Source organism: Triturus cristatus, chromosome 12, assembly GCF_964204655.1.
Source record: "Triturus cristatus chromosome 12, aTriCri1.1, whole genome shotgun sequence".
NCBI lineage: Eukaryota > Metazoa > Chordata > Amphibia > Caudata > Salamandridae > Triturus > Triturus cristatus.
In genome coordinates this window covers 705,776,966-706,353,681 of record NC_140595.1, presented here as the reverse complement: position 1 = coordinate 706,353,681, position 576,716 = coordinate 705,776,966, and the positions used below count along the sequence as shown (strand labels likewise).

At 43.0% G+C, this 576,716-nt stretch overlaps 1 protein-coding gene across 1 annotated transcript; it reads left to right on the top strand.

Moving 5' to 3' along the window:
* Positions 1-135,509: 135,509 nt before the first annotated feature.
* LOC146780159 (arachidonate 12-lipoxygenase, 12R-type-like) lies at positions 135,510-501,854 on the top strand. The gene is made up of 14 exons (XM_085638404.1): positions 135,510-135,728; positions 226,954-227,158; positions 245,166-245,250; positions 282,167-282,289; positions 283,352-283,455; positions 366,868-367,040; positions 393,358-393,501; positions 395,815-396,018; positions 396,312-396,398; positions 400,932-401,101; positions 495,990-496,111; positions 496,631-496,731; positions 497,721-497,891; positions 501,011-501,854. Exons 1-14 carry the CDS (start codon positions 135,582-135,584, stop codon positions 501,188-501,190), a joined length of 2,016 nt encoding a protein of 671 aa, XP_085494530.1. The 5' UTR covers positions 135,510-135,581; the 3' UTR covers positions 501,191-501,854.
* The last annotated feature ends 74,862 nt before the right edge of the window (positions 501,855-576,716 follow it).

The window sequence follows — 576,716 nt, the reverse complement described above, 5'->3', positions numbered from 1 at the left end:
CAAGTACAACAGCTTTAAGTCAACCCTCTTCATTTATTGAACTGTTCAACAGTCATATACAATTTGCCACTACAATATAGTGGAATAGGTTAGCCCATTTCATCCACTGACTCTCATGCACTATGACGGATGACAATTAGCCTGATCTCATGCACACATCTGCATAAAAAGAAGTGCACTTCAGGGAAGGTGAATGTAGGAAGGTGGATATCTGACTATGGTTACCCCCAAATTTTTGCCTAGTGTCTAGCTGGTTTTTCGACTTAGTTGGCCTGAGATCCTGCCATTCAGGCTCTCAGGCTATCTGCTCTCTCTGTAAAATGGACTCCATGTACCCTAGGTACATACCCAATTGGTTGGATCACCCTGTCAGCCCCTGTACCAGTGTACACTAGGTACCCAGGGCATTGGTGTATCCAAGGCCTGCCAGGGGCTGAAGCATGTATTATGCCACCCCAGGCTTGGCCTAACAATCTGACACAACTGGCTGATCACTCAGCTGGGGTAAGTTGGTGTAATCACCTCTTACTTAGGTGTAGTATACCTATACCTAAACTTAAATGGGACACCTGGTAACCTATAAGTCACTCCTATGGCAGGCCTTAACAATCCTGAAGGCAGAGTGCTTGGTTCCATGTGAGATGGTGCTCTGGCATGAGCTGAGCCTGTCTGCAGTGGTCGGAACAACTTCCTTCTACTGTTTCCAGATATCGTCATACCATATACTCTTAAGTGCATTATGAACCTCGCGGTTAAATGCTATCTTTGGTTTGGCTTTATCAAAACATGTCGAGTAAGGTGTCATACGAATTGGAATACTAACCCCTCGCCAATTCTGGCGACGGGGTTAGCATTCCACCCTTCTAGAGGGACACGACATGTACAGTACCTGAAACCCGGGTAAAATCAGACATAGCCTCAGCTCCACAAAATGGATGCTGCCACCACAGACACAAGTCTGCCCTCCTGCTGCTGGGAGTCCTTCCAGCTTGGGAGGTGTGGACAAAGGGTTTCCTGCCAGGGGAGGTGCGTGCACCACCCCAGACAGGATTTTGTGTATTGGTCAGGTAGGGCTTGAAAGAAACCAGACATGCCTGTGGCTCACAAGGAGCCTCGGTGCATATGCCAGTTCAAACCGGTCCTGGGGCACACCAGTCCCGGGCCTGGGGCGAGCTGGACAAAGGATTGGGGGTGTAACCACCCCCCTTCCTGGTCCCACCCATAGGGAGGGACCTAGCAGGTAGTCCGGCCCCTAGAATCCGAATAAAGGTAGGAGCTGTGTCCTAAGACTTCAGACATCCTGGAATCAACTTGAAACTAAGAAGAAGACGGGAACTTCGACATTCTGCTGCACAGAAGACTGAAGAAAATCTCCCCTGTGGTCAGGGAGTGACCACCTTGCTAACGCAAGCACCATCCAGCGCATCAACGTCTGCTTTGCCGCCGCCTCCCGCCGGAGCCCGAGCCCAGAGACTGACAAGACCTGGACCTCCAGACCTCTCACCGCCCGATCCACAGTCCCTGAAAAGAAGAGACCCGTGGAGGCACCGAGACACGTGGAGCCAGCCATCTTGGAACGACTACGACAAGCTGACAAGTGCTACAACCGAGGCTCCCTCCAAGTTGTGCTTTGGGTCCTGAGAAGCCCAACCCTCGAGCAGCATCTGCACCAAAGGTGAGCCCTCCAGCATCTCCACGATCTGCGTGGGGCCCTTCTGCATTTTGCCACTCGACGCGCCTAACCGGTTGCTGGCCCGCTGGCTAGTGGCCATCTTGGCGACGAAATCTACGACAAACACCGCTGGTCTGGTTGCTCCAGACTGGCCCTTGCTCCCCTCCAAAGAAGCAATTCCTCTGACCTTGCTGGTCAGAACCAACAGCTGATTTCCGAATCCTCCTGCAATTGCTTTTGCCAAGGCTTGTTTGCTTCGATCAAGTCGCTGACACCGCCGACAGCGAGAGCCTGCGTGGGACAGCACGTGAGCCGACTCCTGGACGTCGTCGACCTTCAGGGACCACGTGGCTGCGGAGACAAGCTACCCCTCATCACCTGTTTGCACCCGACATCGCCTGGTACCCACCTGGTGCCACGCTGGTCACTGGCTAGTGACTGTGAACACTGTCCCCTCTGCTTACAGGTCTTCAACATCTCCGATCCACTCTTGGATCCACTGCATCTCTCCCGGACCGACCGCCTGCAGCATCTTTGTCTTCAAGCTCCACGGAACAGATAGAAGAAACCCGACGCACTTTGAGGCCTATGCACCCGCTTCCTGTGGGTGAGGTAAAGCTGGTACTCCGGTGCCCAAGTGTAGTATTACATCTCTAGTGCCTGTGTTCCAAATCTTGAGTTCCTAGTCCATCCGGAAGATCCTCTTTGCAGTAACTTTGTACTTTTTACGCACCCATTGAAACCTATGGGAGCACGCGTGTGACTAGTTGCTCTGCACACGCCACCCGTGGACCTCCTGGTCACTAACTGACGTTAGCTCCTTGTAGGCCCAGCGATTCTAGAGGCCCTAGGCCTTTTCCCTTTTCTGTTCGTGGTACTTATACCACTATTTTAGTATATGGTTTGAGTGGCCACCAGGGCCTATCCATATAACGTGCAACTTCTGTGTATTCTGTGATAATCTTGTTTGACGATTTGTGCTCCTGTGCTCATAAAGAGACTAGGGGTTACTTTGAGAAATAAATACATATATATTTTGAATATATATCTGTGTGGTGTCCTTTCATTGGTATAAAAGGGGGTTACATTTGGTAAAACAGCTGGCTTAACACGCTTCACGAGTTTAGCCTCAAAGACTGCTTAGCCTACGCTACCACTAGGGCAGCTAGTCCGAAAAGGTTGACTTACAACCACACCATAAGGGTTGCTTGGCATGGTACAAGGTGATCACTTTAACTAGTGAGCATCATATACCAGGCCAACTTCTCACATTGGTGAGCAGCGGTTGGATTTGAGCTTGCTGTGTTTTACCATTGTAATCTCTTGGTTACCAATTGAAAGATCACATAGGTACCTGTAGGTACATATAAAACAAGATTAGATATACATAAGTTCTACTGAACTTAGTTGTTGTAGAGCAAAGGGAGTAGCACACCCTGACTACAACTACTAGATAGGTTTAGTAGGTAAACCCAAGTGTAGGTAGATTGCAACACATCCACCCACACTTAAGAGCAATGGCTGGGGCAGAGGGGTCCACTGTACCCATCTCTGTCGAGAGTGACCCCCAGAGGGCACCATCCATCTTTGCTACCCTTAATCAGAATGAGCTCAGGCATTTGGCAACTCTTAGAGGCCTTAAACAGCCCAAGAACCCAAACTCTGCTGAGCTCAGAGAGCTCTTACAGAATGATGAGAATCAGAGAGCACTCAAGAAAGCTTCCCAGTTAGCCCCCTTAGGGTCAGGAACAGGAGGCCCCCCTTCTGAAGATGCCACAGAGGTACCCCCTTCCAATAGTCACCCCTTAGATGGGATGCCTACCACAGAGGAAGAAAGTGATGGGGATACAGATGTGAGTGGGGATGAAGGGAGAACTAGCCCAGTGCCAAGTGTTATACTTGGCCCAGCTAAACTAAGGCTATTGGGGACTGACAGTGGGTTCACCCCATTGGATCTCCCCAGTGGACTTAACACAGGGCTTGGAAGGCAAAGGAATCGCTCAGGTGACTCCAATGCTTCCCATGGCTCTAGAGGCTCTCAAGGTCACTCCAGAAGGAGACTGACCACCCCTCAGAGGAGGGAACATGAGGCCAGAATGCAGGAAGCCCAGCTGAGGATCAGGAAGCAGGAGCTAGAAGTAGCCCTGATGGAAGAAAAACTGAGCAAGGCTAGGCAGCATAGAGAGAGTGGGTCTATACCCACTGGTGGCAGCAATGTCCCTAGGGACAAAGATAGGGTCTTTGACAATAGGAACCTGTCCAAGATTGTGCCCCCCTACAAAAGTGGGGATGACATCCACAAATGGATGACTGCTCTTGAGAGAGCCTGCAAAGTGCAGCAGGTTCCTGAAGACCAGTGGGCAGCAATCTTATGGCTCTCCTTTGAGGGGAGAGGCAGAGATAGACTCCTCACTGTTAGAGAAGAGGATGTCAGAAATTACAGAGTCCTGAAGAGTGTCCTAGTTGATGGGTTAGGCTTAACCACTGAACAGTACAGGTTAATGTTCAGAGACACCCAGAAGACACAGACTCAGGACTGGTCTGAATATGTGGAATGTGCCACTAAGGCTTTGGAGGGTTGGTTGCTGGGAAGTAAGGTGTCTGATTATACAGGATTGTACAATTTGATGATGAGAGAGCAGATTTTAAGTAATTGTCAAAACCAGCTTCTCCATCAACACCTGGTAGACTCAGATTTGACCTCTCCCCAAGAATTGGGAAAGAGGGCAGATAAATGGGTCAGGACCAGGATCAGGCCTAAAAACCAGGGTGGTGACCAAAAGAAAGATACCACCAAGCCTCAAGAGAAGGGTGGGGATAAAGAAAAAGAGAAACCTTCCTCAGGGCCCCAAAACTCCACACAGGGTGGTGGGTCCCAAGCTCCCTCCTCTACCACAGCTAAAAAGCCCTACTGCCATGAGTGTAAAACTCCTGGGCATTGGAAAACTGACAGCGGTTGCCCAAGGGCTAAAAACAAAACTGTTCCTCCAATTACTCCTGTCACACCACCTATTACTGTCAGCAGTAATCCCCCAGGTGGTGGGAGTGCCCCCAAAAATTTGGGTGGGTTTACTTGGGGAACACAGGGGGACCCTGGCTTAGCCAATTCCCCTACAGCAACCACTCTTGTCTGTGATGGTGGCATGGGGTTTGCCAACTTCACTGCCTGTCCCAACACCTTGGGTAGGTACAGACAGGAGCCCTACATCAATGGTACAAAAGCTGAGGCCTACAGAGACACTGGAGCTAGCATCACAATGGTGGCCCATTGGCTAGTTCCCTCTGAGCAGCTTTTGCCTGGTTTCTCCTACCAGGTGACTAACATTGATGGCAAACAAAACAGTCATCCCATGGCAGAGGTATGTCTCAGCTGGGGAGGGGTCACTGGCCCTAAAAGGGTAGCAGTGTCCCCAACCTTGCCTGTAGACTGCTTACTGGGGAATGACTTAGAACTCTCAGCCTGGGCTGGAGTTGAACAAGACACCCATTCTAAAATGGTAGGCCTGTCACAAAAGGGTAGGGGGGTTGTGCCATTCACAACCCCTGTCCAAATAGATTTCCTCCCTGAAAAGGTTGGAAGGGCAGTGGTAGCCACAGCCCAGGCACAGACAGACTTCCCTGTAGAGACTGGCAGAGCTGTGACAGTCACAGCTCAAACACAAACTGAGTGCCCCCCTGAAAAGGTTGGCAAGGCTGTAATGGTCTCAGCCTATACTCAGACTGACATAGGTGTAGTGAAGCCTGAAACAATGGATCACTCCACACAAACTGAGAGTAGTGGGGAGGAAGAAAAGTCTCCCTCTCCCCAGACATTAGGAAAAGGTCAGCCTCCTCAGGGATCTGACCTCACCCCTTGTGAAGGAACTGCCCCAGAGGTAGCCAGGCCTGGCCTGGCAGAGCCTCTGATGTCAGTGGCCCCTTCCAAGGTGGGACCCAGTCTGGTGCAGGTAACCTGCCTCTCTCTACCCTGCCCCAGTCAGCCCAGGACTGCAGAGGTCAGGGAGGCCAGTGGACCCCCAGAGGGCCCCTGTCCACAAGAACCCCCCCATCAAAAGAATGAGGATTGCCTGGCTAGTAGCCCTAGTCAGGTGATGGGTAAAAACATTCCTGAGGGATCTCCTTTACAGGTAGTTAGGGACCTCCCCCAGGGGGATTCTGTTGGGCACAGGCAAACATGGGACCTTAGGGCCCCAAACCTGACCTGTCCCTCCAGTAAGCCCACAAAAGGGACCCAGCCTCCAGCTTTAGGTAGCCAGAGGCTGACCCTGAGAGCACAGTGCAACTCAGTTAAAGAAAGAAAGGCATCCATGGTGGAGGATGATTGGAGGAAGCTGAGGCCTCACTTTGAGGACACTCACTTCAGTACTCCATCTCAACACCAGCCTTTTACTTTGCCAAGACACACCACAGGTAGAGATTCCCTATGGTGGAGACCCTCTGATACCCTTAGGGTGAGGGATTGCTTAGTGGACCATGAGACAGGGGGTAACCATGCCAGTGCTGGTTCCTCCTTATATGGCCACTTGGGCAATATAGGCTTACCTGGTCAAGGTCAGCCTTATCTCCCTTCGTTTGGGGGGGGGTTGTGTAGGAAGGTGGATATCTGACTATGGTTACCCCCAAATTTTTGCCTAGTGTCTAGCTGGTTTTTCGACTTAGTTGGCCTGAGATCCTGCCATTCAGGCTCTCAGGCTATCTGCTCTCTCTGTAAAATGGACTCCATGTACCCTAGGTACATACCCAATTGGTTGGATCACCCTGTCAGCCCCTGTACCAGTGTACACTAGGTACCCAGGGCATTGGTGTATCCAAGGCCTGCCAGGGGCTGAAGCATGTATTATGCCACCCCAGGCTTGGCCTAACAATCTGACACAACTGGCTGATCACTCAGCTGGGGTAAGTTGGTGTAATCACCTCTTACTTAGGTGTAGTATACCTATACCTAAACTTAAATGGGACACCTGGTAACCTATAAGTCACTCCTATGGCAGGCCTTAACAATCCTGAAGGCAGAGTGCTTGGTTCCATGTGAGATGGTGCTCTGGCATGAGCTGAGCCTGTCTGCAGTGGTCGGAACAACTTCCTTCTACTGTTTCCAGATATCGTCATACCATATACTCTTAAGTGCATTATGAACCTCGCGGTTAAATGCTATCTTTGGTTTGGCTTTATCAAAACATGTCGAGTAAGGTGTCATACGAATTGGAATACTAACCCCTCGCCAATTCTGGCGACGGGGTTAGCATTCCACCCTTCTAGAGGGACACGGCATGTACAGTACCTGAAACCCGGGTAAAATCAGACATAGCCTCAGCTCCACAAAATGGATGCTGCCACCACAGACACAAGTCTGCCCTCCTGCTGCTGGGAGTCCTTCCAGCTTGGGAGGTGTGGACAAAGGGTTTCCTGCCAGGGGAGGTGCGTGCACCACCCCAGACAGGATTTTGTGTATTGGTCAGGTAGGGCTTGAAAGAAACCAGACATGCCTGTGGCTCACAAGGAGCCTCGGTGCATATGCCAGTTCAAACCGGTCCTGGGGCACACCAGTCCCGGGCCTGGGGCGAGCTGGACAAAGGATTGGGGGTGTAACCACCCCCCTTCCTGGTCCCACCCATAGGGAGGGACCTAGCAGGTAGTCCGGCCCCTAGAATCCGAATAAAGGTAGGAGCTGTGTCCTAAGACTTCAGACATCCTGGAATCAACTTGAAACTAAGAAGAAGACGGGAACTTCGACATTCTGCTGCACAGAAGACTGAAGAAAATCTCCCCTGTGGTCAGGGAGTGACCACCTTGCTAACGCAAGCACCATCCAGCGCATCAACGTCTGCTTTGCCGCCGCCTCCCGCCGGAGCCCGAGCCCAGAGACTGACAAGACCTGGACCTCCAGACCTCTCACCGCCCGATCCACAGTCCCTGAAAAGAAGAGACCCGTGGAGGCACCGAGACACGTGGAGCCAGCCATCTTGGAACGACTACGACAAGCTGACAAGTGCTACAACCGAGGCTCCCTCCAAGTTGTGCTTTGGGTCCTGAGAAGCCCAACCCTCGAGCAGCATCTGCACCAAAGGTGAGCCCTCCAGCATCTCCACGATCTGCGTGGGGCCCTTCTGCATTTTGCCACTCGACGCGCCTAACCGGTTGCTGGCCCGCTGGCTAGTGGCCATCTTGGCGACGAAATCTACGACAAACACCGCTGGTCTGGTTGCTCCAGACTGGCCCTTGCTCCCCTCCAAAGAAGCAATTCCTCTGACCTTGCTGGTCAGAACCAACAGCTGATTTCCGAATCCTCCTGCAATTGCTTTTGCCAAGGCTTGTTTGCTTCGATCAAGTTGCTGACACCGCCGACAGCGAGAGCCTGCGTGGGACAGCACGTGAGCCGACTCCTGGACGTCGTCGACCTTCAGGGACCACGTGGCTGCGGAGACAAGCTACCCCTCATCACCTGTTTGCACCCGACATCGCCTGGTACCCACCTGGTGCCACGCTGGTCACTGGCTAGTGACTGTGAACACTGTCCCCTCTGCTTACAGGTCTTCAACATCTCCGATCCACTCTTGGATCCACTGCATCTCTCCCGGACCGACCGCCTGCAGCATCTTTGTCTTCAAGCTCCACGGAACAGATAGAAGAAACCCGACGCACTTTGAGGCCTATGCACCCGCTTCCTGTGGGTGAGGTAAAGCTGGTACTCCGGTGCCCAAGTGTAGTATTACATCTCTAGTGCCTGTGTTCCAAATCTTGAGTTCCTAGTCCATCCGGAAGATCCTCTTTGCAGTAACTTTGTACTTTTTACGCACCCATTGAAACCTATGGGAGCACGCGTGTGACTAGTTGCTCTGCACACGCCACCCGTGGACCTCCTGGTCACTAACTGACGTTAGCTCCTTGTAGGCCCAGCGATTCTAGAGGCCCTAGGCCTTTTCCCTTTTCTGTTCGTGGTACTTATACCACTATTTTAGTATATGGTTTGAGTGGCCACCAGGGCCTATCCATATAACGTGCAACTTCTGTGTATTCTGTGATAATCTTGTTTGACGATTTGTGCTCCTGTGCTCATAAAGAGACTAGGGGTTACTTTGAGAAATAAATACATATATATTTTGAATATATATCTGTGTGGTGTCCTTTCATTGGTATAAAAGGGGGTTACATTTGGTAAAACAGCTGGCTTAACACGCTTCACGAGTTTAGCCTCAAAGACTGCTTAGCCTACGCTACCACTAGGGCAGCTAGTCCGAAAAGGTTGACTTACAACCACACCATAAGGGTTGCTTGGCATGGTACAAGGTGATCACTTTAACTAGTGAGCATCATATACCAGGCCAACTTCTCACAGTGAACAAATAGTTTACTCACCCAATATTTTCCTTTCATAATGCTTTTTTCCATTGTTTATTTTTTTTTTCTCTTGAAGTTGTATGTTTAAACCATGTCTTCAGGTTACATGTAATTCAAAGAAAATGGTACTGTTGTGAAGAAAAAATGAAGAAGACAAGGCAGGTAAGAGTAGAACGTTCTTTATTCAGCTATACACTCCCTGACTCAGCTGTCAACTGACAAAGTACAAACATTCCAAGGCAAGCCCCTTTGGAATGTACAACTGGGGATGTTACGGGGGGGGGATAAGGGCGATACCAAAAGGAAGAAACAAAGGCAATAATGCAGTGGAGCAAATTACAACACACCTCCTTTACATATATATTGAGAAACAATTCAAACATTTCTGCTTTTGACAATTCTATCAGAACTCCATAACTGACCATTCTCAAGCAAAACCACATTGTTGTAGGCTTTGGTCACCCGGCATGGCGGGTAGAACTTACTATGATTTTGATGATCCTTAGTGTTCCTTCTAATCTGTACCCAATATCCTTCCTTCGATGTGGGATTTTTCAAACTGTTCTTCCCATCATACCATTTCTTGTACTTCCTCTGATGTGGTTGGACCTTCTCACTGATTTTAGTTTTATCAGAACAAATCCCCATACCTCAACCCAACCATTTGGGGTTCATCCAAGTACAAGGTTCTCTTCCTCTGAGGTAAACAAATGGTGACATGCGTCTGATGAGATTGGGTGAGGTATGGTATGCCCAAAGACAAACACGTAGAGATAATTCAACATTGTGACCTTTCACAACAGGTAATTGAATATGTTCTTTAATCAACCTACTGACCCTCTCAATTAGTCCATTTGCCTTGGGGCAATACAACGCAGATCTTTCATGTATGATTTTAAGGTTTTGCCAACATTCTTTCATCTGTTGTGATGTGAACTGGACACCATTGTCTGTGACAATGGTGGATGGTATGCCTTCCTTGCAAAATGCATCCGTGAGAAATTCTAAGACAATTTTAGTACTAGTGCTTTGAACAAATCTATGCGTAACCCAGTGCCATGTGTAATCAGTCAAGACTAGCGTATATTACTTGTACATTACTAAATTATCCATCTGTCCAATTATATCCATGGCAAGCTTACTCCATGGTTTCTGAGGTACAGCAACTGGGGATAAAGGGGACCTTTGTGTACAATTAGATTTGTCACTTTTAGCACAGCTGTAACAATCCTTCACAATTAGTTCAACTTAAGAATCCATTCTAGGGAACCAGAAATTTATTCTGACTCTATTCTTAGTCATGCTTCGGCCTAGGTGTCCTCCGTGTGTCAATTCACAATTCTCTTTCTCAAATCCTCTGGTGGTACTATTTTGTTGTTACGGCAAACTTTACCTCCCATGATACACAGTTCAAATCTTACCCCCCAGAATTCCTTGATCTCCTCATTGACTTCACTGCACTTGCGTGGCCACCCATTGACAATCAACTCCTTAACCATACTCAAATTCTTATCCTTCTCCATACATTTTTCCCATTCATCATCAGTTAACGCAGGTTCAATTGCAGCCAAAATGGGACTGTCTAACGCTTCTTCAGGTGTTTATACTTGTAAAGGTGCCCTAGACAAAAAATCTGCAATTTTGTTCTCACCACCTGGAACATACTGAACTTTGAAGCAGAAATTTTCCAGACCCAGCATCCATTTGCATATACGGAGAGTGCTGTGTTCCATTCCCTTGACTGTGAACATAAACATAAGGGACTTGGGATCTGTACGAATAGTAAAGTTTGAACCCCAGAGGAAGAGTTTAAAATGTTTAACTGCCCAAATACATGCCAGGGCCTCTTTCTCTACAACAGAGTAATTACTCTCTCCTTTAGTAAGGTAGTGGGATGGATAAGCAATAATTCTTTCTTCCTTACCATCTTTCTGTGAAAGTGTGGCACCTAGGCCTTTGTTTGAGGCATCAGTAGTGAGGATTGTTTTTCTCCTGTGGTCAAAAGTGCCTAAAGCCGGTGAATTTACTATTTCTTCCTTCAAGGAATCAACTATGCTTTTGTGTTCATCCTGCCACATAAAATCCATACTGTTTTTTAAAAGATCAGTTCTTAATGTATTTTGCCATACAATCTAATAACCCTAGGAAGGATTTGAGCTCATCTCTACTCTTTGGATAAGGGGGCTCCCTCGCTGCACGCAGTTAGTTATTTTTATGTCTGAAACCATTTTCTGAAATAGAGTGCTCTAAGTAATCTACCAACGTTACTTTGATCTGACCCTTAGATTGCTGCATTGTCAATCCAGTGTCCATCAATCTCTTGAAAACACATCTGCAGGTTTGGTCATGGGATTCTACTGTCAATTCATGTACCAACATTTCTTCCTGGAAACAAAGTATGTTACTTACGATTTCCAAGATATGGTGCATTATTTTCTGGAATACTGCTGCAGCCGATGCCAGGTCGAAGGGCATTCTCAGAAACATGTAGGGCACGTGAGGGGTAATAAATGCTATAAGGGGTCTAGAATCAGGATTAAGGTCTACTTGGTGGCAAGCTCCACTTATGTCACCTGCATCCAACGCATTGCCTGGCGGGCATTTTTTAACATGGTCAGAAACAATGCAGAGATCTACAAAGCAATACTGAAAATGTTCCAGTATGCATTCACATTGCCTCCTTTCCCTGCAACAATTGTGCCCCTTCCCCTAATTTTTCCCTCTGAAAGAACCCTCACACTGGATATTGTTTACAATTTAAAAACCGCAAGCAGAGCCAACATTGGCAAACAGTCTGCGCTGCTCCATTCGTCATTCTTGGAAAATGATTTGTCATGCTAGTGAATTATGTAAATCTATGGGGCCAGAGGTCACAATGGAACTCGACAAAGATCCTAGTGTAGGGTACTGGAGTAGAGCCCTCAACACGACACCCAGCAGTGCAAAAAAATCAATGTTCAGCCCATGACAAGTACATTATTTCAGAGAAAGCAGTAATAGCACACACTAATATCGTGGGGGACCCCGAATCATGAGTGTGAGCCTTAGGTGCTTCAAAGCCAGTCTGCTTCCTCTAGGAGCTATATACCCTTACTCCCATCTGTCGCTGTCTCTGTGTCTTCAGGGTTCGTGGAATATCATCTACTTGGATGAACCACTATGTAGTGATGAAGGTCCACACAAGAGGTAGTATTTCAAGACGCTTTATTCCATGAAGATAACATGTAGTAAGGTATAGGACATCATGTAGTTATGAAGTAGACCAGAGCCCCACCAGGAGCTGCCTGTCAGCTGCTCAGCCCATGACCAACTGTCGCTCAGTCTCTCTCAGTCCCAACATTCCGAGGCATCATCAGACTCCAACATTCTAATGAGTCAGAGCACAGGCACTGGCAGAGCAGGGCTGATAAAACACCTTACATTATAACATGCAGGATACTACATATCCCCTTTCGTTCTAACAGAAGCATTAAACCAATAAGTGAATACAAATAGCGAGAGAGAACTAAAGAAGAGATAACAAGGAAGAACAGCAGAGGAACAGAAACAACATCAAGGAAAGTAGTAAGCAAAGCAGCGCGAAGAGACAGGTGGAAGAAAACGAGGAGGAAGAAGAAGAGGAAGGGAAGAGTTAAGCGAAGCCCGACAGAGATAACCCAGACTCATAGACATAGAAAAGGTGAGAGGAAAAAAACGATTAACCAGAAGATGGAAACAACCAGGGGGAGAAGGACACAGACGCACCAAAGACTAACCCCCGAACGCACCCACTGGCCAGGCAGGCAGGAAGGGAAGAAAGAACAAGGCACGATGGAAAACGGACACAAGCCTCCACACAGACACAGGGAAGAGGGAGTTACGGATTTCCTCCAAAACAGGGAAGGAAAAGAACGAAAGTGCGAACAAGGGAAGGCTGGAGACAAAAGACGACAACAAAGAGTATAGATCCAGAAACCAAGGATGGCAATAAGAATGACACCACAAGGAAAACTGGACGAATAAGAAAACGGAGAAGAGGCAAAGTAGATACATACAGTATAACTATAGCTTACCCCCATTTTCAATATACAATAACAATACGATGTGAGAGTAACATTGCTTTCTTAAAAACAGCAAAATTACATAATGTAAAAAGACAATTTCAGTCGCTGGGACTAAAACCCATGACCGCCCTCTACTCCTGTGCAGGAGTGTGAGGAGCTATGTAAACGGGACTGAACCCATATGACGCCCTTTGGAGGGAGACTGTGTAAATGTAAATGGGTAAAAGACCCATAAAATGTTGCCCTGTGTAAGGGTACTACGTAAATGTAAGATGGGAATGTGACCCATAAGACGCCCAATGTAGGGAGACTAAGTAAATGTAAATGGGTAAAAGACCCATAAAATTGTGCCCTGTGTAAGGGTACTATGTGAATGTAAGATGGGACTGTAACCCATAACACGTGCCCTGTGTAAGGGTGAAAACCGTAATTTACCTATGTAGGCAAAATTATGTAGGGAAATGGGGCTTGAACCCATTCCCAAGTAAGAGTATATGGGCAAATGGGGCTGGTACCCATTCCCATCCCTATGTAGGGTTAAATGAACCCATGGAGATGTGTACCCAGAGTCCATAAGCGTAAGGTGTAGGCCATGTAGGCAAGAGTATGTAAAGAAATGGGGCCAAAACCCATAGCCCTCCCTGTGTAGGGTACTGAAAAGTGTAAAAATAGTACACAATAAGAATGTACAATGAGCCTCAAAGGTGAGTGCCCAAAATCCATGAACGCAAAATGTATGTTAGCTTCACAGTAAATACGGGCGAGAACACAATTTACTGCAACAAACAGAAGAATAATGATAGAAACTGGCAGTCAAAATTTTGTTCTGCATGACCCCGCAGTTCGGAAAATAACTGTCCACTGTGCTCCTTGTAGAACCCATACCTTGTACAGGAGGATATGTATTGAAATGGGCCACGCCGAGGTCAACAGACATGCACAGACTCTTTTTGAATGTTCCCTGTTGCTCTCATCTGGAGAAAACCGTTGGCTCAAAGCTGGCATGGCAAATAGTGGGAGCCAAATAACATTGAATGCTCCGTTTGAAACCGGCAAAGGAGCATTTGAAGAAATCATCAGATAAAGCTGGAGTACGAGATGTGAAGATTTGCCCAATGCGACTTTACTATCGATACTGGCAGTAGCGGAGCCAGCTTCCCTTTGGATTGGCAGTGACAACTAGAGCCCGTAGGATCATAAGCAAGAATATAGCGGCACGCACGGCACGCCATGCCGGAAGGCTCACGGCGCACATGTGCACCCAGATTGTCACAAAACAGGAATAGCCGTGAATACTGGTTGTGACGTCACACAGTTTCCAGAGAAGGTCCGCGTGGCAGCAAACATGAGGTGAGCTGCGCGCGGAAACTAAACTGTAAAATAACGGTTTCAACGGTCAGGCAAGATGCCGCACGTTGAATACTGAAGAAAAAAAAATGTAGGGAAAATCAAAATCACAATAGTAGCGTTGTGAAAAGAGCATACAATGTCTAGGCACTCACCACTGCGCAATTTCAAACGGCTGTAAATCGGGTGAAGCGGCCAAAAGGCCAGCCGGGGTAAATTCTGATGAGATCACAAGTGTGAGGAAAACACACTAGTAGACGTTGAAACACTAAGTGGCAATGACGAAATAGTGGCAAGAAATCCAAACACACTTTTTCCACAGCTGTGTGTCTCCCAGACACTGTCATGAAATATTATAGCCCACACCAAGCACTCTGATGTAGACACCACCAATCAGCGCTGTGTAACTTACTGTCGGAATAAGAGGTAAATAGATATTGTACCCATCCATGTTGTTCAGCACAATAGTGGTGGTCTAGATGACAAACAGCGTAGAAAGATTCAAGGTTGCCAAGAAGCAGAGTAGATGTGCACAAGGTCAAACAGCGTTGGCAGGAGAAGCTCAGGATCATACAGCTCAATGTAGTAGGGAGGCATTCCGTTCGGCAGCCACATCTTACAGCTGTTGAAAAATCAAGATGAAGCAAAGAGCTGTGTGTGTCTGTGAGTAGTAGAAAATGCATTGCAGTGCAGCAGGCTGTGGTGGTAAAGCCAAAGTCCCAAATCTGTTGTTTAGATGAGCACAACTCGCCTGTCTTAGGGCTGGCCGATGGTGAGGCCACTGGTGGGGCTGAAAGGCGAAGTGCTTCATCTTTCCTTGTTTCTTGATGTCTTCTTTTCTTTTCTTTGTAGTAGTTGTATCTTCCTTGTAGTCATCTTTGTAGTTTTGTGTACCACACGTCTGTTTCTTGTAAGTAGAAATTACCATCTTGTGGATGCCTCCTCTTCTGAAATTGTGGTTGTTGCCACTGTAGTTTCTTTTATTTGCGCCATATCCAGGTTAACTTGTAAGTCAGGTACCTGTGATTTGCTTGAAGCTGTAGGTTCTTCGTCACCTCGTCGCCATAAAATGTAGTGATGAAGGTCCACACAAGAGGTAGTATTTCAAGACGCTTTATTCCATGAAGATAACATGTAGTAAGGTATAGGACATCATGTAGTTATGAAGTAGACCAGAGCCCCACCAGGAGCTGCCTGTCAGCTGCTCAGCCCATGACCAACTGTCGCTCAGTCTCTCTCAGTCCCAACATTCCGAGGCATCATCAGACTCCAACATTCTAATGAGTCAGAGCACAGGCACTGGCAGAGCAGGGCTGATAAAACACCTTACATTATAACATGCAGGATACTACACACTATCCCCGCACTTTGTTTAGTAGACACAAGGGATTATTTACAAGAGGCCTGCGCTGCCGGAGTATCACTTTTTTTCATGCTCCAGTGACGCTGGCCTCTCAATCATATCTATGAGGTGACACAAAGCCGCCCTGCGTGGGTTTGAGTGGCTCATAGATATGGAGCAAGGCGAACAGCGCAAAACGCTTTGTTACCTTACACTGTCAAGGATGCATCCCATGGTCATTGCGGTGGGTGTCCCATGGATTTTGCCACTGCCCCAGATTTACAAAATCACATGAACCAGGGGAAGTGGCAAAACCTTGTGCCTGCTCAGAGGAGGTGTAATGAGGAGAAATGTTTTTCATTTCTCCTCGTTTTTCCTCTTTCCTTGTGTGCAGCATTCTGCAACACTCATAAAACGACTAAAACGCCTCTATGAAATGTTTTTGTTAAGGCGGGTCCTCCTTCCTGCACAAAAACAATTCTTCATGAAACTGAGGCACCTTGCACCATGGTGCAAGAGTGCCTGCGTTAGCACTAGGTTGCCAAAACTGTCCCAGTACAGGGAGAAGGGACAAGAATGCACTTTCACATTGGCGCAGGGCAGCACATCAGGAAGACTTGCAGCGCTGTCCTACACCAATTCCTTGTACAGGATGCCCACAGTCGGTTGGGGATTGGGCCTGTTGAAGTCTCTTACCCATCATTGGTTGAATCGGTAATGGTACGATTCTAGTTTGCCCCATGGTGGGTTCACTGGCGATAGTGGTAACTTTCTAACATGGCACACAGTAGTCCTGCTGAATGTGTACAACTGGAAGATGAACAGCGTGTCCTCATGAAGGCCGCGGCAGGGGAAGGTGCATCTGGCGTTGACCCTTTTCTCAGCTTTGAACCACCATTGGTTCATCCATGAGGGAGGAGGAGCGCCACCCTGCTTCCCACACAGCTTCAGAAAGCTGGAAAAATAAAATGGTAATAAAAGGATTTTTCCTGGCTTTCTGCCGAACATAGAGGGCAGGGTGTGGCTAGTGAGTCATTGCGGCTGATTGACAGCAATTACGAGTGGCCCTTTCACTGTGATTTGTGCATTCCGGTTTGGCCGGTTAAATTATTACGGCCAAACAGATATATGCAATTCAACCTCTCCAACCCGGCTGTCATTGACAGCCGGGTTGAGAGCAGGCACAGGCCTTCACTCCTCTTTGGAGCACTGAAGCAGTCTGCTCCAGCCAATCCAGACACTTCTCTCATGCAGCATGAGAGAAGTGTCTGGATTAGATAATAATGAGCTGCGAGGACTCGTGCTGGAGGAGCCTAGAGCTGGATGGAGAACACAGAGGACGTTCTGCTGGCTAAGAAGGTAAGTGAAAAGATTTTTTTAATTTTGAAATGTAAATGTTTATTTGCATGTTTAATTTTACTTCTGTTGACCCACCTTTGTGGGTCACCAAGCACCACTGCTTTGAACTCATACGATGAGAGTGGGCCGGCAGGGTGACGTAGGCCTGGTCATGATACTCCTGTGACTCTCGTGGGAGTCAGTCCCACTTGGGTTTTCTCAAGGGGAGGCAGCTGGAAGTCCTCTTCTCCAGGAGCTGGGCTCATGTCACAGCAGTACACTTCCATGGGCTGTACTGGGATGCAATGGGCAGTCACCTGACCAGACGCAGAGGACCTTGGTGCCTGGGCTCTCAGGTGCTATCTTCAGTGCCTAGTGTCTACAAGATAGTGGCTTCAGATCTTCTGAGAATGGCTGCCCTAGCGCAATTATGGGCAGTGCAGGGTCCTCTACCCCTTACAGGGCAACATAGGAGCACCTCAGGTTTGGTAATCTTTACTTCTTGCAACCAGTCGGGACCATTCAGCTACTCAGCTTATTCTCTTGGGCACCACCCAGAGGCTGTCACAACTAGGCACTTATGCCCATCTTCAGTCAGGCATACAAATCTAGGCACACTACTCATAGCCCCTGGGTAGCAACAGCAGTGTTAATAAGAGGAGATGCTTGAGATGTTTCGGCAGTGCAGCAGCTTCTTTGACGAATCTGCACTGACTGATCGTCAGTCCAGATCTTGATATATACAATGCTTTTAAAGCCCTGATGAGTGCTTTCAGGCTTTCCATAGTGCACACTACAGGACTTGTAAGCTTAGTCTCCATTATGCTGCATGTACAAAGCCTCCTTCCAGCATAGTGTGTCAGACATATTTGAACATGGTCATACAGAAGGCGGTTCAACAAAGTAAAGGGAAAAAACAACGAACCTTGTAGAAAAACAAAACATGCTGTAGCAAACCATGAAAATAATTATACACTGTGAATGTTCCCCTATGGATCACCAGTGCCTCCTTTCCTAGCACTCAAACTATACCTTCTCTTTTGCCTCCTCAGTGATGCTTCACATCAGGCCGTGTTTACAATTTAGCAACTACAAACATAGCCATCGTCAACTCTGCAAACAGCCTGCGCGGTTCCATCCATATTTTGGGTAAAGCTATTTGTCATGCTGGTGACTTATGTAAATGCATGTGGCCAGAGGTAACAGACTCGGCAAAGATCCTGTTGCTGTCTGCAGGAGGAAACCGTAAGGAGGCTACTGCAGCGTTTACACAGAGATCACTAATACAGCCTGAAGTTACACATGTTCCTCGTGCCTCCCCATCCACCAATGGCTTTTGAAAAACATTTATCTACAGTGGAAAGAGAAACAGTGAAACAAACAGAAACAAGGCATGGTAAAGTCTTATTTGTGATTTGTTAGTATAGGGCAGATGTATTTAAACAGATGACCTGGTGAAGCATGTCATTCTCTTAAAGTAACTGTATTTTCAGTCCTATAGGAGAGTGGCCAGCATCATACATGTGTCTAATGGCACCTTATAGTAATATAAGTACATGACCCAGTTTGTTATGTAATTGGCACGCCCAACTTTGCAAGTTAAAAACATCTGCCTCTTTGGAAAGAATAGGGTGACCATTTATGTTAGTCAAACTGTTTGGTATGTTTCTTCTTCCACTGACTCACCCTCTTTGGATTGGATTGTATGACACAACCCTGTAAAAAAACACAAGGTATCCAAGAAGGGTGTTGCATGAATGGACAAGGTCCAAAGATAAAGAGGGGCCTTGAAATACTCATGGAAATGTCAATCAGTTTCTGTAGAGATTCCGGTATTCATGAAGCAAAAAGCATTAGCAATGCGGGGGGTAGGATGATGGAGGTGAAATGCCTCTCCAAGGCGGAGACTCCGCCATGGAAAGGCATGCAGAGTTTACTTTGGGGCCCTTTGCGGGACCCCAGGGGGTGTGGGGGCTGCACTCGGGGGTACCCATGGTACCCCCCTACATAGGCGGTGGCAGTCACCGCGCGGTGCCAGTCACGTTGTGCATGCCAATGCACAACATGCATTTTCAACATTGTGGCGGGTGCTGCTTACAGCACCGCCCTTCCACAATGCTGAATATGCGGGATGCGACTGCTAGGGTGGCGGTCTCATCCTAATTGACAGTGCGGGACCGGTGCACCACTGGCGGCTGGTCCCAGCACCGCTAGGGTGGCAGGCGGATTGAAGTCCGCATGCCATCCTAATGAGGGCCATAGCATCTGAGGGAGAGAGGGGTAATTCTTAGTGCAACATCTCTCACCTCTGCAACAAGTGCCCATGTTGCCTGTGCTGGCTGTCTCTGGCATGGATGTATGTTCATGTGTCCCAAGATCTCGGGACCAACTGACATTTATCTTAACCCTAAATTAAGCAATTGTATTTACACAATTGTTTTTCACAATTTCTGGTTCCTTACTGAACCAACTAATTACAGACACTCAACTCAAGAGATTCATATCTCAACCTGCTACTGCCCCTCAATACCCTCAACACTCTCGAAACTTATTCTGCCTACCCTTCATCGCTCTTTCGCCCTGTTCTTCTCTTTGCACTCCCTCTCCCCCAACTCCCTCCTGCCCACTTGACCTTCCCTCATTTCCCCATGACCCGTCCAACCCTCCCTTACTCTCCCAATCACCTTCAGAGCCCTCCTCAACTCAAATCGCAGATCATACCATCACAGAAAAAGATTTAAACCTTGTAATCTTCTCACCATACCAACACACCAAAACAGACAGCGTTAAAAAACAATTCTAACCTCAAATGCCCGCGGCTCAATTGCAGATTCAGAGTTAAACATAGTGCGAAGAGATATCAGAAGTGATCCTCTTACAGGAGATGGACATGCTTTACTTCATGGAAACCTGGCTGAATCATCTATCCACCATATGATTGACATCCCGGGCCCCCTGGATTTCCATTAAGCACTTGGACAGGAAGGGCCGCACCGAGAGTGACAACACTGTCATCAGTCGAGACATCCTCCATCTCATTTGCTTCAAAAGTTGAAAAGCTCTCTACCTTTGAGTGCCTATGAATAAAACCCCATCTGAAGGTTTTAAAGCAACCAGGTTCCACATTATCCACCATCCACTGGGTGAAAACCAACTATTTAGCAAGCAAATGATAAATCTTATTATTGAACAGTCTCTCTTATGTAGCAACAACATCTACCTAGGGGATCATCAGGCAACAAACTTGCCCTATCACTTAGCCACACATTGTTCCCTCACAAGAAAGATGTGATGACTTATCCTTCATCTTCTCTGGCACGTTCAAAAAGATTGATTGCTTTGTCTACATTAAATCCGAGGACATGCATCCTCTGCCAGAGTCCCCATAGAATAATTCCTCCTCGAAAGAAATCCAGCTAGTGAAGGAAGTTGAAATCATCAAAACTATAGTCAACCTGAATCCTGCCATGTACATCTTAGCACCAAAGCCTTCCTCCCTAATCAAGGAGTTTAGTCATCTATTGCTTCACTCACGACACAAGTCATCAATCTCTCACTTTCCCATAGAAATATTCCCAGAGAGCCGGAAGACCAATCAAGTCACCCCTTTACTGAAGGAGACTGAAATCGACCCTACTACCCTGCACAATTACATCCAGTAACAAACCTCCCTTTACTGATATAAGTGCTAGAAAAAAGTTCCTGTATCAACTCAAGCAGTTTGTCAATTACTTCTACTTGTTGGATACATTTTAATACAAATTCAGAACTGGTCACAGCACAGAAACAACCATCATTCACATCATGGATGATACACTAACATTTCTAGGCCATGGTGATTTAGATCTACTCATTCTCCTCAACCTCCCGGTGGCCTTTGACACAGTCAATTGCAATATCTTACTGAACACTCTGAAGGATAGTAGGGCGATAGGCAGTATAGTCCTGAATTGGTATTCCCCATACCTCAAAAACTGATCACAACAAATCAAACTGAACAGGTTCCTGTCAGGCCTCGGGGTTCCATACTATCCCCTGCTCTTCTCAACTTATACATGAAGCCCTTAACCTCAGTCTTATACATGGAGGCCCACACCCCAATCCTGCACTACTCTAACCTGAAATACTACCTAGATGCAAAGGAAACTCAGCTCTACATAAAAAATGAACTTTCTGGAAGATGTACCCCATCTAAATCAAGTTCTAAAAGATATCCAATCCTACATGTCTCACAACCACTTAAAAATGAACCAGCCAAAAGCTGAATTCCTCCTCCTGTCACTGCCAGTTGAAGTTTTGCTCCACTCACTAGATTGCAGAGCAGAAATTATCAGCAGCATTAAGTCTCCAAAGGTCACTCTGGATCGAAATATGAACCTTTGAGTGCGCATCAAGTACACATCAGAAAGTGCTCTATACCAAAGCAGATTTCTAATAAAGGTCAAAATCTTGGCTTGACTATGACCATGCTACCCTAACCGGTACCTAAAATCACACTTAGCACTAATTAAGCCCACTGTAAATGCAGCAGGTAGGTTAGTACCTGGTGCAAGGCTATGCTACAATATGACCCTTGTTTTCCTCACTCTCAAGTGGCTCCTGATAGAGGTTAAGGGCTTCCTCAATGCATTCCTAACACATAAGGGAGAGAAGAAAGTAAGCCACCGTATGCCTTCCTATGAAAGCACAATCCCCACGAAAAGGTACGGCAGGTATCGATAGAATACAAATTACAGTATTCCTTCCCCGAAACAGACATCCAGAGGTCCCAATAGGACAGTGATACTCAAAGTACAGCCCGGGGGCCGCATGAGGCCCTCCTGACCTTTACATGCAGCCCCCTGGGCAGCAGCAGCACTGGGCTGCTGTTTACTCGACTCAGCACTAACATGAAAAAATGTTTTAAATATACAGCAAGCCCTCATTTAAAGGTTAATTGCAGTTAGGGAAAGGCGGTAACTAGGCCCTTAACCTTAGGATCACCTTCATTTTTAAAGCCAGCAAATGTATACAAATTCAATAGTCTTTTCAAAATTCAAGTCATTAACATGTAGAACTATTTCACCTTAGTAAATCAAGTGATGTTTTTCAAACATGAATTTAGAAACATTCAGGCTTAGTGATTACGTCCAAGCACAGGAGATGGTTTTGAACAGCAAGCATCCTTAAGTCATGTATTTTGAGTTCCTCATATGCAATAATGAAGAAAAAGAAGAGAAATTGAAATAAAACAATTGCCCAGGGTCACACAATTTGGTCAAGTGGAGAAGCCGGGATTCATTCCAGATGTTCTGGATTCACATTGCGCAATTGAGTTCAGCTACTAAATATACATGCTTTGCTTCCCCTACACCTACTTTACACCTCACGATGGCATCAGTGCTGCCCTCGATCACACCAAAGACCAAAAATTGTGCCCCCCGTGAAAATGTTTGTGAGTACCTATGCAATAGGACAATCATAGTATTCTTGTGCAGGTGCAAAAAAAGGGAAGGTCATCCTTATGAAAGAGGAAGCCTCACACACATAATTGTGTCATGCGTCATCATCGGCAACCTCTCTCCACCTGGTAGGGCAATACCACCAGGGCGGACTCAACCTCCTGTTGGACTCAGCGCAGGAGGGAATTCTTAGACAAAAACGAATGGATAAAAGAGGGATCCAAATGAGTGAATTAAAACTACTTTATAGTCCCCGGTCCAATTACCTTTATTAGTGGGAACTATAGGTGAGAATAAAAACAAGTGGGATGGTTGTTTGAGGGCAATGGCTCACACCGTCGTAGTAGCTAGGCCAACATGCTTCTGCCCACCTTAGAAGCCCACACAAGTCTGGGGCATTCTTCCGGGCCTGGGATCCCTAACTACCCCCTTAAGGCCTCTATGCTTAGGTTGTGTTTGAGGTGAAAAAGAAAGGAAGAAACTTTACAAAACAACAATAATATATTCAGGTGAGTCCTACCTGAGGTAAAAAATGCAAATAGCCCTAGACTTTAGGGAATACCAACATTCATCAAAAGGTACATCATGCCTTTGTACCTTCATACAGACCCACTGGGTATGAAGGTGCAAAGTCACGATGTACCTTTTGATGAATGTGTGATTACAAAGGACATCGTCCGTCTCTCTGACCAGGAAGCCGGTAGCCCCTTAAGTCTAGGGCTATTTGCATTTTGTACCTCAGGTAAGACTCACCTGAGTATATTATTGCTGTTTGTACCTGTGTGCCTCGTTGCTCTGTAATTAAAGGGATGAGTACCTGGCTTAGCCTTCAGCTTTTTGGGTATTATCTTGTTGAACCTCTGTTTATGCAAAATTGTACATTGTAGAGCACACTAACCCCTTACTGTTGCTTTGTGGTCTATAAAAGCTCCAAATAAATAAATAAATAAATCTTGATCACCCTGGTGACTCTGCAGAAGGGGGCCAAGAGTATGCAAGACAACTGCGGCAAGGACTGACTTCCCAGAGCAGTGAATAGCTGAAGGGGCCTGTCTACTTGGGCATGCATATAGAGGTTAAAAGGAAGGCCATACATGATTTTTTTTATTCAAAGAGAATGTGACATGTTTCAGCCACCCATGTAAGGCAGGCTATGCTCCAATACTGTCTCCTGGGACACTGTAATTATTCATCAAGAAAAGCCAAATTATGCGGCATAATGCAGCACATTGTTTGATAGTATCACTTCATGATTTTATAATCTCTGCACATAATGCTGTCTGGGCAAAGATTTAATCTCATTAGTACCAATGTAACAGGCAACTTCAAAAATAAGTAACTGAAAGATGACCAGTTAATCTTGCAAAGTATCTTCCAACACATATCAACACATTCTTAGTAGCCTTTGATCTGCTTGACTTAGAAATAATATTGTTTTTTTGGGGGGTGGGGGGGGGTGAAATCTGAAATCTGCAGATTATGCAGCAGATGATGGAGTATGTGGCAAATGCAGCAAAACCTCATTCATGTGATAACAGCAGCGGCCTCAGAATTGCATAATTCCAGTGACCCAGATTAAAGCCCAGCGGATTTGCCATGGGAAATTGTGTTATTGTCTCTTCCTCACACTTTGCTTTCAGAGTTTGAGATTTCCTTGTGCCTCTTTCGCATTAAAAACGTATTGCTCCCTTCTTTTTCTTTCAACAGTTTTGCTCTTCCCATCGATGCATTTATCTTTGGTACAGCAGGTGCAGTGGCACCAGGGCCCATAGCTGTGAGGGGCCCTCTGCACCTCAGTTATACATTACTAGCTTGAATGCAGGTAGTAAAGGGGCAATATTGTGTGTTTGCTTTAGAGCCCCAGGAACACTTGCAATGTTGCTGGCTCTTCCATCAGGAGTTTGTTCACTCTGTGCCTTGCTTCTCTCTCACCTGTTTCTGCTGAGGTCAGTGCTTAGAATCCTTAAAAAAAAGTGCAATGCCCAATGATTTTCTTAGGAGACTTCAGTGCTGCAGAATACCACAGCTGTCTAGTCTATATTCTACCTCAAGTATCATTCTTCCCCCCACTGTACTCACCCTATCCCTGTATTTCCCTGTTACAGATGCTTTTTATTCCTGCTTTTTCCCTTTACAACTGTTTTACTATCTTTCCTCCCCTTCTTTCTCCTTTTCTTTCTTTAGCACTCTTGCTTTAGCTTAAATTCTAATGATGAATAATGTGTCCCAATCACCAAAAATGTGTCTGGTGCCCATCATCTGCAACTGCTGAAACAGATTAATCCCAGCTGTCACCCTCTCCACCAGTTCCTGCACTTTCAGCTCTCCCTATTCAGTAGAACCACATGAATCCTTTTAAGGTCTGACCAAGAGACCCCGTTCACTGTTTCACTAGCCCATGCAAACAAAATCATACATACACACAGAAGTACAACAGCTTTAGGTCAACCCTCTTCATTTATTGAAATGTTCAACAGTCATACACAATTTGCCACTACAATATGGTGGAATAGGTTTGCCCATTTTAGCCACTGACTCTCTTGCACTATGACGGATGACAATTGGCCTGATCTCATGCACACATCTGCCTAAAAAGAAGTGCACTTCAGGTCAAGTAGACAAATAGTTTACTACAAGGTACATTAATTCAAAGACAATGGTACCTTCTCTTTGCACAAAGAAGAATGATTTTTCAAGTGATGCGCCCAAGAACTACATATGGTTTTAAGTAATCCTGGTTGTAATTACCGGCCTGCTCAGAAGCACCCATACTATTATTTCATTTCATTGCAAGCTGATGTCCACCCGCTTAGGCAGCAACATTATTTACTTTTTGATGTGAATGCTTGCAACAAAAATATATTATAAATAGACTTTCCTATTTTTAGTTTCTGTTTGGTAAATCCTGGTGGGGTTTTTTCAGGCAGCAACATTATTTACTTTTTGATGTGAATGCTTGCAACAAAAATATATTATAAATAGACTTTCCTATTTTTAGTTTCTGTTTGGTAAATCCTGGTGGGGTTTTTTCAGTCTTTTTCAATGATTTCGATACCTTAAAAAAAGTGGTTATCAGTGGTTACACATTTTTGCTCCTTTAAAAACAACAGAAACAGTTTTTTTCCAGTGTTTTGGAACGCTTTACTTTTATTATTGCTTGCATTATGCACTGATAGTGCATGGTATATAGACAGTGTTAGTACCGTGTATATGAGATCCAAATACATTTCAGTGAGTTACTGGTCATGAGCACTCGCTCCTTCCTTCCCATGTAAACCTTTATCTGTGAAAAGGCCCTCTCAACATTCGCACTTGGGACGGGCAATGCCTAAACAGCAAGTTTGCAATTTGCTAACTCTGGTCACTGATATGCCAATACTGGTGCACATGAATATTGTGATTCTCTGGGACATATGCATTGAACTGAGCGCATATGCCCTCAGAGTTATTGAAGTGGTCAAAAATGAAGCAGTACTTTTCAAAGTCCGGATAAAATTCTCCTTTATAAAAGGGATCTAGAACTTGTACAGAGTACCACAGTGAGGCTTCATTGACTTCAAATACCATGGTTGGTGAAGGGACATTTCTATACATCATTGTAAGCCATTTCCCATGCATTGCAAAATTAAATTTCCTGAATTGCTTGTCAAAATTTCTTTGCTTACCAAGTGGCAAGCATTCTAACATGGGACATGTTGCAGTGCCAAAGTCACTAAATGTGTCTCCTAACCTACTCTCATGTAGATCTTTCACATCTACACCAATTACGCTGAACACTTGGTAGACAAGCGTGTTTTCAGACTCTAGTATATTTATTATGTCCACTGCGGCAGTCATCTTTTCATAAGAGTGCAGTAGAGTGTTCTTTTTTCACCGCACTATCAATATGCGACCGAAGGCTCTCATATTTCTTGCCTTTGGAATCATCACTAAGCAAAGATTCTGTAACATGGGTAATATAGCATTCATGGCATCTAGGACGGAGAACCACCAGCTAAATGACACAGTTGGGATGACTCTTTCTTTGATGCCACACAAAGCACAAAATGAGAAATATTAGCAGTTCAGTTCCCGGCATAATGAAACAGTGCACCAGAAAGGACTGCAAAGCCAATAGCATTCTTTATTAACTCTGACGATTGTAAAGATGCTTTCAGCATAACATCTAGCAAGTGGCAAGAATATTTGACAGGGAAACACTTCAGCTCAAGTATCGATTTTGTCAGGTCATCACAAAACTTTTTCATATATGTATCTGAATCACTGCAAATTCAAACAATATCACTCCAATCTTTGTTGAACTTGAACTTGATAAGAACGTTTTGCAGCAGCATTCCAAGTGACACTGCATTCCATGTTTTCCAAAATTCTGGTGTCATGTTTTCACCACTATCCCAGATGCTTGGTGACAACACTCTTTTCACATATACCTGTATTGACAAACACGCAAGAAGAAACAATATTTTAGTGACATCCCTAAACATCAAAACTCAAGCAGACTAATGTTAGCCCAGTTTTTCTTGCTGCTACCTTGTATAACAAAGTTACATTGTATTGGCCCCTTCAGGAAAAAATAAAAATGACTCTTTCACTCTCCTTTTCATTTCTTTGAATGGCATTTAGTTTGTGGTTCTGCAGGTGCTTATCAGTGTTTATATGTGTGTACTGGTGAGGGCTATTTCCCTTTAGGTGGGGTTTTATCAGTTAATATAGTTTTTAACCTAAAACAGGATAGCCTAAATGTACATTAACCATTTTACCAACTTGTCAAGGTCAGAATTATTGGCTTTGCCACAATTTGTTTATCTTTCAAATTGTGCTCACATCTTTCTGTCTTTCACACTCGCTGCTTACTCTTTTTTTATCAACTTGCAGTTGCTCCTTTGTCTTCTCAGCAGTTCTTCACCCTTTACATTTTAACTTAATTCAGTAATGTTTGTCCTTTCTGGCAGCATTGTGCTCACACATGTTTTTGCGCTCCATGCTTCACTTCTATGTCAATAGCAATTCTTGAAAAACTCTTCTCTCTCTCCCTTCCTTGAATTCCCTTTTTTCTCTGCCTGGCTTGGATTATTTACCAATAATCTTCATTTCTCTGAGTCGTAGTCTTCCTCATCACAGTCCTTATACTTGAGGCTCCCTCCTTCAACGTAGACTGTCCCAAGTTTAATAAAACAATTAATCTATGGCGAGAAAGGAGGGCTGGAGCCTCGCCCTGACTAAACCAGAGATACAAAAGCAGGAATAACCACACCAATCACATCATGTTATACCAAGCATAAAGGCAAAAAATAGACTCTATATGGAACTGGCAGACTGGGTGTTAACGTTGGACTCTGATAAGGAGTCTACCACTTAGAGTAATGAAGATTACTGATAAGTAATACAAGAATATGTGTCTTTACTCTGTACGCATTTACCACGTGTGCCATTACCCTGCATTTTTTACTCCGCAAATTCTTTTACAACCCAGGGCTTTACAACACATTCCATTACAACGGATTATCCATTACAATGCAATTTACTATTCTAACTCTACTGGACATTGTAATGGGGAATGCGTTGTAAAGCCCTGCGGGGTAATGGACTGTGTTGTAACACAGTTGTTTTAAAGGATGTTTACAGTAATTCAAATATCCACTCTGCATCTGTCTTCCCCATCCCAGACCATACTAATGAGGATGTACCCAAGCTATGCTACCTAATACAGTACTGTGAGAAATTGTGTTGTTGGTTGAGTGGGGTGTAAAAAGCTACAGTTCCCTTCAGGGTGAACCACAACATTCACTAAATTAACCTGTTCTTAACCCTCTGGTAGCTTGGCACAAAACCAGTCAGGATTAACATAGAAGCAATGTGTAAAGTATTTATGCAAAACACAAACAGTAATAAAGTAAGAAATATAATACAAGAAAAATCCTACACCAATGTAGAAAAATAGAGTAAATGTTAATACATTTTTTGACACATACAAAATGACAAAACTAAAATCATTAGAAGGAGAGTTATGAATGTGTAATGTTTAAGGTAACAACTAGCACCTATAAAGATAAAAGCCCCAACCATGGACATCAAGTCACACAAGACTGGGTCAGAAAAACTAATATGGGTAACCGCGATGGAGCACGTAGTGGATTTGGCCTGGTCGGCGCTTACCTTTGCACTTTGAAGAAATGTAGTGGAAACGTGTCTGAGAACGTAAGGTTCAGTGGGACAAGGCTGCAGGCGGTATCCGAGGAGGAGCTGTCGGCATCCGTGAGCCGCTAGATGAAGTTGTGGTGAACATATCTACGTTCAGACTTAGTCTCTTTTTTGGAAGTCGAAAATCTCCAGTGAGACAAAGCTGTAAGCTGTAGGCGACGAGGGTTTCATGAGGCTGGATACCCCTTCTGCGATGAGCCGCTGAACAGTATTTGCTCTCGTGGAGAAAACGTAGCAGGAACTGTTGTAAAATCAGGCCAAACTGCGATACACCTTGGGTGGATCAACAAGCAGGGAGGTCCATGTCTCTTTTCGATTATCAAAGCATTTTTAACCAATCCAAGTCCAAAGGTTTGGATTTGGCATTCTGAGCACTTTTAGCACCACTTCCAAGGGTACAGAACTGGAGAGGCGCCACTTGGAGGATTAGGAATCACTCAGACTGAGTCCAGGTGGAGGTTTAAAATAGTCAGAGCCTTTTCTGTCCCTGAGACTCTGATCCAGAGGCCAGCCAACTAGCTCTTGGTGTCTTGAGTTCAAGTAGTAGAACAAGATTCTAGCAGCAGCACAGGTCTCTGAGGGTTCACGGCATGCTTCAGGCAGCAGAGCAGTCCTTCCAGGTGCAGCAAAGCAGTCCTCTGAAGTACACAGTAGGCCGCAACAACAGGCAGTCCTCTGAGAGTCCTTCTGCATATCCAGAAAGTGAATTGAAGAGTGAGTCTGAGAGCCTTATTTTTATATTTTAAACCAACGAAGGACACTGTTCCTACAGTAGGATGCAATAAGTCACCCATACTTAAGGGTGCAAAAAGTCACGCGTGCATTTTACAAGAAAAATGTGAACAAGAAAACAAAAAACAAAACAAAAGAACCTTAGGTGTGACGGGCCCACAAATGAGGGGAAAAAAGATTTTTTGTCCTCAAATGCCCTCACACACCCCAAGGGGTGTCATGCTTCATCATCGGGCGGTTGCTCCTCGTAGGGCCGGCGCTGCAATTCCCTACGGGTCCCCCGAAGGGTCGCTTTGTCGGAGATCTTTTAGGACTGCCGGATGGTGCATGAGGGTGTGTGGGGAGTGGGTTCAAAAGAGGGTAAATCAAAGGAAAATTGTGCGTGCAAAATAGTCAGTGAATTAAAAAGGGTCAACATGCAGCGACAGTGTAACTGTTGTACCCTTTGCAGTCCGAAAACCGCTCAATAAAAAACATTGCCCCAAAGGCTCACTATGCCTGGGTGTCAAAGGTTATAGGTCGACATGTTTCGCGCTACTCTTGCCCAACCAGGGTCATTTGCGCTTCTTCAGGACCATAAAACAATTCAGTGGAGTGCACGTGAACAGTGTCAATAAGTTGAAAATACCCTCTATCTCAATCAGGGCGGAACAGTAACTGGTATGCCCTCAGTATGGCAACAGCTGTATGATGGATGCCGCTCATGATTAATGCCCTCTATCTCAATCAGGGCGGAACAGTAACTGGTATGCCCTCAGTATGGCAACAGCTGTATGATGGATGCCGCTCATGATTAATGCCCTCTATCTCAATCAGGGCGGAACAGTAACTGGTATGCCCTCAGTATGGCAACAGCTGTATGATGGATGCCGCTCAGGATTAATGCCTGGCCCTGTTGAGACAGTCCCTCTAAAGGCAAAAGCAATGGGCTCCCACACAAAGCCGGGGCGTTAAAGCGCGGGCTACTTCCTCCACACCTACCCCTCCATTGCGTTCACCGGTGAACGCAATGGAGGGGTAGGTGTGGAGGAAGTAGCCCGCGCTTTAACGCCCCGGCTTTGTGTGGGAGCCCATTGCTTTTGCCTTTAGAGGGACTGTCTCAACAGGGCCAGGCATTAATCATGAGCGGCATCCATCATACAGCTGTTGCCATACTGAGGGCATACCAGTTACTGTTCCGCCCTGATTGAGATAGAGGGCATTAATCATGAGCGGCATCCATCATACAGCTGTTGCCATACTGAGGGCATACCAGTTACTGTTCCGCCCTGATTGAGATAGAGGGCATTAATCATGAGCGGCATCCATCATACAGCTGTTGCTATACTGAGGGCATACCAGTTACTGTTCCGCCCTGATTGAGATAGAGGGTATTTTCAACTTATTGACACTGTTCACGTGCACTCCACTGAATTGTTTTATGGTCCTGAAGAAGCGCAAATGACCCTGGTTGGGCAAGAGTAGCGCAAAACATGTCGACCTATAACCTTTGACACCCAGGCATAGTGAGCCTTTGGGGCAATGTTTTTTATTGAGCGGTTTTCGGACTGCAAAGGGTACAACAGTTACACTGTCGCTGCATGTTGACCCTTTTTAATTCACTGACTATTTTGCACGCACAATTTTCCTTTGATTTACCCTCTTTTGAACCCACTCCCCACACACCCTCATGCACCATCCGGCAGTCCTAAAAGATCTCCGACAAAGCGACCCTTCGGGGGACCCGTAGGGAATTGCAGCGCCGGCCCTACGAGGAGCAACCGCCCGATGATGAAGCATGACACCCCTTGGGGTGTGTGAGGGCATTTGAGGACAAAAAATCTTTTTTCCCCTCATTTGTGGGCCCGTCACACCTAAGGTTCTTTTGTTTTGTTTTTTGTTTTCTTGTTCACATTTTTCTTGTAAAATGCACGGGTGACTTTTTGCACCCTTAAGTATGGGTGACTTATTGCATCCTACTGTAGGAACAGTGTCCTTCGTTGGTTTAAAATATATGTATCAGGAGCATGGACACTGGACCTTTAATAGCTCCTAGGTCCCCCCCTCTTTTTGTTTAATAAGCCTTATTTTTATACCTAATGCCTTCTTTGAAGTAGAAGAATTTTCAAGAGATTTCTGTTAAAGTGCTCGGAATTTCCTGCCTCTTCTGCTCAGGCTCCAGCCTGACTGCAGGCACAATGGACTGGTGTGAAGTTCTAAGTGTGAAGGTAGGGCACAGCCTATGTGCAAACCTCCACCCCCAACCCCCCATCCAGCCAGTGATGGCCCATCCAGGCAAAACGAATCCCTCTAATGTGTGGCTGTCTGGGACGATTATACAAAGTCCAACTGCCAACTACACCCAGTCATGTGACTCAGAAAAAGGCTGCCATCACTCAATAGAGCAGGCAAATGCTAATTTTTTAAAGTACTATTTTCAAAACCATTTTTAATCTCTGACTTTACTATTAAGGAGCATTTTAAGATGCCAACTATGAACTTCCTACCTGCCCACAGTCAAAAGTTAGCACTTATTAAATGTAATAAGGCAACCCAATGTTATCCTATGGGAGAGGTAGGCCTCACAGTAGTGAAAAGTGAATTTGTGAGTTCTTCAGTCCCAGGACATGTACAACATAAAAGTACATGCCCAACCTTTTAATTACAATGTACCCTGCCCTATAGGCTATCTAGGATCTACCTTAGGGAGACTTCAATGTGATAAAAGGGGTGCTTAATATTTGGCAAGTGGGTTATTTTATTATTTTTGAATTGTAAGTTTAAAACTGCAAGCAGGTGGTAATAGGAGTCTTGTAGCTACTGGGGCGGAACATTAATGCTGTTGGCCTACTAGTATAATTTAATTAAAGGTCCTGTGTGTATGGTATACAACTTTACTAGAGAATTATACGTAAATTAAATATGTCAATCAGGTGTAAGCCAATTTAACCCTGTTTTAGGGAGTGAGCACAAGCACGTTAGCAATGGTAAGCAGAGGTAAAGTGCACAGAGTTCTAAGGCCAGCAAAAACAAATTCAGTAAAATATGAGGGAAAACGGAAAAGGTTTGGGAGAAGACTACCCTAAGGCTGACAGGTCTATTAAAGAAAATACAAAAGAACACCAAATATGTAACACTCACTGTTTTCATTTTGTTACAAACCTAATCCAATACTGCCGAAACAACCCATGAATCAAAAGCAGTAGAATTATTACCCCTCAACTAAAGTCTTTCGGGGAAGACTAAGTAGCCACTTTACAAATGTGCTTAGGGGATACACTTCCATTTATCTGGATTTTGAGGGGAAGAATCACTCAAGTCAAAACTGTCTACTTAACCAACTACTCGAAGTAGAAAAATTTTAGCAAAGTCCAAAAACTTTAAAAAGGAACAGGATCTTTCTGTACTCACCTTAATGAACTTTGTAGATAGAAAAGGTCCTAGGAAAATCTAACTAATGCAAAGAATCTTCTTTGCACGAAGGAGGGGAGGCTAAAAAGACAGACAAAACAAGCTCTTTATTTTAATGAAAAGAAGAGGTCAATTTTGGGAGAAAATCTGGATCAGTTCTTAGCACTACCTTGTCAGGTTAAAAATTAAGCTTTTTTTCCTCTTTCAGAAAAGAACCAACCTCCCCAGTTTTCTGGCAGATGTAATAGAGGCTGGAATAAAAAATATGAGAGATAAGAATTTCTAAGTGACAGATTCTAGAGATGTAAAAATGGGACCCTGGAGAGCTTTAAGACCTAAAGGAAGATCCCACCCCAGAATAGGAGAGTGGATGACAGGTCCTTAACTAGAAAAATATATGAGCAATGTGACAACTAGATTTTCTATTTCCAAAACATCTGAATCCCTGAAGGCTCTAATAGCTGCTCATTAACTACATAATGTGAAAACTGCATGCCCTAGCAAAGGAACATCCCTTAAAAGCTCTAGAATAAGCACAGTGGGGCATGAGGTAGCAGATACACCTCGAACCACACCAGACAATATTTTTTCCAATTCCTAGAAGTCTTTCCTAAGGGTGGACGGCCTCCTAGGTTACTGGATTGAAGAGACTTAGAACATCAAAGGCTAGTTAGTCTTGACCTCTCAAGTCCTAAAGTGCTAGTATGAGCCTCAAGAGGGAGGATTCTGGCAGGAGAGGAACTCAAAATAGAGATGGTGAAATTAGAAAGATCCAAGGATCCCCCACTGGCAACCTGAGGGGGAGTGGAAACCAAGGCCCCCTGGCAAATAAGGGGCTATTAGAAGAATCCAAGGTTTTACCTGAATCACCTTCCTAAGAACTTTGGAGATTAAAGGAACAGGAGGTAAATCGGGCATTCGGCAACTAAATTGACAGAGCATCCTGGCCCTAAGCCTTCAGAGAAGGACCCAAAGAGCAGAATCTGGTGAGCATTGATTTCTGCTCTGTGGCAAATATGTCTATTCATGGAAAATTACAGCTGGTATATTCATCAAGATACTGAGGGAAACACTCTTCTCAGCTGGTCTGCAAGCCCATTCTCTTGCCTGGAAGATTATCAATTCCAGAGACAGGAAATTGGTCTCCACCTAGGTACCTATGTCTCGAACTAGGGTAGCTAGGACTCAATTACTTGTTCCCCCTTGATACATGATTGTATATATTTATGCTGACTGCCTCATTGTGAACTAGAGGCAGAAAAGCCTGGAAAGCTCTACAACCAGCCACCAGCTCTCTACACTTGGAAGAGTTTTTTATTTCCTCTTGAGACCAGAGACCCTGAATTTAATGATTGTTCAACAAAGCTCCCATGTCCTATATACTGGCATCACTAGGATGATCTCACCAGAGAAAGAGAGAAATAGTATTTGTAAGGGGGTTACCCCTCTTTGGTATCACTGATTTAGTGGTTTCTCTCCATAGATTTGTTTTTTTATTGAACTTGTGATGGTCTACTTTGAAGGGGGGAGCCTCAAGAGTAAGGACCAGGATGAGGAAGGCAGATGAGGAGGTAATGCTCTCCTTTCTTTCTCTCTCCGATTGACCTTCCTGCACAGTTCCTGCCCTCTAACTCCCTTTACCACCAGGGTCTCTTTAGAACAGAGCCTTCTATTACTGCATGTTTCAGTTCTTCACTGTAGTCTCCATAGCAGGTATTTACTCTATTGTCTTCCTTCTACCTCTTTTTCCTATTTGCCAGTTTCTATTTTGCACCCCTCTGACATTCCTCCTCATGACTTCATCTCTTTGCCTCCTCTTCTGCCCCGTTCTCTCCCCACTTCTGGCTTGCCCTTTCTTTAACAGTTCCATAGCTATCAGCTTGTCCTGCTCTCTTTTCTGAGAAGTTCATGTTTCTCTTCTTGTTCTTAAAAAGTTCCTCATCCCTATGTGGTTCATGTGATCTGGTTAATTTTGCGTGCATAGTTTTTTTCTTGCACGTTCGAAGATGTATGGAAAACTTCAAAATAATATTCGATTGTATGCAAACAGGACTTTTGTCATGAAAGATAAGCTTTGCAGAGAACTTGTGCAGTTGCTTGCCATTGTAATGTAATGTGGTGCAAAGAACCTTGTAATATACAAAAAAACTTTCCACTGGAGTATACTTTTGCCATTGTTCGATAGGAGTGAGAATTAATCTTACAAACACTAAAAAGTTCCTTGCAGTGAACAGATACACGCAGACGGTGACCTTAATATGGGAAACTTAGCAAAGTACATGATGGAAGAAAATCACAAACTTTCCAAACTTCACCAGTGTTTAAAAACACTTCTCAAACCCACTGATTTGAGGTTGATTAATTTATTACTTTATTTTTAAAGCACAAGAAATACCAACCCATGGAGACTTGGGTCTGCAACCCTAGAAAATGATGCGATGTGCTGAAACCTGAAGCACAAGCAAAAGGGAGACACCCTGTGCCTGTGTTAGATAGGAAAGACTTAGGGCCTGAATGTGAGTTTGACAGTCTTGCAGCGGGCCGGTACGCCAGCACCCCACTGCAAGTCCACAAAATCTGTAGTCAGACCGCCTGCCGACTTCCGACTGGAATCCAAGTCGGGCGGCCCTGCTACCGAGGTCCCACAGCGGTGCGTATCTAAGGCACATAGGTGTGCCTTAAACATGCACCTCCGTGAGACTGCCTCAGCCCGTTCCTGAAAGGAAAGAAATGCACAATGTTGTGCATTTCTTTCTGTTCAGGAACAGGGATTGCAAAAATACAGGGTGTACAACATGTGCCCCCTGCATGCACCACTATGCACAGAGGCAAAAGGGGGGCCTGTAGCATCCCACTGAGTTACCTTACCGCCATCCTTTCCATGGCCGGCTCAACATCATGGAAATGATGGCAGTGAGGCAACTCGTATTATGCCTGGTGGAGCTCCAGCAGCACAACCAGCATATTGCAGCCTTTGACCGCTGCGCGTCCGCCGCTGGATCAAGGATCCGCACATTTGAAGTGGTCCTGTGGCAGTCCAAGTCAATAGTCGTAATCAGGCCCTTAATATTTTTCCTGAAGAACATCTGAATGGAGATTTGTATTAAAGACTAAAGGAGCTCATGCTAGTATATGATAAAGTAAAGTGCCATTCCCATTGTGGAATGTTTTTATTTTGGAAATCTGGATTGCAACTGGCCTGCTAGTCTCCAGGTCCTTTGAGGACAGAAGTTCCTCAGATGAAAATTGGCATGCAGAGTGGTTTCCCTGAAACAGACTTTGTGAGCCAGTCACAGGACCCTGACTGGCTCACAGTACTGCAGCCTAGTGCTGCAGACTAGTGTTCAAGATGTGTTTAAGTTTCTTCATATTGCAGACAAGTCTAGTTGCAAATTACTGGACACATTGTAGCCTGGCAACTGAGATAATGGTAGACTGAGATATAGTGCATTACAATAATCTAGTCTGTCCTTGAGCTAGGCACATACTACAGCTGACTGGGCCTCTCTAGCATAACTACAGAAATTGTAGTGATAGAGATTGTCATTTGAGGAAGAACTTAACTTTTAAAAGTTAGGTTCTCTTCAATTATCATTTCCATAGATTTGCCCTTATTATCACGTAATGAATGCTTACCCGTTGATTCAGGTCAGAGACACTTGTGCTGGAATGTCTATATGTTCAGCTGTTAAACTTTAAGAAATCATGACCCATCAATGGCTGGAATGCCCAGAGGCAGGCATGTAGCTTTGTGATCAAGCTGGGCATTTGGTTATTCAATCACAGGACAATATGGGTGTCCTCTGAGAGCATAACCCACAGCAGATGTTGCACATAGAAGGTGTATAACATTGAGGATAGTGATAGACCTTAAGGTATTCCAGAATTGTTTTACCTTTTGAACAACAGGAGGTTGACGTCGTAGTGATAGAGTTCATCATGTGAAAAAGGACCTAAGACAGTTCTGCAACGTGTTCTTGAATGCTGCACTGGCTAGCCTTTTCATGAGTACCTGGTGATCTTCCATATCAAGTGAAGGTGAGACATCCATTATCAGGACTCCAATTGCAACATCTTTAATGAGGAAACCTCTGATTTCTTTTATCATGGCAATTAACACTGTTCTGGAGCTTCTGCATGGATGGAAGTCCATCTATCAGTCCTGAGGCTAGCAGATTGCCTTCTTCAACTATCTCTGTCAATTGAGAAGCAACTAGCTTGTCCAGGAACCTTACCAATTGCCTGTAACAGAGTAATAGGTAAATAATGTTTATCTCAGAGGCATTCAGGTTTGTTTCTTTAGAAGGGAAACACCACTTCTTGCTTACAAGGCTTTACCATGTTGCCTTATACAAAAGCAAGGACAAACAGCTCAGTGAACCCAATTGATAAGGCAAGAGAATGAACTATTCGAAGGTGAGGGATTTATAGAGGACCTAATTGGACACACATCCCGTGCTTTGCCTTTACTAGTAAGAACTTAGACCACTCCAGCGCTTGGAATCCTCCTGTAAGGGGTTGTAGGAAGTTTCTGCTGTTGACTCTGCTGTTCGTAATTTGCCTGTAGGTGGCATGAATATTTTGAGAGAAATAAGCTGTAGGCTGATTACAGAACCCATGCATGACAGGAATAATACCGGATTCTAGGAGTGGTGAGGATGTTTCTGATCACTGTGAATAATTGCCAGTGAGATTTACTGATTTTCAATATGTGATTACTTAGGAACTGGGATTTGGCTATCATGAGAAACTGCTTCTCAGCTTTTATTGAAGCTTGTGGACCAGCTTCAGAATAAATTTCATTTCTGTTTGCCATGTGCAAAGGTTCTCCTGCTTGATCTCAGTTAAACATCTTTTGGTTAATTGTACAACTTTCGCTTGAGCAATTGTACTAGGTAATCCAAACTAAGGGCCCACTCAGTGCAGTTATGAAGAGTATTTAGGGCAGAAGCAACATCAACATCTATTCAAAGGAAGCTTGGTAATGTTCATAGGGTCCAGGTGTGCAAAAATGTCCCAATGTATCCGAAATGAAATTGGAAAAGAGAACGGGGTGTGCTAGAATCTTACGCTAGGGGTACCCTCAACCAAGGGTAGCCTTACAATTTGCACTAAGCCAGTAAACTAAATTACTAGTTTAGTGCAAATCATAATAAATAAATAAAAGCCTCGGAATCAGCCTTATTCAAACAAAATCAAAAGTGCATAATGTGCAGTTGTGCAATTGTGCATAAAAAGAAGTGTACGTCAGTCCCTGGCACACCTTGGTGAAATTGGACATTTTTATTAAAATAAGTCAAATTATCCCCTTTTTAAATTTTATTTTTTTAATAATCCATTGGAATACCAAATATGCTACTGCTTGTGAATCTCTAGGATCTGCTTTTATCGTTTTCACTTGGACGGGAACTCCAGTATTTGTAAGCTGAGAGTCTGTTGTGCTCCATGTACAGCAACTGACTCCAACACAGAGTGTGGCACGCATCTTTGTACATGGTCATGTACAATGCAGTGCCCCAAAATATACTTAATACATGAACAATCTCAAATAAAAATAAAAATTTCTGAAGCAAAACTTTGAAATGACAGCTATCCTGAGAATATTCCGCAAAGGATCCACAGGGGCTCCTTTCCATGCACCAATTCAGCCCCATCACTGGCCACATTTACACATTTAAATCATAAACACTGTGAATATCAGTTCTCCAGGTAGCCTGTTATGTTCTGTCCCTAGTCCCGGGTTTCTATTTGTCAAACTACTGAATTGTACAAATCGATGTTACCAGAGATAACAAAGATCTTGTTGCTGTAATAAAGATGAGGCTCAACGTTTGAATAAAGTACAGCCTGGATTTATGCAGCATGTTCCTCCTACCTCTCCATCAATGACTTTTATAAAATATTAATCTCCAGCTGGAAGAGAAACATATTGAAAAAAAACAAGAGCTAGGCATGCTGAGGTGTGATTTGTTATTTTTTATTACGGAGTGTGAGAAAAAGCTCCTTTTTGTGAGATCATCCACATTTTTTGCTGAATTTATTGCTGGCTTTTCTGACTCTGCACACTTGGGCACTTTATCCAGTGCACAGTGTGTGTGCTGTGATAACTGCAACATGCACAAACTGGCCATTACCTGACTGGCAAATTAAAAATTTCTATAAGACCATAGTATTTGATGCGGAAATACACTCATTGTATGAAAGGTTAATCTTCACATATGGACTGCAGCAGTGCCATCCATTAGTGTGCCTAAGGAAAACATGGCTCATGTTTACCATCGCGGCCTGAGTGTTCGATTTTAAAACATGTAGTGCAACCTGTTAAAATAACCCTTTAAAATATTAGTAAGTCACCGGTATGTAGGCCTTGTAGCTCACAATGTAGGGTGAGTGGTGTATAAAAGTGGGACATGTAGAAAATTTATATTATCTTGTCTCTACAGTGACAAGGCTTTAAAAGTTATTTTCAAGCAAGCTAAGCTGTCCCATGTACAAAATTAGAGTACAGATTAAAATCACATTAAAATGCTAATACTGTATCTCGGGAATGGGAAATGTTATAAAAACAATTAAACCACTATTTATAATAATCACTAAAATCAAATTCAATGGTGAAGTTGGATTTTAAATATATATTAAAGAAAAGCAACAATTATAAGGTTACCCTTTACCTGCCTGAATTGTAAGAAGTTTAGTTAACATAGGCGTCTGTCAGCTCCCACCCTGCACTAAATCCCGGGAATAGGTGAGACTGGCTTGGAATCACATTAGGTGACAAAAATTTGCAACTTCCTTTAGAGGGTACTCTCAGTGTCAGAAAACTTGACTACCTGAGGCATGTGATGTGTGAAAAGAAGCCACAGCCGAGACCTACACAATTTGAGGCATTAAATGATTGGGATCAAGCGGCCATTGAGAAGGAAAGGAAAAGAATAAGAAAACAAGTTCACATAACAGTGAGTCAATGGCTGACAACCAAGTGGGGAATTCTGAGAAAAGTGTGAAGAGAAAACACAATGCAAGGAGTGGGCGTATTTCTTGCAATATTTAGTGAGGCAGAAAAAAGGAAAATTGAAAATAAATCTGATGATTCTAAAAATTAAAAGCATAAAAGAGATAAGAAAAAATATGAAAATTAATCTTATGAGGAAGATAATTTCTTATATAACTTATTATATTTTATACCTCATTCTTATACAGCCAATGCACAAACACCAATACTTCCAGCACTTGATATATGTGCAGGTGAGCCAAGCATGGTTACACAAGAAATACCAGCATTCAGTACTGAGACTGCTCCACCTGAGAATGCTTTACCAGTTTTAGCTTGTACTAGTGGAATTACAACTGCTGTTGATACAATAGTCCCAGTTATTGAGGCTGTTGTTACTGTACCACAATCAACTGAACCTGTAAGGAGTGAAATTAATATTGCCAATCTGGCCATTGAGTTTAGAGAAATTTTAAAGGGTACGATTGATGAAGAGAGACTGACCATGTACAATTCAGATGAATTGAAATATCTAATCAAAGAAGCAGCTATATGTATGTGTAAAGGGCATTACAGATTTGAGAAATTCGCAGACATAGATATGTATAGAAAGAGGAAATTGCATAGACATTTTTAGGATGGATGTAAGTGAAGCCGAAGTAAAGAACATTGGTTTACTGTCTTTGCAAGCACATCTCAATGAGTTAATTGATTGTTCCTAAGACTGGAGTGATTTGAGAAATGGAAGAAAAAGAGTTATAATAAAAAGATAAAAATTGATACTGAAAAGAAAGTGAATGTGGTAATGAGCGACCCCTGACATGGATATGGTTGTGACAGAATTGTCTGTCTGAGAAATGAATGGAGCAGAGACATTTTAAGACATGGCAAAGTGGGTTATAGCCCAGGACCCCAGCCTTTCAGGGGACCCCCTGATAGAACCAGCACTGTTCTGCAGAGTCTTGCCCTGATGACCTTGAATAATTTCTAACTATATTGTTTTAAATACCGTTTTACTTTAATTTATTTTAATGTGGGTGATGTGTGAGAGTCTATTACACACATTTTGCAAAGAAATGCTTTGCTTATGGTTCATGCAACATTCCTAAATAAGTTCTTAAAACAGGACCTCACATATGAGAAATAGGAGGCTGTCATGGAGATTATTTACAGTAATATTAGTGAGCTGCTGCTGTGTTACAATATTGAAAACACACATCACAAGCCCAAATACTAGATGTAAACACATTTAGAATTTAGAATTTAGATGATTGTGCCTGTGCACTGTCAGTGATATGGCCAAAGAAGGCAAGAAAGAGATGACATTGGATCATAAATTCTAAACTGCTACCAAAAGGGCCCACAAAATAAGTTTTGCCCATAGTCCCCAGAATCCTTAAGATGTCCCTGTAATGGAGAAGTGTATGTGCATGTTCCTTGGACAAGGTCTGATCTCTATGCACTGACAACTAATTTTCCAAAGCTGAGAGAGTAACCAGATAAGTGGTACATGGAGATTGGAAGACTAGTGGTTATTTTGAAAGTGCTTTCCAAAGATTTGAACACACTTTTTGAGCTCATAAGTGGACCTTATTCAGAGTCAAAAAAAGCCTTGCAGACCCTCACTGCACAGCCTCATTGGAACTGACGAGAGACAACACAAAGGCATGCAAAGCAACAGCATGCAGACCTTGCACTAAGGGAATAAGGTACAATTCTCAGTGAGCCAAACTTGATCCTGTGCCCAGCCTGCACTCCATTGTGGTTAGTTTGAACTTGTGATTTTGACCTGGTCCAGTACAACCAGATATCCACAATTAGCTCTTTTTGCGTCTTTGTGCTCTTTTTACTTACACCTTTAAAACTCAATATCTCCGATTCTACTGATAAGATTTTTGTAGTTTTGGTCTCATTTTAGTATTAAGAGTTATCCTATTTTTCTAGGTTAGTTTTGGATTGTTATTGTGTTTTCACTTTATTACTGTTTGTGTACTGCATAGATACTTTGCACAGTGCCTCTAAATTAAGCCTGACTGCTTTTGTGAGAAGTTATTAGAGTGTTAAGCACAGGTTAATTTATTAACATTTTTGGTTCACCTTGACAAGAATTGTGGTTGTTGCTAGAGTAAGGTTTCACCCTCCTCAATCGAGAACCCAGTTTCTAACATTACAAAACATATATTTAACAGCTATTAAATAAAAACAATAAAAAAGTAAATCCAATGAAAATATATTTCTACCATAAATAAATAAAAGCAACATTTCTCAATAAAAAATAAACCAATTTATAAACATAGCATATATACCATGCAAAATGATCCTTCAAAATGGTATTATGTACCACAATATTTTTGTTTACTATATTTTACAACTATATTAAAAATAACACTTAAAATGGTATTCTTGCCTTCGATAATTATGTTGATGATATTTTGAAAATCACAATATTCTTACAACAATATTTCTGTAGCACAATTTTTTTTCCCTATTTTGTCCAAACACTATTGCTGCTGCAACATCTACACTCACAGTGATGTCAGAAGGGAACATTTTAAATGCAAATTTTTCTCCTGGCACTTGACTGTTTGAAAAAGTATCTGCAAAACTTAATTTTGCTGTTTTGATTCCGATTTTGCTTCTTGTGAAAGGTACCTTGTTGAGAAACTGGTAGTCATAATGATTCAGAACGAGGGAGTGTCAGCACAAGTTGCAATGTTTAAAATAGCCAGTGCTTTCAATCGAGCAGAACCTTGTAACATGCATGTAACCTATGGAAAAGTGACTTTTTTGGCCCATTTTAAAATGTTTGTGAACAACAAACCCAATGCAGCTGTTATGTGTTGCTTTCTTATTCTCTGTATTTTGAGAATATATTGACCAAAATTACTACAAACCCTCTCATCAGTGGTGAATGTGTTGACTGCCTCTAGGCTCAATTACAAGCAGTCCAGCTAACATACTTTGAACTCTCACAGATGTCCTCTGTATTATTCCTCCCTGACAGCATCTGCAGGCACTGCCTCACTGACTGACCTACCCTCTTTGTTTACAGCCATACGCGCTCTGCTGATGCCTCTATTAAAGCTCTGTATCATTGCCCTCACTCCACTCCACTCCCTCACTGACTGCTTAGGAACTCTCAGTAATAATGTCTGGCCAGTCCTGGACTGTGAAACTCAAGGGTAACCAGCCAATTATTGTGACCAGCATTGCCATTTTTCCTGGGTCCAAGGAAGCCAGAAACAACCATATTTGTGTAGTTTTTCATAGAGCAAACTTGACTTGAAGGTATTGGAGCACTTTACCTGAGCACAAGTTACAGTACACAAGGACACATTCATTTTCGGTAGGCAAAGGGAGATTAAGGTATTGCGCAGAATCACAGAATGTTGAGCCAACGTTGAGACACGAACGTGGTTACCCAGCTCCAAAGTTGGCAGCTCTGACCGTTAAGTCACATTTGATGGAGGGTAAAAATGCCGCAGTGTGGGGCCAGCAGTGGGTCATCATGAAAGCTAGCAGTGCCGTAACACTAGCCGCCGCAGCCCCCATGGTACGGGGGTCTCCAAGCTCCATGGTGCCCTCATCCAACACTGTGTACGGGTGGTGGGCCCCTGGCCTGAAAGCTCTTGACCGGATCAGGAGCATGGGGGTCCCCCTCCTTGTACTTTGCATGGGGTTCTCCTCAGATTTCATTATTCAGCTGCTGGGAGGGCACAGCATTGCATCCTGGGCGTTTCCAAAATACTGAAGCCTCTAGGAGCTGTTGCTCTGCAGCTCAATTAACACATCCCTGTCCACATTATGGGGTTGTAGGTGGACATTGAGGCCAAAACAACTTTCTCTTGCAAATGAAGCTCAGGATGGCACTCCCACCTCCCATTCACAGCCAGGTAGGGGCCGCTGGGGCAGCAGAAAACAATTATTGTGAGATTCAGCCAGGGGTTTAGAGATTTAAAACAGATTTTTGCTGGCTGTCTCTTCGTGTCCTTAACTGTATAGGCAGAAATAGGAGTGATTTCTCAACAATGACTGTCACAACACTTAAGGTAATTAATTTCAGAGATTCTGCCCCTGTTTACGTTTTGCATGTTTTACTTATTTCAACATCCTCAAAGTATTTGCCTTTCCCAGACCTTGTGTTTCTATAATTTTGTTGATGCACCACCTGACTCTAGTGAAGTGCATGCTGTGAACTGAGTCACCTTGATGTGTCTGGATTAACTCAGGTTATGTGTGTGTTTGCGATGGGACACGGTTGTGACTATTGCGTTGAGGCTCAAGCCAGTGTGAGTTTCTCAGTATAGGAAATTGAGCTATTAGTTGAGCAGAGTATGAAGCCTGTGCAATAGGTCCACAATTTCCTCTTACTAGGAACCAAGCACCCAAGTGTATCTCAGGGTAGAGATGCAGAGCATTTCAAGGCCTACTCAGGGGAGGTCGTGTAGGCTACCAATCACCCTTCTCTGGCAATCACCCTTCTCTGGCACGCAGAAATAACACTCAATAAAAGATTTTCCAGTTAGTACTTTTTCTTTAGAAGAAGGAAAAGTACATTTATTACACACACAACTAAATACTATGCATTAATTTACAAATATATACATTAGCCAGATTGAAAATACCCCAGATGTGTAATCACATTTGATCCCTCAATGATCACGACCCAAAAAATCACAGTATATACCAAATAACACACCACATTAGAGGGGGTATCACTTTCGCTAAAACAGGCCTATTGGCTTTATCAAGGGTTCAACAAATCACATGTTAAACACACCATCATTACCTGCCTAAGTGGAATAATTAATAATAATCATATGTAAACGCACTTATTAATGTTACTAAAGCATCTCCACCTTGATCAGTAAACATTTTCAACATTATTATGTCAATAAAGCATTTTACAAAGAAAATTATGCAAACATACATCCAGCCCCTTGAGGGCATTTCATTCCATGTTCTTCCATATACACCTTCAGCACACATTAAATACAATCATAGAACCAGCCGCTAGCTGGTGTTGGACTCTCCGCTATACAGCAAAAGCTCCAGCCTTCAGAGTACTTTTAAAAATATGGTAAAAATCCCAGAGGGTCATGGATTTGTGAACCCCGCAAAATTAGGATCAGTTTTCAAATGTTGCTGCCTGGGGGCAGCTTTAACTTCTACAGCCCCCACAACACTTACCAGATTCATTGGAGGTACCCCCGTCCACCTGTGGCCACCACATGAAGGGAAAAACGTATAAAAATTAGCCCTGCAGTACACTATGGGGTGCTCCTGCCAGGAAGCAATGACTAGCAAGTGAGCAGCTCTCCCGCTGCATCAAGGAGAGTAACTTTTCCTTTTTGTGGCTGCATGCCTCCTTTTCCTATTTGTCCCTTTTTAGTCTTGGGTTTCCCTATCTCACCAAAGCACCCCACATGATTCCAAAGTTGAGGCAGCTCAGGGAGCGAACCCCTGGCTGTCTTGCTGGCTTCAGTGCCTCAGCCTCTTTCCAGCTACAGTGGGAGTCGGCAACTCTTTTCTCCTTTGCCTGTTTCATGCAGGCAGGGAGTGTGTGATTCAGTGGCTGCCCTGCTCCCTTGGGAGCCCCTTGAGGGCATTTCATTCCATGTTCTTCCATATACACCTTCAGCCCACATTAAATACAATCATAGAACCAGCCGCTAGCTGGTGTTGGACTCTCCGCTATACAGCAAAAGCTCCAGCCTTCAGAGTACTTTTAAAAATATGGTAAAAATCCCAGAGGGATTTGGGAGCAGGGGCACCGCCAGCGGGGGACAGAGTTGGAGTTCCGGGCCCTTTTTTCTGTGTTAAGAGAGGAGTGATGGCACTCCCACTTTCAGTCCCTGGGGAGATGAGGTCCCCGGGGGAAAGGTCTGAGACAGATAGAGGACCCATGGACGCCCTATCCATCCAAATAATTCATGTGCTGACCCTCGACCCACCCGGGGTCAGTGAAGGAGATATGGAAGAGCCCCACATGTTTCGGTCCTTGTAAAAGGTTGTCAACCTTTACACAGCCATAACTTGTGCCACATTGGCAAAAGATAAGCAAAAGCAGTGTAGGCCCTACCATTGCACATGAGTATCATACTAAATATCACCAGTGATCCCATGCTCAACTTTTCATGGCCAAACTGCCTAAAGCCACAACTATTCAATTTATACAACAACAATTAGAAAAAGAGCATCCACTATATTGTTTTGTTTCCGGACCAAATTCAAGCAATTCAATGTTAACAAATATAACTATGATGAAACGAAATGAGATTCAATTGTCAGAAGTCTTAAGAATGTGTCCAGTCTCTAACTTTTATTGATTTTTCAATACATAACATTTTCCAATCAGCCCAGCCAACGCGTTTTGTCCTCTATGGACGTCATCAGGGTTGTGCTTTCCAAACATGTGACTTTTAGGTAGCAAGAAGTATGGCCTCCTGTTTTAGTGTCTTCATGGGTAACAAATCCCTTTTTGGGTGGTGTAATACCCCCTAGATCATATTCCTCCTTCGCGAGTCAGGGCTCACAGAGGCATTTTTCTGCGACACTCAAGCCCTGACACATGAAGGAGGAACATGATTTAGGGGGCACTACACCTCCCAAAAATGGATTTATTACCCTGCAAGAGTTTTTAAATAAGAGGGGGGGTTGAAGGCTCTAAAAAGCAGACACCCTGGCCAAACCTGGGCTGCTATATTACTTCTCCACTACTGTCCCAACCCTCCGACACAGAATGCCTGGACAGCTCCAGTTGACATCATCCAGGAGTCACTGGTCACATCTGCTCCTGGGTCTGAACTCTGCTCCTCTCTGACATCGCTGCCAGGGGCATTCCCACCAAACGTTCAAAGAGGAGCCACTCCTGTGTTGGCTCCAGTTGTCTGGGCTTTCTCCTTTGTTCACTGAGCCTGGGCTGTCCCCAGTCCTGGTGAAGTGTGACAGGTAATTAACAGATGGAGAGTTTTTATCCCCACCCTTTCCTCCTCAGTAGCTGAAGGAAGCACTGTTAATCACTCCTTTTGTGGGGGGCGGGGGGGGACTTTGTTCCTGCTGCTGGAGAGAAATACAATTAACGTAGCCCAGCAGGGTGACAAAAGATCCGGACTCTCATCCTGAGCTGAGCCGGGGAAATATGACAGTACTGGATGACCCATATTTTGTAGAGATATCTTCTTGGAACTCTGAGATTTTGTTTTGGTGCACGTGTTCCATACCAGTTTGATATGTCTCTGAACTTTGTAGGCCAAACGGAAGCGAAAATGCACTCTAAGCAGTTTTCTCCCAATATGTATAATAAAGTCTCACTGCAGACAAAACAGTAAACCACTCTGACTTTCTCTCTGAGTGTACATTAAAATTATGAGGCCTACCCCAGGTCAATTTCTATTCCTGCGGTGTCTTATTTGTGCCAGGCTACTTGTGTGCAGTTACCAGGCTGGGCACTACAGTAGTCTCACAGGTGCAGCCTGCACACATGTACACAAAACTGTGCACGTGTTCATATATAGCCAGCCAAGTGTTCCTTACACTAGCTGAGTCTCAGCTGATTTATCTTAAAAGGCAGACACTAGCAGCAAACCTGCATGATCCATTTGACATGTGATTACTGTGGATGAGGCACGCAGTGGGGCTCACCTTCAGTAACAAGTACAAAATCGGGTGATCCAAAAGCATAAAATCCTGGCATACTGAATGAGTGGAGCCAAATTAAAACACTCAGTTTCTCAGAGTGCTTGTCAATGGGTTATAAAAATGTATAGACTATATTCACATCCAATCCTTCACCTATCTATCTGCTGAGCACACAGTGTGATGGTCACATATAGAGTGTTCGACCTTGCATCCTTGGTGTGGTATGCACCAAATGCTTTGCTTCACTACCTGATTTTTGCAGAACTCCTTTTTGTTTACCCAAGGACTTAGTGCTAAAGGGCTTGTACTCTCTCCTTCTGACATGGTAAAATTAAACTACACCTACTTGGCACATTTAATTTACTTGTACTTCCTTAGTAAATGATACTACGTGTGCCCAGGGTCTGTAAATTAAATGCTACTAGTGGACAGCACCACTCATTGGGCCACCCACTAAAGTAGCATTTAATAACATGGCTCAGGCCTGCCATTGCATGCTGTGTGTGAAAGTTTAAACCTAGCAAAATAACCCTTTTCCAGATCTAATCATTCCTTTTAATACTAATAAATCACCTCTAATGTAGGCCATAAGGGCTCATAGGATAGGATGCATTATATTTAGATTATACATGCCCTGGCAGTGGAACGCTCCTAAAATCATTTTTCACTGTTGTAAGGCCTATCTCACCCATTGACTAACCCAGGGTTACCTTATTGCATTTAATATGTGCTTACTTCATATTAAGAGCAGATAGAGAAATTATGTTTACACTCAAATCAATTGTAATTTAATACCCTCTTTAATGGGAAAGTCTGATTTTAAGTTCTAATTTTGACAATGTCACTTTTGGAAAGTTGGCATTTTTGTGCCCCAAAACCATTGTGCCTTTCTGCAAGCAAACATGACTGTGGCTGTCTTTCCTGCAGTGGATTGTTGATTCCATCAAGAAATTAGACAAAGGGGGCTTGGGTGTGGATAGGATTGGCCATCCTGACAGTGTGGGAGGAGTGGGGCTGTATCCGGTCCCACTTACACTTCAAATTGTCTGACACTGGACCTGCCCTTGCTTCGGAGGTTGACTTATTATTTGTAACCTCTCATAAGATTAAATCATTTTTGTTCGAATAGTGTGAGTCACTGTAGTTATAGAGGTATTTCTGCACCACAGTCTAAAAAGGAAACAACTACAAAAATGGTTTGCCATATAAACATTTACTTATTTTAAAGTTACTCATCTGCTTTACAAAATAAATACAGAGTGACAACAGATTGAGAGACAATAAGACATGTCAGGTGGTCTTGCAAACGTCTGGCAATATTAAAAAGCGCAACAAATAAACAAATCAATGCTTAAAGTCTAGGTCAACAAAGTAACTGCAATGACGGATAATGTAACTTTGTGAAGGCAATAACAAGAAGGAACCATCTCCAGGTTACAATGTCTACTTGTACTAGACCAGCTCGTGCATAACTCAGATTAATTGCATCCAACAGCACTTTCTTTCATTGGCCTATAGCTCAATAGGTTTTATATTTTTTTATGTTTTGGATAACGTTGATCCTAGATAGTAAGAGCCGACACATTTCGACCTTCTGTTTTATGGCCTCGTCTGGACAGTGCGGGACCAGAATCACCCAAGCTTTCAGGAGAAATAAATCAATTGGTTTAATGCACAATAGAATAGTACTAAAAAGAGGACTGAAATGTGCAGCTTGCATATATTACCCTGAAATATGTGCAGCATGCTACTAGGGGAAAATCATATGGTGCACCAATAACTTTTTGTGAATCAATAGAGACAAGAGATGAATTATAGAGCAGAACATAGGCAGAGTATGAGAAACCCCATAACAAGGTGGTGATACTCCAATTGCTTTAGGGACCAGAACAGAAAGTGATGAATTATAGAACCAAACATAGCAACAAATGCGTTGCCCCGTGCAAAAGTGATGGATTGTGTGCACAGACTCTCGGAGCCTGTGACGGTGTTTACTGGTGTTTAAAATCATCCCACGGAACGCATTAGAAAATAAGTTCACATGTGCATGGAATTATCAGTGTAGTATTCGTGACTAAAAAACCTAAGTCTCTTCTACATGTATGAAAACATCAGTGCTTACCTATTGCTGAGTCAGACAGTCACATAGGTACATTTTGAATAACAAAAAAGGAAATCTTCAGTGGTTAGTTGCCCTAATAAAGCCCATAAGCATACTCAGACAGTGCGAATCAAATTTACAAGAAGGCTTCTTAGGAAACTTCTATCTGATGTCTAATGCTCGAAAAACAAGGATGCCTTTCAAAAGGCAATCCAGGCATAAAGAATGCCCTGACTCTGCATCAATGGAAATGGAACCGTAGCACCGCTGATCACGTGTTAAAAGTCTGATGCCTAAAGAAAGTGAATTTCTTTGCTCAGCACGCTAACAAATGAATGGAAAACTGCGCATGAACTAAGACTTTCTTGTTGTGCCATGCCAGGGTGAGGGATAAAACTCTCAGCTGGTTTGGTTTGTGTCCGCAATCATTTACCCCCTGGTGATCCACCCGCAGAAAATCCCTCTTCAGTTTCCTCAGCTGCCTCCACCTTGACAGACATTGACCACACACCGGACACACACAGCGTCAGCATTGAGACTGACAACGTTAACATCAACACAAGAATCTCATTGTATGTGGTCACACCAATTTTTGATCAGAATAACCAGGCAATGGATCCCATCATCAATCTCTCTGATTATACCATGTCCGTGGCAGAAAGAGAGATACTGAGAAAAGGTCTTTCTTTTGTCCCAACGAGCAGACCTGATCCCTTCACCTTAAAGCTCGAAATGCAGAAATTCTTCCGCAAAATCAGATTCAAGTACTATTTTGGCAGGAATGTATATGAACCAGTAACGACAGCAACACCGTTCAAGCCACCCTCAACCTTTACACCAGGAGCCTACTTGAAGAGCCAACGCATATTGGCTTTTGAACAAATTGTCCTACAAGAGGTGATGGGTTTGCTTGAAGAACGGCAGTATATTCAATACAATACCAGCAAAGATGAAAAACTGTCACTCAACTGTCTGCGCCATAATAGCTCAATCATCATTAAGGCGGCGGACAAGGTTGAGGCAGTAGTGGTGCAAAACACCACAGACTACGTGGAAGAAATTGAGCAACAACTGGACGTACGAAAAAGCTATCTGCCCACACCAAGGGACCCAACAATGGAGATCAAATCACTCATCGAAGCCCTCACAGAGGATGGACTAAGAAAAGGTTTCCTGAGTCCTCCGGAGAAGGAGTTCTTGAAAAAGAAGGAGCCAAGAATACCGACAATATACACACTGCCAAAGGTGCATAAACGCTTGGAGAATCCACCTGGGAGGCCAATTGTTTCGGGCTGCGGTTCAGTCCTAGAATCGCTCAACCAATTTATCGACCACTTCCAACAACCATGGGTTACAGAGACTAAGTCATATGTCCATGACACCATGCACATTATTCAATTGTTGGAAGGCCAGGCTTTTGACACCCAAACTCAATTTCTTGTGACACTTGACGTCTCCTCGCTCTATAGACCTATACCGCAAGGCAAGGCGTTAGATGTAGTTCGGTCTACGCTGGACAAACGACGAGACCGCAATGGATACCGATGGATTTCCTCATTGCCATGTTGGAAATCGCCATGAAGAAGAATTATTTCATCTTCAGAAACCAGTTCTACTTCCAGTGCAAAGTAGTAGCCATGGGAGCAACTTATGCCCCAAGTCTGGCTAATATCTTCATGGATGACTACGAGGAAGAACACCTGTGCAGCCATACCAATCCATTCATTGACTTGAGAGCAGTATGGAAGAGATACATAGACGACGTGGGGATGATCTAGACGGGCACAGAGGATCAACTCAAAGAGTTTGGGTTGTGGCTCAACAATAGAACCAATGACATCCAATTCACAATGACTTAAAACAGGGATACCATTTATTTTCTTGACCTCACATTTCAAGTGGATGGAGGCCTTTTGTACTGTGATATATATAGGAAGCCCACGGAAAGAAACACGTTGCTCAAATACGAGTCTCATCACCCACATAACCTAAGGGACAACTTGCCTTATGGCAATATTTAAGACTAAGGAGAAATTGTACACGAAGAGAAGGCTTCTTCAAAGAGACTGACATCTTGACGAAATGACTGCGGGAACGTGGCTACCCGACAGGATTACTGAAGCGCGCCAGAAAACAGGCATGGTACTGCCCCAGAGACCAACTACTGCAACCGAAATATAAGAAAACCGGAAACAACAGCATTGTCTGTGTGACCACATTCAACTCGAAAAGCCATGAGATAAAAAAGATCATCAAGAAATATTGGAATCTGGTCGCCTCTGAACTGAACACCACGGAAAATCCCCTATTTACCTTCAAGAGGGGTAGAAACGTCAAAGACAATGTAGTGAAGGCTTACTTGGAACCACCAAGACATTCTGATTTGCAGAGCCAACTGGGGCTCCCACCCATCACAGGGCACTTTAAATGTGGCTCATGCAAAGCCTATCCGTTCAACATTGAGGGTCCCACCTTCACGTACAACAACAAAACATACAAAATTCCTTTGTTCACAAACTGTAACAGCATGAATGTTATTTACATCATTCTCTGCCCCTGTAACTTACCATACATAGGACAAATGAACCAAAAGGTGAAGACAAGAATTCTACAGCACATGAGCAGAGTCAGATGTAAGGTACAGGGAGCCCCACTAGTGGAACACTTCTTGGCTTTAAACCACCCACCTGAGAGTATTATATGGAGGGTGGTGGAGAAGATCTGTCCCCACCCCAGAGGTGGGTCACTTTCCATGTCCCTAAATCTAAAAAAGTGCAGATGGATACATTCCCTGAACGCAGTAACAGCTGGGCTGAATGAGCATGAGGAGTCTGCTAAACAGATGGGCCTTCTCTAGGTCCTAGGGTGATTTTTCATTGCATAAACCGGATATAGCACAGGATACATGTGATAGGTTTACACACGCACAGGACACATGTGATAGGTCCACATATTATTGATCATGATCTTGCACAAGATCAGCTTCCATAACAGATCATCATGTGTAACCTGTTTTTTACTATCTTTGTAAAAAGCTTTGTATCATGTACTGTTTTAACTACATTGCACGCTTGGCAGAATTGTTACCTTCTGACTACATCAAATTTTTGGGGATAATACATTTAATTCACACTGAGTGGCTTTAAATTCCTGTAGGTGCTCATTGACTCATCTTTGTTAAAAGCCTTGCATCGTGCACTGCTTTAACTATATTGCACGCTCGGCAGAATTGTAACTTAATGACCACAACATGTCCTTGGGGATAATACATTCAATTCACACTGACTTGCTTTCAATCCCTGTAGGCGCTCATTGACTCGCCCAGCTGCATCTCGACATATTCAGACAAACTCATGCGAGATGCTTTATACATGACTGACTCTATAACCATCAAAGAAAGACTCGCGCTCATTGCTAAGCAACTGGGTCTTTGGCAGAAGCGTGCACGTTAGACGTCACGCGAGCGTGTCTACATTTACACCAGTCCTCCCCACTTGAGAATTCCTGACTATATGCGGAGGCAAGACATGACTACGGCTCGTCTGCCCCATTTTCCCGATTAGATCCACGTTGAATCAAGGTGAGTCTAGGCCTCCCACAGCCTACGATCAATACCGCATTGTGGGATACACTTGAAGTTCACCCATGCGCCTATAACCCCCATGCACATGAGGTCTCGGCAGGATAGACTGCTTTTTAATCGTCCTCACGTTAACCACACACTGTATATTAATTACCCTCACTTCAATCACTTTTGTGCCCTATGACACCCATGCACATGAGGTCCCGGTCTAGGTTGCGGCAGCAAAGACTGCATTTTAATCGCCCTCACGTTAATCACACACTGTATATTAATTACCCGCACTTCAATCACTTTCGCGCCCGTGAATCCCACGCATGTCGGGTCTTCATGGCAGCGGCAATGCGCAACTTAACACGTAGGTGCTGAGACTTCCTTTAATCACTAACTCTCTGGGCCTCTTGCCACAATGTTGGCCTATCTATTCCCCATGGCTCTATACACCAAGTGGCGGGAACATATGAGGATACCGTCCATCTCTTACCGTCAGTTACAGATTATATAAGCATGTCCACACATACACCCCCGCACCAGATGCGGCTTCTACTTGATGCCTGCATTAACAGTCCATTATCGACTAGAAGCATGATGCGGCTGAACATGAGGCCGACCCACTAAGTCCAATCACGGTCCCTGACCACCGCCACCTCACTGGTTTTTTCGGTAGTTATACAACGAGTTACTAATTCAGTTACCTTTTTTAAAAATCCACCACGTTGAATAAAGAATTCGGGCTACCACCACTTCACTTGTTTCATCGTTAGTTTCATTACAAGGTATTAGAACATTGGAATGCTGGAAGCTCCATTGAAAACAATGGAGCGCTCCGGGCTTATAATGGCTGGTATAAGCCCAGAGCACCAACATTCCAATGTGTCTTTGTTCACAGCTCTGACTGTGAACAAAGACTTCAGGGAGCCTGAGGGGATTTGAATCCCCTCGCGCTCCCTGAAGGCTTTGTTTTGTTAGAACATTCTGCCCTCTAGTGGCAGAATGTTCTAATAGCCTTATAGCCCTTCGTAGCAGGGCTATACCGGCTTTTAAAGTCCCTCTGCTTTGTTAAAGTCCCTCGCCTTCGGATCGGGCCTTTAACGATGCAGCGGGCCTTTAACAGCCGGCATAGCCCGCTACGGCGGGCTATACGGCTATAATAATTCAGTCACTCTTAACCCACACTGCTCCTCACAGGGACAGATGCTTGCATTAGGTCCCTTTCTGATCAACAAAAGTTTTAATTTCCCCTCCGCAGAGCACTCATCGCTTGGGCCTGATTTGAACCATCCGCCCTCGGCATAGACCTTGTCCGCCCCCCTCAGGGTGAGTACTACCGCCCTTCCTTTTCCTGTGCATCATTTGAGCTCGCCAGCAACCGCAGATTATTGATACGCGCCTATGTTTACGATTTTAGGCTGTCACCGTCCCCTTTCCGATCCCCCACCTTGTCCTGATGAAGACCCTGCGTGACCACCGAATGGGGCACACATAGGGTTGAAACGTCGGCGATCACTCAAGGCCCAGACCAACCAAGACTCCACACATAACAAAAGGACACTATCAGTGGAAAGAGTCATTGGTGTTAATGTACCTTCTGGCCTATCCCTCATCTGTATATAAAAACATAACCACCTTGTATATATTGTACACCTGTTGCGCACTAGGCACCTATGTCACACGATCACCCCATGTCTATGTAAATATCGAATAATGTTGACAGACACCCATTACTGTGATTATCTAGGAATGATTTAATTCTGATAAACAGAACACAGTATAAAGCATCTCGATTTCTGTTTCTAATTCTTCAAGAAAAAATTGTTTTACTTCACAGGCGTTTTTGAAAACGTTGCTACCCAAATCTAATGTGTGCATTCAGAGCACATCTAAGTAACATACTTTCTACCCGACAGAACCACTTTATGTTTATGTACTCATAGCCAGGTTCTGAGGGACACAGGGTTACCCCATTATTGTTTAAGCGCAATCCGCAAACAGGCATGTGCAAATGCTCACAATGCCTTGCTTAAGGTTTAGCCGGGTAGTCACTACTCGTAGTATAGCGCCAAATGCACTGGCTATGGACGGATCTGTCGTCATTGGCATGATACAATCGGGAGCGTACATGCATCCCTAGATTGCAAATGTCTAAAAACGACCGCCATCAAACTGGTGACACTCCAGGTCGCTAGCTCACTGAAATGTGAGCTAAAATGCTGGTGTGACCTAATTTAAACAAAAAAAACTCCAATTCTGCAGTTGAGATTAGAAATTTTCCAAATGTGTCTAGGATGTAAGTATGTCAGCATGCTTTAATGAAATAAATTTGCCCTCAGAAATGTGAAGAACATACATTTGAGAAAGGGAAGGAATTTTAAATCAAACAGGGTTTGCCACCCAGCTGTGTGAAATAGGATTAAAAGATGGTAGAGATGAAAATGGGCTGGGCACTATGGGTTCTAAGCAGTAGATTACACTAGAGTACACTGAAGCAAAGACAAGAACAAATCATAAAAAACACAATCACTGATTATTTTCTTCAGGCATATGTTATAGTCTGGATGACAACATGCATGCAAAATTAGCAGAGATGAAAAAATAAATTTATAATCATAGATGGAAAAATATATGCCCTTTCACTTTGATTATATACAAACCTATTAGTATGGAGTCCAAAAGGACTTTTGAGCATAACATTCTGATAACTATAAGACCAAGCAAATTCATAAATCATCAACATAGCTAAACATTTATGTGCAAGCTCCACTGAATTGTGTAAGACGAGCTATACATGATCCTACTCTGGCAGAGGAAATAAAAATTACCTTCTAGGGTCCAATCAGCACCCATAGTTCTAAATGTTCATTGGGGCCCTGTTCATAAGTGTGGTATTTGGTAAATAATTTGGCCTCAGGTTGGGGCAGCAATGTTTCTATCATTCCACCACCTTTGTCCAGTAGAGCTACAAAAAGGACACACCTTTTGAGGTCATTTTCAGAGTGTTGATTCAGAGAGAAATGCTCAACTAGAGGTGCTAGTGTTTTGCACAGAAAACTTGATCTATGTTGCAGGATACGTTTTTTTACAGGCTGAGTAGTTTGGCCTATGTAGCATTTATCACAAGGGCACCAAATGCAATAGACCACATTTTTGGTGTTGCAATTGGAGAATCTCTGTTGTTTGTGTCTCACTCCATGTACTATGACTTCTTCAGATTTTGAATTGAAATTTCATGCTCGGCATAGCCTATATATGTCGTGCCCAGTTACAGGAGAACATTTCAAGAGTCCAGTGAGATGTTTCAGTTCAGTTTCTCTGACTGCCCTTACCAGATGCTCTCTCAAGTTTTTAAATAATTTTTTTTAATCATTTAAAAGAAAATAATGGTTTCAGGATCTGAAAAGAAGTTAATATCATCATGTTGTTGGCAATGATCTTTTTGATCTTATTAGTATATTAGAAAAAGTAAGAACACAGGTTAAAGGAATGCTGGTTTCTTTAGCTCTTGGAGACAAGAGAGACTCTCTTGGTGTACACCACGCTTTCCTTCGAGAGTGTTTGACAAGTTTCCTACTATAGCCTCGTTCAATCAATTTGTTACAAAGGTTCGTGCCTTTGTAGAAATAGTCTTCCTTACGACTGCCCATAACGTAAATTTTCTTTTGGAGACTTCGAGTGTCTGCTATTGTAATAAAGCAGGGTATTGCAATTGGTTATCTTACTATAGAGATTGGTGTAAATGCAACCTTCATCAATAGATACCCACATGGCAAGGAAGCTCAATCATTCCTTCCTGTACACCATTCTGGAAAGAAAAGTCTGTAGATCGATGATTTTGCCACCCTTGAAACTCTGTCAGGCTACTGGTAGATTCTTGCCACACTAGAAAAATATTGGCAATATACCTGTGTTGTTGGGCCCAAATATTCACTTTTCCACAAAATCAGACAGATAGATATTCAGTATTTCTGGAGCAAAAGAACACCCCATGGCCACTCCTTTGACGTGTAGATATAACTGATCTTTAAATGCAAAACCAATTTTCTTCAAGCAGAGGGCTGCCAGGTTGACTAGAAAATCTATGGTGACAGGTCTATGGTGGCCACAGTTGTCCAGAGCGTGTTCCATGCTTGCTAAGGCTTCGTCTTGTGGTATATTGGTATACAAGGACTCAATGTACAATGTAACCAGTATATCAGTGCTGTAATCAAAAGCTAGTCTTTCATGTTTCATGTTTGGCAATAAAGTCCATTGAGTCCCTAATGTATGAATTTGTCTTTCGAATTACAAGTTAAAAAAAATAAGTCTACATATTATGCAGGGGGTCAAGTAATTCAGGATAATATATGCAAGGTGCACACTTCAGTCTTCTTTTTAGTACTATTGGATTGCGCATTAAACCAATTGATTTATTTTCTCTGAAAGCTTGGGCCGAAATGTGTCAGCTCCTACCATCCAGGACCAACGTTATTCAAAGAAGAAAAAATATATAAAACCTATTGGGCTACAGACCAATACAAAAACTGCTTGTGAATGCAATTAATTTGAAGTTATGCACAAGTTGGTCTAGTGAAAGTAGACGTTACCTGGAGATGATTCTTTCTTGTTTTGCCTTAACAACGACACATTATCCGTCATTGTGTTTACTTTGTGCACTTACACCTTAAGCATTGATTTGTTTATTTGTTGTACATTTTAAAATTGCCAGAGGTGTGCAAGACCAGTTGACATGTCTTATTGTCTCTCGATCTGTTGTCACTTATGTAAAGCAGATTAACTTTAAAATAAGTAAATGTCTATGTGAGAAACCACAGTGACACATTATTTGAAGAAAAATGGCTTAATCTTATGAGGCGAGTTAACCTGCCAGAGGTTACAATGAATAAGTCAATCAAAATTATTTATTTCGGTTACAAGAACCATAAAAGAAACAATCATACCGATAGTGAACATATCATATTAGGCTAAGAAGCGCATTTCAGAAGACAAATGTGCAAATGAAGGATACAAAGCTTTCAGATTGACATAATAAAACAGCATGGACATAACATGGATGATACAATTCCCCATAATTCAATATTAGGGTCTCTCTGGCAGGAATATGGGGCTAAAGTGCTAATGCGTTATCAAAATATATGCAAATCAGTTTCCGGGTTTTTCCCCACACGTTGAACTATAAGGATTAATTGCCACTTGTCTAAGGATAAAGCCCTAGTGCTAGTCACAGTAGACAAGATAAAATACATAAAATACAACCACAAGAACAATTAGTTAAAAATATAAAATAGTAGCATTGGAAATTAAACCACTCTTGTCTGGTCAATACAGTCTCCGTTTTATCTATCGGGATCAGTCAACCCTGTCAACTGTGCCCTCCTTCTAATCGCCCAGATATGGCCTAAGAATTTCACAGTGGCAAAGGCGAAAAGGGGTCTAGCATCTGACTTTAATATATAATAGGGCGTCTTTAGAGCTTTGGGTCCCTCATTGTCTGCACACAGGAGCAAACAATTTGCTCCTTGGTTACGCATATGCTGCGCAGGCAAACAGGACATGCCCCATTGTTTTGTGTGGACAAGGACAGGAGGGACAGCCCTTGGGTTGGGATTTGTTACTCTGCCAGGAATTGGTAAAAGCGTTAATTGGTAAACTATCGTGCCTGAACTGTGTATACAATTTCGTGTCAGCTGGCACCTTGATAATATCAAAGTAGCTTTCTAGATGACAATTAGATTTCAAGTCAGTGAAAGCATCTGTTAGGCTGCCAAGTTGGCTTTTCCGGAGGTTGTTCTGATCGACCCATGCCCTATACAGGATTTTTACTTGGCTTCTTGAGTGGGAAGGTGGGTGGCCGATAGCCTGAAGTGGCAAACCAATGCTGGACCAAAGAGCATTTACTTGTTTAATCCAGCAAATTTTGTTTGCGGTGTTCAAATTAGAGATCTCACAAAGGGCAGCAGCATAAGGTGCCTGATCAGGAGTGGAGACCAGTCTGTGCCAAAATAGCAATGGGTGGAGCCTCACAAGATCGTTGACGGACTTAATACCCAGATCAAGCTTAAGAGGAAATAGGGGTGTGCTTAGGGGAAGGCATATCAAGTTCCTGAGGAACTTATTTTCCACAACTGCGAGCTCCCTTGTGGGTGCTGTGCCTCACAGCTCTGCCCCATAAAGGGCACTGGACACAACCTTGCAGCTGTATAATTTAAGAGGAGGAGGTACAGGCCTGGTATACGATAAGCAATGCTCCCTCCTCAAAGCCCCAGTAAGCTGAGTAAGTTTCAAGGAAGCCTTCTCTAGATGATTCTTCCAAGCCATTCCCTCTGATAGTTTGATACCCAAGTAGCCGAAGTAACTGATCCTCTCAAGTGGGACATTATCCAGCAATAACTTTCCCTTGCAGGATTTGTGAGGGATCAGCATGATTAGCTTGGTTTTGGTGTTGTTAATAATCAAGCCCCTCACCTCACAAAAGACCTTGAAGTGGTTTAAAAGCTTTTGGAGACCCATGGGAGTTTTGGAAACCAGTAGGGTATCACCAGCAAATAATAGTGTGGAAATTTTACGGTTCGCTAGAGATGGTACATCAGCTTCTAGAGAGGACAAATAAGTCAACCTCCGGTTTGAATTCTGTATATATCTACCCCACTAGAGCTCCCTTTGTTTTTCGTATGTAATTGATGTAGCCTAAGCTCTAGAGGGTTATATATCCCCCCTTCTTTTTTGAACACATTGTCCCTCTGTACAGCTAGGAGCCAAATGCAGAAAGTACAGGGAGCCTGCTCAGAGCTAGTTTGGGAATGGGCTAGGGATTGCCACTAACACAGGGACTAAAGTAGCAAAAGTAGCCCCTCAGACACCACCCGGCACCTCTGCTCTGCATCCCTTTCTCTAATCCGCTGTAGTAAATGCTGAGGTTGCTCCTTCTCCTACCTATCAACAAGTTACCCTTTCATCTATAGACCTGCACTTCTCTTCCAGAGTCTCACAAAGACCCTGAAGGCCTGGCTATTTGGCTAATCATCTGGACCCTTCCAGTGCCTCGATACCCTCACGGGTGACAAGTAGCGCTCTATAAATCTACTGATTGATTGCTTGATTGATTGATTGATGGCTGACACTGGGGATAAAATGTGGCACTCTCAGACCCCAGAACAGACCACTCCTGGATCTGTAGACTCAGTCTTCCCAGAATGGCTCCAATGGTCAAGTGGCTGATATCCTGTTTGAGCTGCAGGAACACAACAAGCTTCCGCACTCCTGCCCTGCAAGTGCCCAGCTGACCAGCCCCATCTAGACCTGCCTGAATATTACAGATAGCCTCTGCTGGAGTGCGTCCTGATCCCCAAGAGGTGCCGTCTAAGTCCTAGACCATTGGCTGACATCAGAGAGTACTGCTCCTTGCCTAACTGAAGGTTCCAAAAGAGGTGGCATGAAGGCATGCAAAGCCACGCAGAGCACATCTGAAAGCTTTACTAGACCCAATGCATAGCGATGCCAAACCTTGCTGCACAGCTGAAAGATTCATTAGAACTGAAGCCTCACCACCCAGCTGAAAATGTCATTGGAACCAATGCTGAGCAACGCGGAGCAAACAAAGCAAAGCTACCCTTATGTCACATCAAGGAAATAAGATACAACTCCCAGCGGGACGAACTCAGTCCTGTGCCCAGCCTGCGCTTCATCGTGGTTGGCCTGTGTAGTGTCATGTGAGTTCGTAATGACGGAACTGTTGTGGCTCCTGATGGACTCCTCAACTGGGACGTAAGCATCAGAGCATAGCGAAGTGAATGCCAGTTTAGAATGTTAAGTTCGCAGTTACCCAGATAAGAATAAAGGCATGTTATACTAAGCTCCGTGTGTGGTGTAGTTATTGCCAAGTACCTGGGCGGAGGAGGACGCTCCAACTGGCGATGACATAGGGGATAGGTAACCCGAAGATCGACAGCTCTTTCCCAGAGCATTTGCTGTGGTCCAGGAAATTGCTCATGGGTTCCACGTGTGTCTCAGTCAAAATGCAAAATCGATGTTTGCCATATGTGGAGTCAAAGTGCAGCCTCAGTTCCATATAAAGCAGTTAACGAAAGCTTCACTGAAAAATCTACACATTGGTGGCCAAGAACCTGCTGGAAAGGCCACAAGGAGAAGTACTGTGCTACTGCGCAACTCAAGGCCGTACATTCATATGGAGTGATAACACTACAGGCAGATGCAAACAGGTTTTAAAAGAGCAGCAAATTGCAAGATGATACTGCGAACAGGACCGCTGTGAGACAGAGATCAACCAGCACAATGAGAAGCCTAAAGGCAAAGTGATACAAGAACGAGTCATCTGCTTCCCAGCACTGTTTAAAGAGAGTTGTGTCGTTTCACGTGGGATAATTGTTGTATCATTAGACTGCTAGTTTTTGGAGAAGGAGGAGGAGTCGTGGCTTCGTGGTGTGGTGTGGCCACGATCCTTGATTCCGCGGATCGGAGGGTGAGCTGTGCACTCCTGGGCGTTGTGGGCTGTGGGCCTGGCGGGGGATTGAAGCTGGGCAGGCTTGTCGCTGCTGCCTAAGCTGCGGCCCTGCCGATCGGCTGTGAATTGGACCCCTGCCGAATTGGACCAGTCGGCGGAAGTGCATCAGTCCCAAGAGACCCGTGAGTGCAGCGGTGGCGGTGGCGCTAATTGTTGGGACTTGGTGGGACTTGGTGGGACTTGTTAAGACGCAATCTCCTGCGGTTCTGTCTCCAGACTCCATGGACTTGGCCATTGTCATTGCCATTGCTGCTGTTGCTGGTTTCACAGTGGGAGAGGTGTTCCCCCCTCCCGTTTCTATCTGGTGAGCGGTGCAGCTAGATTGAGCCAGGAGTCACATCGCTTTCTCCCTGTATGTTGGCTGGTCAAGGTGGGTTTGTGGGGGCTGTTTGGAGGATCAACCACTGGAATTGACCAGCTGAATGAACATCTATATGATCCGCATGATCTGCGTGATCTGTCTGGACTGTCTGGTTGACTGAATTGCTTAACGCCGCTTCTGGAGCAAGTTTGTCGTACTTTCTCTTGCGGAGCATTGGGGGGTAATTACATTGCCTAAACGCGGTTTTTGGAGCCAATTTTCCGCACTTTGGACTTGCGGAGCACTTGGGGGATATTACCTGTGTGTTCCTGCTGCCTGGTCCCCCCCACCGTCGCACTTCATACCGCGACCGCAGAGCGGGGGGACTACAGGCCCCACAATCCTTTGTGGCTCCGCCCCCCCCTGACACCAGCGCCCGCGCCCGGAGGCGCAGAAAAGGAGCGGCACTTCTCCCGCAACGCGGGATCGCGCGCGGGGGCTAAACCCGGGCAAAGGGCAGGCCCTCTGTGGCCCTCAGAGGCTGAAGTAGGCTGGGCTGGGCCTACTTATTTATATTTTTATTTTATTTGTATTGAACTCCTTCATTTGCTTAGTGTTACATATTTTACGTTATATTATGACGGTGTAAACATTGTCTCTCTGACCAGGAACTCACCGTAACTTACCTCCAAATATTCCTTCTTTTTAACTGTTATTAATTGTATTCATCGGGGTTACGGTCTCCCCTGCTCTCCACGTATAAGGATGACGGCTAAAAAGTTACGTTCGGGGAGACTATTGGGGGGAAGGTCTTGCATGAAGACAAGATCCAACCCCCTTAGAAACAAGGCTGCCAGTAATTTGTATTTAAAGGGTCAATGCCAGCTGCTGCAATTGTGGGAAAAACCCAAGGATAAGGAATTGTTAAATGTTGCAAATAAAGCCTTTGACATAGCTTCTCCATCTGGCACAACCCTTATAGTGCTCAAGAAGGTCCCTCCTTTGGTGAATGAAGAATATTCGGGGCTCCCTGATTACTGAGGAATCTTGCCCAGCGCCCCCTGAAATGACTGGTGACATTAAGAGTTCTGCTTCTAATTCTGAGGGTGGGCAACAAAATAATGTGTCTGCAAACCATAAAGTGTTTTTATCCAATGATCCCATGGGAGGTTTACAGCCAAAGGTGGACGGTAAGGGGGACTCTCAGTTGTCGAGTATTGACCTGGAGCTTTGTGGTCGATACCTAGCTGATGGTACTCTGAAATCATCTGAAGCTATTAAGTCCCCGATCGGCGCTACTCCATCTGGTCTTCTGCTTTATAGCAGTACCCCCTCCTTAAAATCGCTAGATATTTCCTCACAGTATAACATCTCAAAGAGTCCACTGCGTAATATATCTGGCATTGGTCCCATGGGTCCTCCAGGTTTTGATAAATCAGAAAAACCGATTTCTGAATCCCTGATTGCATTGGAACATTTGCTGGCATCTATTTTACAGTTATTGGGTACATTTGTGGGAAGCTCTGATTGTATTTTGGAATCAGTCACTCAGATACTAAATGTCTTACTGTTAAACTCCCGGAAAAGGTTCCTGACTTAGTTCCTAAGGCAGGATTGCAGGGGCCTGAGTCGGGTAGTGACCATCTAGCTGGAAATGTTAATTCAGTTCAAAATAAACCTGTAGCTATTCTTAAAAATGAGCCATCTTTAGTACCCACACTTCCCGTATCTAACTGTGTAAGGAATTCTGACCTCGAAATTGAAGAAGAAAGTGGTGATGTTACCGCTCCAAAATCTGAAAAAGAGCTATTCCCAATGTTTGTGCCTGAAATGAAGGGGATAGGGGGGGAAGAAAAAGAAAAAACTGAAAAACAAAGAAAGAACAAAGGAAAAAAGAGGAACCAATCCGCAGATACAGGAAGAAAAGGCAGAGACAAATAATTTTTGAGGATTCCCAAGTCCCTGATATCAATGAACCTATCACTGGAGAATTTGTGAATGGGTCCTTGAGTCAGGAAGCGGCCACTCATCCTTCCGATAATTTTGAACCCCTCTGCATTAGGCATTAAAATTTCTTCCAATTGTTCAATCTCTCCCGTGGGAGGCCGTCTATTAGATGTAGGAGGATTGACGATCCCTCTCCCCGTAGCAGAGATGACCAGGTCAGTCCCTATTGTATCTGTGGCTCTTAATCCTTCTGCTCCTACTTTTCATGCCTCAGGTGATGGTGTTGTATGGCCTCATCATCTGCCTATAGAAGTACCAGAAGTTTTTGTAGATACATTGACTGTGGATTTTCTATCGTTATTTGATTTTGATCTGCCTTTAAATAGAGCATGGTTACTTAAGTATTTCAAAGACATAGAGAGTCTAAAGTTAATCCAATCTAACGATATTGATCTAGTCTCCATATCAGGAACAGTTGCCGCGCCCTATGTCAGAGTAAAGTTCTATTCCAAACTTATAGTAAATCTTATATTGCAACAGGCTGAGAACTTCCAGTGTAGGGGAATTGATGTATTACCTGTTTTGTCTTCTGGAAGAGATAGTTTCCCTCATATTAGACTCTCTCAGCAAGGCACTGGCCAAGATGGTCCCCCTCCCTCATTTGATGATTTAAAGATTTGGGTTTCGAAAAGCACACGTTTGGTGACGCATGTAATGCCTGCCCCGTTAATTCAGAACACCCTCCCAATAGAAGATATCCAGCTGTGGAATTGGCTGCCCGGTGCTTTGTCTAGTAAATCCATAGACAACCCCAAACTTTTTCAACATCTTTAGCAGTAATTTAAAAGTTCTCTCTTGGAACGCTGCCGGGATAAATAATAGTCCCGAGAAATTACAGTACTTGTTCTCTCTGAACGCTAGTGTGATTTGCATCCAAGAGACCTGGTGTGCTAGTAGATTGTGTGCAGGGAGAGATTATTTTGTCCTTGAGGCAATGGCCTCTCCTTCGAAGAAAGGGCATGCAAAAGGGGGAATTGCGTGTCTTCTGTCCAATAGATTAAAGTGGAACTTCACCCATTATGCTGACCCAAGCAACCTCTTTCAGGCGGTGACCCTTTGTAGTCTAACCAGTAGGGAAACAATAATCCTTTGGTAATAATAAACGCATACATTCCCCCGGATGAATGTTTTAATATTCTATTGAAGCAAGTCTTTTCGTACATTAAACAGATTAAAGAGTTAGAACCTCCCCCCTATGTGTTGTTAGTAGGTGATTTTAATTGTAAAGTTTCTAACTCTAGCTTAGAGCTATTTAGAAACAAATCTAAAGAAGAAGCCTATCTTATTCCTCAATCTCTCTTCCCTAATAAAATTAAAACTAATAAGAGAGGGAAGTTGTTGCTAGAAGAACTTTCAGCGGCGGAGGGGTTAATAGTGAATGGTAGGCTTCCCTCTGATGTTCCTGTAAAATATACTCATAGATCCTCCCAAAGTGAGTCAATTCTGGACTATGTAATCACCGACTATTGTATTTTCTCCTTAGTGAAGGATCTGGTGGTCTCTCCGACATCATTTAGTGACCACAATGTGATTACTATAAGCCTCTCATTACAACCTCCTAATTCCGATTCATGGTCCCTTAACAGTGATGTAGTTAACTTTCATAAGGACTCTGGAAGATGTTTTTGGAATTTTAAAGCCAAGAAGGGCCTGGAGTGTATTCTAGGTAAAACAATTCTAGAACTGAATGATTGGCAGGGTTCTGAAATAATTCACTTTGAGAATTTTATGAAGGAGGTCATCCGTGTTGCCAAAAGGTCTAGCTCTTCTGTAAAAAAGATTTATGTTTCTAGACCGAATACCCTCCTAAATAAGGAAATAAATAAATTAGTGCGGGAGCAATTTTTGCGTAGATCTATTGAAATAAATAATAAAATATACTTGTTAAAAAGAAGGAGAAGCAGAATTAGGAAGAAACTTAAAAAAGAAAAAGAAGATTCACTCTGGATAAGTCTACGGGAGGCCGCAGTTCATGGCAAAGTTAGACAATTCTGGTCACTCATTGGGGAGGGTTGTGGAGTAAGAGTTAGCCCCCTCCCTATTCCCATTACTGAATTGTCATGGGTCACTTTCATTTCCAACCTGTATGCTGGGAACGGCGTAAGGGTAGAATGTAAGGAGACTACTAAAGAAGATGAGCTTTCTATTGACGCCCCTTCGGAGAAAACCATTGAAATGGCCATTAAGGACATGCGTTCCTCTGGAGCAATGGGGCCTGATGAACTTCCCATATCGGTATTGAAGCAGGACCCTGTTTTATGGAGCAAGAATCTTTTTCCATTATTTAGATCTTGCTTCATTAGTAAAACTGTGCCCTCTTCTTGGAAGGGGAGCATATTGGTTCCATTATTCAAAAAGAGCCATAGGGATAAGCCAATGAATTATCGCCAGATAGCCCTTCTTGATGCCATTGGAAAAGTCTTTTCCAAATGTCTCCTATCGCTAATTACTGATTGGGTTGATCCGAATCAGATATTACCCCTTGAACAAACCGGCTTCCGTAAGGGGCATGGTACATTGGATAACCTCACAGCCCTTCAGGTTATTTCGGACAAATATATAAGAGTTCGGGGAGGAGGAGTGTATGCGGCTTTCATTGATTTCTCCACAGCATTCGACAAAGTTGATCGTCCCTTGCTGTGGAGAAAGCTATCTGACTTGGGCATGCCCCCTCTTCTATTAGATCTGGTGCGGTCTTTACACACGGACACTTGGTGCCGAGTGTTACAAGGTGGAGAAAGGGGTTTATCGCGGGTTATTCCCTCCATTAATGGATTAAAACAGGGTTGTCTACTGGCCCCATTACTTTTCTCCCTGTACATTGCTGACCTTTCAGCTTCGCTTTCATCTTGTGTTGGCATAGCCCCGGTAGTGGGGGGATCTTCTATTTCCTGCCTCCTATATGCAGACGACATCCTTATCCTAGATTTAACACCTAAGGGATTAGCTAATCGTCTGCAGGCTTTACATCTTTTTGCAGAGACCCACTACATGAGGATAAATGCCACAAAAAGCAAAATTATGTGCATTACAGGGAAGAAAAAATCTAAATCAGAGAATTTTGGTTGGTCAGTTGGTGGTCAGAAATTGGAGGTGGTTAAGACATATACCTTCTTAGGAAAAATAATTTCTGCCAACCTGAGTGAGAAGCCTCATATCGATAATAATTCCCGTTAAGCCCTGTCCCAAGGAAAAAGTCTGAGCGCCCTTTATTCCGCCACAGGGAGAAGACATTTTGCTTGTTTACTGGAGGTCTATAGGGCAAAAATTCCATCAACCCTCCTGTACGGAATGGAACTGGTTGACTTAAAGCACTGGGGTTTTCTACAGACGGTAGAAGGAAAATTATTAAGGTCTATAACTTCTCTCAACCCAGCCTGTTCTGTGGCTGCCTGTAGACTTGAATTCGGTCTCCGTAGTAGTTGGGCGCAGGGCCTGTCCGCTCTAGTACGATGGGTTGCCATCCTGGCTAGAGGAGAAACGGGGACTTTGAGATCCCTTCTCAAGGGGGAATTGTTGGGTAGCTTAAGAGAGTACTCCCAAATTGTTAAGAATTTTAGAAAGGCTGTGGCACTTCTTGAATTGGAAGAGAGTACCCTTTTTACTATTTCTCCTTCCCAGCTAAAATCTCTTTTGAAACAGGCTTCTTGGGCTCTTTGCTTCACGCTGGACAAGAAGTCCAAGCTAGTAAAGAGGGGAGGTGATCTCCTTGCTAACACATACTCAATGAGGCTTGCCCAACCCTATGTCACCTGGAACCTACCACATGGTGTTCAGAGATTTTGGTTCCTCCTAAGGCAGGACTTGCTGCCCCTAAATATTCTTTTGGAAAAATGGAATGGGTCCTCTCCCACATGTAACTTTTGTAATATGTCTGCTCAGGATCGTTCTCATGTACTGTTTATATGTCCTGCATTGCGTCCACTTCGTTCGAAGTGGTTAAGATCAATATGCTTGCAATTGGGTATCCTCAATGTGAATTCCTTTTTGCAGGCCTTATATATTCCTCCAAATGAAATGTTTTGCTTCAATATTTTTAACTTTTTAAAAGTTTTTTTAGCTATTTATTGATGAAATATGGAGGTATGTGTCGCTGATTATCTTGTTCAGTGGAAAATGTTGTAGTTGTCAATTTTACTTTGAGAATGTGTATTTGTATTTGTGTATTTTGTTTTATGTGGACCTCTTTGGAGTGCCAAAACATAATAAAAAAATAAATTGAAATTGAATTGATTAAAGAGAGTCCTCATGCCACAGCGCTGGAGGGAGTTAGCACAGAGGAAGAAGCCAGGGTTGTGCTTGCAGAGCCGTCCATACCCGCCGTGGAACCCCACCAAAGTTGTTTCCTCGGACTCATAATAACTCAAAAGGTCTCAGAAGTTCAGAAAGCAGAGTGGTGATCGGAATCATTAAAAGTTTGCTTTTCCAATGGAGACCAAGAAAGGAGTCACTTTTTGCTGTCATTATCGAAGATGATCTAGAGGCCAGCAAGTCGTAAGTCCTCAGAGATGGTTTGCATAAACAAGATCACCAAGCAGCATCAGAAAGAACTCTGCTCTCTACATCAGTAAGTTCCACCAATGATTACAATGCCGCCACATTTTTTAAACCTCCACCGCCATTTGATATCACCAAAAAGCTGCATATTGGTGACAGGTGGACAACCTGGATAGAGACATTTGATGATGTCATTGATGTAATTGAAGAAGCAGATAAGAAAATTATCAAGTACCTTAAGAATCTTGCTAGTGAAGGTGTAAAAAATTCATTAAAAATGCCACAAACTGACGAAATTACATAAATAAAATAAAAACAGCCGTGAATCTCAAATTCAATCCAATGCCAAATGTGGATTAAGAAAGGTATATCTTCAGTCATGAATGACAGAAAGCCAGTGAGACCATTGACAAATTTGTTGAGAGACTGGATGCTTTCATCAAACATTGTAAGTTTAATTAATTTAATGTTGAGGAATCTATATGCCTCAGAGTGATTGACCAATGCTTGTCACTTTCATTCAGGCTATGCATGCTGAGAGAAACTCTTAGTCTGGAGTGAGTTCTCTGAAGCTGCTGACATGGAGACTTGAGGTGCCCAGAGTGAGGCAGCCATGAATGTGTTGAGATTGATAAATACAATAGCAATTTACACCTTGATGTATGCGCATGTAGCAGTACCAATAATACAATATTGATGTACGCTGTAATCTGCATGCACAATTATGTCAATACCAGTAAATTCAATACCAATGTACGCTGTAACCCATGCACGCACAGTATTGTCAATACCAGTAAATTCAATGTCGAGGAACACTGTAACTTATGCCTGCATAATGATGTCAATATTAATGAATGCAATGTTGATGTACGATGTAACAACTCTATGTGTAATAATGGGAATATCGGTAAATATGATATCTATGACTGCCATGTTACACATGCTCACACTCAAAAGCTTGTATCATTGCTGTTGGATTTATCTGAGATGACACCCGCATCAACCCCAAGTTAGAGATACGTGGTCAGATAGGCCCTGCGACCCAAACCCAAGCCTACGGATTGACAAGTCAATGGTGGCCTTACACTTATCTCAAAGACAAACGCACACCCACGGAAAACCATGATCGATCCCATAATAGGTAGTCACACCAAAAACAGGCCCCAGGAGATTAACCCCAATAAACATACTTGGCCAAAGGTGCACGTTACCAAAATGCAACAAGGTTAGATGCTACATATAGTTAGGAACACTCAGCCAAGCAGGACACAACATGCACACCGCACGAGGTGATCATGCGCTCACCTCACCGGACATCTTGACACGCACACACCGGCCCACACTAACTTTCCTCGCGGTCGAGAGCCATCTGCGTCTCCCCTATTGAATGGTTTTTCTTGTTATTAATGACTATGATGCTACTCAAAGAATGGCAAAGTGTTTTATTGTACCCATAAAATGTATGTATGTGCGGCCAAAACGTCTATATTTTGAGACTGTCTTTAGACGTGCCTCTGTTGATACTCTCCCAGCTGCTGTGTTTAATTAAAGCAACTTGTTCCTGTTTTGCCAAATGCCTCTTGTCTATTAATTTATTTAAGATAAAATTGTACTCCAGCAACAAATAGGAAAAGTAAGCGTCAATAAAAATTATGCCTGAGGAGAAATATAATTAACTGTCTCCATTACCCCGACTTAACGTCATTGAAAACTAAAGTGTATACCTGAGCTGCATCAACGCCACTAAAAAGTCATGGTTCATTTGTAGCAATGATGAAGCATAATAAAACAAAAGCAGGCAGCCATTCATGTTCTTCAAGGTGGAGCATCAAGTACCTGTTTAATAAGCTTCAGAACAGTTGATGATATGAGACTGATATCCGTGAACTATAACATGAATGCCCATCAAAATATAGTAGGTCAATTCCCTTTATTGTCTCATGGGTTGGGAAAACCCAAGACTATGAAAGTCCTGTAAGATATCAATGAGGACATCGTCCTATTGCTCAAAGACACAGATACATTTCCTTTCATTTACAGGAAACTGTTGAAAGAGAACTTGAATCCTTACTCAATCATGGAGCATTCCATTTGTTCAACTCCATGGGTTTCTCCCATAGTGGTAGTAACCAGAAAGGAAAGTGAAGGAGCTGTATGCATCTGCATGGATATGCGCCAAGCGAATAAGGCAATTGAAAGAGAATGACATGCAGGTCAGCACAATGCCGACATGATAACACAATTGAATGGTGCAAAGGTATTCGCTCGCCTTGATCTGAATAAAGGAAATTATCAGTTGAAACTTGCAGGTACATTACAACGTTTTCTACACATGTTGGTCTGTTCCATTAAAAAAGACTAAGGACCTGTTTAGAATTCAGCAGACAGGTTACTCTGTGCCAACGGTGCTGGATATCCCATCCACTGAAATATAAATCCTATAGAATGTAATGGGATTTATATTTCCGTAGACAGGGTATCCTCATCATTGTGACGGAGTAATTCATCCGCCGAGTTCTAAATCAGGCACTAAGTTTTGGTGTAGCATCAGCTGCAGATCTATTTCAAGATTTCACTCAACGTCATACAGCTTGTCATGAATGCTTTCAATTATAGTGATGACACATATGTTTTCATGGCTACACAGAAGGAGTACGACGAAGCTCTCACACAAGTGGGTCAGTTGCTTTCTGATGCTGGTTTAACTGCTGGTTGAATGTTGAGAAATGTGAGTTTCAGAAGACAAAGTTAAAATTCTTTGCCCATATCTTTTCTGATTAGGGCATGACACCCAATCCAGCTAAAGTGCAACAGCTGTCAACTGCCAGTCCCGCAAAAGATGTTTCCATGCTGCGTTCATTCCTTGGCATGGCCAGCTATTGCTGTGGATACATACACGACTTTCCCACTGTCAGTGTGCCAATAAGAAAAGTAATGTTTATTTACTTTAGTCACATGAATGCGAGCAAGTTTTAAAAAATCCATTAAATCAACCAAGCTATTGAGAATGCTACTGAACTTGTAACTCTCTCCTGGCCCAGCACAACCATTTACTCACAGTAGGTGTCTTGCACTGTTTGGCGCAATCTTTACCTAAAGGTTTATAAACTCATATCTCATGTTCTACTGATTGGAGTTTGATCACTATTCTATAAAATATATTCTATTTTCCTAAATTGGTTTGGGGATTTTTCTTGTGTTGCGTTTTTACTTTACTACTGATTGTACACTGCATACATGCTTTAAACATTGCATTTAAGTTAGGCCTCCCTGCTTTTGTGGCAAACTACCAGAGGGTAAAGCACGGGTTAAGTTTGTGACTTTTTTTGCTGCACTTTGACAAGTATTGAGGACCCTTCTCAACCAATAACCCAATTTCCAACATGCGGCAATAATTATTGTGTGAAAGTACATGAAGGAATGCAGAGATTACGGATGAGTGGGTGGGTTACTTTTGTTGTGGGAAAGGAAGGATCTACAGCAAAGAAAGTACCAGCAGGAGAAGCAAAGCAATGATGTGAGACATGCAGATCAAGTATTTCAGAGAGATGGGGGATAAAAATGGCATAACTGTCTAAACTAATGAGAGACTGTAGAGGAAATTGGCAGGGACCAATAGCCCTTTCACATACCTTAGTAATGGTAAATGCATAATCTATATTTTAGAGGCTCAATGGTTCTAATTATTCACACCAAACCCGTTATTGTTACTCATTTCCTAGCTACTTCTAAGAAACACTGGCAAAGGCAATAATTCTTGTTTTGTTTTAGGCTTAGGCCCAATGTCATGCTATATACCTGGATGCGAAAACAAAAAATTCAGCAGCAACCAAATACTCGTCCTTTGGCCCTATGAGTGAAACAATGGAATTATGTTTATATGTTTTAAGCCATTCCTATAATTAAATAGCATGTGTGTCTTGCATAAGGATTCCTAGTTAAGCTTCATTGAACATACCCCTTTTACAAGCCCCCTCCGTACATTTGCTATTTCACCTAAAGCACTACATGGCTGCAGTGATGTCATTGAAGCACAGAGGCTTTTCTACACTTTAAAGAGAAGCTGACCAAGGTGCAGACCCCTGGATGGGAGTGAGTTTAGCTGAAGCTTTGGAGAAATAGGAAAGATGAGACAGAACCAGACTCACAGTAGGCAAAGAGGAGCAAAGAGCAATCTCTGACTCTCCATTGAAGGGCCTCTCATTTTTATTCAAGCTATCTCTCCCTCCTAGTAAAAAGGCTGCATCCTCAAAATATCTTCTCATTCCTAACTTTTTATCCAAGAGTTCAATGCATTTGTGGACTTGTAAAGTCAGAACTAGCCAAAGATATCTCACAAGACAAGGGATCACTTGTTTATCATGCCTCCTTCTTCAGTGGCCAGGTGGTGGATAAGCTAGCTCTCACAATTTTGTGCAGCCAGTGTGTGCTTCAATCCCTATATTCAACTTTTAAAAGCCATTTTCGAAGAACATTGATAAAAGATGTCAATGACATTTGTGTTCATTTCGTTAGTTTTTTCCTGATATATTTATTTGTGCTTGTGGATGATTGAAATACAATGTTGTCGGTTGTGTTGTTTCAAATGCTGCCCTTCTTCCCTTCTTCCCTCTGCCCCCCCATAGTGTCCCAATGGCATGAAGTTATTTACCGTACTTGTTAAATTTTATTGCCTGCCTCCCGCTGCCGCCCATAATGTCTTCATGGTGCCTGGTGGGGCATATATATATATATATATGTGGTGCAGCTGGTCACATTCACCAGTTGGGGTCGGTGCGAGGTGCGGGTGCCAGTACCTGATGATGCATGAAAGAAACTCCAGTATTCTAATCCAATACACACGAAGGTCGATTTTCAAAGGTTCAGTGTATTAAATTCAACTGCAACGCGTTTCGATCACAAGGATGTTCTTCACAAGCCAATTTGTCCAAGAACACATCCACCATTTAAAGTGCACGAAAAAATAATAAACATAGAAAACAGACCAACAGAGTAGGTTGTTTGAGTAAACATAGAAAATAGACTTCCAAGTCCATGCAGGAACAACTCAACGCAAAATGTTACAATTCACATTTTACAATTTTTCACCATTTCCTGTAATGTAATATATTTACTACAAATTCATGAATCTTCTTTAAGAACAAAGCGCACCAGCGCAAATAATTCTAGTAGCTCATTCGCCATTAGCTGAATGTTTTTACAAAAAGGAAATGATTCTTCTTTCAGAAAAGTATATCCTCCACTGTGGGAAGTCTGCGAGGGTGAGTATTGAGCCTACTTATCAAGCCAAGTGGCCTAAGATTACACACATCATTTTAAAGCTCCTCAATGGGTCAACCAATAGAGTACAACAACCTTACTGAGTTTACAGGAGATAAAAGGGAAAAGTGAACACTGTGCAATATTAACATAGAAAAAGAGGGGTGGGGAAAGGACACAATAAAAACACAAGGGGGAAACAGATCCGTGAGACACGGTTGTCTGACCCTCACAATTCTGCCATCTACATATTCAGTTTGTTTCACTTATAAAGATTCTATAAGACTATGCCTCCAGTGAAGGTTTTTCAAAACTGCTAATACTGGATTATGGTTGGGGTCCCCCACCACATTTCAATACATACAGGGAAAACAAAGGATCAAAACAGGAGCAGGTAAAGAGTTCAGAACAAACTGAGTTACTTATCCAATATGGACTAAAAGTTCCTCATCTTCGTTGATCCCAAAGGGGGTCTTGCTATCGAGGAGTATGGTATATCTGGACTCCAGGACTCTCAGTTGCCTCTCACGGTCACCCCCTCAATGGATAGCTACAATCCTGTCAATGTCAAAGATAGAGAGAGTGTTAGGGTTCTGATTATGGTAGTTGAGCCATTGTCTCGCTGTGGAGTAACTCAAATCTCCATTTTTGATTGCCCTTCTATGTTCCAATATCCTCTTTTTGATAGGGAAAATTGTGCTGCCCACATATATTTTCTCACAAGGACACAGGATTACATATACACAGAAGTCTGTGTTACAGTTCATGAATTTCTTAATATTCACTGTTTTGCCTGTTGGTAAAGAATACTTCTTCCTGTTTCTACTGCCACTGCATGCTTTGCACTTTTTGCATTTAAAAAAGCCCTGAGCTGCTGTAGCCACCCCTGTTGTTTGGTATTACCCATGTAACTTGTCACTAACATGTCCTTCAGGGAACGGGCTTTTCTGTATCTAACTAGTGAATGCCTATTGACATGTGGACCTATCACCGGGTCATTCTTGATCATGTGCCAATGTTTGTTAAGGGTGTTTCTGACAGATCTTGCCTCTGTGTTAAAGGTGGTGATCCTTCTGATTTTATCCTCCTCACTGGTTTGCTTGGGCCTCTTCACTAGCAGGCTCGATCTTTCGTGCTTGGCTGCCTTCTCCTCTGCTGCCCATAGAACTTTCTTAGGATAGCCCCTCTTATCAAATCTTCCCATCATTCTCTGCTTATCTTTCTCATAGCTTTGTTGTGTTCTGCAGTTACGCTTTGCCCTGATGAGGGGATACTCCATTTGAGTTTGGATGGGTGGTGGCTGTCTGCATGCAGTATGCTGTTACCTGAGGTACCTTTCCTGAAAAGATTTGCTGCAATCATTCGATTCTCCATGCTGACACACACAGCCAGAAAATCCACTTCATTCTGGTCACATCTATGAGTGAAGCGGAGATTATCTGCCATCACTTCTAGGAAACGCTCTAGTTTTGATTTGGTTCCGTTCCATATCATAAAAATATCATCTATGAATCTCGTCCAAAATGTAATGTGTCTTGTCCATGGTTCATTCTTTTCTACCCATATCACTTGTTCCTCCCACCCTCTTATTTGCATACAGGCATAACTAGGCGCGAAGCAGCTTCCCATGGCAGTTCCGACCTCTTGTTTATACCATCCTCAAAAAGAAAAATGTTGTTCTATAGGCAAAAAGTCAGCATCATAATCAGCATCTTAGAGTGTCCATACAAGAAGATAGATTTGTCCCTAAAGAAATGTTTGCATGCTCCTATGCCCTGGCTGTGCTCAATGCAGGTATAAAGAGAGACCACATCTATCGTGAGCAGCCAAAGGTTCTCCTGCCAGTAAATCCCTTTTATTTTGTTTATAAAGCCTGTGCTATCCCTACAGTATGAGGGAAGGTTGAGAACATATGGAAATAGAAAGGAGTCCAGAAATATCGATGAATTCTCAAGGCGACTGCCATTGGCTAATGCAATAGGTCTGCCAGGTGGATTGGTGATGTTCTTGTGAATCTTTGGCCACATGTAAAAACATGGTGCTGTGGGTCTTTTGGTGTAGAGGAAGCGGAAATCATCTTCCCCCAGAAGTTCCTGCTGTCTCCATTTTGTCAGTGCAGCATAGAAACGTATGGTTGCCTCATCATATGCCCCCTTGCTAGATCTTACATAGCTTCCAGATGAGATAAGCTGTCTGTTCACCTTATCTTTGTATAGCTTGATGTCCCAAAGGACCACGTTGCCACCTTTGTCTTTTGGTTTGATCACAAAGCTCGGATCTTCATTCAGTGTAGACAATGCTAACCTCTATGCTGGAGTTAGATTATATGCATGCTCATTTATGGTATTTTTCCGTTTTTCCATCAGGTCACATACTATGACCTCATGAAAAGTGTCTAAGCTGTCATGTGGTAGATTGGGGTTAAACGTGGATTTGTGTTTGAATTTAGTAGTTGCAGTCCCTCTAGTTTCTAAACCCAGTTGTTTCAATAGATCTTCCTCATTAGTCCACTCTCTTACCTCTTCATACTACTCCGCAAGACACGCCAAGCCTTCAATGTCTCTCACTCATAAGTCATCAAAGGTGTGATCATGTACTCTTGTATTCTTACCCCTGCCTGTTGAGCTGTTTTTCTTACTGTTTTGTAAAAACATTTCACACAACTTTAATTTACGTTCAAATAGAAAAACATCAATACAAGTTTTACTATAATCAAAGTTCGCTGTGGGGCAAAAGGTTAGAATAAGTTCAAATAGGGATTGTTCTGCCTTAGTTAGTTCTTGTGAGGATAGGTTTACAACCGTTAGGTTCTGCCCACCCATTATTTCCTTTTGTCTGCCGAGTTGTTCTCCCAAACGGCGTTGTGTCTCTTGTGTTTGCGTACTCTCTGGGTTTTCCTCCTTTTGTGTTTGCGCCTCTTCCTCTGACGCCATCCAGTAGTTTTGGTCTCAATATCTTGTTTGTTTGTAAAAAATGATATTCTCCCAAGGATGTGAAGGGTAGCGAGTCCTTCCTCAGGAGTTCCGATTGTTCCACCAGGTCTGACTAGCTCTCAGACCCTGTCTCTGAGGTTGCTAGTTCTTGTTGTCTCAGAGCTCCCATCTGTTTAAAATGTTTGATGGTCCCTTTATATTTAAAAATAGGATTCTTCCATTTGCATAATCCTGTTTATCTCTGAGGAATTTCCGTAGGTTCTTTGCTTTATTTCCTCCTCATATTTGTCAAGTCCTGACTCCATCTGTGCCATTGCAGTTTTATTTCCTCTTGTGGAGGATCATTGTCCAATACTTCCTTCAGTTTATCGATTTCTGTTATATATATATCACCTACTGGCGTTTGCCAGTACGTAGTTATAGTTAGGACCTAGTTTCCATAGGAAAAGAGTTTGTTGATTTGCCAATATCTTTGGCGCCATTTGAGGAATCTTTGAGTAAATTTCAAAACTAATGTGGGGCTCCAGTCAGCTCCTGTCATGAAAGTTTTGTAATGATTCGTCAAGTAGGGGCTGAGAAAAAAGGAGGGTCCCAAAACACCTATGTTAATTTCCATAGGAAACTTTAGACAAAGCTACAGCCCGAACATCTGAACGGAATTACACCAAATTCGGCAAAAAGGTAGCTCTTGGTTAAATTCATTCAGTAGTTCCTGAGAAATTCCAAAAATAAAAAATATCAATATCTGGTGACCGCGGTGGATATGCGAACCCTCCCTAGCACGAGCTTTATTCAGATTGGCTGCCAACACTTCAAACCAGGAAATTTTAGCAGCCATATTGTGACTCAGTTGAACCGAGTCACAAGAAAACAGTAAAAAAACGATAAAAATCAAGAAAAGGGGGCAGGGTAGAAACACCCTGACCCACTAGGCCTGCTCAGTGGGTCCCTCAGGGACCCCCAGGGCCAAAAAAAGCATTTAAAACAACATAATTCAGCGGGATTCACGTACGGTGCGCAAATCCTGGCAATTTTTTTAATTAAAATATGAGGCGCCGTCTCCCGCGCTTCATTTTAATAAGCCCCTGGGTGGGCCAGGTCCTAGGGGCAATGTTGTTAATATATACGGGATCACACGGCGCCCCTTAGCTCTGGTGACTGCCACCGCCCGGGGCTTTTATAATAATATGTAGGGGCACGCAGCCCCCCCAGCCCTGGGGACAGCCTCCTCCCTGGGCTTCTTTCATAAAACTGTGTGGGGGCTCTTTCCCCCCACACTGGCCTGGGGACCACCACCTCCTCGGAGCATTCCTTATTATGGGGTGGGGGCCTTATGGCCCGCCAAGCCCCAGGGACTGCCACCTCCCCGGGGCAATTTTTTTAATTAAGGGTGGGGGTCCATTGTGGAGTCCTCCATGGCCCTGGGGATCACCACACCACCACACCACACCACCTCAAACAATGTCCCGGGGTGCCCACCCCGGGACATTGCGGTTTGCTATGACGTGCTCCCGCCCTGTCATAGCAAGCTCTGCTTCGCTTGATGGAAGCGAGAACAGAAAAACTGCTCTTGCTTCCATAAAGCGAAGCAGAACTACTTTGGGCAAAGGGAGCTGCATGTTTGCAGCTCCCTTTGCCCAAAAGCAATGCCGGCTCCCGCAGGAGGCTGGAAGCCAGCAGGGACAGCGGCGGCAGTGGGGCTCCCCCCACGGTCCCCAACGTTGAGGCCAGGCCCAGGGGGACGGGGTCCCCGGGGCCAAAAGTGGCTCAGGAAAGGAGGGCCATGCGGCCCCCCTCCTGTGTATGTAATTAAAAAAAAAAAAGCCATGCCGTGGAGGATGGGGTCCCCGGGGCTAATAATGGCCTTAGGAGGGGGCCACGCAGTCCCCCTCCTTTAAAATTATTATTAAAAAAAAAATGTGGCCATGCCCCGGGGGATGGGGTTCTCGGGCTGAAATCGGCTTTGGGGAGGGGCAGCGTGGACCCTTTCCTGTTTAAAAAAAAATTCAATGAAATATCACGGGACCACAAAATATTGGGAAAAGCGGGGCCACACAGCCCCCCTTCTAACAAAAAAAGCCAGCATCTTGCCTGAGGCCCAGCCCCCTCCCTGAACCACTCTGGAAACGAGCCTCCTGGCACTTTCTGGGTTGGGGGATTAAGTTCCCAAGATCCTTAAGGGCCAACTAGCCCACCAGGAACCTCCAGTAATCCCCAAACAGTGGGATTGTTGAGAGGTGGCCAGAGGCCACGCCCCTTTTCACACCACTCTGCAAATGCACCTCTTGGCTCACTGCTGGTGGGGCGATGAGATCTTCTTGTGCCCTGAGTACCTCAGGACTAAAGTGGATTTCTTCCCCGAGCAGCAGTGTGCCAGGAGGCGCATCTGCAGAGTTGTGTAAAAAAGGGGGCGTGGCATCGGACCACTCTCAGCAATCCAGCTTTGTGGGGCTTACTAGAGATAAGAGGAGGGCTAGTTGGCCCCCAGGGATCCTCAGGAGGCAAGGGGACTTCATCCCCCAGCCAAGAACGCACCAGGAGGCGCATATCTAGAGTGGTAGAGAAAGGGGGTGTGGCCTGTGTCATTGTCTCAGCAATCCCATAATCCTGGGTTTACTGGAGGTGTCAGGTAGGCTAGTTGGCCTCTAAGGACCCCCAAGCATCGAAGGGGACTTTAATCCCCATCCAAGAGCGTGCCAGGGAGCACGTTTGCAGAATGGTAGGCAAAGGGGGCGTTGCCTGGTATGAGAACTTACCAATGCTGCTGTGTGGAACTTACTGGAGGTAACAGGAGGGGTAGTTGGCCCCAAGGACATCCTTGGGGGCCAACTACCCCTCCTGTTACCTCCAGTAAGTCCCACACAGTGGTATTGTGAAGAGGTCTTCGGAGGCCACGCCCCCCTTTCTCCACCACTCTGAAAACACAACTCCTGGCACACTACGGGTTGGGGGATGAAATCCACCTTACTCCTGAGGGACTTTGGGTGCCAAGAAGCCCACCTGGTACCTCCTTTAATTCCTACGAAGTGGAATTCCTGAACATTGGTCGGAGACCGAGTCGCCTTTCTGCACCACTCTGCAAACCTGACTACTACACTATAGTTATATATTAGCATTTAAAAAACCTTAGAAATTCACTGAAAAAACCATAGGTTTAAGGCACATTATAGTTAGTAATTAGCATTTAAAAAACCTTAGAAATTCACTGAAAAAAACATAGGTTTCAGGGACGTTATAGTTAGAAATTAGCATTTAAAAAACCTTAGAAATTCTCTGAAAAAAACACAGGTTTCAGGGACGTTATAGTTAGTTGGACATTTCACTCATATAAAACCAGAGAAATTGGGCTAACTATAACTCGCTCCCCCGCAATGCACTGCTGGTACAATCACATATTACATCACTCATGACATGGTCAGTGACATCACTGATGACATCTTTGTGGGAGCTTTACACCAATGCTCTTGCTTGCTAGAAGTGGAGCAAAATTGTTTTGGACAGAGGGAGTTGCATGTTCAGCAACTCTCTCTGTGCCAAAAGCATTGTCGGCTCAAGCAAGACGTGGGGAGCTGCCATGGATCACGGGGGCCTTAAGTCTCATCTGCGGTCCCCAAGAAAGTGTCTGGATTAGCGGCCGGGCCCTGTAAGATGGGTACTCAGAGACAAAATCAGCCCGGGAGGGGAGCAACATGGCCACCCTACCTTGCCCAGGGCCGAAAAAGTCCCAGGAATAGGGGAGCTCTGTCCCCTCCATTAAAATGATCACCATTTTTAAGAAAGAGGTCAGGCCCCAGAGTATGGGTTCCTGGGGCCAAAAACAGCCCAGTGAGGGGGGCCATGCAGCCCCCTCCCTTAAAAAATTAAGAAAAAACCTCCAGCAAGTCACCAGACGCCATGCCCTCTACACCACCACTCTGCAAACGCACTTCCTGGTGCACTTCCGGGTGGGGGAATAAAGTGCCCTTGGGTCCAGAGTTTCCTTTGGGTGCCAACAAACCCTCCTGTTACCTCCAGTAAGTCCCACACAGTGGGGCTGCTGAGAGGTCTTCAGAGGCCACGCCCCCTATCGCCACCACTCTGCAAACACACCCCCTGGTGCACTGATGGTTGGGCAATGAAGCAGTAGGGAAAGTGTATGACTTCAGAGGAGTTACATTTACTATTCTAACTCCAAGGGAAAGTGTTGAACTGTGAAGAGGTTCATTTTCCTTTTCCTGCTGCACTCTAAGCAAGAGTAGGGAAAGTACTTCACTTGAAACACATTTAATATATGAGTAACCCCATGAATGTAGAAAAAATATTAAACCTAGCAGCTCACAACTAAAATATAAGTAAAACAAATCAGTATTTCATAGTTAACATAGTTAAAAATCAATTAAACAATTAACTATTAATAATACATTTTTAGTTAATTAACTTCCCACTCTGGACCTCTACAACCGTAACAACCTGCAAATAACATATAATGAAAATAAAACAGTATTATTAATTAGCCATCAAATAATTAAATTAAATGACTTAAATAATTAAATAATAAAATATTTCATAATTAACTATTACCAGTTTCCCACCCATCCCCTGAAAAACCCACCAACCCGCTACAACGCTATAAATTACTATTAATAATTAAATAAAAAATTCTATATTGCTTAAAATTATAAGCTACAGTTTAAAATAATTGATATCATTTATGTAGGCAATCGTAACAAAATTAATATATCAATTAAAACATAATAAAATGATTAAAAAACAACTACATTTCTGAAAACGATAACAAATCCATCAATATTCTTTAAAACAATATTACTTACCCCCAAAACAATATTCTTGTCAACGATATTTGTGCAATACGATATTTGTGGGTCACGATATTTCATTTCTGATATTTATGTCTCCCGATATTTTGAAGTCTATATTTTGTCTAAACATCAGCATAGCTACATGTTGAATGATAATCGCACCTCTCTGAACCTCGCACAAAACCCAAACCAATTCCCAATTAAGCTTTACTGAAAACCCACTCTTTTTCAACCAAGAACAGAATATGGAGAAGCATGTTAACCCATCAACCAGATGTGCTTTATGCCTAATCAGGGGTAGGAATCATTATATAAATGCATCTACAATGCAACATAATACAGATATATGTAAGGGAAAGGACTTTAATGAAGAATGCCACAGCCACGGGGGAACATGGTGGCTAGCTAGCACGCCGGCCGCGAGCTCCTGTAACTCCGGCTCCATGGATGCTAGTCACAACATGATCTTACCTTGTCTCAGGCTCGTTTTCTTGAGCGTTTAGATCTGTCTGGTCCGGTTGCTTGCAGCGTCCCCGGTGTTGCACAGGGGGTGGTGGGAGCCGTGGTGGCAAATGCGCATCCCTTCTACATGAAGGAAATGTGGCGGCAGACCAGCGGAGCTGATCAGGAGTTGTGCCCATGACTATGTGAAGGTCGGGGGCTGTTCCAAGGCAAAGGGCTTTGAGCCTACGGCGATGTAGGAAAGCCGTGAACCCGCTTCTCAGTTGCGGGGAGAGCTGGAGCGAGTCGATGTGCGGTCATCCTACTTTCACCTGGTCGGCAATGACGGAAGCACTCAGCGGGCTCAGGGCAGCCCAGCGCGCTCTGCCGTGACACGGATGCAGTGCAGTAGGAGCTGGAGGCGTCAGAGGAAGAGACAGCACTAGCAAAGATTCAGTGGGGCCGAAAAGAGTCGGTGTGTAGGGGAGCGTGAGAGCAAAAAGAGGCATTAAGCCATTGGACATACAGAGGCTGGGGAATCACAGGAATAGGAACACCAAGCTGCACAAACTTGATGTAAGTCAGGGGTGCATGGAAACAGAGGCCTCCGGTATGGTGAGGGCAGCAAGGGGAAAAAGAGAGCTGGGAGCAGTAGAGTGGACAGCCAAGAAGCAAGATTCTGGGAAGATATATGAATTGAGAGCCCATGCTTTGTTAATAAAAGAACAAGGTCCAAGCCCAAGCAAAGGTAGGGGCATGCAAACAAAGGAGCCCTCTCAGCATAATTCTAAGGGCCACATATCAAACCCCTTTGCAACACCTCTCAAACCTCCTCAAAACAGAAACTCAGCCGCAAAAGAAAATAAACACAAGACCAACCTAAAGCCCCCGAAAGTCACTCCGTCCTTAAAATCCAACTTCAAGATTAATAACATGTCTGGAAGAGAAGCAATAGAAGAAATAGGAGTGTCACAGAAAGAGTCAGGTCAAGAAGCTGTGCCATAAAGAAAGGAAACCACCCCTCATATACACCCAGATGTCCCTGTCGTTAATAGATTTACACCATTAGATGGGTCTATCTCAATACTAGGCAGTGATGCAGGAAGCACCCAAGAAATAAGGATAGAGTTCGAAGACGGATGTGGCCTCAGCCCACAGGTAGATGGGGCCATGAGGAAAATGGGGAGAGCTACGGGTAGCCAGGAGATGATAGGTATGATGAGTCAGCTCTCTAAAGAAATAAAGGAAAGATTCACGGTATCTGAGACCAATCAGAGATCGATTCAGAACACTTGTCATAACTTAGAGGAAAAAATGTCAGCACTTACCGTCCGCATTGAAACTCTAGAGGAAAAAGTACTGGAAATGGGATATAGTGTGGAAAATAACAGTAGAGAGATAAGCAGGTTGAAGGTAAGGGAGAGAGAGTAAACGGTTGAGCTGGAGAGTTTGGAAAATAATGCTAGAAGAAATAATATCAGGATCATGGAGGTTAGTGCAGGAGTAGAAGGGGCGGACATAAAACAATTTTGATAGAGCTCTTAACTAAGGCACTCCCCCAAGCAGTTACTGATATACATTTTTAATCTGAAATACAGAGAGTACCCTGGGACCCCTTCAAACTGAATCCCGGACGGTAGAAGCCCAGAGAAATATTATGTAACTTCTTGTCATACAGCCCTAAAGAAAACATTCTTGCAGAGGCACTCAAAGAGAAATTGCTACAAGTTCAAGACCTCACATTTAAAATAAGATCTGACATCTCTTGCACCATGAAAGATAGGGGGTAGAACTGGGCAAGAGAATAGGGCCAATGAGGGAACTGGGTGCACAAGTGCAGTTGAGATTCCCAGCAGTCCTAAAAGTCATGATGGCAAATAAAATGTACAGCTTCCTGTCCACTGAAGACGCAGACAATTTAATAGCCCAGAATGCCCCAAAAGATAAGATATGATGGGTAGGCCCAATATTAGATAATAATAGAGCCCCTCCCTGAATTGCCCCTAGCTAAAGTGGGTAAAAGGTTATACAGTCAGGAGTCATGGACACGACTCAATAGGGCATTGCAACGCAATGGCACAGTAAAAATGGGTACAGCAAGAGAGAGGTACTCAACGTTAAAGCTTATTACTTTAGATTAAGGCTTTTTGTCAGAGATACAGAGCTTGAGGGGTATGATGAAATATCCAAGTTGGATGAAGGGAGGATTCCCCGGGGTGGGAGAGGAGGGGAGGGTAGAGAAGGGGTAATTTTTACATAGTTAGTTCGAGCACTGGGCGGGGAGCATTGGGGGAAAACTAAATAAAACATGGTCCTCATTTGTACAAAGGAGAAAAGGAGTAGTAATTTAAAAACTCTCCTCGATTACTGGTTGAGGAAGGCTGGTCAACGGAATATAAGATCATGGAGGCTATGTTACGCCCAGCTATCAGATTTCTCCAGATTGCGACTTCTGCCTTTGTCACATATGGGGACTAAAATAAAATAAAAAATAAAAAAAGATAAGGACTTTACATGTACTCAAATAGTGAGTTCTAATTTCCCTAGAGCAGCCAATCATTTCCCTCTGAAAACACTACTGGCAATGGGATCAAGGGACCCACGTTTGGGCATACCAATCCAGGGAAGACATGGCTTGGCAGTTCGGGCTGGACTGTTTCCATGAGGCACAGGATCAAGAATGATTTGCATATAGCTGGGTCTGAACTGGGGTGGCGAAATGAGCTCAAGAATGATGATGGATTCAACCCAGATCTGTGACTACTGGTGAGTGTCTGAAAAGTTTCAGCACTCCGTCCATCATCTCATTCTGTTTGCTTTGTTCGCTCTAAGTTGGCAGGATATGCCCAGATGTGGGTCTCTTGCTCACTTTGCCACTGGATTCAAGCTATCCTGGCTGAAGAGGACTGTTAGCCCGAAACCAGTCTCAGGATGCTTGTTGCTGGTACCAGGAAAGACATGGCTTGGCAGTTCGGGCTGGACTGTTCCCATGAGGCACAGGGTCAAGACTGATTTGCATTGAGCTGTGTCTGAACTGGAGTGGCGAAGTGAGCTAAAGAATGATGATGGATTCAATCCAGATCTCCACGTGTTTGCTTTATCCTCCTATTCCTCACCACCACTTCCTTCTATCATCTGAATGTCTTCTGCTTCTTCTCTCACTAGCAGAAGCTATGCTTTTAAGGTGCTCTTCTAACATGATTTCAAGTTGATATTTCAATTGGGTCAGTTGGCCCCGATATCTTAATGTCCAGCTGATTAGCACGACAAACGTTTTTTGCAAATCAAGCATTCAGCAATGAGCTCATCATGTGGCCTGAGTGTAAGGAAGTCCCAAACTGGGGAAGAGAGCTTTCTTATTCAGCAAAAGCCTGAAAAGTTGGAGAGATGGAGCTTGGCCATTGAGTTAGTCTTTCTCTAAGGTGGGCTGTAATTGCAGTAGGGATATTGTTTGCTTCACGTCTTAGGGGTCTTCTTGTAAAGATGGAAGCAGGTGGTGTGAGAAAAGTGAGAAAAGTGAATTATTAACCCCTTCAGTGCCCATGACGAGCTGGACTCGTCATGGGCCGCGGTGGCGCTGTGCCCATGACGAGTCCAGCTCGTCATAGACCCCGCCCGCTAATGCAACGGCCGGCACTGGGCGGGGAAAGGGGCGGGCACTGAAGGGGTTAATTGGGATGGGTGTGAGACTTCAAGTAATAATGCCTCTATTCTGTATCAGGTCCAGTTAGGTTTCTTTATATCAAACCGTAGCTCATTCCTGACTAGCTGGGACACGGAGCAGTCAAACCTAACTCAAAGAAAACAAAAGTAAAGCATTTATTAATACTAAAAGAGTCCAGGGCAAGTTAAGTGACTACTTGTCAGCTGGGCACTTTGCAGGTATATGCTTCTTTGGTTTTGTGTCTCTGAAGTTTAAGAGGAAGCTAGCCATCTAGCCCTTGGAGTCCATTCACTGGTTCTTTGCACTAGTGGTAGCAGGTCCAGCCCTTGAGGTATCTCACCAAGAAGTCAACAGTAGGGGTAGTCCTTCTCTTTCTGAAGTCCTGTCTTGGTTCAGCAGGGGCAGAAGTGGTAGTCTTCCTTGGAGCAGCCTTTCTTTTTACGGTCACAGGCTCAGCAGGTGCAGTCCTTATTCTAGCCTTTTGGGTCCAGTAGTGTTCTGAGGCTGTAAGCTAGGTGTGTCATTTTTATGCAAATTTCAAGTTTGCGGATTAGGAAGAGTCCCTAGCCAATGGGGCTACAATTCCTACAGACAACCCTACCCACTTTTATATCCTTTCCTATGGTGTTGGCACAAAACTATCCAACAGTGCATCTTTCTGCCCAAATCCACGATGTACGGATCCTTCTTCCCTGGGTCAGAGCGATGGGTACACCCCTGAGGTGTGTCCAGTATAGTGAGCCACTTCTCCTTGGAAACCAGTTCTGTAATGTGTTTCCCCCTCTGGAAGAGATGCCTGCCTGCCTACCTTCACAAAAGGAACAAAATGCTAGTGTATGACTTGCGTAAGCCTATCAGAGGTGGCAGCCTCTTTGAAGCTGTGCTATCAGTGGCTGCAGCCCTATGACCATCCTTCCAGAGGAGATCACACCTCTTCCCAACAAAAGTCAATTTCTGGGAGTGCTTCACAACTCCTGATAGGAGGGCAGCAGGCTGTATCAGGTGACAACTGATAAAGTTAATCAGAAATGGCTACTAAAGCCACCTTTGCATTAAAAATTAATTTAAATCAGTTAGATTTATTGCAACAACTAATTTGAACACCTTGAAGTGCTATATTTGGTGGTCCCAAATGAAAGTTAGCATTTAGTGGTTGGGATAGAGTAACCCCATGTTAGCCAATGGGACTTCCATCCTTGCTGCAGTGAAAATGACAAGTGTAAGTTTTAACTGTCACCACATTTAAAACACAAAATAAACATGTCCTTCTTTGTAATATCCTGCACCCTGCCTCATAGACTTATTATGCACACTGTTGTAATTATCTTGTTTTACTTTTCCTCTCTTGGTTCATTCCGTTTCCCCCTTCCCCCCTGTCCTCTTTTCTGTCGTCCTTGGAATGCGACAAGCATTCTATTGCAAGCGCCTTTGCCCAACTGTCACTCGGGCGATGGATATCAACTGATATACATGAATAAAGCTGTTTACCTTATTACGTCTTCGTTATTTCACTGGCGACGAGGAGTTGCGGGGAGGGCAACTTGTTGATATCCCCTCTGCATGTAGCCCTGAAGAATTCACCTCTCATGCACTGGAAGATATTACGAAGCAGACGCATCCTGAAGGCATCGCACCGCACGTCATTTAGAAAACGGAAGGTGGAGCCAAGGAGGATTGAGGAAATATTAGAAACCCAATCAGGGTCAGCCGGCAGCGTCGTGGCGGGGAGGAGCATCTCGCTGACTGAAAGAGGAGATTTTACGCTCGACGCAAGGACTGCCCATGGGTGGGGTCAAAGCACGGTAAAAGTATCTGCTTCGCATCCTGCACGTTAATAATTATAAACATTGAAGAAATTGGGAGAGGTGTTTATCGCCGCAGGTGAGTGTTCATAGTGATTTATTTTACGCTAATGAGAATTGACATGAGAAAACGAGCGCAGTAAGCGGCATAAGAGGAGTGTGGAGGAAAATAAAAAATATTTCCCTCACGGAGGATGAGCATCATTCTGACAATTGTCAGTGTAGGAAAAGTTTGATATTTTGCAAATACAGGAAGATGGAAATGAATTCTGACTGAAATGCTGAGCTTGAAGGAAAGTTATACCTGGAGTGTGTTATAAGAACTTTGACAGAATTCTTTTTATCAAAAGAAGTGAAGCACTTTGCAAAGGTTCAGTCCATTGTTGTCTAATGGAAAAATCTGAGGAGAAAATTCGTTATATTTGAGGAATATTTGTATATCTACGCAGGAAGAAGATATTAATGACTGTGTCAAGCTAAACCTTGTGCTTACAAAGTGAATGAATAATATTTAAGAGACCTAGGGGTAGTATATAAACTTATAAGAAAAGGTGGAAAAGATTGGTCTCCATGTAATTAGGAAGAACGTATGTTAATAGAGGAACTTTTAAGGAAGTAACCGAGGAGAAAGATATATCTAGTTTTTAAAAGTTTGTGAAGAATAAACATGGCAGCGGCAAGCATGAGCCAACCACCACTGTTTCTATCAGAAGCGGGAGAACCCGGTATGACATGGAAGAACTGGATCAAGGGGTTCGAGACTTATTTAATAGATATAGGTGCCAATGGTTTTTCGGCACTACGTAGACAGCACATATTGTTGCACAATTTGGGAGCTGAGGGGAGGAAAGTATACGATAGCCTCCCTGAGATTGAAGAAGATGATGCTGAATTTGGGGAAAGAGATGTTTATACTAGAACACTTAGAAAATTAGAATCACAATTTGCGGATGAAATAAATGTAGTCTTAGAAAGACATAAATTCTTTGGCAGAGTTTAAGGAAAAAACAAAAGTGTAAGCAACTACATTGCAATATTGACAGGATTAGCGAACACATGTGAATTCAATAATTTGACAAATTCACTTATTAGGGACCAACTAGTACGTTGTACTAATAACAAAAAGATACAAGAAAAATTATTAGTTGGCAATCCAGATTTGAAAAAAAGCTATTGAAATAGCAAAGAGTATAGAGCATACAGCTGTGTGCATAAAGGAAATGTCTATCACCAGTGACAAGGAAGTGAATGAAATTAGTGAAGAAATAAAGGTTGTGTGTGCCATTAAAGAAAAAAAGAAATATGAAAACTCAAGTGAACAACACAAAGGGGGATAGATTCCTGAGAATAAAATGAGATGTTTCAGGTGTGGTAGTACAGGACACCTGGCAAATAACATTGTATGTTGGGCCAGAAAAGCCACGTGTAGAAAATGTAACCGCAAAGGACATTTTGCATGTATGTGTAAGGAAATTTCTGGCAAAACAGACAATGTTATTGGTACAGGTGAGGAAGGTAAAAGTAAATCTGTTTTACGAGTGGATGTGGAAGGGACTGAAGGTGTATATATGGTTGATCTACCTAAATGTGAGATAGAGTTGGATGGACAGAAAGTTGAAGTTTTCGCAGATTCATGTTCTCCTTTTACTTTTATTAATAGCGAAACATTCCACTCAAGGTTTGAGGAAAATATCATATCACTTGTTGAATCAGACGTAGTACCTGTAGGATATAATAAAGATCCTATTCCCTTGGAAGGGATGACCATAATGAGAATTATGTTTAAGGACAGAAGCACAGTGCGTAAGGTTTATGTAGCCAAACATGGTTCAAATCTTTTGGGATGGGCACATCAGAAAGATTTAGGAATTAAGCTAGATCCCAGTGCAGAAGTACCCGTTCTGTTGGTAGACATCTGTATGTGGTACAGAGTTACTTAATGAATTTCTGGAAGTGTTCAGAGATAATTTAGGATGTTTAAAAGATTATCAACATAAAATAATACTAAAGGAAAATGCTAAAGCTGTTGCACACAAGTGTAGAAATATACCTATATTGTTGAAGGAACCTCTCAGACAGGAATTAGAAATACTTGTCAGTCAGAATGTCATGGCTCCCATTGGTATTACATCCAAACCCAACAACAAAGCCATCAGATTATGCATTGATTTGAGGGAGTTAAATAATAATATATGGATTGACAGGCATCCCTTACCCAATATAAATGAAATGTTGAGCCAAATAGGTGAAGCTGAGTTTTTCTCAGTTATTGATTTATCATCAGCATACCATCAGGTGGAGCTTCACCCTACTAGCAAACCCCTAACATCATTTATTACGCCGTTTGGAGCATTAAGGTTTTGTAGGAGGCCGTTCGGACTCGCATCTGCAGCCGCGGTATTCCAGAGGGCAATGCAAAAAATCCTAGGAGTTAACCACGTATTGTGTTTCCAGGAAGATTTACTGATTTTTGGAAAAGATGAAAAGGAACATAATGAGACTTTTAGGAAGCTGTTGAACAAATTAAAAGATGCAGGACTAACATTAAAAAGGGAAAAATGCCAAATGGGTGTAAAATCTGTCACTTACTTAGGACATGTAATTTCCAGAGAAGGGATCAAACCTAAGATTGATTTAATTGATGCGATCAGGTCAGCACCGGTACCTACTACAAAAGATGAGGTGAAGTCCTTCCTTGGATTGTCAGAATTTTATTCCAAATTTGTAAAATTTTTTGCTGATATCACTCATCCTTTACGGAAGTTGTAAAAAAAATGTAAAATTTGTATGGGATGTTGAATGTACCAAAGCATTTAACGATTTAAAGAAGTGTATTATTAATGCACCTTTTTTAGGACAGTTTGATACCTGTAAACCCACCATACTCAGTACGGATGCCAGCACAAAAGGTATAGGAGCTACTCTGAGTCAAGTTGTGAATGGGGAGGAGAGAATTGCAGCATTTGTGTCTAGGGCACTGTCTGAAGCTGAAGCACGATGTTCAGTGGTAGAAAGAGAAGCATTAGCTTGCTTTTGGGCTGTCAAGCATTCCAGAGTGTTTCTATGGGGAATTCCTTTTGTTATAAAGACAGACCACAAACCCCTGACGAATGTATTTTCAGTTAAAAATATTGAAAGGACCACACCTAGAATTTCAAAATGGTTTCTTGGTTTGGAAAGGGTATAATTTTAAGATTATATATATTCCTGGGCCTAGTAATCATGCAGCTGACTTTCTATTCAGGTTACCCCTGCAAGTGAATGGAGAAGGAATAAATGATGTTGATGAGTATGTTGTGGCAACAATTATGGATGGTATTCAAGAAGAAGAGTGGAGAGATAATGTAGGTAGTGACTCTACACTCAAGAATGTGAAGGAACTCATAATTAAGGGATGGCCCAAAGGGTGTTCTGAATTAGACAGTAACATAAGAGGATTTTGGGAGGTGAGAAATTAACTGTTCATACATCATGACAATTTATGCAGAGGTAAAAAACTGGTTCCTCCGGAGAATTTGCGAGAAAAGATGTTAGCACATGAAGGCCATTTAGGTTGCAGCCTAACGAAAAGTAAGATTAGATTACATTATTGGTGGCGAAGCATGGATTCCATGTTAGAAAGGAACATCAGACAATGTGTAAGTTGCGCATACAGTGACAAAAGCAAACATGTACAAAAAGGAAAGATTGCTGCTGTAGAAGTGCCCAAAGCCCCTTGGAACAAATTGGCACTTGATATCATAGGCCCTATTGATGTCAAGGGGTTAAGTGGTAAGTTCATTCTCACATTGGTTGACTTCCACTCTAAATGGGTAATTATTAAAATTGTAGAGAGTGTAGTTACCAGCACGGTCATTACATTTCTTCAGGATGTCTTCAGAAGTGAGGGAGTACCACAGATCTTAATAACGGATGATGGAGTCCAGTTTACCTCTTCTCTAATGAAGGAGTTTTTACAAACGTACTCAGTGAAACATCAGCAATCTGCCTTATATTGTCCTAGGGCAAATGGTCTAGTAGAGCGGGTGAACAGGATGATTAAGGATTGTATTCAATTGAATGTCAATAGAGGCACGAACATCAAGAAAGAATTAGATAATATGATTTGGTCTTACTTAGTAACTCCTCACTCCATTACTAAGGTGTCACCTTTCAAGGCTTTTAAAGGAAGAGAATCTGGCACCAAATTAAGTCCTTTATGGCTAGTAGGCAATGACATGGAAGAAGTTAACAGATGCAAGATAATGGAAAGAACAGAAAAACATCAAAAGATATACGTTGAAAAGTATAACAGCAAAGTGTCAGAGAGAAATAAGAATTTGGAAGAAGGAGATTGGGTAAGAGTAAAATTGCCTAGATCTGTGTATTCAGGTTTTTCTAAGTTTTCTGAAAGGAAACAAATATGTAAAGTTTACAAAAATGTAGTACGTCTTAATGATGGTCAAGTGTGGAGTGAGGACAGGATTGTTAGAGATAACAGCATTGACGTACTGAACCCTGTTGTGGAACATGAACTGGAAATGAGTGGAAGACCCAATACTATGTCGGAAAAAAGATCTTTCAGGAACCATTGTAAAAAACCTTTGTGGCACAAAGACTATAATATGACCTAGTACCTGTTCTCTGCTATAGTTTATTGTTATTCCATACTGTTCCCTATAAGGAGGGAGATGTGTTGTAATTATCTTGTTTTACTTTTCCTCTCTTGGTTCATTCCATTCCCCCCTTCCCCGCTATCCTCTTTTCTGTCGTTCTTGGAATGCGCCGAGCATTCTATTGCAATCACCTTTGCCTAACTGTCACTCGGGCGATGGATATCAACTGATATACATGAATAAAGCTGTTTACCTTATTACGTCTTCGTTATTTCACACACCTTAGGGGTGACTTATAAATATTAAAAAGAAAGGTCTGGGCTTGACAAAAGGGTAATTTGCTATGTCAATTTGGCAGTTTAAAGCTGGTACGACTAGGCTGCATTGGCAGACCTAGAGCCATGTAGTCACTTTGTCACAGCAGTGGTTGCACAATCAGTTCCACAATCCACTAGAAACATGTAACTTACAAGCCCTTGTTACACTGAGTGCCAAATAATAGGGATGTATAGACAAGTTACATATGGCATTCAGCTATTAACCAATTGCACATACACTTTGAGGGCCCCAGCCACTTAACCTGGGGCCTAGACAGCAGGACCCAGTGCACTTCAGAGTCCGAAAACCGGCAGCAACAGTCCAATAATTTTGGGGGGGGGGGGTGATCATACAAAAAGATCCCTTTCCTTACTTGTGGTGTTGGTTGAGCTGCATGACTCAAAAGAGGTTAAATAGAGGTGAGAATAACCCCTTCTGCACCACTCTCCAATCTAATATTCACAGGCTCAACCAACAGTACAATCTTCATTTTCAAGGCTTTCAGGTTCCTTTATTTTACATTGTCTCTCCTGTCCGGTCTCACTTGGGTTGCAATCCCTATCAACATCAGTGGAAGAGGGGCTTGGGTAGATGAGGGAGTGCTCTTTCTTTTCCGTGCTAGAATCTTGAAGCTGATATGCCCAATAGAAGAGTAGTCACAACCACATCCTCAACTTCATGCTCTGCTCCTACTACCGGAAGACCAGGTGTTACATGCTGTGGCTCTCCTCTGAAGATTCAGGTTGCTGCTGAGAAAATTCAACTTCAGGCTCATTGCTCTCCATGACTGCAGTCGCTGGAGCGCTATGAAACATGAGCTTTGGTAGTGGTGGTGGTGCCCTTGGATCAAGGGTGATTCTCCTGCCATCTCCTTCCTCCCCAGTGGAGGGTGAAGCAGATATGTTGTGTTTATGAAAAAAATGAGTTAGGCTTGATGCCTGAGGCAGAACTGGCAACAGACTTCTTCTTCTCCTCACTGGCCACTTGCTTGGCAGTAATTGCCTGCTTTGGGGGATTCTTCCTTACTTTTTATATGGATTAGCACTTATCACAAGCTGAAGCATTTAGAAGAGGACTCTGATGGTGCTTTAATCTAACCTGCAGACTTCTCCCTATCTCATTATTGTGCGTGATCTAACATCTTGTGCACCTGCAGGCAATAAAAATGAAGCAGGAAGTCAGTGAGACTCGGGAAGTCTAGGCCAATGTAACAAAAGTCATCATCATCACAAATGCTTAACAGTACTGTACCTATGCATAAACTAACTATATTTTGCAAGACATTACAGAGGAAAAGCTAATTTGGTGCTCTTCCAGGGCCCATTGGGATAACATAAGAGGTAAAGAGGCAGGCAACAATTAAATTGAATAATTAAATAATTGATGTTGTCCCTCCAGTGCCATGGAGATGCTACAGAAGGCAGTGGCTGGGGCAAGAAAAAATAAATAAAACAATTGTATAACTGCTGGTGTTCCTCCATGCCAAATGGGCACCCAATGGGAGGCAGGTAAAAATCAAATAAATTAATACAAAATAACATCTGTGTGAAAATTAGATAAACTCCAGAAATGTCTCAATCCCAAACAGTCAAGTGCAACATAAATAACCCCAGTAAAATGCTATTAAATGTAGCACAAAAAAATATAAAACACAATACCAACAGTGTCACACATGCACGAACTCACAACATAATGCTGGGAAAGCACTTGTGGAAGAAGGTGGCTCAGAACAAAGGAAAGTGTCTGGCTATGTGGACCTGGGCTCCAGGAGCCACTACATATCAACACAAAAGATAACATATTTTTTGCATTTTATAAGAGGACCTAAATAATTTAAAAAAATATAGCACAGCATTAATGAGTATGTGAAAAATACATTCAAAATACACCCACGCCCTACTGCAGGGCAGACTTGGCCCCAAAGAGCAAAACAACAATAAAGATAAATTATTAACAGATGTGTACACAATTCACAAACAAACCAAAGCAAATAGAGAAAATGCATTTATAACCCCAGGCTTCCACCAATCCTAAAATTTGAAAACATTATCAAGAAATACAAACCATATGGGCCCTGTCTCCTAACCCTAAACCATCCAACAATAAACTAACAGAACAAAAACAATAGCAAAAATAGTGGTCCATGCTATTCCTCAAAATAGCAAATGTTTTGCCTTGTAATACATTGAACTTACTTGACTTTTCCCAAAAAGTAAACATTCTAAAGCTGTGGATGAAACAGAGATTGCAGACAAAAAGAGAGTGATGCTTTCCCTCCAAAATGGAAATTGAAAATGATGAAGGGCTAAACAAAGCAATGTGTTCAGGACAGAAAGATAACATTGATACTGTAGGTACAGTAGTCTTCCAGTTTCTAAGAGACTGTCTTCTTGTTAAAAAAGAAAAGAAAAATGCACTTTGCACCCCAAAAATTACCCAACCAGTCCGTTCAGGTAAAAAGTCTACTCTGGTAAAAAGTGAACTTTAAATGTTTGTTCACCGACAGCATTAAAAAACTAATGCTCACATTTGGAAGATGCCGCTCACACCTGTGATGATTGTGTTGTTTCCACCCATTATGATTTATGCCCAAACTGGATTTTTGTTACACAACGTGAAGTACTAGTGTAATCTTGGTAGTTATGCCTCAATATTATTTTGCACAGTTACCAAAATTATGTCAATTATGATGGCGTAATAAAAATTTCGCCCAGGACTAGTAATTTTTTTCTGAATCACAAAACCAAATAGGACTTTTTTGGGAGGTGCAGGGAGTGGATAAAGCTGAAATTCAATCCGACATTGCTGAACTGCCAGTCTGAAAACTTACCCGGTGGGTCCCGCTGAGGTTCCGTGTGGGACGGAACGACACTTTTGAGTGGTGACGAATATGGATGAGTTTGGTGTCTACGAACCGCAAATGACGAGTATAGTGGGTGTACTCAGTTTCGCTATGCAACCACGTATGGTTCGTCTTATTTTTGGGTTTGTTCATCCGAACCCTTGGGTTCCATTTTAGATACAGCATCCATTTTGTTTCTTGCCCTCAAGTAGCCAGCGAACGGACTTTGTCCGCTTCGTGACCCTGGGATTTCCAAGCTTACACGAGGGACACGTGTTTCTTTGAGGGTGACTTTTTACGATGAGGGAAATGACACGGTGAAGGCAGATGGCCCCGCTCAAGGCTCATCTTGCCGTGCCGGTCTATTGTTTCAGTCATGCATACATTGGACACGAGGTCTTTGATCCCGTTATCAAGTTTCCTTTATTACTCCCAATGCTCTTTCCTAATCTATTGTGCATCCTTGTCCTTTCTTTGCATCTGTTTTCGTCCCTTTTCCTAATGTGTTTACGGTCAGGATGGAATGTGTTTTTATTGCAGAAAAGATATGTTTTTACAGTTGGGAACCGGCAACGCTGTTGTAATTATGTTCCGGCCTCCTGAAACATGAACACGACTCTGTTGAAGTTTATTGTGGGAACTGAGTTGTAACCTTTGTTCGCCATACTGTGCAATGGCAAAAACGTATATAAAAGGAGCGATCCACTTTTGCAAATCGAAGCAGTCTCCAAGAACCTACACGTTGTGTACTTCTTGTGACCTCTGTATCCCTGTAGTAAATAAACGCTGATCTCTGACGTCGCTGGAAGTGTCCCGTGTCTCTGTGTTTTGTACGCCAGAACAGGTAACCCACGAAGGTTTCAGGTGTTGTTCCCTGGCACCGCTGGGTCTTAGAATAACCCAGTCCTTCAGTTGGCGCCCAATGTGGGGCGACATCAACGGTACCGGTCCAAAGCCCGACGATCGTGAGGAACTTCGTGTGAAATCTCCGAGGGAAGGTGCACCCCGCTTCATCGATCCAGTTGTCGAAATAAGTGGCCCGAAGACTTTTCCCGCGAAGATCCCCGCCTCCTGACGGCCGTGACGGACTGATGCCCCGACTGTCGACCTGTTTTGGCACCTGGCGTAGTCCTTTGTACGGCGAGACGATAGACGGGCCTTCCTGGTGACGCCATTGTTCTCTCAGTTAAGTATTTGTGGGTCGCTCCCAGTGTTCCTTTGTTGTTTGCATGGTTCCATCGCATTTGTGGTTCTTAGTTGTTGGATTTTATTTGACGATTGCAATTGCCAAAAACCGAGGGTCTTGCATTTTTTGTGCGAGGACATCATAATTCGATAGCCCTTGAAGTTTGTATACTCGGTTAGTGTGCACGATGCCTGGCCGTAGTACTTTGTTTGGGTTTTTCAAATGTTGCAGAATGGATTCCCGGCTGGAGGATTCGTGTCCGATACCTCCGGTTGGAACTCCAATTTACGAGCTCTATAGTCGCCATGGCGTGGGTCCTATCGTATATAATGAATATTGGGTCCGCTACACTAAATATGATGGCGTTCTTAGTTGGCCATCACATGGTAGTTTCGAAACTGCCGTCTTAGATAATTTGGAAGCTAAACTGTTTAAAAAGAAGGCTAGGCCGGCCATGTTTGATTCCTTCCGGTTATGGCGGAAAGAGGCCAAGCAGAAAGAAATCAAACAGAGTAAGAAAAATAATAAAGAAGGTGTCATTACGGTGATGCGAAATGCAGAACAGTATCAGCGAGACAAAGATGAGAAAGAGCAAGAAATTAGTGCTCGACTTCGTCATATGGCGGTGGATAAATGTTATCCGGTGTTACCGTCTAATGCCGATAAGACGGGAGAAGAAGCGATAGAGGATTCGCTACTATCTTATTTGTTGAAATCGCCACCTCCCTATGCTCCCGATACTGTGGGTCCTGTGATTCTACCTCTTCCTCAACCTGCTGTTTTGGCGGCTGCTGGTCAGCCCGCCGTTCCTCCCGCTCTCCCGAATCCTCTTGTACCGCAGATCGTTCATCCTCCTTTACCGACTTTTCTTCCTACTGTGCCTCTCCAAGCCCCTCCTCAGTCTGTCGTTCCCGCTACTCCTGGTGCCGCGTCGATTTCTACTGCCTCCACTCCTACTGTTGCTGCGCCTGCACCTTCTTCCTCTTCTCCTTCTGTTCGTAGCCGTCTCCTGACTGCTGTTGCTACTGTTTATTCTCTGCTTCTTGGGCCAATACTCGGCTCGACTCTTTCAGATGTTGCCCAGAGGCGCAGCCAGCTTCCTGATGGTAGGGAACGTGAATCGTTGGTAAAAATGGCACGTAAATGGATTCGTAATCCTGTTAAATACACTTCGCGTGTAGTGTTTGAAACATTTTCTCAGTTTAATGCGCCCACGCAACGACTCGTGTTTGAGGAAATGTGTAAATCGTTGAGGGAGGAGTGGGATCATGATGTGGTCGATAATGTACCGTCTGAGGTTTCTGAGCTCCAGCATCAATTCACGACTGGCGTGATTGTAGGGGATAAGGTTTGAGATGCTCTAGAACGCCTGTTATCCTTTCGGTGTACAGTGCAACCTCGAGCATTGTTTAAAGAAGAGACCGCAGAGTGGATGGCGAAACCTGGTCAATATCCTATGCGGGAAGTTCCTCCAGTGTGGATGCCAGGTGATCCTAATGCTAACCCTGCTGTCCCAGGCCGTTTTCAGAGAGTGTGGATACACCTCCCTTGGAAACGATCGGAAGTTTTACAGGTAAAGCAAACTTTGCCTGATCCTCGTAAAAATCCTGCAGGTTATTATAAGGAGCTGTCCCAATTAGTGGATGCTACTGTTATGAACCTTGCTGATATTGACATGTTGTTTGGCAATGTAGTGCCTCAGCCGATTTGGGCGACAATTCGTCACGAGAATCACGCGGCCGAGTTAGGTGGTGACTGGGCTGCCCTTACGGCGGCAGACGCTCAGCAAGTTGGTGGGGCTAAACCTGAACAGCTTATTGTGGAGCTGCCCCAGAGGATAATTACCCTTATGAAAACGCTTATGCCAGCGATGCGCGTCAATTGGGACAAGTTGTCCGCATGCAAGCAAAAGAGGGATGAAAGCGTCTCCGATTTCTTTACGAGATTTGAGGAAGCATTTGTTGATCATAGTGGTCAGGACATGAGTTCGGAGGGTGGTCAGCGGTTGTTTGTTGATAAGTTTGTATCGAACTTGTTGCCCGAACTTAGCAACAAGTTGAAAAATTCTGAGAGTTCGTGGGCTGTTTCTACCACTGCTCAAATATTGGCTACGGCCCAATATTACGAAAATAGAGAAAAGGAAGAAAGTGAACGTGCAGATAAGAAAACGAAGGATCTTAAAACTAAGGTCTTATTGGAGCAAGCGTATCCTCCGCGCTCAAATTTCAGTGACTCGCAACAGCCAAATCGATCACAATCACAATTTTCCAGGTCGCAGACGCGAAATGACTCTCCCGCACCTCGTTTTGTGTTGGGAGATAATCAGTGTGCGTATTGTCGAGGGGAGGGCCATTTGAAGTTTAATTGTCCAGTTCTCCGTGATAGGAACAATGGTGTGTCAGCTCGAGGAGGTCGTAGTGGTCCTCAACAAGCTTCACGTGGTAGAGGTCGTGGAGTTACTCAGAATCAGGCCGAGCGTCTTGCCACTTCCTCAGACTCGCAGAATTGTTTAGATCGACGCGACCTCTCGTCTGGTAGATCTGCACAGTATCATGTGGATGACTATTACGTTGAGCGTGATGTTGATACGGATGGTATCTACTAGGACAGCCATAGACAAAGGAAGAGAGAAGTATCAGTTCCGGTTGATCAGAGAGGGCCTTATGTTGCAGTTGCTGCATTGGGCGTCGTTGAGCCTTTTCTGTTGGACACTGGTGCAGCAAAAAGTTCCATTATGCATTCGAAACTCCCTGGCGCACCTTTGTCTGGCTTAACGAATGTTTCCGTTGGATTCTCTGGCGCCCCCGTTAGCAATCCAGTTTCTAGCCCCTTGCCCCTTACGATTGGGTCTCATGAGTTAGAAGCTCCTTTGATTTTGACTACTGGTTGTGGTGAGAATCTTTTGGGCTTGGATTTGTTAAAGAGGTTACATGCGACTTTGTATTGCTCTCCTACAGGTGTGGAGCTTACATTGGGTGAGAGGGTGATTTCTCCTATGTATCTATCGATCGATAAGCTCCCACCGGAATTGAGTTCTCTTCCGGCTTCTTTGTGGGCGACAGGTCCCAATGATGTGGGCCTGCTGGATATACCACCTTATGTTGTTCAATTGAAAGTTGATGCGCGCTTACCACGCATACCACAGTATCGTATCTCCCTTGATGGTGAACGGGCACTATTAGCGATCATTTATGATCTGATCGATAAAGATGTTATCGAGGAGACACGAGGTAACGTGTGTAATAGTCCCGTGTTGCCTATTTTGAAGCGAACTGATCCCTCCAAGCCTCCTGTGTACCGTCTAGTTATTGACTTACGGGAAGTAAATAAAATTGTTGTCCCGCAGTTTCCTGTGGTACCCGACATTACTGCTTAACTGACTCTGATTCCAGCCTCTGCATCATGGTTCTCGGTAATCGATCTGAAGAATGCGTTCTTTAGCATTCCGATTGCTGAGGAAAGTCGTGATTTGTTCGGCTTTTCGTTAGGAGGTCGCAGCTTCCGGTTCAAACGCGCACCTCAAGGCTACTGTGAGAGCCCATCGATCTACAGCCAAGCTCTTAAGAGTCAACTGGATGCATTTGTGCTGCCGACTGGTGCGGCTTTGATTCAGTACGTCGACGATCTGTTGGTAGCTGCAGACACTGAACAAGTTTGCAAGACTGCTACTGTGTCACTGTTACAGCATCTCTGTGATTTACACCACAAAGTGTCACCTTCTAAACTACAATATTGTTGTCAAGAAGTTACCTACTTAGGTCACTTATTGTCAAAGGCGGGAAGAAGGTTGACCCCTGAAAGAATCGCAGCAATTGCTCGAATGGCTGTGCCGACGACTCAGAGAGATGTGCGTGCCTTTTTAGGTATCACGTCATACTGTAGACAGTGGATTCCAAATTTTTCACTGTTAGCGAAGCCATTGATAGCGCTCACGTGCAAGGATGTTTCGACTCCCTTGCCATGGACAGAGGAATGTCAGAAAAGTTTTTCTGAACTACGTGATGCGTTGTGTTCGGCTCCTGTGTTAGGTACTCCTGATTACAGCAAGCCATTCACACTATACGTCCACGAGAGGGAAGGTTGTGCGTTAAGTGTTTTAACGCAACAATTTGGTGGCAAGCAGCGCCCGTGTGCATATATTTCCTCGACCTTAGACCCGGTAGCCAGAGCGTTGCCAAGTTGCTTGAGGGCGACAGCGGCAGCAGCGTCGTCTATTCGGCAGTCCGCAGGTCTTGTCATGGATAATATGCTCATGGTGATGGTTCCGCATGCGGTTGACACTCTCTTGAACCGGACAAAAACTCAACATCTAACATCTAACGAGTGTAAGGTTGTCTGGGTACGAGCTGACCCTTTTGGCAAGTCATATACAGATCAAACGTTGTAATGTACTGAATCCGGCGACATTGTTGCCGATTAATATGGAATCAGATGATATACCGCCACATGATTGTTATTTACGAACTGAGGAAGAAACAAAGGGTCGTGTGGACCTGAAAAACACTCCCTTGACAGATCCTGATGGTACTTTGTATGTGGATGGTTCTTGCTTCAAATTGCCGAATGGCGATGTGACGACTGCGTATGCTGTAGTGACGTTGAGCACGGTTGTGGAAACTGCGAGATTGAATCAGAATTCAGCACAAGCGGCAGAATTGATTGCATTGACAAGAGCGTGTGTTTTGTCTAAAGGAAAGCGAGTGAATGTGTTTACTGACAGTCAGTACGCATTCGGCGTTGCGCACAACTTTGGAAGACTGTGGAGAGAAAGAGGATTTATGACATCGCATGGTACGAAGATCCAACACGGGCAGCTCGTGAATGACCTTTTGGATGCACTTACATTGCCTAAACAAGTGGCGATCGTTAAATGTAGTGCACATCGGAAAGTGACGGATGATGTTGGTCGTGGTAATGTGTTTGCGGATGAGATTGCTAAGGAAACGGCTAAGGATTTTACGACCCGAATATATGTACGAGTTCAGTGAGGTGGCCGACGGAGACTGGTATGTGTGAAAATACTGTTGAGAGTGTGAAAGCAATTCAGAACGAAGCTACTAAAGCTGAAAAGACCAAGTGGAAAGAAAGTACGGGGAAGTTGGATATGCATGGATGTTGGGTTGACCTGACGGAATGTCAGAGGTGGATGTTACCAGATGCGTACGTATTAGCTGTCGTGACGATGGCTCATGGGTTGTCACATATTAGTGCAAAAGGAATATGTAGGTTCTTGTCCCCTGTATGGAAGAATGAGGGTATTGCTAAGTGTGCCGAGAGAGTGGTTAAGAATTGTATGGTGTGTTTGATGCACAATCCTGGCAAGGGCACCCCCACTCCACCTGGTCATTTTGCTCCTCCTGTCTGTCCCTTTGAGGTTATCCAACTGGACTTTATCCATGTGGAGAGATGCAATAACCTGAAGTATGTTTTGGTTGTGGTTTGTGCGTTCTCCAGATGGATTGAGGCCTATCCTCTTAAGGATAATACTGCCCTGTCCACAGCGAAAATCCTGCTGAAGGAATACTTTCCTCGGTATGGAATGCCACGGATCGTGTGGTCGGATAATGGAAGCGCGTTTGTGGGAAGTGTAATGCAGAGTGTGTGTAAGGGCCTTGGAATTCGTCAAAAATTCCATAGCGCTAATCATCCTCAGGCAGCGAGTTTGGTTGAAGGGTACAATGGTACCCTGAAACTCAAACTCGCAAAAATACAAGCTACGACTGGTCTATCATGGCCAGATGCCTTGCCTCTGGCTCTCCTATCAACCAGAGCGACTGTACACTCTCGAGTAGGGCTTAGCCCATATGAGATTGTGTTTGGTCGCCCTGCGAACATTTGGGGAGTCCCGAGACCTAAGGCTTTTGATAGTCTTGAGTATCCAATGCTAATTGATTACCTTCATGATTTGACCACTAAACTACGGTTAATCCATCAACAGGTCTTTGAAGCTCTACCGGCGCAGACAGAGGGGCCTGGACATCAGCTCCGGCCAGGCGACTGGGTCGTTACCCGAAATTTTGGTCGGAAACGTAACTTGGAGCCAAGATTCATAGGACCCTTTCAAGTCTTGTTGACAACGAGGACTGCGGTTCGACTGGAGGGCCGGAAAAACTGGGTCCACGCTAGCCACACGAAAAAGGTACCGATCCCCTTACCAACAGACGGTTGGGTGAGAACTGGGATTTCGGCAACGGAAACTGAGACTCCTTTACACTTTGTGCCGTTTAGTGACGCTCAACCTGTAGGGGATGATTTGTCACTGCCAAACCCACATGTGGAGTCATCGGTAGCAGAGAACCCAAGGTCTGACTCGTCGTTCACTTCATCGAACACTGTTGCGCCAGCTGAACAATTGTTTGTAGAGCAAACTCGACCTGGAAGAAGTCGATACTTGCTTCGTTCAAGGACTAATAAAAATTAGTTGTATATTTGCTTTTTGATGCTATGAGTATTATGAACAATTATATCCTTTCTTTTTGAGTTCTTATGTGCTTTTCACTGCTAAGAGATTTGTAATAAAACTGAACGTTTTGAGGAAACCCTACCATCCGGGTTACCGTAGGGCCGTGCGGGTACTCCTTTCTGTTTAGCAGGTTTCTGACGCTAGGTCGGTTACTTTTGTCGATTCCTGGGAACTCCTGGGGATTGATAATCGCTACTCAGAACGAAGTGCGTCAAGTACGTCACGGACGGTTTGTAGAGGATGGCATTCTCTAAGCTGTTGGAAGTAGAAAGGATGTCGGCGCAGAGATTAGAGTTACGGAGGGTTGTACGAACAAAATGTTTTCTGTTTCAGGTGTTCCTACTGTTTCTGACCGTATCTATGCTATTGGTGGGTGGAGTGTATTTTGGAGTACCGTTGTTATTACCTTCTGTTCCACCTACTCTTTCTCCCAAACTAAGCTCCCTCACCACTGTTTCCCCACATTCTTTTCATCCTTTGCCTCAACATGAACAGGTTAGACGTGCGGAATTTATGAATAACTCCTTCGTTCAACTTCTACATCAGCATCAGTTGGTGATGAATACTACCAATTGTTGGGTGTGTGGGTTAATGCCACATACCATGGATAGGGGTATTCCGTATTTGGTCCTTCCTTACAGCTCCCAGGGCTCAGCTCGAGCATTCCAAACTATGTTCCGTAGTGCACTAGATTCCTACCCCAGTCGAGAGCCACGTTCTGTCAATTTTGGTCCTGGGCCGTATCACAAGCAGCCTTTGGCGATAGCGATAGCGGATTTAGATAGAGATGTTTTTGATGCATCGCTTATCCCAGATGAAGAAGTGCAGGCCTATAAGGATCTGAGCGAGGCTGAGTATAGTACGTCAGTGGGTGATAGACAGTTTAAGAGCTCGTCCCCAATATGGATTGTACCACACCTCGATAATTTCTGCTTGAAAGGTTTGGGTCGAAATCCGAGAGCACAACTTGGGAACAGTGCTTGCACTGACACGTATGTCCTACCGATGCTCTCTTCCCCTGTTTTTCTGACCGCTAGGGGCACTTATTTTGTATGTTATGAATGCGCATATACATGGTTACCCCGTGATTTTTCGGGTACCTGTTATATTGCGAATCTTTTACCACCGACTTTCACAGTTGCCTCAGACTATCACAAAACTAGAGTTGTGAGAGGCGTTATTAGCAAAGAGGATACTGCCGGTCAAGAAGCAGGAGACTTCTTTAAGGGTTTCTTGCCGTTTTGGGGGCCTATGGTTAATAGTAGGAACCTAAGACAGTTGACCCGTGTAGTTGAGTCGACTGCTAATATTACTGCAAGTGCCCTTGGTAATTTAACAGCTGAACTTCAGGCGGATAGACTCATGACGTTGCAGAACCGTATGGTTCTAGATGTTATTCTTGCAGATAGAGGTGGTGTGTGTAAAGTTATCCATTCGAGTTGTTGCATTTTTATTCCTGACAATGCTCCAACTGTCTACCAAGCCATCTCGAAGTTGCACAAGATTTCCGAGTCCATACACGTGGACGAAGGTAATTGGACGCTTCTAGGATGGATTTGGGGCCTGATGTCAACTTGGGGTTGGAAAATTCTGATGATCGTAGGGGTTGTTGTAATGTTTCTGTTCACGCGTTGTCTTTGTGTACAGTGTGGTCCTGCCTTATGTGGCCTCTGTGCTACAACGTGTATAAGACGGCCATCTGTTACCAAGGAGACGTTGATGAATAGAATGATGTTTCAGCAGCAGCTGAACGATCTGATGAATATTGAAATAGATTCCGATCTTGACTAGTGCTTGCCTACATGAGGGCAAAAGGAGCGTCTGAGGTTCCGTGTGGGACGGAACGACACTTTTGAGTGGTGACGAATATGGATGAGTTTGGTGTCTACGAACCGCAAATGACGAGTATAGTGGGTGTACTCAGTTTCGCTATGCAACCACGTATGGTTCGTCTTATTTTGGGGTTTGTTCATCCGAACCCTCGGGTTCCATTTTAGATACAGCATCCATTTTGTTTCTTGCCCTCAAGTAGCCAGCGAACGGACTTTGTCCGCTTCGTGACCCTGGGATTCCCAAGCTTACACGAGGGACACGTGTTTCTTTGAGGGTGACTTTTTACGATGAGGGAAGTGACACGGCGAAGGCAGATGGCCCCGCTCAAGGCTCATCTTGCCGTGCCGGTCTATTGTTTCAGTCATGCATACATTGGACACGAGGTCTTTGATCCCGTTATCAAGTTTCCTTTATTACTCCCAACGCTCTTTCCTAATCTATTGTGCATCCTTGTCCTTTCTTTGCATCTGTTTTCGTCCCTTTTCCTAATGTGTTTACGGTCAGGATGGAATGTGTTTTTATTGCAGAAAAGATATGTTTTTACAGTTGGGAACCGGCAACGCTGTTGTAATTATGTTCCGGCCTCCTGAAACATGAACACGACTCTGTTGAAGTTTATTGTGGGAACTGAGTTGTAACCTTTGTTCCCCATACTGTGCAATGGCAAAAACGTATATAAAAGGAGCGATCCACTTTTGCAAATCGAAGCAGTCTCCGAGAACCTACACGTTGTGTACTTCTTGTGACCTCTGTATCCCTGCAGTAAATAAACGCTGATCTCTGACGTCGCTGGAAGTGTCCCGTGTCTCTGTGTTTTGTACGCCAGAACAGGTAACTCACGAAGGTTTCAGGTGTTGTTCCCTGGCACCGCTGGGTCTTAGAATAACCCAGTCCTTCACCGCTCAAGCTCTAAACTTTTTTTTGGTGCCCTAGGACCTAAGGGGAAGACCCTTAGAGACTCCCATAGTGTCATGCCGGGGCCAACAGCAAAGTGCAGTACAGACCCTGTTGACATTGGTCAGCTGGGCCTTTCAGTAACAAAGGTCTCTGGGAGAATGTTGTGTTCCTTTAGCAACACTTGCGGTCACCCAACTGACCCCTGCAGTCCACTTCTTTGTCCTGAGTGCAAGAGGGTGTAGGCCCAGTCCTTCAGGACTCCTCTCAGGTCACAGACAACATGCTCCATTCTCTTCTGATCTTCATGAGATCCAAACATTTTCTGAGGATGGTGCCTTTGGGTGCCACATTTATGACTGGCACTAGCTAGTGGATTGGGGGTTGACTGTTGGAAGCCCCTAACCAAAGGGGTAAATGTTTCATGCCCTGGCCTAGCTACAATTTCAGCATATCCTGTTTGCCTTACTTCAAACAGGCCCAAAATGCAATGTGCTGGGGAATTTAATTATAGCCATTGTTTTCAGCCACACTAAACTTGGGCTCTGAGAGCTAGGAATATGTAGGGGAGTGTACGATGCAATTTACTAGTACCTTGCCACATCTAACACTAAAATCTACTTTGAAGCAGGCTCTATACCGACAATAAGATAATGGGACAGAAGTCTGGTAAGACAATCATGGTCCTTGTCAGATACTGGCACACACACTACATGCACTAACCTGGGATCCTGTGCCAGCAGGGGCGATGTGTGATGACAGTAAGACCACTCCCCATCAGTGATCTACAGGGATAACACTAATACACCAGGAATCCACCCAAGGTAATAGGGGAATGGAGAAAATAATAGACAGCCTGCTGGTTCACTGAGATCAGTGCTCACTCTAGAGGTGTATATCTGATGTTGTCTCAGGGCGGAGTCATTAAGGACAGTGCCCATGAGCAACATTCTTCCCTGCAGCTGGATAGAGAAGGAGGGCACGGTTTTAACACAAGGTTAACTGGTGACCCTCCCATTCACTCATGCAGTATTACTCATTCGTGCAAGTTGGGTAATAATGCCTATGCTGTAGCCTCACTCACATGTATACTTGGGCTGTATAACTGCTTGATCGCAATAATATGGATTTGTGAGCCGCTCCTCTGTAATGTTGTATGTGCCAACAGCTGGGCTCGTTGACCACTGTTGCTGGATTATAACTGCACAGTATGCACATGCAAATGAGCTCAGAACTATAATAACCAAGTTCATAAGACTGAGTCTCTTATTCTCTTTCTGGGATCAAGCGCCTTAGGAGTGTATTAGCTGGATTTGTATCTCCAACTTCAAGCGCCTTAGGAGTGTATTAGCTGGGTTAGTATCTCCAACATCAAGCACCTTAGGAGTGTATTAGCTGGGTTAGTATCTCCAACTTCAAGCACCTTAGGAGTGTATTAGCTGGGTTAGTATCTCCAACTTCAAGCGCCTTAGAGTGTATTAGCTGGGTTAGTATCTCCAACTTCAAGCGCCTTAGGAGTGTATTAACTGGGTTCGTATCTCCAACTTCAAGCGCCTTAGGAGTGTATTAGCTGGGTTAGTATCATCAACTTCAAGTGCCTTAGAGTGTATTAGCTGGGTTAGTATCTCCAACTTCAAGCGCCTTAGGAGTGTATTAGCTGGGTTAGTATCTCCAACTTCAAGCGCCTTAGAGTGTATTAGCTGGGTTAGTATCTCCAACTTCAAGCACCTTAGGAGTGTACTAGCTGGGTTAGTATCTCCAACTTCAAGTGCCTTAGAGTGTATTAGCTGGGTTAGTATCTCCAACTTCAAGCACCTTAGGAGTGTATTAGCTGGGTTAGTATCTCCAACTTCGAGCGCCTTTGAAGCGTGTTAGCAAAGATTAGTATCTCTGATATGAAGTTAGTTAGCACACGCTAAGTATCAAGTTCACACGTAAACAGGTGATTATGCCCGAGTTGTATCATTTGTGCCATTCACAACACACTCGCATGCCAGGTGTTGGACTTGGCCCTTTTTGCAGGGTCATCCCTAAACTTTTTGCCTTCCTCCTGTATTTCATCTGACCTGTTGTTGGCTGTTTTGTGACTCTGGGCACCTTACCACTGCTGATCAGTGCTAAGGTGCATATGCTCTCCCTATGGTAAAATGTATACATTGATTGGTTTCCATGATTGGCTTATTTGGTTTACTATCAGCCCCTAGTAAAGTGCACCCGGAGTGCCAGGGCTTGTAAATGCAAATGCTGCTGGTGGGCTTGCAGCACTGTTTGTGCCACCCACAGAAGCGGCCTAGCAAAATGTGTCTACGGTCTGCCACTGCAGAACCTGCGTGCAGTCTGGTACTGTCGCGCTGACTGCGCAAGTGCACCCACTTGCCAGTCCCTAAACCTTCCCTTAACTACATATTAGTCACCCCTCTGGTAGGCCCAAGGGTAGGGTGCATTGTAGGCATAAGGTAGGACATGCCCTGATGTGTGTGGCATGTCTTAATAGTGAATTACAGCCATTTCCGTTTTTCACTATTGAAGGCTACCTGCTCTCCATAGGCCAGAATGGGCTGCTGGAATTACTACACGTTGTAATCCCAGTGGACTCCTAGAGCATGGTAGAAAGTCAAGTTTAGTATGCCTGAACTCAGAATAATAAAATACTTATTTTAGTAAAGTTTATTTTAATATCCTGTGTTTGTAAATACTACTTTTAGAAAGTTAGTATTTACTGACCTGGCCATTTCAGTCCGCCTCTGCTGTGTGTGTGTGTGTGCTGCCTAGTTTCAGTGGGGAGCAGGGCTGGGGAATTCCAGGAGACAGGCTGGCTGCAGGTGGTGGGTAGAGAGATTACACCAGGATGAGTGGGAGGAGTACACCTTGACTCTGAATAGACCTGTGCTCTGCCACCACAATGCCGGCTCCGCCCCCCTGTGGAGCGGCTGATGTCTCTGCCCTGCTGCTGAAAGAAAAGAGCAGTGTCACCACAACAAAGTGCTCCAAAACCGGACTGAGCCAGGCCCAGGCCCCCTGGCGACAAAGAACAAAAGAATTGCTGTATAAAAGAAGGAGCCCTGCTCCCAAGAAATTAGATCAGATCCTGCTGAAACAAGAAGAACCTCTGCCTGAGGAGAAGGAACTGGGAAAGCTGTAAGGAGGAATACTCTCCCTGACCTGGGGGATTGGCCTGCAGTGGTTGCCTTGCTGCTGGAAGGAGAGGAGGAAAAGACTACAAAGACTTTTATTTCAACTTGTGCTTGAAGATCTCCAAGGGCTTGAACCGAGCTTGCCCCCTGAACAAAGTCCCAGGACCAGTGGACTTCATCCCCAGCTCCCCAAAGTCTTTTGGAAGTGCCTGCTGCTGTTGTTGGGCCTTCTGAGGGACTGCGTGTCGCAAGGAGCTGGAAGCGCGACGCAAGGGAGAGAAGCGTGCCGCCGTCGGAGCTGTTGCCGTAGCATCTCACAGAGAGTGTCGCCGCTGCAGCATCGCATCGAGCGGAAGCGTCTCGCATCATCCGGAAGTGTCTCGCAATGCCGAAGAAGCGTGTCGCCATCGCAGCCATCGCAGCTGTCGCATTGCACCGCATCGAGAGGAGAGTCTCGCATCGAGGAGGAAGCGTGTCGCCATCGCAGCCATCGTAGTTGTCGCATTGCACCGTATCCAGAAAAGCGCCTCGCATCCACGGAGAAGCGTGCCGCCGTCGGAGCCGCTGCCGTCGCATCTCGCAGAAGGGGTGTCGCCGCTGTAGCATCACATCGAGCGGAAGCGTCTCGCAACGTCGGAGAAGAGTGCCGCTGCCAAGGCTGCTGCCGCCGCATCTTGCCAAAGGTGAACCCGCTGTAGCTGACGCATCGAGTCGAGTCTTCTCGCAACATCGGAGAAGCGTAACGCATCTGGAAGATCCCGTCTTTATTTCTTTTGCACCAAGAACTTCAACGCATCTGATGGTGGTGGAGTGAGCTAAAGAATGATGATGGATTAAACCCAGATCAGTTGACTGGGGTGAGTGTTTGATTTTCTCAAATGTTCCATCCATCATCCCCTTTGGTATCGCTTTGCTCGCCCTAAGTTGGCAGGGTATGCCCAGACGTGGGTCCCTTGCTCACTTTACCACTGGATTCAAGATAGCCTGGCTGATGAGGGTTATGAACACGAAACAGGTCCCAGGATGCTTGTTTCCGGTCCAGGGAAGACATGGCTTGGCAGTTCGGGCTGGACTGTTCCCATGAGGCACAGGGTCAGACTGATTTGCATATGGCCATGTCTGAACTGGGGTGGTAGAGTGAGCTAAAGAATGATGATGGATTAAACCCAGATCAGTTGACTGGGGGTGAGTGCTTGATTTGCTCAAACACTCCGTCCATCATCCCCTTTGCTATCGCTTTGTTCGCCCTAAGTTGGCAGGGTATGCCCAGACGTGGGTCCCTTGCTCACTTTGCCACTGGATTCAAGATTGCCTGGCTGATGAGGGTTATGAACACGAAACAGGTCCCAGGATGCTTGTTTCCAGTCCAGGGAGGACCTGGCTTGGCAGTTCGGGCTGGACTGTTCCCATGAGGCACAGGGTTAAGACTGATTTGCATATGGCTGGGTTCAAACTGGAATGGCATGGTGAGCAAAACAACGATGGATTTAGGCCGAGATCTCTGTACTGGGGTGAATGTATGACATTGTTCTGCATTCTGTCCATCAACTGTTGTTTGTGCTGCTGCTAGGAAAGGAAGCACTCATGAGCATGTTGCTCAGTTACCGTGTAGATAACACGCTCATCGCTTACAGAGGAATGCAGATCAGGTACTGTAAAGAGGCTGAGTGGCAGCTGTAATCACTAGGCGCTCACACAGGATTGTGACAGCTGAGAGCCACTAGTTTCTTTTGCATTCACATAGTGGTATCCTGATAGCCTGCTGTGCGTGCATGACATAAAGCTGGCATCCTGCACACGATAATGTCATGGCCATGTTGCCTACATCTTTAAAGGGTCAAGATGGGCAAGTATGTGGAAGCTGTGGGAGCACCCATGAATGTCCTTCAGCTACCAGACAAGGAACACACAAGAGCTGTGATCAGGTCCCATTTGACCCCTTTCAAGGATGCAAAGGTTTAACGTGTGCCTCAGATAGGCCTTTCAGGCAAGATTTGACATTGTTGTGCCAACAGGAGGGGAAACAGAAGCCACCCTGAATTCCCAACTGAACTCAGCTGAGTCATCCCTGTCCATTCACGTCAACTTGTTAATCAAAGTGGTCTATTTTGTGGCTTCTGGAAGGAATTTCATTCAGGTCAAGCACTTGATTGGCAGGTGCTGAAGAGCTAATGTAAATTAGCCTTCAAACGTTTCAGACAGGAAAGGTAACTTTCCAAAAGTTAGTTTTCCAAAATATAGCAATTAAAAATCCAACTTCACCATGGAATTTGGCTTTTTATAAATATTAAAAAGAGTGGTTAAATTATTTTTCTATCTCGTCCCAAACCAGAGATACAGAATTAAAACTGTAATTTGTATTCTAGTTTTCTCTTTAGGAGTGCTAGGCCTACCACAGTGAAAGTAGCTTTTGGGGCTTTGTCAATGTAGGAACATGGTGACATTACATTTCTACATGTCCCACTTTTAAATACCATGCACCTACAAAGGAGTGACATTAATTTTTAAATGGGAGGTCTTTGCTTTTTAGAAATGGCTATTTTGGTTGCTAGCACAGCAGGTTTAACCCTGCAGCAGTCAGGCTACAATGGTGTAGTGCTGTGGTAATAATGCAAGGTGTTCCATCTAACCAAGTTCTAGCCACAGTTCAATAAAATAAATAAAACAATTAAGTGGTGTAACGTGAATCGACAGGCCACCCTGTGCAATGTGTAAAGTCGCCACTGAGAGTCCCATATTTAACATATATTTTTGGTCTTGGGGCTGAATGGGGCCCCCCTGGAGGGTGGGAGTCTCCTGCACCACAGGTGCTGCTGGGGCATGTGTTGTGCCCCTGATTTCCACCTAAGAAGTGGAGGAGACAGATATGCACATAGCATACCAGCTGAGGCCTGAAAAGAGGAACAGAGACATTCTATCACACCACACCTCAAGTAAGCATCAGCCCAGAGTAAAGCTCATTCTTTGTCAATATTTGTTTTCTTTTGTCATGTATTTTGAATAGCTTTATGGTTGGAAAAGTTGCTGGGTCCTCAAAAAAAGAACTGCCTAAAAAAACTGCCTGAAACAAAAACTATTTTGTGGTCTGAAATAGTACATATTGTTAAAATTGTCAATGGTACTACAGGAAATTACTGTGTGGATGTACTCCTTATTAAAGGTCAGAATACAGTCACTAACAGTGAAGTTAGTCAATGGCTGAAGTGGGCTGACCTCTTGCCCCATGCTGTCTAATGTACTGGGTGGAAGAAAAATGTGAATGGAAGAACAACAGGCCAATGGCTGAAAAGGGCTGGCTGAAAGCCCCCAATAAGTAAATATATTATCCTTATAATTTCAGTAAAGTCAAAAGGTCTTGGCTATTGTCCGACCTATAAAAGAAAGAGTAGGAGGCAAGCAAATGTGTCGGGCACCAAGGTCACAGCGGAGTGGCAGAGTGAAAGGAAGTGCAGTGGTCAACAGAGAGTAAGTGGTATTCCTCTTACCGCCATTCAAATATCTAATAGATATTCCCCATTATCATACTTAAGAGAGCAAGACTGACATGAGAGGGAATCTGATAGAACGAATATTGGTTGGGGGAAGTGAAGGAAATAGGGCCAATATAAAGTAGTGAAATAAGGGGAAAAAGAACTAAAAACACAAGGGAACTACTGAAAATTATGATCTGGAATACGGCTGGAGTGAAGTCTAAAATAAATAATTTAGATTGGATTGAATTTTTAAAATTCGCAGACATAATCTGCTTCCAAGAAACTTGGTTGGACGAGAACTTGTATGTATATGTTTAGTTTTCCATCCCAACGCCTGCCATATCACCTGCCCAGGGGAGAACCAAAGGTGGCCTACTTACACTCAACTCAAACCATTCAAATATTAAGGTTGGGAAAACAATGATTAATTCTCACTTTTACCAAATAGTTCATCTTATATTCAAGCAAAGTGTGGAGGCTGTTCTGATTAATTATTATAATAACCTTTTTGACAAAAGCAGAAGCAGAGTTGCAATGGAATTTAGAAAAGACCTGGAGAGTTTTTTAAATTAGCTATCCTCGGATCCAATGTATATTTGGGTCGGACATTTTAACATTTAAACATTTTAAAATATCAGACTATTGGTAACACCGTTTGTGGCCATGTGGACTGCTCAGGAGTCTATCAACAGTATTTCATTTTCTACATGAGGCCTATGGGGATAGTCTAAATGAAATTCTGTATCAGTTTAATATAGAGATTGTTGCCCAGATCTTGAAGGTCAATGGAGTAGATATGCCAACCTTTGTTGGTAATGGGCCTTGTTCCATTAGAGACCACATCCTTGTTTCTGCCAAGTACTTACCATTAGTTACACGATATAGAACAATATTTACAGTCCTTAGTGACCCTGTTGCTTTAGTTGACTCTGGATATCTCACGGATCAGAGGTGATATGAGGATTTTCATGGGCAAGCACCTTTAATGGAGTGTGCAGGAAGTAAAATAGTTGTTCTTAAATGGCCTGCTATTAATGAACCTTTGTTATATAGATAAACTAATTCTGAACAATGAGAGTCCTTTTTGAGTTACAGAATGGGGGGCAAATCATAATAAAATCGTGGAAGCATTTGGTAAAATCTCAGTGGCTATTTTGGACAAACTTCATTAGTCAGTCTGAAGTAGTAAGAATAAAAAGAATTCTCTGCGATGTTTTAATTGACTAAAGCAAACCAAACCTTGAGAAAAGCCCTCCAGGAAACCTCAAGTGATAGGGAAAAAAACTGAACTTTAAGGGTGAACTATAATACCAAAATCAACAATAGGAAAAATCAATCATCCATGTGTTTGCTAAGCGTGACTACTCAACCATTAAGGTTCTCAAGGTGCTGGGGGGCGGCGCAGGGTCCTGGCCATCAAGGAGGAGGTCTATCGAAGAGCCATGTTTTGAGGTTCCTCGTGAAGATGGGGAGTGATGTTGTCTGTCTGAGGTGGAGCGGGAGGGCGTTCCAGGCTCTGGCTGCGAGGAAGGAAAAGGAGCAGCCTCTCAATCTGGACTTCCTGGTGAGGGGGACCATGGTGTGGGAGAGCTGGGCTGATCGTAGGATCCTTTGGGGTGCGTGGAATTTGAGTCGGCTGTTCAGGTATGCTGGTCCAGTGTTGTGGAGGGCTTTGTGTGCGTGGGTGAGAATCTTAAAGGTGATTCTTGCCTCGATGGGAAGCCATTGGAGTGTGCGCAGATGCTGGGAGATGTGGCAGTGTTTTGGCAGGTTTAGGATTACTCTGGTGGTGGTGGTGTTCTGGATGTTTTGAAGCTTGCGGGTGAGGTTTTTGTTGATTCTGGCATAGAGTGCATTGCCGTAGTCAAGTCTGCTGGTGATGAAGGCGTGAGTAACGGTCTTTCTGTGTTCAAGGGGGATCTATTTGAAGGTCTTGCATAGGAGGCGGAGGGTGTGGAAGCAGGAGGGTGTGAAGGAGTTGATCTGACGGTTCATTTTGAGTTCGAAATCCAGGATGATTCTGAGGTTGCGTGCATGGTCCTTGGGAGTGGGCAGGCTTCCGAGGGCGGGGGGCCACCAGGTGTCTTTCCAGGCATTGGGGTGTGGGCCTATAATAAGTACTTCTGTTTTGTCCGTGTTGAGTTGTAGACAGCTGCTCTTCATCCATTTGGACAACTGGAAAGTTGTGTTTGGCTGCGTTGGGTTCGTTGGATAGGGAGAGGATGAATTTGGTGTCATCTACATATGAAACAATGTTGAGTCTGTGGGTTCTGAAGATGGGAGCAAGCAGAGCCATGTAGACATTGAACAGCGTGGGGCTGAGGGAGGATCCTTGGGGGACTCCGCAGGTGGTTGGTGTAGGGTCCAAGATGAAGGGAGGGAGTCTGACCCACTGCGTTCTGCCAGAGAGGAATGAGTGGATCCAGTCGAGGGCCTTGTCCCAGATCCCTGGATCGTGAAGTCTGCGTGTTAAGGTGTGGTGAGAGACTGTGTCGAAGGCCGCTGAGAGGTCAAGGAGGATGAGGGCTACTGTCTCTCCTCTGTCCAGGAGGGAGCGGATGTCGTCTGTTGCGGCGAGGAGGGTGAGGAGGGCGGTTTCTGTGCTGTGTTTCTTTTTGAAGCCGGATTGGGAGGAGTCGAGGATGTTGTGCTCTTCGATGAAGGTAGCGAATTGGCTGTTGATGGCTTTCTCAATGACATTCTCTGGGAACAGGAGCATGGAGATGGGTCTGTAGTTCTTGAGGTCGGTGGGGTCCGCCAACAGTTTCTGTTGAAGATGTGGTGGGGGCAGGGGTCCTTGGGGGCCCCAGAGTGGATTGACTTCATCGTCTTCAGTGTATCTTCGGTGGTGAGGGCTGTCCAGCTGTCAATCGTTGGCTTCAAGGTGTTGGGGGAGGTTGGTGAGGGTTCTGTGTGTTGGCTGTCTTCATCGAAATTGTCGTAAATGTTCTTGATTTTGTGGTGGAAGAAGGTGCTGAGTTCGTCGCAGAGGCCTTGTGAGGTAGGGATGTCTGTCGACTTGCTGATGGGCTGGGCGAACTCCTTGATAATACTGAAGAGTTCTTTGCTGTTGTGTACATGCATGTAGATTCTGTCTTTGATCGCTTTCTTTCTTGTATTTCTGATGAGTTGGTGGGAGTTGGTGGTGGCTCTGAAGTTGGTGTGGGCTTCTGTAGATTTGAAGTTTCTCCAGACCTTTTCGAGGTGGCGGCATGAGTGTATGGACTCTCGGAGTTCGGTGGTGAACCAGCTGGCTTTCCTGGCATGTGTGTTGTTGTTCTTCTTGAGAGGGGCTATGATGTTGGCGCAGTTGGAGATCCATCTGTGCAAGGTTTGGGCTGCGGTGTTGGGGTCGTCGTTGTACGTGAGGGTTGGGGTGGAGTTACTGAGTGAGGTGGTGAGCTGGTCATCAGTGATTTTAGTCCGATTTAATCTTGGGAGCAGATGCTGGATTCTTTGGATGGTGTATTCTGAAGGTGAAATGGATGCAGAGGTGGTCTGTCCATGGGAGATCAGTGGTGTGGCTGAAAGTGATGGAGTTTTCTGTTGTGAAGATGGGGTTGAGGGTGTGTCCTGCTGAGTGCGTGGATTCAGTCATGATCTGGTGGAGTCCTATGTTGTGGAGGTTGTCCAGGAGGGATGTGGTGTTGGGGTCTTTTTGATTGTCGAGGTGGAAGTTGAGGTCTCCCAGCAAGGAGTAGTTGGTGGACGCGATGGCCTGCGGGGTGATGCTATCCATTATGGAGTTGGTGAATGGTCCATGGGGTTGATAGATGAGGGGGGTTCTGCGGAGGGTGGTGGTAGGGCTGGCCTGTATCTTGAAGTGTAGTTGTTCCATCAGGTCTGCGGGCTCGTCCGAAGCGTGCTCAGTTGGAGGGTGGAATCGTTGACGATGGCAATTCCTCCCCCAGGGTGAGTGGGGCGGTCCTTCTGGGAGATCTTGTATCCTTGGGGAATGGCGATGGCGATGTCAGGTCCCTTGGTGGTGTTGGTCCAGGTTTCAGTTCAGAATGCAACGTCCGGGGTGGTGCTGTCGAGGTGGTCCCAGATTTCGGTGGTGTGTTTTTGGAGGGATCGAACGTTGAGGAGGATGCATTGCAGGGTTTTTGGCGCGGTCACGTTGTTTGTGGGTGGGTTATGCTGGATCCGTGGTCTTGGCGGTGTTGCAGGAGTGGTGGCAGCAGTGACAGCTGAAGGGTCTGTGGGTGTCGGCTGGTGATGCTAGCTTGCCGTTGTTGTTGCGACCTGGGTTGAGTGCATAGAGTGCCGCTGGGATGTAGCGTGGCGGTTCGGAGGTCCAGGGTTTCTGTCGCTGGTCGCGTTCAGGACACAGACAGGCACAGACGGGCTTGTCTTTGGCGCACCAGCAGCACGACCGAAGCACGCGCCCACTCAGCGGCCGCCATTAAGCGGGGGTCAGGGAGGCCTGGACAGCTGGGAGGCAGTAGCGGGGAGGGGAAACTGGCTTGGGCTGGTCGCGCTAGTGGGGAGGGGCCACGGGGGCAGCAGCAGCGGGAAAAACGGGAGAGAGATGCACAGAAAAAGGAGTGAAAGCAGCGTAATAGTAGAAAAAGGAGGATGGAAAGTCATAGAAAGAGAGTAGAAGGGTGAAAAATGAAGGTGAAAGGAAATGGCAAGCAGAATAAATGGAGTGAGAGAAGGAGTGAGAGGTCCACTGGACCATCAGGGATGAGGTGCAGGTATAGCCTGTGGGTGGAGGAGGGCCTCGAACACCAACACTAGAGAGTGCAGGGACTCAGGAGGGCCTCACTTGATAGAGGAGCTGCGAGGGTGCGAGAGCAATTTCAATGACAATAAGTCAGTGGTCTTGCTCTCCGTGAACAGCCATGGGCAGATTTGGAGCAGTGGATATCAGTAATGATAGATTGTTCTGGAAAATCATAAATTCACCCTTTCTGAGAGATGGCTCTATGCCAAGTTTCAACATCTTGTTCCCACCAGATGCCCGGATGGCTCATTTTGCTGGTACATTTAATATAGGGACCCAATTACGAATGCACCTATTAATGATGAAAACCATTCTCCATTGAATCTTATCACCATGGAGGAAGTGAGCATAGCCTTAACAAACAGCGCATTGGAAAAGGCACCTGGGCCTGATGGAGTCCAGGAAGATGCCTTTAAGTTGTACCTGTCACTATGGGTCCCTATGGGTCCCGATCTTTACCCAACTTTTTAATGCTGCCGCCCAAGGTCATTTTCCATCTACCTGGGTGGAAAGTGTGATTGTGCTCATCTTCAAGAAAGGGGATAGAGGGGATGCTAGCTGCTATCGCCCCACATCGCGTCTAGATTCCTCTTTGAAGGTTATGGGAAGGGTGAAAATGGCAACGTTGGAAGTGTGGGCCTAAGGCATGTGGCTATCTTCGATGTACAAAGTGGGTTCAGGAAATAAATCAGCACTTTAGAACAAAGGACCAACCATCTCCTTCTAATTAGTAAATAAACCCAGGCTTGAGAAGGCCATTTATGTTTATGCTTTGTGGATCTGTCAAGTGCCTTTCACCTCGTAAATCATGCCAAACATTGGCAAGTATAAGTGATAGGGGAGCCCCCTGTGAAATTATTTGTTTCCTTTCTCGATTATATGCTATTTTAACATTTGTACGATATGGCCGAAATGGAGAGCACACAAAACAGTTCAGGGTGACTAGGGGGATTAGACAGGGTTGCGTACTTGCACCCCTTCTATTCTCTTTGTATTTGGGTAGAATGCTCCCTGCAAGACGTTAGTGCTGGTGCCCCTAGGGTAGGTGCCCGCCCAACTCCTATTCTGCTTTATTCAGGCAACGCAGCACTTATCTCTAGGACACCAAATGGCCTAGAGTGGCTTATTCATCAGTTTGTAACATTTATGGAAGATAGAGCGCCTAAATTAAATGTAGGGAAAACTTTTGTTATGTCCTGTGGGAAAAAGAAGAGACCAGGGAAAAGCTTCTATGTACTTGAACAGAAATTGAAAGAGGTTAAAACATGTAACAATTTAGGCAGCATATTTTCCCAAATAAGCACCTAGATATCACATATAGAGATAGCTAAACTTAATTTTATAAGGGCTATATCAGCGATTTTTAGATTTTCTAAAAAGATAGGAAATAAGCTTCCGAGAGAATTGGCGACGCTGTACAGAAGCAAATGTTTACCGGCAGCTCTGTACAGCTCCCCACTGTGGGGTAGGGATAAGTCTGTTCTGTTAAAGGTGCAAGAAAATCATATTTTTTACAAAGATTACTAGGTGTACCCAGCTCAACCTCCTCCTCAGTCATACACAAAGAACTGGGCATGGAATGTATTGAAGTGCCTACCCAAATAAATATTCAGAGAAAATGGTATGGTATTTGGGCTAAGGAGGGCACTAAATTCACTAAAGAGGTGATGAAGGACTGTTCAGGACTGGATTACTCAAGGGCAGTCATATGTCTGCAGAATGTGAGAGCTCTGTTATCAGAATTAGGGGATAATCTGAATGTACAGGAACCCCATGGTATTTTTAAATATAGTAATAAAGAGATTAAAGCTAAGTTTCTGGAGAAAAAGAACACGCAAAGGAAGTACATGTAAATGACGAAAAAAAGGTGACCAGATATATCTTAGGATATAGAGTACAAGGGATTGAAGACTATCTGGTCAAAGTAAAGAGTGCACATGTTTTTACTTACCAGGCTGTATTTGGAGTTACTTCATTTTTTGTGGTCATTCCAAAAAATGCCTCATGGGCACAAAATCTACATAGATGCCCCTGTGACAGAAAGGCTATACAATCAACTATGAACTTTATGCTTTTATGTAAATGTTATAGTGACATTAGAAAGCTTTTACTGCACACTTGTTTTCTGTATATTTGTATAATATGTCATGAGGAGGCTTTTATCTATTTAAAGCAATTATCAAATGTCCATATGTGTTAGTGTATTGTCACTTTTAACAAAATGGCCTTACAAAGAAGAAAATTGTTGATCTTTTAAGATGACCTTAGATGTGAAGACAATGAGTAGAACAAGTGTACAAACTTTTAAAGTAATTGGAATGTAATGAGATTATGTCTACTTTAAAACATTTTTTATTTTGTTTTTATTAATTATACGGGATTCATTTTTATGGAATTTAAGTTATATCCCCATGCATGCAGCATGTTATGGATTCTTTAAATATACTTTATAAATTATGTATGTTTTATGAATTTGTTTATAAATTTGAATGAAGATTTACTTGACTTGACTTGAAATGCGGCGATCATAACATAGCAGTATCTATGAAAATCTGATATCCGAACTTAGGCAAAGCAGCACCCCCAGAGAAAGGCTGAGCAGTATGGGTGGGTAAAGCAACAGATGAGCTGAGGGTTGGGACAGTAACACGCAGAGCACAGGCCAGGGGAAGCAGCACGTAGAAGAGAAAGCACAGGAACAAAAAAATATGCTTTTCCTTTGAGTGTGGAAAGCAAAAGAAAAATAACTCCATGGAGTCAAGCAGTGGGAGGATGCCAGTTGTCCACTCAAAGGCATTGTGAAGAAGCTATGCTCTAGGGGAAAGAAAAACGCAAAGTTGTAGTAAAGATATTGTATAAGACTCAAGCAAACTATTTTGACAAGTTGCCACCCAATGATGATCAATGAATGGACCCAAAGCCCACTGTAACCTACCAGGTCTGTTAGTGAGACTTGAAAATGAAGTGAAGAAAGATGCTTTATGTATTTTAAAATTTGATAGGCCATGTGACCTTCTGTGTCAAGGTATCTTTTCACTGCCTGTAAAATGTATTGATCCTTGTGCAATTTCTAGTGAAATAGTGCTGGAATACCACTGTTCTGGCACCTTTTATCCAAACGTTTCTTGATATGTCATTACCACATAATCACACATCTGTATTTGTAGCCTACTAATTATGAAAATGTCATGGGAAGGCAATATTTGGCACTATATTCTTTCTGATGCCAACAGTCACTTGTTCTTACACTTGGCTTACATTGAGCAGATAGACCCAAGTCTCCATGCTCAACTCCAATAAAGGGCATCTGAGTCCTTTTACTCTGGTCGTGGTGGAGCCTCACAAAGCCACCACATTAGTTTGCACAGGTTAGGTGGTGAGGCAGTGCAGCTCATGTCTTCCACCTTTACAGTATTCTCTTTGGTGCCAGCGTTATTGAGTAAGGGCCGCATAGCTAGTTCGGGACCATGGTACATATTCTCCAGCAGCTGTGGTTCCTATGCCAATCAGGTTTAGAGTAGTAAGGTACAGCTACAGGCAGATCGGGCTCACTGTGGCGAGATGCCTTACTTATGTTGTGATGTCAGAGGCGGCACTAGTTCACGATCCGCAGTGGCTGGCTGGCTATGTTTGATTTGCTGCCTTCTTTGGGATATATCTCAGTTAGGAAGCTTTCAGAAAACAGGGTACCCACTCACTACACAGGTTGCTCCCGGGTTTGCTCTCTGATATCATCTGCTTTCCCTGGGTTCTCCACACACCAGGAAAACAATGTACTTTTCCTTCTTGATAGTTTCTCCTCCTGCATGGATGAAACACTCCTTCCCTTTCTCAGGCGGCAGGCTTCTAGGCACCAGACAGACAGTGGCAGCCAGAATTGCACACTGGAGGGGAGTGGGCATGGGAGGTCGCAGGGGAAGTCACGCGGGGGTGTGCACGTAATAAAAAAAAACAATAAAAAAATGTACTTACCTTGCCGCTGGGTCCTGCATCTCTGCTCCTGCTCTCCTTAAGGAACAGAAAGCACAGCCAGGCCCCAGTGACCAATCACAATGCTGCAATGCAGCATTGCGATTGGTAGGCACCCAGGCTCCCCTGACCAATTAAAACGCCACAATGCAGCATTGTGGTTGGTTTTGAGCATCCTGGTTTGATGCTCACCCAGGGAATGGGGGCCTGGGCATGTTCTCCACGCAGGCTTTATTTATTGTAGCATGCATGGAGAACGGGAAAAACGCACATGACTTATTTGGGTGGCCCCAGAGGTCCGACCAAACAGTCACTGCGCACTTAGGAGTGGGCAAACCACTCCTCCCTGCCCAGCTCTGAGAGCAGAGCAGCCTGGTCCATGTACCCCCACAAATCAGCACAAACATAAAATGATAATAACAGAAAGTTATTATCATTTACATTTCTACTTCTAGCACTGCTTGAAAGCAATGGGGTGAGGCTCCTCGACCATAGTCGAGGAGCTGGTGGAGGCATTGGTGGTGGTTGTATTGGTATTGGTGGTGGTGGTATTGGTATGGGTGGTGGTATTGGCATTGGTGGTGGTGGTATGCTGGTGGTGATATTTGTGGTATTGGTGGTGGTAAAGGTATTGGTGGTGTTGGTGGTGGTGGTATTGGTGGTGGTGGTATTGGTGGTATTGGTGTTGGTGGTGGTATTGATGATGGTGGTGGTGGTATTGGTGATGGTGGTATTGGTTTTGGTGGATTTGGTGGCATTGGTGGTGGTGGTATAGAAATTGGTGGTGGTGGTATTTGTGGTGGTGGTATTGGTTTTGGTGGTATTGGTGGTTGTAGTATTGGTATTGGTGGTGGTGGTGGTATTGGTAGAGGTGGTATTGGTGGTAGTGGTATTGGTATTGGTGGTGGTGGTAAAGGTGGTGGTATTGGTGGTGGTATTTGTGGTGATGGTGGTGGTATTGGTGGTGGTGGTGGTATTGGTGGTGGTGGGATTGGTGGTTGTGGTATTGGTGGTGATGGTGGTGGTGGGGATGGTGTTGGTGGTCGTGGTATTGGTGGTAATGGTGGTGGTATTGGTGGTGGTGGTATTGGTGATGGTAGTAGTATTGGTGGGGGTGGTGGTATTGGTGGTGGTGGTGGTATTGGCCATGGTAGTATTAGTGGGGATATTGGTATTGTGGTGGTGGTATTGGTATTTTTGGTGGTATTGGTATTGGTGGTAGTGGTATCGATGGTATTGGTGGTGGTGGTATTGGTGGTGGTACTTGTGGTATTGGTGCTAGTATTTGTGGTGGTGGTATTGGTGGTGGTGGTGGTATTGGTGATATTTGTGATGGTATTAGTGGTGGTGTTATTGGTGGTGGTGGTGTTGGAGGTGGTGGTGGCATTAGTGGTGGTGGTGGTATTGGTGGTGGTGGTATTGGTGATGGTGGTATTGGTGGTATTGGTAATGGTAGTGATGGTATTGGTATTGTTGGTATTGGTGGTGGTGGTATTGGCAGTGGTGGTATTAGTATTGGTAGTGGTATTGGTGGTGGTATTGGTGGTGGTAATATTTGTGGTGGCATTGGTGGTGGTTGTGATATAGGGTGGTGGTTGTGATATAGGGTGGTAGTGGTGGTATTGGTGGCGGTGGTGGTATTGATGGTGGTAGTATTGCTGGTGGTTGTATTGGTGGTAGTGATATTGGTGGTGGTGGTAATATTGGTAGTATTGGTGGTGGTATTGGTGGTGGTGGTATTGGTGGTGGTGGTGATATAGGGTGGTAGTGGTGGTATTGTTGGTGGTAGTGGTATTGGTGGTGGGGTCTTGGTGGTGGTATTAGCAGTAGTGTTGTTGGTGGTGGTATTGGGGTATTGGTGGTGGAGGTATTGTTGTATTGATATTGGTGGTGGTGGAATTGGTGGCGATGGTAGTATTGGTGGTGATGGTATTGGTGGTGGTGGTATTGGTGGTGGTGGTATTGATGGTGGCATTGGTATTGGTGTTGGTGGTATTGGTGGTGGTGGTGTTGGTACTGGTGGTGGAGTTATTGGAGGTGGTATTGGTGGTGGTGGTGGTGGTATTGGTGGTGGTGGTGGTATTGGTGGAGATGCTATTTGTGGTATTGGTGGTAGGTGGTATTGGTGGTGATGGTGTTGGTTGTGGTACTGGTTGGTGGTGGTATTGGTGGTGGTGGTATTGGTTGTCATGGTATCAGTGGTAATGGTGGTGATATTGGTGGTGGTATTGGTGATGGTGGTGGTATTGGTGGTGATGGTGGTATTAGTGGTTGTATTGGTGGTGGTAGTATTAGTGGGGGTATTGGTTTTGGTGGTGGTGGTATTGGTATTGTTGGTGGTATTGGTAATGGTGGTAGTGCTATTGATGGTATTGGTGGTGGTGGTATTGGTGGTGATGGTATTGGTGGTGGTATTATTAGTGGTGGTGGAATTGGTGGTGGTGGTGGTTGTATTGGTGGTGGTGGTATTGGTGGTGGTCGTGATATTGGTGGGGTGGTGGTATCAGTGGTGGTGGTGGTGGTGGCCGTATTGATAGTGGTGGTATTGTTGGTGGTGTCATTGATGTTGGTTTAGGTGGAGGTGGTATTGGTGGTGGTGGTTTTGGTGGTATTGGAATTAGTTTGTGGTGGTAATGGCAGTGGTGGTGTTATTTGTTTGTGGTATTGGTGGTGGTGATGATATAGGTGGTGATGGTGGTATTAGTGGAGGTGGTGGTATTGGTGGTGAAATTGGTGGTGCTGTTATTGGTATTTGTGGTGGTGGTATTGGTGGTGTCATTGGTGTTGTTGGTGGTATTGGTTGTATTGTTGGAGGGGGAATTGGTGATAGTGGTTGTATTGGTGGTGGAGGTGGTATTGGAGGTGGTGATGGTATTGGTCGAGGTGGTGGTATTGGTGGTGGTGGTATTGGTGGTAGTATTGGTATTGGTGGTGGTATTGGTATTGGTGGTGGTGAAATTGGTGGAGGTGATATTGGTGGTGGTGGTATTGGTGCTGGTATTGGTGGTGGTGGTATTGGTGGTGGTATTGGTGGTGGTTTTGGTGGTGATGTTAGTGGTCTTGGGGGTGTTGGTGATATTGGCGGTGGTGGTATTGATGGTGGTGGTATTGGTGGCAGTGGTATTAGTGGCATTGGTGGTATTGGTGGTGCTATCAGTTGTGAGATTGGTGGTGGGATTGGTGGTACTGCAGGTGGTGGTATTGGTGGTCGTAGTAATGGTGGTATTGGTGGTGGTGGTATTGGTGGTGGTTGTGGGGGTATTGGTGGTGGCATTGTTGTTGCTGGTGGAATTGGTGGTTTTGGTGGTATTGGTGGTGGTGGTATTGTTATTTGTGGTGGTGGTATTGTTATTGGTGGTGGTATTGGTGGAGGTGGTATTAGTGATGGTGGTATTGGTGGTATTGGTGATGATGCTATTGGTAGTGGTGGTGTTGGTTGAATTCGTGGTGGTGGTATTGGTGGTGGTAGTATTGGTATTGGCAGTGGTGGTGGTGGTGGTATTGGTGTTGGTGGTGATATTGGTGGTGGTAGTGATATTGGTGGTGGTAGTATTGGTTATGGTGGTGGTATTGGTGTTGGTGGAGGAATTGGTTGTGGTATTGGTGGTGGTATTGGTGGTGGTGGTGGTATTGGTGGAGGTGGTGGTATGGTGGTGGTATTGGTGGTGGTATTGGTATTGCTGGTGGTATTGGTATTGATGGTGGTGGTATTGGTGGAGGTGGTATTGGTGGAGGTGGTATTGGTGGTGGTGGTATTGGTGGCATTGGTGCTGGTATTGGTGGTAATGGTGGTGGTTATGGTATTGGTGGTGGTACTATTGGTGGTGGTATTGGTGGTGATGGTGGTATTGGTGGTGGTGGTGGTATTGGCAGTGGTGGTATTGGCGGTGGTATTGGTGGCAGTGGTATTGGTGGTATTGGTGGCGGTGGTGGCAGTGGTGGGATTGGTGGTGGGATTGGTGGTACTGGTGGTATTGCTGGTCGTAGTGATGGTGGTATTGGGGGTGGTGGTGGTATTGGTGGTGGTGGTATTGGTGGTGCCATCGTTGTAGCTGGTGAAATTGGTGGTAGCGATATTGGTGGTTTTGGTGGTATTGGTGGTAGTGGTGGTATTGGTGGTGGTGGTGGTATTGGTGGTGGTATGGGTATTTGTGGTGGTGGTATTGTTATTGGTGGTGGTATTAGTATTGGTGGAGGTGGTATTAGTGGTGGTGGTATTGGTGGTGGTATTGGTGATGATGTTATTGGTGGTGGTGGTGGTGTTGGTGGAGTTTGTGGTGGTGTTATTGGTGGTGGTGGTATTGGTGGTGGTAGTAATGGTATTGGCAGTGGTGTTGGTGGTGGTATTGGTGGTGGTGGCTGTGGTATTGGTGGTGGTGATATTGGTGGTGGTGGTGGTGATATTGGTGGTGGTGGTGGTATTGGTTGTTGGTGGTGGTATTGTTGGTGTTGTTATTGGTGGTGGTATTGGTGGTGGAGGTAATGATGGAGGTGGTATTGATGGTGGTGGTGGTATTGGTGCTGGTATTGGGGGTGGTAGAAATGGTTGTTTTGGTGGTATTGGGGTGGTGGTATTTGGTGGTGGTGGTGGTTTTGGCAGTGGTAGTATTATTGGTGGTATTGGTGGTGCTGGTATTGCTGATGATGGTGGTTGTGGTATTGGTGGTGGTGGTGTCAGTGGTGGGATTGGTGGTACTGGTGGTATTGCTGGTCATAGTGATGGTGGTATTGGGGGTGGTGGTGTTATTGGTGGTGGTGGTGGTGGTATTGGTGGTGCCATTGTTGTTGCTGGTGAAATTGGTGGTAGGGATATTGGTGGTTTTGGTGGTATTGGTGGTAGTGGTGGTATTGGTGGTGGTGGTGGTATTGGTGGTGGTATTGGTATTTGTGGTGGTGGTATTGTTATTGGTGGTGGTATTAGTATTGGCGGAGGTGGTATTAGTGGTGGTATTGGTATTTGTGGTGGTGGTATTGTTATTGGTGGTGGTATTAGTATTGGTGGAGGTGGTATTAGTGGTGGTCGTATTGGTGGTGGTATTGGTGACGATGTTATTGGTGGTGGTGGTGGTGTTGGTGGAGTTCGTGGTGGTGTTATTGGTGGTGGTGGTATTGGTGGTGGTAGTATTGGTATTGGCAGTGGTGTTGGTGGTGGTATTGGTGCTGGTGGCTGTGGTATCGGTGGTTGTGATATTGGTGGTGGTGGTGGTGGTGGTGATATTGGTGGTATTGGTGGTGGTGGTGGTGGTGGTATTGGTTGTAGTGGTGGTATCGGTGTTGGTGGTGGTATTGTTGGTGTTGGTATTGGTGGTGGTATTGGTGGTGGAGGTATTGATGGAGGTGGTATTGATCGTGGTGGTGGTATTGGTGCTGGTATTGGGGGTGGTGGTAATGGTTGTTGTGGTGGTATTGGTGGTGGTGGCATTGGTGGTGGTGGTGGTTTTGGTAGTGGTTGTACTATTGGTGGTATTGGTGGTGCTGGTATTGGTGATGGTATTGGTGGCATTGGTGGTGGTATTGGTGGTATTGCTGATGGTGGTGGTGGTATTGGTGGTGGTGTTGGTATTGGTGGTGGTATTCGTGAAGGTGGTATTGGGGTATTGGTGGTAATGGTATTGGCTGTATTGGTATTGATAATGGTGGCATTGGTTCTGGTGGTATTGGGGGTGGTGTTATTGGTGGTGGTGGTGGTGGTATTGGTGTTGGTGGTATTAGTGGTGGTGGTTGTATTGGTGGTATGTTATTAGTGATGGTGGTATTGGTGATGGTATTGGTGATGTTTGTATTGGCATTGGTGGTGGCATTGGTATTGCTAGTGGTGGTGGTGGTGGTATTGGTGGTGGTGCTATTGGTGGTAGTATTGGTGGTGGTGGTTTTGGTGAAGGTATTGGTGGTGGTGGTATTTGTGGCGGTGGTGATATTGGTGGTGGTGGTGGTATTGGTGGTAGAGGTATTGGTGGTATTGGTGGTGGTGATATTGGTGGTGGTATTGGTGGTGGTGGGGGTGGTATGGGTGTTGGTATAGGTTTTAGTAGTGGTGGTGGTTTTGGTGGTGGTATTGGTGGTGGTGGTATTGGTGGTGGTGGTATTGATGGTAGTGGTGTTATTGGTGGTGGTGGCATTGGTATTGGTGGAGGTGGTATCAGTGGTGGTGGCATTGGGGGTGGTTATGGTATTTGTGGTTGTGGGTGGTATTGGTGGTGGTGGTATTGGTGTTATTGGTGGTGGTAGTTGTATTAGTGGTGGTGGTATTGGTGGTGGTGTTATTGGTGATGGTGGTATTGCTGGTGGTGGTGGTGGTATTGGTGGTGGTGGTATTGATGGTCTTAGTAATGGTGGTATTGGTGGTGGTATCGGTGGTGGTGGTATTGGTGTTGGCATTGTTTTTGCTGGTGGAATTGGTAGTGGGGGAATTGGTGGTTTTGGTGGTATTGGTGGTAGTGGTAGTAGTGGTGGTGGTATTGGTATTTGTGGTGGTGGTATTAGTGGTGGTTGTATTGGTGTTGGAGGTATTGGTGATGATGTTATTGGTGGTGGTGGTGTTGGTGGAATTCATGATGGTGGTATTGGTGGTGATATTGGTGGTGGTGGTAGTATTGGTATTGGCAGTGGAGTTGGTGGTATTGGTGGTGGTGGTGATATTGTTTGTATTGCTGGTGGTGGTGTTGGTTGTGGTGGTGGTATTGCTGTTGGTGGTGGTATTGGTTGTATTGTTGGAGGGGGAATTGGTGGTAGTGGTTGTATTGGTGATGGAGGTGGTGGTGGTATTGGTGGAGGTGGTGGTATTGGTGGTGGCGGTATTGGTGGTAGTATTGGCATTGGTGGTGGTGGTATTGGTGGTGGTGGTATTCGTGGTGGTGATATTGGTGGTGGTGATATTGGTGGAGGTGGTATTGGTAGTGGTGTTATTGGTGCTGGTATTGGTGGTGGATATGGTATTGGTGGTGGTCCTATTGGTGGTGGTATTGGTGGTGGTGGTGGTATTGGTGGTGGTATTGGTGGTGATGGTATTGGTGGCAGTGGTATTAGTGGCATTGGTGGTATTGGTGGTGCTTTCAGTTTTGAGATTGGTGGTGGGATTGGTGGTACTGGTGGTGGTGGTGGTATTTGTGGTCATAGTAATGGTGGTAGTGGTATTGGTGGTGGTGGTATTGGTGGTGGTGGTGGGGGTATTGTTGGTGATATTGTTGTTGCTTGTGGAATTTTTGGTTTTGGTGGTTTTGGTGGTATTGGTGGTGGTGGTGATATAAGTGGTGGTGGTGATATTGGTGGTATTGGTGGTGGTGGTGGTAATGGTTGTGGTGGTATTGGTGGAGGTGTTGGTATTGGTGGTGGCATTGGTGATATTGGTGGTATTGATGGTGGTGGTGGTATTGGTTGTGGTGGTATTGGTGGAGGTATTGGTATTGGTGGTGGCATTGGTGATATTGGTGGTATTCGTGGTGGTGGTATTGATGGAGGTGATGGTGGAGGTGGTATTGGTGGTGTTGGTGGTGGTGGTGGTGTTATTGATGGTGGTGGTATTGGTGCTGGTATTGGCGGTGATGGTAATGGTTGTGGTATTGGTGGTGGTATTGGTGGTGGTGTATTATTGGTGGTATTTGTGATGGTATTGGTGGTGCTGGTATTGGTGGCATTGGTGGTGGTATTGGTGATGTTGGTGGTGGTGGTATTGGTGGAGGTGGTATTGGGGTATTGGTGGTGGTGTTATTGGTTGTATAGTTATTGGATGTGGTGGCATTGGTGGTGGCGGTATTGGTGGCGGAGGTATCGGTGGTGGTTGTATTGGTGGTAATGGTATTTGAGGTGGTGGGATTGGTGGTGCTGTTATTGGTGGTGGTGTTGATGGTATTGGTGGTGTTGGTATTGGCAGTGGCATTGGTATTGGTGGTGGTGGTATTGGTATTGGTGGTGGTGCTATTGGTGGTGATGATTTTAGTGGTGGTATTGGTGGTGGTGGTATTTGTGGTGGTGGTGGTATTGTGGTAGAGGTATTGATGGTATTGGTGGTGTGATATTGGTGGTGGTGCTGGTGGTGTTGGTGGTGGTATTGGTGATGGTGCGGGTGGTATTCGTGTTGGTATTGGTATTGGTAGTGGTGGTGGTTTTCGTGGTGGTGGCGTTATTGGTGGTGGTGGTATTGGTGGTGGTGGTGGTATTAGGGGGGTGGTGGTATTGGTGGTTGTGGGTGGTATTGGTGGTGGTGGTATTGGTGGTGTTGGTGGTGGTAGTGGTATTGGTGGTGGTAGTGGTATTGGTGGTGGTGGTATTGGTGGTGGTATTTATGGTTGTGGTGGTATTGGTGGTATTGGTGGTGATGGTATTGGTGGTGGTGGTATTGGTGGTGGTGGTATTGGTATTGCCAGTGGTATTGGTGGTGGTTTTATTGGTGGTGGTGGTATTGATGGTATTGGTGGTATTGGGGTATTGGTGGTGGTGTTATTGGTTGTATTGGTGTTGGATGTGGTGGCATTGGTGGTGGTGGTATTGGTGGTGTTGGTATTGGTGGTGGTTGTATTGGTAGTAATGGTATTGGAGGTGGTGGAATTGGAGGTGGTGGTATTGGTGGTGGTGGTATTGGGGATGGTATTGGTGGTGTTGGTATTGATATTGGTGGTGGCATTGGTATTGGTGGTGGTGGTATTGGTATTGGTGGTGGTGCTATTGGTGGTAGTATTGGTGGTGGTGGTTTTAATGGTGGTATTGGTGGTGGTGGTATTTGTGGTGGTGGTGGTATTGGTGGTAGAGGTATTGATGGCATTGGTGGTGTGATATTGGTGGTGGTGGTAGTATTGGTATTGGCAGTGGTGTTGGGGATGAGGTATTGGTGGTGGTGGTGATATTGGTTTTATTGCTGGTGGTGGTGTTGGTTGTGGTAGTGGTATTCGTGTTGGTGGTGGTATTGGTTGTATTGTTGGAGGGGGAATTGGTGGTAGTGGTTGTATTGGTGATGGAGGTGGTTTTGGAGGTGGTGGTGGTATTGGTGGAAGTGGTGGTATTGGTGGTGGCAGTATTGGTGGTAGTATTGGTATTGGTGGTGATATTGGTATTGGTGGTGGTGGTATTGGTGGTGGTGATATTGGTGGAGGTGGTTTTGGTAGTGGTGTTATTGGTGCTGGTATTGGTGGTGGTTATGGTATTGGTGGTGGTCCTATTGGTGGTGGTATTGGTGGTGGTGGTAGTATTGGTGGTGATGTTAGTGTTATTGGTGGTGTTGATGATATTGGTGGTGGTGGTGGTATTGGTGGCAGTGGTATTAGTGGCATTGGTGGTATTAGTGGTGCTATCAGTTGTTAGATTGGTGGTGGGATTGGTGGTAGTGGTGGTGTTGGTATTGGTGGTCATAGTAATGGTGGTATTGGTAGTGGTGGTGTGGTATTGGTGGTGGTGGGGGTATTGTTGATGGCATTGTTGTTGCTGGTGGAATTTGTGGTTTTGGTGGTATTGGTGGTATTCTTATTTGTGGTGGTGGTATTGTTATTGGTGGTGGTATTGGCGGAGGTGGTATTAGTGGTGGTGGTATTGGTGATGATGCCATTGGTAGTGGTGGTGTTGGTTGAATTTGTGGTGGTGGTATTGGTGGTGGTAGTATTGGTGTTGGCAGTGGTGGTTGTGGTATTGGTGGTATTGGTGTTGGTGGTGATATTGGTGGTGGTAGTGATATTGGTGGTATTGGTGGTGGTAGTATTGGTTATGGTGGTGGTATTGGTGTTGGTGGGGGCTTTGGTGGTGGTATTGTTGGTGGTGGTATTGGTGGTGGTGGTGGTATTGGTGGAGGTGGTGGTATGGTGGTGGTGGTATTGGTGGTGGTATTGGTATTGCTGGTGGTATTGGTATTGGTGGTGGTGGTATTGGTGGTATTTGTGGTGGTGGTATTGGTGGAGGTGGTATTGAAGGTGGTGGTATTTGTGGCATTGGTGCTGGTATTGGTGGTAATGGTGGTGGTTATGGTATTGGTAGTGGAACTATTGGTGGTGGTATTGCTGGTGGTGGTATTGGTGGTGATGGTGGTATTAATGATGGTGGTGATATTGGCAGTGTTGGTATTGGTGGTGGTATTGGTGGTGGTTGTATTGGTGGTATTGGTGGTGGTGGTGGTATCAGTGGTGGGATTGGTGGTGGGATTGGTGGTCGCAGTAATGGTGGAATTGGTGGTGGCGGTGGTATTGGTGGTGGTGGTGGTGGTGGGGGTGGTATTGGTATTGGTGGTGGCATTGTTGTTGCTGGGGGAATTGGTGGTTTTGGTGGTATTGGTGGTAGTGGTGGTATTGGTGGTGGTGGTGATATTGGTGGTGGTATTGGTATTTGTGGTGGTGGTATTGTTATTGGTGGTGGTATTAGTATTGGTGGAGGTGGTATTAGTGGTGGTGGTATTGGTGGTGGTATTGGTGAGGATCTTATTGATGGTGGTGTTGGTGGAGTTCGTGGTGGTGTTATTGGTGGTGGTGGTGGTATTGGTGGTGGTAGTATTTGTATTGGTATTGGCACTGGTGTTGGTGGTGGTATTGGTGGTGGTGGATGTGGTATTGGTGGTGGTGATATTGGTGGTGGTGGTGGTGATATTGGTGGTATTGGTGGTGGTGGTGGTATTGGTTGTGGTGGTGGTATCAGTGTTGGTGGTGGTAATGTTGGTGGGGGAATTGGTGGTGGTATTGGTGGTGGTGGTATTGGTGGAGGTGGTGGTATTGGTGGTGGTGTTGGTATTGGTGGTGGTATTGGTGGTATTGGTGGTGGTGGTATTGATGGAGGTGGTATTAATGATGGTGGTGGTATTGGTGGTATTGCTGCTGGTAATGGTGGTGGTGGTAATATTTGTTGTGGTGGTATTGGTGGTGGTGGTATTGGTGGTCTTAGTAATGGTGGTATTGGTGGTGGTATTGGTGTTGGCGATGTTGTTGCTGGTGGAATTGGTGGTGGGGGAATTGGTGGTTTTGGTGGTATTGGTGGTAGTGGTGGTATTGGTGGTGGTATTGGTATTTGTGGTGGTGGTATTGTTGTCGGTGGTGGTATTGGTATTGATTGAGGTGGTATTAGTGGTGGTTGTATTGGTATTGGTGATATTGGTGATGATGTTATTGGTGGTGGTGGTGTTGGTGGAATTCATGGTGGTGGTATTAGTGGTGGTGGTATTGGTGGTGGTAGTATTGGTATTGACAGTTGTGTTGGTGGTGGTATTGGTGGTGGTGGATGTGGTATTGGTTGTAATGGTGGTGGTGGTGATATAAGTGGTGGTGATATTGGTGGTATTGTTGGTGGTGGTGTTATTGGTTGTGGTGGTGGTATCAGTGTTGGTGGCATTGGTGGTATTGTTGGTGGAGGAATTGGTGGTGGGGTAGTATTGGTGATGGTGGTATTGGTGGAGGTGGTGGTATTGGTGGTGGTGTTGGTATTGGTGGTGATATTGGTGATATTGGTGGTGGTGGTATTGATGGAGGTGATGGTGGTGGTGGTATTGATGGAGGTGGTATTGGTGGTGGCAGTGGTATTGGCGGTGGTGGTAATGGTTGTGGTATTGGTGGTGGTCGTATTGGTGGCGGTATTGGTGGTATTATTGGTGGCATTGGTGGTGGTATTGGTGGTATTGGTGATGTTGGTGGTGGTGGTACTGGTGGTGGTGGTGGTATTGGTGGAGGTGGTATTGGGTGTATTGGTGGTGGTGTTATTGGTTGTATAGGTATTGGATGTGGTGGCATTGGTGGTGGTGGTATTGGTGGTGGAGGTATTGGTTGTGGTGTATTGGTGGTAATGGTATTGGAGGTGGTGGTATTGGTGGTGGTGGTATTGGTGATGTTATTGGTGGTGTTGGCATTGGCGGTGGCATTGGTATTGGTTGTGGTGGTATTGGTATTGGTGGTGGTGTTATTGGTGGTGATGGTTTTAGTGGTGGTATTGGTGGTGGTGGTATTGGTGGTAGAGGTATTGATGGTATTGGTGGTGTGATATTGGTGGTGGTGCTGGTGGTGTTGGTGGTGGTATTGGTGGTGGTGCGGGTGGTATTGATGTTGGTATTGGTAGTGGTGGTTGTTTTGGTGGTGGTATTGGTATTGGTGTTATTGGTGATGGTGGTATTGGTATTGGTGGTAGTATTGGGGGGTGGTGGTATTGGTGGTTGTGGATGGTATTGGTGGTGGTGGTATTGTGGTGGTGGTATTGGTGGTGGTGTTGGTATTGGTGGTGGTATTTGTGGTGGTGGTGGTATTGGTGGTATTGGTGGTGATGGTATTGGTGATGGTGGTATTGGTGGTGGTGGTATTGGTATTGGCAGTGGTATTGGTGGTGGTTTTATTGGTTATGGTGGTATTGGTGGTATTGGTGGTGGTGGTGGTATTGGTGGTGGTGGTGGTATTGGTATTGTGGTGGTGGTATTGGTGGTGGTATTGCAGGTGGTGGTATTGGGAGTATTGGTGGTGGTATTGGTATTGGTGGTGGTGGTGGTATTGGTGGTGGTGCTATTGGTGGCGGTGGTGGTATTGGTGGTGGTAGTATTGATGGTGGTATTGGTGGTGGTGGTGGTATTTTTATTTTGATGGTTGTATTTGTGGTGGTGGTGGTAGTGATATTGGTGGTAGTGGTGGTATTGGTGGTGGTGGTATTGGTAGTATTGGTGGTGGTGGTGGTATTGGTGGTGGTGGTATTGTTGGATTTGGTGGTGGTGGCATTGGGGTTTTTGGTGGTGTTATTGGTGGTGGTGATATTGGTGGTGGTGGTATTGGTGGTGGTGGTATTGTTTGTGATGTATTGGTGGTGGTATTGACGGTGGTGGTGGCATTGGTTGTAGTGGTATTGGTGGTGGTACTGGTGGTGGTGTTGTTTTTAAACAGGCTTTTGAAAACAACCCTCAAGGTGGCTTTAGTACAGATCACATGTAACACAGATGTGCTGTTGTCAGCTTCAGTCCATTAGCACAGGATAATGTGCTACCTGGAATTCACATGACTTATTCGCTGATCATTTCTAAATCCATTGGGGGGAGGGGTTGAAACAGACACAAGATAATGCCTGGTTAAAGTGATTGAAATTGGGCACCCTTGTTACAGGGCAGCCGTGCTGCTCAGAAAAACTCAAGCAGTTTCAGCTGAAGCAGGGCATGTCAGGCCTGCTGTAAGAGAAACACAATAAAGTAAATAGTACTTACAGACTAAATAACAGGTCCAGTGTAAGAACCGAAGTAAAAGGGCCAGTAGCCATGGGAGGTTACAAATGAAGACAAGGCCGTACTAAGGAGGGACTAGTAACAAGCCTATGAACGAATCCAAAGGCAGCATTTACGAAAGACTATGACACAAGCGAATGAAAAATATTGGCGGAGACTGGGCTTTACTGCAGAGCATGCGGGCTGTCGCTAGGCTCGTCCTAAAAAGCAGATATCGAGACAGGTCCCTATCGGACTCTTCATTTTTGCCATCACACTCCGGGTGAAAAACTCTTGAGCAGTACCTCCCTTCACTGCCTTTGTAGGTGTAATGTTACTTGTATTATATATCTGGATGCAATGACAGAAGCAGCAAAATACCACTAGGGCGGGACACTATGCTGAGCACAGATTTTTTGCTTATATGTTTTAAGCCACTACCTTAATTGCATTAGCCACTCCCCTTTGAGAGATCCCCCCAATTTTTTAATTTCACTTAAAGCCCTGACTATAGTACTACTCATGTACTTCAAAATACTATTCACTAATCTACATGTGCAGGTCCACGCCTTAACCGCTGCTTTCTTTTCTGTGTGGAGATCTCCACCTCGAAAGCAAAGATCTCTCTGCACATATGCATGTTTTAGCACTAAATATGAGAAGCAAAGGGAGCACGGCTGGGAAATGGGGAATACCTACTACTAAATGGGAGGGTTTTAGGGGGTAGTAAGGAGGGATTAAGGGAGGGCTATGGAAGAATATAGAGGGAGATGCAACCACCCACAAAAGAGTAATACAATTGCCATTGACAAACTGCATTTCTGTAGTTATTATACCAAAAACAGCTCCAAACACCAGCATTTGTTCTGTAGCCTAGACCCATAGTCAGCTCAGTACCACACATGGCCAGCCTCTGGTGCTGCAGCACCCTCCCATACATGATGGAGGCAAGGACTTAAAATAAAACCCCATGGGAAATAATGTTCAAATAAATACATTTACTCAGACTTTTTAAAAGAGATATACATTTAATTGAATACTTAAAAAATACAAATATTTTTTTATTATCAACATTTATAATAACTTTTCAATGTTAAAAATGAATTCATTTTTTTTAATACTTTTATAAATTGACACTAATGATATACATAATACTTACTTCAATTAATTAAATATCTAATGCAGAATTATTTGTGTTTTTTAAAACAAAAAAGTATCCGTTTTTTATACTTATTGTAGTTTTATCTACTTATTGTTGTATGCAATGGATCTATTTCTGCCATTTGTGTTTATTGCTTGAGCTTTATTTCATCGGTGTGGTTTTAGTAAACTAATGAACTGACGGTGTCGGCTCCGCACGCTGGTAAAACGTCGGGGCAAAACTATTGCCCACAAAACGTGCACAGTAGGGGAGTTTGACTTGAACACGTTATTCTGAGGAAAAGGTGGCAGTTGCCAGGAGCCTCCGAGGTGAATCCAAGTCAGCCATCTGACGTGCGCACCTGGCACGGATCTGGGCCGGCCTCCTTGGGGGTAATACTGGAGTTGGGTGTTTAAAAAGGCGCTGCTGCGTTGCGTGCCTTTCTAAAAAGAAGGGATTCAGCCCGTGTCACCCAGGACCGCAGAGCTGCTCTCGTGGACATGCCTAACTACAAAATAAAGGTGGAGACCGGCACGGACTTCCAAGCCGGCACCATGGACTCCATCTCCATCACCCTGGTGGGGTCCCAGGGCCAGGGTGAGAAGCGGAAACTCGATCATTTTGGCGGTGATTTCCTGGCAGGCGCTGTAAGTAGAGGCACAGACGGACAGGCTCAACGCGCGCGTGCAGGGGAGAGTGGCATCACGTGCTAATTGCGGGCTTTTGGGACCGGAGCTGAAAGCAGTAGAGCTGAATGCGGGCCAGAACGCGAAGGGCCACGGGCATAGCGCACCGAGCCCACTGCTCGAGAAGCGCCTGCGGTTAAGCGCTCTCTGTTAGTTTCAGTGTTTACCTGCTGTCTCGTACTAGTCACATTTTCCCTCCTCTTTACCCTCTCTCACTAGTGGTTTTCTTTCACTATCACTCTACACCCCACTGGCGCATTTTCTCCGATTTCCTTCCAGAGAGCTGTTCCCGTAGCCCTGTCTTCTTTCTCTTATGTCCAGTTCCTGCTCACTTCCATCGCCTTTTTCTCGCTCCGACTCTTCCCCTTTACCTCACCCGTCACCGCTCTCTCGCGGCTCCATTTTCTTCTCTCCAGTTCTTCCTGGACGAAGGAACTCCCAATCAACGTCTCTCTCTCCCCCCTCCACAGCCTGCTCCCTCCTGTCCCGCACTCCACCTGGATGAAGTTATACTGTCTGACTCTCAACACGGATAGGACAAAACAGAAGTAATGATCTATGGTTTATTAACATTTACGGGCATATTCTCAAGAAACGGCAGAAAACTGCCGCTAAAGCGGCGATAATGGGCTTGATAATATGCTCTATGGAATTCCAATTGAAGCCCATGTTCTGGTGTCAACATGGGCTTCTATTGGAATTCTCAAGGGCATATTATCAAGCCCATTATTGCCGCTAAAGCGGCGATAATTTTAATGCCATGCTTGATAACATGCCCCAAAGTTCTTTAAGTTAGACGAAAAAGATGTGTGGGGGAGGGTTTTAAAAATATGCTTCATAGCAGCTCATCATTGTGTACATATTACATTTAGAGTCTGAGCCCCCTCTGCCCCCTGCAGATGGCATTGGGTGCCCTTTCAGATCATGATCAGGTGATCATATCTTCTGATTAGGTGCTGATACTGGCACCAGACATAACAAAGCTGTCTCTTTGAATTTACATGAAAGGTCAGTGATTTGTGGCACTGCTACTGAGGCCGGATTTTGGTCACACTGAGAGTGAGGGCAAAAACAGAGGGCTCCCAACAGGCCCTTGTTAGCACCTGTTTTTTAGAGCTGCTAGTACTGAGCAGGACCCGTTCCACTTAAAATCCTGGTAAAAACACTTCTCCCTGGGACTCCACCTGATTGTCTGCTGACCTAGCACCAACCCCCACTACAAATGACATGCCAGGAACCTTGGGATCATCATCGGCAACAAGCTGGACATGTCCAGGCAGGTAATCCTCCTTCAGCGGGACTGTGAATTCAAAATTGGAGCATTTCGATTGGCCAAGAGGGCTTTTTTTTCCTGTTGGTCATTTGGGAGCTTGTGCTATGAAATGACCGTGCAGTGCTCATTCTGTGATTAACTATTCATAGCCTGAACAAAAATATTGCGGCCACCATTGCAGGACTGAGGGACTCAAATCACATCCTGCACAAAATAGTAATGTATACGCAGGCAGGTTCCTTGCATTTTCTTCAGTGCCAAAGTGAATGGAGACAAGCTCCATGCACCGACTCCCATTAATTTGCATAGGATTGTTATGTCTGACAAAGTGCCAGTATGTTAACACGATGAGGATGTTGTCTACATTTATGTAGAGGCGGATAATGACAACATAGCTTCTGGAATTCCGTTCAATATTTTACTTGGCTGGCTCTATCTCAATCCATTGCAGGCACTTCGGGGCTAGTTTAGAGTTTGGCGAAGGGGGTACTCTGTCGCATCAACACTAAACTGAAGGCACCCCCTGACCTACAGTTGGGCATACCTTTAGTATGTCAGCGACAGAGACTGCTCTGTCTCCATCCCCAACATACTCCTCCTACAGGGTTGTCTGAGGTTTGGCCATTCGGCTGCCCATCTGAAGAGTAGGTGGTCGAATGGGCAGTTGTTACTCTCTCTTACTGCTGTGAAAAAAGTGCCAATAAGGGACAGTACAAATGTTATCAAGCTCCCATGGTGTGGGGGTCATTCAGCTTTGTGTTTTCAAAAACAAAATCCTACTTTCTACAAATTAGACCAGGATGTTTATTGGGAATTGTAACACAAGGGGTGGAATCTTTGAGGGAAAGTTAAGAATTTCACAAATATAGTAAAACAGGTGTGAAGTGTAATTCATAGCCGGCACACTCACGGGGGCTGACGCCCTTAGACTGGGGCTGAAGAGTAACATTGAGAATACTGCTTATCTAGCAGTTCAGCAGGGCAAATAAATACTTTTGGTTAGATTTCCTTATTCAAAATGATATTTCCATTATGGTACGGAGTTCAAAAGTAGTGGGACCAGGGCATAGCTACCAGATGCTCATATAAGGTGTGACAGCTTCCAACACCTGTGGCTTTTTAGCCCGTTGCATTCTGGGGCTTGTGGTTTAGATTTGGACATTGTAGGTGTGGGCCCAAAATAGCAGCTTTCAAGTTCAATTGGATAAAAAGACAAACCTGACGGAAAATCTCACACATAGGGTTAGGCCACTTGGTAGATGGGTGGATATTTTTAAATGCACAGATATGGGAAGCTTTAGTGTGAGTACACAGCAACAAGGCAAATGCTTTGCTGCCTAACTCACCTAACAAGAAATAATAGAAAGTACCACTTCAAGGTGCTCTCGCCATCCACAACCTGCTTTCTGATCATGCACTGATGATAAATCAGTCTTCCTAGCTTCTTTCTGAACAGGGCCATGGTTTTCTGTCTGCTGTTCCTCCAGACCCTCAAGAAATTCTTCTGTGCTCTTTGCTGAGAAGATTGGACGTCACACCCCAGGCTGCCCCTGACATGTAATGCATTTACAACAAGGAAACCCAGTCCTGACACATTATTAGGACATAAATAACACATATCTGCCCCAGAATATTTGGTGCTGTAACAGTAAAAAGATGAGCATGGTTCAGGGGTCAAAGAGACCCTTTAGGCTCAGTGACAGGTTGCACCTTGGTAGAGCTAAACAAACAGCAACAGTTTCAACTTTTTAAGCTGTAACTGTGCACCATGTCCAGCAAACCCAGCCTGCTCAGCAACTGCTGTATTTAAACCACCACTGTGGAGAAATAGAACAATCACTTTCAATATCTGCACTATCTTTAAAATCCTCTGATAGCAGGGGTCACAATGCTCTTGCCAGGGTGCTTGAGCTGCAACCCTGGCAATCCCTAAATCACATCCATGCAGCACAGCTGTCAATATGACCAGCCCTGCCAAGTACCACACATCAGTATTTAGATTGATGCATTGTAGTGCTAATGTACGCATGACTGCAATAAACTGCATTAGTCATGCATTAGGAGCTCCTAGCAGTATGACAAGGCACCGCGGGCAGCTCTGTGGTAGTTAAGGCTGCCAGCCCGCTTACTGTGTACTGACGCCCCAAGCAATGTGACTGATAAACTGCTGGGTAAGAAGATGGGGACTCATTGGTAGGTGGTGGCTTGGGTCCAGCTCTCTTAGTAGTTACTTTGCTTTCACATACAAGTTAAGTACAACATTTACTGTGCTATGTGGATCTAGTGCATCACTCACTTAAAACAAATAAACTGATGCTGGCTCCAGCCTCACATGGCTCCTGTGCCTTCTCTGTTCTGGGTGCCTCAGTTCTTGGTGCGAGCAGCTGCTCTTTTACAGGGTTAACTGTAGGTCAATTGTGTGGCACGGTGAATTCCCATGTGCCAGTATATTAGCATTGCTAAGTGTCGCACTTCTGCAAGTCCCCACTTCACCACAGGGATTATTACAAATTCAGCATCACAAATATTCTAGGTGAATCTCTCTTTTCCTTGTGGCTGCACAGGCTGACACTACATTTCTCCTCGCTTGGCTCTCTGCAGCTAATCTAAGGGTCAACCATGGAAAAATAAGGTGTTGGGGCATACATAGAGACAGATGCCATGGAATATGTCAAAAAAGTTACTGTATAGATTCCGGCCTCTGAAAACCATTTAGAATCTTTCCCCTTCATTTATATCCCCATGGAATATATCATAGTCATAAAGAAGCACCCCACACAGAGGACTCGGAAATCCAGCCACCATCTTTGAAGCAGGGAAGCCCCTGGATTAAAGCTTGGTGATTTTGTGAAAAGGTGTGCCGTTCAGTCTGCGATGTTGTTCAGAGATTGGTAGAAGAGAGGGCAATGCTGCACACAACATGAGGAGCTTCAGACTTCCACGACCATGGGTGACATCTGGACCAGAATTATCAGAAAAACATTGGTAGCAACAGCCTACCAAATTGGCGTACCTGTCGCCTGAGCAGCTAGAGTCAAATCGACCATTCAGCAAAGCTTAGCCACTGTTTAATGCTCACTCTACCCGCAGCAGAATGAGCTACTGTGCAGAAGAAGGAATTCTGGTGAGTCAAATCCCTGGCCCAGTGGCTGAATGTGAAACAGAGCTTCGGGACAGTGGCCTGGGGAGCCCAAGCCTGCACATATAGGCGCATTTACGCATGGAGACCCACACAGAATGGATGTGAGAAAGTGGCTCTGTATATACTGTTCCCAAATAGGTACAGGGAATACAGAGTCCACAGTCCCCAGAGGTTTGGCAAAGGCTACAGTTAGATATAACCTTACTCTCTAAAGTGGTAGCTTGGTCGAGCAGTAAGGCAGTATCAGAGGACAGTGTAAAGCATTTTGTTGTACACACGCAGTCAGCAAATGATTTCATACACTCAATAACTGAACTCTAGGCCAATGGTTTATATATATAAAATATATGCTTGTTTTATTTTAGAACCAACAATAGGTATTAAAATATACTTTCTCAGAATGAGATGCTTTAGGTAAATACTTTTGCAATATGCAATTTTTTTTTGTAAATAATTACAAGTGGTTGCAATAGGCAACACAATTCTAAACACAATAATACATTGAGTTCAATGGAACTTTCAAGTTATTTGCAATAGATTACTTTTAGGATTACTTTTGTGATTCCAGGACTGGATCCTAGATTCAGTCCTGGGACAGTACTTAGAAACAAGTGATAAAAGTCGACTTAGTTACTGTTATGATTTTTAGACAATATTTTGCTATTTTAAAAGTTGACAGAAAATATTTCATAGAAAACAGTCAATGATTCCCTATGGAAGAAAATTCAAGTTGCAGGTATAGTATGTTCTCGTTACTTTTGTAATCCAGGACTGGGTGCCTAGACTCAGTACTGGGACCTTTATCCAAAACAGATAAGTAATTACGTTTTCACAATTTATACGATTTTTAAAGAATATTAAAAGTTTGCAGAAATCGACACAGAAGAAATTTCACAGAAAAACAGTCAATGGTTTCCTATGGAAGAAAATTGGGTTACTGGTAAGTACGGTTGTGAATATATTTCAGAGTCAGTGCTGGGTTCCAAGATCCAGCACTGGGAGCTCACCTAATAGCAGGTGAGTATTTTCGTTTTCGTTACTCGGCTGATTTTTGGTGAATATTTTACGTTTTGAAAAGTCCACACTTAAAAGAAATTTCTGGAAAAACCAGTCAATGTTACCCTATGGAGAAAATTGAGTTATCGGCTTTAAGGTAAGTACTCGACTGGCAGAGTTAAGGTTCTGGGCATATGCTCAGGGGTCTCCCAGGGTCAAGTTGGTACAGTTGTTACACCCGCAGCGGCACAGGGGCAGCAGGGTGCAGAGAGAGTTAGGCCCAATGTTATCCTACGGGCGGCAGGGGGGCCTTGGTTGGTGGCTGCTGACTAGCAAGCTACGCGGCTTTGGGAGCTGGTCTCCTGGTCACTTGCTCAGGGCAAATGGGGAAGTAGATAGGTGTAGAGGTTACACTGCCAGGGCCACTCGGGTGGCTGGGTGCAGGGAGCTTTTGAGCCTTCGGGCGCTCAATTGATTTCAATGGGAAAGCTCCGGTTTAGAAAAAGACTTCAAGCTCGGGGATGAAGATTCTTCAGGAGCCACCACCACTTTGAGAGGTAAGTTGGGTAGTTGGAGGATGGGTAGGTACCCCGCAGTTGGGCACAGGGGGCCGCGGGGTGCCGGGTGCAGGGGTGCCTTTTGGTGTCGGGAAATCTTACCCTCTGTTGATCGCGGTTGGGGGGCACCTGGTTCTGAGGCTGCAGGCATCGTCAGGAGCATCGAGAGAAGTCCTTGGGTACCGGACTCGGGGTCAAAGTCGCCGTGGCGTCGTCCTCGTGATCTTTGTTCACTCCGGCACAGGCCAGGCATGGTTGGTGCAGAGTGTGAAGGGTTCGCAGTTCCGGGCTGATGCCAGGGATTAGAAGCAGATTTTGAGTAGAGCCTCTACTCATGGGAGTCCCAGGTGCTTAGAGTCAAAAGGTAGCCAGGTCGTCCGGGGTTTGTGAGGTTGCTGGCCACAAGAGATACTGGGGTGGAGCAGGAGCAGGTTCGAGGGTCGACAGGCTGGTAGGGCTGGGGCCAAAGCAGTTGGTGTCTTCCTCTTCTTAGCAGCTGCAGGGCAGGTCTTCTTTCTTCTTGCTCTTCTTTGTATTTCGGAATCTGGAATCTGGGGAAGGAAGGATCAGGGTGCCCCTAAATCTTAGATTTAGGGGCGTTATAGGTAGGTAAAGGGCAGGGACCAATGGGTCCCTGTCCTGGGGTGGGTACACCCCCTATTCTGCCACTCTCCTGTGGGAGGGGGGCAGTAGCCTAGTCCTGATTGGGCAGGGCCTCCCATCTTCAAGATGGCAAGCGCCCGGAGATGTGCTTCACCTCGCCTCCCCCACCTGAGGGGTGGGGTTGGCAAGCTGGCACATCCCCTGTCCTTATTTGGGGTTTCCGGCCAAGCTTCCCGCCAGAGTGGGGGTTGCAAGTGGCCTGGGGAAGCTCACAGAGGCGGCATACCTTTGAAGCTTCCCCCTGCCCATCCTGGGGGAGGAGATCTAGCACCTCGCCCAGGATGCGCATTGTTGCAGGGGCTCTCCTACCCAGGGGTCCAGCAACATGTCTGCTGTGTGGCAGCCTAGGCAGCCTCTCAGACCAGATGTGGATTGTAGGTTAGGTTTCAGGGGGAATCTCTAAGATGCCCTCTGTGGTGCTTGGTACATTAAATCCCACACAGGCATCAGTGTGGTTTTAATGTGCTGAGCAGTTTGATACCAAACTTCTCATTCTTCAGTGTTGCCATTATGGTGCTGTGGAGTTCGTGTTTGACAAGCTCCCAGCACCATGTACTCTTCAATGGCAGCACTGCACTTACAGGGCCCAGGAATGGACCTGGGTACTGTAGGGGAACAGGGCTAATGCTCCTGTGCCCACACCACTGGCATAGGGCACTGAGCTAGAGGGGTGAGTGATGCATGCCAGGGCAGTGTAGGTGGTGGGCATGGCACACAGGGATGTGTGCCATGTCGACTCTCTGTTTTGTCCTGTATCCAGCCACTCAGCCTGCAAGGGCAGTGTGTGTGTGTTAGGGTACAGGGCCTCTAAGGGTGGCACAATGAGTGCTGCAGCCCTTAGAGGCCTTCCCTGGTCACAAGGCCCTGGGTACCTAGGGTACCATTTACCAGGGGCTGACATGTGGCCAGGGTTTGCCAATTTGGAGGTTTTGGTTTAGGGAAGGAACATAGGCCCTGGGCACCTGATTGGCAGGAGCCCAGGGCACACTCAGTCAAAGTACATTTAGCAATTCAGCAAAAATTGGGGGCATACCATGCAAGAAAGATGACACTTTCTCACAATGGATTGTTAATAATTTTAACAAAACAACTTATTAGCATTTGAGGCAAAGCTCAAGACGCCATTGAGGTTTGCCCTTGCAACATATATGAAAACAGAGCTTCAACTTTGCACATGGGAAGGTTCTGGATGGGGTTGAGGAGGTTCCTTACAGAGAGCATTTTACTAGCCACAGCATCCCCTGAATGATCATTAATTGGCCCTTTGTCTCAGGGCGGATCAATGGTAAACTGCCTGTAACTTCTGGGGAAACATAGGTAAGATAATGTACCAGAGACCATGGACAAACAAGATCTGCCCTGTCCTCATCTGAGAGAGAAGGGGATGAGGAGGTGCCAATCACCATATCTCAGGACTATTTGCAACACTTCTTAAAAGAGATAAAAGAGGAAATGATCATGATTAAAGATGACTTGTAAGAGTAGACACGGTGTGAACGACCTGGGCCGCCGATTTGACGACATGGAATGCTGCCTTTATAAAAGGAAGGAGGAAATACACAAGATTGTCAGTGACTTGGTGCACCCAGAGACACAACACACAGACAACATACTGAAACAAGAAGACCTGGAGAACTGATCCTGATGTAATAACATCCGGATCATAGGCTTCTGCAAGAGGATATTCAGCCATACAACTAAAAGCTCTTGCACCATATCTGGGCAGAGCAGGAGAGCCTCTAATATGCCTAGTCTGCGTTTGCAAGGTACTCCCATGGCCCAAGATGGGTGGTCACTCCAGACATCTTAACAAGAGTTCACTCTTTGAAGGGAAGGAGGAACTCATGATATTGGTTAGGACCTAGTACAAAGTGGAATATGGTGGCCATATATTAATCTTATTTTATAATATAGCAAAAGAAACCTCGTGAAAATGGAGAGAATTCTACCAAGTGATAGATCATCTATGCAAACAGGATGTTCAGTACCATAAAAGGGCACTCATTGCATCTCACATTTGCATATAATGATGATAATTATGTCATCAAAACAACAAAGGATGGTCTACAAATTCTAGGCATACTGTCGGACTCACCTCCAGAGTCCGGCAGTAAAAGAAACCGAGTGAGACCCTTACGGGATCAGCAGTGGCAAACTATACGCAACCCCAAATAGGTTCATACTCCCACAAAGAAATTAAAAAACAAGAAAGGACTCATTGAATGAATACAGAAAACTGACACCCTACATAACACACCACAAAGACAATGAAAGTCTAGGGGCCCAGAGAAATGGTCGATGGCTAGTCGGAGTGTGGCAAGAATTGCATGAAGACACCCCTGGATGACTAATTCTGTGAGCACAGAGAGTGCAAGGAGGCCCTTAGGGTCAATTGATCCCACCAATTACCAGGGGCTAAGCCAAGATGAAAGGCTTGTGGTTTTGGTGCTGGGAAGGAGGGAAGGAAAGAGGAGAGAGTGGGTGGATCTTTTGACACAAGGGAAGTAGGAAGTATGATTAGAAGCTACACTATGCACAAAACGGGCTGACATGATCGAGGGAGGAAAGAATGTTTTGCACATACAGAATGCAGGGGTTCTGGCACCAGATGTAGACCTACAGAGCAGGAAACAGGGATCTTCGGCATGTAGGGAGTAAAGAACACAGAGATTATTGTGCATGGTCTTCACACCCTTTCTGGAATTAAAATGGTAAGAATAATTTATTTCAATGTGAAAGGGCACAATGAGCTAGCAAAACAAAGAGCAATCACCAACCTTCTTGGGCACTCACAAATGTTCTCCTCACAGTCCTCTAAATCTGCAGAAGCTGCTATCTCATGCAGAGCCCATTTGAGGGCAACATTCAAAAGATACAAAGGGAGATACCTAGGTGTGGCCTTACAAATGGGATGCAACATATACGCTATAGCCACAATTTACATCCTTAACACAGGACAGGAACCTTTCCTTAAGTCCTCACTCTCTGCTATCTTTGAGTTCATGTTGGGGGAGGTAATAGAAGAGGGGGGCATGAGTATGGTGATGGGGAGCCAGGTGGATTGGTCACATCAAAGATATGACTGGGAAAGAACAGCCAGTGGGGAGATAAAAAATAATGGCTGACAGAGGTGCGCCTCATGAATGTCTGGAGAGAGAACCATGGCAAAGAAAGAGTCTACACATACTACTCCAATGCCCACAAGATATAGGCCCACTTATACCACTTTTTCAGTTTGCCCTGAGATACTATCTCAGATAAGGGATATTACTATTGGTCTCACGCCAGTCTCGGACCATGCACCATTGACCCGTACACTACAACTCCCACCCTTATAGCTCAAGGATCACTAGTGGCCACTTAACAACTTTCTGTTACATGACCCTATATTAAAAGTCAAAGGGAAGATGGCGATCACAGACTATCAAGTAAATAGTGACACTCTCAGAAGCTCCATGGCGATTATTTGAGATACTCTCAAAGCAGTTCTCAGGGGTGTCTTTATCTCTGCAGCAGCAGAGAAGACAAGGCTCAGTAAAGAAAAGAGGGAACAAATAGAATCTCAGCTAAGCATCTTAGAACAGGAACACAAATGCACCTCCTCACAGAAACTATGCTGGAAGATCCTGGCTGCCCTCACCCATCTAAAGCCCTTGACATGGACAAAGCTAAATATGCCTTGCTGCATTACAAAACAGAAATATTTTTCCATGAGCAATAAAACAAGCAAACTCCTAGCTTCCCAACTTGCACCTAAAAATGCTACTGATACTCCAGTGGGAAGCACCGCGTTGGGATTACCCCCGGACTACGATCGTTTGATACAGATTAAAAAACTGTTCTGCCTTGAATGTGAAGAACTACTGAATGTAAATCCTCAATGTAAATATGACATGCTACTACCTCGAAATAGCCTTGAAAAAGCCCTGGCCTAATTCTAGCCACCGGGCGAAACACGTGTCGGCTGTTAGCTCTGTTTCAGTGTGAAAATATAAAGACAAAAAAACAGCAAACAGAGTTAAGGATGTAACCCTTATGTTGGATTGTTTGAAAAAAAACCTCTATTCTATAACAAATAAAACAAGCTTTTTCTATCAACCAGACCTAATGGTCTCTCTGATTATTCTTACATCAAACGAACTGAGGAGGAGCATTGACTCATAACCATACACATGAACTTTCCCTTGAGGCCATAGAGGTCCAGTGCCTCAAGCCAATCTCCTCTAAAAAGAATTTATACATACATTGGGCAATTCTATCTGGAACTGGGACCCCTGAACCTTGTAAACTCAGCATCTGTTTCTGAACTTTGTTCAGGTCAAAAAACAAATTGGGATGGATCAAATAAGTCATTTTCTTGTATGAAATTTGCTAAATGCTTGTTCATGATTTTTGTCCACTATCTTGGCTGGGAGTGGTAGCCTGGAGTTCGGTCGATAGTTGTTAGGGTTAGAAACGTCCAGATTGTTTTTTTATCAATGGAAGTATTGACGCATCCTTCCATGGAGCCGGAAAGATGCCAGACGTGAACATATTATTGAAAATTTCTGTGAGCAAAGGGCTCACCTCCTCCCCTATATCTTTCAGAAATGCGGGTGGACAAGGGTCTAATGGGGATCCAGATTAAATTTCTTTGATATATTTTTCCACTAGTTCAGTAGTGACCTGTGTGAAGCTATGATAGGTCTTTCCACTAAGGTCTGAACTTGGGAGTAGTTCTGTAGGAACACAAGTGGGGGTAGCTTTGAAGGAGTCATAGATGTCTTTAACTTTGTTTCTAAAGGCCTCTGCAATGACCTGATAAAAGCATTGGTTATTCTTGGTGCATTTTTTCTTAGGCAAAGAGGAGAGCTTCTCTACTACCCCAAACAATTCTTTGGACGAATTGTTGGCTTTCTCAATCTGCCTGATAAAAAGGCCTTTTTTTCTGAGATCAGCAGCGTTTTGTATTGAGTCAGTGCAGATATATAAATATTTTTGTCTGTTGTATCATATTTTGCTCTCCTGTGTCTATTCAGACTGTGATATTTTTGTTTTTCCTGTCGTAGGGCCTTGTTAAACCAGGGGGCCGATTGTAAGTCTGAGGCTGCATCAGCCCAGGTTTCCGTGAGGAACAGAACATCTAGTTCGTATAAGGAGATGATATCTGCTATCTCATACTTGTGTTTAGCAGGAGGTCTGACATCGATGAGGCCACAACGTGCCTCTGTCTGATCTGGGGATTCTAAGAGCTTCGCCTCATGATTGTTTCTAGTGATTCAGAGCTCCCTAACCCTTCTGTTGTGCTGGAAGTGAGAATCCACACGCACATTTTTGCTTCTCATATGGTTGATCTTTATTCAAATTAGGGATACGGCAGCTCACGTTGGACTGGGCAAGCTCTTGAAGTTCCTTACCTGTGTATCTCACAGGTCTGAGTTTTAATGGACCAGAATTTCTGGCCCTTGGCCCGGTCCAGGCGCGGACGGGCACAGATGGGCTTGCCTTTGGCGCGCCCGTGGTGCACCTTCTGTACGCGTCCCCTGCGCGGCTGCACCATGACCAATTAATTTAGTGTGTGATGGCGGGATAGACTGGACCGCTCAACACCAGAAGTGTGTCAATCTGCGAGCCAACAGAATTTAGAGTCAGCGTTGTAGTGCCCTCCGCACAATCAGCACATCAGCCGTGGCGGAACAGGGCAGAGCTTCACCAACAGGAAGCTGCGGGGAGCAGGGTAAGTGCAATACAGTGCAATGCAATTAAAATATAGTTCAATGTTAAAAGTTGGGCGTGTTAAAATGCAAAAAAAAGTCACAGTTGTAGCATCTCTGTGATCTCCTATAAAAAGAGTACAGGCAATTCACACTCCAGAGGGCAGGCATGTTATTGAAGATTGGGATACTGTCATAACATTTGGTCTCTTCCACCAGTTTCTATACACAGGTGAGGCAGAGTCTCAGTCGCTGGCACAGTAATCTGTGGAATCAACTTTCCATCCAACAATGCCCTGAGTCAGGCTAGACCAAATAGATAAAACCATCTTGATGGAAGTGTTCATGTTAGGGATTGCTAATCTCAAACTTGGCAAAGCTCTGGGGCCAGAATGTTCTGTCCAAAACTGGGCCTTATTCTGGGCAGGTTCTTTAAAAGCTTTGGGGAGATGGGGCAAATAACAGCCACTATGAGGTAGGCAATAATGGTGCTCTTACCCGTGCTTTGTAAGGACCCAAGGTTATGTTCATCCTATTGACCTGCATCACTCTTGAATCTGCATGTTAAAATCTTTACCAGCATGTTAGCAACATGCTTGAACCATCTCATGTCCAGAATTATAGAAACAAATAATGGGGCTTTGTAGTGTTTCACCAGTGGGAGACAGAGCCAAAAAGATTGTTCAAATTATCGAATAAGCCCAGAGAACAGGAGGCAACACCATCTTTCTGCAGATCGTCACTCAGAAAATCTTTTAGTAGGGTGGTTTGGACGCTAATGCAACAGGTTATGACAAGGCCGGCCTTTGGTCAGAGAATTCAGTAATTAATATTAATGAGCTATCCCTCTCCAAGAGCCTACATTGGGATGAATGGAGTCATATCTACACCAGTGGAGATTGGAAGGTGGCACCTGACAGGGCTGTCCTTGATCGTCACTTCTCCATGACTTTAGAACACTTTGCCAACACCATAAGACAGCATGATGATATAAAGAGGGTTGAATAGGAAGAGGACAATTACAAACTCATGATGTTTTTCGATTACATGATGATAACACTTAAGGACCCTGTGAATTTTCTACCTCTTCTGCTTGAGGAGCTAGACACCAATGGAAAAGTCTCATGGCTCAAAATAAATATCTTCAAGTTGGATGGCCTCATCCTACACCCATTACCTCAACAATAGACCCTCCTGAGTAAACTGATTCCACTTAACTGGGCAGCCCAATTGGTAAACTTGCTAGACACAGAGGGGTCTATGAGGATGGCAGGCGGATGCCTGCCACCGGGCCGGCGGTGGCAATCCGCCCGCGATCACAACCCAGAAAACCGCCGGTCCCATTAGCATGCTGGTGACAACCGCGGCGGTGAGATTTTCCACCTGCCATTTAGCAGTCCGCACACTTGCCTGGCGGATGGAGCTGGACTGCTAAAATGGAGCCGGTGCAGTGACAGGCTCCACCAGCATGGTTATGATGCCGGCGGTAGCCAGGCTTTCCTCAGCGGTGGAACCGCCATGGAAAGGCATGCGGAGAATGTCTCCGGGGGCTATTGCGGGCCCCAATGTGTTTGGGTGTGTGTGGGTGCACTGGGGGGTACCCATGGTACCCCCCTATGTCCCTGTACCAGGTGGCAGGCACTGTGCAGTGCCTGCCACGCAGTGCAGAGTTAGGCTGGACATGGTTTTTTGGACATCGCGGTGGTGTTGCTGTCTGCAGCAACCGCCCATTGTTAAAAGCCACGATCGTACCACCGCGGTCAGATTTCGACTGCGGATCATACTTATTGGACCGGCGGTTATGCTGCGGTCCTAGCGGGTGGTGTTTTCCCGCTACCATGGCGGTCAGAGTGATTTTCCGACCGCCATCCTAATAGACCCCTAATTTAGCTTATACCATGTCGCAAGAGGTAAATTTGTACTACGTGCAGCTACTGGCCAAAACTAAAAAAGATCTGCATTCCTGGAGACTGGAGCATTTCTCACGGCTAGGCAGGGTGGCAGCTATTAAAATTAACAAACTCCCCCCTAGAATATTATATGTGTTTCAAATTATACTGTTGGCAGTCCCCACCACTGGCCTAAAGCAGATGCAAACTGTAATCAACCAATTTATCTGGCAGGTGAAAGACCAAATGATAGCGATCAAAAAACTTGTTTGTCATACCCAATAAGGTGTATTGGCAATACCTCACATTCTCTCATACTACCACGCATCCCACCTGAGACACATGGTAGAATGGGGTAGATTGGAAACTGCAAAACAATAGTGCTGCATTGATTACGTCATAGCTGCTACCCCTCACAGCAGGTACTCTTTTTACGCAAATCACAAAGACATTAGGGACTTTATTCATCCCCCGCTTCTGGGTCTCAGTAGGAATTTGGGTTAGGATTGTGGTAGTGATGGGATGGTAATCTACACACCCCCTTAACACTCATTTGCTTCAACACAAACTTCACACTAGCTACTGACAAACACGCATACATTACCAGAGTACCAATATATTCATTTTGATCAAGTCCTTGTTCAGGGTGTTAAGTGGGCCGGGTCCTTCTGGGTCTCAGATCCGGCAGTAATTTAAAACAGCCATTGAAACAGGTCCCTGTAATGCTCTTTGTTCATGTTGTTAACTTTACTAACAAAAAACACTGATCTATTTCTCTACAATGAATGTAAAAAACATAAAGGTAATCCATATCAACGAATTAGTTCCGATTTACATTTCACATGTTTTACCTATTCTTGCATTCCCTAAGAGTGTTACCTATTTCTTTGATCTTGTGTGTTCGTACTTTTCTCATGTAGCATATTACTCTTGTATAGTGCATACTTTGAACTGAGCCACCTCCAGGCCATGCTTAAGAGCTCTGGAGGTATAGCTAAGAGAGTGCGAATTTGCTACAGTGCTTGAGAGTAGGTCAAAAAGGTTTTCCGAATCGATAGCCATCCAATCCTTGGCCTCTCTAAAGAGCGCACAACACAACAGTTACATATTCCTGTTGCAATTGTGATTCTATGCAAATGGGCATTTTCCTGTTGCAATTGTGATTCTATGCAAATGTGCATTGATGAGGTACACAGTTGCCAAATATTGACAAGACGAAAATAAAAGAAAATACTGTGTTAATAGGTGAGTGGGTACATTATGTGTTGGGGGTGTTGAATTGAAGAAGATAAGAGGAATTGCATTCTGTAAAGAGTGAAAAGGCAGTGCTGGTTAGGAAAAAGGTGAGATGTAAGTTATGCAGATGGAGGAGATGTGCAGAGAAAAATGGAGTACATGTCTAACGGAGAGTGAACATAACGAGAGTGATTGAGACACTCTGAAGATCACTATCCCTTCCACAGATCTCAATAATGTTTAATCCACAGACTCAGAATTGAAACATTTTCAGTATTAATTAATTACAAGAAAATCATTGGTGCTCATTTATGTTAAGCAGGTAACACCCATTCACAAAACCAATAGTCCTGGCTAGCTTTAGGTGTATGTCAGTTGTTGTGTTAGATATCAGGATGCAATATCAGATAGCTCAGAGAGGAACCAAAATACTGATCGAATTGCTCACTATGGGTATCACAGATGTTTAGATTGTAAATTTCAGCCACTCCCATAATCACACAGACCACATCCCATTTAAAGAACCCCACCTTTTCATCGCACTTAGGGGGATATTTATAATAAAATGTCGTTGTGCGGTGTTACTCCAAAATTGGCAATGCCGCGCTCTGACATTTTTTAAACACGGATTCGCCGTATTGACAAAAATACAGCGCACCCCTACATTTCTCTTAGCGCTCGCGCTAAAAATGCTGCCTAGCGCCATTGCAGGCACCCTTGCTCCATGTTGTAAGGGTGTCTGCTCTGCAGGGATAATTGTTTATGCACAGGAAGGGACACTTTCCTGCACATAAACAATCTTTATAAGGTGATTGGCTGTTTCTATGTGTGCTGCAGAATACAGCACACACAGAAATAGCAAAATACGAGGAGAAATGAATCATTTCTCCTCGTATCACAATCCTAAGACCAGGTTTTATCTGGCCTTAGTTTATGGTGCTGCCCCATCCTTGTAAATATGGGGCAGCGTAAAAAAGCAATGGGTGTTGCGGTGGAACGCCCGCAGCAATACCGAGTGCCTGCCACTTTGCCGCAGCAGACTGCTGCTGTAAGGGCCATATTTACAAGATGGCGGTACGCCAAGTTAAGTGGCTTAATGCCACCTAATAAATACGGGGTAGAGAGCAACGCCACCGGAGCTTCAGAAAAAGTGACACTCCGGTGGTGTTAAAGGCTTGTAAATATACCCCTCAAAGACCTGTCCCTGTTCAATAGAGATCAAATAAAAACCCTTCAGATAAATAAAGAGATAGTATAATCTATCTAAATCTGAACAGTTTGTTTATATGCAAGTGTGCCATTTGGTTTTACAACCACACATCAAACAGGGCCAGAAGACCACTCTGACCCTTTGAAAAGTAGACGAAGGATGGTTGACACGGTCGGCAACTCACGTCAGCAGCCTATAAATACAGCATGGCTTTCACCAAAGGGGAAAATAACAGGCCAAGAGTGTTGGGAGACAGGCATATGGTGCAGATAACCGTGAACCAATGGGAACACATGTACATTGGAGCCAGGAAGGTGGCACAAAATGTCATCAATAAAGAAGCATGATATAAACTCTTAGAACAGTAGTCCAGAACCCCAGATAATATGGTGATGGGGAGGTCCAAGTCAGAGATATGTTGGAGAGGCTGCGGAGCTGCGGATACTTTGCTACATAGTTTATGGTCATTCTCCAAGCTTCATTTGCAGTGGAAAGAGGTGCTTATGGAGGCTGACAGACCAAGATTCAAGGGGACCTGGGGGTGGCAGTACTTGGCATCTAATGCAAAGGAGGGGAGCCCCACAAAGCATTTGTCGGCCGATGGATATAGGCGAAGCCACTAGTTATACACACTAATACTTTTTTTTAAACTTTCTTTTTTTATTAAACATATGCTTCAAACATTATGCAGTACAATGCATTGACAGAATGGAACCTGACATGTAAAGAGTTAACGAGCTCACACTGCATCTATTTCCAATGCAATACACAGCCATTACCTAGGGCTTTCTAGTTTATCTTTCTATACAACAGCGCTATGACCTACCTCACAACTCTCCCTAGGTTCCCCTTGCTTAATTTAACTCTTATCTTTTATCCAAGCATCCCACATCTTTTCCCAATTGTGGGGGCAACCTCTACTCTGATAGATGGTCTTCTCCCCCCGTTGACACCAGTCTAGGTCCTTTTTCCAGTCTCCAATTTTGGGAACCTCACCCACTCCCCAAGCTCGCGCAGTATTCCTCTCTGCTATTCCATCGGAAAAATCGAAGCCATATTTTAGAATTTATCGGCCAGGTTATCTCCCCCGTCACTCCCAGTATACCGGGACCTGTATGCCCACTACTATTGTCATCACTCGGGCAATATCCCTCCGATACTGTTCAATTTTGGGACAGGACCATAAAATATGGAAGAAGGTGCCCGCCTCGCCGCACTCTCTATCACACTCGTCCGAGTTGCAATGACCCATACGATGCTGCACTGTCCTGGGGCATACGATCTGTGAAAGATCCGGAGCTGGATCAGTCTAAACCGCACCCTTATACTTATTTCCCTAGGGTTCTGCATGGCTTTCACCCAGTCCTCATCCTCCAAGAGCCCCTCGTCTGTTTCCCATGCCATCCTTAAGGGGCCTATATAGTCTTGGAAGTTATTCATGATAATTTTGTAGGCTTTTGAGATAGCCTTGTCCATCATTGGGTCAAGTAGGAGTCTGTCTTCTAATGGGGAATATTCTGGAAGAAGTGTCCCTTCTGTCACATGGCATTTGAGGGCGTGTCTCAGTTGTAGGTACCCGAGGTAGTCCCTCTCCCCATCTGACATTCCGTTTGTAGTTTCTAGAAATCGATCATTGTGCCACCGCGCCAGACATCTTTCAAAAGTGCTATCCCTATGAGTCTCCATAACCTTGCAGACGTCGGACCTTACCCAGCATATCGCATTCCCAGAGTGGGGTCTGTTCCGTTAACCTGGCTTTCCACCCTACTAGTTTTCTTGCTTTCTTCCACACACACACTCCTGTCTGTGTGTGCATCGAGAGTGACTTATTGCATGTCCTGCTATATAATTCAATTTGATTGCTGTATTTTCCCATAGCTATTCGGTCGAATCGATAGGCAGGTTCAGTGTTTGCAGCAAACACCCAGCAATGAATGTTTAAGAGATGGGACACCCATAAGTAATTCCTGATAACCGGTACCGCCAGGTCACCCTCGTAGATCCACGCTGCAACTTATGTAGTGATGCATGGGCTACTGCCCCCCCTCCTCCCCCCCCCCCACTGAAGGGCACGTTCTTCTGCCTCGACTGCCTGAAAGAAGGCCTCTGGTATCTGGTATGGAGTGTTCTGCAGGGCATACAACAGGCAGGAAAGAGCCATCATTTTAAACAGGACCACTCTGCCCATGAGGGAGACTGGCAGGCGCCGCCAATAATAAAGACTACCTCTACCCATTCCCATTTGTTTTTTAGTACATTTTGTCTTTGTCCCCTTTGCATTTACTAGCCTTATTTATTCAAGTCTTCCGGATGCTAATTTTAATATTAGGCATTTGCATATGTTAGCAGCACAGTGTAAACATGCATTTATAGTGCTTACATAAGAAGAGTTTGTTACTGACTGCAAAAAGTCATGCTGTCATTTGCCTTCAGAATAACGATGAAGCCCTCAAGGCATTTATACACGTGACTCACAAGTTACACACCAATGTCTACAAAAGGCACATTTGCTCAGTGAACTATCTTGATTTTGGCTCCGCATGTCCTTAAAAACAGGTCATAGAGGTGAAGAATGTACTTGATATCAATGCTGTACCTGAAGTTAATTTTAAAAACTCAGAGGCGTTTCCTAACTTCGCAGGGTGTTTTAGGCTCCCCGTGCCAATAATACTACAACTTCGTGGTGGGCAGAATTTTGCGCACAGCTCTCCGTCACTCAGCGTTTGTGGAGAAAGTGCCCCAAAATGAACTAGTCATGCGCATAAGCCTTGTGCACAGCTGCCCGGGAGGACTCTATGTTGTGCATGACACTTTAGACTTTGTCACAATCTTAAAACACTGTTAAAATGAAACTGCATCTTCCATAATGTAACATGCTGTTACTAGGAAGCCAGGACTGGCTGTGCCACACTTGTCAGCTTTACACATTATAAAGGGCTACCTGCAAGGTTTTACAACAAAGGTGTCGAATTCTCACCAAATGGAGAACATTATTCATTCTTTTTGTGACAGGAGAGAAACACAATTTACATAAACTATAAAAGTGCAGTTTAATGTGTACTCCCAAACTGCTTTTAAATTAAAGTGTATTTGATAAAAATTCCTTCTTCTTACATAATTACTATTTACTTATTCTGTGCTTCTGACGATACTTGTCACTTGCAGATCATTGTTTTGCAAAGCCAGAGATAGAGTGATTTGCAAATCTTAGTGTAGCTCATATTAATGTAACACAGATACGTGTGCACCGGCAGTGGAAAATATTTGGGGCACTAGGATTATGCTACAGGGGTGGTTGAAATTATGTGGTTGACTAAATTATGCAGAAAGTGAAGGGAAATTATGTGGTGTAATGCTGCACATTATGTCATAGTGTTACTTCATTATTTTGCAATTTTTACATATGCTAACATAGTATGGGTATAGGTTTCAACTTACTAGTACCATTTTAAACAACTGATAGGTGATTCCAACTTTCTGAAGGGCCTTACACTGCGTAGCAACACTTGCCACCGTGTTTTTAGTAACTTTTGATCCAAGAGAGCTAGAAACAATTTTTTATGTTAAAATTCTCAATTTATGCAGCAGATGATGGATTATGTTGCAAAATCAACAAATCCATAATTTTGCATAATCATATAACAACAAAAATGAAGAAAGAAATAAAGAAAGAGAATCTAAAGCATATTATGATAGCTAACAGAAGGAACGACAGCAGAACATTCACAACAAAAGTCAGTCACTTAGGGAATAATACCAGAAATAAGGCACCCCTTAGTACACATATCACTGCTGACGTATGGGTTAAACACTTTCCTGGTGTATTTAGCCTGAGCAGTAGGGACGTCAATTTAGAACCATAGAAGCTCAACAGAGGCGTTTGTGTCAGTTTGCATTTTGGTTAACCTGAAGTGGTCACTGCTCTTAGCGATTGTCCCCCCCAATTGAGCCCCAGACCCCGGTGCGGTCCCAAATAAAAAAAAATGTAACCTGAATATTTTGGTGCCCTTCTATTTTTAACAGTGTGACTAGCTCCCCCTCATCTTTACAAAGAGCCTCCACTGAAATCGTACTCATCTTTAAGAAGGGTGATCGATTTGACCCGAGATGGTATCAACCAAACTCTCTCATTGATTGCATCGCCAAAGTCTTGTGAGAGTAGGCTTTAATCGGATCAGAGACTCGGCTAACGACAAAGGTTTTCTGAGTTTTTTCAGGGAGCACCTTGGTACAGTGGAACAGTGTTTAAACCATGAATTGAATATTGGTAGATATGTTGGCGCCAAACACTTTCTACTGTCTCTAGTTTTCATGGACCTGTCTTCTGCCTTTGACAGGGTAAACAGATCCATGCTATGGACAATACTCTCAGGGAGAGGTTCTGTTGCAGGTATTCTGCTCTGAAACAGAACTATGTTTGGAACCATAGAACACCAGTATGTAGGGACTGCATCACCATAGCACCTCAGTATCTATGAGCCCGAATCCGGCTAGCAATAATGCCTCCGTTGTACTCCTAAACTTTCCAGAAAAACAAGATAGTTGGCACGCTAGAACACAACGCTCTTGACCCCCTCAGGAATCACAGTAACAGGACACACCCTTTCGCTCACTTACACACACTTGTCCACAATAAGATAACCAGGAGACATGAATAAAGTTTATAATATTTATTTAAACATACCGTGCTCTGAAATGCAGTATACGTGCCACTATCAGAAAACAAATGCATATTAAAAATACTGTTAGCATGGTTAATAATCCATATACCATGAAAAACCCAGTCATTTTATAGGACAGAGTAAACTAAACCCCCTCCCTTGCTAATAAAGCTAAAGGATTATGTATCAAAAATCTCTGGGATTACTGGCAGACCCCTTGTAGGAAAGTAGGATCTGTTCTTATGGTTACCCCCGCTTTTTGCTTGATGTTACACTGTTTTGACTAGTCTGACTGGGATCCTGCTAATCAGGACCACAGTCTATCTGCTTTCTCCTCAAAATGTTATGCATGTACTTAGGTATACTCTAGATTGGATACTGGGGTACCCTTGTCAGTCCCTGGTATATGGTACACATGTACCCAGGGCATAGGTACTAAAAGTCCCATACCAATTGCCAATAAGTGCAGGACTGGATGATCAGGCTATACATGACATAGGTCCCTTTCGCAGCAATGTGGCCTAGTTGGTGTCATAGGGTATCCATTCTGCCACCATTAGGGTTTTGAGGTTTCTTGTTTGAGGTGTTGGTATTAGCACATCTTGCAATCTGTGATGATTGACATGGGCTCCTTCATGTCTCTGGGAATATTAAAACAATTCTCATCCAAGTACCTTTCCAAATCTGTATTCCTACAGAAAAAAGTTAGCTCACAAAGGTAGGGAGGTGTACTGGGTCCTTCCCTGATGAGAATAACTGCCCTAGCCCACAACTGTATAGCAGATAGGTCAATGTTATCGAACTGCATGTTATAGCTCTGCATCACTAGGAGTGCTGCAGAGGGAGCACATAGGACTATCATTTTTCCTTAAAATGGCAGTGCTTAGACCACTGCAGTGTTGTTAAGAGGTATTTAGGACTCTCACTGTCATCTGTCTTAGTATTAATGTTTACATGGTGGGTGTGTTATTAAAGGGGAATGGGACATCACCATAAATTGTCACTCAAAGTGTCACAGATAAGGCATTGAAATGTCAAACATAGACACTAGAAACAGGGAAATGTCACACATAAACAAACTGAAAACTTAGCAGCTATGAATGCCCTATTTTTGGAAATTTGACCTTCAAGCAGGGTCACCTCAGATTTTGGCCTTCTTTCGCTGAACCCTTTTTGTTGTCCATAGGATCCTGCACATTTCCCTCCTGTTAACCAATTGAAAAGTGATTGTGCTCTGCATTTTAAACATGGCTAAACTGGCATGTGCCTAATTGGCACACTCAATGTACTTCTAAGTCCCTATTATATAGTACCACATGTACTCAGGGCCTGCACATTAAATTGTACTAGTGGGCTGCAGCACTCATTGGGCCACCCACTAATGTAGTAGTTTAAAACATGTCTCCATGCCTGCTCCTGCAGCCTGGGTGTGTAGTTTGAAACTGACATTTTGACTTCATAAAATAAACCTTTTTGCCAGGCTTAAACCTCCATTGTTGATACTTATAAGACAATCCTAAGGTAGGCCCTAAATGACCATAGGCAGGGGCACGATATTTCAAAAGTAGGACCTGTGTATGTAATTCTTTTCATGTCCTGGCAATGAAAACACCTCAAAGTCATTTTCACCCTAGCAAGCCTGGCTCTCCCATAGGAAACACTAGATTACATCAGAATAATTTACATTGCTTAATTTCAGTTTGGGAACTGCTAGAAAGATGATTCAAGGTCTCATTTTAATAGTAATTTAAAATCCAATCTAATGGATGAATCAGATTTGACATTACTATTTTGGGAATCATACTTTTAGAAAGTTTTAATTTTCCTGCCAATGCCAAATAGGCCTTTCTGCCAGTGCCCAGTGTAATCTGACTGCTGCTGGCTGCCCTGTAGAGAGATGTGGATTGCTCCCAGACAGGGACAAAGGCCTTGGATGTGGAGAGATGTTTTTCTTCTTTGAGCAGCATGGCCTGGGGCTATGCACAACCCCTTACCGAGCTTTCAAGGATGACTACCCTGTCACAGGCAGATGTAGCTCACACCTGGGCTTGCCTCTCCTTTGTCTTGATAGTCAGCTTGGCTCCAAACACAGTGGAAGGGGGGCTGCCCCACAATTGGTTTAGATTGACCACAAGAGAGGGTTTTCCCCTTCCCATCGCCACACCTCTAGGAGGGCACAGAGAGCTCTGACCAGGGGAAAAAGGGCTCTGCCATGTTGGCTTTAGGGAAAGAGGGATCCAGTGAAATTGCCTATAGTAGAACAGACAGGAAGTGCTGCAAAAATGGGTAGGGTCATCCCTAGGTACTTTTAGCCCTTTTGTTAGGGAGTGGCTAGGAGTTTCCCCCACCCACAGGCTGGAACCGGACATACATGTTGCACTCTCAGTACCCTCCTCTGAACACTCCTGGACATGTGAGGAATCAGAAGACTGACTGCCTTGCTTTCTGAAAAACCTGAAGGAATACTGGACCTTCTTGCCTTTAACCCAGGACCCCAGAAGTGACCTAAAGGGTCAGTTGGTGGATCCCAATTTGCGCTTCATGGACAAAACACGCTTCCAGAGGCCTCTCTCTCTACAACTGCCAAGCTGACCAGTACAAACTAGACCTACCCTGGACCCTGCTCCTGGACTATGTTGGAGTGAATCCTAACCCCAGATTGTGCCCTGAGGTCCTGCACCCTTGTCTGGTGTTCTCCTCCTGTCCTAATTGCAAAAGCTGGGACCTGGAAACCTTTTGTCAACTTTTTGTCTGGAGTACCGACGGAGCCAGAATCACCATTGAAGCCACAGCTGTTGATGTTGGATTGCCAATTGGTCTCAGCTTGCTGGTTTACCCTGCTGAAGGAATTTTGACTTCCAGAAAAGCTTTTAAGTCTGAATGTAGAGGGATTCATTGAGACTTAAGCCAAGCATGAATCCATCGACAATGAGACCTTCCTGGGCATAGATGTGAGGCTTTGCCTGCTTGGATCTGTCCCACTTTTGTTGATGATTAAATAGAGACCACCTGATTCGGCAACCCACCATCACTGAGCACTGCTTCAGATGCAGCTTGTGGGTTGCTCCAACCTTCAGAAGGTAAACTTTCCACTGGAATGAACTTAGTCCCTGTATTCGACCCACGCAGCATCTGGGTAGTTCTTAACTTTTCACTTTCACCCAGTCTAGCACAACCAAAAAACCATCTCAAACACCTTTACAGCGGAATGAACGAAAGGTTTTTGCGTATAAGGTGTATTAGGGTGTCAACGGCATTTCGATCCTTTTAAAGGATGAGCGGATCATCATCAGGACTTTGATAACATGCCTGTTAAATAGAGCCTCATTAGCCAGATATGATGAATTCCAGCACGGATACGGGGGGAGCCGCCTTCGCATACTCTAACGGCTCAGTCGCCAGTATGTTGCAGGGAAGTTGCTGAATAGCAGGATTCTTCCGGGTGTGATTCTTTAAACGGATCGAAACGCCATCGACACCCTAATACACCTTATACACAAAAAACCTTTCGTTCATTCCGCTGTAAAGGTGTTTTGTAGTGATTTGTTCTTGTAACACTGTATATCCTCCTTGTGTAACAAACCGGAAAAGCTTTGCCTGAGCCCCCTGTTGTTCGTTTTCTCCCTTGTTTATGTACTCTACTGGATAAGTAGGACACATGTATTGTTTTGTATGATTATATCCTAAATCTACAAGTAAATATCAGACCTCTGTCCGGCTGGACAAGTCCACTAAATATAGCTACGATTGAGTCTATATTCATTCCTTTGGTTTCCATTTCACTTTCTGGGGACCACTGTTGTTGAAATCAATTGTCTCCCAAGGTCCCTGGTCGACTTCTCTTGGGCTCCCTTGTTGTTACAGAATATATAGAGCTCATGTTAATCAATAAAAAGAAAATCAGAACACAGACAGGAACTTTGGCTCTACCCCTTTGTTGATCACCTTCTATGTGGAAGCTCAGCTTTTGATGTGACAGTAGAGTGGTTCTATTGCAAGGACTATGGGAGCCAAGCAAAAATTGTTTGAGCACAACACAGACTTCAGCAGTATATCATAAACTGGTGGAGCACAATTGAGGCGAGGAACGCAAGAGATAATGCAGGAACATGGCAGAGATTACAGCAGCTCAACACAGACTTCTGGAACACAGACTGAAGGAGCACTCACAGCACTGACTGCAAGAGATTGACATAGGCTTCTGGAGCACATCAGAGATCAGAATCATTGGATAAACTGCTGGAACACAGTGTACCATGCTAGTGCTCTCCACAGATTGCTAACACGTGGTACGGTCTGAGTGGGACACATTCAGTACTGACTGGGGCACAGGAAATACTTTAAGAGCCTAACACAGATTGCAGGAGCATAAGTGTAAGAAATTAGGTTATTAGTTTCGAAGGATGTGAGTCCTTCACAAATATTAAGTCTGCAACTTGTTTCTTAACTGTGAAAGAAATACCCTATTGTAGCACTTAACTCATTCAGGGTTGTGAATCAGAGCAGTCCCTTGCCTACTCAGGAGAGATGGTGAGGGCTAGTAACCCCCAGCTCGCTGCAACACCACATTAATACTCAATAAATTACTGGTCTGTCAGTGACTTTATTTATAAAAAGGAAAATGTCATTAAAGGTAAATTACATTTATTACACAAACATACTTTAAAATACTGTTCTTTAAATTCCAAATTTAGACAATCAGGTAGTGGAAATTTCTTTGATGACACTTTCATATGGCGTCACACCCCTAGTTGGTCCTGAATCTTGTATCCGCAATACCCTACACCTATCGTAGATTTAATATCACAATATAAGTGGGTATCATTATCAATTAGGAAGGTCTACTGGCTTTGTCGGGGGGTCACCACATTAGTAAAAGCAGCAATATGTTACAATTCACCATTGAAGTCCATTTGGATAGTATCATCATTAAATAATATTCATAATAATGTGAAACCTTCAATTGCAAATCATTAACATTGCTAATAGAGCAGTGAATTGAATTACATATGCCTCAGAGTCTTATTTCATTTTTTACACTGCTGCTACTGCTGTATTATGACCAACCACAAGGGGCTTAGGAGCCAAAAAACAGGGCTAGAAATGCTTGCAAACATGGGCAACCTATCCCCTGATCATGAATTCAGTCTCCTTCATAATGTAAGTCAATTTCTGTACAACATTCTAAGGATTTACTACACTTCTGCAGCCTCCAAACAATCTATGAGCGGCTTTGGTGCCACCACAGAAACCTGCATGTTAATTTTCTAGCCCTTGCTGGAGTCTATGGAAAGCTCCATCACCCTGCAGTATACATGGTTTCTCTGTTCTTTTTAGAATACGTTTTCTTTTGTTTACTTTGCAGCATCACACCACACTCTTTTCGGTGCTCAGTGCATCGCCCCGTTGCTGCAAGGTTTTGGGGTGACATCTGTTCAGGTGGGGGGAACCGATTTCCACACTGTCTGGCCAATGAATGGCGCAATTTGAAGTAATTCTTGATAAAAATTACTATGAACGCACAGGAATAGCACAACTTGACTGACTGTTGTTCATGGTGTTCTTGTTTAAATTCATTGCTGCGTAAAAGCATTTATGGAAGGATGCATTTTGCTCTATAATATTGAGTGAAATGACATGTTTGTATTTTACATAATTACGCTTAATTTCACATAAGTTTGCCATCATTTCATGTAACTAAGCAAAAGTAAATTACACACATTTCACACACCCCTAGATCTGATGTTCTCTACATCCTAGGACACTTATGCTTCTTTCTCATCTCTAGGTGTGTCAACCACTACAATTCTAGGAACACTTGCTTTATGTACTGCAACTAGTCTATCTATTACAGACTGCTGGAACTGTACAAATCTAATCTTGGAATCTGGAGAATGATCTTTGAAAACAACATAAACATTGAAGGATGCTAAATACAACACATGAACAGCCAACTTCTTATATGACTTTGGAGCAGCATTGTAAGGCTCCAACCTATGATCTACTCTGTCTACAGCTCCCACATGCTTGCTGTAGCTGAAAATGCACACTGGTGTCCGCATTTCTGCTACCTGACCCGAAATCGTTACAGGTGCAGTACTTTCATCGTGAATAGTTGTGAGCATGTGGACATCTCTTATGTCTGAAAATTTCAATTCGAGTAGTTCATTGCTGTGCAAGGTATTGCTCTGTCCCCTTCAAAGCTTCTTAAACACAAGCTCTTTAGGGTAACCTCTAGAGAAGATTGTGCCACATGCCACATACCACAGTTTCCACTTTGACCAATTCTTTAAATAATGACACACCTGTGTAGAAATTGTCCACATATTAATGGTGACCTTTGTGAAAATGTGCTCTAGCAAGTTCCCACATAATTCTTTCTATGAATCCAAAAGTCAAAGGACAACCAGGGGGGTTAATTGAAGAATCCCTACCAGTGTACATCCAGAAATTATACACATATCCAGTGGCGCTTTCACATAACATATACAACCTAATGCTCTCCTGCTGGGTATGTACTGTCAAAAAACACAAATGGCCCTTGAACAGGACCAGAGACTCATCCATAGATGTGCCTGCACATGGAACGTTGCAATCTGAGAAATGATCAACAAAATAGTCAAGGACAGGACGTATCCTGAGAAGATAATTATAATCAGGGTCATCTTGTGACAAAATGCAGCAAATACTGACTCGTGTTTGATAGAAAAATGGGAAGCTTTCCAACTATAGCTGTAATCCATCTCATTCATGCTGCGCTGCAGGCACACCAATGTCCTCCTTCAAATGAGGTACTTCATCAGTGCAAACAGCAGATTCACCAATAGTTGCTCCTCTCTGACAGAAAATTTACTGCCAGAATCCTGCACTTGGTCCTCTGCCTCAGATGAAGAGTCAGTCTTAGAGCCATGTTCGAAGGCAGATTCAAATATGCAAACCAGCAACCATCTGTGTGATCAACCTGTAAGCATCAATAAGGTAGTGAGATGCACACCGGCGTACTCAAAACTTGAAGTCATGTACTCTTTTAAATTGTTTTGGCGTGCAAGCATGATTCGCGCTCCGTCCAATTGCGCGACACAACTAAACAGAACACTTTTAACACCTCCTTCGGTGCTACTTCAAGATGCACGGCCGCATACTGGAATGAATCCAATCAATCAAATACTCTTATTCATTGCTTTGCAATTTATCCATAATTTTCACCTTGTCTTTTTTTCTTCACTTTTCCATTCAATCCATTTTACTCATTCCCAAGGAACATAGGAGGCGTTTTGATTTCCAAATGCCACTTTATTAAAAACACCCAATGCATTTCGGGAATAAAATCCCTTCGTCAGGGGTATCTAGAATGCAAAATTACATGTTTAAGTGACTGATACCGTCATCTTTGCTAATTAATACAACGAAACAAAATTGTACAATGAAACATAGTTCTCATTATATTATCAACATGCCCATTTCCGCTCCCCGTTGCCTCTACATATCTGGCACCCTCGTGACTCTAAATAATCCCTCTATTGCAAGATTGAAGTGTGAGCAGTATTTCATCACTGATACTCCTACAATTATCCCTCTGCTTTAACTAACCTTACGCTGATGCGCGTGAGCCAACGCTTACCGTGACATTTAAATCATTTCGTGTTTGAAACGCTGCAGGCTCTTTCCAAAAGCCAAACTCCTCTGCATGTTTAAAAACGCGCCACAGCGTCGATTTCCTTCGTTGTTCAACCCAGTCAAATGCTGACTGCTCGTGTGGTTTTATCTCACTTCCCTAATTTCACACAGGTGCATAATCACTTGTTAACCCCACTACGAGTCCGCTAAACACTAAAAACAGACTAACGATGCCGAACACCTCAAACCCACTCACATGAAACAATCGTTGCACTACAAATCCCACCAACATCCAGGGTCTCTGTCTCGCTATTCCAGCTTATTTTTAAACCAACGAGGAAGTCTTTTAAATTATTGGCGTCAATGAGCTCATCTGTTTAGAGAACATATCACAATGCAGTTCAACTTCTTTAACTGTTCATGTACCACTGGTAAAATTATCCTGTAAGCATTTCGTTTATTAGATAGCAATTCTTTGTGGCCGAAAACACCCTCCTACGTTCAGTGTCTGATTTTCCCATGCCATTGATACTTTCATCTTTTATCCTTGTACTCATGCTGATTAACTCAGGGTGCAAACTCACAGGCGGACGGTATAAATTTGTGAACATCAATAAGGTAGTGAGATGCACACCGGCGTACTCAAAACTTGAAGTCATGTACTCTTTTAAATTGTTTTGGCGTGCAAGCATGATTCGCGCTCCGTCCAATTGCGCGACACAACTAAACAGAACACTTTTAACACCTCCTTCGGTGCTACTTCAAGATGCACGGCCGCATACTGGAATGAATCCAATCAATCAAATACTCTTATTCTTTGCTTTGCAATTTATCCATAATTTTCACCTTGTCTTTTTTTCTTCACTTTTCCATTCAATCCATTTTACTCATTCCCAAGGAACATAGGAGGCGTTCTGATTTCCAAATGCCACTTTATTAAAAACACCCAATGCATTTCGGGAATAAAATCCCTTCGTCAGGGGTATCTAGAATGCAAAATTACATGTTTAAGTGACTGATACCGTCATCTTTGCTAATTAATACAACGAAACAAAATTGTACAATGAAACATAGTTCTCATTATATTATCAACATGCCCATTTCCGCTCCCCGTTGCCTCTACATATCTGGCACCCTCGTGACTCTAAATAATCCCTCTATTGCAAGATTGAAGTGTGAGCAGTATTTCATCACTGATACTCCTACAATTATCCCTCTGCTTTAACTAACCTTACGCTGATGCGCGTGAGCCAACGCTTACCGTGACATTTAAATCATTTCGTGTTTGAAACGCTGCAGGCTCTTTCCAAAAGCCAAACTCCTCTGCATGTTTAAAAACGCGCCACAGCGTCGATTTCCTTCGTTGTTCAACCCAGTCAAATGCTGACTGCTCGTGTGGTTTTATCTCACTTCCCTAATTTCACACAGGTGCATAATCACTTGTTAACCCCACTACGAGTCCGCTAAACACTAAAAACAGACTAACGATGCCGAACACCTCAAACCCACTCACATGAAACAATCGTGTAAGCAGCCATAATGCTTCCTAAAAACAGACTGCGACAAATTAGAACTCAACAAACTGTGTCGGTACTATACAGTTAATACAACTATTTAAATATAACGATCTGCAAAGTAACTATTAATACAAACCAATAAATGAACTTTCTACTACAAATAGATACCTCTTTCTAGACACTGACAGTTAGACAAGGGATTAACTGTACCTACTCTGCAAATGTTTCCTTACCAGAAACATCAAACTACACAAACTGCAGATCTACCAATGCCGAAACTGCTAGCAGTTTTGCATTACGATTAAAAGGGAAAAAAACATTAAGTTCTCAAATACAAATGATGATATGAACTAAAACCGTTTGTATTATAAAAAAAGTATGACGCCTGCCCCTGGGGACAGATCAGCATCAAGAACATTTGATCTGCCCCCAAGGGAGGCACAATGAGAAGGCAAAACAGTTGGCACCCTAGAGAGGCGCAGGCCTAGCCCCAGGGGCAGCTCGCCATATATACAAAAATATATTCCCTGGTGTCTAGTGGTTTTCAGCTCCCCTCTGAAGGCACATCTGACAAAACAATGGCCGATCTGTGCTGGGGGTATGAGGGCAGAAAACAAAGGGAAGATGTGGCCCATTTTAGAAAGCGACCCTTGTTCAAAGGGACGCTTTAATAAAATGTACAACAAAATATCACTCGTGTCTAGTGGCTTCCCACCCCACCTGGAGACACATCTGTCTAAAAAATGGCTGATCTGCCCTCAAGGTGGGGTGGAAAGCACAAGACATATTCCCCCTCAGGGGAGGGACCATTGCCCAACAGACCCCTCCCCTCGAGTCATAAAGTAATGCAGTTCCCTTGTGTCTAGTGGATTTCAAAGGGGGGGGGTCGCGTGGGAGCAGATTGGCCTAACTAGGGTTAATGACCTCTCATATTATATTACTCAAGATATTCTTGATGACATCACTGATGAAATCTCAAATTACATCCCTGATGACATCACTGATTACATCATCCAGTGACTGTGGATAGTGTGCTATAGACTTTGTTGACTGTAACTAATTCAACAAGCTACACCTGTGCACAATCATCCATTAACTCATAATGGGCATCACATTTGGCAACATGTAGGACACATAGCATATTTATCATCTCACCCACATTTGGTGAATGTTACCCTCATTTTACTAATAGAACCTGCCTAACCAACAAAACGCCTCCATAGACATGGAGGTTATGCATATTTTAAACCTTGACCACCCTCCAAAAAAGTATTTGTTCTCCATTCACCTTAATTGGATTACCCTCTTTGTTGCGTAAAATACAACTCTGGCATAGTTGAACAAGGTGTGCTGTATCACCGCCTTGTGACAAGTTTGAACTTGGTTCACTGCACCAATGATGAATGTGAAAGAAAGGTTATTGTAGTCCTGCAAAACACTTTTCAATGTGTTAGTGAAATAGAGGTATTGCTTTTGAGTTACTAACAATCCCTTTGAAGGGATCAGGGGCCCCCGTGTAACAGTAATAAACCATGTTCATTATTCACAATATCACACATCCACTGAACTAAGAAGAATTAATACTTTTAAGTAAATGGTATTTATTACTACAGGAATAACATGTTTCTCAGTACATCTAAAACAAGTACACAGATTACAACAAAAACAGCAGGAAGGCACATTATAAACAAAGAGAATAAAATGAACATTTCTAACATGGTTAAATGTAATCTAGAACCTAACACTTACTAGCGCTATACTAAGAGAATGTGAAAGGCATAGCATCGTGCAGGCTAGAGTTTCTTAGGGAGAACTAACACACTGCACACCTTGTCGACAGCAAAACCTGACTTTATCAGTGGAGGCGTGAAGACAGTGTTTCTTTCAAAGGGCAAACACACGCTGTGGGAGCGGTCTTCTGCCGGGACTTGGCTTTGTCGGCTTCAGGCGAGGTGTAGCATCTGCGAAGTGTACTGGCAGTAGGTAAGACCCTCTCTGGCAGAATCCTGTGTGATAATCTGGGTGAAGGACCTCTACTTACAAGTGGTCAAGTGGTTACTTAGGCCTGAGTTAGATCTTGGCGGTATTATCAGTGTCCCTTGGGGGCGGCGGTCCCAAATACTCTGCCGAGCTAACAGTGGTCTGCCCACTGTATTTAGATGTTGCGGCAATAGATAATATCCGCAGTGGCAGCAGTCTTCTCTGATGGCTAACAGAACTCTGTCGCTGTCAGGCCGCCGGGCTTGTGCCAAGCCGATTTAGATGTTCGCGTTTTGCAGGCAGTGTACTGGTGGCGGAGTCCAGACGGAGTGATCCCATGGTGGTATGGAGACAGGTAAGTACTAATTATTTTCATCTCAATACACACATTTCTTGTGAATCTATCAATATGTATATGCAGGTAATGTGTACTGCCATATTTGTAACATATAGCATTGCACACCAACATCATACACACACCATTGAATGTACACCTACAGCCACCACAAAAGCCCACCTTCGATCCCGGCAACAACAGGGTGGCTGAGCGTTGTGGTCAAATAGCAGCAGCACAGGAAGGACTGTACAATGGCATTCAAAAGTGAATCGGTGGTGGGATCCTGAAAAAATGTTTGTTTTCACCTCTTTTTCTTCAATTCTGCAAACTTGAGCTTGGAGGTTTTTCCACCACAGTTGCATCAAAGAAAAGGCAGATCGTTATCTGGACAGAGGAAATCTTGGCGGGACTCCCTCAGAAAGTCATTTCTGCCACTGGCGCAGTTGACGCAGGAGAAAGATCCTGGCGGAGGCAGTAGGACAGAGGCGGTCTTCCCGTTAATGTCCAGCCAACATTCTAAATCGAGTAGACGGACTGCCAAGGTGACGGGCAGGAAGACCAGTAAAAAAGCTATGCTGGGACTTGACCCACCAAGATCTAAATCAGTCCTTAAATTCTATCAGAGATTGGATTTTCTGACTTAATTTTAGGAATGTCTGACATGGATTTAGATGATGTGCATCAAGGTGGCATCAAGGTGTGTGTCCTAGATGTTTTCTTATGGAAATACAAAGTAAAAGGACATCAATCTAGGCCTCACTATTTCAGTTATATGTCGTTATTTGTTCTCAGTTAACATTGACATGGTGAAAAGCAGACATTTGACCCAGACGAATGTCACTTCAGGTGTTATATCTATGTTATTAGTCGAATGACTTGACACTTTAACAGTTCTTTGAAAGATAATGACAACATCTGCGCCAATTGTCAGACATGACAATGATTCTGCATGAATCAGGCAAGATGGCAACTTCCATTGTCCAAGGTTGAGCAGATGGCTACCTCCATTATTTCAGATGGAGTCAGGGCCTACATAAAATGGAGTCAGATCTTAGGGGTTTACAGGATCCCTGGCTTGTATGTCTGGATATGTCATCATAGGGGAGTATCTAACAGTTAGGGACTTAGCCAGTGTGTAAGAAAAACCATGCTCTAAAGTTACTAAGATCCAAAATACTTAAAATAAGATATATATCTAAATATAATGCATTTGTGACAGAAAACAAAGGCAATTAATACAGCATATGTAAATGGCAAAAATGACAGTATAGCGAAGAATGAATATTTTTAAGCCTTGCATTGTTTCAGATAATTAAAGGATATATATCTATCAATCTATCTAAAATGTTTTCTGCATGTTGGGGTTTAAAAATACTAGCGACGATATGAAATAGGCCAGATTAAAAATATATCGAAAAGCAAAATTTTAAAAGAGTCTGTTAAAATTAAAAAGTTTTCTTCAGTTCATACAGGCTTTTGAGGTACATATGGTGAATACGTGTAATTGGTCGGCTCACATGTTGAGATAATTTCTCATCAAAGGGCATGTCACGATCAACGGGTGTACACAGAGAATACCTTTGATCTTTAAGGAAACCATGCAGAGCATGCTCATTGTTAGTAATCTGCAGATTAGATCGAACAGCAATAGTTTGCTTGTCTGAGGCACTCAATGGTATTTGTGGCTCCTCTTCATGGGGCTCAAAAGGTAACGATGAGTCAAGCCACTCATTAAGTGCTCCATCAAAAAGTGTCCCTTATAAGATTGCTCTGTCATAGGTAGCATCTTGTAGAAGGGACACGTGCATTGCTCAGCATTGTCTCTGGTGCTCATGTAGAGGTTTAATGATTTTTTTTCATAGCAGAATAAGCCACTGGGGGCTTTTACAGCTTTAGGTACAAGATGACTCCTGTCGGACAGTTTATGCACCAGAACACAGGTTTTACTTGTGGAGCATCCATTGTGCGAAATGTGAGCTTCTAGTGCTTGCTGAGCTTGGATAGCCAAAAATCTCCCAAATAGCATGCTAAAGTCTCTCGGCACCTTTGTTCAGCTGTATACATTTGCAGGAGAAAGATGACAATACCACAGCGAATTAACAGTATATTGGTTGGAAACACTCCGGACTTTGAAATTACGTGGATTTCTTCAAGAAATCAGAATGACTATCTGGAGGAAGAGCCTCTCAATTTTCCACTGGATGTTAATTCCTCTAGGATAGATAGACCTGTGCATGAAATGATGTGTAGAGTGGTGATAAAGATACATTTCTTTGTAATTAGCTAAATTCAAATAAGGATCTTCATTTTTCAAAATTGTAATCATCTGAAATTGATCTGGGTATTACATTATTATTAATTGAAACGTTTATCACTTAAGGCAATTGCAATGTCTCAGTCGTTCCCATAATCTGATATGGAACCTTTTCCCATGCTATACCCTCAGGCACAGGATAAGCTGTAATGTTCACAGCAATGAGATCTCTTCAGGCTCTGTGGAATGAGAAGTGTGGATGTAGTTCACGAACCACAGGTTAGGCAATCGTTTTTGCAGGGACAAAATATCCATTAAGTAGCAGTACAAAAACAAAACAAAATGAAAAATTCCCCAAACCTTCCAGGTTTAGGACCACGGAGTGTTAGACCTGTCAGCCTTAAGGTGGTCTTTCTCCAGACTTTTTGCCTGCTTATCTTCTCTTTTTACTGATTCTTTTTATTGGCCTTAGGACTCTGAGCACTTTGCCACTGCTGACCTTTGCTAAAATACATGTGTTTCTCCCCTAAACATGGTAACATTGGTGTGCACATGATTGGCATATTTAGTTTACTTGTAAAGTGGTATACCAAATACCAAGAGCCTGGAAATTAAATGCTACTATTGAGCCTGCAGCACTGATTGTGCCACACACACAAGCAGCCTTTCAAACCTGTACCAGGCCAGCCATTACAGGGCCTGTGTGTGCAGTTTACTGCCACCTCAACTTGGCATTTAAAACTGCTTGTGATGCCTTAAACTCCCCTTTTAGTACCCATGATTTGTCCTGGTAGTCACTACTGTGAGGCCTACTCCTCTCATAGGTTAACAATGAGAATTCCTTATTTCTCTTTTGAGTTGTAATTACTGATTAGAAAGGAGTAGCTGTTTTATGTTTTATTTTTTTGGAATGGTAATGAAAAATCTTCCTTACTGGCAAAGCTGAATTTAACAATACTGTTTTAGAAATGCAACTTAGAAATGCCACTTTTCTCTGCACTTATATCTATCTCTGTGTGTCTTGCCGTCTGTCTCCAATACACGTATGGGCTGGGTGACAGCTACACTTGGTGCTTTCACTCTAGATAACCACAAATACAGGAAGGCTAGGTGTGTCTGAGTACCCATCCACATACATCTGCATTCTGATGGATCTTCCTGGGCAGGCAGCGAGGGAGGTAGGGGATGACACTTACACTTCAATAGATTGTAGCCTGACCCCATACAAAGGTCTGATTACTCCCCCCAAAGATAGTCTGCGGGCAGGGCTGAGTTGAAAGTATACTTGTGCACCTCAAATACCCTTCTTTAAAGTCACCACCACTTGAAATACACAACTGAGTATAAGTACTGGGCATCTGAACCCCTAAAATCAGCCACTTCTGAATCTACAATTGAAACTCTGTCAGAAGAACTGCTGTGCTGTTTAAAGGACTCCTTGCTGGACTGATGACCTGGAAGACCGCTTTTCTCTTGTGCTGCACTGCTGCCCTGCTGCTCTCTGACTCTGCTGAAGGATAGCTGGACTCCGTCTCTTCCTCCAAGTGTGCTCCAAGGGCTTATAGGCTTCCCTCCTGTTGTTGAGACTGAGGCAAACCCAAGTCTCTACCCATCCTCCTGTGCCTGGCTCATTGGAAGTGGACCCAGATAATTGTACCAGTGAAATTGATGCATCTCCTGTCTGCTGGAAGCGAATAAGGTACATTACAACAAGGTGCATTACATTGCGTACTTTTACAATGCGGTTGTTACAAGGACTGCATTGTTAGTACGCGATGCATTTACATTGCAAGTTATAACAACGACTTGCACTGGGGGCGCGCTGGACTTAGGAATAGCATTATTTACTATTCCTACTCCAGTTTGCGCAACAGTTGGGAAGGTGTTGGAATTCATTTCTAATACCTCAGCGCCCCCTAGTGCAAGTCTTTGTAATGACTTGCAATGTAAATACATTGCGTACTAACAACGCGGTCGTTGTAACAACCGGGTTGTAATAGTACCGTGATGTAATGACAGCATTGTAAACGCTGTTTCCCCTGGAAGCAGAACTGATGCATCAACCCTGTTGTGGAAGTAGAATCGGTATGCCACTTTTAGGGCGCGAGCAGCCCACTGGAACCAGTATATCAACTGACGCATCACTGCCACCACAGAAGGATGATCAATGCATCCCTTTGACAAGCAGTGAGAAATCTGGTGCATCGGCACAGCACTGAGACCACTGCATCGCCACTACCACTGAAAGATGATCGATGCATCCCTTCAACAAGCATGGAGAAACCTGGAGCATTAGCTTCAGAATTAACCCATCGCGGCTACAACAAACGTCTTTGGAAACCAATGCATCACCCTCAATGCATGTGTGAAATCAACAAATCTTCTCGACTGCAGGAGTGACATCAAGGCATTGACCCTGTATCTTATTTCCTGAGAACCTTTCTTTGTGTTCCTATTTCTTCTTCCCTTCCCCTGCAGATTTATTTAACTGAATTATTATGCCCCGATTACAAGCCTGGCGGTGCGTGGGGGGTGACACAGTGGCTGTCTCCCGATCCCCTATTAGGAGTCGTGCAGTCAGACCACCACAGCCCACCACAGCTGCCAAGGAACTGCGATTCCCTGGCAGTGTTGCAGCGGTCAGGGGGCAGTAATATGCTAAGCGGGACCACGGCAGTCCCGCCTACCATATTATGAGTTTCCTCTCTGCCAGCGGTGTCATGGCAGTTCCTCCTCCATAAACACCTTAGTGGAGAGGAAACAAATGGGGCCCTGCAGGGCCACCTGTGCTTCCTCTGCATGGGAAGGCACACAGGGGGCACATCATGTGCCCCCTTGTGTGCATACGCCCCAGTTCCTGCATGGCATGAACTTTTCAGTCCATGCCATGCAGGAACTGTTTTTGACGTTCCAACTGCGGTGCCCATTTTATGAGGTACCACTGTGGATATGTCAAAAACCAGCCTGCCAGACAGGAGGAAACTTCCAACCCCAGCTTTCGCGGTGCAAGGCAGACCCGGTGCCACACCGCCAAAGTCCTAATCAGACCCATAGGGTCCTGTTACGAGTCTGGTGGTCCGAGGACTGTCAGACTTGTGGTGGTAAATCCAGCCACCGCCACACCATCAATCTGACTGCCCGATTCTGACTTAGACAGCCAGACTGCCCTGGGACTGCCGGCTCTGCCATGGAAATGCCGTTCCCTGGCATTGGAGCGGCGGTCAGAGTCCACAATATGCTTGGCGGGACCGCTACAGTCCTGCCAAACATATTACAAGTTTGATATCCTCCAGGGTCTACATGAAGGTTCTTCCTCCATGTAAACCTTGGAGGAGAAGGAGTGGAGGGGGCCCTGTAAGGCACTCGTGCCTCATCCACATGTGTATGCACACAGGGGGGCATAACATGTGCCCCTCTGTGTGCATACACAGAGGTTCCTGCACAGCATGGACTTTTGAGTCCATGTCGTACACAAATTTGCAGTGTGGTCCTGTCTTTGTGCCTTTTTTAATGGCACCTCCACCTTTAAAAGAGTCACCGCCATAGGGTGACATGCTGCCCACCTGCCATACTGCTTTACAGTCATAATCTTGTGAATGGGCGGGGTGACCTTCAGCAGAGCGATGACGCTGCTCCGCCAAAAGTATGTAATCGGTCTCTTAGTGTCATTTTTAGGTTTTAAATATGGCTTAAGGGGTCACTAAATCAAGGTATCCATACCCACAGTGGTGCAAACTTCTGAAATTATTTTTGGTAGTTCCTGTTCATCATCTTGAACTGGAACTGCTTCCAGTCTCTAGAGTGCAGCGAGAACTGAAGTCACTACCTTGATATTGTTATTAGAGGACACTGTAGAGAAGTTCCCAATTAACTGCATTCCTAAATCCAGAGCTGGTGTGGCTCCATGTTCATTCTGTACCTGTCAAAGTACATCAGGGAGAACTGCCAACGAAGGTGTACCATGAGTACTAGCAATGGAGGCTGGTAACATTTGAAAGTGATGCGGTGTAAAAGTTGGATATGACTTTTATGTAGCGAGCAAAGTGAGAAAGTTTAATGGACAAACATGGGGTCTAGGGAGGGTCCTCCTCCTTTAAAACAATTGAAAAATGATTGCCAAATGGTGAAATTGAAAATAAAATGAATTCAATGAAAAGGCAGGGTTTATAAAGCAGTGGGAATGTATACACTTGAAATATTAAATGCATTCAAAACTGCCCCATATCTTACTGGATTATTATGTTCAACAATTACTCTAATGTGCAAATTGTACAGTGCGACAACTTGAGACCCTTTAATGTTTGTGCATGCCCTTAGTCTTGCTTTCCATACAACATCAACTTTGGAAGAAAATGCTCTAACCAGGCTTTGAGAAGCACTCACATCTGCTGGCTGCAATCAGCCATATAGAAATATGTGCAGACAGTTCTTTCAATGGGTTGAAAAAATTGAGGACTCTCTAAAAGGGAACATGTAAAATACGTTTCTGTGATTCCCATAGTGTACCACCTGACCAGTATTTTGGTTTCTCTCTGAGTGTATACAGACAAAATATAAAAATTTTAATATCGATCTAAAGAAATATCGAGTTGGAAATATCTTCAAGCACAAATATCACCAGCAAGAATATCGTTGAAAAGATTATCAATTTTAAGGTAAGTAATATTGATGTCAGAAATATGGAAATTGTTAATATCGATTATAGAAATATATAAGTTTTTAATATTGATGTTAAAATCGTGTTGTTAACAATATCGATTTTTAATAATTTTTTGTATTTTACTATATATTTTAATTGTATATATTATAAATTGTTTGTATAAATATTGTTAATGTTTTTTAATATTATTTGTAGATTATTAATACTTTTAAATCTAATAGTTTTTTGTCATCTATAGTACCATAGCGGGTTGTAGGGTTTATAATGGTGGGAAGTAAATTAATTATTAATTAATTATTTAATTTCTTATTAATATTAATTATTCAATTGATAATTATTTATGTGAACTGTAAGCATTTTTTTTAAATTTAAGTTTTAGGTGTGGATTTTTTAGGTTTATAGGGTGGGAAGTAATTTAATTATAATGAATTAATAACACATTTTAAATTCATGTTAATTATTTAATTGTTAAATATTTATGTTAATTGTATGATTAAATTTGTTTTTTAATTTTAGTTGTAGGTGCAGTTTGATGGATTGTAGGGATATATGGAGGGAAGTAAATTAATTATAATTAATTAATAATTAATTTGTAATTAATAATAATTATTAAATTGATAATTAAGAATGTTAAAAGTATAATTAATTCTTTTTAAATATACGTTTTAGGTGGAGTTTGTGGGTTTTGCTTGCGTATAGGGTAGGAATTAAATTAATTAATAACTTTTTCTTATTATAATTACTTTATTCATTGATAGTTAATTATGTGAATTGTGTCTAAAACTTTTTTGTATAGTTTGTTTTTGATGATAGGAGTTTTTGTGGTCCAGTATTGATGGAAGGCGACACCTGCCCCAATATAGTAACTATTGCGAATGATTTAAGAAGGGTACGGTGGGCCAAGGTAGCAATGGATGGAAAGAACGTGGCAGAAATTAGGGCTTTAGTGTCAGGTTCTTTAAGGGAACTTTCTGAATGCGGCTCCCAGAAGGTCCTAAATGCCAAGTTGAGGGGAATCCATGGTGACCTCTTTAGCGGCCTAAAAAGGTTTTTCATAAAAGCTGGACCTGCTAAAGAGATTAGTATGAATAAACCTAACTCGTGGTATAACAACACGTGCAGGCTAGCTCACAAAGCTCTAGTGGTAGCCATTAAATCTAGGATCCATGGTACTATCAAGCAGTGTAGAGTAACTTATAAAACGGCTATCGGACATGCCAAGAAAGAATGGGATGAGGAACGCTGGCGTTGTCTGTTGTTAGCATGTAGAGGCAGGAATATGATCCAATTCTGGGATCTTATTAAATGGGGGAATGGACATCGGTCAATAATCCCGAATAATAATGTCGAACCGCAGCAATGGGTTGCCTTCTTCGAAACACAATTCCAACTGGTTTCAGAGAGGTCAGGGGTTGCCGCACAAATCCAAATTGACGTCCCCCTGTTGTTTAACACAAAAGAGGTAGAGACAGTTCTTAAGTCTATCCCAAGTGGTAAGGCACCAGGGCCTGACTGCATTCCAGCCGATCTATTCAAACAGGATTTTGATCTATGGATACCCTATATTACAAATTTAATTAATTCGATAGCTGGTGGTGCCCCGATTCCTAAATCATGGTCCGGAGCGGAAATCATCCCTATCTATAAGAAGGGTTATCGTTCCGCTCCGGCCAATTATAGACCCATCAGCTTAATTGACGCTATTCAAAAGATAACAGCATGTGTAATATTGGGTAGGATCCAGGGCTGGATGTCTGAAAATGACATTTTATCTCCTTTACAGGCAGGGTTCCGGTGTCATATGGGGACTTTGGATCAGGCTTTTAGATTTGTCCTTATATATTGGAAGGAGGTCTTTTTGGGTAGGGGAATGCTCTTTGCTGCCTTTGTGGATCTAAAATCCGCCTTCGACCTCGTGCCAAGAGCAAAATTATGGGAGTCCTATTGAGACTGGGGATGCCTAAAGAGTTAGTCTCCCTCGTGGTTAGACTCCACGAATCAACGTATGCTCAGGTTCGTTTGGGGAAACCGGGTGAGGTTACAAAGAAATTTGAGGTAGGAAAGGGCGTCCAGCAAGGGTGTGTGCTGGCACCAACCCTGTTTTCTCTATTTATTAACGGGGTAGTGCAGTATTTTGTTGACCAACCAACAGAAGCGCCGATGCTCGCCGGCCAAAAGGTGCCTCTGCTCATGTTCGCGGATGACACGCTGATACTATCCAAGACGAGACAGAGGTTGCAGTTAGCTCTGTCTCGTTTTGAGGAATTTTGCTGCGAACATGAGCTTGTAGTTAACGTAGGGAAGACTAAGTTTATGGTGCTCCATGGGTCTAAGCCCGTTAAAGCACGAGTCTTTATGGGTGGGATACCTCTGGAGCAGACAAAAGTCTTTACTTATTTGGGTGTCACCTTTGGCGATAAGTTGAGCTGAGATCCCCAACTTAAGATCCTCGCACTGAAACGCTCTCAATTAGCGGGAGCATTGACCAAGGAACACAGGCTATCATTAACTAAGCCAATAGCTCCAGTGGTCAAAATTTACACGACTAAAATTATTCCCGCTATTTTATATGGTGCTGAAATCTGGGGGTTTTGTAACCTGACGCAATTGTCCACAGCCCAGAATAAATTTATGAGATCGGTTGTGGGCCTGCCCCAATCGTCCCCTCGTACTCCACTGCTGTTTGACTTAGGCTGTCATAGTATTGAGGAAACTGCCCGTTATAGGCCGTTGGCCTTTTGGAGGCATCTCTGGATTACTCCAGAGCTCCATCTCTTTGCTAGGGCTTTGTCCGAAGTAAGGGGATTGGATCGCCTGCATAGGATCCCATGGCTGATTGCCATAAAATCTGTCCTTACTGATATGGGGATGAGGGAACTTTGGGAGAGCCCTGAATCGGTGGAATCTCCTTCCAAAGAATCCTATCGAGCAGCATATTGGGAGCTAATTAAAATAAGGAAGTTCTCCTCTGTCATTAGCCCTACTCTGTCTAGAGATTTTTTAGATCTAAAAGATGTACCCTGCCTGGAAAGCTATTGGGACCTTATATCAAAGCCTTCAGACCGCAAGCTTTACCACCAATTCAGAGTTGGGTCATTGCCACTCCGGAAGTTTACATGTAAGTGGCAACCAGGAACTGGTGATAAGTGCCGATTTTGCCCGGATCATACTGAAGATATTGACCATCTCCTATTTGTATGTCCGGTCTATCACAAACCTTGTAGCTTGTGGCTAAAACCAGCATGTCGGTCCTTAGGAACTAGCTCTGCGATGGCCACTAAGAGGCTGCTGAAATCTGGCTACAATGAGATCGCAGTAATAGGAGTAGCTAAGTTCCTGAGTTGGGCATGGGTGTTGCGGATGAAAAATGGGGGGCCCTAATAGCTAAGATGTTTCCCCTTGGGGTTTTGAATGAACTACGTGGAATTATGTATTTTTATGGTTGTTATGATGTGCTTAAAGTCTTGTGTGTGGGATGTATTTAATCTTGTATTAGGAATTGTTTTAATATGTAAATATAGGTTTTTTAAACCTTACTGAGAAACTTGTAAATCAGTCTTAGGTCTTGGTGTTGGTTTGGTAGATATATGGTTGTATCTAATATTAATATACTGACTGTTCTGTCTTTTAAGATGAATAATCGCAATAAAGACTTTTTTGAATTGAATTGTTTTTTGTAAGGTTAAGGGTGTGCAGAAAAGTAATTATTTTCTTTTATTAATGTTAATACATAAAAAAAATTAATTGTTAATTTATTTTGTAGATTGTGTAATTAAGATATTGTTTGTGGTATATATTATCATTTCTATTAGTAGGGATATAGGGTGAAAAGTTAACTAAATATAAATATTTCATTAGTAGTAAATTATCATTTATTGTTAAATTGATAATTAATTATTCAAATTATGAAACTATTAAAAAAATATATATATATTAGGTACAGGTAGTTTGTTTTCTAAGGTTAAAGGGAGGGAAGGCGCTTAAATATAATTAATTTACTATTAGGGAATTATTAATATTTTAATTGATAAATAATTATGTAAAATGTGTAAATATAATTTACTAAATATATTTTAGCTGTGTGTTGTGTAGTCTGTATAGGTATAGGGAAGGAAGTTACTTAAGTAATAAAAGCTATATAAATATTTGAATATTTAAAAAAATTGTGCTTTTAGAATGTTGTAATTTAATGTGCTTTTTTATTTACAAAAATATTGTACCTATTTGTTGTTAAAAATGTTATTTATTAAAGTGTTTAAAAGTTAAAAATGTTCTTAAGTGAACTACTGTTCATGTAATGTTGCACAGAGTGTCTGGAGTGGGATTAGTAAACCCTTTCCCTACTGGTGCACTGACTGGAGTGGGGATAGTAAATTTTAGGTACACACAACAAGAAGCAACCCTGAATGAGTGTCTGATTCTTAAGGCAAACAAAGTCGCACTACGCCTTCTTCTGTGTGGTGTTGGCATCTCAAAAAAATGTAAGGACTGTCCTCACACACCACCAGGTGTCATGCTTCATCATCGGCAGTCCTTGCTCTCTAAAAATCGCATTTTATAGAGAGCGGGCCTTCACCTGGAGACAGGGAGGCACTTGTACAGCTAAGTGGGGGTCCCGGGCAGGAAGGTGAGTGAGTGATTTAAAAAAGTGAGTTAAAAATTAATGCAAACTTCACATGAAATTTTATTTACGTGGGATTTGCTTAATATTAAAACTTAGGGTGGGGACACGGGAGTTTAGTACACCATCCCAACAGTGTCGTCAACATGTTTCTGCCGTCGTGGCCAGGACGATCCATGGCATTCATCAGGACGTGAACAAGAGGGCTCCTATCTAGTCTCCAACAGACTAAGATAAATCCACTTTGGTAGGTTGACCTTTGTTAAACTCTACTTTGAGACTTTGTAACCAGGAGGGTCTGTGGCATTCATCAGTACTTGAACAAGAGGGCTCCTATTTAGTTTCTAACAGACTAAGATAAATCCACTTTGGTAGGTTGACCTTTGTAAAACTCTACTGGTTACCAGCGTTGAAGAGGCGAGGACAGATCGTAGAAGCACCACGAGGGATGCACCTTGAGGCAAGTCTGACTAGAGGAGTCCCTCAATTCCTCCCTTCCCATGGGACATCCCAACCCTTAAATGGGGGTTACAAAGCCTCAAAATAGAGTTTGACAAAGGTCAACCTACCAAAGTGGATTTATCTTAGTCCTTTTTCTCGACATATCATCCATCTGCACATCTTCAACCTCAACTCTTTCCTTTTTAGCACCCTCTTTTCATTTTTTCCATCAAACTCAGTTCACCACCCCAAACATAGACTGCACTTAAGCACATTGAAGCACTTTATTTTCTTTATTTTTGCCTTGAAAATATTTTGACATCTGTGTACCCCCTACAGACACATTTATACAGAATTTCAGCTACAACTAGAATACATGCCCATTGTTCTGTGTGCTCTTCTGAAAGGCCAGCCCACTGACAGGCACTGTGGTTTGCCGGCTTCAGCCTCAGCACCAGAGCTCTCAATCAAAACCCCACATAAACATCTGACATGATTCAAAGTATGCACTATATGATTTAAATCTTTTTATGGATTTTAAGAACAGAGAACAACAGCAACCACTTACATACATATGCTAGTGGGGGTTAATAACTGTTTCAAAGGTGAAAGAGGGGATTGATATAAATGGAACAAATCATAAGATAGAAAGGGAAAGAAAGAGCTTGACAGCCAGAGATAAAAGTCGCCAGATTACGGTGTATTTCAGCTGTGACTGTGTACCACACAACATGGGTAAGCGAATCACTCCTCTGCATGAACCGCCTACATTAGGCGGACCACAGGTAGATATATTGGACACGTCAATTCACCAAATTCGTTCACTAGGAATCTAATGGTTGAGCCCTATGTTCTATCGAAGTGCAGTAGCTTACACATGACTCCTGCCATCAACTTTTCCATACACACAAGTTCCCACATTTTATGCAGCCATTCCAAGTGGGTCAGAACTGCGCTTGTGCCCCACCGAGATAAAATAATCTGCTTGGCTGCTCCCAGGGCCATGGCGATGGCTCTTTCACAACTGGACCGTAGCGGAAGGTCAGAGCGTTAGCCAAGTCCAACAATATGTAGCTTGGATATCTGGGTAGCTCCGTCTCATAAATATTATCAATGCCCGATAGGACAGCTGACCAAAGTTGTTGGATTTTGAAAAACCCCACAATAGATGTGTTAAAATGCCTTCCTGCCCACATTGTCTCCAACACTGTGTGTCCCCTCCTGTCCTATTGTCTCCAACACTGTGTGTCCCCTCCTGTCCTCCACCGCTCAACTCTTACCAGAGTATAGTACCAATAATGAGCAATTTTGAGGAACATTTCTTTCCCCGCGGTACTGCATGATGTCGCCCTTGCTCCATGGATAATGTCCTGCCATTCCTTAATAGAAAACTCATGCTCACATTCATTCTCCCATCTACGCTGTGCTGGTCATTTGGCATGGTGTAGGGGATACAGTGAGAAAGGTGTATGTATCAGAGAGCAGTCGCTTAGAGCGATGGGTAACAAACCATTTTTCAAAGTTTGTCAGTGGATGGCTGGCATGTGGACATATGTGGGGTTGTGTGACCCAGTGTCTCAGGGCAAGATATTGCCAGTGGGCATCAGAGGCAGTCCGTAACTGGAATGAATCTCCGTGAAGTCCACCACTCCATTTTCATCAAAGAGGTCTCCTAATCTCTTACATTTGGCCTCTTGACATTTAATATAACCATCCCCAGTCACCGCCAGAGGAAATTCCTAGTGATTGATGAAGGGAGTCAGGGGGGATGTTGATGCGGAAAGGTGTCTTTTTTTCTTGCACTTTGTCCCAAGCCCCCACTGTCGCCCTTGTTATGGGTGAAATATATACTCCAGAAGGTCGAAATTTCCTTGGGAGCTATGGCATCTTCCACAATTGTATCCCACCAATCTAGCGGTCAATAAAACACCAGGGCTTCTCGGATGCCATTCTATACTAGTCTATCATGTAGCGGAGCTGGGTCACCTGATAATATCTTTCCAAATGAGAGACACCCAGTCCCCCATCAGTTTTCTTAAGGTATATCTGGCTACGAGCTATTTGAGCCTTCTTTCTGCCCCATATTAAATCATTTATAAAATGTTGTATTTTAGTTAACACCGAAGTGGGGAGATTTCAAGGGCAAGGTCTGCATGACATATAAGATCCGAGGAAGTAAGGCTATTTTGACCACCACCAATCTGCTAAGACAGTGTGTGCAGTTTCCATTTTAAGGGTTCCGATCTCATCATGGTAAGGAGGGTAGCATCATTTTCTTGTGCTGTGCGTTCAGGTGCGGGGAAAAGTTGGAGGCCCAAGTATGATACCCTGTCGGAGGCCCACCCGAAGGGGAATATGTCCGACAGTCACAGCCGGTATGTCCTGGGGATTGTCAGGTTAAGAGCCTGTGTTTTCTGCAGGTTGACTTTAAAGCCCAACACCCTGGCAAAGTCAGCCATTTCCTGCAAGAGGGAGGGTCAGAGATGTGAATGGTTGTGTCAGAATTAATAGCACTTCGTCTGCATAAAGTGATATTTTATGTTCCCTATCTCCCATGCATATCCCACTAATACCAGCGCACTGACGAACATGTTCCGCAAATGGCTCCATTTAGAGTGCAAATAGTAATGGAGACAGGGGACACCCTTGTTGAGTGCCCCAAGAGACCCTAAAGGGGTGAGAGGAGACTCCATTCACCCTCTGGGAGGGCAAAGTGGCAGTTAACCCGGCATTGAAATCTCTCCCCAAGTCCAAATCTAGCAAGTACCATCTGTAGATAGCGCCAGTGTACCCTGTCTAAAGCTTTTCAGCGTCCACCGACAGGAGCAAGGCCGACACTTGGGCCCGTTGGGATTTATCTAGGATATGGGAAAGTCTCTTAGTTCCATCAATACAACCCCACTCAGGGATAAACCCTGAATAGTCCAGGTCAATGAGGATTTGCATATAAGGGGGCGGGCATGAGCCAATACACTATTAAACATGTTTAAGTTGATGTTTAGCAAGGTAATAGACCTGTACGAGGCACAGCTCCTCAAATCTTTGCCAGGTTTCCGGAGGCCATCCTCATAGATGATGTTAGGCATCCAAATTCGATAAACGAGTTATAGAGGCGAGTGAGGAGCTAGGACAAATTATTTTTATAAAATTTAGCTGTAAAGCCATCCTCTCCGGGGGGCCTTGCCTGTAGGAAGGTCCCAGATGACCTGGAGGACTTCCCCAGAGCTAATATTGACATCCATTTTAGTTGCTTCAGTTTCTGGGAGTTGAGTTACCGGGCCCCCGTAACATAGCTCAGGGCTGACCCGTCATCCAGTGTCTCCACAGTGTAAAGCATGGGGTAGAAACGTTCAAGTTTGCCCGTTATAAGGTTGCCCTCCAGATCCTTAAGCTCCTCAACCCGACTTTGGTTCACTTGTCCTTGCAACTTGCATGCTAGTAATCTTCTTGCCTTATTACCCCCTTCATAATACTTCTGCTTAGTGCGTAGAAGAGCAAGTTCCACTCTCTCAATGTCCAGTGCCTGTTTACGCACCACCGTAAGCTGATGCCATGACTGGATGGAGCCATAGCATTGATGAACCCCTTCTAGCTCTCTAATCGTACCTTCTTGTTGTTCCCGCTTGGTCTTCCTTTAGTTGTTTAATCTAGCTGCGATGGCCAAGAATTTCCCCCGGAACCGCCTTTAATGTGTCCCACAGTAGTGTAATTAGTGTAGAGCCGTCATCATTTATTTCCAGGAAATCCTGGATGGATTTCCAAGGCTGCACCACTTTGCATTTGTATGTGAGTAGCCTATGATTCAATCGCCACCCCCTTTGAGGTGCCCAGTCCCTTGGTAATCTCAGTGAGAGTGTAAGAGGGGAATGGTCTGATAATGATGCTACTCCAATTTCTGCAGCTACAGTAGCCTGGGCCGTATGAGGGGACATCAGAAAGACGTCCAAGCGTGCGTAAGTCTGGTGTACTGCAGAGAAAAAGTGTACTCTCTGGCAGAGGGATTGCGAATGCGCCATATTTTATCTGCGGTTTTAAGCTCTGCTCAATAATTATTTATCTATTTGTCTGAGAATTGCTATGTTAATGTAAATTTTTTAAGAACTGTTTTTAAAAAAGAGACAGGTTTTAATGCTGCATGGACTGATGTATTTTATTATTCATCCATGCTTGCTTAGAAGAATTTCTTTTTATTCTGTACTTGTATGATTTTCTCTGAAAATGTCATAAAAGTTTATTGAAGTTACTGCGAAAGTACTAATCATGGTAAAAAATTACATTGAACACAAAGGAACAACAGAACACAAGTGGCTGTTGTTCGAGGTGCTTATAATTGTTTGCATTGCCTTGAAATGCACACTAAAATATAGCATGAAATAATGGATTTGCATTTCACGTAATTGTGCGTAAATTTCCACAATTTTTCCAGAAGTTTGTGTAACTATGCAAAAGCAAATTATGCATGTTTTGCATAACCCTAGATGTGACCTTGTTCCTGTGTCAGAAAGGGGTCTAAGGGTAAAGGCACACCAACGACTACATTTGTTACTGCTGAGCATGTTGTACTGTGGATTTCTCAACAAAATCAGACCTTGGAGTAGTTCAGAAAATCCTGGCGAATATGTGCCTGTTCTCATTTTAATTACGTATGCAACAGAAACAATTGATGGAATGCTGGACAATGCAAACATTCACCCCCAGTCCCAAGGATCTGGGTTTAATCCATCATTCTTTTGCTTACCACACCACCCCAGTTTTGACCCAGCCATATGCAAATCAGTCTTGACCCTGTTCCTTGTGGGAACAGTCCAGCCCGAACTGCCAAGCCAGGTCCTCCCTGGACCGGAAACAAGCATCCTGGGACCGGTTTCAGGGCATCACCCTTCTTCAGCCAGGCTAGCTTGAATCCACTGGTGTAGTGAGCACGGGACCCACGTCTGGGCATACACATCCTATTTAGGTCGACATATGCAAAAGAAACAATTGATGGACGGAATGCTGGACAATGCAAACATTCACCCCCAGTCACAAGGATATGGGTTTAATCCATCATTCTTTTGCTCACCACACCACCCCAGTTTGGACCCAGCCATATGCAAATCAGTCTTGACCCTGTTCCTTGTGGGAACAGTCCAACCCGAACTGCCAAGCCAGGTCCTCCCTGGACCGGAAACAAGCATCCTATGACTGGTTTCAGAGCATCACCCTTCTTCAGCCAGGCTAGCTTGAATCCAGTGGTGTAGTGAGCACGAGACCCACGTCTAGGCATACCCATCCCACTTAGGCCGACATATGCAAAAGAAACAATTGATGGACGGAATGCTGGACAATTCAAACATTCACCCCCAGTCACAAAGATCTGGGTTTAATCCATCATTCTTTTGCTCACCACACCACCCCAGTTTGAACACAGCCATATGCAAATCAGTCTTGACCCTGTTCTTTGTGGGAACAGTCCAGCCCGAACTGCCAAGCCAGGTCCTCCCTGGACCAAAAACAAGCATCCTGGGACCGGTTTCAGGGCATCACCCTTCTTCAGCCAGGCTAGCTTGAATCCAGTGGTGTAGTGAGCAAACCCATCCCACTTAGGGTGTCATATGCAAAAGAAACTATTGACGGACGGAATGCTGGGCAATGCAAACATTCACCCCCAGTCACAAGGATCTGGGTTTAATCCAACATTCTTTTGCTCACCACACCACCCCAGTTTGGACCCATCCATATGCAAATCAGTCTTGACCCTGTTCCTTGTGGGAACAGTCCAGCCCGAACTGCCAAGCCTGGCCCTCCCTGGACCGGAAACAAGCAGCCTGGGACTGGTTTGAGGGCATCACCCTTCTTCAGCCAGGCTAGCTTGAATCCAGTGGTGTAGTGAGCACGGGATCCACGTCTGGGCATACCCTTCCCACTTAGGGTGACATATGCAAAAGAAACAATTGAGTGACGGAATGCTGGACAAAGAAAACATTCACCCCCAGTCACAAGGATCTGGGTTTAATCCATTATTCATTTGCTCACCACACCACCCCAGTTGGGGCCCAGCCATATGCAAATCAGTCTTGACCCTGTTCCTTGTGGGAACAGTCCAGCCCGAAACCGGTCCTAGGATGCTTGTTTCCAGTCCAGGGAGGACCTGGCTTGGCAGTTCGGGCTATACTGTTCCCATGAGGCATAGGGTCAAGACTGATTTGCATATGGCCAGGTCTAAACTGGGGTGGCATGGTGAGCAAAAGAATGATGGATTTAACCCAGATCTCTTGACTGGGGGAGAATGTTTTGATTTGTTCTGCATTCCGTCCTTCAATTGTGTTTCTTTTGCTCATTTTAATTACGGCTTTGAAGTAACATTGCCTTAAATACCTTTGTTTCTGTGGTATCATCTCCATGAATTGTGTCCTTATGAAGACCCTTTTTAAATAATTGTTATGTGGTTGAAACAGCACCAAAATTGCTACCTCTGGACCTCTTTGTATATGATGTGCACCGTGTATGTGAATAAAAAGTAATAAAATAATTTCCTAATCTTAATTATGATTATGGTTTCTAATAGACTAGTAATCAATCTGAATTCACTGGGTCACTTCGCTCACAACTCACATGCTGCACGGACATATTTTTTCTTTTTTTCAAGCACCTTTTGAATTGTTTGAAAATGTGATAAAATCATTATCAATTGATTGTATGTTGGACTCTGTGCTTTTTGTAACCTAAAAATCCTTACTTGTAGAAGATTGATTGATGTTCTCCATACTCCGCCAAAGGCCTTTCAACAATTCCATAAGAACCACTGTTTATAAGTTGATAACTATACCCAGTTTCTGAGGAACATATAGTTGCTCCATCTAACTTTACTGTTTAGTGTAAAGACTGTCGCTTTGTGCATTGTGCAACTGCCAGTCAAGATGGCACCTCCAAACGTCTGCAAACTCTTCTCCGTTTCTGCAAAACCTCCAAACTATACCAGCCCAATTCTGTCTCCAAAGGATCGCAGGCAAACCTCAACCTGTCAGAACTCATTTACTCCCAACAGTGAACTAGGAAGGGGTTAGCTGAGACTGGGCGTGTCCTTATTCACAAAAGGAACAGGTCATAGGTAATATTCAAAGGTAGATGACATCTTGGCATGGGACAGGGCCTTGGTAGACATAATTCTGTTATTATCTTTTGTATCTGAGGTGGAAACTATAATGCCTCAGAGATGAGTTGTGAAACAGTGCAATTATCTACAAGCTACATGGAGATGTACTAAGAAAATGGATGCCACCATTTCTGCATACTTAAGACGGCTAATATGACTATTCTGGTTATTATATATATAAACAACTAGAGAGTAAGGAGAATGTTAACTTGTCCTTTTCCCTGCGTAGCATATGAATAAACAAAGTGGACAAGTCCTTTTATGAGGTAACTGTGGTCAAAAGGTCCTGGCCACAACCTTCAAAAGAAAGGAGTGTAAACAACTGTAGGTAGTTTTTAGGAAACCCCTCACCTACTTACCTGGTAGGTGGCATGCTTCATCATCGGGGCCCAGCTGGATCCCCTAATGCAATCCAGCTGTGCTTCGACGCCTGAGTTACAGCAGAGCAGGTGCTTGTGTAGGAAAGTGAAGTGATATGTGAAGTGCAGTTATGAGTTAAAAATGTCTCTAGGAATAACCCTTATAAAAGTTTTAATGAAAGGGTCCTAGGACATATGTAAAAACATCATCGGGATCTGTATGAGGTATTGTATGTACCTCGGTATCCCTTTAAGATATTAGGTCTACTAGTTTCAGCCTTTGTGTTAGATCATAAGGCTTTCGTCAGGACCAAATTAAAGTGAGTGACCAAAAAGGAGAAAAGTGACCACATGGGTGTAGATATCAGCACACACCCTAAAGTGTGCTGTGAGTGTAGTGGATTGTAGTTTACTTACAAATCCCCAAGTCAGAGTACTTAAACTCTGAGTGTGTTATGCCTCATGGATCCGATCGGTCTCTGCTGTACCCCATGCTGACCGTTTGTCAGGGGAATAAAGGCGGTTTGACCTACGCAGATGATCGGATCCCGCTGTTGTGCTATTCTAGTTATTGTAAATATTCAAAATCCATGGGCATTATTATGAAGGGGTTTGCATGGCGTTGCACCACACAACGTGGTGCAGGTTCAACACAAACCCAAAATGTGATCTATGAAATCTCGCAAGGCATCCAGCATGGCCCTGAGTGGCTTCATAAATCTGAAGTAATGCAACACCATGCAAATCGTTGCCTTGCGTTACTCTGCCCTGGTGCAAGGGTACCTGCGTTGGCACTAGGTAATATTTACAACCACAGTGCAAAACAAAGAATCTATAAGTGGGTCACCATTTAATTCTACATTATTAAACAATGTTCAATGTCTCAAAAAATTCAATAAAGTTGCTACCATGACCTAGTATACCATACCTTTATTCTTTTTTTTTCACCGGCTTTCTATGGGAATGCTGCTGTGCACGGTCTTTGGCCATGCAGAGCAGCGATTGCCCAGAGGGTATGACCTACATCTAGGCCTTCTACACAATCCCCCATTATGCATACAAACCCTGTTTTACACAACATTTTTTATTATTCTTTTGAGTACTGCAGTACTAACAGAGTAAAACATGAGGGCCCATGCTTGGTCCTGTGGTAGTAAAAATATTATTTTGGAATTTAAGTTATTGAGTGGTGCCTATAAACTCCCTCCCCAAATGGGCCTAGGGGTCAAGGTGTGCTCACCCTGCCCCCGTATGTGTCCTTTTAAGGTTTATTCAGGACTCAGGGAACGGGTCTCTGAGTCTTGTTATAGTGGCTGCAATAAAATATCAGATGTTGATGCCAGCTGACCCAGTGCTAGTGTCACTAAATTGAAAGAGCTGGCAGGGGAAAATATTACCTCGACTAATTAGGTTTGCATACATTTTTAATTTTAGTACACCCGGTATCACATGGTACTGTATTGCCCTACTCCCACATCACCAGCTCTTCAGATATCTTTTTCTGAGGGTTAACTGCTTCATGCCCAACCCAAAATCCTCTTTAAATCCTCCTTTCTCAAAAATAGCTGAACGGATTTAAGACAAAGTAAAGTTCTATTGTTCTACTGAATTTGACGTGGTTCCTTTCAGTAGTTTTTTCTGTATTGGAGAGCAAGTTTTTCTATGGGATTTAAAATTTCAAATTGCACTTTTGGGACCCCTCCCTTTTCTTGGCCCCTGCTCAATGGATCAGTGTGAATCTTTCCATGAAAGAGCCCAAATGGATAAACGTATTTTTTTAAAGTATCATGCAGAGTCGTAAATAAGCTGCACAATTTATGAAGAAAACAAAGCAATCCCTCACCTATAAACACTCTAACCTAACTATAACTACCCAGTGGTGACTGCCAGAACAGATATACTGATAGCGAAACACATGTCAGGTGTTCCTTTTATTCATTCCACTTTAGCTTGGATGGTATTTCATCAATCCAAAGCTGTAATACTGTGCCTGGAGTGGTAAAAGGCTTTTGTCATTTACCGCCTGGCGTGGACGGCACTCTGCTAAGCCTATGCTTTAAGACTTTGCTGTAGAAATGGCAAAAGACTTTGTCACTTTCTAACTCAGCATGGATGGAACTGTACTGATCCTATGCTTAAAAAACATTGCTAGAAAACAGATATTTGAGTTGAGCAGATGCAGAGTGCCGCTGGTGTTGTAGGGTGCAATCTACAGGGGCTGCTCTCCACTCCACTGTGTGTATATATATATATATATATATATATACGTATATGTGATCAAGGACACTGTTTGTGTCTGAAACGTGTCAGAGGCAGCACCGTTAATTTAATAAAGCATCAAATTTGGCACCAGCTATACCTTGAGTCCGTGTTCCTGTGTTGTGTGCGCCACTGCACTAGGGATTTCACCAGTGGAGATATGTGTGTGTATATATATATATATATATATATATATATATATATATATATATTATCTACTGGCGGTCGCCAGTAGATAGTTATAGTTAGGATCGTGTTTCCATAGGAAATCCGCAACATTCTATTTGGAAAAACTTTTGTGCCGATTGACGAATCCTCGCGAAATTTTCAAAATAGGTGGGGCGCCCCGCTCCGCTCCTTCCCTGAAAGTCTCGGGGGGATTCGTCAAGCGGGGGCTGAGAAAAAGGGGGGGTCCCAGAACACATTTTCCCCATGCATTTTTCCATAGGACATTTAGTCCAAGCTACAGCCCGAACGGCTGAACAGAATTACTTGAAATTTGGCAGAGAGGTAGTCCTCAGGTCAGGGATGTGCCTTTTGCAGGTCTGGTGAAAATCTGTTCAGTAGTTCCTGAGAAAATAGCATTTAAATCAATATATATATCTTTAAGCGCGCACCGTGCGCGTATGGTAAAACTTACCGTACGCGCACGCTGCCGTGTGCGAGCGCGATTTTGATTGGTTGTTAGATCTTAGTAAACATTTGAATCGGTCGAAACCAGGAAGTGTCGGCCGCCATTTTGTCTCTCGCAGTCTGAGGGGGTGAAAAACAAAGGTGGAGAACGTGAAAAGGGGGCATGGTGGACACTTCCTGACCCCCTAGCCTTTGTCAGGAGGTCCCAGAAGGACCCCCAAGGGCCAAAACTTCCTTTAATTTTTTTGCGAAAAATCGCGGAGTACGCGTAGCGTGTGTGTACAGTGGAAACTGAAAAATTCCTCGAACTGCGTAATGTGTGCGCGCGGTGCGCTAAGCGCACCGTGCGCGTACGGTACGCACAGTGCACCGTGCGCGTACGGTACACGCACGGTGAAAAAGCTTAAAACAAAAAAAATACATAACTTAGCATTTAAAAAACCGTACAAATTCACTGAAAAAACCATAGGTTTCACACACGTTATAGTTAGGAATTAGCATTTAAAAAACCTTGCAAATTCACTTAAAAAACCATAGGTTTCACACATGTTATAGTTAGCTGGACATTTCACTCGTGAAAAATCATTGAAATTCCCCCGTTATAGTTAGTGCAGGCAACTATAACTCACGCGACCGCAATCCTCTGCTGATGACGTCAGATATTACATCACTGATGACATATGTGTCTTTCTGAAAAAAAAATATTTGTAATATATGTATAGCTAAAAATTAATGGAAGAAGACATGGGTAAATAAGTGTCTAAATACAGTGATGTAATAACTGACGTCATCAGCAGAGGATTGCGGTCGCGTGAGTTATAGTTGCCTGCACTAACTATAACGGGGGAATTTCAATGGTTTTTCACGAGTGAAATGTCCAGCTAACTATAACATGTGTGAAACCTATGGTTTTTTAAGTGAATTTGCAAGGTTTTTTAAATGCTAATTCCTAACTATAACGTGTGTGAAACCTATGGTTTTTTCAGTGAATATATATATATATATATATATATATATATATATATATATATATATATATATATATATATATATATATATATATATATATATATATATATATATATATTTACTGAAAAAACCATAGGTTTCAGGGGTGTTATAGTTAGCTGGACTTTTCACTTGTACAAAACTATTGAAATTCCCCCGTTATAGTTAGATTTGTTTTTGAAAAATTGATTGTGTAACTGACTGATTAAGTGTATCATAGTGAATACATGGCTTAGTGAGTAATGTTTAAGTATGTAAATATCTGTATCAGTCTCTCACTTTGTGTATAAGTGGCTGCATGGGTTGGTGAGTAGCTAAATGGGTGTCTATATAGGTTATTAGTTGGTTTTTTGAGTATCAGTCTGAGTGTCTGCATGGTTCGGTGGGGGGTATTACGTAGTGCATAGGTGCATGAATGAGTGACTCACTCTTTGTATGTGTTGAAGACAGCATGTGTGCAGGACTGTATGGGTGGATGAGTGTGTGTATGGGTGTGTTAGTGAGTGAATGACTGTCTCAATAGTGTCTTTATGAGTATCTACATATGTTTTAAACTAGTATATGTGACTATTGGTGTATATAAGTGAGTATACGTGAGAGTGAGAGATTGAAAGAGTTCCTGTATGAATAAGTATGTGTTTCTATAAGTGATTGTTTAAAAGACTAAGTATGTGTAAGTTTCCGTAGAAGTAAGTGTGGTGGTGTGTGTATAACTGTATATGCAAATAAATGTATGTTTGATTCTTTATTAGCATGAGTGACTATGTGTGTGAGTAACTGTATGGATGAGTGGCATTGTGTAACAGGAAGTATAGGTGTATGAGTACATATGATGAGTGAATACATGTATGAGTGACTGTATAGGACTGTTGGTGAATGAGTGGATGTGTATGTGGATCTTAGAATTACTGAAGAGGTTGTTGTAACTGGTATTGGTATGTCCATTGTTTTGAAAAGTTTAGTCTCTATTTTTGAATGTGTGTATCAAAGGTTATATTAGGGTGAGAGGAGGTCTGCCACTCTATCACAAGGATGATGTCATCAGTGATGTCATCAGTGATGCATTTGAGATGTCATCAGTGATGTCATGAGTGATGTCACTGACCATGTCATGAGTGATGTAATATGTGACGTCATCAGCAGTGCATTGCGGGCGCGCGAGTTATAGTTAGCTGAACTAACTATAACGGGGGAATTTCAATGGTTTTGTACAAGTGAAAAGTCCAGCTAACTATAACACCCCCGAAACCTATGGTTTTTTCATTGAATTTCTGAGGTTTTTTAAATGCTAATTCCTAACTATAACGTGCCTGAAACGTATGGTTTTTTCTGTGATTTTCAAAGGTTTTTTAAATACTAATTTCTAACTATGCCTACAGAGATAGGACATGTGAAGAAAGAAGAAAAAATGCACAGAAAGAAAAAAAAGAAGTGCAGAAAGAAGCAACAGAAGTCCTCAAAGACGAAGAAAAGTGCAGGAAGAAGGATAACGTGCAGAAAGAACAAAAAGAAGAGCAGATAGAAGCCTTGTTGCAAAATTATCCTGTACCCTCAACTTTTTCAGACGGATACTGGTGGTAACTGAGTCTGACTAACCAGTCCTAGAGCCAGTGCTATGTTAAAAGACACTTAGAATACAGTGAAAACACCTACATACACTAGGGAACATTATGCGTTGGGGTCCCCCTGTGATTAGCATGACCTCCTCTGTAAGCCCCTAGTATGTAATAGGGCAGGGGGATTAAAACTACCTCTTAAAACAGGCCACAGGGCGTTTTTGCACACGTTAACTCAGGCCCCGTCCCCTCCCTTCACCACTGTGTAAACACGCCCTGTGTCCGTTTTTAGTTGGGAGATTAAGTTCATTTGAATCCTGAGGGTCCCTAGGGTCCAACTAGCCCACTAGGTACCTCCAGTAAGTGCCACAGAGCTGCGTTGCAGAGAGGTGTAAAAAGTGGCACGGCCTGGACCACCTCTCTGCAATGCAGCTCAGTGGCGCTTACCGGAAGCACTTGGTGGGCTAGTTAGCCCCCAGGGGCCCTCAGTATTGAAGGGAAATTATATCCCCAATTTAAAACGTGCCATAGTGCGTGTTTGCACACGTCACCTTAGGCCCCGTCCCCTTCCTTCACCACTGTGTAAACACGCCCTGTGGCTGTTCTAAGTTGAGAGATTAAGTCCCCTTGAATCCTAAGGGTCCCTAGGGTCAAACTAGACCACTAGGTACCTCCAGTAAGCGCCACAGATCTGCGTTGCAGAGAGGTATAAAAAGGGGCTTGGCCTCAGAACACCTGTCTGCAGCGCAGCTCCCTGGTGCATACTGGAGATGCCTGTTGAGCTAGTTGGCCCTCAGGGACCCTCAGTATTGAAGAGGAATTAATTCCCCAACTTACAACTCGCCAGGGGGCGCGTTTGCAGAGTGCTGCAAGGAGGGGGCGTGGCCTACGGCACGATGCCAGTCTTTTATTTATTTTAATTTTTTAAGAAGGGGGGCTGTATGGTTCCCCTTCTTATTCTAATTTATTTGCCCTGATGACCCCATCCCCCAGGGCCTGTCTCCTAATTATATTTTTTTTACCCCAATCCCCAGGGCCGGCCACTGTTTTTTATTATTTTTAAAAAATATATATTTATAGACACACCTAGGACATGCTGGACAAACCGTACGTACCTATCACCATGACGATTTGCGTGATATTCATTAAAAGGCGACTATGCATACAATGAATCCACGTGGAATGTATTTACACCACTAGTGAAGCTCTGACATGTCTGATGCCCTACCGTGCCTAATCCAGGTAGTCACCCTTGTCGTTTATTTATACAAACATGGGTAGCTATTGACGGGCACATTTAATACACATGCACACCAAGCCATTCAAAGGGGATTCAACAAAAATTCGACCAAAACTATGCAAGAAACCCCCCTCACGGTTAATAAAACACACATCCGCTGCCGGATGTGTAATACTTTTTATTTTACTCTCTGGAAAGGGGACGAACATCACTTGAGAGTCACAGCGTGCTCCTGGCAGAGCCCAATGCTGTGTTACACCCACCATTGCCTGCTGAGTGCCACACACCTCTGTGTTGTATTCCACTAGCTAGTGCATATGCTATGACACTCTCTAGCCCATGTGCACTGTAACACCACCCCGTGAATATGTCATGCCACACTTGTCTTCGCACGGGTTATATTGCCCCATCTAACTTGCCTTCCTCGATGCCTATGTTATAACGCACAGTGCTATGCCATACATATTACAATCTGGGATCCATATCTTTGTCACAGTGCATATGCAACGTTACACTCCCCAGCACATATTTTATATTACAACTTTAGAGACTAGTTAGGTTACACAACACTGCCCTGTGCATATTACACTCCAAGGCGCATATCGCATAGCACGCGCTAGTGCCTGTGCTATCTCGCGCTCTCCAATGAATCTGTCATTGCGCACAATGTATTGCATATTATATTTCACGCCCGGTTCATCTTATATCACACTTTTTGGTGCATAGTTTATACCATACACTATATCTAGTTTTCATTTTCAATCGTGCTCTCAGGACTATGTTCTATATAACACTGTGTTCACCTACCCTTTTCACGGGCATTACATTTTGCGATAGGGAGTGGAGGGTCAGGGGGTGTTTCTGCCAAGTGACCCCGGAGTCACAGTCACAAACGTCCTCTTCTTCCTGAATAAAAGTGAGATTATGCTGCATACTTGTTCATATTTTAAGTAGTTCGCACAGACACACGTTTTAAAAACAATAAAGTTCCTAATACCCGCCTTCTCTGAACAGTTAGCTTGCTGCCCCATCCCCCTCCTCCCTATCCTCTGTTGTGTGAATCCATGGACTAGCCTCCTCCCTCCTGCCATGCATGGTCTGATGTGCTGCCACTGCCCTCAATTTAGTATGATGTACCAGTCCACTCCTCCTGCCCTCCATTGCCTAATTCTATGCCTCATCATTGACCTCCTGCTTAAACTCTGTGCTTAGCTTGCTGCCCCTATTCTCCTTCCCCCTGCCCTCCGATGTCTTTGTGTATGCCCCTGCTCCATCCTTTTTGCCCACCATGTTCCATGGACCTGCCACTCCTATCTACTCTGAGTATTCTGTTGAGCTGCCACTCCCCTCCCAGCTTCCTAGCATTGTCAGATGACTGTAACCTGTCCCTGCCACCTCCACCCTGCCTGTCCACATGCCATGCCCCTATCCTCTTCCTCCTGTCCTACATGGTCCATTGTACTGCCACACCCTTCTGCCCTCCCTGGTCTGTTGTGCTGCAAATGCTCCTCCTGCCTGCCCCGTGTGGTCTGTTGTGAGGCCCCTTCCCCTGAATTTTCTTGTCTGTGCACAGGTCCTGACCCTCCCTTCTATCCTCCATCGTCCTTTGTGCATGCCCCTGCACCCTCCTTCTTGCCCATCATAGCCATTGTGCTGCCACTAACCCTCCCACTTGCCATGCATGGTATTCTGTGCTGCCATGGCCCCTCCCACCTTCCCTGTGTAGTCAGTTAGCTGCCCCTGAACCCCTCCCACCTTCCCTCCATGGTCTGTGTGTATGCCATCACAGTCTCACTGTTGCTCTTCATGGTGTGTCTTGCTTCTAGTGCCCATCCTGCCTGACCTCCATGGCTATCTTGCTGCTCCTGCCCTGCCCCCTTGCCCCCAGCCCTCTGTTTACATGTGCAGACCCCTACTCCCTCCCTCCTGGCCTGTCTGTTCCATTGTAATGCACCTGATCCATCCCTCCTGCCCTTTATGGTCTGTTATGCTGCAGCTTTCTCTCCTGTCTGTCCATTATGGTCCTGCCTCTTGCCCCTCTGTTCTCCGTTGTCCATGTGCATGGTCCTGTCCCCTCCCTCTTGCTTTCTATGGATTGTTGTGCTGCACTCCCGTCCCGCATGCCCTGTGTGGTGTATTGTGCTGCTGCAAACCCTGATGCCTGCCCTGCAGGGTCAGTTTGGTGCACCTCTCCATGTCCCTCCTGTCCTCTGTTATCCAAGTCCATGTCCCTACACCATTTCCTTCCATGATCCAATGTACCATACTTGCGAACATTTGGAACTTGGTAAGAGCGAGATTTTGAAAAAAACTGGGGTATTGATTTTCCCCTTTGAGTTACATTGAAAAAGAGGAGATTGTAGACAGGAGACAGATAAAATAAAGCCCATTTGAGCTTAAAAACATTGGACGTTTCCTGGCTGAATCGGGTCTGTTGGCATGTATGGTTGTACTTCCATTGCCTCTTCCTTCTGCCCACAATGGTCTATTACATTGCCACAGCCTCTCTTGCAAGTCCTGTATTGTTGGTTTGTTGCCCCTGCCCCCCTTTCCACTACCCTCCATAGTCTGTTGTACTGCCACGGCCCTTCCTGCCGGCTCAGTGTGGTTAAATTGTTGCCTTTGCACCCTCCTACCTGCCTTCAATTTTCAGAGTCCGTGCCCCTGGCCTCTGCCTCTCAACAGTATCCTAATGAACAACTAGATTGCTAACATTCTATATTTATTACAAAAGTGTGGAACGCCTGACGTCATCTTGATGTAATCAAAGCTGTAATACCTAGAGAATTTCCTTTAGAAATTACATATATGAGAGGGTCTTATTGGCATCAAAATTATGGTTAGTGCTCTAAAAGAGTAAAATAAGGACATATTTTCTGAGATTTCAAATATCGAGAAAGCACTTTTAAATTATTTGTTACCTTTATGTTTTTTTATCCAGTTGACCACTTGATCAAATGTTGCACTTAGGGGAGAGGATGTGGTGTCACTTCCAGAACGCAGACTTTGCAACTGGGGAACCAGGTTGAAGTTTCTGCTTCAGCTCGACATTCTGTTATTCTGGTCAAATCACTTAGTCTCCCCATGTCTACAACCAAAATGAATTTGTTCTTGTGTGATGTAACCAATGCTCATGTAAAGCACTCCAGTACCTGACAAGTCTACACTATATAACACTGCAAAAACCCAAAATAATAAGTGGTTTGCACACTTCTGTCATTGGGCTATATTTGGGCTACATCTGGGTGATTTTGGGCTACATTTGGGCTCTTTTGTCTCCGGTGGCCATCTTGGGAGATTTATTTGTTATGAAGTTTCCTAATTTTCTCATGTACTGCAGTCTCCTCAGTGGGAAATGCTTTCATCATGAAGGTATTCAGATATGTCACACATTTGCCATAAATTCTGAATGTTAGCACTCTAGTTGCTCATTAGATCACTGTAGTAAAACTACTGTTCACCATGGAAGTCTGCTCCTGGTATTAAAAGTGCATGTTTCAGTCTGCATGTTTTAATGAAATAGAAGAGGATTTGAGAAGTCACTCAAAATGTGCGCTCATTTTCTTTCTTCAGCATGAATCATAATTTCTATGGCAAAATGAGCCCCCTCATTGTGTTTCTTTTTAAATTAAATGTTTTAAGTGTTACCAGTTTATTCCAATCAAGATGGCTTCAGGTGTGCCATACTTTTGTCATAATGAAGACAGTAAGCGCTCTAGTTGTTTTTAAGAACACTCTGGGACATTCTGTCATTGGGCTATACTTGGGCTACATCTGGGTGATATTTGGGCTACATTTGGGCTCTTTTGTCTCTGGTGGCCATCTTGGCAGACTTATTTGTTATGAAGTTTCCTAATTTCCTCATTTACTGCAGTCTCCTCAGAAGGAAATACTTTCAGTTTTTTACTTTGATTCCAAAGGCATTCAGATGTGTCACACATTTGCCATAAATTCAGAATGTTAGTGCTCTTTTTGCTCATTAGATCACTGTAGTAAAGCTACTGCTCACCAGGGAAAACTGTTGCTGGTATTGAAAGTGCATGTTTCAGTCTGCATGTCAGAATTTTTTAATGAAATAGAAGAGGATTTGAGAAGTCACTCAAAATGTGCCCTAATTTTTCTTTCTGCAGCACTAATCATACTTTTTATGGAAAAATGATCCCCTCATTTTGTTCCTTTTTAAATTAAATGTTTTAAGAGTTACCACTTTAATCCAAGCAAGATGGCTTCAGGTGTGCCATACGTTTATCATAAGTAGGACTGTTAGCGCTCTAGTTGTTCTTTGGAACACTCTGGGAAGCTGCAGTAGAACACAAAGGAATCAACTGACAGTCTCTGCCCTTGTTGGATGTACATGTTTTACTGAGAATGTCAGACTTCATTCTCACATGACTGAGAAAGATAATGTGAATTTACAGAAAATAAGCTCTCAGTTTAGCTTATAGATCACCTTCCAAACCTCTGTGGGAAAAGCATGAGAAAATATTTTTCTCTCAATCATGATATCCCAGCAGAAGGCTTTTTCACATGGTGAAATCACCTTAGAACATACCACAATTCCTAAAATGAGTATGGTACCATCAACAAATGATTTATAATGTAACTAAAGTCTTAAAACCTTCTATTAACTGCAATGCTTTTTAATGAGGTGCTATCATTTATATTGGTCCCAAGATGGCTGCCAACACTTCTTGGATGAAGTGATGACAGCCAATCAGATCTCAGGATGAGATGTGTGGTTAGGCTCCGCCCACATATATATATGATTTTACTTTTGATTTTCTCAGGAACTACTGAACAGATTGACACCAGACCTGCAAAAGGCACATCCCTGACCTGAGGACTACCTCTCTGCCAAATTTCAAGTAATTCTGTTCAGCCGTTCGGGCTGTACCTTGGACTAAAGGTCCCTATGGAAGATTGCATGGGGAAAACGCGTTTTGGGACCCCCCTTTTTTCTCAGCCCCCGCTTGACAAATCCCCCCGAGACTTCCAGGGTAGGAGCGGAGCTGAGCGCCCCACCTATTTTGAAAATATCGCAAGGATTCGTCAACCGGCGCCAAAGTTATTCCAAATAGAATGTTGCGGATTTCCTATGGAAACACGGTCCTAACTATAACTATCTACCGCCAGTAGATAATATATATATATATATATATATATATATTCACTGAAAAAACCATGGGTTTCACACACGTTATAGTTAGGAATTAGCATTTAAAAAACCTTAGAAATTCAGTGAAAAAAACCATAGGTTTCACACATGTTATAGTTAGCTGGACATTTTACTCGTAAAAAACCATTGAAATTGCCCCGTTATAGTTAGTTCAGCTAACTATAACTCGCGCGCCCGCAATGCACTGCTGATGACGTCACATATTACATCACTCATGACATGGTCAGTGACATCACTCATGACATCACTGATGACATCTCAAATGACATCACTGATGACACCATCCAGTGAATGTGTGTTTTTCTGAAAATTAAATATGTTTTATATATGTATATCTCAAGGTCGATGAAAGAATAAATGGGTATATTACTGTCTAAATGGATGATTTCTTATTGAAAAATTGATTGTGTAACTGACTGATTAAGTGTATCATAGTGAATACATGGCTTAGTGAGTAATGTTTAAATATATAAATATCTGTATCAGTCTCTCACTTTGTGTATAAGTGGCTGCATGGGTTGGTGAGTATCTACATGGGTGTCTATATAGGATATTAGTTGGTTTTTTGAGTATCAGTCTGAGTGTCTGCATGGTTCGGTGGGGGGTATTACGTAGTGCATAGGTGCATGAATGAGTGACTCACTGTTTGTATGTGTTGATCAGAGCATGTGTGCAGGACTGCATGGGTGGATGAGTGTGTGTATGGGTGTGTTAGTGAGTGAATGACTGTCTCAATAGTGTCTTTATGAGTAACTACATATGTTTTAAACTAGTATATGTGACTATTGGTGTAAATAAGTGAGTATATGTGAGAGTGAGACATTGGAAGAGTTCCTGTATGAATAAGTATGTGTTTCTATAAGTGATTGTTTAAAAGACTAAGTATGTGTAAGTTTCCGTAGAAGTAAGTGTGGTGGTGTGTGAATAACTGTATATGCAAGTAAATGTATGTTTTATTCTTTATTAGCATGGGTGACTATGTGTGTGAGTAGCTCTATGGATAAGTGGCATTGTGTTACAGGATGTATAGGTGTATGAGTACATATGATAAGTGAGTACATGTATGAGTGACTGTATTGAACTGTTGGTGAATGAATGGATGTGTATGTGGATCTTAGAATTACTGAAGAGGTTGTTGTAACTGTTATTGGTATGTCCATTCTTTTGTAAATTTTAGTCTCTATTTTTGTATGTGTGTATTAAAGGTTATATTAGGGTGAGAGGAGGTCTGCCACTCTATCACAAGGATGATGTCATCATTGATGTCATTTGAGATGTCATCAGTGATGTCATGAGTGATGTCACTGACCATGTCATGAGTGATGTAATATGTGACGTCATCAGCAGTGCATTGCGGGCGCGCGAGTTATAGTTAGCTGAACTAACTATAACGGGGCAATTTCAATGGTTTTTTACGAGTAAAAGGTCCAGCTAACTATAACATGTGTGAAACCTATGGTTTTTTTTCACTGAATTTCTAAGGTTTTTTAAATGCTACTTCCTAACTATAACGTGTGTGAAACCTATGGTTTTTTCACTGAATTTCTAAGGTTTTTTAAATGCTAAGTCCTAACTATAACGTGTGTGAAACCCATGGTTTTTTCAGTGAATTTGCAAGGTTTTTTAAATGCTAATTTTTTTTTTTTTCTTCTATTTTTTCTAACATATTTTTATTTTAATTTTCTTACCTTTTATAAAGACTATGATTAAATTTTTAAAATTCTTTAATATGTTTTTTTTAATATATTTTTTAAAATAAACATGTAAAATTTATTAGCAGTACTTTTTTCTATTTTTTTAAATATTTTTTTAGTACGCGTACCGTAAGCTCACGGTAAGCGTAAGGTTTACGCAACGCCCGTAATTTTTTTACGCTGCTTGCGTATATATACGCAATTTGCGTAGCCGCGCGTACTCCGCGTGGGACGCGTACGCGTGTACGCTACACGCGCACGTTACGCGGAAGTGTCGGGGAGTGACTGTTATGCGCATGCGCGCAAGCGCGTGTCTTTTTTACGCGCATGCGCACTTTTGCCATAAGCGTACCGTAAGCGTACCGTAAGCGTACGGTAGGTCATGTGATCATGAAACACAACTTTTGATTGGTTGAAACTACTTTCAGTTCTAGAACTCTCCTACACCACACCCATTCCCCTCATTTCTGCTTGTGATCCCTTAGGAGAAGGAGCTGGGTTGTCTTTGTGATACGATGGCAGAACAGCAGAGCTCTTCTGAGAGTGAGGCTAGCACTAGCAGCACTGTCTTGAGGCAGAGAGCGAGGAAACAAAAGCCCTCTTATGTATGGGATTATTTTACTTTTCCTGAAGGCCAGCAAAAGGTGAATGCACCCTTAGTAACTTGCAAGCTGTGTAAGCGTGTACTTTCTAGAGGTAATCCTGACAGGAAGTATTCCTTTGGGAATCATACCATGAAAAGACACCTCCAGGATGTACACAGAAGGACACATGGTCATCTTTTTGGAGGTAACTCTTCAGAAAGACAAGCAAGTACATCCACAGCAGCTCAGCCTGGACCATCATCTGCAGAGCTGACTCCTTCTTCTGCAGGTCAGGTGAGCCCTTCATCTGTGGGGGGAGAATCTCCTTTTGCTGGCCCTCTGGAAATGAACCCTCGATTTCGAAGGGTTGATATTCGATGCACCTTTTGTCAAGATCTAATTTGCCATAGGGAGACCAGTGTTTCCCTAGTGAACAACAAAATAGATCAGCACATTTGTCGCTTTGAATAATTTTCCCATGCTTTCTTTCCTCTGTCCCTGCATGAACACAACGGTTCTTTTAAGAGCCAACCTTATCTTTCATCTTTTTTTTACATATGTTTTTAAAAACTTTTTTTTTTTTTTTTTACCGTACGCGTACGGTGCGCGTACTTTTTTTTTTTTTTTTTTAAAAAACACTAAAAATCAATTATCACATTACAAGGTCCTTGAGAGACTACAATTATTATTATTGACTTACCATACTCACTCAAAAAAATATTTATTCATTTGTTTTTTAACAAAATAGCTTTAAAAATGGTTCTAGTTTTCGAAAATTTTCTATATCAATCTGAAAAAAAAGAAAAAAGTATTAATATTTTTAAAACATTTTATAATACAGTACACATATTTACATTTTTTTCCCAAAAATATTTTTGCCTTATTTTTGCTGTTTTCAGAATATATTGCATTTCACTATAAATTGTGAAAGCAATTGCATTCATCATTTTACAGCGGGCAAAAAAAAATAACAATCACAAAGATTGTAATAAAAAAGCCCAGAATCTCTTTTTACTTAAACTTAACAGTATAGAAATGCATAATATTCTAAAAAAATATCATCTAATACCAATAGTTATTTCTTTAAAATACCGTCTGATATGTTTGTGTCAGAAGTATAATCACAATATTATATCTCAAATAACTCCACAATACATCTGATTCCATTTCCTTTAGGCCAAATAGTAATTTTAAAATTTTTTGGGGAATAAATTTCCAACAGTAATCCAATAAAATTCTAAAGTTTAATTTGTCCAGATCTCACCGATTCTCTGTAACATTTTGGTTCACGAAAATTTTTTGAATAATTTATTAAGTCCACAATAGAATTGGTTACTTTTCCGCATGGCCAAATAGTAATTTTTTAAATCATTTTTGAAAAAAAATTTCCAATGGCAGTCCAATAACATTCCAAAATTTAAATTGTGCAGATGTTACCGATTATCTCAAAAGCTCCTCATTGAATATTGAGCATTCACGTAGAGTTGGCATTAAGCAGATGACACTTTTGTTTTCTGCAATGTTCTTGTATATCTTCTCTGCAACTATTTCTTCCTTTGGAAATAAATTATGTAGCAGCCGACTCTGTAATGCTTTTTTGCCAACTTCTGTGAGTAGTCCAATCCTGATATCTTTCAGAATACTTCCATATTCTTCATCGTTTGCTTGCCTCATATTAGTAGTAAGTTCCTTGTACTCAAAGAAGGACCAAATATTTGTATTTCCGATGCTTCCCAATGACTTCTTCGTGTCTTCATGTGTGACAGTATTAAACACTGGTTGTCCTTTAACTGGAGTAAGTTGCAAAAGATCTCCAAAAACTATGACGTGTTTTCCACCAAATAACATGTCATAGTCTGTCTTCAAAATTTGCTGCATTCTTAAATGCACAAAGGCAAGCATTAAGTTTGATACCATGCTCACCTCATCAATAATGAGAACTTGCATCTTCTTCAATACTCTTGAAACTTCCAAGGATGCTTCTCCAGTTAGCTTGTTGAATTGTATTTTGTTCTCATGCTCCACTGGTAACATTAGCAAACGATGTAAAGTGATTCCTTTTATGTTATATGCTGCTAACCCAGTTGGAGCAGTAACCACACAAGACAAAGTAGAATCCGTTTTTTGCTTTAGGTAGCTTCTGATGACTTTTATTAGGAAACTTTTTCCAGTTCCAGCTTGTCCGCTTACATACATCCTGATTGGATGAAATGATGTGCATGAGCACTCTTTTTTTTCATGTAGAAATCCGTGATCAATTTTGCTTCTGATCTCTTCATAAATTTGTTGCTGCTCTTCATTCAGTTGTCTTTCAAAATTTTGTAAGTCTATAAATTCTTCTTGAGCTTGATTCATAGTCGTTTCCACTTCATTCATGGCTATTGATGCTTCATTTTCAATGATTGGTTGTCCTAGGGGATCTTGACTGAGTGTTCCTGAACTTTGGCTGTCCTGAGAACTATCTCTAGCGATTTCTGCTGCAATTGTAGTTTCCTGATCAATTTCTTCATTTAACATTTGCAGATAAGTTGAGAATGTACTGCATTGTATGCTGTCTTTGCAAGCATTAAAAGAATCTTCATAGCTCTGGAATTCTCCCAGTAGTTCATCCTCTGTACGCCATGGTTTAAACAACTGTAAAAGAGCCAAGTAGTAAAATTCCTTCTTGTCAGTAGTGTCGCAACTCAGCTTCCGGTGATTTATCAAACTTCCTTTTGTTTGCTTCACCAAACATCCTTCTTCACCAACGACTTTATATTTTCCATTATTGATGTCTTCTGTGGCTTTCCGTGAATAAATGTAGTTCTGCAGCACTTCATAGAGACACATGTTCTCCAGATGTTGACTTCTCTTGGGATAATATGTGTCCAACATGTTTGTTTTCAAAATATCTGTACTTTCTGGGTCATTCTCGGCCAAATATTCAATTTCTCCTACAGATTTCAGTACCCGATTTCTCATTGCTGCAAGGCCTAAACTTGCCCAAATTATTCTTCTTGACTTCGAGTAGAGACTTGCAGAAGATAACCTATCTGAACATTCGTAGGATCCAATTTCTCGATGCGATAACATCTTCAAACTGAAACTGTACAGCTTCTTACTGACAGTCTTCTCGTGAGAAATCTCTTCCCACATTTCCTTCAATTCTGTTTTTTCTGATTTCGTAATGTAAGACGTTACATATCGAGCAACAGCAATGGAATTGTCAGCAACATACTGTATATCCATGTTAGCGTTCCACATGGATAAAATGACTGGGTTGTAGTCATTTATATTTTTTTATTCTTCTTTTCTTTTAAGGTTGTAGGTATTCTTAGGTGATTTTCTTGTGATAGTATGTCTCACAGCTGACATAAAACTGTTTACTCTTCCATTTGAAAGAACAGGTCTAGGAAATCCAAATCGACATTTAGTGTAGTATTTTTCTTTGCTCTTGTATTTCCGTCGACAGTATTTTCCACACCGATGACTTTGGAAACGTAAAACTTGCTCCTTTAACTTGTTCTCTTCTGTGCTTTTTGGTATAGCACATGTTGCATATTCTTCAATGTAAGATAACACTGCTTCATCAGTATCTGTTCCAAACTTTGGGGCATCCTTGATCCACAACAGCATATGAATATGAGGAGCACCTCTTGCCTGGTACTCTTTTCTCCAAAAGAAATCCACTACTTCTCCAAGAGGTGGATTTTTTTTATTGCAGATGAAGGACATCATAGCCTCAAATCTATGATTGAAATATCTGCAAACATTAACCGGATCCAATGAGCACAGTTCTCCTGCTGTCTTGTATTCGATGTTTTTAATGTTTGAATTGGCCTCTCGTAGAAAATCCAGTAAATCATCCCAAGCGTACTCGGCACAGCTTAGGGTAAGGAACCATGTTGGTGTTCCTAAATTCCGTAACATGCATTTTAGTTCACCATGGCGTCGGTACCAATATTCATTTGTCCCACGCTGACAAGCCATCAGATTGATCAGTTGTGTTTCCAAATGATCATCTCGGTGCTGCACTTTCTCCATAAAATCCTTAGCAGACACATTTTGTAAATGTACTCCACTTTTTAAAATGTGATTTACTGCATAAGACAGTGCAGACAAGTCGCTTTCAAATAAAAGATGGAACAAATAAGGAATACTTTGTCGAAATCTGGGATCTTCAGCATATAGTCTTGTAGTCCGATACTCAGAAGCTGGAATCTGTTCTGGACGTTCATCGTATCGTCCTCCTTTTCCTTTAGGAAACAGCTGGGGAAAACATCGAGCTTCCAAGCTCTCCTCCCATACACTCACGGGAGTTCCTTTTGCTTTCTTCATCTGAAAGAGATCAATATTGTCTCCCATAACTTCTTTTGAATGAAGAGGATGTATGCTAAAATGTTCATAAATTTCTTCTTCCTTTGACTTGTCCACTTTTTCAATTTGTCCAGTTGGTGTTTCTGTGTCTTCTTGTAAATCTTCTTCTTCTTCTTCTTCTATATAAATTGATTCATACCATTTGTTATTTTTTTTCAAATACAAATTTGCTCTTTGTACTTTCCGCACATCTACCAGCTCCTGCCAAATCTTCTTATTCTTTGTAGGTACACCATTAACCAGAATAACTAATGGTTCAGTTTCCAAAGTATCCGCATCAATAGTTTCCATATTTTTTTTCAAATCCAAGGGCAAATACACCACTCTACCTTTTAAACCTCTCAGTAAATCTGAAGGAGGTAATTTACCAGTTTTGGGCTCCATACGTACTATGGTCTGGAACGGATGAACACATTGAATGAGTATAGACTCATATGTATTTAATTCAGAAAGTTCAGCAGGAATAGCATCCAATTCTAAATTATTATGTACAGCTCTGGTCGGCATTCTATTTTCCTCTAACTTGTTGTAACAGTATTTACAAATACGCTGATCTTCACCCAATTCAAAACAATTTTCTAGAAATATATATGTGGCAAAATCCTTCCACTTATAATTATCTTCATTTTCACTCTTTCTGTAGAGATCAACATTCCTAGTTTGTTTTCTATAATGAGTTCTGCGGCAACAAATACAAGTAAAATTTGGTCTTTCATTAGAGACTATTGCAAATTTTGTTATGTGATCATTAAATGTGTTACTTACAGAGGGTTCTACATTCTCTTCCACTTCTTCCTCATTTACTGTGTCCTTCTCTGCACTGTTTTGTTCAGGACCAAAGTAACAAAACTGAATTTCATCAACAACCTTCTCTACATCTGAGACCGTTCCTCGGAACAGAGCCCTATTCAATTCATTTAACTTTATTGCTGGACTTTTGGCAAAATACAACCGTCTCACAAACTTTCTCATTTCAGTATGATGAACAGCCAGCATCCTAAAATGATGGAAAACACTATTGCACACTTTTCTAGATAGACAAGCCAGAGAATGACCCTGCAAACCAGTATTCTCTCTCACTCTGCATGGATCCAGACTTTGAAGCACCTTAATCTTCTGTTTTATACTTTTTTTACTATATTCTCTTAGAAACTCTCGAAATTTGTCAATAGATTCCTGACGCACAGTGCAAATACTACTACAATTCCAAGTGTACACTGGGGCTTTAGGACGTCTCCCCATTGCCTCATCTGCCATCACTTGTACCTCATCTCTTGGAACCATTATCTCCTTCTCCATTAAGCAACCATTTTTTACTTCGTATGAACAACCTCTGGTGTCAACTGCATGCAGCAAACTATTACTTTGAAAATAGCTCTCTTCATTAAAAAAAGGTTCACTACTTGAACTATGCATCCACTTTCCTAAAAACACTTTGCAAAAGTTTGTTCTGTTCACTACTCTTTTCCTTTTGCTATGTGATTTCAGTACATTAACCATTTTGTCTAATGTACGCATCCTATTCAAAATTAATATGAATAGTTTCCTTTTTAATTCTAATGCCTTTGCTGCAATGGCTTCAATTTCTTTTTTTCTCTTATAAAACTTTGTCTTTTTCTTATATTTCTTCACATCCTTTATCAAATTTGACATAACTCTTCTCAGAAACATTTTTCTACGTATCTCTTTAAACGCTGTTTTTCTGTTTAAGTTTAACTTTTTAGTTGCAGAAGGTATATTTGCATTAACTAAATTCTCAATTTTTTTTGTCCTTTTTGTTTGAAATCATTCTTTCCTGTACAGACATTTTGTACATTTTTCCTTTTTTTGAATATATTCCTTAGAAAATCTTTTTTTTGCTTACCAGAAGATTTTTTCTTCCTCCCAACATCAGCATCTTCTACTAACTTTGATCCTCTAGTTGTCTTCAAATATAGGTTTTTTTTTAGCGTTTTTTGAACTCTGGATTTTGTAGGCATCTTAAATTTTGTTCACTGCTCTTCAGCAATACCTGAAAAAAACTAAAAAAAAAATTCCTTTATTTTATTTAAATATATTACTACATTTCTTTTCACAATAGTCACAAAACGAAATTTCTTTGCCAATTTGAATGCACACTTACTGCTCTTTTTTTTGGGCAAGTGAAAATCACTTTTACAAACTGACACATTATGAAACCACTTTTCAGATTTTTTAAAAAGCCCATGTCCAGACTGCTACACTCCAGCAAGGGCAACCAGCCTTAGTGATGCTGAATGTATTTGCATTACAGACTGAAACCTGAAAACCCCACTCGCTTGTAAATACTGTGCATGATTATACATGGCAAGCAGATGGGTGTGTGCTAAGAGTCTGCTTCTTCCCCCAAAAAATCGCTCCCCCTTTTTCCTACTAATGCAACTGTGAAATCACCAGAAAAAAACGCAATAAATCTCTGCCTATAATTCCTCTTTGCACACAGAGTCATGTTTTCACATTAGTCCCAAAACGAAATTTCTTTGCCAATTTCAAAGCACACTTACTGCTCTTTTTTTTTTGGCAAGTGAAAATCACTTTTACAGACTGACACATTATTAAACCACTTTTTTGATTTTCTTAAATGCACATGTCCAAACTGCTTTTTCAGACCACCACCATGTGTAACCTGGGTGGCTGCCTACACTCCAGCAAGGGCAACCAGCCTTAGTGATGCTGAATGTATTTCCATTACAGACTGAAACCTGAAAACCCCACTCGGTTGTGAATACTGTGCATGATTATACATGGCAAGCAGATGGGTGTGTGCTAAGAGTCTGCTTCTTCCCCCAAAAAATCGCTCCCCCTTTTTCCTACTAATGCAACTGTGAAATCACCAGAAAAAAACGCAATAAATCTCTGCCTATAATTCCTCTTTGCACACAGAGTCATGTTTTCACATTAGTCCCAAAACGAAATTTCTTTGCCAATTTGAAAGCACACTTACTGCTCTTTTTTTTCCGGCAAGTGAAAATCACTTTTACAGACTGACACATTATTAAACCACTTTTTTGATTTTCTTAAATGCACATGTCCAAATTTCTTTTTCAGACCACCACCATGTGTAACCTGGGTGCCTGCCTACACTCCAGCAAGGGCAACCAGCCATAGTGATGCTGAATGTATTTGCATTACAGACTGAAACCTGAAAACCCCACTCGCTTGTAAATACTGTGCATGATTATACATGGCAAGCAGATGGGTGTGTGCTAAGAGTCTGCTTCTTCCCCCCAAAAATCGCTCTCCCTTTTTCCTACTAATGCAACTGTGAAATCACCAGAAAAAAACGCAATAAATCTCTGCCTATAATTCCTCTTTGCACACAGAGTCATGTTTTCACATTAGTCCCAAAACGAAATTTCTTTGCCAATTTGAAAGCACACTTACTGCTCTTTTTTTTTGGGCAAGTGAAAATCACTTTTACAGACTGACACATTATTAAACCACTTTTTTGATTTTCTTAAATGCACATGTCCAAACTTCTTTTTCAGACCACCACCATGTGTAACCTGGGTGGCTGCCTACACTCCAGCAAGGGCAACCAGCCTTAGTGATGCTGAATGTATTTGCATTACAGACTGAAACCTGAAAACCCCACTCGCTTGTAAATATTGTGCATGATTATACATGGCAAGCAGATGGGTGTGTGCTAAGAGTCTGCTTCTTCCCCCAAAAAATCGCTCCCCCTTTCCATCTAATGCAACTGTGAAATCACCAGATAAAAACGCAATAAATCTCTGCCTATAATTCCTCTTTGCACACAGAGTCATGTTTTCACATTAGTCCCAAAACGAAATTTCTTTGCCAATTTGAAAGCACACTTACTGCTCTTTTTTTTTTGGCAAGTGAAAATCACTTTTACAGACTGACACATTATAAAACCACTTTTTTGATTTTCTTAAATGCACATGTCCAAACTTCTTTTTCAGACCACCACCATGTGTAACCTGGGTGGCTGCCTACACTCCAGCAAGGGCAACCAGCCTTAGTGATGCTGAATGTATTTGCATTACAGACTGAAACCTGAAAACCCCACTCGCTTGTAAATACTGTGCATGATTATACATGGCAAGCAGATGGGTGTGTGCTAAGAGTCTGCTTCTTCCCCCAAAAAATCGCTCCCCCTTTCCATCTAATGCAACTGTGAAATCACCAGAGCAATACGCAATAAATCTCTGCCTATAATTCCTCTTTGCACACAGAGTCATGTTTTCACATTAGTCACAAAACGAAATTTCTTTGCCAATTTGAAAGCACACTTACTGCTCTTTTTTTTGGCAAGTGAAAATCACTTTTACAGACTGACACATTATGAAACCACTTTTTTGATTTTCTTAAATGCACATGTCCAAACTGCTTTTTCAGACCACCACCATGTGTAACCTGGGTGGCTGCCTACATTCCAGCAAGGGCAACCAGCCTTAGTGATGCTGAATGTATTTGCATTACTGAGTCCAACCTCAAACCCTTAAACTATTCTTTTTTTTTCCAGTACACCTTAATTTATTGTGAAAACATAGTCCATATTATTTTACATGTTCCTCACATTTAAATTTCTCCCAAAACAGAAAATGATAAACGCAACTTCAACAAAAAGAATTTCCATTTCTATTATTCATTTCTTAAGTTACCACATACATCCCCTCTCAAACTCATAACTCACCTTTAAAATTAGTTAGTTGTGAAAGAAATGTGGCACTCAAACAGCAGATTATCAGAGCCAGGATCTCTGTTGTGTTCACCTCTCTCCTCTCAGCAGAACCAGATAATGGCAAACTTTCCCTCTATTTTTCCACACATATACATGTAAGTTTCAAATCTCAGTGCTTCCCCCTTTTTTTCAAATGTAATCACACATTTCTATTGGTTGAAAACCAACCCTTTTCCAAAAGTACCCTGCCCCCAACTTGACTTCTGCCTAGTACCCTTCCCCCAACTTGACTTCTGCCTGCTACCATAGCAACAGCTCATGGAACACTGCTGTGTGGAGTTAGGTCAGAAGTTCGCCACACAATGTTTCAATTCCACAGAGCAAGAGTGCTTGACTTTTCAAACCTAACAGCAAATCCATAGTACTGTTCTTTGGTTACACATTTTTTTGTACCAATACAAAACATGCTTCTATTAATTTACACATACAGCCTAGTTTTTATGCTAGAATGGTATGAAACAGCCAATCAGTTCTTTTTGTTTTGAAAAAAATATGTATGCCTCCATTTCCAAACTGTCTTTCTTTTCTTATTGCCATTCTACTGAAAGACACCTCCTGAATGCATCCAGTTCTCCTTTGAAGATGTTCACAGTGTGGATTGTAGGGCACAGCTATGTCTTCTGGAGTGAAAAGTTTGCAGAGAAAACAGATATGGTGAGAGACCTTGCTTTGCCAAATGTAGACATTAAATGGATTGGTCAGAGAGGGTTAAAGTGGCACCAATTGATGCCATTGGTGAAATCCTTCATGCAAATCCAACACCCTGACCTCATAATAGTGCACTGTGGTGGCAATGACCTAGGCACTTTGACTGGGGTAGGTCTGGAAATGCTTATGAAGGACACCTTTGCACAACTGTTTTCACTTTTCCCTAAAACTGCCTTTGTGTTTTCTAACATATGCCAAAGGCAAAAATGGAACTGGTCCAATCATTTCTGTCCGCAGATTGACAAAGCAAGAAAGCACGTCAACAAATCTGTTTCTGCTTTCCTCCGTGACTATGGTATGGGTGCCATTTACCACAACAACTTGCGTTATGACATGCAAGACATTTATAGAGGAGATGGTGTGCACTTCAATGATGAAGGGAACAGAGTCTTCCTCTTGAACCTTAGACTCTGCATCGGTACTTACTTGTAGGTACCACTAAAAAAATGACTTCATAAACACAACAGCTCTTTTTAGAGCTCCCTAATATCTAAACTCTTAATTCTGCATTTCACTTATTTTTTTTTTTTTTTTTTTACCGTACGCTTACCGTACGCGTACCCCGTGATTTTTTTAAAAATCAATAAATGTTTTTTTTGTACTTTTCTGTCCTTCTTTGACCCCCTTACAAATGTTAGGGGGTCTGTAACTCTCCTCATTGCCCCCTTTTCTTGTTTTCACTCTTTTTTTTCAGAGTGAAATACACAAAATGGCGGCCGCCGCTTCCTGGTTTCGGCCGATTCGAATGTTTACTAAGATCTAAGTGCCAATCAGAATCTCGCTCGCGCACGCCATTTTTCTTCCGTACGCTTACCGTAAGCTCACCGTACGCGTACCCCGTGATTTTTTTAAAAAACAATAAATGTTTTTTTTGTACTTTACAGTCCTTCTTTGACCCCCTCACAAATGTAAGGGGGTCTGTAACTCTCCTCTTTGCCCCCTTTTCTTGTTTTCACTCTTTTTTTCAGAGTGAAATACACAAAATGGCGGCCGCCGCTTCCTGGTTTCGGCCGATTCGAATGTTTACTAAGATCTAAGAGCCAATCAGAATCGCGCTCGCGCACGCCACCGTACGCGTACGGTAAGCGTACGGTAAGCGTACCGTAAGCGGGCTCAGATATATATATTGATTTAAAGGCTATTTTCTCAGAATCTACTGAACAGATTTACACCAAACCTACAAAAGGCACTTCCTTGACCTAGGGACTACCTCTCTGCCAAATTTCGAGTAATTCTGTTCAGCCGTTCGGGCTGTAGCTCGTTCTAAAGGTCCTATGGAAAAATGCATGGGAAAAACGCGTTTTGGGACCCCCCTTTTATCTCAGCCCCCGCTTGACGGATCCCCCCGAGACTTTCAGGGTAGGAGCGGAGCGTAGCGCCCCACCTATTTTGAGAAATTCGCGAGGATTCGTCGACCGGCGCCAAAGTTATTCAAAATAGAATGTTGCGGATTTCCTATGGAAAAGGGGTCCTAACTATAACTACCTACTGGCGACCGCCAGTAGGTAATATATATATATATATATATATATATATATATATATATATATATATATATATATATATATATATATATATATCTCCAAACATTACCAAAGTAAGAATGCACACTCAGAAGTTCAAAGTTGATCACCAGGTTTAATCCCGTAAACCGCTACGCGTTTCGACACAAAAGTGTCTTGATCACACGAAATTTCACAGTAATCCAGGACGTGCATAAATAAACAATCGACATAGAAAAGGCACTCAGATTTGGCACACACCTTTCAGCCTCACCAATGGCGGCCATCTTAGAACAGTCATATACTACGTAAAAAGCATATACATAGACATTGCTGTATTCATTACTTCATGATTACGAGATACTGACTTCATGGTATACTGAAATGATAAATACATACAGTATATCAAAATAGGTATTGCTCAATATAAAGAAAATTCCCTCCTAACTGAATGTATTAAGATACATCGTGAATGGCCATGCAGCATAGTATGTACACTAAACACGATGCTACACATTGGCTCTGAGTCGTCAGAACACAAAAAACTTTATCAAAGGAGACAAATGTAAAGGACAAAAATAAATGCGATCTAGTGTCTAAATGAAGATTCTGTATATCTGGTAGGCAAGTGCCTAAATAAAGTTCCTTCATCAGGTGAGACAAGATGTAATGTAAAAACATCTAGAGCCCAGTGGCTGTATCAAGAGGCCTTACTATGATATGAAAAAATAGTAGTGCTACCCAACATAAAAATCAATACTAAACAAACTAAATATTAGCATAATAAAAAAGTGCTTGAAATCAGTCTCTTAGCTTTGTGAAGTGCAACAGCAGTCCTGATGAAGAAAAGGGTAGGGTACCCGTGAAGTGACAGCCACACATGCTGATAATGGGTCCCTTCCTTTCCTCCTGCAATAAAACAAGACTCTAGATTAAAAATTTGAAACTTAAACTACTGCTGTAAATTGAATTCTATCAATTTACAACATCAGCATTCTTATTTATCTATACAGTATAGCAAGAAAACAAACGAAGAAACATGCAGCTCTTAATTATCATGTAAGTGAGTGGCTAGTTCCTCATCCAGGTTGTGCCCCCCCGGGAATCTGGTTTCTAGCTCAATGATCCATTTGGATTCCTTTTTCCGTAAAGCTAATTCTCTATTGCCACCTCTTTTTCCTACATTAACCTGCTCAATGGCAAAAAATCTTAATAAAGAATTGTTTGAGCAATGTTTCTCCTGAAAATGGCGGGCGATGGGGTAATGCAGATCTATGTTGGTAATAGCACGTAGGTGTTCTTGAACTCGTTTTTTGACCATACATGTAGTACTCCCTACGTATCTCAATTTACATGGGCATTCTAGTACATAAATGACAAAACTAGTACTGCATTTCAGAAATTGGTTTATGATTTTGTTTTGTCTGCACCCTGGTATCGTATATTCCTTGACCATGTGGCTTTTTTTGCATGCTCTACAATGGCCACAGGGATAGAAACCCTTAAGGTTGTGAATATTCCTCTTGGGGGTTTCTGAAATGTCTCCCTTGACCAAAATGTCTCTGAGACTTTTTCCCCCACGATAAGTTATCAAAGGTCTGCTGCTTATTGTAGGCCCAATGATGGTATCTGCCTTGAGGATTTTCCAATTATCTGCAAGTACCTTTCTAACCTTGTCAGAATTGTGGTTAAATGTCGTTATTACTCTAGAGGCCCCCTCCTCCTCAGGCGTAGGGTGTTTAGCCTCTAGGGTGCTGGATCTACTTGTTTGCTTGATTTTGTCAACGGCTCTAGTAAGGGCCCATTCTGGATACCCACGTTCTCTAAACCTGATAAGCATTCTTTCTTGTTCAAGGGTGTACATTTCGTCGGTGCTACAGTTCCTTCTTGCCCTCAGTAGCTCTCCAAAAGGGATGCTCCACTTCAGAGCTTCTGGATGAGCGCTGAGGGCATGAAGGAGACTGTTCCCTGCAGTTTCCTTTCTATGAAGGCTTGTGACTAGTTTATCTCCCTGTATTGAGACCAAAGTGTCAAGAAATTCTAGACTTATTTTGCTCATGTTAGAGGTAAGCGTAATGTTGTAGGGATTTGTGTTTGATTTCATAATGAAATTTATGGCTTCAAGTTCAGAACCACTCCATACGATAAAGAGGTCGTCAATATATCTGATCCAAACTCTAACCAAGTTAAAGTCAGATTTAAGATTTTCATCTTCACGAATTTCCTCCTCCCACTTGCCCAAAAACAGATTCGCTAAGCTCGGTGCTAAGCACAAACCCATTGCAGTACCACGCACCTGCCTGTAGAGGTCACCATTAAACATGAAGATGTTGTTGGTGAGGCACATCCTCATCATCTCTACAAGCATGTGCGTGTGCTCAAGGTACCCCATGTCTCTACCTTTGAGAAAGTGAAAACAGGCCTCTATACCCTGGTTATGATCAATGATAGTATACAAAGAGCTTACATCCAGGGTAATGAGTATGTAATCATTTGCCCATTTCACCTTTTCTATTTTGTTCAGTAAATCCTTCGTATCCTTAGTGTAGATGACTAGGGCCAGATGCAACTGTAGTGATGACTAAGAATGTGAGACAGCACTCAATGACACTGAAATGAGGTTCCTCTGTAGAGGATATAGTAACCAGGTGGTAAACGCTGCAAGAAAGCATATCGCCAAGACAAGTAGATCAAGTACACTTTCCACCAAACAACGAAAATATGCAGGACATAATGAGGTGAGACTCATAACGGACTACAGCAGACTTTCTTCTCAATTTAAAAAGTACCTACAAAAACATTGGCACTTACTAACCACGGACTGGCTCCTTAAAGACCACATATCTGTGAGACCAAAAGTCACATTTCGGAGGGGGAGAACACTCAGAAATCTCCTCAGTCCGAGTTATCCCAAACAAAAGCCTAAAGAGAACTGGCTTACAACACACATGCCTGGTTTCTACAAATGTTTACATTGAGGAATGCGTAGACATGCAATGCACAAATCAAAGCAATTTACGGTTAAAGATGTGGGAAATTATGACATTACACATCACATTAAATGTAACACCAACTACGTTGTGTACCTCATCTTTTGCAAATGTGATCAAACATATGTGGGCAGCACAATTAGATGTCTTAACCCCTTGCACGCTCATGACGGAGCCGCTCCGTCATGAGCCACGGTTGCCGTGGCTCATGACGCAAATGGGCGGAGTCATGACGGAACCGTTCCGTCATGAGCACAGCTCAACCGTGGCTCATGACGGAGCGGCTCCGTCATGAGCACAGCGCCACCGCGCTGCCCCCCCGCAACCCCCAGTGCTGCAGCGGAATTCCCGCCGCAGCGAAAGGGTTAAAGAAAGGGTGGGAGAACACATGAGAGCAGTCAAGTCCAATGATGTACAATACCCTATTGCTACCCACCGCAATGGAATGTCTGGCACAACAGGGTCACAGGAGCTTCAAATTTTGTGTCATTGATCATGTGACTAGGGATCCCCGTGGGGGAAATAGGGAACTCTATCTACGGCATAGAGAGGCAATATGGATATTAGGATTCAGGTCTGTAGAAATCGGGTTGAGCATCGACCATGAACTCCAATACTTCCATGGTGACTGATATGCTATTGCTTTATTATATGTATGTGACCTTTTAAATAACAGAAATATACAATGCCTACTTGAAATTGATACATCTATACATGTTGGGTATGTGTGTTTTGGAATGCAATACACTATCTGATAATAACTGTTAATCAGAGCATATGTCGTTAAGACTCACAATGTATTTATATGCACTAGGATTGGACCACCTATGTGAGGTTGCTAATACTAGGTTATACCTGCATAGTGAATATGCTCTTTCACTATATCGTGATTACACTCGCAATTACTATGTCCTCTGAAACCTGACTCTTTACCTAGGGACCTCTTTGCTTCCTTGCCTTACTCTACCTTTACTCTATATCCACATCTAGATATAACTACTTCCTAGGTTTATTAAATAATTTTATCAAAGGTTCCAATTGAATCCATGAACCTTGTTTTCTGGGGAACCAAGGATCGACTTTCCTCCTCAGCATTAATATTAAATTTACGATATACCAACTATTACGCGAGTCCACTATCAAATATACATTGATTTACAAATCAATACAAACTGCTAAATGTAATCCATCTTCCGTTTTTTGCTTTATCATCGAGGATTCATGCACTAGGATTCAACATTAATCAGTGCACTATGGTGTCTGACTTGTATTGGTTAGCGCCAGCCTCTAGCATGATTACCTACATCAATGTTAATATAACGTCAAATATGCCAATAAATAACGTTAAGGTTTGTGTTTATTTTCAAGACACGCCGATAGGCCTTCCCTCCCTTTTTGGATATCTTTGATACTCTTTAAATACAATTTATATTTATTTCATTACAATAACCATGTCATTCCGTAACTGAATAAAAATTAATTTGTTCATTTATACGATTAATATTTGACATTCATAGTTCTAGTCTCCTTCGAGCTTCCAAATACTACGTTCTATCATTACTCATTCAATACGGCGCATAGAGTTTTACGGTGAGCACCAGGCTCTAGCACACACAGAATTAGTCCTTTTTCTCTCCTCGTCCTTTAAGACTGTGATCCAACATGGCGCTTATGCAGAACGCCAATGGTCATGCCACGAGAGGAGTGTTAGAGATGAGCACGTGAAAAGCATTGTGTACTTGCACTGGTAAAGCAAATGCGCCTCTTTTTTTAGGGACCGCACACAGACCCTTACACTGTTTAAATACTTTGGACTCAACAGGTTTATCCCTTACTCTAGGACTCCTAACAATAATAATATTGAGTGAGTTAAGGATATGTCTTGCTTCGCTTAATAGCACTGTTGAAGATTTCCACTTATATTCTTATCAAAGATCTAATTGATACTCCTGGACCACCTTATGTTCTGTGACCACGACTATTATGATGTTTTGGATGAGTCCAATTGATCATCATTTTGCCACCAAAATAACCTAGCGTAAAATAGACAGAAAGACAGTATTTTGCGCTAGGGAGCATACATTGCACTAAGTAGATAAAGTTTAAATTGTGACTATTGCTTCAGACCACTCCATTTACTGGGAGTTCTTTAATATCGGATCGGACTAGTTACTAAACGCCGCTTAAAGGGGATATAGGTTATTTAGTAATTTATTACTGCCTCTATGAATTACCACTAAGACAATTTTCATTAGTAATTAATATAGTTTAGCGCTACAAACAGTTGGTTTTAATGCTGGCTGCTGACACATATATACTGTATGACGTTACCCTTATTCGTTCCCCAAAGATTCTTAACATATGATTACCAATCATTATCTATTCAATCGGCACGGCAAGAATATATCTTGTGTGGCACACTGACCTTCGAATACGGCCGTGCCTACCATCTGACCTTACTTTATTTAAATCAGGTATGTGATTAGCTATCACATGGCTACTATTACACAGGGCTATAAGGTTCTACACAATCTACAAATATATGTGACTTCGCTTGGTGCACTGTTCTGATACTTCTCTACCGATCTTTTCTGCACTTTCACTTTTGTGACATATTCACGTATCCCTTGTGTTAATGTGCATATATTAACACTAACTATAAGCAATAAATAACAAGTAAGAAATGAACACGCCTGCATTTATTGCTATATACTCTTCAAACTAAAATAACTATTTATGTACTAGAAAAAACATAAATTATATGACTTATTCTTGAAAAATGCCACTTGAAATTTTCGTCAAGTTGCACCTATGCTCACAATCACTGGAAATGTATTTGTCAAAAATATGCATGTATTAATCTCAACTTCATGCTAGCTGGTGATGGTGATGAATTTGCCTAATGTATTTGGCATGTTTTGGGAGTTTGTATCCCTGATTTTTTATCTTTAATTGCTGTAGCCCTGATGAAGTCGCTAAACTGATGAAACATGTGTTGGCTACATGAACATTGAAAAAGATCTACGAATAAAAGATCTCTGCTGAAGCCAAATATTTGAATGATTGTATTATTTATGTGAGACATATTCTCTTCCTCCTATTAATGTCTACTCAGGATTATTGCTGAACGGAAAAATGTACCATATATAATCTGTGTGTAGTGTGTGCCCAAGGTTTGTTTCATTTTGTGTATGATTCCCATTTTAGGGAAATTAGTTAGGAGCGTAGGGTAAACACTCCTTCCTTGTGTGCACCACTCTAAGAAATTCTAATTCCAAATACTGTGTCTTACTTTCAGGTGAGCGTCACCTCAAAATCCCCAATTTGCCATGCGTTTCTATTAAAGAAGAGAAAGTAGTTAAACACCCAAAAAGAAAGCAACAAGAGTTTAAAATACAACAGTTTGAAAATGACCAAATCAGACTACAAAAGCAAATGCAATTGTTTATATCTCACGGTGTACTTTAACTTCCTTATTCGTATTCCACCCATCAGGTATTTGATTTTCTAGGTAAATAACATATTCAGATTCTCTTTTACACAGTTGTCTTGCTCTGTTACTTCTCTGTATGTTGTGTGGGATATGTTCGATGACAAAGAATGAGAGTTTAGAACTGTCACTAAAGTGTGGTTCCTGGAAGTGCGCTGCATAGGATTAACAAAGGTTATCATGATCAACGGCCTGTATATGTTTAAATATCCTCTTTTCAACCAAATGTATAGTACTCCCAGATTAAAGTTTTTCACAGGGGCATTCAAGAATGTATTTTCATGAAATTTTATGGGATTATAGATTATGGTGTGGAAAGGGTACTTTTTAGTATTTCATGGAAATGCGTTAAACTCTAAGGCACTAAAACGTAGTGATATTCCAGGCCACAGTGTACCATGGTAATTTTGTGGTATACTGCTGTACTTGTCAATGACAAGGCACTATATAATTGGCTAATAGTTGCCTTTACAAACGTAATAGGCAGCCACATGGTTTTTACCACACTTTGGCAGTCTTCTGGGTTAGGGCCTTAGTAAGTAGTAGCTTTTAGAATTTGCCCTACCTAAAACCACTTTATTATTTTATACTATTTATATTATTCTATATATTCTTAAAAAATGTAGAACGTACCACGGTACTACCTAGGAAGTACAGTGGGTAGATAAAAAGTAAAAAATATATATGTAAAAGTTTTCAAAATACACTGTACTGCACTATAGTTCACAAATATAGTTTACTACAGTATATTTTCTATTTTTTTACATACTTAATTTGATAAAAAAAAGTTTATGTAGTACCACACTACTACCTAAAAACTACTGTAAAAACTTCCTTTAAAAAGACTAAATATGTAAATAAATACAAAACACACTACTTAATTATATTTAAGGGGAAATATACATGCATCAAAGGAAAAACAGGTCGCAAACGGGCAGATTCTCAGAATCTGCCCCTTTGCAACCGGTATTTTTGCATTTGGGATGCATCATCCCAAATGCAATAATTGCAAAATGTGATTGCATTTAAGGAATTGCAAATTGCGATGCCTTAAATGCAATGCAAGATGGCATTTAAAATAGCGATTTCGCTATGAGGTTCTGCTAAATACCAAAAAATTAAACCTGATGTTATTTAGCTAAAACTTTAAAAAATGCACTAAAGTGCATTTTTCAAAGTTCCAGGTTACACACACACACACATGCCCTTGGGGTATGTGTGTGCACAACATGGGTGCACATATCAATTTCAGGGGTGCAACAGGGAGTCCTTTTGACACCCTTGCACCCTTGAAATTGCATGAGCAATTTGCGAGTACATAATGGGTACTCGCAAATTGAGCATGCAATTCCCATTGCTTCCTATGGGCCCATAGGCCCATAGGAATGAATGGGAAGCCATTCCTTAATTGCGACTCGCAATTTGTGAGTCGCAATTAAGGAATTTCTAGGAATCGCTATTTTTTTTGCGATTCCTACATGCATAGGCTTTTGCGATTCCTTATTAGTGAATCCTTCTTTTACGCTAATAAGGAATCGCAAATGGCATTTTTGATGCATGTGCCAGTTTGTACATTACAGTGTTATTTTTTTTTTACAGATTTCTTTTTTTAGTTTGACACTTAGGGGCCAAAAACGATGTCGGTCAGAAAGGCTCCGAAGGGCATTTGGTTTGTCTGTCTTTCTGACGAATGGGAATGCCTTTCGACCGACTGATTATGATAGTTGGAATGGCATTTGGAGTAACCAAATCATTCAGAGCCGACTTGTACAGATCTACGGACCACGTTTACGACCATCGTATTATGATGTCGGATTTGAAGACAGGAGCTACCTTGAGTGAACCATTAGTTTGGAAAATTTCACAAAGATTCGGCAAACGGCGCCAAAGAAAAAACGCTTTTTGAATAGAAACAAGGTCCTAACTATAACTACCTACTGGCGACCGCGGATATATATCCACAATGTACTTCAAATAAGGGTGTATACTCGAAAGTCCTTTGCAAAAGAAGATAGCTTTATTCCTCAAACATTACGCGTTTCGACAACCTAATGTCTAGGTGTGATCAAGACATTAGGTTGTCGAAACGCGTAACGTTTGAGGAATAAAGCTATCTGCTTTTGCAAAGGACTTTCAAGTGTGTGCCCTTATTTGAAGTACATTGTGGATTACGACGTCCAGCGGTGGCAATATCCCAGACCCAGACAACTCCGTTCATTTGCCTCGTTTCCACTCAAAAACGGATACGGACCACAGAATTAGTGCACGATTATTTATTGTCGGTGCAAAATGTCGCCATGACGCGTTTCAGCCCCTCCACGGGCCTTGATCACATGACACAGGCAGGCATTTACCATTGGCTAATAAAGTGCTTAGTAAAAGCGTAATAATTGGCATATAGTAATCAGACATGATCAACATTGAAGAAAGACTATAGAATCAAACAACTCGAGTCTTTCTTAGTTAACAAAGATAAATAGATCATAAAATCATAAGACCATTAAAACCGATTTAGGAAACAAAGTTATCATATATATAAATCAGTTAAAAAAGGTCAAGTCCATGATAATATAGAAGTAATTATGCTAAAAAGAATTTAAATGTGCAAAATGTAGTGTTAGTGCAGAAATGTGCAAAAAGTGCTGTGGTAAAATAAATTGAAACATTAGACCCAAGATTAACCATTGAGATCTTTCAACGCCAAAATTTCTGTGTAAATACACAAATGAATAATGCCATTAGTAAATGATGGCTGTTTGTAAATGAGTTACTAGAGCCCCAGTAGACCCGTTCTGACAATAAAGAAAATGGTGGTCCTCCCTGTGAACCTGTTATGAGTCAATGTTAATCAGGTGTTTGACTGAAATATCATTTTAAATACCATAATTCATCATATGTTGTTTAAGCATTGTGGATCCTTGTAAAATGTATGGATACGATTGAGATGTGGAAAATAAAGTGTCAACATAGATCCTACCGTCATTCTCTAGTCCACACCTACATAAATACTTAAATATGCATGTAATAAATATCATATAAGCATAGTAATACAATCAAAAATAGATAAAATCTGCTATATATTCATATATGCAATAAATAAATATGTATAAAAGAACAACTAGAATATCAATAAATAATCAATAAATACACATCTAAAATCCACAATCATTAAAACCCCATAAGATATTAAACTAAAATGTTTCTAAAGATCACAGTATAAATAAGTCGACAATTATAAATATCTAAAGACATGTAAAAAGATCCTCTGTTATATTTAAACCTGATGGATGTTTTGTATTAAGCTCCAAAATGTATCTCGTCTCCAACTGACGTAGTCTATGTTCTCCGTTACTGCCCCTCCTACTCGCTGGGACCTAATCTTTAACAAAGTACCTGAGGTCTTTGCTTTTAGACTCATGTTTGGCTTTAAAATGGCGAGCCACTGGATATGTATTATCTTGGTTGTTTATTGCCCTCAAGTGCTGTACTATTCTTTTGTGCACTTGAAGATTAGTGCTTCCTACATAAAGTAGGTTACATGGGCATGATAATACATATATTGCAAATTCTGTCTTGCATGTAAGTAATTTAGAGATTTGTGTTTTCTCTCACTGAAGGAAGTAGTGTAAGTTGTTCTATTTTCTCACCGTTGATACGCCTTACATGTTTTGCATTTAAAAAAGCCTGTATGGGTTTGTAGCCAATTGGTTGATTCTATGACTTCAGGACTTGTTTTAACTAGGTCAACTCTCATGGAGCGACTTCTGCTGTAGGTTATGGACGGTCTTTTGGGTAGTTTTGGACCAATCACTGGGTCACTGAGAACCATAGGCCAGGTGCCAGATATTATGGATTGGATCTTTTTAAATTGTTGGCTGAATTGAATTATAATCCTAAATTCCATTTTCATATCATTGATCTGTACTAATGCTCTGGCAGATTTTGTATCAGTTTTAGATATTTTCTCCATTAGCAGATCATATCTATTCCTGTGCATAGATTTATTAATGGCCTTATCAATGACCTGTTCTGAGTATCCCCGTTCTCTAAATCTCAGTTTACTCTCAACCTGGGCTTGTATTAGATCACTTTCCTTACTATGGATACGCCTCAGCCGAAACATTTCCTCATAGGGGATACTAGTTACTAGATGTCTCACATGGGAACTACTGGCATGTAGTGTAGAGTTTCCAGCGGTTATCTTGCGAAATAATTTTGTTTCTATTTTGTTGTCATCTATATACACACCAGTGTCAAGAAAACTCACTGTGGATGCACTAATGTCAGCAGTAAAATGTAAATTCAGATCATTTACATTAATTGCTCGTACAAACTCTTGGGCCTCAGTGACATTGCCATCCCATATGATGAACAGGTCATCAATAAAGCGCAGCCATTACTTGACATTGGTTGTCATTGTCACCTGGTGTTCAGTCATGAGGACCAGCTCCTCCCACCAGCCCATGTGTAAACATGCGTAGCTGGGAGAGAAGCTGGCCCCCATTGCCACACCTCTGGTTTGTCTATAATGTAAATTGTTAAACATAAATATATTAATGTATGACAAAAATCAACCATTTCAATAAGCATTTTCTTATGATCTCCCATGTTACCCATTGTTTTATCCAAGAAATGGTTAAGTGCTCTTAATCCATCAGTATGTTCAATGCTCGTATAGAGCGAACTGACGTCAAGTGCGATGAAAAAATAACCTAGTTTCCATGCAAAGTCCTTGATTTTCCGCAAAAAGTCGCTGGTATCGCTTACATATGATGGTAGAGCCTTGACCAAATTTTGTAAAAAAAAGTCTACATATTGAGATGTGTGCTCAAGACATCCATTCCTCGCAGAGATTTTGGGTCTATATATTTCATTGAGTCTTTCTTTTACCATTTTTCAGCTCACAAAATTCAATATTAAAAACTATGTTAAAAGAAAGCCTCACAAACATGTTTCTCTAATTAAAACATTATTAAACATTTTTATAATAATCACTATTATAAAACATTGCATGTGTAAATTACTGTAAACACACATTTGATAAAAACTATTGGTGATTTGTGGAGAAAAATGATGGATCTGCTTTATATAAATTGATATGCTGTCCCCTTGAGCAAGTCACCAGATTCACTTTTTATATTTTTATATTTTGGTGTTCTGATTCATTGACAAAGTCAGTAAGTGTACCTGAGTGTGGCCCGAGTTTGCGAGGCCAACCACATGCTGAACATGCGGGAAGGCTGCATTTGGAGTGGGTTTCCTCCTTGCCCGTGAGGGACTGGATGTAGGGCCAGGCCTCCTGGCTGCCTGGCTGTATAGCCAACCCCCCATGTGTGGTGGGGCGGTGGCTGTACTTATGGTACTAAAATATTACTTTACTTTAAAAATGGTTAGAATTTCACTGAAAAAACAAAGGTTTTTCCCTGCACTGCTAATTACCTCACATATTACGTCACTCACGACATGATCTATGACAATATTAATGATATAATTGCAACTTCTGAAATTACATAATTGATGACAAGATTGTGCAAAGCGTGGGTGTGAATTATAGCTACTTTTGGGTACAAGTTAAAGTTACTAGAGATTACGATAACTGGTGAATTTCAGTGTTTATTTTAGTTTGAAATGTTACATTGTCACTGAAACTTTCATCTAAATATACCGTTACATTAACCTTTGTATTTTCAGTAAATTGAACTATATGTAATGGGTGGCGGATCACTTTCACTAGTTGGTCCTCAAATTTATAAGGAAAACACTGGCACCGCAACCAAGTTTATTAACCATGATGCATTTCGGCAATCCCACAAATAAACCACAATATTGTACAGATGAAGTGACTGTCCAGGGCCCCTTGGTGGTATATCAAATCATATAGTTTGTAGATATTAGTTTGCAGCCACAATATTCTCCCTCTTTCAGTCTCTGACAACACTGGCAGGTGCAAGATTTTTTAAAACATTTGCCCGTTTCCCTTTTTAAAGTGTATTAATTTCTGCTGTGTTTACTTACATTTTGGTCTTAGCCATTTAAATGTTGTTGATGGTGCACTAGTATTAAAAATATTGAGAAATTTGAAGTTTTTTGCTCTTTTTTAATAATATATATGCCCCATTTTTCCGTCATCAAACTAACTGGGAAATGTGCTTTAAAATGCTACATGATTTTACTCAAAATGCACATCTTTTACTCGTCAATTTTTAAAATCGTTTAAAATTTTCTTAAGGTTAAAGATTATGGGATTTTCTAGAATTTCTATCCATGCTCCAAATATCAAGAGTTATTAAGGCCCAGCAGGTCAAAATGATCAGATTGACCAAAATATTGGCAACGTTCAGCTTCAAAATAAAACCAATAAACCTATTGCTCCGGAAGTTGAATATTCTGCTCTTGACTAACCAATGTCTCCATTGTTGCACTGTGTCCCGCAGTTGACCCAAGTTTTCTGCAAAAGCTGACAGCTTCAATTTTAAGGATTGTTGGTTTGACACTTTATATGGACTTCAATTTGTCTTTGAGGACAATCTCTATTGTCCAGTTATCGATTGAGTGGTACAGAATCCTGGTGCACCATATTTTGCTTTGGGCATTGGACTCTGTAGGGCTGGCTCCTGGCCCTTCTGGAAATTCGAATCATTACATAAAATTAGCACCTGGCACAAAATCCTGTCATTAGACATCAAAAACAGTGACTTCGAAATCCAGTTCTGAGACATAAATGAGATTTCTTCCATGGTTAGGTAGTCTGACAACATTTGTTTTCGAGAAGATGTTTAAATAACTCGTAATCTTCAAACTATATTCTCTTTTTATTTTTACGCTTTTGGCAACAATATGAAAAAAGCAAGGGACTGGTTTGCTAATTGATTTCAATTATTGTTTTAATTTAAGAGTAGTCGGATTCAAGAAACTGAGCAATGTCATTATTGCTGACATTTAAATTTTCTGGTGAAGTGACTGGTACATCTAAATAGAAACATGTACAGACAAAATAATGCTGCTGTTTCTCTTGCTCTTCAGACTGACGAGTACCACATCCATGAAAAACAGGACCTGGGGGATATTATATTGATCCGCCTTCACAAGGAGCGCTTTTCCTTCTTCCCTGAGAACAGCTGGTTCTGCGACAAAGTCACTGTGGAATCTCCTACAGGGAAGACTTACTACTTCCCCTGCTACCGCTGGATCGAGGGGTACATCACCGTAGAGCTCCCTGAAGGAAGAGGTAGACCACTAAGTGAATAAGAAACTAGCACCCGAAAATTCACAAATCTCATGTCGTAACTTTTTTATTTTTGAATTTTCTAGGGTATGGTACCTACTTATGGGGAAATGTTATCCAGTTACTTTTATCAGCAAAAGCATCACATCATAAACGTATGTTGTTAAAGTATACAGAGACAAAATTAGTAACTCATAAAAAAAACTAAAATCATGAAGAAACTTTGTCTAAAAGGAAATTAGGCTCAGAAAGAGACCCTTACAGAAGTTATAGAAAAAATCATGTTGAGAACAGATTATTCAAGAAGTATATGTAATAACAAAATGATGCAATGGCCCTTATTTCATATGTTTGTACTCAACTTTGATTGCACTATTTCTACATACAGTCTGAGTCCTCTCTAAGATTTGAGCTGCATTAAATTAATTTCATTCACTGTGTTTCTGAGGAGCATTCTTTGTTTCTTTGCTTTTTTAATGAAAAAGCAAAAATAACCTCTGCTTGAACACCTGCTGATAACTAGGACAGCAAAAGACAATGTGGTGGTCAGTTCATGAGTCGATCTTTTAGAGTTATAGCTGTATGCTAACAAAATAATACCAAAATTTAAATTTGACAGGAATCTCACATTCCTACCACGACCCTCCAAGGTTTTATAATGTTTCTTTTATTGAAGTTCCTACTCAAGATCCACTCAGTGCAATCCTTAGTCTGGACTATGCCAATACCCTCTACTTGGTCCTGCTGACATATTTGTAATGCAGACTAAACACAGTACAGAATACGGCTGCCAGTCTGACCCTCAAAATTGGTACCAATAATTAAAGGATTCATTTAAAATCTTTGGTTATCAGCCACAGGACTTTTTTATCAGAAGTGCCCTCTGTATCTGAGAAAGGTGATGACTCAATATGTTACTAACTGAGCGTTGCGCTCACCCAACCTCCTTTTATTGCGCATTACAAATGTTTTCAAAATCAGTAGAGGTGGACACTCTTTCTCCATGTTAGTAGCCAGACTCTGGAACACTATCCCAGTTTTTCTTAAGAGAATTGCTAGAGAAGACCTTTTCAAAAAAAGGTTAAATACCTATTTTTTCAGCAAGTAACCCCTTTATGAGTTGTATTTTACCAAAGCGCCAGGATACCTCTTTGGGGGCAGCCGTGGCTTTATATACTTTGTATTTCATTCATTCATTCATTCATTCATTCATTCATTCTTCCCATGAAAGGGTTCTTGGCACCAGAATAATGGCCCTCGACCTCAACCTCGAGGTATTAAGGAGCCTCCTCATTTTTTTGTTGGGATACATCTCCTTGAGGCATATCAACTCTAGCACATAGTCTGCTAATGGGATGTCTCAAGGGTAGATGTGCCTGTATTAAAGAACGTTTCATATTTCACAGTCCTAATTACATTACTTGAACAATGTTGTACTAAACTATTGAAATGCGTTTGTTTGTTTTGAATGTAAGGATTTAGGAGCTGCACATCATTTCATTGGATCAGTAACAATTTTTGTTTTACAATGTATTGTCGGCGAAACATGGTTGAATTACAGTAAATCTCAAGAAATTGAATTACATAGCCTGTGACTAAATTAGTTTAAAAAGCCTCAAAGTTCAGCTCTGTGCAAGGTTCTGGCAACAGCCCCAGCAGAGCAAACCTAAATCTTGCAAGCTTTGCAAAGTTCAACTCTCACAAGGATTTTTAAAATAATGAGTTCAGTTTCAGCCACCTGCTGCAGCAGCAAATTCCTGGCACCTGTGAGCAGAGTATTTCCCGTGCTCGACTCCCACCACCCCTCTCTCCCACACCCGGCAAACAGGATTTTCTTTTTGTAAAGAAAAAATATATTGCCCACCTCGCCATGAGAGACTTCTCCCATGGCAGGGGGAACATTATAAAGTTTTTACTGTTCCTTATTGCCAGGGTTTACTTGGTGGTAAGAAACAGTTACAATCATTGGTAAATGGAATAGATTTCACCTATGTGATTAATAATAAGCTGTCTTTGTTGAAAGTTGTGGCTTGGTGAGTAGTTGGGCAATATAAGTTACTGAAGCCCCTTTTAAGATGTATATTAAATGTGAGGCTACTTAATGGAAAGCTTGGAGTAAATAGTGTCCAGAGACTCCAAGGGAGCTTCCCCGCAGCTATGCAAGAATCGAGTGACATCCCCAGCTGGAAGGTGTGCTGAACCGTAGATCAAAAAGGACCAGAAAGGCTGAACAATATGGATGCCAAAGGGTCTAAGAAGAAAGGCCAGTCCAAGGCAGGGGAAGCTCCTCCATGTGGGCGGAGGATCATTTCCCCACTGCTTTTTCGCAGTGGGAGAAGCAGAAACATAAAATGGTATTGTAAATACCATTTTATGTTTCTGCTTCTCGCACTGCGAGAAAGCAGAAGGGTTTGGTTAGGGGACTGGTGGCCGTGTGGGCGTGTCTGCTGGATGGCAGGGGAGGAGTTGTTTGCCTACTCAGAGGGCGCTGACTGACCAGTCATAAGTACTCTGAATTTTCTCCATGTAGGCTGCATGCAGCCTGCATGGAGAAAATGGCCTCCCCATAGACGCCTGTGGGGTCGGCGTCCCAGCCAATCACAACACTGCCATTGCAGCATTGTGATTGGCTTAGGGGAGGAGAGGGATGCTGCCTATGGCTGCTTCCTGTTGTAGTAGAGAGCACGACGCAGACCGGCGATCCGGGACCGGGTGGCAAAGGTAATTTAACTTTTTGTTTTTAAACTTAACTTCCCTCCCTCTGTCCGAGTCCCTGCCCGCGGGCCCCCTACCCCCACAACTGCAAGCCATACCGGTCGTGACTGGTCCAAGGGGAAGGAATCACCCTAATTGTAGAACCACTGCAACCACAGCGTAGAAATAGAGACTCCTTGTAGAAAAATTCCCCTGCATGAACCGAAGAATAGCAGGAGCTGCAGAAGTGCAAGGAGAAAAACACTACTCCCTACGCTCTGCATAAAAACATTGTTCTGAGAACGTGTGCACTGTAAATGACCCCTGGAACCAACCAGTTGTGTAAACAGAACCAGGGAAAGAGGCCACTAAGCAAGAGCACCTTGGTCAGACATGGTACCACAAGCAACAACATAACAAAAGTAAAATGCATGGTGCATCTGACAGCCAGCTAGAAGAGACAACCGCAGACACCAGTCATAGTGGCCTAGATTGGTGTATGGCAATCTCCATGGAAACAAGCATTTGCAATGCAATCGTCTTGCCTTGGGACCTTATATGCATTTAGCTATGCAGCACATTAGCCTGGGTGCTGAAACATCTATTGTTCTTTAACATGGAGGGAAAGTAAGCACCAAACTGCGTGACATGCCAGGTATGGGAACACATGGAGAGAAATATTGCCTGTTTTTAATATAAAATCAGGGCCTTTGGTGGTCATATCACTGAAAATACAAGATTTGAAAAAAAAATTATTGTTTATGGTTGCTTGTGGAAGACAATTTCTATGGGCTGGAATCTATGTTATGTTATGTTATATATCACTTATAAAGCGCACGTACACCAGGTTTCATGGCGTTGCTCTAAAGATGCCCTAATCCTGAACATTACTCATATGCCTGTCTAAACAGCCATGTTGTTAAGAGTATCCTAAATCTCAGAAAATCACGGCTGGATCTAATTTCTAAGGGAAAGGAGTTTGCATATCTAGGGCCTAACACGGCAAACCTAGTTCCGCCGGTACGCTTCAACCTGAATGATGGAGGAGTCAGGAGATGCAAGTGGGCCGATCGCAGATTGCGAGTAGAAATGTATCTTTTAATAATCCTGTCAACAAATTTTGGGCTCCTACCATTCAGAGATTTAAAGATGAACCATCCCACCTTGAAGGCGCATCTCTGAGTTATAGGGAGCCAGTGTAACTTCCTCAGGCGAGGGATGACATGATGGCGCCTAATTTCCTGTAAAATCAGTCTTGCTGCTTGATTCTGCACCAGTTGGAGTCGGTGGGTAAGCTTAGCCGAAATATAGAGAGTTGGCATAATCTATGTGCGAAATCACTATAGCTAAAACCACCTGTATCTTAGCTTCCTGTGTAAGAAACCTACTGATTTTTCTTATTTTCCTCATCTGGAAAAAACACGTAGAGATCACTGCGCCAACTTGAGTCTTCATTGTAAGGTCGCTGTTAATAATGACCCCCAATGTTTTGGCAGAGGCCGAGGGCGTCAGGGGCTGTCCCAGCTCCTGAGGCCAAAAAAGGGTGCTCCAGGGATTCATAGAGCCCCCTGTTAGAATCACCTCGGTCTTATCTGGATTTAACTTCAGGTGATTGCTGTACATCCAGTCACGGATGAACAGCATCGTGGTCTGAAATTCAAGGATGGATTCTTGGGTGTTGCTAATAGGAAACACGAGTTGGAAATCATCCGCATAATTAAAAGTGCGGACTTTCTTTTCTTTAAGAGCATGAATCAGAGGAAAGAGATAAAGGTTGAACAGATGGGGTAAAGTGAAGACCCCTGTGGCACACCGCAGGTAGTATTCACCATGGTGGTTGTGAACTGGCCTAGACAAACTGCTTGAGATCGGTTTCCCAGGAAGGAACAAATCCATTTAAGAGCTGAGCCTTGGATTCCTGCCCCCTCGACACGGTAGAACCAAGGCACAAGAAAGCACAAAAAAACCCGCGCAAAACGCAAAAAGGGGGCAGGGTAGAAACACCCTGACCCCCTAGGCCTGCTTAGGGGGTCCCACAAGGATTTTGTTTTAAAAAATCGGCAAAATCCACGCTGGGTGCGCGGATCCTGGTGATTAAAAAAAAAACGAAGCGCGGACTCCCGCGCTTCGTTGCTAATTAGCCCCCGGGGGGTAAGTCCCGGGGGCAATATGTTTTATGTAATGGGGGCCCCAAGGGACCCCCCAGCCCCAGGGACTGTCACCCCCTGGGGCTCTACTTAATTTTGATTGCGGGGGGCACAATGCCCCTGGGGCTTTTTTAAAAATAAAAAATAACCGGTGTGGGGGGCTCAAGCCTCTCACACGCCCCGGGGACCGCCACCTCCCTGGGGCTATAAATATTAAAATTGGGGGTCCGTGACGGACACCCCAGCCCCGGGGACCATCAGCCCCCGGGGCTTTATAAATTGTGGGAGGGGGGCCGCGCGGCGTCCATCCTTGAGCCTTGTCATGGCCCTGGGGACCACCACCCCCCAGGGCCGGCTCCTGCAGTGTTCCGGGGAGCCCACCTCCGGGACACTGTAGTTTACCATAGCAAACTTGGTTTGGATTTTGAAAGAGAGAGCAGGGAAACCAGCTCTCTCTTTCAAAAAGCAAACCAAATTGATTTTCCACACAGGGAGCTGCATCTTAGCAGCTCCCCATGTGGAAATGCAATGCCGGCTCCCGAGGGACGCAGGGAGCCGGCGGGACTGTGGGGGGATTGGGGACCCCCCACAGTCCCCAACGGAGAGGGCCAGCCCAGGGGGATTTGAAAAATAATAAAATTACAATAAAAAACAAAGGCCGGCCCCGGGGGATTGGGTCCCCGGGCCATAAGTGGCCTGAGGAGGGGGGCAACGCAGCCCCCCTACTAAAGATTTTTTTTTTTTAAAGCCATTCCCCAGGGAATGGGGTCCCCGGGGCTGATTAAGGCCTCGGGAGGGGGGCCACGCGGCCCCCTTCCAAATATTATTTTTTAATATTTTAATATTAGGGGGCAGGCCCTGGGGGATGAGATCCCCAAGGCCAAGAACTTAGAAAAATAAGGGGGGCCACACAGCCCCCATTCTTAAAAAAAATTAAAAAATAATAGACTGACATCGTGCCGGAGGCCACGTCCCCTCATTGCAGATGGGGAACGAATTACCCCTGAATACTGGGAGTCCCTGGGGGCCAACTAGCCAACCAGGAATCTCCAGTATGCTCCAGGGGGCTGCGTTGCAGAGAGGTGTTCTGAGGCCATGCCCCTTTTTACCCTCTCTGCAACGCAGCTCTGTGGTGCTTAATGGAGGTAGCTGGTGGGCTAGTTGCACCCCAGGGACCATCAGGATTCAAGGGGAGTTAATCCCCCAACTTAAAATACGCCACGGGGTGCGTTTGCACAGTGGTGAAGGGAGGGGGCGGGGCCTTGGCTTGACGTGTGCAAACACACCCTGTGGCGCGGTTTAAGTTGGGGAATTAATTCCTCTTCAATCCTGAGGGTCCCTGGGGGCCAGCTAGCCCACCAGGTACCTCCAGTAAGCGCCACGGTGCTGCGTTACAGATTCTTGTAAAAAGGGGCGTGTCCTCTGAACACATCTCTTTCAACACAGCTCTCTGGCGCATACTGGAGGTACCTGGTGGGCTAGTTGGACCCCAGGGACCCTCAGGATTGAGGAGGAATTAATTCTCCAACTTAAAAAGCGCCACAGGGTGTGTTTGCAGACATGAGACCTCAGGCCACCCCCCCCTCCCTTCACCAGTGTGTAAACGCACCCCGTGGCGCATTTTAAGAGGTAGTTTTAATCCCCATGCCCTATTATATACTAGGGGCTTACAGAGGAGGTCATGCTAATCACAGGTGGACCCCAACGCATAGTGTTCCCTAGTGTATGTAGGTGTTTTCACTGTATTCTAAGTGTCTTTTAGAATAGCACAGGCTCTAGGCCTGGTTAGTCAGACTCAGTTACCACCAGTATCCATCTGAAAAAGTTGAGGGTACAGGATGATTTTGCAACAAGGCTTCTTTCTCCTCTTCTGTTTGTTCTTTCTGCACTTTTTCATTCTTCCTGCACTTTTCTTCGTCTTTGAGGACTTCTGCTGCTTCTTTCTGTATTTTTTTTTTCTTTCTGTGCGTTATTTCTTCTTACTTCACATGTCCTATCTCTGTCGGCATAGTTAGAAGTTAGCATTTAAAAAACCTTTGAAATTCACTGCAAAAACCATAGGTTTCAGAGGTGTTGTAGTTAGCTGGACATTTCACTCATACAAAACCATAGAAATTCCCCTGTTATAGTTAGTTCAACTAACAATAACTCGCGCGCCCACAATGCACTGCTGATGTCACATATTACATCACGCATGACATGGTCAGTGACATCCCTCATGACATCACTGATGACATCTCAAATGACATCCCTGATGACATCACTGATAAAAATCACCCATGATGTAGCAGCAGAAGAGTACAGAGAATTACCCTTTATCTGTCAGCTGCCAATAGTAGCTCCCTAAGGTATTTTATTATTTCTTATGTTACTGATTAAAACTATTTTGGAGGTAAGCAATGCAATACTTTGATTGTATGTTAAAGGTAAAGCTAATGCATATTGCATGGTTGCTTTTTGGGGTTTTATAAACTTTTTTCCCCGAAAAAACTATTTTATATATTTTCAACATACATCTAACAATAATAAATGTCAAGCTCAAATCAAAATTACAAAAGGTATATATACTGTAATTTTATATCACATAGCTTGGCTACATTACACATCTGTCATAAGGAATCTATGTTTCTATGTAGGAAATATTCATTTTCTAGTTTCTCTTTGGTAATTCCCCAGATATTGGGTTTCTCATCTGCTCTGATCCCTTATGGTACCTTTTGGATTTAAACTGAAAGGAATTGTTTAGGTTGTATACCAAAAGTAATTAAGAAGTAACACCTAACCCTTTAATAATACAATTTCCAACTAAGCAGTGAGTGAGTGTTTATCTCTATGAATGGCAGATGTTTTGCACACATCAATATTTTACATTATTCTGTCAACGGCATCTCTTGGAAATGAATGACAGTTTATAGATATCCAGGATTTCATTGCAACTCCTGCATAGATTGATAGTGGTGATCCAGCTGTACTGTAATTAATGTTAAATGGTTTGTCAGGCTATAGCTAGTGCTCAAGATAAGATTTATTGGACACTAAGCATATAATAATTGTTTATTTTTCTTGACTTGTACTACACGATATTTCAAGCCCATCAAATTGTATGCATTGTTCTCATTCTCCTAAATATTAAGAAAAATCTTTAACTCGAAAGATAAACCCTAAACAGTTATTATGCATTATGCCCTACAGCCAAGGCCATGAAGACTCAAACTAGTACGGAAGGTCTTCAAGCACCTATGGGCATGTTAAAATTGACTACAGCTGTCTACTCAATCCTGTAATACTAAGACATCTTGTTTTTCTGTGCTTGTGAATGGTTGAGACATGGACTTTTCCCATGAAGAGCAAATGAATCTAGATAATTCTTTGAATTACACTGGAAAATTAATTCTGAAATGTACATTCCAAAAATGTAACAGGAATTAACTTTTCTGAATCTTAGAGATGTAAATGAGTGTCTGAAGCAAAACAAAATAGAATAGAAAGACAGAAACTTTATGGGAAGAACCACTTTACTTGCTGTTAGACCCGGCCTCGTAGCATGGCTCTTCCTGTCCTTGCACTACCTAACCTGGTACCTGGGACCCCAAGCACACGGCCCAGCCGATCCTTCCCACCAGAACACACACACGCGACCCGGGCCTCCCCGTCCATGGCCTCTCTCCTTTCGGCCACCCCGGGCACGCGTGCCCACTTCATGCACCAAGATGGCTGCCCGGCCCCAGCACAACCCGGGCCTAGAGGCGCCACTCCGGCTGAAGGACATCACGCTTCCAGGGGATGAGAGAGGGAGGAGCCGTTTCTATCGCACCTCTGAACTCCCCTGGGACGATGGGTTTCGATCGGCCCTCCGGCCTCCCTGAGGGCTGTCTCCACGCCTGCTGGGTGTCTGGGACTCCCCCCGACCCGGCCCTGAAAGGATCAAAAGACAATGGTAGGAAACCTCGACAAGCGACCCCCAGGTGACAAGACCCCTGCCTGCACAGACTCCGGACATCAAAGAGGGGTCGACCTATAACAAGGGGTGCTCTGGGACTGTCCGGCAGATTTGCCTTGGAACATCTGAGCCCTGCTGAGTGACTCGCGGCTCCCTGAAGATCGTAAGACCTCCGAACTTGTGCTTGAGCCCTGCTGAGTGACTCGCGGCTCCCTGAAGATCGTAAGACCTCCGAACTTGTGCCTGAGCCTGCTGAGTGACTCGCGGCTCCCTGAAGATCGTAAGACCTCCGAACTTGTGCTTGAGCCCTGCTGAGTGGCTCGCGGCTCCCTGAAGATCGTAAGACCTCCGAACTTGTGCTTGAGCCTGCTGAGTGACTCGCGGCTCCCCCAGACTCTCTTTGGTCCCGCCGGACCCCACGACGACAAGCGTATCCCCCGGCTCGAAGATTGTGAGCTGTGCGCCGGGTACGCTCCTGCATTTGATCCATATCCCCCCAAAGACTGTCCCGCTACCTCCTACCCCCGCCAAGACTCTGTGAGCCCACGCTCTGCTTGTAAATATCTGCCTTGCTGATCATAAAGATCCTACCACCTCAATTTGATAAAGCTTGAATCCTAAGAACCCTCGGTGTGGTATCTCTTTGTCGTGTGGTGCAGAGTGTACGATCCTAGATACGAGATTCCTCCCCTGCGGAGTCTCCCGCCAGTGCCCGGCTACGATACTTTGAGGGTGGGTCTCAGGACAGTCAGGGCCCCCTCCGGGCCCCTCTGAGGTCGCCTTCTAACATTGGTGGCAAGCGACGGGATTCGGGCCCATAACCTAGAGATCGTACCGTGAACGACTGACGCACTACCGACAAAGATGGCAGAAGGAAGCGCCATGAGCCCCGCAGAAACCAACACCAACAGGGTGTTCCAGGTGGAACAACTAGAAGAATACACGCACAAAGAACTGAATCAATTCTGCAAAGAACTTAAAATCGCTACCACCGGTCTCAACACCAAAGAAGATTTGCAGAAAGCACTGAAAGCTTGGGTGGATGCCGGGGCCTCCCGCCCAGAAGGCATGGGGGAGCGACACGACGAAGCAGAACCCCCCCAAGGCGAAAGCAGCAGCAGTCAGGTGCGAGGCTTCGTGCCAGACGGGGGCCTTTCCCCGGAAGAACTCGCAGACAAAGAGAGAAGTCGCAATCACGAACTCGAGTTAGCCAAACTCAAAATCGAAGGCGAATTGAAATTAGCGGAAAAAAAGCTAGCAGTAGAACAAATGCGCGTACAAGGCGAATTGGAAGAGAAGAAGCTCCAACGGGAGCACGAAGGAAGGAAGCTCCAACTAGAGCACGAACGCAGCTTGAAGGAGATCGAGCTCAAAGCCAGAAACGAGGAAGGGAGGCCCCCGGGGAACCGAGAGGCGGCCTCCCCGGCGGAACAGAAGGTCCACATCCCCAAGGACGTGGTCAAAGAATATTATAAAAATGATGACATTCAACAATGGTTCAGGGCCTACGAGGTCGCCATGACCTCTCATCGGGTCCCGCAGAAGGACTGGGGGGCAGGGCTGTGGGGACGGTTTCTGAGCGAAGGAAGGGACACCCTGCTCTACCTACCCATCTCCCTGCAGACCTCCTACAGCCACATGAAAGAGGCTCTCCTCACCAGGTACGGCCTCACCCCAGAGATGTACCGTCAGCGATTCCGGGACTGCAGGAAGATCCCGGGCACCACCTGGGTTGAGTATGTAAACTTTTTCAGTCAGGCCTTCGATGGGTGGATCAAGGGCAGCAAGGTCACCACCCTCGAGGAACTCACCGACCTCATGTTGTGGGAACACCTGGCTGCGAACTGCTTTGTGGAACTACGCCAGCATCTGCTCGACAGCAAACTCACCGATCCCAGGAAGCTGGCTGTGGAAGCAGACCGCTGGACCAACACCCGGGTCCCCCGGAGCATTGTCGGAGAATACCCCCGAGCCAGTCAGGGACCACCCCGCCAGAGAGGGGGAGGGAACCAGGGAGGGCAGAGAGAGTCCCAGTCGAGTCCCCCGAAGACCCAACCTCCACCTTTCCCGGCGCCCCCCCCACCAGTCCCCGGACCCCCCAGGAGACGGGGGCACCGGGTAACCATCACTTGTTTCCATTGTCAGAAGCCCGGGCACTACGCCAATGACCCGGAGTGCCCCATGGCCCCCCAGGTCCCCCCTGCTGCAAACCCTGCTAGACAGATAGCCAACGTAGCCCTGGGGGAGGAAGTGGAGGACACCGGGGAGTGGGAACCCGCAGCTATGGCCCTAGTATCCCTGGGAGATAGAGAGATGGTCCCTGGTAGCCTCCTGCCCTCCAACACGAAGAAGTACGGGCAGCTCATCAAGATCAATGGCCACCAAATAGAAGCCCTGCGAGACACCGGGGCCAGCATCACCGGTGTCCTCAGGCACTTAGTCCCCGAGGAGCAGATCCTACCCAACGTCTTTTGCCCCGTAATTTCCGCAGATAATAGAGAGAGTATGTGTCAGGTAGCCCTGGTGCCGTTTGAGTGGGGAGGGGTGATAGGTAAACTGAGGGTTGCCGTAAGAACCTCCCAGCCGGTCGACTGCCTCTTAGGGAACGACCTGGAGAGTTCTCCCTGGAAGTACGTCGAGCGTAAGGCCCACCTAGGAATGATGGGACTCCCCGAGTGGGTGTGCGCCATCACCCGATCTATGTCCGCCCGACTCACCCCCCTGGGGGAAGTCGAGGACACCCCGACCGAGGGAGTCAGAGCAGTCCCTGCCGAGGGTCCTCCCGTCCCCCCATCGGGAGGGTCAGTCGCCAGCGACGAACCCTCACCGTCCGACACCACCCCGGTCCCCGAGTTAGGCGATCTGGCCGAATTGGCCCCGTGGCGCCACGAGGGCGGGCCCACCCGGGAGGAGTTCTGCCGGGAGCAAGCCACCTGTCCTTCCCTGGTCGGACTGCGGCACCAGGCCGAGGGCCAAGCCGCAGGCGACCAAACCGGAACGCACCGAGTTTATTGGGAAAATAACCTCTTGTACAGTGAGCAGAAGTCGGTGGAGCTAGGATCCGGCCGGGTGCTGGTGGTACCCCTACGCTTCCGAGACTTCCTCCTGGGCTTGGCCCACGACGTCCCCCTCGCCGGCCACCTGGGTCAGGACAAGACCTACAGCCGTCTCGTGACTCACTTTTACTGGCCTAGGATGAAAGCAGCTGTAGAAGCCCACTGCAAGTCCTGTCCCACGTGCCAGGCTAGTGGGAAGAGTGGGGGGAAGCGCAAGGCTCCCCTCCAACCCTTCCCGGTCGCCAGTACCCCATTCGAACGAGTCAGGATCGACATCGTGGGGCCCCTGGATCCCCCCACCTCCCAAGGTCACCGTTTCATCCTGGTCCTAGTGGATCACACCACCCGATACCCTGAGGCGATCCCCCTACGCACCGTCACGGCTCCCGTGGTGGGCCGAGCCCTGATGGGGATCTTTTCCCGGGTGGGTTTTCCCCGCGAGGTCGTGAGCGATCGCGGCACTAATTTTATCTCAAAATACATGACGTCCCTGTGGCAACAATGTGGAGTGTCCTATAAGTTCACCACCCCGTACCATCCCCAAGGGAACGGCCTAGTAGAAAGGTTTAACCGGACTCTGAAAGGGATGATCAACGGCTTAGAAGAACCCCTCCGGCGTAAGTGGGACGTCCTGCTCCCCTGCCTCCTGTTCGCTTACCGGGAAGTCCCACAGAAGTCCTTGGGGTTCAGCCCGTTTGAATTACTATATGGACACCCCGTCCGAGGTCCCCTCAGCTTGGTTAAGGAAGGGTGGGAGGCAGCACCCCAGACCACCCCACGAGATGTGTTCCAATACGTTCTGGCCCTCCGGAACCAGACCAGGAAGTTCCGAGAGCTGGCCGAGGCCAACCTGGAGGCAAGCCAAGAAGAGATGAAGCGCTGGTACGACCAGAATGCTACTCTGGTCGAGTTCCAGCCAGGCCAGCAGGTATGGGTCATGGCCCCCGTGAAGCCTGGCGCCCTCCAGGACAAGTGGACCGGGCCCTTCAAAGTGATTGAGCGGAAGAGTCCAGTCACGTACTTGGTGGACGTCCAGTCGCCCCGGGATCCCCTGCGGGTCCTACACGTGAACCGCCTCAAGCCTCACTTCGTGCGGACAGAACTGAGCCTCCTGCTGGCCACCGATGACGGGGCCGAAGATGAGTCCCATCCCCTCCCGGACCTCCTGTGTGTCAGGGAGAAGGATGGCTCCGTGGAAGGAGTGAACCTCTCCCCATCCCTCACTGACCAGCAACAAGCGGACTGTCGCCAGCTCCTAGGACAATTCTCCGACCTCTTCTCCCTGATCCCCCGAGTCACCGACTGGTGTGTCCATGACGTGGACACCGGGGACAGCCCGCCAGTAAGACACCGAGCCTACCGAGTCCCTGACCGGGTCCGGTCCTGCATTCAAGCTGAAGTCTCGAAGATGTTGACCCTGGGGGTGATCGAGCCATCCGATAGTCCCTGGGCCAGCCCCGTGGTCCTAGTTCCGAAGGCAGCGGCCCCCGGTGTCGCCCCCGAGCTCCGATTCTGCGTGGACTACCGGGGGCTCAATGACGTCACCCGGGCCGATGCCCACCCCATTCCCCGAGCCGACGAGCTCATTGACCGACTCGGGGCGGCCCGGTTCCTCAGCACATTCGACCTCACCTGCGGATACTGGCAGATTACGCTCACAGAGGAAGCCAAGGAGCGGTCCGCCTTCTCCACCCCAGATGGGCATTATCACTTCCGCGTAATGCCCTTCGGAATGAAAAATGCCCCGGCCACTTTCCAGCGACTGGTGAATAGGGTCCTGGCCGGGATGGAACAGTTCAGTGCGGCCTATCTAGACGACATCGCCGTTTTCAGTTCCGGATGGAGTGAGCACCTCCAGCACCTCCGGAGAGTGCTAACCGCCCTGCGCCAGGCAGGCCTCACAGTAAAAGCCAGCAAGTGCCAGATTGGGCAAGGATCAGTAGTCTACCTGGGGCACCAGGTCGGGAGCGGTCAGGTCGCCCCTCTACAGCCGAAGATCGACGCCATCCTAGCCTGGGAACCACCCACCACCCAAACGGAGGTCCGAACCTTCCTGGGCCTCACTGGCTACTACCGAAGATTCATCCGGGGGTATGGCAGCCTGGTTGGCCCCCTCACCAAACTCACATCCAAAAAACAGCCCAAGAGGGTGCAGTGGACGACTGCCTGCCAGGAAGCGTTCGATGCCCTAAAGAAGGCCATGTCACGGCCCCCGTCCTCCAGGCTCCCGACTACTCCAAGGAGTTTGTAGTCCAGACCGATGCCTCCGAGCATGGCATTGGAGCCGTCCTGTCCCAGGTGAATGACCAAGGCCTAGACCAGCCCATCGCCTTCCTCAGCCGGCGGCTGTTGCCCAGAGAACAGAGGTGGAGCACCATTGAGCGCGAAGCATTTGCCGTAGTCTGGGCCCTCAAGAAGCTGCGCCCTTACCTGTTTGGCACCCATTTCAAAGTCCAAACCGACCATCGGCCCTTGCGATGGCTCATGCAGATGCGAGGAGAAAACCCCAAGCTACTGCGGTGGTCAATCTCCCTCCAGGGGATGGATTTCACCGTAGAACATCGCCCTGGTACGAACCACGCCAACGCTGACGGCCTCTCCCGGTTCTTCCGCCTCAGCGAAGAGAACCCCCCAAGATGATGGGTAGTTCTCTCCGGCTTTCAGCTGGGGGGGACGCGTGTTAGACCCGGCCTCATAGCATGGCTCTTCCTGTCCTCGCACTACCTAACCTGGTACCTGGGACCCCAAGCACACGGCCCAGCCGATCCTTCCCACCAGAACACACACACGCGACCCGGGCCTCCCTGTCCATGGCCCCTCTCCTTTCGGCCACCCCGGGCACGCGTGCCCACTTCATGCACCAAGATGGCCGCCCGGCCCCAGCACAACCCGGGCCTAGAGGCGCCACTCCGGCTGAAGGACATCACGCTTCCAGGGGATGAGAGAGGGAGGAGCCGTTTCTATCGCACCTCTGAACTCCCCTGGGACGATGGGTTTCGATCGGCCCTCCGGCCTCCCTGAGGGCTGGCTCCACGCCTGCTGGGTGTCTGGGACTCCTCCCGACCCGGCCCTGAAAGGATCAAAAGACAATGGCAGGAAACCTCGACAAGCGACCCCCAGGTGACAAGACCCCTGCCTGCACAGACTCCGGACATCAAAGAGGGGTCGACCTATAACAAGGGGTGCTCTGGGACTGTCCGGCAGATTCGCCTTGGAACATCTGAGCCCTGCTGAGTGACTCGCGGCTCCCTGAAGATTGTAAGTCCTCCGAACTTGTGCTTGAGCCCTGCTGAGTGACTCGCGGCTCCCTGAAGATCGTAAGACCTCCGAACTTGTGCCTGAGCCTGCTGAGTGACTCGCGGCTCCCTGAAGATCGTAAGACCTCCGAACTTGTGCTTGAGCCCTGCTGAGTGACTCGCGGCTCCCTGAAGATCGTAAGACCTCCGAACTTGTGCTTGAGCCTGCTGAGTGACTCGCGGCTCCCCCAGACTCTCTTTGGTCCCGCCGGACCCCACGACGACAAGCGTATCCCCCGGCTCGAAGATTGTGAGCTGTGCGCCGGGTACGCTTCTGCATTTGATCCATATCCCCCCAAAGACTGTCCCACTACCTCCTACCCCCGCCAAGACTCTGTGAGCCCACGCTCTGCTTGTAAATATCTGCCTTGCTGATCATAAAGATCCTACCACCTCGATTTGATAAAGCTTGAATCCTAAGAACCCTCGGTGTGGTGTCTCTTTGTCGTGTGGTGCCGAGTGTACGATCCTAGATACGAGATTCCTCCCCTGCGGAGTCTCCCGCCAGTGCCCGGCTACGATACTTTGAGGGTGGGTCTCAGGACAGTCAGGGCCCCCTCCGGGCCCCTCTGAGGTCGCCTTCTAACACTTGCAAATATGTTAAGTTCTTCAAAAACAAGCAAAAAGCCGACTTAGCCAATTTTTGAAGTCATCTGTCGTATTAGGGTGCCGATTCTGATCCGTTAAAAAATATTTCCGTACGACTCGTATCCGTATATTTTTCCGTACGAATCGTACAAGTCATGTCCGACCCGTGAAGTACGATTCGTACGGGAAAAAGTACATACGGATCGGCCGCTCCGTACGAATCGTACGGAAAACGTCCCGTACACGGTGAATGACTCTACCCGCTACGAAGCGAAGTTTGTACGACTCGTAGCCCGGGAAAAGTTGTTCCCGGGGTATGAGTCGAACAGGCCCCCCGTATGTACGCACCGTACCCCCACCCCCCCCATATGTACGCACCATACCCCCACCCCCCGTATGTACGCACTATACCCCCACCACTCCCAATATGTACGCACCGTACCCCCACCCCCATATGTACACACCGTACCCCCACCACCCCCGTATGTACGCACCGTACCCCCACCCCCCATATGTACGCATCGTACCCCCAGCTTTTACGGCTCTTTTTGGCTCCCGTAAAAAATTACCTGTACGGAGTGCCGTAGGGACGGATCGTACTTTCTGGGCCGTAAAACGCGGCTTACATACGTACGGACATCGCGTACAGGCTGATTCGTAGTTTTTTTTACCCGTACGGTCTTTTGTACGATTCGTACGGAAATAGGCTTTCTGTACGAATCGTACTTCCTAGGTTGTACGGACAGTTTACCGGGTACGAGTCGTACGGAGAAAACGCTCCGTACGACGATTCGTAGGGCCTTTTTACCGGATCGCAATCGGCACCTAAGTATTGAAAAGTCATTAAACAATCTACTTTGAGAATGTGAAAGATACTGGCTAGGTTTTTCTGTGAGTAGTGAGTGGTTGAAGGATAGCTGGTACTGGTCTGAAGTTGTACTGTCATTGATGTAGGTGCCCAGCAAAAATAGTGTTACCCCCAACAAAGTTCTGCGGTGGGGAGGGGATGAACAAGAACTCTTGGCTAAGATTCATCCACACTCAAAACAGGACAATCCTCCTGCACATGGTTAGTGGGGTGAATTTTCAGCCCTTCAGTTTATTGAGGTGAATGGCAGTGCCATGTGACAATCAAGTGCCATAGATAGGTCTGGACCACAATAAATAAAACAAAGGCAGTGAAACATGCATTCTGTCATTACCTGTTACCATTCCAACTATAAAGTAAGCAGTCACTAGTAGAATATCATGCTTCATTTTGGTGGCAGGAGAGCCACTCCCTCTAAAGAGGAAAAACTTCATGAATTTGTGTATACTTCTGCTATTATAAAAGAGCTTTAGTAAAACATGTCAATGTTCACTTTAGAATTCTTGGTTTCCCAGAGAATGGGTAGGTATTCGTATCATAGCTCATCTGTACCATCTTTGTACTGGTAATCCAAAAAGTAGCACCTTGTGAGTTTCACTGACTTTCATAAAGAACAATGTTTTGTCATGGGGTAAATGGTAGGGTAGCATTCAATCGGGTAGGAAGTGCCTGTATCAACATCACCCGGTCTGGAGGGAGGTTCCTGAATCATAATTGATTGTGTTCAGATCTCAAAATAGGGCGGATGGTGTTTTGCCGTCAGGGGACCTCCACAGTCAGAGATCGGTCACCATTATAATGCTTCAGTGATCATTAATGAATTAGAAGGATGGATGATGATCAGAGATTTGTGGCTGTAGAGTAGTGTGTGACCACTTCATGCAGGTATTCTGGGCCTTTGCCTAGTTAGCTTCATGGGCTGTGTAGAGAACCTTTGATTGAATTATTAGGGCTCTTACAGTGTCTAGCAAAGCTAATGTTGAAGTAGTCCAAACATCCTATGACCAGGGCTCTTGTCAACTCCATCCTATGGTCACTTTGGAGTACTTGATGTGTGGGGAAACAAGACAGATACCCAAGACTGATGCGTTGGTTTTGAATACGAGTAGCTGAAAAGTCGGGGAAGGGGTGAGAGAAGGAAGAACAAATTGCCAGTCAAAAGTGTCTTCCGGTTCCACTATCTGTCCTCTTTCTTGCACAGGCCTACAAAACTAAGCAGGAATACTTCATTGAAGGAAACCTTATCACAACAGGGACTTGAAACCTTCTAAAAAGTGTTATTTTTAAACCCCATCCTTCTCTGCCTGTCACAGTTTAACCTCACTTGTATAAGATAATATTTTCTTGACGCTATCATGTGATATTTTACATTTATTGTATGAAAGATTTCACTGAACTTCAATGTTCTCTTTTGTGAGCAGCTACCCTGGCCTCTGAAAAAACTCTCAACCCCCTCCTCCTAAAGCAGAGAGAGAATGAGCTGAAAAGGAGGCGAGAGACCTACAGGTGAGTTATGTGAATGATATTGCACTAAAACCTCAGCAACCCCAGATACAAAAAACCTCAATCCTTACATTTTACAACTGCTATTTTTCTTCTTATAACGGTTTCACACTTACAGCACTATAAATGATGGCAATGTACAAAGGCAAATCTATTAACATATGTAATTTACAAAGGCAAATCTATTAACATCTGCAATTTACAATTTAACAAGTAGCTAAATATTAAATAGCATTTAGGGGAAGATTTTGTGGAGCATTTTCATCACAGTCAACAATGGCAATTTGTAGTTTCCTTCATGGGTGATCTGATTCACTGTGCAACAAGAACTCAAGTCTGTTACCATCCCTTTAGTGAGGGAGTCAGTTTTAGAACTGGGGTTTCTGATTGGGAGAGTATGTACCCTGTCCAAGCAGGAACCACCACTCTAGTCAGGGTAAGCTAGAAACACACTAAATGATAACCCGTGCTTACCCTCTGGTAGCTTGGTATAGAACAGTCAGCCTTATCTAAAGACACAATGTGAAAAGTATTTGTGCAACACACACACACACACACACACATACACATACACAGTAACACAATGAAAACACCACCAAAATACTCCACATAGGTTTAAAACAAGAGATAATAATTGTATGAGTAAAACAAGCCCAAAACCAATACAAATCCAATAAGTAGAACCAGATTTTTGAATTTCTTTTAAAGAATAAATCAACATGTAGTGCTTAGTAGCAAATAGCGCTTTGGGGTGAATCCAAAGTTTGGGTCGACTGAGATGGAGGGCAGGCCCGCTACAGGACTCACGCAGGTCCTGCTGAAAAAGTACCTTGGATGGAAGAAGCATCAAAGACTTGATGCGTAGGTTCAGATCCATGCACACGATGAAGAATTAGTTGACAAACCCCCTTTACGATGCAGGAGCTGCCTTGTCATTCAACCGTGCTGTCTGTCACCATTGTGCCACACAGTCCATCGAATTGATGTCATCGATCAGCTCCTGCGTCAGCATCGAAAGGCAATGTGTTGGTTCCAGTCGGCGCCAAATTGTCTCTGCATCGATTTTGATGATTCTGCACAGCAGAAGCTCACTTTCAAGGGGCCAGGGCTAGATTGTCACAACTTGGCAGGACCTACAGATGGCAGAGTCCAGATATTGTTGCAGGGCTGAAGGAAGTCTTTGATGGCCCAGAGACTTCAGAGCAGGAGGCAAGCCAGCAAGTCCTAGGAGTCACTCTGGGTTCAAGTGAGATGGGTCTCGTCCTTGTCCTCACCAGGGCAGAGACCAACAGGCAGTAAGGCAGCACAGTAAAGCAGAAAAACTGTTATTCCAGAGCAGCAGTCAAGCAGAGTTGCAATCCTTGTAGCACAGCAGTCTTTAATCCCTATTTTTCACCCTATACCGCTCTCAATATATCCTCTGACTCAAATCTCTGACTCATCTCAAACCTCTTTCTACTACTCTTTCCAATGCACTAGCCTATTTCTCATCATATACCTCTATTAATAGATCCATTACCTCCACTCTCTCATTCATCCCAAACCACATACCACTACTATGACCCCCAAAATAACCCTTTCGAGACTCTTCCCTACTCCACCCCTCCTTGAATCATCTCATTCCTCTTTTTACTATTCCGATCCCTTAAAACAAGCCTTTCTAAACCTTCCCTTTGACTCTTCCCCTCCTCCTCCTTTTTACTCATCCCTTCCACCTCCCCTTTACTCACCCCAAGCCTCCTCTTACTGCTATGAGCTCCAAAACCAACCAAAAAAAAGAAATTCTAAATCCTTCCCTTATATCCTTTTCAACCCAAATAACAGACTGACATGCCCACAGCTCAAATTAATTTCATATTTCCTATACTAATTAATCTCTAATCGTTAACAGGTTCCAGTGTAGTGTGCTATTCGCCGAAAAAGCACATCAATACTATATCATGGGTAGATAGCACTATACAAATGCAAACCTTTTTAATTCTTCTACCATTTTGCTATCCTTCTCAGTCCAAATAACTGACTAACATATCCACCACAGACAGTACTTTCAAATTTTCACTATACTAATTCACCATTAATCCTTTATGGGTCCCAGAGTAGCATGCTACTCACCGAAAAAGCGTTCAACACCTCGTCAGCGGTCGTAAACACTATATAAATGCAATTACAATATAATACAATACAATCCCGGACACTGCCTATTCAGGTGTACGTGTCAGCTCTCCCGACTCTTCCTACACAGGAAGAGTTATCAGAATGTAGAAGAATGCAGAGGAGTTCTCTGTCACAACCCCTCTTCCTATGTTTGTGGCTGTCTAGAGGGAATATACAAAGTGTAGCTGTCACCCACTCCAGAGGTGTATTGGAGTCAGGCTGTATGGCACACAGCACAGTAAGAGCAGAGAAATGTCCACTTTCTGAAAGAGGCATTTCTAAAATGTTAAATCCAATTTTACCAGTAAAGAGGATCTATCATTCCAATTCCCAGGATATGAAACATGATGCAGCTACTCCTTTCTGACCAGGAATTACATCTTAAAAGTGTATTAAGGAATTCAGAATGCTAGCCTATAAGAGGAGTATTCCTCACAGTAGTGAAAAATTACTTTGGTTTTTTTTCACTACCAGGACATGCAAAATGTAAAAGTACATGTCCTACCATTTATTTACACGGCACCAAGCCCTTAGGGCTACCTAGGTCTTACCTTAGGGGCGATGCATGTTTAATAAAAGGGGAGTTTAAGGCTTTACCAAGGGTTTTAAATGCCACATCAAAGTGGCAGTAAACTGCACACATAGGCCCTACAATGGCAGGCCTGAGACAGCTTTGAAAGGCTACTTCTGTGGATGGCATAATCTGTGCGGCCAGCCCACTAGGATCATTTAGATTACAGGCCTGGGGTATATGGAATACCACTTTACAAGGGGCTTATAATTAAACTAAATATGCCAATTGAGTTAACACCAATATCACCATGTTTAGGGGAGAGGTACATACATTTTAGCACTGGTCAGCAGTGGTAAAGTGCTCAATGTCCTAAAGTGAACAAAAACAAAGTCAGAAAAAGAGGAGGAGGAAGGCAAAAAGGTTGGGTGACCCTTCAGAGAGAGACATTTTGCAACACTCAGCCTCTCCAGCCCTTGTTGACACCAATATTGCACCTACTCATCAATGTGTATAGATCTTCAAGAAGGTTATTCCTAGTAGAAAAAATAAGGGCACTGCAGTCTTACAATTAATTTTCAAGGGTGACATTGCACATACCACGCTACATTACCATTTCGCCCATATTCCTTCTTCTTTGACAAAGTTCTCCAATATGTACCTTTGGGACCCTGCCCCAATGTTCATCAGTCTCCCCAAAAGGTCTGTGCTAGACAAGCACATCTACATACATACATTAAAATGCCAAGACAGCTGTCCCCGTTGCAGCCTGTCCAACAAAATGTTGTGAAACAAATCTGTTTCAGTAGCATTGCAGGATATAGAGGCAAGTGAGTCATTACTTATAGCTAACCTGATATTCCAATATTTGTAAAAATATCCATTCAATCAGCCATTTCAGTAATGTATAAAGAATGCAATTTCTTTTTCTTTCCTGCTCTTGTTTTGGATTTTTAAGTAATAGTGTTTTTTTTAAGCGGGGCTGAAAATGGATTAGGCAATAAACACCAGGGACCGTGGGGAGAACATGGCGGCAGCTAGTTGAGCTGCCGCTGCACCCAGAGATTCCGCTTACCTTCATGCCTTCGCGCTGAATACGGAGGGGATTTTCTTTACCTGATCGGCGTGCTGGGTTGCCCCGCTCGTTGCTGAGCGGAGTCGGAGAGGTTTTTCCCCTTTGCGCTGCTTGTTTTGGCTTTGATTTTTTTTCCAGGCTCCATAACCGGCTTCTATGCTCCATCTCTCCAATCTGGATGTGTTTTTGTCCCGGTTTCATTCCCAGCCCGGCTTCGGCTTCTCCCCGCTCGACGCGGTGGGAGGCGGCAGCCCTGGAGCTGAGGAGGAGCCACACAGCAGCGGCCCGTGGTTTCCTCCGGGTCACCCGGGGAAGAGGCAGCACTAGCCGTATACCGCCCAAGCTGGAGAGCGTCGTGGAAATCGACAAGAGCAACAAAGAGGAAGACTCCGGAGCGCTGTTGCAAGGGAGCCTGGAGTTGTGTGAAACTCAGGGGCGGACGCAGAGGAGCTCCAGGCTCGAGATGGTTTCTTGGTTTGTGGGGGGCCTCAGAATCAGGTAGGATGCACCGCAGTTGTTGTTAACACCCCAGCCCCTACCCAAGCTTATAGTAAAACCATTAGGAAGGGGAGAAAACGTGGCGGGGGAGGCCTTGGTAAGGTAAAATCTGTCAGGAAGGATATTAAACAAAACTACGAGAATAGTCTGGATGTAAGCATGGATAGCGTTAATAACAGCACTAATAACAGCACTAAGGAGGGTCACGGTAGTAGAAGCGCTAACACTACAGTAAAGAACACCTCCACCTTTCTTTGTGGGTCTAAAAGCACTCCTTTAGAAGCCAGTCTTAAGATTACTCCTTCCTTAAGGTCTTACTTTAAAGTTCTTCCAGAGGTCCTGAGTCTAGTGAGACAGGGAGAGACCGGAAAGTCAGGGATAGGGGGAACAACTGAACCCATAGAGGGACTTGTTAATACAAAAGTATTGGAAGTATTACAAGTATTAGAAGAGATAAAGTTGGGGATCCCCCCACCCTTTTGAGAGTCTCGCACATCTGACATTGAAAGTCTTGCTTTGGAGTGGAGGGAGAACGCAATGGAGGTGGAAGGTCTGGCCCTCCAAGTTGAATCCCAGGACATATCCAAGGACATATATAAGGGATTGGTTCAGGAGGCAGGAGGTTCAGACAGAGGAATGATGGCTCAAAATCCAGAAGAACATTCGATTTCTTCTCAGGAGCTCCTTCTGACCTCACTTTCGGTAGATATTAAAAAAGGGTTTGAAGTCTCTGCTGCAAATCAAGGAGAGATCAGGAGTTTTTGTGAGTCACTGGATAGGAAAGTGGACCTTTTAAACACCAGAACGGAGACATTAGAATCTAATGTGGGGGCATTGACAGATCATCTTGATGTCCTGAAAGCAGATCTAGTCACTCTCAAAAGAGACGAAGGGGTCCTGAGAGACAGGCTGGAAACATTTGAAAATAATTCTCGCAGGAGTAACCTGCGAATACTGAATGTCCCTGAGGGGAGCAAAGGCGAAAATCTTAAGTCCTTTGTGATTACACTCTTAAAAGAGTCACTTGAATTAGAGATTTCAGAAGACGAATTGGGTGGGGACATCCAGAGAATTCACAGAGATCCCTTCAGAAGAATTCCGAATCGACCCAAACCGAGAAAGATCCTCATAAATTTCCATACTTACTCATTGAAAGAGAAGATCCTCAACCTATCTCTTAAGTATAAGTAATTTTTCATTTCAGATCAGATCAGATCGGGCTAGAACAACGTTAGATAGACAATGGGAGCTTGGCAGGAAGCTGGAGGATTTCAAGAGGCTAGGAGCAGTGGCTCAGCTTAAATTTCCTGCCTCTCTAAGGATCATGTTTAAGAACAAAATGCACAACGTGAGATCAGTACAGGAGGCAGAGGAACTGCTCGCCAGCATGCAGACAAGCAAGGATTAGTAAACTGGTCGGAGATCCCTTTGTAAAACCTCTTCTAGCTTTTTCCAGTTTCCCCAAGTTCCCTTTACAGCTTTCTTCCAAAATATATATATTCTTTTATGCAGCTAAATAAAGGGGAGTAGATAATGTTAATTAAAAAAATATACATATATAAACAAAATAAATAAATAATAAAATGTGTGTATAGGGTAAGGTTTTTCTTCTTCTTTATATCCCATACCTATTCTGCTGTAGTTAGGATGGGTCAGGTTAAGTAAGGTTTTTCTACTTCTCCCTCAGTATTTTTTTTTTAGAATAATGAGGGGGTGGGTACCTCTGGGGTGCAACTATCTGGACTCCATTTGTCCAGATGATTTGCGGTAGGTTTCTCCAAGGGTGGGGGGTGGGGCAGTCGGGGCACAAGGGTTGGGGGAGGGGGCAGCAGGGGAGAAAAATAAATCCTAATTTCCACTGTTTTTGACTTGTCCAACTTAAAAGCTAATGATAAGGGCATTGGTAGCGGGTTGATCCACTCGCTGGTGCTGACGTCGGTGCTCCAAACTTTGGCTCCGGTGGACAAGCGAAATTTCAAGCCGCCATGAGCTCTTTTCAGATTCTTTCCTGGAACGTCAATGGCCTGCGCACTAGACCGAGAAGAGAGAAGATCGTACAATATCTATGGGACTCTTCAGCCCAGGTCAATGTCCTCCAGGAAACTCATCTTCTAGAAGAAGAGACGATTTCTCTGTTAAAGTGTCAAAGCTGGGTAGGCTCTTTTGTATGTACAAGTCAGTCAGCAAACATTAGAGGGGTCTCAATCATATTTAAAAAAACAGCCAGGGCTCATATCCTATCCCTGATAAGAGACCCAAATGGCAGATGGGTCATCGTTTAAGTTGTAATAATGGAGACCTTGCTAACTTTAATCGGATATTATGGTCCCAACCACGATGACCCCTCTAGTCTAATGTCTATTTTTTTACATCTACTTGATTTTCCAGAACCGATGTTCCTGGCAGGAGACTTTAACATCGTTTTGAACCCCTTACTGGATAAATCTCCAAACAACAGAGCTGTAATTTCTTCTAAATCTCCGGAGTATTTGCTTGGGGCAATGAGGCAGTTCACCTTATCGGATATCTGGAGAGATAGATCAGGGCAGCAGTTAGGGGTGTCATATCGAAACTATAAATATCGGCACCAGTCAAGAATTGACTTTGTTTTGGTCAGTTATTCATTAAGAAGCCAGGTTAAGAACATCTCATACTTGGCACCCCATCTCTCAGATCATTCTGGGGTTCTCCTGGCACTGAAATGTCCAGCTTCTAGCTTAATTAGGACATGGTCTTTCAACCGAGCTCTACTTTTGGAGGAGGAGGAAGTCTCCTTTCTCTCACAAGAAGTGGAATGGTTCTTGGAGGTGAATTCTGGCGTAGCTCCAATAACCTCAGTTTGGGATTCTCTAAAAGCCTTTTTGCGAGGCCAAATTATCAGCAGGTCTTGTTATAGAAACAAAAAGTACAAAGAAAAGATCACGGATATTGAAAACAGGCTGAAAGACGCAGAAGTAGATCTATCAAGTCCAGTATCCCCTGAAGTCCAGCAAGAGAGACAAGATAAGGTTAACAGACTAAAAGCCCAGCTTGAAAATATCTTGAACACCAGGCTTACTCGAAGATGGGAAGTCAGTAAGATCTCCCACTTCGAGTATGGAGAAGCAGTGGGCAAACTCCTTGCATGGAAGAGTAAATCGGACCGAGCAAGGAGCTTTATTAAGGAAATTAAAAATGATAATTGTACTCTTGCTACTGACGAGGAAATCCGTGATCCCTTCCAGACCTTTTTACAAGCTATTTATCGGGAGGACGGTAGCATAGATAGTCATAGTGCACAGAGGTGGCTTGGAGGCATGCCTCTCCCCTCCCTCAATTTAGAACAGCAGCAACATCTAGACAGGGCCTTCTCCCACGCTGAGGTAAAGGATGCTAACTCCGGCGGTAAGAACAGAAAGGCTGCGGGTCTGGACAGGCTCCCAGCCGAGATCTACAGAGTAATAAGCGATAAGGTTGTTCCCATCATGACGAACCTCTTCAATCATATTGCAAGAAGGACTAAATCCGCCAGATTCATGGAACGATGCTACTATAGTCCTGATCTTGAAACCAGGGAAAGCGGCATCTAATTGTGGGTCTTATAGACCCATATCTCTCCTGAATGCTGACTATAAAATTTTCACCTCAGTATTGGCAACAAGATTGGGAATAGTGGCAGGAGACATTTTGCATTCAGACCAGAAGGGCTTCGTTAAGGGCCGACAGCTTTCGCACCTCACATATGACTTAATTGGAGCGATAGATCTGGCTTCTACATACTCTATCCCCTTGGCAGCCATGACCCTGGACGTAACCAAGGCCTTCGACAGGTCTTGATTTTTAAAAAATTTTGGCGAGAAATTTTGCCGCACAATACAGTCTATCTACCAGAGACCAACGGCTAGACTTATCATAAACGGCAATATCACTGGCTCTTTTAACATATCTAGGGGGACTAGACAGGGCTGCCCACTCTCCCCTCTCCTTTTTGATCTATATATTGAGCCATTTGCTCAACTGCTCAGAGAGGACCCTAACATCCAATCTTTCAAATATGGGGAGTGGGAGAGGAATGTAGCCCTTTACGCTGACGATATTTTAATTCTTACAGCCAATCTAGACACGGCTTTTCCAGCACTTATCAGCCAAGCTCAGGAGTTTGGATTAGTTTCAGGCTACGAAATTAATTCTTCAAAGACAGAGCTCATGGTCTGGAATTAGGAGGTAAATCGGTATCGGCACCAGATAAGCCCCAGAATGAGATATTTGGGGTAAATATCCTACAAGACATAACTAAGATAGCTGAAACCAATTTGACTATGGTGGCAAAAGAGTGTTTGAAGTTAATGAAATCTTGGGCTTCGCTCCTTCTTTCTATTATTGGCAAAGTCAACTTGGTCAAAATGTTAATACTCCCGAAAATTACCTTTTTTTTCAATAGTATTCCCCTCCAGTTTGAGAAATCACTAATTTACAAAATCCAGAGGGATACCAACTTGTTTGTTTGGGGATACAAATTCTCCAGGATAGCTTGGAAAAAGTTAAGATGCAGGAGAGATAAGGGAGGTCTCGCCTTGCCAGATATCCAGTTTTATGCTTGGGCCTTCCAACTCTCTCACGCAGATATGCTTCTGAAAATGCCGGTTAATACTGGCGCAGGAGGGATGTTTTTAGCTATGCTTCGGGGTACATATTTACAGGTGGAGGTTTTTTTGTTCAAATTCGGTGATCCAAAGTAAAAAAAAAAAAAAATAAGGTTAAGGTTTTGCAGGGCTTAGGTAAAACATAGGCAAATTGACAACCCCTCTGAGGGAAGCCGGTTTGGTAGTTTGGGGGGATCTGATCCCATATTGCACTATAGTTACATGGGAACAACTTAGGGAAAGGGTCGTGGTGGGTCTCTCCAAATTCAAATATCTCCAGCTGGTAAGCTGAGTCCAGTCACACTTACAAACAAATCATGGAAGCTTACTAGGTGGAGGCAACTACCTGGAACATCAGCTTGTGACTAGACCCTAAGGGAAGAAGGAAGTCTCCTTCTGGTAACAGGCTATATTGGAGGAAGTAAATGGTGGCTTTAAAATTGCCGAGGAACTGTGGGGAAGCTCTCTACCTGCACAAGACTGTGATACATTGTGGCAGTGTTCTCTCAAGATATTACCCGAAATAGTAAAACCGGCATGGTTAAAAAGGAACCATTTGTTCACCATTCACAGGGCTTACTTTACCCCATTGAAACTCTCAAAAATCAATAAAGAATTACCTGCATGTTGCAAGAAATGTGGGCTGGCTTTAGCCTCCGACATCCATATATTTAAAGAGTGTCCAGCTCTGGCCTCTTTTTGGGACAGTATTGAAAAATTCTTGACTGACACACTGGGAAACCCTGTTACTATTGATTTATCTTTGATCATCTGTGGCTTGAAGGATAATGTCAGAGGTCCTGCAAGATCGCTACTCTTTTATGCCATCCTCCTAGCTAGGAGACAAATTTGCATAAAATGGACAGACCCTACCCCTCCCTCCTTTTTAGATTGGCAGTCCTCAGTCTTGGCGGTTTCCAGGTTAGACTTAATGAGATCCGGCAGCAAAAAGAAGAGAACATTTTGGAACATTTTGAAATCAAGATGGGACCCGGAGCTGACTGTATAAGGGGCCCCCCTTTTTTTTTTGTCTGGGTCCTATGATTATGCTGCCTCAATACTCTATGGGCCATGTCGGATACTTTCAGTCTGGGACTGGAGGACTTAAGACGAAGGTCATCTAGCTCCTGGAGCTTGGAAATAGAGTTATCTCAGTTGGTGTCTTCATTAGCACACTAGCAAGTTTATGTACCGGTAGGCGGGTCCTTCTACTCCTAGACGCTTATGCCTCTCAGCTTGCTGAGTGTGGGTATGGACAACTTGAGTGTGTATTTGAAGTGAGATTGGTGGCGAATGAGGATAAAAAAAACAAAAATAAACACCAGGGATCAAGTTACATTATGAGTGCTAGCCTATGTGAGAAGTATGCCTCACAGTAGTTAAAAAAATTACTTTGGGTGTTTTTCACTACCAGCAGATGCAAAACATAAAAGTACATGTCCTACCTTTTATTTACACAGCACCCAGCCCATAGGGCTACCTAGGGCATACCTTAGGGGTGACTTATGTTTATAAAAGGGGAGTTTAAGGCTTGGCCAAGGGTTTCAAATGTCACGTCGAAGTGGCAGTAAACTGCACACACAGGCCCTGCAATGGACGGCCTGAGACAGGTTTGAAAGACTACTTCTGTGGGTGGCACAATCAGTGCTGCCGGCCCACTAGTAGCATTTAGATTACAGGCCCGGGGTATATGGTATACCACTTTACAAGAGGCTTATAAGTAAACTAAATATGCCAATTGAGTATACACCAATGTCACCATGTTTAGGGGAGAAGCACATGCACTTTAGCATTGGTCAGCAGTGGTAAAGTGCTCAGTGTCCTAAAGTTAACAAAACAGAGGTCAGAAAAAGAGGAAGAGGAAAGCAAAAAGGTTGTTGGGGTGACCCTTCAGAGAGAGACATTTTTCAACAATCAACCTCTCCCTCCCCTTCTTTACACCAATATTGCACCTACTTATCAATGTGTATAGACCTTCAAGAAGGCTATTCCTGGTAGAAGAAATAAGGGGCACTGCAGTCTTATTATTCATTTTCTAGGGTGATGTTGCACATACCATGCTACATTACCATTTCACCAGTTAGGTGCCCATATTCCTCCTTCTTCTTTGACAAAGTTCTCTGATATGTACCTTTGGGCTCTTGTCCTGATGTTCATCAGTCTCCCCAGGATGTTTGTGCTAGACAAGCACCTCTACATACATACATTAAAACGCCAAGCCAGGTGTTCCCTGTTGCAGCACGTCCAAGAAAATGTTAAAGCGAATATGTTTCAGTAGCATTGCAGGATTTTGAGGCAAGTGGGTCATTACTTATAGTTACCCTGATATTCCAATATTTGTACAAAATATCCACCCAATCAGCCATTCCAGGAATGTATATAGATTGCAAATGACTGTTTTATCTTTCCTGCTTTTGTTTTGGATTTTCCGTGAAGTTGTTGTTGTCAGTATGTCTGCATGTTGCATTGTGCAGACCATTACCATGAACAAAATGTAAATAATAATGCTATCTTTAGTGCATGCAATAACTTGCTGAGTTGCAACACATTCTGTAGAGTTAGCAGCCATGAAAGACAGAGAGACCGTTCACATTCCTTTTCCATATTTAAGTGTAAGTAGAAGCTGTAGTGCACATTAAGAGGCAGCAAAGATCCTCCACAGGAAGTTCAGTCGAAGACTGCACCTCTATTGTTGGTGATTCCTGGGGTGTATCTTGGACTCCCATTTCTATTTACCTAAATAGGTGCCGATTACGATCCGGTAAAAACCGGGTACGAACCGTCGGTCGGAGCGTTTTCTCCGTCCGACTCGTACCCGGTTGTAAAACTTTACAAACATGGAATTACAATTCGCACGGAAACACCATTTCCGTACGAATCGTAAAAAACACCGACCGACGAAAATATACATACGAATGTGATCCGGGAATGCTGCAACGTGACGTCGGGACACTTTCAGGCAGCGTATCACAACCCAGGAAGTACGATTCGAACCGACAGCAGTCCGGACGGCAATATTTTCACGGCACCCAAAAAGTGCCGGAAAAGCAAAGTACGCCGCGAAACGACCAGATAGGTGGCCCGGTACGCGCCGTGTCCCCCCCAGCCCCCGTATGTACGCGTCGACCCCCACCCAGCCCCCGTATGTACGCGCCGACCTCCCCCAGCCCCCGTACGTTCGAGTCGTACCCCCGTGTATGTACACCCGTGTACGTGTCGTACCCCCGTGTATGTACACCCGTGTACGTGTCGTACCCCCACCCGTGTACATGTCGAACCCCCCCGTGTATGTACACCCGTGTACGTTCGAGTCGTACCCCCCGTGTATGTACACCCGTGTACGTTTGAGTCGTACCCCCACCCGTGTATGTACACCTGCGTACATGTCGAACCCCCCGTGTATGTACACCCGTGTACGTGTCGAACCCCCCGTGTATGTACACCCGTGTACGTTCGAGTCATACCCCCGTGTATGTACACCCGTGTACGTTCGAGTCATACCCCCACCCGTGTATGTACGGTGCGTATGCGCTGGGGGTACGCACCGTACAAACTCGGGTGGGGGTACGACTCGAACGTACACGGGGGGTTCGACACATACATGGGTGTACATACACGGGGGGTTCGACATGTACACGGGTGTACATACACGTGGGGTATGACTCGAACGTACGGGGGCTGGGGGGGTCAGCGCGTACATGCGGGGGCTGTGGGGGGTCGGCGCGTACATACGGGGGCTGGGGGGGGTTGGCGCGTACATACGTGGGCTGGGGGGAGTGTCGGGCGCGTATGCGGGCACATGTCTCCATGGTTGCTATGGGAGTTCGGTGCGGACGGTGTTTTTTCCATACGGTTGTAACATCGGACGCACAGGATGGATCGTAATTCCGCGGTCGGACTTCACTTTTCACATTTGTACGGTAAATCGTCCGTGGACGTGTCGGACACATTTTCCGACCCGAGGACGTGTGGGGAATAATTCCCAATGCGATTCGTATTGACTTTTTCCCATGCGAATCGTAATTGGCAGTTTGTACGGCACTTGTACGATTCGTACGGTAAAAAGACCGGAGACGAGTCGTACGGGGAATTTTTTTACCGGATCGTAATCGGCACCTAGTGTGTTCCACCAGAGCATCTTTGCTCGTACATCTGAGCCTGTAATATAAGGCATGGCAAATGCATGGACTAACTGTGTGTGTACAAGATCAGCGTTTTGCAAATGAGGTAACGCACATCACACAAAGGTGCCGATTACGATCCGGTAAAATAATTCCCCGTACGACTCGTATCCGGTCTTTCTACCGTACGAATCGTACAAGTGCCGTACAAACTGCCAATTACGATTCGAACGGGTGTACATACACGGGGTGGGTACGACTCGAACATACGGAGGCTGGGGGGGGTCGGCGCGTAAATACGGGGGCTGGGGGGGTCGGCACGTACATACGGGGGCTGGGGGGGGTCGGCACGTACATACGGGGGCTGGGGGGGATACGCCGCGTACCGGGCCACCTACTCTGGTCGTTTCGCGGCGTACTTCGCTTTTCCGGCACTTTTTGGGTGCCGTGAAAATATTGCCGTGCGGACTGCTGTCGGTTCGAATCGTACTTCCTGGGTCGTGATACGCTGCCTGAAAGCGTCCTGACGTCACGTCGCAGCATTCCCGGATCACATTCGTATGTATATTTTCGTCGGTCGGTGTTTTTTACGATTCGTATGGAAATGGTGTTTCCGTGCGAATCGTAATTCCATGTTTGTAAAGTTTTACAACCGGGTACGAGTCGGACGGAGAAAACGCTCCGACCGACGGTTCGTACCCGGTTTTTACCGGATCGTAATCGGCACCATAGTGTATTTCATCAGGGACCTGCAAGCATATGTTACCCTTTTGTAATAGCAAAGTACTCTGGGACACCTGTGATACTCACCTGGTGTACGCATTTAAATCAGACTCTGGTAAATTTTATCCAATGGCCAACCATTGATTTAACAGTCTTTCACATTAACACAAGTTAGACAGATGTACTTTTCTAGGGTGGTGGTGCAGTTCAAAAGCATGATGCAGATAAAAAATGTATTTCATATATTGTCTGTATCTTGCGTGATGTACAAATATATTATACACGTGCTTTGCAGTTTTGACTTAGAATCAGGGTAGGTCTCAAGGTGATTACTAGATTGATTACAAGATTTCAAGAGAAGACACATGCAGAATATCGTGACAGGTACATATCCACCACAGATAATTGGGTTTGTTACATAGGTATTTGTGATATAGCTAACAACAGCATGTACTTTAGCCTCCAGCAACAGTCACCTGCCCCCAAGTCACGAGCCCCCTGCACTGTATTTTTGTCCACTTGTTACAAAAAAAATTAAGACATGTTAGGCTGGCTCTTGTCCTAACAAAATTTTACCAATGTGCCTGACTAAAGACACACTAGTATGAGGTATGTCTTGTAGCTAGCCCCAACTGGGTAAGGGAAGCATCTTCTCACTGTGACTCTTGTGTACTCACCTCTTTGTCTGGAAACATGCCCAGTTTTAATTTTCTTTTTGGTGCATGTTAACCTATTTAGCAGCTGGAATCACCAATGATCTTGAGTCTCAACTTGCAATTGGGAACTCAGTTTCATTCTTGATCATACTTTTTGACTATATATTTTGTTGTTGCATGATTTCACTCCATACAAATTAATCAAAATGTAACCATTTTTATGTTAATCTCATTCAGCTATTTAAACTGTATGCTAGTTTCATACATTCTCCATGTGCAACCATCTTGTTGCTGTGGAAAGGCAACTTGCTGGACTATATTTCCCAGGACCTTCTGGGCTTTAGAAGTCAACCCTCTGCATCAGTGCGTGCTTTGGCATGCTATCAAGTAACTTGGCACAACCCGTATGGCTATCCTGCCAGAGAAATAGAAACACCTCCCCACACCCAAGCTTTTGTCTTCTGCTCTGGGAGCAGTTTTCACACCTCATTCATGGCTAAGCACTCAGAGGGTTGCAGCAGAAGGCTAATGCAAATTATCCAGAGGCTTCAGGCACACAAACATTATTTTTGTAAAAGTACCTTTTCCAAAATATTTATTAAACATCAAACTTTGCCAGTGAATTGATGATTTATTAAATAGTTTGAATGCTTTCCTGTGGAACAGCAAGCCTTGCTCTGATAAAAATAGCTTTTGGTGCATTTTCACTGTAAAGACATGTAAAATAACATTTCCACATATCCTACTTTTAAATACAATGCACCCTGCATTATGGGCAGTAAGGCTTACTTATTTAAAAGGAATGTTTTGACCACTCAAACTGGTTTATTTTGACAGGTTGAATGGCAGGTCTGAAACCATGTTTTATACAGCCACTGTAGTGGATGGCACAATTGTTGCTGCAGTCCTTAAGTTCCATTCAATTCACAGGCCCTGTATACACTTTGTATCATATACTAGGGACATAAAGATAAGGTAAATATGCGAACTAGTAGATACCAGTTTCATCATGTTGAAAGGAAGAGCACAAGCACTTTATCAATGGTTAGCAGGGGTAAAATACACAGAGTTCTACAACCAGCAAACACAGTCAAGGCACAAATATGTGCAAACACTGCACCAAAGACAGTCATTTCCTATACAAAAACTACCAAACAATCTCCAGAAATGCACAGCACGAGTAGCACAGCATAGGTTTGCAGCTAAATTCATCAAGATATTATGTGGTCACTGCTGCTAGTCTAGCACTTAATCTGTTGGGCCCTGAGTGTCTTGTGTTCAGCAGTGTAACAGTCATACCATGGATTTCCCAATAATCTTTCTCTAGCAAACCACAGTAAAGGCCATATGCTAGACTCTGTTGGCTACTCCAAGTCTCTCATCTGACCATTTTTGGCTTTCCTTTTAAAAAAATAAAAAAAAAGGAAGGCAGTAAACTGTCCATGCCGGATTTCTATGTTATTGAATTGGAGACACTGGAAATTCAAAGTAATTTTTTTAAATACCAGAATTAGTTTTCTTTTGTTTTGTTTTATCTTAATTTAAATGTTACTTCCTTGTAGTGTCCCAGGCAACAGAGATTGCCTGGTAGGCACAGGGACATTTGGGCTCTAGTTGTGGTACTAACTTATCCATCCCACTTAATACTATTCTCAGTGTCATCTGCACTCCAATCATGACATGCTCTAGATGTTTAGTAGGCCACACCCCTCTCTCACAGCTGACTACAGGAAATCCTCTGTTGCGCAGCAAGTGCACCAGTAGTGTACCGAAGGTGTGCCTAAGGCAAGCTTGTCTGCGCCCAGACCTCTGGTCCTTCTGCCAAAGACAACTGACTTATATAATCCTCCAAAGACCTTGCAGGCAGTCATTAGACCTTAAGTCTAGCAGAACTACTCAAAAAATATTGTTCTAGAAGAAACAGTTTAGTATGGTATCTTATGAATGTAAGATCACTGCCCAAACACAGCAGCCACTTCTCAGACTTTATATCCACAAATAACCCAGCTGTACTTCTTCTTACTAAAATCTGGCCTTATAATTCCTCCATGCCTGATTGCCAGTGCACTTCTGCAAGGCTACTCTGTGGTGCATCAAAGCAGCTTACTTGGAGGAGGGCTACCCATTTTTTATACTGCTCCCACATTGTCTGCTCAGTGTTCAACAACAATTTATCTCAGGCAGAGGTGTTGGCCTTTTCATTAAAAATTAATTCTGCATGCTCTTTTACTGGAGCCCTAGAGTATCATCCAACAAGGTACCCAAGTAACTTTGTAGCTATATTTGCTGAAATGCTTCCACCTATTATCATGCAAAGTTCTCCATTCTTGGAAATTTTAACATTTGCATTGATACCTGCAAACACCCATTGTGCAGCCCCTTTATATGGCTTGCACACATTAAACAGAGCAGCTTGCCATCTGTCCCTTACTTAGGGTTGGCCACACATTTGATCTCATTCTCACCACCATGCCCAAAATTCAATTTGGACCTCCTATTGCATTTCTATGGCCTGATCATTTGGCAGTCCCTTTTCAGCTCTTCTTTGACAACAGGCCCTCATTGAGGACTAATTGTCATAAATGTCTAGAACTTGAGCTAGTATTAATCAAGAAAATGTAGCCCAACGTTTTACTTGAGTTCTGTTGTCATTTATGAAGCTAGTGTCGGAAAACACTATTAGCTTTATCTCATGAATGTTGTGGGTTTTGACACCATTATACCTCTCAAACTGTGGAAGTCATCCCCTGGTAGCCCAGACAACCCATGGTCTTTTTTTTATACTTTAAGAGCAGCTAAACACCAACGTAAAACACTAGAACATAACTGGAGAAGCAATTTTGGTACGGACTCAAAAAACAAATACAGAACAACTAGTCAAAGTGTCCAGAAACTCATCAGGAAAGTATGTGTGCTTTCCATCCAAATAACACAGCCTCTACTACTAATTCTTGTACTGAAATGTTTATTAGTATCAAAACCTTCCTGCAGCTGTCTGTATGTAACCTAATTATCTCTCACCAAGAACTTTGTGAGAATATGGAATCATGTTTTCAGAATAAAATTGAAGTCATTCACAGTCACTTACTAAACCAACCTGACCTTGAAGAACTTCCTTTCCTAAGTAGATCTTTGACCGCACATTCATGTGTCTCCCTAGACAAGTTCAAACTCATATCGGTCAAGGAAACTCTTGATGCTATTACCTCTTGCAATTCAGGCTCTTCTCCTGAACCTTGCCCCCTCATATTTTCAGAACATTTAATGATTCTATAGGTCTAAGTCTTTTTCAGTTGTTTTTGACATATCCCTTAATACAGATAAGCCTGGGTGAAACTGAAATTATGCTGCATAATTTGCATAATGTTGGACATTTTTGTTACACTGGTTGCACAAAATTCCCAACATTAAGCCATTACTCCACTTTGTGCAATCCTCTCGATTGACAGTAAAACTTGTGCAATTCGCAGTCAAAATGTACTGCAAATGCACAGGAACAACCAAACGCAGTTGTTGTTTGTGCTGTTTTGTTTTTTGCTCTATTTTTATAGTTCAAAATGCAACCCAATGTGATGGGTTTGCATTTCATTTAAATATGCCTTATTTTGCCTAACTTCGCCTACATTTCAGGTAACTGTGCAAATTTCGAATATACCAATTTAAGTCACAGTTTCGGCTTCATGGAAACAGTTTGCATAATACGATTACAGGCAAAGCTGTCTGCTGAGCCCATGATATTGACTAATTTGAGGTCTATTTTGGTCCTCTCTTTACTATATGAGGTTCTGTAAAGAATGATGAATAACAAATCCTAAGGCTACATGAAATCCACCCTTGATTTGAACATTTGGCAATCTGGCTTTAGTCTGGGTCTTACCACAGAATCAGTCCTGGTGGAAGGTATTGAACGTATTCAAGTCAAACAGTATCTTTGCTGCTCAGCTGTGTTAATTTGACTTTATTTGCCGCCAGCCTTTGACATGGCATCATATAGTATTCTACTTGAGCACCTTTATAATCCTGAAATATGCAGGACAACATTTAAGTGATTCTGCGCTTTCCTTTCAAACCACTCTGACAGTCACTGTGCATCTTTATACATGTTCTGTTAAATAAGATAGCTATGAGGTACTGACATGGTCCTCTTTGAGCCCTATACTATGGTATGGAAAAAGGAAGACTGTATTCAATTCATGAAGATTAGAGGCAAGGAATCAACATATTACCATCTCATCCTCTTCCTTGTATCAGCTTTCTTTTGAGGAAATGCATAATGACATGCCCCTGTGTAATATTAAAATAGAAAACAAAATCAACACCTGTAACCCATAAATGAAACTAATAGGGAAAATCAATCATATAGTACTTGGTTCAGTACCTGAAAACCTAGATCCTTGCCCCAAAATCACACACCCCTGACTTGTAGTGCATAATGAATATATAGGGAGCTGATCACATTGATCTTGAAAAGATGAACTTCCATCAATCACCTTTAATCTCTGCCCTGGAATTGAATATAACATAGTAGAGCTCTCCAGATCCTGTAGAGGAGATTCCCATTGAAGGTGCATACGCTGATATCTGCCAACACTTCAAAAAAGGTCTCAAAAGTTAAAATTGAAGGCGATGCTCACTGTCTAAACTCTGCCACCTTAGTTAGGCAGACGGATGCCACGCATTACACATTAGACTTTGGCAGATTATCATGACACAGATGGCAAGAGGAAACAATCTTCTGACTAAAATCTAGGCCAGAACTTGGAAACAATAAATCTGGAAAAAGTATGAAGTAAGGAGCCCTAGTGATTGAAGAGACCAACTGGCCATATTCCCAAACAACTTTCTTGACAATAGAAAGTGTTAAATATGAAAAGTTTCAACATAAGCCCTGAGGTTGATGTGGAGTAATGTTAATAGTAGAAAGGAACGGGATCCATTATTGATCCCAAGGCGAAGAACAAAATTAGTTAGGAAAACACCTTTCAAAATAATACCTGGTTCATTAACAATACAACTCCACTGTCTCTACTCCAGGGTTTCCTGAAAGTGCAAATGGACTAAATGAGCCACAATTCGTCCAGAGAGAACTGGAGAATCAATGAACAGTCATGTCCCAAAGATGAACAAGCACTTCAATGCAGCAGACCTGCAAGGAAGATAATTTGTGGTCATATGACTTTAGTGTGCCAAGCCTACAAGACATTTGAACCAAAGCTAACACAACACATGACAGACCAGCTTCCTTAATTCCAGCTATTCAATAATCATACCCGGAGATGATTTGTCACACCTCAGTGGTTTGCAGAACAGAAGACCTTCTGATATACAGAAAAGAGGGAGAAGCCACCTTACACCTCAGACGTCTATCACAGGAGAAAAAACGTGTCTGTGTCCAATATGGATGCAGCAATATCACTCCTGATCATTCTGCTTGTAGACAATAGCAGTAGTGTAACAGTGTAAAGCAACCAGTCTGGCCAAACAGAAGTGAATGCATGGCATCCACTTCCATTTGCCCTTCTCCTAGAACTTGTAAAACACACCAGGCATAAACTGTTGTTATAGATTGAAAATAGATCCACTACAGATTAGCCAGATTGTTCTCACAGCTTTGAAAAGACACCTCCCTTCAAGAGATAATGTTCCTGAAGATTTGTCAGTGATTCAAACTTCCTTTGTGAGACTCCCTTGAATCCCACAGCTTTGAGAGATATATGATGTTACTAGCGAAAAGATCTATCTAATAGCAGGGAAGATGTAGTTCTAAACAGAATTTTCCCTTCCAGTTCACGTAGGTGTTGGTTATCAGATTGTCTTTCCAGAATATTACAAATTGTCCCTGATTAGATGTGCTGCAAAGAGGTCTGAATCACCCTCTGACCCATTAAGTTGCAAGAGAATTAAAAGGCTGCCAGTTTCATGTCCCACTATTAACCTTGCAAAACTGTTACTATGATTATTGGCAAAGGGAGATTCCTTTGCAGAGGTTTGGATGAGGCATCCACCTCGTAAATCATTTAGCTATAGGATCGTTCTGGAATTCTTGCCTTGTACAACTGGAAATGACTGAGTCAAGATTATGCATACTCACAAATGATTATTTTGTTGGGGGACCAGGTGCAGACTAGTTTATGGCACAATAAACCATGATTATGCTTGGATTAGGGAAGCAAATAGCACAAGAAAGGAAAGTACAAACACAAAGGGTTATTGTTTCTCTGATCAATGGTATTCCATAATCTGATTCTGTATTCACTGCATATGTAACTAATTTCTGGAATTGGTATGCTTCTTCTTCAGTCCACAAGTGAGACTGTATCTCGGCTTTAGGCCTCTCTCCTCCTGAAGGAAGACCACCTCAAAAATTAATTCTGAACCAAACCCTTATGACCATCAGATGCCCAGAATGGTCTAGAAGGGACTTTTGTACTACTATTAGGACCCTGGGGGAGACCGTATAAAACATGTAATTCTCCAACTGCTTATGTGTAAAGATGTGCTTTCTTTCTAGTCTCTGCCTAACTTTAGGGGTCAGGGTATTGCAAGTGAGTTGCTCCAATTGGCACACCAGTACGTTGTCCTGTTAGAGGCTCCCAACCTCATCTAATGCTCACTTTTGAACCTGTAGTTGCTGATTTGTGACGTTTAGCTGTCAAGTATCACCATGAGCAGTGACTCATGAGCCAGTACATTCATAGGAGCACTGCAATTGGGTGGGAGCGTCCATCACAGATGTACTGGCTGTAGAGCATTACATGTCTGTGGCTGCATGTGCTTCCTTCACATGTATACTGGCTAATGACCATCACGAGTGATGAGCAAGGCTGTGGATGTGCTTTTATAAACTAGAAATAATGTTTATTTATGTGTGTTTACTTTAGCCTATGTAGGCAACAAGTTTAAATTACTGGGGCTGAGCCTGCTTGCACTGACATTCATTTTAAAGTTGCTGAAGAAAATGTGGCTTTTAAAATTGGATCAACAAGTTTCCTATGTGTATTTTTCACTTCTGTGATTTTCCTTTTCATAAAAAAAACAGAATGCGATTCATTTTACGGTGTTGTTGTCTTGCACTGAACAAAATGCATTTACTTGTGTGCTTTAGAAGTCAGCCATGTTGGCATGTTCGTCTATGTTGCAATCTTCAAGGCCTTTCACCTAGCGATGTTCAATGTTTTACAAACTTTGTAATTGCATTATTGTTATGTGTTACAAAATTATTTTTTGCTTATTATGTATGTAAAGTAGGCGTCCCTAAATGTTACTTATTTTACGTGTTGTATTTTTATAAAAATTAATTAGTGTTGTCACTATTGCTTCATTTCACACCAGGTCAAATGCGTGTTTTTTTAGTGTCTGAAACCTACACAATTCTGCCGTTTCTTGGATGTGTGACAGGCTTTCCTTTGCCTTTAAAATTTGCATTCTCTACATTGGACTATGCAACTTTGATTGCTTCCTGGAAGGCAGACTATACCTTAGTCTGCTTGCAAATGTATACTTATAAACCTTTCACTGCCTATTGAACTGTGTAGTCTCCATGTTAATCTACCTGCTGATATATAATTTGACCTTTTGGCTCATTCCTCCAAGGCAGACTCATGTCGGTCTTCTAGCTGATCTATGTTTAGACGCTCTTTTTATATTCAAAAGGAATCTGGCTATGGAAACACAGTTATGGAACGGTGCACAGACATAATATCGGATTTTTTATTTCGACTTTCATAAATATCGAGTTTTAAATATCGTAGGCACAGAATATCGACATCAAAGAATATCGGTGACCAGAATATCGACCTGAAGGTAAGAAATATTGTTTTTGTTAATATCGATGTTAGTAATATCGATAGCAAAAATATCGATGTTACTAATATCGATGTTTATGTTAGTGTTATGTATTTTAGTATGTATGTGTTTTACATGTTTTTTGTTATGTTTTGAATTGTTTTTAAAAATATGTATATTAAATGTTTAGAAGTACCTTAGCGGGTTGTGGGTTTATAGGGGAATAGGGTGGGCAGAAATGTAATTATAGTAAATTAAATCATAATGTTTTAGAAATTATTATTTATTTTTAAATAAATTTAGCTTTTTAGTTCCGTAGCGGGTTGTGGGTTTATAGGGGAATAGGGTGGGAAGTAATTTATTATAATTAAGTAATTATTAATTATCATTTATTGGAATTCATAAATAATGTAGCGTTAATTAAAAATTGGTTGGTAATTAATGTTTATAAGTTTATTAATTGATAATTATAATAATTGTGTTAATTTTTATGCGGAGTGGGTTGGGGGTTTGTTGGGGAATAGGGTGGGAAGTAATTGAATGTTATTAAAGTAATTATTAATTTTATTTTATTGGTATTTAGAAATAATTTACTGGTAATTTATTTTTAATTCAGTATTTAATTAAACCAATTAATAATTGACAAGTATGTTATTTTTAACCTATGCGCTATCCAACACTTTCCCTAGTGTTGCACTCTCTGGAGTGGGAATAGTCCTTTTTACCCCTACTCTATCCAACACTTTCCTTACTGTTGCACTCTCTGGAGCTGGGATAGCAATTATAACCCCTACACTATCCAACACTTTCCCTACTGTTGCACTCACTGGAGTGGGAATAGTAATTTTTACCCCTACACTATCCAACACTTTCCCTTCTGTTGCACTCTCTGGAGAGGAAATAGTAATTTTTGCCCCTATGCTATCCAACACTTTCCCTACTGTTGCACTCACTGGAGTGGAAACAGTAATTTCTACCCCTACACTATGCAACACTTTCACTACTGTTGCACTAACTAGAGTGGGAATAGTAATTTTAACCCTCTCGCTATCCAACACTTTCCCTGCTTTTGCACTCTCTGGAGCGGGAATAGTAATTTATACCCCGACGCTGTGCAACACTTTCCCTACTGTTGCACTCTCTGGAGTTGGAATAGTAATTTTTACCACTACGCTATCCAACACTTTCCCTACTGTTGCACTCACTGGAGTGGGAATAGTAATTTTTGCCCCTACACTATCCAACACTTTTCCTACTGTTGCACTTAATGGAGTGGGAAAAGTAATTTTCACTCCTACGCTATCCAACACTTTCCCTACTGTTGCACTCACTGGAGTGGGAATAGTAATTTTTACCCCTTCGCTATCCAACACTTTCCCTACTGTTGCACTCACTGGAGTGGAAACAGAAATTTCTACCCCTACACTATGCAACACTTTCACTACTGTTGCACTAACTAGAGTGGGAATAGTAATTTTAACCCTCTCGCTATCCAACACTTTCCCTGCTTTTGCACTCTCTGGAGCGGGAATAGTAATTTATACCCCGACGCTGTGCAACACTTTCCCTACTGTTGCACTCTCTGGAGTTGGAATAGTAATTTTTACCACTACGCTATCCAACACTTTCCCTACTGTTGCACTCACTGGAGTGGGAATAGTAATTTTTGCCCCTACACTATCCAACACTTTTCCTACTGTTGCACTTAATGGAGTGGGAAAAGTAATTTTCACTCCTACGCTATCCAACACTTTCCCTACTGTTGCACTCACTGGAGTGGGAATAGTAATTTTAACCCATTCTCTATCCAACACTTTCCCTACTGTTGCACTCTCTGGAGTGGGAATAGTCATATTTGCCCCTACGCTATCCGACACTTTCCCTACTGTTGCACTCTCTGGAGTCGGAATAGTAATTTTTACCCCCCACGCTTTCCAACACTTTCCCTACTGTGTTGCACTCACTGAAGTGGGAATAGTATTTTTTACCCCTACGCTATCCAACACTTTTCCTATTGCCGCACTCTGTGGAGTTCGAATAGTAATTTTTACCCCTACGCTATCCAACACTTTCCCTCTTGTTACACTCTCTGGAGTGGGAATAGTAATGTTTACCCCTACACTATCCAACACTTTCCCTACTGTTGCACTCACTGGAGTGGGAATAGTAATTTTTACCCCTATGCTATCCAACACTTTCCCTACTGTTGCATTCTCTGGAGCTGGAATAGTCATTCTATTCCCTCCACTATCCAATATTTTTCTGTATTATTTTAATTAATGTTTTGTATAATTTGATTTAAAATGATTAAAAATATTGTAGTTTTTTAATTTGATATATATATTTATATTTTTATTTACATTATTTTTGTATGTGTATATATGTATTTATAATTTATAAAATGTTTTTAACAATGTATCAGTTAATAAAATAATTATTTACGAATATTATTAAGTAAGAATATATATTATGTTATATGTATATGTTTAATTTATTTTAACATTATACATATTAGTTATTATTTTTAAACATTTTTAACTATGTTTCTTTTAATTATATGTATTATTTACTTTATTTTACATTATTTTTTAACATTTAACAAAAACAATATTTTTAACAACAATATTTTAGACACCGATATTTTTTGTTCTCGATATTTTTGCACTTACCATGATGTAGATAGGATGTCGTGATTCTTCACTTCGATATTTTTGTCACAATATTTTTGTACCTCGATATTGTACTTGATATTTTGTCAGTGATTCTTAAGGAACGATTGTTGATTCTGGCGTTGATGCACAGCAGCTCATTCCATGACAGTTTAGGTGATTTTATTATGTGCTGCCGAACCTTATATTAATTAATCATGTGGAAATAGACAATTCACAATTATAAAATGATTCGGTTGCCATTTTAAACTAAAATTAAATGTGTAAAGTGATTAACTTACCAGTGATATCTGGCAAAGTACTAGAAAACCACCAATGTAATGGAAATGAAGGGTTCACACACTTGAGTATTATCTTGTGGCAGTAGATGGAAAAAATTATTTGCCTAGATGTCATTTTGAGCTACCGTGTAATGGCTTAGGTTCATATGGGAAAAGAATTGTGATCATCTTCCACAAATAATGTCAGAACCATGTGACTTTAGGAGATTGGACAAGTATGTGGATACTTTTCATAATTCAGGAAAGCAGTTCTTAGAAGTCCTAGATTTTTCACAAGACAATTGCCACATGTGACAATTGATGAGAATGTTGCTAACTGCCACGTGTATGTTTGCAAGCCTGGTAGATCCGTTTTGATGTGATTTGATGTTTATTTAGTTTTAGGTTTCATCAAAAGATACAGGAACCTGTTTTCAGTTGTAAAAGTCCAACTTTCTCAATTCCATTACCTAAAGCAAAGAGTACTGAATGATCTATTAGAGCGTATTAGTGAAGTCACTCAATAACACCAGTGAAGTCAAGCATTCAGAAGCAATGGTAACAAAAAGTGGTTAACAATTTTTTTTTTTTAAAGAGCAGAAAGTATATGCTACATGTGTGGTTTTAAATTTCATCTTGTTAATTTCAACAAAGCGACTTTCTGTTTGCAAGCAGTGCATGCAATGAAAAAGAATATGAAGATTTTGTAAATGTGTGTTGGGGAAAACAAATGTTGGTCCATGCCATTGAGATAGAAGAGTTAGCTTAGAAGTTAGAGATGTAAAGTAGTTTTGACTGTCCAAATTCAAAGCTGTTGTGGAAAAGGAAATCCAATATTCAAGATGTGCATTCAGAATAAGGGAGCGTTGGTCACTGCAGACACTGGGGCAGGTAGTTCTTAGTTACGTAGAAGGTATAGAGAGATGAGTGATGTGATGTTAACTTGTATCTGTCCGTTGTGCAACCTTTGACAAGAAGAAAACTTTAAACGGTTAGTGAAATTTCATTATACCTTTGCATTTTCTACTAGGAGGGTCAACATATGCATGGCTAAAAAGGCTGACACATTTTCAGGGTTTGAGAACAAGGTAAACTGGGATGGTTTTAACACCAATGATATCTTTACCAATATTGATATTGAAGTTGACTAATGATAGAGCTCAAGACATTACGTAGACATATCTGAACCCGACTGGAAGAGAGGTTTGATTGTGTACATGGTTATGAACAAATGATTTTGTTAAAAGAAAAAAAGCAGAACCTACAGTACAGAAAGTCAGGGATGTTTCACTTAGTATTAAGAGCATTAAAGCACTGAACGTCTCCAATAGTTGTGATGAAATTTGTTTAGTGTTGATTTGCGTTCTTTGAGTAAAAATACTTAATTGACTGTCATAGTCCTTGAGCTGTTCTCTCGTTTGAATGGTGGCAGGATTTTTTGTGGATAGATGTAAGTCTATAACAACCTTTGTGAATCTGTTTAGGGCTTTTCGGGCATGCTGTTTAGGCTTGCATTAGCAGATTCTGTTTTTCAGAAGCTGATGTTTAGTTTAGTTGAACCCTAAACAGCACATCAAAATGACATCCTCCTTTTTGCCAAATGAGTTGAGGAATAAAATGATGTGCTAGACAGAGGTTAGTGCATTTTTGATTGAACCTAAAATGAGTAAAAGAAAGAAAAATGTAGATTTCTGATGATCTTGATTATTTGGGCAAGCTGATGGAATACAATCTAAAACATGCTATGTGCTATCAAGGATGCTCCCTCACTAAAAAAAAAGACCAAATCAAATACTTTCTTGGGTTTGTGTGAAAATTATGCACAACTAGTACTAGGTTTTGCTTTGGAAACATAACCATTGAAAAAACTTCTCTGCAGTTATAAAGAGATTGTATCTTTTGAAAATGTCAATGTTCTCGCATTACAATGTTATGAGCCTGATAAGGATTGTGTGCTGCAAGTAGTTGCAACCTGTTATTGATGTAATTTTGACTGAAGGTGTAATGGGTTGGGAATACACTGTTGAACATGTATCCCTGTACCTCAAAAGGTCAGAGTGCCAACATAGAATGATATACAATGAGGCACTGGCCTGTTCTTGTACAGTGGAATAATTCAGAACTTTTATGGGGAAGCATGATATTCATTCTGCTCACAAATCCTTGATATTCATACTGAGAGAGAAAAGAATATGCTAGGCTATGTCCTGCAGTGGCATAGCTATCAGTAGTGCAGCAAGGGCAGTGGCACCGGGAGCAGGATTCTGAGTGGCACACTTTACACCAGTTGGTAGCTGTTTTTTACTACCAAACCAGTGGATGGGGATCAATTTCCTTGCTTGCATTAGAGCCAGTTGCAGCCTTGCAATGTAACTGCGGCCAAGAATTGTGAGTTTGTTCGCTTGTATACAATATTTTCATATGGACATACATGATGTTGTAAAAGGAAAGAATGCGCATGCAGGCTTGACATGCTTTCCCTTAACATATGTTGGGAGTGATGTAGAAGACAGTGAGTATGCAGAATGTGTTGTTGGTTTAGAGGATGTACACAGATGTGATATCTTTTTCTTCTTCTGTCCACTCATTAATTAAAACAAAGAGGCTTTGGTTCTACAGAAAATAAGGGATTTTACTGTGAAAATATGGCCATGTTAAGAACAATAGTCTGATGAATTCCAATGCTGGAAAAAGGTTCAGGAGAAACTGAGTGTTGAAAGTGCTTCAGTTACGAGTGGGTTGTAGGATTGTTCCACCTGCTGCTGTTAGAGAGTGACTTGTTCATTTAGCTCATTTAGAACACATGGTTTGACTTCTACAAAGTAAAAACTGAAGTTGCATCATTGGTAGTCATCTTTTAACAGTGTTATTTATTTGGTGATGGCTTTTGCAGTACTATACAGTCTATGCATAGGACATTTGTGTTGAGGAAATTTATGTTGTGTCCAGTTAGTTTTTCAGCTTCTCTGTGGGAGAAATTAGAAAATGGTTTCATGGGGTGTAGGAAATCAGTTGCCTACTTCCTAATGGAGTAAAGATGTTGATAGTTCTCAATTACTATAATTCAAAATGGATTCTCCACAATTTTACAAGATCTGCTGGTGCCAAACCATTTGGAGATTTTATAAAGTGTGTTTTTTTATTAATGGCTACAAATGTGTATTCTGTCAGACAATGGTGTTCAGTTCATTTCCAGTGTTTGTAGTACTATAACCAAGGAGTGATGGATATAAAAAAATTGAAAGTCTCTCTAAGCAGCTCCCCCGTCGAATGAGTTGATGGAGAAAATCCATTGATTACATCAGGAGTGCATATAGCTTATGGTACATTCAAGATTGGATATTGAGAAAATAATCCAGGATAGGATTTGGAATTACCATTTAACTCCAAATTTGCCAACTGGTGATTCTCTATTTAAATTATTGAAAAGTAAAGAACCATTTCCCAATGTCATTCTGAGTGGTTAAGTGAAGCAGGAGGTCCTCTAAATTGTGAATGATTGAATTCGGTATTGGCGAAAGTAAGGAAAGCTCTGTTAAAAAAGTACACACTATCCGATAACAGGAAAAAAAATTGGATTATTGTTTTAAGTGGGGAGATCTTGTGAAGATTTAGCACCCATAGAATGTTTATACATTCAAAATCTTACCCATTGACATTGGTGTATGTTTGCGTCGAGTTCAAGAAAGGTGTCAAGTAACAAATGATGGAGTAAACAGAGTGTGTTGTTGGTAAGGTGTGCAAGCACTTCAGTGGCATAGGCTAATGGTTCATGGAAGTGTCAACTTTGGCAGCTGATGGAGTAAGTTTAGTTCTAGTGAGAGGTGGTGTCAGGGAGACTGGATGGTGACAGGTGTTTGGTAATAACACGGATAACAAGAACTTAAGTGTTAGTATAGCTGACTCATGACAAATGCTAAACCAAGGTGTTGGACAAGAGGATGCAGTTGATCTGTGTGCTCAGGGTGGTCAGAAGATCTGTTTGGATGTCAAGGAGAGTATCTCAGGAAATTAAAATGGAATTAGAATTACATGATGTTCTAGTTATCCTAATAGCTTTGCCTGTTATCAAAACGTGGGATTTTGTAAAGGGGAAGAAGTGAGGCATGCTTTACTGCGCTTACAAACTTGAGGCATATATATTTATGTGTTAATGTGGCTCACTTTGCCTACTTACCATAGGATTGTCTGTCTCACTCGACTGTAAAAACTACAAGCAGCCCTTATTTACTCCATGATCTGCATGGTGATCCGGGATTCCTGTGATTTGCAGTTGAGGTGGACAGAGTTGTTGAGGTTGGTGTTCCTCTGGCTTCTTTGATATCCTGCACTCAAAAAAGTCTTCTTAATATTCTGATCAACCAGTTCTTACACATCTCCTATCATATCTTGGAAAGGGGACAGTGGTATCAGAAGAGGAGGAACATTGATCTTGGGTTTTCTCTGACTCAGGATTTTGCCAAGCTTAAAAATACCAATGAACTGCCTCAAGGGAGGCTCTAATTGTTTTCAGACCCTCTTTAGAAAGTTGAAGATTAAGAGGATAAAAGTGGGGGGACCTGTTATGACTTATTTTACTGCCTATACTCTTAGCTGGTGGGTATAAAGGAAGAGAAAATACGTATACCACATCCCTGAATGAGATTTCTTGGAAAGGTTGGGGTCTTGATTGCCTGACCCTAGTAGCTAATTTTCACGCATTGGGTTATATAATGCTTCATCTTACCATGCAACAGAATTCCTCACCATAGTCCATGACACCTGACTACACACTATCTCATTTTGCACAACACCTTATGACACTATACCACACTAAATTACACAGCATGATAGCTGACTGGTAAACCATGTGAAAAAGTATGACATGATATCTAAACCAGCATCAAGTGAGGTGTACAATAGGTGCTGGCCCTCTAGCTCATCTTATTTGCTCTGGTGGTGGAACAATTGGCAAATCTGCTCAAAGAGTTCCATTCTGGTGTGGCCAACACATTTGGAAAATATAAGGTGTTATTGTCAGAATAAATTGTGTATAACCTGATACTAATAATCCAGAAAAATGGCTTAACCCAATTATCATGGGGCTCATTGCCTATGAACGATGGTCCGGTCTCATAATAAACTATGACAAAATCATCATCATCAAGATGCCTTTTACAAGGAACACTCATGCTAATACTCTAGATTATCCTATCAATGGAGTGAGAATCCTGGTCAATACTTGGGAATCAAATACCACTGGGGTAAAGATAGGATATACCACAGCAGCTATAGGGTATGTATAAGTAAAATAGCCACCTACATTGAAAAGTGGAACATCCTACCAATATCGTTGGCTGACTGCATCACCATTATGAAAATGATAATACTGCACAGTTACTTTACATTTACCAGAATAATCCAGTCCCTTTAAACCACAGTTTTTTCAATCAGATTCATTTACTGATGGGAAGACTACCGGGGATGGGAAACAAGCCACAATAAACTGGAAAACTAAACAATTAACATATACATTTGGAGTATCTGCTACTTTCAATTTGATAATTCATTACTTTGTAGCCCAGGAGTAATTTGTGCACTGTTGGTTCCATATTCTTAGAGGGCTCCCTGCACTGTGACTTGAAGAAGTTTTACATGCACCATTTCTACTGAATGCCACTATCATGAAAACACAAACTAGACCAAAAAGGGTAATGCATACAGTGGACTGCACAGTGCAGGCCTAGTAATGACTAATGGATATCAGTGGTATAGGCAAACTGTTCTGACTGCAGATGCCTCTAGTTCGTAATCCACAATTGGAAGTGACCAGTGAGCTAGCCTCTAGGAAGAGGTTGAGTAATAGACAACACCATACATTGGGTGAGCTTTATAAGGAAGGTAGTTTTTTAACAATACAAGAGTATAAAGATTTAGGCCTATGTAATGCATTGGATATATATTTATACCATAGACTGGGTTGTACTGTTATTACACAGTACCCCACTTACCTGGAAAAACTAAGTGACTGCAAGTTACCAGGTTGAGCACAACAATGTATGCCATGATTAGACTTCATGAAAGTTGAATACCAGAATAAAGCAGGAGACCAATGGGTGCAAACTATAGGGCATCAGATATTGGAAGTGCAATGAGAATACTGCTGTACACATACAAAGTGAATGTCAGCAATTAACAGGCATAGACTAATGCATTATAAATATTTATATATAGCATATCATACACTACTTAGTATGCACAGCCATTGTCTAGTTGAAGACTGCCAATGTAAAAGATGAGTTGCCCCATAAGTAGGATTTCACCACAGTTCATTGGAATGTCCTGGGGTAAAGAGATACTTGGGCTCGGTTTATAAATATGAACAGTAAATACGAAGCTCTGTGGTTATGGCAAAGAAGAGAGAGGCAGTGTGCTGGGGCATAGATAGGCTGCCTAAATACGATTACTGGATAAATGATCTGATGTGGTGCAATACCCAGTCTGAAGTACATAGCATGCTTCCCCCAACTAGGTAAGACTTACTTACTGAAAACAGATGCTAAAGACACTACAGAGATTGTGGCAGGAGAGCAGAATAATCATCCTGAAGTGATGGACTTGTAGTTGTGAGAAGGCCTGGCGTACTGGACAATAAAGTGTTGCATACTATGCACTGTTATATGATTTGTAGTAATACAACAGACACATGGCACTGTAACTGAATAATTCTACTGTAACAGCTAACAACTATTTTCCGATGTTATGACAATAAATAGTAACAATAATGAAAAAATGTGGCAAGCATTTATGCCGAACCAAAACAGTAATAAAGTCAAAGTGGATTTGAAAAATTTGAATAAAATCTAATAAATAAAATGACACAAAAATGACAAAGATCCAATAATATGTTTTAAGGAGAAATAGCGCCAACATTCACTAAGCATCAATTTCAGCTTTGTACTGGTGAAGGGTTTTACTTTCTGACTTAGGGCCTGATTTTGAATTTGGCAGATGGGTTACTCCGTCACAACAGTGACGGATATCCAATCCGCTGGAATATAAATCCCATTATATCCTATGGGATTCATATTTTGGCGGATGGGATTTCCATCACTGTTATGACAGAGTAACCCATCTGCCAAGATCTAAATCAGGCCTTTCATCTTTTAAGTCCCACATTTACAGGGTTTCTGGAACAGCTCATCTAGGTCACGTGTACAGCTCCCAGGACACCAGGGAGAGCACTTAGGGACCAGAACACACCTCAGCAAGGTCCTGTCCAGGTCTAGTTGTTTCCGATCAGCTGGGCACACCAGAGGAAAAGCCTCTTGCATTTTGTTGTCTCCATGTAGCTACACTGGATGTCAGCCTACTAACCCTTCAAGTCCACTTCTTTTTATGTGTACAAGAGGGAGCAGGTCTAGTTCTTTGGGGCTACTCTTATGTTAAAGACAGGAGGTCAGTCCTCTTCTGATCTTCCACAGGTTCATCAAGTGTTCTGAAGTCAGTGCTTAGAGGATCCAAATGTATGCTTTGCACCATATAGTGGTTTAGGTGAACTCTGGGCACTCCCTAACCAATGTGGTCAATGCTCTTAGGGCCAATTTTACCCACTTCTTCAGTTTGCCTTACTACAAACAGGCATGAAATGACATGTATTAAGTAATTTTCAAGATGGTGAAAGTCTTCGCCCACACTAAACTTCGACTCTGAGACCTTGGGGTGTATGTGGAAGTGTCATAGGCAAATCACCAATGTTTGAAGCAGGCATTGTACCCACAATAAATGCAGAGATAGAATCCTGGAAGGACAAACGCAGGACCCTTCAGCAACCAGGCTTGGGATAGAAAAGAGTTGTTTTGGCATGCTGTTCTCTCCTTTTCAAGTATGCCCACATTGTTCCATGTGCCCCCAGTAGCATAACAGACCTGTTATGCTACAGATATGTTATGCTACTGGGGGGCATTTTACACCTTATTCAGACATAAGTACAGGATTGGAGAAGCTGGAGATTGAATGCAAATTAGCCTCCAGGAATTTCAGGAAGGGAAAAGGTAACTTTCTAAAAGTTACTTTTCCACAATATTTATTACAAATCTGACTTCATAATTGAATTGGACTTTTAAAACCTATGTAAAATAGTGGCTTATTTATTTTTCCAGCTGGTCCCTTTCCTGAAATAGCAATATTGGTGTTTTAAACTGCAGTCTGTTTTTCAAAATGAGACAGCCAGACCTTCAGTGAAAATAGATTCTTTTGAGCCTTGTCACTGTAGGACCAACAGTAATATTAACCTTCTACATGTCCCACGTTTTAAAACCATGTTCCCTTCCTTGTGGGCTACAATGCTATAGAGGTGACTTACTTATATTTAAAAAGGTGGGTGTCAAGAATTCCTGTCATGCGAGGGGAGGAAAACGGTAACCAGCGAAAACGGACTACATCTCCCAGGATGCTTAGCAGTTGAGAGGTTATGTAAACAGGAGAGCTGTTACATAACTCAAGGAAAACACGCCCTTATGTAAACAGGAGAGCTGTTACATAACTCAAGGAAAACACGCCCTTATGTAAACAGGAGAGCTGTTACATAACTCAAGGAAAACACGCCCTTATGTAAACAGGAGAACTATTACATAACTCAAGGAAAACACGCCCTATAAAGGGAGGAACCGGGAGGTACAACGCTGTCGGTTATTGTGTTTACACCGACGTACCTGCTTAGTGAAGAGCAGTGTTCCGGAGTGGTGCTCCAGTAAGGCAAGAACGGAGGTGGGTCGAGTCGTTACTCCCTGGGCCGTGTCTTGCCCCATCGTCACCAGTGAAAGACCCGGAAGCTCTACCGGATAACCATTGAGCTTCGCTTTTTGACTCGGCTGAGTCAAAGCGCAGTGGCGCTTTTGCTGGTTGGAGTCGTAACTCCCATCCCGACCAGAGATCCAGGGACTGCCAGCTGTAACGCACACCAGGAGGTGTTTGCCGCGTTACAGACTCGGAAGTCCACGGGATCGATCGAGCGGCTGCTCTCGGTTCAGTCTTCTTTGCTTGTGATTGGGGTATCGGTGACGCATCACCAGGAGGTGACTCCGCGTCCCAGTGCAGTCTGAGGAAGAGGTTGAGCGGCTGCTCCCTTCAGGTAGAGACCCCGGCTGGGTGTTTCCCTGACTCCTCGATTCTCCCCAACACTCTTCGTGCCCCTCACAGCTTACCGATTGGCATTGTCGGCCATTTCATTTCTGCCCTCTGTTGGCATACGCCGGGATCGGCGTATATGCAGAGGACGGTTAGGACCATCCGTGCTGTGGGCTGGTAACGTACTTAGCCTGGAGGATTCCAGTGACTATAACCTTTGTTTATTCCTTGTATTATTTTTGCCTTCATTAAAATAACTAAACCTTCACAAGTGGTTGCGTTCTCATTTTCGTGTCTGTTAAACGATCCTGAGACGTTCAGGGCGTTACAGTGGGCTTTAATTTTTGAAAGGGGTATTTTAACAGGATGCTCTCCAGGTTTTACATTGCAGCAGTGAGGCTACACATGTTAGGCCTGCAGCTATGTTTGCACTACCACTGTAACAGATAGCACAACAGTTGCTGCAATCCACAAGTGTAATTTAACTAACCTGGCCCTTGGTGCACATCTTACACCATATACTAGGGCCTACAAGCACGTTAAAAATGCCAATGAGGAGAACGCTAATTTAACCATGTTTAAAGGAAGAGTACAGACACTTTACTCTTTGTTAGCAGGGCTAAAGTGCACAGAGTTCTAAAGTCATCAACAATGTGGTCCAGAAAAATCAAACATTCCAGAGTGATCACTATAAAAGGCCACTACATAACATACCACAGCACACCATCCACAATCACAGACCTTGAAATACCTCATCACATTGCACTAGATCATGCTATACTATAATAGATCACAACTTGTAACGCACACACACACCATACCACACTACCTCACATATCAAATGCCACATCATACTATGCTATATCAGGCTATGTAATATTTTATCATATTATCTCACAACATCCAATACACCTCATAATAGTGCACATCACCTCTCTACAACAATCCCATTCATCACTGCATTACATCATCCACCACAACAAAAACCATATCAAACAGCACCTTAACATCCTACATCTATAATGGCAGTCATGCTATGTCACCTCACCTCACTACAATGAAAGGTAGATTTTATTCGAAAGTTTGCGGCAGTTATTTTATAACCTGATATCTAACTAATCAGCCTTTAATTAGAGGCTATGACATGATGGTTTGTGGTAGTTATTAATGTTATCAAACACATGTTAGTCAACATGAAATGTGACTTGGCAAGGCTTTCATGCCATAGTATATCTATTGGCAACTGCCAAATACATATGCTAGAAGGTAATACATATTTGGGTACTTCAGAGCCTAGTGGCTTCGAAAGTATAAATGTTGGAGTAGGAGCAAGGATGTTTATAGCATTTTCTTGACAGTCCCTGAACCTTGTGCCAGCTTTAAAGGGGCTAAACTTATTGCTTCATACATTGACCAAGTGAAGACGGCTCGACGACCCTCTCCAAAACAGAAGCATCACTGCGGGGCTATAGGCCTAGCATGTATGTTTTGGGAATATCCATCACACTTTGCCTCCTTTCTGGAGAAAACAAGAAGAACAAAACCAGACCCACAGCAAGCTGCTCTGCTTCACATTACATCATGTTCAGCACCTCATGAACCGATACGAAAGCACACAATATCGATCTGCAACACATCCAACAACAGCGCAACACTCCATCCTATGTCACCAAATGTTGCATCACACCATATGCTACCAAGTGTACCACATCTTACCACACCACAAAACACTATATTGCACTATGCACTACAACATCAAATGCATAATTCATCTTACCACGCAACATATCACATCATTTATGACTACTCATGACCAAACTGCACCCCCATCATCACATCATACTAGACAATACCATATAGCATTCAACAATATTGTGGCACATCACTGTGCATCTTATAATACTTCATGACAGTCCGTAATACACATCACATTTTGCACTACTGTCTCTCATTACTATAGCACACCTCATCACACTAAGCCACACCACTCATTTTGCATTGAACCATTCGCTGCCACAACATAGATCACACAAGCTGAACACTTACAAAACTCGGATCACTTTTGAACATGTGCTGCACTGTATGCACTACAAAAACCTAAATATTGCATCAAACAAGCACAATTGGGAGTGCTTCAGCTGAACTTTAGCAGGAAAGGTAGTGGTTCTTGTTTCTAGACACTATGGTGGCTACTACAGTCTAATTCACAAGGCCCTTGCTCAGGAGGGTCTTGACGGGACAAGATCCAGGATTAACCACCTATAGATCTTGTCTTGATAACTTACTCCTTCGATGAACCCCCCCCACGTTAACTGACCTCAATGATGTGATAGATCTGCAACAGAAGCAGGATCAGTGCTGATCACCCTCTGGGGCGTCTACCAAAGCACAATCAAAAAGAAAGGAGAGATTTTTCATAAGTAAAGTCTTTATGGTTCTACTTCATGAAGAGAGGCTTAAAGTCCAGCAGTTAATAAAGAAAGAAGCCTTGTATATGTATAGGTATGACAGCAGAGTTCCTGTGGAGTGGCCAGGACATACCACATTAACATACACACATGTTTTCTTTTTTAATGTCTTGGTTGCTTATGATCATTCAGTGAATAACAAAATCTAATATGAGTGGCAGTTGTTTTGCTAGGCCTACAGAGATGCAGACTTCTAAAAATCTTTTAAGACTGTAACATAATCATTGGACCTTTCTCCTTTCTCTTTTCTCTCCTTTGACCTATGCCAGGTGGAAAGTGTACCACAAAGGCTTCCCCAGATGCATTGATGTGGATGATGTCAGGGATCTAGACTCAAACGTACAATACTCAATCGGCAAATTCTTAAGTTTTGCCATGAACAAGGGTACTTCGTAAGTATTGGGAGTTATTGTAATTCGATAAAAAAATACAGGTGTTTCAAAGTAATAACTGGATTCCTAATAAGACAGTAAGAGTGACCTCTTCCAATTGAGCTAATGTTTTAAAATGAACCATGCCATTCATTCACTCTATGAAAGAAGAGTGAGGGAAATAAAATTTGGTCTTATTTTGAATCCTATTCCATCATTATAACTCCAAGAAGGCCTCCATTGTCTCCCATCTATGCTTTCATAGTTATGACATGTTAACGGTGTGAGCAAACTGTATGTTTTCACCTTATCTGCATGCTTCCTGTCTCCTTGAAGTTGCAGAACTACCCAAAAGGCCGGTTATCAAAAAGGCACTTTTTATTGGTTCTATGCACTCCAGTTTGGTCTTTAATAATTCTCCTATTATGCTTAAAATTAGACCTTACTGTCCTTCACCAGACTCAGGGGGGTGAACGGCTTTGCTCACAGACAAAAAGCTAGGGTATGCCAAGCACCCTTTATGAACAATGATCAACTTCAGGCAATAGAACATCAGAAATATTACAAATTGACCCATTTTGCTTGGCAACAGCTAGGTATAAAAATGGACGTGGAAACCCTACCAGTGTTATCTCCTACGCCCAAATCAATTTTGACTATAAACAACATATGCCTTACTTACTTGTGCTGCTGGTCTGCATACTTTGCACTTCTTTCTTAGTACTATCACATTTGTTTATGGATCATAATTTCATTTAACAGAATTTATTTTATGTCCACTGGTTCAGTAAAATTATATTTTTTTCATGACTCCTTTTCCTAGAAACATTATTAAACTGGAAGATATTCCATAAGTCTTTATTCCTCCTCTACGCCAACATAGTTACTTTCAAAGATTCTCTTCAGTATTTTATTGATTTGTCACAATCCTCAAAATCCCAAAATAGCATGGGCACTTGAATTGGGAAAATCCTTTTGCTGAAAAGCCACTGAGCACAAGAATCAAATGCCCTTTCTATTGTGCACTGTATTTGTTATAATGTGATGAATATCATTAATTCCAACCTTTTATCATGCACCTAGAGTACTGGAAATTAAATTACAAGGCTTTTTTGGATGTAAGGAATCATGGAAATCATTTGAGGACATCAAAAAGATTTTTTGGACCTATAAATCTACTATGTCAGGTAGGACTTTTCCATTGTCCAGGGTTGGCGGGTGAAGCAGGGTGTGCATGTGTCTGTCAACTTTTTTATAAGCAATGATTACTGAGGGTTGGCTGGTATTCCTGCTCTAGTTACTGCGTGTTGATAATATAAGGATTATTCATTTCCCACCATCCATATGTGTTTTTTTCATTAGAAACAAAAGGATTTATACATATTTTTCTAGCAGGCAGGCTTGTCTCCATTCGCAAGCGCCTTTGGCTGTTGCCTCATTTACTTCCCATAGGATAGTTAAATGTTTATTTTTGCAGACAGCACATGTATGAGACACATTAGCATGTGAAACCCTTAAGCAGGTCACTGCTTAATCGGATTAAGCACTGTGATTTATGCACCTGAGTAACCCATTGCATATTAAGAATTTAACAGAGAGACTAACTAGTGACCGGGTGGAGTTTAAAACATATATGGCGGATTTTTGGGATAATTTGGTCAGGCCAAACAGCAAGTCTACAATATCACCTGGCCTTAAGAACACCTACTGTAGCACCCTGTCTACGTACGTGGCAGCATTCTTTGTGTGTGCATGTGCAAAGTACACATTAGAGACCCGTGTTGTGGTGGCTTCTCCTCAAAGTAATGACAGGAAACATATGATGTGTTCTTTATGGGAGCTTGTGTTGTGGCCAGTTTATGACTGCAGCACAAGCTCCCATAGAGAAATGGGAGTATGCGACTACACCATGTGCATTCGCATTGTAATAGCGCTGTTGGGACTGCCAACCGGAGGTCGGTCGATCCCAAGACCGCACCGGTGTTGGGCGGAAGTGAGTCCCTTAGTGTTACGTTTTCTGGAGGAAAAATAAATCTTTTTGAAAACTGAAGTAAAAAATTACTCAAAGTGTTCTCTTCATCTTAATTTTGATGGTGGGTTTTGTAGAAGGATTTCTCTGAGTAGGGAGAGGCAAAACAAAGTAGAAGAGAGGATATTTACACTTCCTTTGATATGGCACTTCGTTCAAGGAATGCAGACAACTAAACATGAATTCTGTAGCTTCTCTTCAAGTGTCTGTATCTCAGTGGGATAATGTCACATTTCTGTGTGGTTGCTTTTCAAACTGCAGCTACATCATGCATGTTTAGCTACAGAAATAGAGGAAACTGTCAGATACTAAGATTGCATAATAATTTCTATATGATACTTCAAATTCCTCTCGGATGGTAGGAGTTTTGTACTCTGCGGAACTTGGTGCTAGAGAAGGAAGTTGTATTTCACCTAAATATGGTTTTATTTACAGATATTCAGCAATCATTGTTTATAAAATAAAATGTTGTACACATTTGGGCACATTAGGAAGTCTGCCCGCCAACCTAGCGTTGCTGGGACAGGCCTCCAGCGGTGCAGCGGTCCTGCACCGCCAATTAGGATGCGGCCAGCACCGTGGCAGTCGCATTTCGCATCTTTGACATTTTGGCAGGTGCCACCGCAATGCCAAAGAGGCATGTTGTGCATTGCCATGCATAACCGGTGCCTGCCAACTTGTGCATGGCAATGAAGGGGGGTACCATAGGTACCCCCCAAGTGCTGCCCCCCAGCCCGCCACCCCTCAAGGGGCCATCAAAGGGCCCCCAAAGCAATTCCCCGCCAGCCTTTTGCCACCATGGAATGGCCTTTTGAACCCTGCATCATAATATGGATGGCAGTGCCTTCTAGGCACCGCTACCATATTATGCCCCAGCTCCGCCTGACCTTGGGACCGTCAAAAAAGCGGCAGACGCACTTTGCATCTGCCGCGGTACCCCACCATATTATGGCGGGGGTAAATCTAGTTGTGATTAGGCCTGGGCGTAGTTCGCGAAGTAGCACTTCGCGAAGCTACGCAAAGTGAAGTTCGCACTACGCGAGCTACGCGTAGCACTTCGCGAACTGCGTAGTACCTTGTTCGCACTGTGCCAGATGTCGTTTTCAATGATTGCACAGCGCGGACAAGCAACCGGCACTGTGCAATCATTGAAAATGGCATCTTGCACAGTGCGAGCTGTAGTTTTCTGCTGCTCGAGTCGATTTTTACTCGAGCTTCAGCTTTCTCAACGCGAACTGGTAGTTTCTCATCGCGAGCGGTCGCGAGCATACGCGACCACTCGCAATGAGAAACCTGACCTCCTCGCGTTGGGAATCTCGCCGGGAGGTTTATTTTCCATGCTCGCGATCGCCAACTTGAAGTTGCTGATCGCGAACAAGGAAAAAGTCTCGCCTGGATGTCATTTTGCTTGCTCGCGGTCGCCAACTTGACGTTGAGGACCGCGAGCAAGCAAAAAATGACCGCAGCACTACGCAACACTACGCTACGTGTGTTCGCACTGTGCTACGTGCAGTTCGCGTAGTGCGAAGTAGCGCGAACTTCGCAAACTACGCGAGCGTAGCGTAGTGCTTTGCCCAGGCTTAGTTTTGATGGCGGGCGGATCGCCACCATCGGATCTGCCCGCCATCCTAATGACCGCCTATATTTGTAGTTCTAGGTGAAGACATCTTTTGATCTCTTTCCAAAAGAAAAGAAATCATAAAAATAATGCAGAAATTTAGTAAGTGGATTTTGCTACCTTTATGTCCACACACTTGGCCAAGCCACAGGACAGCATATGTACAACGGGGTAGTAAGTCAACTCCCTTCAGCCAAAAGCTTTCTGCCAATGTAATTTACCTTTTGGATCAGCACAGCCATACAGTTTGAGAGGTACTGTGCAGTGAGTGACAGTATTTTGTTGCTTTACTAAGCCTGCACTGAAGAGGTGTGAACATCAGGAAGCAAAGGAGTCCATTTTATAAATTTATTTTAAATGTAGAATAAAATATTAAAGCTACAGCACTATTTAATTTAGAATTACAACTCTAACTATTCGAAATACATTAAATTAAATTAATTACAATTCTTTTTCTGAAGTTTAAATTCCCACCTATATAAAAAAAAACTGCATTAATAATCATTCAAAGTGATATATAGAGTTATTTATAATAACATAATTTTCTTAGTTCAAATATCCTAGTAACACACCTTTTAATTAAATAATAATTATAGACTATTGTTATACATTTTTCACATTAAGTTATATGTATTTATATTTTTAGATATTTCATATGATTTTATTTAATATTATCTCCTATGAGGTTTTATTTTAAGTCCCTATGTCCATCATTTACTTTGGGAGGGAGTTGCAGTTCCAGTGGTTGGTCATGTGTAGTGCATGACCTAGGACTGTTTTTTAGTAGTAGCCTAGACTTAGGGCCTGATTATGAGTTTTACAGTGCAGTGGCGGGACTTCCTTGCTACCGCACCGCCAAACCCACGTGAGAACCGACTGCCCTATAATTACTTTTTTAGTCATTGCTGGGCATTTACGTTTCCGTTCCCATGGCAGGCGCCTATACAATAGGCATCGCCATGGGAACGTCAAAGGAAGTTCCAGAACGGCTTTGACTTGAAAGTCGATGCCATGCTGGAACTTTTGTGCATGCATACAGGGGGTGTGTGCATCCACAAGATGTGAGGCACAAAGGGGCCCTGCAGGCCCCTATTTCTTTCCTCACCACCACTGTTTTAATGAAGGAATGACCTCTGTGATATCAGTGGCAGTGATGGAAGTGGTAATATGCTTGACGGGACTGGGGTGTTCCTGCCAAGCATATTGATTCCTCTTGACTGCAGCACCACTGCCAGGGAACTGCGGTTCCTTGTTGGAGTCAGCGGTCCCAGGGCGGCAAAACCACTTTGGTCATACTGCCTTGCAACCACGAGCATGGCGGTCCTTGGACCGCCAGACTCGTAATCAGGCTCTTGGAGTTTGTGAATACCAAAAAGTAGTAAACTTACTCAAAATTAAATTGACAAACAATTTATAATGCAAAGGAATTATCATGTTACAAATTTTCAGTTCCAGGGTTTCAGCATGCCAAAACATTGCAATTCATCTTTGTGAATGGATAGTAATACCTCCATATTTCAACATAATCAAGAATGTGTATTGAAGAATCAGTCTATGTAATAACACAAACAATAAGGAGTATATTTAGACACAGGTGTATTCAAATAAATTAATCAACAAAGCACTGACTCGAGTACTAGCGACTGAGCAAAATTAGTTATTAAACATCAACAGATACAAAATGAGACCCAAAACTGCAACAGTACAATCAATCTGATTGTGACTGAAGCAAGCCAAATATATAAAATCCTTAACAAACATTAGAGCCTTTTTATTGGAGCAAAACCACAACTGATTTATAAAAAGAACAAAACCCTCAGCAATAGTCTTCATTCAAGTTATACACATATCAAAGCACAGAAGAAGAAATACGAACATGACATACAATGAATCCAAAAGTTTTTCACAAATGTTCAAATTACAATTGCTGTATTTACACAAATAGAAGACACATTGTCTATGTAGTTTTCAGAAATCTCAGATCTTATACCATCAAGGGCTTTATTAATAGTATGATAAACGTTTGCATTTGTGTACAATCACCCATGGTAAAAATATATGTTGGTGCAACAAGAACACTTAAAGACAATTGGTAAAAGCACTTACAAATATCACATAATGTTGACACAAAGTATTCAATATCTGTGTTCTAGACCAAGAACACAGCAGAGAACGATAAGATAAAATTACATTTTCCGGTATTGTACATATCCAGAAGAAAACAAACATGCAAATACATACTGAGTAGGAGCAAATCATATTGGATGAACAAATTGCAAGCTGTGTAGCATAGTTTGAATATTGATCTTGAGCTAACAGAGAACTTTATTGGAACTTTGAATTCATGAGTTGCAATCAGGGCTGTAGACAGGAGATAATAAAGAATTCATATTTTGGCTCTGATTATGGAGCTGGATAAATCTGAGATATAAAGGTATAAAGCTCTTACAAACTTAGTACTTCTAATTTAGAGTAAATTGTGCTCCCTAATTCTGAATTATTTCGGACATGGCTACTATATATATATATATATATATATATATATATGTCCCAAGGTTGCCTCTGGATAAAGGACTGCTCCGGCACCGGCATGACGACACCGCAGTTCTCAGCAAGTTAAGTATAACTGTTTATTTTCTTTTTGCTTGGGGCCGTGACGCATTTCGGCAGGATCCCCTGCCTTGATAACATAAGGAGTTGCATTAATCAAATGCTTTTTTAAAACAATGATGACATCATAAGGCCTTGTAGGCATAGACAAAAATTACACTCTTGTTCACATTTCTCATTATCATCAAGATACATTGGCACAACACTTCCTTTAATCACACATTATTCCAAATTCTTTTTGTTACTTTTTTTTATTTTTTATTTATGTTTTTCTATTTGTAATTTTTTTCTGTGCAATGAGTATTTTGTCTTTTTTTATATGATTCAATCGAACTTTATTCTACCTCTTACTGATACACCCACGAGCCTGTGGATGTTACCAGTGCTATTCTTTGTGTGCTTATAATGTGCAAGACACAAACATACAAGAGGTGCCTCTATTGGACGCCCTAAATTAACTTTGGAAGGAAGGGAACGTTACAATCAATCAGGACATTGGGAGCAATAAAGCTATTGGTGATATTTTAACAACAAAAACACCCAAGAAACCAACAATTCCATCACCATTCAGGGCTAAATCAACATTTACTCCAGTGAGTCCAAGAGATCCGATTGATGTTTTCAATGAGCACCTAATCACAGAAATCAAACAACTAAATTACAGAGTACAAAGTACAAAGGGCAAATACAATAAACGCAACTTGGGATACTATTCACTTGTCCGCAAATTGGAAAAGGAGGCCGCAATAGTAATAAGACACTCTGACAAAGGGGGCTATATTGTAATATGGGACAAAATAGAATACACAAAAGAAGCCCTATCACAACTAAATGACCCCAAATGCTATACAAGACGGAATGGATCAGACTTAAAGGAAATATACAAAATATATTATACAAAATTGTCATCTTGGAAAATGAAGGGGTTAATAACTATGGATGAATATAAATTTCTAAAAAATTATTACCCAATTACACCATCGATATACTTTATACCAACAATACACAAAGACGCAAACAAACCACCTGGTAGACCTATTATTTCTGCGCGTGGGGGTCTTTTGGAACACACGTCCCAATACGTTGATTTTTATTTGCAACATCACGTGCAAGCATTAAAGTCATACGTACAGGATACCAGTGACTTTTTGTACAAATTGAAAGATGTTGAGTGGCAAAATGATTACTTATTAATGGCGTTAGATGTTACATCACTGTATACCAGTATCAAACACACTGATGGTATCAGAGCATTACAGTATTACCTAACAACAGAATTGGGTGAATTGAAAGATCACAGCAGGATGGTGATTGAGATGGTTGAATACTGCCTAACAAACAATATATTTATGTTTAACAATCTACACTATCAGCAGACAATGGGCGTGGCTATGGGAGCCAGCTTCTCCCCCAGCTATGCGTGTTTACACATGGGCTGGTGGGAGGAGCTGGTTCTCGCCAAGAACCATGAGATGATTATTGAAAACAATATAATTCTTTGGCTACGCTTTATTGATGATTTATTTGTCATTTGGAAGGGCACTGAAAATGAAGCACAAGAATTTGTTAAAACCATCAATGTTAATTCAGTCAATTTGCATTTTACAGCCACTATAAGTAAAACAACAGTCAATTTCTTAGACACAAGAGTATATATTGAGAACAACCAAATTGAAACAAAACTTTACCGCAAGGAACCTGCTGGGAATTCATCCCTACATTCAAGACATCTTATTAATAGCATTCGCTATGGGGAAATGCTCAGATTGAGGAGGGTCAACAGCAATCAAACGACGTTAAAAGAGGCCCAGATAGAATCAAATCTAGATTCTTAGCACAAGGTTATTCACTCAAAACTATAGAAGGGCAATACAAAATCTATGATTCCAGAAAGATTAGAACTAATCAAGCCTAAACCTGTGACATATGTAAATAATCTCCAATGTCAACAGGGAAACAGAACTCCAGCTAGTGAAATTAAATTGGACGAGTTCCGCATAATTCTAGAATTAAGCAAACAACATAAAGAATTGTGCAACATCATCAAACGCAATTGGCCATTAGTTTTGAGTGATCCTGTAATAGGACACACCTTATCACATAAAATATCTATTACACACAAAAGGGCACCGTCGATGAGAGATGTACTGATGAAAACAAATCCCGAGTTGATTGAAAATTGCGGTTGGTTGAAATCCCATAAAGGGTTTTTCAGGTGTAAGACATGCAAAGCATGTCAATTGGGCATTAACAAACCCTGATATGTGACACCATTCAGCTATGAAGAGATCAAGATAACCAAATTGCTTACTTGTAAAACAGAGTACGTTGTTTATGTCCTGGTGTACCCATGTGGGCTACAATATATAGGAAGTGCAATGCTACTGGCCCACAAATGAACATTACAACACACCAGGGTTATAACTAATCAAGACAACACATACCCTGTTGCAAGGCACTTTAGGGAATACCATCAATCCAAGAGTCAAGACCTGAAATATTATCTAATAGATTCAGTGCCCCCGAGTAGATGAGGTGGCAACCGAGAGGCCAAACTGCGAAGGTTGGAGAAAAGGTATATCCTTGAAATGGACTCTAAGTCACCGGGTGGTCTGAATAACACTGAGGATATGTACACCTGTCTATAAAATCCAAGTACTGTCTAATAAATTACAATTCTAACATTGCTATTTTAAACAGTTGATTTTATGTATTTTTTACGGTATGCTTTTAAGATATTTATATATTTATATATATTTATTTATGTATTTAATATTTAGTATCTGGAACGTACATGACCCAATTTACATAAATTCAAGCTGTTATGGACACATGTGTATATAAAAACTGATACCGCTTAGAGACTAAGGAGAGGTGTAACCGGGGGGAAAAAAACCTGTCAAAAGAAAAAAACCTGTTAAAGGAAAATAATCTGAGATTCCAATATGATTTACATCACAGGTATAAGGAGGAAAAGACAAAGAAGGAAAAAAGTGTAATTTAATAAAAAGACAAACTATAATTATAATTATTCAATTGAGATAATTAAAATTAAAAAGGGCAATCAATGATTAAAATAAAGCAAAAAGAGTTAAAAAAGTAAGAAACAATGGAAAAATCATAAACATCTACAAATAGAGAAGAAAAGGAGGTTTTTAACATAAGCACTTAGCACTTGCACTTTATTTAGCACTATTTTGAACATAAGGACATATGATTATATGTATTTGTCAGATTTTTCTGTATAATACGAAGGTTTACCAAGAGGCTGGAAAAAACGACAGTATATACTCCTTGATTCAATGATATTGTATTTTGCACAAAGCTTTCCACATGTAATATTTATTGACATGCTGCATTTAATCAATAATTTGGTCGATAACAGATGAAATATTTGAACGCCTTGATGTTAAAGCAGGACCATTCACCACAACAAATGAGCAGACAAACAAAATAATTATGTTGATTTTAAATGGTGATGGTCCTAAGAAATGTTTTTACATGGTATTTATTATTTGTTTTCAAAATGCAAATTTGTGTGAAAACAATGATATATATGTTTAAAAACTAACTAAATACAAAAAGCATATATATGTATTCCCAATGTGGTAACCACAGCTAAGCATTTATGCCATGAAGAAATGAATTTAAAAGTGTGTATATATATTTCTTCTATGTCCTTGATCATGTCCTTGATCATGTGCGAGTTTTAACCAATCACGCAGCACTATGTCACTTTAAAAAAGTAAAGAAGTACCAAAACGTTACCATGTGATCAAGACTCTCAGTGAGTTGAAACGCGTTATGGAGGCATCAAAAATAAATAATTGCACCTATTCTGTGGTCCGTGTCCGTGTGCGGCGAGGCTAATCTGAATAGCTTGCGGAAAAAGTGATATTACCTACTGGTGGTCGCCAGTAGGTAGATATAGTTAGGATCTATTTTCCATAGGAAATCTGCAACATTCTATTTGGAATAACGTTGGCACCGATTGACGAATCTTCGCGAAATTTTCCAAACTTTTGGCCAGCTCCGGTCCGCTCCTATCCTGAAAATTTCACAGTGATTCGTCATGGGGGCCGAGAAAAAAGGGGGTCCCAAAACGCGTTTTCCCCATGCATTTTCCCATAGGACCTGTTGACGCAGCTACAGCCTGAACTGCTGAACGGAATTACACCAAATTTGGCAAAGAGGTAGTCCTCAGTTCAGACTCATGCCTTTTGCTTAAATGGTGTAAATCCGTTCAGTAGTTCCTGAGAACATTACAGTTAAAAAGATAGATATATCTATGGCCTCTGAGGATCCGCTCACCCTCCCGGCACCCAGCGCGCACTCTGCCGTGCACGAGCTGCATTCTAATTGGCTGTCAACACTCCAGATCAGGAAGTGTTGGCAGCCATCTTGTGCCTCGGTAGAACCGAGGCACAAGAAACCTGAAAAACAAATGTGAAAAACGCGACAAGGGGGCAGGGTAGAAACACCCTGACCCCCTAGGCCTGCTCAGGGGGTCAGGGCCACAAAAAGAATAAAAAAAAGAAAAAAAAATCGGCGTGATTCACGCACCCAAAATTGGGGGCAGGCCCTGGAGGATGGGGTTCCCAGGGCCAATAAATTAGAAAAAGAAGGGGGGCTACACAGACCCCCTTCTAAAAAAAAAGAAGGGATCGGGCCGGAGGCCACGTCCCCTCCTTGTACCACTCTGCAAACACGCCCCCTGGCGCGTTTGCAGAGGGGGATCTAATTCCCCTAGAATACTGGGGGTCCCTGGGGGCCAACTAGCCCACCAGGAACCTCCAGTATGCACCAGGGGTCTGCGTTGCAAAGAGGTGTAATGAGGCCACACCCCTTTTTACACCTCTCTGCAACGCAGCTCCGTGGCACTTACTGGAGGTACCTGGTGGGCTAGTTGGCCGCCAGGGGACCTCAGGATTCAAGGGGAATTAATCTCCCAACTTAAAATGCGGGGCGCGTTTGCACAGTGGTGAAGGTAGGGGGCGGGGCCTGAGGTGATACTGTGCAAACATGCCCTGTGGCGCGTTTTAAGTTGGGGAATTCATTCCTCTTCAATCCAGAGGTCCCCTAGGGGCCAACTAGCCCACCAGGTACCTCCACTAAGCACCACGGAGCTGCGTTGCAGAGTGTTGTAAAAAGGGGCGTGGCCTCTGAACACCTCTCTGCAATGCAGCTCCCTGGCTCATACTGGAGGTACCTGGTGGGCTAGTTGGCCGCCAGGGGACCTCAGGATTCAAGGGGACTTAATCCCCCAATTTAAAACACCCCATGGTGCGCGTTTGCACAGTGGTGAAGGTAGGGGGCGGGGCCTGAGGTGATATGTGTGCAAACATGCCCTGTGGCGCATTTTAAGTTGGGAAATTAATTCCTCTTCAATCCTGAGGGTCCCTGGGGACCAACTAGCCCACCAGGTACCTCCAGTAAGCGCCACGGAGCTGCGTTGCAGAGTGTTGGAAAAAGGGGCGTCATTTGAGATATCATCAGTGATGTCACTGACCATGTCATGAATGATGTAATATGTGACATCATCAGAAGTGGATTGCGGGCGCGCGAGATGTAGTTAGTACAACTAACTATATCGGAGGAATTTCAATGGTTTTGTTCGAGTGAAATGTCCAGCTAACTATAACACCCCTAAAACCTATTGTTTTTTCAGTGAATTTCTAAGGTTTTTTAAATGCTAATTCCTAACTATATCAGGCCTGAAACCTATGTTTTTTTCTGTGAATATGTATATATATATATTATCTACTGGCGGTCGCCAGTAGATAGTTATATTTAGGACCGAGTTCCCATAGGAAATCTGAAAATTCTATTTTGAATAACTTTGGCGCCGGTTGACTTATCTTCGTGAAATTTTCAAAACTAATGGGGCGCTCCGCTCAGCTCCTCCTACTTCTCAGGTCAGACATGTGCCTTTTGGATATATGGTGTCAATCTGTTCAGTAGTTCTTGCAGTTAAAAGTACATAAATATCTATATGCGCGCACCGTGCGTGCACGGTGCTCGCACCGTGCGCGCATAAAATGTCCACGAGCGTAATTCTTATTGGTGGTTAGATGTCAGTCAACATTCGAATCGGTCAAAATCAGGAAGTGTCGGACGCCATTTTGTGTGTGACAGTGAAAAAGAAAATAGGAGAACGTGAAAAGGGGGCAGGGTAGAGAGTTCCTGACCCCCTAGCCTTTGTCAGGGGGTCCCTGAAGGACCCTGAAGGGTGAAAAAAACATTTTTTTTTTTTCAAAAAATCGCGGGGTGCGCGCACCGTGCGCGCACCATGAAAAACCCTTAAAAAAACAAAAAACATTTGAAACTGTTTATAAGTTCGTAGAAGATATTAACTATGCTGTTCAACTTTATCCAAATAAAAAAAAAAGAGCTGAGCCATTCCATATTACAGGATACAGTCAATCTATAACTATATACATAGGTAGTTTATTGTAAAATAAATATATAAAAAATATAATAATACATACATAAATTAGCATTTAAAAAACCTTACAAATTCACTAAAAAAAACATAGGTTTCACACAAGTTATAGTTAGAAATTAGCATTTAAAAAACCTTGCAAATTCAATTAAAAAACCATAGGTTTCACACACGTTATAGTTAGGAATTAGCATTTAAAAAACCTTGCAAATTCACTGAAAAAACCATAGGTTTCACATATGTTATAGTTAGCTGGACATTTCACTCGTAAAAAACTATTGAAATTCCCCCGTTATAGTTCGTTCAGGTAACTATAACTTGCGCGACCGCCACTCTATCACAAGGATGATGTCATCAGTGATGTCATCAGTGATGTCATTTGAGATGTCATCAGTGATGTCATGAGTGATGTCACTGACCATGTCGTGAGTGATGTAATATGTGACATCATCAGCAGTGGATTGAGGTCCGCGATTTTTAAAAAAAAAAATGTAATTTTTTTTTCTGCCTTCAGGGTCCTTCAGGGACCCCCTGACCAAGGCTAGGGGGTCAGCAACTCTCTACCCTGCCCCCTTTTCACATTCGCCACATTCCTTTTCCACTCTCGCACTGAAAACAAACAAAATGGCGGCCGACACTTCCTGATTTCGACCGATTCGAATGTTGACTGACATGTAACAACCAATCAGAATTACGCTCGCGCACGTAAGGGTGCGCGCACGGTGCGCGCACTGTGCGCGCACGGTGCGCGGCTATAGATATGTATGTGCATTTAACTGCAATTTTCTCAGGAACTACTGAACAGATTGACTCCATATATGCAAAAGGCACATCCCTGACCTGAGGACTACCTCTCTGCCAAATTTCAAGTAATTCTGTTCAGCCGTTCGGGCTGTACCTTCGACTAAAGGTCCTATGGGAAAATGCATGGGGAAAACGCATTTTGGGACCCCCCTTTTTTCTCGGCCCCCGCTTGACGAATCCCCCCGAGACTTTCAGGGTAGGAGCTGAGCAGAGCGCCCCATTAGTTTTGAAAATTTCGCGAAGATTCGTCAGCCGGCGCCAAAGTTATTCAAAATAGAATTTTGAGATTTCCTATGGAAACACGGTCCTAACTATAACTATCTAATGGCGACCACCAGCAGATAATATATATCTATATATATATTTATATATTTATCCACTACAACGTCCTCCTGAATGAAGAAGCAGAGGCCACACAGGGAATCCGATAGAAGCTTTTTAATGATTAAACTGCATAATGCATTTCGGCCTGGACGGCCTTCGTCAGATGCCTCTTTACACGGAATGCTAACACACCCACATTTAACAATGTCCTGCGCCCTACGCGGTGTGGCAGAAAATCACTGTCCTGATTTGCTGAGCATAACGGAGCTTCCTCGGTTCCCCAAACATCCTAGCCCCCAAAATTCAAACAACCACCGGACAGGAGTGACAATGCATCCATCCCTTTGTGAAGTCACAAACTGCTATGGCAGCCACCCTTGCTGTGCTCGAATCGGGAGGCGAGCCCGGGCCAATCCAATACCTTGTAAAGTGAAAAAGATCGTCGAAGCAGGAACCAGTAAAGACCGGGCCAACTTGCAGGACGGGGCCTCTGTATAGTGTCTCTGGTTGACACGAATATTATCCACTACAACCTCCTCTGAACGAAGAACCAGAGGCCACACGGGGAATCCAATGGAAGCTTTTTAATGATCAAACGGCTTAATGCATTTCGGCCTGGACGGCCTTCGTCAGATGCCTCTTTACATGGAATGCTAACACATCCACGTTTAACAATGTCCTGCGCCCTTCCCATTGGTGGGAATCCGCTCCTCCCCAGATCATGTGCCCGTATACCACTCACTGCTCGTACAAACTGCAAGTCCCAGAGTTCTCCTTTTGGGTGAGTATTACGTGGGGAATTTACTTGTTAACATGCCCTTGTGGGTTAGGAGGGGGCAGGGCAATACGCGGTGTGGCAGAAAATCACTGTCCTGATTTTCTGAGCATCCCGGAGCTTGCTCGGTTCCCCAAATATATATATATATATATATATATATATTCACTGAAAAAACCATAGGTTTTACACACGTTATAGTTAGGAATTAGCATTTAAAAAACCTTGCTAATTCAATGAAAAAACCATAGGTTTCACACATGTTATAGTTAGCTGGAAATTTTACTGATAAAAAACCAATGAAATTCCCCCGTTATAGTTACTGTAGGCAACTATAACTCACGCGACCGCAATCCTCTGCTGATGCTAATACTGTATTTAGACACTTATTTGCCCATGTCTTCTTCCATTAAATTTTAGCTATACATATTTTACACATTTTTTTTTCTTCATAAAGACACATATGTCATCACCAGAGGATTACGGTCGCGTGAGTTATAGTTGCCTACAGTAACTATAACGGGGGAATTTCATTGTTTTTTTATCAGTAAAATTTCCAGCTAACTATAACATGTGTGAAACCTATGGTTTTTTCATTGAATTAGCAAGGTTTTTTAAATGCTAATTCCTAACTATAACGTGTGTGAAACCTATGGTTTTTTCAGTGAATTTGTACGTTTTTTTAAATGCTAAGTTACTTTACGCCATTCGTGGCGTGCACGCCCACTTAACGCAGTTCGTTCCGTGCGCGCACCGTGCGCTTCGCGCACCGCGCGCCCACTTTACGCAGTTAGTGCTGTACACGCAAGGTGGGCACGCAGTGCGCTACGCGCACCGCGTGCCCACGTTACGCACCGTGCGCACATGGAAGACATATTATGCGCTTCCTTGTGATAGGTAATCTGTTAAATTTAATTTGTAAGTGATGACAATAATATGCCATGCACAGAGTGGTTTTTTTTTTTTATTAAAATTTTTAGCGTAAGCGCACCGTACGCGTACGGTAAGCGTAATCGGCGAAATTTTCCAAAAATAAAAATTTACCGTTTTTGGCCTTGGGGGATCTTTGAGGACTCAACTAACATGGCTATGTGCATGGGCGCTGTCTAAACAGCCCCTTTATATGTTTTTTGCCTTTGTTTACAGCCCCCCCCTCAGAGTGCGAGAGAGAAAATGGCGGACGCCGCTTCCTGGTTTCGGCCGATTCGAATGTTTACTAAGATCTAACAGCCAATCAGAATCGCGCTCGCGCACGCCACCGTACGCGTACGGTAAGCTTACGGTAAGCGTACCGTAAGCTGGCTCAGATGTATATATTGATTTAAAGGCTATTTTCTCAGAATCTACTGAACAGATTTACACCAAACCTACAAAAGGCACTTCCTTGACCTGAGGACTACCTCTCTGCCAAATTTCTAGTAATTCTGTTCAGCCGTTCGGGCTGTAGCCCTGTCTAAAGGTCCTATGGAAAAATGCATGGGAAAAACGCGTTTTGGGACCCCCCTTTTATCTCAGCCCCCGCTTGACGAATCCCCCCGAGACTTTCAGGGTAGGAGCGGAGCGTAGCGCCCCACCTATTTTGAGAAATTTGCGAGGATTCGTCGACCGGCGCCAAAGTTATTCAAAATAGAATGTTGCGGATTTCCTATGGAAACAGGGTCCTAACTATAACTACCTACTGGCGACCGCCAGTAGGTAATATATATATATATATATATATATATATAGATATACATTTCCTACTGGCGGTCACCAGTAGGTAGTTATAGTTAGGACCTATTATCCATAGGAAAATCGTAACATTCTATTCCCAATAACTTTGGCACCGGTTGACGAATCTTCGCGAAATTTTCAAAACTAATGGCCCATTCTGGAAAGCTCCTATCCTGAAAGTTTGGGGGGATTCGTCAAGCGGGGGCCGAGGAAAAAAGGGGGGTCCCAAAACACATTTTGCCCATGTTATTTCCAATAGGAAATTATAGACACAGCTACAGCCCGAACTGCTGAACAGACTTACACAAAATTTTGCAAAAAGGGGTGCCCTTGGTTTAGAAAGCACCCCTTTTTTTAAATGGTGTAAATCCGTTAAGTAGTCCCTGAGAAATTAAAAAAATAGTGGTAACAAAATCATTTTCCCATAGGAAAATTTAGACACGGTTATAGCAAAAGCTGCTGAACAGAATTACACCAAATTCGGCAAAAACTGCTTGGCTAAGAAAGTGACCTTTTTAGAAATGGTATAAATCCGTCCAGTAGTTTTTGTGAAATTAAGAAATAAAGATAGTGATGTCTAGAGGCACGGTGGATCCGCGCACCCTGCGCACACCCTGTGTGCACCCTCCCGATCATGAGCTTTATTCTAATTGGCTGTCAACACTCCAAAACAGGAAGTGTTGGCAGCCATCTTGTGCCTCGGTAGAACCGAGGCACAAGAACACAGAAAAAAAAATGTGAAAAACCTTTGAAATTCACTGAAAAAACCATAGGTTTTAGAGAAAGTTATAGTTAGCTGAACATTTCACTCGTACAAAACCATTGGAATTCCCCTGTTATAGTTAGTTCAGCTAACTATAACTCACGCCCCCGCAATGCACTGCTGCTGACGTCACATATTACATCACTGATGACATGGTCAGTGACATCACTGATGACATCTCAAATGACATCACTGATGACATCATCCACATGATAATCTGGTGCACCCTCTCACACTTTAATATAACCTTTGATACACCCACTGTAAAATAATGACTACCATTTTCGAAACCATTGACAAACCAATACCAGTTACTACATATGCACTCACTGATTCCTAGGTCGACACACACATCCACTCACTCACCCGTACAGTCACTCATACTTACAGTCACTCAGTACAGGATTATCATATGTACTCATACACCTATATAGACACTCACACACACCGCCACTCATCCATAGAGGTACTCACACACCTAGTCACTCATGCAAATAATTAATCACACTCCTATGTACTCACCTATACAGTTATACACACACTAGCTCAATTACTCATAGAAATACTACCACATTCTTACGCTCTTATACAATCACTGATAGAAGCACACACTCATCCATACAGCCACTCACACAATCATACACTCTCACTTATAGCCATTTATGTACTCCAACACACATATATACTGCCTTTCACATATGTAGTTAGTCACACATGTACCACTGAGATATATATTCACTCACTAACACACCCATCCATACACTCACCACTCATACAGTCCATCACAGATGCACTCTTGAAATCATGCACCCAGTGAATCACCCACTCACACATCTATGCACAGAGTCACACTCACCCCACCCACACAAGCACTCAGACACCCATATAAATACTCAGACAACCAATCAATAACTCATATAGACACTTATGTTGTTATTCACAAACCAATGCAGACACTTACACACCAACAGACAGACGGAAATAGATATTCACACAGTTTAGTCACTAACCCAAGCATTCAGTAACCACTCTGTTATAGAGTCAGTCACGCACCTAGTAAAATATCCATTCAAACACTTATACACCCACTCATTCTTCAATATCCCTTTCCCTATATATATTAAACATATTTAAACTTTACAGAAACACACAGTCACTGGATGATGTCATCAGTGATGTCATCAGTGATGTCATTAGAGATGTGATCAGTGATGTCACTGACCATTTCATGAGTGATGTAATATGTGACGTCATCAGCAGTGCATTGCGGGGGCGCGAGTTATAGTTAGCTGAACTGACTATAAAGGGGGAATTTTAATGGTTTTGTATGAGTGAAATGTTCAGCTAACTATAACTTTCTCTAAAACCTATGGTTTTCTCAGTGAATTTCAAAGGTTTTTTAAATTCTAATTCCTAACTATAACGTCTCTGAAACCTATGATTTTTTCAATGAATATATAAATATATATATATATATTCATATATATCACTCCAAGTACACCAAAGTACGAGTCACTCTTTCGGGCGGGTGCCGAATGCGGTGGTGTACTGCACGCAATGCAAGCTCCAAGATTCCCCCGTCCTCTGGAAGGAAAAACGGCACTCACGGGGCTCTAGTTTCAGCAAGGTTTAATGGTTAAACCGAATACAAACAGACGCGTTTCAAAATAGATCCTTCTTCAGTGTTTGCATTCCGCGCTGTGAGGCGCCATTAAAAAGGGTCACATTAGTCGACATAAACATAGACGGGGGACTCAGACGCATTTCCTTTACGTGCGCCATCTTAGAGTGGTCAATCATGCATGGTTCGTGAGATACAAATAATAAATACATACAACATTTTATGCATTCACATGAAAATTCATCAGTTTACTTGATTTTTTTGCAAGGGTTCGATTAAAAAATCAAGTAAAGTGATGACTGATGTCATGAGTGATGTCAGTGACCATGTCATGAGTGATGTTATATGTGACGTCATCAGCAGTGGATTGCGGGTGCGTGAGTTATAGTTAGCTTAACTAACTATAACGGGGGAATTTCATTGGTTTTTTACGAGTGAAATGTCCAGCTAACTATAACGTCTGTGAAACCTATGGTTTTTTCACTGAATTTGCAAGGTTTTTTAAATGCTAATTCCTAACTATAACGTGTGTGAAACCCATGTTTTTTTTCTGTGAATTTGTATGGTTTTTTAAATGCTAATTATTATATTTAACGTGTGTGAAACATTTTTTTTTTTTTTATCTTTGCAAGGTTTTTTACATCTTTTTTTTTTACTTTTTATTCCCTTTAAACACTATGGTAAAATTTAATGCATTCTGCAATATGTACATTTTCACCTTTTTAAAAAAAAACAGGTAAGATATAGTAGTATAACATAGTGAATCTTTTTTACTAATTTTTTTTTTTTTTTTTCGTGCGCGTACGGTAAGCTTACCGTAAGCGCACGTTTTGCTTTATGTACGTAATATTTCTACTCTGTTTGCGTATGGTTACGCAATTTGCGTAGACGTTCGTACTGCGTACGCGACGCGTAAGTGCATACGTTACACGCGTACGCGCGCGCACGTTACGCGGAAGTGTTCGAGCGTGCCTGTTGTGCGCATGCGCCCGTGCGCGTGTCTTTTATACGCGCATGCGTACTTTTACCGTAAGCGCTCCGTAAGCGCTCCGTAAGCCTAACGGTCGCGCACGGTTGGTCATGTGATCAAGAAACAACACTTTTGATTGGTTTAAACTACTTTCAGTTCTAGAACCTTCCTACACCACACCCATTCCCCTCATTTCTGCTTGTGATCCCTCAGGAGAAGGAGCTGAGTTGTCTTTGTGATACGATGGCAGAACAGCAGTCCTCTTCTGAGAGTGAGCCTGGTAGCAGCATCATCAGAGAGAGAAGGAGGAAACAAAAGACTTATTTTGTATGGGAATATTTTACCTATCCAGAGGGGCAGAAAAAGGTAAATGCTCCTTTAGTCACCTGCTCACTTTGTGAGCGTGTCTTATCTAGAGGGAATCCAAGGAAGAAGTATTCCTTTGGAAATCCCTCTATGGTTAGACACATTAAGGATAAACATCCCAGGACTTATGCTCGACATACTGGAGAAACATCTCCAGTAAGTCACCCGAGCACACCTGCAGAAGCTCAGCCGAGAACATGTGTGACCTTGGTGACTGACTACACTCCAGCAAAAGAAATCAGCCTTAGTGATGTTAAATGTATTAGCGTTACTCACTGCTACCTGAAACACCAGTCACTTGTGAATACTCAGCATGATTGTACAGGATAAACTGCTGGGTGTGTGCTAACAGTCTGCTTATGCAAAATGTGTATTTTCAGTTGCAAGAGGCATATGCATGGTTACTTCCCAAAAGAACCAGAGAGACACAAAATACATCTTTGACAGCAATTCCTCTGTGCTCACAGACTCATGCTGTGATTCTAGGCAGAAAATGAAATTTGCTTGCCAATTTCAAAGCACACTTACTACTGTTTTCTGTGTTTTTAGGCAGAAAATGAAATTTGCTTGCCAATTTCAAAGCACAGTTACTACTGTTTTTTCCTGCAAGTGTTAGGTACTCTAACAGTTGCATACATTTTCATTGCAGTTTTCAGATACAGAAAACAGCACATGTGCAAACAGCTTTTTCAGACCATGAACATGTGTGACCTTGGTGACTGACTACACTCCAGCAAAAGAAATTAGCCTTAGTGATGTTGAATGTATTAGCGTTACTCACTGCTACCTGAAACACCACTCACTTGTGAATACTCAGCATGATTCTACAGGATAAACTGCTGGGTGTGTGCTAACAGTCTGCTTATGCAGACTGTGTATTTTCAGTTGCAAGAGACATATGCATGGTTACTTCCCAAAAGAACCAGAGAGACACAAAATACATCTCTGACAGCAATTCCTCTGTGCTCACAGACTCATGCTGTGATTCTAGGCAGAAAATGAAATTTGCTTGCCAATTTCAAAGCACACTTACTACTGTTTTTTCCTGCAAGTGTTAAGTACTCTAACAGTCGCATACATTTTCATTACAGTTTACAGATACAGAAAACAGCACATGTGCAAACAGCTTTTTCAGACCATGAACATGTGTGACCTTGGTGACTGAGTACACTCCAGCAAAAGAAATCAGCCTTAGTGATGTTGAATGTATTAGCGTTACTCACTGCTACCTGAAACACCACTCACTTGTGAATACTCAGCATGATTCTACAGGATAAACTGCTGGGTGTGTGCTAACAGTCTGCTTATGCAGACTGTGTATTTTCAGTTGCAAGAGACATATGCATGGTTACTTGCCAAAAGAACCAGAGAGTCACGAAATACATCTCTGACAGCAATTCCTCTGTGCTCACAGACTCATGCAAAAATCACCACATACATCCCCTCTCAAACTCATAACTCACCTTTAAAATTAGTTAGTTGAGAAAGAAATGTGGCTCAGCCTTAGTGATGTTGAATGTATTAGCATTACTCACTGCTACCTGAAACACCACTCACTTGTGAATACTCAGCATGATTGTACATGATAAACTGCTGGGTGTGTGCTAACAGTCTGCTTATGCAGACTGTGTATTTTCAGTTGCAAGAGACATATGCATGGTTACTTCCCAAAAGAACCAGAGAGACACGAAATACATCTCTGACAGCAATTCCTCTGTGCTCACAGACTCATGCTGTGAGTCTAGGCAGAAAATGAAATTTGCTTGCCAATTTCAAAGCACACTTACTACTGTTTTTTCCTGCAAGTGTTAAGTACTCTAACAGTCGCATACGTTTTCATTACAGTTTTCAGATACAGAAAACAGCACATGTGCAAACAGCTTTTTCAGACCATGAACATGTGTGACCTTGGTGACTGAGTACACTCCAGCAAAAGAAATCAGCCTTAGTGATGTTGAATGTATTAGCGTTACTCACTGCTACCTGAAACACCACTCACTTGTGAATACTCAGCATGATTCTACAGGATAAACTGCTGGGTGTGTGCTAACAGTCTGCTTATGCAGACTGTGTATTTTCAGTTGCAAGAGACATATGCATGGTTACTTCCCAAAAGAACCAGAGAGTCATGAAATACATCTCTGACAGCAATTCCTCTGTGCTCACAGACTCATGCAAAAATCACCATATACATCCCCTCTCAAACTCATAACTCACCTTTAAAATTAGTTAGTTGAGAAAGAAATGTGGCTCAGCCTTAGTGATGTTGAATGTATTAGCATTACTCACTGCTACCTGAAACACCACTCACTTGTGAATACTCAGACATGATTGTACAGGATAAACTGCGGGGTGTGTGCTAACAGTCTGCTTATGCAGAATGTATATTTTCAGTTGCAAGAGACATATGCATGGTTACTTCCCAAAAGAACCAGAGAGACACGAAATACATCTCTGACAGCAATTCCTCTGTGCTCACAGACTCATGCTGTGATTCTAGGCAGAAAATGAAATTTGCTTGCCAATTTCAAAGCACACTTACTACTGTTTTTTCCTGCAAGTGTTAAGTACTCTAACAGTCGCATACATTTTCATTACAGTTTTCAGATACAGAAAACAGCACATGTGCAGACAGCTTTTTCAGACCATGAACATGTGTGACCTTGGTGACTGAGTACACTCCAGCAAAAGAAATCAGCCTTAGTGATGTTGAATGTATTAGCGTTACTCACTGCTACCTGAAACACCACTCACTTGTGAATACTCAGCATGATTCTACAGGATAAACTGCTGGGTGTGTGCTAACAGTCTGCTTATGCAGACTGTGTATTTTCAGTTGCAAGAGACATATGCATGGTTACTTGCCAAAAGAACCAGAGAGTCACGAAATACATCTCTGACAGCAATTCCTCTGTGCTCACAGACTCATGCAAAAATCACCACATACATCCCCTCTCAAACTCATAACTCACCTTTAAAATTAGTTAGTTGAGAAAGAAATGTGGCTCAGCCTTAGTGATGTTGAATGTATTAGCATTACTCACTGCTACCTGAAACACCACTCACTTGTGAATACTCAGCATGATTGTACAGGATAAACTGCTGGGTGTGTGCTAACAGTCTGCTTATGCAGAATGTGTATTTTTAGTTGCAAGAGACATATGCATGGTTACTTCCCAAAAGAACCAGAGAGACACGAAATACATCTCTGACAGCAATTCCTCTGTGCTCACAGACTCATGCTGTGATTCTAGGAAGAAAATGAAATTTGCTTGCCAATTTCAAAGCACACTTACTACTGTTTTTTCCTGCAAGTGTTAAGTACTATAACAGTCGCATACGTTTTCATTACAGTTTTCAGATACAGAAAACAGCACATGTGCAAACAGCTTTTTCAGACCATGAACATGTGTGACCTTGGTGACTGAGTACACTCCAGCAAAAGAAATCAGCCTTAGTGATGTTGAATGTATTAGCGTTACTCACTGCTACCTGAAACACCACTCACTTGTGAATACTCAGCATGATTCTACAGGATAAACTGCTGGGTGTGTGCTAACAGTCTGCTTATGCAGACTGTGTATTTTCAGTTGCAAGAGACATATGCATGGTTACTTCCCAAAAGAACCAGAGAGTCACGAAATACATCTCTGACAGCAATTCCTCTGTGCTCATAGACTCATGCAAAAATCACCACATACATCCCCTCTCAAACTCATAACTCACCTTTAAAATTAGTTAGTTGAGAAAGAAATGTGGCACTCAAACAGCAGACTATCAGAGTCAGAATATCAGAGCTGTACACCTCTCTCCTCTGAGCAGAACCAATTAATGGCAATGTTTCCCTCTCTTTTTTCACACATATACATGTTAATTACAAATCTCTGTGCTTCCAACTTTTTTTCAAATGAAATCATACATTTCTATTGGTTGAAAACTTCAACACTTTTCCAAATGTACCCTTCCCCCAACTTGACTTCTGCCTGCTACCATAGCAACAGCTCATGGAACACTGCTGTGAGGAGAGAGGTCAGAAGTTCACCACACAATGTTTCAAATTGAAAGACCAAGAGTGCTTCACCTGTCCAACCTAACAGCAAATCCAAACTATTCTTCTGTGGGAACACAATTTTCTGAACAAATACAAAACATGCTTCTAAAAATGTACACATACAGCCTAGTTTTTTGTGTAGAATGGTGTGAAACAGCCAATGAGTTCTTTTTATTTTAAAAAAATATGTATGCCTCCATTTTCAAACTGTCTTTCATTTCATATTGCCATTCTACTGAAAGACACCTTCAGAGTGCATCCAGATCTCCTTGAAAGATGTTCACAGTGTGGATTGTAGGTCACAGCTATGTCTTCTGGAGTGAAAAGTTTGCAGAAAAAAGAGGTATGGTGAGAGGCCTTGCTTTGCCAAATGTAGACATTAAATGGATTGGTCAGAGAGGGTTAAAGCTGCACCAATTATTGCCTTTTGTGAAAACCTTTCTACATCTCCCACAGCCTAACCTTATTATTGTGCACTGTGGTGGAAATGACCTAGGCACTTTAACTGGTGTAGGTCTGGAAATGCTTATTAAGGACACCTTTGTGCAATTGATGTCGCTTTTTCCTCAATCTGCATTTGTATATTCTAACATATGCCAAAGGCAAAAGTGGAACTGGTCCAACCAATTTTGTCTGCAGATTGACAAAGCAAGAAAGCACGTCAACAAATCTGTTTCTGCTTTCCTCAGAGACTATGGTATGGGTTCTATATACCACAACAACTTGCTTTACAACATGCAAGACATTTATAGAGGAGACGGTGTACATTTCAATGATGAAGGGAACAGAGTCTTCCTCTTGAACTTTAGACTCTGCATCGGTCCTTACTTGTAGGTACCAAAAAACACTCAATGAACACAACGGCTCTTTTTAGAGCCCCCTAATATCTTAACACTTACATTTGTTTTTTTCTTCCTTTTTTTTTCTTTTCTACCATATGCGTACGGTAAGCTTACCGTACGCGCACCCCGCGATTTAAAAAAAAAAAAATTAAATGTATTTTTCATACTTTTATGGCCTTCTTGGACCCCCTGACAAACGCTAGGGGGGCTGCAACTCTCTTCGTTGCCCCCTTTCCACGTTCTCCTCCTTTGTTTTTCTGTTTGAGACACACAAAATGGATGCCAACACTTCCTGATTTCGACCGATTCGAATGTTTACAGTCCTGTAACCACCAATCAGAATTAACCTCGCGCATGGCAGCGTGCGCGTACGGTAAGCTTACGGTACGCGCTCGGAGCGCGCCTATAGATATATATATTGATTTAAATGCTATTTTCTCAGCAAATACTGAACACATTTACACCAGACCTACAAAAGGCACATCCCTGACATGAGGACTACCTCTCTGCCAAATTTCAAGTAATTCTGTTCAGCCGTTCGGGCTGTAGCTTGGACTAAAGGTCCTATGGAAAAATGCATGGGGAAAACACGTTTTGGGACCCCCCCTTTTTCTCAGCCCCCGCTCAACGAATCCCCCCGAGACTTTCAGGGCAGGAGCGGAGCGGAGCGGAGCGCCCCACCTATTTTGAAAATTTCGCCAGGATTCGTCAATCTGCGCCAAAGTTATTCAAAATAGAATGTTGCGGATTTCCTATGGAAACACAGTCCTAACTATAACTACCTAATATATATATTCACTGAAAAAACCATAGGTTTCAGGTGTGTTATAGTTAGCTGGACTTTTCACTTGTACAAAACCATTGAAATTCGCCCGTTATAGTTAGTTCAGCTAACTATAACTCACGCGCCCGCAATGCACTGCTGATGACGTCACATATTACATCACTCATGACATGGTCAGTGACATCACTCATGACATCACTGATGACATCTCAAATGACATCACTGATGACATCACTGATGACATCATCCAGTGAATGTGTGTTTTTCTGAAAATTAAATATGTTTTATATATGTATATCTCAAGGTCGATGGAAGAATAAATGGGTATATAAGTGTCTAAATGGATGATTTGTTTTTGGAAAATTGATTCTGTAACTGACTGATTAAGTGTATCATAGTGAATACATGGCTTAGTGAGTAATGTTTAAATATGTAAATATCTGTATCAGTCTCTCACTTTGTGTATAAGTGGCTGCATGGGTTGGTGAGTAGCTACATGGGTGTCTATATAGGTTATTAGTTGGTTTTTTGAGTATCAGTCTGAGTGTCTGCATGGTTCGGTGGGGGGTATTACGTAGTGCATAGGTGCATGAATGAGTGACTCACTGTTTGTATGTGTTGAAGACAGCATGTGTGCAGGACTGTATGGGTGGATGAGTGTGTGTATGGGTGTGTTAGTGAGTGAATGACTGTCTCAATAGTGTCTTTATGAGTAACTACATATGTTTTAAATTAGTATATGTGACTATTGGTGTATAAAAGTGAGTATATGTGAGAGTGAGAGATTGAAAGAGTTCCTGTATGAATAAGTATGTGTTTCTATAAGTGATTGTTTAAAAGACTAAGTATGTGTAAGTTTCCATAGAAGTAAGTGTGGTGGTGTGTGTATAACTGTATATGCAAGTAAATGTATGTTTGATTCTTTATTAGCATGAGTGACTATGTGTGTGAGTAACTCTATGGATGAGTGGCATTGTGTAACAGGATGTATAGGTGTATGAGCACATGATGAGTGAGTACATGTATGAGTGACTGTATAGGACTGTTGGTGAATGAGTGGATGTGCATGTGGATCTTAGAATTACTGAAGAGGTTGTTGTAACTGGTATTGGTATGTCCATTGTTTTGAAAATGTTAGTCTCTATTTTTGAATGTGTGTATCAAAGGTTATATTAGGGTGAGAGGAGGTCTGCTACTCTATTACAAGGATGATGTCATCAGTGATGTCATCAGTGATGTCATTTGAGATGTCATCAGTGATGTCAAGAGTGATGTCACTGACCATGTCATGAGTGATGTAATATGTGACATCATCAGCAGTGCATTGCGGGCGCGCGAGTTATAGTTAGCTGAACTAACTATAACGGGGGAATTTCAATGGTTTTGTACAAGTGAAAAGTCCAGCTAACTATAACACACCTGAAACCTATGGTTTTTTCAGTGAATTTCTGAGGTTTTTTAAATGCTAATTCCCAACTATAACAAGCCTGAAACCTATGGTTTTTTCTGTGAATTTCAAAGGTTTTTTAAATGCTAATTTCTAATTATGCCTACAGAGATAGGACATGTGAAGAAAGAAGAAAAAATGCACAGAAAGAAAAAAAGAAGTGCAGAAAGAAGCAACAGAAGTCCTCAAAGACGAAGAAAAGTGCAGGAAGAAGGATAACGTGCAGAAAGAACAAAAAGAAGAGCAGAAAGAAGCCTTGTTGCAAAATCATCCTTTACCCTCAACTTTTTCAGACGGATACTGGTGGTAACTGAGTCTGACTAACCAGTCCTAGAGCCAGTGCTATGTTAAAAGACACTTAGAATACAGTGAAAACACTTACATACACTAGGGAACACTATGCGTTGGGGTCCCCCTGTGATTAGCATGACCTCCTCTGTAAGCCCCTAGTATATAATAGGGCAGGGGGATTAAAACTACCTCTTAAAACAGGCCACAGGGCGTTTTTGCACACCTTAACTCAGGCCCCGTCCCCTCCCTTCACCACTGTGTAAACACGCCCTGTGTCCGTTTTTAGTTGGGAGATTAAGTTCATTTGAATCCTGAGGGTCCCTAGGGTCCAACTAGCCCATTAGGTACCTCCAGTAAGTGCCACAGAGCTGCGTTGCAGAGAGGTGTAAAAAGTGGCACGGCCTGGACCTCCTCTCTGCAATGCAGCTCAGTGGCGCTTACTGGAAGCACTTGGTGGGCTAGTTAGCCCCCAGGGGCCCTCAGTATTGAAGGGAAATTATATCCCCAATTTAAAACGTGCCATAGTGCGTGTTTGCACACGTCACCTCAGGCCCCGTCCCCTCCCTTCACCACTGGGTAAACGCGCCCTGTGGCTGTTCTAAGTTGAGAGATTAAGTCCCCTTCAATCCTAAGGGTCCCTAGGGTCAAACTAGACCACTAGGTACCTCCAGTAAGCGCCACAGAGCTGCGTTGCAGAGAGGTGTAAAAAGGGGCTTGGCCTCAGAACACCTGTCTGCAGCGCAGCTCCCTGGCGCATACTGGAGATGCCTGTTGGGCTAGTTGGCCCTCAGGGACCCTCAGTATTGAAGAGGAATTAATTCCCCAGCTTACAACTCGCCATGGGGCGCGTTTGCAGAGTGCTGCAAAGAGGGAGCGTGGCCTCCGGCACGATGCCAGTCTTTTATTTATTTTAATTTTTTAAGAAGGGGGGCTGTGTGGTTCCCCTTCTTATTCTAATTTATTGGCCCTGATGACCCCATCCCCCAGGGCCTGTCTCCTAATTTTTTTTTTGACCCCAATCCCCAGGGCCGGCCACTGTTTTTTATTATTTGTAAAAATATATATATTTATAGACACACCTAGGACATGATGGACAAACCGTACGTACCTATCACCATGATGATTTGCGTGATATTCATTAAAAGGTGACTATGCATACAATGAATCCACGTGGAATGTATTTACACCACTAGTGAACCTCTGACATGTCTGATGCCCTACCGTGCCTAGTCCCGGTAGACACCCTTGTCGTTTATTTATACAAACATGGGTAGCTATTGACGGGCACATTTAATACACATGCACACCAAGCCATTTAAAGGGGATTCGACAAAAATTCGACAAAACTATGCAAGAAACCCCCCTCACGGTTAATAAAACACACATCCACTGCCGGATGTGTAATACTTTTTATTTTACTCTCTGGAAAGGGGACGAACATCAAATGAGAGTCACAGCGCGCTCCTGGCAGAGCCCAATGCTGTGTTACACCCACCATTGCCTACTGAGTGCCACACACCTCTGTGTTGTATTCCACTAGCTATTGCATATGCTATGACACTCTCTAGCCCATGTGCACTGTAACACCACCCCGTGAATATGTCATGCCACACTTGTCTTCGCACGGGTTATATTGCCCCATCTAACGTGCCTTCCTCGATGCCTATGTTATAACGCACAGTGCTATGCCATACATATTACAATCTGGGATCCATATCTTTGTCACAGTGCATATGCAACGTTACACTCCCCAGCACATATTTTATATTACAACTTTAGAGACTAGCTAGGTTACACAACACTGCCCTGTGCATATTACACTCCAAGGCTCATATCGCATAGCACGTGCTAGTGCCTGTGCTATCTTGCGCTTTCCAATGAATCTGTCATTGCGCACAATGTATTGCATATTATATTTCACGCCCGGTTTATCTTATATCACACTTTTTGGTGCATAGTTTATATCATACACTATATCTAGTTTTCATTTTCAATCGTGCTCTCAGGACTATGTTCTATATAACACTGTGTTCACCTACCATGTTCACGGGCATTACATTTTGCGATACGGGGTGGAGGGTCAGAGGGTGTTTCTGCCAAGTGAGCCCAGAGTCACAGTCACAAACGTCCTCTTCTTCCTGAATAAAAGTGAGATTATGCTGCATACTTGTTCATATTTTAAGTAGTTCGCACAGACACACGTTTTAAAAACAATAAAGTTCCTAATACCCGCCTTCTCTGAACAGTTAGCTTGCTGCCCCATCCCCCTCCTCCCTATCCTCTGTTCTGTGAATCCATGGACTAGCCTCCTCCCTCCTGCCATGCATGGTCTGATGTGCTGCCACTGCCCTCAATTTAGTATGATGTACCAGTCCACTCCTCCTGCCCTCCATTGCCCAATTCTATGCCCCATCATTGACCTCCTGCTTAAACTCTGTGCTTAGCTTGCTGCCCCTATTCTCCTTCCTCCTGCCCTCCGATGTCTTTGTGCATGCCCCTGCTCCATCATTTTTGCCCACCATGTTCCATGGACCTGCCACTCCTATCTACTCTGAGTGTTCTGTTGAGCTGCCACTCACCTCCCACCTGCCTAGCATTGTCAGATGACTGTAACCTGTCCCTGCCACCTCCACCCTTCCTGTCCACATGCCATGCCCCTATCCTCTTCCTCCTGTCCTACATGGTCCATTGTACTGCCACACCCTAGTCTGTTGTGCTGCAACTGCTCCTCCTGCCTGCCCCGTGCGGTCTGTTGTGAGGCCCCTTCCCCTGAACTTTCTTGTCTGTGCACAGGTCCTGACCCTCCCTTCTATCCTCCATCGTCCTTTGTGCATGCCCCTGCACCCTCCTTCTTGCCCATCATAGCCATTGTGCTGCCACTAACCCTCCCACATGCCATGCATGGTCTTCTGTGCTGCCATGGCCCCTCCCACCTTCCCTGTGTGGTCAGTTAGCTGCCCCTGACCCCCTCCCACCTTCCCTCCATGGTCTGTGTGTATGCCATCACAGTCTCACTGTTGCTCTTCATGTCTTGCTTCTAGTGCCCATCCTGCCTGACCTCCATGGCTATCTTGCTGCTCTTGCCCTGCCCTCTTGCCCCCAGCCCTCTGTTTACATGTGCAGACCCCTACTCCCTCCCTCCTGGCTTGTCTGTTCCATTGTAATGCCCCTGATGCGTCCCTCCTGCCCTTTATAGTCTGTTATGCTGCAGCTTTCTCTCCTGTCTGTCCATTATGGTCAGCTAGCTACCATTGCCTCTTGCCCCTCTGTTCTCTGTTGTCCATGTGCATGGTCCTGTCCCCTCCCTCTTGCTTTCTATGGATTGTTGTGCTGCACACCCGTCCGGCATGCCCTGTGTGGTGTATTGTGCTGCTGCAAACCCTGATGCCTGCCCTGCAGGGTCAGTTTGGTGCACCTCTCCATGTCCCTCCTGTCCTCTGTTATCCAAGTCCATGTCCCTACCCCATTTCCTTCCATGATCCAATGTACCATACTTGCGAACATTTTGAACTTGGTAAGAGGGAGATTTTGAAAAAAAACTGGGGTATTGATTTTCCCCTTTGAGTTACATTGAAAAAGAGGAGATTGTAGACAGGAGACAGATCAAATAAAGCCCATTTGAGCTTAAAAACATTGGACGTTTCCTGGCTGAATCGGGTCTGTTGGCATGTATGGTTGTACTACCATTGCCTCTTCCTTCTGCCCACAATGGTCTATTACATTGCCACAGCCTCTCTTGCAAGTCCTGTATTGTTGGTTTGTTGCCCCTGCCCCCCTTTCCACTGCCCTCCATAGTCTGTTGTGCTGCCACGGCCCTTCCTGCCTGCTGAGTGTGGTTAAATTGTTGCCTTTGCACCCTCCTACCTGCCTTCAATTTTCAGAGTCCGTGCCCCTGGCCTCTGCCTCTCAACAGTATCCTAATGAACAACTAGATTGCTAACATTCTATATTTATTACAAAAGTGTGGAACGCCTGACGTCATCTTGATGCAATCAAAACTGTAATACCTAGAGCATTTCCTTTAGAAATTACATATATGAGAGGGTCTTATTGGCATCAAAATTATGGTTAGTGCTCTAAAAGACTAAAATAAGGACATATTTTCTGAGTTTTCAAATAGCGACAAAGCACTTTTAAATTATTTGTTATCTTTATGTTTTTTTATCCAGTTGACCACTTGATTAAATGTTGCACTTAGGGGAGAGGATGTGGTGTTACTTCCAGAACTGCAGACTTTGCAACTGGGGAACCAGGTTGGAGTTTCTGCTTCAGCTCGACATTCTGTGATTCTGGTCAAATCACTTAGTCTCCCCATGTCTACAACCAAAATGAATTTGTTCTTGTGTGATGTAACCAATGCTCATGTAAAGCACTCCCATACCTGACAAGTCTGCACTATATAACACTGCAAAAACACAAAATAATAAGTGTTTTGCACACTTCTGTCATTGGGCTATATTTGGGCTACATCTGGGTGATTTTGGGCTACATTTGGGCTCTTTTGTCTCCGGTGGCCATCTTGGGAGATTTATTTGTTATGAAGTTTCCTAATTTCCTCATGTACTGCAGTCTCCTCAGTAGGAAATGCTTTCAGTTTTTTACTTTGATTCCATCATGAAGGTATTCAGATATGTCACACATTTGCCATAAATTCTGAATGTTAGCACTGTAGTTGCTCATTAGATCACTGTAGTAAAACTACTGTTCACCATGGAAGTCTGCTCCTGGTATTAAAAGAGCATGTTTCAGTCTGCATGTCAGAATTTTTTAATGAAATAGAAGAGGATTTGAGAAGTCACTCAAAATGTGCCCTCATTTTCTTTCTTCAGCATTAATCATAATTTCTATGGCAAAATGAACCCCCTCATTATGTTCCTTTTTAATTTAAATATTTTAAGTGTTACCAGTTTATTCCAATCAAGATGGCTTCAGGTGTGCCATACTTTTGTCATAATGAAGACAGTAAGCGCTCTAGTTGTTTTTAAGAACACTCTGGGACATTCTGTCATTGGGCTATACTTGGGCTACATCTGGGTGATATTTGGGCTACATTTGGGCTCTTTTGTCTCTGGTGGCCATCTTGGGAGATTTATTTGTTATGAAGTTTCCTAATTTCCTCATTTACTGCAGTCTCCTCAGTAGGAAATACTTTCAGTTTTTTACTTTGATTCCATCAAGAAGGCATTCAGATGTGTCACACATGTGCCATAAATTCAGAATGTTAGCACTCTTTTTGATCATTAGATCACTGTAGTAAAGCTACTGCTCACCAGGGAAAACTGCTGCTGGTATTGAAAGTGCATGTTTCAGTCTGCATGTCAGACTTTTTTAATGAAATAGAAGAGGATTTGAGAAGTCACTCAAAATGTGCCCTAGTTTTTCTTTCTGCAGCACTAATCATACTTTTTATGGAAAAATGAACCCCCTCATTTTGTTCCTTTTTAAATTAAATGTTTTAAGAGTTACCACTTTAATCCAAGCAAGATGGCTTCAGGTGTGCCATACGTTTATCATAAGTAGGACTGTTAGCGCTCTAGTTGTTCTTTGGAACACTCTGGGAAGCTGCAGTAGAACACAAAGGAATCAACTGACAGTCTCTGCCCTTGTTGGATGTACATGTTTTACTGAGAATGTCAGACTTCATTCTCACATGACTGAGAAAGATAATGTGAATTTACAGAAAATAAGCTCTCAGTTTAGCTTATAGATCACCTTCCAAACCTCTGTGGGAAAAGCATGAGAAAATATTTTTCTCTCAATCATGATATCCCAGCAGAAGGCTTTTTCACATGGTGAAATCACCTTAGAACATACCACAATTCCTAAAATGAGTATGGTACCATCAACAAATGATTTATAATGTAACTAAAGTCTTAAAACCTTCTATTAACTGCAATGCTTTTTAATGAGGTGCTATCATGTATATTGGTCCCAAGATGGCTGCCAACACTTCTTGGATGAAGTGCTGACAGCCAATCAGATCTCAGGATGAGATGTGTGGTTAGGCTCCGCCCACATATATATATGATTTTACTTTTGATTTTCTCAGGAACTACTGAACAGATTGACACCAGGCCTGCAAAAGGCACATCCCTGAGCTGAGGACTACCTCTCTGCCAAATTTCAAGTAATTCTGTTCAGCCGTTCGGGCTGTACCTTGGACTAAAGGTCCCTATGGAAAATTGCATGGGGAAAATGCATTTTGGGACCTCCCTTTTTTCTCAGCCCCCGCTTGACGAATCCCCCCGAGACTTTCAGGGTAGGAGCGGAGCGGAGCGCCCCACCTATTTTGAAATTTTCGCGAGGATTCGTCAACCGGCACCAAAGTTATTCCAATTAGAATGTTGCGGATTTCCTATGGAAACACGGTCCTAACTATAACTATCTACTGGCGACCGCCAGTAGATAATATATATATATATATATATAAATTCACTGAAAAAACCATAGGTTTCACACATGTTATAGTTAGCGGAAATTTTACTGATAAAAAAACCAATGAAATTCCCCCATTATAGTTAGTGCAGGCAACTATAACTCACGCGACCGCAATCCTCTGCTGATGCTAATACTGTATTTAGACACTTATTTGCCCATGTCTTCTTCCATAAATTTTTAGCTATACATATATTACAAATATTTTTTTTTCATAAAGACACATATGTCATCAGCAGAAGATTGCGGTCGCGTGAGTTATAGTTGCCTGCACTAACTATAATGGGGGAATTTCATTGGTTTTTTTATCAGTAAAATTTCCGCTAACTATAACATGTGTGAAACCTATGGTTTTTTCAGTGAATTTGCAAAGTTTTTTAAATGCTAATTCCTAACTATAACGTGTGTGAAACCTATGGTTTTTTCAGTGAATTTGTACGGTTTTTTAAATGCTAAGTTACTTTACGCCATTCGTGGCGTGCGCGCCCACTTAACGCAGTTCGTTCCGTGCGCGCACGGTGCGCTTCACGCACCGTGCGCGCACAGTGAGCACCAGGTGCGCTTCGCGCACCGCGCGCCCACTTTATGCAGTTAGTGCCGTGCACGCACGGTGGGCACGCGGTCCGCTACGCGCACCGCGTGCCCACGTTACGCAAGATGGGCCATGTACGCACGATGCGCTTCGCGCACCGTGCGCACATGGAGGACAAATGATGCACTTCATTTTGAAAGGTAATATTTAAATTTTTCACACCTCTATTAAGCCATGCATAAATGGTGCCCTTCGGGCACCATTTGCACACGGGGTGGGGAGAGTGTGGATAATTTTTTTTTTTTAAATATTTTTTTACCGTACGCGTACGGTAAGCGTAATCGGCGAAATTAGCGAAAAAATAAAAATTCAGTTTTTGGCCTTGGGGGATCTTTGGGGACTCCCTCAACATGGCTAGGTGCTTTGGAGCTGTCCAAAAAGCCCCTTTACATGTTTTTGTCCTTTGTTTTTTAATCCACACTCTCAGTGCGAGAGAGAAAATGGCGGCTGCCGCTTCCTGGTTTCGGCCGATTCGAATGTTTACTAAGATCTAAGAGCCAATCAGAATCGCGATCGCGCACGCCACCGTACGCGTACGGTAAGCGTACCGTAAGCGCACCGTAAACTGGCTCAGATATATATATTGATTTAAAGGCTATTTTCTCATATTCTACTGAACAGATTTACACCAAACCTACAAAAGGCACTTCCTTGACCTGGGGACTACCTCTCTGCCAAATTTCATTAAATTCTGTTCAGCCGTTCGGGCAGTAGCCCTGTCTAAAGGTCCTATGGAAAAATGCATGGGAAAAACGCGTTTTGGGACCCCCCTTTTATCTCAGCCCCCGCTTGACGAATCCCCCCGAGACTTTCAGGGTAGGAGCAGAGCGTAACGCCCCACCTATTTTGAAAAATTCGCGAGGATTCGTCGACCGGCGCCAAAGTTATTCAAAATAGAATGTTGCGGATTTCTTATGGAAACGTGGTCCTAACTATAACTACCTACTGGCGACCGCCAGTAGGTAATATATATATATATATATATATATATATATATATATATATATATATATTATCTACTGGCGGTCGCCAGTAGATAGTTATAGTTAGGACCTATTTTCCATAGGAAATCCGCAACATTCTATTCCCAATAAGTCTGGCACCGATTGACGCATCTTCGAAATTTTCCAAACTTTTGGCCAGCTCCACTCCGCTCCTATCCTGAAAGTGTTGTGCTGATTCGTCAAGCGGGGGCTGAGAAAAAAGGGGGGTCCCAAAACGCGTTTTCCCCATGCAATTTCCCATAGGATCTGTTGTCGCAGCTACAGCCCGAACCGCTCAACGGAATGACACCAAATTTGGCAAACAGGTAGTCCTCAGTTCAGAGTCGTGCCTTTTGCATAAATGGTGTGAATCTGTTCAGTAGTTCCTGAAAAAAATTAGGGTAAAAAAGTTAGTGATATCTATGGCCGGAGAGGATCCGCGGACCCTACCAGCACCGTAAGCGCATCCTCCCCGAACCGAGCGCACACCCTCCAGATCGCATGCTGAATGCTAATTGGCTGTCGAGTGTCTGTCTACATTCAAAACCAGGAACTATTGGCATCCATTTTCTGCCTCGGTAGAAGCGAGGCTGAAGAAGCAAGGGGAATAAGTGTGTAAAACATATAAAGGGGGCAGAGTGGAAATACTCTGACCCTCTAGAGGTGCTTAGGGGGTCCCAGAAGGATCCCCTTTTAAAAAAAAAAACGGCGAAATGCACGCAGGGTGCGCGCATCCTAAAGCGTTGGGTGCACGGATTCTCTTGCGTTGGGTGGCGGATCCAAGGAAAAAAAAATTGAAATTTTTGGGAGATAAACATCAAGCTTAAGTGTTTTGTTCTTGAGTGGCTCTAAAAAGAGCCATTGTGTTCATTGAGAGTTTTTGGGACTTCTAAGTAAGTACCTATACAGAGTCTAAAGTTGTTGAGGAAGACTCTGTTTCCTTCATCAGTAAAGTGTACTCCATCTCTCCTATACATCTCTTGCATATGAAAGCGCAGATTGTTATTGTAAATGAACCCCATTCTATAGTCTCGGAGAAAAGCAGAAACAGATTTATTCGCATGTACCCTAGCTTTCTCAATTTGTGGACTAAAATGATCGGACCAGTTCCATTTCTGCCTTTGGCATATGTTAGAATACACAAAGGCAGTTTTGGGGAAAAGTGAAATCAGTTCTGCAAAGGTGTCCTTCATAAACATTTCCAGACCTACCCCAGTCAAAGTGCCTAGGTCATTGCCACTACAGTGCACTATTATGAGGTCAGGGTGTTGGATATGCATGAAGGATTTCACCAATGGCATCAATTGGTGCCACTTTAACCCTCTCTGTCCAATCCATTTAATGTCTACATTTGGCAAACCTAGGTCTTTGTGAATTCCTTTGTATTCTGCATACCTTTGGCTCCAGAAAATATAGCTGTGTCCCACAATCCACACTCTAAGCATCTTGAAAGGAGGTGTTGTAAATTGAAACGACGATGTGATTAAGCATTTACTAAAGACATGAATTCTCCTTCCTTAGAACATGTCTCTTACGTTATGTTGACTAAAGTCTGGACTCCATTTTGTATTGTCATGTCTCCACGTGCTCAACACGAGAAGAGTCCTATCTTCGTGTTAGTTGCTCTTGCAATCTGCCTAGTAACAGTCTATAAATAGCTCCTTTGTCCGTTTGGCGCATGCCCAGACTTGACCACATCTGTTATCAGTTAGTCCTCGCTTGACCATGTTTTCGCGGGCTCAAGGAGTGTGTCAGCTCCGCCCATATATTGATTCTGTATCGAAAATGACCATAAAAGGTAATATTCTTTGCTCTATGTTGTATCCACCCACTTATGAGCCCCTCTGTTGTGTATAAAAGGGGACCGTGTACGCAAGTTCTTGGTGCTACTCTATGCAATACTGAAGGGTGTTGTATGGATTGTAGGACCACCCTTAAGGGTTAATAAACTTTGTCTTTGTACTTTGCAGTTTCCGTGCCAACTTCCTTGTAGATTCCATTTGCAGGAGAGCGAACCCTTGTGTCCTGCGGGCCTAGCTGGGGCCTGTACTCATCAATTGGCGCCCGTCACGTGGGGCTCATCGGCGACTCGGATGCTTGAAGGACTGGTCGCGACGAAGGTGAGGAATTTGGCCGGGGATGTGATCACTGCCAGAGGCACTTTAGTCCTGGCATCCCGAGGTTTTCTTCCTTCCCTTCCGAGCTGACCATCTGGGTGGCGCCGGTCCTCGACTGAGACCTCTTCTGTCGGTCCTGCCGTGACAGCCGTTTGGGCGAATTTTGGAACTTGGCAGTTGGAATCTGGACTCTTGATTGGTAAGAACCGTTGTACGGTACTTGCTCCGAGTTTTTTGAAGCCTGGTTTGGCTATTTGAGTTTGATTTGTGATGACCGGTCATATCTTGTATTGATTATTGTGAGAATATATGCGTTGCAACACATATAGGCAGGTAATGTGGAGATATTTCTCCAGAGCTGTGTAACTTTGAACGGCACAACGTTTAAGTGCCATTTTTTTGATAATACTGCATATTTTGCATTATTTTTGAGCATGCCTGCTTTTAGCGCACTCCGTAAGTGGTGCTGCTGCTTTGGAAACCGGTTAAACCTCGAGGAATCTGCTCCAGCTCCCCCAGAGGGGACTCCTAATAGGGATATGTATGTGAAGCATGGTCTTTCTTCCATAATGTACAGCACAGTATGGAGGAAATACACCAGAAAGGATCCTGAGTTACGATGGCCTTTGTATGGGTCGTTTGATATGCGTAAGATTGAGTATGTGGAACAGTGTATGTGCAAACGGCGTGCTCGTCAAGACATGTTTGAATGTGTGCGGTTATGGGTGAAAGAAGTGCGTGAGCGAGAGAAACGTGAGAAAGCGCTGTTTGATAAAGAGCAACGGAAGAATGATCATGTGCGAGCACAGGAAGCGAAGCGTCGGGAGGAAAGAGAACAGGCGGAGAGACAAGAGAAGGAGCTTAGGTTACAAGTGTCGGGTCAATATGCTGTTCGGCAGCCTCTTTATCCTGTCCTTACTAATCTTGATGATGATTTTTTCCTATTAGATCGTTCCCCGCCACCTTATGTAGGTGCGTCTGCTCCGACAGTTCAGGATTCTGGATCGGGTAAAGATAAGAAAGACACGCGATCCATGTTATCTCTTGAGCGCTCGGGTGAGCTTCGGAAACTTTCTTATCGTGCAGTTTCAAATAAGCTGTCGTTTTCAGAGCTGTTACCGGATCTGGAAGGTTGGCAGGATAGGGAGAAAGTGTATTTTGCTGCCCTTTTTGCTGATGAAGTGGTTGCTGCCTTTCGAAAATATTCTGATGTTTTTGAGCCGCAGGAGATAGTGTCGGATTCTAGAGCACTGCGTAATGGTACTTTCTCTCCCTCCCAGGTGCCTGATGCGGTCCGACGTCTGTTTGCGCTACGGGATGAAATGCTTCAACTGCGGGAAAAAGCGCGCCGGAACAAGGAAGAGGAGAGCTTGACCTTGCAGGCGGACGACCAGCAGCCGTCTTCCCCCCAGTCAGATAAGAGCGACCTAGTGCATGTTAAACCAATGCGAGAGGCGGCGCCTTTGTATGTTCCTCCTAAAGGAGCGGGAACTAGTTCGGATATTACCTCCGCCGATGCTAAGGGATATTTTGTGTACAATTGGGTTTATACTCCCTGGCATAGGGCTGACGTCATGGCATTAAAGAATGTGTTGCCTGATCCCCGCAAGAATCCAGCGGCCTTTTACGAAGAAGTCGAGGGGGCCTTGAATTCTTGTACTATGACCTTAGCAGATATAGATTTGTTCTTTGGGCTTATTTTACCACCAGATATGTGGCGATCTGTGCGGAAGGTGGACGATGTTGCCGCTTTTAAGGCTCGGTGGTCTGAGCTTGAGGATGAGGATAGGGAGAGGAAGCCCGCGCAGAAACCACCTCAGGTTATCTTAGATCTCCCTGCTGCTATTCTGACTAAGTTGAAGACAATCATCCCCCCTAAAAAGATTGACTGGAATATGCTAGCCTCGTGTAAGCAGAAAGTTGACGAATCAGTTGCAGATTTCTTTACGCGCTTTGAGGAGACGTTTCATGATTTTAGTGGTCAGTCGCTTACGGATGATACGGGTCGACACCTCTTTGCTGATAAATATGTGGCGAATCTACTACCGGCGATCGCAGCCCGCCTAAAAGCGAGTGAAAGTTCTTGGTCCACTGTGACCCCGACAGCCCTCCTGACTATAGCTCAGTATTATGAGCGTCAGGAGCAAGAAGCGAAGGGACAGGAGGAGAAGAAATCGAAAGATTTAAAAACAAAGGTGATGTTAGAACAAGTATATGGTCCGCCCCGTCGGGGTGTCAATAGAGGTAGGGGAGGATTTTATGGTCCTCCCTCGGGCCGATCTGATTTGAATAGGAATCAATGTGCGTATTGTAAGCAATCAGGACACTGGGCCAGGGATTGCCCGGCGTTGCATGCTTCGCGTCAGGGACACAATCAGGGTGGCCCGAGAGGTAGAGGGGGTTTCTCGAATTTTAGAGGGAATTCTAATGATCACACTCGTTTTGATCCCGCCAGGCAGCAACGAGACAGACCTAATGTCTTTGATCGGCACAACCAGTATCAAGTGTCAGGGATTGACCGCTCTGGGTACCATGATTCTCAGCATGCATAGGAATGCGTTGGATGGGGGTTAGAATCAGTTGAGGTGCCGGTTGATCAGAAGGGTCCTTATGTATCAGCTGAGGTTTTGGGTTCTACTGATCAGTTCCTAGTGGATACAGGAGCGACTCGTAGTGCGCTGTCTAAACAATTGGTTCCGAGGGCTCCCCCATCTGGCTTAACAGTTACATCGGTAGGGTTTGACGGTACACTCTCCCGAAGCCCTCTTTCGCGGCCCCTCACATTTCAGGTTGATTCTTTTTCTGCACCCTGTCCGTTTTTGCTTGCCCCGAACACGCCGGACAACATTATGGGCCTTGATATGCTAAAGCACTTCAGAGCTACGATCCGCTGCTCCCCTGCTGGAGTGCGGGTGATATTAAATGACAATTACCCTCGGTCTGAATGGATGTGTGTGGTTGCAGAGGATGCTGTGTTAGCTACCCTCCCTCGTGCTTTGTGGGCCACTTCGGATACTGATGTGGGACAGATGGTGATTCCGCCTGTCCATATTAGTGTCAAGGAGGGGGCAATGTTACCACGCCTCCCGCAGTATCGTATTTCCCAGGAGGGGGAGGAGGCTCTTATACAGATTGTGCAGGATTTGATTAAGGTGGGAGTAGTGGAGGAAGTTCCCTACAACGTCTGTAATAGCCCGATTCTACCCATTTTGAAAAAGGATACGGATGCCAAGGTTTATCGGTTTATAATTGATTTGAGAGAAGTAAACAAGATCGTGATACCCCAGTATCCAGTGGTTTCTGATATCACGACGTTGCTTACTTTGGTCCCGCCTACGGCGACGACGTTTTCAGTCATTGATTTGAAAAATGCTTTCTTTTCGATTCCTATTCATCCCGATAGTCGATACCTTTTTGGTTTCACTCTGAATAATAGGTCTTATCGATTTTGTAGAGTTCCTCAGGGCTACACAGAAAGCCCTAGCATCTATAGTCAAGCTTTGAAAAGGCAATTGGACTCCTTTGTTCTGCCCGAGGGTGTCGCGTTCATTCAATATGTCGACGACATCTTGCTGGCGGCCGACACTCCGGAGTTGTGTGAAAGGAGTACGTTGTCCTTGCTTTCCTTTTTGGCATCCCACAATCACAAAGTATCTCGGAAGAAATTGCAGTTCTGTAGACCAAAGGTGACTTATCTGGGTCACCTTTTGTCTAAGGAGGGGCGTGCACTCACACCAGATCGTATCCAAGTAATTTTGGACACGCCAGTACCTTCCACGCAGAAGGACGTGCGTGCATTTTTGGGTCTTGTTTCTTTTTGTAGGCAATGGATATTAGGGTTCTCACACATAGCCAAACCATTATTAGCCCTTTTGACAAAAGACACACCAATTCCGCTTCCTTGGTCAAATGAGTGTGACGCTGCTTTTCAGCAATTACGACAGGCCCTTTGTTCAGCACCAGTGTTAGGGACCCCTGATTATACCAAACCTTTTTCGCTGTATGTGCATGAGAAAGATGGATGTGCATTATCAGTTTTAGTGCAGATGCACGGCGACAAGCAGCGCCCTTGTGCATATTTTTCGGCTGTACTTGATCCTGTTGCCCGAGCATTGCCTGGTTGTTTTCGCTCGGTTGCGGCGACAGCTGTGTCAATACGCCAAAGCGAGGGAATTGTGTTATCTCATAAGCTGTTGGTATTAGTCCCCCATGCTGTTGATGCCCTGCTTAATCAGACAAAGACGCAGCATTTGACCAGTGCCCGTTTAACGGGATATGAGCTGACACTTTTGGCTCCTCATATTACGTTAAAGAGGTGCGTAACGTTAAATCCGGCCACATTGTTGCCATACCCCGAGACTCAGTCTGAAGCACGGAAAGCACATGACTGTATTCTTGTGACTGAGGAACAAACAAAGGGTCGTATTGATCTCCAGGATACGCCCTTTCCAGATGTAGATGGAGAATTGTGGGTGGACGGATCATGCCTGAAGCTACCAGATGGTACGACTTCAGCAGCGTATGCAATTACCACATTGCAAACAATAGTGGAGACAGCACGCATACCACAGAAATCAGCTCAAGCAGCGGAACTGATAGCATTAACGCGAGCATGTGAGCTCAGTACAGGATTGTGTGTGAATGTTTATACAGACAGCCGCTATGCTTTCGGAGTAGCGCACGATTTCGGCCTACTCTGGAAGGAGAGAGGGTTTCTAACGTCGCATGGATTACAAATACTGCATGGAGAGTTAGTTCATAACCTTTTGACTGCATTGACATATCCGAGGAAAATTGCTATCATTAAATGTAGTGCCCATAAGAAAGTAGTTGATAAAGTTGGAGAAGGGAATGCGTTAGCAGACCGGGTGGCACGGGAGACTGCGATGCAGCCCGGTGCTACTGCCATGTATGTAGTGAAGTCGCAGGTAGAAAGATGGCACGATGCGAAGGAAGAAGTGCGCGAAATACAGAGGACCGCTTCTGATAAAGAACGGGAGCAATGGTCCAGTGAGGGAGAATTGGATGATGAGGGTTGCTGGAGAAATAAGCAGATGGATAGATGGAAATTACCCACGGCTTTTGTACAACCTATGGTTGAGATGGCACATGGGCTAGCACATGTTGGAGCTTCCGCAATTGTAAAATTGCTTACCCAAGTCTGGGAGCATCCAGAGATTGCTAGCACGGCAAAGAGGGTGGTGCAGACCTGTATGATCTGCCTGAGGTACAACCCAGGAAAGGGTACTCGAACTCCAGCAGGAGGATTTGTAACACCTACTGCACCCTTTGAGGTTTTGCAGATGGATTACATCCAGCTTGAGCGCTGTAACAATTTGATGTATGTTCTAGTAGTGGTTTGTGCCTTTAGCAAATGGGTTGAGGCATACCCTACGAAAGACAATACTGCAATGACTACCGCCAAGATGCTGTTGAAGGAGTTCTTCCCTCGATATGGCGTTTGTAGACTTCTGTGGAGTGATAACGGACCTCACTTTATAGCGGATGTTATAAAGTATGTTCTGAAGGGTCTGGGCATCACCCAGAAGTTCCACGCAGTGTTTCACCCTCAGTCTGCAGGACTAGTCGAGAAGTATAATGGTACACTGAAGCTCAAGATCGCTAAAATCCAAGCTTCGACGTCTTTGACTTGGCCAGATGCTTTACCGCTGGCGTTATTGTCAATTAGATCGGTACCGCACTCTCGAACCGGTCTTACACCGTACGAGATTGTCTTTGGACGCCCAATGAATATTTGGGGTCCACCAAAACCTAAGACTGTGTATGATGTACCTTGTGTAATGATGAATGATTATCTGGCGCAGTTAACGGATAACTTGGTTTCTATTCATCAACAGGTCCGGGAGGCGCTCCCTGATCGGTCCACCGGTGAAGGACATAGTCTCCGGCCTGGCGACTATGTCATGGTGAAGATCTTTGACAGGACGAACAGCTTGGAGCCGAGATGGGTTGGTCCTGAGCAGGTCCTACTTGCAACGAGGACGGCTGTGCGGGTCTCCAACAGAAAGAATTGGATCCATTCCCTGCACTGTCGCAAAGTACCGCCCGGACTGGTGGAGCCTGCTGTATTGACCGATCAACAAGAAATTCTGACCGCAGAGAAAGGCCGTGCTGTGGAATCGACTGACACTCAGGAGCTCTTCCCGGACCACGCGACTCCTGGAGGAAAGCGATATCATCTGAGGCCAAGGAAGTGAATTCATCAGTTTCAGGACACGTTGTCAGAACGGCCCTTGGGTTAGTGAAACGGAGAGCCAATGAGGCAAGGGCCCTGCATTAGTGTAGCGACACCCGTCTTGGCCCGCTGGTGAAGAAATCGACCGCTGCCCAAGGGGAAGAGTTCTGACAAACCTTTTAGTTTCAGGAAGATATTGATTCTTTTTTCTGACATGGAGAAAAAGAAAATCCTTTGTGCAACAGGTTTTATGCTCACAGTAGCTATTGTTGGGATAACCACATGGTTTGTGGAGGATGTGACTCCTGCTCGAAAATTACTTGTGTTGACTACTCCAGTGCCTGAGGAGCACTACTTCTATACCCTTCCGTATCAAGAATTGAAGCATCGTCAGTCTTATTTGAATAACACTTTCATCCAGATGTTGCATCATACCCACGTTGCCACGAATGCCACGAACTGTTGGATATGCGGTATGATGCCAGCTCATCAGAAGAAAGGAGGAACGCCATTCATACCTCTTCCTTTCTCTCATAATGGCTCTTGTAGAGCATGGTACACTTTGCTTTTTGCCACCCGGAAACCCACAGTGGGACGATTACTCTTCAGACTCAATAAAGAATGTCATCAGGATAAAGATGGATATCCGCAAGCGAATGGGACAATTTGGGAATGGGAAGAGTATCGACCAGACAATGAATCGATTCCCTATATTTTCACGAACACCAGAGACACTGTGGGAAAAGACAGATTTGTGATTCAAGTGGCACAAGCTCAAGCGGACCTGTGTGTCCAGAGTGTGGGTTATATTCCTGTTGGTGTTAGTGATTGCATTACCATATTAAATATCGACGGGTTGAATAACAGTACCTTTTTAGCATCCCATAATACATACTTTGTATGTGGAAATAAAGGTTATTACCGTTTGCTAGCCGGTTGGTCTGGAGTATGTTATGTAGCATTTCTATTGCCCCCTGTATTTTTGGCACCTGCATCTTATCATAAGGATTTGAAGTTGTTAAATAATGTGACTGTAAATAGGTACAAACGCACTCTATCAATTGATGATGTGGATCAGACTGACACTAGTCTGCAGATTTTAATTTAGGATTGTTTCTCTTCGTTGGAGCCGCCCTAAATAGTAGGAAAGTTCGAAGGTTAACAAGAGTGGTAGAGGCTGTGACAAACCAAACCGCTGCTGCTCTTGGGAATCTTACGGAAGAATTACAGATTACTAGAATCGTTGCATTGCAGAATCGTATGGTGTTAGATGTTATGTTAGCCGACCGAGGTGGAGCTTGTAAAATTATCGGAAGTAGTTGTCGTGTGTTTATCCCTGACCACACGCCGTCAGTTTATAATGCTATCAACAGGTTGCACAAAATTGCAGCTGAAATCCATACAGAAAACGGCACTTGGTCCTTTTCTGGATGGTTTTGGGCATTGATCACTGCTTGGGGGTGGAAGGTTTTAACTGGTCTCTGTATTATTGTAGCAGTTCTGTTTTCTTGTTGCATTTGTGTCCAATGTGGTCCCTTGCTCTGTTCCTTATGTGTATCATTCTGTATTCCTGATAAGAAAGCTATTGCCGATGTCACTTATCAGAAACATTTAGCTAAAGAAGTAGAAGAAATGATGACAATTGACATATACGATGATTATCCTAACAAACCGGATGTCTTCAGTAAATGCTGAAAGGGTCGTCTGTTGTAAATTGAAACGACGATGTGATTAAGCATTTACTAAAGACATGAATTCTCCTTCCTTAGAACATGTCTCTTACGTTATGTTGACTAAAGTCTGGACTCCATTTTGTATTGTCATGTCTCCACGTGCTCAACACGAGAAGAGTCCTATCTTCGTGTTAGTTGCTCTTGCAATCTGCCTAGTAACAGTCTATAAATAGCTCCTTTGTCCGTTTGGCGCATGCCCAGACTTGACCACATCTGTTATCAGTTAGTCCTCGCTTGACCATGTTTTCGCGGGCTCAAGGAGTGTGTCAGCTCCGCCCATATATTGATTCTGTATCGAAAATGACCATAAAAGGTAATATTCTTTGCTCTATGTTGTATCCACCCACTTATGAGCCCCTCTGTTGTGTATAAAAGGGGACCGTGTACGCAAGTTCTTTGTGCTACTCTATGCAATACTGAAGGGTGTTGTATGGATTGTAGGACCACCCTTAAGGGTTAATAAACTTTGTCTTTGTACTTTGCAGTTTCCGTGCCAACTTCCTTGTAGATTCCATTTGCAGGAGAGCGAACCCTTGTGTCCTGCGGGCCTAGCTGGGGCCTGTACTCATCAGAGGTTTGGATGCACTCAGATGGTCTCTGTAAATGAAATGGCAATTTGGAAAGTAAGATGTTTCTAAAATGGTGGCTAAGATGCAGTTTTGAAAAAAGACAAGAAATCATTGGTTGTTTGACAACCTTCTACACTGAAAGGTAGGGTGTATATTTCTGTTTTTTAAATGCATGATTCTTATTGGTTAACAAAAACTGATTGTAAGAAACATTATATATGATAAGCTGATATGTTGAAAAGTCAAGCACACTTGCTGTCTTGATTAGCAACATTGTGTGCTGAACTTGTGACCTGTGTGCTCAGTACAGTGTTCCATGACCTGTTTCTATGGTAACAGGCAGAAGGCAGATTGGGGGAAGGGTTCAAATTTATGTCATTTGGAAAGGGTTGAAATGTTTAACCAATTGAAATGTGTGTTTTGCTTTTGAATTTATGTGGGAAGGAATGTGATTTGATGTTTACATGTATATGTGTGGAAAATGAGAGGGAAACTTTGCCATTCTTTGGTTTTGCTGAGAGGTGCACAGTGCAGAGATTCTGTATAAGAAAATCTGGTGTGTGACTGATATCTGGTGTGTGACTGATATACTTCTTAATCTACAAAACAACTTGAAAGGTGAGTTATTTAATTGTGAGGGGATGTATGTAGACTATTTTAATCAGACTAATGTATTTCTCCTGCTAAAGTGTAGGAAGTACTTTTTTTCTCTACAATCTTATTGACAGCGTGTGTGCATGTAGAAACCATTCTGTGATAAGCATTTGTGTTTTTCATGTGTTTGCAGACAGATAACTGAGCTGTTTTTTATATTTTGGTAATACTCCTTCTAGATGAAGAAATGTGTTTTTGTATAGTGCAAGGGATAGTCTTGTTTGTCTAGAATCACACAGTGAGTCTGTATGCATTTGGGAACCACTGTGAGAGAAGCATTTGGTAACATTGTGTATTTGCTGACAGATAACTGTTTTAAAACCTGTCTTGTTGTCAAGTTTTAGTAGCATTAGAAGGCAGTTTTTGACTCTAAAGTGCAGTTCTGAAATATGTAGTTTGTGTGCAGTCCCCTTACCTCTTCCACTGTAGTGAATGAGTTTTGGTAAATTCCTAGGTAGAGTGGTGCTTCTCTAGAATCACACTGTGAGTGTGTGTGCATTTGGGAACCACTGTGAGAGAAGCATTTGGTAACATCATGTATTTTCTGACAGATAACTCTTTTAAAACCTGTCATGTTGTCAAGTTTTAGTAGCATTAGAAACCAGTCTTTGCTTATGCATTGATAAAATGAGTCATGCTTTGAGACTAATGTGCTGTACTTTAATATGTAGATTGTGTGTAGTCTCCTTACCCTTTGCACAGTAGTGAATGAGTTTTGGAAAGCTGCTAGGGATAGTGTTGCTTGTCTAGAATCACACTGTGAGTCTGTGTGCATTTGGGAACCACTGTGAGAGAAGCATTTGGTAACATTGTGCATTTGCTGACAGATAACTGTTTTAAAACCTCTCTTGTTGTCAAGTTTTAGTAGCATTAGAAGACAGTTATGGCTTATGCGTTGATTAAATAAAGTCAGACATTGACACTAAAGTGCAGTCCTGAAATATGTAGATTGTGTGCAGTTCCCTTACCACTTCCACTGTAGTGAATGAGTTTTGGTAAACTCCTAGGGATAGTGGTGCTTGTCTAGAATCACACTGTGAGTTAGTGTGTATTTGGGATCACTGTGAGAGAAGCATTTGGTAACATCATGTATTTGCTGATAGATAACTGTGTGTGAGGGCAACAGAGGACTACATGTGTCCCTTCACTTCACTGGTGGGTCCCTCTTACCTAGGGTATCCTTCTCTTTTCTTTTCATGGGAACAGTCCAGCCCGTACTGCCAAGCCATGTCTTCCCTGGACCGGAAACAAGCTTCCTAGGACCAGTTTCTGGCATTTCAGCCGTCTTCAGCCAGGCTTGCTTGAATCCAGTGGCAAAGTGAGCAAGGGACTCACGTCTGAGCATACCCTGCCAACTTATGGCGAACAAAGCAAGCCTTGACGAAGACGGCTGAAATGCCAGAAACTGGTCCTACGAAGCTTGTTTCCAGGGAAGGCATGGCTTGGCAGTTCGGGCTGGACTGTTCCCATGAGGCACAGGGTCAGACTGATTTGCATATGGCCATGTCTGAATTGGGGTGGCAGAGTGGGCTAAAGAACGGTGATGGATCAAACCCTGATCTGTTGACTGGGTGTGAGTGCTTGATTGGTTCTGATGCTCCGTTGATCACCACCCCCTTTTGTACCGCTTTGTTCGCCATAAGTTGGCAGGGTATGCTCAGATGTGAGTCCCTTGCTCACTTTGCCACTGGATTTAAGCAAGCCTGGCTGAAGACGGCTGAAATGCCAGAAACCGGTCCTAGGAAGCTTGTTTCCGGTCCAGGGAGGGCATGGCTTGGCAGTTCGGGCTGGACTGTTTCCATGAGGCACAGGGTCAGACTGATTTGCATATGGCCATGTCTGAACTGGGGTGGCAGAGTGGGTTAAAGAACGGTGATGGATCAAAACCAGATCTGTTGACTGGGTGTGAGTGTTTGATTGGTTCTGATGCTCCGTCAATCACCACCCCCTTTTGTAACCATTTTTCCCCCGAGGTGCAGGACACTCTTTACTGCTGGGGCCACAAACTGCTGCTACCTACACACCCTGGTGGGCCTTCCTGTCCCAGGGTGCAATTGGTGCATGTGCTGTCATCACGCGGGAGGCATGACCGCCTCACAGAAAGTGCTGCCTTTCCCCCTGCAGCACGGGTCATGCATGGGCACGCCCAGGCCAAGGGCAGGCCTATCCGTGCCCATCATAGCCGGGAGGTAGCTGGGCTGGGCCACCCCCCCTAAGACTCGCTACACAGAGATCTACACAAGGTAATTATTGAACTGAAGACCAAATAGGGCAATATTTTCACTCTCTTATTGGGTGCGTTGGCCTGGGGATCTGCCCTCTCTCATTGCGTTTCGCCTTTCAGATTTTTAAGGATTGTTGGAGGCTGCATGGGAACAAGGAAGGTGGTGGAGGGGCTGGTAGAGCACATAAAGCATCTAAGAAATCAAGGAAAATACAGAGCCCTGTAAAGGTGAATTGCGTTCCTGATCATACTGATGATCTATTGTCAGAATGGAGGGTCTTCTAATTTTCAACTGCACCAAAACCTATGGCCACTCCAGCACATGGAATTCCTGCCAAACTGGGACTTATACCCAGCATGTTTAAGAAAGTGACCAAAGGTACCGGCAACCAGCCCCGGATCAACTTGCAAAATACAACTAGCGATTTGTTAACGTCTACTGCATCCATGCAGTATTAGATTTTTACCTTTGTTAGGATCTACCAGAATCCTGTACTGCTCCAGAGGGCCAAGACAATAGGGGGGAAATTAGTTCTCCTCCCACCGATGAAGTGCTAGTCAATCTAGAGGCCCCAGTCATACACTAGATCTATATAAGGAGATGTGTGCCCTTAAAACTACAATTGGGGCACTATCTAGGATTATCCAGAGGCTACTGGTCAGTGTTGAGAAATCAAACGATTAAGGTATACCACCCGCTTCTAAGCCCATGAGGGTAGCCACATGTGAAAAACAGCCCCCTTACTTAGTCATGGATAACACTGCTTCGGCAGCACCAACTAGTGCTGGTTTTTGCAGCTGTACAACAGGGATGGCTGATGTTGTATTGAGGAGTAAGTCAGGCCTATTAGCATCTGAGGCGACACATAGATATCTTCAGTCCTCATCTAGAAAAGAAGTGGGGTGGGATATGTCACATCAGCAGTCAGGACCTCCTATCCACTGTACTATGCAGCAACATAAAATCTGTATGATTAATGTTCCCAAACGTAATCCTTCCGTAAGATATGAGAATGAGCATTGCATCTAGAATCACACTGTGAGTGTGTGTGCATTTGGGAACCACTGTGAGAGAAGCATTTGGTAACATCATGTATTTTCTGACAGATAACTCTTTTAAAACCTGTCATGTTGTCAAGTTTTAGTAGCATTAGAAACCAGTCTTTGCTTATGCATTGATAAAATGAGTCATGCTTTGAGACTAATGTGCTGTACTTTAATATGTAGATTGTGTGTAGTCTCCTTACCCTTTGCACAGTAGTGAATGAGTTTTGGAAAGCTGCTAGGGATAGTGTTGCTTGTCTAGAATCACACTGTGAGTCTGTGTGCATTTGGGAACCACTGTGAGAGAAGCATTTGGTAACATTGTGCATTTGCTGACAGATAACTGTTTTAAAACCTCTCTTGTTGTCAAGTTTTAGTAGCATTAGAAGACAGTTATGGCTTATGCGTTGATTAAATAAAGTCAGACATTGACACTAAAGTGCAGTCCTGAAATATGTAGATTGTGTGCAGTTCCCTTACCACTTCCACTGTAGTGAATGAGTTTTGGTAAACTCCTAGGGATAGTGGTGCTTGTCTAGAATCACACTGTGAGTTAGTGTGTATTTGGGATCACTGTGAGAGAAGCATTTGGTAACATCATGTATTTGCTGATAGATAACTGTGTGTGAGGGCAACAGAGGACTACATGTGTCCCTTCACTTCACTGGTGGGTCCCTCTTACCTAGGGTATCCTTCTCTTTTCTTTTCATGGGAACAGTCCAGCCCGTACTGCCAAGCCATGTCTTCCCTGGACCGGAAACAAGCTTCCTAGGACCAGTTTCTGGCATTTCAGCCGTCTTCAGCCAGGCTTGCTTGAATCCAGTGGCAAAGTGAGCAAGGGACTCACGTCTGAGCATACCCTGCCAACTTATGGCGAACAAAGCAAGCCTTGACGAAGACGGCTGAAATGCCAGAAACTGGTCCTACGAAGCTTGTTTCCAGGGAAGGCATGGCTTGGCAGTTCGGGCTGGACTGTTCCCATGAGGCACAGGGTCAGACTGATTTGCATATGGCCATGTCTGAATTGGGGTGGCAGAGTGGGCTAAAGAACGGTGATGGATCAAACCCTGATCTGTTGACTGGGTGTGAGTGCTTGATTGGTTCTGATGCTCCGTTGATCACCACCCCCTTTTGTACCGCTTTGTTCGCCATAAGTTGGCAGGGTATGCTCAGATGTGAGTCCCTTGCTCACTTTGCCACTGGATTTAAGCAAGCCTGGCTGAAGACGGCTGAAATGCCAGAAACCGGTCCTAGGAAGCTTGTTTCCGGTCCAGGGAGGGCATGGCTTGGCAGTTCGGGCTGGACTGTTTCCATGAGGCACAGGGTCAGACTGATTTGCATATGGCCATGTCTGAACTGGGGTGGCAGAGTGGGTTAAAGAACGGTGATGGATCAAAACCAGATCTGTTGACTGGGTGTGAGTGTTTGATTGGTTCTGATGCTCCGTCAATCACCACCCCCTTTTGTAACCATTTTTCCCCCGAGGTGCAGGACACTCTTTACTGCTGGGGCCACAAACTGCTGCTACCTACACACCCTGGTGGGCCTTCCTGTCCCAGGGTGCAATTGGTGCATGTGCTGTCATCACGCGGGAGGCATGACCGCCTCACAGAAAGTGCTGCCTTTCCCCCTGCAGCACGGGTCATGCATGGGCACGCCCAGGCCAAGGGCAGGCCTATCCGTGCCCATCATAGCCGGGAGGTAGCTGGGCTGGGCCACCCCCCCTAAGACTCGCTACACAGAGATCTACACAAGGTAATTATTGAACTGAAGACCAAATAGGGCAATATTTTCACTCTCTTATTGGGTGCGTTGGCCTGGGGATCTGCCCTCTCTCATTGCGTTTCGCCTTTCAGATTTTTAAGGATTGTTGGAGGCTGCATGGGAACAAGGAAGGTGGTGGAGGGGCTGGTAGAGCACATAAAGCATCTAAGAAATCAAGGAAAATACAGAGCCCTGTAAAGGTGAATTGCGTTCCTGATCATACTGATGATCTATTGTCAGAATGGAGGGTCTTCTAATTTTCAACTGCACCAAAACCTATGGCCACTCCAGCACATGGAATTCCTGCCAAACTGGGACTTATACCCAGCATGTTTAAGAAAGTGACCAAAGGTACCGGCAACCAGCCCCGGATCAACTTGCAAAATACAACTAGCGATTTGTTAACGTCTACTGCATCCATGCAGTATTAGATTTTTACCTTTGTTAGGATCTACCAGAATCCTGTACTGCTCCAGAGGGCCAAGACAATAGGGGGGAAATTAGTTCTCCTCCCACCGATGAAGTGCTAGTCAATCTAGAGGCCCCAGTCATACACTAGATCTATATAAGGAGATGTGTGCCCTTAAAACTACAATTGGGGCACTATCTAGGATTATCCAGAGGCTACTGGTCAGTGTTGAGAAATCAAACGATTAAGGTATACCACCCGCTTCTAAGCCCATGAGGGTAGCCACATGTGAAAAACAGCCCCCTTACTTAGTCATGGATAACACTGCTTCGGCAGCACCAACTAGTGCTGGTTTTTGCAGCTGTACAACAGGGATGGCTGATGTTGTATTGAGGAGTAAGTCAGGCCTATTAGCATCTGAGGCGACACATAGATATCTTCAGTCCTCATCTAGAAAAGAAGTGGGGTGGGATATGTCACATCAGCAGTCAGGACCTCCTATCCACTGTACTATGCAGCAACATAAAATCTGTATGATTAATGTTCCCAAACGTAATCCTTCCGTAAGATATGAGAATGAGGATTCCCTTAAAATGAATCTATCGACTAGATCAGTATGTAAGAGGGTGCAGACCCATGATAAGGGAAAACATTTTACGTGCAAAGAGATGTGTTACTGCTGACAATTCAACAGATGCCATAGAACGGACTTTAGTTGATGAGAAGCTAGTGCACACTCTAATTGCTCTGAAAGCAATGGCATTAACCCCAGATAAATCAAACGTCCAATTTAAGAGGCAGTTGGTGCATTGCACACTCCCCAAACACCTCCAACAGTCAGGTTAAAAGATCATCTCCTTCATCCCCCTTAGCGGATATCGATAGACTACAACCCAGCACTGCACTTAAGTCCACTGAGACTGGTGTCTTTAGCAAAACTCCAAACATAATTCCATCTTCAACCTGGGAGCTACTATCACCCTAACCTTTAGGGCTGGTTCTTTCTCCCCAGTGCAAATCATCCTAGAAGAGGACCATCATACACTGGACACCATAAACACCATCCATAGCCAGGCACCTTCCCAAGAGTAAAGGGGGCAGGATACTTCCCCTCACTCTTCACTCTTGATGCCCACAGGCCATCAATTGCTCAAATTAATTTCATGGAAAGTGGCAGGAATTCTGAAGAAAACTGTGCCTACCTCATTCGATAAAGCTACTTAAATCCCATGATATATGTATTCTGCAGGAAACATGGAGTATAGCACCATCATTTATGCCAGGCTTTGTGTCCTTCTACCTGCCCGCAACTGCATCTAAAAAGCGACGTCCATCAGGTGGAATGATGATATGGATTAGCATTGCCTTAAACTGTAGAATTGAGGAGCTATCCACTAACAAGCTAGATATTCAAGCAGTTAGATTGAAAGGCAACTCCGGCTTCATTATAGACATCTTTAATATCTATGCCAGTGGTCCCTGGGTGGGAGGTAAATCTCTTACTATGCAAACTCTAGAGGCAGCCTGCCCATCCCTTGATCGTTGGGGGTGATTGTAATGTGACTTTCAAACCCTTGGATAAGGATGACATACTAGAAGTAAATGAGGAGGACAAATTGTGGAATGTTCCCTCACCTAATCTGCCCCCACTCAAGAAATGGTCTCACCCACCGTTGAAACTAAATGCTCTGACCTTTGAGCATAGTTTAAGGGCTACTAATGGGAGGACCATATCTGATAGTGAAGTGAAATTGACCTTCATAGGACCAACAGGAGCTAGCTGCATTTATTGATATTTTAGTAGATCTCAGGTTGTGGCCTACGATAGTCGATATGACTGTAATAAAGAGCAGCGATAGTGATCACAATCCACTTAGTCTAGAGCTAGTCTAACCTTGGGAGGAAAAAGAGAGTGCCTCCAGGAGAAATTTGATCACAAAGGAAGTAGCAAACGATAAATGTTGCCTGAAATGGCCTTCGGTCCTGGGGGATGAAACTAGACTTAATCAAATTAAGCAGGATCTACTTGCTGGGCTGGGAGAGATCCAATCCTATGCTGAGGCCACAAAACATGAGGAAGCAAAGTTTTTTGATCAGCTTACTGCAAACTTTGTTGTTAACCCCAGATGTGCAAACTTCATTGATGGAGAATTGAATAAGTCAAATTCATGGTTCTCAAGTGAGTGTAGGTCTCTAGAGCACCAATTAGTTAGAGCTATTCAAATTGAAAACATGCTCCTAGTTTGCGATCTACAGAGGTTGTACAAATTAGCTATACTAATGGCTAAGAGGAATTGGTATGAGGAAAGGTGGAGGCAAATTGGGGAGTAGTGTATCCAGAAAGATCTCAGGAAATTTTGGACTCTTGTAGGGAGGGGGAATCTGGAATACCAACATGCGCTAGCCTATTATATTGAAGCTGAGGCTTGGCAGGAGCCTTTTGTTGCCCTTTACTCCACTACCACTAACCATGCCCAAAGGATGACCCCCTTAGATTTAACTCCAAACTTAACAAGGGTCATTTTTACTAAGTAGGAAATAGAAACTTCAATTAAAGCGATTGTACCTGCTAAAGCTCTGGGACTGGATGAAATTCCTGGAGATTTGTTTCAGTACGACAAAATTAACTGGTCAAACCTTTGGCACTTTTTAATGCTATTGCAAGGAGTTCCCAAAATCCAGATTTGTGGAAGGGAGCTGATGTCATTTTAGTCTTTAATAAAGGTGATAGAAATAATCCGACTAACTACAGGCCTATCAGCCTAATAGACTGTATACAGAAGGTATTCAGCCGCACCCTTCTGATGAGGATCCAGGATTGGATGGCTGAGAATAATTTATTGTCTGCCCTCCAAGCCGGATTCCAACAGAAAACTGGAACTATCTATCAGGTCTTTAGATTCATCCTCCTTTACTGGAACGTGGTGGTACTGGGTAAGGGAAGCCTTTGTGAGGCTTTCATAGATCTGAAATCAGCATGTGATCTTGAACCCGGGAAAAGCTTTGGAGGGTACTGAGAGATTTGGGAACGCCTCTAGAGATCCTGTTATTAGTTGTAGACCTTCATAATGAAAAGTTTGCTAGGGCATGCTGGGGCAACGAGGGCCAAGCCACTGACCTCATTAATGGTAATAGGGGGGGTCTGTCAAGGTTGTGGTGTGTGTCTTGGCTCTCTATATTAACCAAGTTGTAGACTTTTTAGCTAGAATTCCAACAGATGCCCCCTTACTAGGGAATATGAAGATTGCCACGCTTCTCTTGATGATATGCTCCTTGTTTCTAAAACACCTAGGGGGCTCCAAACGCTAATAAACCAATTTTAGGTCTTCTCTGACGACTGTGGCCTAGAAATAAATACCACTAAAACCAAACTCATGATGTTAAATCCTCACAAATCTTTTAAAGGATGTTTGACTTTTAACAACACTCACTTAGTGTTGTTAAAAGTGTTCAAAAGTGTGTAGTTTTGAATATCTGGGTGTTGAATTGGCTCAATGTATGACCCCTGCTCGTAATCTGAACCAGTTACACCAGCTTCAGAGATCTACAAAACCAAGGTAGTAAGCTCTGCCCTCTATGTGGCCGAGTTGTGGAACTTCGAGAAAGTGGACACTTTCACAGGGACTAAGCATATGTTCCTTAGGAACTTAGTTTCCCTTCCATCAAGCACTCCATTACTCCCCCTTAAATTAGACCCTCAAACTAGACATGGGGGTTAAATCTATAAAGTATTTAGTTAAATTATGACCTCTCCTTTTTTGGTGGAGACTGATTTCGACCCGTGAACTGACCCCTGAGCTCTAGCCTTTAATGAAGTCTGCACTTTAGACACATCTAAGAAGATAGGCGGGATCAGGAACATTAATATTCTACTTGACAGCATCGGGTTAAAGGCTGGATGCACTCATTGTCAGGACCTCCCCACAAGAAATCAATAAAAATCTATATATTGGGATTGGGTATTTGAGAATGAGATTAAGAATAGTAAACTTGGAAGATTAACAGGGGAATTTTTAGACTTTCAACTGCTTCTATTTTCAATTCTGACACGGTTCAAACCCCTTGAATTCATTCATGAGCTCGTGGCTTAGGGGAATTTTTAGACTTTCAACTGCTTCTATTTTCAATTCAGACACGGTTCAATCCCCTTGAATTCATTCATGAGCTCGTGGCTAAGCAATGCTGGTCACAATAAGAGTTGTCCCTGTTGCCCTGTTCCGATTGAAACTGTAGGTCATGTCTTCTTTGTTTGCCCAGCATATTCAGGCCCTAGAAGCAGATGGCTGAGTCCTATATGCAAATGGCTGGGAATTAGAGATCTTAGGGTGGCTTTACGCATCATAAGATCTGACGTATGACCCCTGTTTGCTTGAGTATAGGGAACATTTCTGGGCCATATGTGGGGGATCAGAAGAAAGCAGTAATCAAACCTGTCTCCTTACTGAGCAGTCTTAGTGTGACTCAACTAACCACCTACTGTGAAGCTTAACTTACAGTTCCCTTGTAGAATAGACAATGTGAAGCCTCCAGACATTAATAGACCAGGTGATTACTGCCCCCACTGTTTAATATCTATTTATCTAAATGATGACTTTTATTTGGTAAAGTTTGTACACTTGCTGTTTCTTAGTTGTAATTTATGAACATTGTTTTAACATATTGTTTTAACGAAGTCAATGAACCTTGTAAGTTTAATCCATTTTGAACTTGTGTATGCATGTTTGCGCTTTTATGGTAATCCGACCGAAATAAAGTTTATTGACACTATGGCGCTCCACTCTATGCCACTAAAATCTATGTATTCCACTGTATACCTCTCTACCGTATAACACTTCATTGTATGTCACTCACAGTATGCTATTACACTGTACACTACTGTAGTCTACCCTCTACCCTCTATCCCACTCCACTCTACAACACTCCACTCTGTACTACTACACTGTTTGCCACTCCACTCAATGCCACAACAGTCTACACTACTCCACTGAATGCCACTCCACTCAATGCTATTCCATATACTTCACTTAACGTCTCTCTATCCCACTCCAATGTACATTATTCGTTTGTATGCCACTTCAGTGTATGCCACTCCATTCTACACCGCTCCACTTTCTGCTATTCAATTACATTCCACTACACTGTACCTCACTCCATTTTATGCCAAGCACTCTACAACCCTCCACAGTACACTACTACACTCTATGCCACTCAATTGTATGCAACTCCACTCTGTGCTGTTCCACTGCATGCCACTCCACTCCAATACAATCCACTGTACTCCACTTCACTGTACACCATTCAACTGTACGATATTCCGCTGTATGACTCTCAACTGTACGATACTTCAGTCTATGTTACTACACTGTGCTTCACTACAGTGCATAGCAGTCCTCTCTACATTATTACACTGCACGCAACTCCACTGTCGGTCACTCCACTCTATGCAATTCCAAACTATGACCATCCACTCTACACCACTCCACTCTAAGCCACTCTAATATATGGCATTCCACTCTACTCCACTCCACTCCACTGTACATCACTCCCCTCTGCACAACTATACTCTACCCTACTCTACTCTATGCCACTCCAATGTATCCCACTTCACTCTATTTCACTCCAGTCTATGCCACTGCACTCTACACTACTTTATGTTATTCCACTATACACAACTCCACTCTGCCACTCCACTCTATGCCAATCAACTCTATGCCACACCACTCTTTGCCGCTCCACACTTCGATCAATCAATCAATCAAAGGATTTATAGAGCGTGCTGCTCACCCGGAGGGTCTCAAGGTGCTGGGGGGGGGGGGGGGGGGGAGGCGCTACTGCTCGAAGAGCCAGGTCTTGAGCTGTTTCCTGAAGGAGAGATGATTCTGAGTCAGACGTAGGTGGGTGGGGATGGAATTCCAAGTCTTAGCCGCCAGGTAGGAGTAGGATCTTCCTCCGGCGGTGGTCTTGTGGATGCATGGGACGGTGGCGAGGGCGAGGCTGGCGGAGCGGAGCTGGCGGGTGGGCGTGTAGAATGTGAGTCGGGTGTTGAGGTATGCGGGGCCCATGTCGTGGAGAGCCTTGTATGCGTGGGTGAGGAGCCTGAACGTGATCCTCTTGCTGATGGGGAGCCAGTGCAGCTGGGGGGAGATGTGGCTGAAGCGGGGGGTGTCCAGGATAAGTCGTGCAGAGGCGTTCTGAATGCGTTGCAGTCGCTTCTGTAGTTTGGCTGTGGTTCCAGCATAGAGGGTGTTGCCGTAGTCCAGACGGCTGGTGACGAGGGCCTGGGTGACCGTCTTCCTGGTGTCTGTGGGGATCCACCGGAAGATCTTTCCGAGGGTGCGCAGGGTGTTGAAGCAGGATGATGAGATGGCGTTGACTTGCTTGGTCATTGAGAGCGAAGAGTCCAGGATGAAGCCCAGGTTGCGTGCATGGTCCGTAGGCTTTGGGGCGGTGCCCAGGGTGGGGGGCCACCAGGAGTCGTCCCAGGCGGAGGGGGAGGTTCCCAGGATGAGGACTTCCGTCTTAACAGAGTTCAGTTTCAACCGGCTGAGCTTCATCCATTCCGCGACGCCTTTCATTCCTTCCTGGAGGTTGGCTCTGGCGGTGGCGGGGTCGTTGGTGAGGGAGAGGATCAGCTGGGTGTCGTCGGCGTAGGAGATGATGTTAAGGCTGTGTTGGCGTGCCATGGCTGCGAGGGGGCTCATGTAGACGTTGAAGAGGGTGGGGCTGAGCAAGGATCCTTGCGGGACGCCGCAGATGACATCAGTGGCCGAGGACCGGAACGGGGGAGACGGACTCTCTGTGTTCTGCCGGCGAGGAACGAGGTGATCCACCCCAAGGCCTTTCCTTGGATTCCTATGTTGCTGAGGCGCTGTATCAGGGTGCGGTGACATACGGTGTCGAAGGCTGCCGAGAGGTCCAGGAGGATGAGGGCGGCTGTTTCCCCGTTGTCTACCAGGGACCTGATGTCATCGGTGGCTGCGATGAGGGCGGTCTAGGTGCTATGGTTAGCTCAGAAGCCGGACTGCGAGGGGTCAAGGGATCCGTTAGTCTCTAGGAAGGTGAAGAGCTGCTTGTTCACGATCTTCTCGATGACTTTGGCCGGAAATGGGAGGAGCGAGATGGGTCAGAAGTTCTTGAGGTCCGTGGGGTCTGCGGTGGGTTTCTTCAGGAGGGCGCTGAGCTCGGCATGTTTCCAGCTCTCTGGGAAGGTGGCAGGTGCGAAGGAGTTGTTGATGATGTCCCGGAGTTGGGATGCGATGACAGAGTTGGCTCTGTTGAAGATGTGGTGTGGGCAGGGGTCGGTAGGGGAGCCGGAATGGATGGTGTTCATCGTCCAGGTGGTGTCTTCGGTGCTGACCGGCGTCCCGGTGTGGAGGGTGGTGGTGGGGGGCGCCGGGTCGGTGGTAGGGTGCGCGGTCTGTGCGCCGAAGCTGTTGTGTATGTTGGCAATTTTGCGGTAGAAGAACGAGGCGAGTGAGTCACAGAGGTTAGTCGAGGGTGTGATGTCGTTGTTGCAGGCGCTGGGACTGGAGAGCTCTTTGATGATGCTGAAGAGTTCTTTGCTGTTGTGGGAGTTGTTGTCCAGTCTTTCTTTGAATGTGGTCTTTTTGGTGATGCGGATCAGTTGGTGGTGTTTGCGGGTGGCGTTCTTGAGGGCCGTCATGTTTTCTGTTGTTTGGTCGTGGCACCAGGCTTTCTCGAGGGTGCGGCTGGTTTTCTTGGAGAGTTTGAGGTCGTTGGTGAACCAGGGGGCTTTCTTGCTCCCGTGTCTGCTGGGGGGTTCTTCAGCGGTGCAAGGTCGTCGGCGCAGTTGGTGAGCCATTGTGTGAAGTTGCGGGCTGCTTCATTGGGGTCCTTCGTAATGGTGGGGGGGTTCTGGTTGAGGGAGGTGGTGAGCTGGTTGGCGGTGATCTTGCTCCAGCTTCTGCGGGGAACCTGTTGAGGGTGGTGGTGGGTGGTGGTTCTCATGAAGTTGAAATGGACGCAGCTGTGGTCCGTCCAGTGTAGTCTGGTGGAGTGGCTGAAGGAGATGTGCTTGCTGGAGGAGAAGATGGGGTCGAGCGTGTGGCCGGCGTAGTGGGTCGGGGTGTTCACCAGTTGCTTGAGTCCGAGGTTGGCGAGGTTGTCCAGCAGGGTGGCGGTGTTGCTGTCATTGTTGTTTTCCAGGTGGAAGTTGAGGTCTCCTAGGAGGATGTAGTCTGACGAGGTGAGGGCATGTGGGCTGATGAAGTTTGTGAAAGCTTCGCTGAATTGGGCTCGTGGTCCCGGGGGTCTGAAGACGAGGGTGCCTCTGAGGGTGGTCTTGGGGTCGGTGTGTATCTGGAAGTGAAGGTGTTCGGCGCCGGTGAGGGTGTCTTCGGTGTTAGTCGTGACCCGGATGGTGTTCCTGTGGATGATGGCGATGCCTCCTCCGGTTTGGTTGACGCGGTCCTTCCGGGCGATCTTGTAGCCATCCGGGATGGCTATGGCGATGTCAGGGGCTGAGGAGGTGTTCATCCATGTTTCTGTGAGGAAGGCGATGTCTGGTGAGGTTGTGTCGAGAAGGTTCTAGAGTTCGATGGCGTGCCTGTGGACGGAGCGGGTGTTGAGCAGGATGCACTTGAGGTAATTGGTGCTGGAGTCTGGCTTGGCGGGTGGGGTGCAGGTGAACCTGCAGGTGTGGCAGGTGAATGCTCCGTGGGTGCGTATCGGAGAGGCTTGGAAGCATGATGGCTGTCGGTCGGTGTTGAGTGCATGGAGGGTGGCGGCGTCGTATCTCTGTCGGCTTGGTTGGGTGTGGCGTGGAGCAGGGGTCCTGGCGCTGGGTGCGGTCCAGGCGCGGACGGGCGCAGACTGGCAGCGGTCGCCATAAGAGGGAGGGAGGGGAGGAGGGGTCAGCTGGGAGGTGGGAGGGAGAAACCAATAGGAGCAGGGGGGTGGGCCGCACGGGAGGCAGCAGCGGGAAACGGAGCGAAGGAACCAGGGGATGTGACCACTGGCTGAACGGGCACACGGGGTACAGAAGCACAAAAGAGGGAGGGCAGGCACTCAGACACACGGGGTACAAAATAAAGAAAGAAAAGGGGGCAGGCACTCAGGCACGCAGGGTACAGAAGCAAAAATGAGGTACAAGGAGTCGGCGATCGAGCAGAGCGCTGACCACGGGGAGGAGCAGTCGTCAAGGCGGGCAGGCAGGCGGAGCTGCAGCGGTGGGGAAGTGACCTACCCGCCATTCCACTCTATGCCACTCAACTATACGTAACTCCACTATACACAATTACAGTATACGCTATGCAACTATAGGCAACTACACTGTATGCCAAGCAACTCGATGCTATTTGAATCTCTGTAACTCTACTCTACCACACTTATCTAAACTACACACCACTGTATCCTATTCCACTATACCCCAACCCACTTTAAGACACTCAACTGTGCACCATTCCACTCTATGTTAGTCCACTGTATGCTATTTCAGGGCATGCTAAACTGTACACTATTCCTTTCCACGCCACTCCACTCTATGGCACTCCAAGCCACTCTATTTTGCGTTATCCAACTGTAGGCCTGGGCATGAAATTCCGCTCCACTCACAGAGTTTGAGGAGATTTCCCAACTCCGTGCTCCATGAAGTGTGCGGAGTTCAAAAAAACTCTGCAGAGGGAAGTTTTTTCCTCTCTCACCAACGTGAGCAAGGAAAATCTTACTCCAGACCACCTCCTGGTAAGTTTTCTCAACACAGGCGGTCATGGATGGTTGCTCTCACTGAGAAACCTTTCTTTCGAATTGAGGAAGCTGCCGCTTCAGTAGAACATCTACTCGAGCGGCAGAAAGAAGCAGCAACCTCTTGAGCTGTGCTTGGTTCAGATTAGGTGGAATTTATTGCACGGGACAAACACTCAGCTCTAAACAATCAGTGCGGACGGTGTGACATAACGCACTCCACCGCTTGCAGAACTCCTTGTAGTGTGGCAGCTTTTTTTGGTCCCTTCGCTGAGCTTTGTGTAGCAGAACTCTGCCCATGCCTATTCCACTGTATGCCACTCCACTCTATGCCAATTCAGTTAACGGCCGTCCACTGTACTCCACTACACTCTGCAACACTTTACTTTTCACTCTATGGTATTCCACTGGATGCAACTCCTCTCTACGCCACTTCACTGTATGCTATTGCACTGTAATTCACTTCACTCTAAGCCACTCCACTATACGGTACTCCATTCTACGCCACTCTACCCAACACCACTCCACATTGCTCTACTCAGTAACAGTGTACTCCATTCTACAACACTCTACATCATTCCAGTGTACCACACCATACTCCATTGTACAGCACTACACTGTACAACAATATTTTCTTCTCAATGCCACTCTACTTTACTCTACTTTACTCTATAGCACTTTAATCCACTCTACTCCCAGTTAATATACTCCATTATGTGAGACACTACACCGGTGTACTCCACTGTACTCCACTATTGCACTCTATGGCACTCTTCTGTACGCTACGCTATGCCACTTAACTTTACAACAGTCTATCCCACTCCATTAAACCATACTGTACCGCACTTTACTCTACTCCATGCCACTTCACTGTACAACACTTTAATCCACTCTGTGACACACTACTCCACTCTACTTGACTTCAAGCCACAGTACTCTAGAACACGCTATACTACTCCACTCCACTGGACTCCATTAAACCCTACTGCAATGCATTACACTCTAAGGCCCTGTACAACATTCCATTCTACACTGCCCCATTGCACCACACTCTACTCAACACTTCGCATCTTAGCTATACAAGACTGTACCAGACTCTGTGAAAGTATACAATACTGTACTCCACTCTATGCTCCTATACTACACTGTACTACCCTTTACACCAGTGTTTGCCCCTGTACCTCAGTGTAAAATGCTCTATTCTACTCTACTGCACTTTCCAACACTCAACGATACATCACTCCACTATACTGTACAAATTGCTACTCCAATTGATAACAAGTTACTTGACTGTATACTACGCCTATCCCACTCTAGTGCACTCTATGCCACTGTGGTAAACAACATGCCACTACACTTTATATCAATTTACCCCAGAGTACGCTATGCCACTCCACTCTTTTCCATTGCACTCTTCTCTACAATACCTCACTCTAATAGGCTCTACACCACTCCAATCCACTTTACTCCACTGTTCCCCACTACACTGTAAAACACCTCACTGTATGCCACTCCAGTGCACACAACTCCACTCTATGCTATTCCATCCAACACCACTGCACTGAACCACATTCCACTCTATGATACCATACTCTATGACAGTACACTGTATGACACTCTCCTCCACTCTACTCTCCCACACTCCACTTAATACCACTTTGCTCATCAACAATAAACTGTACAATTTTAAACACATTTACATTGAAAATGAAACCTTTGTTATAGTTAGGAAAAATGTATTTATTATTTCTACAGAAACCAAACATAAAATACACAAACATTACAAATTCTAAAGTTATAGTTATGCCTTACATTTATATTTAAAAACCATCTTTAAATGAATATAAATGTATGCATTCTTTATCTAAAACGCAAACTTAAACTACTTAAAAAGGTACATTTCTAAACTTATACTTATACCTTCAATTTATGAGTCACACATCCCCTTCAAACTATTACAGCTCACACCCCCCCACACAGTGTATTCAACTCTGCAGCCACACTATATTAACTATACCTTGCAACCTCTCCATGCACCGCTTATACCGCTTTATATTATCTCACGTATACTATCTAAAATATTGGTATTTACAAGAACAGTTATGACTTGGTAGCCGCCAATTAACTTGTTGCTGTTGGGGAGATGGTGCCATGCCTGATACCATCGCACTACTGGAACTACGTGTCCCAGGATCCTCTTGGCCATCACACACGCATAAAACTGCAACGCAGCCATGCGGCATGGGATGTGCGCACGATGTGCCCGGGCTGTGACCAGGCAAAGCCCAGGCCAACGGAGCGCCCGCCCATGCCCATCAGAGCCCAAAGGAGGCTGGGCTGGGTCCCCCCTATAAAATCTGGCACTTGAGATCGGGAAGGAGACTCAACCGGAATCATGATTAATATGGGAAAAAAGAAGTCAAATCCAGCAGACTCAACAGGGCTAACTATATCCACCTTAGAATCCTTCCTGGTCAAAGCCACTAATGCCATTTCAAAGGAGATCACTGTGGCAGAGAGAAGACTTTCCCTTGGGGAGGGAGGCTTGGTATGCAATGGTTTGATGCCATTTGCTAACATGGACAATATAGATCAAGAGAACCAGGGGTTGCAAGAAGATAATAGGCCACTACCCGCCTTTAAGGTACCCCCCAATACATCTGCCCCCTCTCAATCGCCAAATGTAAATATGATCGCCCCTAGTGTGGTCATACCTGGCAAAAAAAGAGAGGTCCTTTAAAAGAACCCAAGAAAGTCTTTACCAACACAGCCCATCACAGTCTCTAAAAACGACAACTCTGAACTACCGCGGACCAACCCTATTGCAGAGGATTTAATTGATAACTTATATCTTACAACCTATATTGTTAAGATATGACTCTATTGATCTTAAGATTCAAGAGATATAAAATAATGAGTCACTCATATCAAGAAATACTGCTGTAAATATTCAACCACCACAATCTCAAAATACTTATGCCGCGAACATAATTTCTGAGCCATACAAATTTAGGGGAAGCAAAGGGGCTAAAACAGAGATAGATTTTGCCAGGACATTTTCTACCCATATGATCTTACCCCATGGACAGGACACTGAAACATTAGGGAGGCACCTAGATGAATAGAGCGCAGGTGCAGAACCCCCGGGCATGCTTGAGGGTAATTCCACTCTTAGTAAACCTATGGTGGGGGCGTAAACTCTGGACCAACTAGAGATACATAAAAGTTATAAGTAACCAACCACAGAGAGAAATTGCACTGTTCCAGAGGGCAACTAACCATCAGAGCCTAAACCTCCTGCCTCTGGCCTGCCATTTTGGTCACTGCCCCAATGCTAAGAACAACACAACAAAAGTCCACTGTTCAACTTATGGACAAAGCACGTTACTGGCTTACTAACCACACTAGATCAGGGTACCTTGTCCAGGATCATCATATCATGGCTAGGAGAACCCCATGGGTAAGGCCAACCCAAAAATCTTTTGGGGGGGATTGTATTGTTCTAAATTTCAACAACCCTCAGATTGTGGGTGATTTATTATTTCAATCACCCCACAGCAGGGACCCAGACCTTCCCTGTACCTTTGGGCTTCATCTATTAACCGTATGGTAATCCACAAGACAAAATACCAAAAATAGTTATAGAACCCTCCATAGGTGGCAATAGAGGAATGCTGGATGAAAGTGCTGGTTCTCCAACATTAAATAGGTTCACCCCATTATCAAATCTGGACTCCTGTTATTCACTTGAGACTGACACTCAGAGGTCCCAGTCAACTTATCACCAGGAGTGTAGTGGGAGTGAGGAAAGTAGTGTACAAAGTGGGGTAAATAGGGAGGTAGGGACAGAGTGATGGTATACAGCCTATTGGCTTACATTATAATGATGTAAGGGGAGTTATAACCTGTGAAAATAACCTGAACTATACCCTCCTTTCCTGGAATATAGCAGATTATAACAACCAAAGGACAATGTAGAGTGGCATAAAGTATTGTTACATTTTCAGATCATCTGTGTTCAAGAATCCTGGGAGACCACACCGATCTTTGTAAATGGCTATCGATCTTTTCAAACACCAGCATTACCATCAAAGGAAGATAGAGGGAAGGGGTGCTTATTGACAATCTTATCCAACACAATTGCATTTAAAATGGTGTACTTTATAAATATTTCTCCCTATTTCCATATCCTAGTTATAAAAGGTTATGATACCTGGGATCTAATGTTAATAAATTACTATAATAACAACTTCACAAACCCAGAAATGGTTGTGGAGAACCTAGGTAAGACCATAGAGGACTACATTTCTCACCATATAAACCCTCTACAACTTATCTGGGTGGAGATTTTAACATAAAAGCAATGCCCAAGAGTAGAATCAAAGCTTTGTAGTATAGGTGATTATAAAGGAGACCTTATCAATCACTTTAACCATAACATACAAGGAAATGCTCTAAATAGCTTATTGATGAACTGGAAATTAGAGTTCCGTAATTAAATCGATCCAGACACTGGTCAATTATTTCCCACTTTTCAAAGTATAGATCGTAGTTCTTCGATTGCCTATATAATCATCTGTGATAATCTTACAACTAGCATTACTAAAATGAAGGTTAAAATTACAGAATTTAGTGACCATGCCATGCTCTTATGTGCCTTGTTTTGGAGAGAACATAAAAAAGGAATGGTAAACTTGTTTTAAAACCCATTTTATTAAGGGAAAATGGCTTCATCCTAAAATGGGACAAGATAGATGAGAATAACCTTGTCACCAATGACATAATGTCAAACTATGAGGACATTTTAACTATGTCTAGAACCCCAGTTAAATAACAACCAGGTGATTGAGGCGCTTGGTAATATTCTGACAAATATCAGATTGCAACTAACCCACCCAATATGTGAAAGATACCCCGAGCATCGCTGGTTTGACAAGAATTGTTCATTGGCATCCACAAACCTCCATAAAGCCCTAAAAACATCACCCAAAGATAAAGATCTAATTTATAATATGAGTAACCTCTATAAAGTAGCTAGAGAAAAGAGACTGAAGCAGTTAAAATCTGAGCGGTGGGAAAGTTTAAAGCAAGCATCTTATCAGCACGATAGTACAACATTCTAGAAGGTGATTAATTCTCCCTTCCTGATAGGTAATGGCTGACCTTCATTGGATGTACACATAGATGAAGAATCTTGGATAAGGCATTTTTAGGATATTTTCCAAAAACCAGTTGAAATGCATCCATTGGTTGTTTGTTCTCATATTAAGAGTAAAACATACCTCTCTTTTGATCTTGAGGAAAAGGAGCTCACTCCTTTGCAGCCACCAACCCTTAAAGCAGTAGGGCCTGATGGGATTCCAGTGGATATCTTTTCTCTAAACTAACCATTATGGTCCCCCCAACTGACTGTAGTCTTTAATTCAATAGCTAAATCAGGCCGCTTTACCTACTTGGAAACAATCAATGATAATACCGGTTTATTAAAAAAGGTGAAGTCTCAAACCCAGCTAACTATCGTCCTATTGTCTATTAGATAGTACTGCTAAACTTATGGGCAGACTATTGTTAAACAAGCTTGAAATCTGGGTGGTAGAAAAGAAGATTCTCGCTGAAGTACAGTACGGGTTTAGAGAGGGTAGGGGCTCTATAGATCAATGCCTCAACCTGAAAGTAATAGCAATGAAGTACTCTACGGTAAAGAAAGGCCAACTATATATGGCATCCATAGACCTGTCCAAGGCTTTTGACTGAGTGGTACATACCAAATTATGGAATATTATGGAGGACATGGGTGTGGAGGCTGCGATAATTGATTTCATAAGAGAGTTATATACAGATGCTACTGCTATGGTTCGCAATGGGAAAAAAGAGGAATGCACAAAATGATTTCAAATTGAAAGTGGCGTTAGACAGGGGTGTGTTTTGGACCCCTTCTTATTTGCTCTCTATACTAATATATTAAATGAGATTCTGGTTAATTAAACTAATGACACCCCTCAAGCACAGTCCATTCCCCTCCCAATCCTGCAATATGCAGATGATGCAGTTCTGCTAGCAAGAACTCCAATGGCTCTCCAAAAACCTCATTGAAGAATACTCGGCCTTTATGTCCGATTTGGATCTTCATGTAAACAAAAAGACGACTTTCATTATGACCATGGGGGATGGTTTAAAAAGAAACCGATAAGATTCCATTTAGATGGGGAAAAATAGAACAGGTAGAATGTTTTAACAACCTAGGTGTTGCCTTTGATTCTGAACTAAAATGGAAGGAGATGGTCCAGAATAGAGTAAATCACATGGGCAAAAGCATAACAGCAACTTTCCAATTCTCAAAAAACAGGGCTGTTAATCTAATCTATTGGCTAAATCTAATCTATTTGGCTAAAACGTCACTTATGGGGGAGCAATCTGGTGGAACATGGATTTGGAGGCACTCCAAGTTATGGAAGACAAATGTGTCAAAAGGTTATTGTCCATCCTTGCTGAATGCCCTAATTTTAACATTCATAAAGAAGTAGGTTTGCTCTATATTAGTGATGTCCTCAAATTGTCCCCGCTAACCTTGTGGTTATAGTTATGGAAAAGGAACAACATAGACCTGAATGAAATGATTTTAAAAGATATTATGAATTTAGATTATGCCCATAAAATCCCCTGGTTATCCTATGACAGACAAACTTTTATTTTACAGGGAATATCACAATTTTATGATACACCGACCCTCTGTGAAAGCTTTCTCAAATCAAGGCTGAAATAACTCTTTAATGAGGAATGTGCACTAGACAGATGGGAAAGATGCAGAGGGAAAAAATCAGTAATTTTATATCAGGGGACACAGGTGCTGTAAGGTGCCCTTTCATACCTTTCATTCATAGAGAACACCAAGCACTGATATATTCTGAGTAGATTTCAATTAAATTTTATTCCGTTAATGATGGGGTATCCAATGAATGTATTTTTAATAAGCCAACCCCCCTTTGCCCAGGCGATGTTAAGTCGAATAATCGATTTTGCATATCCTGTTTTATTGTTCTTTTTGTGCAACAGAGAGAAAAAACTTTATTATCCCTTTGTTGAAAAAGTTTTGTTTGCGATCTTCAGCTGCAGCTATATTTGTTCTACAACAATTAGAAACCACGTATGTATGCTACCCTATGGCCTCTTTTTTACTGGCAACTGTAAAAACCCCTTAGGCTTCTAGAGTATTATAAGCCTTATTTTCAGGAAATCTGCTTACACTAGGTTTTTAACTCCTTGTCTTGTCGACAGATCCTGATCCCATAAATGAACTCTGCAGTAAGCCATATGTTGGATGGGCACAGTATTGCCACAGAAAGTACTCTATTAATAGTTTTGTTTTATATGTTTTTAGCATACTCAATAGCAAAACTGCAAAATAATTAGGTATAAAGGAACTTGCATATTTGTAACATCGTTATCCTGGCCCTCACAGAGTATGATTCTGTTGAATATAGTTTTAAAGATTTGTCCTTTTAGAAATGGTTTTAAAATTTATTGTAAATATAATTTCTTTTTACTGTTGCTCATTTTTGAGATAGCAAACGCGATGCTCCGATAGTTATCTAATTAAAGAGGAAGCCTAATAATTAACTTAAATCTGCTTTTGCTCTGCAAGTGTATTTTGAAGATCTTATCTTGTATGTAATGAACTGCTTTCTATCTATGTACTTTTATGCATTTTATTTAAATGCAAAAACAAAGATTTCAATTTGATTTAACATCGCAAATCAAATCTTTTGTGAGAACAGAGTGGATGGGAGAGTAGGAAATTGTGGTGTGCTATACATTGTCAATAATTACCATCCCAAGATGGTTGAAGCATTGGTTTCAAATGAATTGGCCATCTTGGAATGGTAAAGTTATATGGTACTATGGCAAAGAAAACAAGAATTGCCAATACCTCTGTAGGCAATGCCAGACCTATTGGTTTGTCACTGCTTTTTTACAAGTTGGGATTGTTTATGTCTAGGACTTCAAACCACAGTTGCAATGGTGCTGGTGAGCTCCAGTGTAGCAAGTGTGCTGTTCTCATAGGCTTAGACACTGGCAAGGTGTAGAATTAAGTCATTGCCAATGACATATTTGATCATGGCAGCCCATCCAACCCTACAACAAACATCCTAGCCCATAGTTTAACAAGGAAATACTAAAGCGTTGGATGGTCTCAGCAGTGGACAGCAGTGCTGGTACAATTTTTAGAGTGGGGCTGTTGCCATTAATACTACAGAGATCATGCGCCAGGAGTACACCCGCATACCCAGTTGAGACCTGGGTGATAAACGTATGTAACAAGGACAAAGTCTCAAGGTATAATTTAAAAGGCTATTAGTTTACCATGCACATATGGTTTCAAAGAGAAAAGACAAGGGAGACTCCAAGGTAAGAGGATGTGCCAGAGGCACTATGTATTAAGAGAAAGTTTCGGCAAACAGTAGTATCAGCACTGTTTACCCTGAATGTATGTCTAACCTGAAAACACTTTGTGCACATATGTGCTCATGACACACAGGGTGGAGGGCGCAAGTAACAAGTGAGACAGCGATGAACGGCACAAGGTGAATAATAGTGAAAATATTTACAAGATACTTTAGGCTCACAATTAAATATTGACACGATTTTACAGAAGATTTAACAATTTGTGAACCAGAGGCTATCGCCAAAAGTTGAGCTCGGAGGTCAACAGCGTTTCGACCCTAAATAAGTCAGGATCATCTTCAGGACCAGGTTACCGTTGTATTGGTGCTGTACAAAGGGATGTAATGAGGAGAAGATGAGACACAGAATAATAAGGAAAAAAAATAAATTATCAAGCTGGTTAAATACATTTACTTAAGGGTACCTGATGGGGGAAGGGAGAAAAGGACCAGAGTGCGTAGATCCCTCTTGTAGTTCCCGAGCATAACCGTAGCAGCCGGAGTCCATATCAGATATATGCTGGTGAAAGGGGTGGGGGAGAAAGGGAGAGGTGTGATTGGAAACAGGGGAGTGGGGGGAAAGGAAGGGAAGTGTAAAGTCCTAGCCAGGACCTGGTGTTGGAGGCGGAGAGAAGAACTCACCCTCAGTAGTCAGCGGTACATGGCCCAAGAATTGTGAGTAAGGGTGATCACACACGGGAATCCTGTGTGTGATGTGAGGAGGTTGGTGGCCACAACCAGCATAACGGGAGAGCACCCGGGGGCTGAAGAGATTAACGAAAAAACATGAGCGGTGGTAGGGCAGGAGGGCCCGAGCACGGTGAAAGGAGGATCGCTCACCTGAGGGATGGCCTGTTTTGTGTCAGTCAACGGCGGGATTGTAGTAGGGTTCTGGCATCAATGATGAAGCATCCGGAGGCTGGGTCAATGGAGAGAAAACCGGCATTCAATTGGGGCAATACATGATAGTGTAAGAAGGCCGGACATGATTCATGAAGGCACTTACCCAGAGAGATGTCCTGCATGGAGACCGGCAGGTCTGTGAGGTTTAGCTGGATCCTGGTGGGGCTTGAAAAATGCAATCGCCGTGAGTGCGATTCACTGAGGCTAGACTGGAAGCAACACAGAATTAGCTTCAACAGGCTGAGAGACGTCACGGCAAGGGGCGTGTACATCGGAGGGGGTGAATATTAAAGGGGCAGAGAGACGGAAATGTCCTGAATCTGACAGTAAAAAGACTGAAATGATTTATGGGACTGATACAAATTGAAGTAGAAGGAAGGCTTCAACAAAAAAGAGCAGTGAATGAATACATCTCAAACACTCATAATAATTCAAAGAACAGTTGTCCAGTGATCAAACAGAGTTAAGCTTGAATTACTTGCTTGTGTATATTTATCAAAATGGAAATTGAAATCCCCAGTGTGTACCAGTGGAGTTGCTTCTTATGGAAGCATGCTAAGAAAACAGGATTTATCCGATGAGATATGAAAAGATGGAAATTACAATGTGTGTGAATCTAGGTTGGAAGCCCCAAGGGAGAAGAAGGGGCTGAGGAAACGTGGGCTCATGGGTCACTGAGCGAAGCCTACTAGAATAAAGGATTCAGGTGGATGAATTAATGGGTTGGGCAGAGATGTCCATCTGGTAGCTATTCAGATGTATTAGAATGAGGTAGTGGCATTACAGTTGGATCGTATTTTGCCACTCATCCAGGGTGTTCAGCCCTTGATTGATAGATTTGCAACGTGCAATCCATCTACATTCACATTTGTTGAGGAGTTGTTGTAGATTGCCACCCCTGGTAGGTAGTGTTGGTTGGTCAATTACTTGCCAACTCATGTCTAGCTCAATGGGTTGTACAAATTTGTCCCGAAGGTAGGGGTACATTTTTCTTTGTCGTAATTCTTGATATCCGTCTGTATTTTAATGATCTTTTGTGTTTAGTTCAAAGGTATTAAAGGTGGTAATTGTGGTATTGATCTTGTCCAGGAGATTTTTAGTGGCATTAAGTGTGCTGTCTTCAAGGATGAGTTTCTCAAGTTCAGCGATTTCTTCCAGTTCTTTGCGCCTATGTTCAATGGCTGTGTAAATACCTAACACTATCCAGTGGCAAAAAAGATCAGTACATCTTTTGGATAGAAACTGGATGATCTTGGAGATGCTTTATTTCTGCCTGAACAACAACTATTTTCTCTTCAATGGTGACTACTACTTACAGCTCCATGGGACTGCCATGGGGCCTAAATTCGCTCCTCCGTATGCCTGCCTGCTGATTGGAGATGTGGAACACCGATGGCTATGGAATGCAAACTCAGAATACCTCTCCTGTAACATAGTTTACTGGGGAAGGTTCATCGACACCATACTTCTCACCTGGCAAGGACCAGAAACACTTTTAAAGCAATTCATCAACAACCTCTCCCCCAACAGATGTGGTATAGAAATCACATACACTATCTCGCAGAAAGTGAATTCCTGGACTTAACTTTGTACGTGGAACAGAATACACTCCACACAAAAATTCACAGAAAACCCTCCACTGCCAATTCAATTCTCCATGCAACAAGCTGCCATCCATGCCATACAATCTCAAACATTCCATAAAGGAGAATACCGGAGGGCACAAGTCAACTGCAGCTCATCGAAAAAATATGAAGCGAAATCCATGGAGATCACCAAGCGACTTAGACTGAGAGGATATGGCCAAGGCAAATTGACCAGGGAACAGTATCACTTTGCACAACAAGACTGTAACTCACTACTATACAAAAACAAACATACGGACTCTAATCCAACTATCCACTTCATAACCAAGTACAACAATGGCCAACACCATGTTCGCAAAATCTTGAAAAGACACTGACACCTACTCACCCAAAATCGTACAATTGCAGGTGAAATAAGAGAAACACCACAGTTTTGCTTCCAACGATACAAAAACCTCAGAGAAGAACTCTGCTCATCCTTTTATCAGGAGAAAAAGAATCCAAATGCTTACAACAACCTAAAGGATTTTACACCTGCTCCAACTGCTCAATCTGTAAACTGAGCAAAACAAAAACTAAATAACTAGTGGTGAATGGACACCACCACCGAATCAGAGAATTCGTCAACTGTGAAAGCACCAATACAATATATCTGATCACCTGTCCTCACAACAAGCACTACATAGGGAGCACCACAAGTCCTTTGAAAATCAGAATACAAGAACATTACAATGATATCCATAAAGAAGAGGACAAACTACCTCTAGTTGACCACTTTCTGAATTATCATCCACATCAGCGCAACTTCACCTTCTGTGGCCTGACTAAGATGAAAATGCACGCAAGAGGAAGTAACCTGGAACTGAAATTGCGTCAACAAGAGAGTGCCCTCATCATCCGCTACAACACAGTGGCTAATGGACAGAATAAAGATCCTGAGTGGCATTATTGGCTATGAACTATGTACACTGGCAATGGTACGATACAGTGGCAAATGGATTGAACAAAGACTCTGAATAGCATTATTGGCTATGAGTTATATACATTGAAAACCTCACTAAGTTCCTCCACTATCTCTTCTCCTCCTAATTAAAGGAAAAAGGAATGATCAGAAACCTTTAAGTACCAGCATCCTAATACAAAGTTCCCATCTATATCTCGCCTACCATAATTGGCCCTGACCTCAAAATATATAAACCAAGGAGAATATTCAATGGTTTCACGTCCCCAAATATGCCCACATAAGTAGTACCATGCAAATGGTTTTCACTGGCTCAGTCAATCCACAACCACACAACTCTTTTACCACTAGACTAAATCCATGACCCAGCCTGGGTCTCCAGGCATCTACACATATATACACACACAGCGACACAGATCGATGGCCAGACTATGTCCCTAAGGAAATTTACATCTTTAGATCACACAACTTTGTAAAACAAATGATGTAGTTACTCCTATCCTGACATTAGTTCAATCCTCGCCCCCAGATAAGTTGACCCTGATCTAATTATGAACATGTCGTCCCCTGAGAAGTTAACCTTAACCTGACTACAATTACGGTCCTGTTCCCATTAGGAACTGACCTACTCATGCCCCTATACCTAAATGAAAGTTACTGGAAGTTCATCCTAACCCATGCCATCATCAATTGAGCGTTTACCAAATAAGGCAACATACTGCTACTACCTGGCATATCTATTTCAGACCTTTTGATATAGGATACATATTTGTGTTTCCTATTACTTGCTTTTGCACACTTTTCCAAAAAATAACTACACCTTCTCACCTCCTTCACCACTCCAAAATGGCGGCCCCCCTTTCCTACGAACGTAGACACACTCCCATATCACCCTCTTTCTTAAATTAATTTGCCTATACACTGCGTGCACATGCCGTTTGAAGCATAAACATAGATAAGTCCGATCTGTCTACTTTAGTCTTCCCCTGATAGACTTTCAATCTCTCGGAAGGCGCAGGGACACATTTTAGACATTCCCGACTATGCCCCTCACACTCCCGCCCTCACATGCATCAATGGACTCTGACCTGACCGGACGCATCCCACGCAACTCGGTCCCAGAGTCCATTGATGCACTCATGTTACTTTTGTTACAGCGAGCTATAGAAAACGGACCACATACGTGTGTTCTCACCCTACGCTTTCCAGCCCTTAAGTCCTATGCTACTGAAATTTGCTACAAACACTGCAACCCTGTGATCACGGTCACAACTAACTGTAATAGATATGCCACCCACTTAGTTGGTTTTCTGACATGCTGCAATGTATGATTTAATCTCCGGGTTGGCGGACTTATTAATACAAGTGCAATTGAGCGCATCATATTGCTAACGCTGGAACAATAAGTGGTTCGAAATTATCACCATGTCATGAACTTTTAACTCATCCCGAGAGGCATATCTTATTATTTTTTCTTACTGCAACTTTGTCACTATGTGAAGAGATACCGACAAAGTGGAGCCAATAACTAATCAAAATTGCCTGTACTAATGAGTTAGTAACATTACTGCTCCTGAATATATAAGGAAGGCAGTGAGTGAACTGACCCTATATTTGAACAAGGATTGTTAGAATAAACGTTTAATGAATTACAACTTGTATATAACTGAACTATATGGATATAATACAGAGATGTGCTCATTTATATTCTAGATTAACGCTGCTGAGAATATTTTTAACAAATGTAACCCAAATTGGAACCAGAAAACCTGATATGAACTTGCACAAAGGTATATACAATTTAATGCAACTAAACTATACTAACGTTACCAGACACCAAGAGCACAAACCCGCTGCGTTTCAATCCTGCATTAACACACTATAAGATTAACTCTGGCTGAAAAAAATGAATGCCATTTTTAATATGCATGGAACTAGTAAAACTGTCCTACACCCAACTGAATAAGGTCTATTTTGAATCACGATCCGATTACTAATCCCTGTACTTTGTTCTCAAATAACGTCCTGTGTTTCGATGGCCAGCACCAAACTGCAGCACGCGTAAAATAATATAACTCCTTGCATTAGCCACAACCCTCTCATGAAAACTGCACACAGCCTGTTAGTAATACCACCTTACGCACACAGAACGCATGGCTGATAAATTACTACTCACCCCCTGCCACTAAACACTTGGTAGAGGTCACAACTCACCCGCTGTTACAAAGCACCTGGTGGAAGTTATACATTGACTACAGGAGGAACATACACTGTCTTGTCTATTCTATTGACAGTCCTGAGGCAGCCCTGGTCCGAATGACCTTGTAAGGGCGAAACACATGTTGGCTGTTTAAAAGCTCCTTCTGCTTCACAACACAGTGAATATTGGGCTGTTTAAAAGCTCCTTCTGCTTTACTACGCAGTGAATATTGGATAAATAAAGAAAATACAGATTACAACCAGGACCTTACAACTGTTTCTTCATTTATAATGAACTGAGAAAAGGAAGAGGAGGTACTTACTCACTCCCCAATGATCACTGACTGAGGTACCAAAAGGTTTAATACCATAAGATTTACCTCCTCCAACGTAGGAGACAAGAAAAAATACACACAAGAGGGGAATCTTTGAACTTTCTCGGACTTCTAAAGCTTACCCAGAGACATGTCCGGCATGCAGACCGGCAGGTCTGTGAGGTCCGAGCTGGATCGTGGCGGGGCTGGAAAAATGTGATCGGCATGCGTCTGATTCCCTGGGGCTGGACTGAGAAGCAACACGGAAGTAGCTTCAACAGGCTGAGAGATGTCACGGCAAGGGGCTTGTACATCGGAGGGGGTGAATACTAAAGGGACAGAGAGATGGAAATGTCGTGAATCGGACAGTAAAGAGACTGAAAAGATTTATGGAACAGATACAAATTTAAGTTGAAGGAAGGCTTCAACAAGAAAGAGCAGTGAATGTATACATTTCGAACAATCACAATAATTCCAAGAACAATTATTAAGTGATCAAACAGAGTTAAGCTTACATGACTTGCGTGTGTATATTTATAAAAGCGGGAAATAGAAATCCCTAGTGTGTACCGGTGGAATTGCTACATAATGGAAGCATGCAAAGAAAGCAGGAATTATCCAATGGGATACAAAAATATGGAAATTATGAAGTGTGTGAATCCAGGTTGGGAGCCCCAAGGGAGAAGAAGGGTCTGAGGAAACGTGGGCTCACGGGTCACTGAGCGAAGCCTACTAGAATAAAGGATTCAGGAGGGTGAATGGATGGGTTCGGCAGAGAGGTCCACCTGGTAGCTAGTCAGATGCAGTAGAATGAGGTAGTGGCAGTGTATCGTATTGTGGCACTCATCCAGGGTGTTCAGCCCTTGATTGACAGAGTTACACCGTGCGGTCCATCTACATTCACATTTGTTGCGGAGGTGTTTTAGTTTGCCACCCATGGTGGGTAGTGTCGGTTGGTCAATAACTTGCCAAATCATGTCTAGCTCACTGTGTTGTACAGATTCGTCCCGAAGGTAGGTGTATGTTTTTTCTTTGTCGTAATTCTTGATATCCTTCGAAGGTATTAAAGGTGACAAATTGTGGTATTGATCTTGTCCAGGAGATTTGTAGAGTCATTACGTGTGCTGTCTTCAAGGATGAGTTTCTCAAGTTCAGCGATTTCTTCCAGTTCTTTGCGCCTATGTTTGATGGCTGTGTCAATGCCTAACAACATCCAGTGGCGTGAACAATCTGTTGCCAGATTGCTGAATTCAGTACGGAACTCGGTGTCTTGTGTAACAGTAGCAAGAGTGTTTCGAATCTGTAGACCCAGTGGAATTATATCAGACTTCAAGTACCCTCGCCTTTTGGTATCCAGAGCCCGAAAATGTGCCTGGTATTGCCATCAGGATAATTTACTCACACCAAAAGCAAAATGTGAGAACAGATGCATCCCTTCTGTGTCCACCTTCTGTCCCTCCTGCAACAAGGTCAGCAAAATAATTAAAAAGAACTGGCACATCCTTCGGATACATCAGGCATTCCAGGAACCACCACTTTGTTTTGTACAAAAGAGGAAACAAATTGTCCAACCACCTGGTTTCTGCCATCACCTGGCCCAAAAAACCAATAACACAGAATCCATCACATCGCCATTGGGCCTCCTACCAGTGGTCGGACATTATAAATCCCAAAATTGTGTAGCTTGGGCTCTCACGACCAACATGAAGGAATTCAAAACTAATGACCACACATTCACACTAAAATCCTTCACTAATTGTCGGTCAACTAACGTAATCCATGCAATACGATGTCCTTGTAACGTCATATACATTGGGCAGACCACACAAATGGCTAAACAGCGCATCATTCAACACAAGAACCGTACCTATTGCAATGCTGAAACTGCCCCCCTGGTTTCACACTATCTTGAAAAACAACACAGTGAGCTAGACTGATTTGGCAAGTTATTGACCAACCGACACTATCCACTAGGGCTGGCAATCTACAACAACTCCTCAACAAATGTGAATGTAGATAGATCGCTCAGTGGAACTCTGTCAATCAAGGGCTAAACACCATAGATGAGTAGCACAATATGATCCAACTGTAATACCATTATCTCATTCTACTACATATGACTAGCTAACGGGTGCACATCTCTGCCCATCCCATCCATTCACCCTCCTGAATACCTTATTCTAGTAGACTTTGCTAAGTGATCCGCGACCCCACGTTTTCTCAGCCCCTTCTTCTCCCTTGGGGCTCCCACCCTGGATTCACACACCTTGTAATTTCCATCTTTTCATATCCCATCGGATAATTCCTGTTTTCTTAGCATGCTTCCATTATGTAGAAACTCAACCGGTACACACAGGGGATTTCAATTACCCATTTTGATAAATAAACACAAGCAAGTCATGCAAGCTTAACTCTGTTTGATCTCTCGACAATTGTTCTTTGAATTATTATGATTGTTCGAAATGTATGCATTCACTGCTCTTTCTTGTTGAAGCCTTCCTTCTACTTCAATGTGTATCTGTTCCATAAATCTTTTCAGTCTCTTTATTGTCTGATTCAGGACATTTCCATCTCTCTGTCCGTTTAATATTCAGCCCCTACGATGTACACGCCCCTTGTCGTGACGTCGCTTGGCCCGCTGAAGCTACTTCCGTGTTGCTTCCAGTCCAGCCCCAATGAATCGGACTCACGCTGATAGCATTTTTCCAGCCCCGCCACGATCCAGCTCGGACCTCATAGACCTGCCGGTCTCCATGCCGACCATCTCTATGGGTAAGCACCTTCATGAATCGTGCCCCGGCCTTCTTGCACAATTGTGTTTTGCCCCAATTGAATGCCGGTTTTCTCTCCATTTACCCGGCCTCTGGAGCTTTATCTTTGATGCCAGAACCCTACAACAAACCCGCCCTTGACTATCGCAATACAGGCCGTCTCTCAGGTGAGTGCTCCTCCTCTCACTGTGCTCGGGCCCTCCTGCCCTACATACTGCTCATGTTTTTTTGTTAATCTTCACAGCCCCCAGATTCTCTCCGGTGATGTCAGTTGTGTCTACCAACCTCCTTGCATCACACACAGGATACCCGTGTGTGATCGCCCTTCCTCCCAATTCTTGCGACGTGTACCACTGACTACTGAGGGTGAGTTCTTTCCCCCCCCCCCAGGTCCTGGCTTGGACTTTACACTTCCCTTCCTTTCCCCCCGCTCCCCCGTTTCCAATCACACCACTCCCTTTCTTCCCCTCCCTTTCCACAGCATACATCTCATATGGACTCTGGCTGCTAGCACCTCAACTACGGTGGTGCTCGGAACCTACAAGAGAGATCTACCCATCCTGGTCCTTTTCTCCCTCACCCCCCATCAGGTACCCTTAAGTAAATTTCTTTTTATGCATCTTGATAAAATTATTTTATCTTTTCCTATTATTCTGTGTCTCATTCTCTCTGTCTTACTTCCCCTTGTACAGCACCAATACAAAAGTAACCTGGTCCGGAAGATGACCCTGACTTGTTAAGGGACAAAACACCATTGACCTCCCAGCTCAACTTTTGGCGCCAGCCTCTGGTTCACACATTGTTAAATCCTCTGTAAAATCTTGTGAATAAATATTTGTGAGCCTAAAGTATCTTGTAAATATTTTCACTATTGGTCACCTTGCGCCGTTCATCACTGTGTCACTTGTCACTTGCGCCGTCCAGCCTGTGTATCACGAGCATGTTACATTCACAGTGCTAATTATACTGTTTCCCAACACTTTCTCTTAATATATAGTGCCTCTGACACATCGTCTAACCTTGGAGTTTCTCTGTCTTTTCTCTTTGCAACTATATGTTCATGGTTATCTAATAGCCTTTTTAAATATTACGTGTTGAGCCTTTGTCCTTCTTATATGTCATTAATGTTACAGCACTGAAGTCACCAATTTGTGATAAAATCCAAGAGTCACACAAAAAAGTGTAGCAAAAGTGTGACACCCACTCATCAGGAGAGTGTTATGGGCAGGGTATGTAGCCAGTGGTGCATTTTGGGGAACTAGTGGTAGCGTACTGTCATGTTCAAACAGCACTGTTTCTGTTGAAATGGCCAGTATATTTGAAAAGACATGCAGTTTTAAAACGTTGTCGCTCAAGCGATAATATGTGTACATCGGGTTACGCAAATATATATTCACCAAGTAAAGTGATATGCTTTAATCATATTAAAATCTCACACTTCAGAATTACTTTGAAAAAGTCCTCCCTTTTGTCATATATGCTATTAATATTTTTATTATATTTTGAAATATGTTTAGTTTTAATTTACAGGTATGTAAATGTTGTTGTATGTTAGAAAAAGACTGACATTCTCCTGACTTTCCATTCACTTTCTGCACCCCAGCAAGATTGTCACCTGATCACTTTTACAAAATCCTCTCACTTTGCAGTCAGAGAAATAAAAATAAACACTAATTTCCATATAAGCAGCAGTATGTCAGAAGACATACCCTAACATTTGACCCTTGTCTCTGAACGCACAACAAATGTGACAGGTTAAACACAAAATATAAAGGCATCAAAATTGCTCATTCACCTTTGGAACTCTAGCATGGTTATTAAAAGGGGCACTGCAGCACCCCCTGAACTCCAACTTCCAGTGCCTATGGCAGTGCAGATCTTGTATCATTGGGTTTGCATTCTCATTAAAGGTCAGTCCACTAGGGAGTTACTCCACTTTCTCAAAGAGTTCCTTAGCAAATCAGAGCCAGCGTATTTCTTATGCACAAAATGCATCTGAGTCCTGATAATAGCCTCAGAATATCAAACATGTCGGACATGCCAAAACATTACCAATATTTCTTTTAGAGATCAGTGGCATAGGTAGTTTGGCATGGCACCTTGGTCAAGCAAAATAATTGCCCCCCCCACTAGAGTGTTAATTGATCTGTCAGCTGTCCTCAGCACTCCTCAAACTCCTGTGATAGAGTCTGCATCTGCTTCTGCCATATCAAAACTCATTGATATTTGCATGCACGTGGTAATATATTTCTACTTCCTGGACTGCATTTTTGTCTGTCAAAGTCATAACCCTAAAACCCCATATTTACACTGCTTTCCTCATATAGGCACATCCCTCATGCTTAACTCACACAAGCATGTGCCTCACTCTTCACTCACACAGACTCAACTTTCAAAATATAGACCACTTACCCTGCACTCATACAAGACCATGGTAACTCTACATTTAGACAGGCACGCCCGTCACATACAGGTACACCGCTCACTAGGATGGAGTAGAGTTAGGTGGCCTGAGAGGTACAGGTTGATTATCCAGTGCATTTGTCTACTAATGCAATTCAAACCTGTGGAGGTAAGCTACACAGAAACTTGAGTGTCAACTGAGGGTATCCAATCTCCCTTCTGCCTTACATGGACCAGCACTGAAGACTATGTTAGTCCAATCTCTGTAGATTTTTGTGTGGCATAGTTGTGGCATCAAAAAAAAGCCCAATATGTCTTTCAAAAATCAAGGTTTTTTTGTAGAGCAAGCATATGCTAAAATAAATACATAGAGATAGAAAAAATATTACAGCTAAATATGGCAGACAGGTGCTTCCAAAAAACGTAAAGCTTTGCCCTGGTTTGCTATTTTGGCACAGTAAAAAATTATAGATTATGCAGAATACTGTTTCAAGATGGTAACATGGTTTTGAAGCTTGCAGCAGTGATGCCTGATGTTCTACATGAGGAAATTGCAATCCGGTAGCAATGGCAGCAGGGCTGCTGGTATTCTCATTAATCAGTTTTTACCTGACTGTATTTGCAGCTGAACTACTGGGAGGACGAATTAAATGACATATCTCCTGAGGTTAGATTCCTTTGGATGGGAAGTACTACAAAGTAAGCAGATACAATGCAGTTCTCAGGCTACCTGACATCCTAAAGCCCAGCAGTTGTCCACCAATCAGAGTTATACATTGTCAACAAAGCCAATGGCTGAAGAGGCCTGATCCACAGGCTCAATTATATGTATGCTTTTCTGAAGGGCTGAACTAATATGTTAATGGCACACTGTCTGATGGGTAACTGAAGTGGGCTTACTCAAAGCCCCTTTTCCCTAGGCAAGATTATGGAATATATGATGTTACAATGCAAACAATTACAGCGCATGCTTTTACAATGCAGTTTTTTACATCACAACTACCATTTCATCTCATGATTATACAATGCATGCCATTACAACACATTTTTTAAATCTACCATTACAACACATTCCATTACAATGCATACCATTACAATGCATAATACTTTTAGGGCAACAGTAAGGTAAGTATTGGATAGTGTAGGGGTAAATATTACTATTCTCACTCCAGTGAGTGCAACAGTAGGTTAAGTATTGGACAGTGTAGGGGTTAAAATTACTATTCCCACTCCAGTGAGTGCAACAGTTGGGAAAGAGTTGGGTAGGGTAGGGGTAAAAATTACTATTCCCATGTACCCCAAAATCCATACCCCCTAAAACAATAAATCTCCATTACTTACCTTATAATGCGTTGTACCGGCATGCGTTGTAATGGTATGCGGTGTAATGGCATGCATTTTAATGGCATGCGTTGTAGTGACATGCGTTGTAATAGCATGCATTGTAATGACATGCGATGTAAAGGCACTTGCGTTGTAATGACTGCATTGTAAAGGTAGTGCATTGTAATGACTACGTTGTAATGGATGTTTCCCAAGATGATGTAATATTTTTTGAGCAAACATGAGGCTGGTGAGACAGCTAAAACAGCCTTTTGGCCAAACCTAAAACAAACAGAAGTAAAGCACAGGGAGGAGAAACACAGCAGGTCCAGCACATTTCCCATTGAAATGACAACTAAATGTGTACATACATTCAGATTTACTGGTAAAGCTAAATAGTGTACAAATCATATTGTGTGGAAATCCGGATTCAACAAATATTAGTCATTGCGCATCACCAAGTAAAGCATCTTGATTTGTTTCAATCCTATTAAAATCTTTGTTTCCATCACCCTTCAGAAGTAGGAAAAAAGTGCATCATTTGTGCTTTGCTGTTTATTTATTCTGAAATATTTGTACAGTGCATTTATAGGTATTTACATTTTGTTGTGTGTTAGAAGTAGACAACATCCTAAAGCCTTTTCTTTCTCACCATCCAGATCTTCAGTTAGTTCACTTTACAAAATCCTTATACTTTGCAGTAAGTGAAAGAGGAGTAAGCACCAGCCTCCATGTTGAAAGAATAAGCAGCAATTTTTCGGAATGGCTTGAATGTGATTTGACCTCTATCGTTGCGCACACAGCAAATATGACAAGATCAAATCAAAATGTAAAGTCATCTTTGATGCTCCTTAACCACCGGAACTTAGCATGGGTATGTAGGTGCCTTCCCAGGGCTCAAGGTGCTGCTGTAGTTGCCCCCCCCTCCTAGCTCTGGGCCTCGGTGCACTGCACCGGCTGCACCACTGCTAGCTATATCCCTGTTAGAGATTGTAGACCAAACATCTAGCCACCAAGAGGGATATTCAGGCACACAGAGAACCCAATCCATGCCTGTTTCACACAGCATCCAACAACTGTCCACCATGTGTTCTGTGACCTATTTATAGACCCTACCTTTGTGATGCTCTGGCAGCACTGTGCTAAATACTAAATTTATGCCAATTTAAAATGGTATTGTTGTATTGCTCGAAGGTTCTGGATTTCAGGGTATTAAGTCGTTAAAGGAGCCTGTTAACTATACACCTTTGTGAATTTTCTAAGATTTTATGACTAATCCATGTGCTTTAGTAAAGGAAACATCTTGGATCTTCTGTGCATAAAAGTCCTTGATAAAATTGTAGTATTCTGTATTAATGGTAAATACTCTAGTATGGTTAATTTCAATATCTCTTATCCTATATCTTGTTCTACCTTCCTTGCCACTTGATTCCCCAGTGCATGCCTGTCACGTGCTTTCCTGGAACATATTGCTAAGCACATGTTGTAGTATGAAGAATGTAAGCGTCCTTGTGCTTGATTCATTTTAGCTCCATTAGTTGAACTATGCCATTACTACAACATTATTATACATGTTTTAATGAAAATTTCCCATGGTAATAGACTGCTGGTCCTAATTGCATCAAATGATTAAATTATGAATATACTCACTGTAAAGTAATACGTGCTAAGGGGACAAAGAACAAAAGTAGGGCAGAGGATTCTGAAGAGATGTAAGTGAGAAAACTATCTTCTTGTTACTGAGAACACCACTTACAAAAGGGGGAGGATTATTACTTTCTAGCCATTATAATCTTATTGAAATTCCTGTGCTCTCTGTCGCACAGAGTATGTCTGTCAACACTGGAAAGAAGACACCTTTTTTGGGTGCCAATTCCTGAATGGTGTGGACCCTATGCTGATTAAGAGGTGCAACAAAATCCCAGACAACTTCCCAGTGACAGACAGCATGGTGGCAAGCATCCTAGGGCCAAAGACAAACCTTGAAACTGAGCTGCAGGTATGTATTTGATCTTGTTTCCAAAGGCCTGTAAGCTGGTGTGGGTCTGAAATGCGTTCAACTGGAAGCTAAAGAAGTTCATTGTTTAGGTCTGGCATTAGCCAAGATCTTTTAATTTTACTACACTTTCATGCACAATATACTTACTTAAAGGGGCTTTCAGTTTGCCCTCTTCATCCACTGGTCTGTTATTGCGTTATTCACATGCTGATACTATCCACTACTGTATACAGCTTGGGATAATAGCTCACCCTTCTTAAGCCACTGGCTTCTTTCACCAGTGGCACATCCTAGTGTAAAGGTAGTTGCCAACAGTGCCAGTGTTAGATTTTTACTTTAATAATACATTAGTGTTGACTTTGTATTTAGAGCCTGATGTGATATCAGGATGCTAACTACCCAATCTACATGTTGCTTTTGATGTGAGCACAGGGTGCAATCCAGCTTTATTTGTTCCTGTCTCCTGATAATGCTGTTGAAGATTCCTTTCAGAGTGACCTTTTTTTCTCTGACTGCTGCTACTCCACAGCATGCCAGATTGTGTCCATTTTAATGTGCTTTAAAAATGTATTCTCTTTTTAGAATGCACGCAATGAAGTACATTTTAATAGCTCTCCTGTGTATCTGGCTCTCATGTATTTTCATTGAGCACTGAAGTTATATTTGTAAATCAATTTAGTCTGTATGTACTGCTTGTATGGCTTTGTAATTTGCTTTCAGTGCTGTTGTATGCAATGCTTATAGAGACATTTAACATTTAACTTATATTACTAATCAAAGATATGCAGCTTATTCCAGTTTCCTGTCCTTTTATTTATTTATCTATGCAACCCAAATTGTCTATCAAGTTATACCTGTCTGTCCCTCTATCACTTTGCCCAATCTATCTATCTATCTATCTATCTATCTATCTATCTATCTATCTATCTATCTATCTATCTATCTATCTATCTATCTATCTATCTATCTATCTATCTATCTATCTATCTATCTATCTATCTATCTATCTATCTATCTATCTATCTATCTATCTATCTATCTATCTATCTATCTATCTATCTATCTATCTATCTATCTATCTATCTATCTATCTATCTATCTATCTACCTACCTACCTACCTACCTACCTACCTACCTACCTACCTACCTACCTACCTACCTACCTATCTATCTATCTATCTATCTATCTATCTATCTATCTATCTATCTATCTATCTATCTATCTATCTATCTATCTATCTATCTATCTATCTATCTATCTATCTATCTCTCTCTCTGTCTGTCTGTCTATCTATCTATCTATCTATCTATCTATCTATCTATCTATCTATCTATCTATCTATCTATCTATCTATCTATCTATCTATCTATCTATCTATCTATCTATCTATCTATCTATCTATCTATCTATCTATCTATCTATCTATCTATCTATCTATCTATCTATCCATCCATCCATCCACCCACCCACCCACCCACCTATCTATCTATCTATCTATCTATCTATCTATCTATCTATCTATCTATCTATCTATCTATCTATCTATCTATCTATCTATCTATCTATCTATCTATCTATCTATCTATCTATCTATCTATCTATCTATCTATCTATCTATCTATCTATCTATCTATCTATCTATCTATCTATCTATCCCTCTATCTATCTATCCATTCATCCATCTATCCATCTATCTATAAGTAAATGGGTTGTTTTTTGACTAGGTGTGAGTCCTGGGCAGGCAACAGCCACAATCCCTTGCAGGGTGAACCACAAAAAGTCACTAAATTAATCTGTGCTTAACCATGGGTAAATTGGCACAAAAAGTAGTCAAGGGTAATATCGAAGCAGGGTGCAATGGATTTATGCAGTACTCAAACAGTAATAAAGTGAAGACACAAAACAAGAAAAATCCCACACCAATCAAAAAACATAAACTTACTTTTAATACATTATTTAACATCGAAATGACAAAAATCCAATCTGTAGAACAGGAATTATGATTTTTTAATTTTGTTTTGTAAAACCTAGCGCCTAAAACATAGGCACTCACAAACATTTTCCCAGGAGCCAAAAGGTTTGGTCACTGATATGACGGAGGGCAGTATTGATATCAGCAGGGTGGCAGTCTAGGGGGTAGGGATGGTAAGGTGGGTGTAGGGGAAGTGAAGCATGTACATCTAATGGCTGAATTGCATAATGTGGAACTGGAAAATCTGGATAAATCCCAGCTTCCCAACTTGTCCAAATTGTGTGATCCTAGGCAGTTCTTTTATTTTACTTTCTCTCCTTTTCTTTCATTATTACATATAAGAGGACTTCAAAATACAAGAGTTCAGGATGTGCCCTGCACACAACCTTTCCCTGTCTTTAATGTAATAAACTATAATGTTATTTATGTGTAACAGCAACCAGGGCATCAAAAGGGTGCCGAAAACAATTGACTCGCCTCTTAGTTCACTATTGGTATTGTTGTCAGGGTGTGGGGGAAGCATGACTGAATCTAAATCAATGTTTTAAAACTATCACTTTAAAAAAATACTTCTCAATGCACAGATGTAATCTAATGTAATCAATGTGGAAAGGTTCTCCATGTTAATGAAATGCACTTTTGGGATTTTGATGAAACTATATCATATTTTTACATGTTAGCTGAAAGAGGTCTTCAAAAATGAAGGTGTTCCTAAAGTTAAGTGGTGCAAGACATCTTCCTTTCGTTTCCTCTTTTATTTTACTTCTGTTAATTAATTAATAAATGCTAGCCTGTCTATTTAATCTCTGTGAATGTCACTTCTGGGTTGAGTATTCAGCCTTTAGGTGCTGGGGTTGACCAGGGGGCAGGATGTAAAGATCAGGAGGGCTGCATGAGGCTCCCAGGCCATACTTTTAGTATCACTGGCCTAAAACATCAACGCACCAACCACCGGCATCTAGTTGTGCGAGACTGGGTCAAAGTCGCTAAGTATGGCAGAAAACGATGGAGTGTGATTTGGATACACAAAGTGGATTGGGCCTGGTCAGAGCTTAACTTCTGACTGAGAAGAATTTCTGAGAAAAATATTCTGAGAAGATAAAGTTTCAGCTGGGCAAGACTGCAGGAGGTGTTCGAGGAGGGAGCGTTGTTGTCAGATAGTCTTGGATCGAAGCTGTGATGAAAATTTCTATGCTTGCACTTAGTGTCTGAAATGAAGATCAAAAATCTCTGGAGGGACAAGCCAGAGAGCTGTAGTCGAAAACAGTTCCACAAGTCCTGATGTACTGTTGCAGAAAAGAAATTTGTGGGAGAAGCCACAAAGTCAATCCAACTGGGAAAGTGTCTCAGGGGAAAGGCAAGCAAGTTCTCAGAGCAGTTTTTAGCCAAAACATTTTCTAAGTTGCAACTTTTGGATATGGTCACATTCAGCACCACTTCAAAGGCCCCGGGACTGGAGGGGCACCACATGAAGGGTCAGGTCTCACATAGGCTGTGTTCAGGTGTGGGTCCAAGGACAAACATTCACCCAGGCAAAAGATCTGGGTTAAATCCATTGTTCTTTTACTTTCTATGCCACCCCAGTTTGAACGCAGCCAGATCTCTTGACTGGTGAAGAGTGTTTGATTCATTCAGCATTCCAGCCATCATTTCTTACTGCAGCACTTTTGCCCATAAGTGAGATGGGTATGCCCAGAAGTGCGTCTCTTGCTCACTGTGCCACTGGATTCAAGCTAGCCTGGCTGATGAGGGCTTTTACCCCAAAACTGGTCCAGGATGCTTGTTTCCAATCCAGGTAGGACCTGGCTTGGCAGTTCAGGCTTGTCATTTCCAATGAAAAACATGGTCAAGACTGATTTGCATATGGCTGGGTCCAAATTGGGGTGGCGTGGTTAGCAAAAGAATGATGGATTAAACTGAGATCTTTGTGACTGGGGGTGCATGTTTGAATTGTCCAGCATTCCGTCCATCAATTGTTCCTTTTGCTTTTGTCACCCTAAGTGGGAAGGGTATGCCCAGATGTGGGCCCTGTGCTCACTGAGCTACTGGATTCAAGTTAGATTGGCTGATGAGGGGTGATGGCCTGAAATCAGTCCCAAGACACTTGGTTCTGGTCCAGGGAGGACCTGGCTTGGCATTTCGGGCTGTACTGTTCCCATGAGAATGATGGATTAAACCCAGATATTTGTGATGGGGGGAGAATGTTTGCGTTGTTCAGCATTCCGTCCATAATTTCTTCCTTTTGCTATAAAATCATTTGGCAAAGAATCGACGCAAAGTGTCCCGAAGTAAACCAGAAATAAATTTTGTAGTTAGGACATCATATTAGGAAGGGAACAAGGAAGGTATCACGGGAGAGAACTTCTGCCATTTAGAAAATTAACTCTCCTACTATGCAGAAGGAAGGCAGGATGTGCTTGGGAATGGTGTCATCTGTGGATTCCTGGAGTTTATTTTGAATGTGGACAGTATGCTTATTTTAAGATGCTTACAAATTGATCAGGTACTGGATGCCTTGCTCTAGTCTTTCCAAAAATCTAAAATGCAAGGAATCTGGACAAAACTGAAAATGAATCATTTAGTAGATCTTAGAGTACTGATAGTAGTGCCCCACAGATAATGGATGACATTTTTAGATCTAAGATTACTTTAGTAGGTGTTGTTCTGAATGCTTAAAAGATTAGAAAGCTTTCCACAACAGTGGATAAACTTGTCACTACTACAGCTGGTGCTTTGTTGGCAGTAGATACAGAGCTAATAGCTCTTAGTTCTATGGTGCTGCAGAATCATCTTGCAGTAGACATTTTGCTGGTAAAGGAGGGTAGAGCCTGTAAGATATTGAAGGTTCAACAATATTGTACCGTTATCCCTTATAAGAGCAAGGCAATAAGAGGAGTTGTACAGAATATCACTTGATTGAAAGCTGGTTTAAAGGAATTAAAATCACCTGGTGTTTGGAAAGCAGTTAGAAAGGGATTTGCTGCTATAGGTAGTTGGTTTAGTAATCTTGTTAGTGGGCATTAGGTGCTACACAGAGGCCAAATTGGCATTTGATTGATTCATTTTTTTCCTATGTTTAGATGTTCAAGGGATTTAAATACATGAGATCAAAGAAGATGGTGACTGAAGGAAAGCAAGTTAAGAGGAAAAGGTGGTGGTGCTTTCCACTATTGTGACATTAGTTATTTATATGTGAATTATAGTGCTAGCACTTCAAAAGACAGAATTATCAGACTTTGCAGAGTAGAACCAGGATTCTAATAGTTGAGGAGTAAAGCTCAATCAATCAATTAGGGGTTTATAAAGCGCGCTATTCGAGGTTCTGAATGTGCTAGGGAGGTGGGGGGAGGAAGCTCCGGATCAGTCAAAGAGCCAACTGTTGAGGTCCTTCCTGAACGTGTGCAGGGCCGGTAGCATCTGATGTTCACGGGTAGCTCATTCCAGGTCTTGGCTGCGATGTGGGAGAAGGCTCTCCCGCCTGTTCTGTTTCTGCGGATGCGGGGGACCACCGCCAGGGCATGTCAGGTGGAGTTTAGATTCCTCTTGGGTATGTGAAAGGAAACTCTCTCGTTGAGGTTTTTGGGTTTGATGCTGTAGAGGGACTTGTATGCTTGGGTGAGGAGTTTGAAAGTGACCCCTTTCTTGACGGGGAGCCAGTGGAGGTCTCGTAGGTGTTGGGTCATGTGTTTGTGGTGAGGTGTTCCAAAAATGAGTCTAGCCGCTGCGTTCTGGATGGTTTGGAGTCTGTGTAGTAGAGTTCTGTTGATTCCGGCGTATAGGGCGTTGCTGTAGTCCAGTCTGCTGGTTATGAGTGCGTGGGTGATGATCTTTCTGCACTCGGGGGGATACACTTGAAGGTCTTGCGGAGGATGCACAGGCAGTTGAAACTGGTGGAGGCGACGGCGTTGATCTGGCGGTTCATGGAGAGAGAAGAGTCGAGGATGATGCTGAAGTTTCATGCGTGGTCTGTCGAAATGGGGTGTGAAGGGGCGTCAATGAGGGACACTACACGAGTTCTGGGTATACGGGGTTTTATTGTTACAAGTCTTCTTTTAGTCCGGCTAGTTAGCTTTTCTCTCGCGAAGGTAGCGGGATCCGTGGTGAATTTAGGCTGCTAACGAACTCCCGGATGGTCTGCTCCCCTCCTTCTTCGTCCTTTCTGCGGTCCCGAGCTTGGCTCTCCGTTGTGCCCCAGGGAAGAGAGAGATAAGGGACTATATTAGATATGTAGTCGATAAACGCGTATTCCTAACACCAGGGACCGGGAGTGAGGTAGCACCATACGTGTATACAACCGAATACGGAGTGACTGACACTGTGAGGGATTTACACAAACTGAGAAGGTAAAGGGACTTGAGGAGGCGACCGGTTAACGCGGGTTCTCCCGCCTTCCCATCCAACCCGCTACCCGGTCCCGTACCTGTCCAAGCCACGCTCCTCCCCTGGGAACGTGGCCGGGCGCTTCGCGAAGTCCGTAGCCGCTGGGTCTCTCGATTCTCCGACCTCCGGTTTCCGCCTGCTCACAATCGTTCGTCTCAGTCACACCGTCTCCTTCGTCTCCGTCTCCTTCGTCTCCGTCCTTCCTCCAGGGATCGCCGTCCGTCCACTTCCTGGTTCTGCCTCCATTTGAACCTCCCGGCTGAGTGACGTCCTCCTGTAGGGGCGGGGCTTGCGTTCCTGGATCTTCCTAGTTAAAGGGCCCGGCACCGGCCCACAGAGGCAGTTCTTCTTCGTCTGCTGCCCACTCGTTCTGTGGAGAGGGGAGAACGTTAGGGACCCCTGGTACCGGTGCCCACCAGTCTGCGCCATCTTTAGTCCCCTGAGCTGACTGATGCGTCCCGTCACATACCACCCCCCCTGGCTGCTCCCGCTCGGGGAGAGGCGAGGACCGGGAGAGGAAATCAGCGGCACAGTTGTCCCTACCCCTGCGATGTTGTACAGAGAAAGTAAAGGGTTGCAGGGAGAGGAACCAACGGAGGACCCGGGCGTTGTTGCTTTTATTCCTGTACATCCACTGCAATGGGGCGTGGTCCGTGTACAGGATGAATGGCCTCCCCTCTAGGTAATACCTCAGCTTTTCCACCGCCCACTTCACCGCTAAACACTCCCTCTCAATAGTGGGATAGGATCTTTCTCTGGGGAAGAGCTTGCGGCTTACGTAGAGGATGGGGTGTTCCAGCCCGTCCTCCCCTGTTTGGGACAACACCGCCCCGATCCCGGTGTCAGACGCGTCAGTGGCCAGGAGGAATGTCTTCTGAAAGTTGGGAGATATTAACACTGGGGCCGAGGTGATGGCGTCTTTTAGGTCTTGAAATGCTTGCAGTGTCACCCTCGTGGGATGCCTAAGGGATTGCTTGGAGCAGTCTTTACGGAGGAGATCTGTCAAAGGGGAGGCTAGGTCAGCAAAAGAGGGAATAAAGCGCCGGTAGTAGCCTATTAAGCCCAAAAAACCCCTCAGTTCCCTTTTTGGTGGAAGGAAAAGGGGTGTTTCCTATGGCCATGACCTTCTTTTCTTGGGGAGATATGACCCCGTCCCCTAGGACATACCCCAGATACTGTACCCTTTGGAAGGCGGCTCTTGACTTACGAGCATTAATGTGCAACCCTGCGTGGCGGAGTGCGGTGAGTATTGTGGTGATATGGTGTATGTGTTCAGTCCAAGAAGGGCTGAACACCACAATGTCATCCAAGTAGGCTGAGCAGAAGCTGGAGTAGGGCAACAGTACTCGGTTCATTAGTCTCTGGAAGGTTGCCGGGGCTCCGTGGAGTCCAAAGGGCAAGACCGTGAACTCAAAAAGCCCTAGATCGGTGGAGAAGGCGGGTTTTTTTCGGTCTTCCTCCCGGAGAGGCACCTGCCAGTAGCCCTGCGTGAGGTCAAAGGTCGTAATGTATGTGGACTCCCCAATTTTTTCGATCAGGTCGTCCACTCGCGGGATCGGGTAGGCATCGAAGGCTGAGATGTCGTTTAATGCCCTGAAATCCATACAGAAACGGGATGACCCGTCGAGTTTGGGAATCATCACGATCGGGGAGGACTATGGACTGGTGGAAAGCCTGATGACCCCTAACCGCAACATATCCTTTACCTCGTTCCGGATAGCTTCTTTTGTTGCGGCGGGAACTCGATAGGCCTTCTCTCTTACTATTTGTCCGGGGGGGGTTTCAATGGCGTGTTCTGCCAAGTAGGTTTTTCCCGGAGAGTCCGAAAAAACGTCCTCAAAGGGACGGAGGGCCTCTTTCAGATCTTCCTTTTGTATGTCTTGTAGGTCAGGATTTACCACCAAGGAGCTCACTGTGGAGGTCGTCTGGCTGTGGGTAGGTATTAAGAAGTGGGCGTTTTTCGGAGGTGATCCAAGCCACTTCTTGAGCAAGTTGATATGGTAGCTTTGGGTTTTGGAAGGGGTCACCTGCAACTTGTAAGTGGTGCGCCCTATGGTTTCCGTTACACGGTACGGACCTTGCCACTCACTCCTGAATTTACTGGTGCTGGAGGGCAGCAACACCAGGGCCCACCCACCCACTTGCAGCGTCCGTAGTTTTTTCCCGTGATCATAATACTTCTTTTGCTTCTCTTGACTTTTTTCCAGATTGGAATGTGCGAGGTCTCGCAGTTTTCCGAGTTTGGATTTGAGCTGGGAGGTGTAATCCAATAAAGACCTCTGGTCCTGGTTGTCTTCATGGATCCAGGCCTCACGGGTCATCTCCAACAAGGACCGGGGCTGTCTGCCATATAGTAACTCAAAGGCCGAATACCCCGTGCTACTTTGTACCTGGGCACGTAACACGTACAAGGCCAAGGGAAGTAGCCTATCCCAGTCCTGTTTTTCCGCCGTCAGCATTTTCTTTAATGTGGTTTTTAAGGTGCGGTTGTATCTCTCCACCAGCCCATCCATCTGGGGATGGTACACCGACGTGTGTAACTGGTGGATATCTAGGGTTGCACATACTTCTTTCATGAGGCGGGACGTGAAGGGTGTCCCTTGGTCTGTCACCACCTCCTTGGGGAACCCTACCCGGGAAAACAACTCGATCACCTTGTCGGCCACGTTTTTAGTGGTAGGGGCTGAGAGGGGAAACGCTTCAATGAACCGGGTGGCGTAATCCACGATAACCAGAGCGTGGAGGTGTCCTTTCTTGGTGCGAGGGAGAGGCCCTATCAAACCCATACCCACCCTCTCAAAGGGGACCCCTATAATGGGCATGGGTTGTAATGGGGCAGCTACTGGCTTATAGGAGGATTTTTTTTGACAGACCTCACAGGTTTGGCAATACGACTCTATGTCCTTATATACCCCGGGCCAGTAGAAAAACCGTAGAACCCCGCTAGTGGTTTTCTCCCTCCCGGCATGTCCCGCGGTAAGGTGGGCATGGGAAAAGAACAGTATCTGCTCCCTGAAGGGCTGGGGTACTAACAGCTGCTGATCACCTCCCTTATTCCCTTCCCGGTACAACAGCCCCTCTTTGATAATAAACCGGGGATATGCGTCCCTAGACTGGGACTGGTTGAGGTGGGCGCTTTCCCAAGCATTAAACAGGGTGTGGTCGTTAGACTGGGCGAAGCGGAAGCTTCTATCTATAATCCAAGGGTCCGCAGTGACTAGGCCCGAGATGGGCGCCTCTCGATCCCTGTTTTCTTGTTCCATGGTGTGTTTGAACATCGTGAGGAAGTCGGGGTTATCCACACCCAATATCACGTCTTCGGGGAGGGAGTCAACCACCCCCACCCTCACCGTGCAGGTAGGCCCGTTAGGGCAGTCAAGGGTACTAGGGCCAAGGGATAGGGCCGGACCTCCCCGTGTATGCCCCGGCATTGGACGAGTCGGTGGGGCAGATACTGGTGGGGCAACACTAATTTTTTTCTGACCACTGACTGTCGACATCCTGAATCTAAAAGGGCGTTCAGTGTAAAGCCATTCATCTCCACACGTACGTAAAACGAGGCACCCATCTCAGCTGAGTACAGGACGCTCCGGGGAAGGTACCCCACATCCATTGGCTCTTCGGTTCTTTTTCGCGGGCACAGTCTGGCGATGTGGCCCCATTCGCCACACTCAAAACATTGGGGGCCTTTGGGCAGGGGCCCGTCAGAACGGGGGGTCTTGGCTCGGGGAATGCCAGGGGGGAGCGCTGGTCTCTTCTCGCTTCTGCCTCCCATTGGGGTTTTGGTAGATTTCTCCAGTTCCAGGGGGTAGGAGCGGGGCTGGGCCCGTGAAAAATACTTGGCCATGTCGACCGCTTGTTTAGGGGTTAAATGGGGGTGTTGTTTCAACCATTTTTGGGTCCCGAAGTGTAAGGCCTCCAAAAATTGTTCCATGTATATTTTCGTCATAATCTCCTCCTTGGTGCTGGACTCCGGCCTGAGCCACTTGTCAGCGGCCATCTTAAGACGGAAATACAAGGTCTTTGGATTTTCCCCCTGCACCCCTCTCTCTTTTCTGAATTTGCTTCTGTAGGCCTCCGCATCGAGGCCTAGGTGTTCCAGTATAACCTCTTTGATGATTTGGTACCCGGTCAGACCAGTGGGGTTGGCCACCTGGTAAGCGGCCTGCGCTTCTCCTGACAGTAGGGGAGCCAGGAAAAAAGGCCATTTCTCCTCTGGCCATCCACAAGCCCGAGCCGCACGCTCGAAGTTGGTCAGGAAAGCGTCCGGGTCTTCTCCCGCAACGTATTTTTGTAAGGCCACTCCGGCCGAGCTGGAATAAGGGAGTCGTCGTTCCACGGGTATCGGTACCCCGGGATCGGTAGTGGTCTTTGGAAGGGACTCAAGGTGCGCTTTCATTGAGTTTTGGAAGAGCTCCCGGTCTGCCTGCGCGGACGTCATCTGTCTCTCCACGGCCCAGCTGAGTTTCTCCTGCCCCTGAATTAAATGTTGTACGAGGGCCTCCATCTTTTGATCACCGACGACGGGAGATGGAAATCCCACTTCTGACACCAGTTGTGAAGGGGCGTCAATGAGGGACACTACACGAGTTCTGGGTATACGGGGTTTTATTGTTACAAGTCTTCTTTTAGTCCGGCTAGTTAGCCTTTCTCTCGCGAAGGTAGCGGGATCCGTGGTGAATTTAGGCTGCTAACGAACTCCCGGATGATCTGCTCCCCTCCTTCTTCGTCCTTTCTGCGGTCCCGAGCTTGGCTCTCCGTTGTGCCCCAGGGAAGAGAGAGATAAGGGACTATATTAGATATGTAGTCGATAAACGCGTATTCCTAACACCAGGGACCGGGAGTGAGGTAGCACCATACGTGTATACAACCGAATACGGAGTGACTGACACTGTGAGGGATTTACACAAACTAAGAAGGTAAAGGGACTTGAGGAGGCGACCGGTTAACGCGGGTTCTCCCGCCTTCCCATCCAACCCGCTACCCGGTCCCGTACCTGTCCAAGCCACGCTCCTCCCCTGGGAACGTGGCCGGGCGCTTCGCGAAGTCCGTAGCCGCTGGGTCTCTCGATTCTCCGACCTCCGGTTTCCGCCTGCTCACAATCGTTCGTCTCGGTCACACCGTCTCCTTCGTCTCCGTCTCCTTCGTCTCCGTCCTTCCTCCAGGGATCGCCGTCCGTCCACTTCCTGGTTCTGCCTCCATTTGAACCTCCCGGCTGAGTGACGTCCTCCTGTAGGGGCGGGGCTTGCGTTCCTGGATCTTCCCAGTTAAAGGGCCCGGCACCGGCCCACAGAGGCAGTTCTTCTTCGTCTGCTACCCACTCGTTCTGTGGAGAGGGGAGAACGTTAGGGACCCCTGGTACCGGTGCCCACCAGTCTGCACCATCTTTAGACCCCTGAGCTGACTGAAGCGTCCCGTCACATGGGGGCCACCAGGTGTCATCCCAGGCAGAGGTGTGGGGTCCGAGAAAGAGGACCTCGGTCTCCTCTGAGTTGAGCTTCAATCAGCTGTCCTTCATCCAGGCTGCCACATTCTTCATTCCTTCCTGGAAACAGAGTCTGGTGTCTTCGGGGTTCTTCGTGATTGAGAGGATGAGCTGGGTGTCGTCGGCGTAGGATACAATGCTGAGTCCATGCTGTCTAACGATGGAGGTGGGAGGGCCATGTAGATGTTGAAGAGCGTGGGGCTGAGTGAAGATCCTTGGGGTACTCCGCAGTTGATGTTGGTGGGTGCGGAGAGGAAGGGAGGGAGTCTGATCCTCTGGGATCTGCCGTAGAGAAAGGATTGGATCCAGTCGAGGGCGGCTCCTTGTATGCCTGCATTGTGAAGTCTGGCTGCGAGAGTGCGATGTGAGATGGTGTCGAAGGCTGCGGAAAGGTCTAGAAGGATGAGGGCTGCAGTGTGTCCCTGGTCTAGTAGCCTGTGGATGTCATCCGTGGCAGCGAGTAGGGCGGTCTCGGTGCTGTGTTTGCTGTGGAATCCAGACTGGGAGGCATCTAGGATGGACTTTCCTTCAATGAAGGTGATGAGCTGGGCGTTCACGAGTCTCTCGGTGACTTTGGCCGCGAAGGGGAGGAGAGAGATGGGTCGGTAGTTTTTCAGGTCAGTTGGGTCGGCAGTGGGTTTGTTGAGGAGGGATTTAACCTCTGCCTGCTTCCAGTCGTCAAGGGAATAGGCCGGACCTGAAGGAGGCATTGATGGTGAGTCCTAGTTCGGGTGCAATGGTGGTGGCGGCCCTGTGGAATATGTGCAGTGGACAGGGGTCCGTCGGTGCTCCTGAGTGGGTTTTCTTCATGGTGGCAGCGATGTGTTCGTCGGTGGCAGGTTCCCAGGCCATGATGGTTGGCTTGTCGGTGGCGTGGGGGGTGTTTTCCGTCGTCGGTTTACTGAAGTTCTCGTAGAGGGCCTTGATCTTCAGGTGGAAGTATGAGCTGAGCTTGTCGCAGAGTTCCTGGGAAGGTGTGATGTCGTTGGATTCACTGGGGCGTTTTGAGAACTGTTGTATGACATTGAACAGCTCCTTGCCGTTGGTTGCGTTGGTCTGAACTTTGTCTCTTATGAAGGTCCGTTTGGTGTCTCTTATGCGCTGGTGGTATTCCTTCAGGGCGTTTCTGTGGTTGTTCCGTGCTTCCCTGGTTTTCTGGATTCACCAGGTTTTCTCTAGTCGTTGGCAAGAGCATCTGACGTCTTGTAGATCTGTGGTGAACCAGGCTCCACTGTGTTATTGGTGTTGAATGTGAATCAGTGTTAATGGTAAGCATCTGGAAAAATTAAGCCAGAGCCATGAATTCCAGAAGCCCGCAAGCTGAACAACGACTTGCCTGAACAACGACTATGCCTTATCCATGCATGTGTGTGGTGAAGGCAATGCCATTCTAGTGTTCCTGATGGATGGAGAGATAGGAGATACGAAAAGAGAAGATAACAGGTAAGAGGGGTTTACTGTAGTTTATAGGGGTTTTTAGGGGTGGGGGATTTGGGGTCGTTTTTAGGGGTGGGGGTATTTGGAGTAGTTTAAGAGGTTGGGGGTGTGGGGTAGTTTTTAGGGGTGGGGGTTCAGGGTAATGTTTAGATGGTGGAAGGGGGGTTTGGGTAGTTTTAAGGGATGGGAGGGGTTCAGAGCAGTTTTTAGGGGATGGGGAATTCAGGTTATTTTTAGGGGGTGGGAGGGGGACCTTGGGTCATTTTAACGGGGTGGGAGTTTTTAGTGGGTGGAGGGGTTCTGAGTAGTTTTTAGAGGTTGGGGGTTTCGAGGTAGATTTTAGGAGGTTGGGGGTGTATTTAGGGCTCAGGGGGAGAGGAAGCGGTGGTAAACTTAGCCATAAATAGCTGCTTACCATGCATGCCTTTACCACAAACATTTATGGTAAAGGAATGCGTGGTAAAGCAATTTGTGGTCAGACATGCTCGTTGTTGAGCCCGCGTACCAAAGGTAGACGTTGTAGAGGAACTCGTTTTTCCGACATACAACCAGTGTTAATGATTTCCTGGAGTGCTGGTGATCCTGCGCGAACTGGGTAAATTTACATATCCTCCCTGCGTCACAGACCCATTGTCAAGCTAACTCATTCACACACACATTCATTGGTGGGGCCCATAACACCAACACTCATAAGTTTCTCTCATAAGTCTGCACACAGGAGAAATGATGGGCTGGACATGTGGGGGGGGTATCTTATTACCTATTGGAAACATATTTACATTAAATACATTATGTACATCTGCATCTGTAGAATCCTAGCCTTAACATCAAGGCACTCCACCACTTGGTCGATGGACTAATTAGTTGGACTGGTTAATGGTGATTGTCAAGACCAGCTTAACCGCAGTACAAAAATACATTGAATTGCATAATTAATTGACTCTAAAAGAATCACGAACACCTGAAATAATTTAAAAGATTTTATGTAATTAATTTGCATAAAGAAAATTATCATTTATTCTCTCACTATTAATTCTCACTTGAGCATTGCCATTTATTCAGGACATAAATCAAGAAATTGTTTAATAAAAGTCATGAAGAGAAAATGTAGGTTTGCATTCATTTCATTATTCTCAAAATGGTAAAAAAATCAATCCTTGGTCATGTAACTGACAGAGGGTTCCAAAATGAAGGATCAGTGAACCATAGTTAAACACATGCATTTAATTCTAAAGATTTCCTACACTAAAACCTTCCTACCCAGCACTAAAACCCCAACTTACTTAATTAACTCTTGGCCTCCTTGATGACGTCTCTCACCCAGGCTAGTGTCCTGCAATGATCTCGAACCTACAGGGGTCATCAGTGCGCAATCTGGCATAATTCCAAGCTCCCAGCATCTCTCCAAAGCAGCTTTTCTCCTCCGCCTTCTCTGACACCAAACCCCAATTTTGGTCTGATATTTATACTGTGTTTGCTGGCTCTCTACCCTCAAATGTTTCAACTCTTGCCCTTTCCCTTGCTCTGATTGGTCATGACAATGCAGTTCTCAGCTCTCAGGATGCCCGTTAATAACAATGTCCCACAGTTCATTAGCAGGCATTCAAAGGTTCATTGGCAGGGATTCAACTGTTCAGTGTCAGGGATTCAGCTGTTTCTATGTGGTCATTCTTTGGCAGGCATTCGACTGTTCTTCTTTGGCAGGCATTCAGCTGTTCTCGTGCTATCATTCTGGCTCTCAGCCACTCACCGGCATTCACACCAAATGGCCTCGAACATAGTCAGCTGGAGTTGCAAAGTTCAGTGGAGCACAAGGCATGCACGAGGTTCTCCAGCCAGATGATGCAAGCATTCTCTACTGCGCAGAACCAGGGAAAATGAAGCTATCTTGAAACTGACCACCAGCCAAACAAAGAAAATGTGAATACACAGAAAATAAGTGTTTTCTGTCCCCCCACCCTCCAGGGCTAATATTTATCCCCTAAAAACTGTTTCCTAGGGGAAAAGCATCACACTGCAAGCCATTGAAATGAAGCAAAGGCAGCATGCAATGCACAATGTACACTACAACATAGACATGCACTATTACACTACTTAAATGCGCAAAAATAGATTAAACATGCGTTTTACACCATTAATTAATATGTTAATCAAACCTGTTAATGCAGAGCATTTCCCACATGTAATGTGTGTGTTTGGTTAATACACAGCAAACAAAATTAATATATTACTTTGTTATGGGGGGGTGATTGGTCTGAATGGGGTAGACACAAAATCTTCCGTACTTCGCTCCATCAATCCCCCCTTTGATGATTACATCATCACCAAATCCCAAACCACACATTCATCCCACTAAATTGTATTCGATCAGACACTTCTTCTCAATAATTTTGTTAGTTCAGCAAATTTCTTTCTCATTTCTCTTGTTCTCGACAAAAATGTTATTTTTAGTTCTAAATCTAAAACTTACTTATCCTTGTGAAGTGCAGTTCTATCTACTTGTGCAACTATTGGTACATTGTTAACAGCACCATTAGTAAAATGGTACAACATAAAGACTTCCTACACCCAAAGCAAAACCGTTAGATCTATTTTTAGGACTGTCCATATCCGCTATGGTATCTAAGTTATCCTATAAGTGAAAACTACTAAATATGTACCGTATGTACAAAGTGTGTTTTCACACTTGAATGACTTTCTGTCCTTTGCCCCTTCTTTTATTTTAACCACTTGGAAATGGTTCATGAAAAATCGTATTCGTCTTGTGTGCTAAAACCCAGAATTGTTTTCTGTAACACTGTTAGGGTGGCCTCAAGTCATTTTCTTTGTCCTGCTCACTGTCATTGTCACTGTCCCTTTCCTTTCTTAAATCTACTTCTACTATCTTTTGTAAGACTATGTAAGTCCACTCAGGTGGCCTGTTCAATTTCTCCTGTTATAACTTGTTTGTCATTTCAGAGATCTGATCTTCAAGAGTTGTTGTTCCTTTTCTCACTATCTTATACTTGAGTCTCTTTACTCCGTTGGGCCACATGTGTGATTCATCCTTATCCATAGGTTCACAGTCTTTGTTCAGAATTTCCTGATCATCCGTTTCTTCTCTAATGTCAGAAAAGATAACTTTCAAGATTTCTGAACCTTCTTCTCCCTTGCTTTCAGTCTCTGTGTCTGCTTGTATTTCACTTCCCCTTATCTTGAACTGTACGATTTCTGAGTCTTCTGTTCTCTCTTTTTCCTGTACTTGCCTCTGCTCTTGACTTTGTTCCTGTCCTAGTTCGTCAGTACCGTCTAAATCATTGTCAGGTGAAAAATCATTGAGTCTTACACCTTGCTGTACACTCGCAGAGTCTGTTGATCTAGTATCACCAGTTTCACAGTCTGCTTCTCTTCTGTTAACAGCTTCTGGTTGCTCAGCACCTGATTCTGAACTTGTATCCGAAATCTGCAGTCTATTTCTCAGTGGCCTATCTTGTTGATCAGGTACATATGCCTGTCTCATGGCTCGTCCCATTAGTATCTTGTAGGGATTTAAACCTGTCTTTCTGTCAGGTGTACTTCTCATGGTTATTGGAACTAGGGGCAAAGCATCCGGCCATTTCAAGTCATCACACATTTTTGCTAATTTACTTTCATTGTGCCATTCACCTGCTCACCAACTCCCGATGCTTCTGGACAATAGACACAACACAGTTTTTGTTTAGTCCTCAGTATTTCACAAATCACACTGATAACTTCGTTGGCGAAATGAGTTTCCCTATCTGTGTGTGCCTGTCCATGATACATGCGTGCAAAATAGGCAAACATACTGTTGGGCACAACAGCTTTTTCATCTTGGTAAACCCAAACATCATCCTCTTCTTTTTGTGTGCAACCTTCTTTTACCCATGTTTTCTTTTCCTCATCGCTTACCTGATCCTGCAACTGCCTAACTTCTTTCCATGTATCTACTGTGTTAGTAAGCATGAGATATTGGGAAAAATTGTCTTCCTTCGCCCGTGCCTGATTCAAAGAACAATTCTGTTTTATGCAATAATTTGCCAATTCATCTGCAAACCAATTCCCTCTGGTAATATAGTCAGTTTCACATTTGTGAGCATCAGGAAATGCTAAGGATCCCCTATCAACTATTAATTTCTTCTTCTTTCTCCACCTGCTTTTCCATTTCTCAACATCCCTCCTTTTTCTCAATGAGCAAGTAAAAGATTCTCTCTCATTCTGCTTATTATTTTACTCAACTAAATCTGGTGGTTTCTTTTTCTTATCCAGTTTCCTTGCTAGGTCTGGTGGTTTATTTTTCTTCTCATGTTTTCTTATGCACTTGTCTCCTAATTTCTCAAACCCATTGCATTTAAAAATATTTTTTGTTTCTGCTATGTGCAATTGCATTCCAGAAGAACACATTGTCTCATTTGTCCCATCATCCACATGTACCCTGAAACTTTTCTGGAATGGAAAACTTCCTGAAACATTAATTTCATATTTTTGAGCCAAATCGGTCAGTCTACCATGTGTAGTTACTGCACATTTATTGGTTTCCTTACTCAGGGAAATTAATTCTTTCTCCTGACACTGATTCACATTTTCATGATTTAAATAGCAAGGACTGTTAACCCCTTCGCTGCTCATGACGGAACGGTTCCGTCATGAGCCACGGTTGAGCTGTGCTCATGACGGAACCGTTCCGTCATGACCACGCCCGCGCAAGAAACCGTCAGCACAGCGGCGGAATTTGCGCAGCATGGAAGGGGTTAATTTCTTCATGCTCAAATGCTGAATTTAAAACACTAAGCTCTTTCTCTTTTTCGGGCTCAGGGTTAATATGTTCCCCCATGCTTTCTATCTTTTTAATTACTGCTGCTTCCTCAAAGCATGTTTGAAAAATCCCATCTCCAAATATATTTATTTTATCCTGGGCTGTGAGTGCTGTAAACACCATTTCCCCTCATCTTTCAATGCTTGGACTGTCTGTGGTAGTTTCTGTTCAATAATCTGTGAATTCTGAGATTCCAAAATAAACCCTGACATGTTTATTCCTTCTACAGCTGTTTGAACCTTTTGAGTAGGGACCATATTAATTGGGACAGTCATAATTTGTCTAGGCACTGTCTGTGCATCTGCAGCTTGTAGTTTTTGCACTGAATCAGTCACATTCAAAGCAGTAACACCTGGAGGTATCACTGTCAGTGCTGAATCAACAGGTAGTGGGTCAATCTGAAATGTCTGCACATTTCTCTCATTCTGTATTTCTCTCTGTTCAACAGAAGCAGTAGCCACTGTAGTACTTACTGGTACACTGTTTTCAGTATTTTTAATGGGAACCACATAAAGTGGCGGACACTCAGTTAACAATGCATCCATTATTTAATCCCCTGAATCATTATTTATTTGAAGCTTTTTATCATCATTAATTCCCTTCTCCTGCAACTGGTGCTTTACCTTTTTAGCCTCACTTGCTTTGTCTCTTGCTGTCTTTTCCCACATGCTTAAGGCCTCAAATTGTGCAGCTCTAGATGGTGTCTTTATTTCACATAACACTTTCCTTAATTTGTCACTAACTTGCAATTCAAAAGTGCCATCTTTTGGAAACCTCAAAGGACCTTCTTTTTCAGTAATCTTGCACCATTGGTGAACCCACATATATGAATTTTGTCCCAAATTGGTAGACATAAAATGCACAGGTGTTCTTTCAGGAGCATCACCAATAAAAAACGATTTTTTCACTTTACCTCCCAACAGTTTCTTTAAACCTTTAAACAATTCAATTTCTGCAATATTTTAATGCAATTTATTTTCTCCAATCCTGCCACAATTGACAGTTTCAGTCAGTTTAACTCCTGCTACTGACCCTTCTTTGCAAACAGGGCTCACTACACACCCACTGTCGTGTCCAGTGCCAGCGCGACTCACACTAATACAACAATCCGGGGCGTCTAGGTCACTCTGTTATTTTCCAATCCTAGCGCAGCTCACACGAACGCATCAATGCGTGAATACTTCGTCTTTCTGTGGCTGGCCGATCCCAGCGCGGTCTTTCTGACGTCAACTTGTCTTGCTTCTCCTGCTTCTGCTGACCCCTCCTTTACAAACTTTATCGGCAAAAATTTCTCTTACGTTCTCTTCAATCAAACATCTGTTAGTAACGACAGGGCAACAAACAATACACCATGTGACTTCACTTGCCGCACGTTTTCCTCGTGTACCTACAGGGCATCCGACTTCCTACATCCCAGAAGTCTTCAAAAACAACTTAGAACGCAACGCAACTCAACATAGAATGTTAGAACATAAACCAATACTCATCCAAACATCCGCAGTCAATAACCAATAATCAAAAATCGAAAATCAATAAACAATAATCACCAAACCAATGCAATAAAACCATAACTCTGCTACCAGAAAAACTGATCCAGTGCAAACTGGGTAAATTTACATATCCTCCCTGCGTCACAGACCCGTCGTCACGCTAACTCATTCACACACGCATTCATTGGTGGGATCCATAACACCAACAATCATATGTTTCTCTCTCAAGTCTGCACACAGGAGGAATGATGCGCTGGACATGTCGGGGGTACCTTATTACCTATAGGAAAAATATTTACATTAAATACATTATGTACATCTGTAGAATCCTAGCTTTAACATCAAGGCACTCCACCACTTGGTCGATGGACCAATTAGTTGGACTGGTTGATGGTGATTGTCAAGACCCCCTTTACCTCACTACAAAAATACATTGAATTGCATAATTATTTGACTCTAAAAGAATCACGAACACCTGAAATCATTTAAAAGATTTTATGTAATTAATTTGCATAAAGAAAATTATCATTTATTCTCTCACTATTAATTCTCACTTGAGCATTGCCATTTATCCAGGACATAAATCCAGAAACTGTTTAATAAAAGTCATAAAGAGAAAATGTAGGTTTGCATTCATTTCATTATTCCCAAAATGGTAAAAAAACAATCCTTGGTCATGTAAATGACAGAGGGTTCCAAAATGAAGAATCAGTGAACCATAGTTAAAAACATGCATTTAATTCTAAAGATTTCCTACACAAAATCCTTCCTACCCAGCACTAAAACCAACGTACTTAATTAAACCTTGGCCTCCTTGACTGCTTTCACCCAGGCTAGTGTCCCGCAACGATCTCGAACCTACAGGGGTCATCAGTGCGCAATCTGGCATAATTCCAAGCTCCCAGCATCTCTCCAAAGCAGCTTTTCTCCTCCGCCTTCTCTGACACCAAACCCCAATTTTGGTCTGATATTTATACTGTGTTTGCTGACTCTCTACCCTCAAATGTTTCAACTCTTGCCCTTTCCCTTGCTCTGATTGGTCATGACAATGCAGTTCTCAGCTCTCAGGATGCCCATTAATAACAATGTAGTTCTTAGCTCCCAGGATATCCGTTCATAAGAATGTAGTTCTCAGCTCCCAGGATGTCAGTGAATAACTTTATGTTTGACAAGCTGATAGATATAAATTCAACTGTCCCACAGTTCATTAGCAGGCATTCAAAGGTTCATTGGTAGGGATTCAACTGTTCAGTGTCAGGGATTCAGCTGTTTCTACGTGGTCATTCTTTGGCAGGCATTCGACTGTTCTTCTTTGGCAGGCATTCAGCTGTTCTCGTGCTTTTCATTTTGGCTCTCAACCACTCATCGGCATTCACACCAAATGGCCTTGAACATAGTCAGCTGGAGTTGCAAAGTTCAGTGGAGCACAAGGCATGCACGAGGTTCCTCCAGCCAGATGATGCAAGCATTCTCTACTGCGCAGAACCGGGGAAAACAAAGCCCTCTTGAAACTGGCCAGTAGCCAAACTACGATAAACACACACAAAGAAAATGTGAATACACAGAAAATAAGTGTTTTCTGTCCCCCCACCCCCCAGGGCTTATATTTATCCCCTAAAAACTGTTACCTAGCGGAAAAGCATCACACTGCAAGCCATTAAAATGAAGCAAAAGCAGCATGCAATGCACAATGTACACTACAACATAGACATGCACTATTACACTACTTAAATGCGCAAAAATAGATTAAACATGCATTTTACACCATTAATTAACATGTTAATCAAACCTGTTAATGCAGAGCATTTCCCACATGTAATGTGTGTGTTTGGTTAATACACAGCAAACAAAATTAATATATTACTTTGTTATGGGGGGGTGATTGGTCTGAACGGGGTACACACAAAATCTTCTGTACTCAGCTCCATCACTGGTAATGATGCTGGTGGCCTGAAAGCCTTACATCGGTAGAACTGACATTAATAGGACTACTGGAGATTACACTGGTGGTACTGACAACAATGGTGACGGAGTTACTAACAATTTCACTGGTTGCTCTGATGATTTTTTAGTTGTTGAATCTTTCACTGATGTGCAGAACATCCCTAGTGACTAATTTATGAAGACCTTCAATAAGGCTTAGGCGCTATTAATGATAGATCTACAAAGATAATTACTGTGACAAGGCTACCGTTTCCTTTTGTGGATTGGTTTGATCAACCTAGGCACAACAACAAACACCATTTATACAACAATGCTAAACTTCAACAGCAGTCTAAAAGAGGAGCACCTTCATACATATAACTAATCAGTGTAAATATTTGGCTAAGATGGATTTTGATTTGATATACTATAAGAATTAATTTTTGATACCATTCCTGTCTTCAGGTAAATGAGGTCAAAACCTTGTGTTTATAATCCCCTTCCCTGTCTTGGCTGTCTGCAGATCATCAGTGATAGGGTTCTCTCACAGCTCACCTCAACCTTGGAAATGTGCGATTTGGCCACGGATTCATTCTCCATCTGGACAATATGCATCCTGAGCTCTAGAGGCCTCCCTCCACTTTGAAAATGTATCTGTCTTTAGAGCTTTTCCTTATCAGAGGCCTATTGATATAAAAGGAGAGATCACATGCCACTGCCTTCTGTCTCAGCAGCCTCTCGAAATAGGGATTAGACACTCTTCACAAAGAGCCTCTTGTCTGCTCCTTTGGCTACTTGTAGTCAAAGGGGAACTACCCCATTGGTTACATCCCATTTGCAACTATTGGGACTCGTAGAAAACCAAAATACTTGTTCCATAAAGGACAGGGCTGGGGCTGACTATGAGGGAGGTGTGTGTTTCCATGCTTTGATGCTAAAGAGGGGACTTTGAAAGAAGATATGAGGCAGGCAGAGAGACTCTTAGACAAGGCACTTTCCTCCCATCAGACCAATCTGTAGAGCAAAGTCTTGTTGGATATCATTAATTCTTAGTCATAGGAATTGCGGTGTAATTGTGGGAAAGGAAGGACATTTTACTATTATTCATTTAAATACTCAGCCAATCACTTCTAGGTAGGCAATATACAACACCGCTCCTCTCAAATAGTTATGCTGGAGGAGAGAAGAGTCAAGACTGTCTGTTGGTGAATCCAAGGAGGACTATTCCTGTACCCCCTAAAAATGTACAACTCTGGAAAGAAACTGATGACTTTGGGCTCAAAGACATCTTTGAAAGAAGAACCAGATTGATCAGCTGGAAATAGAGATTTACTTTGTATCATGGATAAAGTTTTCCCCACAAAAAAACTGTGGTCTGGTGTCTCAGGGAAATACTCCTGAAAGTATAAGAATCCGTAAAGTACTGTAATTGCAGAAAAATAAAATTCTGCAAGTTCTAAGTTTGGTACTTAGAAGTATTTTCATCTCTAATGTGCTGAGCTTCCCCACTAAAGACACTCATTGACCCACAGAGCATACAAGTTGAAAATTGAATTCTGGCTGTGGTTCTGATTACATTTATGGAAAACACTTTCCACACATACATCTGCAGTCTGGCGTTGAAGGAAAATCTCCTGAACCTTTAAGAACAAGAAACAACTGAAATGAAGATAAGCACATTTTTCTGCATGTTCTAAAAGTTAGTACTTGAAGACATTTTCATCTCTGATGGCTAGGAGAAGGTGCTGATGCTCTCTGACCAAGACACATCATGGGTCGTAAAGATTTTTTAGATTGTTCTTCTCTGCTCTTTGCTCCATGAATCAAGGCTTCAGTGGGATCTCCTGAACAATGGATCTTACCTTGAGAAACCCAACCTGACAACGGCTCAAGGTTTTTCTTGCAGACTGGGTCCAGCGTAGGCAAACCGCAGAAGCTGAAAAATGCATCAGTTTGCTTGACAATAATGCTACCTCTCTCAATCGGGCAGGCTGCAGACTGTGCCTAAATCTCAGTCAGCCACTCCTTAGACTAACATTTTCTTTTTACATTTCTAAGATATTCCATGAAAACCTCTTAATGTTTTGTGAACCGTACACCATAGGTTTGTCATTTTGATGCATTTCATTGTAAGATATTACTCCTTTCAAACAATTTGGTTTGTTGATTTTATGCCTCTCTCTCTTCCATAGTTTAGCAACCCAGTTTCCATTAGGTAGGAACTAAGCACTGTTGGTTTGTCTTGCATATGAGCACTGGCACTGATGGTGACTGCATTACTAGGCTTGGATTAGAAGCATTGATATGATGGTGACTGGGTTATCCCATTTCCCAATCCGGTATTACATTAAACTTAAAGAGAAAAGCCAAGAGCAGGAAGCAATATTTTATAAATATTTTATGTGAAAATAAAAAGAACAGTCTTTTAAAAATGGCAATCATTTACCCCACGCAACTCATTTTTCCTGTTTGTGCATAGTTAGGATAATTTACATTTTGTTTGCAGAATTTCCATCTACCATTATTGTGGAATGTTTACACTCACCAAGGGGGTTGGGACAAAATCTGCAATATTTAATCCAGTGAATGGAGGATGACCAGGGTTTCTCCATGAGCATACGAGCTTTGGGAGCAGTGTCTTTCAGTTGAAATCCTCACATTCTATTAGTACAAATTAATGTTATTTTCATTTATATGTTCATTTGTAAGCATTGGAAACTGTAATCCAAAAGTTGGTCACATCATTAGTATTTATTTATAGTTGCCCCATAACAGCATGGGGAACAGGGTACCAGAGTGCTAGAGATGCCAGGCAACCTTTATCGAATGTCTGAAGTCATGCCCGCATGATCTTTCAGTGAAATATCACCACACCACATAGTGATGCAATACCCATCATAGACTATGTGACTTATCCACTACCATGTTGGGAACAGAGTTAAGGACTGGACACTGTGACACCCCTTAGAACCACTTTCAATGCAGCAGCCAGAATGGTCAGAGGAATAAAAAAATATGACCTCATCTCCCCTGTCTTGAAAGAACTGAATAGGCTTCCGATTGAATCCCGCCACAACTTCAGAACTGCATGCTTTACTCACAAAGCACTTCAGACAGGGAAACCTGCTTACCTTGTCACAAAACCCAAACTCGCAGGTCTGACGAGAAGCCGAAGAAGCTCAAGCACCCTACTTCTCATTCCACCCAAAGCCCACAGACAAAAATCACTGGTTCTGTCTTTGTGGAGCAATGCTCCTAAAATGTACAACTCCATACCAGTACGTATCAGGGGAAACCCCCCTCCTCTGCTTTAAGAACCAGCTAACGGAGCTCCTCCTCATCCGGCATCCTAACTAGTGGATAATCAATTGCCCATCATTACAGATTCTTAACCCCCTCTCTCTCTACACCTCCTCCTTGCCATTTGTCCTCCCTCGAGCTCAACTACCTACCTGATCTGATTCTACTCAGCCGTCCTGATTATACTTACTATTGTGTTATGAACTTGTACTGATGTAAAGCGCTCTGATAACCCTGGGTCTTGCCAGCGCTATATAAAACTCTTAAATTAATTAATTAATTAATTAAAGTCTGTCCGGTTTCTTGCCTGATTGCCTGAGGAAAGTGTGGCTTCTCCCAGTAGTAATGGAGCTATACTCTCATTAGTATTAATGAAGGTTGTCAAGTGTTTTTTAAATAGGGTCCCAGGTAGGGAGAAAATAAACCAAAGGGCAAAACACCCCATTGGCAATATTGTAGCTCTTGAGTGAAGATGAAAATCTATTCAGATGCAGATAAGCAAGGTGTCCAACTCTCCAGGGCATCCAGGTAGAAAAAGAGTCAAGCAAAAACTTCAAGAAAAACATCCAAAGGGAAATATGACTGCAGAGAAAAAAAAACCAGGGAGAAAAAATAATAGCAAGTGGATAATGAACACAAAATAAGGGGAAAATGCTTTTCCATGCATCTATCAGTTTGTCGATTCTTTCTTTATATGTGAGTCAAACAGAAACTTACATCACAGGAAAAGACTCAACTTCATCTTGAATTGGAAACCTCAGTCAGTAATCTTTGGACAGACCACCATCTTGGAAAGGGCTGTTCATAAGGATTGGCCACTTTCCTTTCTTTCAACCAATGGTGTCATCTACTCACATGAAGAACCACATCTTTCCCTTCCAAGGCTCCATGTAAGTCATAGAGCATTACTTGTAGGGACTGCAACTATTTAAATGCGAGCCAAGACTGTGAAGATGCTGAGTCGTGAGTCTTGAGATGCACTACTTGACAAGACAATGAACGTGCCAGCTTTTACTCAACATACACTGGCTTAGGTAAACTCCCCGGATTAGATGGATCTTTTCTAAGATGGGGTATGTTTGGAAGAGGCATATCCACCAGTAAATCTGGGAGATATAAAGCCAGAAATGAAGATGAGAAATCTGCCTGTTAATGTATACGTTATTGTACAGTCTTCTTCTTAATCAGGCTATTTAGTGAAATATTTTATTTAAAGTGTCATGATTGATATCTACTAGATGTGTTTGCATATAGTTCCCAGTTATGAAAAGCTCACACATGTATCAAACTGAATACTTCTCAAGTAAAAATAATACTGACATTTCCAAAGTGTATTCTTTTCAATGATGACTTACATTTTAGTTGCATCTAGAATTAATGTTTTCATGAGTGAGTGAGTGGTCAGGGTTGTGATATCTCCTGCACCTGCTCATCCATGCCATCTTGCAATCATGGGTGTGTTTGTTATTGGTATGTCCTCTTTCAATTACATCTGTACTATCTCCTCTCTTTGCAGAGTGGAAAGATTTTCATTGCAGATTACAAGCTATTGGAAGGCATTCCGGCAAATATATTGGATGGTCATCAGCAGTACCTGGCCGCTCCCTTGTGTCTTTTCTACCTCACACCCCAGGATGAGATGATACCCCTAGCCATCCAGGTGAGGTGTTTTATTTGATGAGCCATCCGGCTTGTGCAGAATTGTCACACAAATTTCAAGTTATTAGATGATTGTTGTGAAAGTGAATAAGTGTAAGCCCTCAGTGTCGTTCATTAGGTTATTCTGAGACAATATTTGATTAAACTGTCGCTTGAAGGGTATAGGTTTATTGGTCTTAACATTGGCAAGAACCAACCCATCCATCTACAATCATAAAGGATTGCCTTTATGACAATGGAAGGTGCTTGGTACTATGGAGCTACCTGTTTTGGATTTTTAATATGCAAAGTTTTATAACCTCTTTACCCAGAAACTTCACAGGGATTTTGACAAAAGTTTGCTCAAATTCAGGCCATAGACTCTGGTGAAAAACCCACTCCTGTACCTTTCAGTCAAAGAAGCTCTATAAAGAACTCCAGAATCTGAAGTGCCTGCATGTCAAAAAGGGGAAGGGAGATGGACAGAAAGGAAATGCTCCATATGAGTCTTGAATTACTGACCTTGGGAGACTAGGGTGGTGGAAGGTGTGAAGCAAGGACCTTCGGTCTGCAATGAACTGACAAGAACCCCCCGTAATCCTATAAGTTAAGGTACCATTATTCCAAATATACTTTTATAGCATACCATGCCTTAAGTGTTGCAGTAGAATAGTTTATCAGGGTATAGAAGTGGAGAGGCTTTGACTAGTCCCTGGGCATGCAGGATACAGTCCAGAAACATAATAGGAAGGTCCCTTTCCAATAGTCAAGATGATGGGAGCTGGGATTACTTGGAGTATTGAAGTTGGAGAATTCTGGAAAGGCATCATGCAAAGCTGAGTACCTGCAGAAGGAAGGGTTAACCCTAACCGCCCTAGGGAACAATAGAGGAGTGAAACAAAAAAAGGTTGCAGGGAATGCAAATTGTGCAAACTACAAGATTGGAATACAGAACCCATCATCTACTTTTTGCAAAACAAATTGTAATGCTGCCTAAATCTTTGCAGCTGTTACAGACCCAGATGTGTCCAGTACCACTGGCTCCTTCTGGAAAGTTCTGTCTTTTTCTGCTTGCCCAGGATCTGTTACCCTGTGACTTCACCCTTCTTTGCCTCCCCCAGCCACCACTCCACAATCCCCAAAACCAGCCCATAATAAGGTTGTATCTTGGAGTCTGAGAACTTTGACTGCATCAATGCGCCACGGGACACAATCATGGAGAACACAAACTTCTGCATTCCTGATATATCTTGTTTGGGACTGGAGAGTGATTAAGAAATAAAGCAATTAAGCATCCTCTCATAATGAAATTCTCCACTAGGCACTTGCGTCTTTAACTACAGACTTATTTTTCACATATAAGCACAGTGATGTATAGAAATGACTGTTACAGAATATTTTTAGGCAATACAAATACCAGATAAACTTTTAGTCATGAGTTTGGCACTATATCTCTCTGATATATAATTTGTTCTAGTGCCAAGAGCCCACATCAGCAAACATACCTCTATCTAATCTGTGCTCAGTTTCAGAACATGTATCAGCACCTTTGGAAGATTTTCATCTAATCTGGCTGTTGATTTCCGGACAAGAAGCCAATGTCTTGGCTTCCTTTTCTTTCTCATTTTGTAGGTGACCACTGTCCTGCTTATCTCCCAGGCTCCTTGTTCCTCTCTTCTTTCCTGTAGCCAAAATAAAGGGTTTTACACACACATCTACAGAGAAACCATTACCAATAAATAGAAAAGGTACTTTCCCAAAATGTAAGAACCAATTACTTCAAGAAGACAATTATATTTTACAAGAGAACCTTCTTGCTTACGTCCTAATTCATAAAGAACATTCTGGGGGTAAGCTGACTTACTCAGTTTGAAAGAGTAAGTCACTCTGTTTATTTCAAAACACCTTATGAATTGGTTCCTATGCAAGCACAACAAGATGTGTGTGTGCCTTGCTTGTTCCAATGCTGCTTCCATGTACTCTTCGGAGTACAAAGTTCCCTATGGACTCAGTCCATATGTGCGTGGATAGTTGCCTAATTGTAGCAGCTCTTGATGAGAGATAACGTTTCCAATGTCTTTACCCCATATAGCTGTGTGTTTAGCATTCATGTCTCACATTAGACTCTGATTATTTGTCAACTCTGTCATTTTCAGTGGGAATTCTGGGAACTATCGAAAATGAAATGTTAGAAAGTTACATTGTTCTTGACAACTTGTTTCAGCAAACATCTAAGTCTAATGTGCTGTTCTGTTGAGCTATGTTTTCACAAGAGCTGCTTGCTCAGTAAATACTAATTTCTAGTGACTAGTTCTTTGTACATCTTCCTTTGCAGTTAAAACAGACTCCTGGTCTAGAGAACCCCATCTTCCTGCCGAGTGATAATGAGTGGGACTGGTTGCTTGCCAAGATGTGGGTGAGGAGCTCCAATTTTGCAACCCACCAGGCTCTGTCACATTTCCTGAGGACACATCTCTTTGCAGAGGTGTTTTGCATTGCTACGTTGAGGCAGCTCCCAATGTCTCATCCTGTTTACAAGGTAAGAAAGACGAATCAGATGCTGTAAAGAGACAATGTTAATTCCAAGCTCAGGAAATTGATTCACAATACAGATGGAGCATACCAATAAGGCGATAGTGGAGCCCAAACAATGTTAGGCAAAAACATCATGGATATTATGAATGACAGATTCATAGAGGACTCAACATTAACATAAGAGTATATAACTAAACTCTATGTTACAGAAGTGCTGAGGTAGTGATAATACACAATATGTATGAAGCACACACTGTACCTGTGTTGCTAGTAACTAAGTATCTGCCTGTCTTTCAGCTTCTGATTCCTCACCATCACAATAGTTTGGAAATTAATGTGCTCGCCAGAGATCGCCTTATTGGACCGGGAGGGTCATTCGATAAGGTAAGGTTGGGACTCATCTTTCAAGACCACCTCTGTAGCTGGCATCCAAAAGAGGCCATGATAAACATACATAACATAGCATATAAATTTGTAAAATGTGCATTCACACTTCGGCCTCTTGGTGCTGCAAAAACATATATTTAATATTACTCAACTCAGAGGTACTCATTTTGTCGACCTCAGATGGATGAAATGTTAAGTGGAATTGTTAGAATTCAAACCTGTGGCCATGAGGTCAAACACAGATGCAAGATATGGATTCATTTGTCTACTGAGCCACCATACCCAGCTTGAGGTGAATGGATTGAGAGCTATGATATCACGATGAGGAGCACAGATTCTGGAAAACAAAAATCAATAGGACCTGCTTGGAGTGAGATTAGCTTTTTCACTTACGTATGCTCTATTCTTCACCATATCAAACATAATTACACACATTGTCACTGGCTGGTTATTTCATTCGCTCTACTAAAAAGTAATTTTGTTGCCACATTTTTATGTGAGTGACAGCCTAAATAGGAAGCTTCCAAATCCACTTCCATATAATGCAGAGATTATTGATTGGCCTTTTGCAAGCCTCATAGAGAGGTGTTTGTACAAGAAAAAAAGGATCCTAGTAGATATCCCCTGCCCATAAACCTATCTCACAAAAAACCAACAGGAGAGGAAGGGATCAACACGACTAGTCCCCTCAAGGAATTATTCAAAAACAACGAAGTCAGTTTAAATCAAGTCACTGAAAAAGGGCACTACTAATTAGAAGAGCACTGATCCACAAGTTCCGAACAAGCCGATATGCTGTTGAGAAGAATGCAGACCTCCATGAATATTACCCAGTTGGTATAAAAGCCCTCACTCGCCAACCTGGTTGGTGACATGCTTCATCATCGGGCTCCACTGGGATGACCGAATGTCATCCCAGTGTGCTACAACGCCAGGTTACTGCGGAGCGGGGTTCGTGTGGGGTGGTAGTGAATTTAAAATATCCAATTGAGTCAAAAATAAAACTTTAATAATTTTGCTAATTGGAAAGGAGTAAAAGGGAGTGAAGGTCAAAAAATAGAAGACCTGTTTCACTCCACGGCGGTCAACATGTTTCTGCCTCAGTGTGTGTTCAACAGGCTTTCATCAGGACCAGAGTGGAAGTGCGGAGCCCCGGTGGTATGAACGCGCTAAGGTTCACCCTACCGTGGACTGCTATGTGAAAAAGTATTTACAGTGAAAAAATCCGCCAAAAAGTATATATAATTGGGGAGAGAAACGAGTTTATTAAAGAGGCCAATCCGTTTGATGCCTCAAGGATCCCGGGAGGGGGGTGGGAGCAATATGGCACACCGCCCTTGCTGCTCAGCACCCGTATGGCACCTATACAGCCTCTAGCTGCCGGGTCCGGATAGTCTAATTAGTAGTGCCCTTTTTCAGTGACTTGATTTACACTGACTTCGTTGTTTTTGTATAAACCTATCTCACCACTCGCTTCTCATGAATTATTTGAGGATACCTCTGCAGTGGACTGAGATTCAGAAATACCTGAATTGTCTAGGCATGCATCTGATGCAACCGGTTTGGGTTGCTAATACTCAAAAGAGAGGAGACTCTCAGGAATCATGACATGGAGACTGGAGGCTTTGCAGCTTATGCTTTTGCCTACAGAATACCAACACATACCCCTGGAAAATAAACTATTCCAACCTGTAAGAAAGGCTTGCAGATCCTACAAAAGAGAATAATCTTGCCCTGTCCTTCAAGTGGACACCTCTTAACCAAGCATGAACCAGCTAATCCCTGATCTGTAGAGCATGCATATGAACTGCACATTATGTAAGTGAGAGCTATACTTATGCTTGCTCGTAGATTGTCACCATCACATCCTCTGTAGCCTAGATTATGGACAGTGGGCTTGGCCTTGCTCTTTCATCAATGTTGCTTGTGTGTCATGTTTGTTCAATACAATACCTGGGGCTCTTTGTCCACATACAGATTTGTGGGCATTTTGATCACTGGAGCAGGACTTTTATCTAACCAAGCTTTCTATAAACAGGTACAGGCTTAAAATCTCTTTACATACACATGGGAGAGAGGTGAATTTACTGCATCATCAAATACAGTACATATATTCTTGTACATATACATAGACATTTCACATACAATACTATATTGTTTGCTTGAAGTTATGCTACTGATCCAGCACATTTGATCCTGTGTTTCTAGGCCAAACTGGTACTGAGGATTCACCTCCTTTACTGGATCATTTACTACCACTTACTTACTTGCCAACTAGGTTTTCTGATGGACCCTTAAGGCACACTGAGGGAAAAGACAGTTAGCATTACTTGTCTGATCAAATTCAATTAACAGTGCAACCAATTTGGCTACACAATGAGGACCATAAATCGGTAGCCAGCTCAAGAGTGTTCATTACAAGTTAGTGATCAGATTTAGATATATCACTCTTAAGATCAGACTATATAGGTACAGTATGCCAATAGGGATGCCAGGCCTCCTGAAAAAGTTTGGGCAAACAAGAATCAGACATACAAGCAGCATTGAAGCCGCAGTACAAAATAACAGCAAAAGGATCTTATACTCTCAATTCAATCTAACTTTCTATGCATTGGCAGTCTAAATCTTTAAGATACAGTTTAAGGCACATGAGTGCTCAAAGTTCTGAAGTACAGGCAACGCTACAGAAAATGATAGGAATCAGGCAAAAGAGTACGAGTAGTTTTAGCAATAGCCTTTGAGAAGCTTGTTCAGGAGTTTTCAATTGATGGGAAAGGGTTGGTCTAAACCACACTTGGCGAAATTAATGGACCATAGGGAAGAGTCTCTAAAAGTTCATTCAAGAGGCAATGGGATTTGGGAAAAGGTTCAGGTCGGAGTCCAAGGAAGGTTCTGTATAGAATCTGCAGAAAGGCGTTCAGCATGGGAGTTCAGCAAGAAAGTCTGAAGTCCTCTGCATTCTGCGTTCTCTCAACTAGTGCAACAATAAGTTATAATCGATAGACTGTGGGCAACACCCCTTTGGTTGCACCATCATTAGAAGTCAATTGTATTTGTATCAATGTCTGTATGGATTCACATACTACATACTGCACCAGTTGAAAAAATCACACACTGGATATGAGAACACCGTTTTGGTCACAAACTCAGGATTGAGCACAACAGTCCTTTGTTTGGCTACGGGTCTCTCATGTGGTCGTCATTGAAATGTATTCCCAGATATGTATCTATTGCTGTTAAAAGAAATGTATCTATTCTAAACTAACAGTTCATAGAAACACCTGCAATGAATGCAAGTCAGTAAAAATACAGTAGCACAGTGGGTTCCCATGGGACACAAATTCAGGCCTTTAGAGTGAAAACTGCTAACTTAAAGCATAAAATAAATAATGCATATTTATTATACGTGTGCACTTTTAAACATATACAAATATAATATTTCTTTGGTACTTTTAGTTCATTCTGCATAAATCATAAAACAAGCAATGAAATTGCAAAACAGGAAGTATAACTAGGAACTACATTTGAAAGTATATACGTGTAAACATTAATGTATACATTGATGAAACTTTATCGTTTGATCTTTTCTAATATCCTACACACATAAGGATCATTTAAAGCTAGGAACTACATTTCTAGCAGTTACAAAGACAAATTAGCACACGTTTATGAATCATGTGTATAGCTTCAGCAGTGACGTAACGATGATGGTTGTTAGAGGAAACTACACATTGCAATGTTTCACTTTTCAATATAGCACGCATTACATTAGTAAATCCTTTTAGTTGTAATTAGGCATATAAACTTTATTGATACGTGTCAAGGACTTTATTAATCCACATAAAGAAATTGTTTTCTAAATCAGTCAAAACATCTTATTTAATGAAGACTAATTCTAGGTTAAACATCAAATGCATTTCATTCGACGTTAGTAAAACATTCTTATGTGAGAAATATAAATTCTATAGCAAAAGCTCTTTGCATCAGCAATGTCAGTTGCAAGATGTACAAGAATCATTAAGACAAGTAAGACCCATGCAAAGTGCACGTTCATATTGGGTGTCAGGTATCAGCCATATTTTGGTATTAGTGAGGTATAAATGTGGGCAAATACACTAATACACTGAAGTACAACATACAAAATTAATCTTTTAATGAACTGGAGATGCAAAACTTTTCAGAGTAAGTGTAATATAAAAAATCTTCAATGTTGATATTTTTACTGCATCGACTATTAGCAGATATCACAAAACCTCAACAAAAACATTAGACACCATTTCACACATCAGTTACTTTGAACTTGGACACAATCTCTGTGCTAGTGCATCAAAACGTACACATTAGACAGAACCACTGTCATGTCCAAAACAGTCAAAAAAGCTGCATCAGCAAAACATTGGCATCCTTCCTATATATAAAGTGGAACACAATGCCCAAAGTGTGTAAATTGGTGAATTTGGTCTATGAATAAACCAGGCAGGAGAAGCATAGAAAGGAAACCTCACAAGAAACTTCAATTTCCATCCACAGAATACGGCGATTGGGGTAGCTGGTATTGCTGAGCTGATAGCACGAGAGATGGAGAATGTAAATTACATTTCCATGTGCATTGCTGATGATCTCAAATCACGTGGGGTTGAGTCCTTGCCCAGCTTTTACTACAGAGATGATGCGTTGAAGATCTGGTCAGCCATCGAGAGGTTTGGCATGATTTGTTTGTCTGTGATGTTGGATTGTTTGTTGTTTCCAGTGAAGAGTTGCATAATATAATGTCCTTTTTTATTTGGTCACTCCCATTTTTGCTGAATAGTAGTGCTGGTTTTAAGACTCTGCACACCAGGGTACTGCTGTCCATTGCCAATGTTTTTACTCTGAGCTGTAAAACATGTGAAAATTGGTTATTTCCTTATTGGCATATTTAACTTTTCTATGAGGCCATAGTAAATGGTGTGGAATCTATACCCATAGCTCGAAAAGTTAAATGTAACTTGTGAAATGTGAAACTTACTGTGCACTTATTGTGCCATCCACTAGTGTAATAGGGAAAAAATAGCATCAGGCCTACTGGTGTAGCCTGACTGCTATAGTTGAAATCTGCACCCAAACCTGTCAAAACAACCGTTTTGACAAGGGAAAAACCTTCCTTTTAATTTTTAATGAGTTACCCGTTTATAGGCCTTGTAACCTACAAGGTATAGCGTATGGTATTTAAAGATGGGACAAGTAGAAATGTAATGTTATCATGTTACAGCAGTGACAAACTCCCAAAATCTATGTTCACTGTGGAAGGCCCTGCTAGTCCTACAAGACACCCTTCGCGGTGAATGTGTGCTTTACAAATACACGTTAGTTTACAAGAAAACCAGATGGATTGTCTAGTGAGCATTCACCTTTACCAGCGAAAGGTAAAAAGGGCTTATCGAGCCATTTAAATAGATGAAAACACTAAAAATTCACCTGTCCCGTTAGACTCAATAAGCGCTTGGTCTGCTGAGATGCACTCTTGAGCACCCACAAAAGCATCTGTAAAAAGGATGCTACAGTACAGAAAATACAGAAAAGATTGCATTATGAATAAACTGCATGCCTGGTGTATCCTTATTGAATGTGACAGAATGCGATCACTGATAGTGCTTTCCAGATCTAAAATAGTCCCTCATGCATTATAAAAAATTCAGAAGGCTGCAGTGTTTGGATAAAATATCGAATACAAAATATTGTACTACAGAAATATTATGTCAAGAATATTGGGACTTCAAATACAAGTGTTGTTTTTAATATCATTGTCAAAATTATCGATGTAGTAAATATTTTTGCATATAATATCTTTTTTTAGTATTAATTAGTACGTAATATATTGTATTATTTTTATTATATGTGCTTATGACTTTTTTATTTTGAGCTTATTGTTTATCTTTTTTATTTATTCATTTTTCTTAATGTTTTAAATTAATTATTTATTTTTTTAGTTGCGGGATGTTGGGTTATTATGGGATGAGTGGGGAGATTTTTGAAAATTAGGTAGTTTAATTTTACATTTTAGGTTAATAATTTTAAATATGTTTAAATTAATTGTTAAGAATTTTAAAATGTATTTCTTATATTATTTTTATTGTTTTCTTATTTTTGAGTGTTATGTTAAATAACACATAATTTTCAATTTTCTAAAAAATTTAAAAATAATATTTAAAAAAGTTAAATGTATTTTTTTATTTTCATAAAATAGCATATTTGAATTCATTATCATGTTTAAAAAAAAAATATTACATTCTATTTATGAAATTGTTATACCCCATCAAGACTCCAGACCTGGAGTGGGAATAGTAAGTGTCACCTCTATAGTGTCCAACACCTTCCCCAAGCTGGTTTAAAGTGGAATGGGAATAGTGAATGTCACACCTTTAGTATCCAACATCTTCCCCCAAGTTGGTTTAGGTTGGAGTGGAAATAGTATATGTCATCTTTTTAGTGTCCAAGATTTTCTCCAAATTTACAGTAATAGAAAGACATCAAAAATATTTTTTGCATTTTATTTGTTTTAACAATTTATGTGTATTGTACAGGTTTACATTTTAACCAAAAAATGTTTTGAGGACTTATAAAGTGAATTAAATAAATATTTCTGTTACTTTTTTGGGGCCAATTCTGATTTCGGCCGGAAGGGATCAAAACGATGGTTGGAGCCCTTCCGACCTTTCCGACCGAGCCATTCCGATGGGCTCGGTCGGAAAGGAATCTGACTCGGATTTCCGGATGGCTGACGACAGGCTCGGAGACCCCTTTCGCCATCCGGAAATCCCTCAGTACTCCCCTGGCCGCCTCTTTACGACCGAGGGAGTACGATGACAGTTTTTCACAGCCTTTTTGTGCCAGTCTTTCCGGCACGAAAAGGCAGTCAGAAACTGTCTTTGGGGGGTCCCGGTAGGGCCCCCATGGGTGCAAGGCTGCGAAATGGCGGCCTGGGGGCACCAATGGTGCCCCTCTGTGTATCCCTGCACCCAGTGGCAGGCACCTTGGGGTGCCGGCCACAGGGTGCAGAGATGAACTGCCCCCCTGCTTTTCACAATGCAAGCATGCATTCCGCTCGGAATGCATGCTTGCATTCGTGAAGTATACAAGTGTGACTGAACCCTGTTCGGTCGCATCGCACTTGCAGGGCCGTAACCGACGACAGCAGATCGGTCGATTACGGCTCCTGACCGATGTCGGACGAACCTGAGTCCGTCCGACATCAGAATCGGCCCCTCAATTTTAAATCAAGGAAGAAATCAGATTTTATATATATTTTTACAATGTACATTTTTAAGTGCAATTTGTAATTGATTACATTTTTTTAAAATGTTTAAACTTTTTTAAATTCATTGTTTTAACATTATTTTAACATATTCTCAGTTACTATATTTTAAATAGTTGTATATATTTTATGCTATTATTTAATTTATACTTTACAATTGTTTCGAAACTTTTCACAAAGTTGTTTGACATATTTTACATTTTGTATATTTTTCAAAATCTTTGTTTACATTTATTAAATATTCATTTTTATGGGGGATAGTCAATCTTTTAGTTTCATTTGGCAACCGTTTTTTAAACGGCTAACTTCTATTTTGTAGTTTATTGGTGTTATTTTGGGTAACTTTTACATAAACCAGTTAGATGGTTCTGTTCATCGGCACAGGCAAGTCCTTTTTTAGGGATTTGTTAAGGGTTTTGAGGGTAGGATGGATGTTTAAAACTTTGATATAGTGATGTTTGTGAGTTATTGGTATATTTATCTGTTTTGCACTATTTTGTTACTTTACATGTTTTTTACATTGTTATATGAATGCATGAATGTTTTATGTTAAATCCTGTGGTTTTATTTATGTTTTGATGATTAAATGTTATGTATGTGTATTTTTGGGATGGTAATGTATTGTGCGGGTGTGTGTTTAATGTTACAGAGTTTTGTATGCAAACACTTTCTATGAAAATTCGGAGTTTACGATTTTTTTTTAAAGGAAATCAGTTTTGGTTTATTAGAAACAAAATGGGATTTACTTTTTTTGTTTCCGGGTTTCCCGGACTGGTTGTTTTTTTAAAATTCGTTTTTTTATGGAACCAACATACTTTAGATTGCTTTGAGGGAATTTGATTGGCCTGTTTATAATTTTTAATTTTTGGGGGGAACTTTTAGGATTCATTTTCTTCGTCTTTTTGGGGACTGCTCTTTTTTGTTACGTAGAGAAAGATCTTCAGCTACAAAACAGTAAGTTTTATTTCTTACTTTTTGTAGGTGGTACATTGTTTATGGTATGTGGTATGTGTTTGTTATTATTATGTGGAATTGTTTGGAATTCACTTATATTTTGTAAGATTTCTCTAACTTCTATTTTTGTCACATTTGGGGAGTGGTTGTGCTCTTTTACATTAATTACAACGTTATATTTTGTAATTGCCCTCCCGTAGCATGCATTCGAATAAAATTCAGTACATTTCCAGTTTATAGTTTCTGTGGATGCTCTTTCTTGGCTTTAGGTGTAGCCCATGTGATTTAATAATTGCTTTCCTTTCTGTGAAGTGATAGATTTGGCGGCTTCTGTCATTGTAACTCTAAGGGGCCGATTCCGATCTGGGTCGGAAAGCACTCCGACCGAGTCGGAGCCGGAGTGTTTTCCGACCGAGCCAGACCCCTACAGTCTGACCGAGCGAGTACAATGCGCACGTATGCTGTCGGACCCGGTTCGGTCGGACTCCCATAGAAGTCAATGGGAGCCAGTTGTACGACACATACATGCGCTCCCATTGACTGAATGGGTACGTCTCGAACAAGTGCACCCCTACAGTGGGAATGCATCGGTGCCATCCACGCCGTACATGCTCTGTTGGGAGAGACCCATGTGTCTCCCCCTGTGTGCGAGTCTTACGGCTGCAGGTGTCGGGGGGCCCAACACGGACCCCCGAAGTCCAACCCTGGGAGCTTATGCGAGCCGGACACTCCGGCTTGCACAGGCTGTCCGATGCATGCATCGTACTGGCTCGGTCGTGATTCGCATCCATTGCACACCACGGTTAGCTTACGACCGAGACGTACGGAGTGGCTCGGACACGGAAACGACTCGGTCGGTGAATTTCATGTAGCTCGCATCGTACTGACTCGCTCGTACAACTGTACGAGTCGGGCGGAAAACACGTGTACGGCTCGTAGTTTTTCCGGCCGGACAGTGTTTGGGTCCCTTCCGACCCAGATCGGAATTGGCCCCTTAGTAGTATAGTAGTTCAAATATATATTGCAATTTAACTTTTGCTATTAATATGTTAAAAGATGCAGTTACTCGTAATTTGTTTTATTAGTTGTATGTTTTGTTGAGATGTTTTGCAGCTTTTCATTTGAGCTTGTTTTAACATAGAGCTGGTCCTTATTTTTTGTTGAAAGAGAAAAAAGTTAGATTAATTAAAAATTGTATTTTATTGCTTTTGTCTAGGTTTATTTTTTGTCTCTTTTTGGGAGAGTTTATAATTTATTATTTATGCATACATACCTTATTATATGTTCTTAGTGCTTTATTATAGTTGATATTTTCTGTCAGTTTGTTGGTTTGGAAGTTGTTGGTTTTTTTATGTAGTCTATGTAAAAAGATCAAAGTTACAGAGTATGTTACAATGCATTTCCTTAGTTATATTTTTTGTTTAAACACAGGAAAACTTTACTTTAAATATAAGTATTACTTACTTGATTATGTAGTTGTTAAGATCTATTATTTTAATGTTAATTGTTTATTGTGAGTATTTCATTTTTTAATTAATATGCCTCTCCTATTGTTGGTTTAATTGTTTTATTTTATTGGTTAAAGTTGTGTATAGTGTTATTTTATTGGTTGGCATTGTATAGTTTGAATTTATTTTTATCAATTGAGTCCTTGTTTGGTAAACGTTAACTTATGTTTTCTTTTTTTTAGTATAATATATAGTCTATTTTACTTGCATATGAAAGTATTTGTTTATATCGAAATGTATATTTATGTTTGTTCTTAAATGTTTATCGTTATTGTTAATGCTTTTACTGTTTGTTTGTATGTATTTTAGGTGTATGATTTTTTGGGGTGAATGTTTAATTACTGGTTGATGACATATTTTATTTAATTATAGATGTGTATTACAAATTTTGTGTCTAGTTGAAGTAATTGTTTTATGTTAAAATAGATTTGTGGGTGTATTTCAAAGGATTTATTAGTTATTTTGGTGATAATATTGTTGTTGATATTGGGATAATCTATATTTTTGACATGTTATATGTTTATTTATAGGTGACGATATTTGAGTTTCTGATTTTTTTGTTATATACTTTAGAATCTGTGCTTTTAGCAATAATATTTATGTGTTCGATATTTTTGATTTTTATTGTTAGGTATACAGTGTAGATATTTTTGTTCTTGTTATTTAATTTCCAATATTTGTGTATTTCACTATTTGTTGGATCAATATTATATCAGTGACCAGAAGGATGCACACAAAAAGATAATAGAAAGTCAATGAGATGAAAACACTTCTGTGTCCTGATTCAAGATGTGATTCAAAATAGTCAAACGGTCTCGATCCAAAGAAGTCAATATCTAAAAGAGACTGAACTAAAACCAACTATAGGTAGAATATATATTTTGAAAAATCAAAGGGGTCCATTACGAAAGTCCGCCCGCCACCGTAATGGCAAACAGGACCGCCCACAAGAGGTGCGATGGTCCTGCAATGGCAATTAGGATGCCACCGCCATGGTGGCTGTGGCATCCCGCATATATTGCATTGCGGCAGGCGGTGCTGTAAGCAGCACCTGCCACAATGCAATATATGCATGTTGTGCATTTGCATGCACAATGTGACAGCCACCGTGTGGTGCCTGCCACCTTGTACATGCCAATGTTGGGGGGTATCATAGGTACCCCCTAAGTGCAGCCATCCACCCCCCTTCCCCCCTGGGGGCCCACAATGGGCCCCAGAAGTGAAAACTGCATGCCTTTCCATTGCGGAGTCTCAACCATGGAAAGGCATTGAAAATGCCACATGCTAATATGGATGGCGGTGCCTGCAAGGCACCACCACCATATTATGGGCCTTATCCCCCTGTAGGCAATCGGGACGATTGCCTACTGGTGGAAAAGCGGCGGTCGGTCTTTCCATCCACCGCAGTACCCCCTGCCATGCTAATGTGGCGGGGTAAAAGGCCGTTCGGTGAGGTGTGTTGGCGGGCGGTTCGCCACTGCCGGTTGGGTGGTGGTGATCCGCCCGCCATGCTAATGGGCCCCAAAAGGTTCTGTCTTTCAACACACCTACAAAATATGCATTTCTCATTATTGTGTAACTAGTCAATGCATTAAGGTGATGGCGAGCAGGGCACTATCTGCAGCAATATGGAGCCTCTGTGAGGAAGTGTGCTAAAAGAGATATCACTGATAAAATGACTTGCTGTTGTTGTTGAGAAGAGAATTTCTTCTGCTATGTGCCATGGATAAAATCGATTCTCTGCCGGAATACCACAGAAGCAGCTGAGGGACTGGCACTCCATGTGCAGATATGTCTTCTTCTAATTGCTTGGAAGATATGAGCTGCTTACAATCTTGTGGCAAGAAGGATATGAGTTTGCATTCCATGCTGCACAACATATTACAGTCTTTCTGCCCCCCCGGGGGGCAGATGGGGCATTGGCCCACATCTGCCTCTTCTGGGGGGGCAGAAAGCCCACTAAACACCAGGGATTTGTTTTAAATTTTTTTTTAGGGTGGGGGCTGCCCAAAACGGGCACGCCCATGCCCACATCCCCCGCCACAATTACAGCCTTTCTGCCCCCCCTGGGGGGCAGATGGGGCAGTAGCCCCCAATCTGCCCCCCCGGGGGGCAGAAAATCCACTAAATGCCAGGGATTTTATTTTGCACAATTTGTTTTAGGGTGGGGGCTGCCCAAAATGGGCATGTCAATGCCGCCAACCCCCCGCCACCATTACAGCCTTTTTGGGGGCAAATGGGGACAGTGGCAACCAATCTGCTCCCGGGGGAGGGCAGAAAGCTCACTTGACGTGAGGGATTTTTTTTGTGCATTTTTTTTAGGGTGGGGCCTGCCCAAAATGGGTACCCAAATGCCCCCACCCCCCTGCCACCATTACAGCCTTTCTGCCCCCCCAGGGGCAGATTGGGGGCAGTAGCCCCAATCTGCCCCCCCAGAGGGGCAGAAAGCCCACTATCCACCAGGGATTTTTTTCTGCGCAATTGTTTTTAGGGTGTGGGCTGCCCGAAACGGGCACGCCAATGCCCCCACCCTCCCCCCCACAAAAATGACAGTCTTTCTGCCCCCCAGTAGGCAGGTGGGAGCTGTAGCCCCCAATCTTCCCCCCCGGGGCTCCCCAAAATGGGAATGACAATACCCCCACCCCCCCAGAGAAATTCCAGACTTTCTGCCCCCCCGGGAGGGCAGATGGGGGTAGTGGCCCCTGATCTGCCCCGTGGGGGGGCAGAAAGCCCACTAGGCACCAGCGAGTACGCAGGCTTTTTTTATTCGTGGGGGTGGGGGCTGCCCAGAATGGTCATACCAATACCCCCACCCCCACCACCACAAAAAATAGCCACAGTCTTTCTGCCCCTTTAGGGGCATATCGGGATGAAACTCCCTTCCCCGATTCCCCCCCAGGGCGGCAGAAAGCCCACTGGGATCCAATTTTTTTTTAGCAATCTGCCTACCTGTGGATTTTGGGCCCTAGCACAGTTGGCACGTAGGGAAACCTACCAAACCTGTACATTTTTTAAAACTAGACACCGAGGGGAATCCAGGATGGGGTGACTTGACTGGCTCTCACCAGGTTCTGTTACCCAGAATCCATTGCAAACCTAAAAATGTGTCCAAAATAACACAATGTGTCCAAATTGGCCCGGTGCTCGGCGGCCATCTAGGGAAACCTACCAAACCCACACATTTCTGAAACCTAGACACCCGGGGGATTCCAGGGAGGTATGGCTTGTGTGGATCCCCAACGTTTCCTTACCCAGAATGCCCTGCAAACCTCAAAGTTAGCTGAAAAAATCACCCTTTTCACTCATTTTTGTGTGGGAAAGTTGTGGCATCACCGGGCTGAAACAAATTTCCTACCACCCAGCGTTTCCCTGGGTCTTCTGATAAAAACGGTGTCTCACTCGTGTGGGAGGCCCAAGTACCCGCGACAGGCAAGGGCCCACAACGTATTGAGGCGACATGAAAATTGCCTATCTCAAAACGACCTGGTTTTGCAAGGGGGGTCACTTGGTTTTTTGGCCCGATGCTCAGGGGACACCCAGGGAAACCTACCAAACCCACACATTTCTGAAAACTAGACACCCGGGGAGTTCCATGGAGGCATGGCTTGCATGGATCCCCCAACGTTTCCTTACCCAGAATGCCCTGCAAACCTCAAAGTTTGCTGAAAAAATCACCTTTTTCACACATTTTTGTGTGGGAAGTTGTGGCATCACCGGGCTGACACAAATTTCCTACCACCCAGCGTTCCCCCAGGTCTCCCGATAAAAACGGTGCCTCACTCGTGTGGGAGGCTCAAGTACCCGGGACAGGCAAGGGCCCACAACGTATTGAGGTGACATCAAAATTGCCTACCTCAAAACGACCTGGTTTTGCAAGGGGGGTCACCTGGGTTTTTGGCCCGGTGCTCGGCGGACACCTAGGGAAACCTACCAAACCCACACATTTCTGAAAACTAGACACCCGGGGGATTCCAGGGAGGTATGGCTCGCTTGGATACCCCAACGTTTCCTCACCCAGAATGCCCTGTAAATTTGTGAAAAAGGTGATTTCTTCAGCTAAATTTGAGGTTTGCAGGGTATTCTGGGAAAGGAAACGTTGGGGGACCCATGCAAGCCATACCTCCCTGGAATCCCCCGTGTGTCTAGTTTTCAGAAATGTGCGGGTTTGGTAAGTTTCCCTAGGTGTCCGCCGAGCACCGGGCCAAAAACCCAGGAGACCCCCCTTGCAAAACCAGGTCGTTATGAGGTAGGCAATTTTGATGTCGCCTCAATACGTTTTGGGCCCTTGCCTGTGACGGGTATTTGGGCCTCCCACATGAGTGAGGCACCATTTTTATCGGGAGATCCGGGGGAACTGTGGGTGGTAGGAAATTTGTGTCAACCCAGTGATGCCACAACTTTCCCACACAAAAATGTGTGAAAAAGGTGATTTTTTCAGCTAACTTTGAGGTTTGCAGGTCATTCTGGGTAAGGAAACGTTGTGGGATCCAAGCAAGCCATACCTCCCTGGAATCCCCCAGGTGTCTAGTTTTCAGAAATGTTTGGGTTTGGTAGGTTTCCCTAGGTGGCCGCCGAGCACCGGGCCAAAAATACAAGTGACCCCCCTTGCAAAACCAGGTCGTTTTGAGATAGGCAATTTTCATGTCGCCTCACTACGTTGTGGGCCCTTGCCTGCGCGGGTACTTGGGCCTCCCACACGAGTGAGGCACCGTTTTTATTGGGAGACCCGGGGGAACGCTGGGTGGTAGGAAATTTGTGTCAGCCCGGTGATGCCACAACTTTCCCACACAAAAATGTGTGAAAGAGGTGATTTTTTTCAGCTAAATTTGAGGTTTGAAGGGCATTCTGGGTAAGGAAACGTTGGGGATAGACACAAGCCATACCTCCCTTGAATCCCCCAGGTGTCTAGTTTTCAGAAATGCGTGGGTTTGGTAGGTTTCCCTAGGTGGCCGCCGACCACCGGGCCAAAAAACCAAGTGACCCCCCCCCTTGCAAAACCAGGTCGTTTTGAGATAGGCAATTTTCATGTCGTCTCACTACGTTGTGGGCCTTTGCCTGTCACGGGTACTTGGGCCTCCCACACGATTGAGGCACCGTTTTTATCGGGAGACCCGGGGGAATGCTGGGTGGTAGTAAATGTGTGTCAGCCCAGTAATGCCACAACTTTCCCACACAAAAATGTGTGAAAAAGGTGATTTTGTCAGCTAACTTTGAGGTTTGCAGGGCTTTCTGGGTAAGGAAACGTTGGGGGATCAACACAAGCCATACCTCCCTGGAATCCCCCTGGTGTCTAGTTTTCAGAAATGTGTGGGTTTGGTAGGTTTCCCTAGGTGCCGGCAGAGCTAGGGTTCAAAAACTACGGCTAGGCACTTTGCCAAAAAAGGGTCATTTTTCACAGCAAAATTGAGGTGTGTCCACGTTGCATTTTGCGCCGTTTCCTGTCGCGGTCACTAGGCTGACCCACACAAGTGAGGTACCATTTTTCTCGGAAGACATTGGGGAACACAGGGTGGATGGAAATTTGTGGATCCACTCCGATTCCAGAACTTTCCACCATAGAAATGTGGGGAAAAAGTGTTTTTTTGGCAATTTTTTAGGTTTGCTAGGGATTCTGGGTAACAGAACCTGGTGGGAGGCAGTCAAGTCACCCAATCCTGGATTCCCCTGGGTGTCTAGTTTTCAAAAATGTATAGGTCTGCTAGGTTTCCCTAGGTGCCGGCAGAGCTATGGTTCAAAAACTGCAGCTAGGCACTTTGCCAATTAAGGGTCATTTTTCACAGCGAAATTGAGGTGTGTCCACATTGCGTTTTGCGCCGTTTACTGTCGCAGGCACTAGGCCGACCCACACAAGTGAGGTACCATATTTCTTGGAAGACTTTTGGGAACATGGGGTGGGTGGAAATTTTTGGATCCACGCAGATTCTAGAACTTTCCATCACAGAAATGTGGGGATAATGTGTGTTTTTGGGCAATTTTTTAGGTTTGCAAGGGATTGTGGGTAACAGAACCTGGTGGGAGGCAGTCAAGTCACCCCATCCTGGATTCCCCTGGGTGTCTAGTTTTCAAAAATGTATAGGTTTGCTAGGTTTCCCTTGGTACCGTCAGAGCTATGGTTCAAAAACTACAGCTAGGCACTTTGCCAAAAAAGGGTCATTTTTCACTGCGAAATTGAGGTGTGTCCACGTTACGTTTTGCACCGTTTCCTGTCGCGGGCACTAGGCCGACCCACACAAGTGAGGTACCATTTTTCTCGGAATACTTTGGGGAACGTGGGGTGGGTGGAAATTTGTGGATCCACACAGATTCCAGAACTTTCCACCACCGAAATGTGGGGAAAATGTGTTTTTTATGGCAATTCTTTAGGTTTGCAAGGGATTTTGGGTAACAGAACCTGGTGGGACGCAGTCAAGTCACCCCATCCTGGATTCCCCTGGGTGTCTAGTTTTCAAAAATGTATAGGTTTGCTAGGTTTCCCTAGGTTCCGGCAGAGCTATGGTTAAACAACTTCAGCTAGGCACTTTGCCAAAAAAGGGTCATTTTTGAATACGTAATTGAGGGGTGTCCACGTTGCGTTTTGCACCGTTTCCTGTTGAGGGCACTAGGCCGACCCACACAAGTGAGGTACCATATTTCTCAGAAGAGTTTGGGGAACGCGGGGTGCATGGAAATTTGTGGATCCACACAAATTCCAGAACTTTACACCACAGAAATGTGAGGAAAATGTGTTTTTTTAAACAAAAGTTTAGGTTTGCAAGGGATTCTGGGTAATAGAACCTGGTGAGAGGCAGTCAAGTCACCCTATCCTGGATTCCCCTGGGTATCTAGTTTTCAAAAATGTATAGGTTTTCTAGGTTTCCCTAGGTGCCGGCAGAGCTAGGGTTAAAAAACTACAGCTAGGCACTTTGCTAAAAAAAGGGTAATTTTGCATTGTGAAAATGTGGTGTGTTCACGTTGGGTTTTGAGCCATTTCCTGTTGTGGGCACTATGCCTGCCCATACAAGTGAGGTACTATTTTTATCGGGAGACTTAGGGTAATTCAGATTTGTAAAAGAACTGTTATTACCTATTGACTTTCGATGCATTTTTGCCTTCCAAATGAAAGACAATGTGCAAATATCTACTGTTTCTAAACTCTATATTTTGTTCCCATTTCAGAAATACATAGGTGTCTTTCATACCGATTTTTCCATGTACACATTTTTACAGAATAATTACTAAATGCCCGGTACACAATAAAAAACCATTGCAAGTTGCTGCTCAGTTTTTGGCTCTGGGTTCGTCGGGTTCTTGGTGAACCTAGAAGTCCTACATATCCCCACAACCAGTAATATCCAGCGGATGTAACGGTATATTGCTTTCAAAGAGCTGTCATAATTAGAAGAAGTTACAGGTGAAAACGTTGACAGAAAAGGCAGTTTTTTCAACTAATTTTCAATTTATCCTATATTTAGCTGTTAATTTCTATAAAGAAACCTTGATGGATCTACACAAATGACCCCTTGCTGAATTCAGAATTTTGTCTACTTCTCTAAAATGTATAGCTTTCCAGGATCCATTATTGCTTTTGTACCCATTTCTACCATTAACTGGAAGGAGGTCGAAAGCACAAAAAATAGCAAAAATAGGCTATGTCCCAGAAAAATGCCAAAACTGTGTAAAAAATGTTGGGTTTCTGACAAAAGTCTGGTATCCCCTAAACACTGGGAAAATTGGGATTTCAGCCCCACAAAACCTTTTTTGATAACATTTGCAGGGAAAAACCCAGATGCTTTCATTTGCAGCCCGTTTTTTCCAATTTTTCCCAAAAAACCAAAATGTTGCTGTATTTTGGCTCATTTCTGTGACCCCTCCAGGGGAATCCACAAACCCTGAGTACCTTTAGAATCCCCATGACGATGGAAGAAAAGGACGCAAATTTGGCGTGGATACCTTATGTGGTCAAAAAGTTACAGGTGCCTCAGCGCGCACTACCCCAAATAGCCCAAAAAAGGCGTGGCACAGGAGGGGGAAAAGGCCTAGCAGCGAAGGAGTTAACTAAGTTGTGGCTGCTCTGCAATCCTGCACTGGGGTACCTTACTAATTCTTCGATCCACTATTGGGGAAGATTTTTTAGTTAAGTGTGGTCTCAGATTCTCCACTAAAGAACGGTGAATATCAACAATGGGCATATCTTAACTCGTGTAATCAACAAATGGAGCTACAGTATCCGACAAGGCATTCTAAATCTTAGTCATGGTTTCAAGATCCCCTGATACTCAGGGCCATTTAATCAATCTGCGATTATTCCCAATATGTGGTGACGCCAATAGTGGATCTAAATACAAGGTCAGCGCCTGTACTAGAAATTCTGACATTACCAGCATTAATAGGATTGTCAGGGCTCTGCCCCTGGCCCCATTTGCTGCCTACTATTTCTTATTATTAAAGTTTTATTTTCAGGAAGTGTGCCTATCAGGACATCACTCTGACCCTCGTTCTGTTCGAGGTTCAGGCAGAGGCATAGCACTTCTCACAGACACGTGCACTAGTGTGCATGACCCATCACAACTTTTTCTGGGCTTGTATAGTTTCAGCCCAGATCCTTTGTGTACTGTGATGCTTATAGCCACACCCACCAGTGACATACAGGACTCTTGCTGATTGAGCACCAGACGTGCACTTTAGGCTTAAGTTCTTTGCTTCCCGAAGGCTGTGTGTCAGTCATTGAGGGTGCACCATTCCCAACTTGTCAGTGGGTGGTGTAATTTCAGCAGCCGTGGCTGAACACGCTTCACCCTGTGACAAATTGGGAAAGGGGTGGGGTTCACACATAGACTTGGAGCACTTTGGGAGCCTCTCACTTCCTGCTATGTGATTTCCTACGGCAGACACTTCTCGTTGCCAGGTTAGTTCAGTGGTTTTATTTATTTTATTATGTGTGTTGCAAGCAGACTCCCATGTGTTAGCCCAGGATCTAGTAGAGGCCATAAAAAGTTAAACCATTGGAGTGAAAGTGAAACTCTTGATAATGCTGTCAATGGGCACATCTTACCCGGTTTGTGTATCAACTGCCTGTTTTTATGGCCCAGGGAGGGGATTCAGGGGAACTAGTAGAATTAGGTGAAGTCACATGTAGCAGTCTTATGTAGAAATAATCACAGCACTCACATTCTTGGGCCTTTATCAAAGGTGCTATTTAGCTCACAGGGCTCTGGTTAACCTTTTGTCTGATGCAGATTGACCCTGTCAAGCAGTGTACAAAAATATACCAGACGATTTTTAAACAGACAGTTAATCAGAGGCCGGCAAGCTGATTAGCACTAGTGATCACTGACACATGCTTATACATCTGATAAAAATAAGGAATGGAAGACAGACAACAGTCAACTACATTTTTTAAACTATTTTTACAATCCTCGATATTACCACAAACTGCCTGCTGCAAACACAAAGGCCTCCAGTCTACAGCACCTTGCAAAAGACACCTGGAAAGTGTGCTTTTACATTTGCAAAATTGGCCCAATTTGAAAAATGTGGGACACCTTTTAAGCTGTCTGATTAACAAATGAAGTAGCTGTACTAATGCACTATTTTCATGGGGATTGGTTCAAAGGGGTGAGGCTAAAATTGCTTCTGGCACAAAATATAAAGTTTCCATCTGAGGTGCACAGTCTTTATTATTCTGAAAACCGGCTATCCAGTTTCCCACTCTAGGACACATTAGCATCCATTTGCAAGCCCAATGATTCTATTAAAACAGAGAAGACGGTCCAATGTCCCTTAAAGCTGGGGTCTTTATTCGTCTTTATTAGTTTTTGCAATTAAACAATCTGGTGGGGTATTACACAATGGCCCAGGTACTTGTCACCATTGTCATCCTGCCCCCAGCGCTTGGGCCCTTGTGCTGTGGGAGGCAAACTCCCTGTAGATATCGATAATATTCAACATAGCAGGCGATTGACTAATTTTAACAACACCAATCATTACCAAGTCAGTCACTCCTGTTGCCAATGGCCCCACAGTGTGTCTGCAAGTGCAGGACTACCATGCCAGTTGTATATTGGCTATCTGGGTCTTATAAGCAAGCACGTTGGAGGGGATGGGGTGGTGTACTCCCCTATTAAAAAATGTTCTCTGTTATGTAGACTTATAACTACGCGTTCCTGACTGGCAAACCGCGAAGAAGGTGGCGCGATCAAGCGTGTGCTCAGCCGGCAGTGTTGGTGGGTGGAGAGGCTGCGGCAGCCCAACGGAGGCGGCCGAAATCGAGGAAGGGGCAGTCCGCACTGCCTGCTTGCTCGCTGCTACAATCCAGGGTACACAGGACTGAGATGCAGAGATCCAGAAGCCCGACGCCCCGTCCATTGTTCAGGTGAGAAGATTTGTAGCGGTGGTCCCGGTGTGAGCACCCGGAGCCGTTGCTTGCGTCTGTTCCCAGAGCCGCCGAAAATTGGAAAACGCGGGTGGGGAGCTCAGCGCGAGCCCTCACTCCAACCCCTTTGTAATGCGGGCTGTAACATTGGGACATTGCCAAAATCAACACCAGCCCATTACCACTGCTGCGAGATCGAGCACCACTGGAGGATTGTACTACCCCATTGATAATGAGACAGTGTTCTACCAGGAGAGTCTCAGTGCCTGATTGAGAGTGCGCACTCGCTACCGGACCGGCCCAGGGACTCTAACTCCAAGCCTATAAAGCGGCAGTTGCCGCCGTGTCACTTCCTCATGCCCGGAGGTGCCAACAAAAGCTCCCACGGGCTCCCACAGCACGGGACGTGCGCGGGCCTCGCGCGGACAAAGCCCGGGCCAAGTTCGGGCCTGTCTGCCCCCGGAAGAGGCTGGGCTGGGCTGGGCCATTTCCCTAAAATCTTGCCATTTGAGCCATTGATTTGGTAACATTCTGGTATATAAAGGTATCGTGCTGTTTCCTAGTAAGTCATTGTCTTGTTCTGCTCCTACAACAGTAACCTAATTTAACATGGAAAAACGCAAGGGAGTTGCGGGTACGTTAGATGCCTTTCTGGTGAGGGCAGAGTCATTATTGACACATGAGATAGAACTAACCGAGCGACGCCTTTCATCTGGATCCTTTTATGTTTCAGAGCTACTTATTAGCGGGTTCCCCTTCAGGCAGAATAGGGGACCGCTCTCAAGAACGTCTGCCCACTACTTCTTTTAATGCCTCACTTATTTCTACCCCTTCTTCCTCTGTATTAGATCTAAATCCTCTAGTGCCTACTCCACTAGTAGTATACGGTAGAGTCACTAGAATGAGAGTCATGAAGAACATGGTGGCACGGAAGGTGGAAGCTTTGCCGGCGAAAAGAAAATGGGGCGGGCGTAAAGAAACCTTTGTTTGCAAAGGGCTCTCAAGCAATTGACTGTGTAAATATAGCTCACAATGTAAATCTATTACCATCAAAAAGTAGCTCTATTGGTACACAAACTGACATGGTTCCACTGTCTTATGCTACAAGAGATGTTAATACTAAGGATGTTATGTCTGTTGGTACACAAACTGACATGGTTTAATTGCCTGATGTTCCAAGTGATGTTAATGCTAAGGATGTTACGACTGACACTGACGCTGCCCCAAACGATTCAGTATTTGGAGCAGTCCTAACCCGTGTTCAAGATTTGGTTGGAAAAAACGTTGCTCTACTAAGGGAAAAGTTGAACCAATTAGATACTGATATAAAAAACTTAGATCATAATAAGGTGGGCAGCAAAGAAAATGGAGCAGAAAGGGAAGATCCAAGAAGGGCGGTGGATAGCCTTCCATCCACAACTTATGATGGTTAAGCAAAGGGAGGCTATATGAGCAATACGACTTATAACAGTATGGAAGGAAGGTTGCAGGAGGTACCAATTGGTTCAAAGTTTTCAGGCACACAATATGGTTGCACAGTTCCATCAGATTTAGGAAGGGTTCCGAGTGCCCCGACCAAGAATTTAAGAGTCGACTTAACTAATGACTCTTTGAGCTCTAATGTAGATGTACTGAGTATACCCCCAGCTTCATGCCCTTATGTTTTAATTCTTGCTGGTGTTCCTGCCCTTACGGCGGATCAGAGAGAAAATTGGGTAGACCTACGAAACAATACTGTGGACTGGCTGACAAAACATAAAAGGTTCCATCCCTCGGAGACCAAAGAGATACTAATGGTCCGTAGAGTGGGGTGGGTAGGCCAATCTTCCAAGTCTATAAAAGGCGATTGCATTGTGGTCAATTTTCGCAAGCCGCAGATCTTTCACAAATTTTTAAATCACTGTGAGACAAATTTTACTCCTAACACTAGTATCTGTGTACTCCCCTTGGGGTATGTTTACAAACCGCAGACTGGGTCTTTGGATAACAGGCCCACCTTAGTTGCAACGTTTAACTCTTCATCCGTGGCGTAAAATCCGGCACGGGAATTTCCGTGCGCGAGCGCGGCCACGTCGGCCAACGGACGTGTGCAGCACTACGGAGGTAGTGCTTGCGACAGCCCTTGGCCAACGCACGCAGCGAACGGGTTAATAGGTTTCAGGCACTGTCGGACTTGGATGCCCAAGACTGACAACTACTTATACCCAAACAAGGAAGGGTGCCCATAGTTGATTCCCAGGCCTTGAGACTTATGCCCCCTGCAAGTGACCACAAGGGGGAAGTGAGCATTGATAAGGCTGAAGCAGGAACTGCCTCTAGTACTCCAAAAAAGGACGTAGGAAAATCACATTCGACCATTAGATACCAGGACCAATTAAGTAACCCTAATGATAGGGAGAAGGCTATAATAGATGACTGTGCTGATGATTTATGGGCCAAATGTGGAGCCAGTTTCCTAACTTGAGGACAATGGGAGTGATACCCCAAGTGATATTCTTACCTGTAACTCCGCTAAATACTGTGAGGAAATGTTAAGACTAAGAAATGGAGTAGAAGAAGTAGTTAACAAACAAAATATGGAAGAATGTCAAGCAGAGATAAAACTGACTTCTTGGAATATTGCAGGGCTTAAAAGAAACCTAGCAGATGTAGAATGGCAGGAATATTTTGGGCAAAGCAAAATAATCTTGCTACAAGAAACATGGGCTTTGGAAATCCTCCATAAAGTAGGTTTTAAAACATTTAGTGCAGCTGCCATTCCTTCAGTTAGAGGGAGGCCCTCAGGTGGCCTCGCTATTTGGGTAAATGTCACATTAGGCGTTGATAGAAAATTGGTAGAGCTCCCATCACAGGACATTCTGGGAATTAAGCTTCTAAAACCGGAAAAAAGGAAGTTTATATAATAAATATTTACTGTAGACCGAATTCAGCAAGTGAGGAATCTGATGTTATTGATCACATAGATCAGTTTTTAACCTCAGTTAATCCAAGGGCCTTGATAATTGTGGAGGGTGACTTCAATCGCAAATTCGAACCTGTTGTTGGTTTTGAAAACATCTTCGAAGAAGAAGATATGGCTAATAGCATTCCTTTACTAGAAAGTACCCCTGTAGTTTCCTGTACATCTGCTGTTGCGCAGATAATAAGAATGGTCACGGGGCATGGCCTACGAGCTTGTAATGGTCGACTGCCCTCTGACAGTCCAAATGCTCCGACATTTGGCAGGAGTAATTCGAGAGCTGTATAGATTACATATTGGTTTTTACTGTTTTGTGGTCAATGGTACATGCTCTAGTAGTTGAGGATAGATCTGAGAGCGATCTTTATCCCCTATATTTGACACTTGCTGCTCACCTCTTCCAGTTATCCGCTTTGAGGGTTAGATACACTAAAAGCAGTGTTATAGAGCCATTATTAAGTAACAATCACAGAGCCCTGAATTGGCACTCGATAGGGGAAATGAAGTTGCTATTAAGCAGATCTACGACATTTTCTTAAAGATAGTTTCCCCGTATGTAGATCTATCTGCCACAGAGATTCCAACTGTGGAAATTCATCATAGACTGATAAAAGATTTCACACCTATTTTAACTAGGATCCTGAAAGAACGTAAAAGGGGGATAACAGAAGTGAGTAAATTGGATAACACATGGTATACTAAAGAATGCCGTGAAGCAAAAAAAGGAACTAATTTTGGCAATGAAAGCCAAAACTATAGTGGTTCTAAGGGACAAAAGGGTCCAGTATAAGAGATTATTATCCCAAACTAAAAAAGAATGGGATGATAATATCTGGACAGCATTAATTACCGCAGCTAAAGCAAAAGACCAATCAGGCTTTTGGCGCTTGTTATCCAAAGGTAATGATAAGGGAAGATGCAGCAAAGACATTTACTTAGATGCAAATACTTGGGTAAGCCATTTTTCCCATCTTTTCTCTACGTCTATGAATGATTTTGAGTATAGTCCACAAGACTACAAACTAACTTAAATGGTGCCTTATTACATTTTAGTTTGGAAGAAACAATGGCTGCAATAGACGCAGTAAAACCAGGGAAGGCACCTGGTCCTGACAAGATACCAGAAGACTTATGGAGACATGACAAAGAGGTTTGGGGCCCTTATATTAATCTTTTGTCTAACTCGGTCGCTTCAGGTGCACCCACACCGGAAACATGGAAAGGGGCTGAGATTACTACTATTTTTAAAAAGGGTAACCGCCATGAGCCCTCGCACTATCTATCGATTAGCTTAATAGACCTTTTACAGAAGATATATGCATGGCAAATTTAAAAAAAAACTGATTGGACCGAGGAGCATGGCATTTTATCACAATATCAGGCAGGTTTTAAAGCTAAAATTAGCACAATTGACCAGGTCTTTAGATTTTTTTGCATAAACTGGAAATATACAATATTTAAGAAGGGTCATCTGTATATCGCCTTTGTGGATCTAAAGGCAGCTTTTGACCTTATCCCTAGAAATCTCCTCTGGAAATCCTTAAAAAATCAAGGGGTACCGGGGGAAATCCTCTTGCAGATAATAAGATTACATGAAGATAATTTTGCAACGGTTAGATGGGGTCCAATGGGCAAACTTACTGATCCTATCCAGGTAAATAGGGGTGTAAGGTTGGGATGTGTGCTGGCCCCCACCCTATTTTTATTATATGATAATGATATCTTTTGGGCTGCAAACATGATTCTCCCAAATTAGGGGGGGTGCCAGTACCGGCACTCTTAGTTGCTGACGATACAATTTTAATTTCCAAAACCCCAAAAGGTTTGCAAAGCTTAATTCATTTAATCTGGCTATATTGCGAAGCTAAGGGCCTGGAAATAAATTCTAGTAAAACAAAATACATGGCAGTTAACCCACATAAATCTTATTTACAAAAAAATTTAACTGTCAATAATCAGAAGATAGAATATGTGCATGATTTTAACAATTGAGGTATCACTTTGGACACTAAAATGACTTGGAGACCATAGTAGGAGAAAAGTAAAACTATTTTAGTCCAGAACACTCTTCCAATAATAAGAAAACACGAGAGTAGTTTGTCCAAAGCAGTATCTCCTGCCCTTGAGGTATATAAATATAAGGCGCAAATGTCATCCTTATACGGGGCAGAACTGTGGGGCCCCTCGACTAACGATACTTTTAAGGTGGGCGAAAATAAGTTTATTTAGAAAATTACTAAGTCTTCCGCTGTGCACACCATTAATACCAATCGTAATGGACCTAAACATTCACCGTATAGATGATCAGGCAAATCTACGGCCATTTTTGTTTTGGGTCCATCTGTGGTCTACAGATGAACTCGCCCACTATAGAGAAGGGCTTGAGGAAATCCTAAGGCTCAAAAATGGTACCGGGCTGCCTTGATTGAAGCATGTCCATGATTGGTTTTATAAATTTGGACTCAAGCATTTTTGGGAAGACCCTTCTCGATTGTCCATGGCCTCAAAAAAACTGTTGAAGCAAACCTTTTGGGCCTTTAACCAAGATACATTGTCCCATTGTTCAAACTTAGGTACATTGTCAACACGGAATTTTGAGGCTTTTTTGGATGAAATACAACCACAGTTAGCTAAATCTCTATACCTCAAATTTCGATATGGTATTTTACAGATAAACGCAAATACTGTTAAATGGTTCCATAGGCATGGGGATGAAAATGTGGGAAGTTGCGTCTTATGCCATACAGTTGCAAAAGAAAATGAATAAATGTACTATTCTTCTGTCCAGCTTATACACAATATAGGAGGAAATGGATCAAACCCATTTGTCGATTATTGGGCATAAGATCCTGCCATGAGGCAGAAAAAAAGTTTGCGAACAGATACTACACAACAACTAGTATTTAGTGTTAGCAGGTACCTATTTGGTGTAGGTTTAATAAGGAAAAGAGTAGGCTTAAAATTTTAGGTTGTAACATTTGAAGTATAGTGGGTTGGCACTTGCACTTTATGACATAAATGGAATTTACATTTAGCTTTATACTGGACTTGCATTATATTAGTGATAAAATGTTTCCCTATATATTACAACCGATATATGCTTTGAACTATGTATTTTCTCAATAGATTTTTAAGACTAGACTTTTGAGTTGTAAACTATGAAGCTCATCTTCTGTATGCCTGAAATGAAATGCTCCTCAATGTTTTTAACAAATTTATTAACTGCAAGATGTTATGTATATTTATCTTCCTAATGTTTAAAGAAAGGTCTAGTATTGGGATTTTGACCCCCAAGAAGTGTGCATTGTCCTGGCGGTACCCCTTCTTGAAATGTTATGATATGATGTTTTTATTGTATGTGTATTAACTAATTGTAAATCTTTTATGGTTTTTTAAACCAAAATAAAGATCATTGATTGATTGATTGACTATGCCAAACAATAATAATTTTGATGTTGTGTCCTTTCTGTCCTAGTTGTGTACCGAGCTTCACAAACATTAGAACTTTGCATACATTATATTGTTTGTATTGCAAGGGACCTTGAAGTCAGGTGTTCATTTTTGCATCACTATATTTATTAAGATTTTGACCAAAGGGCTGCACACCGATTAGAACCAATGAATACTGAGTGGGTAATTCACACAAAATGAGTTCATTTTCTAGCTTTGCTAATTGTTTTATGATTCACAAACCTGAAAGACATTGTGTCTTGGCATATACCTTTCTCCAGCTCCAACTCTGAGTGTGGATGTGCACTGAGCAGAAAAAACAGCCTTTTCTCCTTTAGAGTGAAAAAGACTACGCATTTTATTTTCATATGAAAAACCTTTTTTCCACGTGAAGAATGTTTTTGCATCTATACTAAAAAATATATTATTTGGGTCATTTCCTTGCCCTGACAATAACACTTATGCTTAGAATGGCAACAGGTGTGGGAAATTCACAATTTTACCACATTTTGGTTTTTAATTCAAAGGTGGTGGACCCTCAAAACATACTTTGCAACAGCCATGCTCTATCTTCTTGCTTGAATTTGCAGACAAACTCATGATTGCCCTTACGCCCTACCACTTTCAACGTTCAACAGCCGCCCCTGGACATTACTAAATGGAATGGAAAATTATTGCTGTCTTCTCTTGCATCTACCTTAAAATCCAGCATTCTAGCTCAAAGGTCAACACTAATAACTACATAATCAATCTATGAATGAGAGTCTCATTTAAATATGAAAGAGCTGGGATTAGCAGAATTAGACCTGCCATTGCAGGCCCACAACCTTTGTTCTATTGTAAAGTGCGCTATTTGCATGGTGGACACATTTCATGGAACTGAGACGCCACTATCAAGACAAGGGATACTGCAGATCATATCCTCCTCCTTCATCACCAAGTTCAGGCCAATTATAGGTTTGAACGTGCAGTTATGGTCCCTTTTTAGGATAATTATAACTTTAGGACTTAGCCAATTAAGAAAGGTATCTAATAACTCTATTAAAGGGGACTATACATTACTCTTCCTTGGTCGAAGATACATTTTAAGACTTTTAAGTATATTTGGAGACCTTTTGGTCTACTAATTCTTAATCCTAAATTGTCAGGAGAAACAAACCTTAATATATCAATGAGGAGATTTTGTGATATTTTTGTCCAAAGGACAAGTCCCCTTGGTCTACCTCTAGAGGAGGGTGTAGCATTAACATACAGTGTGTTATACCCTGGCTTGTATGGTGGATCAAGAAGCTAGGTTTCCTGAAACAGGCAAAAATGGAACTGCTCAACATACTTTTGCCTATCTGAATTTATCAGTTTATTTATCAACCCGTTGTAGAAAAGGGTATACCCAAAATCACTAGGACCTGGGTGTAAGACAATATGGAACAAGGTGGTCCCAGTACAAATATATCAATCAAAGACAATATAAAAAAACAATAACAAATAAATCGAAAGATTTGAAAAATGTTCAAGTGTTATTTAATCACACTGAACATCTATTGCAGATTTTTGAGATCTCAATATACAAAAACCATTTAAAACCATCATTGATATGCCCAAGTAGGTGGAAAGGGAAAAGGGCAGTGAATTGTGTGAGGTTGTGAGGTAAGTGAAAGATATTACTAGCAGTTATTTACAATCAAATTGTTGGGCATGCTTATTCAATGCCACACATTTTACACATGGTTCATATCACAATACACTACAATAAAATATGTACAGCCATGTAAGACAAAAGTCACAGTGCGACATGCGCTGTTGGCGTTACTGGCATCAATGGTGTGTCGACGTTTCGACCCCTGGATTCGTGTAGGTATTTGTCAAAACCTTAATAGTGGGGTCTTCCTCAGGACGAAAGTGCAAGTGGAAGGGAAAGGGCACCTAGAAATGCAATAGAAAGGGTTTGGTTTGTCAGATCCAAAAATTAATTAAGATCAGGACAAATTGAAAAGGGGTATTGATTTATAGTTACCGTGTCTGCCTGAGTTGGCAGTATTCAAAGGCGCATGAAGTCATCTAAGAAAGTAGGGTACATTGCCTCCGAGGAGTACGATGGAGAGAGTGGTAAACACCTGTAAGGATAAGGTGTCTGTCAGTAAGGCCTCTACCAATTATGAGGTCCTAAATAAACCCTGAAGGGTATTGGAGCCAACTTACTCAGCCAATGGGAAGAAATCCCTTAAGTTTGTAAATTAGAAAGCAGTCCAAATCCTACTGGAGACAACCGTGGTCAGGAGACCAACGGTTAAAGCATAATGGCTTAAACACAATTACTTCAGCTGGTGGAGTGAATCTAAAATAAAGGAACAAAGAGGAGAATAAAATCAGTGCTAGGGACCGGGTAGCCAATAACAAATCAAGTACGCAGTGGATTAATCAGGTTTTTAAGACTAAGCGGTTCTGCTGGCATTAAAAAGGGAAGGAGAATTGGGTGAGATTCACCATTCTAGATCCCATAGTCTAAACGTACGCGTAATGTACCTCAAAGTTAACAAAGGCCGTGCTGGCACCCGATTTACATATACGGTGTGCCTGGTTCTGTTCGAGGTGATGGAACCCTCGACATGCTTCGCCGAGAGGGAAAACAAAGATCGCCGTGTGTCTAGTATAGCTGTTGTGAAATCAGGTAGCGTATGCCTAGTCCTGTATGTACATGCAAGTGTGAGAGAAGGGGAAATGCCATTCCTTACTGTAAAGACAATTAAAAATGGGTATGCGCTTAGTCCTATCAGTTCTATAAGAATATGCAAATGCAAATGAAGAGGAGCAAAAACACCGTTCCTTAGTCCGGTGGAAATACACGCATGCAATATGAGTAACAGTGACAACTCGCCATACGTGGTGGTAATGTTGGTGAGATACCTCCCAGCATGGTGTGTAGGCTCTACGGGGTTTGAAAAACTAAGGAAAAAGGCAGTTGCAGCAACGCGCCTCATGAGTCAGATTAGTAACTCAAGGAAAGGGGGGAGGCCGACACGGTTCGATAAAGGTGCTGCAGCGCTCAAGTGTATAAAAATGAAACTTGTCTCCAGGAAAGCGGATTTAGAACACTCACCCTCTTAGCGCAGCCTCCAGTCACTGATGGGAAAGGACGCGTAAAGGGCGCTGACAAATGTATTTAATGGGGGAGATGGGAATTCACGTGATTCCCGGTAGGGTGCCGCCGCTAGATGTCGGTCTTTACGTAGCCAACAAGGAGGGAAGACAGACTTGAATTATTCCCCTTGTTGGAGGAAAATACATCTAGTGACATAAACGGTGTGTCCCAAAGTATGTAAATAAAGTCTGAATTATGAGCCAAATATCGATGCATCCGCTCGATTGTAAATAAACGTACATTTTAAACAAGATTCTAACCAATTCAATGCATATCAAATAAACAACATGGTTATCACTGGTTGCTGAAGAGTTGAAGACATCAATAGGCCCAACACTATTAAATATCTTTGAAAGAACACTCAAGGAGTCACAAGAATGAAATTAAAATTAAAACCCAATACCTTTGTTATACAAAGTCACATTTGACAAAAGGGAAGTTCATTCACATCATGAGAACACATTAAGGAAATCTAAAGCACAGATCACAGTGTTAACGAATGAACATACAGGTGATTGGGTGACAACATTAGCTGTATAGGCATGCTAGTTGGGCATTACTGCAATCAAGTTCATTCAGCCCATTGGCAATTGTGTCCAAACGTACCATCCATTTATATTCCCTCATATTTAAGATAGCGGAAATGTTTCCGCCTCTTGGTCCCAAATTTGCTTTTTCCAGTACCAGCCACTGTAAATCATCTGGGTTGTGTTTCATCAACCCACAGTGTTCTACTAGTGGTGCCCCCACCACGGAGCACCGAATCCTACTGTGATGCTGTAGTATCCTTGATTTGATCTTCTGCTGTGTCTGCCCTACATAGAGTAACCCACATGGGCAGATTATGCCATAGATGACATTCGTGGAATTGCAGTTCGTGAAGGAATTAAGAGCAATTGTGTGTTCCTTGTAGACAAAGGTCTTGGTAGGAATTGTAGTGTTGCACGCCTTGCAATGTCCACATTTGTAATGCCCTTTAACCGGTTGTAGGTTCCAAAGTGATTGAATCGTTGGTTCCATGGCGCTTTCCAAAAAGGAATGGACCACATGATCTTTGACACTCATAGCTTTTTTGAAAGAGTGCATTGGTGGATTGGGTTGATCAATGTCATCTGCCACTAGACTCCAGTGTTTGTTGATTACTTTTTTTATTGCATTGATTCTCGTGGAGCAATTGGCAGAGGGGCCCGCCGAGAGGCCATCAGCCCACAATTTATTTTAGATTCACTCCACCAGCTGAAGTAATTGTGTTTAAGCCATTATGCTTTACCCGCTGGCCTCCAGACAACGGTTGTCTCCAGCAGGATTTGGACTGCTTTCTAACTTACAAACTTAAGGGATTTCTTCCCATTGACTGAGTAAGTTGGCTCCAATACCATTCAGGGTTTATTTAGGACTTACTGGCAGACACCTTATCCTTACATGTGTTTACCACTCTCTCCATCGTACTCCTCTGAGGCAATGTACCCCACTTTCTTAGACGACTTCATGAGTCTTTGAATACTGCCAACTCAGGCAGACACGGTAACTATAAATCAATACCCCTTTTCAATTTGTTCTGATATTAATTAATTTTTAGATCTGACAAACTGAACCCTTTCTATTGTATTTCTAGGTGCCCTTTCCCTTCCACTTGCACTTTCGTCCTGAGGAAGACCCCACTAGTAAGGTTTTGAAAAATACCTACACGAATCCAGGGGTCAAAACGTCGACACACCATTGATGCCAGTAACGCCAACAGTGCATGTTGCACTGTGACTTTTGTCTTACATGGCTGTACATATTTTATTGTAGTGTTTTGTGATATGAACCATGTGTAAAATGTGTTGGCATTGAATAAGCATGCCCAACAATTTGATTGTAAACAACTGCTAGTAATATCTTTCACTTACCTCACAACCTCACACAATTCACTGCCCTTTTCCCTTTCCACCTACTTGGGCACATCAATGATGGTTTTTAATGTTTTTCGTATATTGTGATCTAAAAAATCTGCAATAGATGTTCAGTGTGATTAAATAACACTTGAACATTTTTTAAATCTTTCGATTTATTTGTTATTGTTTTTTTATATTGTCTTTGATTGATATATTTGTACTGGGACCACCTTGTTCCATATTATTTATCAACCCAGCAATGTTCCAATACACTAAATGAATAGACTCAGTGCCCTTGTTTTCACTAAGCCTAGAACCAGAGAAGGCTACTGCTGTCTTTGTATTAGAACCTTGAGGATGAACCTCCTCCTCCTGTTCCTGCGCTATTTAATTTTGGGCTGCTATGTTGCAAGAAATAGAATTCTTGATCAAATGATTTAAAGGTTCCTTAAGTAGAGGATGGTCATAACAAAAAGATGACTCTTCCCCAAAAAGCCAGTTGTCTGCCTCCAGGTTTCCCGAGGTATATCTTCTAGATGGTACATTGGATAAAGGTGGCAAGTTACCTGAAAGATGGTGTATACAAATTAAGGTATGTTTAGCTTAAACCTTTTCACTGAACTGATCAGTATGAAAGATCTAAGCTCCTTAGAGATCAGACCACCCCCTATGTCTTTAGAACTGACAGAAAAGCAAATGTTGTCAACCTCCCCTCCAATACTAATGATGTGTTCCGCACTAACTATGTCTGATCGCACAACTGATAAACATTGTCGTTCATGCCTAATCCAATGAGTAATCCTGTTGTTTAATGAGTCCTCTGGTATTACTTCTTAATTTGGGGACATTGGTCATGTATATTCTATTGCTCATATTTCTTTGTGAACCTAGGTTGTGTTGTTCATTAGGATGATGGAAGGATCTAAAATAAGGTATCCTTTTGCTACAGGATATTTTACGATGGCAATTTCTCATTAGGTACGTCATTAATGGGATATTGGGATGAATTATTATGCGAAGGAGCCCTGAAGCCTCTGAATTAAGCTACCACCTTAGGATGAGGTATTTGTTTTTTAAGTAAATCAACAGCACTCGCGGAACTACTCTTTTTCAACCCAGGGGACTGTGTCATAGGGTGGTTTCTCTAGGGGTTATGGGGCAACACAGAGGTCTAGATGATCTAGTAGGTGGAGCGGGTGCTTGTAGTCCTGCATTTGAAGCTTATTTATTTTATTTGCTTCCACTAACATAGTACTGTTCCCCTGTAAATAGCTACTCAAGCCCTCCCTTTGAGCTTCATTATTTGCCAGTAGGATTTCAATCAGTCCTTTTAAGTCCACCATTTCTTCATAAGAGAATCTATTTTAAAATTAATTTCCTTTATCACTACCTCACACTGAGGGGCTGATTCCGACCTCGCTTGGAAGGGCTCCGAACGCGATCCGGCTCTAAAAAGTACGAGACTTACGCGTGTTTACCGACCGACTCGTACAGCTGTACGAGCGAGCAAGTACAATGCGAGAAACCGCTGACCGACTCGTTTCCAGGTCCTAACCGCTCCGTACACCTCGTTCGTAAGCAAACCATGCCGTGCAATGGAGGCACATTCAGTGTAAAGCATTTGCACATCACCAACAGTAATACAGTGAAAACACTATACAGTTTGTAGAATGATCAATAAGCACAAATAGGCTTAAACTACAGCTCCTGGAAGTTGATAGTTCAGTCTTGGGCTATCACGGCGTATTGAACAACAAATCCAAACAGTCCTGGCTGACCACAGCTTCACAGGCCAGCTATGGTGTTGGGAAGACCCGCAAAAAAGTCCTTTTAGAAATGCAGGGCATCGGGGACCTTGTGGTGAGCTCTGAAGAGCCGGCGTCAGTAGGCATCGGTTCTGGAGGTCGGTGCAGGAGTCGTCGGGGCCTTGATCCACATGCACTGCAGAATGAACTCTGTGTGGTTGAAGTCAGGAGCACAGGCGTCTTTTGACATCGGAGCTGTGGTGCGAAGTCCCGGCATTGGCTCAGTGACGGTTGTCCAGCAGTGTCGGTGAGGCCAGGGTTGGGGTGCGAAGTGGTGTGGTGCTTGTTGCAGTGCTGGCAGGTCACAGGTCAAGCAGTGGAGTCATCATTGCTGAAGCGCTGTCATCAGCGGCCAAACCAGAGTCGGTGTAGCTGACATCAATAGGCCAAGGCTGCAGTGTGGGATGGGGTGGTGCATTGTGTAACTTATGATCAGTGCCCTCAAACCACAATGCAGGCAGTGGTGTCAATGTCGGCGTGGTGCGGCGTTGTTGAGGACACCAGGGTGGTGGCATGAAGCGAGGAAGTGCAAAGTGCGTTGCCCACTGGTTGCCTGCATGCGGTGGCTCTGTGGCGGCATAGGGTGGCATCATTGCTGAGACCAGGGTTGCGGTGCAGGAGTTCCCTCTGCAGTGCCTTCAAGGCACGGAGCTGACAGCGGCGTCGGGGACGCCGTCAGGTTGCTTTTTCTTCTGTTGCTGCACAAAACACACAGTTCCCAGTGCTGGTAACAGAAGAACTTGAAGTCTCTGCTGATCCAGAGACTTCTTAAATGTGGGGCAAGATCTACCTCAAGCACTTGGAGAAACTCAAACAAAGAAGTTGCAGAAAGTTCAGTCCAGTCCTTTCTCTGTCCAAGACAGAAGCAGCCACTGCAAGTCAACACAGCAAAGTACACAGCAAAGAGGTAGTTCCTCCTCACAGCTTCTCCAGCTCTTCTTCTTGACAGGTTCTGTGATCCAAAAGCGTTCAAACATCCTGGGGCTGGACCCCAATATTTACACCACATTTTCCTTTGTTCTCTTGTGACAAAAAGTCTCTCAGTTTCGACCAAACCAGTTCTGTCCTCTCTGGTCCAGCTTCTTGACAGACGGTGGAGACAGCATTGTGCACAGGCGACAGTGCTTCTTCAGGTGAAAGGAAAACTCCTCCCACTACTCTAAATGCAGCCAAGGTCCATTCAGCTCAGATATGAGTCACCCAGGAAAGGCCAGGACATACCCCAACCCCCAGAGGCTGTCTGTAGTGCATGCACATCCCCAGCCCCTGTCACTCCAAAACCAGACAGTCAATACAAATCAGAGGCACATAGGATGGCTAAGCAAGCAAATGACCAATTTCTAAAAGGCCAAACCTTTTCTAGTTGATCACTTTCTAAAAGTGTAATTTTCAAACACAAAATTTAAAAACCATCTTTACTAAAAGAGGTGATATTAAATTCTGAGTTTAGAGAGCCCATACTCCATTTCTCTATCTTGTCCCAGTAGAAAGTTATATTTGTAAAATGTTACAAACCAACTTCCATATTAGCCTATGGGACAGATAGCCTTGTAATAGTGAAAAAAAATACACAGTATTTCACTATCAGGACATGACACACACCAGGGCATGTTCTACCTTTCTCATATACTGCACCCTGCCCAAAAGGGTACATTGGGCCTACCTGCGGGGGTCCTTACATGTAAGAAAAGAGAAGGTTTGGGGCTGGCAAGTGGGTGCCTTTGCCAGGTCCACATGGCAGTAAAAACTGTGTGAAACACTGCAGTGGCAGGTCTGAGACACCTTTGAAAGGCTACTTATCTGGGTGGCACAATCAGTGCTGCAATCCCACTAGTAGCATTTGATTTACAGGCCCTGGCACACCTTGTGCACTTTTCTAGAGACTTGCCAAAAACTCAAATACGCCAAACATGAAAACACCAATCAACAAACACAATTTTCAGGAGGAGCACTTGCACTTTAACACTGGACAGCAGTGAGAAAGTGCACAGGGGCACTAAACCAGCAAAACCAAGTCCCATGTACCATTAAAAGACAGGAGGCCAGAAAGCAAAAAGACAGGGTTAACACACAAAAGGATGCAAGGTCTAATAGACTCCATTTTGCATCATTTTTGTGCATTTTGATTTCCTGTTATGGGAAATGTTATTTGCTTATGCTGCTTCTTTGCAGTTAGTTTTTATTTAATTTGCTATGGTGCATCAGAATTTCAAGTGTCATTCAATAAATTAGCTTGCCATCAGGCCAGAAGTGACAAAATCCCCCCACAGATGCTTATGTGTAATGTTACATGTACTACCGGGTGGGTTGGGACAGTGGTGACTCTAAGAGACCTATGGAGTTGGACACAAATGAGTGTCCTTGGTAAGAGATCCCAAGATAATATTTTTGACAGTCAGCATCGTTTATGTTGGATAAGCTATCCGGCAGACAGCACAATCTAGTGTAATACAGAAAATAAAGTAAAAATCCCAAAATGGGGCCTGTCTCAAATGTTGTGATTTTGTCACCTGTCAAATTGTTATGAGATTTTAAAAGTACATAACTTAGTTATTTATAGTTTCAGATAGGTTGTGCACATTGCAACTTCCATTTTAATGTTGTGTTTCCTAAAGTGACTGCACTGATGTACCCCCTTAATTTTGAAACGTCACATTTCGGTTAATACATTCTTCCCCCTTCATCCTCAGGCACATGTTAACCAGCATTTACTGGGGAGAACCAGATTAAGTGTGGTCCCTGTGCAGCGCATTGCTTTTATTTCCAAATAGTCAAAACGACTGATCCTACTGTGCCCCTTACCATTGTATCGAATAATGTCTTACCAAAATATTTTTTATTTAAGAAACTCTAATCATTTTTAGGTTACGACTAGACAGCCCATGCTCTCTCTCAAGCTGCCCCTCTACTACCAGTGGTAAACCTCAATATCACTCTAATTTTATCTGACGCCATTCTTCATGGCATGTGGGTGTCATGCCCTCTTCTTCTGTTTGGCTCTGCCACAGCGCATGAACCAAGTATATGTCTCCTTACACTGCTCCCGGTTTGCAGACCAATTTCTTTGTTTCCAAGCACGCCATAGGAGTACTTGGGTTTTATGACCATCTCCCTTGTACACATACACACGTACCACTAAAATACATGTGTGTGAGCATACACTAGTGCATTTCTTTTAAAAGTTGTTAAAACACAAGCAGAACTTTTTTTTTTGCACGATCCGCTGGTATTGGATCAATTGATCCACCATCCTTTTATTTTGCACAATCCACTGGTATTGGATCTCTCAATCCGCCATCCTTCTTGCCATATTGCCAACACAAGCCGTTGGTATTAGAGCACTTTAAGTGCTCATCAGTTACATTACATAATGACATATTAATTTTTGTCATTGATCTTGCTTCAGTTAAGTCTTTTTCCTCATCATTGCTTACGCATCATCCCCTCCTGCTTCCCTGCTTGACCAGTCCCCATGCTACCTCCCATAACGCTGCTGTTTTTCTTTCTTTTCTTTTTTTTTATTTGCACGATCTGATGGTATTGGAGCTCATGTTCCATCCTCCACCATACCATAGTGCTAACACAAGCCAATGGTATTGAAGCGCTTTCAGTGTTCATCAGTTACATTACACAATGACACATTCATTGTCATATGCAAGGGGAAGCATAAGTGATTTTCCCAGAATCACAAATTGTTCAGCCGACCCTGAGATTTGGACCTGGTTCCCCAGTTCCCCTGTTGCCACATTCTCACTTCACTTCAAAGCTCCTCATCTGTTTCATACTATCACTTGCACGTTTGTTCAGCAAGACCCTGTCCACACCAAACAAGCAATGGCAAAGCCAATACATCTTGCCATGTTGACCAGCAGCACATCTGCTGTCTAGCATGGCTGAAATTAATTCACTGAACAAAGCGCTATGATGCAGCCAGCACAGGTCACGTCATAGCGCTTTATTGTGTTGGAAGGTGTAGAACAATAAACGAAACATGGGGGTGTGAAGCAACTCAGAGCTGCTCAATGTCCTGTGATTCTGGGCTTTCAGTTACTTTCAGCCATGCTGAAAAGAAGATGTGTTGCTAGAGAACATGACTATAAGACATTCACATTGACAAGGCCAATAGCTCAGGCATTGCTGAGGCCCATTGGCTTTGTCAATGTTTGTAGCAATTTGTCTTTCTTTAGGGGATGCTAAAAACATCTTCTTCTTTACGGATGTACAAGATGTGCTGATACATTTAATATGCACAATATCTTAACGGTTCAATTTCAACACATATAGCAATACTAATTATGCAAATTGGCTGGAAGGAGTGTTTACTTTCAAGGGATTATGTTCTATATTATCCAACAGTGAACCCAAATTTCCCTTCCATTTGAAAATTTTGATTTTAGAAGCAATGCTAACACTCCGGCATGTTATTCTCCACTATGCACACATACGGCTATTGATAATAATAAAGGTCTTCATTTTTTTGGGGCAAGATATATGTAGCACCAACTAGGCCCAAATCCAATGTGGCGCTTTACATGAATGCCAGTTACAATACACATAGACACACTCACTTTCTTTTAGGTTTGGGAAGATTAAGTGATTTGCCCATAATCACAGGATGTTGTGCCTACACTGCCAGGATTCAAACCTAGTTCTCCACAATTCTAATGGCAGCAGCTGTCTCCTTGAAGCCACATCCTCAAAAATAACATACTTGTGATACAGATGGGTGACAGTGGTTGTCTGTGAACTCTGCTTTAGGCAAAAATGTGCTGTCTGCGAACTGGGAGGAATGTCTGTGCCCGTCTGTTCCTGTTATTTTTGCAATTCTTATTTTAAGACCCGTCAGGGGATATGGAGTCTCAGACCTAGGGCAAATGCTGTTTTAATACATTGGATCATGCATTGTAACCTAAAACAATAGTGGGCGTGGGAGACTGACAAAGAGAGAGTGGCGTAGAAAATGGGGATGGAGCAAATGGGCGATCCCTTCCGGCCGGCACGAGTTTTGAGGGTGGTAGCCTCCACCCCTCCTGCTCCTTCATGACAACGCAGAAACTGCCAGCACAAGCCCCCCTCTCTGACTTGACCGCCAATGCAGAAACCGCCAGGCACGCAATGCCCATTGGGCTCAAAGGACTTCCGCCCCCCCCCCATCGTGTGTCTCAGCCCTGGCTGAGACAGCTTCCGGAGCTGGCGACCGTCTTATGGCAGCCACACCTGAGTACTTCACTGGTCTTTAAAAGACCATTTACTTCTTAACGAGTCTTTGTTGTTTCACCCCTTCTTAGAGCCCCTGCATTTCCACTCTACCTATTGCTGGAAGAATTAGCCCCTCATTGAACTTTTTATTAGCCCCTCCCCCCGAAATTTAGCTCTAGTTGAGCCTCTGCCAGCCCCCCCCTCCATTCTTTCATGCGGGCAGCAAAAGCAGTGACTGCCACAGGCAGCCCAAGGGCGAGCTACACCACTGTCAAGAGGTATTTGTTAAGTATTTTCTGAAATGCATGAACTTTTAGTTCTGATTTAGTTGTTTGAATTGCAACATTGTCACAGCATGTAGCTTATATTAACACAAACAATTTACAACAGGATACCAACTTCTCCTTTTTTCCTTATCACGCCTATTCTATTGCTCCCTGAACTGTAGATCCAGATCAGACTGTTTATAGTTCTCGTTCTAATATGAAACAACAGTAAAGAGAACTCCTGCAACAAGGTCATTGGCTCATTCCTTGTCTTTTCCACACCATCACCTGCTGTTGCTTCTCCCTTTCCTCCTTCCAGCATGCACCTTTCGACGTTACTGTGTATTCCTTTATCACTCACACCATCTCTTCTCGCTTTTTAAAATATAAAACCAAAAGACAGAGATGTAGCACATTTTTAGCATACATTTAGCCATGTTGCATCTTACCATTACTACTATATAACATAGATAAGAGTGTTAAATGCAACAGTTATGCAAATAGACATCTTTTGTTTTTGACAATTTTTGTCTTGTTTCTCTACGTAGAGGTTGTAGATTCACCTAACATGATAGTGCACTGTAACGCATGCTTTCTGCTTTATACATAACAGAACTTAACTTACTGACTATTATCATATATATATATATATATATATATATATATCCGAAGCAAAAGACGTGGCACTCAGGAACTGTATATTCAAAGCAATTTATTTAGCAACCTCCACCAACGCGTTTCAGCCCTTGGCTTTTCTCACGGTTAGTGAGTCCTTTGTCTCTTTCCTTATTTATACCCACTACAGCCTTACTGTTGCATTGTGGGATTTGTAGTAAATAATATGAATTATTATACCTGGGTACTATACCGGGTTACAGCGAAACATATTGAGATAGGCATCACTTGTGTATACAGGCCTAATGAGCAATGTACTTACATGCTTAATACTATATCCACCTGCTGGTGTTAATCAATATATACCAGCAGTACAAATTTAAATATAAAAGCCTAGCTGTGTTACGTTTTTCTTTAATATAATTTAAGCACATTCATATTATTTACTACAAATCCCACAATGCAACAGTAAGGCTGTAGTGGGTATAAATAAGGAAAGAGACAAAGGACTCACTAACCGTGAGAAAAGCCAAGGGCTGAAACGCGTTGGTGGAGGTTGCTAAATAAATTGCTTTGAATATACAGTTCCTGAGTGCCACGTCTTTTGCTTCGAATTCTATTAATACTGGGTCTGGATCCGACCCCTACGTGGAGCACCAGCTGTTGAGCGCGTCGAGTAAGGGATCACATTGTTGAAAATATATATATATATATATATATATATATATATATATTACCTACTGGCGGTCGCCAGTAGGTAGTTATAGTTAGGACCCTGTTTCCATAGGAAATCCGCAACATTCTATTTGGAATAACTTTGGCGCCGGTCGACGAATCCTCGCGAATCTCTCAAAATAGGTGGGGCGCTATGCTCCGCTCCTACCCTGAAAGTCTCGGGGGGATTCGTCAAGCGGAGGCTGAGATAAAAGGGGGGTCCCAAAACGCGTTTTTCCCATGCATTTTTCCATAGGACCTTTAGACAGGGCTACAGCCCGAACGGCTGAACAGAATTACTAGAAATTTGGCAGAGAGGTAGTCCTCAGGTCAAGGAAGTGCCTTTTGTAGGTTTGGTGTAAATCTGTTCATTAGATTCTGAGAAAATAGCCTTTAAATCAATATATATATCTGAGCCAGCTTACGGTACGCTTACGGTACGCTTACCGTACGCGTACGGTGGCGTGCGCGAGCGCGATTCTGATTGGCTCTTAGATCTTAGTAAACATTCGAATCGGCCGAAACCAGGAAGCGGCGGCCGCCATTTTGTGTATTTCACTCTGGTAAAAAAGAGTGATATCTTGAAAAGGGGGCAAGGGAGAGAGTTACAGACCCCCTAACATTTGTAAGGGGGTCAAAGAAGGACAGAAAAGTACAAAGAAAACATTTATTGATTTTTAAAAAAATCACGGGGTACGCGTACGGTAAGCTTACGGTAAGCGTACGGTAAAAAAAAAAGAAAAAAAAGAAATTAAATTCAGATTTAAGTGTTTAGATATTAGGGGGCTCTAAAAAGAGCCGTTGTGTTTATTAAGTGATTTTTTAGTGGTACCTACAAGTAAGTACCGATGCAGAGTCTAAGGTTCAAGAGGAAGACTCTGTTCCCTTCATCATTGAAGTGCACACCATCTCTATAAATGTCTTGCATGTCGTAACGCAAGTTGTTGTGGTAAATGGAACCCATACCATAGTCACGGAGGAAAGCAGAAACAGATTTGTTGACGTGCTTTCTTGCTTTGTCAATCTGCGGACAGAAATGATTGGACCAGTTCCATTTTTGCCTTTGGCATATGTTAGAAAACACAAAGGCAGTTTTAGGGAAAAGTGAAAACAGTTGTGCAAAGGTGTCCTTCATAAGCATTTCCAGACCTACCCCAGTCAAAGTGCCTAGGTCATTGCCACCACAGTGCACTATTATGAGGTCAGGGTGTTGGATTTGCATGAAGGATTTCACCAATGGCATCAATTGGTGCCACTTTAACCCTCTCTGACCAATCCATTTAATGTCTACATTTGGCAAAGCAAGGTCTCTCACCATACCTGTTTTCTCTGCAAACTTTTCACTCCAGAAGACATAGCTGTGCCTTACAATCCACACTGTGAACATCTTCAAAGGAGAACTGGATGCACTCAGGAGGTGTCTTTCAGTAGAATGGCAATATGAAAAGAAAGACAGTTTGGAAATGGAGGCATACATATTTTTTTCAAAACAAAAAGAACTGATTGGCTGTTTCATACCATTCTAGAATAAAAACTAGGCTGTATGTGTAAATTAATAGAAGCATGTTTTGTATTGGTACAGAAAAATGTGTTACCAAAGAACAGTACTATGGATTTGCTGTTAGGTTTGAAAAGTCAAGCACTCTTGCTCTGTGGAATTGAAACATTGTTTGGCGAACTTCTGACCTGACTCCACACAGCAGTGTTCCATGAGCTGTTGCTATGGTAGCAGGCAGAAGTCAAGTTGGGGGAAGGGTACTAGGCAGAAGTCAAGTTGGGGGAAGGGTACTTTTGGAAAAGGGTTGGTTTTCAACCAATAGAAATGTGTGATTACATTTGAAAAAAAGGGGGAAGCACTGAGATTTGAAACTTACATGTATATGTGTGGAAAAATAGAGGGAAACTTTGCCATTATCTGGTTCTGCTGAGAGGAGAGAGGTGTAGAGAACAGAGATCCTGGCTCTGATAATCTGCTGTTTGAGTGCCACATTTCTTTCACAACTAACTAATTTTAAAGGTGAGGTTAGAGTTTGAGAGGAGATGTATATGGTAAATTAAGAAATGAATAATAGAAATGTAATTCTTTTTGTTGAAGTTGCGTTTATTATTTTCTGTTTTGGGAGAAATTTAAATGTGAGGAACATGTAAAATAATATGGACTATGTTTTCACGATAAATTAAGGTGTATTGGTATAAAAAATGAATAGTTTAAGGGTTTGAGGTTGGACTCAGTAATGCAAATACATTCAGCATCACTAAGGCTGGTTGCCCTTGGTGGAATGTAGGCAGTCACCCAGGTTACACATGTTGGGAAATATAGGCAGAGATTTATTGTGTACAACTCTGGTAATTTTATATTTGCATTAGTAGGAAAAAGGGGGAGCGATTTTGTGGTGCAGAAGCAGACTCTTAGCACACACCCAGCTCCTTTCCATGTATAATCATGCACAGTATTTACAAGCGAGTGGGGTTTGAGGTTTCAGTCTGTAATGCAAAGACATTCAGCATCACTAAGGCTGGTTGCCCTTGCTGTAGTGTAGGCAGTCACCCAGGATACACATGGTGGTGGTCTGAAAAAGCAGTTTGGACATGTGCATTTAAAAAAATCTGAAAAGTGGATTCATAATGTGTCAGTCTGTAAAAGTGATTATCACTTGCCAAAAAAAAAGAGCAGTAAGTGTGCATTCAAATTGGCAAAGAAATTTCGTTTTGTGACTAATGTGAAAACATGACTCTGTGTGCAAATAGGAATTACAGGCAGAGATTTATTGCGTTATGCTCTGGTGATTTCACAGTTGCATTAGTAGGAAAAAGGGGGAGCGATTTTTTGGTGCAGAAGCAGACTCTTAGCACACACCCAGCTCCTTTCCATCTATAATCATGCACAGTATTTACAAGCAAGTGGGGTTTGAGGTTTCAGTCTGTAATGCAAAGACATTCAGCATCACTAAGGCTGGTTGCCCTTGCTGGAGTGTAGGCAGTCAAAAAGGATACACATGGTGGTGGTCTGAAAAAGCAGTTTGGACATGTGCATTTAAAAAAATCTGAAAAGTGGATTCATAATGTGTCAGTCTGTAAAAGTGATTATCACTTGCCAAAAAAAAAGAGCAGTAAGTGTGCATTCAAATTGGCAAAGAAATTTCGTTTTGTGACTAATGTGAAAACATGCCTCTGTGTGCAAATAGGAATTACAGGCAGAGATTTATTGCGTTTTGCTCTGGTGATGTCACAGTTGCATTAGTAGGAAAAAGGGGGAGCGATTTTTTGGTGCAGAAGCAGACTCTTAGCACACACCCAGCTCCTTTCCATGTATAATCATGCACAGTATTTACAAGCGAGTGGGGTTTGAGGTTTCAGTCTGTAATGCAAAGACATTCAGCATCACTAAGGCTGGTTGCACTTGCTGGAGTGTAGGCAGTCACCCAGGATACACATGGTGGTGGTCTGAAAAAGCAGTCTGGACATGGGCTTTTTAAAAAATCTGAAAAGTGGATTCATAATGTGTCAGTCTGTAAAAGTGATTATCACTTGCCAAAAAAAAAGAGCAGTAAGTGTGCTTTCAAATTGGCAAAGAAATTTCGTTTTGTGACTAATGTGAAAACATGACTCTGTGTGCAAATAGGAATTACAGGCAGAGATTTATTGCGTTTTGCTCTGGTGATTTCACAGTTGCATTAGTAGGAAAAAGGGGGAGCGATTTTTTGGTGCAGAAGCAGACTCTTAGCACACACCCAGCTCCTTTCCTTGTATAATCATGCACAGTATTTACAAGCGAGTGGGGTTTGAGGTTTCAGTCTGTAATGCAAATACATTCAGCATCACTAAGGCTGGTTGCCCTTGCTGGAGTGTAGGCAGTCACCCAGGATACACATGGTGGTGGTCTGAAAAAGCAGTCTGGACATGTGCATTTAAAAAAATCTGAAAAGTGGATTTATAATGTGTCAGTCTGTAAAAGTGATTATCACTTGCCAAAAAAAAGAGTAATAAGTGTGTTTTCAAATTGGCAAAGAAATTACGTTTTGTGACTATTGTGAAAAGAAATGTAGTAATATATTTAAATAAAATAAAGGAATTCTTTTTTAGTTTTTTTTTTTAGTTTTTCTCAGGTATTGCTGAAGAGCAGTGAACAAAATTTAAGATGCCTACAAAATCCAGAGTTCAAAAAACTCACAAAAAAAATCTATATTTGAAGACAACTGGAGGACCAAAGTTAGTAGAAGATGCTCATGTTGGGAAAAAGAAAAAATCTTCTGGTAAGCAGAAAAAACAATTTCTAAAAAATATATTCAAAAGAATGAAAAATGTACAAAATGTCTGTACTGGAAAGAATGTTTTGAAAAGAAAAGGACAGGAAAAAATTGAGAATTTAGTTAATGCAAATATACCTTCTGCAACTGAAAAGATTTACATAAATAGAAAAACAGCGTTTAAAGAGATACGTAGAAAAATGTTTCAGAGAAGAGTTATGTCCAATTTGATAAAGGATGTGAAGAAATATAAGCAAAAGACTAAGTTTTATAAAAGAAAAAAAGAATTTGAAGCCATTGCAGCAAAGGCATTAGAATTAAAAAGGAAACTATTCATTTTAATTTTGAATAGGATGCGTACATTAGATAAAATGGTTAATGTACTGAAATCACATAGCAAAAGGAAAAGAGTAGTGAACAGAACAAACTTTTGTAAAGTGTTTTTAGGAAAGTGGATGCATAGTTCAAGTAGTGAACCTTTTTTTAATGAAGAGAGCTATTTTCAAAGTAATAGTTTGCTGCATGCAGTTGACACTAGAGGTCGTGCTTACGAAGTAAAAAATGGTTGCATAATGGAGAAGGAGATAATGGTTCCAAGAGATGAGGTACAAGTGATGGCAGATGAGGCTATGGGGAGACGTCCTAAAGCCCCAGTGTACACTTGGAATTGTGGTAGTATTTGCACTGTGCGTCAGGAATCTATTGACAAATTTTGTGAGTTTCTAAGAGAATATAGTAAAAAAAGTATAAAACAGAAGATTAAGGTGCTTCAAAGTCTGGATCCATGCAGAGTGAGAGAGAATACTGGTTTGCAGGGTCATTCTCTGGCTTGTCTATCTAGAAAAGTGTGTAATAGTGTTTTCCATCATTTTAGGATGCTGGCTGTTCATCATACTGAAATGAGAAAGTTTGTGAGACGGTTGTATTTTGCCAAAAGTCCAGCAATAAAGTTAAATGAATTGAATAGGGCTCTGTTCCGAGGAACGGTATCAGATGTAGAGAAGGTTGTTGATGAAATTCAGTTTTGTTACTTTGGTCCTGAACAAAACAGTGCAGAGAAGGACACAGTAAATGAGGAAGAAGTGGAAGAGAATGTAGAACCCTCTGTAAGTAACACATTTAATGATCACATAACAAAATTTGCAGTAATCTCTAATGAAAGACCAAATTTTACTTGTATTTGTTGCCGCAGAACTCATTATAGAAAACAAACTAGGAATGTTGATCTCTACAGAAAGAGTGAAAATGAAGATAATTATAAGTGGAAGGATTTTCATTTTGCCACATATATATTTCTTGAAAATTGTTTTGATTTGGGTGAAGATCAGCGTATTTGTAAATACTGTTACAACAAGTTAGAGGAAAATAGAATGCCGACCAGAGCTGTACATAATAATTTAGAATTGGATGCTATTCCTGCTGAACTTTCTGAATTAAATACATATGAGTCTATACTCATTCAATGTGTTCATCCGTTCCAGACCATAGTACGTATGGAGCCCAAAACTGGTAAATTACCTCCTTCCGATTTACTGAGAGGTTTAAAAGGTAGAGTGGTGTATTTGCCCTTGGATTTGAAAAAAAATATGGAAACTATTGATGCGGATACTTTGGAAACTGAACCATTAATTATTCTGGTTAATGGTGTACCTACAAAGAATAAGAAGATTTGGCAGGAGCTGGTAGATGTGCGGAAAGTACAAAGAGCAAATTTGTATTTGAAAAGGAATAACAAATGGTATGAATCAATTTATATAGAAGAAGAAGAAGAAGAAGAAGATTTACAAGAAGACACAGAAACACCAACTGGACAAATTGAAAAAGTGGACAAGTCAAAGGAAGAAGAAATTTATGAACATTTTAGCATACATCCTCTTCATTCAAAAGAAGTTATGGGAGACAATATTGATCTCTTTCAGATGAAGAAAGCAAAAGGAACTCCTGTGAGTGTATGGGAGGAGAGCTTGGAAGCTCGATGTTTTCCCCAGCTGTTTCCTAAAGGAAAAGGAGGACGATACGATGAACGTCCGGAACAGATTCCAGCTTCTGAGTATCGGACTACAAGACTATATGCTGAAGATCCCAGATTTCGACAAAGTATTCCTTATTTGTTCCATCTTTTATTTGAAAGCGACTTGTCTGCACTGTCTTATGCAGTAAATCACATTTTAAAAAGTGGAGTACATTTACAAAATGTGTCTGCTAAGGATTTTATGGAGAAAGTGCAGCACCGAGATGATCATTTGGAAACACAACTGATCAATCTGATGGCTTGTCAGCGTGGGACAAATGAATATTGGTACCGACGCCATGGTGAATTAAAATGCATGTTACGGAATTTAGGAACACCAACATGGTTCGTTACACTAAGCTGTGCCGAGTACGCTTGGGATGATTTACTGGATTTTCTACGAGAGGCAAATTCAAACATTAAAAACATTGAATACAAGACAGCAGGAGAACTGTGCTCATTGGATCCGGTTAATGTTTGCAGATATTTCAATCATAGATTTGAGGCTATGATGTTCTTCATCTGCAATAAAAAAAATCCACCTCTTGGAGAAGTAGTAGATTTCTTTTGGAGAAAAGAGTACCAGGCAAGAGGTGCTCCTCATATTCATATGCTGTTGTGGATCAAGGATGCCCCAAAGTTTGGAACATATACTGATGAAGCAGTGTTATCTTACATTGAAGAATATGCAACATGTGCTATACCAAAAAGCACAGAAGAGAAAAAGTTAAAGGAGCAAGTTTTACGTTTCCAAAGTCATCGGTGTGGAAAATACTGTCGACGGAAATACAAGAGCAAAGATAAATACTACACTAAATGTCGATTTGGATTTCCTAGACCTGTTCTTTCAAATGGAAGAGTAAACAGTTTTATGTCAGCTGTGAGACATACTATCACAAGAAAATCACCTAAGAATACCTACAACCTTAAAAGAAAAGAAGAATCAAAAAATATAAATGACTACAACCCAGTCATTTTATCCATGTGGAACGCTAACATGGATATACAGTATGTAGCTGACAATTCCATTGCTGTTGCTCGATATGTAACGTCTTACATTACGAAATCAGAAAAAACAGAATTGAAGGAAATGTGGGAAGAGATTTCTCACGAGAAGACTGTCAGTAAGAAGCTGTACAGTTTCAGTTTGAAGATGTTATCGCATCGAGAAATTGGATCCTACGAATGTTCAGATAGGTTATCTTCTGCAAGTCTCTACTCGAAGTCAAGAAGAATAATTTGGGCAAGTTTAGGCCTTGCAGCAATGAGAAATCGGGTACTAAAATCTGTTGGAGAAATTGAATATTTGGCCGAGAATGACCCAGAAAGTACAGATATTTTGAAATCAAACATGTTGGACACATATTATCCCAAGAGAAGTCAACATCTGGAGAACATGTGTCTCTATGAAGTGCTGCAGAACTACATTTATTCACGGAAAGCCGCAGAAGACATCAACAATGGAAAATATAAAGTCATTGGTGAGGAAGGATGTTTGGTGAAGCAAACAAAAGGAAGTTTGATAAATCACAGGAAGCTGAGTTGCGACACTACTGACAAGAAGGAATTTTACTACTTGGCTCTTTTACAGTTGTTTAAACCATGGCGTACAGAGGATGAACTACTGGGAGAATTTCAAAGCTATGAAGATTCTTTTAATGCTTGCAAAGACAGCATACAATGCAGTACATTCTCAAGTTATCTGCAAATGTTAAATGAAGAAATTGAACAGGAAACTACAATTGCAGCAGAAATAGCTAGAGACAGTTCTCAGGACAGCCAAAGTTCAGAAACACTCAGTCAAGATCCCCTAGGACAACCAATCGTTGAAAATGAAGCATCAATAGCCATGAATGAAGTGGAAACGGCTATGAATCAAGCTCAAGAAGAATTTATAGACTTACTAAATTTGGAAAGACAACTGAACGAAGAGCAGCAACAAATTTATGAAGAGATCAGAAACAAAATTGATCACAGATTTCTACATGAAAAAAAAGAGTGCTCATGCACATTATTTCATCCAATCAGGATGTATGTAAGCGGACAAGCTGGAACTGGAAAAAGTTTCCTAATTAAAGTCATCAGAATCTACCTACAGCAAAAAACGGATTCTACTTTGTCTTGTGTGGTTACTGCTCCAACTGGGTTAGCAGCATATAACATAAAAGGAATCACTTTACATCGTTTGCTAATGTTACCAGTGGAGCATGAGAACAAAATACAATACAACAAGCTAACTGGAGAAGCATCCTTAGAAGTTTCAAGAGTCTTGAAGAAGATGCAAGTTCTCATTATTGATGAGGTGAGCATGGCTTCAAACTTAATGCTTGCCTTTGTGCATTTAAGAATGCAGCAAATTCTGAAGACAGACTATGACATGTTATTTGGTGGAAAACACGTCATAGTTTTTGGAGATCTTTTGCAACTTACTCCAGTTAAAGGACAACCAGTGTTTAATACTGTCACACATGAAGACACGAAGAAGTCATTGGGAAGCATCGGAAATACAAATATTTGGTCCTTCTTTGAGTACAAGGAACTTACTACTAATATGAGGCAAGCAAGCGATGAAGAATATGGAAGTATTCTGAAAGATATCAGAATTGGACTACTCACAGAAGTTGGCAAAAAAGCATTACAGAGTCGGCTGCTACATAATTTATTTCTAAAGGAAGAAATAGTTGCAGAGAAGATATACAAGAACATTGCAGAAAACAAAAGTATCATCTGCTTAATGCCAACTCTATGTGAATGCTCAATATTCAATGAGGAGCTTTTGAAATTGGAAAAGGAAGAGATCAGGAAATTAGAAGCAGTGGACAAAATTGAGGATGGAAGAATTACTGTCACAGTAACAGGCACACTGAAAAATAAATTGGATTCACTAGAGAAGAACATTTCCAAAACAGCTGGATTAGAAAAAAATCTATATGTTTGCATGAACTGTAGAGTATTTTTAAGTAGAAATTTGGATGTTGAAAAAGGTTTAGTTAATGGAGCTATGGGAAGAGTTGTGGGTTTTATTAATTATCAGAAAAAAGATGGAATTGAATGTTTAAAAATAAAATTTGATCAGATAGAAGAAGTTAAAGACATTTGTCGTTGTACAGTTCGTTTCATGCTTGTGAAAGACTTATATGTACGTAGGAAGCAGTTTCCGTTTTCGCTAGCATATGCTGTAACTACTCACAAGTCTCAAGGATTGACTGTAGATTGTGCATTTGTGAACATTGGTTCAACTGTCTTCAAAGAAGGTATGGCATATGTTGCTTTGTCACGAGTGAAAACATTATCAGGTTTATTCATGATAGACTTTGATGACTCAAAAGTTAGTGCTGATACAAATTGTGTAAAGGAGTATAATAGATTAAGAAGAAGCTATGCTCCTCATTTAGGTCAGTATCCTGTGTTGGAGAAACGTGTAGTTTCTCGTAAAAGGAGAAATGAGAATATCTGTGATGAAGATGTACAGAGGAGGAAAAAAAAGAGGAGTGATGTAATTGCAAGCAAAAAGAGTAAGGAAAAAGAAGAACAGGTTGTAGGATGTCATTTTGAAAATAGCTCTGGTGTCAACTGCTACGCAAATGTAGTGCTGAATGTTGCATTTTATCTGGAAAGTTTGCAAGAGCAGATAATAGTAAATCAGGGAAAAAGATTCTGTTCAGAGCTGAGTCTCCTTTTTCAAAAGCTGAGTAATGATAAAACTCAAATAGAAAGTGCTACTGAAATTAGAAAACTTTTAGATGTATGTTCAGGACGAACACAGTTTTCTCAAAATGAACTGCAAGATGCACACGAATTTTTGATGTTTTTTCTTCAGGTACTGGAAGAAGAAGAAGTTGCAATTGATAATTTATTTGGTCTCTCTTATAAATGGGAACATAGTTGTGAAAACTGTTATAATATATGTGGCTCTAATGTTGATAATGAAAGGTTTATTTTTTTGACATTTCCAGAGACTAAAACAGTCACTTTTGCTAAATTAGTTAAAGATGCTAATCATAGCATGCAATGCGGTGAGTGTCAATCTGACATGTTTTCAACATTAATTTTAAAGGAATACGGACAGAATGTAATTTTAATGATGCAACGATGTAGAGCTGATGGTTCAAAATTGGATACTTTAATAAAGAAGTTTACAGGACAGCAATTATCAATTTCAGGAAAAACTTTTGTAACTGTTGCAATAATTTTCCATGAAGGACCTACTGTTACTTCTGGACATTACACAGTTTATCTTAAATGTGAAAAAGGCTGGACACTGTGTAATGATTCCCAATTGGTTTTTAAGCAACGTTTGCCTTTTGATTTAGCAAATTCCTATCTAATCTTCCTGAAACCTAAATTTTAGAGAGACTTGGCAAGATCTGGACAAAACAATTTTACCATTTTATTGGATTACCATTGGAATTTTCAAAAATAAAGATTTTTTAAAGTATCATTTGGCCTAATGGAAAGATAACCAATTGTAATGTGGACTTTTTTAATTTTTAATGAAACTTTCGAAAACCAAAAATTTAGAGAAAATCGGTAACATCTGCTCAATTTAAACTTTGGAATGTTATTGGAGTGCCATTGGAAATTTTTTCAAAAAAGATTTTTTAAATTACTATTTGGCCATGTGGAAAGGTAAACAATTCTATTGTGGACATAAATTATTAATAAATATTTAGGGAACCAATATGTTACAGAGAATCGGTGAGATCTGTACAAATAAAACTTTAGAATTTTATTGGATTACCATTGGAAATTTAATCAAAAAAGAATTTTAAAATTACTATTTGGCCTAAAGGAAATGGAACCAGATGTAATGTGAAGTTATTTGAGATATAATATTGTGATTATACTTCTGAAACAAACATATCAGACGGTATTTTAAAGAAATAAGTATTGATATTAGATGATATTTTTTTAGAATATTATGCATTTCTATAATGTTAAGTTTAAGTAAAAAGAGATTCTGGGCTTTTTTAATACAATCTTTGAGATTGTTATTTTTTTTTGCCCGCTGTAAAATGATGAATGCAATTGCTTTCACAATTTATAGTGAAATGCAATATATTCTGAAAACAGCAAAAATAAGGCAAAAATATTTTTTGATAAATATGTAAATATGTGTACTGTATTATAAAATGTTTTAAAAATATTAATACTTTTTTCTTTTTTTTCAGATTGATATAGAAATTTTTCGAAAACTAGAACCATTTTTAAAGCAATTTTTTTAAAAAACAAATGAATAAATATTTTTTTGAGTGGGTATGGTAAGTCAATAATAATAATTGTAGTCTCTCAAAGACCTTGTAATGTGATAATTGATTTTTAGTGTTTTTAAAAAAAAAAAAAAAAAAATACGCGGACGGTAAAAAAAAAAAAAAAAAAAGTTTTTAAAAACATATATAAAAAAAGATGAAAGATAAGGTTGGCTCTTAAAAGAGCCGTTGTGTTCATGCAGGGACAGAGGAAGTGTGCTGATCTATTTTGAGGTTCACTAGGGAAACACTGGTCTCCCTATGACAAATTAGATCATGACAAGAGGCGCATCGAATATCAACCCTCAGAAACCGAGGGTTAATTTCCAGAGGGCCAGCAAAAGGAGATGCTCCCCCCACAGATGAAGGGCTCACCTGACCTGCAGAAGAAGGACTCAGCCCTGCAGATGATGGTCCAGGCTGAGCTGCTGTGGATGTGCTTGGTTGACTTACTGAAGGGTTACCTCCAGTAAGTCGAGATGTCATCAGTGATGTCATGAGTGATGTCACTGACCATGTCATGAGTGATGTAATATGTGACGTCATCAGCAGTGCATTGCGGGCGCGCGAGTTATAGTTAGCTGAACTAACTATAACGGGGGAATTTCAATGGTTTTATGCGAGTGAAATGTCCAGCTAACTATAACATGTGTGAAACCTTTGGTTTTTTCATTGAATATATATATATATATATATATATATATATATATATATATATATATATATATATATATATATATATATTCAATGAAAAAACCAAAGGTTTCACACATGTTATAGTTAGCTGGACATTTCACTCGTAAAAAAACAATGAAATTCCCCCGTTATAGTTAGTTCAGCTAACTATAACTCGCGCGCCCGTAATGCACTACTGATGACGTCACATATTACATCACTCATGACATGGTCACTGACATCACTCATGACATCACTGATGACATCTCAAATGACATCACTGATGACATCACTGATGACATCATCCTTGTGATAGAGTGGCAGACCTCCTCTTCCCCTAATATAACCTTTGATACACACATTCAAAAATAAAGACTAAAATTTTCAAAACAATGGACATACCAATACCAGTTACAAGAACCTCTTAAGTAATTCTAAGAACCACATACACATCCACTCATTCACCAACAGTCCTATACAGTCACTCATACATACACTCACTCATCATATGTACTCATACACCTATACATCCTGTTACACAATGCCACTCATCCATAGAGTTACTCACACATACTCACTCATGCTAATAAAGAAACAAACATACATTTATTAGCTTATACAGTTATACACACACCACCACACTTACTTCTACGGAAACTTACACATACTTAGTCTTATAAACAATCACTTATAGAAACACATACTTATTCATACAGGAACTCTTTCAATCTCTCACTCTCACATATACTCACTTATATACACCAATAGTCACATATACTAGTTTAATAGATAAGTAGTTACTCATAAAGACACTATTGAGACAGTCATTCACTCACTAACACACCCATACACACACTCATCCACCCATACAGTCCTGCACACATGCTGTCTTCAACACATACAAAGAGTGAATCACTCATTCATGCACCTATGCACTACATAATACGCCCCACCGAACCATACAGACACTCAGACTGATACTCAAAAAAACAACTAATAACCTATATAGACACCCATGAAGCTACTCACCAACCCATGCAGCCACTTATACACAAAGTGAGAGACTGATACAGATATTTTCATATTTAAACATTACTCAGTAAGCCATGTATTCACTATGATACACGTAATCAGTCAGTTACACAATACATTTTTCAAACACAATTCATCCATTTAGACACTTATATACCCATTTATTCTTCCATTGACCTTGAGATATACATATATAAAACATATTTAATTTTCAGAAAAACACACATTCACTGGATGATGTCATCAGTGATGTCATCAGTGATGTCATTTGAGATGTCATCAGTGATGTCATGAGTGATGTCAGTGACCATGTCATGAGTGATGTAATATGTGACTTCATCAGTAGTGCATTGCGGGCGCACGAGTTATAGTTAGCTGAACTAACTATAACGGGGGAATTTCATTGGTTTTTTACGAGTGAAATGTCCAGCTAACTATAACATGTGTGAAACCTTTAGTTTTTTCATTGAATTTCTAAGGTTTTTTAAATGCTAATTCCTAACTATAACGTGTGTGAAACCCATGGTTTTTTCAGTGAATTTGCAAGGTTTTTTAAATGCTAATTCCTAACTATAACATGTGTGAAACCCATGGTTTTTTCAGCGAATTTTCAAGGTTTTTTAAATGCTAATTCTTATTTATTTATTTATTTTTTTCAATTTTTTTAACATATTTTTATTTTAATTTTCTATTCTTTTTTAAAGACTATGGTTAAATTTTAAAAATTCTACAATATATTTTTTTTTTACCATTTTTTTAAACTAAACAGGTAAGATTTATTAGTATAACATAGTGGGTTTTTTTTCCCCTTTTTTTTTTTTTTATTATTTTTTTAACGTGCGCGTACGGTAAGCGCACGTCTTGCTTTCATAACGTTAGATTTCTACGCTGTTTGCGTTCATTTACGCAATTTGCGTAGACGTACGTCACACGCGTGCAGCACGTAACGCGTACGCTGCACGCGCATGTTACGCGGAAGTGAAGGGGCGTGCCTGTTTTGCGCATGCGCGCATGCGCGTGTCTTTTTTACGCGCATGCGTACTTTTACCGTAAGCGCTCCGTAAGCGTAACGTACGCGCACGGTGGGTCATGTGATCATGAAACACAACTTTTGATTGGTTGAAACTACTTTCAGTTCTAGAACTCTCCTACACCACACCCATTCCCCTCTTTTCTGCTTGTGATCCCTTAGGAGAAGGAGCTGAGTTGTCTTCGTGATATGATGGCAGAACAGCAGAACTCTTCTGAGAGTGAGGCTAGCAGCACTACCTTGAGGCAGAGAAGGAGGAAACAAAAGAGCTCTTTCATATGGGAGTATTTTTCTTTTCCAGAGGGCAAGAAAAAGGTAAATGCACCCTTAGTGACTTGTAAGCTTTGTGGCCGTGTACTTTCAAGAGGGAATCCCAACAAGAAGTATTCCTTCGGGAATCACACCATGTTGAGACACCTTCAAGATGTACACGGTAGGACATTTGCTCGACATACTGAAGGTAACCCTTCAGTAAGTCAACCAAGCACATCCACAGCAGCTCAGCCTGGTCCATCATCTGCAGGGCCGAATCCATCTTCGGCAGGTCAGCTGAGCCCTTCATCTGTGGGGGGAGCATCTCCTTTTTCTCGTCCTCTGGAAATCAACCATCGGTTTGCGAGGGTTTTAGTTCGGTGCGCTACTTGTCATGATCTAATTGCTCATAGGGAGACCAGTGTTGCCCTAGTGAACAATTTAATAGATCAGCACATTTGTCGTAACGACTAATATTCCCATTCTTTCTTTCCTCTGTCCCTGCATGAACACAACGGCTCTTTTAAGAGCCAACCATACCTTTCAACTTTTTTATATATATTTTTTTTAACTTTTTTTTATTTTTTTTACCGTACGCGTACGGTACGCGTAATTTTTTTTTTTTTTTTTTTTAAAACACTAAAAATCAATTATCACATTACAAGGTCCTTGAGAGACTACAATGAAAAACTGAAAATGTGATTGTGGAGAAGTGGAAAAAAGGGACCATGAAATTTTTGACTTACCATACCCACTCAAAAAAATATTTATTAATTTAAATTTAATTTTAATTGCTTTAAAAATGGTTCAAGTTTTCGAAAATTTTCTATCTCAATCTGAAAAAAAAGAAAAAAGTATTAATATTTAATAAAACATTTTATAATACAGTACACATATTTACATATTTTCCCCAAAAATGTTTTGCCTTTTTTTTGCTGTTTTCAGAATATATTGCATTTCACTATAAATTGTGAAAGCAATTGCATTCATCATTTAACAGCGGGCAAAAAAAAAATAACAATCTCAAAGATTGTTTTAAAAAAGCCCAGAATCTCTTTTTACTTAAACATAACATTATAGAAATGCATAATATTCTTAAAAAATATCATCTAATATCAATACTTATTTCTTTAAAATACCGTCTGACATTTTTGTTTCAGAAGTATAATCACAAAAATATATCTCAAATAACTCCACAATTCATCTGGTTCCTTTTCCTTTAGGCCAAATAGTAATTTTAAAATTCTTTTTTGATTAAATTTCCAATGTTAATCTAATAAAATTCTAAACTTTAAATTGTACAGATCTCACCGATTCTCTGTAACATTTTGGTTTCCGAAAGATTTATTAATAATTAAATAAGTCCACAATACAATTGTTTACTTTTCCTCATGGCCAAATAGTAATTTTAAAAATCTTTTTTGAATAAATTTCCAATGGCAATCCAATAACATTCCAAAATTTAAATTGTGCAGATGTTACCGATTTTGTCAAAATTTTTGGTTTTCCAAAGTTTCATTAAAAATTTAAAAAGTCCACATTACAATTGGTTACCTTTCCATTAGGCCAAATGATAATTTGTAAAATCATTTTTTTTGAAAATTCCAATGGTAATCCAATAAAATGGTAAAATTGTTTTGTACAGATCTTGCCAAGTCTCTCTAAAATTTTGGTTTCAGGAAGATTAGATAGGAATTTGCTAAATCAAAAGGCAAACGTTGCTTGAAAATCAATTGGGAATCATTACACAGTGTCCAGCCTTTTTCACATTTAAGATAAACTGTGTAATGTCCAGAAGTAACAGTAGGTCCTTCATGGAAAATTATTGCAACTGTTACAAAAGTTTTTCCTGAAATTGATAATTGCTGTCCTGTAAACTTCTTTATTAAAGTATCCAATTTTGAACCATCAGCTTTACATCGTTGCATCATTAAAATTACATACTGTCCGTATTTCTTTAAAATTAACGTTGAAAACATGTCAGATTTACACTCACCGCATTCCATGCTATGATTAGCATCTTTAACTAATTTAGCAAAAGTGACTGTTTTACTTTCTGGCAATGTTAAATAAATAAACCTTTCAGAATCAACATTAGAGCCACATGTATTGTAACAGTTTTCACAACTATGTTCCCATTTATAAGAGACACCAAACATATTTTGAATGGGAACCCCTTCTTCTTCCAGTACCTGAAGAAAAAACATCAAGAATTCTTGTGCGTCTTGCTGTACATTTTGAGAAAACTGTGTTCGTCCTGAACATACATCTAAAAGTTTTCTAATTTCAGTAGCACTTTCTATTTGAGTTTTATCATTACTCGGCTTTTGAAAAAGGAGACTCAACTCAGAACAGAATCTTTTTCTCTGATTTACTATTATCTGCTCTTGCACACTTTCCAGATAAAATGCAACATTCAGCACTACATTAGCGTAGCAGTTGACACCAGAGCTATTTTCAAAATGACATCCTACAACCTCTTCTTCATTTTCCTTTTTCTTTTTGCTTGCAATTACATCACTCCTCTTTTTTTTCCTCCTCTCTACATCTTCATTACAGATATTCTCATTTCTCCTTTTACGAGAAACTACACGTTTCTCCAACACAGGATACTGACCTAAATGAGGAGCATAGGTTCTTCTTAATCTATTATACTCCTTTACACAATTTGTATCAGCACTAACTTTTGAGTCATCAAAGTCTATCATGAATAAACCAGATAATGTTTTCACTCGTGACAAAGCTACATAAGCCAAACCTTCTTTGAACACAGTTGAACCAATGTTCACAAAAGCACAATCTACAGTCAATCCTTGAGACTTGTGAATAGTTACAGCATATGCTAGAGAAAACGGAAACTGCTTCCCACGTACATATAAGTCTTTCACAAGTATGAAACGAACTGAACAACGACAAATGTCTTTAACTTCTTCTATCTGATCAAATTTTATTTTTAAACATTCAATTCCATCTTTTTTCTGATAATTAATAAAACCCACAACTCTTCCCATAGCTCCATTAACTAAACCTTTTTCAACATCCAAATTTCTCCTTAAAAATACTCTACAGTTCATGCAAACATATAGATTTTTTTCTAATCCAGCTGTTTTGGAAATGTTCTTCTCTAGTGAATCCAATTTATTTTTCAGTGTGCCTGTTAATGTGATAGTAATTCTTCCATCCTCAATTTTGTCCACTGCTTCCAATTTCCTGATATCTTCCTTTTCCAATTTTAAAAGCTCCTCATTGAATATTGAGCATTCACGTAGAGTTGGCATTAAGCAGATGACACTTTTCTTTTCTGCAATGTTCTTGTATATCTTCTCTGCAACTATTTCTTCCTTTGGAAATAAATTATGTAGCAGCCGACTCTGTAATGCTTTTTTGCCAACTTCTGTGAGTAGTCCAATCCTGATATCTTTCAGAATACTTCCATATTCTTCATCGTTTGCTTGCCTCATATTAGTAGTAGGCCTGGGCAAAAATATCGTTCCGGTCGCGGAAATTGCGATAATTTGACATTTTTGCGTTCCGCGGAGAGCGCGAAAATGTCAAAAATTCCGGTTTCCGCAGCTTGGCGATAATTTGTTTCTTGCTCGCGCTGTAAAATGATACATTCTCGCGCGCGCGCGATCGCCTTACCTGAATCCCTGCGTTCGCCGACAAGTTTTCTTGATCCGGTCGCGTTCTCCATGAGATGTTGTATTGTTTTTAGCCATTTGCGCTGTCTCGCGACAGTTCGCGCCCGCAGTGACGTCATGCGTCGCGCGATCACGTCTTTCTTCTCGCGATCATGCACCGCGAGAACAACTCAAAACAAGATGGCCGCGCCCGCAAGCAGCCACATGGGTAAGTTGGCGACCCGCAACCATGCAGAAAATCGCGCGAACATGCCGGAAAAAAACTTCCGCATCTTCGCGATATTTCTGCTTGTTTGCGATAATTTTAAACATTCTCGCGATAATTTGCGAAGGTTAATTCCGCAAATTCCGCCCACCCCTAATTAGTAGTAAGTTCCTTGTACTCAAAGAAGGACCACATATTTGCATTACCGATGCTTCCCAATGACTTCTTTGTGTCTTCATGTGTCACAGTAGTAAACACTGGTTGTCCTTTAACTGGAGTAAGTTGTAGAAGATCCCCAAAAACTATGACATGTTTTCCACCAAATAACACGTCATAGTCTGTCCTTAGAATTTGCTGCATTCTTAAATGCACAAAGGCAAGCATTAAGTTTGATACCATGCTCACCTCATCAATAATGAGAACTTGCATCTTCTTCAATACTCTTGAAACTTCCAAGCATGCTTCTCCAGTTAGCTTGTTGTATTGTATTTTGTTCTCATGCTCCACTGGTAACATTAGCAAACGATATAAGGTGATTCCTTTTATGTTATATGCTGCTAACCCAGTTGGAGCAGTAACCACACAAGACAAAGTAGAATCCGTTTTTTGCTGTAGGTAGCTTCTGATGACTTTTATTAGGAAACTTTTTCCAGTTCCAGCTTGTCCGCTTACATACATCCTGATTGGATGAAATGATATGTATGAGCACTCTTTTTTTTCATGTAGAAATCCGTGATCAATTTTGCTTCTGATCTCTTCATAAATTTGTTGCTGCTCTTCATTCAGTTGTCTTTCCAAATTTTGTAAGTCTATAAATTCTTCTTGAGCTTGATTCATAGCCGTTTCCACTTCATTCATGGCTATTGATACTTCATTTTCAACGATTGGTTGTCCTAGGGGATCTTGACTGAGTGTTCCTGAACTTTGGCTGTCTTGAGAACTGTCTCTAGCTACTTCTGCTGCAATTGTAGTTTCCTGTTCAATTTCTTCATTTAACATTTGCAGATAAGTTGTGAATGTACTGCATTGTATGCTGTCTTTGCAAGCATTAAATGAATCTTCATAGCTTTGAAATTCTCCCAGTAGTTCATCCTCTGTACGCCATGGTTTAAACAGCTGTAAAAGAGCCAAGTAGTAAAATTCCTTTTTGTCAGTAGTGTCGCAACTCAGCTTCCTGTGATTTATCAAACTTCCTTTTGTTTGCTTCACCAAACATCCTTCCTCACCAATGACTTTATATTTTCCATTGTTGATGTCTTCTGCGGCTTTCCGTGAATAAATGTAGTTCTGCAGCACTTCATAGAGACACATGTTCTCCAGATGATGACTTCTCTTGGGATAATATGTGTCCAACATGTTTGATTTCAAAATATCTGTACTTTCTGGGTCATTCTCAGCCAAATATTCAATTTCTCCAACAGATTTCAGTACCCGATTTCTCATTGCTGCAAGGCCTCAACTTGCCCAAATTCTTCTTCTTGATTTTGAGTAGAGACTTGCAGAAGATAACCTATCTGAACATTCGTAGGATCCAATTTCTCGATGCGATAACATCTTTAAACTGAAACTGTACAGCTTCTTACTGACAGTCTTCTCGTGAGAAATCTCTTCCCACATTTCTTTCAATTCAGTTTTTTCAGATTTAGTAATGTAAGACGTTACATATCGAGCAACAGCAATGGAATTGTCAGCTACATACTGTATATCCATGTTAGCATTCCACATGGATAAAATGACTGGGTTGTAGTCATTTATATTTTTTGATTCTTCTTTTCTTTTTAGGTTGTAGGTATTCTTAGGTGATTTTCTTGTGATAGTATGTCTCACAGATGACATAAAACTGTTTACTCTTCCATTTGAAAGAACAGGTCTAGGAAATTCAAATCGACATTTACTGTAGTATTTATCTTTGCTCTTGTATTTCCGTCGACAGTATTTTCCACACCGATGACTTTGGAAACGTAAAACTTGCTCCTTTAACTTTTTCTCTTCTGTGCTTTTTGGTATAGCACATGTTGCATATTCTTCAATGTAAGATAACACTGCTTCATCAGTATCTGTTCCAAATTTTGGGGCATCCTTGATCCACAACAGCATATGAATATGAGGAGCACCTCTTGCCTGGTACTCTTTTCTCCAAAAGAAATCCACTACTTCTCCAAGGGGTGGATTTTTTTTATTGCAGATGAAGGACATCATAGCCTCAAATCTATGATTGAAATACCTGCAAACATTAACCGGATCCAATGAGCACAGTTCTCCTGCTGTCTTGTATTCGATGTTTTTAATGTTTGAATTTGCCTCTCGTAGAAAATCCAGTAAATCATCCCAAGCGTACTCAGCACAGCTTAGGGTAAGGAACCATGTTGGTGTTCCTAAATTCCGTAACATGCATTTTAATTCACCATGGCGTCGGTACCAATATTCATTTGTCCCACGCTGACAAGCCATCAGATTGATCAGTTGTGTTTCCAAATGATCATCTCGGTGCTGCACTTTCTCCATAAAATCCTTAGCAGACACATTTTGTAAATGTACTCCACTTTTTAAAATGTGATTTACTGCATAAGATAGTACAGACAAGTCGCTTTCAAATAAAAGATGGAACAAATAAGGAATACTTTGTCGAAATCTGGGATCTTCTGCATATAGTCTTGTAGTCCGATACTCAGAAGCTGGAACCTGTTCTGGACGTTCATCGTATCGTCCTCCTTTTCCTTTAGGAAACAGCTGGGGAAAACATCGAGCTTCCAAGCTCTCCTCCCATACACTCACGGGAGTTCCTTTTGCTTTCCTCATCTGAAACAGATCAATATTGTCTCCCATAACTTCTTTTGAATGTAGAGGATGTATGCTAAAATGTTCATAAATTTCTTCTTCCTTTGACTTGTCCACTTTTTCAATTTGTCCAGTTGGTGTTTCTGTGTCTTCTTGTAAATCTTCTTCTTCTTCTTCTATATAAATTGATACTAAGTACCCCTTTCCTAGAAGTGAAAATCACAATAACACATTCACAAATTAAATATCTAAAAACAATTCCTGTGTGCACACAGAGTCATGCTTTGAAATTAGGCAAAAAACGAAATTTCTTTGCCAATTGGAAAGCACACATTCTACTACTTTTTTGGCAAGTAATAAGTACTTTTACAGTCTGACACATTTTGAATCCACTTTTCAGATTCTGATAAAAGCACATGTCCATACTGCTTTTTGAGACCAGCACCATGTGTAACCTGGGTGACTGACTACACTCCAGCAAGGGCAACCAGCCTTAGTGATGCTAAATGTATTTGCATTACTAAGTGCAACCTCAAACCCCACTCGGTTGTGAATACTGTGCATGATTCCACAGGATAAGCAGCTGGGTGTGTGCTAAGAGTCTGCTTCTGCATAAAAAAATAGCTCCCCCTTTCCATCTAATGCAAATGTAAAATCACCAGAGCAATACCAAACAGATTTCTGAGACCAGCAACATGTGTAACCTGGGTGACTGACTACACTCCAGCAAGGGCAACCAGCCTTACTGATGCTCAATGTATTTGCATTACTGACTGCAACCTCAAACCCTAAAAGTATTCCTCATTTATACCACTACACCTTAATGTATGGTGAAAACATAGTCCATATTATTTTACATGTTTTTATTTGCATTATTAAGTGCAACCTCAAACCCCACTCAGTTATGAATACTGTGCATAATTCCACAGGATAAGCAGCTGGGTGTGTGCTAAAAGTCTGCTTCTGCATAAAAAAATAGCTCCCCCTTTCCTACTAATGCAACTGTAAAATTACCAGAGTAGTACGCAATAAATCTCTGCCTGTAATTCCTCTTTGCACACAGAGTCATGTTTTCATATTAGTCTGAAAACGTAATTTCTTTGCCAATTTGAAACCACACTTACTACTCTTTTTTTTGGCAAGTGATAAATACTTTTACAGTGTGACACATTTTAAATCCACTTTTCAGATTCTTAAAAAAGCACATGTCCAAACTGCTTTTTCAGACCAGCAACATGTGTAACCTGGGTAACTGACTACACTCCAGCAAGGGCAACCAGCCTTAGTGATGCTGAATGTATTTGCATTACTGACTGCAATCTCAAACCCCACTCGGTTGTGAATACTGTGCATGATTCCACAGGATAAGCAGCTGGCTGTGTGCTAAGAGTCTGCTTCTGCACAAAAAATAGCTCCCCCTTTACATCTAATGCAAATGTAAAATCACCAGAGCAATACGCAATAAATCTCTGCCTGTAATTCCTCTTTGCACACAGAGTCATGTTTTCATATTAGTCAAAAAACAAAATTTCTTTGCCAATTTGAAAGCACACTTACTACTCTTTTTTTTGGCAAATGATAAGTACTTTTACAGTCTGACACATTATGAATCCACTTTTTAGATTTTTAAAAAAGCACATGTCCAAACAACATTTTCAGACCAGCAACATGTGTAACCTGGGTGACTGAGTACACTCCAGCAAGGGCAACCAGCCTTAGTGAAGCTGAATGTATTTGCATTACTGACTGCAACCTCAAACCCCACTCGGTTTTGAATACTGTGCATGATTCCATAGGATAAGCAGCTGGTTGTGTGCTAAGAGTCTGCTTCTGCATAAAAAAATAACACCCCCTTTCCATCTAATGCAAATGTAAAATCACCAGAGCAATACCAAACAGCTTTCTGAGACCAACAACATGTGTAGCCTGGGTGACTGACTACACTCCAGCAAGGGCAACCAGCCTTAGTGATGCTGAATGTATTTGCATTACTAAGTGCAATCTCAAACCCCACTCGGTTGTGAATACTGTGCATGATTCCACAGGATAAGCAGCTGGCTGTGTGCTAAGAGTCTGCTTCTGCACAAAAAATAGCTCCCCCTTTACATCTAATGCAAATGTAAAATCACCAGAGCAATACGCAATACATCTCTGCCTGTAATTCCTCTTTGCACACAGAGTCATGTTTTCATATTAGTCTGAAAACGTAATTTCTTTGCCAATTTGAAACCACACTTACTACTCTTTTTTTTGGCAAGTGATAAATACTTTTGCAGTCTGACACATTTTAAATCCACTTTTCAGATTCTTAAAAATGCACATGTCCAAACTGCTTTTTCAGACCAGCAACATGTGTAACCTGGGTGACTGACTACACTCCAGCAAGGGCAACCAGCCTTAGTGATGCTGAATGTATTTGCATTACTGACTGAAACCTCAAACCCCACTCGCTTGTGAATACTGTGCATGATTCCACATGGTAAGTAGCTGGCTGTGTGCTAAGAGTCTGCTTCTGCATAAAAATATGCTCCCCCTTTACATCTAATGCAAATGTAAAATCACCAGAGCAATACGCAATAAATCTCTGCCTGTAATTCCTATTTGCACATAGAGTCATGTTTTCATATTAGTCAAAAAACAAAATTTCTTTGCCAATTTCAAAGCACACTTACTACTCTTTTTTTTGGCAAGTGATAAGTACTTTTACAGTCTAACACATTATGAATCCACTTTTCAGATTCTTAAAAAAGCACATGTCCAAACAACATTTTCAGACCAGCAACATGTGTAACCTGGGTGACTGACTACACTCCAGCAAGGGCAACCAGCCTTAGTGATGCTGAATGTATTTGCATTACTGACTGAAACCTCAAACCCCACTCGGTTGTGAATACTATGCATGATTCCACAGGATATGCAGCTGGCTGTGTGCTAAGAGTCTGCTTCTGCAGAAAAAAATACCTCCCCCTTTCCATCTAATGCAAATGTAAAATCACCAGAGCAATACCAAACAGCTTTCTGAGACCAACAACATGTGTAGCCTGGGTGACTGACTACACTCCAGCAAGGGCAACCAGCCTTACTGATGCTGAATGTATTTGCATTACTGAGTGCAACCTCAAACCCTTAAAGTATTCCTTATTTATACCAGTACACCTTAATTTATCGTGAAAACATAGTCCATATTATTTTACATGTTCCTCACATTTAAATTTCTCCCAAAACAGAAAATGATAAACACAACTTCAACAAAAAGAATTCCAATTCTATTATTAATTTCTTAATTTACCATATACATCCCCTCTCAAACTCTACACTCACCTTTAAAATTAGTTAGTTGTGAAAGAAATGTGACACTCAAACAGCAGATTATCAGAGCCAGGATCTCTGTTCTGTACACCTCTCTCCTCTCAGCAGAACCAGATAATGGCAAACTTTCCCTCTCTTTTTCCACACATATACATGTAAGTTTCAAATCTCAGTGCTTCCCCCTTTTTTTCAAATGTAATCACACATTTCTATTGGTTGAAAACCAACCCTTTTCCAAAAGTACCCTTCCCCCAACTTGACTTCTGCCTAGTACCCTTCCCCCAACTTGACTTCTGCCTGCTACCATAGCAACAGCTCTTGAAACACTGCTGTGCAGAGTTAGGTCAGAAGTTCACCAAACAATGTTTCATTTCCAAAGAGCAGGAGTGCTTGACTTTTCAAACCTAACAGCAAATCCATAGTACTGTTCTTTGGTAACACATGTTTCTGTACCAATACAAAACATGCTTCTATAAATTTACACATACAGCCTAGTTTTTATTCTAGAATGGTATGAAACAGCCAATCAGTTTAAAAAAAAAAATATGTATGCCTCCATTTCCAAACTGTCTTTCATTTCTTTTTACCATTCTACTGAATTACACCTCCTGAGTGCATCCAGTTCTCCTTTGAAGATGTTCACAGTGTGGATTGTAGGGCACAGCTATGTCTTCTGGAGTGAAAAGTATGCAGAGAAAACAGGTATGGTGAGAGACCTTGCTTTGCCAAATGTAGACATTAAATGGATTGGTCAGAGAGGGTTAAAGTGGCACCAATTGATGCCATTGGTGAAATCCTTCATGCAAATCCAACACCCTGACCTCATAATAGTGCACTGTGGTGGCAATGACCTAGGCACTTTGACTGGGGTAGGTCTGGAAATGCTTATGAAGGAGACCTTTGCACAACTGTTTTCACTTTTCCCTAAAACTGCCTTTGTGTTTTCTAACATATGCCAAAGGCAAAAATGGAACTGGTCCAATCATTTCTGTCCACAGATTGACAAAGCAAGAAAGCACGTCAACAAATCTGTTTCTGCTTTCCTCCGAGACTATGGTATGGGTTCCATTTACCACAACAACTTGCGTTACGACATGCAAGACATTTATAGAGGAGATGGTGTGCACTTCAATGATGAAGGGAACAGAGTCTTCCTCTTGAACCTTAGACTCTGCATCGGTACTTACTTGTAGGTACCAATAAAAAATCACTTCATAAACACAACGGCTCTTTTTAGAGCCCCCTAATATCTAAACACTTAAATCTGCATTTCATTTTTTTTATTATTTTTTTTTTACCGTATGCGTACGGTGAGCTTACCGTACGCGTACCCCGCGATTTTTTTTAAAATCAATAAATGTTTTTTTTGTACTTTTCTGTCCTTCTTTGACCCCCTTTTAAATGTTATGGGGTCTGTAACTCTATTCCTTGCCCCCTTTTCAAGTTATCACCCTTTTTTCCTGAGTGAAACACACAAAATGGCGGCCGCTGCTTCCTGGTTTCGACCGATTCGAATGTTTACTAAGATCTAAGAGCCAATCAGAATCGCGCTCGCGCACGTCACCGTACGCGTACGGTAAGCGCACCGTAAGCGCACCGTAAGCTGGCTCAGATATATATATTGATTTAAAGGCTATTTTCTCAGAATCTACTGAACAGATTTACACCAAACCTACAAAAGGCACTTCCTTGACCTGAGGACTACCTCTCTGCCAAATTTCAAGTAATTCTGTTCAGCCATTCGGGCTGTAGCTCTGTCTAAAGGTCCTATGGAAAAATGCATGGGAAAAACGCGTTTTGGGACCCCCCTTTTATCTCAGCCCCCGCTTGACGAATCCCCCCAAGACTTTCAGGGTAGGAGCGGAGCTCAATGCCCCACCTATTTTGAAAATTTCGCGAGGATTCGTCGACCGGCGCCAAAGTTATTCAAAATAGAATGTTGCAGATGTCCTATGGTAAGAGGGTCCTAACTATAACTACCTACTGGCGACCACCAGTAGGTAATATATATATATATATATATATTCACTTAAAAAACCATAGGTTTCACACATGTTATAGTTAGGTGGACATTTCACTCGTAAAAAACCAATGAAATTCCACAGTTATAGTTAGTTCAGATAACTATAACTCGTGAGCCCGCAATCCAGTGCTCATGACGTCACATATTTCATCACTCATGACATGGTCAGTGGCATCACTCATGACATCACTGATGATATCATCCTTGTGATAGAGTGGCGGTCGCGTGAGTTATAGTTATCTGAACTAACTATAACGGTGGAATTTCATTGTTTTTTTACAAGTGAAATGTCCACCTAACTATAACATGTGTGAAACCTATGTTTTTTTAAGTGAATTTGCAAGGTTTTTTAAATGCTAATTCCTAACTATAACGTGTGTGAAACCTATGGTTTTTTAAGTGAATTTGTACGGTTTTTTAAATGCTAATTTTTTAAAAAACAAATTTTTTATGGCTTTTCACCATGCGCGCATTTAAAAAATAAAAAAATAAATGTTTTTTCACCCTTCGGGGTCCTTTAGGGACCCCCTGACAAAGGCTAGGGGGTCAGGAACTCTCTACCCTGCCCCCTTTTCACGTTCGCCACCTCTCTTTTTCACTCTCGAACCCACAACAAACAAAATGGTGGCCGACACTTCCTGATTTCGACCGATTGGAATGTTGACTGACATGTAACCACCAATCAGAATTACGCTGGCGCACGTTAGGGTGCACGCACCGTGCGTGCACGGTGCACGGCTATAGATATTTATGTGCTTTAACTGTAATTGTCTCAGGAACTACTGAACAGATTGACTCCATACATACAAAAGACACTTCCCTGACCTGAGGACTACCTCTCTGCCAAATTTCAAGTAATTCTGTTCAGCCGTTCGGGCTGTACCTTCGACTAAAGGTCCTATGGGAAAATGCATGGGGAAAACGCGTTTTGGGACCCCCCTTTTTTCTCTGTCCCCGCTTGACGAATCACCCCGAGACTTTCAGGGTAGGAGCTGAACGGAGCGCCCCATTAGTTTTGAAAATTTCGTGAGGATTCGTCAACCAGCGCAAAAGTTATTCAAAATAGAATTTTCAGATTTCCTATGGAAACACGGTCCTAACTATAACTATCTACTGGCGACCGCCAGTAGATAATATTATCTACTGGCAGTCGGCAGTAGATAGTTATAGTTAGGACCTATTTTCCATAGGAAATCCGCAACATTCTATTCCCAATCAGTCTGGCACCGGTTGACGAATCTTCGCGAAATTTTCAAACCTTTTGGCCAGCTCTGCTCCGCTCCTACCCTGAAAGTTTTGTGGTGATTCGTCAAGCGGGGGCCGAGAAAAAAGGGGGGTCCCAAAACGCGTTTTCCTCATGCAATTTCCCATAGGATCTGTTGTCGTAGCTACAGCCCGAACCGCTGAACGGAATTACACCAAATTTGGCAAAGAGGTAGTCCTCAGTTCCGCCTCGTGCCTTTTGTAAAAATGGTGTGAATCCGTTCAGAAGTTCCTGAGAAATTAGAGTTAAAAGTACATATATATCTATGGCCGGGGAGGATCTGCGGACCCTACCCGCATCATAAGTGCACCCTCCTCGAACCGAGCGCGCACCCTCCAAATCGTGCGCTGAATGCTAATTGGCTGTCGAGTGTCTGTCTACATTCGAAACCAGGAACTGTTGGCGGCCATTTTCTGCCTCGGTAGAAGCGAGGCTGAAGAAGCAAGGGGAATAAGTGTGTAAAACATATAAAGGGGGCAGAGTGGAAATACTCTGACCCTCTAGAGGTGCTTAAGGGGTCCCAGAAGGATCCCCTGGGGCCCTCTTTTTAAAAAACAAAAATAACGGCGAAATGCGCGCAGGTTGCACACATCATATCGCGTTGGGTGCACGGATTCTCTCACGTTGGGTGCGCGGATCCAAGGAAAAAAAATTGAAATTGTTGGGAGATAAAGATCAAACTTAAGTGTTTTGTTCTTGAGTGGCCCTAAAAAGAGCCGTTGTGTTCATTGAGAGTTTTTGGTACTTATAAGTAAGTACCTATACAGAAGTTGTAGAGGAAGACTCTGTTTCCTTCATCAGTAAAGTGTACTCCATCTCTCCTATACATCTCTTGCATATGAAAGCGCAGATTGTTATTGTAAATGGACCCCATTCTATAGTCTTGGGGAAAAGCAGAAACAGATTTATTCACATGTTTACTAGCTTTCTCAATCTGTGGACAAAAATGATCGGACCAGTTCCATTTCTGCCTTTGGCATATGTTAGAATACACAAAGGCAGTTTTGGGGAAAAGTGAAATCAGTTCTGCAAAGGTGTCCTTCATAAGCATTTCCAGACCTACCCCAGTCAAAGTGCCTAGGTCATTGCCACCACAGTGCACTATTATGAGGTCAGGGTGTTGGATTTGCATGAAAGATTTCACCAATGGCATCAATTGGTGCCACTTTAACCCTCTCTGTCCAATCCATTTAATGTCTATATTTGGCAAACTTAGGTCTTTGTGAATGCCTTTGTTTTCTGCATACCTTTGGTTCCAGAAAATATAGCTGTGTCCCACAATCCACACTCTAAGCATCTTGAAAGGAGGTCTGTATGCACTCAGATGGTCTCTGTAAATGAAATGGCAGTTTGGAAAGAAAGATGTTTCTAAAATGGTGGCTAAGATGCAATTTTAAAAAAAGACAAGACATCATTGGTTGTTTGACAACCTTCTACAATGAAAGGTAGGGTGTATATTTCAGTTTTTTAAACGCATGATTCTTATTGGTTAACAAAAAATGATTGTAAGGAACATTATATATGATAAGCTGATATGTTGAAAAGTCAAGCACACTTGCTGTCTTGATTAGCAACATTGTGTGCTGAACTTGTGACCTGTGTGCTCAGTACAGTGTTCCATGACCTGTTTCTATGGTAACGGGCAGAAGGCAGATTGGGGGAAGGGTTCAAATTTATGTCATTTGGAAAGGGTTGAAATGTTTAACCAATAGAAATGTGTGTATGGTTTTGAATTTATGTGGGAAGGAATGTGATTTGATGTTTACATGTATGTGTGGAAAATGAGAGGGAAACTTTGCCATTCTTTGGTTCTTCTGACAGGTGCACAGTGCAGAGATTCTGTATAAGAAAATCTGGTGTGTGACTGATATCTCGTGTGTGACTGATATACTCTTAATCTACAAAACAACTTGAAAGGTGAGTTATTTAATTGTGAGGGGATGTATGTAGACTATTTTGATTTTAATCAGACTAATGTATTTCTCCTGCTAAAGTGTAGGGAGTACTTTTTTTCTCTACAATCTTATTGACAGTGTGTGTGCATGTAGAAACCATTCTGTGATAAGCATTTGTGTTTTTCATGTGTTTTTAGAAAGATAATTGTGCTGTTTTTATATTTTGGTAGAATTAGAAACCAGTCATTGTTTATGAATTTGTGAAATTAGTTATGTTTCTACACTAAAATGTAGTACTCCTCCTAGATGAAGAAATGTGTTTTGGTATAGTGCAAGGGATAGTGTTGCTTGTCTAGAATCACACAGTGAGTCTGTGTGCATTTGGGAACCACTGTGAGAGAAGCATTTGGTAACATTGTGTATTTGCTGAAAGATATCTGTTTTAAAGCCTGTCTTGTTGTCAAGTTTTAGTAGCATTAGAAGGCAGTTTTTGCTTATGCTTTGATTAAATGAGTCAGGCTTTGACTCAAAAGTGCAGTCCCTAAATATGTAGATTGTGTGCAGTTCCTTTACCACTTCCACTGTAGTGAATGTGTTTTGGTAAACTCCTAGGGATAGTGGTGGTTGTCTAGAATCACACTGTGAGTCTGTGTGCATTTGGGAACCACTGTGAGAGAAGCATTTGGTAACAATGTGTATTTGCTGACAGATAACTGTTTTAAAACCTGTCATGTTGTCAACTTTTAGTAGCATTAGAAGCCAGTCTTTGGTTATGCATTGATAAAATGAGTCATGCTTTGACACTAATGTGCTGTACTTTAATATGTAGATTGTGTGTAGTCTCCTTACCCCTCGCACAGTAGTGAATGAGTTTTGGTAAGCTGCTAGGGATAGTGTTGTTTGTCTAGAATCACACTGTGAGTCTGTGTGCATTTGGGAACCACTGTGAGAGAAGCATTTGGTAACATCGTGTATTTGCTGACAGATAACTGTTTTAAAACCTGTCATGTTGTCAAGTTTTAGTAGCATTAGAAGACAGTTATGGCTTATGCTTTGATTAAATGAGTCAGGCATTGACACTAAAGTGCAGTCCTGAAATATGTAGATTGTGTGCAGTTCCCTTACCACTTCAACTGTAGTGAATGAGTTTTGGTAAACTCCTAGGGATAGTGGTGCTTGTCTAGAATCACACTGTGAGTGTGTGTGCATTTGGGAACCACTGTGAGAGAAGCATTTGGTAACATCGTGTATTTTCTGACAGATAACTCTTTTAAAACCGGTCATGTTGTCAAGTTTTAGTACCATTAGAAGCTAGTCTTTGCTTATGCATTGATAAAATGAGTCAGGGGTTGACACTAAGTTGCAGTACCATGTACTATTCTCTTCACTGTGCCAGAATTGAAAATTTAAAAGTTTTACCCAGGCACTGTCCTAGCAGTAGTCTGATGACTTAGTCAGTTTGTAAGTACTTCTGTTGTGAACCATACATTACCACATAGACTGCTTCAAATGTCTATGCAGTATGCATGCAGTCTTCTAACATACTATACACTTGTCTTTCACACCTTCAATTCCCTAGTCTGTATCCATACACTTCCAGGAAACACCCTGTCACTCCCTTTGCACTCCTCTAGTGACCCATTCAGTACCAAGTACTAATCCATTCACTGTGCCAAAAGCCAACCACTTATAAATTCACCCGGGCACTCTCCTTGCTGTACTCTAATCATTCAGTCAGTACCCAAGTACTCATGCAGTGAGCCAGGCCTTATCAAATAGACTGCTTCAAATGCCTATTCACTATGCATGCAGTCCTCTAACCACCTACACAGTTGTTTTTCACACCTTCAATTCCCTAGTCAGTACCCATACACTTCCAGGAAACACCCTGTCACTCCCTTTGCAGTCCTCTAGTGACCCATTCAGCACCATGTACTAATCCATTCACTGTGCCAAAACGCAAACACTTATAAATTCACCAAGACACTCTCCTTGCAGTACGCTAATCATTCAGTCAGTGCCTAAGTATTCATGCACTGAGCCAGGCCTTAGCACACGGACTGCTTCAAACCCCTATCCACTATGTATGCAGTCTTCTAAACACCTAGACACTTGTCTTTCACACCTTCAATTCCCTAGTCAGTATCCATACAGTCCAGTAAACATCCTGTCACTCCCTTTGCACTCCTCTAGTGACCCATTCAGTACCAAGTACTAATCCATTCCCTGCGCCAAAAGCCTACCACTTATAAATTCACCCAGGCACTCTCCTTGCTGTACTCTAATCAGTCAGTCAGTACCCAAGTACTCATGCAGTGAGCCAGGCCTTAGCACATGGACTGCTTCAAATGCCTTTGCAGTCCTCTAATCACCTACACAGTTGTCTTTCACACCTTCAATTCCCCAGTTGGTATTCGTACACTTCTAGCAAACACCCTGTCACTCACCCAGTGTGTCTCCTTATAGTACTGTAATCATTCAGTCAGTTAGCATGTAGTCTTTTATTGAGGTAGGCTTTAGGGCATGAACTGCTTCAAAGTAGTATGCACTATGCATGTAGTGTTTTAACCATCGTCACACTTGTGGTTCAGGGCTATAGTTTCTTAGTCAGTTTTTATATAAAATGTGTTTGTACAGTAATGGAATTGTATAAATTTGAAAATTATTAATATACATTTATTTGTGATTCTTTTTTACAGACACTGTTTTTCAACGTTAAAATAGAGAAATCATGCCAGAAAAAAAAGAAAAAGAAAAGAACAGAGACAGGAGGATTATTTGAAGAAACATCAACCACAAGTATTGAATGTACAAGATAATGTGGCTAAAAGGAAAAAATCTTCTGGTAAGATCACAAAGCAATTTATTAAAAATATTTGTAGGAGCAAACAGAATGTAGATATTGCTGGAACTACTGAGAATTCTTCAAGTAAGAAAAAAATTCAAAATAAGAGGAAAAGTAAAAAAGCAAATGGTCAGTCAAAGGAGATAAAGTATGGTAAAATCAGTATATGGAATTACGCAAAAAAATATTTTACAAGAGTAGTGCATAATTTGCTGAAAGATGTGAAGAAATTTAAAAAGAGAGCTTTATTTTATAAAAAGAAGAAGCATATTGAAAACATTGTGGAAAAGGCTTTTGAAGTAAAATGGAAACTGTTTATTTTAGTGTTAAACAGAATTCGATCACTAGATAAACCAATACATGCAATGAAGGCCAAAAGTAGGAGGAAAAGAGTTATTAATAAAAAAAAATATTGTGATGTTTTTTGGGGAGAATGGAAACACAGTTCCAGTTCAGAGCCTTTTTTTAATGAAGAGAGTTATTCACTGAGCGTAAAATTATTGTATGCAGTTGACACCAGTGGTAGAGGTTATGAGGTTAGCGACGGTTGTCCAATTGAGAAAGAGAAAATGGTTGAAAGAAATGCAGAAGAAATGATAGCTGATGAAGTTTTAGGGAGACGTGCAAAAAACCCTGTGTACACCTGGCATTGCAGTAGTGTTTGCAGTGTACGACAGGAATCTATTGAAAAATTATGTAGTTTTTTACGAGCCTATACTAAAAAAAGTGTAAAACAAAAGATTAAGCTGTTGCAAGGACTAGACCCTTGCAGAGTGAGAAAACATACTGGCTTGCAAGGTCATTCTCTGGCTTGTCTTTCTAGGAAAGTTTGTCAAAGTGTTTTTCACCATTTCAGAATGCTGGCAGTACATCATACTCAAATGCGGAGAAGGTTGTATTATGCAAAAAATCCAGCACTAAAGTTAAGTGAGTTAAACAGTGCTCTTTTGCGTGGGTCAGTATCAGATGTGAAGCAGGTCTGTGATGATATTGAGTTTTGTTACCTTGGTCCTCAGCAAGAGAGTGAAGAAACTGACACATTAGTAGAACAAAATGTTGAAGACAATGTAGAACCCGTAATTACAGAACAATTTGAGGATGAAATCACAAAGTTTAAGGTAATTTCAGGTGAAAGACCAAATGTTTCTTGTATTTGTTGTCGGCGAAGTCTCTATAAAAATCAGACTAGGGGTGTCAATCTGTATTTAAAAAGTGAAATAGAAGATAATGATAAGTGGATGGAATTTGCAACTTATTTGCTGGTAGAGGATTGTTTTGATTTGGGATGTGAGCAGCGTATTTGCAAATAGTGTTATAACAAATTAGATGAGAATAAAATGCCTGCTAGAGCTGTTCATAATAATCTAGAGTCTGTTGCTATTCCTCCAGAGCTGATAGATTTAAATACGTGTGAGTCTATTCTCATACAGTGTGTTCACCTGTTTCAGGCTATTGTTCGTATGGAGCCCAAAACAGGTAAATTACCTCCATCAGAGCTGCAAAGAGGATTGAAAGGAAGAGTTGTGTATTAACTGTTAGATTTAAGGAAAAATATTGAAACTTATGGTGTAGACCGTGCAGAAAATGAGCCACTAGTCATTCTAGTTAATGGTGTTCCTACTAAGAATAAGAAAATTTGGCAAGAGTTAGTGGATGTTAGAAAAGTGCAAAAAGCATCATTGTATCTGTTAAAAAATAATGAGTGCTATAGAAATGTGTTTGTAGGAGAAGAATTAGATTTAGCAGAAGATACTGAAACATTAAGTGGACAAGTAGAAAGAGTGGACATGTCCAGATGTGAAGAAATCTATGAACATTACAGTGTACATCCACTTCATTTCAAAGAGGTGATGGGGAATACTATGAGTTGTTTCAAATGAAAAAAGCATCAGGAAGTCCCATGAGTGTATGGGAAGAGAGCTTGGAAGCTCGTTGCTTCCCGCAATTGTTTCCAACAGGAAAAGGTGGACGATATGATGAACGTCCTATGCAGATTCCTGCATCTGAATATCGGACAACAAGATTATATGGAGAAGATCCAAGATTTCGACAATGTATCCCTTATATGTTTCATCTTCTGTTTGAAAGTGACTTGTCTGGACTTTCATATGCAGTAAATCACATTTTAAAAACTGGAATGCATCTTCAAAATGTAACTGCAAAGGATTTTATGGATAAAGTGCATCAGAGAGATGATCATTTAGAATCTCAGTTGATTAATCTGATGGCATGTCAGCGTGGGACTAATGAATATTGGTACCGTCGACATGGAGAACTGAAATGTATGCTACGGAACTTGGGAACTCCTACATGGTTCGTTACACTAAGCTGTGCTGAGTATGCTTGGGATGATTTACTTGAATTTCTTCGAGAGGCAAATTCCAATATAAAAAATATTGAATACAAGACACCTGGAGAATTGTGCTCTTTGGATCCTGTCAATGTATGCAGATATTTCAATCATAGATTTGAAGCTATGATGTCTTTCATCTGCAATGAAAAGAATCCTCCTCTTGGAGAAGTTTTGGATTTCTTTTGGAGAAAGGAGTATCAAGCAAGAGGTGCTCCTCACATACATATGAGGATATGGGTCAAGGGCGCCCCCAATTTTGGAACAGATTCAGATGAAACTGTTTTGTCTTTCATTGAAGATTATGCTACATGTGCTCTTCCAAATAGCAGAGAAGACAAAAACTTATAACAACAAGTCTTGCGATTTCAAAACCACAGGTGTGGAAAATACTGTCGACGAAAGTACAAGTCAAAGGATAAGTTCTATACCAAATGTCGTTTTGAATTTCCACGTCCTGTATTATCCAAAGGAACAGTGAACAGTTTTATGTCTGCTATACAACATACCATCACAAGAAAATCTCCGAAAAACACCTACAACTTAAGAAGAAGCGAAGAATCAAAATACATAAATGACTACAATCCAGTTATTTTATCCATGTGGAACGCTAACATGGATATTCAGTATGTTGCGGACAATTCCATTGCTGTTGCTCGATATGTAACGTCTTACATTACTAAATCAGAAAAGTCTGAATTGAAAGAAATGTGGGAAGAGATTTCTCACGAGAAGACTCTAAGTAAGAAATTATACAGTTTCAATTTGAAGATGTTATTGCATCGTGAAATTGGAGCATATGAATGTTCAGATCGGTTATCATCTGCAAGTCTATATTCCAAAAGTAGAAGAATCATTTGGGTGAATCTAGGTCTTGCAGGAATGTGAAATCGGGTACTGAAATCTGTTCAAGAAATTGAATATTTAGCAGAAAATGACCCAGAAAGTACAGATATTTTGAAAACGAATATGTTGGACACATACTATCCAAATAGAAGTCATCATCTTGAGAACATGTGTCTCTATGAAGTGCTGCAAAACTACACTTTTAAACAGAATACTACAGAGAACATCAACGATGGAAAATATGGAGTGATTGGTTCCGAAGGATGTCTGGTGAAACAAAGGAAAGGAAATTTAATTAATCACAGGAAACTGAGTTGCGACACTGCTGACAAAAGGGAATTTTACTATTTAGCCCTTTTGCAAATGTTCAAACCATGGCGTTCAGAACTGGAATTACTTGGAGATTTTCCCAGCTATGAATATTCATTTAATGCTTGTAAAGATAGCATACAATGCAGTGCTTTCGCAAATTATGTCAAAATGTTGAATGATGAAATTGATCAAGAAGCTATAATTGCAGCTGAGATTGCTAGAGACAGTTCTCAAGACAGTCAAAGTTCTGCTGCACTGAGTCAAGATCCACTAGGACAACCAATTGTTGAAAATGAAGCAGCGATTGCAATGAATGAGGTGGAAACAGCAATGTATCAAGCACAAGAAGATGCAATACAGTTAGGAAACTTGGAAGAGCAGCTAAATGTTGAACAGAAACAAATATATCAGCAAGTGAAAGAGCAGATTGACCATGGATTACTTCATGAAAAGAGAGGGTGCTCATGTACATCATTTCAACCTATCCGAATGTATATGAGTGGTCAAGCTGGAACAGGAAAGCGTTTTTTAAATAAAGTAATTACAAGTTATCTGCAGAAAACAACTGATTTGCATTTGTCTTGTGTTGTCACTGCTCCAACTGGGTTGGCAGCTCATAACATTAAAGGAATTACTTTACATCGATTACTAATGCTGCCAGTAGAGCATGAGAACAAATTGGAATACCACAAGCTATCTGGAGAAGCTTGTTGTGAAGTTTCAAGAGTCCTGAAGAAAATGAAACTTCTCATTATTGATAAGGTGAGCATGGTCTCAAACTTGATGCTTGCCTTTGTGCATTTGAGAGTGCAGCAAATTCTTAAAACAGAGTATGATATGTTATTTGGAGGAAAACACGTGATCGTTTTTGGAGATCAGTGATTTGCTTAATGCCAACACTGCACGAGTGTTCAATATTCAACGAAGAATTATTAAAACTGGAAAATGAAGAAATTGTAAAAATGGAATCCATCGATAAAATACTGCATGAAGGAATCACTATTATTTTGATTGGAAAGTTCAGATCAAAACTGGATGATTTAGAAAAACAAATATCTAAAACTGCTGGTTTAGAAAAGACACTATATGCATGTGTAAACTGTCGGGTAATTTTAAGGCGTAATTTGGATGTAGAGAAAGGTTTAGTTAATGGTGCAATGGGCAAAGTGGTGGATTTTGTGAATTATCAGAAAGAAGAAGGAATTGAATTTTTAAAAATTAAATTTGATCAGATTGATGAAGTTAAAGAAATTAGTTGTTGTTCAGTTCGTTTTTTGCTTGTTAAAGATTTATGTCCATATGAAACAATTTCCATTTTCTCTGGCATATGCAGTGACTATTCATAAATCTCAAGAATTAAGTGTAGACAGTGCATTGGTGATCATTGGATCTACCGTATTTAAAGAGGGTATGGCATATGTTGCTTGGTCGAGAGTCAGGACATTATCTGGTTTGTTTTTAATTGATTTTGATGAGAAAAAGGTTACTGCAGATGCAAACTGTGTAAAAGAGTATAATAGGTTAAGAAGGGTGTATGCTCCAAATTTAGGTCAATATCCTGTATTTGAAAAGCGTGTGGTTGGTCAAAAAAGAAGGTTAGAGAATATCTGTTCTGAAGGTGTCAAGAAGGGAAAAGAACAAGATAATGTTGTGATTGCAGGTAAAAAGAAATTGGACACTGTTGGAGAGATTGTTGGTTATCAGTTTGAAAATAGTTCTGGTGTCGACTGCTATGCTAATGTAGTGGTCAATGTTGATTTTTATCTTGAAGGTTTGCAAGAACAAATTATGCAGAATCGGCAAAAAAGATTTTGTTCTCTGTTGCATTCTGTTTATGAAAAATTGACAAAAGATAGAAGTAAAATACAATCTGTTTCAGATGTTCGTAGTCTTTTGGATGTGTGTTCTGGTTCTACAAAATTTACACAAAATATCCAACAAGATGCTCAGGAATTTTTAATGTATATGCTTACCATTTTTGAAAATGAAGGTGTAGAAATAGAAAATATTTTTGGCCTTTCTGACAAATGGGAACATTATTGTGAAAATTGCATGTATACATGTAGCACCAATGTAGACACTGAGAGATTTCTGTATTTAACATTACCAGACTGTAAATCAGTGTCTTTCAATAAATTAGTTAAAGGTGCAATTCAAAACATGGAGTGTAGCCAATGTAAATCAGAAATGTTATCCACATTATTCTTAACAAAATATGGAAAATACATAATTTTAACGATGCAACGTTGTACAGCTGACGGAAGAAAATTGGATACTTTAATAAAGCACTTTGTAGCAGCACAACTATCAATATCAGGAAGGACTTTTGTAGCAATTGCAATAATTTTCCATGATGGTCCTTCCACAACATCTGGACATTACACTGCCTATCTAAAATGTGACAAAGGCTGGACACTTTGTAATGATGCCCAGTTGGTTTTCAAACAAAGTTTGCCTAGTGAATTACCAAATTCCTACCTAATATTTTTAAAGCCAAAGTTTTAGGAAGATAATTCACTCTCTGAGGATTTTATTATTATAATTTAATAGGACTACCATTGGACAATTTACATAAAGAAGGAGTGCAAAAATACCATTTGGCCTCAAGGAAAGGTATATTTTTGAATTATGGACTTTTTGGTGGTCATTGATTCGGTGATTATTTTAATGCGGCAATATTTACCGTTTTTATAAGTTAAAGTTATACAATTTTGTAAGCTGTAAGCATTCCATATATGTGTGATTTGTATTTTCTGGTATTTTACTGAGAATTGTATGTTGGGTTTTATTTAACAATCTTTCTGATTGTTTTTTTTTTGCCCGCTCTTAAGTGATGAGTACGATTGAAATCACTATTTCTAGTGAAATTCAGTATATTCTGAGAACAGCAAAAAAATCAAACAAATTACTTTGTGGAAATTATGCTGTGTTGTAAAAAATGTATTATTACATGTTATAATTTTTTTTTCTTTTCTTTCACAGATCTAAATTTTAAAATAAGCAATTTATATGAATTTAGATTGCAATGAAAATCTGAAAAAAATGTATACCATTTTTTATTCCTATTATTGTGAAGGTAAGTTTAACTAAGTCTCAATATGCAGAATGAGGAGGTCTGCAAGAAGCTACAAAGTTGAAACGCAGTACTAAAAACACTCTGTTTATACCTATGTAGTTTTGAAATCTGACCATAATCAGATATCATGTGACTTGCAAAAAAAGAGATTTGAGGGGTTCATAATTTTTCCCATTGTACCTATTGAAGGACCGCAATCATTTCAATCATTCTTCTTTGATCATCTTTGCAGACAAAACTCTGTGCTTACCTTCTATCATTCGCAAGGAATTTTAAAACCGGAAATATGTCACTTTTTGTAACATAGTTATTGCGCAAGACACTCTTTTATATTTACAAAGAGAGGAAAAGGCACTCTGTGTACTTTTTCTACTCCATGTAAATACAACCTCATCATACACACCACTTTGCGTTGAAAGGGTGTTCTATAAGTGTTGTTGTGCATGATTGCACTGAATACTCATAGAACAAGATACATCTCTAGATTTATCAGAAATCATAAATCTCAATATGTATGTGAATGCTGCACCATTCTAAAATTGGTGTAGGAAAGCACAATAAGGAAAATTATTTTTATTTCTCCACATTTTTATATCTTCAATGCATGCTAAAATGTTCAGCATACATTGAAGGAGAAAAATGCCTTTTCTCTTTGTTTTTGTGCAGGAAGGTGTGTCTTCCTGCTGAAAAAACAACATCACATGACACAGATATCCTTGCACTATGGTGCAAGGGTGCCTGTGTCACCACATGACTGCAGTTTAAGCAGCCGTGCAGAGAGAAGCATAGATTTATAACATATTTATGTACATATGTTGCATCCCTGTGCTTCGGAAGTACTACAGCACACTGTAGTTAAAGAGGTTACTGTGTGATGCTGCAGCACTTCCTCATAGTTCTGCACTTATACATTCACCATATGCTAGTAATGCATTCATTCACTCAATTACGTACTACACATACATTCATCTAAACTTTCACACACTAACAAAGAAATTTAGCTCTTTTTTTAAACCAGGAAAGTTAGTTCTTACAAGAACTTTTTTTTTCTTCTTTCTTCTTTTATATTTTTTCTTTGGTTTTTCTAACAATTGGTTGATTTTTTTGGTTTTTCTGGAAAAAAAAACAGGAGGAACCAAACTTCAGGTGATGTCACTGACCATGTCATGAGTGATGTAATATGTGACGTTATCGGCAGTGCATTGCGGGGGCGCGAGTTATAGTTAGCTGAACTAACTATAACAGGAGAATTTCTAGGGTTTTGTACGAGGGAAATGTCCAGCTAACTATAACGCCCCTGAAACCTATGGTTTTTTCAGTGAATTTCTAAGGTTTTTTAAATACCAATTCCCAACTATAACGCCCCTGAAACCTTTGGTTTTTTCAGTGAATATATATTTATATACACACACAACAGCAGAGTTCTTGTCATTCCTTTTGCAGTCAGCAAAGCTACGATGCTCCAGGACCGGGAAGGTTGGGGTGATTGTGGACCCGTCTCAAGAACCTGTTTCACTGTTGCCTTTCTCAGGCAACGCAGCCGAAAATCTACAGCACTCTTTCTCTACAGTAAATAAAATTATATTTTATGTGCTCTCCTCCAATTATATAGACACATTGCATATAGATAAAATTATTTTTCAAATTTCCATTAGTTCCACATTGCTGCCACCTACTAAATACAACCTCTCTTCAAATTAGACAGTACATATTTAAATGTTCAATATTACTGCTGTGATTACAAATACAGCAATAATATTCTCAATCAATTTGATATATTATTACAACTAAATTCCATATTGCCACTCTACTCTGCTCTACAGCACTCCACTCCAGACCATTCGACTCCAACCTGCTCTACTGCATGATAGTCCACTCTACACTCCACACACTGCCATTCCACTATACGCCAATCTAATCTATGTCAGTATACTCTATGCAACTGTACTTCACCCTACTCTACTCCACCCCACTGTATTCCACCCACTCAACCCTCTATGCCACTCTACTTTACTCCACTCTACTCTACTCTACCCCACTCTAATCAATGCCACTCTACTAGACTCCATTCTATACCACTATACTCTGTGCCTGTCTGCTCCACTCTATGTCACACAATTCTACTCTATTCTATGCCACTGCACTCTACGCCACTCTAGTCACCATTCCACTCTGCCCCACTCAACGCCTCTCCATGCTCCTCCACACTACACAATACAACTGAAGGGCATTCTACGCCAGTCTACTATACACCACTCTATACTACTCTACTGTACGCCACTCTACTGTATGCTACTCAGCTCCATCCAACTTTACGCTACTATACTCTGTCACTCTACTCAGTACCAATCTAATCTATGTCACTCAATGCCAAGCCACTCCATTCTTAGCCACTCCACTGCACTCTATGCCATACAACTCCACTCGTCACTTTTCCCTGTATGCCACAGAACTCTACACCACTCTATTCTACTCTACGTAATTGTAGCCCATTTCACTGTATACATTCCACTGACTGCTACTCCACTCTATGCCGCTCTACCCTATGCCACTTTACTATACAGCCAACTCCTCTGTAATCTACTCTACGCCACTCAACGTCATGTCACTCTACTACACTCTCCTCTACGCCATGACACTAACTTTCAGCCATGCAGAATAGCAGCCACGCTTCTGTACAACATGGCTAAAAGACATTGGCAAAGCAATAAGCACTCACATAGGAGAGAACTACTGACTTTGCCAGTGCTTGTTTTCTATTGGTCGGTGTGGAGACTCCGATAAAAAACAGTGATAAGAGGCATTCTGTGCATATTAAACTGGGTCTGAAGTGTTGTGGGGTGTGAGGGTTTAAAGCAATTTAAATTACTTCCTGTTTGGTAAATGTTGCCAATCTTAAGAAGTTCATCCTTGTTGTTAAGCAATTGAAAACTAGATATCCACTGAGCAAACTGACAGTTTGAGAAGATCAGTTACAATCAGGTTCTAATGGAGGTTAATTTGATGAGGACTAATAGCAAAAAGATACAAGGGTGATTATGGGCAGCTCCCTGTTTTACACGCAATGATGCTGTGGACATAGCATAAATAAGGACCCAATCAGTGCTTATTTTTTAGAGACTTGTCCAGCCGTACAGTGGTCATAAGTTTTTACTGGTATAGTAATTAAACAACAGTTTACAAGGGAAATTCTCTAAGTTGGACACAAGCCTGTGTCCCGTACAGTTAAATGGAGAGAAAACATACACAACAAACAAGGTTCAGGCAAAAAAATGTTTGTTACAATCTGGCAGAGAGTGGAGGATGGATTTAACAAACATTGCATAGGACACCCTTATGTATATAACATAGTATCGTTAGGAACATATAGGGTGTGTACAAGTGTCGACGGCGTTTCGATCCTACACACGCAATATTAGGATCATCATCAGGACAACAAAATTAAGGCCTGTACAATTTAACCTGAATAACTAAATGAAGAAGGAAAGGAGAAAAAGAAGGGGGGAGGGGGAAAAAAGGGGAAAGGTAATAATTAAAATTGACAATTCATATACAAAAGGTCTGACTAAACATACTGTAATTCTGCTTGTGTAAGGAGCAGACTTATAGCCCACATGGAGCAAGGGTGAAGGTGAGAGAGAATAAAAAAAATGTTTTGGGGTAAGTGAGACTATACGTGTTGCGGGGATGTTGACAAGGAAAGTAGTTCTGTCATTGTGATAATCATGCGAATCAACTGGAAAGCCGTATTTAAGCAAGGACAATGCGAAGATATGCAAGCCAGGTTATGTTCCATGCAACTGAATGAAGTACATAGCGGTGACAGAGAGTGAAGGTGAGACGGTGAAACGGCGAATAAGGAACCGTATTTAAGGAAGGGCAATGCGGTGAACCGCAAGCCAGGTAATTAGACTATACGCTAAGGAGACCGCAGAAGAAGGATGCTGCATGCAACTGAAGGATGTTACATAGCGGTGATGAAGGGTGAAAGTGAGACAGTGAAACGGCGAAATAAGAAGTTGATATCGGAGTGAAGGGGAGCAATTAATTTTGCGTCGTGAGCAGGGCAGTCTAAGCAAGGAACTAACAGAGAAGGGGGAGAAGATGGCACTGTGACCGAGGTCCGAGTACGGGGGCGAAGTGGCGCCAAGGCATCAAAGGAGGGAGAAGGCATCCACTCGGGTTGGATATAATGCAAGCCGCGGCAGGAACTGCGGAAGCAAAGTGTGGAATTAACGAGGGGAATGGGGGTGGAAGAATACAAGGGATTAAGAAGGGTGGTTGGACTCACCAGGATGAGGCTAATTACTGCAACTCATTTAAAAGTAACTTCAGTCGGCAAGGTACTCGACTTGGGGGCAGCTCAAAGGGCTCACGGGTTTCAAGTAGAACCGCGACAGTACGCTGCAGGAGGGAACAAAAGGGTTACGGAGGAAGGCAGGGGAACCAGGGATCCAACAGACTGGAGAGGGGGCGCGGTGGAACTCACGAGAATGAGTGAATCTGGAGGTCCGGCAATGCGGAAAGCAGGGTCCGATAATACGGCTGCTATCGTGGGTTCAGAGGGAGCATGTGATAAGGACAGAGAGGAAGGCTCATTGGATAGCCTCGCTAGGGGAGTGAGAATAGAGAAGGGACTAGGAATTGAGGACGGGTGCCATCTTGGAATGGGTGAATAGGAAAGGGAAGGATTACGGTGGTTATAAAGTGAGCGTTATTTGCAGATAATTAGAACTATGAGAATTATAAAACAAGTCATGGAACAAGACACATAGAGTAGGAAATTAAGCAGAAGTATTCAATGCACTTAGTAAGAACAGATACGTAATTCAGATACTCGTGGACCAATCCTCATGTCTATTCAATCCGGAATTGAAACTGTCAGTCTTTAAAATCCATTTTAATTCTTCTTTGTTTAGTGTCTTTATCATATCTCCTCCGCGTGGAGGCAATTTGACAACAGAAATGATGGTCCATCGAATTTCATCTTCGGAGTGTTTCTTTTCTAGGAAATGCTCAACCAATGGTGCTGTCAGGATTTTGCATCTGATTCTGCTGCGATGCTGGGAGATGCGTAGACGAATCTTTTGCGAAGTCTGGCCAATGTAAATTTTATCGCAAGGACAAAAGATTGCTTAAATAACATTGGTGGAATACAATTAGTGAATGTTTTCAGTTCGTTTCTGATATTGCCAAAAACAAAGACTTTGCACTCAATGGTCAATGCACACACCACACAGTTACCACATTTGGCATGACCTTTCAATGGAGGGAGGGACCAAATATCATTCAGAGTGGTAGAGCTAGTTTTGTTGGTGGTAGTGGGTAAGGCTGCTCGAACAAGGTGATCCTTAATATTCTTATTTTTCTTGAACGCGAAAAGCGGGCGTTCCAGATGGAGATTGCCAACATTTAGAACTGACCAGTTCTTGAGAATACTTTTACGTATATAGTTAGAAACTGTGGAAAAGGTGGTGACACAGACCAGTCTGCTTGTTTCAGATTTGGATTTGGGTTCAAGGAGGGTTTCACGTGGGCAGTACCAGGCACGTTTCATGGAGTTTCGTATAAGTATTTTAGGGTAGCCTCTTGTGGACAATTTGTTAGAAAGTATTTTGGCTTCATAGAAATAGTCCTCTTTTAGGGAACAATTTCTACGGATTCTCAGAAACTGTGAGAAGGGAAGAGAATCTTTTAAGGCACGGGGGTGGCTACTCTTGTAGCTTAACAAAGTATTCCTCTCTGTGGGTTTACGGAAAAGACCTGTGACAAGATAACCATCGATATGCTTTATCGTAAGGTCAAGAAAGGAGATGGATTCCCTTTGGTGACTCAGTGTAAATTTTAGGCCCCCGCAATTGTTATTGAGCCAATGGAGGAACGAGGTGAGTAGACTTTCATTGGCCTGCCATATCATAAAGATATCATCGATGTATCTTTTCCACTTACAAATACATGATGAAAAAAGATTGGTAGTGGTAAGAATACATTTCCTTTCTAATGCAGCCATGTATAGAATGGCCAGATTTGGGGCAAAAATTGCACCCATGGATGTTCCTTTAACTTGTTGATAGAAGTGGTCTTCAAACATGAAGAAGTTCCTAGTAAGGCAGACTTCTAATAGTTGTAATATTAAGTTAGTAGGTACAGTGTGAGGGCGTGATCTTTGATCTAGGATGTTTTCCATCACCAATAATGAATCCCTTTGAGGTATATTGGTATAAAGGGATTCTACATCCAAAGTGCAAAGAATGTTCAGTTTAGGGTCTTAGGGGTGGTTCTCGATCAGGTTGATCATAGACATACTATCACGAATATAGCAGTCAGTCAGAGGAACAAAATCCTTAATGAAGTGATTGACATAATGGCCTAATGGCTCAAGAATAGAGCCACAACCAGAAACAATCGGGCGCCCAGGGGGTTTCTGGAGATCGTTATGAATCTTGGGCAGCGTATAGATAACTGGAATTCTAGGACTTTTTATGTTAAGAAATTGGTACTCTAATTTTGAGAGGAAACCTTGTTGTAGGCCTTCATCCGTAATTTGTCGGATGAGTGTCTGAAGTTCCTTGGTAGGGTTAGTGTGCAATCTGCAGTAATGGTCAGTATTAGCCAATTGGCGATTGACCTCATCTTTGTAGTCCTTCAGCTCTTGTAGAACAATCCCTCCACCCTTGTCAGCTGGTTTAATTATAAGATTGGGGTTTTCGCGAAGTGAAGAAATGGCTAGTTTTTCTTCCTTAGTAATGTTATAAGGGATGTAATGGTGTATGTCAGAAATACTCATAAGTTCTTTCAGTACAAGTTTTTCAAAAGTAATTACCTCACTAGGGGCCTCATGTAGGTAGCCAAATACCGGTCGGTAACGGCCGATTTTCGGTAAATATGCCGTTACCGACCGGTATTCAGACAAGTGAGATGTAGGAGTCCAAAAACGACTGTTCGGTAAATATGAGGCGGTAAATACCGAATCATATTTACCGAATTCTAAAATACCGAATCAGACTTACCGAATACATACTTAACGAATCGGTAAATATGAAGTGGTAAATATGAAGTGGTAAAAATTAAAATGACATGTAGGAGCACTCGGTAATTAAGAAATCCAAGAAAATCGGTAAATAAGAGTCGGTAATTAACACGGATTGAAAGCAGGTGGTAACCATCAACAGTGCATATAAGCAATCGCAAAATGCAACAGCGTGGACAACATGGCCGCTATGTATGTCATTGCAAGGCGCCTACGTCTACAGGCAGCAGGACTGAGGGTTTGGCGACGGGAGGAACGCATCTACAGACAGCGCATCACACTATTCCACCTGACTGATGCAGAGATACATGAGAGGTACAGGCTACACCCCGAAACCATCATGGACTTAATCAGGGACCTTCACCCACTCCTGGACCAGCCAATAAGAAGGGCGCACGCCATACCCCCACATGTGCAGGTGCTCTGCAGCCTACATCTGCTGGCATCCGGCAGTTATCAGGTGGTGATAGCTGCGGTGGGTGGTGTATCCCAGAGTTGCCTGTCACGTTTCTTCAGGAAGTTCCTGGATGCCATGATGCAGAGAATGCACCACTACATCAGCTTCCCCAACACACAGGCTGCACTGCAGAAAACAAAAACAGACTTTTATCACATGGCACAGTTCCCCCATGTCATCGGCTGTATTGATGGTACACACATCCCAATCTGTCCACCAGCTGACACAGAGCACATCTACAGGAACAGGAAGTCCACCCACTCCATCAATGTGCAGGTGATCTGTGATGCAGGGAACATCATCACAGATATTGTTGCAAAGTTTCCTGGGAGCACCCACGACTCGTACATCTTCCAGAATAGTGGGATCTACACACGACTGAGTGCCGGAGAATTTGGAGAGGGATACCTGCTAGGTGAGTAACAGTGACGCCCCTTGCAACCTGCAAATCATAGTGTAAAGAGGCATGTGACTGATGTTTCCCTTTAACTCATCTAGGCGACAGTGCATATGCATGCCGGTCATTCATCCTCACTCCCTACCTACACCCAGCAACCCAGAGTGAGAGACGATACAACGTGGCACACAAAACAACACGCAATGTGGTGGAGCGCACGTTTGGACTACTGAAGAGCAGGTTCCGCTGCCTCCACAAGAGCGGAGGCGCACGCCAGTACACACCCATCACCTGCTGCAAGATTATTGCCACTTGTGCAATGCTGCACAACCTTGCCACGAAAAAAGGTACAGATGTGGAACTAACATATTTTGAGGACAACGAGGATGAGTCAGGCCAGCCACAGGGCAACGCAGCTAGAGTGCCAACTGCAATCGATGGGAGAGAGAGACGGGCAGAGATCACATGCAACTATTTCTGAGTAAGTAAGGGGACACAGCCAGTTGTGATTAGTCATGACGTAGTTTTAATGTGGCACCACGCCATGAACACATGAACAAGCCAATCTGGCAATATACCATCTATACAAGGAGTATGTCCAGGGTTACGTCACCCATTGGGAAGTGGCTAAGCAGGGCCACATCAATGTTTGCGCATACGCGCTGCAGTGGTGGATGGCACGGCCTGTGCATCCTCACTAGAGCCAACCCCAAGCCGCCTGCTGCTCCTGCGTCCTTCTGGGACGGGGGGTGTGATGCTGCTCCTGCTGCTGGTGTCGATGCTCTCCGCAGCATCCCCTGCAGCAGTTGTCGACGCCTGACTAGTAAATAGCACCCCTAGTGCACTTGTCACCTGCACCATCCCCCGAGACAGGTCGCTGCAGCAGTGTGTTAGGCCCTCCTGCATCGTCACAGAGCGCCGGCACAGTAGAGAAGTCGCAGTTGCCAGACGGTTGAGTGCCCTGTTGGTAGTGTCCCTTCTCTGCCGTTCCCGGCGCCGTGCCTCGATGTCAGCATCTAATTTGCTGCACAACTGCTGGATTGACTGGGACATGTCCCGAATGCCCGCAGCCATGCCGCTGATGTTATTGTCCATGTTGACTAATGTAGTTTTCATCACCCGCATGTGCCTCTGGACTGTCATGACTGCCTTTGTTTGCAGGCGCTGTTGTTTCAACATTTGGCCCTCGAGACCCAAGAAGACACCATGGCCGTCAATGGGTGCTGGTGGACTCTGGACACGCGACCTGCGGCGCCCTCTTGCTCCCGTCTGTGCTGCCTGTGAGGTGTGGGGCACAGTGGCATGGTTCCCTTCCTGGGGCCTGGTGAGTTCTTCAGGGCCCATGCTGTCGTCTGACGAGGTGTCTAAGGCTCGTAGCCTGGCTGCTGGACGCCTCCTCATTCCCACACCTGCAAGCGGAGATGTGGCCGGTGATTCAAACATGAGTGGCGATGCTGGCTCTGGGTGAGGTGATGCTGGCTCTGGGTGAGGTGATGCTGGCTCTGGCTGCGGCGAGGCTGCCTGTGTTGGTGGTGCGGCTGCCAGTGGGCCTGCTCCCTGGTCTGAACTTGTGCTGGCTAGAGGTGATATTTGTGGCCGGTGTGCCGTCTCTCCTGCAGCATGCCCTGTCCTGCATGATGTCACATCTGTGGACAGAAATACAACATTGGCTCAGTGTCCCCGAAGGGCTGCATTGAAAGCGTCACAATAAATAATTTCACATTCCAAAATGTCCTCTGTCTCCTTGTGCCTCGAGTGCGTGACATGCCTTGTTGCCCTGTAACATTTACGTCATGGTTGGTGTTTCCCTGACTACATCTCCCGGAATGCATTGCCTGTCTGCACTGACACGTGTGGACTGCAGTGTGATTCTCGTTTCACAATGGGGGATGTGGGATAGGGATAGGGGGTGCTACATTGCTGTGCTTTCGTCTTACCTTGTTGTGTGGCGGCTCTGGCAGAGCTGTCGGCGTCCCCAAGACCCACGACGCTCTCTTGCTCGATTGTGGCCCCCACCAGCTCCTCCAGTTTGGTGAGGGCAGGTGCCCTGTTGGTTCCACCTCCAGTCTGGCTGGCGTCCTTCTGGATGTCGCCCATCTTCCTCTTGGTTACAATCCTCAGGTCATACCAGCGCTTCTTTAGGACCTCTATGTCCCTGTGGGTCACTCCCACAGCATTCACATGGGCCTGGATGGCCAGCCATATGTTGCGCTTTTCAGCCTCAGGCACTTGCAGGGATTGCCTTCCAAACAGCTTCTGGTGCTGCTTCACCACCTCCTCCACCAGCACCTGGAGTTCCTTGGGGCTAAATTTCAGCTTCCTCCTCCTTTCCCCTCCGTCTCTCTGTGTTCTCTGGCTGGACATGATGTTCGTTTTCCCGCTCGCACAGGCACCGGCTCCCTGCCTCTCCTCTGCACTCCAAGCCTCTCCAGGGTCGGCTAATTATGTACACCTGCCTGGGTGTGGCCACTTCCTGGTTGGGTGGGCTGTGGTTGCACAGGATTAGCTGTTTCGTCAAGTCATGTGATTTTATTTACCGATTCCGTACATACCGATTCGGTATTTTCCGATTCGGTAAATACCACCTCGGTATTTTCCGATTCGGTAAATACCACCTCAGTATTTTCCGAATCGGTAAATACCACCTCGGTATTTACCGATTCGGTGAATTCCGATTCGTGATTACCGAATGTTACCGAATCGGTAACTGTTACCGAATTTTTACCTACATATAACTTACCGATTCTAATTTACCGATTCGGTACGGCTCGGTATTTAAGAAACGGTAAAATTAATTTACCTACATGAGGCCCCAGGTATCATATTGTTATGTGGTGAAAAAGTGGAAGGAGGTCTAAGTGGAGTATTGTATTGTTTGGGTGTCATAGGATTCAATAGAAAGTAACTGTGAAGCCTGATTTTACGAAAGAACCTTAATAGTTCTGTCTGGAGATCAAGGAAATTAAGGTATGTCATTGGTATAAATGAAAGGCCTTTACTGAGTAGTGATATCTCGTGGCTTGAGAGTACATGGGTAGAAAGATTGAACAAAGGTATAGTAGGATGTTGATCAGACATATTGTGTGATTCGGGGTCTACCAACGGTAGAATTTCTGACATGTCTGACGCTCTCCTGGCGGGTTGTACCAACGAGGGCGTTGCCTGCCCCTTCCTCTCCTTGGGGGGTCACTTGTTCCTAGGGACCTTTGTTGTTTATAATTACATGATTCCCATGGTCCCAGGCCGACCTTATATGGGTGCTCTTGTTGTCAATTAAATGTGGACATAGCGAAAAGCATCAAACATCCAGAAAAAATTGTTGAAGAAACCAGAGGTCTAGACTCTATGTATGTCTGGTGTGGAAGTTTGTGCTGTCACCAAGAAGGACAGTTCAGATGGGGGAGGGGCGAAGCAGATATCCAGAAATTCCATATTGTGCTACAGTGGTGGCAGCTCCAGCCATATTGGAAATTCAGAGTTTGCAATAAGTGTAAGAAAAAAGGACATTTTGGTGGGATGTGAAAGGTTGGAAAGGTCAACATAGTTTTCTGATTATTCCTTAGGCTCTAATGTTTTTAGTGTTGGGGTGGAAAGGAAGTGCAAGGGTCTTCCCAAATGATAAAATATCTCAATGGACAACTATTACAGGTCATGGTGGACAGGAGTTATGGGCGGGGAGAAAGTTGCTGCCTACTGACGCATGTCCTGGAAGTTACACTGGGCATAGGCTGGACATATTCCGCTATATTTGGTGCAATACGGATTACAAAGGGCATAGATCTTGTGGCAAATGGTGATTAGGTTATGGTTATGTTGTGTATATAGCCAAAGAAGCAAGATGTGAGAGAGATATAGTCAGCACTGAAGGTAAAAATTACTTTTGTAGTCTTCAGGTTAAAACTCCCAACCTTTTCTCTGATAATTTGGGTAGGTTAAAGGGTTGCAAACACCCAATCAGATTGAGAGATGGTGCAGTCATGATAAGGCACCATTTAAGGAATGCTTCCTTGTATGGGAGGAAGTTCAAATAAATGTTGGCGAATTTCTGTGACAAACATGTTATCAGGTCTATAGAATGATTGCCATGAATCGCTCCAATAGTTTGACTTTAAAATTTAAGAAATGTCATTTCAAAGTACCCAGTGTGTTGTACCTCAGTCAATCCATCTCATGTTTGACATACTGGAAGCACCAGAGCCTATGGCCAGGGAGCAACTTGTGGCCTTTCTGAGTCTTACTGAGTTTTACACTAAGTTTGTAGAGGATTTTCTGCAAAGATTGAGCTTTTAAGAGTATTGCTTAGAAAGAATGTAAAGATTCTATGGAGTGGATATTAGAGAAAGATGATCAGTGTGCTCAGAATGAACATTATTCATACTCCTTGCCTCAAACCTTTCATAGTGGTAAAACAATGTTGTTGTGGAAGCAAGGAGGAGTGGTCTTGGTGCTGTACTGCAGCATAGTGATTTTTACAGAGAATGGTTTGTGGACCATGACTCTAGAGTACTGCTGCAGTCAAAGAAGAATCATTCTGCAATGGAAAGTGAGCTTTAATGATGTACACAGGTTGTAGATCATTTTTGCATGTTCTTGTAGGGGACCAAGTTAATACCAAGGCCAGATCACAAACCCTTAGTAACTGTGCTTGACTCTGGCAGTAGGAGAATGATGGCAGTGAGGCTAGCTTGAATGGCACATAAATTGCAGGATTATCAAGTTATACTTTACCAAGTCTGGGAAAAGAAGCTAGCAGGTCAATTGTATGTGGCTTCTCCCTTTGCTGAGGTTCAGTTAAAAGGTAGAGACTGTCAAGAGCAAGGTTATTTTCAGTGTGAGTGATATGACCCAGCTAACTGATGTCTGTCCAGGAGAGGTATGCATGAACAGAGAGTGGACGGATGCTGCTGATATCAATCCCCTTTCAAGAGACTTTGGAAAGTATTTTATGGAGGGATTGCTGAAAACCAGAAGTTGGGGGGGGGGGGCCTAGTCTTTTGCTAAGTTCAAGATGATTTAGCCTAGAACATAGGTGTTCTCTGGGGAGGTGACAAAGCCATTCCCTGTACGTTCTGAAGGAGAAAGTAATTTCTCATGGCCATGAGAACACTTGGGAATATTTATCACAGGGCTTGAGTCCCACAGTATTGCTGGTGGACAGGGCTTTCAAAGATTTTGCATTGTACTCCAAAACTGATAAGGCGACCACGCCTTGTGTAATGGCACCAGTCCCTGTTACTTCCCCTGAGGACCCTGGAGCAAACTGGGTACAGATATTGTCAGCCATTTCTGTGCACTCACAAAAAAGAACATGTTTGCCTTGGTTTTGTCAGACTATTTTTTAATTGGTCCAAGGTGAATCACCACCGACAGAGTCATTCGTTTTCTGGAAGATATATTTGCAGGTAAGGATATCTTGTGTTAAACAATGAGCCGCCGTTCACCAGTTCAAAAGTTTTGACATACCTGGAGAAGAATGAATTAGTGCACAAGGAGATTGGTATTCAATCAGTGTCGAAAATCATTAGGGGGATGGAGCTGGAAGCTATAGCTGACAGAGTTCCAGGAGGCTGTATACCCCTTCACCGAGGCGCCTCTGAACAGGATTTGTTGCTGTGGAGTAGAACGAGCGGAACCTGCTGCAAAAGTCAGGCCAATCGATGATGCACCATGGGCCGATAAATGAGCGGGTTGGTCCCGTTCTTCCCTCAGTTCTCAGAGCACACATTAGCCAAAAAGTTTGCAAATCACAAGTTTTACATTTTGTCTGGCTGGGCACTTTTAACACCACAACCAGGGGTCCAAGACTGGAAGGAGTTCACATCAGGGCTTTGGACTCACTCAGGCTGGGTCCAGGTACACATTCAAGATGGTCAAAGCCTTTTATGTCCCTGAGACTCTAAACAGAAGGTCAGCAGACTAGCCCTTGGAGTCACTCTGGTCGTCCTGGGTTCAGGTGGTGAAGCACAGCTCAAGCAGCAGGGATGAACTCTGAAGGATCAAGGCCGGCTCCAGACAGCAAAGAATTCCTTCTAGGTGCAGCAAAAGTAGACTTGTGGAGTGCACAGCAGGCCACAGCAGCAGTCAGTCTGAGAGTCCTATTTTTATAACTTATGCTTTCTTTGTAGTAGGAGACTTTTCTAGAGAATTCCCGTAGAAGTGATTGAAATTTCCTGCTTCACCTTCCCTGCCTCCAACCTGGCTGCATGAACATTCCAGTGGTGACTAGTCCTTTCTGTGAAGGTGGAGCACAGCCTATTCAGCCGGAAGTGGGGCTGTGCACAGCTCCCTCACTTCATCATGCCAGTGACGGCCCATCCATGTACACCTAATCACTCTATTGTTTGACAGTCTGGGAGCAATTAACAAAGTCCAAATGCCAACTACACCCAGTTACGTGACCTAGGACAGGCTGCAGGCATCAAATAGCAAAGGACAGTTAATGGCAACTTTCTAAAAGTGGTATTTTCAAATGTTTTCTTTAAAATCCAACTTTACCTTTAAAGAGGTTTATTAATTATATTTCATAGCTACCAAACATGAAATGCTTACCTGTTAACAATCAAAAGTTAGCACTTATTAAATGTCATAAGGCAACCCAATGTCACCCTGGGACAGGTAGGTCTCACAATAGTGAAAAGCAAATATAGGAGTTTTCACTACCAGGACATGTAAAACTTAGAACTACATATCCAACCTTGTGATCACAATGACAATGCACCCTGCTCTATGGGCTGCCTAGGGCCTACCTCAGGGGTGGCTTATAGGCAATACAAGGTGAGATTATGGCTTTGAAAGATATTACTGAATCAAATTGACAGTTTAAAATAATATTTGAGCTATGTAAGTGGGTGACACAATATGTGATGCAGGCCTACTAGTAGCACGTGATTTACAGCCCCTGGGGATATGGTATACCACGCTACAAGGGACTTATAAGTACATTAAATATGTCAATCAGGTGTAAGCCAATTTTACCACACTTTACGGGAGGGAGCACAAGCACTTTAGCACTGATTAGCAGTGGTAAAGTGCACAGAGTTCTAAGGCCAACAAGAACGAATTTTTGCAACAATGGAAGGAGAAAGGCAAAACGTTTAGAAGAATACCACCTTATGGCTGGCAGGTCTAACAGTCAGGTGCAGCATTTTAATTTTTTGTTATTGATGAGTCACACTAGTTGGTAGTAGTTGAGGGAATAGATTGGTGGAAGACTTTGGGGCAGCATTGCTCTCTTACAGAACCAAACCTAATCCTAGCTTGGTACAATGCCGATTTTAGCTTTAAATGAGGTGAAAACCCAGTTCCCATCTTGCACCCTTTAAGCTGAAATAAACGTTTGGTACATTTGAATGAGGAAGTGATGACAGGAGAATGGATTTCTAGGATGTGTGACAAATGGTAGGCGAGTACAAGCAGAGTTTAGAGGTGAATATCGCCGGAAAGAGAGGCAGAGTGCCAGCAAGAGCAATCACTGTTAGCCAGTTTGTTAGGATGAAGGTTCTAATGGGATGTAGGAAGTGCATTTCAAAGTGGTGAAACCATGGAATGTCATCGAGGTGTTGAATGGAGCAGTGAAAGTGGAAGGGAGATCATGTGTGGAACCTGTGCAGAGTGACAGTGTGATGTGTACGGTATTTGAGAAAATCTGCCAGCAAAGGGACGAGGGATAGAACTAATGGTAGAATGAAGAATCTTCTGGTGGATCAACTTGCCATGAGAGAGTATGTATCCCAAATGAGTGTGGGGGAAGAAGCACAAGAAATATGAAGATACCTTTGAACTATGGCACATATGTAGGCCAAAGAGAATTCTTACCCTTGTCCTGTGATTTATTCTTTCGTTTTTTAAGCTCTCCACCTTAGTTTGTTTTTTAAAAGGGGGAAAGTGTGTGGCATCTGGACCAATGCATTGCAGTGCAGTAATAGAGGAAATGTCATTAGGTCATACTGTTGTACATGGATGATAAAATAGTTAAATGAAAAGCTGTAAGGAGAATGTGAAGTTTAGGATTTTAATCTGTACATTTCGGATGAGATGGATGGGAAGGTTGTTTTATCTTTCATGTGGTGTATCTCTTGAACCTTATGCTAAGCAGAATCAATTTACAAAATAAATGTATCCAGATTTGTCTTTGTTGTTGGGTCACCATTGATTTCCTTACACTGCAAGTACACCCCTGTATCAAGGGTGAATGTGGGAGTCATTTGGAGGTTGTAGTAAGGCAGAAGATTGTTCTGTCTTAACAGTCTACAACAAATAAAAGTGCAAGAAGGCTTATGAGCAAGTTCACCCAGTTAATCTTTCAAAGCTGAGCTAGAGATGAAGTATCTGCTCCTGGATAAGTATACTTGTAGACACGCTGTGTCACAGTTTCTGTATTGAGGCATGATGAGTGCATGACCTAGTTTACAGTCTCAAACACTCCAAATTTAAATTTGCACCAATCGATTGGATTTGTATTATTGCAGTGCGCATTAGCTTTCAACATGAAATGGTGGGATCTCTTGAAAGGATCATGTTTTGATGTATCCCACTGGATGCAGGAGGAGCCTTTAGAAGAGTGTCTAATTGGCATATTTATGCACCTTGCCCAAGTAGGGACCACACATCTAGTCAGGGTAAGTTAGATACACACCCTAAGTAAACCTGTGCTCACCCACTGGTAGCTTGGCACAGAGCAGACAGGCCTAACTTAAGAGGCAATGTGCAAAGTATTTGTGCAACACGTACTGCAGTACAACAGTGAAAACACCACACAAAAAAATCCAAACCTGGGTACAAAAATAGAGCCTAATTCATTGAACAAAACAAGACCAAAATGCAATAATTAAAACTGGTGCTATACATTTTTAGAGAATACCTTGAAATATAGTGCTTGAAAGCCTAAAGCACCAATAGGGACTATCTGGTCACGCTGGACCGGGCCATATCTGAAAAGTCAAGTTAACTACGATGGAGCGGAGGTTGGATACAATGACCAAAAAGTGCCTGCTGAAAACAATACTTTCATGGAGAAAGCTTCGATGTGGAGGAGCAACGATGAGGAGCCGTCAGAGGCAATGCGTTATTAATCCGTTGGGTTGTAGGTAATGTGTGGGTTCCTAGTCGCGCGGTTGTGGTATGTGTCATCGTTGAACCAATGGTGATGACGCAAATGCGTTGTTGAGACAATCAGCCAACTTCAAGAAGAATGCATTGGTTCCAACCAGGGCAACGCAGGCACTGTGTGGATTTTGATGCTGCAGCACGGACTAACCCACTTTTAAGGGCCCATGACTGGATTGTCACCACTTGGCAGGGTAGGGCTCATAGATGGAAGAATCTAGGTGCAGGTTGAAGAGTTGCTGGCAGTCTTTAATGTCCCTGGGACTCGAGAACAGGAAGAAAGCAGACAAGCCCTAGGATCACTCCGGGTTCAAGTGGTGTAGATCCAGTCCTTCTCCCCCAGGCAGAGAGGGCAGCAGGCAGGTCGGTACAGCAGAAAATCAGTTCCTGCAGAGCATCAGTCCAGCAGTAGGGCAATCCTTCAGCAGAACAGCAGTCTTTCTTCCTCACAGTGTATACACAGGTCCAGACGTATGCTGATTTGCTAGGGTCAAAAGACCAGTACTTATAACCAGTGGTGCCTTTAAAGTGGGGAGACTTGAAATAGGGGCTTTGAAGTCAACCCCATTCCTCCCTTTTCTTGGCCTGGCTCCAGATACACTACAGGGGGTATGCAGCTCTTTGTGGGGGGACAGACACAGCTCTATTCAGGTGCAAGTTTCAGCTCCTCCCTCCCATCCTGCTCAGGATGAACCATCAAGATGTTAATGTCCCATGAGGCACACCTAAGTTCCTTTTGTGTGTGACTGTTTAGAGAAGATGTACAAAGCCCAGCTGCCACCCAACCCAGACATGTATTGGAGACCGGCAGAGACACACAGGGTTTAAGAGCAGAAAAATGGCTACTTTCTAAAAGTGGCATTTTCAAAGTTGTACTCATAAATCCAACTTTACTATTAAAGTCCATAGGCACCAAAATGACCGTTCTACTTCTTCTCAATCAGGAATTACACTAAATGTAATAAGGAATCCCCGATGTTAAGCTATGAGAGGGGTAGGCCTCACAGTAGTGAGAAAAGAATTGTGGAGTTTTTCACTACCAGTCCATGTAAAACTAAAAAGTACATGTTCCTGTCTTTCCCTTACAATTCACCCAGTCATATGGGCTACCCAGGGCCTACCTTAGGGGTGGCATGCCTAATAAAAGGGGAGTTTAAGGCTTGGCAAGTGGTTTTAAATGCCAAGTCGACATGGAAGTCAAACTGCACATACAGGACCTGCAGTGGCAGGCCTAAGACATGTTTAGAGGGATAGTGCTGCAGGCCTACTAATAGCATTCAATGTACATGCCCTTGGCGCATACAGTGCACTTTATTAGGGACATATACGTAAATCAAATATGCCAATTGTGGATACACCACTTGAATCCTTCCAGACTCCCCACCATGGCCAAGACCATTTATCCCTTCCTAAAGAACTTCCTTATCTCTTCAGAGCATCCTATCTCCAAATGTATTCTACAAGCCACGTTCGACGGAGGTTACCTCGAAAGTTACGCTACGAGCCGTGGGGGCTCTGCCCCGGGCTGCCTTCGTCCTTTGGTTGCAGCCATTCTCCCAGAGAGGTCCTGCTTGAACGACCTCTAGGATTCCTTCGTATCCTTCCTCACAGGATCCTACTCTTCGTGACCATGCGCCTAGCAGCCCAGCTTTCGCCCATACGTTAGCCTCCGGCTGAGACTTCTTTCGTCCCTTTTGAGCCCTGCCTGAGTTGGACGTATTTTCAGCTACTTAATTCTGTACATCATAGCTGTCCCATTTACCTCCATCTGAGAGTTGTCATACAGTGGACCCCTGGACCCCATCGAGTTTCAGTGACCACACAGCTCTGGTGTTCTTTGTCTCCCATTGTGTCAAACATTTCTTGTTGGACTGCATCCGTTCTGTGCCCTGAAGGAGGTGACGGCTAGTGTTCTAGCCTTTCACCGAAACACACGTCAGCCTTGAGCTTGACGGAAACTGCATAGTGTTATAAATGAAACAACACTTTAAAATGTGTCTCCCTAACTTGAAACCTACCATTATATGTTTCGGACCCGTGCAGCTATATAGACATTTTGGTTTACTATTTATCCTTCAAATCTCTCCAATGTTATACTGAGTTACCTGATCCCTGACCTGGGTTCTAGCCAAATAATTTCGACACCCCCAGTGTCTCCTTCTAAATTTTCTCCAAATTCTGTTTTCCGTCGCTCTTGTTCTGCAACCTTTTTAATTGTATGATTGTGTTAGAGAGCTAGTAGCATGAATGGACTTATGGTGTGCCTGATGGTTTAGACTGTGCTTGGATGAAATGTGTTTTAAAGTTTCTGTGGTTCATCTTTTCTGACGGGGGAAGGTGTATTTATTAATTGTAATTATATATTTGTATACACTTTTTGATTATTGCTTTGGTTTGAATATGTATAAATGTCTCTAGGTACTGTTCATATGCACCTCATATCCAAAAGAAAGCAGAGTCCTATCCCTTTGGTATTGGACCCTACATATAAGAAATATTGCTTGGCTTTAATAAAGTATTGTTTTCTGTCGATTGTGCTCACACTTTTGTCTGTATGCATTTAAATGTTACATTGATCATGTTATATGTTGTGTTATTTTTTGGTCCCCAGCTGAGAGCCCCATCTTAGACTATTTAGAGACGCTGTGCTTTCACACTTATTATTAGGCAGATGACACTGTGCTCCTTCCTACCCGGAAGGTTGTTGCTGTTTAGGGATACACCAATACAACCATGTTTATGGGAGTAAGCACGTGCACTTTGCACTGGTTAGCAGTGGTAAAGTGCACAGAGTCCCGAGGCCAACAAAAACAGATCAGCAAATAGTGAAACAAAACATGCAAAATATTTGCAGGGAAGCCACCCTAAGGCTGACAGGTCCAACAGAGAGGGATCAGGTTGTGTGGACCAAGAAGGATGTGGTCTCCCAATTCTGATGTACAAGTCAACAGCATTGATTCCTGAGTAGTAGTATGAGGTAGGAATACATTGACTACTCAGACCTATGAGACAGGTCATGTTATTAAACATAATGGCCTCTCTTGCTGTAAGCCCAAGTCAACCTATTGCTATACATCTAGCCTTCACCTCCATGCTAAATTAATGTTTAGCTGTGCCAGGTTTCCTAGGTCTTAGCGTGACCAGCTGCTCTAGACCAGATTATTTTTGTTTACATTTTTCAATTCTGGAACTTGTAGTCTTGTTGAATCCACTATAAAACCATGACTACAAGTCTCAGAAGTCAAAGAAAAGACATGGTCTGGAGCAGCTTATCATGCATGGACCAGGGAAAGTTTACAGCTATGAATGTTAAATGAGCAAAGATTACTTTTCCTGTAGTGAGAGGAGCAGATTAATTTTCCTTGGCTTGGAAGTGTTCCATGTGGCCTTTCAACAATTGAGTCTACCCTATTTCCTCTTGCTTTCAGCTATGTGTCTGGTATTGTTGACTACTACTACAAGAGTGATGAGAGCATCCAGACGGACCCAGAGCTTCAAGCATGGGTATCGGAGATCTTCAAAGAAGGCTTTCTGGAGAGGAAATCCTCAGGTATGATTGGCAGAGCTTGTTGCCAAGTAGTTGTTGTTCATCAATCCCATGTACATTCTTCTGATGGATTGTGGCTTGACCACCAATCCACAAAGACATTGAGCTTGATTGTGAAATCCAGAGGTTTTAAGAACTTTTGTGCTTGAAGTGTCAACCAAGATTCAGAAACTAAAAATGTATAACACTGGAATTTACACTCAATCTGAACAATTTTCTTGTATACTGTGTTTGTTTAAACATAGCAATAACATGAAGATTTATATTTTAGAATTCAAGCATACCTATAACATTTTACCATTTTTCAGAGCACTAGTACTCAGGAAGACACTTCCAGCTGTTTCAAGAATTCAATTGGGCTGTCGCACCCTAGGGTGAAATGTGTGTTCAGGAACATTGCCAGAAATAAATAACCCACAAGCACACCACTGCAAACACACACCTGCAAGCATGTGAAACAGGTTCTGACACAGTGAAACATGTTATGAGTGGTCATACATGTGTGTGGTATTGTTTTTTCAGGAGTGCCATCTTCGCTACAGAACCGCGATGAACTGGTCAAGTATCTGTCTGTGGTGATTTTCACAAGTTCCGCTCAGCATGCTGCTGTTAACAATGGACAGGTAATTGTGAATGTGCTTCTAGTACTGCAAATGGTGATCAAAAATAATCACTAAAACATTAGAGTCTAGAAAATCCATCTGTACTTTCAGCGTCTTAAGATGTGAATGAGCCTATGCAAAGTCAGGGTATCAGTTCTCTGCTTCCTGAAGGCTAGATTTGTCAATGAGGTGTTCACATTGTGAATTTGGGACCTTTGAAATTACATGAAGAGGCCCAGGTGCTTACCAGAAGGCATTGCTCTGGGTGGGGAAGTTGAGATTATCATATAACTACAAATCTTCGCTAATGGGCCTGATGCACCTTCGGATTGGCAGAGGCAGAGCCCAAGTCTGAAAGGAGACAAGCAGAGCAGCCTTCACACAAGGTGGACACAGGGCTGGATCTTTTCTCCACTGAGCCCCAGTAACCAAGCCACGCATTGAGAGATAGCGTAGTATCGGCAGAGATAAGATGTCTCATGGGGGCCACTCATCTTTCCTATCATTGTAGATGTGACCTTGGTCTAGCTGACATACTACTTCCTGGCTGAAACACACGCTGCTCCCACCTTATCTCCAATGAGGACTTGATACCTTACAAAGGAGGTTTTCCAGTATGAGTTGAGGCTGTCCGATTATCTCTGGTCATGTATTTTTGTAAACTCTGGGGCATATGCACAAACTTAGCGCCATCGCAGGGGGAAATGCAAGGCTGCAGCACATTCTTGTAAATATGGTGCAGCCTTGCATTTCAGAAGTGGCGGAGCGTGTCTTTAAACCAAAGAGGCTAACAATATGCTCCATGAATGCTTGTACATCTCCCCCTTTGTATCTTGTTTCTAACAGTAACATTTCTTGATGTAGTATCTGTTATCTTATCAAGTCAATTGATTTTCTTAAAGCGCTGACAACCCTGTGTCTGTTGGCAATATACATAAAAATACATAATAAAAGTAATTACAACTTTGACCTGTTGCTTTTTCTTTCCTTTCGGGCTTGGGCCACCGTAGTTTGATTTCCTCTCCTGGTTGCCAAACAGCCCCACCACAATGCGCCAACCTCCCCCCAAGACCAAAGGCACAGCGACGCCGGAGAGTATCCTGGAGACCCTGTCCAATGTGGGTGTTACCGCCACCGCCATGATAAGCGTCAAGCTCCTGAGTGATGAGCCTGGTGAAAGGGTAAGTGTTCTATTCTCTCAGTATATGGGAAGGGTGGTGACATTTTAAAGTGATAAAGGGGGACTGACTACAGAAATAGAAGTAGGGCAAACATTTGGCAGCCAATAGGGGCAGATCTGTAAAAAGAATTATCTGCCCACACAGACCACAACAGAAAATAGAGGAAAATGCTTCAAAACAATGCCTTCAATAAATCAGCCATTCCCTTGTCCACCCACAGTCTCTGATAAAGCTCAGGAAGGCAGGCAAACCTGAACCTTGACTGAGGACATGCCTGGGTGCTGATGACCCCTCCAGAACTCTGCTCTGCTGCAGCAGGGGAGTCTTGAAAGCAATTCCTCTTTCTGCCTCAGCAAGGAAGAACCGGTGAAAACATGAACATGCATTACACTGTTTACTATTGAATCCCCACACAGACAAGTCTGTCCTCAAATGGATCTTACAAAACCTGGACCGTCTGAGTAAATCCTGGTCCCTCTACAATTGGCAGAAATCTCCTTGCGCATTATTTCCTTAGGACATTTTTACCATAACTGTCCCACATAAGGTGGATTGTGCTACATTGTGGTACATAGCTAATGAGATATGATGGTGTAAATAAACCAGAGAGGTGATTTGGGCTTGAACAAATGAGCTGTTTTGTAAAGAAGAGACTGCATCACACCAACAGACAGAAAACAATAATACAATTATCACTGGTAGAGTAACACAATAGACTTAAATTTGGGACAGTGTGCTTCCTTGATTGTTCTTTTGTAGGGATACTCAAGAAGTGGCATTTCAGAGTGAATTTGCAAACTTTGAGTATGAGGTATTCTTTGGAAGCAGTGCTCCACAGATGGCATCTAGAAGGTAGATAAATCGAAATCTACATGGCCCATGCTTCTGGTTCAAATGTAACAAAGACGTTCTAGTTGGCGAATCGTAAATGACTGGAGGCAGTATAGCCAGCCATTATTTAAGAAAGGAAGTCAGGTGAGGTACTTTATACTCTTTTTTTATGATTGTCAATGAATAGTGGAGTCGTATTTTTAGCAGAGAGCCACATAGGTTTATTTGAAAGGGAGTGGTGGGTATGTTCAGGTTGAATAAGGCTTTTGAGTCAAAGTTCAGAACCTAGTCCAGGGGGTAGAAGTAGCTTGAGGGAGTCCCCCATGCAGGTTGGAGCAGTGATCTAATTTACTAACTAGTAGTAAATTATTAGTGTATTGGTGGTGTGAAATGGAGACATGAGTGTGTTTTGTAATCAACACATGGAGGTGATAATGATTCTATTTGGATCAATAGGTTAGAGTAACCTTAAGGTTTCTGGCTGACCAAGAGAGGTAGATAGACCAAGGCAGAGGATTTACAGTGCTGAGAAGGAGGTAAAGTCAAGGTGATATTAGAAGCCAAAAGAGATTTTGCAAAGGGAGCTGGTGCATAGAGACAATAGTAGTGTGTCTAGCACAAACCTTGATACACCCAGAGCTGTTGTGGGATTTGTGTTGATCTCTCCTAGTACACACCACTGAGAAGGAGTGAGCTAAGAGGCATAAAGGGGACAACTGGTGAGTGAGGAGAGGAAAGCTGGGTCACGTACAGTGTCAAATGTTCCTGGCAAACAAGAAGAATGAGGATAGAAAATAAAGGATTATAGTGAGCACAGTAAACAAAGATGGCAATGTGTGAGTGCAGTTTCAGCTGAGTGAAAGGCTTGGAAGCCTGAGGAGGCAAGGCCCTGTGCATTTGATGGCGGAGGAAGTCTTCACTGTACTCTTAAGCTTTTCAGGCCAGATTCACAAGTGTATGTGAACAGCTAAGTTTTATTTTGTTGTGCAAATATTGATGTTGTAAATTCCCATCCTTGATTACCAGAATCACAAATGTGCAAAATCAGCATTTGTAAATGGAAAATGCAGCAAAGAAATGTCCACCATCAAGGCAGCATTTCCATGTGAGTAATTCAACTGAGAGTTGTGGTTTTATAGCAATCCACAGTAGGTGTATCTGCAAAAGCTGGTAGATACTCACAAACTCAACTCACAAGTTTATGGGGTTTCATCAATCTTTTACAGGCAAATTCACGACCTGAAAAAGGTCAGAGAATGGGCCAGATGAAGTTTGACTCAGGATTACTGGTGTAATCTCTTCACATAATGCCTCGATAATCGTCCTGCTGCTTGTCAGAATTTCTTTATTGGCAATATAGACTTAAAAATAGGGAATAAAAAAGAGCTGGATGTAAAATTTGAAAAATTTACGCCGCCAGGAGTACCCCTTGTATTTAATGGATCAGCTCCCATTGAATTTCAATACACATGCTTAACTCAGTCTAGGCCTTCAATTGCATATAGTAATAATTCCTATTTGTAAAGCCCAACCATATCACCCCTTATGGTTTTCAAGGTGCTGGGGGCCGTCGAGGAGATTAAGTGAGCTATTGCCCATGGTCACTTGATGCTGAGCTGCCCCCGGCGCCGGGGATCGAACCGTGAGCCCCGCACTCCGGAGTCGGGCACTCTGGCACTGCATCACACCGCCCCCTGTTGGTAGTGGATGGTAGCACATCTTGCTATCCCTGATTGATATGGGCTCCCTCTTGTCTCTGGACGCTGCACCACACCTCTATCTATCCACTCACTGTCCACTCTCATTGCTCTTGGGTGAGGCCTGCGGGAATTAGATTGGGTTCACATTTCCAATGGAAGGATGTATTTGACCCGATCCCAACACACCCTCCTTGCCACCTCCTTTTATACATTCTTCAAAAGTTTACTTGCTCGACTCAATAAAAGGTGGTAACATGTTCAAACAATGTGATAGTGCAAGAATCATCTATGAGCCCAAAGCACAGGAGATAATGCAAGTGAACACTTTCCCTCTCTTTTTATCACCTCCAATCCGCAGCCTGTTGGGGCTTCAAATCTCTGAGTACGTGAGGGTGCAGGCGAGTTCTGATTCTGTCTGTTCTGTCCTTCATGTCACGCCTTCCAGAAATGATAGTGTTATGCCCCCTCCGCCATGACTGGTAATGTGGACTTGAAGTGGGAAACAAAACCATCTGTAAATTGTCTATTTCTGCCCTAATCTACTTTCTTGAATTATGAGACATTAATGTTTTCATTCTTTTTTTTAAGAGACCTTTAGGTACATTCATGGATGAGTATTTTACGGAGGAAGAACCCAGACGGTGCATTAAAGCGTTCCAGGAGCGTCTGAGCCAGATATCAGCCGAGGTTGAAAGCAGAAACGCATCCCTCACTCTCCCGTACTACTATCTGAACCCCACAATGATTGAGAACAGCGTGTCTATATAACCGGCAACTAGCCAGCGAGCATGAACTTTCCACCGCTTCAACCCACAGCCACATAACTAGCCACTCAATCGCATCTCACTGGGCCCACATTTCCACTAACAGACCTACAAGAACATATCACGCTCCCATCCACAGGCAAATACCAGCCAGAAAATTACATCTCTCTTAGGCCACGCCCACACTATTCCAGAATCTGACCAGTCAGGAAACACCATAACTGGAGATAGGTCAGGGGTCACATCAATAGAAGTTCAAAGGTCTCCAGTGTTACATGCGCTAAAAATGAAAAAAAATATTGTTTTTGCAACAGGTCGAGTATGTCAAGAAAGAACCAAGGCAACGTGATGATGCACTCCCAGAAAGCCAGGCATTTTATTTAACAAAAGAGTTGTGATTGACATCTGGCATTGTCCCAACATCTGTCCTAGAAGAACCTTAAAGATGAATAAACCAGGGTTTTCCCTGTTGTTCCTCAATAAAACTGGGACAACACTGATTCGCTGAGAGAAAGTGATACCTCTAATTGAATGCAGACCAGGCGTCATTTGAACCAATCACCAAGCAAACAATGTTACGTACGAAACTGTATGCATGCACACTGATGTTGATCTGTTTTTGATGGTAACTACGTTAATAAATAAGATTTGCAAATTAGAGATATTCTAATAAAATGTGCTTTCTGTTTTTTTGCAACAATGCAGTAATGTGCACTTGAATAAATGTTATTTGGGGTCTGTAATGAGTGAGGCGGCCAGAGACATCAGAACAAAGACCTGGTTCCTTTGGATGGAACTAACGCACCAACAGAAAAGAGACTATTCCCATTTCGCCTTACTGACAAGTAACCTGATTGAGAGAGATTGCATAAAAGAAGCCTTCACAAAGATGATGCACACATGCACATATCCAAACAGACTGGCATACCACAGACACCCATGCTCACAGATGAGCACCCACGGATCCAACCACCAAAGACATGTGTTATCTTATGTTGTTGCTTGCAAAGGTTTTCACACAACTATAAGGCTGCCTGGAAATGCTATCTGTGGCAGGAGAGCAGGAGGAGAGGTATCTAGAGAGGAAGGAACAAAGCAGCCTAGTGAATGAAATGATGTTCACAAAATGAAAAAGTTGTGTTTGGCCAACCTTGGTATTTGCTTGGGAAGTTAATACTATAGGAAAGTGAGGAAGTAGGGGACTGGAGAGAGTAGGGGGTATCACATGGAGTGGGTGGCTCTAGAATAGTTAAAAATAGAGAGATGGTGGTAAAAGGCGAGAGGGAACATGCAGGATTCAAGTTCACTTATTTCTTCACCAACAAAATATAATTTAAGGTAGAAGGAAGATGGATGCCATTGTCTATTCAATTCTTAGCCCCTCCTTCGACAAATCACTGGTACTGGAATAATTCAGTGTCTGCCCATTCAGCCAGTCAGTGAAACATACTTGATTTTGCATTATTTCAATGCATAAAAGTACAGATATAAAACAAGTTTAAAAGCCATTACCTCAATAAAATCTATGTAAAACTTATCAGTGTCAGATAAAGGAATCCATTAAAAATGCAATTATAAGGTTGAACGTCTTCTGCAAGCCACTGCCCACAAATAGGAAGCAAGAGAGTAACACACATAGGGATCTGGGAGCTGTTGTGTAAAGTGCAGTGCAGGCTTAGATTGAGTGAAACTATCTTTCCGTAACATGGGGACTAACAGAGCTTTTCTTTGGGGACCATAGAGTGTTCAAAAAAAGAGAATATGTAGCACTGCTGGAGGTGCTCTCCCATTACATGGGCATGGTGGTAAATCGTTCCCCGAATAAGTGTTAGCTGGGAAACCGAGCATTAACGGAATATACTTCATCCTAAATCTGATCAAAATAGATCTATGCTGTGGGTTCCCTACAAATGAGATATGAGTGTAATATAACTTTGGCCGTGGGAAGAAGGCTGTATGCAATTATAGTTTGTTTATGTTTGTTTCTTTCCCACCTATCATTTGCAGCTTTTTCCAAGAAGATCTTATTTAGTTTTGCCTTTGGTAATGAGGTGCACCGCTGTGGGAACTCATATAGATGGTGAACCTTAGTCAGACATAGTGTTCGTAACATAGTTTAACCACGGGATCCTTTCGATGTAATCCAGTTTTAAAGAATCCCTGAAGATCACCTGGATAAGTTGTCAGCATTGACTTGACCAAATAGAGAGCCATAGCCGGAGAGGGGCCAGTCTGACCTCATCCTCGGGATGGGGTAAAAAGTTCTGCGTGTGATAAATAATTTGCACAAGTGTGGGGAAGAAAAAGCAATTTCTTACATAAGGCATCCTCAACGAGTTGGAGCAGAGCTGGGTGTACCGTACCCAAAATCACTGCCAATAGGTAGCACTTGCCAGCATTTTTTGTGAATAAATGTGTATTATTTCTGGCAGAGACTTGGAACCCAGTTTTGTAGAAAGATCAGCCAAAGCCCTGATCCTGTTTTCCAAAAGAGCCTTTTAAATAGAAGCATCTCTTTCCAAGTGTTACTCCCAGACAGGCGAATAGATCAACCATCTCCAGCTTCAAGTCCTGTGTATGAAAATTAAAAGATTTCTTAGGAGGAGCTCCAGCAATTAAAACAAAATATTTCAAAACATTTATACTCAGGTGTAGGCTAGCTATATAACTCAAATAATCCTGTTTGAGTTTCTGTAGCTCCATCGGGGTTCTGGCCAGTAACAGTGCGCCATCCGAATATAGAAGTATGGGTAAAGGTGATTACTCTACATAGGAAATATCCTTCATGGAGTGGCCCAGAATGTCCTCTAGCCCGTTAGTGTACAGAGAAACAGGAGTGGGGCCAGTACACAACCCTATCTTACTCCCCTCCCTATGTTGAACGCCCTTGTTCGTTCTCCAATGCTACCATACCGGACAGATGCTTTCGCTCTCATGTACAGCTGTCTTATAAAGGCAATAATAGGGGAATCAACACCCATTTTTTACATTATTGCCCATACCTTACTATGCGATACACAATCAAAGGCGGATGATAAATCCATAACGGCCATATATAGTTGCCCATCCTTTTAGCTAAGGTGTATTTAGAAATAATCATGGTCCGATTTAGACACTGATCAATTGTGCCCTTTCCTTTTCTAAAACCATACTGCACCAATGCTAATATATTTTTCTCTTGAGCACAGTCCTCTATCCTGTTTAGAAGCACCCTCCCCAGAATTTTTGCAGTACTATCAATTAAAGAGATAGGTCTGCCCTGTCACCCTTCTTATAAATAGGGACAATAACCGATTGCTTCAAAGAACTGGGGGGGGGGCAATCTTAGATGCAACATTAAAATCACTGGTCAGTAATGGGGCCCAGAGCACTTTGGTTTCCAGGAAGATGTCAGCCTCGACACCATTGGGACCAGGCGCCTTTAATAAGGTCATCTTGGGCCAAAGCTAAATTGATTTCTTTTACGGGGAAAATTAGATCTGATGCTCGTTGAGCCTCTGTACATAGACCAGAGTTCCTATTCACAACATGGCTTTTAAATATGTTCTGGAAGTGGGATACCCAACCTTCTTCATCAATGTGTGAATCTAAGGTTGGAGCACCCTTGCTTTGAATTGGGGGCCTTCAAAACTCTCCAGAACTCATATTAGTCCATTCTGAGGAGGGACAATCTCAAATTTTCCAACATCTTGGTGTTTAGTTGTCTTACTCTTCTCTCTCTGGCTCTCTTCTAACTTGCTCATAGGGAACGTACATAGCCCTCATCCCTCGGTGTTACTCATAAGGCATTACGTAATATGGAGGCAGCTGTCCAGCAGTTGTGATCAAACCAAGAGGTTTGGGTCTGAGCTTCCTTCTTGGGATAGCGAGTTAGGTTGCTATTAATCCCTCCCATGATTTTCTAAAAAGCTGTTAGGATCTGATCAGCTGGAGCTCCTACATTAAGGCAGGTCATAAACTCATTGCCAGAAAAACAAGATGGAAACAATGCAGTGCATTCTGCAAACCCTTTCCAAAGCATGTCTCCAAGCCATAATGATAGATATGTAGCTTTGAAATCAGTACCATAATTTCTTTAGTGTTAACGGATGATATACCTAGGTTTACCAATTTGCTCCATATATATCAAACAGTGTATCCAGGTCTTGACTTCCACTTTAAAAATCCCTGTTATCAGATGCATTGGTTCACTGTAGTAAATGGCGACTACTACTCCCAGAATGCACTAATTTGTTACCCGAATGTCCAGGGCCAAAAACGTGATCCCAGGGTATGTGGAGAAAAACAGAAAAAACATTTGTTCAATTAGAAGTTTTCAAGTACAGATTTTCCAACAAATTTTCTCTTTGCATGGCACACTGAAAAAAAATATTTTATTTTCATGTTTCTACATTAAGGCAAATTAAGTTTTGACACTTTGCAACAAGATGAAAAATTAGCAAACTCTGCAAGCTTTCTTTTCATTTCCTTTACAATGCATAGCAATCTATGAATGTTTATATTCCTAGCTGACAATTGCTTCATGAAATAAATTCCAGCAATTCCAGCTTCACGCAACACAGTCCTTTTAGATTTTAGCTACTGACAGCTTAACTGTCTGGGAAGACCCTAGTGTACTCACTACACTTGGCAGCACACCACATACACTATACAACATACCAGGCAACTTACTATACAGAAAGGGGCTTTGGCCAAAGGTTGGATGGTCCCAATTTTCAGCAGGTGCAGTTTGAATCAGTGATAGTGAAAAGTAGTCCCACTGACATTTTTATGCTGCAAATGTCCCCTCTTCCCTCCTACTGGACCAGTGGACCCCCGGTGTTGCTGCCCTGCTCCTCCGCCTGGTCACTGATAAGCTATTTGTATTCAGGTTCCTCATGAGCTTCCCGCGTCTTGTCTCTGTTGGTGCTCCCCCAGCCCTCATGATCCTCTTTATTTCGCTCTTTCCAATTTTTGCGCTCACTCTGCCTGCTGTGTTTCTCCCTTATGGTTATCGCTCCCGCTCAATATGTCCCCACCTTTCTTTTGTCTACTGCCTCATTTCAACCTCTCTTGGTTCAGTTTTCTTCTCTTTTTGTATGCAGAATCACTATTGTTCTCTCCTTTCCCCAACCCGGTCTCTGATGAGATAAAGTCTTCCCTGGTAGATATTTTGTTGTGGTTATCATGTGCACTCAATAAACTTCGGGGCATATGTATGTACAAGGGGATCGCGCCATCCGAAAGTCACTTTTTTGACGTTTCGGTGGCGCAATTTCATGCACCATATTTACAAAGCGGCATTAAGCCACTTTATTAATGAGCTTTGTAAATATGGTGCCCTTTTGCACAGGTAGCTGCGTGAAAGGAGTGTGCAATGGGTGTTGCTGTGGCCATTCCACCGCAACACCCATTGCTTTTTGACTGTGCCCCGGATCTACAATGTTGTGTAAAGGAGGTAGCGCCAAAACTAACACCATACAAAGCATGCGCTAGATTGACACAACGAGGAGAAATACTTTTATTTCTCCTAATTTTTGCATTTTCTATATGTGCAGCATTCTGCAGCACACATAGAAAGAGCAAAACAAAATTGTTGATTGTTTATGTATAGGAAGGGACACCTTCCTGCACATGAACAATAATTCCTGCAACTGAGGCATCCTTGCACTATGGTGCAAGGTGTGTCTGTGTTGGAGCTAGGCAGCTATTTTTAGCACCTGCTCTAGGGAAAACACTGGGGTGCGCCTTAGTCTAGTAAATACGCTGCATCCAAACATTTTGGAAATGACACAACACAACACTTCAAATTTTGGTGCAGCACCAAGCAATTTCCTTGCACACATGCCCCTTTACCTTTAGATCAATCCTTTGAATATCAACCATTCTATCACCCATCGCGAGCCTATTTCCACTTCAGAAGGTTCCATCACACCCTCCCACTTGTTACTTTTTAATTCCAGTTATTTGTTAAGCACCTAATCTCACACTTGCTGTTCTCCTCCCACATGCTCTCTTATGTTCTTGCCTCTGGTGGTTTGCATTTCCTTTTCTAATTACAGCTGTTATAAATAGATCCTTAAGGTTCTTTCTGGGCTTTGCTTTGCTTATTTTCTTCTTACCGTGTATTCACAGGCAATCTTGGGTGTCTGGGTCCACCTCACCCTACTATCCTCATTGGATCCAGAGGGCAAAAGTGTGTGGCAACAATTACTTGAGCTACTGGAAACTGTAGTCTCATATTCAATTAACCTCAGCTACCATACTATCTCATTAGGTCCTCTGATGAATCTTGATCTGTGCTGAGATGGACCAAAATACTTAGGGGATGACAATTATCACCTGAGGACCTGGGAGAAGAAATTGTTCACATTCATTCATTATTAATAGAATTTCTCATGTTAAATTTATCCTTTAGGTCAAGCAGATAATTTGTCCACAACAAATAATGAAACAGAATCAGCATAGTAGTTTATCTCAAAATGTATCTTTATCAAGTTTCAAATGATTAGCATACCAATCTCATTTAGTAATCCAAGGATTTAATAAGCATTAACAAACTGTGAAATTTCATCTGAACTAAATGATTCTTCCTCAGCCGAAGGAGATAATCTCCTAAAGAAGAGAGTCTATACACAGTAATTATCTCTCATACAAACCACAGGAATGGAAGCTCAGTAAATCATCAAATGACCAGTTCCACTTCATGGACAAGATTATCTGATCTCTGTCCGTACTGTGGTGTCACTGACACAGCTGTTGTTGGAAACCTTCCAGCCAGAAAGATTCCACTACGCATGAATACCAGCTGGGAGCAAACGCAGTATATCGCCACAATTCGCATTGATTCTGGAAATACAAATTGTCAGTCTCTGTACCTCAAGATGGGTAGGAAAGGTGGACAAGATAGGAACTGCCCCTGTCTGTAGTTTGGGCTATTATACTCCATTGATTTCTGCTTCATACCCCTTGACATCACCAATTTGGTTGGACCACTCTGTCTCATTGGTCAGTTGCAGTAGGATGAGATGATGTGGTAGGTAAAAGTATACAAATATGGAAGATTTAAGTAATCCATTAATTTGCATTACTCCTTAAGTCCACTGTACGTTAGTCATACGATTGGTCGTGACTTTTTAAGAAATAGGCGAGTTCATGTTCTCACCTGTTGTCAGATTTTTTCCAAGCATGTTCTCCAGGAAGTAACAATTTTGTTGCAAGTCCAGTGAAGTAAGCTATAAACGTGAAAGGAAATCATTGAATGCTAGAGCACAAGTATAAACTTTTTTAAAGGTTCCCATAGGCTTCAAACTATTCAGTTCAGAAGTTCATACTAGGACAAAAAAGTAGGTTTTAACTAAGGCGTGCATGAAACACAGCCTGTGCACAATGTATTTGTGCTAAAGTATGAGTTTTCACATTTTTAAAAATAAAATGCATTAGTTAGGCAAAGTAATGATTTGCATCTACATCCTGCAAGTATAAGGTACTTTAAAAAATGTTTTAAACACTTCACTTTCATTTCTCATATAATTTGTAAATCTTCTACACAAAACAGGTTAAAACATCATTCAATATTTGAAAACACATCAAAATAAACCTTTGCACAGCACAAATTATTATAGCATCTATTTTTTCTCGTTTCCATCAATATCAGTGTTCATATTACACTTTCTAATGTTATTGACCATTTTCTTAACCACCAACAGTTCTATTCTTTTATGAAGTAAACATATCAATATTTGTTAAACTTTACAATAGTCAAAACAACTTCCATTACATACCAGAAACTTGTAAATAATTTCCCTGACCCCCTCCTTAGACTCCGGAGGCAGTGGCAATCAGATTTGGGGAGCTGGCAGACGACGACTGGTAGGAGGCACTGGCATCCCCTAGGGTGGTGGCAATTCCTTCCAAATTGTGCTTGCTACAATTGAAAGTACTGCATAAGACATACCATTCCTGTCACACTCTGGCTAAAATGGGGAGAGAGATAGACCCAAAATGTAGACGCGAATGTGGCCAAGACAGAACATACTTATATGAGAGTGTCCTCCTATACAGCAAATTTGAACTACCATTGACCATAGTATTAGCAGGATTACGGGAGTAGAGATGGCTCCGTCCCTGAAATGGTACCTCCTAAATGTGTGGAAGAACACTGACTCTAGGGCTAGGGAACAGACCTGGGTAACACTGGGCCTAACAATAGCCAAGCACAATATAGCGAGGATGTGGGGAGGGCCTGAGGCACCGAACCTACAAGATTAGATGAAAGATCTTGACTGGTGCATGATAGAATAGAAAACGGTATATGAGAGTCGGGGATGTCCTAAGAAATGGGAACAAGTTTGGAGCAAGTGGAACGACTTGAGAGGAAACCCATGTGGGAACTGGTGGTGGGAAGACTGAGTGGCACGGAATGACAGGGAGTTGACTCCCTGGGAAAAGGCAAGAAAGAGATGTACTATATGTACGTGTCTGGATCTTTTCCCAATTTAGTAATATTGTTGAGATATCCCCACAAATCTTTACTGTTGTCAGGGATATAAGTACAGCACTGTTGGACTCTTAGCATGCAACAGACACTGCCCTCATTTGTTAGTTGGATATCTAATGCAAGTCTGTTTTGGAATACCATATATATGTTAGCAACCATTTCTGTATCTATGACAAGGAGACCTCCTGCTGTATCAGTTGATAAACAATCAAATACAGTAGAGAGCTTTCAAATTTTATGAGAATTTATAATCACCCTAACTGATGGTATTATTGCACTAAAAATATTCCCAATTATTTCAGCAGCACTTATTCCCCTTCTTAAACGAGTATGTTTACATTTGTTGGTTCCAGCTTGATTCACATGATACATTTTTGGAAAAGCTTTTCTGATGTAGCAGCATCCATACCAATATTTTGGCAACCTATAATAAGCATTCATCCCACAAATATAGTACACTCCTGGGAAAAAAAGGATCAGATCCTCTGAGATATAAACCCAACCTACTACAATTTGGAAAGTAAGATCACATTCACTGAAACCAACAAATTTATGGTTAAATTCAGTTTTGCTTCTCAATCTGCATAGCTTCCCTTTGTGTTGCCAATCGAAAGCCATAGCAGAGTGTGCATCGCCTTTCTTAATTTCACCCTCCTGGTGTGCCCAAGGACATATTTTTGCTTGTGTTCCAGCCTTTTTCTTAATTTTACCACGTCTATCCTCAACTGAGTTTGTAAAATATTTTTCTACATTATGGAAAGAGCAAGTTCAATTATGTCTATGTGCATATACTGTATCTATGCTTTGTGTAGGTTGGAAAAATTCACCCATTATTTCAGCCGTTTGTGTATCTGGTACAATATTTAGATTTTTCTTAATAGATATTTCCAAAAATATCAAATCACAAGTCAAGTAATAATATTGAAATTACCCTTTGCAATGGAATAAACTGGTTAATAAAATACAAGAAATGCCATAAGTAAGAAGTAAGTGACGGTAAGTCACTCCCTTTGTTACTGAGGTAGGTAGTTGCATGCATACATGGCAGTCTCTAGCATCCATATTGTCAACATATTCATACGGAAGTTTAGTAAAAACATTTAAAGAAAAATCATTATTAGATTGATCATGGTGTAGAATCTTATCAGTTAGGGATTAACAGAAGGGCCGCCCGAGGCCTGTGTATCTTACCAGTCCCTTGCAACAGTCAGTTGGGGTGAGACTCTGTCCCCCAGCATCCTCCAGTCAGGCGTGGAAGGCAGAGCCAGCACACTCGGCACCACAAAGGCGGCGTTACACTCCTGCAGCGTGAGATTAACAGAAGGGCCATCAGAGGCCCGTGCATCTCACCAGTCATAGTCATAGTCAAAAAGCTTTATTTCGATAAAAATTATCATAAAAGCATGTACAAAAGAACCATGGTAAAAATAGAAGTTCATTAGGGAACATATTTTACAAGAGATCATAGTATAGCTTAATGACTGGTTATAAAAAACATTATAAGAATACAATTTAAAAAATAGAATTAAAAAAATGCAGTTTTTTTTTTTTTTTTTTAAAACACATATATAGAAACAGTTCAGTGACTCAACTGATACAGCTATTGAATTTATTTCTGATGATCCAGGACCAGGCCAGAAATTTAGCCACGGCACAGACTAGGACCAAACTTGTGTCGGTACGAAGAATACGTAGAGCGACACGATAATTCGAAATGCCCAGGAGACGGCAAGCCGGAGCTAGCCATCTTTTTCTTGGATTACTGTACGCCGGGCATTCGAACATTATATGGGCTATACTTTCTACTCTTTCAGGGCATGTTAGGCAAGTGGCAGGAGTCTGATAGGGAGACTTCCATTTACTGGTAAATTCACGAGTAGGGAGGATCTCGAGTCTGAATTGAAAGTACAGTGATCTGTCTCTAGGTTTTTGGATAAACTCGAGAAAGGGCTCAAAATTAACTGTCTGCTTGAAGGTAAAATAGTCTTCAGTTAATCTACCATGACTTGAGCTACCAAGATCCCTGTTATCAATCCAGGCCCAATATGCTTTTTTGAGATCCATCTTACTAATCGAGGCTCCATGCTCCCAAAGATCAGTTAAGCCAAGCTGGATAAAAGATTTTTTAATATTGCAAAGCCAGCTTATTTTTTGGGAGCCAGCTGTGTACATAATTTCTCTCAGACCCTCTGTGAATTTGGCTAGCTCCGGGGTTCGCCATAGACGAACCCAAAATAGCAGGGGGCGTAGCCTGATAATGTCCTTGAGTGAACGCCTACCCCGGTCACTGAGGAGAGGTTTCAGGGAAGTACCTCTTGGCATTGTCACTAGTTCTCTTAGAAATTTATTCTCAGACAGAGAGAGCTCTTCTATGTTTTCGAAGCCCCAAAGTTCGGCTCCATAGGTGGCCGAACCTACAGCTTTGGCCTGATAAATCGTTAGTGCGGGGGTAATTGGCTTGCTCCTCGAGGAGCGGTGTTCTTTGGCTAATACCCCCGTGGCCCGTTTGTGGTTAAGAAGCATTTTTTGAATGTGGGGCTTCCAGGTCATGGTGTCGGAAATCCTAATACCTAGATAGTCAAATAATTTGACATATTCTAGGGGGATGCCATCAGACAAGATGGTTACGCTTGGTGATTTCCGAGATTTAAAAGAAAGGAGCTTAGTTTTTAGAGTGTTAATGACCAATCCTCTCGTTGAGCAAAACAAATGGAATCTGTCTATCAGCTTCTGAAGCCCTGCAGGTGTTTTAGAAATTAGCAGGGTATCGTCCGCGAATAGGAGAGTGGGAACTTTTTCCCCAGCCAAAACGGGGGCATCCGCCGGGACTTCAAGCAGGAATTTCACCACTCCGTTAACGAAAAGAGAAAAAAGAGTGGGCGCAAGTACACAGCCCTGGCGGACTCCTCTGTTGACTGGGATCTTATCAGTTCTCTGGGCCTGACTGCCCCATCTCACCCTGGCAAAGTTCCCCTCATGGAGGCGGACCAAGAGATCAAGGATGTAAGGCGGAAGACCCAAATCTTGGAGGACAGACCATAGGCGATCACGAGGGACCAGGTCAAAAGCCGATTTTAGGTCGATAAAGGCTAGATGGAGATTGCCCCTACCAATCAATACAGTTTTCCAATATAACAGTAGGAGCCTAAAGACCTGGTCGATTGTGCTCGTAAATGGCCTGAACCCAGCTTGGTAATGTGACAGAATATCATTGTCAGTGACCCACAATAGAATTCGCTCTAGAAGAACCCTGCCAACCACCTTCTGGCTAACGTCAATAAGACTTATAGGTCGGTAGTTAGCAGGGTCCTCCCTATGGCCCTTCTTGAATATTGGTATGACCTCCGCCCCCTTCCATGACTCAGGGATGGGAAGCCCTTTAAGAAAGGCATTAAGTAAGATGGTAAAATACTCAGCCCAAGGTTTGGGGTCATGGCGGAACAAGTCCCCCGGCAGGCCATCTGGGCCTGCAGCTTTAGCTGGGACCAATCTATTAATAGCCGCCATAACTTCCGTTCCAGTAAAGGGATCAATATTAGGCGGAATTAGGTCAGTGGGAATGAGAGGAAAAGAAGCACTGGTACATTGCGTGCTATCATCCAAGTACAATTTAGAGAAATGAGTGAACCATTCGTGGTTTGTGATATGGTTAGGAATCAGATCAGGATCTTGACTGTAGGAGTATCTACATAGGTTCCAAAATGTGGTCCCATCCTTTGCTAGGCTAGCATCTTTTAGAGCCAGCCAATGAGATTCTTCCCATATGCATTTTGCATTAGCAACAGATCTCTTATAGGCAGACCTAGCATTTCTAATTAAAGTGCAATCCTTGGATTTAATGGCGATTGCAAGCATTTTCCTGCTAGACCTACACTCAGAGTTAAACCAAGAACCTGATGCTTTCTGTGTGTGAGGTTTGTTAGCAGAGAGGGAGGTGAAAAAAGACCCAATTGACTTAATGGTGTCTGCATGGATAGACACGGCCCTTGATTGCTCGTTGGCATCTGCACATGCTTGCCTAAGTTCACCAGTTTTTATTAGCAATATTTCTTTGATGGAGGACAGTTTTTGTTTGTCTACTGCTATTTTAGGCCATTTGAGATGTCTTTTGCAGTTGGATGGAATGACATCCCTTGTAAGCATTGTCGGGCGGTGGTCAGGGGTTAGTTGGGTCCATATACTCTTTGTGGTCAGGCACAGGGGATTGTGATCGCTATCGACAGTTGGAAGAATAACCAAATCCTCGGCATAATGCCAGAGTCTTCGGTCAATTAGAATATAGTCGATACGCGATGGGCTAGAAATTCTATTGAAAGTAAATGCTGCATGTAGGTCGGAAGGAAATCGACCGTTGGCAGCTCTCAGCCCGAATTCCATGGCCAGAGCATTAAGTTGAATTATCACTGGTGTCCACCTTGGTACCGGGGGAACAGTGAGGGATGGTATACCCCATCTAATGTCTTCATCTGCAACTTCTAGAATATCATCAGAAGCAAGAGGTTCAAAGGTGCAGTTCAGATCTCCGGCGACCAGTATGAGCGAGTTCGTGGGGCAGGAGGAAAGTTCCTCCTCTAGATTGGTAACGATAGGAGACTTAGAACCTCCTGGGGTACCCCTGACATATACATTAAAAAGTTCAAGGGTAGGTCCCCCTTTTAGCCCGCTCAAGGTTAAATGCAGCACATCCGGAGATGGACTGCGTACATGTCTTACTCTGCAGGGTAGGGCAACATTGATCCATATTATAAGGCCCCCCGAGGGGCGGCCGCGGCCAGTGGTGACCGCAGGGATACAATGGCATGTGAAACCAGATTTAAATAAGGGTGTAGTGCTCCAGGTCTCTTGGAATATACAAAGGTCAAAAGTGGCAATAAAGTTATTCCAATCAGGAAGTGAGAGTTTAGTTTTCAGACCCGCAATGTTCCATGAAATAATTTTGTGGGTCATATTTAATGCTGGGATAGAGGAAGTGACTGGGTCCGATGTATTTAGCAGCGGAACAGCCCGTGATGGTGCACCGTCACCCCCAAGCCCGTGGAGAGTAGTAGGGGGCAATGTTTGGGGGGACAATCTGCCGTTAAGAGAGGGAACAACTTGGGTTCCTACGGCAGAAATTGGTGATGGATTAGAAACAGGCATTAGTTAATCAATCAGTCCCAATGTTGATTTGCCCTCGAGCCTTTGGTAGGACGACCCACCTCTCCACCCCTCGGAACATGTCTCGGAGTAGTCGGGTGTCTGAACTGGATGGAAGACTAGTCAGAGGAGGAGGATCTGTACTCAAGGGCGATGAGACCATCAGCTAGATGGTGGTTAGCTAGGGTCAGCTCAATCGTGTCTGTTAGAGAATTATTAATCCTTAGTCTGCGAGCCCTAAGGAGGTCGTCTCTGATAAGAGATCGACAACCTCTGGTGTGGCGAATCCAATGGGTGACTTTGTTCTTTAGCGAATCTTCACACTCATACCTATCGTTCTTGGGGACACCCACCATGTGGACAATAGGCTGGTGGTTAACCCTTGGGTTTTGCGCAACAGAAAATTGATGGAGCGAATCAGAGGCTGGAAATTTTAAGGGTCGAAGGGCCGAATTAGATGTTATGTCTTTGTTCATCATTGGGCACAATCTTTTATTAGGAATGGGTGGAATAATTCCCTCTCTATTTGGTGGTAGTGGGTTTGATCTAGTTTGTCTAGGTAGCGCTGGCGGCTGGGAAAGTGTGGGTACTATAGAGTCAGTAATTGTGATGGAAGAGGTTATTAATGGATGTGGGCGAAGAGCGTTGTTACACGGAACATTATGTGGTTGCAAGAGCTGCGTGTGGGGTCTGTTTACTATTGATAATAATTCCTTAACTAACGCTTTGAGGTCACTGATTTCAAGCTTTAGTGCATTTATAGAGTCCATAATTATGCCTGATGCTGGGTCTGTATCTGCCACTACCCCCGTAAATGAGTGTCCGATTGCAGTGATGGTTCAAGGACAAAATCACTAGCATCGGACAAATCTACAACAGCTGGTACCGATAAACTAGGAGTAGTGTCAACAGATTCTACAGCATCATTACCCAGATCAAATAATACCTCGAAGCGATTTTTACAAACGATTACAGTAGGTTCAAGAGGAACCGGGTTGGAGACAGGGGTACAATTACTCAAGGCATCTGAAGAAGGTCCAAAAGTAGCGGAGTGGCTCTGGTCACAGTCCTGGGCTGTTAACGATAGGGGGGTTGGGACAGTTTTTTTACTGAACATTTGAGGAATAGTAACAAGACCAGGGCAAAGATTGCTTTGGGACAACCTAGTGGGTACGTCAGGGTCTAGGATCGTGGTGCAGTCGTCAACTAAGGATTCGATACGTTGTAAAACGGAAGTAGACGTCTGTTTTTTATTAATTTCTCAAGTCTTGTTTCTTTTGGCCACGCTGCCGTTGGGTTCCATCGATTTTCGTTTGCCCATTGTGCCCCTAGGGCACGGACACTGAGTGGCAAGCAGAGTCAAAACACTACAGGTGTGGGGAAATGGTTGGTAAGCACAGCACAGTACCTGAAATCTCCAGATGTAAAGGAGAAGACGCACAGAACCCAGGGAGTGGATGACAGGAACGTGGCCCGGCCTGGCCTCCTCTGGCCCCAGACGGCCACAGACGGCCCGCCCTCTGCCCGGGCTCAGCCCGGCGACGCCCACGCGCGTCCCGCGACGCGATGGTAGCGCCGGATTTTGAAGCGCCTCCTGGCGCGGGAAAGGTTGTGGGCGGGTCTCCGGCCTCACAGGCTGCTGGGAAACGTAGTTTGTCCCCTCTCAGCGACCGCTGTTGGTGCTTGCGGCGGCGGGGGACAAAGGAATCAGCAGGGCAGGGCGCTCAGCGCACAAAGCACACCAGGCGAAACTAGCGGCAGGAGTCAGCGATGTACCCACAGGTCAGCAGAGAAGCAACCCGCGACGCGATGGAAGCGCCGGATTTTGAAGCGCCTCCTGGCGCGGGAAAGGTTTTGGGCGGGTCTCCGGCCTCACAGGCTGCTGGGAAACGTAGTTTGTCCCCTCTCAGCAACCGCTGTTGGTGCTTGCGGCGGCGGGGGACAAAGGAATCAGCAGGGCAGGGCGCTCAGCGCACAAAGCACACCAGGCGAAACTAGCGGCAGGAGTCAGCGATGTACCCACAGGTCAGCAGAGAAGCAACCAGTCCCTTGCGACAGTCAACTGGGGTGGGACTCGGTCCCCCAGCATCCTCCAGTCAGGCGCGGGAGGCAGAGCTAGCCCTCCTGGCACCACAAAGGCAGCGTTGGACTTCCGCAGTGCGGGACGTGCATGGGCAAAGCCCGAGCCAAGGGCAGGCCCGTCTGCGCCTATCAGAGACAGGAAGAGGCAGGGCAGGGCAACCCCCTTTGGTTCTTCTCACCATATGACCAGTGTCTCCACGTCTCCATTCTCACAAGTAGGTGATTATCTTGGAATTGGAACTCATCTAAGACCATTAACTTTCGTTTATTGAACTGGTGAGGGGTGTTGAGACTTTGAACTTAAAGCCTCGCTGATCATTATTATCGCTTTCTATAATTTGAGTGTTGCTTGAACTGCTAATTGGTGTAGGGAACATACTATAGCACTCACTGGAAATGGGCAAAAGAAAGGCCACTGAGTCTGTTGCAGGAAAGAGTAAAATTCCAAAGACAGTAAAACATAAGAAAACAGCCACAGATAACTGTACCCTAGCTGCGATTAATGACCTAATTGAGGAGGTAGAAACAATATTGTCCAATGGGAAGAAATTGACCAGTGAAGGCACAAAAAAGAAAACTTCCTTTTATAATAAACAGAATAAGACCAACAGTCTAAAAACCCCAGCATGAAATATTATTGTCCATCATGCCCCTGTCGAGATACAGTCACAGGTTCCAATCCTTTCTACGCCCTCTCTGATCCTTGGGGTGGGTAATTCTCCCCAAATGAGTGCAGCTAAGCCTGCTACTTTAAACCCAACCACAGACAAGAACACTGACAGTGAGACAATAACAATCCACTGCTCAAATAGATATGCACCATTAATCACATTGGAAGACCAAACAATTCTACGATTGGGAAATCTGAACCAAAAATACAAGCCTAACCCATGCAGTAGTAAGGACAATGTGGTACAAACTCAGAGGTTAGAAACACGGAATCCACTACAGAGTTACATCAAAAACGAAACCAACTGATGGAAGAGGTACTAGCCCTAAAAAAAATTAATTGGCAACTTAATCTCACGCAATAGCAGTGCCAAGGGTGACAACGTGAGAAGCCATAAGGAGTATCTCTTTGTGAACTTAAATACTACTCGGGCCTGTAATCCACACAATGCGCACCCACTTAGATCAATTCAACTAGACCTTTTCAGAAAACGTATAGGGAGCATGGTCTACCCAAATGATTCCAACCACCCATCAGCAACATCAGGGCTTGGAATAAAAAATCGATGTGCAATACCTAGCACACCTGGTAGGCAATGGAGGGTAGGAAAGCCCGCTATAACTGGGGAGGAAACAATACACAAAGCACATCGATTTATCCACACTCCAAATGTCCCTAGTCCCACCTTAATGAAAGACAGATGGCCAAACCACATGAGTTGTCAAGAGAGTCCAACAAAACTACAGGCATGCAGGAATAACAAGCCCTTCCTTGCCCAACAACAAGCCATGTATCCCAAACAATACACAAAAGGTGTTTACAATGTATTCACAATATCAGTTAGGTCATTAGATACAATTTCATCATTCTTTTCTTCTAATGGTTTAGTAAGAGAGGTAGGGTTAATGTCATGCTTCACACAGACATGATGAGGAAGATTTAGTACAATAGGTCCTAGGATGCATGTTTCCAGTCCAGGGAGGACCTGGCCTGGCAGTTCAGGCTGGACTGTTCCCATTGGATGCAGGGTCAAGACTGAGTTGCATATGGCTGGATCCAAACTGGAATGGCATGGTGAGCAAAAAAATGATAGATATAGGTCTGAATCTCTGTACTGGGGTGAATGTATGACATTGTTCTGCATTCTGTCCATCAATTGTTGTTTTTTCATTTGTCACCCCAAATTGGACGGGTATGCCCAGACATGGGTCCCGTGCTCTCCATGCCACTGGAGCCAAGCTATCCTGGCTGATGAGGGCTGAAAGTCCAAAACCGGTCCTAGGATACTTGTTTCTAATCCAGGGAGGACCTGGCCTGGCAGTTTGGGCTGGACTGTTCCCATTGGGCACAGGGTCAAGACTGATTTGCATATGGCTGGGTCCAAACTGGAATGGCATGGTGAGCAAAAAAAACGATGGATTTAGGCCCAGATATCTGTACTGGCGTGAATGTATGACATTGTTCTGCATTCTGTTAATCAATTGTTGTTTTTAATTTGGATAGGATCCACTCCGTTGATCAGTCCAATATCCTTTCCTGAGAAATCTCAAACATCCGGAAACACAGTATCCCTCAATTATAGGGGTAAATCATTACTTGTTAATAAAGGAAATAACCCCTCAACTCCTGTCCTTTGTTTTGACATTTTGAATAAAATATCCTCATCATTGGTATGGAATGCTATTCCTTTCTGAGTAAAATAGATGGAGCAATTCAATTTACACAATAGGTTTTGGCCTAAAAGATCTACTGGGCTGGAATCCCATATTACAAATGTGTGCAAATCTTCAAAGGATCCAATTTGTACTGTAACAGGTTACAGATACAGGGGTTGACACTAATCAGTTTGAAACTCCTACAACTTGGATTCTTTCTTTCTAGAGGGGTAGATTTCGAACTTCTGCTGTTCTTACAGGGAAATGGGTAGCACCAGTGTCAACAAGGAATGAAATAGGTGTTCCATTTACCTTGCCATCCACATGATGACCACTCTGATCTACCTCTAAGGATGCACCCAGCACGCATTCCTCCTCCCCCCTCAGGCACCACCATTGGGACAAATCAGAATCACTGTAAAATGTGTAATTTTTCCTTGTGCGACCTGTCCATTCATCTGATTCAGTGCATTGAACCTACAATCGTGCTTCCAATGGCCAAACCTGCAGCAAATATGACAATGGTGAGTCTTTTTCAGCATCTCTATGGAAACTCCTTTTCCTCTGCCTTGTGCTGTCACATTTTGTTGCTGTCTTCCTTCAATCTTTTATGCTTACAATCCACTTCAGCTCCATAATAATTTGCATACCAAAGAATCTTGTCTATGGGTTATCACTTGCAGCAAATCAAATGCTGCTGTATCATTGCTATTATTTTGTGTCTAAATCCATACACAAATTGATATACAAAATGTCCCATACCTTTACCAGTCACATTCACCATGCCACTAAATTGTTTAAATACCTTTAGGAGTCTCTCATAATACGCATGCACTCTCTCCTTTAGTTCGTGTCGCCCTGTCAATTTTTACCCAGCCAGTATCTTTTGGAGAAATTTTCTCTTTTAAATAAGTAATGACCTGATTGTATTTTCTTGATACTTAAGGTGAAAGTGCACCAGTCCTCAGATCTCTTGCAGGTTTTGTCTGTGGCCAAAATACTGCAATTTTACACTCTGTCCAGTCAGTCAGTCAGTCAGTCAAATATTCTTTATTTGGTTCTATTTGCAACCATAAAAGTAAACATCAAATATAAAAAGACAGAAAATATAACAAAATTCATTATAGACAAATGAGTTAGATGATAAAATAAAATTCCACCACAGGGCATCAAATCACAAGTTTCCAAATATAAAAAATGGTAAAGTTCCATGACATTATTTGTATACCAGCCTGCAGACAATAAATATATAAATACTATTGGCAGCTCACATGTCTCACATGATGCCATAAAGTTCAGAGGTTAACTCATTAGGGGCCCGATGTAAGTGGCTAAATACCGGTCGGTAACCCCGAAATTAGGTAGATTTCAGGGTGACCGACCGGTATTTAACCATTCCTAATGTAGGTGAGGATTTGGTAAATACTGAATATGTATATACAGAATTGTTATTTACCGAATCTGTATTTACCGAATTGGTAAATGCAATGTAGAAAGCACATAAAGGAGTGCTTATGTGCTTTAAGAATTTGTTAATTACCACCAACTTCAAGTTGGTGGTAATTAACGAATTCCTTTCAAAATTCCTTTTGAATTTTTTTTAAGTGCCATGAATGGGTAGGTATTCCTTATTACCGAATCGGTATTACTGATTCGGTAATAAGGAATATGAAGGAATCGGTATTTTTTACCGATTCATTAGCTACATAAGAAATACCAATTTCTTAATACCGAATCGATAAAATTTGGTATTAAGAATTAGATATTTATGGATTATCTACATCTGGCCCTAGATGTCAGATAAGAACCATAAAACGATTGACCAATATATGATATATTAATTTCAATGAACACATTAAAAGGTACCAGTTATAAATAAATAAATAAATATCACATTACATTCAGATAGACATGACAATACCCTTTGAAAAAAACCTCCTCATTTCCCGACCAAGTTCCGTAAGAGAACTGCTGTGAAGACAAATCTATACACCATTAAGCATGTATATTCATCATTCAAAAGCTGGAGGTGATGCAAGGCCGGCATACATTTCCTAATATTTAAAAACCTTTATAGGGGGATGATAAAATCGCTCCTTGGTTTGGTGTAGAGCTGACAAAAAAGCAGAAAATTCAACATTTTCTGAGCTGACTTACAGTTTCATGGACATGGTTCAAGTCGTGCATCCCAATAAGCCTTGGCGGGTAAGAAACCAACAATTGTGCGATGCTAAACCTGCATCTAATCAGATAAAACCTTTTTGAATGACAAAAAAAGGAGATATAGGGCTTTAGATGTTGAGAGCAAACTAGGGGCAAATATTCCAAAACTCACTTCTTCCCAATCTCCAAGTGCTCGCTGTTCTCTTTTAAAACAGATAAAAGATCCCTTTTCAAATGGGTTTTGAAATCTTAGCTATTAGTTCAGTGTTGTAAAAACAATCCACCTTCCCCACTAACTCCAGCTGCCTTTTTATATAGCTATGTTTAAACAAAAACAAGGGGACTCAGCAAGGTAAGCAAGGACATTGGGCATCAAAATGTTATGAGAACAGGGGTCCTTGGTAAGGAGCTAATGTAAACAAACAATTAATTTAGACTAGAATCAGTGCTATACTGCTACTGTCCAGCCGGACAGTCAATTTTAATGAATAGCGAAGTTGCAAATCTAACAAGAAACAATAAAGTGGGACACAGTCCTGCATCCTACACATTCAGAAAACAAATACATTGAACAAAACATTCAGGCAGGGCAAGAAACGCTTGTATGCAATGCGGACGGTTAAACAAGCAAAATGAAAGTGACAACTGCTACACTAAAATATCTATAAGATTTTTGTGCACGGTGTTCCAGCAGGTCAACGACGTTTTGATCCTTTAAAGCAATACTAGGATCATCATCAGGACAATTTTATTCAAGCCTGAAGTATACGGTGCCTGTAAAACAGTTAAGAGAGAGGGGGAGGAAGACAGGTAGGAGAAAGAGGGAAATTTTTATATAAGAGTAATCAAATAACAATCCTTATGCGACATCATGCACATAGCGACGTGTAACCAGAATTAAACAGGTCACTCTCATTTTCTTCTTTAACCGTCGGCTTTGCATACAAGCGTTTCTTGCCCTGCCTGAATGTTTTGATCAACGTATTTGTTTTGTGAATGTGTAGGACGCAGGACTGTATCCAATTTTATTGTTTCTTGTTAGATTTGCAACATCGCTATTCATTAAAATCGACTGTCCGGCTGGACAGTAGCAGTATAGCACTGATTCTAGTCTATATTAATTGTGTGTTTACATTAGCTCCTTACCAAGGACCACTGTTCTCATAACCTTTTTATATAGGTAAGCCATGGTATCTTCTGCATATGACCAAGACTCATGCAGTCCAATATTATTGCACAATTAAGGGCCAGCTCTTCTTTTGCCCATACCGAATGCCATACCAAAGTTGGTGCAATTTGTATACGATGGGTTAGAAGAGTCAGACCTGGTTCCTTGTGACAAAGAATGATCGGGAGACTACTAGGGACTGTTAACAATCATCTGAGAAAGGTGTTCTCTACTGCCAGAAGGAGTGTTGAATTACAAAAGACACATACTAAAATTCAGAGCAGGAGTGGGCCTTATAGATGTTAATGATTGAATCGATCTGTCTGGATCCTAATTTCTTCACGAACCTGAACAGTGCCTCCAAATTTTGGTTGAAGCTGCTTACCTGAGTTTCAACCAGATGACGCCAGGAAACTTTCTGATCAAAGGGGACATCTAAATAAGAAAAAGTTGGAACATAAAGCATCCTCTCATCATTAATAAAACATCACTTTAAAAGAGAAGGGGTTTTACCAACCACAATAACATAAGACTTAGCCATATTAGTCTGTAGACCCAAATCAGACATAAAATCATTAAATCTAGTTAAAAGCATTTGCAAACCCATGCCGGTTCTAGACATCAGCACGCAATCATGGGCATAGAGTAACACAGGAAGATTTCTAGTGCCTATCTTTGGAATGTCAACATGTCCTCGATTGAGGGAGCTCTCCAAATGGTTACTATATAAACAGAAAAAAAGGGGCTGGCACACACCCTTTGCGTACCCTGTGATTTATTTTAATGGGAAAGGTGAGTTCCCCATCCACCCCATACCTAACTCTCCCAGTCACATCCTCATGCATTTGTGCTAGAAAATTAACTAGAGCTATATCTATGCCCAGATCCAGCATTTTTGCCCACAGTTTCCTCTCTCCACCCAGTCAAAGGCCAATGTTAGGTCCATATTTCCCAAGTAGAGGGGGGCATTCTTTGTTGGTGTGTACTTGCTTTTGACCAGGTGGAGGTTAAGGCACTGCTCGACAGTTCCCAGGCCCCTCCTGAAGCCATACTGTATATCAGAAAACGTCCCTCTTTCAGTTACCCAGGTCTCCAAACAATTCAGAATGACCCTGCCCATTGATTTACATGTACAATCAATCAGCGAGATTGGGGATAAACCCTAGGGTCAGACCTGTCACCCTTTTTAAAGATGGGAACTATAATCACGTTGGACCAAGATTTTGGTGGGCCCAAGGAGGTTATACAGCTTAAGATATTGGTTAACAATGGGAGCCAAAGGTCAGGATTAGCCAGGAAGAGGCTGGTGTGAACACCATCCATACCAGAAGCCTTATTCTTCATAGCTTGATTTTAAGCTTTTGTAACTTCCTCAAAAGTGGGAGGTTCCAGCTCTACAGGAGTCACACCTATTTGGGTTTCAATTAATTTTAAACTGCAAACATCCTCCCCCTCATTACTGTATACACTGACAAAATGCTGAACCCATTCCTCAGGCATGATTGTGGCATCAGTACTACTGTTGTGGGAGCATTGAAAAAATTTAGCATTGGCAGTTTTCTAAAAAAAAAAAGGCTGGTGTCTTTATTAAGACTTGCTTTGGGAAGGTTTTCCCAAGCCTCATGTCTAATAGCCATCTTTTGTTTCAGAGTTGCCTGTTTATATTTATATTGGAAGTGTCTCACAGCTGAATTATCCCTGGGTTTTTGTTTGAGATTACTGTTAGATTATGAGCAATCGCTGTTAAACCATTTGTGAGGTCTCTGACATCTCGGTTTACTATACCCTCATCATACTACAAAATTATGTCCTTAAAAAAAACGCTACCGTGGTTGATGGATTTATTCTCTCCAATATTTGTGCCTTGTTAGACATGGGCCCACCATAGCCCACTTTCGGAAGAAACCCTTATTTTTATTGTGAATTATGGTATGTAATTTTAATTTCCCAATAGATTTAAAAGTCTGGGTCTTGAGAATGGAAAAACCCACTGATTGTGGCTTATAGTATTCAGAAAGAGCAATAAAATAAATGAGGCTACCTTGGCCTCTACCTATATAAGTAACCTGGTTTGATGGCACTTCGTCCATAAATCACTTGGAACCACAATGTCAAACAGAGTATCCAAATCCTTCAACAACTCCTTTGATACTTTCACAAATCTCTCAACTTGTCTATACCATTCAACTGGTTTCTCTCTCAGCTTTGGGAAATCATCTGTAAAAGACACTTTACCGGGTCTGGACCAATGAACATGAACTTACCCTCATCTTGGCACTTCTCTCATTGGGAATATTTTTGTTTCTAGATTTTCAGTTTCCCCTTCGAACATTGGGTACATTGGCTTGGTTGCCTTTTTTGTTTCTTCTTTTTAGCCCTTCTACCATCCCATCTCTCCAACTCACCCCATTTCCTGAGTATTTATAGTAATTCTTTGATCTGTAATCTTTTTCCTGATGGATTTAAACTCTCTAAATCCTTGTCTCTCAAATCTAATTGATAGGTTTTTTGTAGTATCTTTGATTTCTGTATATCCACCCCATACCTTTGTGCCACCGCAGCAAATATCTTGTGCATAGTTCAAGCTCTCCGGGTAATGTCCTTACAAATAAACAATAATTAATTGTCATGAAAATTAGCAATCCTTCCTGGACTAATAGTTCCCAAAATCATTTCTTCCAATTCCACCTTAAATTTGGCTATGTCAAGTGTTTTTTTCATTTAGATTTCCTGGGTCTGAATTTCCCTTTTATACTGCAGCTCTTTCAAATGGTAAAGGAGCTATATCGTTAATTTATTCATCAAGTTCCTGTGGGGTAGGATCTACTGCCTGATTTAGCACATCCTCTTGTGATTCACCACTAACTCCCTCCATTTCTGGAGTTACACCGGTTTCAGAACCTCGAATTCCGAATTGTAAATGTTTATCTGTCAGAGTCTGTGGTCCTCTAGTGGAAGTTTCCATGATCCTTTCTGCAGTACCAGATAATAGGTTTACTCTCCCTTGATTAGGGGGCACAGTAATATGTATGGTCCCTTCACTAATTCCTAATTCCTTCCAATGTTGTGAGGTACCTTGATTTGGAAAGGTTCAATTAGAATTTATTTGATCCTCATTCAGTTCTTAAAATACAGTATTTGCTCCTCCTAATCTAATGGGTACAGGTAATGAATGTATTTCCTGACCTCCCATGCCTGTCATATATAAAGGATCTACAGGCCCTGTAGTTACTGTAACTGAAATAGCATTTGGAGCATTTGGTATTTTGGGGTTATTAAACCCTACTTCTCTGGATGTTTGCTCTTCAGCAAAAAGGAAATCTATGGAATCTAGACATTTGGCAAATCAGGTGCATCTGATTGAATTCCCACAAATGGATTAGACTCTGCCTTTGACAGTACTTCATTATATGGTGGGTGCTGATTCATAAATAATTCACTCAGAAACTCATAATCTATCTCATCACCACTCTCCTTGTTTAATGTGAGAGCTTGACTGTTCTCATAATGTTTCTTCTTGTCTTTGCATTCTACTCCCTCAACTAATACGGGATATCTTTGGCCTCCCTCTGCAATATCTCTTCTCCATATTTTTTGTTGTGAATCCCACTTAGCCTCTACATACTTATTTAAGGTATTTTTATATCGTTACATGTTCCCATTCTTCAGGGGCTTCAAATTGCATAGGTCTAGTTGACGGCTCAATATCATTCATCTGTCTCCTTACATTTTTAAGAATTCGCACATTAAATATACCATATTGAGGAAAAGCTAAAGGTCCATCTTTTTCAGTATATTTCATCCAATTTTCTAACCATGTACTGGTATGCTATCCTTTCTCTAAAGACATGCACAATGCATGATGCTGGTGCATCTTGTGGTTACAGGCACATCCCCATGTATGAGTGCTTTTAAACCTTTTAGCATTTTCATGTTTTCCAATCAAATAATTGAATGTCCTTTACATTTATTCACTTGTTTCGGGAGCAAACCACTTCTTTACTATTGTATTAGCTTCCAATCACTGTGTGGCTTTCTTCGACACCAGTAACCAATCCCAGCGTAGCTCTACACCAATCCGTACTATCACAGCTCTGTACTTTATGACGTCAAAACAACTCCTCACAGCAGCTGACCCTCAGTTTACAATACAACTTTTCAACTCTGATTTTAAACAATCTACTAACCACAGAAAAACTCTTGTTTGCTCCGCTTAAAGAAATTATTTATGTACACACAAACTAGAAATATTCACTCAATCTAAGCAACATTTTGACCAGCTTGAATTCACCTGTAAAAATCCTTATGAATAATCTATGTGCATTTGAGAAAAATCCAAATTTTGTTTTGCTTTTCACACTCTCACAAAGATCTTTTCTCTGGTGGTACTGCTGATGAACTCTCATGTACAGCACATTCGAAACAGCTCACAAACTTACTCAACATATGTCACACTGAGACCCCCCTTAGGTGTATATCCCAGGATCTTAGGCCACTTCAGATCTGATAACAACTTCAACGTGACAACAACTCCAATTTACACTAAAACATACCTTTTACTAGTTATTGTTAGTAGCGCATATGAACACAATATTTTCACAACCCTATTAATTCTCACACCACTTGTCTCGTCGGTTTGTTCACTTCAGAACTAGCATTTGATCAAAGGATCACTGAACTCAGAATTTGGGCAAATCTGTGGTAACCTCATTACACATCCCCCTTATATCCCAGTTTTGTCAGACTGTAAACTGTCCGACACGCTACCAGAAAAACTGCTGTAGCACAAACGTGTTGGGCCTAATATATACTATCAATTTGTCTAAATGTTATCTATCTGCAATTAACATCAGCTACCATACTAATCTCATTAGGTCCTCTGATGGATCTTGTTCTGTGCTGAAAGGAAAAAGTAAATTTAGGGGATGAGCAATTATCACATAAGGACCAAGAATAAGATAATTGTTCACATTCCTTTATTACTAATGGAATTTCTCATATTAAATTTACCCTTTATGTAGGTAAAATTAAAGCAGATAATTTGGCCACAACAGATAATGAAACAGAATCAGCAGAGTAATTTATTTCAGAATTTATATTTATAAAATGGCAAATGATTAGCATACCAATCTAATTTAGTAATCAAAGGATTGAATAAGCATTAACAAACTGAAATTCAATCTGAAAGAAATGTTTCTTCCTCAGCCGAGGGATACTATATCCTAAGGAAGAGAGTCTGTAGATAGCAATTTACTCTCATACAAACCCCAGGAATGTAAGTTCACTAAATCATCAAATTACCAGTTCAAATTCATAGACAGGATTATGTGATCCCTGTCCATACTGCGGCGTCAATGCCACAGCTGTTGTCAGAAATCTTCCAGCCTGAAACAGTGGCATGGCAACGGGGGTGTAGGGGCGGTCTGCCCAGGCGGCATGAGTTTTGGAGGGCGGTGGCATCCCCCCGCTTTTACATGAGTTTGCCGCGGCGGTGACAAATGCAGGAATCATCACCAGCACTCCCGACTTTTCAGCGCAGACATCGTGGGGCAGCAAAGGCAGGGACCACTACAGACGGCAAAGTGCCTATCTATGCCACTGGCCAGAAAGATTCCATGACGCATGCATACCAGCCGTTAGCAAGCGCAGTATATCGTCACAGTTCGCGTTGATTCTGGAAATCAAATAGTCAATCTCTGTGCCCTATAATGGGTAGGAAAGGTGGAAAATATAGAATCCTCCTCTGTCCAACATTTGGGATATTAAACTCCATTGACTTCTGGTTCACACCCCTTGACATCACCAATTTGGTCAGACCACTTTGTCTCATTGGTCAGTTTTAGTAGGATGAGATGATGTGGTAGGTAAAAGAATACAAATCTGGAAGAATTAAGTAATCCATTACTTTCCATGTGTCTTTAAGACCACTGTACTTTAGCCATAAGATTAGTTGTGACTTTTTAAGAAATAGGCAAGTTCATCATCATCATCATAATAACTTTATTTTGCTGCTGCAAACGGCATAACAAGTAGTCTACAACAATCAATCATTAGTATTAAAATCATTATAAATATAATAAGCACATACCAATACAGTAGAAAATACAGTTAAAATAATACAAAGGGATAAAATGAATCATGTTAAAAAAGCAGACACTTCATGTGGATGTAAACAATGTTGGCGGCTCTCCTCTTATTATATATGTGGTCACAACTTATAAAGTTAATCTACTCCTTCTTATGGCAGACAAAAAAAATGAAGGCACACAATAATAGACAAAGGGGTTAGCTAATAACTGGAGATAATATAAAGCTGGGGGACATTGCCTAAAGTTAACTTTGCACATAAGTGGTAAGATATATCCATTCCTTTCCTCAATATGTAACTTAAAATAAAATTGCAAATGAAGATCGGTCTGAAAGGATTGTGCGTCACATGGGCATGGAGAGAGGGTATCAATGGAATATGTTTTAGCAGGATAGTCTAGCATTAGAGGGATGTATTCCAAAAGGAACTTCAACAATGCATATCTATGTTGGAGGTTGGAGACTAATGTGAAATATGAAGAAACAGTATTATTTATACTTGGTGTTAAAAAATATTGCTGAACCGTGTTCTTATTACGATTGAGCTCCCACCTATTTCTGCCCAGACTATCCAATAATCGGTCTTTCAATTCTTTTCTTGATGTTGTCAGACATAGATTCATTTTCTTATACAATTTATCTAGGAATATTGCTTGCGAATTGGACTCAATATATTTGAACCATTGTATTTTAGATGCCCCATCTAGTTTCAGGCAGTCTTAAAATATCTCTAGTTACACTTAATGATTCTTTCTTCCAGATTGAATGCCATATTAAGATAGGTGCAAAAAAACACTTGATGGACAGAATGCAGAACAATGTCATACATTCACCCCAGTACAGAGATCTGGGCCTAAATCCATCGTTTTTTTGCTCACCATGCCATTCCAGTTTGAACCCAGCCATATGCAAATCAGTCTTGGCCCTGTGCCTCATGGGAACAGTCCAGCCCGAACTGCCAAGCCAGGTCCTCCCTGGACTGGAACCAAGCATCCTAGGACCGGTTTCGGGGTTTCACCCCTCTTCAGCCAGTAAAGCTTGATTCCAGTGGCATGGAGAGCACGGGACTCACATCTGAGCATACCCGTCCCACTCGGGGTGACAAATGCAAAAACAACACTTGATGGACAGAATGCAGAACAATGTCATACATTCACACCAGTACAGAGATCTGGGCCTAAATCCATCGTTTTGTTGCTCACCATGCCATTCCAGTTTGAACTCAGCCATATGCAAATCAGTCTTGACCCTGTGCCTCATGGGAACAGTCCAGCCCAAACTGCCAAGCCAGGTCCTCCCTGGACTGGAAGCAAGCCTCCTAGGACCGGTTTCGGGGTTTCACCCCTCTTCAGCCAGTATAGATTGATTCCAGCGGCATGGAGAGCACGGGACTCACGTCTGAGCATACCCATCCCACTTGGGGTGGCAAATGCAAAAACAACACTTGATGGACAGAATGCAGAACAATGTCATACATTCACCCCAGTACAGAGATCTGGGCCTAAATCCTTCGTTTTTTTGCTCACCATGCCATTCCATTTTGAACCCAGCCATATGCAAATCAGTCTTGACTCTGTGCCTCATGGGAACAGTCCAGCCCGAACTGCCAAGCCAGGTCCTCCCTGGGCTGTAACCAAGCATCCTAGGACCGGTTTCGGGGTTTCACCCCTCTTCAGCCAGGATAGCTTGATTCCAGTGGCATGGAGAGCACTGGACTCACGTCTGAACCTACCCGTCCCACTCGGGGTGACAAATGCAAAACAACACTTGATGGACAGAATGCAGAACAATGTAATACATTCACCCCGGTACAGAGATCTGGGCCTAAATCCATCCAAAGAATGATGGATTTAACCCAGATCTCTTTACTGGGGGTGAATGTTTTGATTTGTTCTGCATTTCGTCCTTCAGTTGTGTGTCTTTTGCGTATTAAGATAGGAGCAATGCAGATCTGATCGATAATATAAGGCAGGTTAAGATCAGAATGACAATTGTAAGAAGAACAAGATTGTGGGACACAACCTAATCTTTTCAGAAAGCTGGCGTCTATGCATTGCAATTTAAATATGTCAGTTAGGCCCCAGATAGCTTCCCCGTAAGATGCATCGGATACTGCTTTTATTGTATCAATTGGTTTTGATCCAATTTTTTTATAAAGCTAAAAAGCCCTCCAATACTTTTTTCCATTGAAAGCCCTCTATCAGTCACCATGTTTTGCCAGTATTTTCCCTACTGAACATGACCTCTAAATAATTAAAAGTATCAGTAACCTCCTGCTTATGCTCCTCTATAAGCATTCTAGGGTATTTCTTAAGCTTCAATGCTTCCACAAGCACAAAGGACTCAGATTCATTTACTCTCAAAACCGAGTTGCCCGAAAAATGTATATACTCTGCTATGAGTCTCTGCAGTGCATTGCCAGTTCATGCCAGCAGCACTGCGGCATCTGCATAGAGGAGTATCGGGACAGGGGATGAATTGATGAAAGGGACATCTGTAGTAGACCCAACCAGAGCCCGTTCAACAGCATTTGTTTATCTCACAAATAAAAAAGGGGCAAGGACACATCCCTGTCTAACTCCACGTGTGAGACTAAATTGTCTTGTGCATTCGCCCTCTCTGCCATAACAGACACAAGCCATTGCATCAATGTATATCTCATGAATAAAATTAATTATAGGCGTATCAATTCCCATTTCTTCCATTATTATACACAGTTTAGAATGGACTACACAATCAAAAGCCCAGGAGCTTTTAATCTGCTACACTGATTCAAAGCATGCTTCATTTCTTCCAGGCTAAAAGGTGTAAGGCCTCCTGGGGTAGGCACGGGTGAATCTATAAGTAAGTCGGTTGTCTTGCCTGGCTTTCCAAAACTTCTTCAAAGTGTGCCACCCATGCCTCCTCAGTTACATGCATTTCTAGGGTAATCTCTGTCTCTTCTTTTAAGAAGGAGGCAGTAACTGTACTCCAGAAGCCCCTGCTATCCCTTAGTGCTGCTGCTCGTTGCAACTTCTCAATCTAGCTACTCTCGCTAGTTTATATGAATGGTGCAGTGATCTCACCAAGTTAACATCTCGGGCTGGATCTCAAAGCAGCAGGAAGTATTTTTAGGGCTTTGGAGCAAGCGTCATCAAACCACCGTGCCTCCCTGTGATTGCTATGCAATTTTGGGCGGAGTAAGTGCTCTTTGATTTCTGCTAGGATATGCTCAAAGGCTGCTGTTATAACATTATCAGTTAAGTTTAACTCTAGGCATTTAACAATATCCTGCCTCTTTTTAACTACAATTCCCCCGCTAAAATTTTGAATGTCAACTTTTTCCCATTTCAGAGTGACTCCATTTTTCCTTCCAATATAAGGTTTAAGTAAGGGATTCTTAGAGGTTGTTTGTCTTTGTCCACACAGAATATGGCAAGTAATTGCAGCATGACTGCTAACAGTATAAAAGGTTGTCTTAATATTGCAAAAGTGCACTCTAATGGATTTTGAGACCAATATATAATCAAGCACTGAGTGGTGAGACCTAGTAGAGAATGTAAAATCTAATTGGCCCATTTTAATATCACATGAATTATTTATCTCAAGGCTAAGACGCATTAATAGTCTATTCAAGATGTTCCCATAATCATGGAGCTGGAAGTGAGAGAAGCAATCCCCATTACCATTATTCTTGCTGCATACAGTGGTTTCCATCCTCCTACAGTTATAGGCTTTAAGTAGCCCATCCAGACTACATTGAGTATTTTATAGTGAGATTTCATAAATTGACTAATATCCCTCTCCAAGGGGGACCAGCAGTCTCGCCATATTACCTCCAAAGTTCTTATCATAAAAATGTATAAGAATCCAATCCCGCCCTTTATGGTCCTCACATAAAAGGATACGGTAATAAGATGAAGTATTTGATTTTTGTTTTATCTTAAGCCTGGCTGTGTTAGCTACTAGAGTTAATATCCCCCCAATATGGCCGCCGGTAGTAGAGCGGAATGCATATGTCTGATAAGAGCAGTGCCCGACTATCTGGGTGTCATCAGAGTTAGCCAGTCAGGGTTACTTCTTTTCTTACTGTAACTGGCTATGTTCCAAGAGATAATTTTAAAGGATCAAAATTGCTTCCCACTAGATTGGGATTATCTGTTAAAGGAGCCAGGTGACTTATTCCAAGCAGGTTTGCTGGAGATATATGAAGTCAGTCACATGCTGCAAGGTCTCTCAATGAAGCGTATCTATTGCTGACTGGTATGACAGGGTTTATCTTGACAGAGCAAGGGTTGGAAAGAGGGTTGGGACTAGGAGAAGAGAAAACAAATCAAAGGCCATCACCCTAGTGTGTGCAGGTGTAATAGTGCTAGGAGGTTTGTAAAAGAAGCCTAGCGTCACCTACCAGTTGCTGACTGCTAAAATGTATAACTATCCAGTCCACTCCTATTTTTTTAGTCGCAAACCCCACCCAATTTACTCTTTTAGCCATGATGAGGTGTTGATATAACTTAGTCCTGCCCGTATAAAATCTGGCAGCGAATATAGGACCTTATGCATTAGCTGCTCTGTTGATTCCTGCTGATTGGGATTCAATTCTGGAATATTAGCTAAAATGAATGCAAAATGTTATGCTGCAGGAAGGAGGTCCACTGTCTCTTCATGCTTAAACAGCCTGGTTTGCTGATAGTTTGTATGCCCCTGGTCTCTAGCAGCCCTTTCGCCTATGCACTCTTTATTCCCACTGGGGGCTAATCCCTTACCCACCCTTACCCTCCTTCCTACTTGACGCCCCTCTTCCCTTACATATGTGTGGGGCTGTGATGGTTTGGAAAATAGTACATTAGGCCTTTGTCTATCCTCAGTCACGGAGCTGAGAGCTTGAGCGATGGAAAGATAGACTACATTTTCACCCAGTATTATTAGAGCAATACAACAACAGGTCCTAGGCACACGCATGCGAGTGATGAGACAGTACAACACAGTTTCTGTTGATCAAGGATGAAGACACTGGTATCCTTTCTTTGGAATGTTCACTTTTAATGGTGTGTTGCTTAACGAGCCAGCCAATATTGGAGCAATACCATGTGGAAACAAAGTGAGAACAACAGAGAGGGGAGGACGGGCAGATAATAATTGAGATTGTGTATAACTGCCCTCATTCCCCCCCTAGTTCTAGAGCAGTTTCCCTCCTGGAGAGAAAATTTATACTCTCCTCTATTTTAGTCAGCCTTGTTAGAATTTATTGAAGGTGTGTTGAAAGAATTCGTTCATTTTTTTTACATAAATCATCAGTGGGAAACGATGAGATAGCTCTGTGAACAGTAGTTAAATGCGTGTCCACGGGTATGTCCGAATAGGTATTTCCATTAATTTTGGCGGACTTACTTGTGATAGGTTTTTTGACCTATCCATGCTTCCTTTTGACGGGTGGTTCAACGTCTGGGCTAGGATCAATTTCAAAGGCTTTAGAGGTGCCAGGCGAGGCAGGGGCAATGGGGGTTATGTTATGATTTAACAGGGCTGATAAAGTACCCACATCATTTGGACTCTAAATAGCTCTTACTTCTTCTACAGAGAGGCGCCGCTCCGTCAATTCTATCTCCTTAGAGAGCACATCCTCTGCTCTCTTCAGGAGAGAATTCAAAGTGTTAGTTACTTCACTTCCTGCCTCTGTGGTTTTAGTTTTCCTCTTAGCCATACAGTGATTCAGGGGTATATTTACCTAAAAACAGCCCACTCAGGTCAAATGTTAGGGGGGGCCCAGCCTAGCCTCTTCCGGGCAATTACAGGTGTGGACGGGCCTGTCCTTGTGTTCTGCACCGCGGGCTGGCGTCCTGCTTTTATGTGCGTGAAGGAGGTCAGGAGGCGTGGTCCCCTGTGGTGGCTAAACACAGCATAACTCTCTGTGAGGCAGGAAAGCAGGAATGAAAGCGTTGGCAACTACAGGGTCCACAGGCCGGCATCATGTTTTTATGTGCTTTTATGCAAGTGAGAGAGGTGGGGAGGCATAGTTCCCAGCGGTGGCAAAACACAGCTTCACCTTTTGTGAGGCAGGCAAGCAGGAATGAAAGTGTAGGCGAGTTTATGTTCTCATCCGTTGCAGTCCTTTCCTAGGCATGTGCTCTAGGAAGTAACAAGCCCTATCGTCCCATTTCACTTCTTACCTATCTTGGTAGAGTACCTGGTCAATAAACAACTCACTAAATACTTAGAAGACCATAAATTACTAGACCCTTCCCAATCAGGGTTTAAGGCTGCATACAGCACTGAAACATCGCTTTTTGATGTAGTTGATAACCTAAGGCTTGCCCAGGATTGCAGGCAGCCAGCCATTCTAGTTTTACTAGATCTATTGGTTGCTTTTGACACCATCTCCCACAGTATTTTGGAACATTGACTGTGGAAGGTCAGGGAAAAGGCCCTAGCCTGGCTTAAGAATTACTTAACTGACGAACCTCAACAGTTCAATGAGGTACCTTTGTCTCAAACTGTCGGCTGGAGTCCCATGCTTTTCAACCTCTATATGGCCCCCTTGGCCATGGTGATTAGATTCTACGGGTTCAATAAAATATCATATGCCGATGATACACAACTATTGATCACTCTGGGTCCAAACCCTACAGAGACCAGACTCAGATTTAAACATTGCATTACCCACATTAACACCTGGATGCATACTAACCACCTTCAACTTAATGCCAATAAGACAGAAATCATCCTTTTTGGGAAAGCACACACACTCTGGTCCAACGAATGGTGGCCATTCAGTCTCGGGTCCTGTCCACCTCCTAAACCTATGGTACATAACCTTGGAGTAAAGATCGATAATAATCTGTCCTTGAAGGATCACATAGACCACATAACTCGCATTTGCTATGCTATTCGTAAATCTTCTACATATTATAGATTAATAGATCCTTCATTATTTGAAAACACATTAAAATAAACATTTGCATAGCACAAGTGATTATAGCATCTATTTTTCTCTTTTCCATCAATATCAGTGCTCATATTGCACTTTCTAATGTTAATGACCATTTTCTTAATGCCCAACAGTTCTGTTCATTTATAAAGTAAACATGTCAATATTTGTTAAACTTTACATTACTCTGTTTATGGTTCAATGTCATCACAAACCTACATCTAACATTCTGCTTGTTTTTATGATGCAGTATCTAAATTAATGTTCATTTGTGTGTTTTCTTAAACGTGGTAACCTAACACACATTTGTCATGCTCATAAATAAATGTCACAAATAATTTTTTCCTGTGTGAATTCATAGAGATAGACGGAAGATAACATTCATGTCTATCACTCTCTTGTTCTGGTTATTCACCTTATAGATTGTTTAAGCTGTGGTCAAGGTTTGTTTAGACTTATTTCATTAACCATAATTGCGCTGCCTGAAATCTATTCTTGAATTGTATCTAATTGCGAGAGAGAAGACCAAGGAGATCAGAACAGTTTGAGTATTTAGAACAATTTTCAATCTTTTTCTGAAGGAGCAGAGGTTGTTAGATCTCTGGGAGTGGACAGAATGCTGTTCCAGATGCTCAGCCCTGCCACTGAGAAGCATCTGTCTTCTCTGGATTCACTGTTGGATGTGGTAGTGAGAAGTAGATTTAGGTTTGATGAACTCAGGGTTTGTGCATGTCATACTTTCATATATTGTGTTGTAAATCAGTGGCGTCTACACTGCTTATGATTATGAAGGTGAGGCAGGTGATCTTGAAGGTGATCCTGTATACTGAGTTTTGTGAATCAAAGGGAGGGTTCTTTTGAGCAGGTTGTATTGGTGGAGGGCCGACTAACCACTTCTCCAATTGGGAGTTAGTTCTGAGTGTGACATCTGAGAGGGTGCCTTGATTTCAATCACACCAAAGACAGTGGGGGTGGAGCATTGTTTCAAAGGCTTTGAGGCTATTTGAAGTTTGCTCAATTTTGGTTTTGGCACCTGGTAATTTCAAGTACAGTTGAGTGTCCTTTTAGTTGGAGTGGGACTGTAGGTGGAAGGAGTTTGAAATCCATGAGGGTGTTTTATATATTGTAAAGGTGAATAAATATGAGAGGTGACGGATGAAATATGTGGAACTCCAGAAGAGTTGGTATGACAGACTGGTCAGAGACATAGGCAACAGACTGCAGGCAGTGCAGAAATATATTGTGGTTCAATGTCTCAAAGAACAGATAGGTCAGGAATGATCAGCAGGCACATTGATCCTTCATTGGCCTTTTGGAGGACATCATCCCGGCCATTTAGAAGGTTGATTTAAGTATCATTCTTGGGTCAAAAAACAGATTTAGGGGATTGAGGATATTATTGCATACAAGTGGGTTTGAGCTGGAAGTTAACAACTTGTAACATTACTATTGATATTCATGGATGGATCACAATAGTGTGCCAGTTATTGTGGTCTGCTTGATTGAGAAAGTGTTTTTTTCAGGAGGGTCTTACCAAGGAGTCCAGTTTACGGGAAAAGGACGTTTATGCAGTGCAGGCTTTTGTTGAAGAAAGTAGTTAAGTTGGGAGTGGCAAACAGAGTGGTAAGTGTTTTAGCAGTGCAATGGTGATCTTTATTTCCTAGTAAGCACTTATTGCTGGGAGGTGCCTGGCTCCATCAGTCTACCTTTTCCATTTGTCTCCTTATAGCACCTCGGAGTAGCACCTCAGTGCCGGAGTTGCCTTTATCTACTCCCCATACCTTACCTGCCGCATCTCGCTCTCTGCCATGGTCCTGACTTCCCCTGACACCAAGTGCAGGGCACAACGAGTCCTCTCGCGCCATGCCCCGCTGCCTCAAATTGGCTTGCTTTGACCATGCCCCCCAGAGGCGGTCTACAGCTCGATGGCCACGGCGCAGGTGCGCCGCTGGCATGCCAAAGGTGTGCAAAAGGCAAGCCCATCTGCGCACGTCCGGCAGAGGCTAGAACCCCTGCCAGTTTTAGTAACGTGCAGCCTCTTAAATATACGGTGCATTGACTGAAAGAGCTAGCGCCGCTGACTCTAGAAGACTGGTACCAAATCCTATCTGTGGAGTCAGACCAACTGCTATGTTCTCACTGCCCTTTCAATCAGACTCTAACGAAGGACTCTCTGGTTAAAAAGCATAAACTCAACTTCTTACTTAATAACTGCATTTCGCACAGCAAAGATAAATATGAAATCTATGAATGTCTTCTCGACAAACAACCGGATGCCTAGTTTCTTACTTAAACATGGCTGAATGGGTCTTCAGCCCCAGAGATCATAGAAGCTCTCCCCTAAGATTATGGCATCTTAGGCATGATCCCCCTATCAAGCGTGGTGGTGGGATAGCTATAATATATAAACTCTCATTAAAATGCACTATTAAAGCTGCCAGTATTGACAGCTGTGAGGCTATCTCCTTCACCATTGCGGTGGTTGATGATTATGCGCTAACCAGTTTTTTGATCTATCAGCCCCCTGGCCCGGTGGCCAATTTCAACTTGAGTCTTGTGGAGACTGTGGTCCAGTCACGGCTGCGCTACAATAACCTGATTATATTAGGTGATCTCAATTTACACTTCGACTCAAACACGAATGCTGAAGCCCAGTCCCTATTTCAGGAACTTACCTCTCTGCAGCTTAATCTTAAAACTTGTCCCCCAACACATCAGTTGCGTCATATACTTGACCCCATTTTCTCCAACTGTTCTGAGATCGCAGTAGAATCTCCTATTGTGGTTTCTTGGTCGGACCACCTTGGTGAATTTTTCCACTACATTGGCAGGACCCCTTCCTTCTGTCAAGACCTGCCCGCAAGTTGCTTGCAGGAAATGGGCCGGGTTTAATGCAGAAAGTTTTTCTCAAACTCTCAAGCAGAATCACCTCCAACTTGGAGTGAAATCAACACTGCCAATTCAGTAGTTGAAAAGTGTTTCTTAAACGCAATGGATTTAATATCCCCTGGACAACCTATACCTCTAAGAGACTGACCAACTTGGCGCCTTGGTTTAACAAAGATCTTATGTTAGCCAGAAAATCTTGCAAGCGCCTGGAGCGCCAATGAAAGAAGGATTATTCTGAAAGTAATAAAATTGCCTATAGGAATGAGCTAAAGTTTTATCATGCTCTTATAAGAAAAAACTGTGCAGCTTACTACATTGATAGAATAGAGCAAGCAATAAAAACTACTATAGAACTGTTCTCTATCTTTAAATCTCTCTCATCATTGGAGCGTACTGCAGCTCCTGCACGCAGCTCCCTAGAGTCCTGCAACGAGGTTGCTGTTTATTTCGCTACAAAAGTAGCTAAAATGTATGCCTCCTTTCCACTGAAGGCCCTTAACCGCAACTGATCCAACTTTCATACTAATACCCCGTTTGACAGTAGTACCCTCTTGGAGCTTAATTCTCCGATGTTAGAGGACCTCAAGGTTTTGGCCTTGAGTATTAAATCTGGACCCAGCTTCATCCAAAGTCCTAAGGGAAGGAATGGATGCTATTCTACCTTACGTTCGACAACTTCTTGATCTCTCCTTCTGCTGCGGTGAAGTCCAGTAGAAATGGAATCAGTCTATTGTCCTTCCCCTAAGGAAAAAAGCCTCTGCGGCTCCAGGTTTGCTAGAAAACCTCCACCCATTTTTGCTTCTGCTGTACTTTTCTAAAATTGTAGAGAAAGTAGTGAACGCTCAATTGGTTGCCCACATCAACCAAAACAATGTATTCGACTCTTTGCAAGCAGGCGTAAAGCCGCCCATTCCACTGAGTAAGCGCTACTTTTTGCTACTGAGACCCTCGTCCGTGGACAAGGGTCAAACTGCTTCTTTGGTCCTAATGGACCTTAGTGCAGCTTTTGATACCCTCTCCCACTATATGGCCCTGAAGAGATTAAGGACTTCTGGAAACGAGTGTCTAGCCTTAAAATGGCTGATCTCCCTTCTTCATGTCATAGTTTTCGAGTTGCGCAGCATCTGCACATCTCAAAAAGCCTTCCACTCTCACAAGGGGTCCCACAAAGCTCAATTCTGGGCAATGCTCTTTTTAATCTTTGTATCGGACCCTTGGCAGAGATTGTTGAAAAACATAATGTCACCATTGTTTCCTATGTGGATGATATGCAGCTTATTGTCACCATATCCCATAATTTGAAGGAAGCTGCTAACCATTTCTCCTCCTGTTTGAGCAAACTGGCCATCTGGATGACTAATAACTGCCTTAAATTGAATGGCAAAAGAAACAATTGATGGATGGAATGCTGGACAATGCAAACATTCACCCCCAGTCAGAAGGATCTGGGTTAAATCCATCATTCTTTTGGTCACTGCACCACCCCCAGTTTGGACCCAGCCATATGCAAATCAGTTGTCACCCTGTTCCTTGTGGGAACAGTCCAGCCGAACTGCCAAGCCGGGTCCTCCCTGGACTGGAAACAAGCATCCTGGGACCGGTTTCAGAGCATCACCCTTCATCAGCCAGGCTAGCTTGAATCCAGTGGTGTAGTGAGCACGGGACCCACGTCTGGGCAAACCCTTCTCACTTAGGGTGACATATGTAAAAAAAACAATTGATGAACGGAATGCTGGACAATGCAAACATTCACCCCCAGTCACAAGGATCTGGGTTAAATCCATCATTCTTTTGCTCACCACACCACCCCAGTTTGGAGCCAGCCATATGCAAATCAGTCTTCACCCTGTTCCTTGTGGGAACAGTCCAGCCCGAACTGCCAAGCCAGGTCCTCCCTGGTCCTGAAACATGCATTCTGGGACCGGTTTCAGAGCATCACCCTTCGTCAGCCAGGCTGGCTTGAATCCAGTGGTGTAGTGAGCACAGGACCCACGTCTGGGCAAACCCTTCCCACTTAGGGCGACATATGCAAAAGAAACAATTGATGAACGGAATGCTGGACAATGCAAACATTCACCCCCAGTCACAAGGATCTGGGTTAAATCCATCATTCTTTTGCTCACCACACCACCCCAGTTTGGAGCCAGCCATATGCAAATCAGTCTTCACCCTCTTCCTTGTGGAAACACAGTCCAGCCCAAACTGCCAACCAGGTCCTTCCTGGACCGGAAACAAGCATCCTGGGACCGGTTTCAGAGCATCACCCTTCATCAGCCAGGTTATCTTGAATCCACTGGTGTAGTGAGCACGAGACCCACGTCTGGGCAAACGCTTCCCACTTAGAGCGACATATGCAAAATAAACTATTGATGGACGGAATTAAATTGAATGGCAGCAAGACCGAGGTACTAATCTTGTAAAAAACCTCCCTCTATCTGTCCCTCAGCTTGTTTGCCTCAGGCTTTGGGTCCTACTCTGACCCCGAAGGAGGAAACTAAAAACCTGGGAGTCTGGATTGACCCCAAATTATCCTTCGAGACACATATTGGGAAGGCTATGGTAAAATGTTTTGACACCCTGAAAGTTCTAAGAAAAACCCTGGCCACTCTTCCTGTATCGGTTAGAAAAACCCTTGTTCCCACCCATTTAAAATCTCAGCTGGACTATGGAAATATTCTCCATCTAGGAGTAGCTAAGAAAGGCCTCAGCAAGCTGCAATGCATCCAGAATGCAGCCGCACGTCTGTTCCTCAATCTGCCCAGAAGAGCCTCTTCTGCCAGAGCTCTAGATACTCTTCACTGGCTGTCATTAGAAAATAGAATACTCTATAATGCACTGTGCTACTGTCAGCGTAGTTTGCAGGGTAAAGGTCCTAGCTATCTCCACCACTTACTCACTCCTCATCTTCCAGGCCCATAACTTGAGATCACCCAGAGCTCATCTGGTCAAGATCCCTAAAGTGCAAAGAGCTAGAAGCGTAGGCTCTCTTTTGCCTACCTGGCTGCCAGAAAATGGAATTCTCTACCTTTCCCCCTTCGTGCCGAGCCCTCTGGAATTATTCTCTGTAAAAAACTAAAGACTTGGCTTTTTTGCCTGTGAATCCTTTTTCTCAACTCTGCACTGTCTAGCTTTTTAGGTATCCCTTTCTTGGCCTCCGACACGTGTTTGGTTTCCAGCGTGGGGACTCACCAGTCGGTGTATTGGTATTTGAAATATTGAGGGGGATGAGCTATATCCATGACAGGTTGAGGGTCCGGGCAGATAGAGAAGGAGTTGACTATATTGTTGTAATTTTCTTTTAAACTTTTAGTGAAAGAGACCAGGGACTTACAACGTTCTTGTGTTCATGGTTGGGTGTCTTTGGGGCAAATGAGTCTGCCACATTTCTTCACCACTTTGAAAACTCTTGGGGGCAGTTGATGGCATTCTAATTTGCTCTGCATATACTTCTTGTTTTGCTTTAATGATGGCCATATTTTAAGTGGCTCTGGCATATCTGAGAGCAGTAGAGGAGGACATAGAATGGTATCAAAGCAAGGCAAACTCCAGATCACAGCAGTTCTTTTAAGTAGCTTCAGCGCTTTTAAGTAACACAAGTGGTGTGTAGATCTTTTTAATCCTATATGGAGGGGGTATAAGATAACTGTGTGGGAGATTGCTGAGTGTGGGAACTCCAAGAAGGATGTATAGGATTTTCTGGTGTTAACCAAGGAGAGATTTTTCTTCAACGTACATTTTAATGAGTTTTTTCTTTGAGCAGAAGTACAAGGGTGAGGTGCACTTTAGGGTGCCTAAGAGGGAAGAGGTTTGTCTGCATTAAATGAGATGGGGTGGTTGTCAGATCAAATGACAGAGGCAATATAAAGTTTAAAGATGTGAAACACATGGTGATCAATGGTGTCTAGGCTGTGACTTGATGTGCGAAGGTTCTATGATAGTGATTTCCAGCCTGAGGCTGTGGCATGTGTCAAGGCACTCTTTTGAGGATGAAATGGTTTGGTAACCCAAGGAATATGGGTTGCAGGGAATACGCACCAATGTATAGAATTTTAAAAACTGACCTCTCTGGCCCAATTGTTTTTGCATTAGCAAAATTTCTGACCAATGTTTGGCACATGCGTAACCGGATTTTAAAGGCGTTGGGTCCTTCTTAAATGTTTTTATTTTCATATTAGAGATCGAATATGTATATTGTAATTCTTACTGTCTTCACTTTGATAACTGTTGTTTAATAATTTTTTTTATCTAAATCCTGAATTATTTATGTATTTTATGCTTGTATATATTTTACCTGTGCTTTTATGGTCACGGACCGAAATAAAGCTATCAAAGTATAAGTATAAAAGCTGACATCTCCTAAAATAGCATGTGAATAGGAGTGCAGAGGGAAGTCTGTTCGGGGCGAGGTGGCCAATGACAATTAACATTTTAATGGATAAGTTGGGAGTGCAGAAGAAGGAAACTCCAACAGATTCAAGAGAGTTGCTGATAGTGAATTTAATCTGGAGATGTAATGATTGCTCTTGTGGAAAATGGCTAGGCCACCCCTTCTCCATTTTAGATACCACTTGGAGGATTATTATAATTTGCAGAGGAGTTGGGGAGGTTTAGTATACCAGGAGATGATTTAATAAGCTCACTGTTAAATTATTTGTGGGTGTAGGGGCAGGGAGGGGTTATGGGTTGCCCAAGCACTGTAGTCTGCAATCTACATACCTCAATAAATCTTACAGTCAATGGGACAGTGGATGCATATATATTTTTCCAATGCTTGGTTTGAAAATAAGGCCTCGACAGAGTCCCAGGAGACCTTTATCTTTTAACTCAAAATGTCAGGGGCCCTTACTTAAATTGTATTTCAAATCTTATCCTGTAAGGGGCAAGTATACCAGAATCCTGGAGCGCTGCAGAGATCATAGCAATCTATAAACAAGCATTTGCCATGCAATAGGTCTCGCATTTACAAGCGTTTGAGCTATTGGCATTGTAAATGGCAATGCCTTTTATTTATGTGTTTTGAAAACCTGCAACCGGTGTGTAAACACGCACTTTGTACTTATAGTCGTTGCTTATGAGAAGCAAGGCTGGCAGTAACTGCGCCTTTTTTATTGCATGCAACAGGGCAGCCTTCAACGGAACTCATGTGTTGGCTATTGGAACCAGTTAGGAGCCAGCAAAGAAGAAAGACACGGGGGTCAATGAATGGTAAGCAGTAGGTGGGAATAAAGTGGTTTTATTGGATGCAGCAAGTCCTGCAGACAGCGCATGCTGCTGATGCTCGACCTAAAAAACAAGACCCATAAGAAGGCACGTGGGAGGTTGGTAAGTTGTAAGAAGTTGCAAGAACATTGGGGACTGACGTAGAGGGGGAAAAATGTTCTAAAAATCAGATTGACATTTTGATTTTAAAAATATGCATGTGCCTAGGAGGATAGATATTGAGACAAATCACAAAGTAAAGCATTGATTTCTCACACTCAGCCCCTACAAACCTGCAGTGCTGCCAAGTAGGATGACATTAGACGCAACAAGCGTGCAAACTGACTCAATCTTAAAGGAATATCTACAACATGGGTAACTAAAAGCTCTGAAAAGTACACATGGCTTAGTCAGGCAAGAATTTGCTGCTGTCATGTCAGATCCTCACTTGAGTCTGAAGCCTGGCATGGCCAATCCACCATTACATTGGGGAGGGGTGGTATGATGCTTAGTAAAGGCTACAGTAAGAGTGCACCCACGTTAAATTAACAAAAAGAATAGAAATTGTATTAAAGCTCCACCACACTCCAAAAGGGAACAGTACGCGCAAAAAACTAAAATCTACTTGCACCTTTAATACTGAAACAAAGCAGAGAAAACTATAATTAAAATATACAACAATTACTTAGAAATAACAGAAGAACCTAATATTTCAGTTTGTGTAGATGAGCAAACTGCAGAAAAGGTACTAGTGTTTTCTACATTCCAAGGAACCAAGAGTCAGGAGGAGGTCCCCTTCATAAAAACCAATGCATTGCCAAAGAGGAGTACATCCTATGTTTTAGGGAAAGGGTAGGCCAAGAAGAACACTAGCATACACATGTCCACTTGCACTGGTACATTTCACCTCTAATCTTCTTGCACTTTAATGCATTCAAACCCAGGCTGCAAATTAGCCAAGAATTACCACCTCTAAATCAGGGTCAGCAGTGTACTACAGTGGAAACCATCATGCCATGCATAGTGAAAATACAATAGTAAAACATCATAATGCTGGTTACATAATTATAGCAGGCGCTATACCAATGGATAGCCACAAAATCGCAGGAATTTATTGTGCAATCAGTGTCCAAAATATGGCAAAACATAACATCGTACTTGGAGAACTACCACAAAACTATGGATGACAATATACCATGGATTACTACCATTGTGCCACAGAGAGTCCTAGTCCTCCTTCTAAACGCTACCAACATACAACCAAAAAGCAGCCCGAAGTAAGTCATCAAGTGACTATGCCCTCGGGCTCTACGAGAGGTCCCAGGCTCCAATGCTCATCTGAGCAATTTAAGGCCTAATGTACTCCTTTGTCCCCTGAATGTGCTCGATTACACATTGATGGCAAAGTAGAAATATGCGGCTTTTCCTCAAAGTCGATTCCTAACACTATAAAAGGCATAAAACCTACCAGCACTCATCAGGCAACACCACTCAACAATCATTTCTCTTTCCTTAGCACGAACTGTCACTCCCTCCCTAAGCACAAATTCGATATGGTTGACCTACTAGTAAATGAACAACCTGACGAAATCTTTCTCACGGAGACTTGGCTCCATGAAAGCTCAAGTCCGGATGTTGCGGCCGCCCTACCATCTAATTATGCTATAGTTAGGAAAGATCAAATCGCTAAGACTGGAGGGGGCATTGCCATAATTTTTAAAAAGGAATACCAATGCAAGTTCGAACATCTCTTGTTCCCTAACTGAGAGGCAGCCCTATTTAAGTTGGCCCTGACCCCTAAGTTTACTTTTTCTGGCACACTCATATATCGACCTCCTAGACCTTCTCAATTCTGGGTGACTTAAATCTACACCTAGAGAATCCCACATGCAAAACCAGCACAAATCTATTTTCTGATTTGGCTGCTTTCAATGTTAACCTAATTAATTCTGGCCCCACACATGAGGCGGGCCACTTGTTGGACCCCATTTTTTCGAATGTTGCGGAGATACAGTGCTCCCCGGCATTTCGTATATGCTGGTTGGGTCGTTTTCTTACGAGATTTAATCAGACACTCCCTGTGCACTTTGCACCTACTGCCTCTGCCTCTGGAATTCTAACCAGGGACTGGAAAGAATTAGACAGCAATGTCTTAAACATGATTTTAAGCTCCCACATTCCCATCTCCAAACAAATGGTGAATTTACTCTCTACCTCAGTGCAAAAATGGCTCCTTAATGCCATTGACACCTGCCTACCTCTCCCGAAAAAAAAGGGCTAACAATCACCTGCCCCCAGTACCTTGGTTCACCAAAACGCTGAAAACAGAGAAGGCCAACTGCAAAGCTATGGAACGCAGGTGGAGAAGAAATTATACCCCTGAATCCAAAATTAAATACAAAGCTACCATAAAAACATATCACAACCTTTGCAGAACCTCCCGTCATCTACCATTTCGGACACCCTTAACCGCTCCAAAACACTCTTTAACATGGTCAAGGAGCTCGCTGGCTCCAAAACCCAGTCTAGGCCCCCGACACTCAATAAACAGCAATGTGAGGCTTTGGCTTCCTTCTTTGTCCAGAAGGTTGAGAAAATATACCAGGACATAGTGCAAGCGCAGGATGACAACCTCTCGCCCCCTCCTACAACACCCACATCACCCTCAGCGAACTACATGATTCCTAACCAAGATGAGACGCCCAACACACCTTACAACTACTTGGACACATGGTCCCTGTTAAACGCATCCACTCTAATAAAACTCTTAAACAGTATCAAATCTGTATCACCTAGGGATCATCTGCCCATTTCTGTGCTTCGACAGCTGGCGCCGCCATCGCTGCTCGTGATCATGGATCTCTTAAATGTTTCCTTGCAGGAAGCTGCCATGATACTCCCTCTTCTCAAAACGTCTAATGCTGACCCCGAGTTACCCTCTAACTACCGACCTCTCACTTTACTACTGGCCTTCTAAAAAATGTTGGAGAAACACGTCCACTCACAGCTATCCCAGTTTGTGGAAACTCAAAGATTTCTTCATCCCTCCCAGCCAGGTTTCAGAGCTGGCTTCTCCACCGAAACCACCCTATTAGGGGTAACTGAAAGACTGCGCTGTCATCTGGATGCAGGAGACACTGTGGCTCTCATTTTGTTGGATCTGAGCGCAGCATTTGACACGGTGTCTCACACCATGTTAATTAAAACGCTAAGATCATTGGGCATCCGTGGCTCAGCTCTGCAATGGCTCACCACATTTCTTACAAATCGCACCTTCCAAGTTTTTTCCCCCACAGCCAGTTCCTACATCCACTCTTTTACCCTTGGGGTACCACAAGGTTCCATCCTCAGCCCTCTTCTTTTTAATTTATACGTCAGACTCTTAGCCGATGTGACAGAAGCATCAGGGCTGTCCCTATTCTACTATGCTGACGACTCCCAAATCATTTTCTCTCTCTCCATGAAGAGCACAGTCGGTCCCGCTCCCCATCAGTTGGGTCTGAGCAAAATAGCATTATGGATGCAATGAAATTACCTCAAAATCAACGGGGGAAAAAAAATGAAGTCCTTATATGCGGGAAAACAAGGAACTCTGGGGCCCTCAACACTGGCCTTGTGAGATGGGCGCTCTTTCCACACCCTCCCGCCAAACTCGCAATCTGGGCGTCACTATTAATGACTCGCTCAATATGCACTCCCAAGCAGTCAAAGTAGCAGCCACATTTTTTCCATTTTAAAGTGGTTAAAAAAGATCAATTGGATGCTACCAGAGTCCACCCAGAAAACTGTGGTCAATGCCTTGATTACGTCAAGATTGGACTACGGAAATGTTCTCTACTTGGGCTCAAACAAGGAGGTGACTCGCAGGCTCCGGATGGTGCAAAACTCTGCCGCTAGGCTTCTGTGCCGGGTCCCGAGAGCTGCCTCCATCTCCGGTCATCTATGAAACCTGCACTGGCTGAGGGTGGAGAACCGAATCAAGTTCAAAGCACTGAGCTATATGCATAAAATCAAAACAGGAACTGCCCCACAATACCTTCAATCTCTGGTTTGCCCTTACATCTCCTCTCGCAACCTCCGTTCTTCCACCCAGGGGAAATTCATTACTCCCAAAATTAAACTATCCTGAATGGGTGGAAGGTCATTCTCATATCTAGGCCCCTCACTATGGAATGCTCTGCCCACAGCTCTTCGAAACGAAACCGATTATGTCCAATTTCACAAATCTTTGAAGACGTGGCTTTTTAACAAATAACCTGCAAGCCTTTGTCACCTAAGTCCCTTATCTGTTTTTGCGCCGGGAAATCCTTTTTGGGTAGCTGTTGCGCATTACAAATTGAAAAGATAAATAAAATAAATAAGAACAGTATGCTACAGTAGGTAACCACTATGCAATGGAAGCCAACAATAAGCTAAGAATTACCACCATACTGCCAGTCATTGGAATGATGTGAATGGCCAGAGTATTCTAGGATTAACAATCACTGTGCCAAGTTTTACCTATGCCACAGTTGGGCAGTGGCTGCAGATAATATGCCAACTATTACCAACAGACTGCCAGGGCCTGCATTAAGCCACAGATCCACACAACACTTGAAGAATGACCGAGTTGTCAGTGGCTACAACACTCACATGCATGCATTAGAGTGAACGCAGTCACTCACAGAGCTGTAATCAGTTGCGACAGCCCATTCCCAGGCCGGCAGGCACTGATGTTTACACACTCACACTTGTTTATTTCAACCACTGGTTTGAGGCGGATATAAACTCGAACTACACTGCAGTGCGCCTGGATAGCCATGCTTGTACATGAAGGACATGCCTTGCTATTTCATAGAGTGTGGGTGGTGCCTGGACGATGGTGCTAAATGCTAGATACAGCAGACTAGCTGGATATTAATGTGACTGGCTGTTCAGGTGGAAAGAATAAAATATCTTCGGGAACAGCTCAGTGCTGCAGTGGAAGAAAGTCTCCACTCTGACTGTCAAGCTAAGTGAAGCCAATCTTGCTTCCGGTGTGCCCCATCGGAGCCCTAATGATGTCAAGTGTTCGTCAACATACATTCTCCAACACTGTTGATACCCCTCCTTATCCTCCCTACATTTCATACGTGGTTGTACCCTTCACTCTTGGCACTACGACTCCCCCCTTGGCCACTGCTCCTCATCCAGCTTCTTCCCCTCACCCCACTCTTGGCTCCCTGCCCCAGTGACCCCTGTACTCAGTTCTCACCTTAGCCCTCCGCACTGCTTTGCTGGCGCCTCTCAGCTGTACCCAAATGCGCTGGTCCCCATTGCCAGTTCCATAGATAGAGAATGGATCCAAAGGCTCCAGCACCGTGAGTGAGACCTCAAATAATTGCTGAACCCTCAGACTTTGGCACTCCAGTGACTCAGCTCTTGACCCTGGAGTGGTGAATTCGTCCTGCACTGGGTGAAATGAAATGAAATGAAAAAGGAATTTGCTAAAGCGCACTGCTGCCAAGCGGCTTCCTGGCGCTGACACCTCGTCCAGACTCACAAGAACAGTCCCAGAGAGCTAGTTAGGGAAAGCTTGGGAAAACAGAAAAGTTTTAAGGGCTTTACGAAAGTGGGTGTAAATAGGAATAGAACGAAGGAAAAGAGGAAGACTGTTCCAAAACCGGGGGGCCAGGACTGAGAAACGAGTGCCACCAATGCGGGATTTACGGAATCGAGGGACGTGGCCCGCTATCTCAGGCTCGCATCCTATTCAGTAGGTTCTGCCACATCGCCCCGCAACCACAACAACTTCAAACCCTGCTCCGCCCAAGGACGTCATTACACGGGACCGAGGGAGTCTGTTTTTTTTAAAGTCAATAATTCTTTATTCATGTTTCAGTTCGATTGACATTTAATCATATGCGCCGACTCAAAATGGAATGATTTGGGGAGCATATCAGATAGCACGCATTATAAATATAAAACCATACATGGCAACATTTTTGAAGATAGAAGTGGGACATTTAAAAAAATAGCTGAGAGGTACGGCCTGACTGCTTTGACATCCAACACCGCGGGATGAAGGACGGACGTCCCCCGCTCAAAGGCCAAGTTAGACTGTGCAATGCCTAGTCCCTACTCTTTGAGGTGCTGTGGAGCAGAGCAATGCCGTGAAGAGGGTGACCACATGGAGAAACTCTGGGCGACCGGCACCACTGAGTAGCCAAGAGGAGTGGCCCAGGCGAGAGTGGAGATGAGCTGGGAGAGTCTGCATGCGGCTGAAAATGCATGGAGAAACTCTGGCTGGCCAGCACTGGGTGAGCCGAGAGAGGTCACGTTTGGCCGAAAGTGAGCGAGAGTGAAGCGGGCAGCACTACAAGGCCAGAGGTGTGCCTGCAGTGGAGGGGAGTTAACAGGAGAGGCCTGTTTGAGGGCAAAAGAGACAACAAGCAGACAGGATTGTTGCGGCAGCTCCAAAGGGAAAGAGCGCACAGTTCGCTGAATCTAAACAAAGCACATCATCGTAGGACAAACTCAATAAACAATATAGTGCTTAGAGTTTAAGAAATGAAGTAAAATGGCCAGTAGACATGGGAGGATACAAATGACAACATGGGTGTACTAAGGAGGGACTAACAAGCCTATTAAGCAATCAGAAGACAGCATTTACAAATGACAAAGACACAAGCCAATGAAAAATATGGGCGGGGGGAGTGGGCGGGGCTTTTCTCCCATACTGAACTACCACAGATCATCCCCTGACCAGTGCTTGCGCGCTGGCTTAGGCTCAGGCTCGACCTAAAAAGGCTCTTGTGAATCGCCAAATAATTATAGACCAAATAGTCTCATATACAGCCTGCAGAAAATATTCTGCAGACAGTTTTTGAGCAAAATGCAGGATTGGATTAAGGAGAAAGATATCTTATGTCCACTACAGGCAGGGTTCAAATCTAGGACAAGCATGCTTGACCCGGTCTTCCATTTTTGTAACATCTTTTGGAAGACTACATTAATCAACGGGGGCAACTTGTATGTCGCCTTTGTTCATTTACGCTCAACCTTTGATCTGATTACAAGAAGTATGCTTTGGGCAGTTTTAAATCATATGGGTCTTCCCCCAATCTGATTTATTAAGATTACACTCTAGCATTACCCGCATGTAAGATGGGGCACGGAGGGGCAATTTACAGACCAGATGAAAATCTAATGGGGAGTTAGACAGGGATGTGCCTTAGCTCCAACACTTTTTTCTCTTTATGTCAATGATGTGATAAACTGGTTGATTAAGGATGCTTGTGACTCACCAAACTAGGAAGGCAAAGGATTCCTGCCCTCCTATTTGTGGATGACACTCTTTTACTGTCCAAAACAGCCCGAGGCTCACAACAGCTTTTAAATGCTTCTCATTTATTTGGTCAAAAGTGAGAAGTGGAACTCAGTACAAGTAAGACCAACTATATGATTTGTAATCCGTGTATCAAAAAGACCACTAAAATAAGCATGTGAATAGGCACAGAAGAAATTGAGTGCATCCCGAAATTGGACTACTTGGGAATAAAGCTGTCACATACATTTTAATGTGTTTTGCAGCTACAGAAAAGTCAAATCTCCTTGCAGAAGTATAGTTCAAGCATTATTAAATTGCATAAGGCCTTTGTGTCAAAAACATTTTAACCGGCCCTGGAAATTTTAAATATCAAGGCCTTGGGAATGTTTTATATGGATCAGAAATATGAGGTTACTTGATTGTGGCATCCAATCCATACTGAGAATAGATTTTTCTGATTTACTTTAGCACTTCCCCAGAGTAACCCACTTGCTTCACTATACTTAGACTTGGGACAAAATCCTCTTGCACAGAAGTTCCCATAGTCAACTAGTTTTTTATTGCCATCACCTTGGAGGACTAATGAGCTGGCACCCTATAGAGGTGCCCAAAGTGAAATTCTCGGTTGTTCTGATTGCATCAAGATAGCCTGGCTGACTTATATTAAATCCATGTTGATTAGAGTGGGATTGGAAAGATTTTTGTTGCATCCTGAAGAGATGAGTTGAAGTACCAGGTCATTCATGAAAGAAAAGTATTGGGACCTTGTGAAGGAGGAAAGTTTACAAAGCTGTAAAAGAAGAGGCATTGTAGGCAGTTTTCTTGATTTCAAATTGTCATCTGTATTTGAACCATTAATTGACTATCCCCTTTCTCTCTTAGCCAAGAATCTCTACCTCCAATTTAGATGATAGTCTGAAAACCAGGAGCTTTAGCAATAGCTTGAAGCATCAATCTGAAAGCCCTACTAATGGCCCTGCATGTACTTGTGAGACACAGACAGTAGCTCGTTTAATCCTTTGCTGTAAGGTATATGGTCCACAAAGGCAACATTAATAATTCCAGTCTGTAGAAGTTTTTGTTTTAGAAGACATCAAGATGTATTAATATGCTTAGAACGGACACTTGCACTTTAACAGTGTATTGTATGTCAACCTATCTGCAATCAGTATGGCCGCTTAGAGCAAATTTTTAACGGAACAGTGGATAATCTTTAAAACGTACCTTATGACATTTTATTCTAGTACTGTTTTAAAACTGAATGATTTGTGTATTTTATGATATATTGAGTGTCCATAGTTTATAATGACCCACCGATGTATGTTGCACTGTGTTTTTAAGGAAAGTGCTTTTCGAAATATCTATTTTGATGATGATAAAAATGGGGGATGAGCAACAGCAACCAGACTATCAAAGCAATGTCTGCAGTTGGACTGTGGGAGCGCTGTGGTAGGTGCCATGCAACGGCCATGGAAATGCCAGACTGCGCCCACATGCTACAGCGAATGATGGAACTGCTGGGTCCACGCTAGTGAGGTGATGTGGGGGTTGTGGTGGCAGCTCCAATAGCAGTGGGGGCTGATTGTCATTGCTACCAAAAATGAAGACATAGAGTCAATGTTCAACACTCCGTCCATCATGCCCTTTGGTTTTGCTTTGTTCGCCCTAAGTTGTCAGGGTATGCCCAGACATGGGTCCCTTGCTCACTTTTCCACTGGATTCAAGCTAGCCTGGCCGATGATGGCTGATTAGACAGAAACCAGTCCCAGGATGCTTGTTTCCGGTCCAGGGAAGACATGGTTTGGCAGTTCGGGCAGGACTGTTCCCATGAGGCTCAGTGTCAGACGATTTGCATATGACCATGTCTGAACTGGGGTGGTGGAGTGAGCTAAAGAATGATGATGGATTTAACCCAGATCAGTTGACTGGGGGTGAGTGCTTGCAATGTTCAACACTCCGTCCATCATCCCCTTTGGTTTGACATAGAGGCCATAGCCTGATGCAGTAATATCCATATTCTAGGGATACCTGAATTCATCAGCACAGGACGACTGGAGGAGTACGTTGAAATGTTGTTAAACTGGCCTTTGAATTTGAGGCATTCTCTTGCCTATTGGTGGTAAAGATGGCGCATAGATCTCTTTCTGTGAGTACTCCGCCTGCTGCTCCTGTCACTACACACTTATTAAAATTCTGAGATAGATATACAGCTTTGATACTTGCTAGAGAAAAGCAAAAATTTACACATGAGGGCAATGATATTTAGCTGTATCCAGACATCATTGTCACCATGCAAGAGGCCTGATGATAGTTCCTCCAAGTAAAAAAGCAACTCATAAATGTAAAGGTATAAAATGCTATGCTTTATCCAGTCTGATTGAAATGTACGTACACATGATAGGAAACACCATATCTCATGGACAATCAGGGTGCTCTGGGGAAAAATGGGCACTGGGTAAACTGGGCATGACACAACTCACAGTGATAAAAAGCTATGGCCCCAACGTGGATGATCCTCAATGTTATGATATGCTCTGGGGAAGGGTGCTTTCCACAAGCCCTGGTTCTCTTGTTTGGGGTGGGGATTTTAATATCACCTTAAATAAATATTTTAACAGATCTGGTACCACTGCTGGGGGAAACATGACAGGTGCTAAACACATCTAGAACATACCATGCAAGCATGATATGCAAGATATTTGGAGGCTTTGCCACACTCAACTGAGGGGACGTTCTATTCTACAGTTAACAGTACCTAGTCAAGAATAGATTACTGGTTTGTGATTAGTGATGTGGGGCTGTGGACTTCGGATATGAAGCATCTGGCTTGCACTTTATCCGATCACTCCCTAGTACTGTTGAAATTGTGGGTTCCAGGGACGGTGGCCACTGGAGAGTGTTGGCAATTAAATACTGATACACTCCTGCATGGACTCTTTTGTGAAGAACTACGGACAGACATTTTAGAACACTTTAAAGTCAATTTGAGATCAGTGGATAGCATTTATACGGTATAGGAGGCCTTCAAAGCACAATTAGGGGCAATTGTATTGCCAAACATAACGGTGTCCTGCAATAGTTGCATGAGCATTTGTTTAAGCTGGAATATGAATTACATATTTTGGAAACAGCTCTGAACCCTGCCAATCACAAACTGTTGCAAAATCAAATCCGAGATCAAATCAATCACCGAGTATCCAAGGGCACTAAAAAGAATGCAAATGAAGGAGGAAATGTGCCCGGTGCACATGTATGGCGAGGGAGAGTGAAGTAGAAAATCATTGGCAACCCTGATCAAGCATCCCTGGGCGGCTAACACAACTGCCCATTTAGAGTATGTTGATGGTGTTTGTCACCAAGATGCACTTCATATCCTCCATGTATTCAGAACGTATTTTGTTAAATTATACACCTCGGTTGGGACGCTGCCCATAACACACACAGCAGAGTACTTGGAAGATATTGCCTTGAACTGGGTTGGAGACACATTTTGCCAGTTCCTTGAGCAGCATTCATGCTAGATGAACTAAGAGAAGTTATAGGCAGATTTCCCACTTGTAGACCCCCGGGCTCCATTGGGTTAGCCGCTGAGTTTTATACTTTTTATCTGGAGCTACTGACACACTATTTACTGGTGCTGTTTGAGGGAGTCACTACTTGTTAGAGTCGGGAATCTCTGGTTGGCGCAAGGTTGCCCTTGTGTCAAGCAGGAACCCTCTTCTCCACGTCAGGGCGCAGGATAACCCCTCGCGAATGACCCTTGCTCACCCTCTAGGTGCGTGGCGTGAGCAGCCAAGGCGATTCCTCAGGCGTTGTTGGTTAAGCACTTACAATCGTACACACAGTAAATACATCAATCCCCCCAGAAACGGACACCAGACTTGGATATATATAAAAATACGATTCTTTATGTAAAAATAAGGTATATATATCTCAACAGACTTATCACAAGACCAATAACGTTTTCGCTAGGCCACCAGGTTATACAGCAGGCAAATGTTCTTGGTTCGTAGTTTCAAATGGACAGTTCGTAGTCCCTTTACTTGTAGTTCCAGTACTCACAGAGATCGACTCCTGCGAACGGGGAAATAAGGCGTTGCGGGCCCCGAGCCCGATACTGGAACTTCTTTCGTGATGTGGAGAGTCGGCACAGGTCGGTGCGACTCTCAGCTTGGGAAGTGTTCTTGGGTCCTCAATCAGCAGGTGTGGGCACGTAGGCAGGCGCGGCCCGCGACCCTTTAGCACGGCGGTGCAGGAGGGTCTCCACAGCGGGGGCGGCGCGGCCTGAGATGTCCGGGGATAGCGAAGCGGGGTCACAGGGCACGGTCAGTGCAGCTGGATGACCCGGCGTAGATCACCGTCGTCGGACGGCTTCCGGCAGGAGGGGTGATAGCGCGTTCAGCGCACTCCAATGGCAGGCGGTGACAGGGATGCAGGCGGCCTGACCCGGGAACAGAGAGCGGCTCCGGACGGAGCGGGGCTCTCACGGGTTGGAGGCAGGCGAGCTTCTGAGTGTCACGGCCCTAGGAGGGGCGATGAGGGGCGCAGTCTCTTTTCCAGCGGGATGCACACACGGCTCGAATTGGAGGACGAGCAAGAAGCACAGAGAACCCACTGTTCCTGGGGTTCAGTTCAGGGGGCAAGCTCAGATCAAGCCCTTGGAGAATGTTCAAGCACAAAGTAGCAAAGTCTTTTCAGTAAGTCTCTTCCTCTCCTCTCTCAGCAAGGCAAGCAGCAGGCCAGCTCCTCCGGCGTCTTCTTCTCCTTCTAGTCGGGCAGAGGTTCTTTGTGGTAAACAGGATTCTGATTTCTTAGGAGCCAGGCTCCTACTTTTATACACCAATTCTTTTGTTCTTTAGCGCCAGGGGGCCTAGGCCTGGCTCAGTCCAGTTCTGGAGCACTTTGTTATGGTGACTCTGCTTTTTCCTTTCAGCAGCAGGGCAGAGACATCAGCCGCCCCACAGGGGGTGGCGCCGGCTTTGTGGTGGCAGAGCACAGGTCTATTCAAGAGTCAAGGTGTACTCCTCCCACCCATCCAGGTGTAATCTCTCTACCCACCACCTGGCAGCCAACCTGTCTCTGGGGATTCCCCAACCCTGCTCCTTACTGTTGCCAGGCAGCACACATACACACAGCAGAGGCGGACTGAGATGGTCAGGTCAGTAAATACTAACTTTCTAAAAGTAGTATTTACAAACCCAGGATATTAAAATAAACTTGACTACAAGAAGTATTTTATTATTCTGAGTTCAGGCATACCAAACTTGACACTCTACCATGCTCTCTGAGTCCACTGGGGTCACAGCGTTGGCGTGATCCCAGCAGCCCATTCTGGCCTATGGAGAGCAGGTAGCCTTCAATAGTGAAGAACGGAAAGGGCTGTAATTCACTACTAAGACATGCCACACACATCAGGGCATGTCCTACCTTATGCCTACAATGCACCCTGCCCTCGGGCCTACCAGAGGGGTGGCTAATATGTAGGTAAGGGAAGGTTCAGGGACTGGCAAGTGGGGGCACTTGCGCAGTCAGCGCGACGGTCCCGGACCGCGCACAGGGTCTGCGGTGGCAGACCCTAGACACACTTTACAAGGCCGCTTCCGTGGGTGGCGCAACCAGCGCTGCAAGCCCACCAGCAGCATTGGCATTCACAAGCCCTGGCACCCCTGGTGCACTTTACTGGGGACTGACAGTGAATCCAATAAACCAATCATGGACACCAATTACAGGTACACTTTACTTAGGGAGCACTTGCACTGCGGCACGGATTAGCCGTGGCGCAGTGCCCTGAGCGGACAACACCAGCAAAACAATCGAGGCACACCATCAAAAAGTGGAAGGGAAACTCACGCCAAGGTGCCAGGTCTAACACGTGTCCCCTCCAGCTGAAATGTGGGGAGAACTACCCTTGCCCAGGGGGTTCCTCGTCACTAAGGCGGAAATACCTGGACAGACCGTCAGCGTTGGCGTGATCTGTACCAGGACGGTGTTCCACCGTAAAGTCCATACCCTGTAGGGAGATGGACCACCTCAACAGCTTCGGGTTTTCACCCCTCATTTGCATCAACCATCTGAGGGGCCTGTGGTCCGTCTGAACCCGGAAGTGAGACCCAAACAAGTAGGGTCTTAGCTTCTTCAGCGCCCAGACCACAGCAAATGCTTCTCGCTCAATTGCACTCCACCTACTTTCCCGTGGAAGTAACCTCCTACTGATGAAGGCTACGGGTTGGTCCCAGCCCTCCTCAGTCATCTGTGAGAGAACAGCCCCTACACCATGCTCTGAAGCGTCTGTCTGGACTAGGAATTCCTTGGAGAAGTCAGGGGCCAAGAGCACGGGCGCCGTGCACATGGCAGTCTTCAGGGTGTCGAAAGCTTTCTGACAGGTGTCAGTCCAAATCACGTTCCTGGGCTGCTTCTTCGAAGTCAGCTCTGTCAAGGGGGCAACGATCGTTCCATAGCCCTTGACAAACCTCCTGTAGTACCCAGTGAGCCCCAGGAAGGCCCTCACTGCGGTCTGCGTCTTGGGGGGTTCCCAAGCCAGGATGGTCTCAATTTTGGGTTGCAAGGGTGCCACCTTGCCACTCCCCACTTGGTGTCCCAAGTACACCACGGAACCCTGCCCGATCTGGCACTTGCTTGCCTTGATCGTGAGGCCTGCTCGGCGCAGCGCCATCAACACTTCCCAGAGGTGGCGCAGGTGTTCCGGCCAGGTGGCACTGAACACTGCGATGTCATCCAGGTAGGCGGCACTGAACGCATCCAGCCCACCCAGTACCTGGTTGACCAACCTCTGAAAGGTGGCAGGGGCATTCTTCATCCCAAATGGCATGACTCGGAACTGGAAGTGCCCATCTGGTGTAGAGAATGCTGACCTCTCTTTGGCCCCATCGGTCAAGGCGATCTGCCAGTACCCAGACGTTAAATCAAACGTACTGAGGAACCGGGCAGCCCCCAGCCGATCAATGAGCTCATCAGCTCTGGGGATGGGGTGCGCGTCAGTCTTCGTGACTGAATTGAGTCCTCTGTAGTCCACACAGAACCGGAGTTCAGGTGTGGCTCCCGGCGCAGCAGCCTTTGGGACCAAGACCACGGGGCTGGACCAAGGACTGCTGGAGGACTCAACCACCCCTAGCGCAAGCATTTTGGAGACCTCCTCCTTAATGCAAGCCCTGACCCTGTCAGTTACCCTGTAAGCCTTGTGCTTCACAGGTAAGCTGTCTCCTGTGTCCACATCATGGACGCACCAATCTGTGACACCAGGAACCAGGGAGAATCGGTCGGAAAACTGTCCCAGCAAGTGGCGGCAGTCTTCCTGTTGTTCGGGCGTCAGGGTGGGTGAGAGGTTAACTCCATCCACTGACCCATCTTTCTCAGAGGCCACTAAGAGGTCAGGAAGAGGCTCGGTCTCCTCTTCCATTCCATCATCAGTGGCCAGCAGCATGCCCACTTCGGTCCTCTCTAAGTGGGGCTTAAGGCGGTTAACATGTAGGACCCTCAAAGGGTTCCTGGGAGTCTGCATGTCCACCAAGTAGGTGATAGGACTTTTGCGCTCCACAACCTCAAATGGACCGGTCCACTTATCCTGAAGTGCACACGGCTCCACTGGGGCCAAGACCCACACCTTTTGTCCAGGTTGAAGCTCTACCAGAGTGGCATTCCGGTCATACCACCGCTTCATCTCCTCCTGGCTGGCTTCCAGATTTGCCTCAGCAAGTTGCCTGAAACGCCGAGTCTGGTTCCGGAAGGCCAGCATGTAACTATATACATTCTGGGGAGGTTTCCTGGGAGATTGCTCCCAGCCTTCCTTCACCAAACTCAGAGGTCCTCTTACCGGGTGACCATACAGAAGCTCAAAGGGGCTGAATCCTAGAGACTTCTGTGGCACCTCTCGGTAAGCGAAGAGCAGGCATGGCAAGAGGACGTCCCACTTACGCCTCATTGGACCGTCCAGGCCCATGATCATGCCTTTGAGGGTTCGGTTGAATCTCTCAACCAACCCATTTCCTTGGGGATGGTAAGGAGTGGTGAACTTGTACGTTACCCCACACTCCTTCCACAGGGATTTCATATATGTGGATATGAAATTGGTCCCCCTGTCGCTCACCACCTCTAGAGGGAATCCCACTCGGGAGAAAATTCCCATCAGTGCCCGTCCCACCACGGGGGCCGTCACTGTCCTCAGAGGGATGGCTTCAGGGTACCGGGTGGCATGGTCCACCAAGACCAGGATGAACCTGTTGCCCAGGGCTGTCTTGGGATCCAGAGGCCCCACAATATCAATACCCACTCGTTGGAATGGCGTACCGACCACAGGGAAAGGTTGCAGAGGAGCCTTGTGCTTCCCTCCGCTCTTACCACTTGCCTGGCAAGTCTGACAGGTTCTGCAGTAGGAATCTGAATTCTTATGCATTTGGGGCCAGTAAAAGTGGGTGACAAGCCTGTCATAGGTCTTGTCCATCCCCAAATGTCCTGCTAACGGCACATCATGAGCCAGCCCCAGTAGGAAGGTTCTGAACTTCTGGGGTACCACCAGCACACGGGCTGACCCAGGTTCAGCAGCCTTAGGCTCGGAATACAGGAGGTCACTCTCCCAGTACACGTGGTGTGTTTTGGCCTGAACACCATTGGCCTGGTCTGCAGCCTGTTGCCGCATACCCACGAGAGAAGGGCATTCTTTCTGCTCCCTGCAGAATTCCTCCCTGGAGGGACCTCCTTCTTGCTGCCAATGGGTCAGCTCAGGCAGATCTCCCAGTTCGGCAATCTGTTCCCCGGTAGGCTCCAGAGCATCCCCCTCAGGGTCTACTTCCTCCTGGGCCGTGGGAACTTCGGGGGCCGGTTTCCCGCGCCTCCTGCGCCTTCTCCCTAAGGCCGGTTCCTGGACCTCTCCCTCAGGCTCCAGGACCCTCTCAACACCCCTACTGGCTGCCATAGACCGGGTGGTCACGCACGCCCAGTCGGGTAGACCCACCATCCTCAGATGCGTGGTCTTCTCCACCTTTTCCCAAGGGGAACTCTCCAGGTCGTTCCCTAGCAGACAGTCTACAGGCATGTCAGTTCTCACAGCGACTTGTAGAGTACCAGAGACCTCCCCCCACTCAAAGGGAACTTGAGCCATTGGACAACGACTCTCTACGTTGTCAGCATTGACAACCCTACAGTAGGCATTGGGTACAATTTGCTCTTGAGACACCAGGTGTTGCCTCACCGAGGTCACACTGGCTCCTGTATCTCTAAGAGCCTCAACCTTCTTTCCATTGATGGTCACCACCTGCCCATATTTCTTAGTGTTAGAGGGCAGGTAGGTTACCGGGACCATCTCACTGTCTCCTAGCGAGACTAGGGTCATCTGCCCGGGACCCCCACCCTCCTGGACTGCTACTTCCTCCCCAAAGTTAACACTAGCTACTTGCCGGGGTGGAGCACCAGTGGGTGCGGTCTTACCAAACAGGCGACACTTAGGATCAGAGGCAATGTGACCCGGATCACCACACTTATAACAATTGAAGGGCCCCTTTGGAACAGGTCTACCTGTCGGGGCCCCGTTCTGCTGCGGGGGTGGGGGAGGCTGAGAACCCTTCTGCTGGTTCCCTTGGGAATTACTTTGGGGGCCTTTTTGGAACCCCTTCTGTTTACCCTTGTCCCCCCCACTCTTCTGCTGGGGACCCTGCCCACCTTTGGCGGAGTCTCCCACTTGACCCTTGTGGACCCTGGTGCTGAGCCAGCGGTCCGCCTCCTCAGCAAGCTTCCTCGGGTTGGACAGCTTGCTATCAATCAGGTGCTGGCGTAGCTCAGGAAAACATTGACTGGACAAGTGCTCCCATGCAATTAAATCAAGCAGCCCTTGATAATCATTCACTTTGCTACCCTTCACCCAACCATCCAGCGCTCTGCAGAAAAAGGTCACATATTCCACATACGTACTCTCAGGGATCTTCTTGGTCTCCCTGAACCTCTGTCGATATAGCTCCGGAGTTAACCCATACCTGGTCATTAAAGCTTCCTTCATATGGGGGTATGAGGTCTGGACTTCTAAGGGTAAATCTAACAGTGTGTCACGCCCTTCAGCAAGGAACCTTCCCCACAACCCCGCTCCCCAGTCTTTCTCAGGGACCCGGTGTGAGGACATGGCCACCTCGTAGGCCCTAAACCACTGCCCTATGTCATCCTTTCTGAAATACTCCTTTACTACATCTTTGGGGATGTACACCTTGGACTCTACCTGCGCCGGTGGAGTGCTGCCACCAGAAGGAGCGGTGTCCAAACTTTTCGCCTTCAGCTCCAACTCCTTCAATCTGATATCATGATCCATTTGGCGTTGTTGTGCCTCCAGGGCCAACTTCTGCTTTTCCATTTCCATTTGTCCTGCCAACTTTGCCATCTCCATTGCATGCGCCCTGTCTGCTGCCCTGTCTGCCAGCTCCTCTGGCGACCGGACTCTGCTGGGCTCCTCAAGATTGTCGGGTGGAACGATGTCCCCCGCATTCCGTGGGTCTCGTGACTCCTTCCAGGCTCTCAGCGCCTTGGCGTACTGGGTTCTCCTCTTGAATCCAGCATGGGGGACTCGGAATTTTACACTGTAGCCTTTCAATTGCTCCATCGAGTAGCCTTCCAGTCTCTCCCAATCCACCTCATCGATTCCAGAAATCACAGAGAGTGCTCTCCCAGCGGAGTGTGAGCCAGGCATGGTTGCAGTAATGGCAGATGTCTCAACAAGGTTCAACAAATGAAAACCTGTGGCTGCGTTATTTGGTCTGCTCTCACTATCTGGTGATTAATAATTCACTGTATGCAAATTATAAGTGCAAATCCGAAATCCCAACCGCTGCCAACAATGTTAGAGTCGGGAATCTCTGGTTGGCGCAAGGTTGCCCTTGTGTCAAGCAGGAACCCTCTCCTCCACGTCAGGGCGCAGGATAACCCCTCGCGAATGACCCTTGCTCACCCTCTAGGTGCGTGGCGTGAGCAGCCAAGGCGATTCCTCAGGCGTTGTTGGTTAAGCACTTACAATCGTACACACAGTAAATACATCAATCCCCCCAGAAACGGACACCAGACTTGGATATATATAAAAATACGATTCTTTATGTAAAAATAAGGTATATATATCTCAACAGACTTATCACAAGACCAATAACGTTTTCGCTAGGCCACCAGGTTATACAGCAGGCAAATGTTCTTGGTTCGTAGTTTCAAATGGACAGTTCGTAGTCCCTTTACTTGTAGTTCCAGTACTCACAGAGATCGACTCCTGCGAACGGGGAAATAAGGCGTTGCGGGCCCCGAGCCCGATACTGGAACTTCTTTCGTGATGTGGAGAGTCGGCACAGGTCGGTGCGACTCTCAGCTTGGGAAGTGTTCTTGGGTCCTCAATCAGCAGGTGTGGGCACGTAGGCAGGCGCGGCCCGCGACCCTTTAGCACGGCGGTGCAGGAGGGTCTCCACAGCGGGGGCGGCGCGGCCTGAGATGTCCGGGGATAGCGAAGCGGGGTCACAGGGCACGGTCAGTGCAGCTGGATGACCCGGCGTAGATCACCGTCGTCGGACGGCTTCCGGCAGGAGGGGTGATAGCGCGTTCAGCGCACTCCAATGGCAGGCGGTGACAGGGATGCAGGCGGCCTGACCCGGGAACAGAGAGCGGCTCCGGACGGAGCGGGGCTCTCACGGGTTGGAGGCAGGCGAGCTTCTGAGTGTCACGGCCCTAGGAGGGGCGATGAGGGGCGCAGTCTCTTTTCCAGCGGGATGCACACACGGCTCGAATTGGAGGACGAGCAAGAAGCACAGAGAACCCACTGTTCCTGGGGTTCAGTTCAGGGGGCAAGCTCAGATCAAGCCCTTGGAGAATGTTCAAGCACAAAGTAGCAAAGTCTTTTCAGTAAGTCTCTTCCTCTCCTCTCTCAGCAAGGCAAGCAGCAGGCCAGCTCCTCCGGCGTCTTCTTCTCCTTCTAGTCGGGCAGAGGTTCTTTGTGGTAAACAGGATTCTGATTTCTTAGGAGCCAGGCTCCTACTTTTATACACCAATTCTTTTGTTCTTTAGCGCCAGGGGGCCTAGGCCTGGCTCAGTCCAGTTCTGGAGCACTTTGTTATGGTGACTCTGCTTTTTCCTTTCAGCAGCAGGGCAGAGACATCAGCCGCCCCACAGGGGGTGGCGCCGGCTTTGTGGTGGCAGAGCACAGGTCTATTCAAGAGTCAAGGTGTACTCCTCCCACCCATCCAGGTGTAATCTCTCTACCCACCACCTGGCAGCCAACCTGTCTCTGGGGATTCCCCAACCCTGCTCCTTACTGTTGCCAGGCAGCACACATACACACAGCAGAGGCGGACTGAGATGGTCAGGTCAGTAAATACTAACTTTCTAAAAGTAGTATTTACAAACCCAGGATATTAAAATAAACTTGACTACAAGAAGTATTTTATTATTCTGAGTTCAGGCATACCAAACTTGACACTCTACCATGCTCTCTGAGTCCACTGGGGTCACAGCGTTGGCGTGATCCCAGCAGCCCATTCTGGCCTATGGAGAGCAGGTAGCCTTCAATAGTGAAGAACGGAAAGGGCTGTAATTCACTACTAAGACATGCCACACACATCAGGGCATGTCCTACCTTATGCCTACAATGCACCCTGCCCTCGGGCCTACCAGAGGGGTGGCTAATATGTAGGTAAGGGAAGGTTCAGGGACTGGCAAGTGGGGGCACTTGCGCAGTCAGCGCGACGGTCCCGGACCGCGCACAGGGTCTGCGGTGGCAGACCCTAGACACACTTTACAAGGCCGCTTCCGTGGGTGGCGCAACCAGCGCTGCAAGCCCACCAGCAGCATTGGCATTCACAAGCCCTGGCACCCCTGGTGCACTTTACTGGGGACTGACAGTGAATCCAATAAACCAATCATGGACACCAATTACAGGTACACTTTACTTAGGGAGCACTTGCACTGCGGCACGGATTAGCCGTGGCGCAGTGCCCTGAGCGGACAACACCAGCAAAACAATCGAGGCACACCATCAAAAAGTGGAAGGGAAACTCACGCCAAGGTGCCAGGTCTAACACTACTCTTCACACTACCCTGACTTCATGTGAGCAGTTTTCACTACCCTATTAAAGCCAAGAAAGCCAGCACAGTACTGTGACTCCTATTTGCTGTTGTCACTGCTTAATTGTGACACTAGATTTCTGGCCAAAATGTTCTTCAACTGGTTGACCCTATGTTCAAGTGTTCAATGGCCCACAGTTTATGCATTTTGCTTGCTCTCCGGCAGGATTTAGACCCAGAGCTGGATGTCGCTGTGGTCTTTGTAGGTGCCTCCATGGCATCCAGTTCCCTAGAGTGGAACTATGTATTCACCAAACTATCCAGGATGGATCTACCTTCCATGTTCATAGAGTGGCTAAAAATCCTGTTTACATCACCCATGGTTGGTGTTCATATAAATGGAAACCTATCTTCACCTACTTGTATCACAAGTATCATCAGGGACTTGATGCAGGGCCACCCTCTTTCTCCCATACTATTCGCACTTTCCTTGGAACCTCTTGCAGCTCAGCTCAAGCAACACTACACGGAATATGGCATCCACTACACTAGTTGGCATAGTTTAATATCACTATCTGTGGACGATATGACATTATACATCAGAAATCCTAGGGATCGGTTAAATGAGATCGTTCTCGAATATTTTATACTTTGAAGCATGCTAGGTATTACTATTGATTGAAACAAGTCACTCATTTTCCCACTCACAGACCAAATGGTCTGCTTTGTCCTGGAGTTCACCCTGGGCTTCTGTGATGTATCTCTGTAGTATCTAGGCATCAAGAGTGATTGTAACATGGCTATAGAGATTAGGTAAAATTAAATTATAGCATTATTGTCAGTGAGGTTATGGAACAAATAACTCCATGGTTGTCCCTCCAATTGTCACTAGCAAAATGGCCATCCTGCCCAAATTGCTGTATCTGTGCAGAAACATTCTGCTGCCACTTACTAAGTTCTTTTTCCAACAACTATGTACACACCTGCTTCAGCTAGTTTGAGCAGCAGACAGCCCAGTCAGGTGGGACCAGGAAGGATTTAAAGCACCTGATCTAGAGCTTTGCTATTTGTTTGCACAGGTGCACTTTGCGCATTACCTTTTTCACTCTACCCCTACATGCTGCACCTTGCAGTGAAGGTTGATACAATTTGCCACCTCCTACTGTGGTCTCGATAGGAGTCCCTTCACTACACTACACACTTCCAAGGCATGCACATTCAGGGCCCTAGAATCAGTTGGGTAAGTAGGCAGGGCTGAAAGTTCGTTATTACTCCTCTCTGCCCCTCCTCCATCACTGGTTGCAACCAGTAACGCATGAACCTAAGGTAATCATGCAGCTATCTGGTGAAATCCTACAAAAATGGGGGCGATTTATATATAAACAAACAATTCCTCACACTCAATGCATTTTCTGGGAATTTACTTTGCACTCCACTTGACAGGTTTCTCTATTACTGACTTTGAGGTGCACTCAGATCCGTTACTCCAGACTTTCCCACAAAGACCAACAATGCAGTTTGCTAGATGGGCTTTTGGCGGCCAGCTCCACTAAACAAAGGATCTTCATCTGTATTTGTCAATCAATCAATCAATCAATGATTTATAGAGGGCTGCTTATCACCAGTGAGGGTATCCAGGTGCTTTGGGGGGGTGAAGGTGAGGCGGCTGCTGGGAGTTGTAGGTCGAACATCCAGGTTTTTAGGCCATCTCTGAGCTTCTGTAGGGTGGGTGCACTCCGGAGGTGGAGTGGGAGGACATTCCAGGTCTTGGCGGCCAGGTAGGAGAAGGTGCGGCTGCCACTTCTGCTTTTGTGTAAGCAGGGCGTGTGGGTGAGGGAGAGGGAGGCAGGGCGTAGTTGTGTGCTGGGTGAGTGGAAGTTCAGTCTGTGGTTGAGGTAGGCTGGTCCATTGTTGTGCAGGACCTTGTAGGCATGAGTCAGCAGTTGGAATTGGCACCTTTTTAGGTCGAGCCTAGATGGTACTTGCGCTGTCTGGAAGATCTGTTCTGTGTACTTTGTGGGATCTGGAGATCAGCCCTAGGACTTGTCTGCTTCAGCCTTTGCTGAGGGCCTTTTTTCTGTTCAACTGCCTTTATTGAACTGTCTTGATAGAAAACAACCAGTAAAGGTCAGTAAAATACCAGAATTTCTTTCTGCTTGTTCAACTGCCTCTAATTAGCATTCCCTAGATTCCAGGCCATGGAATTTTTTTTTAAAAATCTTGTATTTTCACTGATATGACCACCAAAAGGGCTGATTTAATATTAAAAACAGAGCTTTGGACAACACAATTTCTAGCTGATAGGCAGTATTTCTCTCCATGTGTTCCTATTCTGAAAATCTCTCATTAAAGGTAAGAACAAAACTTTGTAACTAAATAAATAAAATTAGATTTAAAAAAATAACGAAAACTATAACAAGTTTTCCTTTATATGTCACAGATTAAACTTCGCTACAAATCCACCCAGAAAATTCAACGCAAAGATTTACGTCCACAACCACAATAAAATAAACATTACATAAAATATATAAGAAAATAAGTATATGACTTAACCAACAAATAAAGTAAAGGATTCAAAACTAATACATTTAATAAAAAAGCAAAACATGGCTAACAAATACTTTTCTGTTAACTCCTTTACAGAAGTCAACAAAACTACAACATCAACGAAAGAACCTTCATCAAATGAAAAAAGAAAGTACATTTTTTATAACAAAATAAAAATAGAGTCCAAGGGACTGATTACGATAGCGGGTGGATTGCCACTGCCAGCCCGGCGGGGGCGATCCGCGTGCCATCGTAACCTGATTTACCCACCGCCAGATTACAATGGCAGTGGGCAACACGTCCACCACTTTTCCGCTCATCGGCAATCATTCCGATTGCCGGCTGGGAGGATTTTGGACACTAATACGGTGGCGGTGCCTAGCAGGCACTGCCAGCCATATTAGGATGCAGGGATCTAAAGGCCTTTCCATTGGGGCATTGCTGCCTTGGAAAGGCTGGTGGGGATTTGCATTGGGGGCCCATTGCAGGCCCCTGGGGGGTGGTGGGTTCACTTGGGGGGTACCCATGGTACCCCCTTTCATTTCCATGCACAAGGTGGGAGGCACCGCACGGTGCCTGCCACATTGTGCACGGAAATGCACAACATGGCAATTTGGCATTCATCCTTCGCAATGTTAAACTGCAGAATGCGACCGCCAGGGTGGCGGTCGCATCCTAATTCACTGTGTGGGACCGCTGCATGTCTGGCGGCCGGTCCCAACACCGCGGGGATGGCGGGCGGACTTAAGTCCGCCCGCCATCCTAATCACCCCCTAAATAATCAACATAATCAAATTAACTAAAACTATAACATTTTCTTTTATGTTTCACAGACTACACTTCACTAAAACTCCATCTAAAAAACTCAAAACAAGGATTAACTTCGATATCAAGGAAAAAATCAACATGGCTTGGCAGTTCGGACTGGACTGTTCCCATGAGGCACAGGGTCAAGACTGATCTGCATATAGCTGGGTCTGAACTGAGGTGGTGAAGTGAGCTAAAGAATGATGATGGATTTAACCCAGATCTGTGACTGGGCATTAGTTTCTGAAAAGTTTCAGCGTTCCGTCCATCATCTCATTGTGTTTGCTTTGTTCGCCCTAAGTTGACAGGGTATGCCCAGATGTGGGTCCCTTGCTCACTTTGCCACTGGATTCCAGCCAGCCTGGCTGATGAAGGGTGTTACCTAGAAACCGGTCCCAGGATGCTTGTTTCCGGTTCTGGGAAGACCTGGCTTTTCAGTTCTGGCTGGACTGTTACCATGAGGCACAGGGTCAAGACTGACCCTGACTGTGTCTGAACTGAGGTAGTGAAGTGAGCTAAAGAATGATGATGGTTCAACCCAGAACTGTGACTTGGGGTGAGTGTTTGAAAAGTTTCAGCGCTCCGTCCGTCGCCTCCTTGTATTTGCAAAATCACCATTAAACAAAAATATAAAAATAAGTGAGTATATTAATTAACCAAAAAATAGAGCAAACTAATAAAAACCAATAAATTAAATAAAAAAGCAAAATATAACTAAAAAATACTTTTCTCCTCACAGCTTCTACAAACTTCAACATACAACAACATCAACAAAATAAACTTCATCAACTAAAAATAGTAAGTATTTTTTTCTCTCAACCAAATAAAAATACTTAGGGGCTGATTACGATTGTGGAAGACCCGTCACCGCCAGCCATGTGTTGGCGGGCCTTCCACAAACAGACTACGATTTCCCCCGCCACATTACGATGGCAGGGGATATCGCATTCGAACCGAGGTGGACGCAAAGGCCATCAGCCATGGAACCGCCACAGGCAATCGTTGCGATTGCCTGGCGGAGCAGTCTGCATCAATGAAATAGTGGCGGTGCCTAGCAAGTACTATCCGCCAGATCACAATGCTGTCTCTAGCCTGCCTTTTCCATGGCTTGTAAACTGCCACTGAAAGGCTGGTGGAGATTAGTTTTGGGGGCCCTGTTGTGGGCCCCCTTTGTGTTGGGGGGAGGTGTGGGTGCACTGGGGGGTACACATGGTACCCACCTACATTTCACTGCACCTGCCACATAGTGCCACGTAGTGCAGTGAAATACGCAACATGCCATTTTGTCTTCGCAATGTTTAAATGCAACAAAATGTAAATAATTTTAAAAAGTTTAAAAAATACAATTATTAAAAAAATATAATTAATCATTTGAGACACCCCTTCTCACAAAAATATAAAACCAAAAATTGTTAATTCTGAATCACAATTAGATTTTTAACATTTTAACATTCAAAATTATCCACAATTTAAATGTTTGTATTGAAACTAAAAAAAACAATAAAAAATTATGTAATTTGTTTTACAAAAATAAGCTGATCATATATTTATTTAATATTTTGTATTTATTAAAAAAGCAATTTACATCTAAATATTAGCACCCAATTATTCTTAATTTTTGAATATTTTACATTTCAATTTTGTTCTAAATTATTTATATCCTGTTTAACCAATATTCTTAAATTACTTCCCAGCCTTAGCCCCTATAAATCCAACATCAACTCCTAAATTTTTACATAAAATTAAAAAAATAGGAAAAATGTAAAATAAATATTTTTAAAGTACTCCCCACCCTTATCCTCTTTAAACCCAACACCCCGCTCCTAAAAATAACTAAAAATACAATAAAAACTAACGTTTTCAAACCCAAAATTTGAAAAATATAAAATAACTACCTCTAAAATAATAAAAAAAAACAACATTAAACAAAAACAACAAAAATACAAACAGTCAATATTATTTAGAACAATATATTTGCGACTGATATTTGCAAAATCAATATTTCTACATTACACAAAAATCGATATTTTAAACAACGAAAAAGCTTACCTCGATATTCTTGAATCAATATTCATACAATTCGATATTTTGATGGTAAACATGCACAATGTGACTGCCACAATGGCGCTCACATTGTAATCTCATGTGCAGGACCGCCGCCATGTAGGCGGCCAGTCCCAATACCTGGTACAATGGCAGATGGACTTAAGTCCATCCGCCATTTAAATCACCCCCATAGTTTCTACAACTGGAAACCATATGATAAATAACTATGACTACTATAAGCCTTTGGTGCATGTGCACAACTTCAGGGGACAACAAAGTAATGAGCCCAGTTCACAAATCACTGCACGATTTTTCGAGCAAGTTCCGTTTCAATCGATACGGCAGTGTCGCTTCAACACTGTCTGGAATATGAAGTTATCTCTTGGGTGCCAGGGAGATATGCTGTGTCATGCCACAGCTATAGAGCTAATTTTGTCCCCTTGTAGGAGATGTACGTCTGGCTTGAGTAAATATGCTCAAGTTGTTAACATTGTCATAAATGCAAAAACACTTGTTGGTACAACAGCCGTTGTTGTGCCAGAGACTGCATAGCAAACAAGACAGTTGATTAAGCCCCCTTATGTCATGTGTGTCAATATTGTTCGTGCTCTAGTGTGCCCAAACTCAGTCAGTGGCAATCCTTCAGGACAGGAGGCCTCCTTCTTCCTACTAACCCCTGCTTACCTGACTCAGGTGATGTCAGTTTGTGCATAGATACAATGTATAATGGCGTAATTGTACTTCTAACAGATGAGTGGTATGGCCACAGGATCTAGTGTAGAACCTGGAAGCATTTCAAAAGTGTTCAATTGCTAAAAACAAGTGCCTGTTTACCTGAAGCTCACATGCAGTGTAGGACTTTTAGTTCAATTTGGCACAAAGCGATGAGGGAATACATGAAAATATCTCAGCCTTTGGCAATTACTCGTGCTGAATTCTAAACCATACTTTTTCTACTAATATTTCACTCTGGGCAGAGGCCAGCTATGTGGAAATCAGTACTAGTCCTGCTACAATCGGTACAGTGCTACCTAAGTGTCATTGACCTGTAAGGGATATCAGTTACTGGGTGTGGGCACACAGTCTTGCCCTCTTAAAAGATGTACAGTAGAATGTTCCAGGAGTCATTTTCCACATGGAGAGTATTCGTATATGCTTTTGGCAATCTTTGTTTGTGGAGAGGTCAGCCTCCCTGGCACTACTGGTGCAGTGGTGGACCTTAGCTTTTTCTGCTTGGATGTAGTGAGGCAGACCGTAGTTTGGCCCTCGTGTCTGATGGCAATGAAGAAATGTAGAAATGTCTGACCATTTCATACTGGAGCACTCTGTGGTGTGACTAAAGACAGGATTGGTTGGGGACATTGACCATTTGCCTGTCCTTATCACTGATTTTAACACCATTCTTACCAGTCTTGGGAATTTACGCCTGAACTTTGCCACCACACCTCAGATCAACTTTTTCAAAAGCACTCAGTCTTTCCTTTTGTATATGCTATTTCGTTTTTTTTTATATTGCTTATCTTCATTTCTTCCTTTCACATGACAAAACAAATCTGCACATAACTTACTTTCTTTTTATTGGTTTGTACTGATGCATCAATGTGGGTTGAACTTCAGCCCGGACTTTCAATCCCTCCTTAACTCAAATGTTGTATTTTCTCTGAGGAGTATAGTAATATACGACAATAGCAACTTCTTTAATTGAGTTTGAACATTCAACCTAGATTCCCTTTGCCAGTTGCTCACTATCCACAATCACTCTTTTAGAACGGCCAATGAACCCATTTGTTTGAAGTGAATATAAAGCTGTCATCTTATGAAAAATCTCTTCAATAGAAGACGAAGTGAACTCCATTGTCCACCTGATGGACTATGGAATGCCATCCTTCAAAAGCACATCAAAAGAGAAATCTAGTGATACTTTCTGTGGTAGGAGGCAATTAGCACAAGAATCACAACCCATTTGACAAAAATAATAATTTAGGGGTCCATTACGATGGCCGGCGGACAATGTCCGCCCACCACCGTAATGGCACATGGGACCGACCACCAGGGTTGCGGCAGTCTCGCTATGGCAATTAGGCGGTGACTGCTACCCTGGCGGTCGCTTCCCGCATATATTACATTGTGGCAGGTGGTGCTGTAAACAGCACCCGCCGCAACGCAATGTATGCTTGTTGTGCGTTGGCATGCACAACTTGACAGGCACCCCATGGTGCCTGCCACCTTGTGTATGCCAAAGAAGTGGGGTACCAGTGCAAACTCCCACCCCCCACCCCCGGGGGCCCGCAACAGGCCCCCAATGCCCATCTCTGCATGCTCTATCTTGGAAAAAAATAAAGGTTTTCTTAGCTGTCTGGCAAAAGAAAGTCCTGATTTTATTAAATATACAGAGTCAAGTAGTACTCCGCCTCTATTTGCTACTTTTGATTTATATACATGTAATTTTCATGCTAACCAACTATAGTGCTTTTATGCCCTCCCAAAATTTCTGTACCCAACATTGTCATTTTTCTTTGGTTCCAGTGTCCCCAGATGCTCTCCCATACAGAAATCAGAGTGGATCAAGGTGCAAAACATATAAGACGTATACCAGTTACTGAGCAGGAGGATTCCTTGGTGGAGGACAAGTGTGAAGTCGTCCTATTTCAGTTGGAATTCTTATTATGTTTTTATATATTTTGTTTCATGCATGGACTTTAGTAGGACTTCACATCAAGGAAAGCAGTCACTTGGAGGCAGGAACCGCCTCTTAAGGACTTGTGCTCATGCTGATTGGTTTATTTCCCCCTCTTTCTTTTAGCTGTTGCTTATTGTTAATGTAGTTTCTTTTCAATGGATACTGGTAATAATCTTCTCTATTGAGTCTCTAATAAAATCAAGACTTTCCTTTGCCTGAAAGCAAGGAAAATCTGTACTGATCCCGATTCTTGGGGAGGAGGCACTCCTTAATATGTTCCATGGGGAATTTAGATGTGCAAACGAGCAACTAAAAATCAGATAGAGACTAAATCCACACCACAAATTTATTGAGTGCCAATTACAACCACCATTTGATCTGGTCTAGTTTGTAGGACTCCACATCCACCCATTCTCAATTAGCTGCCTGTGTGTTATCTTGGCTGTTAGACCTGAAAGCTTTAGGGTGGTCTTCCCCCAAACCATTTGCTTGCTTGCCTCCAATTTTGCTGTATTCTTTTAGTTGGCCTTGGGGCGCTGAACACTTTACTACTGCCTACCAGAAGCACGCAGGTGATTCTCCCCTAAATATGGTTTGATTGACTTGTCCACAATTGGCATATTAAATGTATCTATAAGTCCCTAGTAGAGTGCACTACATCCGCCCAGGGACTGTAAATTACTAGTGGGCTGCAGTACCGATTGTGCCACCCACATAAGTAGTACTTTAAAACATGTATTAGGCCTGAATCTGCAGGGCCTGTGTGTGCAGTGTACACTGCCATGTCGCTTGCATTTAAAAACCTCCTTAAAGCCTTAAACTCCCCTTTTAATACATATGAGTCACCCCTAAGATAAAGCCCTAGGTAGCCCATTGGGGCGGGTGCTGTGTAAGTAAAAGATAGGCCATGTACTTTTAAGTTTTGCATGTCCTGATAGTTATAGACACCCAAATATCGTTTCTCACTACAGTGAGGCCTATCCCTCTCATAGGTTAACATTGGGAATTCCTTATTACACTTATAAGCTGTAATTTCAAATTAAGAAGAAGAGGCTCTATCATGTTTCATGTAATTGGTAAGGTAATGATAAATTATCTTTGTTAGCCAAGTTGAACTTATCATTACTATTTCAGAAAGGGCACTTTTAGAAGGATGGAATTTCTCTGCTCTTAGCTCTGTGTGTCTGCATTCTGTATTCCATGCATGTCTAGGGTGCATGACAGCTGGACTTTGTACATTCCCTCTACACACCCACACATAAAGGAAGGCATGGTGTGACTGAATGTCCATCCACATCCTGATGGGTCATCCTGCGCAGGATGAGAAGGAGAAGCTGATACCTACACCTGAATAGATAGCATACTGTCCCCACACAAAGGGCTGCACACCCCCTGTAGTGTGTCTGGAGACAGACACTTGGAGGGAGGACCTCTGTGCACTTCAAAGCCCCTCTTTGAAGTCACCTCTACTTCAAAGGAACAACTAAGTATAAGTACTAGGTCTCTGACCCCACCAAATAAGTCACTACTGGACTTGCAAATAATTCCATCAGGAGGAATGACTGCTGTGCTGTTATGATGACTGCAACTCTGCTGGATGGCTGCTCTGGAAGAATTGCTTTTGTGTTGTGCTTTTCTGTTGCCTGCTGCCCTCTGCTCTGCTGAGGAAAAACTGGACTCTTGATTGAACTCAGAGTGATCTCCAAGGACATACTGGAATGCCTCCTGTGTTAAGAGTCAGGGATATCAAAGTCTTACCCCTGCTCTGGTGCCTGGTCCATTGGAAATGGATCCAGGTGCTTGCTCCAGGGTAACTGACTCATGCCCTGCTGCATGAGCAGAATCAAAGCATTGCTTTTGTTGCGGTAACAGAACTGGCACATCGCACTTGCAACCAGGGCATTGCATCGAAATCGATGCATCGGAACCACCGCATCACCGCCACTGTAGAGAGACGATCAACACATTACCCTTGACTATGTGGAGAAAACCAGCGTTTAGGCTTCAGAACAAACATAAATCAGAACCAGTACTTCATCTTCAGAACTGGCTTATTGACATTGTTGCATGGAGAAAATAAACACATCACCTCGACTGCAGGATCGATACCGACGCATCTCTCAGCTGCACCCCCCATCTCGCTGTTGAGACCAGGATCAAGGTACTTTTGTTCAGGGGCCTTGCGTGGGTCCTGTATCCGACCTGCGCTCCATTGCGATCAGCCTGATCTTTTGACTTTGACCAGGTCAGGCGTGACCTGATAATCCCATAGGCACTTATTGCTTCTAAGTGCTATTTTTTCACATTGAATCTTTAAAAATTCATATCTTGACTTCTACTCATTGGATTTTTATCATTTCGGTTGTATTTTATTTATAAAGGCATAATCTATTTTCCTAAACTGATGTGAAGTTTTTTTGTGGTGTTTTCACTGTGTTACTGTTTGAAGTGTTGCACAAATACTTGACAGATTGCCTCTTACGTTAAGCCTGCCTGCCCTGGGCCAAGCTACCAGAGGGTGAGCACAGGTTAATTTATAGTGTGTATCTGACTTACCCTGACTATGATTGGGGTTCCTGCTTGCTAATTATGTTAGCTATGGAAGTACATTTAAAAATAAATTTAGATGTGGGTTGTGAATTGGGTGGTGTTATAAGCTAGCAAATTTATTTAATAATTAATGTTTTTGTTTCTAAATAATTTCAATTAAATATATTTATTTGTTTGGAAATAAGTTTTTATTTAATATACTATTTTTAGGTATTAGTCATATGTTTTTAACATTATAAAATGTTTTTTACAACAGTTTAATATTGAATATGTTTGTATTTGAATTTTTAACATATTTATATACTTTTTCATTTATTTTGGTTTTTAAATACTTTTGTTGTTGTTAAAAGTTTGTTTGTTTTTAATTTTGAACTGACTAGAGTGAGAATATTAATTGTTACTCCTCTGCAATCCAACACTTTCCCTACTGTTGCACTTACTGGAGTGGGAATAGTAATTTTTACCCCTCCGCTCTCTAACTCTTTCCCTACTTTTGAAATTATTGGAGTAGGAATAGTAAGTAATATCCCGCCACTATGCAACACTTTTCCTACTGTTGCACTTGCTGGAGTGGGAATATACATTTTTTTCCCTCCGCTATCCAACACTTTCCCTACTTTTACAATTATTGGAGTAGGAATATTAATTTTTATACCGCCACTATGCAACACTTTCCCTACCGTTGCACTCGCTGGAGTGGGAGTAGTAATTTTCACCCCTCCGCTATCCAACAATTTCCCTACTGTTGCACTGACTGGGGTGGGAATAGTTATTTTTACACTTCAGCTATCCAACACTTTCCCTACTATTTCACTCACTGGAGTGGGAATATTCATTTTTGCCCCTCTGCTATCCAACACTTTCTCTAATGTTGCACTCACTGGAGTGGGAATATTAATTTGTACCCCTCCGCTATCCAACACTTTCCCTACTGTTGCACTCACTGGATTGGGTGTATAAATCTTTACCCATCCGCTATACAACACTTTCCCTACTGTTACACTCACTGGAGTGGTGATATTAATTTGTACCCCTCCGCTATCCAACACTTTCCCTACTGTTGCACTCACTGGAAATATAAGTTTGAAGTTTTTTAAATAGTTTAATGTTTCAATTTATAATAAAATGTTGTTTTAAAATTAGATTTTATGTTATTGGTACACATATGTATATATATATATATCTGTCATGTGATCAAGGGCTTTGGGGCTCAAAACGCGTCGTGATGGCTGGTGTTGGAGGAGTTTAATTAAAAGACTTATATGCACTTAAAACGTTGTCCGTGCTCCGTCACTTATATTGGTGGCAGTGAAATGCGAGCGGAGTTTGCAAATATATATATATATTCACTGAAAAAACCAAAGGTTTCACACACGTTATAGTTAGGAATTAGCATTTAAAAAACCTTGCAAATTCACTGAAAAAACCATAGGTTTCACACATGTTATAGTTAGCTGGACATTTCACTCGTGAAAAACCAATGAAATTCCCCCGTTATAGTTAGTTCAGCTAACTATAACTCGCGCCCCCGCAATGCACTGCTGATGACGTCACATATTACATCACTCATGACATGGTCAGTGACATCACTCATGACATCACTGATGACATCATCCAGTGAATGTGTATTTTTCTGAAAATTAAATATGTTTTATATATGTATATCTCAAGGACGATGGAAGAATAAATGGGTATATAAGTGTCTAAATGGATGATTTGTTTTTGAAAAATTGATTGTATAACTGACTGATTAAGTGTATCTTAGTGAATACATGGCTTAGTGAGTAATGTTTAAATATGTAAATATCTTTATCAGTCTCTCACTTTGTGTATAAGTGGATGCATGGGTTGGTGAGTAGCTACATGGGTGTTTATATAGGTTATTAGTTGTTTTTTTTAGTATCAGTGTGAGTGTGTGTATGGTTCGGTGGGGGGTATTACGTACTGCATAGGTACATGAATGAGTGACTCACTGTTTGTATGTGTTGAAGACAGCAAGTCTGCAGGACTCTATGGGTGGATGAGTGTGTGCATGGGTGTGTTAGTGAGTGAATGACTGTCTCAATAGTGTCTCTATGAGTAACTACATATTTTTTAAACTAGTATATGTGACTATTGGTGTATATAACTGAGTATATGTGAGAGTGA

Excerpts from the sequence above, each read along its gene's own strand:
- LOC146780159 (XM_085638404.1), top strand. The coding sequence starts at position 135,582 with ATGCCTAACTACAAAATAAAGGTGGAGACCGGCACGGACTTCCAAGCC. Across the intron at positions 245,251-282,166 it reads AGGAGGCGAGAGACCTACAG|GTGGAAAGTGTACCACAAAG; the intron begins GTGAGTTATGTG and ends GACCTATGCCAG. Across the intron at positions 497,892-501,010 it reads GTGATGAGCCTGGTGAAAGG|AGACCTTTAGGTACATTCAT; the intron begins GTAAGTGTTCTA and ends CTTTTTTTTAAG.